The sequence below is a fragment of the Tachyglossus aculeatus genome, chromosome 2 (assembly GCF_015852505.1).
Source record: "Tachyglossus aculeatus isolate mTacAcu1 chromosome 2, mTacAcu1.pri, whole genome shotgun sequence".
Taxonomy (NCBI): domain Eukaryota; kingdom Metazoa; phylum Chordata; class Mammalia; order Monotremata; family Tachyglossidae; genus Tachyglossus; species Tachyglossus aculeatus.
Genome location: NC_052067.1, coordinates 59,411,891 through 59,905,719, shown reverse-complemented (window position 1 = coordinate 59,905,719; position 493,829 = coordinate 59,411,891). Strand labels below are relative to the sequence as shown.

The 493,829-nt window shown below is 43.2% G+C and overlaps 3 protein-coding genes, 1 long non-coding RNA gene and 1 other non-coding gene across 13 annotated transcripts; 3 read left to right on the top strand and 2 right to left on the bottom strand.

The window, feature by feature from the left end:
- Positions 1–107,454: 107,454 nt before the first annotated feature.
- On the top strand, positions 107,455–400,260 carry TIAM2 (TIAM Rac1 associated GEF 2). 8 transcript variants are annotated; one of them, XM_038740582.1, is made up of 30 exons: positions 107,455–107,510; positions 152,612–152,688; positions 242,457–242,549; positions 264,001–264,112; positions 264,289–264,426; positions 265,304–266,503; positions 274,751–275,186; positions 278,329–278,501; positions 279,865–280,089; positions 294,673–294,858; positions 296,973–297,119; positions 301,407–301,478; positions 314,471–314,632; positions 316,927–317,031; positions 317,284–317,362; positions 321,370–321,462; positions 322,725–322,970; positions 344,563–344,669; positions 376,244–376,423; positions 380,616–380,684; positions 380,998–381,123; positions 386,191–386,299; positions 388,157–388,336; positions 389,638–389,756; positions 391,354–391,462; positions 393,873–393,931; positions 395,269–395,374; positions 397,243–397,330; positions 398,129–398,283; positions 398,939–400,260. In XM_038740582.1, exons 6-30 carry the CDS (start codon positions 265,310–265,312, stop codon positions 399,565–399,567), a joined length of 5,154 nt encoding a protein of 1,717 aa, XP_038596510.1. In that variant the 5' UTR covers positions 107,455–107,510; positions 152,612–152,688; positions 242,457–242,549; positions 264,001–264,112; positions 264,289–264,426; positions 265,304–265,309; the 3' UTR covers positions 399,568–400,260. The 8 variants fall into 8 exon arrangements, with proteins under 8 accessions (XP_038596510.1, XP_038596518.1, XP_038596525.1 ...); XM_038740590.1 differs by having other exon boundaries at positions 152,612–152,693; XM_038740597.1 differs by lacking the exon at positions 264,289–264,426.
- Positions 358,659–358,796, bottom strand: LOC119924919. Its single transcript, XR_005449597.1, has one exon. It is a non-coding gene; the product is annotated as a small nucleolar RNA SNORA7 (small nucleolar RNA).
- Positions 400,166–432,253, bottom strand: TFB1M (transcription factor B1, mitochondrial). Its single transcript, XM_038740675.1, has 7 exons — positions 432,025–432,253; positions 426,523–426,674; positions 422,890–422,998; positions 420,819–420,970; positions 418,855–418,974; positions 401,826–401,953; positions 400,166–400,476 (listed from the first exon to the last, which is right to left on the bottom strand). Exons 1-7 carry the CDS (start codon positions 432,155–432,157, stop codon positions 400,254–400,256), a joined length of 1,017 nt encoding a protein of 338 aa, XP_038596603.1. The 5' UTR covers positions 432,158–432,253; the 3' UTR covers positions 400,166–400,253.
- On the top strand, positions 408,959–417,626 carry CLDN20 (claudin 20). 2 transcript variants are annotated; one of them, XM_038740686.1, is made up of 2 exons: positions 408,959–409,190; positions 415,596–417,626. In XM_038740686.1, exon 2 carries the CDS (start codon positions 415,689–415,691, stop codon positions 416,349–416,351), a length of 663 nt encoding a protein of 220 aa, XP_038596614.1. In that variant the 5' UTR covers positions 408,959–409,190; positions 415,596–415,688; the 3' UTR covers positions 416,352–417,626. The 2 variants fall into 2 exon arrangements, with proteins under 2 accessions (XP_038596614.1, XP_038596621.1); XM_038740693.1 differs by lacking the exon at positions 408,959–409,190 and adding an exon at positions 414,235–414,275.
- Positions 432,254–433,675: 1,422 nt separating the features above from the next.
- Positions 433,676–450,482, top strand: LOC119919904. Its single transcript, XR_005447741.1, has 3 exons — positions 433,676–433,711; positions 447,009–447,148; positions 448,883–450,482. It is a non-coding gene; the product is annotated as an uncharacterized LOC119919904 (long non-coding RNA).
- The last annotated feature ends 43,347 nt before the right edge of the window (positions 450,483–493,829 follow it).

Genomic DNA, 493,829 nt, shown 5'->3' with positions numbered 1-493,829 from the left:
TAAGAACTGTAAGTAGTGGGAGATAGCAAAAAACAATGCGCAGTGACTGGCAGTTGTTCAGGGCTGGGTGATTCCAGCTTCTCTACAGTAATAATAAAAATAATAATAATTATGGTATTTGTTAAGTGCCTAATATGTGCCAAGCACTGTTCTAAGCACTGAGGTAGATACAAGGTAATCGGGTTAGACATAGTCCCTTGTCCCATGTGAGGCTCACATTCTTAATCCCCGTTTTACAGATGAGGTAACTGAGGCACAGAGAAGTTAAGTGACTTGCCACAGAGCAGACAAGTGGCAGAGCTGGGATTAGAACCCACATCCTCTGGCTCCCAAGCCCGTGCTCTTGCCACTAGGCCTTACTGCTTCCTGTACTATAATGGTTGGATCACAAAGCAGAGGATTTAAAATGTACAGTGAAGGTAGAAGGAGGAATGAAGATGTGGGTCAGTCCGTTCAGTCGTATTTATTGAGCTCTTACTATGTACAGAGCACTGTACTAGGCGCTCGGGAGAGTACAAAATAAGATGTATCCCCTGCCCACAGTGAGCTTACAGTTTAGAGAGGGAGACTGACATTAATATAAATAAATACAATTACAGGTATGTACATAAATGCTGTGGGGCTGGGAGGAGGGGTGAATAAAGGGAGCAAGTCAGTGTGGTGCAGAAGGGATTGGGTTTATCTAGTTTAGCAAAGGAATCTGAAAATAACTGTGATATAGCTAGAAAGATAATGAATAGAGGTGGAGGGTATTGGTTAGCAGTATAGTCTTCCTTTCCCAGTGATAGCACATAGGCAACATGTTCCCTCTGTGGGACCATTAGATCAAACAAACTGATTGGGATGGAATTCTTGACAACCCTTCCAAGACTTAACAGTTGGAGTCGGTATGCCCAGTGGTCAACACAGAATATGGTCCCTCTCCCCCACTTCAAAACCTTATTGAAGGCACATCTCCTCCAAGATGCCTTCCCTGACTAAGCCCTAGTTTCCTCCCACTCCCTTCTACATCACCCTGACTTGCTCCCTTCATTAATCCTCTCTCCCAGCCCCACAGCACACATACATGCACACACATATATTTTATATGTATATGTAAATCTGTAATTAATTTATTTATATTAGTGTCTTTCTCCACCTCTAGACTGTGAGCTCATTCTGTTCAGGGAATATGTATTTATATTGTTCTCTCTCAAGCAGTTAGTACAATGCTTGGCACACAGTAAGTGCTCAATAAATACAATTGAAAGAATGATTGGAATTAAGCTGATGCAAGAAAGAGCCCTTTCCATTCATTCAATTTCATTCCTACAATTATGTTTTGATCCTTCTATCTCTTTTCTCCCCCCATTTGTTTTTCTTTCTTTCCAGGGAATTGTGAATACCCTTTTTGACAGAGAGTTCTGTTGCCAAATTGTACTTTCCAATTGCTTAGTACAGTGCTCTGCTCACAGTAAGCACTCAGTAATATGATTGAATGAGTAAGTCTTTCTACCATGATTTCCATAAAACAGTGATACTCAGACATCACTGTGAGGATAGCTTTGGTGTGGGTAGGGACAGGGTGAAGGAGTTGCACCCTGTGTTGTGGATTGGCCCCAATATTATCTGTTCCCTTGAGCTGGGGCTCCAACTTTAATTTTTTGAGTGAGGATTATTATTATTATTATTATTATTATTATTATCAAGAAGATAATAATAATAATAGTATTTGTTAAACACTTGCTATGTGCCAGGCATTTTACTAAGCCCTGGAGTGGATACAAGCAAATCAGGCTGGACATAGTCCCTGGCCCACATGGGGCTCACAGTCTCAATCCCCATTTTCCAGATGAGGTAACGGAGGCACAGAGAAGTGAAGTGACTTTCCCAAGGTCACACAGCAGACAAGTGGCAGAGCTGGGATTAGAGCCAACGACCTTCTGACTCCAGGCCCATGCTCTATCCAACTACACCTTGCACTGGACTACGCACTGAGACCTTCTCTGTCACAGATGGGGCTCCCAGCCTGGGTGTATTAGATAGATCCCTTCCATTGTTATACAAAGCACCGTCATTTCCTTCCTGGGCTCTTTGTCCCCTGCAATTCCAGTAGACAGCCCTTTGTGGTCTTGTGGTGTTGATGCCCAAACTTCCCCAGAAAGGAGGCCAATGGGTGTCAGGGTGAAGCTCTGGAGCCCACCTACGGGCTCCAGGGAGCCATGGAGAAAAGAAAGAAAGAAGAAGGGGGAAATGAAGGAGAAGGAAGAGGAAGGAGAAGGTATCTGTGGTGCTTCATTGCCATTTTGAGGCTCCATCAGGTGGGACAACTCCCTCCACCCTGAAGGGAGTCCTGGGGGGGATCCATTGGGGACAGGACAGGAACCACTTCTTGGGCTAGAGCCCATGACCAGCTGTGCAGGGCCAGGCTGTTTCTATGACAACTGTTGGTGAAGACCCCACACTGCAGTGCTTGGCCTGCTACTTTGCAGTCCGGCCCTCTGGCTGGAGCCCCACTTCCTAGCCCAGTGACCTGGGTGCATCTGCTATCCCTTGTTCACCTACCAATCAATCGGTCATATTTATTGAGCACTCACTGTGTGCAGAGCACTGTACTGAGCACTTGGGAGAGTACAACACAACAATATAACAGGCACATTCCCTGACCACACCAAGCTCACATTCTAAAGGGGGAGACAGACATTAATATAAATAAATAAATTGCAGGTACGTACATAAGTGCTGCAGGGCTGGGGTTGGGGGCAGTGAATAAAGGGAGCAAGTCAGGGCAAAACAGAAGAGTGGGAAAAGAGGAAAGGGGGGGTTAATCAGGAAAGGCCTCTTGGAGGAGATGTGCTCAGTAAGGTTTGGAAGGTGGGGAGAGTAGTTGTCAGATATGAGGAGAGAGGGCATTCCAGGCCAGCGGCAAGATGTGGGCGAGAGGCCATCGGCAAGATAGACGAGACAAGTGCAGTGAGCATCTGTTTATTCATTGTCCTACTTAGTGAGCTCTTACTGTGTGCGGAGCACTATAATAAGCGCTTGGGAGATTACAATGCAACAGTTAACAGACTCATTCATTGCCTATGCCATGGAGGCTTCAGTGCACATGTCCCCACCCAATCACCCTGTCTTCAGTGGTTTTGGGGGCCTGCCTAAGGTGGGCCAGGCATGTGTCAAAGGTAACACCCAGTGGTTACTTCCAGCTGGCAGGGGGCAAAATGTGGTGGTGTTATCTAGGCCCCACCTTTGAACCCTTTCCCACTCCAATGAGTTGTGCAGACTATAGTTTACCCTTCTCTCCAGCCAAAAAGCTAATGGGGCCGTTAGCTTTAAGCCCATCCATGCCCACCCCATAGGGCAGCTGCTGGTCCATGGAACAGACACACATATCCCCAAGTCAGTTTTTAGAATGAGATTGTGAAACAGAATCCCTTTTCCAGAAGTGGCGTGCAAGTGCCTGGTGGTGCATTCACTCATATTTGGGATGGCATAATTAGAAATTAGGAATGATGGGTATCCGGGGACTGCACTTTGACATATACTTTCCTGAAAGATTAGGAAGGACCAACTTGGTGAGAACTGAGGGAGGAATCAAGCCTCAGGACTGTCACATTTATACCAGATCATAAGGATTCTAGTATCCTTCATAATGCTCTTTTTTGAAAAGAATTTATCAGTTCATTGAACTTTGAAGGTATAGTTTTCATTCTCCAGTGTGTTGTCAATCAGTCCATTCATACATTTAATTGTATTTACTGAGCACATACTGTGCAGAACACTGTAGTAAGCATTTGGGAAAATCCAGTATAATAATAGACATGTTCCCTGCCCACAGCGAGCTTACTGTCTAGAGGGGAAGACAGACATTAATATAAATAAATTACAGATCTGTACATACGTGCTGTGGGGCTGGGAGGGGGAGTGGATAAAGGGAGTAACTCAGGGTGATGCAGAAGGGAGTGGGAGAAGAGGAAAGGAGGGCTTAGTTAGGATGGCCTCTTGTTGGATATGTGCCTTCAGTAAGATGGGGTGGGAGGGAAGGGGGGGAGAGTAGTTGTCAGATTTGAGGCAGGAGAGTATTTCAATCAATCAATCTATCATATTTATTGAGCGCTTACTGTGTGCAGAGCACTGTACTAAGCGCTTGGGAAGTACAAGTTGGCAACATACAGAGACGGTCCCTACCCAACAGTGGGCTCACAGTCTAGAAGGGGGAGACAGAGAACAAAACCAAACATATTAACAAAATAAAATAAATAGAATAGGTATGTACAAGTAAAATTGAGTAATAAATATGTACAAACATATACATATATACAGGTGCTGTGGGGAAGGGAAGGAGGGAAGGCGGGGGGGATGGAGAGGGGGAGGAGGGGGAGGAGGGGGAGAAGAAGGAGGGGGCTCAGTCTGGGAAGGCCTCCTGGAGGAGGTGAGCTCTCAGTAGGGCCTTGAAGGGAGGAAGAGAGCTAGCTTGGCGGATGGGCAGAGGGAGGGCATTCCAGGCCAGGGGGATGATGTGGGCTGGGGGTCGACGACGGGACAGGTGAGAACGAGGCACTGTGAGGAGATTAGCGGCAGAGGAGCGGAGGGTGCAGGCTGGGCTGTAGAAGGAGAGAAGGGAGGTGAGGTAGGAGGGGGCGAGGTGATGGACAGCCTTGAAGCCCAGGGTGAGGAGTTTCTGCTTAATGCGTAAGTTGATTGGTAACCATTGGAGATTTTTGAGGAGGGGAGAATTCCAGGCTAGAGATGGGATGTGGGCAAGGGGTCGCCGGCAAAATAGAAGAGATTGAGTTACAGTGAGAAGGTTAGCATTAGAGAAGCAAAGAGGACAGGTTGTAGTAGGAGAGTGGTGAGGTAAGAAGGGGGCAAGGTGATCGAGTGATTTGAAGCCAGTGGTGAGGAGTTTTTGTTTGATGCGGAAGTGGAAGGGCAAGCACTAGAGTTTCTTCAGTGGGGAGACCTGTCCTGAACATTTTTGTAGAAAAATGATCCAGGCAGCAGAGTGAGGTATGGACTCTCGGAGTGGTGAGGGACAGGGTATATCAGTCGTATTAATATCAGTCAATCAATATGTCAATAAGTCGATCATATAATATTGATCACTTTCTAAGTGTAGAGCACTATATTAAGCACTTGTGAGAGTATAACCATTGGTAGACAAGTTCCCTTCCTACAAGGAGCTTACAGTAGAGGAGGAGGCAGATATAAAAATAAATTATGGCTATATTCATAAGTGATTTTGGTCTGAGTATGTTTCCAACTCTTCCTAAATCACTACTGCAGGGAGTACACAGCAGACTGAGGTTTTTTTTACCATAGTTAAAATCAAGTTAATGAAATTAAGCTCTTTTGTAAAGGCAGTGTAACCATTTTTTCTTCTAGAAAGTTGAAGAAATAATTAGAACTCATAAAGAAAGCTGACACAATCTCAAGGACTTTACTGCCTAATAGTATGAGTTTGGGAGATGGTTTTTCATTTTCTGTTTTAAAAGTTGATCGTGTAAATCAACTAAGAGTTTCTTATGTTGGTTCTGAATTAAGAAAATAGCTGTTTTTCTGAATTTTCACATTGTGTCAAATTATTTGGTCTTAGGTGTATTTGGAGTGGGAGGCATTGTTAATCTAATTTAAAGCCAGTATTCTCAACCACCTTCCAGTAATATGATTCAACATGACTTTGGGATTTGGGAAGCTAATCCTTCCTTTTCTATGTAGTTATATATTCATTTTACCTTCATTGTCGACTTAGGTTGTCAGATGTAGCTTTTTCTATGGTTTCTTTTCTATGTTTGGACCCTGCTTTTCAGCCTTTTCCATGTACACTAAAGGGAAAAGCCAAGGAAAGATATTCCTTGTCCATCTCTACAGTACTACAGGTTGTCAACTCTGGGGAAAAACATTTAATTGAAAGTTTTTGAGCAAAATTTGAGAATTCCTGTTTTAAACACATTCTGATTTAAAGGAAACTATTTGCCAAGTACAGCTTTCAAAATATTCTGTGTATCATTTTTATTTATCTATGGAAAAAATAAATCTTTGAAGGTAGTCTTTTTTAAGGCAAGTTGAGATTTCTTTCTGGGCAAATGGTAAAGATAATGATTTCAATTGATTTTGCTTATGAGGATAAGAATAAATTATGTGGGATAATTTATCTGTAAAAATGGGATAAATGCTGAGAATGGTATATTCAGCTTTGCTGAATTGCCCCAGTGCTCACACTTTCTGCCATCCTGTTGTATTAGGGAATCTGGGGGACTCGAAGAAAGTAATTGATTTTGATGAAGGCATTTTGTGTAAACCATGATGGACTGTCCAAATTTTCAAGAAATTTTCCTGAAGCAGAGAGAGATATGAAAAAGAGAGTTTAGTACTAGTAATCTAGAAGCAAATTGCACCTCACCATCATTATGATAGGACTTGAAAATTGACCTTCTAATAAGTCATACAGCGTTGTTCCTGGAAGCAAAGCAGGGCCCAAGAGATGAAGTTCATCCCAGGATGCGAATTTGAGGTTGAATAGTAGTAGGACATGTGTATGCATAATCTGTCTCTGGACAGCAGGAGAAGCCTGCTGTAGGTGGCAGGGCACAGAATGAAATACTTTGAGCAACACCAATGATTTATGTGAAAATGAAATAGAATAAAGGTGCGTGGCAACCAGGTATTTTTTGTTTTTGGTTTTTTTTTTAGAGAATTCAACACACGGTAGAAAGTCCCAGTCAGTCAATCAGTAGTATTTACTGAATGCCCGTTGTTTGCACAGCACTGTATTAAGCACTTGGGAGAGTACAACAGTGTTGGTAGGTACGTTCCCTGCCCACAGGGAGCCTAGAGTCTTGATGGGGGAGACAGACTTCAAAATAGAAGATGAAGCTTGAGCTTGAGTTGAAGAGCTTGAGTTGAAGGTGGGGTGAATATCAGGTACTTAAAGGGTACAGATCCAAGTGCATAGGTGATGCAGAAAGGGGGAAAGGGAGAGCCCTCTTTCTTTATGCTATTTATGACCTGCCAACTTCTTTTATGTAGTTACTTAAAGCTAATTACTGTGAATTACTGAAATCCTTGCCCATGAGCTTATAGTCCTATGGGGGAGACAGACATTAAATTGGATATGTACATAAGTGCTTTAGGACTGAGGTGAATATCAAGTTCTTAAAGGGATCTAAGTGCATAGGCAATACAGGAGGGAGAGGGATTAGGTGGAAAAGAAGGCTTGGTTGAGAATGACCTTGGAGGAGATAAGCTTTTTATAGAGCTTTAAAGGTGGGAAGAATGGTCTGTTGTATATGAAGGGGGAGGGAGATCCAGGCCAGAGGGAGGACATGGGCAAGGTGAGGTAGACAAGATTGAGGTACGGTGAGTAGGTGTGGTGTTCCGAGGTGGAAATTGTGCTAGGTGTACTGTAGTGGGAAATTTTTGAGGTAGAGTAGGAGGGAGCCAGTTGATAGAGTGCTTTAAAGCTGATGGTAAAGCAGTCTGTTTGATTTACTACTCTTCCCCCATCTGTCCCTCCCAAATTCATTCTATTGATAGACTGTAAAATAGAACAGTGCTCTGCACACAGTAAGCGCTCAATAAATGCGATTGAATTGAATTGAAGTTCTTGAGGCAGGATTTGTAAATTAATTGTTTCACATTGCTTTCTGTAAACCTGTCCACTGAACACACTCATCTTTGAAATTTCCCTCAGTTTAAGGAGCATAAGCTCACCTTGTATTATTTTTAAAATGTGCTGGATCACTTTTCCCATGTCACAGGCCATTCAAAGTTGGGGATATGTGCTTAAGCTGTCCAAGCAACTGCTAATTGCTTGGGTTCAAATCCCCGCTTCGCCACTTGTCATTTGTGTGACCTTGGGCGTCACTTAACTTCTCTGAGCCTCAGTTACCTCATCTGTAAAATAGGGATGAAGACTGTGAACCCCCCGTGGGACAACCTGATCACCTTGTATCCCCCCAGTGCTTAGAACAGTGCTTTGCACATAGTAAGCATTTAACAAATGCCATTATTTTTATTATTAATTGCCACATTTTCATGCCAGTAAAGTTATTTTGACCAATGGGAAGGAATACAGAGCCTTCCTTTGAAGTGTATGTTATCTACATTTATGACCTGTTAAAAGAAAACTAATTGTTTAGACTATAGAGGATCTCACATTATCATAAATTGGGTTAGCATTTTCCAAATAAATAAGTAAATGGGTGTATTGACTCTAAGGGCAAGGAGAGCTGAAGGCCCAGTAAACCCAGTGCATGTAATATCAGTAGTAATAGTATTAGTAATGGTATTAAGCCCTTACTGTGTTAGAGCCCTGTGCTAAGCACTGGAAAAGAATACAAAGGTGGGAATTAGACATGGTCCCTGTCCTGGAAGCATGCTATTAACATCCTTGGTGCCTAGTAACGCTATCTGTAGTGTATTCTCACTAAAAAAAAAAAAAAAAAAGCCCATTCCTGAAAATGTTTGACTACTCCCAAATGAACAATTCCAGGAGGCTATGAGAAATCACATTCAATACCGTGTAAATACCAGCAAGACAAGAAATAGTTTTGTGTGTGTGCTTCTTAATTTGTAAGCCTGCTTATATTGCCTCTCATGAGAAGCAGCATGGCCTAGTGGCAAGGGCAAGAGCACGAGCTTGGGAGTCAGAGGTTCTGGGTTCTAATCCTGGCTCTGCCACTTTCTGCTGTGTAACTTTGGGCAAGTCACTTAACTTCTCTGTGCCTCAGTTACCTCATCTGTAAAATGGGGGTTGAGACTGCGAGCCCCACTTGGGACAACCTGATTACCTTGTATCTACCCCAGCGCTTAGAACAGTGCTTGGCACATAGTAAGCGCTTAACAAATACCATCATCATCATCATCATCAGAACACAAAGCATATCATTCTTGGATCAACTCTGTGCTTCATTAAGTCCAGGGTTCTGCCTTCAGTGATGACAACAGGTGTTGGCACTAAATTTCATCTTAATGTTTAGGGATATACAAGGTTAGATTCACATAGTCTTTGATACTGGGACTCCCTTGCTGACCTACACTGAGTGAAGAGTAACACAAATAGCTCTTCTGCACCCAAAGCATTCGAAAAGAATGAGGTGGGTAAAAATGCCCAACTCAAGGTAGCCTGAATGATAGCCAGCAATTAATGTTTAATCGCATTACAATTGGAGGGAATGCAAGAAGGATAGTCAAGTTGAGACTCATCCATTGAGAGCTAAAGCTGTAAAAGCAAAGCCTAATTGATATCAGAGACTTCACCTTGTGCTCAGTCAAGTCAAGCCTCCAAAGCACACTCTTAAGGCTTTTGTTGTAATGTCCTCTGCCAAGAGTTTAGTACAGTGCTCTGCATGCAGTAAGTGCACAGTAAGCACTATTGATGATGGTGATGATGATAATGTTGCTGCCTGGGAAAGGGATGGAATCCTAAGTCCCCAGAGATTTTTTTTTTTTTTTACTATTCCTGGCCTTTTTTACTGGTTAAGAATAGAAAGGAAGCTCACCATACCTAGTCTTTGTCAGGTGGAGAGTATTTGTTTAGTTCCCTGTCTTGTAGGTTGAACAAAATGCAGGGTTGAGTCTTGTGGCAGAGTCCAGAGCAGGAAAGAACAGAATGGAGCACTATGGAATCTCAACACTCAGTAGCTTTCACTCTACCATTGGCAATTAAGGCAAACTCTTCCCAGAAATTCCTTGTGGCCTCTGGGAAATATAGGCACGTGTAATTCCTTCTCTTCTTGAGTAGGGTAGTTTTTTCCTTCCCTTGGCAGCTTTGCGGTAGCTTTCCTATACTGTAATCCATCTGTACAATGGTCACCCAACATCAATCAGTGATATTCATTAAGCTTTTACTGAGTGGAGAGCATTTTACTAAGCCCCAACTTCCCCCAGTACATCACTACTTCAGTAACCTGTTATGGACCTAGAAGTCACAAATTTATCCAATTCTCCCAGCCTGGAGCCCACTGGTTCCAACTTCCTGTGGAAGGCTGTTTCCCACCTGCTGTGCGAAAACTTTTTGTTTGGTGTTTCCTGCTTTCAAACTTGAATGGATGCCCCCTCATCATTCAGGTAATGGTATTTATTGAGTGCTTATCTGCTCAAAGCATGATACTAAGTTCTTAAGGACTTAAATGCCATAGAGATAAAAGATATGGTCCTTCCTCTTAGTACTTGTTCAACCTAAAGGCCAGTGATCTTGTGGAAAACACCTCAGTCTTCACTGTTGATTCCAGTGATAATGATCTTACTTCCCAAGCACTGTGCTTAACATTGGCTGGGACAGATACAAATTAATCAGATGAGGCACAGCCAGTGTCTCACTCAGGACTCACCAAGAGTCAAGAACAGGTGTTTTATCCCAATTTTACGGATGAGGGTGTGCAATTACTGTGTGCAGAGCCCTGTACTAAGCACTTGGGAGAGAAGCAGCATAGCTTAGTAGATAGCACACGGGCCCAGCAGTCAGAAGGTCATGGGTTCTAACACCGCTCCACCACTTATCTGCTGTGTGGCGTTGGGCAAGTCACTTCACTTTCCTGGGCCTCAGTTACATCATCTGTAAGATGGGATTGAGACTGTAAGCCCTTTGTGGGACATGGACTGTGTCCAACCCGATTTGCTTGTATCCACCCCAGTGTTTAGTACAGGGCCTGGCACATAGTAAGGACATAACAAATTCCATAGTTGTTACTATTATTATTATTATTATTACAATATTACAGAGTTGATACCCATGTACCCTGCCCACAGGGAGCTTACAGTCTAGAGCCCCACATCAGGCGCAGTCTTAATCCCCATTTTACAGATGAGGCGTGGAGAAGTTAAGTGACTTGCCCAAGGTCACACACAGATTAGAACCCGGGTCCTCTGACTCCCAGGCCCCTGCTCTTTCCGCTAGGCCATGCTGCTTCCAAATATGTCACTAAACAAAAAAGCCAGGCAGTCAAGCAGGAACTCTGCATGGCTGGCTGGCAGAGCAAAAGTGATCGTCAGCAGGACTTTCTAAGCATGTCAGTTAATTTTGCTCGTTCTAAATGTAGTTAAGCACAAGCTTTGAGGATCCTGTCAGTTTCTGTGCGGTTAGACAAACACAAATATCTTACCTTAGTCTTCTCCTATTCTAGCTTGTCTGTTCAGGCCAGTATATTTCCAAATTCTAAGCCTGTAACCCCCAAAGCAATCATGTCCTTTCCTTTGAGTATAAAGGCCATATTTTGGCCTTTATACAGTGCTCTGCACACAGTAAGCGCTCAATAAATACGATTGAATGAATGTGCATATGTTTAGTCAGTGCTAAATATATTTTCAGTGAAAAGCACTTAGCAGGATCCTACCCTTGTGAGTAGCGCCTTGTACCTATGAGATGCTTTGTGGTGATTTCTCCTTTTTTCCCACACAAATCACTCTCTACTTTTCCTGCCATTCCTTATTATCTTGTACATGTCAGTATTTTCTTACAAAAATTTGAAAACGAGATTTTCTTCCTACAAAATTTATAAAATGGTGCTGCAAGACCAACTCAGAGTTGGAAATATATATCTTTGGAAGTAAGAAATGCTTGAATGGATGTTTCTTATGGTATGGTTTGTGAGTAAAAGCAATTCAGGCTGGGTTCTTGATTGTTCAAAGGTATGGTCATGAATATACCCTGATTTCCCTGAAAATCAAATATTTAGCATAAATTGGAAAGATTTTAGGTGAAAATTCTGGGTGGAAAAAATTCAGGGTGGAAACTGCTGAAAGAGGTATTTAAGCTGTTTCTATTTTTCCTATAGAAAAATGTGCATTGTCCTGGAAATCAGATCCCTGTAACTCGTATTTTAGGTGAAGTATGCCAAGGTTAGATCTGTCCCTGAGGGTGATAAACTAATACTTTTTTTTATCAATAACATCAGCAATAATTGGTGGAACAGACCTGGATGAAACAAAAGGAATTAATCTCACAGCCCCCTAAGCATCTTGTTGCCACTGTCAAAGACACAATGGGTTTGGATCCTGGCTCCATCAGTTGTGCCGCTTACCTGCTGTGTGATCTTGGGCAAGTCACTTAACTTCTCTGTGCCTCAGTTCCCTTATCTGTAAAATGGGGATTAAATACCTGTTATACCTCATACTTAGGCTGTGACCCCCATGTGGGACAGGGGCTGTATCTGATCTGATTATCTCTTATCTACTCCAGAGCCTAGTACAGTAGGTGGCACATATGAAACACTTTGAAAATCATATTTAAGTGCTTACTATGTGCCAGGCGCTGTACTAAGTGCTGGAGTAGATACATGCTGACCATTTTGGACACAGTGTATGTCCCACATGGGCTCAAAGGCAATCACCATTTTACAGATGAGGAAACTGAAGTAATCAATCAGTCCATCGTAATTATTGAGCACTTACCATATGCAGAGTGCTGTATTAAGTTCTTGGGAGAGGGCAGTATAACAAAATTGATATATATGTTCCTTAACCACAACAAGCTTAAAGTATAGAGGCACAGAGAAGTTAAGTGACTCGCCCAAGGGCACACAGCAGACAATTGGCAGAGCTGGGATTAGAACCCAGGGCAGTCAGTCAGTTGTATTTATTAAGTGCTTACTGTGTGCAGAGAACTGTACTAAGCTCTTGGGAGAGTACAATACAATAGACATGTGCCCTGCATGCAACAAACAGACAGTCTAGAGGAGAAGATAGACATTAATATAAATAAATTGGTAGACACATTCCCTGCCCACAACAAGTTTACAATATAGAGGGGCAGAGTTCCATAACAAATATCACATAACAAATATGGTATTTATTTTATTAAAATTAGCTGCTTTTGTAGGACATTTGGCCCCCACTACAAATGATGAAAAAAGACAACTTTTCCAATATTTTCTATGGGCAATTAAGATTTTTCAGGAAGAGGAAAAATGAGATTGTATATTGACATGATTTTTTCTACAAGGAAGTGGAGATTTGGACCAAGTATATTATGGAGGATTATTCTTGGGCTTGGTGACTGTTTTGGGGGGCTTTTTTTTTTTTGGTGTGGTATTTAAGTGCCTATATGTGCCAAGCTCTGGGGTGGATACAAGATAGGTCCCACGTGGGGCTCACAGTCTAATTGATTGAATTCCCTTCTACTCTGTCCACCATCCTTACTAAATGGATTGGTTTCATTTTTTTCATTTTTCATCCCTGACTTCTGTTAGCCTCTGTATCACATGCTGTTTTTATTTTTCTTTCAGGAATAGAGAAAAAAATCTAGCAGTTTCAAGTGTTTGTTCTTATGCAAGAAGAGCTAGCGCTACCCTCACTAGTACACACTTTTGTCTTGGCTCATCTAGATGCAGAATCTGCTCCAAGATGTTCCCTGTAGCAGTCAGGTTCTAGGGAGAGGGTCCAATAAGCTTTCTTTTTTAGAGCTAAAGGAAGTTTTAAAAAGGTCAGTTCAGAAGTCTGTTCTCAAAGTATGCAAGTTGAATATGGTTCCCGGTAGAGGTATTCTTGAAGGCGATTATTTTTTTCATGGTATTTGTTAAGCACTTTGTGCCGGGGATTGTATTAAGAACTGAGATAGATACAAGATAATCAGGTTGGGCACAGTCCATGTCCAACATGGGGCTCACAGTTTTAATCCTCATTTTACAGATGAGGAAACTGAGGCACAGGGAAGTGAAGTGACTCTCCCAAGGTCACAAAGTAGACAAGTGTTACTGAAAGAGATCCAGGCATCTGTTTTACAAACCATTTGACAGCACCAAAACTACGGTTTATTCATATATGCAACAATCCCTTGAACTTCTGAAATCCTAAATTTTGCTATCCAAACTTCTGAGGTGTGAGTTTTCAGTTTGCATGCCAAAATTATTTCTTTGTATCCTTCATCAATAAGAATTTTAAAGGTAAGAAATCTGTGACACCTCTTATTAAAGGAAGAGGTCATTCTAGTAGATTATAATTAATACTAAGAGCATATTCATTTTGGGTAGATGGTTCATAAATGAAAACTTCTTTCCACTTTAAATTTTAATCAATCAATCAATCGTATTTATTGAGCGCTTACTGTGTGCAGAGCAGTGTACTAAGCGCTTCAGAAGTACAAGTTGGCAACATATAGAGACAGTCCCTACCCAGCAGTGGGCTCACAGTCTAGAAGGGGGAGACAGAGAACAAAACCAAACATATTAACAAAATAAAATAAATAGAATAGATATGTACAAGTAAAATAAATAGAGTAATAAATATGTACAAACATATATGCAGGTACTGTGGGGAAGGGAAGGAGGTAAGACGGGATGGAGAGGGGGATGAGGGGGGGAGGAAGGAGGGGGCTCAGTCTGGGAACCTTTTCCTCCTGTGTCAAAGTTTCAGGTGTGATTTTAAATAGAAACAACTATACTTGCCCTTAATGCTTCTCTCACAATTTTTGTATGAAGTACCCAAATGGGATAGTGAGTATAATTGTACCTGTGTTGCTTAAAAACTGTATGTACAGTTCAAGAAGTAACATGGCCTAGTAGAAAGAGTACAGGCCAGAGAGTCAGAGGCCCTGGGTTCTAATTCTGACTGTACCACTTGTCTGCTGTGTGACTTTGGGCAAATTACAATTATTATTATGGCACTTGTTTGGTGCTTACTCTGTGCCAAACACTGTTCTAAGCCCTGGGGTAGATACAAGTTAGGTTGGACACAGTCCCTGTCCCACACAGGGCTCAAATTTTTAATCCCCATTATACAGATGAGGTAACTGAGGCCCAGTGAAGTGGCATGCCTGAGGTCATACAGTAGACATATGGAGGAGCCGGGATTAGAACCCATGACCTTCTGACTCCCAGGCCAGTGCTCTATCCACTAAGCCGAGCACAACTTTAGTGCCTCAGTTTCCTCATCTGTAAAATGGGATTAAATTTTACTCCCTTCTACTTAGATTATGAGCCTCATGTAGGACAGGGACTGTGTCCAACCTGAGTATCTTGTACCTACCCCAACACTTAGTACAGTGTTTGGTAGATAGTAAGAGTTTAAAAAAATATTGTAACTGTAATTTGTATTAGGTTTTGTGTGTATATGTAAGGTTTATATATAAACGTATATGAATATATGGAGAGAGAGAAAGACGTTTAGCTTCTTGTGGGCAGGGAACATTCTACAACCCTGTTATGTTGTACTCTCCCAAGTGCTTAGTACACTGTTTCACCATGTTAAAATCTTTTTCACATTGTTACCATTCTCCTCTGAGTTTATTCCGTTTGGGTGGACACGTACAGATGCTATATCCCTGACATTTAGCATTAATGCAGTCCATACCTTATCCAGTGCTTAGAACAGTGCTTGGCACATAGTAAGCACTTAACAAATATGATCATTATTATTATTTGAATTTCTCAAACCCTCCCAGCTAGCTAGCAGAGTGAATTTGTTTACTACCATGCCTTTCCCCTGAAGCCGAAGTAGCATCATTTTGGGGGGGGGCATAGGATTTCTGGGCATTTTTACTGACAAATCCCAGGTTCAGTTCAATTAAATTATATTTATTAAGTGCTTACTGTATGCAAAGCACTGTACTAAGTGCTTGGGAGAGTACAGTATAACAAGCAGACACATTCCTGCCCACAATGAGCTCACAGTGTAGAGGGGGAGACAGACATTAATACAAGTAAATAAATAGATAAATAAAATAAATTACAGATATATATATACATATATATATATGCACACATACTCATACGTGTGCCCACTCTCCCTCATTTTGTCCCTTTTATCCCTATGTTTGGTACTTTGTCCTTTGGTGTGGTGTATCTCTTGTACACCCCACATTTAGCACAGTATCATGAGTTTAACATTTGCTCCAACCTTTGTGACCATAAACTCAACGCACATTTAACTCTACAACATTTCCACTTCCTATACTAAGGTTTAAATTATCCCTGTTTCTGCATACCACATCTCTCAATTACCCCTTTGAGTATTTTTTTTAAAGGTAAAATGGTATTTTAGAAGCAGCATGACCTAGTGGATAAAGCAGGATCTGGGTGCCAAAAGGACCTGGGTTTGAATCCTGGCTCCAGAACAGTGCCTGGCACATAGTAAGCGCTTAATAATAACAATAATAGTTATGGGGTTTTTAAGTGCTTAGTACTGTATTAAACACTGGCATGGATACAAGCATATCGGTTTGGGTACAGTCCCTGTCCCACATAGGGCTCCCAGTCTTAATCCCCATTTTACAAATGAGGTAACTGAGGCACAGAGAAATGAAGGACTTGCTCAAGGCCACACAGCAGACAAGTGATGGAGCCAGGGTTAGAGCTCGTGTCCTTCTGACCCCCAAGCCCATGCTCTATCCAATACGCCAGGCTGCTTAATAAATACCATTTTTAAAAAAGCTCTTCCTATGTGCAAGGCACTGTACTAAGTGCTGGGATAGATACAAGCTTATCCAGTTGGACACAGGCCCTGTTCCACATGGGGCTCAGAGTCTTAATCCCCATTTTACAGATGTGGTAATTGAGGCACAGAGACGTGAAGTGACTTGCCCAGGGTCACACAGCATACAAGTAGAAGAGCTGGGATTGGAAATACTTGATGAGTACTATAAATAGCAGATTAAAGTTATCAGTCAGTGTGGGGTTTCAGATGTCTGACCCACTCTGGCACAATCCTTCTCCCTTAGGAGGGGAGGTGTAAAGCATTCAGGTAACTCCAGATTCACCTATGCATCTTGATGGCCACATTGCACCATGTAAAAGCTGATCCATGCCATGTACAAAAATAAAGGATCACAACTAATTTTCCTGTTACAGCTGAAACTGCAAAAAAAGCCACGTATATCAAAATCTGATCTAATTTATGAATTTAGCAAATTAATCAATGGTATTGAGTGCTTACCGAGTGCTGAGCACTGTACTAAGCTCTTGGGAGAGTACAGTACAGCAGAACTGGCAGACATGTTCCCTGCCCATAGAAAGTTTACAGTCTAGAAGGATTTTAAATGTCCTCAAAAGTAGAAATTTCTGATGTTACCCATTCTCCTCCAAGCCATCTACTTAATATAACCCTCCTCCCAGCCATATTTTAATACTAAAAAGCATCTTCCTGAAGCAAGTAAACTGAAACCATACGTTTTTCAGGGGGATATATACTTATCAATAGACTGGAAATAAGAGACTGTCCAACCCGATTATCTTGTACTTAGCCCAGCTCTTAGCACAGTCCTTGGCACATAGTAAGTACACTTAAAAAATATCACAATTATTCTTATTTTGGCCAGTGATGGGCTGAGGGATGGGGAATGGGAAAAGGGTGTTGTTGGCTGGCCAGTGACAATAAGTAACCAAATATTGGCACTAAGAAAGTAAAACAGAAAAGGGCACAAGCACTATAGAAATGCAGCTGAGAGTCTGGGACGGCTGCTGGCAAAAGTCTAAACACCAAGCGAACCTTGTTTGCTTCAAGTTCATTCTTTTCTGCCTTAACTCTGCCCTTTCCTCTGCCAGGCAAAACTATTTCTCCTCCCTTATTGATGCCCATGCCCATTATCCCTGTCAGCTGTTCCATACATTTAACTCCCTTCTCAGGCCCCCTGTTCCTCCCCCTCCTCCATCCCTCACCTCCAACCATCTGGCCTACTACTTCATGAGTAAAATTAACTCCATCAGGTCTGAGCCCCCCGAAGTCACCCCTCCCCCTTCTCCATCCCCCCAGCTCTCAACCCTCTCTGCTACTCTCCCATCCTTCCCCGCAGTATCTGCATATGAGATCCCCTCTCTCCTCCCAAGTGCTACTCCATCCACCTGTGCTTCAGACCCCATTCCCTCTCATCTTATGAAATCTCTCGCCCCTTCCCTCCTCCCCTCCTTAACTTCCATCATCAACTGCTCACTCTCCACTGGTTCCTTCCCCTCTGCCTTCAAACATGCTCACGTCTCCCCCATCCTAAAAAAAAACCTCTCTTGACCCCACCTCCCCTTCTAGTTATCACCCTATCTTCCTCCTACCCTTCCTTTCCAAACTCCTAGAATGAGTCGTTTACACCTGCTGCCTTGAATTCCTCAATGCCAACACTCTCCTTGACCCCCTCCGATCTGGCTTCCATCTCCTACACTCCACCGAAACTACCCTCTCAAAGGTCACCAATGACCTCCTTCTTGCCAAATCCAATGGCTCCTACTCTATCGTAATCCTCCTCAACCTCTCAGCTGCCTTTGACACTGTGGACCACCCCCTTCTCCTCAACATGCTATCCAACCTTGGCTTCACAGACTCTGTCCTCTCCTGGTTCTCCTCTTAACTCTCCAGCCGTTCATTCTCAGGCTCCTTTGCGGGCTCCTCCTCCCCCTCCCATCCCCTTACTGTAGAGGTTCCTCAAGGGTCAGCTCTTGGTCCCTTTCTGTTCTGTATCTACACTCACTCCCTTGGTGAACTCATTCGCTCCCACGGCTTCAACACCCAAATCTACATCTCTGCCCCTGCTCTGTCTCCCTCCCTCCAGGCTCGTATCTCCTCCTGCCTTCAGGACATCTCCATCTAGTTGTCTGCCCACCATCTAAAACTCAGTATGTCCAAGACTCAACTCCTTATCTTCCCTCCCAAACCCTGCCCTCTCCCTGACTTTCCCCTCACTGTAGATGGCACTATCATCCTTCCCGTCTCACAAGCCCGCAACCTTGGTGTCATCCTCGACTCCGCTCTGTCATTCACCCCACACATCCAATCCGTCACCAAAGCCTGTCGGTCTCACCTCCGCAACATCGCCAAGATCCACCCTTTCCTCTCCATCCAAACCACTACCTTGCTGGTTCAATCTCTCATCCTATTCTGACTGGATTCTGCATCAGTCTCCTCTCTCATCTCCCACCCTCCTGTCCCTCCCCACTTCAGCCCATACTTCACTCTGCTTCCCGGATCATCTTTGTGCAGAAATGCTCTGGGCATGTTACGCCCCTCCTCAAAAATCTCCAGTGGCTGCCTGTCAACCTACGAATCAAGCAAAAACTCCTCAATCACGGCTTCAAGGCTCTCCATCACCTCACCCCCTCCCTTCTCTCCTTCTGCAGCCCAGCCCGCACCCTCTGCTCCTCTGCCGCTAACCTCCTAACTGTACCTTGTTCTCACCTGTCCCGCCGTCGACCCCCGGCCCACGTCCTTCCACTGGCCTGAAATGCCCTCCCTCCACACATCCGCCAAGCTAGCTCTCTTCCTCCCTTCAAAGCCCTATTGAGAGCTCACCTCCTCCAGGAGGCCTTCCCAGACTGAGCCCCATTTTTTCTCCCCTCCTCCCCATCCCCCCAACCCTACCTCCTTCCCCTCCCCACAGCACTTGTATATATATTTGTACAGATTTATTACTCTATTTTACTTGTACATATTTGTTATTCTATTTATTTTGTTAATGATGTGTATATAGCTTCAATTCTTTTTGTCTGACAATTTTGACACCTGTCTACATTTTTTTTGTTGTTGTCTGTCTCCCCCTTCTAGACTGTGAGCCCATTGTTGGGTAGGGACTGTCTCTATATGTTGCCGACTTGTACTTCCCAAGCGCTTAGTACAGTGCTCTGCACACAGGAAGCACTCAGTAAATACGATTGAATGAATGAGTGAATGAGAGAGACAGAAACCCGGTTGCTTGAGTTTAACATGTGCTGGGGCTTACCTACTTCTGGTATAACAAATATCTAGGTTTGTAGTAGAATCACTGTGGCCTAGTGGAAAGAGCACAGGCCTGGGAGTGAGGAAACCTGCCCTCTAATCATGGCTCTGCCACTCGTCTCATCTGCTTTTTGATCTTGGAGAAGTCACTTCTCTGTGTTTTTGTTTTGCCTTTGAAAAGGTATTACCTACTTGTTCTATCTACCTCTCCCTTTAGACTCTGAACCCTCTGTGGGGTAGGGACTGATTTCCTGGACCTAACCCAGTGCCGGGCACACTGTAAACACTTAACAAATATCATTGTCATTCTCAATCTTATTATTTTTCTTGTGTGTTAGAAAAGCATGCATGGAAAGGCATGCATGGACTTGGAGTTTAGGGGTCTGGCCTGAGCTCACTTACAGTAGGAAATTCAGCGACAGTCCTTCCCAAATTCCCAATATTTTTTTCCTAATTAACCAGAGGCAAATCTGAGGATTTTAAGGTGGGCACAGTCCCATAATTTCTCTGTGGTCAGGGGATGCCCAGAATATCATGGGTTGCATTAGGGATTTATGTCTCATAATGTTAAGTAGACTCACTCCTGACCAGGTTTGGATCACTTCTTTTAATGCAAGCAAGGTCACTTAAGTGGTGTGCTGTGATGCATTTTTGGGCACACTGTGCTATGTAATGAATTATTTGAATATCCCAGAGTGCTCCTCTTTTAATCTTCCCAAGAACAGCCTACCCATCTAACCCTAAGACAGCCTCCATTTTTTTGGTACACATCTGTCCCAACCTCTTCTCTCTTCAAATGCCTTCGAGTCGTTTCCGACCCATAGCGACTCCATGGACACACCGTCTTCAGAACGCCCCATCTTCTGTCATAAAGTCATTCTGGTATGTGTATCCATAGAGATTTCTTGGTAAAGGTATGGAAGCGGTTTACAGTTGCTTTCCACGCAGTAAAAACTTTAGTGTCTCCTCGTCTTTCTGATCACTTGATCTTCTGCCTTTGACTCTTTCCCATGCCACTGCTGCCCAGTTGAATCGACTTTGTCTGACACTTTAGCTTAGACCTTTCCATTATGGGTAACCCTGCATGGCATAAATAAATTTCATCAGCATATGCAAATGAGATGTTGATTCATAAGAGAGAATTATTTTCAGGGGGTCAGGTGGGGGGGAGGTGGACGAAAGAGAAAGAATTAACTCTCAGCCCCCCAAGAACTGCTCTTAGCCCCTGCAAAATCCCCTTTAGCTTCTGGCTTAGTGCTTTTTTTCATATGTATACTCGAACATAATTCTCATTTTCAGAATGTAATGTCAGTTCATTTTATTATTTAAATTCAATGCTGATTTCTTGTGAGTTCACATTTTTATATCTTTGTGTCTTTCTTTAAGTGACCATCTAACATCCTTATCTTTTTATCCTCTATGTCCCTAACTGCACATATTGGACCACTTATCCATGAGTAAATCCTGAAATGTGTACTTGACTCCAAGTGAAAATAGTATTTGTAATTGAACCTAAGTTGTGGAAGCTGGTAAGAAAGATAATTCAGTGTGCTCTGTGAACAGTCATTGTTATCTTTAATATGGTCTTGCACACCAACAATTTTTACAGACCAAGCTCTTGATTCAGTGCATGGTGTCTGTGGAGTCTTTTGGATTTTTTTTCCCTTGGAAGAAATACTAAACAGTTCATTTTATTTTCAGTTAAAGGAGTTTAAAAAACAAGATAAATGTAGGTGAACAGATGTAAGCACATTTTATAAGCACATTAGGCATTTTTTAAAGATTATTCACCAAAGGACCCAAAAATGCTTCTACAATTGTATCCTTGTAGGTTCAATAGCTTCTAGCAAATTTTGCCTTGAAGTGCTCACAGACCTAACAATCATTCACGCTTGGTATTTTTGCACTTGCATACCTCGTGTCTCAGTAGAGACATAGGTTCAGTTTTTAGCCAAGTGGCTGGGTTGCTGTTCACATGTTCTGAATCGTATTTCCTGGAGCAGCTCCATTCATCAATTTATTTTTCTAGAGATGTTCAATCATTCAATCAATGATATTTATTGAGTGCTTACTTTGTGCAGAGTACTGTACTAGGCACTTGGGAGAGTACAACAGAGGTGGTATTGAGTTAGCTGGGAATTGAAAGTGATCTCCCATAAAGCAGGTTAGAACTCTAAAAGGGGATCATATGCAAGCTGATTGGGAACATCAAAAACAGGCACACAACATGAAGCACCGTGGCCTAGTGGAAAAAGCTCAAGCTTGGGAGTCAGAAAAACCTGGGTTCTAATTCCGGCTCTGTCACTTATCTTCTGTGTGACCTTTGGGCAAGTCACTTAAATTTTCTGTGCCTCAGTTACCTGATCTGTAAAATGGGGATTGAGACTGCGGAGCATGATTAGCTTGTATCTACCCCAGTGCTTAGTACAGTGCCTTGCACATACTGAGCGCTTAGCAAGTACAATAAAAAAAAAAAACCAAGCAGAATCCCTACATGGCTGATTTTAGAATTAAATACACCACTGGAGGACAAAAAAAAATGTTTAAAAAATGGAAAGATTAGTGAAATGGAGATACTAAAGATCCCAAAGACTGCCAGGTCAGATGCAAACAGAAAATTAGGCACCCTTTATTAGAGCTTCCAGAGCTAATAAAGCATCTTCAAAGATAACAAAATTGGGAAGCTGGATAGGGAATCAGTCAGACCTTTTGCCTTCATGAGGTAAAAGTTTCACTTGGATGCAAAGAAATAACCCAAGAAACTGAGTGAATTATTGAGTTGGGGCATCTTTCCCATGAGGAAGATGTCAGAGATTCCCACACTCACGTTCTTTCAGGAGCAGATTGTATATAGGAACTGGATCAATTTAAGGTGATTATCTTAAATTATCTTAGACAAAATTGATATACCTGATGAAATGAAATTTCTGAAGGAACACGATGGAAAGTTGAAGAACTCCAGGTGAACGTTGTAATCCCTTATTTTAAATGTGCATTATTTGGGAAGGTTGGTTGCCAGTGTCTCTCCCACCTGTAGAAATGTCAGTCCTTGAATTACAAACCAGTAAGTCTTACCTCTACTGCTGTAGTAGTAAAATCTACAATTCTGGATCATTGAGCATTAATCAGAGGTATTTATTGAGCATCTACCATGTTCAGAGCACTGTACTAAGTGCTTGTAAAGTAAAATAGTTATTAGTCGATGCAGTCCTTCCCCTCAAGGAACTTGCAATCTAGCAGGAGAAACACAGTTTATTATAATAAAGGCAGTGTAACTTTTTTAAAAGGGAAAACTGGGCCTCATTGATCAGCATCAATTCTTTGAAGGAGTCAGAAAGGACTAACATAAATATATTTAGGTTTGCAAAAGGACCTTTGAGAGGCCTCCAGAACAAAGACTTAACAAAAACTAAGTAAACAAGTGTTTGGAAGAAATAGTTCTAGTGTTCTAAGTACTGGGGTAGATACATGGTAATCAGGGTGGACACAGTCACTGTCCCACATAGTCTAAATAGGAAGGAGTAATAGTAATAATCATAATAATAGCAATAATAATGGTTTTTGCTAAGCGCTTACTATGTGACAGGCACTGTTCTAAAGGCTTTGGTACATACAAGGTAATCAGGTTGTCCCATGTGAGGCTCACAGTCTCAATCCCCATTTTACAAATGAGGTAACCGAGGCATAGAGAAGTTAAGTGAATATCTCAAGGTCACACAGAAAACAAGTGGCAGAACTGGGATTAGAACCCAGGTCCTAGTGACTCCCAGGCCCATTCTCTTTTTGCTAGGCCACTCTGCTTTCCCGGAAAACTGATTAACAGATGGGGAAACAAAATAGTGATCCCTTTTCAGGATAAAATGAGAGAGGAGTTTCTCATGGATCTGTGATCTGATCAGCATTTTAGCATTTTCATATGTAATCAGAAAAGGGAGTATGCAGTAAAATTGCCAGTTTCAGTTGACATTAAGCTTATCTGAGTAACAAAATGCCATGAAGGTATGGGATAACTGCAAGAGAACTCCGTGAGTGAGCTGAAAAGTGTCAGGTGAGCATCACTGTGAGCAAATTTGGAAAATAGTCCAAATTTGAACAATATAATTAGATTGGAACTATTAGCCATGGCTCTGTAATAATAATAATGGTATCATGCTTATTATGTGCTAGGTTCTAGGGTAGATGCAAAATAATCAGTTCAGACACAAAGTCCCGGACCTAAAAAGGGCTCACAATATACGAGGGAAAGGGAGCAGATATTTAACCTCCTTTTTACAGATAAGGAAACTGTGGAGAAGTAAACCAGCCCAAGGTCCCACAGCAGATACTAGAAATTAGGTCTCATGACTCCATTTTGTGCTCTTTCTACTAGACAATACTGTCTCCGAAGTAAGAGAGTTTGTGGCAGCAGCCCAAAAGGTCATCCAAGAGTGGGGCAGGTAGTAAACAATACAAAAGACATAATTTTACTATACAAAATCATAGGCCCATAAAAAGTCAACTGTGATGATTAGGGGGCTGCAGCAATTTCCATTTGAGGAACAGGAAAAAATGAGACACTGTTCCGAAAAAGGGGAATACTGGAAAGGGGCATGATTGAAGTCTATAAAATCATGAAGCATGTTTTCAGACCAATTGTGGAATTGTTAATCACCCAAAAGCCAAAGAACCAAATCGGGGCTGAAAGTTAAAATTGGTAGGCTCACAGTGAAAGGAAATGCTTCTTCACACAGCTGGCAGTTTGCTTATAGAAATTGTTATTTCAGGAAGTTGTGCTGGTTGAAGGCTCAAGAGGGATTTGGTTAATTCCTGTAGGGAAAATTGGAAATGCTAGATGGTACAGCCCTAAATTTTTGGAAGGATGACAGCGAGGGTAGTCTCTGAATGGTTTCATTAAGAACTCCATTGACATTGTGAACAAAGAGCTCTCCCTTCACTATTTGTGCATTATTTCCATCACTTTTACTCTCTGAAATCATTCAGATTAAAATTGACGAAGGCTTTGGGGGTAAGAACAAGAGGGAGAACTCTATCAGAACTAAAAGCATTCCCCCTCCCACCCCATCTCTCTGAGTTGGAGCAGAATTGTTTTTATCTTCCCATTTCCCTTCTTTTTCCCTGGCTAATCCTCACTCTAGAGGCAGAGAAGAAGCATCAAATTGCTTGAGAGAAGACAGAAGTGTTCCATAGCTTCATACGTAGAAAAGAGAGCAATTAGTGTCTCAAGGTGTTTTTTTTATTTTGCAGTATTGCACCAAATTTACAGTGATTTAAATTTACAGTGATTTTTCAGAAATATGGATTTAAATTAGATATTTCTCTGAGCCACACAATTACATATAGACCCATCAAGTGCTGTGACAGTTGCCGGTTGAGTAGGAAAATATCAGTGGTCAAAACTCAGGTCTATTTAAGTAATTCCTGTGTGCTTCCTGTTGAGTAACGGATTTTACATTTAATGGGGGAAAAAAAAGGAATCCATTGATTGCATTGCCTAAACTGGAAGTTCCAGCTTGTCAATGGGAGCCTTCTAAGAACAGGGCTGCCTGCCAAATGGAAAAGCCATCTGTGTAGGACTTGTTCTAGTGCTCAGGGGCAGTAGTTGAGGGAATTGGGATAGAGTACTAGGATGTTTCTGGATATGTCCAATTTGGGCAGAATAGTAAAATTCCTTAAATATTATTGCTGCACCACTGAAAATGTGATCAATCCTGAATGTCTGTAATTGTGGAATTAAAATCTTCAGGAAGTCTCCTTTTCTTTTTCCAGGTTAGGTTCGGTTGGAGGTTTTTTTGTCCAAGAAATTACTCTGAAAATCAACATCCTCATGGCTAAGTTAAACTGAGTCATAGGCAGTGAAAACTGACACTTGGTCATCAGCACCAGCTCAGAACCACAGAAGTATGGGGAAATAATTCTTTAAACTTTTATTTTTTGGTAGCAAGCTCTTGTCTGATTCCTAATAAGGTGGTTTCATGCTTTCTTCGTAACCTCATCAAAGCCACATGTTTCCTTGCCCTATTTACCAGATCTGCCATTAGTGGGTGATCCTTGTCAAGCCATAATAATACTTAGTGTTATTTAAGTGCTTACAATGTGCCAAGCACTGTACTAAGTGCTGGGGTTGATACAAATTAATCAGGTTGTACACAGGTGTGCCACATGGGGCTCACAGCCTTAATCCCCATTTTACAGATGAGGTAATTGAAGTACTGAGAAATTAAGTGACTTGTTCAAATTCACGCAGCAGAAAAGCTGTGGGGCCAGGATTAGAACCCAGATTCTCCGTCTCCCAAGCCTGGGCTCTTTCTATTAAGCCACGGTGACTTCTCTTTGTTAAGCACGCCAAAAACTATACTTAACCCTGGGGGATTCAAGATAATCAAGTTGGACATACAGCCTTCCAAAGCTTGCTTGGGCTTGGCTCACCTTTTTGCACTTTGTAACAACAACACTGGCTCTGTAAACTCTCAGGACCTTTATTAGGCTCCTTTATTTTATGCACTGGCTCTAAATTCTGATTTAGTGGATGGATTTTTAAGTTTTACCAAATTTACCCGGATTTTTCATCTCTCCTACCCTCCCCATCCTATCCTGAGTTGTTTTTTTCTTTTAATTTGGATTAAAACAGCTAAAATCTGCATTGCTATATCACCAACAGATCTCCTGTTAACCCCGACACTCACTTCCTCCCTACACATGGTGTAGCTTTCCTTCTCTTCCTCTTTCTTCACCTCTTTCTCTTCCTCCTCCTTTACCCCTTCCACTTTCTTGAAGGCTGAGCCAATGAGTGCCAAAAATTTTCAGCCTTATGGCCCAGTCTTTTGCTCTCCCTAGCTCTCTCTCTAGTTGAAGATTCCAGTTGGAGAGAATTCCAGTTGCTAACTACAACTGCCACTCGCATTTTCTCCAAGATTTTGACTTTCTTCCCCACCTCAGATGTATTTCATTCGTGTTTTACCCTTCCTTGACTCCGATGACATGAATCTCCTGGAAACAGCTAGTTTTGGGGTTGGGGGAGTTAGCAATAACCCAAATTTTTCTAAGTTAAATTCTATTTAGCATGTGTATTCAATTTTTTTCCAAATTAGAATAAAAAATACCTTGAATTATGGGTTTTAATCATGAAAAAGCCACACCCACCCTCTGTTATAAATCACTAAGTATATTTTTTTTAATTTGCTATTTAAGGTCTCTTGCAAAGCGTGATTTGAACCTTATCAGTCCTACATAGAAATACCTTGATAGTGTCAGAATTTGCATCTTCTGTTATTAACCATTGCAAATGAAATAGCTGAGAGCTTGCCATCTTGCCAAACCTGACTGCAGGCATCTTAGGTGCAGCCAGAGGCAGATTTTTTTTGAGCAGAACTTATCCTGAAAGCATTGATAATCTTCTAAAATCTTAAAAATGCAACATTTTATCCAACATTTTACACATCTATAAATGTGAGCACCAGGATTATTGTTAAATATCACTATTTCTTATTTTTTGACCTTCATAAAAAATCTTGGATTGTTGTTTAAGTAAACAGATGTTCATATTTCATAATGTCTGTTTAGAATAATAACGCTGCTACTAATAATGTGATATTTAAGTGCTTACTATGTGTCAAGCATTAGGCTGAGAAAAGATAATCAAGTCCCACATAGGGGGGGCTCAATTAAGGGCCCCTGCTCTTTGCATTAGGCCACAGTATTTCTTTCTGAGTACTGAGCTCGTGAGAAGGCATGTAGTCACTAAGAAGGTAAAAATAATAATAGTATTTGTTAGCTCTTACCATATAATAATAACGATGGCATTTATTAAGCGCTTACTATGTGCAAAGCACTGTTCTAAGCGCTGGGGAGTTTACAAGGTGATCGGGTTGCCCCACTGGGGGCTCACAGCCTTAATCCCCGTTTTACAGATGAGGTAGCTGAGGCACAGAGAAGTTAAGTGACTTGCCCAAAGTCGCACAGCTGACAATTGGCGGAGCCGGGATTTGAACCCCTGACCTCTGACTCCAAAGCCCGTGGTCTTTCCACTGAGCCACGCTGCATATGACAAGCATGATCTAAGTGCTGGGGTTAATCAGGTTGGACGGCAGCCCCTGTCCCATATGGGGCTCAAAGAATTAATCTCCGTTCCGCAGATGAGGGAACTGAGGCCCATTCATTCAATAGTATTTATTGAGCACTTACTGGACTAAGTGCTTGGAAAGTACAATGCAGCAATAAAGAGAGACAATCCCTGCCCACAAAGAAGTGACTTGCCCAAGATCACACAGCAGACATGTGGCAGAGCCAGGATTAAAACCCATGACTTTCTGACTCTCAGGCTTGTTCTCTATCCACCAAGGCATGCTGCTTTTCTAGCTCTGAAGGCAAGGAGAGTGCCATTTCCAGAGCCCAGTTAAGTCAGTGGAAACCATGCAGCTGTCACGGCCTGCATGTCACGGTGGCAAAAAGTGAAGCCTATCTTGTAGTCCGTTTCTGGTTCCCAGGGTGGGCAGGCTAGAGGTAAGGACGTGCTTTACGCAGTTGGTGCCCATACTATCGAGGCGATGGCACCTCTGACCAAGTCCTCATGTGGGGCCAAATGTTGGTCTACTTTCCCTTCCTCACAAAAAGAAGGTTAGTGTAATGTGCAGGATTCAGACTTTTACACTGAAATCATGACACTTACTATTCAAAGCCATGGAATCCTTCCTCTCATTCATTCAGTCATATTTATTGAGTGATTACTGTGTGCAAAGCACTTTACTAAGTGCTTGGGAGAGTACAATGTAACAATAAACAGACACATTCCCTGCCCACAACATTAAAGTCCTTATCGAGGCATGATGGAGAAACTTAGGCTGTAGTGGTGGGGATAAGCGGTCAAAAGAACCAGCCTCTTTTCAAAAGAAATGGCTTATGAAAGTCCATTTTCTTTATAAAGTGGAGATTGTCGATGTACCTACTTAAGACATTGAGCATTATGTTAACCAGGACTTCCTTGGTTAGAAACTGTAATTACTCTAAAACTTTCTATTCTGGTAAAGCAGAGAATCAACAGGAAAAATCCTCAATCCATATTGCTTCATCTGTCTTTAGTGCCACCCTCATTTCTCTATGAAGCGCTGGTCAGGCTGTCCATGGAATGGTGCTGATGTTTGCTCTGAAGAGGTCAAACTCAAGTTCCATAGGTTTTTTTTCTTTAATCATGAGAAGTCTTTGGTTTGAGCAAATGGTCCCTGCAGTCCAAGTCAGTGGAAATGCTTCATTCTCAGATCAAAACTCCCCTCCCCCTCCCCACAATACCTTCAACCATTTCTAAATCTGTGGTGAGGCTGTTATATCCGGTAGGGTCACAAAAATGGTAATGTGATCATCAAAAGGTGGAAGAATCTTGCAGGGAAATAGTAATAATAACAACAATAATAATAATTGTGGTATTTGTAAAGAGCTTACTATGAGCCAGATGCTATATTAAGCACTGGGGTGGATAAAAGCAAATTGAACCCACATGGGGTTCACAAGTCTTAATCCCCATTTTACAGATGAGGTAACAGGCACAGAGAAGCTAAATGACTTGCTTAAGGTCACACAGCAGATATGGCAGAGCTGTTTAGAACCCAGGTCCTTCTGACTCCCAGTCCTGTGTTCTATCCACTAGGCCTTGCTGTAGTAGTAGTAGTATTAAACACCTTAACTGTCGCAAAGCACTGTATTGAGTGTTGGGAAAAAACACACATGTGAAGATTAGATGAATTTCTGGTCTTCCCATGTGGTGAAGGGAACCAATAAGAGCCTCGCAGTGCTGCCGCTTTGGTGTGTCAGAGTCCAGTTGTCACAACCAAAGTCTTCTATGCAACCATCTAAATCTGTGGAAGATTTGCTGCGGTAACTTGAACCCCTCATGGGACCGCAGGCCCAGGAGCGAACCTGGGGACGCGGCAGGGGTTACTGGTGGCATAGAAGGTGAATGTCACTTGTATTCACTTATGTACATTGTGAATATTTGTTTTTATTTCTGGCTACATCAAGTCCACAAAATCTTTGATGAGCCTGGCAGATAAATCCCTTAAATTACCTATCAACTTTTTTTTTTTAAAACCAGCCTGCTCCCTTCTGAAGACTCACAACAAAGAACATAAATGATATCAGCATGCTATATTCTACTTCTGGCATAAATTGTTGTTTGAGGGGGACAAGTGATAATCTTAAGGCTTTGTTTGACAGTGAATATTTTTTCTGAAAGTGGATGCTAACCTTAGAAGAATTGCAGTTTTGTATATATTCTTTCAATAGAAGATTTCAGAGACCTTTGAAATGATTACACTAGCCCTATTGTGGTCCGTTCCTTGCTATTAAAGTACTTGTTTGATTTGCAGAGATACAGAGCTAAATAACTTTTTCATGTTCAGATTTTATTGATGGGGTCAAAAATCAAATGCAGAATTTTAAATTCTGTGCCTGGACACAAAGCACTAGATTATGGAGCCTTTGAGGTTCCCAGGAAACTGACTTAAATACTGTTGTTTCTCATTTTGCATCCCCACTGACAATCATGCCTAAAATAGAACTACTTTTCTCTACTCCATGTGAACAAATGTGGTATCACAAGCAAGCAAATGAAATAAATATCCATGTTTGGTTGACCTTTAAAGTCTGAGAACTGCCACAGTGTGACATTATCTTTATGGTTGTCTAACAAGAGAAGGAATAATAATAATAATAATAATAATGGCATTTATTAAGCGCTTACTATGTGCAAAGCACTGTTCTAAGCGCTGATAATGGCATTTATTAAGCACTTACTATGTGCAAAGCACTATTCTAAGCGCTGGGAGGTTACAAGGTAATCAGGTTGACCCATGGGGGGCTCACAGTCTTCATCCCCATTTTCCAGATGAGGTCACTGAGGCCCAGAGAAGTGAAGTGACTTGCCCAAAGTCACACAGCTGACAAGTGGTGGAGCCGGGATTTGAACCCATGATTTCTGACTCCAAAGCCCGGGCTCTTTTCACTGAGCCACGCCTAAGACTAGCAACCTTTTGGCTGGACAGTCTTGATTTTGGATGCTGGCACTACATCTTTCCAAATACTATCAGTTCTATCATCAAGTTTCACTTGGCATCATCCCACGTAATCAGAAAAATGAGTTTTTGTAATGGTGTTTTGTAACTGTTCCTTTTGAAAAGCCTAACTAATTTGACCCCAAACTCTTAAGCAGGGTGGCTTGGTGGAAAGAGCACGGGCTTTGGAGCCAGCAGTCATGGGTTCAAATCCCACCTCCGCCAATTGTCAGGTGTGTGACTTTGGGCAAGTCACATAACTTCTGTATGCCTCAGTTACCTCATCTGTAAAATGGGAATTAAGACTGTGAGTGCCCCCGATGGGACAACCTGATCACCTTGTACCTCCCCCAGTGCTTAGAACAGTGCTTTGCACCTAGTAAGTGCTTAATAAATGCCATTAATAATACTACTAATAATAATAGACTTCTATTTTGATAGACACAGCATTCCTGGTATTCATCTTTGAGCAAGTTTTCATGTAAACGAGATACATATCAAACTGCCATCCATGAAGCAATGTGATGCTAGTTCAAACCGTGTCTGGGAATCAAGAAGCTTATTTTCTGAGGTTGAGAGGAGTTTTTCTGAAATTAGTGCTCATTTGCCAAAAATAAGATTCTGATAAATTGGCAAAGTCAGACCATGCCTGATCTGATGGTAACTACCCCGGTGCTTGGTATGGTGCTTGTCGCTTAATAAGCACTTAACAGATACCACAATTATTGTTATTGCTATGTCATAGTCAACAGAAAAATAAGTTCAGTAGCAAACAGGTCAACAGCATGAATAGCCAAAAGGAATTAGCCTTAAGTTATTGGCGGTAAAATGATCTCTGATCTTGATCTCTGATCAAGAATGTGTGTGTCTTTACTGAATTGTACTTGCTTCATTTTTCAACATAGAAGATGTTAGACTGACAGAATTGAGCACTGGAATGGATTTACTTCCATTTATATTTTACCCTAGTGCCTCAAGAGCCTATGGTCATTACAAAGAATTTTAAAATGTTATGGAAAAAATTGACTAATGTGCTTTTAGGAATTGCTTGGGTGTTATGGTGAAATGAAGGAAACTTTTAGGCATCTTTTGCAATTTCAATATGTTTTGTTGTTATTTCCTTTAGTTTACTTTCCTCCTCTGTTTAGCAGATCTTTTTTCTTTTCTTATCATTCTTTTCTTCATATCTTTTTTATGGAATTCCAGACAGCATAATTGTTAGGTGGCCTGGCTAGTACATTTTTTTTTCTTAATTTTTTTTGGGACAATCAATCCATCATTTGGGTCCTATAACAGATGACCAGCTGTGGCATATATGGCTTTAAGTGGCCATCAGTGTGAAAATTTCAACTTCGCTATGGAATATTGGGCTTTAACTATTTTTGAAGACTTTTCCAACAAGTCTCTATTTCTTTCAATGACAGGGCTGCTCCAAGAGGTAGAAATTTTAGGTAATTTTTCTCAGGGAAACTGTTGTCTGCTTTGTGACCCTGGGCAAGTCATTTATTTCACTCCTCTGTGCCTTAGTTCCCTCTTCTGTGAAATGGGGATTTAGATTGTGAGCTCCATGAGGGACAGGGACTGTGTCCAACCTGATTAGCTTTTATCTATAACAGTGGTTAATACAGTGCCTGACACATAGTAAGTGCTTAACAAATGCCATTAAAAAAAAAAGATAGACAAAGCCCCTCTGCCATTATGGTGCCTCTAAGGAGCAGACCCAAAACTCAGATCAGTCCCCAAGCAACAATTGAGTCAGTCAATCATATTTGTTGAGTGCTTACTGTGTGTGCAGAGCAATGTACTAAGCACTTAGGACAGTACAATAGAACAATAAACAGACACATTCCTTGCCCACAATGAGTTTACAGTCTGAGGGGCCCAATTAGGTCCTCATCAACACCTGCTTTAGGCCTTCCTGGGAGAAATCTCTAGAAAGCTAAGAAGTTCATCTCTAAACAGACCACTCGATTTGTGAATTGAGTTATCCTTGCATTACTAATGCAATTCAGACCTATATAAGTATGTATATTTATAGAAATATAAATGCGAGGCATCCATGTGATGAGTTGAAAGCGTTTTAATTAGGGACATGATTCTCTACTTGACAATACCATTTTTTTTTAACCTTAGGGTGTAATTTGATTTCAATCCCAGCCTGTGTAAGAAGGGCACTTAATTGAATGGAAAGATAACATTGTTCTTGTAAATCAATCAATCAATCGTATTTATTGAGCGCTTACTGTGTGCAGAGCACTGTACTAAGCGCTTGGGAAGTGCAAGTTGGCAACATATAGAGACAGTCCCTACCCAACAGTGGGCTCACAGTCTAGAAGGGGGAGACAGAGAACAAAACCAAACATATTAACAAAATAAAATAAATAGACTGCATATGTACAAGTAAAATAAATAAATAAATGGAGTAAGAAATATGTACAAGCGTATATACATATATACAGGTGCTGTGGGGAAGGGAAGGAGGTAAGGTGGGGGGATGGAGAGGGGGAGGAGGGGGCTCAGTCTGGGAAGGCCTCCTGGAGGAGGTGAGCTCTCAGTAGGGCCTTGAAGGGAGGAAGAGAGCTAGCTTGGCGGATGTGGGGGGGGAGGGCATTCCAGGCCGGGGGATGACGTGGGCCGGGGGTCGATGGCGGGACAGGGGAGAACGAGGCACGGGGAGGAGATTAGCGGCAGAGGAGCGGAGGGTGCGGGCTGGGCTGGAGAAGGAGAGAAGGGAGGTGAGGTAGGAGAGGGCGAGGTGATGGAGAGCCTTGAAGCCCAGGGTGAGGAGTTTCTGCTTGATGCGTAGATTGATTGGTAGCCACTGGAGATTTGTGAGGAGGGGAGTAACATGTCCAGAGCGTTTCTGGACAAAAATAATCCGGGCAGCGGCGTGAAGTATGGATTGAAGTGGGGAGAGACAAGAGGATGGGAGATCGGAGAGGAGGCTGATATAGTAGTCCAGACGGGATAGGATGAGAGCTTGAACGAGCAGGGTAGCGGTTTGGATGGAGAGGAAAGGGCGGATCCTGGCAATGTTGCGGAGCTGAGACCGGCAGGTTTTGGTGACGGCTTGGATGTGAGGGGTGAACGAGAGAGCGGAGTCAAGGATGACACCAAGGTTGCGGGCCTGTGAGATGGGAAGGATGGTAGTGCTGTCAACAGGGATGGGAAAGTCAGGGAGAGGGCAGGGTTTGGGAGGGAAGACAAGGAGTTCAGTCTTGTACATGTTGAGTTTTAGGTGGCGGGCAGACATCCAGATGGAGATGTCCTGAAGGCAGGAGGAGATGCGAGCCTGAAGGGAGAGGGAGAGAGCAGGGGCAGAGATGTAGATTTGGCTGTCATCAGCGTAGAGATGATAGTTGAAGCCGTGGGAGCGAATGAGGTCACAAGGGAGTGAGTGTAGATCGAGAACAGAAGGGGACCAAGAACTGAACCTTGAGGAACTCGCACAGTAAGGGGATGGGAGCGAGAGGAGGAGCTTGCAAAAGAGACTGAGAATGAAGGACCGGAGAGATAAGAGGAGAACCAGGAGAGGATACTTTATACTTTATATATAGTTATTTATATACATATATATATATATATATATATGCTTTATATATACTTTATTTGTACAAAAATACTTTCAGTGTTTTGGCTTGCAGTGTTTGTTTTGTATGTGATTACTAATGGTTGTAATATTGAAACAATAAATAAAAGCATAACAGTGTTATCTTGGCCCTGAAATGATGCATGCCAAAGGTAAATGATTCTTAAAAAAAAAAATTATTTGCCTTGTTGCTAGGTGAGTTTCTCCTCAAAAGTCATCTTTAGCAGTATGAAGTCCATCCAAAGCAAGAATTAATTTTAGATATGGCACCCACAATAATATATTTTGTGTGGTATTATCCAGAATATGCCCTAGCATTATAAAAGCAGCAAGAAAACATATGTGGTTTAGCTCTTGTAGTAAGTTGCTTTCAGCATGAAGTTTGGGTTCATAGGCCATTGGAAGGCAAGAAGCATATTCAGTGGATCTCACTGCAAATTCAGCAAATGACCAAACTCTGTGTGCTTCGATTTTCTTAAAATTTGTCCTTTTCTTGCCTTTTGGCATAGTGTGAGAATAGATTCTGTGGATAAAATCTCACTACAAGCTTTGTGGTAAAATAGAGGAATGGAAGGTGGAGGAATGTCAAAATTCTGATTAATTAGGAATCACTTGCATAGGTCATATGCTCTCCCCTATCTTGGGCCATCTTCCCACCCACCTCCTTTCCCCCTTCCTTGTGCCTGTGTGGAGAAGGATAATAATAATAATAATAATGATATTTGTTAAGCACTATGCGCCAGGCATTGTTCTAAGTACTGGGGTAGATACAGGATAGTCCGATTGGACACAGTCTCTGTCCCACATAGGGCTCACAGTTTTAATCCCTATTTTACAGCTAGGGTGACTGAGGCCTAGAGAAGTGAAGCGGCTTGCCCATGGTCACTCAGCAGACAAGTGGCAGAGTCAGAATTAGAACCCATGACCTCCTGACTCCCAGGCCTGTGCTCTACCCACTACATCATAGGGGGCGCTCCTGAGGAAACTGCCTCACTGGAGTGGACCACCCCACTGAACCCTGACCGCATTGTGTCACTGAGCCCTTGTTCTCCTCACTGTACCTCGTTCTTGCTTGTCCCGCCATCAACCCCCTACCACCCTACCACCTTCCCCTCCCCAAAGCACCTGTATATATGTTTCCACAGATTTATTACTCTGTTTATTTTACTTGTACATATTTACTATTCTATTTATTTTGTTAATGATGTGCATCTAGCTTTATTTCTATTTGTTCTGACGACTTGACACCTGTCCACATGTTTTGTTGTCTGTCTCCCCCTTCTAGACTGTAAGCCAGTTGTTGGGTAGGGACCGTCTCTTTATGTCACCAACTTGTAATAATAATGATGGCATTTATTAAGTGCTTACTGTTGTACTTCCCAAACACTTAGTACAGTGCTGTGCACACAGTAAGTGCTAAATAAATATGATTGAATGAATGAATGAAAGAAAGTGCCCTGCCCCAACTGACCTCTTTTCCAGGAGGCCTTCCTGATTAATGGGAAGCAGCATGGCTCAGTGGAAAGAGCATGGGCTTTGGAGTCAGAGGCCTTGGGTTCAAATCCCAGCTCCGCCACTTGTCAGCTGTGTGACTTTGGGCAAGTCACTTCACTTCTCTGGGCCTCAGTTCCCTCATCTGTAAAATGGGGATGAAGACTGTGAGCCCCTCATGGGACAACCTGATTACCTTGTATCTACCCCAGTGCTTAGAACAGTGATTTGCACATAGTAAGTGCTTAACAAATACCAACATTATTATTATTATTATTATTAATTTCTCATCTCCCCTTTTCTGGCCCCTTGCCACTGGGGGGAACATTGCTCAAACAGTGGTGTAGGGGATAGTGCAGGGGTAAAGATTTGTCCTACTAACTGCAGAACACATGCTTGGCTCTGCCACTTGTCTGCTGTGTGACTTTGGGCAAATCACTAAACTTCTCCATGCCTCAGTTACCTCATCTGTAAAATGGGGATTAAAACTGTGAGCCCCTTGTGGGACAACCTGATTACCTTGTATATACCCCAGAACTTAGAACAGTGCTCAGCACATAGTAAGCGCTTAACAATTACCGTAATTATTATTATTATTTTCCAATAGTTGTGAGGGTTTGTCTAGAATCATCCCCATTCTTTCACCCAGTCAGACTAAACTCTAGAAACTGTTTGTTAATCAGAATGTCAGAATACCTCTCTGCTTGTCCAGTCCATTCTAGGTGGACAGCCTTGCTAGGATTCAGAGCTTGGAGGAAGGTGCAGATGGCATGAAATAGTGGAAAGAGAAGTCAATCAATCATATTTATTGAGCACTTAATGTGTGCAGGGCACTGTTCTAAGCATTTGGGAGAGTACAATACAACAGTAAACAGACACATTCCTGCCCACAGTGAGCTTACAGTCCGGAAGACAGATCTGGAAGTCAGAGAATCTAGATTCTAATCCCAGTGCCACCACTTTTACCTGCTCTGTGACCTTGGGCAAGTCTCTTAACCCCCTTTTGTGCCTGAATTCCCTCATCTGTAAAAGGGGATTCCGTTCCTGTTTGGAAAAGGCCGGAGCTGTTCGATGCCACTTACATGGTGCAAATGATAGTGAAGTGGAGGAAGACATTAATGAGTCTAAACCAGTCTGCATTGCATACAGGTCTAAGAGTCCTATACAAAATATTACAATACACTAGGTGTGCATAGGATTTTCAGTGCATTATTGAAAAAAAATGTTTTGTGGATGTAACAGCTCTAAATGGATACTTTCGAAGTAGTATTAATATCACCTGGCAAAGTTTACAGTTAAGATCAACGTTCTGTTCTGGCATCCTGTTTCCTCATCAATGCTGGAATGGGGTGTGTTGTTTATGTCCATCAAAAATAATTGGCAGATATATTGACCAAGTGTCTTTTGTAAAGAAAACCTCTATTTCTTTCTTATACTGTCCAGAATTAGAGTGATGAAAAATTAGTGTTCTTGAGAAAATTGTTTATGGGATTTCCTTCCTTACACCATTAGAGGTCACTGTGTACTAAGGCAGTAAAGTGAATCTGAATGACAGCAGTGTGCTCTCTGAATCCTGCCTTTAATATTCAACACCGAAGTAAGATGTTAGCCATTTTTTGTCTAACAGTCTGCCCTCATAAAACTGTATTCATTGTTTATTATTTTATAAAACAGACATAATAAGCCCTAAACATATTGAACATGGATTATTAAATATTCTCGTAGGATTTTGACATCAAGTTGTCAGCACATTGGGAATAGCAATGTAACAGTGGCATGATGGCTCCTTCCTCTCTACCTTCAATCAGTGGAATTTATTGAGCACTATGCGCAGAACATTGTGCTAAGCATTCAAAACATATCCACATCTCCCTTATCAAGCTATCAGCACATCTCTCTTCCTACTCCTATCCAAACTCCTCTAACCAAAAATATCTACAGACTGCCTCCACCTCCCCACCTCCCCACCAAATCCCTTCTTGACCCTTTATATTCGAGTTTTCTCTCCCTGCATCCCACTCAGACTGCTCTCTCCAAATTCATGAACAAACTCCTCTCCAAATCTACCGGACTCTTTGTCCTAATCGTCCTCTGTTTCTCAGCCGACTTCAACACTGGTTCATTTGGAAATGCTTTCTTATCTTAATTTTTCTCAGTTCTCTCTGGGTTCTCTTTTTCCCTTTCTGACCCATCCTTCCCCGTCTTTTTAGCTGGCTCTTGCTCTGCCTCCCACTCGCTAACTATGGGTGACCCTCAAAGTTCTGTTTTGCATCTCCTTTTCTAAATTAACGTTTGCTCCCTTGGGGAAATAGTGTGCCCCACCATCTCTATGCTGAAGACTCTCATATCTACATCCTAATCCTGACCTCTCTCCTCTGAAAACTCATATTTCCTCTTACCTCCAGGTTGCTCTTGGTGGATTTCATGCCGACACCTCAAGGTTTGCAAAATGTAATAATAATAATATAAGTAAAGTGCTGACTATGTATCAGGCACTGTACTTTCATGATCAATAACATCCTGGTGGAATGCTAAAAAGAAATACAAATTTATGCTACACAAGTGGGTACAGTACCTGTTCCACCACAGGCAGATGTTTTACATCAAAATATCCTTGCTCTTTGTGCCCAAAGATGGTGATAAAGATGTCTTAATGTTCTCCTTGTTGAAGGTGATCTCCAGTTGCTATGGACCAGGTTAGGGCTAGCTGTTGTTTGTGTCAGTATATTCAGCTATGAGGTTTCAGCTGAAGTTGCTTTTCTTATGTCTGAAAGTGTTTCTGCAGCTCCTCTTGCTTGTGGTGGTTCCTACTTCAGATAGCCACTCAGAAGCTGCACGCATTTATTTCAGTCATACATCCCCTGGACATGGCCAGACTTGCAGGGGCCATGTTGCAGAAAGGAGTACTTTGATTATGTCAACGGGATCTTGTTGCTAATCTCTCTTGCTCATTGATGACATTTTCTCTATGCTCTAAACATTGGATTTAGTAATGCCTTTAAAAAAAAATAAAGAGTTGATATCTCCTAAGTTATGAATACAGCATGGCCTAGTGGAAAGAAGATGAACCTGGGAGTGAGAGGACCTGGGTGCTAATCCTGGCCCTGCCATTTGCCTGCTGTTTGACATTAGGCAAATCACTTAGTGTCTCTGTGCCTTGGTTTCCTCATCTATAAAATGGGGATTCAATATCTCTTCTCTCTCATACTTAGACTGTGATCCCTGATATCTACTCACTCATCTTCCTATCTGGGCTTGGATAGTGCTGGGGAGCCAGAGGATGTGAGTTCTAATCCCGGCTCCATCATTTTTCTGCTGTGTGACCTTGGACAAGTCACTTCACTTCTCTGGGCCTCAGTTACCTCATCTATAAAATGGGATGAAGACTGTGAGCCCCTATGTGGGACAGGGACCTGATTACCTTGTATGTACCCCAGCACTTAGAACAGTGTTTGGCACATAATAAGAGCTTAAAAAATACCATAATTATTATTATGATTATTGTTATCCAAACTGCTACCACATTAATCCAAGCACTAATCCTATCCTGCCTTGATTTTGTGCATCAGCCTCCTTGCTGACCTCCCTACCTCCTGTCTCTCTCCACTCCAGTCCATACTTCACTCTGCTGCCCAAATTATTTTTCTACAAAACTATTCAGTCCATGTTTTCCCACTCCTCAAGAGCCTCCAGTGGATCTGCTCCTCCCTGGAGTCCCAATGAGAAATGATCCCCACTGACCGACCACTGATGCTAGTAAATACGATTGATTTATTGATTGATTGAATGAATGAGTGATGTGAGCTGATGGGTGTAGGGGTATTGTGTTCAATTGAGTTCAGATCTATGTGTATGAGAAACAGCACGGCCTATTGGATAGAGTCCAGACCTTGGAGTCAGGAGGACACAGAAATACCATTTTAAAAAACTCCATAAATTAAAGGTCAGAGAGTTTTTAAAAGTTTGTCACAGGTATGTGAAAGGACATCTATTTGTATTAAGGGGGTATTGGGAGGGGACATGAAGACTGTTATTTGTTGTATGGAGGCTAAGTACTCTCCCCTCCTTCAAAGCTTTATTGAACAATAATCATAATTCTATTTAAATGCTTACTCTGTGCCAGGCACTGAACTAAGTGCTGGGGTAGATACAAGCAAACTAGGTTGGACACAGTCCCTGTCCCACATGGGGCTCACAGTCTCAATCCCAATTTTACAGATGAGGTAACTGAGGCACAGAGAAGTGAAATGACTTGCCCAAGGTCATTCAGCAGACAAGTGGCAGAGCTGGAATTAAAACCCATGATGGGTTCTAATTGAAGGCACATCTCCTTCAAGAGGCCTTCCCAGACTAATTTCCCCCCTTTCATCTTCTGTGCCTGGCAAGTGCTTAGTACAGTGCTCTGCACACAGTAAGCGCTCAATAAATACGATTGATGACTTCTCCCTTTGTACTTCCCTCCTACCAGCCCACAGCACTTATGTACATGTCTGTCATTTATTTATTTGTATTGATATTTGTCTCCCCCCCTTTAGACTGTAAGCTCGTTGTGGACAGGGATTGTGTCTATTCTTATATTGTACTCTCCCAAGTGCTTAATACAATGCTCTGCACACAGTAAGCGCTCAATAAATGCAATTGAATGAATGAATGAACTTAGCAACTGTTAAGTTGCAGAGTGAGTGAATTGGAGTTTGGTAGCAGGGAAGATGGTTAGCAGTTTTTCATTTGACAACAAAGAAGGTATGCATTAGTGTAGCTCTGGACATGAACCAGAGTCAAATATGTGTTAATTCCCCATCTCTTGTTGCATTTTCCACATAGGGAATGCATTTTCATTCTCTATGACTCAGAACAGTTTGCTTGAGATTTTAGCTTGAAGCTTTTTCCGCATCTAAAGAAAAGTGGATCACATTCTGTTAAACCAGTACACCAACATTTCTACTCCACAGTCTGGTTTCTTTATCAATAAACTACCTTTGACCAACATTTGCACTTTCAAAGTCTTTCAGAACCAAATGACTCTCTGTACATATAAAACTTAATTGTCTTTTTCCCTTTAAAAATATTTTGAATTTACAAAGCTATATTTAATTCCAAAGGCTTATTTTTGTTAAAATAATACAATGTAATATACAGAATTATGCATTTAGAAAAAAAATTCAGACATAAGGCTATTATCTTCTAGCACTTATCATTAAAGATCCTGTGCATCCACTTTTGCAAATAGTGCATAAGAGCAATCAGCTGGCGGAGAACCATTTTTAAAGGCGAATAAGGGAATCGGCAATCACACCAGCAGAATGATCGTAAGTGGTGACTCCAGCTATTTTTCAGTCATCCTTTGCCATATTTCATTTGGAAACTGTGCCACTCACTCGTTCTCCCACCCTCCTCCTCCCTCCCTCCCTCACCAGGGTCATAAACAGTCCATGCAGATCTGTCAGAATTGGGTGGGGCACATAGTCATTCTCCCAGTGTGCCTTGCCCCTTTTCCCAGGTTTCTTTGCCCCATCTCCCAAAGTGCCTCTTCCTTTCCTTTAGACACTTTTAATTAGGTAGAATTCCTATATGATAAATCTTTGGTCCAAAGGGGGCGAAAAAGACAATTGTCATTAGAAAAAAGAGGGGGAACACTATGTAAAGACTCTGCTTGGAAATTAGCGTTACTTCAGTATCTTTGTGGGAAACCATTCTGTAAAAATTTTTTGGTCAAGTTCCACACAGTTCTGGGCTAAGACTTCTTGTTCATGTTTAATTTAAATTCAGATGGAGAGGTTATATATCTTGTGTATAAGGCATGGCTGTTCTTTGATAGTCCAAAGAGGAAATGACCGTGGGCTGTGCTCTGAGTCGTTGCCAAAGAACACATAACTGTGATTAACTCAACTGGCCATTAGATACCATCATTGCTTTACTCAAATGCAGCTGAAGCAGCATTCCTTTAGTGGTAAAAGTATTTGGCAGCAATGTTCCAGAGAAGAAAGCAGTTTACAAATGGAATTTTTGAAGTTCCCCCAACATTAAACATTCCTAGATTTCTCTATGGAAATTCCATTTAAAGTTACCAATTCTCAATTCACAGAATATCCTCACAAATGCACAGTTGAAATGAACAGATTCTAATCTTAGACTTAGGAAATAACAAAATGATCCCTGAGTATCCTCTGCTGGAATTCATTCATTCAGTCATATTTATTGAGTGCTTTCTGTGTGCAAAGCACTGTACTGAGTGCTTGGGAGAGTACAGTATAAGAACAAACAGACACATTCCTGCCCACCACGAGCTCACAGTCTAGACGGGGAGACAGACATTAATATAAATACATAAATAGATAAATAAATTATAGATATATACAAATATATGCATATGTGCTGTGAATCTTGCTGTGTTGGAATCTTTCCTCTTACTTGGGTGGTCAGAGTTGGACCTACGAGTAAAGAAATGGTCCTCAGTGCTAGAAGCAGTGGGGGACTCCAAAAAGGCCTCGTACCATTTTCAATTCCCCCAAGGCCATTGGCATCAAAATCAGAATATAAGAATTCCTTTCTGACCCCGACTCCAGTGTGTCTGGGGGGAACACAGGTGTTAGAGTTTGACTGAGATGGCCAAGGTTCAACTAAGGGCCAGCTATAGCTGGAGTGAAAGGAAAGAATGTAAGGGGTGTGACACCCATTGGAAGTCAGAACAAAGGGATCAGAAGAGTCAAAGAGCACAGAGGGATTAGTCGGGAACAGATGGGGAAGAACAAATCTGGTGTGGCCTGAAATGGCTAGGTAAAGTTCAACTGCTAGGAGTAAGAACTTTCAGGATTCGGCAAGCCACACAGATTGTAGAGCAGCAACAAATTGACACAACTCTTTGCATTCAAATGGACTCATGCTCATCCCATATCTTGCCATGCTTAATTTTTCAGCAATCTGTCTTTGTTCCAAAGGAAGCGCTGTATTAGTTGAACAAATTCTAAGCCTTGTCCTAGCATCTTGGCATTCACTTCGTTGCTGTCTTCACTGAATGTAGATGGACCCTGGTTTCCCCCCAGTAGCATGAATAGTTATCCCTCTGCCGTGCATTCCCTGGAAGTCACAAGCAGGAGGGCACTTCAGCCCTATCAGGAGGCAGGGAGATCAGCAAGGAGTCTGATGCAGTAATCAAGGCGGGATAGGATAAGTGATTGGATTCAACATGGTAACAGTTTTGAAGGAGAGGAATGGGCAGATTTTAGTGATGTGAAGGTTGAAACAACAGGATTTGTGTTAAATTGCATATGTGGGTTGAATGAGAGAGGAGTCAAGGATAATGGCAAGGTTATGGGCTTGTGAGACAGAAAGGGTGGTGGTGCTGTCTACAGTGATGGGAAAGTCAGGGGGAGGACAGGGTTTGGGTGGGAGAATAAGTTCTGTTTTGGGCATGTTAAGTTGGAGGTGATGGCAGGATGTCCAAGGCAGGAGGAAATGGGAGACTGGAGAGAGAGAGAGAGAGAGAGAGAGAGAGAGAGAGATCAGGACTGGAGATGTAAATTTGGGAATCATCCTCACAGAGATGGTAGTTGAAACCTTGGGATCGAATGAGATCTCCAAGGGAGTGGGTGTAGATGGGCAATTGAAAGAGACCCAGAACTGAACCTCGAGGAACACCCACAGTTAGAAGGTGGGAGGCAGAGGAGGAGCCCACAGAAGAGACTGAGAATGAGTGGCCAGAGAGATGAGGAGAACCAGGAGAGGACAGTGGCAGTGAAGCCGAAGTTGGATAATGTTTCTGGGAGAATAAGGGAACACAGTACAATGAAGTAGGTAGAGATGATCCCAGCTTACAAGGAGCTTAAAGAATGGAAAGGGAGACAGACATTAAAATAAATTATAGATGGATATATACACACGTGCTGTGGGTCTTGGGTGCAAGTGCATAGGTAATGCAGAAGGGAGAGCAAATATGGGAAGTGAGGGCTTAGTCAGGGAAGACCTCTTGGAGGAGATACGATTTTATTAGAGCTTTCAAGATGGGGAGAGTAGTGGTGTGAATATTTCAATATTCAAGTATTTGTTAGAAACACAGAGATGTATATAAATAAGCATGTAGTGTGCATGTGTGTATATATATATATATATATACATATATGTATGGTTTATGTATGTGTGTGTATGTATATATAAAACATATTCCTCCCCAACAATATAAGTACACCTCTCCGTTGACTAATAGAAATATGTTTTAGTGCTAAGAGGTAACTCTCCTGATACTACAAATGAATGAAGTCTGCCGCCCGCCTTCTATCTCTCCTTGACGCTGCCAACCTCTTCCTCCACCCCACCTCACCCACTCACCAACTTGGTCATACCCTCGACCTCATCATCTCCTACCGCTGCACTGTGTCCACCCTCACCAACTCTGTGATCCCTCTCTCTGATCATAATCTTCTCACCTGCCTCCTCACTCACACTCCTTTCCCCTGTAACTCTGTATTACTCCCTCACAGAGATCTCCGCTCTCTGGACCCCACCCATCTTTCGGAACGCCTCACACCCCACCTCGCCGCCCTCTCCTCTCTACCCAGTCTTGATGATCAGATTACTGCTCTCAACTCTACCCTTTCTACTCAGCTAGACTCGCTCGCTCCCCTTTCCCTTCGCCGCTCTCGCACCACTAACCCACAGCCCTGGATCACTGCCACTGTCCGCCTCCTTCGCTCTTATGCTCGAGCTGCCGAACGCTGCTGGCGAAAGTCTAAACACCATGCCAACCTCGTTCACTTCAAGTTTATCCTTTCCTGCCTTAACTCAGCCCTCTCTTCTGCCAGACAAAACTATTTCTCCTCCCTTATTGACACCCATGCCCATCACCCCCGCCAGCTCTTCCGTACATTCAACTCCCTTCTCAGGCCCCCGGTTCCTCCCCCTCCTCCTTCCCTCACCCCCAACGATCTGGCCTCCTACTTCATTAACAAAATTAAATCCATCAGGTCCGACCTCCCCAAAGTCTCTTCCCCCCTTTCTCCAACCCCCCGGCTCTCAACATTCTCTGCTACTCTCCCATCCTTCCCAGTGGTATCCTCAGAGGAACTCTCCTCCCTCCTCTCAAGTGCTACTCCGGCCACCTGTGCTTCTGACCCCATTCCCTCTCATCTTATGAAATCTCTCGCTCCATCCCTTCTCCCCTCCTTAACTTCCATCTTCAACCGCTCACTCTCCACTGGTTCCTTCCCCTCTGCCTTCAAACATGCCCATGTCTCTCCCATCCTAAAAAAACCCTCTCTTGACCCCACCTCACCTTCTAGTTATCGTCCCATATCCCTCCTACCATTCCTTTCCAAACTCCTTGAACGAGTTGTCTACACGCGCTGCCTAGAATTCCTCAACAACAACTCTCTCCTCGACCCCCTCCAGTCTGGCTTCCGTCCCCTTCATTCCACGGAAACTGCGCTCTCAAAGGTCACCAATGACCTCCTGCTTGCCAAATCCAACGGCTCATACTCTGTCCTAATCCTCCTCGACCTCTCAGCTGCCTTTGACACTGTGGACCACCCCCTTCTCCTCAACACGTTATCTGACCTTGGCTTCACAGACTCCGTCCTCTCCTGGTTCTCCTCTTATCTCTCCGGTCGTTCTTTCTCAGTCTCTTTTGCAGGCTCCTCCTCCCCCTCCCATCCTCTTACTGTGGGAGTTCCCCAAGGTTCAGTGCTTGGTCCCCTTCTGTTCTCGATCTACACGCACTCCCTTGGTGACCTCATTCGCTCCCACGGCTTCAACTATCACCTCTACGCTGATGACACCCAGATCTACATCTCTGCCCCTGCTCTCTCCCCCTCCCTCCAGGCTCGCATCTCCTCCTGCCTTCAGGACATCTCCATCTGGATGTCCGCCCGCCACCTAAAGCTCAACATGTCGAAGACTGAGCTCCTTGTCTTCCCTCCCAAACCTTGTCCTCTCCCTGACTTTCCCATCTCTGTTGACGGCACTACCATCCTTCCCGTCTCACAAGCCCGCAACCTTGGTGTCATCCTCGACTCCGCTCTCTCATTCACGCCTCACATCCAAGCCGTCACCAAAACCTGCCGGTCTCAGCTCCGCAACATTGCCAAGATCCGCCCTTTCCTCTCCATCCAAACCGCTACCCTGCTAATTCAAGCTCTCATCCTATCCCGTCTGGACTACTGCACTAGCCTTCTCTCTGATCTCCCATCCTCGTGTCTCTCTCCACTTCAATCCATACTTCATGCTGCTGCCCGGATTATCTTTGTCCAGAAACGCTCTGGACATATCACTCCCCTCCTCAAAAACCTCCAATGGCTACCGATCAATCTGCGCATCAGGCAGAAACTCCTCACCCTGGGCTTCAAGGCTCTCCATCACCTCGCCCCCTCCTACCTCACCTCCCTTCTCTCCTTCTACTGCCCAGCCCGCACCCTCCGCTCCTCCACCACTAATCTCCTCACTGTACCTCGCTCTCGCCTGTCCCGCCATCGACCCCCGGCCCACGTCATCCCCCGGGCCTGGAATGCCCTCCCTCTGCCCATCCGCCAAGCTAGCTCTCTTCCTCCCTTCAAGGCCCTGCTGAGAGCTCACCTCCTCCAGGAGGCCTTCCCAGATTGAGCCCCTTCTTTCCTCTCCCCCTCGTCCCCCTCTCCATCCACCCGCCTTACCGCCTTCCCCTCCCCACAGCACCTGTATATATGTATATATGGTTGTACATATTTACTACTCTGTTTATTTATTTATTTATTTATTTTACTTGTACATTTCTATCCTACTTATTTTATTTTGTTGGTATGTTTGGTTCTGTTCTCTGTCTCCCCCTTTTAGACTGTGAGCCCACTATCGGGTAGGGACTGTCTCTATGTGATGCCAATTTGTACTTCCCAAGCGCTTAGTACAGTGCTCTGCACATAGTAAGTGCTCAATAAATACGATTGATTGATTGAAGTAGTTATCAGTCTCTAGGAGGTTAAAAAGGATGTTCCTTTTCAGTGGCATCATAGACAAGAATAGCATCATTCCCTCATCAAGAACTTAGTGCACACTCTAAGCATTCAATAAATACTATTGATTGATTGCAGATTAGGAAAGGGGATATGGATGATCATCATCCTTCGAATTCAGGGGCTGATGAACTATTTGTTCTTTTTGTACTATTGCCTAATGTAACTTTGGTTAGATAACAGTAATTCGGCACTTCTCCAATTTCTGTTAGCTGTTATGGTTACCAAGCATCCGACTTAGTTTATATGGAACAAAAGATGTCAGCACAATGCCATCCATTATTTTTTTCCCACACTTAAAACTGGAATGTCATCAGATGATCCCAGATCCAAAATATTTTTTGTAGGTGCAGGAAGAAAAGCCAAAAAAAATCTCCTCAGATGGCATCAACAGAAGGGTAGTACAGACCATGTTGATTTTCCTTCTCAACTCATTCCTTGAGGTTTTCACTGTTCCCTCAATAAACCAAACTTGGTAGTAAGGTTGTCTCTGAATAATGCTGTTTTGGAAAATGAATTTAAATAGGATTTCAGGAATACATAGCAAAACCTCCCATTATACTATTACTTTCTTCAAAGGCAGATAAATAAAGCTTTCATTGATTTATCTACCAAACAAGAAAGCTATGTTCTGTTAGAACTGAAGTGAATGAAAAAGAATAGAACAGCACACCTTTTCCTGTTTTCCCTAACATAGTTCAGGTTAGAAACATCCAACCTACCTAGATACAAGAACTCACGTAATTAAATTTCAGATCCTAGAACAAAAGGGTTAAACTTACTTATTCTCTTGGGTGCCAGTGACACATGTTTTCTTTTTCAATGTTTTTTGTCAGCTATATAATGATGTGCATGCTTTTAGCATTTCAATTCTCAAGCATGAAATTACATTAGTGGCACTTACCTTTCTTTGTCTTTCAAGTGAATAAAACAGGAAACAGGAAAAAAGGAAATAGTTATGCATTGATCTGTGTAGCTCCAGGTCTTTGTTTCAGTTAATCAACAAATAATCAATTACTCTATTAGCCTTAACAGAAAATATGTAGAAGATAAAGATATAAATAATGTATACATGTGTATGTACATATGTGTGTGCTTATAGATAGTTGTTCTTTGTTTTTAAAGATGCGGTGTACAGTGAAATCCTATCTATGTTTAAGAGTATAGCTGAAAACATCAATTTATTACTCTTAATCCTTTTCACATTGTGTGGGGCCTGTGATAGTTTTTGAGAGTGCTTCTTAGTATCCTGACTGTCGTAAAAGTTTTTGAGAGTGCTTCTTAGTATCCTGACTGTCGTAAAGCCTCCATCCACTCAAGGATAGTAATTTTAATTCCTGCCTATCAGACTGGCTCTCCACTGTATTTTAACTGGCTGACCGACCAATTGATTTCTTTCCTTCTTTTGTAGATACCTTCCAGTTCGCCCCATAGGTATTTGGGAATTTGACTATTTATTGTTCATTCTTTTTGTGTGTCTATCAGTGATATTTATTGAGTGCTGACTTTGTGCAGAGCTCTTTAATCAGTCAATCAATGGTATTAATTGAGAACTTAATGTGTGCAGAGCACTGTACTAAGTATTTGGGAAAGTACGATACAACAGTGTTGGTGGGCATGTTTCCTGCCCACAATGAGCTTACAGTCTAGAGGGATTGTACTTTATGCTTTGTACTTTATTATGTTGTACTTTGTACTGTATTGTACTCTATGCTTGGAAGAGTACAATACAGTGGAGTTGGTAGATGCATTCTCCACAGACAAGGAGCTTGCAATCTAGAGTGGAAGGCAGTTATTGAAATACATTACAGATAACTATGGCAAAATATAAGGATAAGTGATTTGGGGTTGAGGGCTGAAGTGTGAAATTGTGTTGCAGTGAGCAGTGCCTTAGGGATAATGAGCTTCATTGTTGTCGCTTATCCTGTCATTTGATATTGAGTATGACTCAATTATATTTATTGAGAGCTTACTGTGTTCAGAGAACTGTACTAAGCACTTAGAAGAGAACAATATAACATATTCCGTGCCCACAACGATCTTACAGTTTAGATACCTAGCTACCATGGGAAAAGCTGGTCAAGATGATGGATGTCTTTTGTGGTGGGTCCAAGTCTTACAGAGCAGGAAATATGTCTCTGTTCCCTGGAATACGACTCTGTTGTATTGTACTCTCCCAAGCAATTAGTAAAGTGCTTTGCCACAATAAGCACTCAATAAATACCATTGATTGATAGATCTATTGATTGATCATCATCAATCATCAATTGTATTTATTGAGCGCTTACTATGTGCAGAGCGCTGTACTAAGCGCTTGGGAAGTACAAATTGGCAACATATAGAGACAGTCCCTACCCAACAGTGGGCTCACAGTCTGATATAGGAGGTGATACTATATCACAACAGTTTTGTTTCCCTTCAATTTGGTACAAGCTCTGTCAACCTCCCCAAAAGTGCTAGCGTTCTTTGTTATGTTTGTTTTATTTTGTCTATCTGCATATCGTCAGACAGTGAACTGCTTTAGTAGAATACTTTGTACTTCCGAAGTGCTTAGTGCAGTGCTCTGCACACAGTAAGTGCTCAATAAATATGATTGAATGCATGAATGAATGAATGGTCAAACTTAAGTTCTCTGTCGTCAATGAAAATATTTGGATGTAAGCAGAGCATCTGGGTTGTAGCCTGGTACACAGCTTCATTTTTCATCCTAGTATTTGTCAGTGCACAAGACTGGAAGCAGCATAGCTTAGTGGAAAAAGTATGGGCCTGGGAGTGAGAGAACTTGGATTCTAATCCCAGCTTTGCCATTTGCCTTCTGTGTGACCTTCGGCAAATCACTTAACTTCTCTGTGCCTAAGTTTCCTCATCTGTGCAATAAGGATTAAATACCTGTCCTCCCTCCCCTTTAGACTGTAAGCCCCATATGAGACAGGAACTTTAATGGATCTAATTATCTTCTATCTACTGCAGCACTTGGTAGACTGCATGGTATATAATAAAGGCTTAACAAATATAACAGTAATTGATAATGATAATAATTCATACCATCCGTATGCCTTCTTACTTATGTTCCTGAGGGGTGTAGTCATCAGCAAAGAGCATTTCCTAGATGGTTAGACTATAGATTTTGGAATTGGTATAGCTCTAAAGATTTCCATTGAAAAAAGAAGACAAAACAGATTGACCTAACATAAAGGGATAAGTCCATATATGTATAATTCCTAAAGATGTACAAGATATCCCATCAGTATCTTAACTCCTGATAGTTTGCAGCAGGAAAAATAAAAATCACACGATTAATATAAAGTCAAGGGTTCCATGAGCTACCTTGCATATGAACTTGAGAAGATTGTTACACCAAGAGGGAGGCCCCATATGGGACAAATCTAATTATCCTCCCTCCCAGAATCTAGTCTTCAGGACAGGAAGTATGGCAGGGAATGTTGATCACACATTCTTTTTGGCCACACACACAAATGGGTAGGATCTTACCATCGTCAAGACTGTATGGCTAGTATGGTCGACATTCATTCATTCATTCATTCATCCAATCGTATTTATTGAGCACTTACTGTGTGCAGAGCACTGTACTAAGCACTTGGCAAGTACAAGTTGGCATTCTTTCAATCATTTATTGAGCACTTACTATGTGCAGAGCACTGTAGTAAGTGCTTGGGTGAGAGTATTTACTGTAGTAAGTGAGAGTACAATATAACAATTAGCAGACACAGTCCATTCCCACAACGGGTTTACAGTCTAGAGGACTGTATCCAAAGTTATCCAAAGGCTTGAATCAGAGTAAAATGGGTTTTAATTAAAGCAGACTGATTTTATGTGAGCATGAAGAAGAATGTTTTGATTATCATGGAGAGTATGGCTCAGTGAAAAGAGCAACAGGCTTTGGAGTCAGAGGTCATGGGTTCAAACTCCAGCTCCGCCAATTGTCAGTTGTGTGACTTTGGGCAAATCACTTAACTTCTCTGTGCCTCAGTTCCCTCATCTGTAAAATGGAGATTAAGACTGTGAGCCCCTCATGGGACAACCTGATCACCTTGTAACCTCCCCAGTGCTTAGAACAGTGCTCTTTGTACATAGTAAGCGCTTAATAAATGCCATTATTATTATTAAGGGAGATTGTGAAGACTATCTTTAGAGCTGTTTAGGGAAGGACAGACAACTGTCTGTCCTGGATGGCTTAGTCACTCACCACCTCTAGAACAGATGCTCTTTTAAGGTTCATTCGAGTCCTATGATTCTCTGACTCTCTGCAAGAAACCATGGCATCCTTCCATGAAGTATCATATTCTACCCCCTGAAAGGAGAATCACATTCACCATCATTTTCATGTCACCTAGATACAGCATCACATATTTATGATACTTGAGAAACATTAGAGGTGGTTCAGAAGAGAATGAGACTCTATTGGAAACTAACTAGAAAATAAAAAAAAAAATTATAAGCCCATCTGAGCAGTGTATTTAAATTGTAGATATGCAGAAAAAAATGCCATCCCAAAGCATCACATGGATCTAAATCAGAATAATTCCTATCCCAACATATAACCCAGAGCAAATAACCAAAGATATAGGATACTTATCACTGGATGGCAATCCTAGGGACAGACTCAAAACAAAAGGTAATTAAAAATAGTTTCTGATCAATGATGAAGAAGATCATTAAGAAATTAAGTAAAACTAATTTGATGACAAGCACAGAAATATTGGCAAAATAAATCAAACAGGAGATGAATCAAATTATTTTTGTTAAATAATCAGATCCAAATTGCACTGACTTTTCAAGCCAACTGTAACCATGTAAAACATCCATGTTCTGACTCCTTTTTGCATTTTTTGCATTGATTAGCCATCTGGGGGTTTCAGAGGTAAGACTGTAGCTCGTTATATAGACGACTGTACAGACGCCTCTAAACTGTAAGCTAGTTGTGGGCAGGGGATGTGTCTACCACTCTGTTGTATTGAAAAATAAAAATAAATAATGGCATTTGTTTAGTGCTTACTATATGCTCTGCACACAGTAAGTACTCAATAAATACGATTGAATGAATGTGCCAGAAGCTGTTCTAAGTGCTGGGGTAGATTCAAGATAATCAGGTTCGAAATAGTCCCTGTCCCACATAGGGCTCACGGTATTAATCCCCATTTTACAGATGAGGGAACTGAGGCACAGGGAAGTGAAGTGACTTGCCTAAGGTCACACAATGGACAAGTGGTAGAGCTGGGTTTAGAACCCAGGTCTTTCTGTCTCCGAGACCCTTGTTGTATCCACTAGACCACATTGCTTCTTCTCTCCCAAGTGCTTAGTTTGGTGCTCTGCACACAGTAAATGCTCAGTAAATACCAGTGATTGATGTTTGTGGGGGGATTGGCCCTAATGAAGGAAAGGAGATTTCCAGTATAGGCAACTATTTTGAGGAAATCTAAAAGCGTCAATCAAGGTCTTTGAGAAAGCAGTCAGAATGGTGGGTGAGTCCCAGCATGAAGGCAAGTAAAAATCAAGGCATAGGAGAGAATTAGAAGGGTAAGTGGCTCACAGAAGGAAACAATGGTGACTTTTACTTCTTCGCAAACACTTTTCAGGGCGATGCTCCATCCTCACTAATGTCTAGCCAGCATGTTTGTAACTAGTGCTTTTAGCAGGCAAACAATGAGTGTGCAGAGGAGCACGGAGAGTAGTATAGCAACCTTATGGCTCAGAGGAGACCATCATTAAAGGTGACGCAAAAGGTAAATGATTGAAGTTCCAGGGAGTAGTGGGGCCGATGTGAAGTCCAGAGTGCTTAAGCTTACTAGAGTCAAAGGTGGTCGTCTCTATTTTCAGTCCTGTCCATTTGTCAGAATAATCAAGCGTTCTCCTTATAGCACTTAGAAAAATCTGTAGAGTCTCAATTCAATTTCAAGTTTCCCGAAATGGGATTACTCTTCAGTCTTGCATTAGGATGTAGGCAGATTTCCCATAAGAATGATTATACGTGTTTCCAATGTAATAGTGCTTTTTTCCCCTTGCCACTGCAGAGGGTTCAATCTTCTGGGCCCTGTAATAATAGTAGTAATTTTAACAATAATAGTAATGGTACTTGTTAAGTACTTACTAATATGCCAAGCACTGAATTAAGTCCTGGGGTAATCACAAACTAATCAGATTGATTACCGACTATATTAAGTGCTTGGGAGAGTAGAATTCAGCAATATAACAGACACATTCTCTGCCCACTGTGAGCTTATAGTTCAGAGGGTCTACAGTCTATACACCTCTAGATCATCTTAGGACTAAACATGATCTGTGGCTACAGATTTAAACAGGTCCAGTGGTAATGAAAACACATTTAACTTTGAAAGGTGAATGTGGAGTGATTGAATAAGATAAGGTGGCAGGCATGGAAAAGCATTGTGAAACTATAGCTCATTGTGAGCAGGGAATGTGTCTCTTCATTGTTATACTGTAGTCTCCCAAACGCTTAGTATAGTGCTTTGCACACAGTAAGTGCTCAATAACTACGATTGAATGAATGAGTACTCCATCCCAAAGCTCCCTCCAAAGGTGGTGGTCTCATCCAGGCCCTTTTGCCTCCCCTGGCTTCTTGTTTTCCCATAGTGGTTTTGAAGTTCTTGTTGTTGGGAGCTAAAAGCCTAGCCCTTCAAAGGAATAGAGGGCCATTTAAACTGTAAAGACCCACTGAAAGGGCTGCCATCCACATTAGTGACATGAAAATTGAAAATGGACTGTGAAGTGTAGATGTTTTTGTGGAAATAACTGATCAAAAATTGACAAACTGTTACCTGCAGGCTGTATTCTCCACAGCTCCAACCATCTCTGGGATTAGGACCAACCTCTCCCACCTACTCCCTATTCCTTTCTTCTCATAAGACAGCCACTGTCAATGAGGCCTTATTTGCAGGCATCCAAGGGCTCAGGGTGACCTAGAGTAACCAATCTAGGGTTACTCTGACCTAGAGCAACCTAGAGTGACCAATCAATCTGTGCATCAGGCAGAAACTCCTCACCCTGGGCTTCAAGGCTGTCCATCACCTCGCCCCCTCCTACCTCACCTCCCTTCTCTCCTTCTACAAGCCCAGCCCGCACCCTCCGTTCCTCTGCCGCAAATCTCCTCACCGTGCCTCGTTCTCGCCTGTCCCGCCGTCGACCCCCGGCCCACGTCATCCCCCTGGCCTGGAGTGCCCTCCCTCCCAACATCCGCCAAGCTAGCTCTCTTCCTCCCTTCAAGGCCCTACTGAGAGCTCACCTCCTCCAGGAGGCCTTCCCAGACTGAGCCCCCTCCTTCCTCTCCCCCCACCTCCATCCCCCCGCCTTACCTCCTGCCCTTCCCCACAGCACCTGTATATATGCATATATGTTTGTACATATTTATTACTCTATTTTACTTGTACATATCTATTCTATTTATTTTATTTTGTTAATATGTTTGGTTTTGTTCTCTGTCTCCCCCTTCTAGACTGTGAGCCCACTGTTGGGTAGGGACTGTCTCTATATGTTGCCAACTTGTACTTCCCAAGCGCTTAGTACAGTGCTCTGCACACAGTAAGCACTCAATAAATACAATTGATTGATTGATTAGAGTAGCAGAGCTACCCAGTGGAAATAGACTGGGTCTAGAAGTCTGAGGATCTTGTCTAATCTATGCTCCACTAATTTTCTGCTCTTTGACCTTGGGCAAGTCATTTCATTGCTCTGGGCCACAGTTTCTTCATTTGTAAAATGGGGATTGGATATCCATTCGCCCTTCTACATAGACTGTGCACCCCATGTGGGACAGGAACTGTGCTTAACCTGATTATCTTGTATCTACCCCTGTGCTTAGTACGGTCTTTGGCACAACGTACTTAACAAATACCACAATTATGATTATCATCGTCATTATTAGTGTGTATAGACTGGCTTCTAGGGATGCCTGTGTGGGGCTTCGGCTAAGGAACTGCAGCAGTCTTCCAAAAACAGAGTACATTACTCTAGACTTCAGCTACAAAATATTTTGGAAAGTGAAGGAAGGAAAGCAGGAATTTGTTTATAGCACATGCACAAATTCTTTGGCGTCTCCAAGAACATTTCAGATAAAAATTAGGGTGGGGCGTCAGGTGAACTACCTTTCATCATCGCCTTTGCAGATGCTGTGCCTCAGGAAAGCAGCGGCCCAATGCTCTATCCTTTACACCTGAAGTAAAGATTTTTATTATGTCCTCGTGTAAAATGCAGTAGCACTTGGTAGCTAGACTCCAGTTCATGAGCATCAAGTAGTTAAGGAAAGGCCGTTGTCAATTATTTGGTTTATCATAAGGCCATTTCATAGAGGGGACCTTTCTAAGAAAGCATCTATCCCACCACAACAAAACAGTTAGACCTGGATGCGCTTGGGTTGCAAGGAGAGGAGAGAGTCCTAGGTCAGATGCTTGTATCGGGTCCCACAGTACTCTCGTTCTGGTTCTGATGAAGGATTAACACTCTGTGCAGGTTAAGACACTTACCCTCCCTTTTCTATGCTCCTTGGGTCTCTGGACTCGTCCCCTTCTCCAACCCCCAAATCTTGCCTCCTTCCCTTCCCCACAGCACCTCTATATATGTATATATGTTTGTACATATTTATTACTCTATTTATTTCTTTATTTATTTTACTTGTACATATCTATTCTCTTTATTTTATTTTGTTAGTATGTTTGGTTTTGTTCTCTGTCTCCCCCTTTTAGACTGTGAGCCCACTGTTGGGTAGGGACTGTCTCTATATGTTGCCAACTTGTACTTCCCAAGTGCTTAGTACAGTGCTCTGCACACAGTAAGCGCTCATTAAATACAATTGATTGATTAAGAAGAAACTGATGACCTTGTAGTGACTCCATGTCACCTTCACTGTGTCACCTCAATCAAGCACTTACTCTCCCTACCACTGTTGTAAGGGCTTGGAAGAGTATAATAGGGTTGGCAGGCCCTCAGGGAACTTACAGAAGCAGATGATTTTACAATCTTCCCCTCAAAATGGTTGCCCCTTGGGTTTCTGCTATCACACATTCATCAAGGAAGTTACTGTCTCCTTGCTCCTTACCCCAGGAACCCAACCCTCCCTGCCCTTGGCTTTTCTATCCTCAGTGCCACTTCTCTCCCCGGCACCCTCACCTCCTCTACTATATTCTCTCTATATTTCTCTACTATATTTACAAGATCACCAACAGTGATGTCCTAGAATGCAGTCAGTTTATCATTCATTCAATCACATTTATTGAGTGCTTACTGTGTGCAAAGCACTGTACTAAGTGCTTGGGAGAGTGCAATATAACAACAAAACAGAAATAATTCCTTTTCTACAACAAGCTGAGGCTTTTGAAGTTTCTGAAGCCTGATACTGTTGGAAACTAACTAGAAATTTTTTTAAAAAATTAGAAGCCCATTTCAGCAAAGAGTATTTTAACAACACACTCTTTTAAATTGTGCTAGAGCAAAACTAGCTGATTTTTCAAGCCAACTGTAAACATTTATGGTAAACATCCATGTTCAGACTCCTTTTTTGCAGTTTTTGCATTCACAACCATCTACGCATTTCAGAGGTAAAACGTTTTGTGGGTGGAGAGGCCATAATTTAGGAAAAGAGATTTCCAGTAGAGACAAGAATTTTGAGGACATCTGAGAGTGTTGGGAAGAGCCCAGAAAGCAAACAAATTGTAATCTAGGAGAAAGAGAGGGATTGAAGGATCAGTGGCCCTCCGTTGGAAACAACAGTGACTTTTACCTCATGGCAAACACAATGTCATAGTAGTAAACCACCTTTATCAAAATAATAATAATAATTCTTGTATTTAAGCACTTACTGTGGGCCTGGCACTGTACTAAGCACTAGAGTGGATACAAGCAAATCGGATTGGACACCGTCCCTTGTCCCATGTGGAGCTCACAGTCTCAATCCCCAGTTTACAGATGAGGTACCCGTGGCACAGAGAACGGAAGTGACTAGCCCACAGTCACACAGCAGACGTTGCAGAGCCGGAATTAGAACCCGTGGCAGAGCCGGGATTAGAACCCATGACCTCCTGACTCCCAGGCCTGTTCTCTATCCATTACACCACACTGCCCACATTCATTTAGCCACATGCTTGTAGCAAAGTATGAATGTGCACTGGAGCTAAGAGAGTATTATGCTCAGTACTCATAGCAGAGTTAGGTGCCAACCCAAGTATTTCTTTCAGGGGGCAAGATTGCAGAGCAGTAATGTTCAGTTGTACCAGTTTTCATTATTCATTTTAAATATAACAAGATGGCAGAGTCGGGCAATGTCCTTTTTGTCTATCTGAATACCACACGACCCAGTTTTGGAATAAATGGTATATATGCGTAATAACAATAATAGTATTGATTAAATCAATCAATCAATCAATCAATCGTATTTATTGAGCGCTTACTTTGTGCAGAGCCCTGTACTAAGCACTTGGGAAGTACAAGCTGGCAACATATAGAGACAGTCCCTGCCCAACAGCGGGCTCACAGTCTAAACACTTACTGTGTACTGTACTGATCTCTAGGGTAGTTACCAGATAATCAGGTCAAACTCAAGCCCTGTCTCTCAGTCTAAGGGGGAGGGAGAAACAGCTGTTTAATCCCTATTTGACTAATGAGGAAACTGAGGTACAGAGAAGTTAAATGATTTGGCCAAAGCCACACAAGTAGGCAAGTGGCAGAGCTGGAATTAGAACCCATGTGTCCTGACTCCTAGCCCTGTGTTCTCTCTGCTCTGTGGAAACAGGCAAATACTATAGCATGGATTTTCCTAAAGGCGGGGTTCTGCAAGAACACAAAACCTCTGTAGGAGAACTGGGCATTTCTACTTTCGTTACATAGGGGGGTTTTGTACCCAGACTTCTGAGGTGAAATCAAACCAGATTTAAGGAACCACCCTAGGCACACTAAGGTTCTAGGTAGGCCCAGAGCAAAAGAACCCAGGAGATATCCCAGGCCCAATTTTGCCTCTTCTCCATCCTCTTCAGAACTCACCCTTCCCCACCACCCCAGGCAGTGGCACAGTAAAGTGTCAAGGTTCAGGGTGACTTTCAATCAACTGTAGAGATCTCTTCTTCTGTCACCCAACAACAACAGTTTCCCAATATGCCCAGTGGTTAATAATAATAACAGTTGTGGTAGCACTGAGCCCTGGGGTAGATACGAACAAATTGGGTTGTACACAGTCCCTGTCCCATTTGGGGCTTACAGTCTTAATCCCAGTTTACAGATGAGGTAAGTGAGGCACAGAGAAGTGGAGCGACTTGCCCAAGGTTACACAGCAGATAAGTGGTAGAATGAGGATTAGAACCAATGACCTTCTGACTTTCAGGCCCATTCTCTATCCTCTAGACCATGCTGCTGGATAAGGAGAACCCTCCTAGAATGTGCGCCCCATGGGAGACAGGAATAGGGAAAGCGTGTGGCCTACTAGAGTCAGAGGACCTAGGTTCTAATCCCAGTTCCGCCACATATCTGCTGTTGTGACTTTGGGCAAGTCACTTCTCTCGGCCAGTTTTCTCATCAATCAATCAACTGTATTTATTGAGAACTTACTGTGAGCAAAGCACTGTCTTAAATTAGCTTGGGAGAGTACAGTATAACAATATAACATATCCCTTCCTTGCCCACAGTGAGCTTACAGTCTAGAGGGAGCACATGGGAATCAATACTACGAGCCCCATGTGTCTAACTTGATTTTTTCGTATCTACACCAGCACATAGTAGTGACTTGGACATAGTAATTGCTTAACAAATACCATTAAAACAAGAGAGACTTTGGATTCTTCCACTGTGGAGGAAGCCTTGAGTTAGCTACGGGGAATAGCTGGACTCTGCCAGTATTTGTGGTCCCTGAATAACTCTGAAAGCTGCTTTAATGACTTGGCATGGGTTCCTGAGGCCCCCTCAGATCCTGAGCCTTTGGAGTACCTTTGCTGGGTCATTTTGGAAACAACCATTCAAAGATGTGGAAGAAGCAGCATGGTTTAGTGACTAGAACATGGGCCTGGGATTCAGAAGGTCATGGGTTCTAATCCCGGCTCCTCCAAGTGCCTGCGGTGTGACCTTGGGCAAGTCACTTCACTTCTCTGGGTCTCAGTTACCTCATCTGTAAAATGGGGATTGAGACTGTGAACCCCACATGGGACAGGGACTCTGTCCAACCCGATTTGCTTGAATCCACCCCAGTATTTAATACCGTGCCTGGCACATAGTAAGCACTTCACAAAAATTACCATAATGTATTTCCAAGGAGTCAGGGGATTCTTACCCAGACTAGCCTGGAGAAACAGCCCACGCACCAGAATGTCTGGGAAAATCTCCAGCAGAGTGTTCTAGCACTTTTTTTTTTTTTTTGCAGTGGTCATAGGTGAACCTCAGAGAGCCACAGAAGATTATAAAATAAAATTTAGACCGCTCACTAAGGGTACATTATTAGTACTTAAATACTGCAATCAGTTTCACATTTACGTTTCTTTGTATTGTGGTTTTTAAAGTACTCAGTGGTCATTTTTTTAACTTGGTCAGATTTGATACAATTTTATTTCCTTGCATCCATTTCTGTTAAATCACACTAATTGCCAGGTATTTAATAGTAACTCTAAGCAGTCTCAGAATGCTAGAATCTTATGAATACCTGTCAGAGCAGAAGTGTTCAATTATCTCAATTCCCTTCTTAATTCCAATTACCATCATTATGCTCCAGTAGAACAACTATTTTAAAGCTCAAGCATCAAAGCAGAAGTTTTCATTTATCTTAGTTGGCAACTAGCACAAATTCAGATTTAATCTGACTGTGTACTTTAAGGCTGCATCTCTGCATCATTTCTTTTTGGGGTCACTTCTAAATAGCTAATAATCAAAGGGGAAGCACTGTGAGACCATTGCAGTTGATCTCCACTCATGTTTATGAGGATTTCTTGAGATGGATATACGATGAGGATGTAAATCCTCACAAATATACAATTAGAAGGTTGCCGTGGACTTTTTACTGGTGGATTTTGTCATTTTCTTATGAGTGGGATACAATGCCTGAGGTACCATGGTGAGGATGGGAAGACAGGCTGTCCCTTGTGATCTTTCTGTCACTTTTAGTGGGCAATCACATGCTACTCTGTCTCTGCTGGGTTGCAACCCCGCATCCATGCCCAATTCTGGCCTCTGAACCATCAAAGTGGGCAGGCCTAGTATCAAGGCCAAAGAGCCGTTGGTGTTTTCCAGGGTTTGAATGCTAAAATAGAGAATTGGGAACAAGGGTCTGTGATCCAGAGGAGCACAGTCAAGCTTAGCCCAGTATAACATTCAAAGATACATTTACTGGGATAAATTTGAATATATAGTTGGAGAAGTGACAAGGAGTAGTGGATAGAGCATGGGCTGGGAATCAGAGGATCCAAGTTCTAATCCCAGACCTGCCACTTGCCTGCTGTATGACCTTGGGAAAATCACTTAATCTCTCCAGGCATTAGTTTCGTCATCTGTAAAATGGAAATTACCTCTTCTCCCTGACCACCTGTTATTCATTCAGTCAACAAATATCACAGTTATTAACTAGTATCTTATATCTGAAGTGATGGATAACTGATCAGTTAAATCAGAAAGAATCCTGAGGTCCCTTTTTTCTTTTAAAGCTCTTTTAAATAATTATCTGAAAGTATTTCTCAACCCAGACCCATTATTGATCCTTCCGCAGGTTTACCTGCAGAAATCTTGTTGTTGCTTTCACTTCCTCTAGATAGTCAATTTAGCCGGATTGTAAACTCCTTGTGGGCAGGGATTATGTCTACCAACTCTACTGTATATTACTTTCCCAACCACTTTATACAGTGCTGTGCGTGCAGTAAGAGCTCAATAAATACCATGGATTGATTGGTTGACTGAAAGTACTTACAGTCTACCCTCTTCCCCTAGTCCTGTATTCATTCATTCAATCGTATTTATTGAGCACTTACTGTGTGCAGAACACTGTACTAAGCGCTTGGGAAGTACAAATTGACAACATATAGAGACGGTCCCTACCCGACAACGGGCTCTCCTGTACACTTCTAAAGCAGAGTTTAGAGAAAATGCACCCAGCCTGCTCTGATCCTACTACAGCTGAAGTAGTACATTGTATCTGTAGTATTTGTTAAAGGCTTACTATGTGCCCAACACTGTGCTAAACACTGAAGTAGATACAAGATCAACAAATTGGACAGAGTTCCTGCCCCACAGATTTAGAGGATGGGGTTGAGAAATGCCCATTTCACCTTTCAGTCTCTCTCCCCTCAGTCCTCTTGTCCCCCTTTCCTCTCTTCTTTAACCAAAGCTGCTGTCTGCTGTTTTTCAGCCCCATGGTTTCAGTTTCGGGTCAGAAAACATAGATTTGAACCAAAAGATTCTCAGTTGAATTCATTTTTATATTTTTGATGATCAAGAAAGCTAACACCATCTTTTCCCTATCTCTGGATTTCCTGACATACCATTTCCCCAAAATAAAATGGCAATTCTACTGGGCACTATTGTTTAATGGAGTTTGATGGGCTTTTTTTCTCCACTCCTGACATATTTTATTTTTATTTTTTGCTTTGGCTATTCAAAACTGAAAATGGATTTTGGGTGTTTCAGAGGCATACACACTCACTTTATCATCCATATGCACCTAGATACTTTGAAATGAAGTCATGAAAATTAATTATAAAATACAACTCAGCCATGCACCAAATTTGAATTTTTTATGTTACAAAATTTTTAAAGATCATGGAGAAAGATTCTTGGCATGGAAAACTTTTGGGTGGCATTTTAAATAGATTTGTCCTCAGTCCATCATGTTTGGTATATTCTATGCGATCATGCTGCAGGATACAACAAGGAATGTGGAAAGAATATACTTGAAATCCTCCATGAAACTTCTGTAACTCATTGGACTAACAGCTCATCAAAAGTCTTGAGGACAGTCATTCAAAAGTCATTATAAGCAACCTAAAGGATAGCACCAAGAAGGCACATAAATTGCACCCCATTTTTTTTACGGCATTTATTAAGCACATACTATGTGCTACGCACTGTATTAAGCATTGGGGTAGATACAAGCTAATCATTCATTCATTCAATCATATTTATGGAGTGCTTACTGTGTGCAGAGCACTGTACTAAGTGCTTGGGAAGTACAAGTTTGCAACATATAGACCCAACAGTGGGCTTACAGTCTAGAAGGGGGAGACAGACAACAAAACAAAACATATTAACAAGATAAAATAAATAGAATACAGTCCCTGTCCCACTTGGAGCTCAAAGTCTTAATCCCCATTTTACAGGTGAGGTAACTAAGGCACAGAGAAGTGAAGTGATTTGCCCAAGGAGACAAGTGGCACAGCTGAGATTAGAACCCGTCCTTCTGATTCCCATGTCTGTGCTCTATCCACTAGGCCACACTACTTCTCATTTTGCAGTCAGCCAGGCATTAAGGCCAAAGTAATGTAACATCGTACATGAAGTAACCCCTACCCACAACCAACAATTTACATTGCTAACATCGAGCTGGGATATGTCTACTAAGTCTTTTGTATCATGCTCTCCCAAGCATTTAGTACAGTGTTTTGCACATAGTAAGTGCTTGATAAATGCCATTGATTGATTGGAGCTGTGCTGTCATTGAATTCTGTTACTTAGGTACAGCACCATCCATCGATAGGATGCTCTTTGAACAGGTTGTATATGGTGACTGCCACCGCTTTGTCTCCTCCTATGCCCTTTTAAATCTGCTACAATCAGTAGTAGTAGTAATAGTAGAAGTATTTATTAAGCACTTACTGGACACACAGCACTATACTAAGCATCTGGAAAGGAGTCCACATTTGAGATCGAGACACAGTCCCTGGCTCCCTAAGGATGCACAATGTACAAATCAAGTTGGAGAGAAGGTTGGCGGCAGAAATAAAATGACACAAAACAAGAGGACACAACAATATTAAAGACAAGGGTGACAAATAGAAAAAGCGCAGCAGGATTTCAGGCTCCTCAAGGCTCAGACTAGCAGCTGCAGAAGTCACCGTTGAGGTTACCGCGGTGACTTTTCAATGTTTTATAATTGAGATGGCCTCATGCTGCCGCTGTTTGAGTCTTTCCAGACCTGGAGTAAGGGTCGCTAGGTATCTCTGTGACATGGAGATGGGTTAGCCTCTCTCCTGTCCAATGGCCCCAGGCCCCACTCTTTGAATCCTTCCTGTGTTGGAGCAGGGGTCAATGGGATTCCCAATTCCTCCTCCTTATCCACTCTCTTCTCCCACTACACCCCGGCCTATGCTCTTCATTCCTATTAAGCTAACCTATCACTGAACCTCGTTTTCACCTCCCCTGAGACCAACATCTTGTTCACATCTACCTAGAACTCCCTCTCCTTCGCATTTGACAGTCCACAGCTTTCCCACCTTCAAAATCCTTCTGAAATCACATCTCCTTGAGAAGGTCTTCCCGATTAATTTCTAATTTCCCCCATTTATATCCCTCTCACTGCCATTTCACCACTTCCACATCATCATAATAATAATAATTGTGGTATTTGTACTCTCAGTGTTCCATAGCATTTATGTGCATACCTTTGATACCAGTTATTTAGGGGTTAATACAAGTAAATATTCCAATTTCCCCTTTTTCTTTTTCCTTGTATCTGTAATTTATTTTAGTATCCGTTTCCCTTGCTAGATTGCAAATTCTTAGCAAGCAGGGATCTTGTCTACTAATCCTTCTGTACTCTCCAAATTCCTTAACATGGTGCTCTGCACATGACAGGCAGTCAGTTTTTGTGTTTGTTTTCTGCGGTATTTGTTAATCACTAACTATGTGCCAGGCACTGCACTAAGCACAAGCTAATCAGGTTGGACACAGTCCATGTCCCACACGGGGCTTGCATAATAATAATAACGATGGTATTTGTTAAGTGCTTACTATGTGCCAAGCACTGTTCTAAGCACTGGGGTAGATATAAGGTAATCAGGTTGTCCCACGTGGGGCTCACACTCTTAATCCCCATTTTATAGATGAGGTAACTGAGGCACAGATAAATTAAGTGGCTTGCCCAAGGTCACACAGCTGACAAGTGACAAAGCCGGGGTTAGAACACACGTCCTCTGTTTCCCAAGCCCGTGCTTTGTCCTCTAAGCCACACTGCTTCTCATTCAGTCCCCATTTTACCGATGAGGGAACTGAGGCACAGAGAAGTGAAGTGACTTGCTCAAATACCCACTAGGCCATGCTGTTTCTCAGTAAATACTATTGATTGATTGATCAATCAGTGCCAGGATAGATAAGGAAGTAGAAAATCCAATCAAAAAAGCCAGCACATTCTTTGGGAGACTGTCTGACAGAGTACTGTGGCTCCTTGTCAGGTTTCAGAGCAGACTGAAGGGCCACAGTGTTGTCCAGGCTTCTGGGAGGTTAGGGAACAAACCCCCAACCACCATGCCACATCTGACTCTTGTTGAGTTCTATCAAGGTCACTTACAAAAGAGCCACAAACAATGAAGTCCAGAACAAAGTCATTCTAAGTAGCTTTGCTGGATGGAGCATGTATAAAGAGAGAATGATTAGTAATATGAGCAAACAACTCCTGCATGGTGAGATGAAATTATGCTAACAAAGGATGAGGCCAGAGAGAACGATTTCAGGCTCCCGTTAAAGCAAAGCCATAGGCAACAGGGAATCACAGCATCAACTGGGAGGCAGCTGCAGAAGTCAGGCTAGATCGCACTGCAGTTGAGGAAGGCATAGCTCTTTTTGAGCAGAAACAGAGTATCAGAAGGAAGAGAGGCAAAAGGTAAAACACCAGCCTCTGCAGAAACAAAAAATACAGTAAAGGGCAGTAGTTGGGTGTGCATGGTAAAGCACTGTTGTTGTTGTCTTATGCTGTCGAGTCGTGTCTGACCCATTGCGATGCCATGGACACATCTCTCCCGGAACGCCCCACCTCCACCTGCAATTGTTCTGATAGTGTATCTGTAGACTTTTCTTTGTAAAAATGTGGACGTGGTTTACCATTGCCTCCTTCCGCGCAGTAAACGTGAGTCTCCCCCCTCAACTCTCTCCCATGCCACTGCTGCCTAGCACCGGGGAGTTTTAACTTGCAGCAGATTGTCTTCCACTTGCTAGCCACTTCCCCAAGCTAGGAATGGAATGGATTTGCCTCTGCTTGACTCTCCCTTCCGTAGTCGAGACTGGTGGAGTACTGGAAATTCTCCAGGTGTAAAGCAATACTAGCTCCCATATTGCCTTTTCAGCCAGTCATAAAGCCATAGGTGAGCTTCTTAATTGATGGCATCATCTTTGCGTATGATCAACTGTACTTTTTCTATGGATATTGGAAGTAGTGCGGCCTAGTAGAGAGACCATGGGCCTGGAGTCTGAGTCCCTAGGTTGTGATCCCGAGTCCACCATTTACCTGTATTCTGCCTCAGTTCCCTCAGCTGCAAAATGGGGAGTCAATACCAGTGCTCCCTTCTGCTTAGACTGTGGGTCCTGGTTAGCCGTTACCTACCTTAGTGCCTAGTACAATGGTGGCACACAGTTAGCACTTAGCAGATACCACAGTTATTATTATTAGTTTTTGTGCCACTGTTTGTGTGGGTGGGTATACAAATAAGCCCTTAGTCCTAGGCCATTGTGCAATTATAAAACACCTGATTCGTATCAAATGTGTTTATGACCAGTTTGCAGACTGTATTAATTATATTACTCTTTTTTGCGAATTTTATTCTTTTTATTTTTAGTGCATAGCTATAGACTGTGAGCCCACTGTTGGGTAGGGACTTTCTCTATATGTTGCCAATTTGTACTTCCCAAGCGCTTAGTACAGTGCTCTGCACACAGTAAGCGCTCAATAAATACGATTGATGATGATATAATGTTTACTTAATTGAAAGAAAACGTTTGTCACAAAATTTGAATGCTTTTCAAGCCATATATTATAGAAACGATGGTGAATCCTGTCATAGGAGGAACTAGATAATGAGATAGCAGTCAGAGGGACTAAAAAGGGGAGAACTGAATTTGGGTTTTCATATATTTATCCTAAATATTGGTTAAAATTTATAATTACCATTTCATTCCTGAAGAAATTTATAATTACCCCAAGGAACATTAAAAAGCGTGAATTTTTGAAATTTCTCATTGACTCAAACACAGTGACTAAATTAGAACAAAATACACACGCACACGCACGCACACACACGCGCGTGCTTTGGTTAATAGAAGCAAGAGGACCCAAATTAAAATGGGTGGGAAAAGAGAAATTCCCATTAATTCCTATAGATGGCGCTTAAGACATTGCTGAAATTCAGCTTTCAAAGGCAGTTCCGTCCCTTAAAGAATAGCTGAAAGAAGATTTGGTGTCAGGCAAGGCCATACTTATAACAGATCAGGTAAGGAAAAGATATTAAATTAAAACCAGTGCAAACAAAATGATAGTGTGGCCTAGAGGAAAGAGTATGGGCCTAGCTCGTTGTGGACAGGGAATGTGTTTGTTCATTCATTCAATCGTATTTATTGAGTGCTTACTGTGTGCAGAGCACTGTACTAAGCGCTTGGGAAGTACATATCGGCAACATCAAGAGACAGTCCCTACCCAACAACGGACTCACACTCTAGAAGGGCTCACAGACAAAAAAACTAAAACAAGTAGATAATAATAATAATGGCATTTATTAAGCGCTTACTATGTGCAAAGCACTGTTCTAAGCGCTGGGGAGTTTACCGGGTGATGAGGTTGTCCCACTGGGGACTCACAGTCTTAATCCCCATTTTACAGATGAGGTAACTGGGGCCCAGAGAAGTTAAGTGACTTGCCCAAAGTCACACAGCTGACAATTGGTAGAGCTGGGATTTGAACTCATGACCTCTGACTCCAAAGCCCGGGCTCTTTCCACTGAACCACTCTGCTTCTGATAGGTGTCAATACCATCAGAATGAATAGAATTATAGCTATATGCACATCATTAATAAAATAAATATAGTGAATATGTACAAATAAAATAGAGTAATAAATATGTACAAATATATTCAAGCTCTGTGCGGAGGGGAAGGGGTAGGACAAAGGGAGGGTGTGATGAGGAGGGGAGGAGAAGGTGGAGAGGAAAAAAGGGGGGGGCTCAGTCAGGGAATGCCTCCTGGAGGAGGTGAGCTCTCAGTAGGGCTTTGAAGAGAGCTAGTTTGGCAGATGTGTGGAGGGAGGGTATTCCCGTTGTATTGTACTCTCCCAAGTGCTTAGTGGAGTGTTTTCTACACAGTAAGCGCTCAGTAAATACGATCAAATGAATGACTGAATGAATGAAGGTCCCGGGTCCCGGCTCCACTACCTGTCTGCTGTGTGACCTTGGGCAAGTCACTTAACTTCTCTATGCCTCAGTTACCGCATCTGTAAGAGAGGCAGCGTGGCTCAGTGGAAAGCACAGGCTTGGGAGTCCGAGATCATGGGTTCTAATCCCGCTCCGCCACTTGTCAGCTATGTGACTTTGGGTAAGTCACTTAACTTCTCTGTGCCTCAGTTACCTCATCTGTAAAATGGGGATTACGACTGTGAGCCTCACGTGGGGCAATCTACCCCAGCGCTTAGAACAGTGTTGGTATTAACAAATACCAAAAAAAATCTGTAAATTGGGGATTAAACCCTACTCCCTCTTACACAGACTGTGAGCCTCATGGAGGACAGGGATTGTTTCCAACTCTATTAACTTGCATTTACCTCAGTGCTTAGAACAGTGCTTAGCATATAGCAGTTAAGAAGTACCATTATTAGTATTATGATGATGTCTATTTTGCCGTATATAGCATATCTTAATTCTTCCTGACATATTGGAGAGATACTAAAGGGCAAATGGCATCTTAAATTGTAGAAGTTCAGCATTGAAATATTTGCTTTATGTTGACATCTCTTATTAAGACACTATCGGGAAAAAATGGGAAAAGGTGTTCCACGACTAATGCTGACCAGGGATGAGTAGTTCTTGTTCCTTTTGTCAACTGGAAAAATGATGAATGAAGCTGTGGCAGCTTTCTGTGTCCCAGGCTTTGTAGAATTAAGTGAGATGGGCTCCAAAGTTGTGTAGGGACCGTCTCTATATGTTGCCAATTTATACTTCCCAAGCACTCATTACAGTGCTCTGCACACAGTAAGTGCTCAATAAATACGATTGAATGAATGAATAGTATGTAGCAGATGGGTCTTGTTTAATGAAGTGTTAAAGAAACCAAGCACTCCATGTAGAGTGGGCTTTTTGCTTTTATGAATGTTAACGACGAATCCCTAGATTGCAAGCGTGTTTCCATATATTACCTATATTGTCTGGAACAGGTTTAATTTTATAAGTTTTAACCACAAAGTCTTCAAGTTTCTAGGTCTTTCATATATACACTCAGGGGAATGGTGTCTTTTGGTAAGAGTTATGCTCTTCCTTGGGGCCGGAATATGGTACCAGATTGGGCATTGCAACCAATTTCTATTGTGTTGTACCCATAACTGGAAGACAGGGAATAACCTACATTTTATATTTTGTTTTGAACATATGAAACAGAGCAATGGTTTTCGAATACAGAATTCTTTCATTAAACAGAACACAGTCTTTTTGCCATTCTTGATTAATGCCTATGGTCCACTAACATTAGTCTTCTTATCAAACTTTCCCTAATCTTAAATTTCCATATAAGCTACAGTCAGTATATGTAATTTTGGATTCAATGTAGCCTTTCTGATATTTAACACTGACATCTCAACAGGGTTCAGGTGAGGGATATTCAGGTAAGAAGAGAGATGAAATCAAAGCCATCAGTGATAATGAATGGATATCACACATTCTGCAGGACACGCACTTCATACATGCATTTGTTAATAATTCTCACATTTTGGGTAGATATTAGACAGTTTGTTCCAAGGGTCCAGGCCAAGGTTTTGTATCCAAGAGATTATAATTTTGTTTTTATAGAGTGCTTGTTTGATACCTGTAGAAAAACCGCTGCTCCCTTTACACTTAGTGGAACTTTTTTTCCTCCTTGTTTTGACTTTGTCAAAAATGAAAGTGTCATACCTGGATGTGGTTGTCTGTGGTCTCGTGAAATCTAATCAGTGAGAACCCAAACATTCACAGTATACTGCCTTTTTGGACCTTTTTAATAATATCTGACATTCAAATTTTGGTTGTCGGTCATTCATTTAGGACTAAAGTTTCCCCATAAAAGCATCCTAATAGATCCTTTTTGTCTCACCTTAAATACAACAGAGTGCATTGTCGTCAAACATCTTATAATGGCTAAATAAGCTAAGGAACTTGTACCCAAGAATAGAAACTCAAATGGGAAAAATTTATCTTTTTATAAATTCAGTTGAAGAACTGTATATTCTCCACTGAATAACTGGGCACTCTATTGCACTATGTATATGTGCAAGTGGTTTAATTGTTTTCCTTAAGAGACCAAGACAGCTCCTTGACAAGATAATGTTGAATATAATCTTCTGGGACCTAAGTTAATGATTACTGGGCTTTTCAGAAGATTTGATTGCAAATACTGGTATGGAAAAAAGGAACCAGCATTTCCACATTTTAAATATGAGACTTGAATTCCTCACGAGAGTCTGGAATATCATACATGAAGGATTTTTCTGTTTAGTAAAAATAGTTCATGGAAATGCCTATAGAAAAAGTATGTTTGAAAAGTCATGTTTGCTTCTTTTTCACTTGCAAGTTTACTGTTGAATTTTCTGGACAGTGTATTATAATGAGAAGCAGCATGGCTCAATGGAAAGAGCACGGGCTTGGGAGTCTGAGGTCATGGGTTCAAATCCCAGCTCTGCCAATTGTCAGCTGTGTGCCCTTGGGCAAGTCACTTAACTTCTCTGGGCCTCAGTTACCTCTTCTGTAAAATGGGTATTAAGATTGTGAGCCCCGCATGGGACAACCTGATCATCTTGTATCCTCCCCAGTGCTTAGAACAGTGCTTTGCACATAGTAAGCGCTTAACAAATGCCATCATCATCATCACCATAATGGAATAGCACACATTCAGCATCATGGTGGGAAGAAACAAAAAGAAAAATAATAGTTATGGATGTGGGTCCATCCAGAAAACCTAATGTAGCCCTCATCCTAAGTTTAGTGAGGGAGCAAGAAAAAGAATCTAGCTAAACTAGTAACTGTAACTGGCAGGAATAGTATTGGAAGATTATTCCAAAGAAAATGCAAGAATTCTGTTGCAAAACTCAGAAAACGAGGTTGAACTTGACTGAGAGAACTTGAATAATAAATAGCTCAGAAATAGGAGCTGCTCAGGGTTGTTTTTCTGGTGGAAAAAGGGAATTCACTTTTTTCTCATTGCTGCAGAACTTGGGCGCTTGCAAAATCGTATTCTATTGGCTCTACTTTTCAGAAGATAAGATGTACAACTGGGGTCCCATCTGTTAGAAGAATGATCTTAAAAGGTCCCGTGGCACTTTAATAAGGGCAGAGGTGGGAGCTTTTGTTCTGGGATGAATCCTCCTTTCAAAAGCTTTCACTTCCCTCTGCTTCAGCATCTGGACAAGACACTCTCTGTGAATGAGCATGAATATTTAAAAGTCCATACTCTATCTCTGTCTTCAATCTGTTTGAAAAGAGAGCTTTCAGAAGTCATTGTTCTCTGGGGACCTTAAACATTTTGATGCATGGTAGAATTGGCTTGAAAAAACGGTATTATTTGACTTTGACAAACTGAATCAATTCAGTATTTACCCAATTAGAAAGGAGAGTTGATGTGGTGGCTGGTTTGGTTTTGTAAGCAGAACACTGGCTCCCCATTCAAATTCTTATAGGAAGTTTGCATTCAAATGAGATGGGTGGTTTGGGGCGATTTTTTGTGGTTAACAAATTCATCTTCAGAAAGAAAAACATCTGTTTCAGCACAGTCTTAGTCCAGGGGTGGAATAGCTGATCGATGATTAGTTTTATCGGAGGCAATTTGACTTTTAAGCCATTTGTAACCATTTGAAAGGGCAAGGTCAAGACTGCATTTGAGTTTCAATGATAAAAAGTAGAGCTATTTTCCTCTGCCATTGGTAATTCTACAATACCTTACTTCTGGATGGTGTTCCATTTCTGCTTCCACTCATTAAACCTCTGGGAGCCCCAAACACTCTGCATTGTATATCTTCTCTGGCATAAAATCAACTCACTATTAGAAGTGCTGTTGGAGTACTGCTGGTGGTTACAGTTGAAGAGGAAATTCTTGCTATTTAGCATTTGGCATGATTGCTGAATGACTGCTTTCATTCTGTCCATGATTGTTGTAAAGTGAATAAATCCACATAGCGGTGAATAGTTGGGCACTGCTAGGTTTCTCCAGTTGTCTTCGGAAGCATTGATAGTTTATTAATCTATGAGGTCCAGGTTATTTTTAAAGGATCACAAAGAGTTCCTGTGTTCAGTCTATAAGCTTAATATGAAAGTGCACACCACTGTCACCTGCTCTCAGATTTCACTTGCCGAAAGAAATGAAGGAAATAGCAATGCAGCATGGCCTAGTGGATAGAGCACGAGCCGGGTAATCAGAAGGACCTGGCTTCTAATCCCAGCTCTACCATTTGTCTGCTTTGTAACCTTGAACAAGTCACTTAACATCTCTGTGCCTCAGTTCCCCCATCTGTAAAATGGGGGTTATGACTGTGAGCCCCATAAATACGATTGAATGAATGTGGGACATGGACTGTGTCCAACCTGATTAACTTATATCTATCCCAGCGGCTTAGTACAGTGCCTGGCACATCATGAGCACTTAGCAAATACCATTAAAAAAAAAAGAACTCGTCCTCATGTAAATAATAAAAATAACTGTTCTGGTGTCAGATAGAGCAGCTGTGGGAAAAGCCAGGATGGGTTTGTCTTTTGTAGTTCTTTTTCTCCAATCCTGGAACTGAATTTTTCTCTCTCCCTCTGACTTATCTTTGAATTTCCCTTCTGATCTGTGCTTCGCCTTAATCATCCTATGCATTTCAGCATGCAATTTATTGTTTCTCTTTAATGTTCCTTATTCTGGATTTCTTAATCCATGCCTGCACACTTCAAAGCATGAAATATAGAAGTTTATTGGAAAAATAATCCAATGAGATAAAGGAGAATGGGGAACTGTGCAATGAAGAAATGATTCTTTTCCATAGACAAGGATAAGTCATAGTTGTGTTAGTATTTTTGCAGTTAGAAAGCAGTGTGGGAAGCAGCAGGGTCCAGTGGAAAAAACACAGGCCTGGAAGCCAGAGGACCTGAGTTCTAATTCCAGCTCCACCACTTACCTGTGGTGAGACCTTGGGCAAAGCACATAATTTCCTGTGCCTTAATTCCTCAACTACAAAATGGGGACTCAGTATCTGTTCTCCCTCCTACTTAGAGTGTGAGCCCCATGTGGGACAAGGACAGTATCTGGCCTGATTAACTTGAATCTAACCCAGTGCTTAGAACAATGCTGGACACACGGTTAGCTGTAGTGTACTTTCCCAAGCACTTAATACAGTGCTCTGCACACAGTAAGCACTCAATAAATATAATTGAATAAATTAATCCTCAACAAATTTCATGGAAAAGAAGGGTAAAACTCTCCTGTTTGGAAATGGGGTGCTCTGTTTGTTGAGTGAGATGAAAGTGCCATGTACTTAGTGAATGTGATTAGGTTGGCCGATAAGTCAAGTGGATGTTTGGAGAGGCCTCTGCCTTGAGTCTGGTTTCCTGCTTTCCCACACAGACCATGGGTTCCCTGTGGGCACACATGGCCTGGTACTGTCTTATTAACTACTTATTTAAATACTGGACTGAGCAAAAAATTATAGAGCAGCTTTTCACTGAGGCGCCTACAGAATTTTTTTCCCAGCTATCCTTCTCTCGTGGCCCTATCAACAAATAAAATTAACTCTTCATCTTAATTGATATTTTCCTTGGCTAAAAATCCAGCATAATCCCAATGTGTCTTTTCTCGTCCTTGTGAAATCTGCATCAGAAGCAGAATCAGCAAAAGCAAACATCTCTGTAGAAATCTTTCAGAGGGTTTTCTGCTTGTACTTCCCAAGCGCTTAGTACAGTGCTCTACACACAGTAAGCACTCAATAAATATGATTGATTGATTGATTCTGCTAGGTTACTCTACTTGGATTTGGAAATCAAGGGAGACTGTGTTTGCTCCCTGGTAAAACTCTGGTTTTAGGAAACAGTTGACACAGCTCTCCTAGAGAACAGAACTGTGCTCCTGAAAGAAAAAAAAATCAGAATATACTACTTGGGCCTTGACTGGTACTGTGAGCTCATCCACAACTGTTTCATATCTGGAATCATATCAGTTTCTACCCAGATAGATATGCATGGTTGGAAGAATGTTCCCTAAACCCCTAATGGCATTCTATCCAAAATAAGTAGTAAAAGCATTTGTTATGGAAAAACTGAGTGCATTATGGCAAATGAGGCAGACACAGTGCTGGATCTTCAGAGAAATGGGTTAAGAAGGAGTAGTATTTAAATTGACCAAACCCCATCTTGACAAAAAAGAACCTAATGCAGCATTTCAGGCCTCCGTTCGGGAAGCAAATAATTTCTTGCTTTAAGACTTTACATTTTTGATTCCCTTACAAACCCGCAATATCTGTGGGTTTTGGAGGTTTCCCAATAAAATGGTCCATGTATGAAATTCAGCTGTTCATCTGCCATTAGAATTTCCTGTCTATACCATGTGATAATAACACTTTCATTGCTAACTCCTTTCTGGACTTTAAAAATGAACCAAAAAAGTCTATATTCTGCTATGAATATGGACATTGGATAAGCATTTTTAGTTGCTTCTTAATGCATTTATCCAGTATAAAAAGTGTCACATGCCATGTCCAAAGGAAATCAGAGAATCAGGTAGTGATCTTAATGAAATTTAATACGTTTAACCTTTCTTCTATAACCTCTTTTAGACTGAGTCCTGTGTGGGTTGGGGACTGTGTCTGATCTGGTTATCATTATAATCATCATCATTGGGATTTATTGAGTGCTTACTGTGTTATCTTGCATCTAACTGGGTTATTTAGCACAATTCTTGGGCACATAGCAAATGCATTATAAATTCCGTCATTATGATTCATTTGTTTTCCCAAGAATGTGTTTGTGTAGAAGCTGAGTGCAAATGGCTAGAAACATAGGGAATAGTAGAACAGAGAAGAAAACACAGATAGGAGGTGGTATTGGTAAGCGTGTCAGGAACCAATGCAAATTTCTGAGCCCAGTTGATTTTCTGTGACCTACTTGGAATTCCAAATCATCAACATCATCATCATCATCATCAATCGTATTTATTGAGCACTTACTGTGTGCAGAGCACTGTACTAAGCGCTTGGGAAGTACAAATTGGCAACATATAGAGACAGTCCCTACCCAACAGTGGGCTCACAGTCCAAATCCTTAACACATGCATGAGTTCACCATGAGTACGGCTCTTGCATCTGAAAAGAAACCACAGAACAATGGAAAAAAACGTTCACTGGCAAATCTTTGCCCCTTTTACCAGACCATCGCAGGGTAAATGGATCTTTGAGTGGATTTTCCCAGAGATTTCTTTTCTGACTCGAATTTTTGAGGGGTAAAACAGAACTACTGGGCCAAACACCCCTCCCCTCCCCCCCGCCCCCCACGATTAAAATTCTTCCAAGTAAGCAAAAGTGATGTTTTGGGGTCATTTCTAGGCAACCTCTCTTCCTCGCCACTCCCTCCTCACTAAGGCAGCCTCCTGCTGGTGCCTCCTCCTGGTTTGGAGAGCAAACGGTTTTACCTTATCTTCGCTGTGCTCAGTATAGTATAGTGGGAAGCAGCGTGGTGTAGTGGATAGAGGATAGACCAGGGAGACAGAATGACATGGGTTCTAATCCTGCTCCACCACTTCTCTGCTATCTGACATAGTGCAAATCACGGCACTTCTCCAGGCCTCATTAACCTCCTCTGTAAAATGGGGATTGAGACACTTGGAACAGGGACTGTGCCCAACCTGATTTGCTTGTATCTACCCCAGTGTTTAGTACAGTGCCTGGAGCATAGTAAGTGCTTAACAAATACCATAATTATTATTATTGTCTTTGACTTTCTCTCTTTGCCTTTGTTCTCTTCGTGCGGAGAAGAAACCAAGTGGGTTAAGAGAAATAATGGGGGAGGAATGAAATAGCAAGTATTTAGCAGGGAAGTGAAAAACATCACAAGGAATAGATGTTCTTTACAATTTGGATTAGAAATCAGCCCTCTTTTCTAAGGCAAATAGGCCTGGCCAAATAGCCTTCAAGATCAATCGATCAATCAGTGGCATTTATTGAGAACTTACTGTGTGCAGAGCACATCCAAGAGTCCTGGGTCGAGTCCCTGCTCTGCCACTTGTCTGCTTTGTGGCCTTAAGCAAATCACTTAACTTCTCTGTGCTTCAGTTACTGCACCTGTAGAATGGGGATTCAATATCTGCCCTGCATCCTACTTAGACTGTGAGCCCAACATGAGATAGGGACTGTGCCTGACCTGATTAACTTGTATCTACCCCAGTATTTAGAACAGTGCTTGACATATAGTAAGTGCTTAACAGACACCATAAAAAAAAACCCCAAGGTCACTATACAGTGTAATAGTCTTGTGTTACTTAATAAAATTGGTTCTATCTGCTGGGTGAGACTCCTGACACTGTTTAAAGTTGATATTTCTCTTCTCATATACTTCTTTAAAATTATTATTAATAATAGCAATAATAATTTACAATAATAGTATTCATAAGCATCCATTATGTATCAAGCACTGGAATAGGTACAGGATCATCAGATTGGGGCCCAAGAAAAATCCTACATCTCAAACACAGTTTCATGATAGAAGGGATACATCACCACTAATAGGTACTGGAAGCACTTCCTTAACTATTGAATCAGACATACACTATGAAACATAAGGTCAAATTGTGTGTTTCCTCTGGCTTATAGGGGACAAGCCTTCCAGCTGCAAGGAAGAGACTAGTATTTTGTATTAGCTTCACCACTAAACTTGATCAAATGATAAGGCTTGTCTAGCTTACAAAAATTCCATTTGCCAAAGACTGTGCTAGGCTTTCTCATTACTTATGCAGACACAACATTTTGAGAATAGGGGAGATGGGGTTGGCATAGGTAATTGAAATCCTTAAATAAAGAAAAACTGTATTTAGTCAACATTTTCAATAACTCCCCAAACCTTTTTTCCAAAGTTTTTGATGTGATGAGAAACTGTCTGGGCTAGTTCTCTCTCTCTCTCTCTCTCTCTCTCTCTCTCTCTCTCTCTCTCTCTCTCTCTCTCTCTCTCTCTCTCTCTCTCTCTCTCTCTCTCTCCCTCTCTCTCCCTCCCTTTTCTTATTCCCACTCTCTCTCTTCTCTTCTACATCTTCCCATTCTCTTTGTCCTGCCACCTTGTGCTGACATCTAATGAGCAGGGAAGTAGTCAAAAGGCAGGCAACAGGAGAAAGAAAGGAGGCAAGAGAAGGAATCCTAATACTCAGCTTCTGAATAATTAGCTCTAAAAGCTCTTGCCCATCTGTTTCCCCTTCTCAGACACTTATGTGGGCTTGGCAGATGACATGAGATTTCAAAAAATACTGCCAAATCTTTTTTTTTTCTCTCTTGACATTAGGCCATGTTAAATGGGATATCTTATCTTTGGAGATTTCAGTCTGGGGCAAGTGGAATTTTTGAAAGGCAGCCCGAGATAGGCAGATTGAATTTCCCATCAATCAGCATGAAACACAGAACAGGGTTACATGGGTCATCTGTTTGCATCTGATTATTGTTTTTATGGAATGAAACTGCTCAAGGGATTACCAGGAATCTAAATCTGGATCTTGGTCCAGATATGGACTCTTAAAACTCCACAGCCTCAATTGCATAATATCCAAACCATCAGCAGTTTTTCCCCCATAATTCAATGTTTTGTTCTTATTTCCCGTGCATGACCATGTCAGTCCAACTTGGTGCTTGGTGTTCTCTGTACCTCAGGTTTGTTTGTTTTCATTTCTTTACAAATAGAAGGCCTCTTAAACAAGCAATGTGACCAGGGATTTTGTCAGAGAACCACAGAAATCTGGGAATCAACACACCAAGGTTCTCATGTGGCTTAGTGGATAGAGCACAGGCCTCAGAGACAGGAATACCTGGTTTCTAATCCTGGCTTAGCCAGTGTCTGCTGTGTAACCTTGACAAAGTCTCTTCACTTCTCTGTGCCTCAGTTCCCTCATCTGTAAAATGGGATTAAGACCGTGAGCCCCATATGGGACATGGATTGTGTCCAACCTCAGAAGCTTGTATCTACCCCAGCACTTAGAACAGTAGCTGGCACATAGTAAGTGCTTAACCAGTTAAACACACACACAAAAAAATAATAATCCCAACTGGCTCAATACTCAACATCATTCTCTGATCTCCCACATGACCTCCATTTTAAAAGGTTTAAATTGGAAGTTGCCTCGGACTGTGCTCAAATGGCAACCTGACCTGAAGAAGAACCTAAATGTCAGACATGTTATCACCTCGACTACTAATACTGGTCATTTCTGATTCTGGTTTTCTTATCAAAAAAAAGGAGGATAATTACATTTAGTTATCTCACAGACATGTGAAATGTAATTACTGAAACCCACTTTAAAAAAAAAAAGCTTGAGATCCCTCTAGGTGCTATATTAATGCAAACTAGCCATCTTTATCATCTTCCATCTCCTCCTACTCCTCTTCCTTCTTCTCTTTCTCCTCCTCCTTAATAATAATAATTGTGGTATTTTTGCCAAGCACTGTAGCATGCAATGGGGAAGATAAAAGATAATAAGGTCAGACATGGTCTCTGTTTCACATGGGGCTCATAGTTAAAGGGAAGGGAAAACATGTATTTATCCCACATTTTACACATTAGAAAACTGAGGCCCAGAGAAGTTAAGTGATTTGCCTGAGGTGACCCAGCAGGCAAGTGGCAGAGCTGTGATTAGAACCCAGGTCCTCTGACTCCTTGGCCCATGCTCTTTCCACTAGGGCATGTTGTTTCTGTCCTCCCTTTCCTTCCTAGTAGCAGAAACCACAGTTTTCCACTGTTCCACACCGGTGCCAACAACGAAAACTGCAAAGGCGATGGCAGACGTACAGCTCGTTTTGGTTCATTTATGAATTTTTCATGTAATGATATTACCTGGCTACTGTGTCCTGAAGAAACAACCCTTAAAGCAGAGCCAAAACTCCATGGTGCCACTTAATGGTGTGGGTTCCGTGTTTGGGTGGGTTAGAATTCTCAAGGCCCACAGAGAGGATGAGAAAAAGGCACAGAAAATAATGCTTAGATGAAGGTTTCAGGGCAGACTTTTTCCAAAGGATAATTTCTACCTTTGTTACCAGTGTGATGGGACCCTGTAATGAGGTTTGACATATTAACTGGTAAGGTGATGCTTAATAATAATAATAATTGTGGTACTTGCTAAGTGCTTACATGTGCCAGGCGTTAGGGTAGATACAAGTTATCAGGTTGGATACAGTCCCTGTCCCACATGGGGCTCAGAGTCTCAATCCCTATTTTTCAGACGGAGAAACTTGAGGCCCAGTGAAGTGAAGTGACTTGTGCAAGGTCACATAGCAGCCAAGTGATGGAGCAGGATTAGAACCCATGACCTTCTTTTTTTTTTTTTTTTAATCGTATTTATTGAGCGCTTACTATGTGCAGAGCACTGTACTAAGCGCTTGGGAAGTACAAATTGGCATCACCTTCTGACTCCCAGACCCGCACTCTATCCACCGTGTCATGTTGTGCCTTCGCTTACCTGGGCTTTGGAAGGACCGACTGAGCATGGATCGGGGGGTTCCCCCCATTTCTCATCTGAGTTCTTTTCAGCCCAGCGGTGACTGCAGCCTCCAGTAACCCCAGAGCCATGATGCTCCAATACGTGCATGAGAAACAGGAGGCCCTAGTGGAACAAGCACAGGCCTGGGACTCAGAGTACCTGAGTTCTAGTATCCCATCTGCCACTTGCCCACTGTGACTGTGGGCAAGTCACTTACCTTCTCTGTGCTTCAGTTTCCTCATCTTTAAAACTGGGGATTCAGCCCCGGTTGTCCCTCCCCCTTAGATGGTGAATGTCATGAGGGACAGGGACTGTGTCCAATCTGATTGGACACACTTGCCCACTGTGACCTTGGGCAAGTCACTTGACTTCTCTGTGCCTCAGTTGGCTCATCTTTAAAAATAGGGATTCAGTGCCTTTTCCCCCTCACCTTTAGATGGTGAATGCCTTGTGGGACAGGCACTGTGTCCAATCTGACTCTTTTATATCTACTCCAGCACTTACTACAGTGCTTGCCGTATAGTAAATGCTTAACAAATACCATAGGAATAATTATAGTCTAGGTCTCAGCAGACCACCAGACCAACCAGTTATAATAATAATAATGGCATTTATTAAGTGCTTACTATGTGCAAAGCACTGTTCTAAGCACTGGGGAGGTTACAAGGTGATCAGGTTGTCCCACCGGGGGCTCAAAGTCTTTAATCCCCATTTTACAGATGAGGTAACTGAGGCACAGAGAAGTGAAGTAACTTGCCCAAAGTCACACAGCTGACAATTGGCAGAGCCAGGATTTGAACCCATGATCTCTGACTCCAAAGCCCACACTCTTTCCACTGAGCCATGCTGCTTCTCAATGTGAATGTGAATTCTGCTTGAACAGTCAATCAATCATATTTATTGAGCACTTTGTGCAGAGCACTGCTCCTGTGAGGCTCGTCCCCGAGGTCAGGGAAGGCCAGGGGTTGGGCACAGTAATAGACCCATGTAGCCAACAACGATTCAGATTTTGTGCACATCCTTTGCCATGTAAAATACCAGAATCCCCAAATGTTGGCCAAGGGAGCCACACACTCTCTGTCCACTAGATTGTAGATGCTTTGAGGGCAGGGTTGCATCTACCAACTCTATTGTATTAAATGCCTCCAAGTCCCCAGTACACTGCTGTCAGTCAGTCAATCAATCATATTTATTGAGTGCTTACTGTGTGCAGAGCACTGTACTAAATGCTTGGGAGAGGCAATATATTTACAATATAACAGACACATTACCTGCCCACGACAAGCTTACAGTCTAAAGGGGGAGATTGCTCCACTTCTCGGCACACAGTAAGTGCTCAATAAACACTGCCAGTTGATTTTAAAAGACAAGAGACTACAATAAGGGATTTACTCTTCTAAATAAGTTCAGCATGGAAACTTCCTTGTAGCCCAGAGCAAGAAAAGCCTAACCCCTGCGCCAGTTGCTACAAGAAAGCAGAACTTCTACTTATCCTGTGCCAGCTTTGCAATTGGAGAACTATAATCTCCAGTGCTTTCAGCACTAGACAGGAAATAAAAGTTCTTCCATTTTCCACTGACACCCGAAGAACAGCACTAGTTTTCACAAAGTGGCATGATTTTAAATAGCTACCTAGCAGACTGAACAGAAAACAGCTCTTCTTCTAGAAGAGCAAAGCCATTTTTTTCTTCCTAATAATTCTGAGGCTTTTTCAGAAGGTCATCCTCAGTATAGCTTTATCATATTTCTAGCCTTTATTAGAAAGTGCAGAATACCTGAGATTTAGTTTGTCATCCTCCGTGTTTTTAAAAAATATACACAATTTCATTCTTTCAAACGTCACATGAGAGAATTATATATGAATACCAAATCAAGTTGCTTTGTGATGGCAGAATCATAATAATACTGTGGAATTTGTTAAGCACTGTGTCTTGACTCTACTAAGTGCTGGGGTAGATACAGGATAACCAGATTCCACTTGGTGCTCACACTCTGAGAGAACAGGTATTGAATTCCCATTTTGCAGAAGAGGGAACTGAGGCACAGAGAAGTGAAGTGACTTGCCCAAGGCCACACAGCAGACATGTGGTGGAACTGGGATTAGAATCGAGGTCATCTGACACCCAGGCCTGGGCTCTTTCCACTAGGCCCTGCTGCTTCTATTTCCTCAAATCTAGACTGTAAGCTCGTTGTCGGCGGGGAATAGGTCTTCTAATGCTAACTTTGTTTTATTATACTCTTCCAAGTGTTTAGTATAGTGTTCTGCATATAGAAATGCTCAATAAATACCACTGAGTGATTGACTGATGTAGGAATGGGCATCAAACACCCTTGTGTCTCACAAGCCTGTAAATTTGGCATTGTCCTTGACTCAACTCTCTCATTCAACCCATATATTCAATCAATCACTAAACCCCTTTGGTTCAACCCTCACAACAGCAATGAAACCCACCCTTTCTGCTCCATCCAAACTCCTACCACATTAATCCAAGCACTTATCTTATCCCCCCTGGTTTACTGCATTGGTCTCCTTGCTGGCCTCCCTGCCTTCTGTCTTTCCCTACTCCAATCCATAGTTCACTCTGCTGTCTGGATCATTTTTCTACAAAACATTCAGTCCATTTTTCTCCATTCCTCAAGAACTTCCAGTGGTTGTCTATCCACCTCCACAAACAGAAACTCCCTATCATCAGCTTTAAAGCATTCAGTCACCTTGCCCCTTCCTACCTCACCTCGCTATTCTCCTACTACAACCCAGCCTGCACACTTCACTCACATAATACTAACCTACCTACAATATACAATACCTCAATCTCATCTATGTCACCTTTGACTTCCTCACCCCCATCCCGCGGCTGGCCTGGAATGCCCTCCCTCTTCAAATGTGACAGGATTTACTCTCCCCACCTTTAAAACCTTACTGAAGACACATCACCTCCAAGAGGACTTCCCTGACTAAGCCCTCATTTCCTGTTCTCCCACTTCCTTCTGTGTCATCCTGACTTGCTCCTTTAATTTCCCCTCCCTCAACCCCACAGCACTTACATGCATGCCCATAATTTATTTATTTATATTAATGTCTCTCTCCCTCTCAATTAATCATATCTATTGAGTGCTTACTATGTGCAGAGCACTGTGTTAAGCTCTTGGGAGAGTGCAATACAACAGAATAGACTGTAAACTCATTGTAGGCAGGAAATGTGTTTCCCAACTCTGTTGTACTGTCCCAAGTGCTTAGTACAGTGCTCTGCATACAGTAAGCACTCAATAAATACAATTGATTAATTGATTGGAGGACCAGATACTCATCTTAGTGGTGGAAGGATAAATTCACAGATGCTCAATGAACACCTTAACTAGGAAGAGATAAGTGAAGGGAGGAAGTTGTTTAGAGTGCTACCAACCTCTGCCAGCTTCCAAAAGCTGTTCAGGATCTGCTAGCTCCCTGCTCTGGGACCAATTATTGAGGAGCCTCCTTCCATATCCTCCCAACAATCTCATAACCAGGAGAAGGCCCTGTATGGGTGTCTCCATCATCACAGGGTGGGGGAAGGTAGGAAGTTGCATCTTATCAACATCCAAAGAAAGGGATTCTCACAAGGGACCATGTTTGGGAAATGAAAAAATGATTTTTAAAAATCAGGAATCTCTTGGAAAAAACACCATTGCTCTCCAGTATAGTCACCAGTATGAACCAGTCTGAAAAGCTTAGGTGGTAAGAGTTAAGAATAAAGGAAAATATCTATAATAATAATAATAATAACAATAATAATTGTGGTATTTCTTAAGCACTTACTATGTGCCAGCCACTGTTCTAAGCGCTGGAGTGGGTACAAGCAAATTGGGTTGGACAGAGTCCCTGTCCCAGATAGGTTCACAGTCTTAACCCCCATTTTACAGATGAGGTAACTGAGAGACAGAGAAGTTAAATGACTTGCCCAAGGTCACACAGAGGACAAATTAGAGAGACTAATCCTTGGGAAAATATATATCTTCCTGTAGTCTCTGGGAGGGTTTTGTTATTTTTTGAGTAATTGTGTTTTCTTCTAAAAATGGTTCTGTATCTTCTCAAAGTTTTACATCCGCAAGTCATCTGTAGGTCAGTTTCATCAGTCACCCATCCATCTTCTGAATTTATTTTATTTTGCTACTCTGGAAGTTAAGCTCCTCCATATAATCATTATCCAAACCAAAAAACATTTTCTGTACCTTCATCATAGCTCCCTGTAGAGGGAGCTCCATGCAAATTATAAGCCTGTTTAATTCCTCCCCCCAAATGTGTGCTTTTATATAAGAAGTTTTATAGTATAAAACCCTTCCAGGTGCAAATATTCAGGTCATGAAAGAAACTCTGTATTTCCCATAGTGTATCAGGCTAATGAGAACATGCGTATTTAAGGCTGGGAAGGAAAAGGAACTGGGAGAGATTAGGTCTTGAGCAAGAAAAATCCTTCATTTTACCATACACATGCAATTGCTCCCAGAACTCAGTGAATACACAGTTGTTGGTTATTGGGTGAGCTTATTTTTGAACATGAAAATCAGATTGAACAATAGTCAATCGAGACTAAAAGAGAAAAAAGAGAAAGGAGAAAGCAGGAGAGAAAGCAAGAACAGAAGAGCAACGTTGCCTAGTGGATGGAGCACAAGCCTGGGAGTTGGAAGGACCTGGGTTCTAATTCCGCTCTCCCACTTGTCTGCTGTGTGACCCTGGGCAGGTCACTTCACTTCTCTGTGTCACAGTTACCTCAGCTGTAAAAGAGGGATTAAGACTTGGAGCCCCGTGTGGGACAGGGACTGTGTTCAACCTGTATTTTCCCCAGCTACTGGTACAGCACCTGGCACATTAGTAAGAGCTTTTCAAGTACCATTAAAAATGTTAGAGTGTGATCAAGGTTAAAGACTAAGAGTGAAGTCAGACTATTTTCAATTAAATCCTTTACCCCATCCCTCTTGGCTCCAGTCTCGATCCTCCTGTTACAGATTTAGGTAACTGAGGCACAGGAAAGTGAAGTGACTGTCTGAAGGTTACACAACAGACGTATGGCAGAGCCGGGTTTAGAACCCATGACCTTCTGAGTCACAGGCCCATGCTATATCCACTATATCATGCTGATGGATCCAAAACAACAGGGTCTGACATTGTGTTCTTGCATAACTCATGCAGGGTGAGTCGGATAACTAAAGAACCGCAGCTCTCTGATGGACCTTACCCCCCACCTCACCCCCTCCCTCTCTAATCTCATCTCTAAATGGCGAATGAATGTGAGGAAAATGATGAAATCAGTAGAAACGTCTGGTGAATTGATCCAAAATTGGATCCTTCTCTCACAGTGGCTTTCATTGGGATATCAAAATTGAAAGCCCTCATTTATCTGTCAGGCAATGTAAGAATCTTAGATCACCTCCCAGGCACAATAGTATTTTTAGAGTATTTTTCTACTGCCTTCTCCTTCTTGGGTTTACAAGTCTTGAGGGATGCGCTATTCGTTTTCATCCCCTTCCATGGCCTGGTTGCCCTCAATTTCAGGAAGTCATTCCCCTAGTTATCACAAATTTTCCTTTTCCTGATTTTAGCCTATTATATATTCACTAGTTCTAAACTCTAGCACCCTTACCTTAACTCCTCCCTCTGCCTGCTATTTGCAGACTCAGTTCGTGCACTTATTATTCTATTTCGACTCATCAGGTCTGTGGATTGAACTCGGACTTCATTAATCAGTCTCTATAGCCTCTAGACACACTCTTTGTTACTGTGTGTATTTGGTGGGTGGTGGGAAGGGGGAGAGGAGAGAGAGAGAGAGAGAGAGAGAGAGAGAGAGAGAGATAGTTGCCATCTTCAGAAAGACAACCTTGAATAATTCACCCCCACCCAACTTTCCCCTTTTATTGCTATCTTCAGTATTTATATGCTTTTATTTTTTGATTTGGATTTTATTTTCATATTCAATTACTTATTCTGCTATTTCACCCTGTTATAATTGAACTACCTTTGATTATCTCCTCCTAATCCCACCATTCACATATCGTCCCCAATTAGATTTTGGGATTCTGGATTGCACCTACTCAATCAATCAATCAATCAATCAATGATATTTACTGAGCACTTACTGTAGGTGGAGCACTGAACTGAGCATTTGGGAAAGTACAATACAAGAATTCTACCAAATGTAGTTTGTAAGCTACAAACTGTAGACCACATTTGGTATTGTACCATTTAAATAGTAGTCTAGCAGCTGAATTGTGCTCTCCCAGTTAGTACAGTACTCTGCACACAGGAAGTGCTCAATAAATACCAATAATAGTAGTAGTAATTGTGTTTATTTGTGAAGTGTTTCCTCTGTGCCAAACCCTAGCCTTGCCCCAGATGGAGCTCACATTCTAAGTAGGAAGGAGAACAAGTATTGAATCCCCATTTTACAAATGAGGGAATTGATGCATAGAGATTGATAGATTAGGGGCCCAGGGAATATGGGTCTTGCTTCCGCTGTACTCTCCCACATGCTTAATGAAGTCAGTCAGTCAGTCAGTCAATCAATCAATCATATTTATTCAGTCAGTCATATTTATTGAACAAGTATTGTGTGCAGTGCACTGTACTAAGGGCTTGGGAGAATACAATAGAACAGAATTGGTATACGCAGTCCCTGCCCTACAACGAGTTCCTTCTCACTCAGTAGGTGCTCAGTACATACCACTGATCCAGTCAAGAAAATGACACAGAGAGCTAGACCTTCTGGCTATGGAAGGGGTACCTGCCCAGTGCCCTACCCCAAGAGAGGTTCCTTGCTGCAAGTTCTGCATTCCTTATTCCTCCTTTTCAATCAATGATATTTATTGAGCACTTATTGTGTGCAAAGCATTGTACTAACCACTTAGGAGAGTATGATTCAACAGAGTTGGTGGACATGTCCCCTGCCCTCAAGGAGCTTGCAGTCTAGAGCAGGAGAGAGACATTAAAATAAATTATAAATATGTACATAAGTGCTGTCACTCTATCACTGGAGAAGCAGCATGGCAAAGTGGATAGACCACGGGCCTGGGAGTCAAGTTCATGGGTTCTAACCTCAGAGCTGCCACTTGTCCGCTGTGTGACCTTGGGCAAGTCACTTTGCTTCTCTGGGCCTCAGTTACCTCATCTGTGAAATGGGGATTGAGACTGTGAGCTCCAAGTGGGACAGGGACTGTGTCCAACCTGATTTGCTTGTATCCAACCCAGTGCTTAGTAGAGTGCCTGGCACATAGTAAACGCTTAATGCTTATGTTACCAACTTGTACTTCCCAAGAACTTAGTACAGTGTTCTGCACACAGTAAGTGCTCAATAAATACGATTGAATTAATTAATTAATTAATTAACAAATACCATAATTAATATTGTTATTATCTAGACTGTGAAAACCCCTGGACAGTGACTGTGTCTGCCAACTCTGTTGTAATAACTATGATACTAGTTAACGATGGTACATGTTAAGCACTTAGTAAGTACTGTTCTAAGTGCTGTAGTTGATACAAGTTAATCAGATTGGACACAGTCCTTGTCCCATATTAAGACTCACAGTCTAGGGAAGAGGGAGTAGGATTTAATCTCCATTTTCCAGATGAGGTAACAGAGGCACAGAGAAGTTAAGTGACTTGCCCAAGGTCACACAGCAGATATGTGGCAGAGCCAAGTTTAGAATCCATGCCCTCTGATTCCCAGACCTATGCTTTTTCCACTGGGCCACACTGCTTCTCTCCCAACCACTTTGTACAGTGCTCTGCACAGAGTAAGTGCTCAATATATACCACTGATTGATTGACTGATTGCTGTGAGGCTGAAATGCTCAAGGTTGAAAGCTTAGCCCTCCGTTCCCCATCTTCAGTGAGATCCCTCCTGCCCTTCTCTTGGGCAAAATCAGAACTTCTACCTTTTCAAAGCTTCACTTTTCATCCAGGCTGACAATCTCTCCTTGCAGTCATCAACAGTTAGTGAACTAACTGGAAACTGGATTGAAAGCAAACTGGATTGAAGTATTACAAAGTCAAATTTGAACCCTCTGATAACAGTTAGTTATGTGGTTGCAAAGTGGAGGAATTTCTTGGGGCCACCTATAAACCAGTTACTTGTGCCTTGGTTCTGGTCTCGGCGGCCTGTTTTTTCTTGGGAGGATATGTTTGATTGATGTCATTCTGAAACAATTTACAATCCACAAATTATAAACATGTGTTCCTCCATACTGGGCCTATAAAAGTTTAATGTTATTAATTTAGCCCGATGCAGGGAGAAACTTCAACTCATTTTGCAGCCAGGATCATATGGCCTAACGGCCCCCTACATCAGCAATGTCTAGATTATAAAGGTTGGGTGGGTGCATGCATGAGAAAAGATTCAGTTAAGCTCCTTTGACTTGAACATTTTAGAGGTTCTTTCTTTCAAGTTTTCAAAGTTTAAATCCTTGAGATGGCTTTACTCCTGGATTTTGCCAGACATCTCCGCTGAGTTGCAAGGGGTTTCCTGTCAAGCAGTAGGTAAGGAGTTAATGGTGTGTCATAGACATTGGTAGTTTAGAGCAAACGGCAAAATGCTCCAAAACAAAAATGCATGCACGAAAATAGGCCAGACCTTCCTTTTCTTAATAGAATCCCTGTCAGCATGCCCAACTCTACAGCTATTAAATTGTATACATGTGGTACGACTTTTCATACCATTCAACATTTGCTGCAATACGATTTTAATTATGTACAGAGCGGAAAGCTGGGAAAGCAAACTGGATTGAAATATTACAAAGTCAAATTTGAACCCTCTGATAAGTGGTACTGCTCTTGGTTACAGTTCATGAAAATGGCTGCAAATCACTGTTGGCAAAATCGCTTCTGGAACATGTTCATTTGGGAATTCAGCTGGAGTCGTGACATGACTCATCTTCATCCTGAAAGCCAAAGTGTTTATTGGGAAAGTGCTGTCTGACAGCAATGGGAATTATTTTCCTTTTGAAGTTGGAATGTAGCGCCGACACTCACACCTTGTTTTTCTACAGGGTAGCTCTTGCCTCCCAGTAAAGATTGTCTTGACGAAACTCAAAAATCATACAAATTCCACTCAGTTTGAAAGATGAAGTTTTGAGTATGAAGACGGGAGTTTGGAACCATTGGAGGCCAATAGTACTTTTTACTTGGCTTTAAGTTTTCTAGTCTGTTCTGTGGCAATGCTCACACTCACCTAATTGTCTCAGATAAATTCAGAAATTGTAATGGTTTCATTAGAAGTGTGTGTGTGTGTATGTGTGTGTGGCATATGAGGTGAGGTGTTTGGTGGAAATACTTCTTCAGTAAGGAATAGAATTTATCTCCTGCATCTGCTGCAACACAGATGACCCTCAGCCTTAAATGCCAGTTCTCCCTTCCTCTAAAACTGTGAGCCCCATATGAGACAGAAACTGTGTCCGACCTGATTATCTTGTATCTCCCCACCTCCTTAGTACAGTGATTGGCACATAGTAAGTGAGTAACTAATGCCTTAATATTATTATTAATATTGTTATTGATAATAATAATAACTATAAGTAAGACTGTCACAGTGGTGGAATAGGGGGACCCATTTGTACCAGGTGGGTGCTTGGAAAAAAGTAGTGTCTCCCTTCTCCCTTTGCCTGTCACTGGCCTCCAGTGGGGGGGCGGGGGGGGGGGGGTTGCAGGCTTATTCCCTTAGGGAAGAATGAACTTAATTATATTTTAGTCTCTTCTCTGTTTTTTTTTTCCCTTCAAAAAAATGTCCACACTTCCAAAATGAGAGGAATGGTAGGGATCATTCAATTAATCAATTGCATTTATTGAGCACTTACTGTGTGCAGAGCACTGTATGTACTGAGCACTTTTCATTCATTGAATCGGATTTATTGAGCACTTACTGTATGCAAAGCACTGTACTAAGAGAGTACAATATAATAATAAATAGGCACATTCCCTGCCCACAACAATCTTACAGTCCAGAGTGGGAGACAGTAATATAAATAAATAAATTACAGATGTGTACATAAGTGCTGTGGGGTTGGGGGGCAATAAAGGGTGCAATCCAAATGCAAGTGTGACATAGAAGGCAATGGGAGAAGAGGAAATGAGGATATCATCGGGGAAGGCCTCTTGGAAGAGATGCACTTTTAATCATCACCATCCATCACCTCGCCCCCTCCTACCTCACCTCCCTTTTCTCCTTCTACAGCCCACCCCGCACCCTCCGCTCCTCTGCTGCTCATCTCCTCACCATACCTCGTTCTCGCCTGTCCCGCCATCGACCCCCGGCCCACGTCATCCCCCGGGCCTGGAATGCCCTCCCTCTGCCCATCCGCCAAGCTAGCTCTCTTCCTCCCTTCAAGGCCCTATTGAGAGCTCACCTGCTCCAGGAGGCCTTCCCAGACTGAGCCCCTTCCTTCCTCTCCCCCTCGCCCCCCTCCATCCCCCCTTCTTACCTCCTTCCCTTCCCCACAGCACCTGTATATATGTATATATGTTTGTACATATTTATTACTCTATTTATTTATTTATTTATTTTACTTGTACATATCTATTCTATTTATTTTATTTTGTTAGTGTGTTTGGTTTTGTTCTCTGTCTTCCCCTTTTAGACTGTGAGCCCACTGTTGGGTAGGGACTGTCTCTATATGTTGCCAATTTGTACTTCCCAAGCGCTTAGTACAGTGCTCTGCACATAGTAAGCGCTCAATAAATACGATTGATGATGATGATGATGAATAAGGCTTTAGAGGTGGATCCTCAAAGCTCTGTTGGGTAGAGTGAGTGAAAACATGGATGTTATTGTCTGGTCCAGGACTGGAACTCTCTCTCTTCCCACAAGGCCAAGAAGTCTCACTGGGGCTGCCCCTTCTGCTCTGATTCCCTCTGGTCCATAGCTCTTTCCCAGAAGTTCCTCAGAGAGGAATCTGAGGGGCAGGAGGAGCAAAATCAGGAAGGAGGACGAGTAGCATGAAGGCAGTTAAATGGCTGGGCTGGAAAGGCATCAAATTTAGAAATTTCAGAATGGCTTTCTTTCATCTATCATAAATGGCAAACCAAAGCACAGTCTGGTGCATAATGAAAGCACCACTGGGAAAAGGGCTATGAAAATGATCCTCTAGTAATGCTATCAGTGTTCCTAAAGTCAAAACTAAATTTCTTCCACTGATCAAGGTAATCTCTTGAGACACATCCATCATAGCTACAGATAGTGACCTCCCCCTGCCCCCACCCTCCTACAAGCTGCAGTCCTGTACTGTTTTGCCCTCTGCTTAATAGCCAAGAGAATTTGCAATCAGACAAATCGCAAAAACAATTAGGGGCCTGATTGGAGGAAATAGGCAGGATACATAGTTTAATGTTCTAAGAAAAATTTTAACTTGGTTCCCTGGTATTAACCCATAGAATGCATTTGGCCATTGAACCAAATAAATAAACAAGCTGCCCACTGTGATGTGTGACCCATGTTGTTTAGTATTGATGGAGCAAGAAATACTAGCCTCATATACATGAAATAATAAAGAAAAACTGGGGGCGGGGTGGGGAAAGTGGAGAAACATGAGGGAGGGTCCAGAGATTGTGAGAGGTGAGCATGTATGGGGGTGAGGGGAGCAAGGAACTTCTGGGTGGGTCCAGAGATTTTGAGGTGTAAAATGGAGCCGAGTTCTTAGTACAGTGCTAAGTGTTTAGTACAGTGCTCTACGCACAGTAAGCGCTCAATAAATATGATTGAATGACTGTGGGGGTGCAGGAAGGAGAGAACATGAGGGTGAGACCAGAGATTGTGAGGGGTGAACTGGAGTGTGGGGGTTGGGAGGCTGGAGCAAGGGGAAATCGGGGCCAGGAGATCGGGGAATTTGAAATTCCTATCAAATCCACAAGTAAGGAAAAGTTGAGGGATAATTTCCTCTGGGCTGCCCTGGAACTACTGATTGGAGTTTTCCCCATCTGCTACCAGGCAGTGGCAATAATAAGGGTGGTATTTATTAAGTGCTTACTATGTGCCAGGCATTGTTCTAAGTGCTGGGAGCGATGCAAGCAAATCAGGTTGGACAGAGTCCCGTCTCAATCTCCATTTGACAGATGAGGGGACTGAGGCCCAGAGAAGTGAAGTGACTTGCCCAAGGTCACACAGCAGACAGGTGGTGGAGCTGGGATTAGAACCCAGGTCTTTCTGATTCCCAGGCCCATGCTCTATCCACTAGGCTATGAGCAGACTCCAAAGCCCCACATCATGGGATATAGCAGGGGCGGGACAAGGGACAGGGAATGACGAGTTGGAGTCAGGATGGCAGGTAGCCTGCCCGGAGCGGGAAGCCCACCGACTCTCTGAGGCACAGGGGAGGCACATGAATCTGAAACCATGTCCAGTGGCCATCTACCCGGGGAAAGGTGAGAGGAGGCAGGGCCCTGGAAGGTATGAGGTCTAGTTGTGAGGGGAAAGTCTAGAACCTGAGGTAACCCACAGAGAGGTGGGAGACGGGGTAGGACCCCAGGCTCATAGCCAGGGGTACACCTAGGGAAAGAGGCCCGGAGTTGAATGAAAACTAGTGGCCTCATTCCTGCCACCTGCTTGAGAATCAATGTGAGCTTAGTGGATAAAGCACATGATTGGGAGTCAGGAGATCTACTCCTTCACTTGCCTGCTGTTTGACCTGGACCAAGTCATTAACCTCTCTTGGGCCTCAGTTTCCATATCTGTAAAATGGTGACTATCTGTTCTCCATATTTATGTATATACACGTGTGTGTTTGTGTGTATATATATATATGTGTGTGTGTGTGTGTATATATATATGCATATGTATATACATATGCTATACCCCATATAGCAAAGCGACCGTATCCTGATTATCTTGTATCTACTACAGCATTTAGCATGGTGCTTGGCACACCTAAGCGCTTTACTAGCACCACAATTATTATTATCATTAATAAGTCAGGATCCAAAGTTGTATGATTTGTGCTCTGCCACTTAATAATCATAATAATGGCATTTATTAAGCGCTTACTATGTGCAAAGCACTGTTCTAAGCGCTGGGGAGGTTGCAAGGTGATCAGGTTGTCCCACGGGGGGGCTCACAGTCTTAATCCCCATTTTACAGATGAGGTAACTGAGGCACAGATAAGTTAAGTGACTTGCCCAAAGTCACACAGCTGACAATTGGAGGAGTTGGAGTTCGAACCCACGACCTCTGACTCCAAAGCCCGTGCTCTTTCCACTGAGCCACGCTGCTTCTCACTTGTCTGCTGTGTGACCTTGGGCAAATCACTTTACTTCTCTGTGCCTCAGTTACCTCATCTGTAAAATGGGGATTAAGATTGTGAGCCCTAGGTGGGACAGGGATTGTGTCCAAGATGATTAGCTCTGACTCCCCCGCTTCTAGACTGTGAGCCCGCTGTTGAGTAGGGATTGTCTCTGTTGCTGAATTGTACTTTCCAAGCGCTTAGTAGAGTGCTCTGCACACAATAAGTGCTCAATAAATATGATTAAATGAATGAATGAGCTTGTACCTACCCCAGCGCTTAGAATAGTGGCTAGCAGCAAGTAAGCATTTAACAAATACCATTAAAAAAAATGAAAACCAGGAAGTATAAATCAGAGGAACCCTAGATCTTAGCAGAAACTGTAAAAACTAGTTTAACCAACTCTACCGTCCAGAAAGGTCTGAAAACCGGTATTTCTGTAATCCCACAAAACACTTGAAATCTTGGCCAATGGATGTTTTGTGCGAAAGCTCGGACCAGCCAGTGAAGGAGTGTTAGATGTAACCAAATGTTGAAGTTTTCTCAGATAGCTGAGGAAACTCAGCAGTGTGTGCAGACTGCTTGCAAAACTTGCATTTTTTGACATCATCTGCTGGTGATCTTGGGCTGTTGCAAATTTTTTGTGGATTTTGTTCACATATTTTAGGGCCTATGCCCAGAATCCCCTCGACAAGAATTTAGGTTTGGTCTCACATCAGTGAGGTTTTGCTTCCCCCGATCTCCTGTGGTCTAGGGCTTCTAAACCAGCCCTGCCATTTCAAGCTGCCGTAAACCGATGAACACATTCAACCGGAGCTGAGTGGAAACTGAAGCAGGAGGCACCGGAAGTATAGGCAGACTCTGCTGGGAAGAAGTACCTTCTCTGGTTGTCAAATAGCTGATGCTAATTGAAAGGAAAGAAATATTGATTCAGAAGTCATAAAGGCAGCCTGACACGAGAGAGAATCTCCAGGAGTTCTGGGCCCTTTGGGATCCAACTGCAGAGCTGTGGTCTGGAACTGGCCCTGGACAGACTGCAGATCTTGTCTGTGAGGCTGTTTCCTCCACACTTTTCATGGAGTGGAAACATGTCTGTGAGGCTCGTCTGAGCTCCGCATTTGTTTTAAGGAACGTTAGAAAGAAAATATATCACTTACCATATTCTCCCCTCTTTGGCGATCTTTATTTCCATTGGAAACCTTTCTAACCCACGTGGTTAGCCTTCCTTTCCTGATGCCTGCCTGTTACAAGTCTCTTAGCAAATCAACAAAAATTTGTGAAAGTTTTTATTCCGGGGGCAGTAAAGGGAATAATGCTAGACCCTGGGGAAGTGGAATCTCTCTAACGTGGTGTTTATGCTTTGCTACTCTCGTTGCTGTTTCTCCAGGGATTCTGTTCTGTAGGTACAATAGAGCTGATTGCAAATCCTGGCCCAGAGCTCTGACAGAGGTACACCCATCTGTGGCAGATGGTATTGAGTTTTTGCTTTGGTCTGTTGTTTCGCCGAATCTGCTTTTCGTATTTGACTAGGGCATCCATGTTGGGAGAGAAAGTTTCAAGCTGCTCTGCACTTGATTAAAGCATTAAAAACAGACAATATGAGCAAAAAAACACTTGCGCATTTCAGAATTTGTGTTTAAAGTTTTGTTCCACAGTTCATAAAACTCTCCCATCTGTCTGCTCAGTCAATATGACTTGCTGACCATCATTTCTCTATCCACTATGCCATGCTGCTCCTCTAATCCCAGCTCTGCCCCTTGTCCACTGTATGACTTTGGGCAAGCCACTGAAGTTCTCTGTGCCTCAGTTTCCTCATCTGTAAAATGGGAATTCTGTACCCATTCTCCCTCATACTTACACTGTGAGCCCCATGTGAGACAGCGACTGTGTTCAACCTGATTAGCTTTAATCTACCCCAGTGCTTAGTACAGTGCTTGGCCCAGAGTGAGCACTTAACAAATACCATTAACAAAGCAAAACAAAACAAAAGAACAACCCTCCCACCGTAGCCTTGCCCTACATGTGCGTTGGCTGTTTGGACTGAATAGTGGAGGCCTCTGATCTTTGGCAGGAAACGTCTGTTATATTGTAGAGAAGCAGTGTGGCTTAGTGGAAAGAGTACTGGCTTGGGAGTCAGAGGTTGTGGGTTCTAATGTGGGCTCCACCATTTATCCGCTCTGTGATTTTGGGCAAGTCACTTAACTTCTCTGTGCCTCAGTTACCTCATCTGTAAAATGGGGATTAAGATTGAAAACCCCTCGTGGCACAACCTTATTACCAGCACTTAGAACAGTGCTTGGCACATAGTAAGTGCTTAACAAATATTGTTATTATTATTATTATTATTATTATTACAGTCCTCTGCACACAGCACTCAATAATACCATTGATTGATTGATTGATTTGGGAAATGTCTTTTAGAAAACAGCTTCTAGCATCCATATTTTCCCAGACTTATAAGTGGTTGATTGGTGATGCTGTACCTACCTCTAGAACAACAGCTGTATACCAGTATCATCCACACCCCTCAGTGACAAAAAACTATTGAGCAGAAAGAAAAGCTCCAGAGCCTGTCTACTTTTGTTTTGTTGTCTGTCTTCCCACTTCTAGACTGTGAGCCCATTGTTGGGTAGGGATTGTCTCTATCTGTTGCCGAATTGTGCTTTCTAAGTATTTAGTACAGTGCTCTGCACACAGTAAATGCTCAATAAATATGATTGAATGAATGAATGAATGAATGAATGAATGAACTAGACAGTCCCACTGCATCATCAGACAAGCTCATTGCCCTGGAGGATTTCAGTGGATGTGTTCATGGTGATGCCAGCCCATGGGAGAAAGTAAATAAAATACTAAACTGTAAACTCACCCAGGGCAGAGAGCGCTGCCTGAGGGTTGTCTCCCAAGTGCTTAGTACAGTGTTCTGCACATGGTGACTGCTCAATAAATACCATTGATTGATTGATTGGAGTAAGAAACCAAGCAGCAGCGGTCTAGTCCAGCCATGTGAATGTGTCAAGGATCCTTTTAGTTTGTCATTCAGCCAGTCAATCATATTTATTGAGCAACTTCTGTGTGCTAAGCACTGTACTAAGTGCTTGGGAGAGTACAATATAACAATAAAACAAACACATCTGTGGCTCACAATGAGCTTACAGTCTAGAGGGAGAGACAGACATTAATATAAATAAATTCCAGATATGTACATAAGTGCTGTGGGGCTGGGATGGAGGATGAGTAAAGGGAGCAAGTCAGGGTGACGCAGAAGGGAGTGGAAGAAAAGGAAAATAGGGCTTAATCAGAGAAGGCCTCTTGCAGGAGACTTGCTTTCAGTAAGGCTTTGAATAAGGGGGAGAGTGATGGTCTGTTGAATATGAAGAGGGAGGGCATTTCAGGCCAGAGGCAGGAAGTGGGCAAGGGGTCAGCAGTGAGATAGATGAAATCAAGGTACAGTGAGAAGATTAGCATTAGAGGAGTGAAGTGTGTGGGCTGGTTATAGTAGGAGAATAGTGTGGTGAGGTAGGAGGCTGCAAAGTAGTTGAGTCACCAGCCCCATCATTTCCTGCCAAAGATACGAACTGTGTTTATATGGTAGCATTTATTACCTCATATTCAATAGCAAGGCTTGAATGTTCATGTTCTGATTGCTGGAGTCCTAGACTGTAAGCTCGCTGTACTCTCCCAAGGGCTTAGTACAGTGCTCTACATACAGTAAGCACTCACTAAATACAATTGACTGACTGACTGACTGGAGCTTTGTGAGATGCCAAGTGCTGGGCAGAGTGTCTACTGATGTGCCCCAGACTCTCATTAGCAACGTCTTTGTGGAAAAGTTGCTTCTACACTGCTTGCAGCAAGGAACCATCTGAGAGTAGCAATGTAAACTATGTCTGAGCCAGTTTCTGAGAAACTGCTTGCCAGGTAGCCATTATGATTGGATGCTTTCCCTCTTGTCTTCTGTGAGACCTTGGGCAAGTCACTTACTTTCTTTGGGTCTCAGTTACCTCATCTGTAAAAAAAGAGGGTTAAAGACTGTGAGCCCATATAGGACAGGGACTGTGTCCAACCTGATTTGCTTGTATCCACCCCAACACTTAATGTAGTGCTTGGCACATAGTAAGTGCTTAGCAAATGCCATTCTTCTTATTATTATTATTATCATTATTATTATTATTTTGTTCAAGTTAACACACACCACTGGTGATATGTTGGAAGGGCAGAAAATGTGATCTAGTCCTACATTATTCAGTTGGTTTCACACACCAAATTCAGATGAGGCTTGTTGTAGGCCAGGAACATTTCTACCAACTCTGTCACATTGTTCTCTCCCAAGTGCTTAGTAGAGTGCTCTGCACACAGTAAGCACTCAATAAACATGATTGATTGGTTGATTAAATTAATTATTTATTTTATTTTGTTAGTATGTTTGGTTTTGTTCTCTGTCCCCCTTTTAGACTGTGAGCCCACTGTTGGGTAGGGACTGTCTCTATATGTTGCCAATTTGTACTTCCCAAGCGCTTAGTACAGTGCTCTGCACATAGTAAGCACTCAATAAATACGATTGATGATGATGATGATGATATGATTGATAGGGTAGTCCCAAAGATTTAAGGTTTCTGTTGGGTCCCATTCAAAGACTTACAGGCTACCCAATCAATGAATCAATCAATGGTATTTATAGAGCACTTACTCTGTGCAGAGCATTGTACTAAATACTTGGGTGAGTACAGCACAAAAGAATAAGCAGACATGTTCCCTGCCCATAACGAACAAACTTACAGTCTAGAGGACACTAAGCGTGAACACTAAACACAAAAGGAGCCAAAGGGTCCTGCTGGCCCAGAGAGGCTTAAACACCGAGTGGCTTAGAGGGGCTCAAGTCATTTCTCATAGGTGACCAGCTTTGGTCCTCAGTGTTTCTGGGAAATGAACTCCAAAAATGCAAGGCAGCTGCATTCGAGAATAATAATTATGGTATTTGCTAAGCGCTTACTATGTGCCAAGCACCGTTCTAAGCACTGAGCACTGTTCTAAGTGCTGATGTGGGCCGATTGCAAAGCCACAGCAAGATGGAGGGAGGCCTCGATGACATCATGAGAAACCTCCTTATGACCCGGCATTCTGGGATCATGAGTTATAGTTTACTTATGTTTCTTTATGAGCACCCTAATTGCACTATTATCAATGGGGCTTTACCCCAAAGGCTTTTGGATCCTACCAGGGTTCAGCTGCTCATTAGACAATTTGACTTACCTGAGGTGTTTTCCAAGACCTTGAAATTTGTTCCACTCTTATCAATCAACCAATAGAGCCTGGGCCTGGGAGTCAGAAGGACCTGGGTTCTAATCCCCGCTCCACCACTTGTCTGCTGTGTGACTTTGGGCAAGTCACTTCACTTTTCTGTGCCTTTTCTGTAAAATGGGAATTAAGATGGTGAGCTCCATATGGGGCATGGGCTGTGTCCAACCCAGTTTGCTTATATACACCCCAGTGCTTATTACAGTGCCAGACACAGAATAATCGCTTCACAATTACAATTAGTAGTATAATGTCTTATGTTATAATATATCTTAATATAATTTATGATATCTTGAATTATTAATATCATTAAAAAAAGAACTTACTCTGTGCAGAGCACTGTACTAAGCACTTGGGAGAGCACAATACCAAAGAGAAGGTATAGATGATCTCTACCCACAAGGAGTTTGTTGATATGGCTTGCTTGGGCAGAACTGAAGGAGATTTCATTGATTTCACTCCATAAACAATGTAGTAAAGCAAATTTCTGTATCCTATTCATGGTCGAGAACAGACATGGAAGCTAACATTTGAAACAATCCTAAGCCTTTGAGAACCTACTCAGTGGGTTATGAGCATCATTGAAAGTCCTTGAAACATCCATAAAGGAGTTGCTTTAGGCCATCCTCCAAAAGCATGCACACAAGAAAATGTACACCTGATAAGACACTACTTTGCAGAATCAGCAAAGTTGTTCTGGCCTCAGATTAAGCTTGGAGGCACCTGAGGTTAGGTGCCATTCTGCACCAGTTAAACCCTGCAAAGAAGCCCAGGTTCAGAAGTCAGAGCTGTCTTCTTTTTCTGAGTTCTGTTACCTAAGGACATATAACTCTCCAGAGATGAACAAAACAACAAAGAAATGAAAAAAGCATCAAGGTGCCCAGTGTATCTTTTGGGTCTTGACAGTGGGTGATGTCTAAGAGACATCAAGCATCAGACCAGACTAAAAGTCTATACAGTAGATGAAACACACAACTTTATCCATGGCTATGATAACTCAACTGGCCTCAGATATCAATCAATCGTATTTATTGAGCGCTTACTGTGTGCAGAGCACTGTACTAAGCGCTTGGGAAGTACAAGTTGGCAACATATGATATCTGAATGATATCTCATTCAGTTTCTTTGAGCAGTTTCATCAGCATCACTTCTTGCCATTCTTAACATCAAAAGGCAAGGGAGGGGGACAATGAGATCCTGGAACACAGACAAACATAATAATAATAATGATGATGGCATTTATTAAGTGCTTACTGTGTGCAAAGCACTGTTCTAAGCACTGGGAAGGTTACAAGGTGATCAGGTTGTCCCACAGGGGGCTCACAGTCTTCATCCCCATTTTACAGATGAGGTAACTGAGGCCCAGAGAAGTGAAGTGACTTGCCCAAAGTCACACAGCTGACAATTGGTGGAGCCGGCATTTGAACCCCAAACCTCTGACCCCAAAGCCCGCGATCTTTCCACTGAGCCATGCTGCTTCTCTAAACATCAAAGCCAGGCTTATTCCAACCAACCCAACAGTGCTGGAGAGGATGTGTGAAAAGAGTGAATTATAGCACACCCAAGCAACTGCCATATCGTAAGCTGCTGCAAGCCAGGAAGGCAGAAAAAAAGATTTTAATGTTAGTCAAGTATAATCTCTAATAATACAGCAGAACAGTGGACTGCCAAGGCACAGCAGCAGCAACAGACAAACCAGCTCAGTGGCAGAGTCTTCAGATGGTGAAAGGAAAACCCTGAATGGAAAGTGCTCCCAAATGTTGCAAATAGTAAATGTAGATGTACCAGAGAAGCAGCGTGGCTCAGTGGAAAGAGCACGGGCTTTGGAGTCAGAGGTCATGGATTCGAATGCCGGTTCCATCACATGTCCGCTGTGTGACTTTGGGCAAGTCACTTAACTTTTCTGAGCCTCAGTTACCTCATCTGTAAAATGGGGATTAAGACTGTGAGCCCCACGTGGGACAACCTGATCACTTTGTATCCCCCCAGCGCTTAGAACAGTGCTTTGCACATAGTAAGTGCTTAACAAATACCAACATTATTATTATTATTACCAGTGGGCTGTCTTTATGTAAGCACATTGTAGAAGGCATTGCTGATTGCCTACCCAATCCTTATTTTAGCCTCACTTGCAACATATGGCATTCACCATCGTTGGTATCATTTGCAAGAAAGGAGGTGTTCTCTTGGAGCAAAAGCTCTGTATGGAACAAGAGATGAGGAGGGAAAGGGGAAAACTGCATCAGGCATTACAAATGTTAATGACAACAACACAACCAAATGTGCAAAATGTGGCCAGGACTTTGGGTCCTGAGGCGTATTCACACACACACTGTGTGTGTGTGTGTGTGTGTGTTTGTGAACTTACATATTATTATGCAGGGTTTCATGGCTGATAGTAGGTGGGGAGGTTTAATATTTCTGGATTTTACCAAAAGCTACACACGGCATACACTGAAAGCATGAAGCCTGCCCGTATGTGCACGTGTGTGAATAGCAATCTGTGTTAGCAAGCACCATGTGGCGTTTAAAGTGTTTTAAAAAAACAATTTTAGGGTTGCTTTTATTTAAAAAGAGCAACACACAAATATTATAGAAGAAAAGCCATGCTAACACTGTAGTACCTTTAATATGTCTAGGACAAAAGTTTTGTGAACAGTCTTAATCGTTTGGGTCTGAGAGACAAAGTAAAGAAAGTGTGTTCTGACAATGTTCAGAAATAAGAACCATGGACTTACAGGCACAGGATTGCTTCAGGAGACAGTCTGCTGCTGAATGCAGAATACCTTGGCTGTGGCTTGAGCAAAGAAATATTTCAAATTCCAATGGAATCATTCTGGTTATTTTTAAAGTGGTGCCCATTTTCTCATTTCTGTCAACAGGCTGAAGCCATTCCCTGGTCTTGAAGCTTCTCTAAGATCTAAGGAAGATTTTGTGGGATGCAGGGAATTGAAATCGTGACCGTTTGAATTGCAGCCCTCTCTAAAGACCCCTCTCCTCTTGTTAGACCCAATTTATAAGAAAATTTGGTGGAGGGTGCAAGAAGAGAGCAGGAAGGCACAGGTATTGGTGTTTTTAACCTGAATGGAGGCAGGTAGAAGCAGGTAGTGGGGTGCCTTTAATGGATTTAGTGGTTGATCTCATTGTAACTGTTAGTTCGTGGTGTTTGGGTTGCTGAAGAATATCAGGAATCTTGCCAGTGACTCCTGGGATGGGTCAGTGGAGACGCAGCAGGGGAAAGATGAGCAGAAGACCTAGGGAGATATTTGTCAGGCAGCACATTCAATGTGGGAACTTCACCTCAGTCAATCCCATTTATTGAGCGCTTACTGTGTGCAGAGCAAAAGGGAGTTTTTGAGAAATCTCTAAACATTTAAATAAATTTTAAGGGACTCAGAAGAGGGAACCAAAATGATTAAGGCACCATAAATTAAATCACCAATTAAAATCTCAAATAAAGACTAAGCTCTATTCTCCCCTTGGCAAGTAGGAAAATGCTAATATTCATTCATTCATTCATTCATTCAATCAAGGACATTTTTTTGAGTGCTTACTATGGCAGAATATTGTACCAAGCACCTGGGAGTGCAAGGAGCACTTGGGAGTAGAGGAGCAGCGTGGCTCAGTGGAAAGAGCCTGGGCTTGGGAGTCAGAGGTCATGGGTTCTAATCCCGGCTCCCCCACGTCTGCTGTGTGACCTTGGGCAAGTCACTTAACTTCTCTGAGCCTCACTTACGTCATCTGTAAAATGGGGGTGAAGACTGTGAGCCCCATGTGGGACAATGTGATCTCCTTGTATCCTCCCCGGCGCTTAGAACAGTGCTTTGCACATAGTAAGCGCTTAACAAATACCATTAATATTATTATTATTATTGTTACAATATAATAATAAACAGACACATTCCCTGATCACAATGAGCAGAGTCATCCTCTCAGAGTGGGAGTCAGCCATTTTATTCCCTCATCGTCATCAGTGGTATTTAATGAGAGCTTATTAAGTGCAGAGCTCAGAACTAGGTACTTTGGAAAGTACGTTCCAACAGAGTCCGGCACATAGTAAGTGCTTAACAAATACCATAATTATTATTATTATTTCTTAGGACCAAACTCCTTTCCCCTTCTTTAGTATTTGCAGAGAAGCAAAGATCAATAGAAAGAATTGCTCCCTCATGCTCCTTAATAAAGAATAATAAAAATGATGGTGAATGGTAAGTACTTACTATGTGCCAAGCACTGTGCTAAGCATTGGGGTATACATAATACAGTCAGACCACTCAAAGAAGTTGAAGAAGAATGGTAGGAAGCAGATGGGGCTTGAGGGGATTGAGGGGATGTAGTGGGATTAGAGAAGTTTTGGGGTTATAGTTGAGATTGTCCACAGCAGTAACTGCTTAATATGGTTTGAATTAAATTGCTGAATTTACCTATTGAGCACTTACTGTGTTGCAGAGCACTGTACTAAGTGCTTGGGAGAGTACCATACCCTCACCGTACCTCGTTCTCGCCTGTCCCGCCATTGACCCCCGGCCCACGTCATCCCCCGGGCCTGGAATGCCCTCCCTCTGCCCATCCGCCAAGCTAGCTCTCTTCCTCCCTTCAAGGCCCTGCTGAGAGCTCACCCCCTCCAGGAGGCCTTCCCAGACTGAGCCCCCTCCTTCCTCTCCCCCTCGTCCCCCTCTCCATCCCCCCATCTTACCTCCTTCCCTTCCCCACAGCACCTGTATATATGTATATATGTTTGTACATATTTATTACTCTATTTATTTATTTATTTATTTTACTTGTACATATCTATTCTATTTATTTTATTTTGTTAGTATGTTTGGTTTTGTTCTCTGTCTCCCCCTTTTAGACTGTGAGCCCAATGTTGGGTAGGGACTGTATATGTTGCCAATTTGTACTTCCCAAAGCGCTTAGTACAGTGCTCTGCACATAGTAAGCGTTCAATAAATACGATTGATGATGATACCATATGTATATCTCTAATATATACATATGAGCATGTGTACACACACTTATATACATAGATGTAATTTATTCATTAATATTACTATCTGTCTCTCCCTCTAGCCTGTAACCTTGTTGTGGGCAGGGAATATGTCTACCAACTCTGTTATTATATTGTACACTCCCAAGTGTTCAGTACAGTGCTCTTCACACACAGTAAGCCCTCAGTAAATATGCTGATTGACTGACAGATTGATTGATAGAAATGCCCAGAAGACAATCAATCAATCAATCGTATTTATTGAGCGCTTACTGTGTGCAGAGCACTGTACTAAGCGCTTGGGAAGTACAAGCTGGCAACATATAGAGACAGTCCCTACCCAACAGTGGGCTCACAGTCTAGAAGGGGGAGAAAGAGAACAAAACCAAACATACTAACAAAATAAAATAAATAGAATAGATAGGTACAAGTTAAATAAATAAATAGAGTAATAAATATGTTCATATGTATATACAGGTGCTGTGGGGAAGAGAAGGAGGTAAGATGCGGGGGATGGAGAGCGGGACGAGGGGGAGAGGAAGGAGGGGGCTCAGTCTGGGAAGGCCTCCTGGAGTCGGTGAGCTCTCAGTAGGGCCTTGAAGGGAGGAAGAGAGCTAGCTTGGCGGATGGGCAGAGGGAGGGCATTCCAGGCCCGGGGGATGACGTGGGCCGGGGGTCGATGGCGGGACAGGAAGGCTGAGTAGGTGCGAATGAGGTTGTCGTTAATGTAACTTGGTGATAACAAGGGCCTTTTTCCCGGGGTGAGGGGGGCGGGGGGGGAGGGAGTCAGTCAGGACCGGACCGGGAAGGGGGGTTGGGGGGGCACTAGAAGGAAGGTCGCTTAAGTGAGGGGGGGGGGGGGGGGGGGTGGCGGTGGAAGCAGGGGTCATCTATGGCGGCGCTCTGAGGAGAGGAGCCTTCCGGGAGCAGCGGGGGCCACGCGGTGTGATGGCGGGCGGGCCTCTCGGGAACGGAGTCCCGGGTGTCTATGGCGGCGCGCTCTGAGGTGAGGGTCCTTCCAGGAGCAGCAAGGCCGCGCGGTGTGATGGCGGGCAGGCGGGCCTCTCGAGAACCGAGTCCCGGGCATCTGTGGCGGCGCTCTGAGGAGAGGAGCCTTCCGGGAGCAGTGGGGGCCACGCGGTGTGATGGCGGGCGTGCAGGCCTCTCGGGAACGGAGTCCCGGGCATCTATGGCGACGCTCTGAGGAGAGGATCCCTCCGGCAGCAGCAAGGCCGCGCGGTGTGATGGCGAGCGGGCGGGCGGGCCTCTCGGGAACGGAGTCCCGGGCGTCTGTGGTGGCACTCTTGAGGAGAGTATCCTTCTGGGAGCAGCAAGGCTGCACGGTGTGATGGCGGGCCTCTCGGGAACGGAGTCCCGGGCGTCTATGGCAGCGCGCTCTGAGGAGAGGATCCTTCCGGGAGTAGCAAGGCCGCGCGGTGTGATGGCAGGCGGGCGGGTCGGCCTCTTGGGAACGGAGTCCCGGCTGTCTATGGCGGCGCGCTCTGAAGAGAGGATCCTTCCGGGAGCAGGGGGGCCGCGCGGTGTGATGGCGGGCGGGCGGGCCTCTCGGGAACGGAGTCCCGGGCGTCCATGGCAGCGCTCTGAGGAGAGGAGCCTTCCGGGAGCAGCGGGGGGCACGCGGTGTGATGGCAGGCGGGCCTCTCGGAAACGGAGTCCCGGGCGTCTATGGCGACGCTCTGAGGAGAGGATCCTTCCTGCAGCAGCAAGGCCGTGCGGTGTGATGGCAGGCGGGACAGAAGGAAATGCAATACTGCAGAGAAGCAGAGAGATCCATGCTGGAAATCACCTGCATAGAGATGGTAGTTGAAGCCATGGGAGCAAATGAGTCCTCCTAGGGAGTGGGTATAGATGGAGACTAGAAGGGGGCCTAGAACTAAGCCTTGAGGGACTCCCACAGTTAGTGGGGAGGAGGCAGGGGAAGAGCCCACAAAAGAGTCTGAGAATGAGTGTCCAGAGAGACACCAGGAGAGTACTCTCTCAGTGAATCCAAAGTTGGATAATATTTCCGGGAGAAGGGGGTGGCCCACAGTGTCGAAGGCAGCTGAGAGGTCAAGCAGGATTAGGATGAAATAGAGGCCATTGGATTTGGCAAGGAGAAATTTGACCTTTGAGAGCGCAGTTTCTGTGGAGTGAAAGGGGGAGAATTCCGGTTGGAAGGTTTCAAGGAGAGAATCAGAGGAGAGGAAGTGGAGACAGCGGGTTGAGACAACTCACTTAAGCACTCAAGGAAGTTGAAAAAGAATGGTAGGAAGGAGATGGGGCTTGAGGGGATTGAGGGGATGTAGTGGGATTAGAGAAGTTTTGGGGTTATAGTTGAGATTGTCCACAGCAGTAACTGCTTAATATGGTTTGAATTAAATTGCTGAATTAAATCTAGGTCTTTGGGTCCTCGAGAGTGAAGAGGTGATTGTTTAGAAATAAACAGAAGGCTGGGTCTTTGTCACCGGGGAATCAGACAGCCACACCTGTATTCAGACCAGGCTGCAGGGCAGATGAAGGACAGGCTGCTGCTCAGCTGCAGCAGTTCAGAAGCAAAATTTCTGCACCCTGGCAGCTGGGTGGTAGGCAATGGTTCCAGTGTTTGATGTCCTGGGCTGGCTGAGGCAGCTGGGTAGAGAGCTCGCTCAGTGTCTTTGGGCAGCTCTAGGATGTGTTTTCTAGCCTCCCTAACTTTTCCCCTCTAGTAGTCTATTTTGACCCTCTCCTCCAAGAATCTCTCCAAATAATTTTTGAACCAACTGACATTCTGAGCCTTGGGTTGAGTTAGGCCAACCACCAACTGTGTATGGTTCTTGCATTTCTTTCTCCTTCAGCCCAGGAGTTGCATTCCTGCAAACGCTGGTGTTATCCCCAAATCGTGTAGTCAACAATTGCTTTACTGGGAAATAGGAGTTTGGGGAAAGATGGTACCAAATTTGTTGAATCAGTTAATAAATCAATGGTATTTACTGTGTGCAGAGCACTGTACTAAGCATTTGGAAGAGTATAATACAACAATAATACAGAGTGGGTAGACACATCCCCTGCCCATGAGTTGAAACAGTGAACTGCTTGTTTCATGGCTAAAACTTGGATTGAATTCTCAATCAATTGTGTTTATTGAGTGCTTACTATGTGCAGAGCACTGTATTAAACACTTGGGAGAGTACAATATAACAATATAAAATAGTTGGTAGACACATTCCCTACCCACAGCAAGTTTACGGTCTAGTGGAGCTATTTTATTTCATTTGTTTCTCTGACATAGCGTGGCCTAGGTGAAAACACCCCAACTTGGGAGTCAGAGCATCCAATAATAACATTAACTGTGGTGTTTAAGCACTTACTATGTGCCAGGCACTGTACTAAGTACTGAGGTGAATACAAGCAAATTGGGTTGGATGCATTCCCTATCCCACATGGGGCTCACAGTCTCAATCCCCATTTTACAGAAGAGGTAACTGAGGCCCAGAAAAGTAAAGTGCCTTGCTCAAGGTCACCTAGCAGACAAGTGGCAGAGCCAGGATTAGAACCCTTGACCTTCGTACTCCCAAGCCTGAGCTCTATCTAGTGTGGCATGCTGCTTCCATCTGGGTTCTAATCCCATGTCTGTTACCTGCTTGCTTTAGAACCTTGGGGAACTCAATTAACTTCTCAGTGTTTCAGTTTCCTCATCTGTAAAATGGAGGTTCAATTCCTGTTCCCCTTCCTACTTAGACTGTGAGCCCCATGTGGGATGGGGACTGTGTCTGAACTGCTTATTTTGTATCTATCCCAGAGCTTAGTGCAATACAGTACAATAGAGAAGCAGCGTGGCTCAGTGGAAAGAACATGGGCTTTGGAGTCAGAGGTCATGGGTTCAAATCTCTGCCCCACCAATTGTCAGCTGTGTGACTTTGGGCAAGTCACTTAACTTCTCTGGGCCTCAGTACCTTATCTGTAAAATGGGGATTAAGACTGTGAGCCCCCCATGGGACAACCTGATCACCTTGTAACCTCCCCAGGGCTTAGAACAGTGCTTTGCACATAGTAAGCACTTAATAAATGCCATTATTATTATTATTATTATGATTACTTGGCACATAGTAAGTTCTTAGTAGAAAACACTATTATTATAAGATGCAGAGAAGTTGATGGTGAGTGTAGTACTCGCTCCTGTTACTGGGGTTAAAAAGATCTGTTTGCAGCAACGATAGTGTCAAAACGAAATGCAGAATCCGGTGACTATGTACTTCTGGGATTACTGATTAATCACCGTGGAGCCTATGTCCCTTCTCCATTTCCTTCTTCTCTCCCAAAGGGGAAGCTGGGTGCAATACAGAGATACTTTCAATTTTACACAGGTATTATTAAACTTGTTCGTATGGGGTTTGTGTTTCGTGGCAACTTTTCTAAATATTATAAAGTACGTTTAATCTATCAAGGGCTTTATTAGTGAGCAAGAGGTATTAAAAGTTCTCATTTTGTGTAATATCTTAAATCTATTTAACCCATTTTAAGTATATATAATCAACATAGTTGATATTCATTCTTTATTTCACTTTTTCTGCAACTGACAAGCTGTAATACAGATTCAATCTTCATAAAGTAGCAGTTTGCTGGAAAGCATAGCAAATGAATACAGTAGAGGGTCTGCAACCTGCGTTTTTAAAAATTGTATCTGTTAAGCGCTTATTATGTGACAGGCACTGTACTAAGAACTAGGGTGGATATAAGATAATCAGGTTAGATACAGTCCATGTCTCACATAGGGCTCACAATCTTAATCCCCATTTTATAGATGAGGTAATTGAGGCACAGAGAAGTGAAGTGACTTACCCAAGGTCACACAGCAGACAAGTGGCAGAGTAGGGATTGAAACCCTGGTCCTTCTCACTCCCAGTCCTGTGCTCTAACTGCGGCTTCTCATTCTCTAGACTGTGAGCTCGTTGTGGGCAGGGATTCTCTCTCATTGGTATATTGTATTTTCCCAAGCGCTTAGTACAGTCCTCTGCAAATAGTAAATGCTCAGTGAATACAATTGAATGAATGAGTGAATTGGCACTTCTTAATCAATTTTTCCACCCTAAGGGGGGATTGAAAAATGTAACTCTTGACTTGCATCTTCAGCTGAAATAAATAAAAGGTCATAAAATTATTTGGCTCATTTAGGCCTTATAATTCTAGTTTTGCCTAAATTATCTAGCTAGGTTAACCCGATCATTAATAAATACCACAATTGTTAAATACTATGATTAGTTAACTGTTCTTATTCCTAATTCATGGCACTGTATCTGGTTACTGGTACCTTATAACTGATAAGTTCTTTTCTATAAATTCATTCATCAGGAATGTGCCTTTTAATAAGCCTATTTTTTTCCTTTTAGGACTCTATGCCTTGGGAGATGGTGGAGCAGTCTAGAAGTACTCAGAAGTCTTCATCTGCAGCTCGTCAGGGTGAATACTGGAAGGTCAGTAGTGAATGTAAGCTGTCACAGTTTGGTAATCATGACACTGCCTGCACATTCAGTGCTGGAAAAAGTCCAGGGTGAATAGGTGCTAGTGTTCCTGGCTTCATGGGGGGAGGTGGGGTGGAGGAGGAATTGATTCAGGAATCAGTGATCGGGTATGGGTTTTATTAACGATTCCCACCATGAGTTTCTAAACCTCCTAGAGAGCTGGCTAAATGAAACACTCAGCAGCAGTCCCTGGGTCTTACCCTCGGTTAAGCAGCCCGGAAACCTTCATCAGTAGCTTCCACATGGGTGGGGGCACTTCCCTGCTCCCTCTTTCCTCTCCCCAGCAGACTTTCTGATGGACAGAAATTCTTATTATGGTATTTGTTAAGCGCTTACTATGTGATAAGCACTGTACTAAGCACTGGAGTGTATACAAACAAACTGGGTTGGACACAGTCCCTGTTCCACATGGGGCTCACAGTCTCAGTCCCCGTTTTACAGATGAGGTAATTGAGGCACAGAGAAGTGAAGTGCCCACGGTCACACAGCAGAAAAGTGGCAGAGCCAGGATTAGAACCCATGACCATTTGATTCCCAAGACCATGCTCTACCCACCACACCATGTGCTTCTCCCAAATAGAATTCAATCCTATGAGATTTCTTGGCCCCCAGATACTCGCAGATGGGGAGCATAGGAGGTAGAAAAGCTGCTGGAGAGAAGAAAGAATTCATAAGGAATCATTCCCTGCTCCTCCCTGGGCAGAAAGGAAAGGGAGAAAAAATTATCATTATCAATATGATGGCATTTGTTCAGCATTTACTATGTCAAGCACTTTGCATGTACCCCAGCTCATAATATAGTGCTTGGCACATAGTAAGCACTTAACAAATTCCATAAAAAATCTAAGTAAACAAGAAGCTTCTTGGTACCTCAGTTTGTAAAATGGGGATTTAATATCTGTTATTCCTCCTACTTGACTAGGAGCCCCATGTTGGACAGAAACTGTGTTTCACTTGACTAACTCCAGTGCTTTAAAACAATACTTGACACGGTTAGTGCTTAACAAATTCCTTTAAAAAAAAAGATATTTCTTTTCAGAACATCAATTTAACATTTGATAATTCAAGCAATGGTACTTATTGAGTGCTTACTGTGTGCAGTACTAAGCACTTGGGAGAATATAGTGCAACAGAGTTGATAAACAAATTCCCTGCCCTCCACGATCTTATGGACTAGAGGAACAGACAGACATTAAAATAAGTTCTGTGGGGCTGAGAGTGGGGTGAATATCAAGTTCTTAAAACATTCAACATTTATTCTATTTTCCCCAGCATGCATACTGAATTAATTTCTTCTCATACTTTTTCCTCTGAGTCAGTGGAAACTTGCTCTCTATGGGCATATTCTTTGTTTTTCCCCCTTCCCAGCCCCACAGCACCTATGTACATATCTGTGAGTTATTTATTTGTATTGCTATCTGCCTACCCTTTCTAGATTATAAGATCATTGTAGGCAGGGAATGTGCCTGTTTATTGTTGTATCATATAGTGCTCTGCACACAGTAAGCGCTCAATAAATACGATTGAATGAATGCATGTTTTTTAAAAATTTTTGTTTCATTTGTTTTAAGAAAATCTGAAAAAGGACTCATTTTCTTGTGTGGCAAATTCAGAACCATATAAGACCGATAGATGCTATTAATCAATGGTATTATTGAGCACTGACTGTGTACAGAGCACTGTACTAAGTGCTAGGGAAAGTACAGTAGAACAGAATGGGTAGACAGGTTCCCTGCCCACAAGAAGCTTACAGCCTACAGGTAGACAGGTTCCCTGCCCACAAGAAGCTTACAGCCTACAACTAACTGTAGGGGTTCCCTGGGATCAAGATTGCTCTCTGCCTACACAGTTTGATTAGCTAGAGCCAATCTACTGTATAATCTCACTATGGCTGTGTTCCAAAAAACTTTCTGGCACGCTACAATTATAGAAAACCACAAACTTAGCCCTGTGTCTACCAGGCTGCTTTATGCAGTTATTTTAGGACCAAATATTCTTTATACAAAACTGCATGGGAAATGAAACTGCCTTTTGCAAGAGGAAGGATTTTACGCTTTGCCATTGAAAACTCATTTAAAGAGTCAATCAAATTTTCTAGTATATTTTGTCTTATTCATCCATTCTGATAACTTATTCATCCATTGTGATAAGTCACTTGAACTCTGTTGTACTCTTCCAAGCACTTAGTACAGTGCTCTTCATAAAGTGTTCAATAAATACCACTGATCAGTTGATTTCTGCTCTTTAGGATAGCCCTAACAGTGAGCATTCAGCTGAATTATAGCAGGAGATTTAGGAGACAATGGGTGAGGGATGGATTGTATAGTGTATTTGTCTCATTTCTCAAATGCTTTAAAAAAGATGTGTGAGTGATTTGATTCACAGTCTGATTTGCACTTTTTCTATGAAGTGCAATTTCATATGAAATGAGGTTTCAGATATGTCCCAAGAGTGCTTTTTATATTCCCCCTTGGATATGAAAATACCAGCAATGCAGCTCATATAGGAGGTCCTCATCCCAAATGAATTCTGTTCCCATGGAACCCTCCCAGGTTCCCTGATTTGGTATCCATGTAGCCTTATGGCATTTCAGAAAGGACGACAAATTCCCTCTAGTCTTGGAACTTTTATCCTTCCCTGATATCTTGGCCATGTCATATTCTCAACACTCTGATGACTGCAAAGAATATTGAGATAGATTGTAAGCTCCTTAGTTCAGTGCTCTGAACTAAAGCATGTAATGGATACTTTAGATTGATTATCAATCAATCAGTCAGATTTATTGAGCTCTTACTGTTTGCAGAGCACTGTACTAAGCATTTGGAAGACTATAACAGACCTGGTAGAAACATTCCCTATCCAAGATTGGTTGGTTATAAGTATTTTTCCTTGCTTTATGTACGAAGGAGACCCACACATTTGACATTTTATAGCCTCTAAATTTGCAAACTGAGGATTTGATTCTTTTCACTCTGAAATTTTGTGAGATTTCATCAACTGGACATATAGTGGAAGAAAGGCTTATATTGCCGGGGGTGGGGTATGTGAATTTATTTACCATTTTATATTAATTGTACCATGATCAATCAATCAATCAATCAATCGTATTTATTGAGCACTTACTGTGTGCAGAGCACTATACTAAGCGCTTGGGAAGTACAAATTGGCAACATATAGAGAAGTCCCTACACAACAGTGGGCTCACAGTCTAGAAGGGGGAGACAGAGAACAAAACAAAACATATTAACAAAATAAAATAAATAGAATAGATATGTACAAGTAAAATAAATAGAGTAATGAATACGAACAAACGTATATACATATATACAGATGCTGTGGGGAAGGGAAGGAGGTAAGGCAGGAGGGATGGAGAGGGGGAGGAGGGGGAGAGGAAAGAGGGGGCTCAGTCTGGGAAGGCCTCCTGGAGGAGGTGAGCTCTCAGTAGGGCCTTGAAGGGAGGAAGAGAGCTAGCTTGTCACCAGACACCATCTGTAGACATCAAATGCCATGCTATTCTTGTGCTGCTCTCTGAGTCAATGGTTCCCAGTCCAAGTAGTTGATGCTCAGAGCCTGGACCCAATCCATCATTGAAGCTTCAGCCGCACCATCCCCCGCAATTTAAGGCTGTTGCAAATACAGTTCTGTGGGTCTGGATCAGGCCTGGCACCAGGGAAGCTGCTGTCAAAGCAGTCAGTTCATCAGTCGAGACTTACTATGTGCAGAGCACTGTACTATGAGCTTGGGAGAGTACAAAATAATAGAGTTGGTAGACCTGTCCTCTGCCCACAACAAACTTACCGTCTAGAGGGGGAGACAAATTAAATTACAGATATGGGGTTGAGGGAGGGGTGAATAAATCCTAGAGCAAGGGTGACACAGAAAGGAGCCAGACTTAAAACATGGATGCTTTGGCTGCTGGTTCTTCTGGAGTAACCCACAAGGCAAAATGTCTCAGGGCGTGTTTCCATGCTGTGCCTCTCCTCATCGCTACACTGCTGAGCCAGGTAGGGAAAAATGAATTGTGCCTAATCCTCTCCCTTCTGTGTTTCCTTCTCTTCCCCGCTCCACTGTAGTCCCACACCAACAGACAGAAAAGCTGAGAAAGGAAAGGGAAAGTCCAGAAACCCCATAAAAGAAACATGTGTATCATTTATTTTAGTGTCTGTCTCCCCAGCTAAAGTGCAAGCTCCTTGAGGTCAGGAATCAGGGCTATTAACAAACTATTGGTCAATTGTAATTATTGAGCGCTTACTGTGTGCAGGGCACTGTACTAAGTGCTTGGGAGAAGGCAATATAACGATATAACAGACACATTCCCTGCCCACAATGAATTTACAATCTGGAGGTACAGTGCTCTGCACACAGTAGGCACTCAGTGAATACCATTGATGGATTAAATGTGTTCACAGCTGCTGCCAATTCCACTGGCTCAAGGCTAGCAGCCCTAGCCTTTAACTCAGGGAGAGTGTGATGGAGGCCACTTAGCTCAGCAAGTGTAGAAATGCTTAGAGCATGGGCCAGGTCATATGGGTCCTATTTCTGGCTCTGCTACTTGTCTGCTGTGTGACCTTGAAGTCACTTCACTTCTCTGTGCCTCAGTTACCTTATCTGCAAAATGGGGATGAAGACTGTGAGTGGGCCAGGGACAACATCCAACCCAATTTGCTTATATCCACCCCAGCGTGGAGAAGCAGCATGGCTTAGTGGAAAGAGCCCGGGTTTGGAAGTCAGAGGTCATGGGTTCTAATCCCACTTCTGCCAGTTTTCAGCTGTGCGATTTTGGACAAGTCACTTAACTTCTCTGGGCCTCAGTTCCCTCATCTGTAAAATGGGGATGAAGCCTGTGAGCCCCACTTGGGACATCTTGATTACCTTGTATCTATCCCAGTGCTTAGAACAGTGCTTGCACATAGTTAAGTGCTTAATAAATGCCATCATTATTATTATAGTTAACTATATTATTGTAGTTAGCACATAACAAATACCATAATTATTATTATGTTTGGGATCTAGTTGTGATTCTGGTGGGGTGGGGTGAGGGTCTGGGCTGGAGGGAAGGGAAAAGACAAATGGATCTTGCAATGGCACCAATCTGAGAGCCTGTTCTGCCTTCCAATGGACTCAACTTTCACCTTCCCCCACTGCCCCCCACATACAGAAACCCTCTTCTCCCTCCCTACTCCTCACCCCATCTGGATTCACGCACATATTGCCATGCCTCAATCCTCCCATACACACTCATACAACCCCACACACATTCACCACTCATATACAAATCCCCACTTAGGTACCACCAAAATCCTCTCACACCAAACAAGCACCCAAGTAAATACCCACAACTCCCCCCACGCAAATTATGCAAACGTACACAAACATTCCCACGCCTACACTGTACAGCTCATATGCACGTACATTCAGTGACAGATGCACCTGAAAAACAAAACCTCACAAATACGGCACATAAACACCTCAAACTGGGATGTACGCAGAGGAGCTCTGGCTACTAAACAAACACAAACACCCACCTGCTCATGAGGACAAGAGATAGAGAGAATGGTTCTCTGATGGAGGAAGAGAGCAACAGAGAGTGGAGATTAGAAGAAAACCAGAGCTGGAGAGCTACTCTAGACTGTGCTTGTTATGGGCAGGGAATGTCATTGTTTATTGTTGTACTCTCCCAAATGCTTAGTACAGTAAGCGCTCAATCAATTTGATTGAATGAATGAATGAATTAAATAAGAGGGGTGAGAATGCGAAGCATTATATGATCTAGTCAACCGGAGCGAGAGTTAAGATTCTTCCAGCCCATAAACTAAATATTAAGCATTTCTAGAACCTGCATTTGGAGAATCTTCTTTTTCTCCTGTAAGAGTAAATGCTTGTTGCTAACCTGCTTATTTTGCTCTCAGGATGTAGTTTACATATGAGAAGAGTCAGGCCTATTATGTCTGGTTCCCTTCTGCAGATAATAATACTTTGTTCTTAAATAGCTCCTTTCATGTGTGGATCTCAAAGGATTTTACAAGCATTAATTAGTCCTCATATGTGACAGTAAATTTTTTCACACACTTTTGATATCAGGTGGTGAAGGATTTCACACTTTGCTGAAATCAAAGAGACTTAGTACTGAGAAGCAGCTGAATTGCAGTTCTTTCTAACTAACTCCTGGGCAACATTACTAGCTACGTGGAACCTCTTCCCCAGGAGAGCTACCTTGTGAGTTCAGAAATCCTCAGGAGCCCCTTTCCAGGTGTCAGGCCCTTCCAGAGAGCTGGGGCTGGGCTGGGCACTGGTCCCAGGTTAGTGACATCCACAGGGGCTTATGATTTTGACCTCTTTGGAAAGCCTCAAAAGGGTCTAGACTAAACCACGATTCCCAGGGCTCCCATCAGAATCTTTTGTGGGACAGTGGGGGCAGGAAAGAAAATCTGGTCCAGTCACACAGGAGATCCCATTCTCTTGACCTGGTCAGGGTCTTATTGGGTTCTCAGTCTTTGGCAGTCAAGCACTCCCTCAATTGCATTGATTAAGCACTTACTGTGTGCAGAGCACTGAATTAAGCACTTAGGAGAGTATAACAGAGTTGGTAGATATATTCCCTGCCCACAGTCCCAGAGTAACCGGGGCTATCACCATAAGGCTTTCACTAGACTCTCCTAAGTCTTTTCACCACCACCACCACCACCACCATGTTGGCTGGGCCTGGGGACTTGGAGCTTTAGAGAAGCAGCGTGGCCTAGCGGGTTGAGAATGGTCTTGGGTGTCAGAAGGACCTGAGTTTTAATCCCAGCTCTGCCACATGTCTGCTGTGTGACCTTGGGCAAATCACTTAACTTCTCTGTTTCCTCATCTGTAAAATGGGGATTAAGACTGTGAGCCCCATGTGGAACAGGGACTGATTAGCTTGTATCACACCCAAGAGCTTAGAACAGTGCTTGACACACAGTAAGCACTTAACAAATAGTATTATTATTATTACTATGTGTTTGCTGTGCAACTCACGGGAGCCAATGTCTGGCCATAGTTTGGACAATGGCTACTTTTGACAATGGCCCCCATGCTGGCCTCTGGTCACCCCAGGGGCCAGCTCCTCTTCCTTCCCCCCTCCTCCACAGGGGTGTCAGGATGGTAGCCAGAGCCTCCTGAGCTGCAAGCGTAGTGACTTGGATTAGCAAAAAGAGGCTCTGCTCCATGAAAGTAACGATTTCCAATGGGAACCTGGCCCCGGGCCTGCCCACATTCATTCATTCATTCATTCAATTGTATTTATTGAGCGCTTACTGTGTGCAGAGCACTGTACTAAGCGCTTGGGAAGTACAAGTAGGCAACATATAGAGACAGTTCCTACCCAACAGCGGGCTCACAGTCTAGAAGAGCCTGCCTCCTTCCTGCCTCCTCTTGGATTGGGTCCGAGGCATGGAAATAATGCCAGCCCATTGTTACTGCGTTAAGAAGACAGCTACCCTGACCCAAGGCTGCTCCCCATGTTCATTCTTTACTAGGGAGATTGGAAAATGGAATGCTAGCTCTGTTGACATTCCACATTCTCTATCGGAGGAGAATGATCCTGTGCATCACCATCTGTATCGGTGATGGAGCTACAGCTTTATACAAAGCCTGAGCCTAATGAACCTAGCTGGACTAAGTAAAGAGAAGCTGAGAACAGCAGGGGAAAAAAAAGAACACATTCAGTCTTGGATCTTCTTGAGTGAGTCCCAAAGTCTTCAAAATAGCCTTGAACTCATGCAGACTGTAAATGAGGGCTGGTGTTATTAGCTAGAAAACTGGTCATCTTTTTGAACCTGGAACAGAAAGCCTAAAGGAGCTTGACCAGGCCAGGGTCTTCTTGGGTTTCCTCCAGCCCGGAGGAAGTCCCCAGTCTTTGTCAGTCAATCAATCAGTCAATCAATCAATTGCATTGATTGAGCACTTACTGTGTGCAGAGCATTGTACTAAGCACTTGGAAGAGTGAATATAAGTAGGTTGATAGACACGTTCCCTGCTCACAGTCCCAGCATAACCACAGGGTTTTCACTAGACCCCCTCCAAGTATTTTCACCATCATGCTTGCTGGGACTGGGGACTTCTAGCATTTGTTGCTGGGCACATGGTGCCAGCCAACATCTTTTAGGACATCCAGTCCTCTCATAGTGCCTTGTGGTCCTTGCTGTGTCTGATGCTACCCCTGTGAGCACAGTTTCTTCTGACACATGGCCCAGGGTATACAGCCCGGCTCACGTTGTCAGACGAATGATCCTGATTCCACTGACAGTGTTCTCCGCAGAGAGCAGAGTGACATGTGTTTGCGCAGGACTGAGGGTACTGTTTATGAAAATATATTTTGAGCCGATCTTTTTTCCCCATGCCCACAGAAGACCTAACAAAAAGGTATGGAATGTCATATGCTTCCTTGAAGGACTGTTTGCTGCCACTTTCATGGGGAGAATACTGGCTGCAGTCAGGCAATAGTATTTATTGAGCACTTAGTGAGTGTAGAGCACTGTAATGAGTGCTTGGGAGAGTACAATACAACACAGTTGGTAGACATTTCCCTGCCCACAAGGAATTTACAGTCTAGAGGAAAACAAGTGCGGCCTTTCTTATTTTCATACTGTAATAAGAAGCAGCAGCGTGGCTCAGTGGAAAGAGCACAGGCTTTGGAGTCAGAGGTCATGGGTTCAAATGCCGGCTCCAGCAATTGTCAGCTGTGTGACTTTGGGCAAGTCACTTAACTTCTCTGTGCATCAGCTACCTGATCTGTAAAATGTGGATTAAGACTGTGAGCCCCCCATGGGACAACCTTATCACCTTGTAACCTCCCCAGCACTTAGAACAGTGCTTTACATATAGTAAGCGCTTAATAAATGCCATTATTATTATTATTATTATTAATAAGAGGGAATTGTAGGCATAAGGGAGAATTTATCTGGCAGAATGGATACTATGAATACAATGGAAATATGCTACTGAACAAGGTTATGATGTCTATGCTCTATCCTTGGATCTTTACAAATAGGACCGGTAGCTTGATTCTTTGACTGTTATAAGACCTTACCCTGCCTCAAAGCAGAAATGTAGTGCAGATGAGCTTGGAAAATTCCTTCCGCCCCTCCAAGCCTATGATCCATTGCTTTCCGGTGTGGATACTCTAGTTTGTGAGTTCTTGTTTTAAGACCCCTGAAAGCAAGAGTTTTGGCTCCTCTCATTCAGATTCCACTCATGATTTGCAGGGAGCAATAGCAATGGTGAGGCCTAGAAAGTTTCATTCTAACAATAAGGCCCCAAGTCTGAGCCAGCATTCTCAGAGATTGAGGAAGGACAAATCAGCTACACCTTTGAGGTCAGTTATACACTAAAGTGGAACACAACCCCATTGCACATGAACACTAGCAACGCAGACTTTGGAACACCATAACGATACATTGCCAGTTAGAATCTCTGAAGTCCACAGCTGCTGAAAGAAACAATGGCTATGGCTGAAGCAATAAAGGAAGTGTGGGAATTTGTTCTTCCTGGCACTCCTCTTATAAGTGACATGCTGAAAATAGGAGTCAGCCGAACTTTGCTGAGTTTTGAATTTTCACAGATTTTGGAGCTAACACTGACGCACAGTGAGCAATCTGAAAAAAAAAAAATTTCCCCTCCAGTTAGCTCAGTTTATTTTTCAACTTTTGTTTATCAGTGATAATCCTCACCCATGAATCAATCAGTGGTATTTATCGGGCACTTATTGTGTGCAAAGCACTGCACTAAGAGAATGGGAGAGTATAATAGACCAATTGGTTGCATCTACACAGGATGAAATCAGTGTCTTCTGAGGGGGAAAAAAACTCATAAAATCAAGTGGAAATCCCCCATCTCTTAATAGCGCCAATGTTTGCAATCTGACTTTCAATCCAAAGACAAATGGATAACAAGTTGTTTATGGAAAACCACTTGGCACCACTCAGAAGGAATTACAGGGCTCATCGAGCTCCTTGTGGGTAGGCATCGTGTCAACCAATTCTATTGTACTCCCAAATTTTCATTACAGTGTTCTACATTTGAGTGCCCAATAAATGCCATTGACTGGTGGATCATTGCCTCTCGATTTCTGGGTTGGGGTAACTAGGCGGTAATTACAATCATTAGATTGTTTGCCCTCCACATGGTATGTGCTCAAGTACTTAGTACAGTGTTCAAGTGCTTAGTACAGTGCTTTGCCCACAGTAAGTACTCAATCAATATGACTGAATGAATGCTCAATAAATATTAATGAGGATCTTGGAATATCCAGAAAACTTACCTATCATCCACATTCTAGAGTAGGCTTTGGAGTGGGGCAAAGTTACTTGCCCCCACCACCTAATATTTATTTTGTCCTCTCAAAGAGTAGATTTGCCCTGTACAGTTTCACACCCCTAATGGATAGTTCCAGGAAAAAATAAAGCTATTTGAAAGACAGTGAACAGGAAAATTAGCAGGTACCCAAGTGCTTAAAACCTTAAAAAGGTAAGGGTAGGGCTAAAGAAAATATGGAAAGTGGCCCAAAGAAACAAAAATGCTAAGTTTAAAAACAAAACAAAATAACAAATGGTGTCCCTTTTTGTTAGAGTTTTGAGGAAATCTGGAAGGGATGGAGAATGCAGATAATATTTACTTAAAACAGATGTTTATACTTTTAGTATTGAAAGAATGGGTAGTTGTGTGACGTTGGGCAAGTCACTTAATGGCTCTGTTCCTCAGTTATGTCATCTGTAAAATGAGGATTTAATACCTCTTCTCCCTCCTCTTTAGACTCTGAGCCGCATGTGGGGCAGGGACTATATCCAATCTAATTATTTTGTATCTACCTCAGCACCTAGCACAGTGCTTGGCACCTGAGCCCATTGTTGGGTAGGGACCGTCTATATATGTTGCTGACTTGTACTTCCCAAGCACTTAGTACAGTGTTCTGCACACAGTAAGTGCTCAATAAATATGAATGAATGAAATAACACATTGATTATTATTATTTACTTTTTACAATGATGTAGAAGGGGATGAACATGTTATGGGATTCATAAATATGGGCGAGCCTAATGCTAATTCTGTAGCTGGTAAATTGGAGGGTTTGTATGTATTTTCAAGGCTAGTATTATATGAAAAAGACCAGTCATGTTGCTTCCATCTCAGAAGATTGTTTACTTGTCAGTGACCAGACAGCATTGTCAGAATCAGCCCAGGGCTATTCAATAAAGGGCAGTTATCAGCAACAAGTTACCAGATGAAAGGGTCAAGAGGAGCAAGTAGAGCTTGAGAACCCAGATATGTTGAAACAGGGAAAGTTGGGGATGCAGTAGGAGAAGAAGATAAAGAAATCCTGCTCCTGGGCACCAAGCCTTCAGAGAGGAACAGAGCCACAGGAAGTGATGCTTTCACACCTCTCTGCCAGATGTAGCAGACCAAGGCAGCAAAAGGAGGAAATAGCTTTTAAAGTTCCTGGAATTAATGCTTGCAATAATTTCATTTTACCCATTAAGTTTAAGCAAGGAAAATTAAAAGGATTTCCCCACTGATTTTGTCTTTTACCAGAGGGATAAATTGAGAATACTTTCTGTTACTGCTGGAGTATGGGGCAATATGATTGTTTTTGTTGAGCTTTCCCTTTCTTTGTTAAGTATTCACCATCTGAAAAAGACTCACTGGGAATACATAATATCATCCTGTTAAAAATTATGTTATAGCAGTGTTTATTTGGAATATGAAATCAGAAAAGCAAGCACATAATTTTCCCACTTTTTAAATTAAAGGATACCATATTTTACAAAATAAAATGTAACAGTAGTGATGGTGAAGTCATAATATGTGTATATTATGTGTTTATGTATGTATATGATATATGTAAATATTTACATAGACTTCTATTTTCCTTTCATTCAGAAAATATTCAATAACTTCAAGGATTATGATGTCTTGGTTTGAGAAAATATCTTAACATTATGGATAATGTTTTCCTTAAAATAGTCTCAATTATTGTGTGTGAGTAATAATAATAATAATTGTATTTATTAAGGGCTTTCTAGGAGCCAAAACTGCTGTAAGCATTGGAATAGATACAAGATAGTCAGATAAAACATTGTCTGTAGCCCATGCAGGACTCACAATCTAAGTAGGAGGGAAAGCTTGGAGAAGCAGCGTGGCTTAGTGGAAAGAGCATGGGTTTGGGAGTCAGAGGTTGTGGGTTCTAATCCCAGCTCCGCCACTTGTCAGCTATGTGACCTTGGGCAAGTCACTTAACTTCTCTGGGCCTCAGTTACCCCATCTGTCAAATGGGGATTAGACTGTGAGCCCCATGTCGGTCAACCTGATTACCTTGTATCTACCCCAGTGCTTAGCCCAGTGCTTGGCACATAGTAAGCACTTTACAAATACCAACATTATTATTAGGTATATTACCTCCATTTTACAAATGAAGAAATGGAGGCACAAATAAGTTAAGTGACTTTCAATAATTCATTCATTCAATGGTATTTATTGAGCGCTTACTGTGTGCAGAGCACTGTACTAAGCGCTTGGGAAGTACAAGTTGGCAACATATAGAGATGGTCCCTACCCAACAGCGGGCTTTTCAGATGAAATCTTAAAGGCAGGGCAGTGACCTGCAAGGTGTTGTGAAACCAGGGCATTGCTTTTCCCCCAAATATGTCTCATTGAGAAAATCGGTGACCTTCCTATGATTCAACTGAATTTTCACATTTGAGACACAAATGTGAGAAGCAGCCTGGCAAAATGGATAGAGAATGGGCCTGGGAGTCAGAAGGTCATGGGTTCTAATCCCGGCTGCACCACTTGTTTGATGTGTGACCCTGGGCTTGTCACTTCTCTTTTCTGTGCCTCAGTTACCTCTTGTGTAAAATGGGAATTGAGACTGTGAGCCCCATGTGGGACAGGGACTGTGTCCAATTCAGTTTGATGGCATCCACCCCAGTGCTTAGTACAGTGCCCGGCACACAGTGAGCACTTAACAAATACCACAATTATTAATATCACTATTATTACTAAATGTGTAGTCACCACTTGGGTCACTAGAATATAAGCTCCTTGAGAGCGGGGATCATGTCTCTCAACTTGGTTATACTGTGCTCTCCCAAGGGCTTAGTGTAGTGCTCTGTGCACAGTAAAAATCCTCAATAAATACCATGGGTTAGTTGGTTGATTTTTGATCCATGACTTCTAGGATTAGCCTTTCAGAGTGCAGACCTTTCTGGTCTCCAAATATCTTGTATCTGAAGTATCTCACCTGCAAACTTTGTGTAAATATTGGCCCTTAGTTCTTTGGTTTCCTAACTTGCCCTGCGTGTATACTCCCTTGAATTGTCTCATCCAGGAAATACCTTTCATTACTGCGTAACAGTCCTTGGTCTCTCAAAGAACTAACTAGCTCCTGTTGGATTTAAGTAAAATCCTCTTGAATTAGTGAAATTGTTAACATTTTTTACAAACGTTTAATCTTTTTGAATATTTAAATTTTTCTAATTTGTCTAGAAAATCCCAGAATCACAGTATAGACAGTCCTAATGAAAGCACAACAATATATAGTAAAAAGGTATATTATATTCTCCAAATAGTCTCTTACGTATGCTTGGCCTACAAACCAAAATCATATATCATCTCTTGAAGGTGTAAAATAGAATTTTCATTCATTCATTCAATCATATTTATTGAGCGCTTACTGTGTGCAGAGCACTGTTCTAAGCATTTGGGAAGTACAAGTTGGCAACATATAGAGACGGTCCCTACCCAACAGCAGGCTCACAGTCTAGAAGGGGGAGATAGACAACAAAACAGAACATATTAACAAAATAAAATAAATAGAATAAACATGTACAAATAAAATAGAGTAATAAATACGTACAAACATATATACATAGATACAGGTGCTGTGGGGAGGCGAAGGAGGTAAGGCGGGGGGGATGGGGAGGGGAAGAGGAAAGAGGGGGCTCAGTCTGGGGAGGCCTCCTGGAAGAGGTGAGCTCTCAGTAGGGCTTTGAAGGGAGGAAAAGAGCTAGCTTGGCGAATGTGCGGAGGGAGGGCATTCCAGGCCAGGGGGGAGGACGTGGGCCGGGGTTCGACAGCGGGACAGGTGAGAACGAGGCACGGTGAGGAGGTTAGCGGCAGAGGAGCGGAGGGTGCGGGCTGGGCTGTAAAAGGAGAGAAGGGAGGTGAGGTAGGAGGGGGCGAGGTGATGGAGAGCCTTGAAGTCGAGGGTGAGGAGTTTTTGCCTGATGCGTAGGTTGATTGGTAGCCACTGGAGATTTTTGAGGAGGGGAGTAATATGCCCAGAGCATTTCTGCACAAAGATGATCTGGGCAGCAGCGTGAAGTATAGACAGAGGGAGAGACAGGAGGATGGGAGATCAGAGAGGAGGCTGATGCAGTAATCCAGTCAGGATAGGATGAGAGATTGAACCAGCAGGGTAATGGTTTGGGTGGAGAGGAAAGGGCGGATCTTGGCGATATTGCGGAGGTAAGACCGGCAGGTTTTGCTGATGGATTGGATGTGAGGGGTGAACGAGAGAGCGGAGTCGAGAATGACACCAAGGTTGCAGGTGTTACTTGCCCAAAGTTGCACCACAGGACAGTGGCAGAGCTGGGATTAGATTCTGGGTCTCCCTTTTATTTTCCTTGCTGAAATTTAACAATAAATAATTCAATTGTAAGCACACTAAGCCACAGTAATTAAAAAAGGAAGAAACACAGTTCCAGTGAGCTTTCAGTTGGAATTCAATTTACTGGGTATTTGAAAGGAAAAATATAGTTTCTAAATATAAAACCATAAATCCTTCTGAATTTTTATAATTTAAATGTTTTGCCAAATTACCTGTAACATTCTGGAGAGGAAAGGACCTAAATGTGGGTTATTCTTTTCTGTCAAAATAATATGAAACTTTAGAGCCTTTAGTCTAGTAACAGGTGAAGGAAAACATCCTCTGTCCTGTCAGTTTGGCGGCCCACTGCATCTTTTATCTACTCTTCAAATATCGTAGAAAAGTCAAACTTTCAGAACTTTCTGCCTCTACTTTGATAATTTTGTAGCAGTGATATCTACCCACTAATTAGTTATCCAAACTTTGTAGAAATTGTCTCTAGCTCAAAAATAGTAGTGGAAGTATAAAATAAGAATTTTAAACCTTGTAATGGGGTCAGTTAAGTGCTAACATTTCCAAGAGAAAGGTCACAGGGAAACATTAGCCATGAATCCTGTCTGCTCAAACATCAAGCAATCAAAGGTATGGAGCACTTATTGTGTGCAGAGCACCTTATTAAGCACTTGGGAGAACCTACAGTTGGAAGACATGGTCCTTACCCTCTAGGAGCTTTACAGCAGCTCCTTCAGCATATCCCTGAACTTTGAGATCAAAGTACAGTGAGTAGATTGGCATTAAATGGCTCTCAATCACCTGGCCCCCTCCTACCTTACCTAGCTGCTTTCTTTCTACAACACAGGCCCGCAGACTATGCTCTTCAAACACTAATCTACTCACTGTACTTTGACCTCGTCTAGTCTATCCCACCACCAATCCCTTGCCTACCTACTCCCTCTTATCTGAAGCTCCCTTCCTTTTTATATATGAGACATGATCGCTCTCCTCACTTTCAAAGTCTTATTGAAATCACATCTCCTCCAAGAGGCCTTCCCTGACTAAGCCCTCATTTCCTCTACTCTCTCTCCCTTCTGCATCACCTGTGAATTTAGATCTGCATCCTTTAACTCAACCCCACAGCCCTTAGGTACGTAGCCATAATTTATTTTCAAGTCTGTCTCCCCCTCTAGACTGTAAACGCCATGTGGGCAGGGAATGTGTCTACCAACTCTGTTGTATTGAACCCTGCCAGGCATTTAGTATAGTATTCTGTACACAGTAAGCACTCAAAGAATACCATTGATTGATTATTTTCTGAAAGTATTTGTTAAGCGCTTACTCTTACTATCTTCCAGGCACTGTACCCAGGCACTGGGTAGATACAAACTAATCAAGCTGGACCCAGTCCATATCCCACATGGGGCTTACAGCCTTAATTCCCATTTTACAGATGAGAGAACTGAGGCATAGAGAAGTGAAGTGACTTACCCATGGTCACACAGCAGATAAGTGGCATAGCCAGAATTAGAATCCAGGTCCCTGTGACTCCTAGGCCTGTGCTCTATCCACTAGGCCATGCTATGTGTGCAATACTACTAAACTGCACTAAAACTCTTAGCGGTTTTTAGAAATCCTACCATTCATTCTTTCCTCTGTTGCATTTCCTTAAAGAGGTCTAAATCTACCTTTGATAACTTGCCAATGAAAGTAATGGTTGTAAACTCAGTACAGGAAGGGGAAAAGACAAACAGAAAAGTATTTAAGTTAGCGGACTTGGAGCTGCTGGATTCTGAAGCTGATAACAGAAAAAACAGAAGTTAGAAGCAAAAGAAGAAACAAAAATTTGCAAAAGATAATGGGCAACTCCATCTACAATTCAAAGAGGAGACAGCTTTCCGAACATAAGCAAAGTCCTTTAGTTGCCAGGAGCCCTGATGATCCAGTCTTGCATATAGATCACTAAAATCTTCAGGCCCACAAAATTTTCACCAGCCTCTTCTACAGCCTTCTTATTTCCTGACACATTTCTGATATAAGTAATAGTCAGTAAACTTAAGCAATAGACTGCTTTTCCATTTTTATTCTAATACTCATTTGCCTTGGCCAGACTAAGTGCATTCAGTTCCTATGACTTTTGGCACTCTAAAGACAGTCGTTTGTAGTCTTCTTTATTCATCTGCTTCTCCTTAGAGGGACAAGTCTTCTGAAATGCAACAAGGAAAGCAGTGGCAGTAGAATGAATGAGCATCACTGGCCAGCCTGGTGCTTCTCTAGATTTATAGAAGAAGCTAAGTCATCCTGGGTTATTTTTGTTTCCCCGGGACCTGAAGCAGCAAAGATGTATCCCAGTTCTGAAGTCTCTACTGAGAGCAGAAAAGGTGTCTTTTTGTTTCTCTCTTTCCTCCTACTAAGAAACATGTCACATGTATGCATTCGATTCAAGTCCTCAGTCACCACCATAAAAACCCAAAGGAAAATAACAGGGGGCAAAAAGGTTTTTTTCTTTGTTTCTATATTTGGGAATGGGTTTGTGTTTCTGTTCTAATTAAAAATGGAAATTCCTTTAAGGGGGAGAGGTTAATAATAATGGTATCTCTTGGGCACCTACTATGTACAGTTCAATCTCTCATTGCTGGTTCAATCTCTCATCCTATCCAGACTGGATTACCGCATCAGCCTCCTCTCTGTTCTCCCATCCTCCTTTTTTCCCCCACTTCAGTCTTTACTTCACTCTGCTGCCCGGATTATTTATATGCAGAAATGCTCTGGACATGTTACTCCCCTCCTCAAAAATCTCCAGTAGCTGCCTGTCAACCTACGCATCAAGCAAAAATTCTCGGCTTCAAGGCTCTCCATCACCTCGCCCCCTCCTACCTCACCTCCCTTTTCTCCTTCTACAGCCCAGCCCACACTCTCCACTCCTCTGCCACTAACCTCCTCACTGTACCTCCTTCTCACCTGTCCCACCGTCAACCCCCGGCCCACGTCCTTCCCCTGGCCTGGAATGCCCTCCCTCTGCACATCCACCAAGCTAGCCCTCTTCCTCCCTTCAAAGCCCTACTGAGAGCTCACCTCCTTCAGGAGGCCTTCCCATACTGAGCCCCTTTTTTTCCTCTCCTCCTCCCCATCCCCCTGCCCTACCTCCTTCCCCTCCCCACAGCACTTGTATATATTTATACAGATTTATTACCCTATTTATTTTACGTGTATATATTTACTATTCTATTTATTTTGTTAATGATGTGCATATAGCTTTAATTCTATTTGTTCTGACGATTTTGACACCTGTCTACATGTTTTGTTTTGTTCTCTGTCTCCCCCTTCTAGACTGTGAGCCCATTGTTGGGTAGGGACCGTCTCTATATGTTGTCGACTTGTACTTCCCAAGCGCTTAGTCAGTGCTCTGCACACAGTAAGCACTCAATAAATATGGATGAATGAATGAATGAATGAATGACTATTAAGAGCTGGGTAGATGCAAGATAAACAGATCAGACATAGCCCCACCTGGGGCTCACCGTCTAAGGGGGAGGGAGAAGGTATTTAATCCCCATTTTACAGATGAGAGAATGCAGGCATAGAGAAGATAAATAACTTGCCCAAGGTCACGCAGCAGGCCAGTGACAGAGTCAGAATTAGAACCCAGGTCCTCTGCCATCCAAGGTATTTTTTTAATGGTGTTTGTTAAGTGTATACTTTGTAGCAGGCACTATATTAAGCACTGGAGTAGATAAAGGCTAATCAGGTTGGACTCAGTCCATGCCCCATGTGGGCGGTCACAGTCTTAATCCACATTTCACATATGAGGTAACTGAGGCACAGAGAAGTTAAGCAACTTGCCCAGGCTCACATAGCAGACAAGTGGCAGTGCAGGGATTAGAACCCAAATCTTTCTGACTTCCAGACATGTGCTCTGTCCCTAGGCCATGTTGCTTCTTTTTCATTTTTCAAGGTATTGTTTGTTAATTGCTTACTATATGCCAGGCACTATACTAAACGCTGGGGTAGGCACAAGTTTATCAGGTTGGACACAGTCTGTGCCTTTTCCATTAAGTGTGGTTTCCTGCCCAGCCTAACAGCAAAGGGGAGCAAATAAGCAAAGCAATTATCTAGCTAATACTGGCCAAAATTCAGCAAACAAGAAGTCTTCTTCCTTTTTGGGACCCTAACTAAAGTTTATCAAATGACAAAAATAAAAATTGTGGCCACTGGCCACCAGTTGGACAGATGGGCTGGCTGAAAAAGTTTCACAGGATGGAGTGGTGTGTCTAGCAAAGAGAAAGCAATATGGGAGGAGAAAAAAGAGAAGGGTCAGATTGGGAGGAGACTGACCGAAAGGCCAAGGCCACAGCTTGGAGGCAGAGCGCACACACCTGCACACCTGCACAGTCCTGCCGTTGAGGGTTTGGGAGGGAGGGGCAGAGAGGCTGCTGAGTGATGAGCCTCACCTGTGCTGACTGCAGGCCGCCTTTGACCTGCATTTTGGGTAGGGACAAACAAGCTAACCTTCGTCCCTTTCCCCAGGAGTTGAGAACACAAGAAAGGGAATGGAGAGCCCCCAATCTGCCCTGTGATGATAATGACAACAAAGACAGTAATAATGGCAACCTGTCCTGTGATAATAGCTACAACAATAATTATTATAATAATATTTGCTGAGCAGGTATTATGTACCACGGGCTGTCCCTCTAGGCCATAAGCTCATTGTGGGCAAGGAATGTCACTGTTTATTACTGTAGGGACTCAGTAAATATGATTGAATGAATGAATGAATGAATGACTATCCTAACCACTGGGGTAGATACAAGGTTATTGAGTTTGAACACAGTCCCTGTCCCACACAGGGCTCACAATCTAGATAGGAGGGAGGAGGATTTAGTTCCCATTTTACAGATGAGGAAACTGAGGTACAGAGAAGCAATCATATTCATTTTGTGCTTTCTGTGTGCAGAGCACAGTACTAAGCCTTTGGGAGAGTACAATATAACAGAGTTGGTAGACACTTTTTAAAAAATGGTGCTTATTAAGTGCTTACTACATGCCAGACACTGTACTAAGCACTGGAGTAGATACAAGCCTATCAGGTTGGACACAGTCCCTGTACCACACGGGTCTCACAGTCTTAAACCCCATTTTCCAGATGAGGGAACTGAGGCACAGAGAAGTGACTTACATAAGGTCACACAGCAGATGAGTGATGGAGGCGGAATTAGAACCCAGTTCATCTGACTCCCAGGCCTGTGGTCTTTCCACTAGGTCATGCTGCAAAGCCTAGGATCCTCTCAGGAAGGTCAGGGGACTCTTCTGAATGAGGAGGGTCTGCCTAGCCGAGATAGGTAGATGACTTTTCTGGATTTCCCCACCTTGTGGGGACAGCACTATTTCTCCCTCCCTGTCCCCCTGAGCCCGGTGTTTGAGCTGGGGAAGGCTGGGGAAGTCCTGCCTCACTAACCACTCCATAAATACAATTTATCAATTGATTCCTACTCTCCCACTCACTGCGCCCTCGGGCTCTGGGTAATGGCGAATAATTCTGTTAGCTTCAGGAGGCACCCAGAGGCCCTGGCGGATTTGAGTGTCATTAGCAACTGTCGAGATCCTTTTCTATTAGCTGGCAGGTTGTGAGCCCCTTGAAGACAGGCGCTAAAGAGATTAGTTGTTTTCCTTCCCTTTGATGGCTGACCACTGACTGGGAGCAAGGGGCAGAGAGGAGGCATATCGGTCAATAGTATTTACTGGACAGTTACTTTCTGCTGAGCACTGTACTGTGTAGCTCTCTAAGGGCTGGGCTATGGTCTTCTAACTTCCAAGTGCCTAGTACAAGATTAATAATAACAATAATAATAATTTCTTCAGCACATACTTGCCAAGTGCTGTGCTAGATGCAGGGGTATGTACAACGTAAGGAGATCAGTCCCAGTCCCTGCCCAACAAGGGGCTCCCGCCCTAATCAGTCAATCAATCAATCAATCAATCAATCAATCATATTTATTGAGCGCTTACTGTGTGCACAGCACTGTACTAAGCGCTTGGGAAGTACAAGCTGGCAACATATAGAGACAGTCCCCACCCAACAGTGGGCTCACAGTCTAGAAGGGGGAGACAGAGAACAAAACCCAGCATACTAAAAAAATAAAATAAATAGAATAGATAGGTACAAGTAAAATAAATAAATAGAGTAATAAATATGTACAAACATATATACATATATACAGGTGCTGTGGAGAAGGGACGGAGGTAAGATGTGGGGGATGGAGAGAGGGACGAAGGGGAGAGGAAGGAAGGGGCCCAGTCTGGGAAGGCCTCCTAGAGGAGATGAGCTCTCAGTAGGGCCTTGAAGGGAGGAAGAGAGCTAGCTTGGCGGATGGGCAGAGGGAGGGCATTCCAGGCCCGGGGGGTCGACGTGGGCCGGGTCGATGGCGGGACAGGAAGGCTGAGTAGGTGCGAATGAGGTTGTCGTTAATGTAACTTGGTGATAACAAGGGCCTTTTTCCCCGGGGTCGGCGGGGGGAAGTCAGTCAGGACCGGACCGGGAAGGGGGGTTGGGGGGCACTAGAAGGAAGGTCGCTTAAGTGGGTGGGGGTGGAAGCAGGGGGCGTCTATGGCGGCGCTCGGAGGAGAGGAGCCTTCCGGGAGCAGCGGGGGCCACGCAGTGTGATGGCGGGCGTGCGGGCGGGCCTCTCGGGAACGGAGTCCCGGGGGTCTATGGCGACGCTCTGAGGAGAGGATCCTTCCTGGAGCAGCAAGGCCCCGCGGTGTGATGGCGGGCGGGCCTCTCGGGAACGGAGTCCCGGGCGTCTATGGCGGCGCTCTGAGGAGAGGATCCTTCCGGGAGCAGCGGGGGGCCACGCGGTGTGATGGCGGAAGGGCGGGCCTCTCGGGAACGGAGTCCCGGGCGTCTGTGGCGGCGCTCTGAGGAGAGGATCCTTCCGGGAGCAGCGGGGGGCCACGCGGTGTGATGGCGGAAGGGCGGGCCTCTCGGGAACGGAGTCCCGGGCGTCTGTGGCGGGCCTCTCTGGCGCTCTGAGGAGAGGATCCTTCCAGGAGCAGTGGGGGCCGCGCGGTGTGATGGTGGGTGGGCGGGCGGGCCTATCGGGAACGGAGTCCCGGGCATCTATGGCGGGCCTCTCTGGCGCTCTGAGGAGAGGCCCCTTCTGGGAGCAGCGGGGCCCGCGCGGTGTGATGGCGGGCGGGCGGGCGGGCCTCTCGAGAACGGAGTCCCAGGCGTCTATGGCGGCGCTCTGAGAGGATCCTTCCAGGAGCAGCGGGGGCCACGCGGTGTGATGGTGGGCGGACGGGCCTCTCGGGAACGGAGTCCCAGGTGTCTATGGCGGCGTGCTCTGAGAAGAGCCTTCCGGGAGCAGCGGGGGCCACGCGGTGTGATGGCGGACGGGCAGGCCTCTTGGGAACGGAGTCCCGGGCGTCTATGGGGGCACTCTGAGGAGAGGATCCTTCCAGGAGCAGCAAGGCCGCGCGGTGTCAATCAGTCATATTTATTATGTGCTTATTGTGTGCAGAACACTGTACTAAGTGCTTGGGAGAGTAAAATACAACAAAGTTGGTGGACATGCTCCCTGCTCACAGAGAGCTTTCAGGAAGTGCTGTAAAGCACTTTATCATCTTGCTTGCCCCGCCCACCTTACCTCGCTGCTTTTCTACTACAACCCACAGGCACACTTTGCTCCTCTAATAATAATAGTAATAATAATAATGCTATTTGTTAAGCACTTACTATGTGCCAAGCACTGTTCTAAACACTGGGGTAGATACAAGGTTCATCAGGTTGTCCCACATGGGGCTCACAGTCTTCATCCTCAATTGACAGATAAGGTAACTGAGGCACAGAGAAGTTAAGTGACTTGCCCAAGGTCACACAGCAGACAAGTGGCGGAGCCGGGATTAGAAACCACGACCTTTGACTCCCAAGCCTGTGCTCTTGCCACTAGGCTACCCTGCTTCTCTAATGCCAACCTATTCACTGTTCCTCCATCTCATCCATCTTGCTGCTGACCTCTTGCCCATGTCCTGCCTCTGGCCTGAAATGCCCTCTCTCTTCATAACCAAGAGACATCACTCTCCCCACCTTCAAATCTTTATTGAAGGCACATCTCCTCCAAGAGGTCTTCCCTGTCTAAGCCCTCATTCATTTCCTCTTCCGCATTCCCTTCTGTGTTTCTCTTGAGCTTGAATTTGCTTCTTTTATTCATCCCTACCTCAGCCCCACAGCACTTATGTACATATCCTCAATTTATTTATTCCTCCCCCTATAGACCGTAAACTCTTCGGGGGCAGGGAATGTGTCTATCAACTCTGTTATATGGTACTTTCCCAAGTGCTTAGTACAGTGGTCTGCACGCAGTAAGCTCTCAATAAATATGCATGACTGGGTAGGGAGAGAGCAGAGATCTTATTCCCATTTTTACAGAGCAGTTAATTGACTTGCCCAAGGTTACAAGGCAAGTGGTGGAGCTGGAATTAGAACTCAGATTCTCTGCCTTTCAGCCCTGTGCTCTTTTTACTCTGCCAAACTGCTTCTGCACACTGTAGGAGATCAATAAATTGATCATGCAATCGTGTTTATTGAGCACTTACTGTGTGCAGAACACTGTACAAAGCGCTTGGGAAGTACAAATCGGCAACATTTAGAGGCGGTCCCTACCCAACAACGGGCTCATTGACAGAGGGAGGATGTTGTTGACCAGAGAAAACTTCTGTTCTGGCCTTCCAGGATCTTAACCTGCCTTTCCTTGCAGGAGGAAAGAGTCCTGACAAATTTGGTCAATAAGTCTAAATCACATTAAAGTTGTAAACCAAAATGAGTCACATAAGGTTGGGGGCAGGATTACTTATGTCCAAAAGACCTGAGACTCTTCTGGCAGGGACAGGAGGGGGTGACACATGAAGAGGAGAAAAATGAAGAGGATGAGAAATCAAGTTGCGATCCATCCATCTACAGCATTTATTGAGCACTTACTGTGTACAAAGCACTGTACTAAATGCTTGGGAAAGTTCATTAATGTCTGTCTCCTCTATACTAGCTCATTATGGGCAGGGAACGTGTCTGCTAGTTGCCGGTGTGCTGTACTCTCCTAAGTGCTTAATGCAGTGCTGTGCACATAGTAGGTGCTCAATACGTATGATGGATTTATTACAATATAACAAAATTGGTAGAAACATTCCCTGCTCATAAAGAGCTCACAGTCTAAAGGGGGAGAACAGTTTAGATGTAAACCGTAGAGATCTTAAGAATGCGACATCAGGAAGGCGGGTGCATAGGCTCAGAAAAGTTTCTCTGCTCCCCTCAAGTCTGCTTTCCTTCCTCCCTATTCTGAGTTTACCACTGGTGGGTGTTGAGATGAGGGTGGCATAGGACGAGAGAATTTCCATTCTCCTCTGCATCGTGCTGCCCTGTCCAGATGTAAGTCAGGCCTGGCCGAATCTTTTGCCCCGGGAGACAGGACGTGTAGAGCTGTTGGGCTGGCAGAGCAGGCCCCGATTCGAGAAACTTTTCAATCAATGGTATTTACTGAACACTCCCTCTGCACAGACCACTATGTATTAAGTGCTGGGGAGAACAGAGTTGGTAGATTCGTTTCCTGCCCTCCAGCAGCTTACCCTCCAACTTTTTCCATTGAAGTAGACAAAGACCTTTATGAGTTATTAGAGAAGCAGCATGGCTTAACGGATAAATCACGGCCCTTGGAGTCAGAGGGACCTGGGTTCTAATCCCACCTCCGCCACCCGTCTGCTGCGTGACCTTGGGCAAGTCACTTCTCCCTGGGTCTCCGTTCCCTCACCCGTAAAATGAGGATTAAGCGTGTGAGCCCCATGTGGGACAGGGACCATGTCCAACCTCATTAACTTGTATCTACCCCAGCGCTTAGAACAGTCCTCAGTAAGCGCTTAACAAATACCCTCATTATTAGTAACACATACCATCATTATTATTAGTAGCTGTAGTATTAGAGAAGCAGCGTGGGTCAGTGGAAAAGAGCACGGACTTTGGAGTCAGAAGTCATGGGTTCAAATCCCGGCCCCGCCGATCGTCAGCCGTGTGACTTTGGGCAAGTCACTTCACTTCTCTGTGCCTCAGTTACCTCATCTGTAAAATGGGGATTAAGACTGTGAGCCCCCTGTGGGTCTCAACCTGATCACCTTGTAACCTCCCCAGCGCTTAGAACAGTGCTTTGCACATAGTAAGCGCTTAATAAATGCCATCATGATTATTATTAGTATTTGGAAGAATCGGTGTAAATCTCCTTGGGGTACAACAGCTTTTTGGAAAAAGCTCCCAAGCCGCCCACCGCCCCGGGGGTTCGTGTTTGTGCCTTTCGTGTCGGGCTATCTGGGTGAGTACGCGTTAGCTTACGCAAAGAGCGCTCAGCATATAGTAAGCCCTTCACAAATACCCTAATCATCATCATCAATCGTATTTATTGAGCGCTTACTGTGTGCAGAGCACTGTACTAAGCGCTTGGGAAGTACAAATTGGCAACATATAGAGACAGTCCCTACCCAACAGTGGGCTCACAGTCTAAAAGGGGGAGACAGAGAACAAAACCAAACATACTAACAAAATAAAATAAATAGAATAGATATGTACAAGTAAAATAGAGTAATAAATATGTACAAACATATATACATATATACAGGTGCTGTGGGGAAGGGAAGGAGGTAAGACGGAGGGGATGGAGAGGGGGACGAGGGGGAGAGGAAGGAAGGGGCTCAGTCTGGGAAGGCCTCCTGGAGGAGGTGAGCTCTCAGTAGGGCCTTGAAGGGAGGAAGAGGCAGAGGGAGGCCATTCCAGGCCCGGGGGATGACGTGGGCCGGGGGTCGATGGCGGGACAGGCGAGAACAAGGTACGGTGAGGAGATTAGCGGCGGAGGAGCGGAGGGTGCGGGCTGGGCTGGAGAAGGAGAGAAGGGAGGTGAGGTAGGAGGGGGCGAGGGGATGGAGCAGCGTGGCTCAGTGGAAAGAACCCGGGCTTTGGAGTCAGGAGTCATGAGTTCAAATCCCAGCTCCGCCAATTGTCAGCCATGTGACTTCGGGCACGTCACTTCACTGGGCCTCACTTTACCTCATCTGTAAAATGGTGATTGACTGTGAGCCCCCCGTGGGACAACCCGATCACCTTGTAGCCTCCCCAGCGCTTAGAACAGTGCTTTGCACGTAGTAAACGCTTAATAAATGCCATCATGATTATTATTGGTAGTATTTGGAAGAATCGGTGTAAATCTCCCTGGGGTACAACAGCTTTTTGGAAAAAGCTCCCAAGCCGCCCACCGCCCCGGGGGTTCGTGTTTGTGCCTTTCGTGTCGGGCTATCTGGGTGAGTACGAGTTAGCTTAAAGAGCGCTCGGCGTATAGTAAGCCCTTCACAAATACCCTAATCACTAGAAGCAGCGTGGCTCAGTGGAAAGAGCCCAAGGCGAGCCCACTGTTGGGTAGGGACTGTCTCTATATGTTGCCAATTTGTACTTCCCAAACGCTTAGTACAGTGCTCTGCACATAGTAAGCGCTCAATAAATACGATTGATGATGATGAGTCAGTGGTCATGGGTTCAAATCCCAGCTCCGCCAATTGTCAGCCGTGTGACTTCGGGCACGTCACTTCACTGGGCCTCAGTTTACCTCATCTGTAAAATGGGGATTGACTGTGAGCCCCCCCGTGGGACAACCCGACCACCTTGTAGCCTCCCCAGCGCTTAGAACAGTGCTTTGCACGTAGTAAACGCTTAATAAATGCCATCATGATTATTATTGGTAGTATTTGGAAGAATCGGTGTAAATCTCCCTGGGGTACAACAGCTTTTTGGAAAAAGCTCCCAAGCCGCCCACCGCCCCGGGGGTTCGTGTTTGTGCCTTTCGTGTGGGGCTACCTGGGTGAGTACGAGTCAGCTTAAAGAGCGCTCGGCGTATAGTAAGCCCTTCACAAATACCCTAATCACTAGAAGCAGCGTGGCTCAGTGGAAAGAGCCCGGGCTTTGGAGTCAGTTGTCATGGGTTCAAATCCCAGCTCCGCCAATTGTCAGCCGTGTGACTTTGGGCACTTCACTTCTCTGGGCCTCAGTTTACCTCATCTGTAAAATGGGGATTGACTGTGAGCCCCCCCCCCCCCCCGTGGGACAACCCTATCACCTTGTAGCCTCCCCAGCACTTAGAACAGTGCTTTGCACATAGTAAGAGCTTAATAAATGCCATCATTATTATTAGTAGTAGTATTTGGAAGAATCGGTGTAAATCTCCCTGGGGTACAACAGCTTTTTGGAAAAAGCTCCCAAGCCGCCCACCGCCCCGGGGGTTCGTGTTTGTGCCTTTCGTGTGGGGCTACCTGGGTGAGTACGAGTCAGTTTAAAGAGCGCTCGGCGTATAGTAAGCCCTTCACAAATACCCTAATCACTAGAAGCAGCGTGGCTCAGTGGAAAGAGCCCAAGGCGAGCCCACTGTTGGGTAGGGACTGTCTCTGTATGTTGCCAATTTGTACTTCCCAAACGCTTAGTACAGTGCTCTGCACATAGTAAGCGCTCAATAAATACGATTGATGATGATGAGTCAGTGGTCATGGGTTCAAATCCCAGCTCCGCCAATTGTCAGCCGTGTGACTTCGGGCACGTCACTTCACTGGGCCTCAGTTTACCTCATCTGTAAAATGGGGATTGACTGTGAGCCCCCCCGTGGGACAACCCGACCACCTTGTAGCCTCCCCAGCGCTTAGAACAGTGCTTTGCACGTAGTAAACGCTTAATAAATGCCATCATGATTATTATTGGTAGTATTTGGAAGAATCGGTGTAAATCTCCCTGGGGTACAACAGCTTTTTGGAAAAAGCTCCCAAGCCGCCCACCGCCCCGGGGGTTCGTGTTTGTGCCTTTCGTGTTGGGCTACCTGGGTGAGTACGAGTCAGCTTAAAGAGCGCTCGGCGTATAGTAAGCCCTTCACAAATACCCTAATCACTAGAAGCAGCGTGGCTCAGTGGAAAGAGCCCGGGCTTTGGAGTCAGTTGTCATGGGTTCAAATCCCAGCTCCGCCAATTGTCAGCCGTGTGACTTTGGGCACTTCACTTCTCTGGGCCTCAGTTTACCTCATCTGTAAAATGGGGATTGACTGTGAGCCCCCCCCCCCCCCCCGTGGGACAACCCTATCACCTTGTAGCCTCCCCAGCACTTAGAACAGTGCTTTGCACATAGTAAGAGCTTAATAAATGCCATCATTATTATTAGTAGTAGTATTTGGAAGAATCGGTGTAAATCTCCCTGGGGTACAACAGCTTTTTGGAAAAAGCTCCCAAGCCGCCCACCGCCCCGGGGGTTCGTGTTTGTGCCTTTCGTGTGGGGCTACCTGGGTGAGTACGAGTCAGTTTAAAGAGCGCTCGGCGTATAGTAAGCCCTTCACAAATACCCTAATCACTAGAAGCAGCGTGGCTCAGTGGAAAGAGCCCAAGGCGAGCCCACTGTTGGGTAGGGACTGTCTCTGTATGTTGCCAATTTGTACTTCCCAAACGCTTAGTACAGTGCTCTGCACATAGTAAGCGCTCAATAAATACGATTGATGATGATGAGTCAGTGGTCACGGGTTCAAATCCCAGCTCCGCCAATTGTCAGCCGTGTGACTTCGGGCACGTCACTTCACTGGGCCTCAGTTTACCTCATCTGTAAAATGGGGATTGACTGTGAGCCCCCCCCCGTGGGACAACCCGACCACCTTGTAGCCTCCCCAGCGCTTAGAACAGTGCTTTGCACGTAGTAAGCGCTTAACAGATGCCATCATTATTACTATTACCGTTAGAAAAGCTGAAGCTCGGAAAAGGGGGCGCGGCTGCCGGGCGCTCCGCCCGTTCCCTGCTGCGGGAGCGGAGACCGGGCGGGGCGGGGCGGGGGGCGCGGCGCAGCCGGGATTGGCCGGACCGGAGGGCGGGGCGCGGGGCCGGTGGGGTCGGGCGTCCGGGACGGTGGGCGTGGTCCGGGGCGGGGCGGGCCTTAAGGAGGGCGGGGGGGGGAACGGGGCGGGGCCGGGCCCGGGCAGGGCTAGAGCGGGGCGAGGCCGGCTCTTGTCGCCCGGGCGCTGCTCGCCGTTTGCCGCTTGTCCGGGCGCTGGCTCCCACCGAGCCCCGTTTTGGAGACCACGTGAAGAAAGTTCCTGCGGGGCCGCGCGAGGCGGCCGCTCCCAGGTAAGCGTCCCCGGCCGGCCGGCCGGCCGGCCAGCGGGGGCGGCGCGGGGGACCCCCCAGTTCCACCTGGGCGGGTCCCTTCCTTCTCCCGGACAACCGTGCGGCGACACCGTGACCTTCCATCTACCCCTGCGCGTACAACAGGGCTTGGCACCTAGTCAGCGATTAATAATAATAATAAGAAGAATAGTAGCAGTAGTAATGGTGGTGTTCGTTAAGCGTTTACTACGTGCCGAACGCTGGGGTGGATACAAAGTAATCAGGTTGTCCCACGTGGGGCTCACAGTCCCAACCCCCGCTTTACAGATGAGGGAACTGAGGCACAGAAGAAGTGAAGTGACTTGCCTGTGGTCACGCAGCAGACGTCCTCTGACTCCCAAAGCCGGGCTTTACCCACCAAGCCACGCTGCTTCTTCCTTCCTTCTTCTCCTCCCCCTCATTCTCCCTCTTTTCTTCTTCTTCTTTTTATTATTATTATTCTTACTACTACAGAAGAAGTGAAGTGACTTGCCTAAAGTCACGCAGCAGACGTCTTCTGACTCCCAAACCCGGGCTTTACCCACCAAGCCACGCTGCTTCTTCCTTCCTTCTTCTCCGCCTCATTCTCCCTCTTTTCTTCTTCTTTTTATTATTATTATTATTCGTACTATTATTGTACTCACGATAATGATAATAGTTATGGCATTTATTAGGCGCTTACTATGTACAAAGCATTGTTCTAAGCGCTGGGGAGGTTACAAAGTGATGAGGTTGTCCCACGGGGGGGCCCAGTCTTCATCCCCATTTTCCAGATGAGGGAACTGAGGCTCAGAGAAGTGAAGTGACTTGCCCAAGGTCACACAGCAGGCATGTGGCGGAGGCGGGATTCGAACCCACGACCTCTGACTCCAAAGCCCGGGCTCTTTCCACTGAGCCACGCGCATCTTCCCCCCGGCCTCTAGCCTCCCGTCCCGGCCTGGTCTCACCCTCTCCCCGAGCGTCCTCCGCAGCCAACCCGCCCACACACAACTTTTCGACGAAAACTCCCTTGAAACGGGATTTTATTTGGGTATCCTTCCTTCTTCTGTCCCGAAAACTTGTGAGGAAACGGCCCCGGGTGGATCTGACTCACAGGAACCGTCTGTACAAAGCAGCAGCGAGGTCTAGTGGATCGAGCCCGGGCGCCTGGGAGTCGGAGGACCTGGGTTCTAATCCCGTCTCCACCGTTTGCCTGCTGTGGGATCACTGGGAGCCCCAAGAGGGAATTATACACTCTTTAAGTTGTATAATAATGTAATATTGTATAATATTAATGTTCTATTATACTATAGTGTACAATTGATATAATAAATTATATACATTATAATATAATATTAATGTTGTATTATACTTATATAATATAATCTATAATAATGGCATTTGTTAAGCGCTTACTATGTGTTAAGCACTGTTCTAAGCGCTGGGGTAGATGCAAGGTAATCAGGTTGTCCCACGTGGGGCTCACAGTCTTAATCCCCATTTTACAGATGAGGCAACTGAGGGCCCAGAGAAGTGAAGTGACTTGCCCAAGGTCACCTAGCAGACAAGTGGCGGGGCAGGGATTAGAACCCATGTCTCCTGACTCCCAAACCCGTGCTCATTCCACTAAGCCATGGTTGTGTCCACCCCAGCGCTTTACGCAATAGTAAGCGCTGAACAAATACCCCAATTATTGGTGGTATTATGATCATTATTGTGCCCACCCCTGGGTAGATCCGATACCGGGGACCCGACGTTGCCCCCGATCCGGCGAGAGTGTTCTGCACACAGTAAGCGCTCAATAAATACGATTGATTGAATGAATGAATGAATGAGAAAGGAGGAGCAGAGACGGGCTTGTGAGAGACCTCGCTTGGCATTTCTCAGACTAGAAATAGTCGTAAGAGTCTTAGACGATCAACCACCCAACTCGGGGTCCGTGGCTGAGACCCTCTGGCCATGGAACTTGCTAACATTTTAATTACTCGAGACTCTTCGATTGTATGAAGTAGGTAGAAATCGTAAACTCCCCCCCCCCCCCCCCAATTTGGGAAACTTGTCCGTATAATAATAAAATAATAGTATTTGTTAGCGCTTACTCTATGCCAAGCACTGTTCTAAGCGCTGGAGTAGAGGCAAAGTCATCAGGTTGTCCCACGTGGGACCCACAGTCCTCATCCCCATTTTACCGATGAGGGAACTGAGGCAACAGAGAAGTGAAGTGACTTGCTCAAGGTCACACAGCAGACAAGTGGCGGAGCGGGATTAGAACCCATGACCTCCGACTCTCAAGCCTGGGCATTTTCTACTAAGCCTCGCTGCTTCTTTCGCCCGAAGAAAATTACCCTTGCCTATTTTGGAGACCGAGAAAGCGCATATTAAACCCGGCTCCATACGGATTTGGGCAAGGCACTTCATTTTCTGAGCCTCAGTTGCCTCGTCTGCAAAAGGGGAATGGAGACTGTGAATCCTACGTGGCGACAGGGACCGTGTCCAATCCGATTCGCTGGTATCCGCCACAGCGCCTAGCACGGTGCCTGGCACATAGTAAGCGCTTAACGAACACCACCGTCACCACCATATTGTGATAAACGATGCTTTAACAACAAAGCAGGGGCAGTCTGAAGTCTTAAATGGTTTTGACGGAAACACGGCTGTGTGAATGGAGAGAAAATGAATCTGTCTCGTGGATTTACTCCTACTCAGTGCCTTTTAAGATGAAGAGAATCCGTCCTACCAACAAAATCATTTTAACTGCTCCTATCCCCTTCCTAGAGTAAAAGTTTCAACTCCTTCAGGGCTTGGGTAGTCTTTCTGTAGGAAATAGTTTCCAACCTCACGGGGGTGGGGGTGGGGTGTGTGTGTGTGTTCGTGTTCTCAATTAAAGAAAGCTGTGGAGTCGTGCAGTAAACTTTCCGCAGCTGGGCAACAGCAGCCTGATGACACTTGTAATCATTAAGGCATCTGAATGTTGTGATAAAGGCTATTATTCACAATTAAAATGTGGCTACAGCCACTCTCTTGTTATTGTGGATAGTCATCCCTCTCCCACGACGGTGACCTACTTATTTAAAATGGGGGTGGGAGACTCTTGTCTGCTCTGAATTCATTTGCAAATAGATTTGAACACCGGTGTGTTTGTCTAGTTGAAAAATACACCTTCAGCGTTTTGGTTTTTTGTTGTTTTTTTTTTCTCCCAGGTGTTGACCATATGATACTGTTGGTACTCACATAACAAGGTTTTGAATAACAATGTGGAATTGAGGCTTGTTTATAGAATTGTTCTCATCATCTAGATTCCAGTTCCCTTTTGTAAACTGAAAAAAAGAATCCAGGCAAACAAATGGAGACATTTAGCATGTTCATATGTGTGAAAATGGACAGATTTTGGAAAGCATCATAATTCTTCAAATATGTTAGCTTTATGTTATCTTGAGTTCGGGTAGCACTTTTGTGTGACTCTCTGCTCGCTTGAAAATACATGGGGTTCCTTTTAATTGAAATGATGGACCTTTTTAGAATCACAGAATTCCAGATAATACTAATGGGGGGCGGGGGAGAGGAGAAAAAGACCTTTTTTGCAAAAAGCTTATTTATAAAGCTATGCTCCAAATACCTAGCCTTCAGGCAATAACAATGAATGTCAGTCTCAGGGAAACTTGAGCTGGTTAGTGTGCACTGCTACAGTATTCAGTGACCCACTGACTTTAATTCCCAGATTGAAATAGAAGTATTTAACTGCCCTACAGATGAGTTGAAGATTTGTGGCTGTGGGCTCCTTCACTTCATATATATTTTGGTTTTGCTCACTGAGGAGCTGACATGTTTGTATATTATCTGATGCTCTGGACCAGTTAATCTTGGAAATTGCTTGGGTGTTAGGAAAGAAGTAATCTTCCAGAGGAAGAACCTCAGTTGTTTGAGGAAAGGTGGGTTTTTTTGGGTTTTTTTAAAGTGCATTGAAAGATGGTGTCTTTGTATTAGGTGGTGACCTGCAGTCAAGTGCTTTTATACTGGATTATCCAGGAAGGCTTAGGTAATTCACATTCATATGAGATATGCCTACTCAGTCTGTCTAACGCTGCCTGTGTGGTAATACCAGCTGCTAATAAAGTAGAAGGGGGAAGTTATGGAAAGGAAGTAGGTAAACTGGTCTTAAGTACCATTTCTTAAATCAGAATGTTAACCCATTTTTAATGGGCATTCCAGTAACAGTGATGGCTTTAGTCTGTGAATTCTTTTTCCGTCTCTTGGCATTAATGACACTACCTGCAGTGAGATCTTCTATGCATATGTAGTGTTGCTGGAAAAAACACATGAGAAAAGATAACAATTCCCAATTCACTGGATATATGTAATGTAAGCACTGTCTTTTGTTCTACTGGTGGCATTTGCTATTTTCAGTTTAATGCATTTTTTTCTTCATGGTGAATTAATGGCGGCATTGGGTTACTGCAAAGTGTGACATCACATTCATCTGCTCTTCTCAAGAAACATAACCTGATACAGGGCTTTGTATCTAAGGGCACTAAATAAATACTAATTATTATTCTTCAAATGTTGTCGAATCTTTTCTGATCCATAGCGACGCAATGGACACACCCTCCCGAGAACGTTCCATCTTCTCTCATAAAGTCGTTCTGGTTGTGTATCCATAAAGTTTTCTTGGTGAAGATACAGAAGTGGTTTGCCATTGCCTTCTTCTGTGCAGTATACTTGAGTCTCTGCTGTTGTCTTTGATCAGTGTTTGCATCACTTGATCACCCGCCTTTGACACTTTCCCATGCTGCTTCTGCCCAACACAGGTGAATCGACTTTCTGATGCTTTGGCATAGACCTTTCCATTATGGGTAACTCTATATAGCATAGCTCTAAGCTTCGTCAGCACACGCAAACTCTGTTGTCTCTGAGGCGTTGATTCATAGGAGAGAAATAATAATTGTCTGAATTTAAAAGGTCAGGTGCTATATACCTAATATACCTATATACCTATACCTAATATACCTATATACACCCCTCACATCCAAGCCGTCACCAAAACCTGCCGGTCTCAGCTCCGCAACATTGCCAAGATCCGCCCTTTCCTCTCCATCCAAACTGCTACCCTGCTCATTCAAGCTCTCATCCTATCCCGTCTGGACTACTGCACTAGCCTTCTCTCTGATCTCCCATCCTCGTGTCTCTCTCCACTTCAATCCATACTTCATGCTGCTGCCCGGATTATCTTTGTCCAGAAACGCTCTGGACATATTACTCCCCTCCTCAAAAACCTCCAATGGCTACCGATCAATCTGCGCATCAGGCAGAAACTCCTCACCCTGGGCTTCAAGGCTGTCCATCACCTCGCCCCCTCCTACCTCACCTCCCTTCTCTCCTTCTACTGCCCAGCCCGCACCCTCCGCTCCTCCACCACTAATCTCCTCACTGTACCTCGCTCTCGCCTGTCCCGCCATCGACCCCCCGGCCCACGTCATCCCCCGGGCCTGGAATGCCCTCCCTCTGCCCATCCGCCAAGCTAGCTCTCTTCCTCCCTTCAAGGCCCTGCTGAGAGCTCACCTCCTCCAGGAGGCCTTCCCAGACTGAGCCCCTTCTTTCCTCTCCCCCCTCGTCCCCCTCTCCATCCCCCCGTCTTACCTCCTTCCCTTCCCCACAGCACCTGTATATATGTATATATGGTTGTACATATTTATTACTCTATTTATTTATTTATTTATTTATTTTACTTGTACATTTCTATCCTACTTATTTTATTTTGTTGGTATGTTTGGTTCTGTTCTCTGTCTCCCCCTTTTAGACTGTGAGCCCACTGTTGGGTAGGGACTGTCTCTATGTGATGCCAATTTGTACTTCCCAAGCGCTTAGTACAGTGCTCTGCACATAGTAAGCGCTCAATAAATACGATTGATTGATTGATTGATATATGTTGGAATAGCCATGTTGTTCATTCATGATAGAAGTCATTTGTGACCAGAACTGCAGAGGGTTATGCTACGGTGTTCCCAGCTCAAGGATTTTTAGCTCTTGCAAGGCACTTTGTTCTATAACAGTGCAAGCCAGAGATGAATAACCATGTCTGACCTTCAATTCAGTTAAACCATTTTTGCTCATTTGTGGAGAAAATTTGGTCTGTTTTCAAAAGGGTCCTGCAAATCATTAATTACTTCAGTCTCTTTAAATATGGAAAAATGTGAAGAAATTATGGGAGGAAATGTACAGAGTGTTGTGTATATTGTCCACTGATCATCATAAGCATGGATAGGTTACGTATTTGGTGTAGAACTCTGTACTACTTAAGTCGAAGCTCTTTTTGAGTCTGGACCTTTTTATGAGATTCCTCACAATATAATCAGGTAAATAATCTTTTTGGTCTCTTTTTTATCCTTTGGATGAAAGGATGGATTAGATCTGGGAAATATTATGGAGAGAAAACTGACAGGATTTTATGTCAAACTGCCTGTGGGAGTGGAAAGACATAAAAGAGTCAAGGTGATGAGGTTTTGGGCTTTGGCTACAGGGAAGGCAGTAAAGTGAAATGTGGTGGGAAAGTTAGGTGGAGGAGAGAATTTGAGAGGGACGATGGATGAACTGGAGGTGAACTGGACTGTGAGCCCACTGTTGGGTAGGGACTGTCTCTATGTGATGCCAATTTGTACTTCCCAAGCGCTTAGTACAGTGCTCTGCACATAGTAAGCGCTCAATAAATACGATTGATTGATTGATTGATTGGAGGTGCTGGTAGAACATCTACATGGAGCTGTCCTGTAGGCAAGAGGACATGTAGGATTGCAAAAGAAGTGAGCTGTGGTGGCAAATGCGATAAATTAGAGGTGGTAGCTGAAGCCAGAGCAGTGGATGAGCTCCCCAAGGGAGTGAGTGTGGAGTGAGAAAAGAAGAGGACCCAGAAAAGAGCTTAAGCTACAGCTAGGGAATGAAAGCTGAGGAGCAGCCAGAGAGGTGTTTCCATCCTCAAACTCTTTACCATCAGCTCAATCGGCCATATCCCTCCTGCCTTACCTCACTGATGTACTATGATCCAGCCCACACATTTGGCTCCTTTAATGCCAACCTACTCTACCTCAGTCTCATCCATCTCCCTGCTCATGTCCTCCCTCCCCTTTCATGTCCAACAGATACCACTCTCCCCACCTGCAAAACCCTCCTAAAATCACAGCTCCTTTGAGATGTCATCCCTAAGTCCTTGTTCTCTGTACCTGCCTTCCCTTCTGCATCATCTCTGCACCTGGCTTTGTGCCCCTTGAGCACTTTGATTCTCACTCCAGTACCACAGCACTTATGCACATATCCTTATATTCTATTCCCATTTATTTTAATATCCATTTCCCCCTGTTGACTGTAAATCCCTTGGGGGAGGCGGGGAGAATCATTCTACCAACTTCATTGTATTATACTACCCGAGTTTAGTACAGGGCTCTGCACACAGTAAGCTTGTTGTGGGCAGGGAACTTATTTACTAACCCTGTTGTATTGTAGTCTCCCAAGTGCTTAGTAAGGTACTCTGCACACAGTAAGCATTCAATAAAGAGGGTCCACTGAGTAATAAATGCCAATGATGAGGTAAGAGGAGAACCAGGAGTGAGCTGTGTCTGTAAAATCAGGATTAGTTACTGTTTCCTAGAAAATGGAGGTCCACAGTGTCAGAGGCAGGCAAGGAGGATTTGAATAAGGCAGGGTCCACTAGGTTTGACAAGGAAGAGGTCATTAGCATCTTGGATAGTGTGGTTTCATGTGAAGGGGCCCAAAACTGGAATATAGAGGATTGAGGGAGATGGAGAAGGGAAGGCAGTGTAAAACATTTTGAGAAGTCTGGACAAAGAGCAGGGAGATGGGACAATAGCTGGAAGGTGAGGGTAGGGTCCAGGGAGGGGTTTTTGAGAACAGGGGAGTAGTGAGCATGTTTAAATGCAGTGAGATTGAAGATGGCAGTTGGGGAGGAAAGAAGAATGGGCAAAAGTGTGGAAAGGGTTCAGGTATAGTGAGAGGTGAGGTTTTGAGGTGAAAAATCTCCTCTTGAGGGAAAGTTTTCCATTCTGTAGCCTTTGTTTCCTTTGGAAAGTTCAAAGTTCTAGTCTGAGCCTGGAGTGGTGAGAAATTAAATTCCATGCATATTGGAAAAATTAGGTAAGTTTATTTGTATTTTTTGGTTTTCTCTCCAGAGGTGACAGCAACGTCTCTGAGTGCCCTGGTGATTTACGAAGAGGGGAGGGAGGGATGAAAATCTGAAAACATTTTGGCATTATTTTTAGCAACTCTGAGTTGCTGTTGATGGTGTTGAGAAAAGTAGCAGAAGCACTAGTTACTTAGTCTTTCCCTTCTCCTGACAGGTCAGCTTCTCTGGGCAGTTCTTCATTAGGGATTTGTACTGTGTATGTTAACGTAGACCCAGTCTGGCCTGGTAAGGGGCCAACTTCTCCTCAGGCATCCTGTCCAACTTGAGTTTGGAATGCTTTGGTTCACTTTATGGAGTTTGGAGGTTGTCATGTAATCAGGATTTGCAGTTTTTATCATTTTTTTCGTGGTGTAGGGGTACAAGACTTTTTTTTCCTAATGTATCCCTCTGTCTTATTTATGCTCTTTATGAAAGTCCCTAGGTTTGTCTAGAATTTAACAATTTTCTCGAGTTCGAGAAAAGAACCTAATGGATTGTTTAAAGTGATCAATGCATTAAGAATTGCTAAAAGTTTGAAGTAGGTTTTGCCCAGTCCTTAAGCATTTTAATAGTTTCTAACTGGTTAAGTATTTTCAGCTTTTTTATTTCTCCTATGGAACTATGTTCCATCCCCATTAGCTGACCTGCTCAATGCAACTTTTGATGCAGTAAAGATTGATTTTTGGACTAATGTGGGATAACTGTTTAAGGATTTTGATGGTGATCCTAGCTGGTCATCTAATATGGCCTGTAAGTGGTGCCGATAAAACTTTTGAAGAAGCTGAAAGGTATATATGTGGAAGGTCTAAACTTTATTTAACTTTAGATGGATAACAGTCCCAAGGGGTTGTTTGATGGCGCTTGAAAGGTAAGATTCTATCCGTGTGTGCGAGAGCGGTTCAAAGATTGTGTGATTAGTGATCCTTTCACAATCTGTGCACAAAACAGTGCTCAGCTCTTTCACAACTCCTCTTCCGGTGCCTGACAGCATCATTTTCTTTTTCTCATTCATTTTTTTTATGGTATTTGTTAAGCGCTTACTATGTGCGAAGCACTGTTCTAAGCACTGGATGCAATTCATTCAATCGTATTGAGCGCTTACTGTGTGCAGAGCACTGTACAAAGCGCTTGGGAGGGTACAATACAACATTAAACAGATACATTCCCTGCCCACAATGAGCTTACAATCTAGTCTTCCTCTTGCTGTCACAGTCTTCATTGAAACCTTTCAACCAGGTGGCAGCAGGAAAACACCAGCAGGAGACTGGCCTGCCTGGCATGCAGCAATCACTAATCTGTTGAGGCTGTTAGTGGAGGCCTTGAGAAAATGTAAATTGATTATTAATGCATCATTGGAACCGATGCTCTACATGTCACAAAATTTGGTGAAAGCCTTAAATCGTCAATTTGCCCAAATGTGAATTCAGCCTGATGGTGGTGGTGGTGATGATGATGATAATGGTATTTCAATCAGTCAGTTGTATTAAGTGCTTTTTGTGTGCAGAACACTGTCCTAAGTGCTTGGGAGAGTGCAATATAACAATGAATAGACACATTTACTGCCTGCAATGAGTTTACAGTTGAGTGGGTATTTGTTAAGCACTTATGTGCCAAGCACTATACTAAGCACCACAGTAGATAAAAGAGAAACAGGTCAGACACAGTGTCTCACATGGGGCTAGTAGTCTGGGAGAGGGAGAACAGGTATTTAGTCCCCATTTTACAGAAGAGGAACCTGAGGCATAGAGAAGTTGTGACTTGCCCAAGGTCAGACAGCAGGCAAGTGATGGAACTGGAATTGTGTACTTTCCACTAGGCTACACTGTTCCTTGCCTCTGGCAAACCTAGGTTCTTTAAGTTTATTAGTCCACTTGTCTGAATTGAGAGCTACCACATTGCTGCTGCCAAAGAGAGCTGCCCCAGGAAGAGAGGAGTGGTGTGAGTTTCCTCTGCTCATACTTGCCTGGATTGACTTGCCCATCAGGGAAAATGGACAGGTCCCCCTTGCCTCCAAAATCAGTGGGCTGGAAGGATGCGGAAACAAAGTCACCACAGCCCAAAGCTGCCCTGACTCTCTCTTGGGAACACTCATGGTTTAGTTGGATTTAGCGTAATTTCCCCTCTTGCCTCTTTCAACTACCCCACCCCAAAGTCTGTGGGAAATGAGAGGGAGGAATGAACTAGACTCTTCCTACTCACCCTATGCCTCCTGGCACAAATTATTTGGGACTATTGATTATATCTTTGTGCTGCTGTGGTTTAACTGACCTTTACAAACTGGAAGCCCAAATGTAGTCTTAAGGTGTGATTTAGAGGTAAGGTATGAAGAAATGTTTCATCAGGATGTGCTCCTAACACACTGTGGATTCACTGACTGAAGAAACTAATATTGTGTATTGGGAACTGATCAATTCAATCAGTTGTATTTATTGAGCACCATGTTCAGAGCACTTTTCTAAGGACCTTGTGAGAGTACAATATAACTAATTTGGTAGACAAGTCCCTGCCCACATGGAGCTTACAGTTTAGAGAAAACCCTGAGTGTCTCCGTGTTAACAGCTTGGGGCTGTGGCGGCTTCTCTCCTCAACCCTCCCACCCACTGATCCCAGAGAGGAGAGGGAATAGTCAACGTTCCCTGATAGGCAAGCCATTCCAGGAAAGCAGAATTGGGGGCAGCTCATACATAGAAAATTTAAGCAACATAATGTTGTATTCACATCTGCGGACATGCCCATACATGAATATTCACATCAACTCGACTGGATTGTATTGTTATCCGTGACAATGTGAGGGCAGAAGGGCTAGGAGAGGGGAGAGGGGTGGAGAAGGGGAGCCTGCATACATAGTTACCTTATCACCTCTCTGAGGTTTGGAGTCTTGGTTTTGAGTTCCTCTAGCTGGGAGGTTTTAGTGACCTTTGGTTTTATGGTAGGGGAGTGGGGTGGGGGAGAATGTGGAGTAAAGAAGATGCTAAGGTAGGATCAGAACCTGAAAAGAAATGTAAGGACACAACATACCTGTAATCACAGTGATTTGGGATACAGATGTTCTCTTTTAATCTCTGCTAGATAGCACTAGCTCAATTAAGAGTCAAATCTTTAGTGGCTACCAGTACAATACATCTTTGGTATTTGGTAGGTTCCAAATATTTCCTGGTTTCGTTCTACCATCTAATACAAATTGGAGGAAAAATGCCCTAGTGGAAAGGGCATGGGCCTGGGTTCTAATTCTGGCTTTCCCACTTTCCTGCTGCATGATCTTAGACAAGTCACTTAACTTTTCTGTGCCTCTCAGTTTTCTTCAGCTGTAAAATGGATGTTCGGTACCTGTTATCTCTCCCACTTTGACTGTGAGCCCCATGTTGCGCAGGGAGCAGTGCTGTGCACAGGGCAAACCCTCAATAAATACCATTGATTGATTGACATTCTTGGGTGGTTCTATAGGAAGATGGGCATGTTTGGCATAATTGTATTTTGTATTTTCCCAGAGCTTAGTACTGTGCTTAACACATAGTAAGAACCTAAAGTACCACAGTTATTAATAGGCATAGAACTGGGAGTTAGAAGCTGGAGATTCTAGTCCTGGTTCTGTCACTTACCTGCTGTGACCCTGGGCAAGTCACTTAACATCTCTGTGCCTTAGTTTCTTCAGCTGTTCAATGGGGATAAAATACCTGAACCCATGAGGAACAGGGATTGAATCTGATCTGATTATTTTGTGTCAAACCTAGCACTTAATTTGCAGTATTTGGTACATAGTAAGTATTTAACAAATACCACCACTATCATCATAATCACCACATCTTATGGGCAGGGAATGTATGTTGTTGTATTGTCCTCTCCCAAGCGCTTAGTACAGTGCTTTGCATGTAGTAAGTGCTCAATAAATGCAATTGAATGAATGAATCTAGTGCAGATGACAATCTGAAGTCTGCAGCTGCTCAATGTTAGTGTTGTTTTCATTTTTATGCTCTAAGCAAGCAAGAATTTTAAATTAACTTTTTAGGTCTGTTCCAATTACTTTAAACTCCTAGCTTGGTGAATTTCCATGCCCCCACCTTTTTTTCCCCCTTGTCTGTGCTGTCAGCAGTACCTAAAGAACAATCAGAGATTGTAAACTTCTTGAGGGCAGGGATCATGTCTACTACTGACTCTGTCGTATCACATTCTCCCAAGTCCTTAATGCAGTGCTCTGCAAACAGTAAGCTCTCAGTAAATACCATTGATTGATTGTCATTCCTGGGTGGTTCTGTAGGAAGATGGGCATGCTTGACAGGTAGACAATTATGGGGTGCCAGGAGGAGACTCTCCTCGAATTGAATATCAATAGCTAAATGATGACTTACTGCACCCCATGAGACCTGTGTCCAAATTGACTTTTGCATTCAGCAGGCTAAAGAAATTGAATTACTCGAGCACACTGTATCTTCAAAATAGTAATGGACCAGCTTCAAATAATATAATAATAATAATTATGGTATTTATTTAATGCTTACTGTCTACCAGGCACTGTACTAAGTGCTAGGGTGTGCAAATTGGGTTGGACACAGTTCCTGTTCCCACATGGGGCTCGTAGTCTCAATCCCCATTTTATGTATGAGGTAACTGAGGCACAGAGAAGTGAAGTGACTTGCCCAAGGTCACACAGCAGACAAGTGGCAGAGCTGGGATTAGAACTCATGACCTTCTGACTCCCAGGCCCATGGTCTATCCACTACACCATGGTGATTCTCCACACCATACTGCTTCTCAAATCTATTAAGGCTGTGGTGAAACATGCAAAGAAGGTAATTTCCTTGCAGTTTTGCTTTATAAGGGCTTTGGGGAATTAGGACATTTCTGAAGAGCTTCAAAATTCAGATGTGCTTTTGTCTAAATTGGCCCTAATTGTAACCAATGGAATTTTGTCACCATTTAGCCTTTAAATCGGTGGTATTCATTGTTTGTGTGCAGAGGATTGTACTAAATGCTTGGGTGAGTACATTACAGTAGAGTTGGAAGACATGATCCATCCCTCCTACAAGGTGCTTACAGTTTAAAGGGGGGAAATTCATCCCTTGTTGGTTTGTCTGTTTTGTAGGATCCCCCTGGAAATTGACTGTGCTGTAAGGCCACAAGAATTGGTGATAACTTGCCCATAACTGTCAGGCAAATCAGCCCTACCTGATTCGCTTCATTCATTCATTCAATCCAATTCATTGAGCGCTTACTGTGTTCAGACCACTGTACTAAGCACTTAGGAGAGTACATTGCAACAATAATCAGACACATTCCCTGCCCACAACGAGCTTGTATCCATCTCATTAACAAAATTAAATCCATCAGGTCCGACCTCCCCAAAGTCTCTTCCCCCCTTTCTCCAACCCCCCGGCTCTCAACATTCTCTGCTACTCTCCCATCCTTCCCAGTGGTATCCTCAGAGGAACTCTCCTCCCTCCTCTCAAGTGCTACTCCGGCCACCTGTGCTTCTGACCCCATTCCCTCTCATCTTATGAAATCTCTCGCTCCATCCCTTCTCCCCTCCTTAACTTCCATCTTCAACCGCTCACTCTCCACTGGTTCCTTCCCCTCTGCCTTCAAACATGCCCATGTCTCTCCCATCCTAAAAAAACCCTCTCTTGACCCCACCTCACCTTCTAGTTATCGTCCCATATCCCTCCTACCATTCCTTTCCAAACTCCTTGAACGAGTTGTCTACACGCGCTGCCTAGAATTCCTCAACAACAACTCTCTCCTCGACCCCCTCCAGTCTGGCTTCCGTCCCCTTCATTCCACGGAAACTGCGCTCTCAAAGGTCACCAATGACCTCCTGCTTGCCAAATCCAACGGCTCATACTCTGTCCTAATCCTCCTCGACCTCTCAGCTGCCTTTGACACTGTGGACCACCCCCTTCTCCTCAACACGTTATCTGACCTTGGCTTCACAGACTCCGTCCTCTCCTGGTTCTCCTCTTATCTCTCCGGTCGTTCTTTCTCAGTCTCTTTTGCAGGCTCCTCCTCCCCCTCCCATCCTCTTACTGTGGGGGTTCCCCAAGGTTCAGTGCTTGGTCCCCTTCTGTTCTCAATCTACACTCACTCCCTTGGTGACCTCATTCGCTCCCACGGCTTCAACTATCACCTCTACGCTGATGACACCCAGATCTACATCTCTGCCCCTGCTCTCTCCCCCTCCCTCCAGGCTCGCATCTCCTCCTGCCTTCAGGACATCTCCATCTGGATGTCCGCCCACCACCTAAAGCTCAACATGTCGAAGACTGAGCTCCTTGTCTTCCCTCCCAAACCTTGTCCTCTCCCTGACTTTCCCATCTCTGTTGACGGCACTACCATCCTTCCCGTCTCACAAGCCCGCAACCTTGGTGTCATCCTCGACTCCGCTCTCTCATTCACCCCTCACATCCAAGCCGTCACCAAAACCTGCCGGTCTCAGCTCCGCAACATTGCCAAGATCCGCCCTTTCCTCTCCATCCAAACCGCGACCCTGCTAATTCAAGCTCTCATCCTATCCCGTCTGGACTACTGCACTAGCCTTCTCTCTGATTTCCCATCCTCGTGTCTCTCTCCACTTCAATCCATACTTCATGCTGCTGCCCGGATTATCTTTGTCCAGAAACGCTCTGGACATATCACTCCCCTCCTCAAAAACCTCCAATGGCTACCGATCAATCTGCGCATCAGGCAGAAACTCCTCACCCTGGGCTTCAAGGCTCTCCATCACCTCGCCCCCTCCTACCTCACCTCCCTTCTCTCCTTCTACTGCCCAGCCCGCACCCTCCGCTCCTCCACCACTAATCTCCTCACTGTACCTCGCTCTCGCCTGTCCCGCCATCGACCCCCGGCCCACGTCATCCCCCGGGCCTGGAATGCCCTCCCTCTGCCCATCCGCCAAGCTAGCTCTCTTCCTCCCTTCAAGGCCCTGCTGAGAGCTCACCTCCTCCAGGAGGCCTTCCCAGATTGAGCCCCTTCTTTCCTCTCCCCCTCGTCCCCCTCTCCATCCCCCCGCCTTACCGCCTTCCCCTCCCCACAGCACCTGTATATATGTATATATGGTTGTACATATTTATTACTCTGTTTATTTATTTATTTATTTATTTTACTTGTACATTTCTATCCTACTTATTTTATTTTGTTGGTATGTTTGGTTCTGTTCTCTGTCTCCCCCTTTTAGACTGTGAGCCCACTATCGGGTAGGGACTGTCTCTATGTGATGCCAATTTGTACTTCCCAAGCGCTTAGTACAGTGCTCTGCACATAGTAAGCGCTCAATAAATACGATTGATTGATTGATTGATTGATTGATTGATCTCAGCACTTCTTATAGTGCCTGGCACATACCAAGTGTTTAAATACCATAAAAATAATCAATGGTACTTGAGCACTTATTGATTGCGGCACTTAGCTTCGCTGGGCCTCAGTTTCCTCATCTATAAAATGGAGATTCAATGCCTGTTCTCCCCTTTCACTGAGTCCCATGTGGAACAGTGAATAGTTTCTATCCACCCCAGCCCTAAGTACTGTATTTTGCATATGGTAAGCGCTTAGCAAGTACCACAAACATCATCATGTACTACTAATTTTGGGAAAACCAGTTTCGGAAACTGTGAAGTCTGCAAGCTTGACAGAACATTTGGGGATTTTCAAGCCACCATTGCTTTGCTGTACCTCTTTCGCCTCACCTACTACCATCTGAGACTCCTCCTGGCTGTCCCTAAAGTCCTGGCAACCTCGTATTCCAGCAAGTGGAAGGGTGGGAGACCCCCACTTTGTCAGGCCTCTCAGTGGGTAGAGCAGTGAGATAGATCCTGGTGCTGTCAGGCAGAAGCAGGCAATTGAGCAGGCACATTGGAGAACACTTTCAATTGGCCAAGCAACTAGCTTTCTGCCCATTGGGAACTGTGACAACAGAATTTGCCATTGACCCATCCTTATTGGAGTGAAGAAGTAGGAAGTGTTTTTTTCTGTTAAATTTAAAAGTTTCTGCGTGTTTGTTTTTCAGAAAGGGAGTGCAAGTATAGATTCTTTTGCCTTCTGGGCTCATCCATCTCCCACTGGGAAGAAGTATTGAGGATGTGATTGCTTACTTTTTCTTCACTATTTACATCTATTTTGTTTTTGTTGTAGATTGGGGACATTACTGTGGCTGCCTTATCAACCATTTGTAACAGACTCCATTTGTAACAGCGAAAGAAGCTTGTCAAGTAAGGTATCATTCAAGGCAATCTAACAAATATGCACTATCTCATTGTTCCCTTCTTGTGGGCAAAGATTTTTTTTTCCTCTCCCTTTTTTCTACTTTAGGCTCTGTTAAGGGCTCTATTTTTACTCATTAAGGAATTTCACCTCAAGTTTAAGAATTTTATATTGTGAATGTCTGTCCTGTCCTGTCCTATTCTGTCCTGTTTCTCGAGCAATGAAGTTTTATTTTTAGGAGTTAGTATTGAAGGGGTGAAAAAAAATATGGTATTAATACAGAAAACGTAAAAGGGACTACAGGTAGCTGAGTGCTATTTTATTTTCATTCTAAACCAGTTTTTTTCCCCTCAGACCTGATGAGAGAGGGACTTCATTTTCTTGTTTTTTGAAGGAGTCTAGTTACTAAATGTTTTTTGTAGCAATAGCGATCTCCTTACAGACTATCTCACTAGGGAACTTTTTCTAGAGACCGTTGACTGATGTTAGAGAAAATTTACTGAAAATTTAACTTTTAATAAAAATATAAAATGCTGTACTTAATAGTTCTTGTGAAGATTCATGGTAGTATTTTGTATGATATCGTTAACTATTGAATTATACTGAACATATTACAATTAGATATGCTAATGTTGTTTACCAAATATTTAAAATAACTGCATATGAGGATTGGAAGACTAGGTAGTGCTTTAGATAATTCAATAAACATTAAAACTTCAACTCCCAAGTATGACAGGATAATTATATTGTAATTGAAGTGATATTGATATTGTAGACTGTAAGCTCATTGAGGGCAGGTGACATGTCTACCATCATCATCATCATCATCAATCGTATTGAGCGCTTACTGTGTTCAGAGCACTGTACTAAGCGCTTGGGAAGTACAAATTGGCAACATATACCAACTCTGTTGTACTCTCCCAAGCGCTTAGTATAGTGCTCAGTAAATACCATTGAATGATTATCATTATAATACAGTTTAATAAAGGAATTTCTTGTTCGGTCAACTCTATGGGAATGGAAGAATCAGCATTAGTATATTAAATCCACAGATATTCCAAAAACCACTTTTTAGCTAATAATTCCAAATCTTTGTCAGAGTTGTTAACAAGGAGCAAATGTCACAACTGTGGAATGTTAATTTGCAATGAATGGCCAAAAGGTAGGAAGGAGATAAAGGATTTGGGAAATACACAAATTAGATAACCACTTCTAGATGATTGAATTCCCTACTAGTCAACAGGAAACAACACTTCAGAACATTTTCTACCCAAAAGAGCTTTCAGTTGGGAAGACTTTTTTTTAAAATTCATTGTTCTTGAATGTCTGCTTGTTGAAGTAAATTCTTCCACTACATTACACTGTAGCTTGCAGTTTGCTCCCCTCAAGAGCAACCTACTTACTGTACCTTGTTCTCATCTCTCTCACCACCAAACTCCTGTTCATGCCTTTCCTCCTGTCTGCAAATCCCTCCCCTTCATATCCAGCAGCCACTGATTTCCCTACTTTCAAAGCTCTTCTGAAATCATGTATCCTCCAGGAGGCCTTCCTTGATTAATCTCTCATATCCCCACCCTCTTTCCTCCTCTACTTCCATTTCAGCATATGTGCTGTGTCATCTAAGCACTTGGATACTTGCTGCATTCACCTTCTCCCCCACCAACAGCACCTAAGTACATATCTGTAAACTCTTCTGCTTCCCCCTACCTGCAATATATTTTAGTGTCTTTCTCCCCTGCTAAACTATAAGCTCCTTGAGGGTAGGGATCATGCCTACTAACTCTATAGTATGCTCCCAAGCACTTTGTACAACACTCTGCACCAAGTAAGTCCTCAGTATTTACTATTGATTGATTACTGAAGTTTGATTTACAGATATCATGCACAGTTGTTTAGCAAATGGAATTTGTAAATCCTCTAGTAGCAGCATTTGAGTGCCCACTTAGTGAAGTGACACATTCCCTGCCCACAAGGAACTGATACTCTAGTGGTGAGACAAGCCTTCCAAGAATTGAATTGAGAAAGTAAAGCTTGTGTGGAATTTTGGATTATGATAAATTACATTGAAATCTTTAATGCTTGTGTACTCCAAGAAGATTGCATATCAACTTTTCTAAGACTTTAATCTTATTTCTTGAGTGCTTACTGTGTGCAAAGCACTGTACTAAGTGCTTATCAGGTATGATTTTATTTTTCTTTATAGAAAACAGTTCTTAATCCATTATACTGGTCATATCAGTTGTGGTCCAGCTCAGAATGTAGGTGTCCATTTAAATTTTGTAATCTGCAGGAAAAGCAATGGTTTGATTTTTTTTTTTTTTTAGTGTAAAGAATGTGCAGACATAAGGATTGTTTTCATTTGTGTGCATACTGAAACATAGTCTAAATTAGTTCATATTCACATGTGAGCCTTATGTGGTATATTCATTCATTCAATCGTATTTATTGAGCGCTTACTTTGTGCAGAGCACTGTACTAAGCGCTTGGGAAGTACAAGTTGGCAATATATAGAGATGGTCCCTACCCAATAGCGGGCTCACAGTCTAGAAGGGGGAGACAGACGACAAAACAAAACATATTAACAAGATCAAATAGAATAAATATGTACAAATAGAGTAATAAATACGTACAAACATATATGCATATATACAGGTGCTGTGGGGAAGGGAAGGAGGTAAGGTGGGGGGGATGGGGAGGGGGAGAGGAAAGAGGGGGCTCAGTCTGGGAAGGCCTCCTGGAGGAGGTGAGCTCTCAGTAGGGCTTTGAAGGGAACAACTGCAGTTTATTTATTTAGTCACATCGTCTGTCACCCCGTGTCCATATACTGTCCACTGCCCAAAGTACAGTGCTTTGCACACAATAAGCACTCGATGAACATGACTGAATTGAATTACATTATTCCCAGCTAGAAGGTAAACTCTTTGTCCATGGTACTTGCTAAGTGCTAATTATGTGTCAAGCACCATCCTGAGCACTGGGATCCAATCAAGATGGAGAACAGGAATTGAATCCCCTTTTACAGTTAGAAGAAACTGAAGCCCAGACAAGTGAAGTGAGTTGTCCAAGGTCACACATCAGCCAAGGGGGTAGAGCTGGGATTAGAACCCAGGTCCTCTGCTGGGCTTGTGCTCTTTTCACTAGACCCTGCTGCTTTTTGAGGCAGGCATCGTTGTCTAGCAACTGTACTTTCCCAGTCAGTCAGTGGTATATATTAAGCATTTATGTGCAGAGCACTGTTCGGAGCACCTGGGAGAGTACAATGGTTGGCTGACAATCCTCACTCTCAAAAAGTTTATAGTAAAGTTGGGGAGATAGACACTGAAATAAATTATGGCCAGATAAGGGAAACAGCAGAGTAAAAGGAGGTACTAATGATGGTATTTGTTAAGCCCTTACTATGTGCCAGGCATTGTACTAATGTATATAAGTGCTATAGGGCTGGGAGTGGGCTGTGTCAATCAATCAATTGTATTCATTGAGCGCTTACTGTGTGCAGAGCACTGTACTAAGCACTTGGGAAGTACAAGTTGGCAACATAAAGAGACGATCCCTACCCAACAGTGGGCTCACGGTCTAGAAGGGGGAGTGTCAAAGTGATGATAATAATTATAATGATGGCATTTATTAAGCGCTTACTATGTGCCAAGCACTGTTCTAAGCACTGGGGTAGATACATGGTAATCAGGTTGTCCCACATGGGGCTCACCGTCTTAATCCCCATTTTACAGATGAGGTAACAGACACAGGGAAGTTAAGCGACATGCCCAAAGTCACACAGCAGACAAGTGGCGGAGCTGGGATTAGAACCCATGACCTCTGACTCCCAAGCCCGTGCTCTTTCCTCTGAGCCATGAGTGCTCTGCACAAACAAGACACTCAGTAAATAAACACTGACTGATTGATCTAGCCTGAACACCTAACCCAGCCCAAGAACAGTTTCTTTGCCATTCTAAAAGATGTCCACGGAAAGAGGTTCCACTAGCACGCCCACCACCTCCAGCAATCAGTCCTCAGACCCGGGCGACCTGGCTGTGATTAGGGCACGTCCTGCTTTTGGTCTGACCCATTCGACGCCTGTCGAATTTCTACTTTATTCCAGCCACCCTCCCCTGCCTGACTCTGTCCTCTATTCCCTTTCTGATGTGATCCACCTGGAACCAGGCTTCCCCTGTCCTCCAATCCAGTCCCATTTCCCCTTGGGTCACAGTCCCTCCCCGGAGAGAGCCAAGGGGACCCAAATGGGTCTGTAAGCCCTAGCCCACCCTCCAGCCCCCACCCAATCCCACCACAGACCACAGAGAGATGAATGGAAGAAGGCGGGGGTGGGGGCTCCCTACCTGATGGTTCCCTGGAAGGAATTCTTGAGCGGCGTGGATCCCACACAGAATATGCACTCTGGCAAAGCGAGAGTTGATGCTGGAAACCTGGGAGAAAGAAAACCGGGGAAGGGAATATTTTGGCATTTTAAACTAAAGCAAACTGGGGCTCTCAGGAGGATCTCTCAGAGCTCTTCTGGAGAGTTTCCCGGGCTGTGGGGAATCAAGTGTAGAAGTCACCCAGTCCCCTGTTCCTCCCGCCAAGCTGTTTCAATACAAACGCTTCTTTGGTAGGGGGTTGACAGTTGGGACGATTGATAAACAGAGAAGATAGACGCTCCTGGACTTAGTTTTGTCCTGGCCTTTCTCTGATCAATAGAGAAACTGGTGGTAACCCAACCTGGGGCTGTTTGGGGGAAGTGGGAGGCAGACTAAAGGTCTTGGATGGGGAGAGTGCACTTCCCCGCTCAGGAGACGGCCAGGCGTTCAGAGACAGACCAGCTCGGTGGCTTAAAATACGTCTCCCCGGCATCCCTAGGCAAGATCTGTAGTTGGAAACCTTCCTTCCCCAGGTTCTCTCAAAGGTTGCAGGGGAAAATCAGCTTGGAGGGGCGGCAGCCCCAAAAGGCACACCTGGACACCGGGGGAAAAGGATGCTCACACAGCTCTTCTCCTCCGGATTTCTAAAACAATCCTTACCTCACACCTTGCAGAAGGTCTTGGCAGGGTGCATGCGTGTGTGTATAGTTTGACTATCCTACCTTACAGGTGACAATTGATCCCACATCCGGCAGCAGCTGAGAATCCACCTCTCTGACCACGGACACCACCGGCAGCGAGCCGTTGTGGTTGTTGGTACAGATACTCTAACTTAACTATCTTGTATTTACCCCAGCGCTTAGGACAGTGTTGACACACACCATTAAAAAAAGAATCTTTGCACCAACATGCTGTAATAAAATTGTAATTCCATAAACACTATATCAATTGCCGTAAGGCAGCATAATTACTTTAAATCTCAGTGCATTGATTCTCTGCTGTAATACAACTTCAAAGAACGGGGTAGAGAGAAAACCTCAAGAAGTTAGCAGTCACTTCTGATGGAGAACTACATTGTCTGGAAGGAGGAAAAGCAATAATCTTTTTGCATATGCTGTCTGCCCAAATGAAAGGCCTAGTTTCTCAACCTGACTGATAACCAAATCATGTTGTTTTAATAAAGTTGCCTTGTATCGTCAACCCTGAAAAGATACAACATTCTAAATAGAAATATCAATAAATGATTAGGGGTACATTAAAAAACCCTACTAAAATCATATCTGCCCTTGGAAATCTTCCCCTACTAATCTCCCACAACGCACATGCACGCACACACACACACACAGGCCAAGGGGAAAATGAAAATTTAATTGGGTTGAGCTCTTTGCCCCTGTCAAACCTTGTTAATGCTGAGTGAGTTGAACATGAGAGAAGAAAAATGGTTCTTCAAAGTGCAGAGTAATTACAGTGCTCCAGACGAAGCTCACCTTAGCGGGTGGTTTGAGGCTAAAGTGTGTACCTGATGAAAGCACTTTCTAGTAGGAACTTCTCTTACTACCTCTCCCAACCAAATGGAGAGCCCTTTTCCTGAGCAGGAAGGTGCCCCGAGCTTTTTGGGATACCCCGTATTCTTAGCGTGGCCCTTTTCAGAAGGCTGAGGAAACAAATTCTTTAGCTCTGCCTATGGGAGAGGATGGAATATATGAGGAAAATTAAGTAGCCCCGAAGACTGGAGATTTCCTGAGAAGAGTTACTCTGGAGAGTAAAAATGACTTCACTTGTTCTGTTATTTAGAATTGAAAATGTGAATAAAATTGTTTCTGGATTTCTGGATTGAGAAGCAGCATGACCTATCAAAAAGCCCAGGACCAGCAGTCAGGAGGCATGGTTCTAATCCTGGCTCTGCTGCTTACCTGTTGGGTGACCTTGGGCAAATCACTTTACTTATTGGTGCCTATTTCCTCATCTGTAAAATGGGGATTGAATACCTGTTCTCCATCCCCCTTAGACTGTTTGCTTCATATGAGATTGGGACTGATTATATTGTATCTGCCACAGTGTTTAGCATAGTGCTGGGGACATAGTAAATTCTTAAGAAATACTACTTTTATTATATTTATTGAGCATCTCTTGTCACAGCATTGCAAGTAGCTCCTTGGAAAATGCAAAAAAGAAATATCATGATCTTTGTCTCGGAGGAGTTTCCTGTATAATTAGGGAGAAAATTTGAAGAGTAAACCCTAATATGCATTTACACTCCCTCTATCTTCTTCCTTCCATCTTTCAAAAAAACACCCAACTGTCTGCAAAACTCCTTATGAAGATCTGAAACCAGAGTTCCTTCAGCTCAAAAATGCTTTTTCTCTTCCACCAGCCCCCTTCACTTAGCCTTCAAATCCAATATAACTGCCACTCCATCATAAGGCTGCTAAGACTGAAGTGATGTAATTAAATGATTACATGAGGTGGCTTTAAAAAAAAAAGACTTTGAGGCTAGGTTACTAAAGGCATTGCTGGGCCTTGCAATGCATAGAAACTGTGAAATGGCTTCTCTCCTCATGTGGAAGCAGTTTCAAAGAGGCGCCCTCCTCCTTCAGTCATATTGATGTTCCATTTTATTGAAAAACGTGCTCTGACAATGATTTACACCTTGATTGGTATGTAAATTAAACACAGGCTAGGCATAATTTCAGGTCCCTTAGGAACTTATTCATCTTTTATTTCTCATCTGGTTTTCAGAGGCCCACTTAATTGCTGGCTATTTTGATACACAGGCCAAGTCACTCAAAACAGTTAACTCTTCCTATGCAGACCAGCTTTTGATGGGTATAAAATGGAATTCTTACACAAAGCAGACCACATTTTGAATGTTATTCTTGAAACTGATGAATTTGGCAACATTTGAGGGACTTTGCCTTGGTGGTTACAATGGTGCATTGCTCGTTTGTGTTCAGAAAATGCTGGGGTAATTACAAGACAAATAGATTACGCATTCCTGCCCTATTCAGATTCATGATTGAATTGGGGGGTTTGATGGGGGACCATGACAGCTGGTTAAAACACTAATAGTGGAAAACCAAATAACAATAGACAGTAAGATCAGTGATCTAAGATAACATCCTGGCTCTGTCATTTGCCTACTGAGTGGCAATGGGCAAGTCACTTAACTTCTCTATGTCTCAGCTACCTCATCTGTAAAATGGGGATTGACAGAGCACTCCTGTGAGACATAGGCCCTGTCCAACCTGATTAGCTTGCATCAACCCTAGTGCTTAATAAGTGCTGAACAAGTACCATAAAAAAAGTAAAACGAAGTAGCTAAGCACAGTTCCTAGAGGGAGGTGGCTTCATGTTCTGAGACTGTGAGCCCCACAAGAGTCAGAGACAGGGACTGTGTCCAACTCTATTTGCTTGTATCCACCCCAGTGCTTAGTACAGGGTCTGGCACATAGTAAGTGCTTAACAAATGCCATAGTCATCATCGCATCCCTAAGCATAAAAGGCACACAGTCAAAGTTGAAGATAGTAGGTTGAAAAAAAGAAAAGTACAAAACCTTTGTGCCCTCACCAGAAAAGCTAAGTCCATTTGCCCGGATGCCTAATTCATCCCCCTGCTCAAAAGCCCCGGGGCACTGTTGGTGTCATTCATTCATTCATTCAATCATTTATTGAGCGTTTACTGTGTGCAGAGCACTGTACTGAGTGCTTGGGAAGTACAAGTTGGCAGCATATAGAAACGGCCTCTACCCAACAATGGGCTCACAGTCTAGAAGAGCGCGCCGCCATAGACGCCCGGGACTCTGTTACCGAGAGGCCCGCCCGCCATCACACCGCGTGGCCCCCGCTGCTCCCGGATGGATCCTCTCCTCAGAGCGCCGCCACAGATGCCCGGGACTCCGTTCCCGAGAGGCCTGACCGCCATCACACCGCACGGCCTTGCTGCTCCCGGAAGGATCCTTTCCTCAGAGAGCTGCCATATCATCATCAATCATATTTATTGAGCGCTTACTGTGTGCAGAGCACTGTACTAAGCGCTTGGGAAGTACAAGTTGGCAACATATAGAGACAGTCCCTACCCAACAGTGGGCTAACAGAATAAAATAGAATAAATATGTACAAGTAAAATAAATAAATAAATAAATAAATAGAGTAATAAATACAAACATAGGAGAGAACAGGTATTTACTCCCCATTTTACATCAGGGATAACTAAAGCACAGAGAGGTGAAGTGACTTGCCCAAAGTCACACAGCTGTCAAGTGGCGGAGCAAGGACTAGAACCCATGACCTCTGACTCCCAAGCCCGGGCTATTTCCACTGAGCCACGCTGCTTCTATTATTGTCCTCTCCCAAGCGCTCAGTACAGTGCTCTGCACACAGTAACGGCACCATAGACGCCCGGGACTCCGTTCCCGAGAGGCCCCCCCCCACCCGCCCGCCCTCACACCGCGTGGCCCCCGCTGCTCCAGGAAGGATCCTCTCCTCAGAGCGTCGCCATAGACCCCCGGGACTCCGTTCCCGAGAGGCCCGCCTGCCCGCCATCACACCGCGTGGACCCCGCTTCTCCCGGAAGGATCCTCTCCTCCGAGCGCCGCCATAGACGCCCCCTACTTCCCCCCCCCCCCCCCCACTTAAGCGACCTTCCTTCTAGTGCCCCCCCAACCCCCCTTCCCGGTCCGGTCCTGACTGACTCTCTCCCCCGCCCCCCACCTCGGGAAAAAGGCCCTTGTTATCACCAAGTTACATTAATGACAACCTCATTCGCACCTACTCAGGCCTCCTGTCCCGCCATCGACCCCCGGCCCACGTCCTCCCCCGGGCCTGGAATGCCCTCCCTCTGCCCATCCGCCAAGCTAGCTCTTTTCCTCCCTTCAAGCCCCTATTGAGAGCTCATCTCCTCCAGGAGGCCTTCCCAGACTGAGCCCCCTCCTTCCTCTCCCCCTCCTCACCCTCTCCATTCCTCCCTCCTTACCTCCTTCCCTTCCCCACAGCACCTGTATATATATGTATATATGTTTGTACATATTTATTACTCTATTTATTTTGCTTCTACCTATCTATTCTATTTATTTTATTTTGTTAGTATGTTTGGTTTTGTTCTCTGTCTCCCCCTTCTAGACTGTGAGCCCACTGTTGGGTAGGGACTGTCTCTAAATGTTGCCAGCTTGTACTTCCCAAGCACTTAGTACAGTGCTCTGCACACAGTAAGCGCTCAATAAATACGATTGATTGATTGATAGAAGGGGGAGAGAGACAACAAAACAAAATGTGGACAGGTGTCAAGTCACCAGAATAAATAAAAATAAAGCTAGATGCACATCATTAACAGAATAAATAGAATAGTAAATATGTACAAGTAAAATAAATAGAGTAATACATCTGTACAAACATATATACAGGTGCTGTGGGGAGGGGAAGGAGGTAGGGAGGGGGGATGGGGAGGAGAAGAGGAAAAAGGAGGCTCAGTCTGGGAAGTCCGCCTGGAGGAGGTGAGCTCTCAGTTGGATCTTGGTGGGGGTCTTTGATAAAGACACTCTATCATGGATTTGGGATGAAGATAAATATGTGTTAGGATGCTGAGTCACCTTCAAACAATACTCCAACACATAGTAGGAGTAGAGAAAGCCCCACATTTTTCACAAGGATTCTAAATAATCATTTTGAGGCATGTAAGTACAGAAGGTAAAATGCGTGGAAGAGCAGAAACTATCCTCTTCCCCTCTGTAGTCTGTGGAAGTAGCATGGCCTAGTGGAAAGATCTTGGTCCTTGGAATTGAGGGTTATGGCTACTAATCCCAGCTCTGCCCCTTGCTTGCTGTGTGTCCTTGGGCCAGTCACTTCTCTGGGCCTCGGTTTCTTCAACTGTAAAATCAATCAATCATTTATTGAGCACTTAGTATGTGCAGAACACTATAATAAGCATTTGGAAGAGTACAATACAACAGAATTGGTAGGTAGGTTACCAGAATTCATTCATTCATTCAGTCGTATTTATTGAGCGCTTACTGTGTGCAGAGCACTGTACTAAGCGCTTGGGAAGTACAAGTTGGCAACATATAGAGATGGTCCCTACCCAACAATGGGCTCACAGTCTAGAAGGGGGAGACAGACAACAAAACAAAGCAAACTAACAAAATAAAATAAATAGAATAGTAAATATGTACAAGTAAAATAGAGTAATAAATCTGTACAAACATATATACAGGTGCTTTGGGGAGGGGAAGGAGGTAGGGTGGGGGAGGGGGAGAGGAAAGAGGGGGCTCAGTCTGGGAAGGCTTCTTGGAGAAGGTGAGCTCTCAGTAGGGCTTTGAAGGGAGGAAGAGAGCTAGTTTGACAGGCTTGCGGAGGGGGGGCATTTCAGACCAGGGGGAGGACATGGGCTGGGGGTTGACGGCGGGACAGGCGAGAACGAGGCACGGTGAGGGGGTTAGAAGATGATCAGGTTGTCCCATGGGGGGCTCACAGTCTTAATCCCCATTTTACAGATGAGGTAACTGGGGCCCAGAGAAGTTAAGTGACTTGCCCAAAGTCACACAGCTGACAATTGGCAGAGCTGGGATTTGAACCCATGACCTCTGACTCTAAAGCCTGTGCTCTTTTCCACTGAGCCACGCTGCAGCCTCAGGGTTTCAATGTCTGTTCTCCCTCCAACTTAGACTGTGAGCACCCATGGGACGAAGGACTGTGTCCCACCTAATTAACTTGTATCTACCTCAGCACCTAAAACAGTGCTTGACATATAATCAACAAATTAACAAATACTTAACTGGTACCATTATTATCATCATTATTATTAATAATCCACCTCCCCTCTCAACTCTTCCACTAGATGACCAGATCCTCGGGCAGAATAGTGTCTCTTTACTTCCTCTGTATGTTTCTCCAATCAATTGTGTTTATTGAGCACTTACTGTATACAGGGTACTGTACTAATCCCTTGGGGGAGTACCATATAACAGAGTTGGTAGACACATTCCCTGCCCACAACAAGCTTATAGCCTAGAAGGGGAAGGTATGGACCCAGGACAGGGCTCTTCCTGCAGTAGGCCCTCTGATGCTGTTGATGGTGCTGTGCAGGAGCTTGTTTTTGCATGATTAATTCCCAAATGATGGAACCCACAAGGTCTCAAGGCAGACACGCACAGAGGCTCTGCTCTACTGCTTAGAAGATAAGTAGTAGAAGCCTGGGGAAGTACAGGGATAGAGAAGAAAAACCCAACTGCTCAACTGCAGATATGCCTACTGCTTACCATTTTGGATAAAGCTTGATTTATCCAAAGTTGTACATTATGTATCCCTCGTAAAGCAAATTCATGAATGATAGTGGCGTGGTTGGGGCCTTTTAAATCTTTCTGTCTTCATTTTTGCAGGTGAGTAAAACCAAAGGCTAGCACTGTTGAATGGCCTATCTGATATGTGAGGGATCTACTGCATTGCTAGGAACTATTCTTTTTCTGTCCCCTACATTCCTCCTTTCACCTATCTTTTTTTTTCTTTGATCATTTTTCAGATGTTTCAGAGTATTTGAGGTCAGTCAGTGGTGTATGCCATCCTTTAAAACACTAAATATAGAACAGTGAAATCTGGACATCTTTGATAATTCACCAATTTTCCAGAATGAGCTTCCAGTGGTTTTGTCTTTTCTAAAATTGTTTATATTGAGTAACAGACTTGCTAGGATGAATGATGGGGGATTTTTCTTTTCTTTCCCTTTTTGGATAAGCCCGTTGCTATGTAACCTCTGGCCTTCTGGGGCTGTTCTCTGCAGCAAAGGAGTCATTCATTCTGAACTTGCTTAACTGAATTCAGTTGGAGGTTAATTATACAATCTTTATCCAGCCACTTGGGTAATAGTCATTCCATTTACCTGTCTCATCATTTACTTAGGGCTGAGATTAGCATGTTTTCTCATGGTTACTTTACAATTGATCTTTGAAACTTCTTGACACCAATGCTAATTGAACAAGGAAGGTGTTTCAGATAGATCAGATTGGGAGGTTTTTAAGTAGTGATTCTAAGTATGGACATATAATTTGCCGCTATCACACATTTCATATGGTCATATGCATTTAGATTTTTGTTTATCATCAAGGAGAGAATGCAACTTGTTTATTCTAGAGGTTTTCTCCAGCTTATTTTCCTTTTTTAAGTACTTCCTATTAAAAAGTCATCTACATCAGTCCATCATTTATTTAGGGCTGAGATTCACATATTTTCTCATGGTTACTTCTTGACACTAATACTAACTGAACTAGGAAAGTGTTTCTGATCAGTTTGGGAGGTTTTTAAATAGCGATTCTAAGTATGGGTATACAATGTGGCGCTCTCACATATTTCGTTTAGTTATATACATTTGGACATTTTGTAAGTATCACCAGGTAGATAATTCCACTTGTTCGTTCTCTGGCTAATTTTCCTTTTTAAAATAATTCCTGTATAAAGCATTGGTTTTCCATCTGTCTCTACATCAGTTAATCATTGGTATTTATTTAGTGCCCATTGTATGTCCACTGTACTAAGCATTTGGAAGGACACCAGAAAAATATGGTCTCTCCCTTGAAGCCGGTGTGGCCTAATGGAAGGAGTGTAGGCCTGGAGTCAGAAACAAGGCCTTGGGTAAGCCACCTGCTCTGTGCCTCAGTTTCCTCATCTGTAAAATGAGGATTCACTACCTGTTCTTCTCCTTCCTTAGAATGTAGGTCTCATGTGGGCTGGAGACTCTGACATGATTATCTTGTATATACTACATTGCTGGACCCAGTAAATGCTTAAATAACCACAATTATTGTTATTAATAAGGGGCTTCCATTCTAATAGAAGATCATCAGACATAAGGTATTTAAATAGTGGGAACAGGAGAAAGAACAAAGATAAAACAGCTAGTAGTGTGACTATGTAAAAGTTGAATAACCTGGAAGCACAATTCATACAGTTGATTATATATAAGTGCTGAGGGCGGGAATCAATATATAAATATTAAATATTAAGGTTGGCTGTTGGGTTGGCATGACAGAGTGTTGGGAATAATTGGGAAATGTTGCTTATGGAGCTGGAAGTTTGAAGGGCTTTGAAGAGATGAAGAGTGGTTGCCTGGTGAATGTGAATCAGGAGGGAGTGGTAGGCAGGAGAAATGGTGTGAACCAGGGGTCTGAGGGGGAGAACAACCTGAAATAGACTTTTCTGTTTCAGATTCTGTATCTATAAAATTAAGGTAACTAATACCATCCCTTTGAGTAGGCCAAGAGGATAGATTAAATTCTGATTATAGGAACTCCTTTCTGAACTGAACATGAGTGTATTTTTGGTTCCTTATCCATCATGTGTTAAACTGCATCTTTATCAGTTAGGAAAACATGAATACAGGGCACATCCACCTGACCCAGAGGTTGTGTACTTGTTTCGGTGGTGGTGGTGGGAGGTGAGGGCAGTAAGGAAGTGCTGTGGACAACAGGCAAGTGGAGCAGGGAGGAGGTGTGTGGGATGTTGTACGTGACAAGCAGTGTGGCCTAGTGGATAGAGCACGGGTCTGGGAGTCAGAAGGTCCTGGGTGCCAGTTCCGGCTCTGCCACTTGTCTGCTGTGTGACCTTGGGCAAATCACTTCACTTTTCTGGGCCTCAGTTACCTTATCTGTAAAATGGAGATTGAGACTGTGAGACCCCACATGGGACAGGGACTGTGTCCAACTTGATTTGCTTGTATCCACCCCAGCGCTTAGTACAGTGCCTGGCACATAGTAAGCACTTAACAAATGCCACAATTATCATTATTATTAGTATTGTTCAACAGAGAGATAGAGTTGGTAGAAGGAACCAGGGGAATTTCTCTCTCCTTAAACCCCTCAAAGACGGTATTGGCCACCTAGCGTAGGGAAGAAGTGAGGGATAATAATGGCTGGAGTCTTGGAATTGTCATCGAAGACTACTTAATGCTCCAGCTGATGGCCAGCAGGATTCATCTCAGCAGGCTGCTGCGTGGGGAAATGAGCTAACAGGGAAGAAAGGAACCAGGGTAGTTCCTAGCAGAAGGGGAAGCACTTACTGTTGTCAGTGACCTTGTGCTCATAAATGCTGTCCCTGTGAGGGCAGTGGGGACAATTGCTTCCTCAGGTCATTCATTCATTCATTCAGTCGTATTTATTGAGTGCTTACTGTGTGCAAAGCACTGTACTAAGCGCTTGGGAAGTACAAGTTGGCAACATATAGAGACGGCCCCTACCCAACAGCGGGCTCACAGTCTAAGTCTAGAAGGGGGAGACAGACAACAAAACAAAATATAATAACAAAATAAAATAAATAGAATAGTAAATATGTACAAGTAAAATAAATAGAGTAATGAATCTGTACAAACTTATATACAGGTGCTGTGGGGAGGGGAAGGAGGTAAGGCAGGGGGGTTGGGGGGGAGATTCATTCAATCGTATTTATTGAGCGCTTACTGTGTGCAGAGCACTGTACTAAGCGCTTGGGAAGTACAAGTTGGCAACATATAGAGACAGTCCCTACCCAACAATGGGCTCACAGTCTAGAAGGGGGAGACAGAGAACAAAACCAAACATATTAACAAAATAAAATAAATAGAATAAACATGTACAAATAAAATAGAGTAATAAATACTTACAAACATATATACGTATATACAGGTGCTGTGGGGAGGGGAAGGAGGTAAGGCAGGGGGATGGGGAGGGGGAGGAGGGGGCTCAGTCTGGGAAGGCCTCCTGGAGGAGGTGAGCTCTCAGTAGGGCCTTGAAGGGAGGAAGAGAGCTAGCTTGGCGGATGGGCAGAGGGAGGGCATTCCAGGCCAGGGGGATGACGTGGGCTGGGGGTCGACGGTGGGACAGGCGAGAATGAGGCACGGTGAGGAGATTAGCCACAGAGGAGCAGAGGGTGCGGGCTGGGCTGTGGAAGGAGAGAAGGGAGGTGAGGTAGGAGGGGGCGAGGTGATGGAGAGCCTTGAAGCCGAGGATGAGGAGTTCTTGCCTGATGCGTAGGTTGATTGGTCATGGGCACAAGTGTACAATTTCACCCACCCAAGGAAGCAGTGCTTACCATGGACTGAGTATTCTGATCTGTGCTTTAGCTGTGCTCGAGAGACAGAGAGGAGCATACATGGGGTGGAGGGGTGAGAAGGAGGGAGTGTGAAAGAGAAAGCGGGAGAGAGACAGATGGACTGAGAGAGTAAGGCGGAGGGCACATTGGAAGAGGGAATGCAATCAGTCATATTTACTGAGCACTTACTGTATGCAGAGCACTGTACTAAGCCGTTGGGAGAGTACAATATAACAGATTGGCTGACAAGTTCTCTGCCCACAACTCTGACTCCTCTTCTCTGAGCATGCATGTCCTCAGGGGCTGCTGTGTGTTCATGTGTACACGGGTTGGGTTGAAGGGTAGGAAGTCAGGGAGAGCTTGTTTCTTCTCTGTAAGCTCCTTATGGGCAGGGAGTATGTCTGTTTACTGTTGTATTGCACTCTCCCAGGTGCTTAATACAGTGCTTTGCACACAATAAGCAGTCAATAAAAATGAATGAAATGAATGTCCCCAGGATGAAAATGCCAGGTTCTCTTACCTCCTGACAAGGTTTCCTCATTTATAGAAGCAAGTGGGCCAGGGTCCCACAAAAACTAAGCATTGGCTGTTGAACAGATATGTCTATTTCTCATATAAAAAAACCCAAACAAACCTAAACTCACTTGCAAGATTTTTTTTAATAAAGGAAGTATAATCTGTTCTCTTAACTAGTTGCTGTAGTTACTGTAGTCATGCGGTGGTGTGGATGAGTAATTCTATATTTATGTGTGTTTGTGCATATGGAAAAATTCTATAAACCAGGCTCAGTGCTGGAACAGTTGAATGGGTCACTGTGATAGCCTAGATAAATCTCACAGAAAGTAGAAGGGCCCTGCCGGGTAAACATTTACCTGAGTTCTCTCCCTCTTCTAGACTGTGAGCCCACTGTTGGGTAGGGACCGTCTCTATATGTTGCTAACTTGTACTTCCCAAGCGCTTAGTATAGTGCTGTGCACACAGTAAGTGCTCAATAAATATGATTGAATGAATGAATGAATGAGTTCCAGTTTTATCACTGGCTCTTGATAATTTTACCTTTGCACACTGCTTTGGTACTCCACAAAATAGAAACAACAGTCTGCTTAGATTTCAGTTCTGGTAAATGACCCAGAAAAATAGTGCAGGGAAAATGTTTGTGGCTGTTTTTATCCATCTGACAGAAATAAGTAACATCAGAAGCATGTGAAAAAGTATGAACTGAAGGAATAATAGAGATTAGGACAATTTTGTACAAGAAATATAACAAATAAGAAATGCGCTGAAGTTTTAGGAGGAACAAATGTTTCTTTTAAAGCGTGGTAGATGCCCTTCTGCATAAATCAACTCTGCAGGCTTGCAAATACTTTTGGTGCTTTTCGTGTCACTTAACAATGCTCATTATAATACACTAACACAGAACAGAGTTTCTATTTTCACTTTAATGTGTTCAGTGTTTTCACAGGCATTGAATTGGTTTACTGTTATTGAGACTGGTTATTGGTTTACTGTTATCATACCTGTATATATGTTTGTACATATTTATTACTCTACTTATTTTATTTGTACGTATTTATTCTATTTACTTTATTTTGTTAATATGTTTTGTTTTGTTGTCTATCTCCCCCTTCTAGACTGTGAGCCCGCTGTTGGGTAGGGACCGTCTCTATATATTGCCAACTTGTACTTCACAAGTGCTTAGTACAGTGCTCTGCACACAGTGCTCAATAAATTCCATTGAATGAATGAATGAGACAAAACTTACAGAAATCCTTTTATTTGGCTAAAACCTGCCCTGTGAACTAATTAACCCTTGGGTAACTAGATTTAAGAAAGGTCAGTAAAATGCAGTGCTCTGCTTGTCTTGTAGTGATGAGCGATCACCCTAATGACAGCGAACACAAAGAACTAATGATTGATAGTGGTTTTTACTGGGTTTACATTTAGCCACAATTGCTGTGCATTACAAGTCTAGAAGTCAGGTTAAGATTTCAAAAACCAATTATCTACTGGTAACGAAAAAGATATATGAGGCATTGGGAGTTATGGGAATAGTCAGTTTCTGATTCATTGACTGGGAACACTGCTGAAAATTAAGATCTTACAGTTCTTTTCCAGGAATTAAATATTTCCCTGCTTACAGGGACCGTCTTTTACAACATATGCTACGTAGTTTTTAGCTTCTTTGGTAGATATTTGGATGCTTCTTGAAATCTGATTGGCTTCCTATTTGGTAACACTAATGAAATAAAGACAGTGAGCCCCATGTGAGACAGGAACTGTGTCTGACCTGATTGTCTTATGTCTAACCCATCGCATAGTACAGTGCTTGGCAGAGAGTAAGTGCTTAACAAATACCACAGTTATTATCAGGAAACACTGCGTCATGATTTGTTACACATTTTTCATTCTACATGTAGAATTGCCTAACACTTCTCAGGCTGAAGAAATATTTGCTGTTAGTCCTATTCTTTAGGAACTAGGGTTTGTTTTTTTTTTTCATTCTGCCCAAGCAGTAAATTTCAGGAGGGTATTTGCCACTTAAATATAGGGTTTAAGTTGGTAATTGTTAGGATGAAAGATGGTTTTTCAGTAAAATATTGCCTACGGTAATTTCAGTGTCATGTTGCTATGTTCTTTGACTTGGTCAGGTGGCCATGGATGTGTTTAAAAGGACATTACTTTTTGTATCCATCTTAGCTTTCTTCTCTTTTGCCTACTTCATTTTGAAGACCATTTCCCAACTGTGGCAAATATAACTGAGCAGAGAGAATCAAGTACTTTTAAAAATAAAAACATCTTCTCTTTGACAGTAATATCCTGCAACTTTCTTTCCTTGTTGAAGATTTGGAATTTGACTTAGAATTCCTGAATCATAAGCTCATCTCTAGACTGTAAGCTTGTTGTGGGCAGGGAATGTGTCCATTTATTGTCATATTCATTCATTCATTAAATCGTATCACTTACTGTGTGCAGAGCACTGTACTTAGCTCCTGGGAAGTGCAAGTTGGCAACATATAGAGACGGTCCTTACCCAACAATGGGCTCACAGTTTAGAAGGGTCATACTTTCCCAAGCACTTAGTACAGTGTTTTGGACACTGTAAGGACTCAATAAATGCAATTGAATGAATGAAAGTAAGCTCTAGGTAAATACTGTTAAATGAATAAATCAGTTCAGCAAAACTTCTTTTGAAATCCTGCTCAGACATTCTTGTCTGAGTTTGAAATTGAGTAGGAGGAGGAAAGTAGAAGCCACGAGGGCATCTGAAACCCAGCTGCTAATAGATTTTGGCACAGGAACTTTGGCCAGGGCAGTTTCCTGCTTAATGTCCAAGTTGGCAAGGTCGAATTTCAGTAAGATCAGGTCCATGGTGCAATTGCCATGTTGGTCCTTTGTGGTTTGGGATCAGGAACAAGTCTCCTGATGGTGCAGAATCTAAATTAGGGAGGTCTCTCCACCCCCATCTTCAATGATCCCCGTCTGCCTTGTGCAGGTACTTCCTGTTGCTGACATGACTGCGTGGATGGAGACTGGATACAGCTCTTAGGAAGCTGCACTGAATATAATTGGAACCTGATGTCTTTACATCACCAATATCCATTTATTCATTTAATCGTATTTATTGAGCGCTTCCGTGGCTCAGTGGAAAGAGCACGGGCTTTGGAGTCAGAGGTCAAGAGTTCAAATCCCGGCTCTGCCAACTGTCAGCTGTGTGACTTTGGGCAAGTCACCTAACTTCTCCGTGCCTCAGTTACCTCATCTGTAAAATGGGGATTAAAACTGTGAGCCCTCCGTGGGACAATGAGCTCACAGTCTAGATATGTTGGGTGGCATTTTGTCACCAGCTAGTTTCCAATTCAGTTGTCGGAGAAGAGGTGGTAGTGTAGATGAGGAAGTTTTTCTAGTGACTAAAAATTCTTTCCTATAGTAAAAGAACTTTAATGAGAATCTGCTGTTCAAAGCAGAAAGCGGGGCATGAAAATTTGGATTTGTTCTTCTTACTATGCATTCCTAAATGGGAACATTCTTGTTGAAATTACTCTGCTTTGCCTCATCACTTTGCTGCTTCGGATTCAGGGCCTCATGTGCCCTTAAAAAAGATAGTTTGAGAAGAAAACACATAGTCTATCTTTCTAACAATAAGGTTAAAGTAATGGAAGGGTAGATATTTAAATGTTCATCCAGGAATTTGTGGGCAAGCAGTGTCTTGGAAGCAACTTTGTCTTCGGCTGCACAAAGAAGACACTTTTCCCCTTTTTCCTTTTGGCAGCTCATATGGTTCATATGAACAGATGATCACAACTCTAAGCTGCAGTTATTTTAGGTCTTTGGGGTTGGATCCTGTGGATTTGCTATTATGGTACACTGAATCCTATATATAGGAGCACCATGCAAATTAAATGGGTATAAATTCATGTCTTTAAAAAAGAAAGCAATTACTGTTTTGAAGGGCTAGCTATGAAAAGTACATGATATAAGAAAGTCAAGTCAGAAAGGATTTCATTTTAACTTGTTCCCAAGTCAGTGTCCTGCATTTTCTCTGTGTCTCTTTGACCCTACAGTTGAAAATGTTCTAGGTTGAGGTTCTTTTCTGTACCCTGACAATCAGCTGAAATAATAATTATAGTAACTATGGTACTTGTTAAGTGCTATGTGCCAAGCGCTGTTCTAAGCGCTGGAGTAGATACAAGTTAATCAAGTTGGACACATCCCCTGTCCCACATGAGGCTCAGTCTTAATCCCCATTTTACAGATTAGGTAATCGAGGCCCAGAGAAGTGAAGTGATTTACCCAAGGTCACACAGCAGACATGTGATGGAGTTAGGATTAGAACCCAGGTCTGTGCCCTATCCACTAAGCCAAGGTACTTCTCAGTCTAACTTTCTAGTGTGGGAACTTTCTAATGGTCAGAGTTTCTTACATGGGAATTCATTTATTTTAAATGTACATCTATCAGTGTAGGTGCACAAATGGTAAATGCTTTGAAGAAATCAATTCAAAGACTGCCGTGCTGTCTCACAAGTGAATATATCTGATGGCCAGACAACCATGTTTATTGTGGCTGGTCCTGGAATTAAAACTGAAACTGTTTTCTGGAAAAAATTAGCTCAGTCTAAAACATTTCTTTGTGGAAAGGACTCGTTCCTGAGAGTGGCCTGGAAGTTTTGCTAATGAATAGCCATATGGATCTGGACTTCTGGATATAAATTATATCCTGCAGTTCTGAAGACTGACTTCAAGCATCAGGGAATGGCTTTACATTCCTCAGTAATCCCTTTCCAGAATATAATAAGTTTCCTTCAGTTTTTTTTCTTTCCCCCCAAGTCCCTTTTGGAGTACTAATAATGATGATAAATTGAGATTCTAGATTAGGAAAGGCCCATTATGGCTATTGTACATAATTCTCAGAAGTGTTGGCATATTTTGTGATGTTATTCCAATCCAGAGAAATTGTGAGAATCACTTGCAAAGTTTCAAACCAATCTAGCATTTTTAAAGAAAAAAAGCCCCACAGATAGTGATCTTAGCAACACTCTGTTTTTCTCCTTTCTATTTTCCAAGATTGACATGAAAAACATAGTTTTTTACACTGGGAATGCCCACATCAGGGAAATAGTCTCAATCTCTAAATAGATCTTTTGCTTAAATTGGTTTGGAAAAACTCTGGACTAATAATGATTTTTGAAAAGAGAGATATTGATGCTTTGAGGACCATATGTTATTGAGCGGGAGTAGCCCAAACAGTAGTGCTCAGCTGTGTGATATGTGACTGTATGACTGTTTTCCTGAGGGCAAGAACCAAATTGTGAGAATCACTTGCAAAGTTTCAAACCAATCTAGCATTTTTAAAGAAAAAAAGCCCCACAGATAGTGATCTTAGCAACACTCTGTTTTTCTCCTTTCTATTTTCCAAGATTGACATGAAAAACATAGTTTTTTACACTGGGAATGTCCACATCAGGGAAATAGTCTCAATCTCTAAATAGATCTTTTGCTTAAATTGGTTTGGAAAAACTCTGGACTAATAATGATTTTTGAAAAGAGAGATATTGATGCTTTGAGGACCATATGTTATTGAGCGGGAGTAGCCCAAACAGTAGTGCTCAGCTGTGTGATATGTGCTTCAAGGCTGTCCATCACCTCGCCCCCTCCTACCTCACTTCCCTTCTCTCTTTCTGCTGCCCAGCCCGCACCCTCCGCTCCTCCACCACTAATCTCCTCACTGTACCTCACTCTCGCCTGTCCCGCCATCGACCCCCGGCCCACGTCATCCCCCGGGCCTGGAATGGCCTCCCTCTGCCCATCCGCCAAGCTAGCTCTCTTCCTCCCTTCAAGGCCCTGCTGAGAGCTCACCTCCTCCAGGAGGCCTTCCCAGACTGAGCCCCTTCTTTCCTCTCCCCCTCGTCCCCCTCTCCATCCCCCCGTCTTACCTCCTTCCCTTCCCCACAGCACCTGTATATATGTATATATGGTTGTACATATTTATTACTCTATTTATTTATTTATTTATTTTACTTGTACATTTCTATCCTACTTACTTTATTTTGTTGGTATGTTTGGTTCTGTTCTCTGTCTCCCCCTTTTAGACTGTGAGCCCACTGTTGGGTAGGGACTGTCTCTATGTGATGCCAATTTGTACTTCCCAAGCGCTTAGTACAGTGCTCTGCACATAGTAAGCGCTCAATAAATACGATTGATTGATTGATTGATTGAGTACAGTGTGTCACACCCAGTAGGAGCTCAAATGCTGTTGAAGGACCGACTGCTACTTTCCAGGGCTTGTAACTGGAAGCATAGTGGTAGAGTCCTGGAACTATGCCAGAACATGCAAGACCAGTCATTTCTAATTCCAGAGACACACTGGGCTCCTTTTGCTAGACTTCAGGGCTTTGCAGGATGGTAGGATAGAGCACCCATCCATCCCTGCACTGAAGTCCTGGCTTGTGGCACCGTGGACTTTACATATCACTGCCAGTTTTGGGAACCTTCTCTGAGCCTCAGTTAACTCATCTGTAAAATGGGGATTGAGACTGTGAGCCCCCCGTGGGACAGGGATTCTGTCCAGGTCGATTTGCTTGTATCTACACCAGTGGTTATTACAGTGCTTGATGCATAGTGATTGCATAATTATTATTAGATTCTTTCCTTATTCACAGTATGGTCTTGAGATTCATTCATTCATTCATTCAATTGTATTTATTGAGCGCTTACTGTGCGCAGAGCACTGTACTAAGCGCTTGGGAAGTACAAGTTGGCAACACATTGAGAACTTCATTTGAGCTTGAACAGTGTCATTAATGAGTCAGAACCATGGCCTTTTCAGTCCAGTAGAAGGAGTTCTCTCTTAACAGGGCAGGTTGTGATTTTGAAGAACCCTGTGTTTAGGGAAAACAGTGATAGTAACCTTTGATTCACTAGGAATTCGTGGGATAGGGGACTGATGGTTTGTAGATTCCACCATAAACTCACAATTTTTGATAGAAATTCCAGTGTTGCATCCACCAGTAGCAGAATGCTTTACAACCCCCTTGCCACTCAAGGTTACTGTATAATGCGACATGCTGCAGAGTAGCAATACAAAGAAGCTCAGTGTTTTGTGTGGTACATTGAGTTGGGCTGGGAAGCGTAAGGGCACATATCTCGACTGATACTAGGAGCTTGCACATGCTTGTTTCTTCCAGCACCAATCAGTCATTTTCTTTGAGCACTTACCATGTGCAGAGCACTGTACTAAGCCCTTGGGAGAGTAAAATATAAGACTATTGGTAGACCAACTTGTGGGTCCTGTTATACCAGAATGGATTTGGGCTGTGGGAAGAATATTCCCTAAGACATACAAGCTGTTCTGTCCAAAGTATGAAATAACAATTCCCACTAGATCAGAGCTGGTGTATCAGGCCTATAATGGTAGTGACAGGATGCTGGGAAGAAAACCTCAGGATGGTGACCATCAAAGGCATCCCTTCAAAGTGTATGGCATATACCATCTACATCCCTAACTTTTCCTCTAAGAACTTATCTGAACACCTTCTTTCTTTTTTTAAATGGTGTTTGCTATGCATTTACTATTTCATTCATTCAATTGTATTTATTGAGCACTTACTATTTGCAGACACTGTATTAAGCACTAGGGTAAATACAAAATAATCAGGTTGGATACAGTCCATGTCCCTCATGGGGCTCCCAGCTTTAATCTCCATTTTACAGATGAGGAAACTGAAGCACAGAGAGGTTTAGTGACTTCCCCAAGATCCCACAGCAGACAAATGGTATAGCTAGGATTAGAATCCAGATCCTCTGGCTCCCAGGCTCATGCCTTATCCACTAGGTCATGCTGCTTTTCTTGAGACTTCTGAGATCCTCTTTCTGCACAGCTTCCTGTGGGAACAAATTTCAGTCTCTCACCAGCTGCCTTTTATTTTTAAAGCTTCCACCTTCAAATCTGAATGTGTCCCCCTTCCTCCTGGAGTTGTGGAAATTGTGAATAACAATTTAGCTTCTGGCTCATCCAGACCATTTGGCATTTTTAAACCTCAGTGAAGTTGCCACTCAGCCTTTGTCTTTTCAAATTGAAGAGTCCTAACTCGTTGGGTCTATCTTCACTCAGAAATGTCTTAATTCCTGGATCCTCTGAGGAGAATAAGAGAACAATATATCCAATCACTTGTTTTTAACAATTTTGATCATTTATTTTAATATTTTACCATGGAATTCTTTTGTACTAAAAAAAATCAGGATTTTATCAATCAGTCGAGTAGCAGCTTGGCCTGGTGGATAAAACATGGACCTGGGAGCCAGAGGACCTGGATTCTAATCCTGGCTCTATGCCTGCTTTGTGACTTTGGGCAAGTCACAACATCTCTATGCCTCAGTTTCATCAACTGCAAAATGGGGATTCAATACTCATTCTGCCCCTTACTTAGACTGTGAGCCCCATGTGGGAAAGGGACTGTATTTGGCCTGATGAACTTGTATCTACCCCAGTGCTTGACATGTAGTAAGTACTTAAAAAAATACCTTAAAATCAACTATATTGTCTGCTTACTGTGTTCAAGGCCCTATACTAAATGGTTGGAAAAGTACAATACAACAGACTCGGTTGAAATGTTCCCTGACCACCAGAAGATGAAACTCTAGAGAGGGAGACGACATTAAAATAAATTATGGATAGGTTCATAAATGCTGTGAGACTGATGGTGAGGTGAATAATTAGTGCTTAAAGGGTATAGTTCCAACCGCGTAATGATTCATTCATTCAATCATATTTGAGTGCTTACTGTGTGCAGAGCACTGTACTAAGTGCTTGGGAAGTACAAATCAGCAGCATATAGAGACGGTCCCTACCCAACAATGGGCACACAGTCTAGAAGGGGGAGACAAATAACAAAACAAAACATGTAGACAGGTATCAAAGTCGTCAGAACAAATAGAATGATAGCTATATGCACATAATTAACAAAATAAATAGAATAGCAAATATGTACAAGTAAAATAAATAGGGTAATAAATCTGTACAAATATACACAAGTGCTGTGGGGAGGGGAAGGCGGTAGGGATGGGGGGATGGGAAGGAGGAGAGGAAAAAGGGGGCTCAGTCTGGGAAGGCCTCCTAGAGGAGGTGAGCTCTCAGTAGGGCTTTGAAGGGAGGAAGTGAGCTAGTTTGGTGGATGTGTGGAGGGAGGCATTCCAGGCCAGGGGTGCAGGCTGGGCTGTAGAAGGAGAGAAGGGAGGTGAGGTAGGAGGGGGCGAAGTGATGGAGAGCCTTGAAGCCGAGAGTGAGGAGTTTTTGCTTGATGCGTAGCTTGCAGGCAGCCACTGGAGATTTTTGAGGAGGTGAGTAACATGCCCAGAGCGTTTCTGTGCAAAGATGATCCGGGCAGAAGCGTGAAGCATAGACTGAAGTGGGGAGAGACAGGAGGATGGGAGATCAGAGAGGAGGCTGATGTAGTAATCCAGTCAGGATAAGATAAGAGATTGAACCAGCAAAGCAGCGGTTTGGATGGAGAGGAAAGGGCGGATCTTGGTGATGTTGTAGAGGTGAGACCGGCAGGTTTTGGTGACAGACTGGATGTGAGGGGTGAATGACAGCGCGGAGTTGAGGATTCATTCATTCAATTGTATTTATTGAGTGCTTACTGTGTGCAGAGCATTGTACTAAGCGCTTGGGAAATACAAGTTGGCAACATATAGAGATGGTCCCTACCCAACAGTGGGCTCACAGTCTAGAAACCAAGGTTGCGGGCTTGTGAGACGGGGAGGATGGTAGTGCCATCTACAGTGATGGGGAAGTCAGGGAGAGGGCAGGGTTTGGGAGGGAAGATAAGGAGTTCAGTCTTGGACATATTGAGTTTTAGATGGTGGGCAGACATCCAGATGGAGTTGTCCTGAAGGCAGGAGGGGACACAAGCCTGAAGGGAGGGAAAGAGAGCAGGGGCAGAGATATAGATTTGGGTGTCATCAGCGTAGAGATGATAATTGAAACCATGGGAGCGAATGAGTTCACCAAGGGAGTGAGAGTAGATAGAGAACAGAAGGGGACCAAGAACTGACCCTTGAGGAACCCCTACAGTATGGGGATGGGGGGCGGGGGGAAAGGAGCCCACAAAGTAAGACTGAGAATGAACGGCTGGAGAGATAAGAGGAGAACCAGGAGAGGACGGAGTCTGTGAAGCCGGGTTGGATAGCATGTGAGGAGAACCAGGAGAGGATGGAGTCTGTGAAGCCAAGATTGGATAGCATGTTGAGGAGAAGGGGGTGGTCCACAGTTTCGAAGGCAGCTGAGAGGTCAAGGAGGATTAGGATAGAGTAAGAACCATTGGATTCGGCAAGAAGGAGTTCATTGGTGACCTTTGAGAGGGCAGTTTCAGTGGAGTGTAGGGGATGGAAGCCAGATTGGAGGGGGTCAAGGAGAGAGTTGTTGTTGAGGAATTCGAGGCAGCGGGTGTAGATGACTCGTTCTAGGAGTTTGGAAAGGAATGGTAGGAGAGAGATAGGGTGATAACAAGAAGAGGTGGTGGGGTCGAGAGGGTTTTTTTAGGATGGGGGAGACATGGGCATGTTTGAAGGCAGAGGGGAAGGAACCAGTGGAGAGTGAGTGATTGAAGATGGAAGTTAAGGAGGAGCGGTGGGAAGGGAAGATGCATCATTCTGCATCTAATGATGCAGAAGGGAGAGAGAATAGGGCAAATGAGGGTTTAGTAGGTGAAGACATCTTGGAGGAGATGTGATTTTAATAAGGTTTTGAAGGTGGGGAGAGTGATGGACTGTCGTATACAAAGGGGTAGGGAGTTTCAGATTCATTCGTTCAATCGTATTTATTAAGCACTTGCTGTATGCAAAGCACTGTACTAAATGCTGGTGAGAGCACAGTGTAACAACAAAGACAATCCTGCTCACAACGAGCTCAGTCTGGGGAGACAGACATCACTATATATAAACTACAGATACAAATATATGTGTATATATATACATATATATACATACACACACACACACAGATCAGAAGGAGGACATGTGTGGGGTTGTGATGAGATTGAGGTACAGTAAATTTCTTGGCATTAAAGGAGAGAAGGGTGTGGGCTGGGTTGGAAATCAGGGAAGTAAGGTAAGAGGGAGCAAGGTGATTGAGCACTTTAAGGCTGATGGTAAGGAGTTTCTGTTTGATGCAGAGGGGATGGGCAACCACTGATAGTTTTTGGAGTGGGGAAACATGGACTGAACAGTTTAGAAAAATTAATCTGGGCTGTAGAGTGAAGTAAGGACTAGAGTGGGGAGAGACAGGAGGCTGGATGGTCAGTGAGGAGGCTGATGCAGTAATCAAGGTAGGATAGGATAATCAATCAATCAATGGTATTTAGTCATTCAGTCATATTTATTGAGCACTTACTGTGTACAGAGCAATGTACTAAGGGTTTGGGAGAGTACAATATAACAAACAGACACATCCCTTGCCTACAATGAGCTTTATATGCCCAGAGCACTGTTCTAAGCATTTGGGAGGGTACACAGGAGAATTAACAGACATGTTCTCTACTTGTAAGGATAAGTGCTTGAATCAGCATGGTAACAGTTCCAATATAGAGAAACAGGTGGAATTTAGAGATGTTGTGAAGGTAGAATAGGCAGAAATTGGTGACAGATTGAATTTGTAGGGTGATTGAGAGAGATGAGTGAGGACAGTGACAAGGTTCTGGGCTTTTGAGACAGGGAGGATAGAGTACTAAGTGTTTTCAAGCCTTTTATCAGAAGCCCCATGTGTGCTAGCTTGCATGTACTTGCATTAAATAACTCTCTTTTGATTAAGCTAGTTAAGTAAAGATGTTTTTATTTTCATAAAGAATGTGGGGTTTAAGTTTAAAAATGAATTCAGCAAAGATACAAGACAAATTAAGTCCTAAATTGGCTTTCTAGAAGGAATTAGGAAATATCCTCAATGGTAATCCTAATTTATCTTTAAATGTAATGTACTGCAAACTTCCACTCCACCTCTGGATTATAAAAGTGTTTTACTGGGAGGAGGGCATTCTGGGACTTAGGTGCAGGGGTTGGAGGCCTCCACTTTTTCTGGGTTCATAAATCTTAACCTGAATTCAGGCTATATGGGTTTTTCTGTAGTAGCTATAATCAACAAATCCAGTATTTTCCAACTCCTTTTTCTCTCCTCTGTCCCCCTTTCTTCCCATTCCTCCCTCCAAAACCTCAAAAAGCTTTATCAGTCTGTTTCCTGCAGAACTATGTTAAACTTAACTGGTTTTTAAAAGCTACTTCACTGACTCGTTGAACTGGTCAAACCCGTAAATTACAGAGCAGACTACAGAAGAGGGAAAGGAAGTGGATTAACAGGAAAACACAGTGGTATATTCTCCTTAGTGGCTTTAATTCTCATCAAGGCAACTTTAACTTCTCTTAGATTTTTTTTGTTCATAAAAAAGGATCAGATCTCTACCACCTCAAGCTGGTGTCATTAAAGAAGAGCTGTTGATGGAGCATAGAGGTACTGAAATTCATGATGATCATTAGCACTCATTTTCTAGGGGCTCATCTGTTCATCTGACTTGAACTACTTCTGTTAAGACTGAGCCCCATGTGAGACAGGACTGTGTCCTATGGTATTTGGCATAATGTAAGCACTTAAACAAATGCCATAGTTATTATCAGGTAAAGTATTAATTAGCTTGGAAAAACTTCAGAGTGTGATTAGGGAACTAGCACAAAATACAGAGCTAGGGCTGTCTTCATTTGTCCTTCTTGAGAGACAAGATGGTACCCTCCATTGGGTAGCAGCTGAGGTACCTCATCGCCAAAGCACTTATGTACCTATCCATAATTTATTTATATTAATGTCTGTCTCTCCTTCTAGACTGTAAGTTCATTGTGGGCAGGGAACGTATCGACGTACGAACCCTGTTGTACCGTACTCCCCCAAGAGCATAAGTGCTCAACTCTTTGAGGCAGGGATTGTGTCTACCAACTCTCTCAGCATGTTGCATAGTGCTCTGCATGCATAAGTGCTCAATAAATATGACTGATTGATGCCTTGTGGGTGGGAGATGCTGTCATAGGGAATGTTTTGTCAGATGCTCCTTCCTCTTTTCCCCCTCCTCCCCTGTCCTCCTTATTCTTTGTTAACTCCTTGTTCTGTAAAACTTAGAGAAGTACAACAGTAGTAGCAGCATTCCAAAATAGCATGACCTTCAAAGATACAAATCAATTTAAATCATTGAAGTGTTGGTGTTATAAAGTAATAATATTTACAATTGTGGTATTTGTTAAGCACTCTCTATGTGCCAGGCACTGTACTAAGCACTAGGATGGATACAAGCAAATCAGCACTGGTTCCTCTTCATTCAGTGGTGGTTATTGAGCACTTACTGTATGCAGAGCACTGTACTAAGGACTCGAGAGAGTACAGTACAAAAGAGTAGGTTGTCTACCATTTCACCAATTTTTTGTAATTGCATTAGTTATCATAATGGAATTGTTTGTGTGCCCCAGTTTCCCAAAGCAAATCAGTACTCAGTTAATGATCTGTTTTTATTAAGAAGGTTCCTAATGTTTTGATTCGTCTCTTTTTCCAGTGTGGTCATGATTTATTTAGCATTTTTGTAAACTTTTTCTGCAGTTCAATCTGCTAGCTTTGTAAACTCTTTGAGGCAGGGATCATGTCTAGCAACTCTCCCAGCATGGAGTATAGTGCTCTGCATACATAAGTGCTCAGTGTATACCATTGATTGGATGTCCTGATAATATTAATTACTATTTGCTTTTTAAAACAAAAATCCAAAGTTTACCTTTTCTGTGTCCAACTGATTAATTTGTATCTACCATAGTGCTTAGAATAGTGCTTGACGTACACCTTAATAATTATAATAACTGAGTGTCTAGTGCATAAGAACTTAAGCAGGCTATTATTGGGTCAGATCAGTGGTCCATCTTGATCAGCAGTCTGGTAGGATGTTGGCCAGGGGCTGATGGTGGGACAGGCGAGAACAAGGCACAGTGAGGAGGTTCGCGGCAGAGGAGTGGAGTGTGCGAGCTGGGCTGTAGAAGGAGAGAAGGGAGGTGAGGTAGGAGGGGACAAGGTGATGGAAAGCTTTGAAGCCAAGTGAAGAGTTTTTGCTTCATGCAAAAGTTGATAAGCAACCACTGGGGATTTTTGAGGAGGGGGTTGACATGCCCAGAGTGTTTCTGTAAAAAGATAATCTGGGCAACAGAGTGATGTATAGACTGAAATGGGGAGAGACAGGAGGTTGGGAGATCAGAAAGGATGCTGATGCAGTAATCCAGTCGGAATCTGCTGAGAGATTGTACCAACAAGGTAGCAATTTGGATGGAGAGGAAAGGGTGGATCTTGGTGATGTTGTGACGGATTGGATATTTGTGGTGAATGAGAGAGTGGAGTCAAGGATGGCACCAAGATTGCGGGCTTGTGAGACGGGAAGAATGGTAGTGCCATCCACAGTGACGGGAAAGTCAGGGAGAGGACAGGGTTTGGGAGGAAAGATAAGGAGCTCAGTCTTAGACATGTTGAGTTTTAGGTGGCGGGTGGACATCCAGGTGGAGATGTTCTGAAGACAGGAAGACATACGAGCCTCCAGGAAGATTGAAGGAGGGATTTCATGTTACATGGTGCGGTAGTTGACTAGTTTTTCTTTTAAAGACAAAAGCTCAAGAACTCTTATTGCATCTGCAATTTATTAAAAGTAAATCACCTCTTCCTATTGAAAATAGTAACAGATATAATTCCTCAATATGAAAATATTTTGTCCTCATTTGCTCTGGTTCTTAGACACAGTGAAGAGGCAATCACTGCCATCTCTCCTTTAAGCTCAGACTGTAAACTGATTGTGGGCAGAGAAAGTGTCTATCGAGCACTTAGTACAGGGCTCTGCTCAGTAAATCTGATTGATTGACTGACCGAGTTGGAAGTTTGGGGTTACCACAGCCATAGTTCCAGAGAAGACAATATTGTGCTGCCAGAAGGTGTCCAAAAATGGCTACAGGTATTTTCCTTGAGGGAGCAGATCTCTGTCTGGCTTTGCCAAGAAGTGGGAGATGGTTCATCCTTATTAGGGAATGGAAGGGCAGGCTGCAGAAAATCACCCAGACCCAATTTATAAATTTCAACTCGAGTCATCAAGTGGCCTAAATTATCACAGGAAGAAGAATTCTGTCATTCCCCACCTTTAGGGATGGAGAAGGGAACAACTTCCGTTCTTTCTCAGAGAGAAGGAAGACGGCTAGAATTCTGGAAGGGGATCTCCTGACCAGAGGGATTATTTCTAATTCAGGGCTTGGATTTTGAGGGAAAGCTGGCCACAAAAGAAACTTCTGTAAATTCCTCTCCTCTGTGAGCCTTCCAATAACCCACCTGTTGTGAGAGACATTCCAGCCCAGTCACCCTTTGACCCACCATCTGCCAAGAACCTCTTTGTTGAGAGGGTTTTTCCTCTTGTGTGCACTCACATTGTATGTCCTGTGGGCTAGAAACTGTGCTCTTTGTTCCTGACATCCTTTGCTTTGGATATTGATGGTTTAAATAGTAGCGGGAGAAGGGATGGAATTCCAGATTCCCCTCCGCTGTACCCCACTGCCCCCGCCAAAATGGCTGACGTCTCCCTGGAAATGATTTAGGTAGGAAAGTGAAGGCTGAAAAGGTGCCTGGCACATAGGAAGTGCTTAACAAATGCCATCGTTATTATTATTATTATTTGTTTGCCCCTCTGTCTATGCGACCATCCCTCTCCTGCACGTCTGGGGCCCCTGGCCACTGCTCCCTATGCCCATCCAAGAAAGGAAAGGAATCTGTGCAGAATCGGTGTGGAGGGAAGGGAAAAGGCTGGAGTTAAACCATGCTTTGTTCAGTACAAAACATGTTTACAGTGAGCTGTTTTATATTGACTCTGTTATATGAAGAGCTATGTATGTTTGCCTGTAAACTGCTACTCTTTCTCTTTCCGCTGAGGATCTGACAAAAGGGAATGTGTTTAGGCTAGATATTAAGAACTTTCTTCTTAACTGGAGTGTAGCAGGGGAGCTAGGGGATTGATAAGTTTGATTGATAAGATTGATAAGTACCAAGTACCAAGCGCTTAGTACAGTGCTCTGCACACAGTAAGCGCTCAATAAATACAATTGATGATGATTAGGAGGAGAGGGAGCAGGGAGTCTGGGTGAGTGAGGAGGTTCTTCTGCCTGGTGTCCAGCAAGCGTACCCTAGAACTGCTTTTAGGTTAGTATTGTTGGGCTTTTCTGTTCTGCTGGATTCTACTTAATTCTCTCTAAGTGTGGTTTAGTGGAGAGAGTACGGACCTTGGAGTCAGAGGCCCTGAGTTCTAATCCTGACTCTGCCACCCCACATGTCTGCTATGTGACCCTGGGCAAATCACTTCACTACTCTGTGTCTGTTACCTCATCTGTAAAATAGGGACTAAATCTTGCTTCTTCCTACTTAGATTGTAAGCCCCATGTGGGACACGGACTGTGTCCAACCTGATTAACTTGTTTCTACCCCAGTGCTTAGAACAGTGCTTGGCACATAAGTGCTTTAACTAGTACCATACTTTATGTATAGTGCCATTTTCACGGGGACATCGATAATGTGTGTTTGTGTGTGTGTGTGTGCATGCTGAGGTATTGATTAAACACTTAACTGTTTGCTAAGCACTGGAGTAAGTGCCAAGATATTCAGATTGGACACAGTTCCTGTCCCAAGTGGGGCTGTGGAAATCATAACTGGTCTCTGTTCCCGTAACTGCTACGATTCTGAACTATTCACTCCGAATAGAATCTCAAGTTTTGGGCTCTGGTCATTACAGATCTTCTCCCATTAAGATCCAGTGATAATAACAATAATAATAATTGTGGTATTTATTAAGCACTTACTACGTGCCAAGCACTGTTCTAAGCACTGGGATAGATACAAGGTAATCAGGTTGGGCATAGTCCCTGTCCCACATGGGGCTCACAGTCTTAATCCCCATTTTACAGATGAGGTACCTGTGGCACAGAGAACTGAAGTGACTTGCCTAAGGTCACACAGCAGACATGTGGCAGAGCTGGGAGTAGAACCCACATCCTTGTATTCCCAGGCCTGTGCTCTTTCCACTAGACCATGCTGCTTCCTTAGTCAGCCATGACTTATCTTTGTAGTCCTTATGCATTCTCTGTCCTTATTTCTCATTGGAAAGGGCTGATGATGCTCCTAGAGAGTTCAAGTAATTATTTTTGAAGAGTGACACATCCCTTCACTATCAAATTCCACTCTTTTAAAATGAAATGATGATCTTTACCTTAGAATCAACATATGGTAACAGCAGTTAATCGTGCTGTTGCCAGTGCCCAGCCTTATATGAAAAGAAAATGGATTCAGTGCAAAGATACTGAAATATAAGCACAAATTCCACATTTCAGTTTAATTTTTTGAGTTTATATAATTAAATTAAAAAAACCATTGAATTGTTTTTTCTTGAGTTTCAAGATCATTTAGCAACTTCTTCAAGTACCTGTAAGGTGTTTTAATAATATTTGCTTTCCCCCTTAGCACTTAGGGGAAGCAGCGTGGCTCAGTGGAAAGAGCCCGGGCTTTGGAGTCAGAGGTCATCGGTTCAAATCCCAGCTCCGCCACTTGTTAGCTGTGTGACTTTGGGCAAGTCACTTCACTTCTCTGGGCCTCAGTTCCCTCATCTGTAAAGTGGAGATTAAGACTGTGAGCCCCCCGTGGGACAACCTGATCACCTTGTAAACTCCCCAGCGCTTAGAGCAGTGCTTTTCACATAGTAAGCGCTTAATAAATGTCATTTTTATTATTATTATTATTATTATTACAAGAAGAGTCCAAATAAACTTTGCAACTTTTGATATAATATTTCTCTTAAGAGTGCCTGTGATAGTTTATGGCAAAATCTGGCAAACGTGATATAAAGATACATGACAAATAATGGTGAATCTTACACTTTTTTGATAAAGAAGTTAGCCCTGCCATTTGTGTGGCAGATGCTCTTAAACCCTAATAAATTGCATTTCATAAATGTGATGTACAATTCTTTATTCTGAGCTTCTCTCAGTTGACTTGTTTTTTTAAAAAGATGAGATCACCAGATAGTAGTAGTAGTTGTTAAGCATTTATGTGACAATCACTATGGTAAGTGCGAGAAGCCAGCATAGCCTGGTTGAAAGAGCATGTGCCTGGGAGTCAGAGGACCTAGGTTCTCAGTGCCTATTACCTCATTTCTAAAATAATAATGGTATTTGTTAAGCGCTTACTATAGGCCAGACACTGCTGTAAACTCTCGATTGGGGATTAAAACTGTGAGCTCCCTGTGGGACTTGGACTGTGTCCAACTTGATTATTATTATTATTGTTATTATTGTATTTGTTAAGGATTTACTATGTGCCAAGCACTGTTTTAAGCGCTGGGATAGATAAAAGGTAATCAGGTGGGGCTCACAGTCTTCATCCCATTTTACAGATGAGGTAACTGAGGCACAGAGAAGTGAAGTGACTTGCCCAAGGTCACACAACAGGCAGGTTGCAGAGCCTGAACTCATGTTCTCTGACTCCCAAGCCTGTGCTCTTTACACTAAGCCATGTTACCTCAGTGCTTAGTACAGTGCCTGGTAAATAGTATGTACTGAAATACCATTTAAAAAACAGGGTAGATTCAATATAAGCAGTTGAGACACAGTTCCTGTCCCACACAGGACTCAAAGTCTAGTGGGGAGGGAAAATAGGTATCATCTCCCATTTTACAGAAGAGAAAACTGAGGCCCAGAGAGGGTCAATGACTTGCCCATGATCACATTACAGGCAAAATGCAGAAGCAGGATTAGGATGCAGGTCCTCTGACTCCCTTTCCCGGGCCTTTTCCATTAGGTTCCACTGCTTCTCAAGAAGCACTTCAGTTGTCAAATGGAGTGTTGTGAAGTGAGTAACTCTAGTAATAAACAACCATTTTAGCCATTTTGAAGCATCTTGTAGCCATTATTTCGATTTTGACTGAAGCAAAGCCATATGTACAGGCACGTCTCCTCAAAATTTTTCTTGTTTGCTCGGCGGCCATAGCCAATGTTTAAGCAGCATGTACATTTTCCTTGCATGATCAAAACACTTTGCGTCTTGAACAAATTAAGTTTCCACCAACCCGGAAAGAGGAATTCCCTAAATTACTTCCAAACCTGGCTTGTTACATGCTCAGTTGTTAAGCAAGCTTGAAAAATAGGAGCGTAAAGTACAGTCAGGGCTCCTTTAACACTTGCCTGTATTATTTGTTTCAAAAAGGATGTTATCGGGGAATTAATGAGTGTTTTTTTGACATAGCATGTCGGAAGAAATAACTGCACAGTCAAGTCATGTGTACTATGACAAGTTTTCCTTAAAGTGGGGCTCTTCGAAAACATAAGCCCTGTGTTATTGGAAAACGTACTCTGTTAAATGAACACATAAGTCACATGTTCATTTGTAAAGTAGTAGTAAAAGTATTGAATATCCATTGGGTGTGGTAAACTGTACTAAGCGCTTGGGAAATTACAGAAGCATGAAGAATTTCCCTTAGGCGCTTACTCCCAACTGGGGGAGCCTGACAACAATGTACAAATATGATAATCAGAATAAATAAATTAACTGTTCATGAGTGCTGATTGAGGTTACAAACAGATCTAGGGACTAGAAGTGGTTAATCTGTAGTCTACAAATGAGGAACTGAGGCACAATGCAGTTAAGTGACCTGCTCAAGGTTACACAGCAAGCAAGTGGCAGCTGCAGGATTAGAACTCAGGACCTCTGATTCCCAGGCCTGTCCTCTTTTTACACCTGGTCAGGGGAGGTAGACACTATCCCTGTGGTTGGGGAAACAGCATGAGCAAGGAGACAGAGATGGTAGAGTTGAGGGTGAGATATAGCAAGACATTTAACTTGGGAAATGGGAAGAGTGGGAGCTGGAGAGTAGTGGGGCAAGAAGGAGTAGTCTGAGAATGAGAAGCAGTGTAGGCTAATGGATACAGCATGGCCCTGGGAGTCAGAAGGACCTGGGTTCTAATTCCAGCTCCTTCCTTGTCTGCTGTGTGACCTTGGGCAAGTCATTTCACTTTTTTGTCTCAGTTCCTTCATCTGTAAAATGGGGATTAAGACTGAGAGTCCTATGTAGGACAGGGACTGTGTTCAACCTTGTATCTACCCCAGTCCTTAGAACAGTGTCTGGCACATAATAAGTACTTAACAAATACTATTTTTTTTAAAAGGCAGGTGAGAGGTAAGGTGGGGAAAGTTGATGGAGGGCCTTGAAGCCGATCCTGGGGAGATTTGCTTCATTATGAGGGAAATTGCCAGCCACTGAAGAGCCATTTGAGGAGAGAGAGGTGTGAGATGAGCAGTGTTTCAAGGTGCAGCATATCATATGCATGTAGTATAAATTGGATGAGGAAGGGACCAGCAAGAAGGAGGCTGATACAAAGTATAAAGAGAAAACTAATAATAATGAAGTGGACTTGATCGTTTCTGGTGATCAGTACTAGTTTGATCACTTCTGCAAGTGGATCTTATTGCATTATTTGTACATTCCCTTTGCACACAGGTCTAATGCTGTTTTTCAAACTGAATATATGCTAGAGATAACCAGATTACTTGTATGGAAAATAAACTGGCAATAAAATACGCTTACGGAACTTGAGTCCTTAAGGCGGATCGATTATCTGTGATTTATATTCTTTACAGAACGTTTGAAATTTTTAGCCAAACTTTTAATTTGGCAGATGGCTGCATTATAATTTAGCAGTATGGAATGACCCGTGAGTTCAGCAAGTAGAAATTAAATTCTTCCCACTATATATATGACTGCCCTGAGAATTTGAAGATGATAAAACTGACAGTGAGATTTTTCCATATGTGCAAGTGAGACTGAAAACAATCCCTTCTACTGGGTGTGCATATGAAGCCCTTCCTTTATTATGCTGTTGAATTTGCTATTTTGCAGAGCTTTTTAGTATTTCAATCTTTTTTTTCAAGATTTGCTCTAAAAGAGCCTGCTCATTGCAGATTGCCATTTGTTTGGCTGGTCTGTTTCCTCCTGATTTTCCTCAGCAGGGGACAGCCAAGGCTAAAGACCTCGGTTCAGACCAAAAGAGGGTGAACCCCCAGTCCCAGCTGCAGGATTTGGGGGTGAGCAGGTTTGAGGAGGAGGAGGGGATGGGTATTTAACCCAAGAGGTGGTGCCTAAAGTGGAGCAAGGACCAAAATGGCTGGAGAGGTGTCCAATCAATCAGTGACATTTGAATGCTTGTTGTGTGCAGAGCTGTGTACTAAGCACTTGTGAGAGTACAATGTAACTTGAGTTAGTAGACACCTTCCCTGTCCACAGTGAGTGGGAGGGGCCTGGGAGTCTTCCTCAGCTCCCCCTCCTTTCCACTTCACCTCGACTCACTCCCTTTGCTCTCCTCCCACCCCCGCCCAACCCCACAGCACTTTTGTATACATGTATATATCTATAATTCTATTTATTACACTGAAGCCCATTTACTTGTTTTGATGTCTGTCTCCTCTTCTCTAGACTGTAAGCCTGTTGTGGCAGGGATTTTCTCTCTTTATCGCTGTATTGTACTTTCCAAGTGCTTAGTACAGTGCTCTGCACACAGTAAGTGCTCCATAAATATGACTGAATGAATGAATGAGTCAGAGAACCTGGGTGCCAATCCTAGCTCTGCTACTTGTCTGCTGCGGGATCTTTGGCAAGTCACCTTGGTTCCCTCATCTGTAAAATGTGGATTAAGACTGTGAGCCCCATGTGGGGCATGGGCTGTGTCCAACCTGAATAGTGTTATCTGCCCCAGCACTTAGAACAGTGCCTGGCTGGCACATAGAACTTTTAACAAATCCCCACAACCAAAAAAACAACAACAAACCAACAACAGCAAAAAAATACATTTACAGAAGTTTGGCCAAACTGGCTGGGTCGTCTTTTCACCTGACTGATGGATTCCAGAGCAGTGGGTTGACTACAGCCCACTCATAATTCACCAGTACTGCACTGTTTGATATTGGCTTCGTGGTGTCTTTAAAAAACACCTGAAGCAATATGCAGAGGATAACTGATAGCTTTGACCTAATACTTAGTCTTCAGTCAGATAATGGCCCCTACTTTTATGCTTGGGCTTAGAGTTTGCGTGTTTGTGTGGTCCAATTATATATTTTCAATAGTTCACCTTCAGGGTTTACTATAAGTGGATAATAATGCTAATTATGGTATTTGTTAAGTGCTTACTATGTGCCAAGCACTGTTCTAAGTGCTGGGGTAGACACAAGCTAATTAGGTTGGGCGCAGTCCCTGTCCCACACGGGGCTCTCAGTCAATCTCCATTTCACAGATGAGGAATCTGAGGCACATAGATATTTAAGTGACTTGCCCAGGGTCCCACAGCGGACAAGTCACAGATCCGGGATTAGAACCCAGGTCCTCTGATGCCCAAGCCCATGCTCTTGCCATTAGGTCATGCGTGGCAGGGGGGTGAATGTCCTAAAGTGGATTAGGGGTGTTCCTGAGCCCCCCATCTGATCATTGTCCACCTGGTTGAAGGGACTGATTTATAACTTGCTAACGAACTGAAGATTGGTCCTGATTCACTTGAAACATTTGTCCATCATGTGATGCAATCCAATGCAGATGGTGGGTGTGTGTGGAGGGGATAGTGAGGAGGAGAGCTGGACAATTTCCATGATTAATATATGCATATCTTCTTGGAACCTTATAAGGCCCAAGAGTACAATAGATACTTCTTAGTCACTCTTCTGCTTTGTCTTGTGGCCATTTGAAGGACTGCTGTGTTCTAGGATCTCATTGTTAGTGAAATGACTGCACAGAGTTGCTTTTCTTGATTGCTAATAGGTGAAGGGTCAAGCACAGCACCTTGACTTAGACTTGACTATACCTGCCAGCTTTTAGTTGCCATGAAATTGTCAGGGCAGCTAAACTTTAATTACTGCCAAAATGCAGGTCAATTAATGATTGAAATTATAAAATTTGTTAAATACTTAAATGTGTTGAGCACTGGGGTAGATATTTCAGTAGTGTGATCACACATGGTGATTACAATCTATCTTATCCTCATTTTACTGATGAGGAAACTGAGGCCTGTTGACAGAGTTGGGATTAAAGTCTTTGTCTCCTGACTCCTACTCTCAGGTTCTTTTCACTTAATGACAATTCCTGTAGTAGGTTCTTCAGCAAAGTTTCTTGATAGTTTTTCTGTATAGAAGGTTTATGATATTCAGAAACTAGTCCAGAGAAGAACTACAAGATGCAAAAATGTCTTCCTCTGGCATGGAAATAAAGATATAAGCTTGTTATGGGCAGGGAATGGTTCTGGTAATTCTGTTGTATTGTACTCTCCCAAGCACTTAGTACAGTGCTCTACACTTAGTAAGCACTTAATAGATACCATTGATCGATGTGCCTGAAATCCTGTGGCATTTTTTTATGCTCCATTAGTACCCTGTACTAATGTCTGCACATTAAAGCCTTCCTGTCCTGTCGATACTGAAAGTATTTTTCCTGTTATTCAGCAGTTAGATTTAAAAGCTTTAGAAGTGAACAATTCTCTATTCTTGTTCCAAAAAGTCATGTTTTCTCTGACTCAGCCTTAATAATGTTTTAGTCTTTAGGTAAAAACAAAACTATATCAGATTAGAAAAATCGTCTTTCCTGTAGGAATTCTTCATGGGTAGTGATCACTTAAATGGAGCTGTTAGAGCATTTGTCATTGTAAGGAGCAATGTGTAGTGACCAGATGGCTCATTAAAAGCAATTTGGAAAGCATGGGAGAAGAAAAAAGTCAAAGGCAGAGCATTCATAGAACAAGAATGGAGGAATTCCATTCAAAAATTTTTCAGAATTCAATCATCTAAGAAGGTTTGTGATTTTTGTGAACAGAATTCATTTTCCATAATTACATGAAAAATGAGAAAAAAAACAGAAAGCATTTCCAGACCCCACTTGTAAAGAAATTTGCAACTATTAGAAATGGCAAGAAATACCTATGATGATGAATCAGATAGGGCGCAAAAGCCCCAAACTCCCAAATCCAGAATTTGAATTTACATCTACGGTGCTGAAACCGAAGCAGTACTATTAAAATTTCCCTCCTCTACCAAGTATTATTCAGTAGAAGAGAATGGAAATAGAGAAGCACTTAATCTTCTCTTAGTCATTTGAGAAACTGATTTTCTGAAATGTATATTTAATCATACATTAATTGATTTATTAATCAGTGGTATTTTTTGAGTGTGTATTGTGTGCAGAACACTGTACTTAGTGCTTGGGAGAGTACAACATTGTAGAGTTGGTAGACTAGATCCCTGCCTTCAAGGAGTTTATGCTGGGGAAACAGACATTAAGATAAACTATAGGTAAGGGAAGCAACCGAGTATCAAAATATATAATATTAAATGGGATGAATGAATCTGATTTATCCTTTGAAAAGATAAAATTAGGTGGGTGCTGCTGAGGACGTGCTTCTTGTACTGTAGTGACCATTTACAACTGAATCCACGTGGCTGAATTATGTTTAGCCAGGACTCCAGTCATTCCCAGGGAAAGAGGGGGGTGGTAGTCCCAGGGAGTTGGCAACTAACCTTTTCAGCTTGTCATCATTGAGAAGGGGAGAATGTTATAAAAATGATTGAAGTTAGATGACATAATTCTAAAACAAAATGAACTATAGAGGCTGAACTCTTGTTTCCAAATCTGCTATTAACAGTGAGAGCTTATTCATATGTACAGATATGGATTTACACATGAATAACACTCCATTTCTCACTCTACTTCTTGCAGGACCCATCCTCATTTTTAAATCAGTTGATCATATTTATTGACTACTTACTCTATGCAGAACACTGGGAGAGCATGATATAACTGATTAGCAGACACGTTCCCTACCCACGATACGTTTACAGTCTAGAGGATCTTACTGAAGCCTAGAAGTCCCTATTGAAGTTAAAGAATCCCCTTTCTCACATATTTTGTCTGACTGTTTCACATTGTTTAGAGACGGTGCTTCACTTTAAATTATTTGTTCCACTCAGTGTTCCTGCAGATATCACCTTTTGGTTCCATCCAGCAAATGCTTGAGAAATCCTCATACCATCCTTCCTCACATGAAAAGCAGCATGGCACAGTGGATAGACACAGGTATAGAGCACAGGCTCTGCCACTTGTTTGCTTTGTGACTTTGGGCAAGTCACTTCACTTGTCTGTGCCTCAGTTACCTCATCTGGAAAATGGGGTTTGAGATTGTGAATCCCATGTGGGACGGTGGACTGTGTCCAACCTGATCCATCCCATTGTTTAGTACAGTGCCTGGCACATAGTAAGTGTTCAACAAATACCACAAGTAATATTATTATTATTACATGCCCCACCCAGTGAAGCTGTCTGGCAAAGAGCACTGCCTCATTGAGAGTGAGCTGGTTGTGTTCTGGGATCTCACTGTGCCTTCTGTGATAATCAGCTCCCCTAAACAGTAAAACCTTTGTTTTCCAGCACTGTTCCAGCGGGAAAGTTCATCTAACTGGCAATTTGGAGAATCCCGCATATTTGGACAAACTTGGTAGGTTAATCCCATCTACATATCTATTCTATTTATACATATCTATTCTATTTATTACATATCTATTCTATTTATTTTATTTTGTTAGTATGTTTGGTTTTGTTCTCTGTCTCCCCCTTTTAGACTGTGAGCCCACTGTTGGGTAGGGACTGTCTCTATATGTTGCCAATTTGTACTTCCCAAGTGCTTAGTACAGTGCTCTGCACACAGTAAGCGCTCAATAAATACGATTGATTGATTGATTGATTGGAAATGGAGAGTATAGTCCTTGAAAACTCCCCAGCCTGTACAAAACTTGATTTATTTCCAGTATGCCACTCTCCCAGGGTGATTACACATGCTATCTGATAATCTGATTGGCAAACCTCTTCAATTTCCCATCAGTTAATGAGCTGGCCCATTCTTCAGCATTAATATATATATATACATATATGTGCATAAGTTTGCTGTCCTGCTAATCTGATTAGCAAACAGTGTCTTTCCTCTAATAGCTCCAGCAGCTAGGCTGTCTACTAACATGATCAGTAAACAGTTCTGCTCTAAATAGCAGTAAAAGTGGCCCTGGTTCACTGTGATGTTGGCTTCTTGCATACTTTTCTGGGCCTCTCAGTCATCTGTGTCCTGCACAGTCCCCTGAGCCCTACTAGGATTTGCTCTTGTGCTAATACGATTAGCAAACAGTCTTCCTCTGCCTGTACAGACTTCTTGGAGCTTCTGGAGGAACTTTTACCAAGCCATTTGTGTGATGATGCCAAGACCCTCTCTGGGCAGTCATCACTCATAGCTTTGTCAGGACCCCCTCATGACTAACCAGGACCTCCCCATTATCCAAGGTAGTGTAGTGGATAAGAGCATGGTCCTGGGAGTCAGAAGGACCTGGGTTCTAGTTCTGGCTCTGCCTCTTGTCCACTGTGCAACCTTGGGGAAGTCACTCCACTTCTTTGCACTTCAGTTACCTCATCTGAAAATGGGGATTTTAAGACTGTGAGACCCATATGGAAAAGAACTGTGTCCAAACTGATAACCTTGTATCTACATCAGTGCTTAGAACAGTATCTGGCACATAGTAAGCGCTTAACAAATAGCATAAAAAAAGGAAAGGATAAGGAAGCTGTACTGTCTACTGTAGAAGTTTGTGGAGAATCTCAGTCCGATAGACTGCCAACTCCTTGTGGGCAGGAATCCTGTCTACCAACTCTGTCCTATTGTACTCTCCCAAATGCCTACTATAGAGCTCTGCATGCAGTAAGCACTCAATAAATGCCATTGATTGATTGATTAATTTTATGAACCTTCACTTTGGTGTGAAATGTTGTGCCCTGTTGTTAGAATCTGTGTTTCCACCTCCCAAATCTTATACTAGACTTCTTGATTTGATTTTCCATTTCTTCATCATTTCATGTTTCTTTTGATAGCATTCTGCCTTAATAATGATGTAAATTGTGGTTAAGTATTGACTGTGTGCCTGACAGTACTATGTGCTGGAGTACATATAAGATAATTCAGCTTGGACACAGTCCCTGGCCTTGAGAAGCAGCAAGGTTTAGTGGATAGAGAACAGGCTTGGGAGTCAGGACCTGGGTTCTAATCCTGGATCTGCCACTTGTCTGCTGTGTGTCCTTGAACAAGTCACTTCACTTCTCTGCCTCAGTTACCTCATCTGTAAAATGGGGATTAAGACTCTGAGCCCAATGTGGGACAGGAAGAGTGTCCAACCTGATTAGACTGTATCTATCCTGTTGCTTAGAACAGTGTTTGACAGTCTAAGAAGGAGGGAGATTAGGCTTTGTAGATTCCTGGGAATAGAAGCAGTCAACCCTATCATTCTGCAGTCACAAATATGAATGGCTCTTTTTGAGCAACATACATCTAAGAAGCAGTGCAAATAGCCACAGCTACAAACCACTGCACAGTTTGTAAACCAACTTGATGTGGGAAGGGATATTGTTCATGTATTAGGCACACACTTCTGAAATAAGTCAGCAACCACATCTTCAAATATGAATGGCAGTGGTTCTGTGAAATATGAGTTCTTGACTATTTTTAGCTCTTCCCATTTTCAGTGGAATGTTTTAACTTGTTAAGATACAATCCTGGAGGCGTTCTTCAAAATTTTATGTTTTTCAGAGAAGTTTTAAAGGAATGGTTTTGGTTATTGTGACTTACATTCAAGTGGGACCATTCATTTGCTTTTAGAAGGTATTTTGTATAGTGTTCTCTCCCTCCCCCTTTCCAATGAAATTGACTGAGTCCAAATTTAATAGCATCATTTTGCATACAGCTTCTTGTCCATGGCATTTATTGGCTGAAAGTGAGTGAAACCTTTTGTACTTTTTTTTCTCCGTGGAGTTGCTCTGTGTTCCAGGCAGTTCCTGGCAGTTTGTGCTTGGCAGTGCCAGGGTGTGTGTAAACATTGCCAGACTGCCCCGAAGGCCTTCACCTGGCAAGACCACAGCTCCAGTCCTCTTTACTCACACTTCTGTCTCAAGGCTTTATCTTATGCCTAACCTTCATAAATACGAAGAGATTTAGTGACATGGGGTGTGTGTGTGCACGTGGGTGTGTGGTGGGAATGTGTGTGTGGGTGAGTGGAGGGGTATGTGTGTGGGCGTGTGGTGGTGGGGGTGTGTATGGGTGTGTGGTGGGTTGTGTGCATATGAGACTCTGTGGAGCGAGAGGCTATTGTCAGACCCAAGCCTGACTCTGTTTCACCTCTGGGTGGTGTTGGAAGACGGGGGAGAGAGTAGGACGAGTTGGTGTCTTGCTTATTATCAATCAATCAATCAATCAATCGTATTTATTGAGCACTTACTGTGTGCAGAGCACTGTACTAAGCGCTTGGGAAGTACAAGTTGGCAACATATAGAGACAGTCCCTACCCAACAGTGGGCTCACAGTTATTATCAATCAACTTAATCGTATTTATTGAGTGCTTACTTGATGCAGGGCACTACATTAAGTGCCTGGAAGAGTACAATGTAGTTGGTGGAAATGACCTTTACTTTCAAGAGCTAGTGTGGGAGAGAGAGACATTAAAATCAATTGCAGGTAAGGGAAGCCCCCACCCTTTGTGCCCTTGCTTTACTTGCTTACATGCTTATTTTTTGTTTTTTGCCTGGGAAGCAGCATGGCTCAGTGGAAAGAGCACGGGCTTTGGAGTCAGAGGTAATGGGTTCGAATTCCGGCTCTGCCAATTGTCAGCTGTGTGACTTTGGGCAAGTCACTTAACTTCTCTGTGCCTCAGTTACCTCATCTGTAAAATGGGGATTAAGACTGTGAGCCCCACGTGGGACAACCTGATCACCTTGTAACCTCCCCAGCACTTATAACAGTGCTTTGCACATAGTAAGCGCTTAATAAATGCCATTATTATTTATTATTATTATTATTATTATTATTATTATTATTATTATTATTATTATTATTAGGTAAGTATATCAAACCACAAAAATGTAGTGAAGCAGCATGGCCCAGTGGATAGAGCACAGGCCTGGGAGTCAGAAGGATCTGGCTTTTAATCCCCACTCCACCACTTGTCTGCTGTGTGACCTTGGGGAAGTCACTTACCCTCTCTATGGCTCAGTTCCTTCATCTGTAAAAAGGGGAGTAAGACTCTGAGCCCCATATGGGGCAGGGACTGTTTCCAACCTGATGAGCTTAGAACAGTGTTTGAGGTATTGTAAGCATTTAACAAATACCATCATCATCATCAGTGTATTTTTTTCTGGACGCCAGTGGATCCTAGTTATTTTATGAAATGCACACAAGACATGGCACCTTATTTATGCCTTTGTGTTTTTTAATGCCCCAACTACTTTACAAAACCTCATCATCCATACAGCAAACATTTTCAGAGTAGTTAATGTAATGACAGTCCTCTCTCTTGGCTTTTAGGAGGACTGTCTATTAGTAGAGGCCACTGGTAATAGAATTAATGAGTTTGTTCAAGAGTTACACTGTTCTGTTCCACATCATGTATCTGTTACCATATTTTGCCCCTGAAAAATGTGGAAGGAGCAAATTCAAATTTACAGGCTTACCTCAAAATCATAGGACCATTCTGCAGCTTTAACCAAGACAGTGGAAATGGGAAGTTTCAAAGTAGAAAGCTGGTGTATGCCTAGTTGAAAGAGCATGGATGTGGAAGTCTAAGAACCTTGGTTCTAATCCTGGCTCAGTCACTTTTTTTAATGGTATTTGTTAAGCACTTACTATGTGCCAGGCCCTATACTAAGCATTGGGAAAGATACAAGATAATTGGGTTGGACAGTCCATGTCCCATCTAGGGCTCACAGCGCTAATCCCCATTTTCCAGATGAGGTAATCAAGGCACAGAGCAGTGAAGTGACTTGCCCAAGGTCACTTGTCAGCAGACAAGTGGTGGAGTTTGGATTAGAACCCAGGTCTTCTGACTCCCAAGTCCGTGCTCTCTCCACTAGGCCATGCTTCTTCTCTCAGACCAATTTCTTTATGACCATATCCTTATAAATCTATTCCGAAAGTGCTTGCCAAAGTAGAAGTTTTAAGATGAATGACTATTTTGGATAGAACTGCATATTTATAGTAAACGATAAAATCATCGTGGACATATGACATCTGGTGACATGGACATCTGGTGAGCTAACAACTCTCCCTTCTTTCTTTGCTGTCCTGAATCTACATACCAGACTGTGGAAGGTGGACTTTTTTTCCCCCCAGCAGCATCTACCTCTTTGGAAAACTCAGCAAGATATATTGGCAACACTGTTGGTCCCTGTAGGCTAGTCATAAAGTTGTGTTATCTGAATTCCTTTTCAATGCCATCTTTCCTTTGGTTCTGGACTTAGAGAAATTATGAAGCATGTTTAGCATGGATTTGGTGTTGTAGATGTACTGTTTCCCTCAGGCTTAAAACTCAGTAATGAGCAGTGACTCAGTGACACAGTTTTTGTCATTACCTGATAATCCTTGTACAGGTGGTCATTTCTACAGCTAATCCAAGTACTCACCCTATTCCAACTTGATTACTATATCAGCCTCCTCGCTGACCTCCCTGCCTCTTGTCTCTTCCCACTCCAGTCCACACTTCAACCTGCCCCTGGATTATTTTTCTACAAAAGCATTCAGTCCATGTTTTCCCACTCCTCAAGTACCTCTAGTGTTTGCCCATCCCCCTCTGCATCAAACAGAAATTAATTAATTAATTAATTAATTCAATCGTATTTAGCGCTTATTGTGTGCAGAGCACTGTACTAAGCGCTTGGGAAGTACAAATCGGCAGCATATAGAGATGGTCCCTACCCAACAATGAGCTTACAGTCTAGAAGGGGAAGACAGACAACAAAACAAAACATGTAGACAGGTATCAAAATCGTCAGAATAGAATTATAGCTATATGCACATCATTAACAAAATAAATAGAACAGTAAATATGTACAAGTAAAATAAATAGAGTAATAAATCTGTACAAATATACACAAGTGCTGTGGGGAGGGGAAGGATGTAGGGCCGGGGGGATGGGGAGGAGGAGAGGAAAAAGGGGGCTCAGTCTGGGAAGGCCTTCTAGAGGAGGTGAGCTCTCAGTAGGGCTTTGAAGGGAGAAAGTGAGCTAGTTTGGTGGATGTGTGGAGGGAGGCAGAGGGGAGACTGATGCAGTAATCCAGTCGGGATAGGATGAGAGATTGAACAGCAAGGTAGAGGTTTGGATGGAGAGGAAAGGGCGGATCTTGATGTTGTGGAGATGAGACCGGCAGGTTTTGGTGATGGATTGGATGTGTGGGGTGAATGAGAGAGTGGAGTTGGGGATGACACCAAGGTTGCGGGCTTGTGAGATGGGAAGGATGGTAGTGCCGCCTACAGTGATGGGAAAATCAGGGAGAGGACAGGGTTTGGGAGGGAAGATAAGGAGTTCAATCTTGGGCATATTGAGTTTTAGATGGCGGGCAGACATCCAGATGGAGATGTCCTGAAGGCAGGAGGAGATACGAGCCTGGAGGGAGGGAGAGAGAGCAGGGGCAGAGATGTAGATTTGGGTGTTGAAGCCGTGGGAGTGAATGAGTTCACCAAGGGAGTGAGTGTAGATAGAGAACAGAAGGGGACCAAGAACTGACCCTTGAGGAACCCCTACAGTAAGGGGATGGGAGGGGGAGGAGGAGCCTGCAAAGGAGACTGATAATGAGTGGCCTGAGAGATAAGAGGAGAATCAGGAGAGGACAGTCTGTGAAGCCAAGGTTGGATAGCATTGAGGAGAAGGGGATGGTCCACAGTGTCGAAGGCAGCTGAGAGGTCGAGGAGGATTAGGATAGAGTAGGAGCCATTGGATTTGGCAAGCAGGAGGTCATTGGTGACCTTTGAGAGCGCAGTTTCGGTGGAGTCCTTTTAATTGATTGATTGGAATGTGTGGCACCTCTGTATTTGCTGAACACGTTGCTGGGTGGATTCCTGACCTCCTCTGTTGTGTTCATCTCCTGGATTTCTCAAACCCAGAGATTTGCTTCTGCCCTTCAGGATTTGGTGGCAAGACCAGAAGCAGAGGGAGGCTAGTCTCTGTAAATAAAAACATGCCTGACTACTGAGGAATCTGGGGCCATATTGGTTGGACAAGCGACTGACCAGCTGCAAACTATGGGCAGACGAAAGGACTACCTACCCTTGGGCAGATTAAGTGTTTAGTACAGTGTTCTGCACACTGTAAGCACTCAATAAAATACAATTGAATGAATTAAGGGATGTTTCTGCAGGATTTTTCCTCTCTCTTCTGGCCCTTCTGCAGAGCAGTGTTGGTCCACTGATCCAAGGACCTCCCAGGGGCTCATCAAGTTGAACTACCATTCTGCAGTGACAAGGTCTCATATATTTGAAACCCCCCTGCTCCTTTGCTGTACCCCACCGCAACTGGAGCTATAAAATGCTAGTCCTGGCTTGGTCACCTAGAGGTTTCAAAATGTTACCTCCTGGATCAAGAGGTAACAATGAGACTGCCTTCTGTTGAAGTTCCCCCTGGCTATTTTGCCTCCTCTATATGTCTTCAGTTTATGGTCCCTGCCCTTAAATAGGCCAATCTCTTTTGTACTTTTGTATATTTGTTGTACTTGTTTTTGTGATTTATGAACTCTTTTTTTTTTGAAGGGACGAGCTTAGAGCAGGAATACAGTTTTGCCACCTTTTCAGATGAAATCTTAAAGGCAGGGCAGTGACCTGCAAGGTGTTGTGAAACCAGGGCATTGCTTTTCCTCCAAATATGTCTCATTGAGAAAATCGGTGACCTTCCTATGATTCAACTGAGTTTTCACTTTTGAGACACTAATCTGAGAAGCAGCCTGGCAAAATGGATAGAGAATGGGACTGGGAGTCAGAAGGTCATGGGTTCTACTCCCGGCTGCACCACTTGTTTGATGTGTGACCTTGGGCTTGTCACTTCTCATTTCTGTGCCTCAGTTACCTCTTGTGTAAAATGGGAATTGAGACTGTGAGCCCCATGTGGGACAGGGACTGTGTCCAACTCAGTTTGATGGCATCCACCCCAGTGCTTAGTACAGTGCCCGGCACACAGTGAGCACTTAACAAATATCACAATTATTAATATCACTATTATTACTAAATGTGTAGCCACCACTTGGGTCACTAGAATATAAGCTCCTTGAGAGTGGGGATCATGTCTCTCAACTCGGTTATATTGTGCTCTCCCAAGGGCTTAGTGTAGTGCTCTGTGCACAGTAAAAAACCTCAATAAATACCATGGGTTAGTTGGTTGATTTTTGATCCATGACTTCTAGGATTAGCCTTTCAGAGTGCAGACCTTTCTGGTCTCCAAATATCTTGCATCTGAAGTATCTCACCTGCAAACGTTGTGTAAATATTGGCCCTTAGTTCTTTGGTTTCCTAACTTGCCCTGTGTGTATACTCCCTTGAATTGTCTCATCCAGGAAATACCTTTCATTACTAGGTAGCAGTCCTTGGTCTCTCAAAGAACTAACTAGCTCCTGTTGGATTTAAGTAAAATCCTCTTGAATTAGTGAAATTGCTAACATTTTTTACAAACGTTTAATCTTTTTGAATATTTAAATTTTTCTAATTTGTCTAGAAAATCCCAGAAGCACAGTATAGACAGTCGTAATGAAAGCACAACAATATAAAGATAGTAAAAATGTATATTATATTCTCCAAATAGTCTCTTATGTATGCTTGGCCTGCAAAACAAAATCATATATCATCTCTTGAAGGTGTAAAATAGCGATTAAGATAAATTTTCATTCATTCATTCAATCATATTTATTGAGTGCTTACTGTGTGCAGAACACTGTACTAAGCGCTTGGGAAGTACAAGTTGGCAACATATAGAGACGGTCCCTACCCAACAGCGGGCTCACAGTCTAGAAGGGGGAAATAGACAACAAAACAGAACATATTAAGAAAATAAAATAAATAGAATAAACATGTACAAATAAAATAGAGTAATAAATACATACAAACATATATACATAGATACAGGTGCTGTGGGGAGGGGAAGGAGGTAAAGCAGGGGGGATGGGGAGGGGGTGGAGGGGAAGAGGAAGGAGGGGGCTCAGTCTGAGAAGGCCTCCTGGAGGAGGTGAGCTCTCAGTAGGGCTTTGAAGGGAGAAAGAGAGCTAGCTTGGCGGATGTGCGGAGGGAGGGCATTCCAGGCCAGGGGAGGATGTGGGCCGGGGGTCGACGGCGGGACAGGTGAGAACAAGGCACAGTGAGGAGGTTAGCGGCAGAGGAGCGGAGGGTGCGGGCTGGACTGTAGAAGGAAAGAAGGGAGGTGATGTAGGAGGGGGAGAGGTGATGGAGAGCCTTGAAGCCGAGGGTGAGGAGTTTTTGCCTGAATTTATAATATCAAGAACAGAAAAATGATTTTTAATCTTAAAGGGGAAAGGAAACCATGAGCAATCCTGTTGACTCACTGTATTTGCTTTTAATATGGCTCTTTTAGAGGAAACTAGCTTCCTTTGTTGTGTTTTTTCTTACTTGGAAGCAGAGGGTGAAAAACGTGTTCTAACAGCCATCATTTGCAAGGAATAAAAATGTTTCCACATGAAGTGTCAAAGCTGCCTTTCCAGCTGGAAGAATCATCTTCACCGGGAATTTTAACAGTACACTGAACATAATACAAAGCCAATGCCCATAATGACTCATATAGCATGATTTGAGTACTGTTTTAATATACCAAATTGCCAAAGTATCAAAGAGTATATTACATGCTTTAGCAGTACACTGTACCTTCTGAATGTCATGTGATATATTTAAAAGCTGAACTATTGACCAAATGAAGATGTATCACATGCTTAATATCCTATTTTAGAGCAGAGATAAGAGCTTGGGAAACATACAATATGAGCTCATTATAGGCACTTTAAAAAAAAATTTCAATCTCTATAGCTAAATTTTTAAAGGAAATTTTCATTTTGCTTGCAAGGAACATTTAAAGCACAAGACCTAGATGAGTTCCAGTGGAGGGTTGATATTTTAATAGTATTTATTCTCCTGGCATTATCTTGTTTGTACTAGGATGGAAGCCTTCAATTTCTGTCCATCACTGTAAGCAACTGTAGTCTCTTGACTCAGTTACCACGGCAAACAAAAATAAGGACACTTCGGGTAATGTTAAGCCATAAAGTTACTAGAGTGAGAGCTGCTATTTTGAATTGATCAAATGTAGTAGTGTTGCATTGTCTACCCCTTTTATGAAGACCCACTCTCCCCCTACCACCAACTCAATGACTGTACAGCCACTAGAGCAACTACAAGTCTTTGGTGTTAGTCTGGGCTGTTTGAGAGGCATTTTCTCATTCCGAGAGAGAGGGGCCCTGTCTAATTCCCAGCCGTGTAATCTCTCCCTATGCTTAGTACTTTGTTCTGCTCACATTAAGCACTTAGTAAATACTACTGACTATAAACTTGTTGTGGGCAGCGAATGTGTTTGTTGTACTGTTGTGTTGTACTCTCCCAAGTGCTTAGTACAGAGCCCTGCACACGGTAAGCGCTCAATAAATATGATTGATCAATTGATTACTATGGCTGTTCCTACTAGTACTCTGTTCCTTTTACAATTGAATAGGTATTGAGTAGCTTCAGAGTTGGAAATGGCAGGTGAATAAGGAAGTGTAAGATGCAGAAAAGGGCACAGTGAAAGAGTAAGAAGTGACCGAGTAGGAAGGATGGGACTCAGGGCTATGGTGTATGTGTGTGATTGATGGTTGGATGAAGAGATTAAGTGAGATTCATGAAATAATTAGGCTTTTGGCTGGGAAAGTCAGAAAAGGGTGTGGGGATCCTTGTTTACTGAAGTAAATGCCTCGGAATATTCACTTTATGGCTTGAGCGTTAGCACCATAAATTACATTACTGATGAACTAGTTGGGGCAAGCTCTATCAAGGAGGGATATCAAAATTTTCAACAAGCCAGGAGCTTAACAAAGACCATGCCCAATCCTCACCTGCTTCCTGGCCAGAGGTGTTTTGTAGAGAGTTGATATGCAGATAGCATTTGTAAGTGTGAACTAGAAATTCATTCATTTGTTCATTCATTCGATCGTATTTATTGAGTGCTTACTGTGTGCAGAGCACTGTACTAAGCGCTTGGGAAGTACAAGTAGGCAACATCTAGAGACGGTCCCTACCCAGCAGCGGGCTCACAGTCTAGAAGGGGGAGACAGACAGCAAAACAAAGCATGTTAACAAAATAAAATAAATACAATAAATATGTACAAATAAAATAGAGTAATAAATATGTACAAACCTATATACATATGGATATCTATATATGGGCACCAATTCATCCTGTACGACTAACTCATTGCACAGCCCTGGGACTGAGGTCATCCCTTTTGATCTCCACTTTTTCACTTCAGAAACTGCCGGTTCTGCCGGAACATGTGCTTTCCACTGTGCTCTTTGACCAGGACGAGCCGGCTGAACTGGGGAAAATTCTTCCGACACTGCGATATTGGAAGAAGTGGTTGTGTGCTTGTGAATGTGTGTGGCGCCAGGTGGAATGAGTACTACTACATATGTTTTTCCTTAACAGGGGACCCACAAAAGGTATTTTTTTAAGTGCTATGTGCCAGATACTGTACTAAGTGCTGGAGTTAATACAAGCTCATCAGGTTGGGCACAGTCCCTGCCCCATATGGGGCTCACAATCTTAATCCCTATTTTGCAGATGAGGGAATTGGGTCACAGAGAAGTTGTGATTTGCCCAGTGTCAGTCATTGAATTGTATTTATTGAGTGCTTCCTGTGTGCAGAGCACTGTAATAAGCGCTTGGGAGAATGCAGTTCAACAGCATAACAAATACATTTCCTGCCCACAATGAGCTTACAGCCTAAAGAGATGTCTTAAAGCAGACAAATGGCAGAGCAGAACCCAGGACCTTTTGACTCCTAAGGCCCATGCTCTATCCACTAGTCCACATTGCTTCTCACAAGAACAAAACCCCACCTAAGAGGGCTCCAGTTTTTCTGTTGCATGATGGCAACTGTTGGTTCACGTTTAGTAGTGTTAATGCTACCTAGTGGTTAAGGTACTTTAACAAGATGTTGATTATGCAGGTAAAGAATACAGTCTCTGTTTGCAAACGTATTTTGCATTCAATGCTACAGTCTAGGTATTGGATTAGATTCTTTACTTTTGTGTACTTACTAATAAATACATCAAGTTTGTTCATTTTCCAGGAGGCAGTAGTGTTAATTACAAAGGTTTGTCTGTTGCTATAATGTTTACCTAATGTTACTTGCTCCAAGTCTTGGCGTATCTAACCTTTTGGTTGTCTTGAGAATCAGTCAATTTAATCATTTGTATTTATTGAGTGCTTATTATGTGCAGAGCACTGTACTCAGCACTTGTGAGAGCATAACAAAATTAGGAGACAAATTCCCTTGCCCACAAAGAGCTCACCATCTCTCAGGGGAGAGAGACAATATGAATAAATACATTACTGAGATATCTATTTGAATATAATGTTTTTCCCTAGCTCTAATTTGATACTTCACCCATGGAGTTTTTCTAAGTTGAAAATATTAGCCTTTAGATATAGGTACAGCTGTATGCAAAGTGTCCTTTGGTAGCGGGTATCTTTGGTTAAAAAGGAAAGAAATAGAATTCATTGAAGGAAAGAAAGGATCTTTTATCTTTAGTTTTAGTTTTTTCCATTGTAAATGTAAAGTGTTGTTTCCGATAAAGCTAGAATATTCACATGTACCATTAAGGAATGTAATTATGAGAAATTGTTAAGTATTGGCAGCATCTTATGTGAATACTTTTTTGAATGGGAGAAAAGTAGTTTTGATATTTAAGTAACACAGTTTTCTCAGTAGATACTGAACATTCTCTTATGCTGCTATCACAGACCATGTCTAAGTCAAATTACAATGCTTTAGAACTCAAGCCAAAGCCCTAAGGGCTGAAAGCCTAGTAAATTTTCTGGTTTTATCACTGCCAACAATGAAGCTTTAAGAGCCACCACTAAAACTGGGTAAAAACCTTTCTCTTTTGAAAACATCTTTGAGATGGGAAGAATTATCTTGGGCTTGGGAATTTAGATTCTATGTTAGTGGAGAATTAATTCACATTGGCTTTTTATTAGATAAAAGCAGCATGGCTTATTTTCAGAGTACTTTATTAAAATCAAGTAATTTCTGTATAGTAATTGTCCAGATGCTTTTTTTTTTAATAAGACATGCCTAATTGAAAATACATGTCTTTGTCACTTTTTACATTCTGTTACTTTACTGTCTTTCTGTTATCAGACTAAATGGGATGCCAGTGGTCAAGGTTAATTGAATTCAGTGGGTGCGTTTGTGGCCTGTCCTCCAAGATCTCTTCCCTGACTAAGCCCCTCCTTTCCACTTTTCCCACTCCCTTCTGTGTCACCCTGACTTGTTTCCCTTATTCAGTCCCCCATCACTTTTGTACAGATCCATAATTTATTTATATTAATATCTTTCTCCCCCTCTAGACTGTAAGCTGATTGTGGATAGGGAATGTGTCTGTTATATTGTACTCTATCAAGTGCTTAATATAGTGCTCTGCACAGAGTAAGTGCTCAATAAATATGACTGACTGGAAAACTGGAACCCCAAGCAGTTCACCAGACAGGAAACCTCTCAGTATTTCAAAGGATTCAAATTTCCCTAATAGAAAATAGCTCTAAGCCATTTTAGCTTTTAGTGTGTGTGGTGTTCTCAGAGAACTAGCAACAAAGGGTTATGTTTCTTTAAAAATTATATTTTTTTTTACAATTTCCCCTTCCACATATTTCTAGAGAAGCAACATTATACTCAGAATAAGGAGTTAGACCCCTCTCAGAGTCACACATGGAGAGTTTCCAGTTCTCTACCGATCTCGACTATGGGACGGAGAGTCAAGCAGAGGCATTTCCATTCCTCTCTTGGGCAGTGACTAGCGAGTGGGAGGCAATCTTTTGCAAGTCAAAACTCAACTGTGCTGGGCAGCCGTGGTATGGGAGAGAGTCGAGGGTGCAGACTCAAGATTATTGCATGGAAAGAGGCAATGGTAAACCACTTCTGTATTTTTATCAAGAAATCTCTATGGATACACTACCAGAACAATTGCACTTGGAGGTAGGTTGTTCTGGTAGAGGTGTCCATGGCATCACTGTGGGTCGGAGATGACTCTGTGGCTTAAGACAAGACGAGTTAGAGGTTTTTCAATCTTAAGTCAATTTTAACTCCCAGATATCTTTTTACTTTTTTCAAATTAGGGCCAAGCCCTCCCCTGCCACCAAAAATTAAAATCAAAAATTTAATCTAAAAAAGGTTGAAGTCCATTTTGGAAGTGAAAATGACAAGAAAATCTTAAATCTATTTAAAAACTCTACCTATTTCTACCTCAGATTACTTAATTATTTTCCTTTGTGTGAGAAATTGTCGACTTCTACTATCATCAGTATAATCAAGATGTACTTTGGAATGGCCTGTCTAGAAATTACTTGTATTTAAATATGCATCAAAGAGTGATGTTACTTGCTGCAGATGTTATTGTATATGAATCTGCTGTATGCTCGTTGTGGGCAGGAAATGTGTTTACTCTCTTAAGCTCATAGTATAGTCCTCTGCACACAGTAAGGACTCAATAAATGTGATTGATTGATAAACCTTAAACTTCTGAGATGCCATATTTCTAGCAGAATTAGTAAAAAACTTGCCTTTTAATGGCACTGTGTTTTCATATCACCACTCTTTTCCTAATGAACTATTCATACTTTGAGTCAGGTCCACATTTACTTAGTCAAGAATAGTTCTATACTATCCTGATGAAATTCCTCTGCATAAATCAGTCTTATTTATTGAATGCTTACTGTGGGCAGAGCATTGTACTAAGAGCTTGGGAGAGTACAATATAACAGACTTAGCAGACATTCCCTGCCCACAAAGCACTTACTGTTTGATCAGACTTCCAAACTCAGTATGTCAGGTCCAATTTTTTTTTTCAATGGTTTTCGTTAAGCCCTTATTATATGCCAGGCAGTATACTAATTGCTGGGATAGATACAGGCTAATCAGGTTGGGCACAGTCCCTGTCCCATATAGACCCACAGTTTTAATCACCATCTTACAGATGAGGTAACTGAGGTGCAGGGAAGTTATGACTTGCCCAAGGTCACGCAGCAGACATGAGGTGGAGCCGGGATTAAAACCCAGGTTCTTCTGACTCACAGGTCCCTGCTTTATCCACTAGGTCATGGTGCTTCTCAGCATTTTAGGAGAATCAGTCAGCAACGGGGGTTAACAAGACAATCTGTCCAGTTGCAGGATGGGCACTGTGTTATCATGGGAGCCTAGAACTGGAGTGAAATTCTCCAAAAACAGCATGATGTAGTGGATAGACCACAGGCCTGGAAGTCAGAAGGTCATTCATGGGTTCTGTTCCCAGCTGCACCACTTATCTAGTGTGCGGCCTTGGGCAAGTCACTTCACTTCTTTGTGCCTCAGGTACCTCATCTGTAAAAGGGGGATAAGAGTGTGAGCCCCATGAAGGACAGGGACTGTGTCCAACCTGATTAGCTTGTATCCATCCCAGCACTTAGTACAGTGCCTGGCATATAATAAGCACTTAACAAATACCACAATTATTATTGTTATTATTATTATTACTAAATAGATGAATAAATAAACCACTTAATGCAGATAGATGTTCATTTTTTCTAAGAATTTCAAGAAGGCTCCGTAACCTTCCTTAGTAGCCAATGCTATTGTCTGATAATTATGGAATCTCTGCTTTATCATAAGCCACTACACTCTGAGTTCTGCAGATTATTTTTTCTTAAAGGGAGTTTTGTGGATAATGAGTTTTTAAAATAAATATATAAAGGGAGGCATGATCCAGAAATTTTAACTGGACATGACATCCAAATAATTTTGATACCTGTGGACAATGGGAGGAATAAAAATATCAGCAGAGAGATAATGTTTTCCTTGTTCATAACAAGCTTTACAGTCTAGAAGAGGAGACAGACATTAATATTAAATATAAGTACTGAGGGGGTGGGGCAGGGATGGAGAATAAAGGAAGCAATTGAGGGCTATGCAGGAGGGATTGGGAAAAGAGGTAATGAGGGCTTAGTCAGGTAAGACCTCTTGGAGGAGATGAGCCTTCAGTAAGGCTTTGAATGTGGGAAGAATAATTGTCAGATATGAAAAGGGAGGGTGTTCCAGGCCAGAGGCAGGATGTGGGAGAGAGGTCGGTGGTGAGATAGATGAGATCAAATTAGAGTGAGTAGGTGGCATTTGAGGGATGAAGCATGCAGGCTGGGTTGTAGTAGTAAATTATATAAGTTATTTGTAAGTTATATATCTATTATTATTGAAGCTCAGCTAATCTATTGGGTCCAAAATGTAAGCCAGGCTAGAAAGTCCTATGTTGAAAACATCAAGTTGTTAGGTTTCTAGTAGTTTTACTAATAGGCATGACACCCCTTGAGATCATCACCCCATCAGCCTGTAACCACCCCTATGGAAGAAGTTACTTGATGATTTACTCCTCAAGATGTCCAAACTTGCCTTATAGTAATGGTGTTTGAGGCTTGCAGAGTTCTACATGAAATGGTCCCCTGTGGCCCCACATAGAGATAGAAATCACCATCTCCTGTTCTTAGCAGTCAAAGACCAAATCGCACCTTTTGTTGGTAATGTACTAATTTTCAAGAATTGTTTTGAGAATTCAAATATCTGCAAAGTACTTTCAGTTCCTCTGATGGAAGATGCCGCCTAAGAACACAGTATTACCGTTGTTAGGCTTAGAATTAAGTGATGTCAAAAATCTGATCTTTAGAGTGCTACTTAAAATTGCATCTGATTGTGTGTCAATCTGTTACCAGGTGGGCAGCCAAGAAAGCTTTTAGTTACATCAGTGGGACTTCAAAGGGCTGTTTAATGTCAGAATCATGTCGTGCTGTTTGGGGGATCATTTAAACCCTAGGCCTGTTCAGAAGTGAAGCAGCATGGCTTAGTGGATAGAGCACAGGCCTGGGAGTCAGAAGGACCTGGGTTCTAATCCCGACTCCACCACTTGCCTGCTTGTATGACCTTGGGCAAGTCACGTCACTTCTCTGTGCCAGGTATCTCATCTGTATAATGGGGATTGAGAGTATGAGTCCCATGTGAGGCAGGGACTGTGTCCAACCTGATTAACTTGTATCTACCCCAGAGCTTAGGACAGTGCTTGGCACAAAGTAAGTGCTTAAAAAGTACCACCTTAAGGGAGCTGGTGAGTTCAAGGGAGAGGAAGTCAAAAAGCCTCCTGAAGCCTCTGGTCACTGAAGGCAATTTATTTGAAAGTCTGTCTTTCTTTGGTAGATTGTAAATTCCTTGAAGGCAGGGATCTTCTCAGTTTTTTTTAATGGTACTTTTTAAGCACTTACTACATGTCAAACACTGTTCTAAGTGCTGGGATAAGTAAAGGTCAATTGGGTCGAACACAATCCTTGTACCACATGGGGCTCACAGTCTAAGTAGGAAAGAGAACCGGTATTGGATCCCCATTTTGAAATAGAGGGGAATGCCAGGCAGGAAGGAGCACTGTCATCATTGCCATGTATTAATGGTCTCTTCCAGGATGAGTGTTTCCAAGGCAACCAGAAATGCATTCATTCATTCAAACGTATTTATTGTGCTCTTACAGTATGCAGAACGCTGTACTAAGCGCTTGGAAAGTTGAAATAAGATGCAGCCCAAAGTCCCCTACATGGGGCTACATCAGAGTTATGTCCTCATTTGAGGGAATTCTTGTTTGGGAGTGTTTCATGTTGGAAAGGATTTATCTAGATAACTCACTACATAAAGCCATAATGGCCTGAAGTTTGACAAAGGGGTTAGAGGTTTTGTTTTGTTTTGTGGGTGTGTGTCCCTTAAAACTCATTCATTTGGGTTCAATCTTTTTTTGGTCAAATCTCTGCTGTGAAGAAACAGCCACATACTCCAGGTGCAGCAGATTAAAGATGTCTGGAGGTGTGCTCAGCATGTTGTCTTGTGGAACAGCAAAGGTCTGTCATTTACAAAGGTGGTTTTCAAAACAAATATAAGCTTCCCTTATGATAATCCCAGGGGTTGGCAAATCATGGTTGGTAAGATAGAGGCTTTTGGGACAAATGGGTTAGGGGATGCATGGCTCAGCCATATTGGATGGTTTGAGGTCCGGGATGGTCACAGGAAAGCATTCTAAACTGGTATTAAATTAGAAAAATGGAATAATGCAACACCTAATGTGTAAAGATGTTACTTTGCATACTTTTTTGATTCAAGTAGAAATTATTCTAGAAAAATGGCAAAGTTTTAGTGGTATTTAATATTGTTATTATTGGGTTGACCTCTGAAGCGATTGCTTGTTCTCTTTCATTCATTCATTCATTCAATCGTATTTATTGAGTGCTTACTGTGTGCAGAGCACTATACTAAGTGCTTGGGAAGTACAAATTGACAGCATATAGAGACGGTCCCTACCCAACAACAGGCTCACAGTCTAGAAGCGGGAGACAGACAACAAAACAAAACATTCTTTTCATTAAGAGGGTGTGATTTCAGGGCCAAAATGCAAAACTCACAGTGAAATTGGGAGGAAAACGTAGAGCTATGTAATTTATAATGGAGTGAAGTATGGGGTGAATGTATGAATCTTGCACATCTGCCTGATCCTCATAATGGGAGTTCCATGGGTGGTGTGGTAGGGCATGTAGTGTTGTCAAGATGGTTGGTTGGCGGGGTGGAGGGGAGCGAGATGGAGCTCCACATGTGGAAAATGAGACTGCAGACAATTTATGCAGCAGATTGGTGTGAGACCTCAGAAAATTGTGGTTATTCAAAGCCGTGTACTGGGCCAACCGAAACGTGAACAGAATATTAAGAAGAGATACTCAAAGCCGTTGTTGCAAAGGGAATGCTGTATTAAGGACATTGTTTCAATTTTCTTGGCCTGATAATCTACACTGTTTACTGGAAGATCATTTTGTATTATACTTGCCTTAGCAAGCCATACAATTTATGTTAAAATATATTTTAGTTGTAAGGAATGTATCTAGTTTAAATTAAGCATCGCTCTAATTATGTTGCATGTTGAAGTTACCATTAAATGGTGCAGTAGTACTTAGTATATGGATATAAAGTGCACCCATTCTTCAAGCACAGAGATTCTGGTAGCAACCCAACTTTCTTGAGCAGAGATTGGGTGAAAGATGAAAGATATTGTGTGATGTGCTTAAGTGGAGATATTACAATCACATTTATTGAGCTCTTACTGTGTGCAGAGCACTGTGCTAAGCACTAGAGAGAGTACAGTGCAGCAGTTGGTAGACACATTCCCCATGCACAGTGAGCAGTCTAGGGGGGGAATGCAGATAATATAATGAGTAAATTACAGATATGTATAGAAGTGCTGTGGGGCTGAGGGAAAGGTGAATAAAGGGTGCAAATCTAAATGCAAGGGTGATGCAGAAGGGAGTGGGAGAAGAGGAAATGAGGGCTGTCAGGGAAGGCCTCTTGGAGGAGATCCTCCATAAGCAGGGGAAGCGAAAGAGACACTGAAGTACAACCTAAAGCAATGCTAACAATGGAATGCTCAGAAATAAAGTCAGACTGGCTTGGTGTGCAAGTCGGAGACTCTTCTGAGTAGGAAAGTAGTATGTAACCCAAGAGATGATGATGATAGATTTATTAAGCACTTACTATGTGCAAAACACTGTTCTAAGCACTGGGGAGGTTACAAGGTAATCAGGTTGTCCCACGGGGGGACTCACAGTCTTAATCCCCATTTTACAGATGAGGTAACTGAGGCACAGAGAAGTTAAGTGAACGGCCCAAAGTCACACAGCTGACAATTGGCAGAGCCGGGATTTGAACCCATGACCTCTGACTCCAAAGCCCATGCTCTTTCCACTGAACCACGCTGCTTCTTTAGAGATACCACATGCAGACAGGCTTTATAGAAGCAGCTCTAATCATGTGCCAAAACTCAGTCTTCATGTGATACATCCGGAGAGTACTGCTGAAAACTTGCAGTGTTCAGCTACTCCCATATCTTTGACTGACACAACCATCAGCGTCAGCTTCAAAGAATGGAGGCCAAAATCTTTTCATATGACTTTGTATATAACAGATAATATGCCCTATCCTTTGGCATAGTTTTTGCATCCCTCAAACAGTGACGGGGGCTATTAAGTGGTGAATGAAATCTAGCAATAAGGACAGCAGAAGAAAAAGAGAGAAGAAAAAAGGAGGGAGAGGTAGAGTAGGTCTCTCCCAAGTGCTTCATAATATAGCAGCATGATGTAGTGGATTGAGCATGGGCCTTGAAGTCAGAAGGTCCTGGATTCCAATCCTACTCTGCCACTTGTCTGCTGTGTGTCCCTGAGCAAATCACTTCCCTTCTCTGGGCCTCCATTACCGCAACTGTAAAATGGGGATTGAGACTGAGAGCCCCACATGGGACAGGGACTGTGTCCAACTCAATTTGCCTGTATCCACCAGAGTGCTTAGTACAGTGCTTGGCACATAGTAAGTGCTGAAAAAATATCATCATTATTATTATTATAGGAACTCAGTGAATTATGGTACCTCACCACCATACTTTTCCTACCATGGCAGATATTTTTCAAAGGAAACTCCCACAGCAACAGAAGCTTTTATCAGTGGGGACCCCACCTCTCTTTCTATCTTGGTACCCTGTGATCATGGCTTACCAAAAATAATCTTTTATTTCTTCCTCAAAAATTGGGGGTGGGGTGAGCAGGGGGAAGAATCCTGCGAGTTAGTACAGTATATGCAAGTAAACATAGCCCAACATACATATGTTGGTGTGTTGTCAAGCTGAACCTTGGCTAAAACTTGGTGATGTTTAAATTCAGGAGGAACGTATGTTGGTCCTAGGGAATGAAGTCTGCATTGCCTCAGTTTGTTGCGATGGATGTGCAGAGGGGGAGCATAGAAAGAGCTGGAGAAGATGTGATGTGAATTTGGAGTGTGGAAGTCTGGTCTGGGGTTCCTTGGAGGAAGGAGGAATTCAGGGTTTTTTTTCCCTCATCCTCATCCTCTTCCTCTGATGCCACCAGTCTTCATCCTAGCTCGCCTTAACTCCCTAATTTAGCTGGCATGGTGGTAGGGCCAGCCATCAGTCAGACCTGGAGTAGTGACGCCTATAGCAGCATCAAGGAGGTCTTCGGCTGCAGAGCAGGATATATGCATTTGGAGCGAGCCTGGAAGAGGCTGAATTCAGGGTACAGAAAGGTGTGGGATGAGGCGGCAATCTACTGGTTTGTCAGGATGCGGGCAAAGTTAGCTTTACCTAGTTTGAATGGAACATGATAGAAGATGAAATTCCAGAGGTCTCTGAGACATCAAAAATGAATCGGCCGACTTGTATTCATTTCTCTACCAGGGGTCTTATGGTTGCTGCTCAACTCCAGGTTTTTGCATCAAGTCATCCTGTTAGTATGCTTGGAAATCATAGCCTGTATAAAATTTGTTCTTCTAAGACAGTTTTTATTCAGCTTTCTGATAAGCAGAGTTCTCCTGCTCACTGTGCCATATTCTCTTCTCACCCCTGGCTTCTTGCTCCTGCCGAGAACGCCCTCCCCGTCTGCTTCTAGCAGACTACTACTCTCCCCATCTTTAAGGCCCTTATGAAAACTAGTTCTTCTCCAGGAGGTCTTCCATGATTAACCTCTCATCTCCACACCCATTCAGTCCCCAACTCCCACTTCAACATCATATAAGCACCACTGCTCTTTATGTACGTGTCTTTAAACTGGGTTGCTTCACCCCTACCAGTGATATTTAAATGTCTGGCTCCCTCACTAGATTGTAGACTTCTTGAGGGCAGGGATCATGTCCATTAACTTTATTGAATTTTCCCAAGTTCTTAATATAGTGCTCTACACAGACTGAGCCTTTAAATCCTTTTGAGAGGCCTTTCTTTCAAAAGCGTCTTCACAACTCTACTACAAAGCACAGGGAAGCAGGTTCACTTCAAAATTGATGAAACAACTTATGTATATGGTCAGGCACAAATGGGTTTGAAAGATCATTCAGATCATTCCTACTAAGAGCTCACCTCCTCCAGGAGGCCTTCCCAGACTGAGCCCCCTCCTTCCTCTCCCCCTCCCCCTCCTCCCCGCCTTACCTCCTTCCCCTCCCCACAGCACCTGTATATATGTTTGTCCATATTTATTACTCTGTTTTACTTGTACATATTTACTATTCTATTTATTTTGTTAATATGTTTTCTTTTGTTATCTGTCTCCCCCTTCTAGACTTTGAGCCCGCTGTTGGGTAGGGACCGTCTCCATATGTTGCCAACTTGTATTTCCCAAGCACTTAGTACAGTGCTCTGCACACAGTAAGCGCTCAATAAATACGATTGAACGAATGAATGAATGCACTCCTTGGAAGAAAAATGTTTGTAAAGATAAAGTAGTTTAAATATGGTAGCAATGTGGCCTAGTAGAAAGAGCTTGGCCCTATAAATAATAATAATGGTGTTTAAGTGCTTGCTATGCACCAAGCACTGTTCTACAGGGCTGTAATGCCAGCTTCGCCACTTGACAGCTGTGTGGGGGAAGTCACTAAATTTCTCTTTCAGTTTCCCAATCTATAAACTATGGATTAAATACCTGTTCTCCCCTCAGTTTAGATTGTGAGCTTCATTGGGACAGGAGCTGTGTCTAACCTGCTTGCATTTTACCCCTGTGCTTAGAACAATGTTTGACACATATTCAGTGCTTAAGAAATACTACTGCTGTTATTATTTTTATTAGACTAATCCATACAATATCTTTGTTATACATGGATAAAACATTAATTAAACAAACATAGTAGCAAAGTGATTTTTTTTAATAAGGCTATGTAGAGAATGACTGAAGGGGCCACAACTTTAAACTTTGAGATCACTCTGTCCAGAAAGCTACACCACCTGCTGAGAATCAACAAGATCATTATAATTAAATCATGTCTTGTGGTTAGTGATCAGTAGAAAAGATGCTTAGGTAGGTGTCTGTAGAAATCAGGTGTGTTGTAAATTACTGGTATGACCACTGGAATCCACATAACCATTATTAGTCTAGTCAGAGGATCTCTTGTGCTACCACCCAATAATTTTGGTGTGGTGACCCACAAAATAACATGATCAAGACTGTAAGCTCCTTGTGGGCAGGGAACATGTCTACCAGTGCTTGTATTATACTCTCCCCAGTGCTTCATGCAGTGCTGTGCACACAGTAAGTGCTCATTAAATCCCATTAATTGATTGAAAATAATGAATATTCTCAGGGAAATGTATTTCTCTTGCATTTTATTTGCCAAAATCCCTTCTATTTAAAAAGCATGATTATTATGAGCTTGTTTTTTTAAAAAGATGCGGTGTCAAGAATTTGGGTTCCTGTCATGATAGATTGCTTCTATTTGTGTTACTAGGGTTTCCCTCCCCCCGGCCCAAAGCACACAAGTTTCATCCTGTATAAAACACATTCACTTTGGTCTAGATCAATACTATGTTATTTCGGATTACTTAATGCACAATGGATTTGGATTAGCCTCAGATTACTTTTATGGAATTCAATTTGGATGTTGGCTTCATTCTCCCTCTCAAAGCCTCTGTTCCTGTTTCCTCTAATAGAGTAGCGGCAGAAAGGTGGAAGAAGGTGCATGAGAACATAATGAAGCCTACCAATTTTGTTTTATAGTGGTGTAAGACCTTCAGAAACAAATATTTATGCACACACATATTTTCTTAAGAAATTCCTGGAAGTACTGCATGGAACGTGGCAGTATTTTAGAAGCAAATTAATCATCTTGAAGTTGGAATTCTAAAAGTTGTCCTGCTCAGACCTCTTGAGTTGACCCAGTGCTCGCTGCATGTGTAATAGCTGGCAGAATACTTTGGGGGGGAAGTATCCCACCTCTGGGTGGTTATAGATAAGCTTTGTTTTTTTTGTTTGAATCTTTGGGGAGGTTAAGTGTGAAGCAGCATGGCCTAGTTGAAGGAGTACAGGCCTTGGAGTCAAAGGACTGGGATCTAATCAGGTCTCCACCACTTGTCTGCCATGTGACCTCGGGCAAGTCACTTAAGTGCACTTAAATCACTTGAGAAGCAGCAAGGCTTAGTGGAAAGAGCCCGGGCTTGGGAGTCAGAGGTTATGAGTTCTAATCATGACTCCACCACTTTTCTGCTGTGTGACCTTGGGCAAATCACTTCACTTCTCTGTGCTCCAGTTCCCTCAACTGTAAAATGGGTATTAAGACTGTGAGCCCCATTTGGGACAACCTGATTACCTTGCATCTACCCTAGTGCTTAGAACAGTGCTTGGCACATAGTAAGCGCGTAACAAATACCATCATTATTAGTATTATTATTAAGTTCTCTGTGCCTCAGTTACCTCATCTGTAAAATGGGGATTAAGACTGTGAGGGATGTGGACTGTGTTCAATCTGATTATCTTGTGTCTACCCCAATGCTTAGTATAGTGTCTGGCATGTAGTAAGTGCTTAACAAATACTATTGTAAAAAAAAAAAGAACCAAAAACCTTTCTGAATCAAACCAGAGGGAAGGACTGAGAGGTGGGAGCAGGGGCACTATATCTAATCAATGTGCATTTTGCACATCTAATTTACCTTATTGTGAAAATAAAGCAAATTACCCTGGTGTTATAAGATCAATTTTTTTCTCTCCAAATTCAGGAAAGATCCTTTTTCTCCTTGATGTTGTAAGAGCTATTATGCAATTTGGGTTGTAAAAGTGGTAGTAAGCTTAGATGACTATTATTGCTAACGATGATTCAGGTAGAACCCCATGAGAATGGACAATATTTTAGCAAATACTTTACTTAAATGTTTTCACGTAAACCCATACTCCTTTCAGTACATACCTGATTCAAGCTGCTCAGCTCATCACAAGCATAACTTTGTATTCAGCACTTGGCAGTGCATATATCTGGTATTCCCCATATCCAACTTCACTTCTATATCAGCCACCCCACGAGTCTCCCTGCCTCCAGTTTCTCCCTTCTCAAGCTATAATTCACTTTGTCCTGGTAATTTCTCATGAGCATCATTGTGCACACATCTCTCTACTTCTTAAAAACCTCTAGCACCTATATTTTCCCCTCTGTATCAACTCTCTCATTCTCATTTCTCCAGAGTCTCCTCCCACTCCAACCCAGCTTGCACACTTCATTTCTGTTGAACTAACCAACGTGTTCTTCCTCAGTGTCTTTTCCTCTGCCTCCTTGCTCACACCCTTCTTCCCATTTGGAACTCTCTCCTCTTTTAAATCCACCAGACCACATAGGTCTCCCCACCCCTAAAGTCTTTTTGAAATCTTACTGCCTCAGGAAGGCTTCCTCGGTTTATAGTCTTCTCCCCGTTCATAATAATAATCATAATAATTCAGTAGTTAAGCGCTTACTATGTGCCCAACACAGTACTAACCTCTGGATGGATATAAGCAAATTGGGTTGGAAACAGCCCTTGACCCACATAGGGCTCACAATCTTAATCCTTATTTTGCAGATGAGGTAACAGACACAGAAAAGTGACTTGCCCAAGGTCACACAACAGAGAAGTGATGGAGCCAGGATTAGAACCCAGGTCCTCCTGACTCCCAGACCCATGCTCTATCCACTAGTCTATGTTCCTCACATCTTCCACATCAGCATTTTTTGGGGCCACCTCCACACTTAGACACTCACCATCATCTGTAATAGTAATAATGATGATGGTATTTGTTAAGAGCTTGCTATGTGTCAAACACTGTTCTAAGCACTGGGGTAGATAGAAGATAATCAGGTTGTCCCACTTGGAGCTCACTGTCTTAACCCCCATTTTACAGATGAGGTAACTGAGGCACAGAGAAATGAAGTGACTTGCCCAAGGTCACATAGCAGACAAGTGACAGAGCCGGGATTAGAACCCACATCCTCTGACTCCCAAGCCCGTGCTTTTTCCACTAAGCCATGCTGCTTCTCTGTAGCACTTGTTTGCATATTGACTTACTCTACTGTTGAAGCCCCCTCTCAGGTTGGCATCTGAAGGGTTTCCAGTAGTCTACCAGTCTTGGCTACATAGGGAGAGTCAAGCAGAGGCCCACTCATTCCACTCCTAGCTTGGGCAGTGGCTAGCAAGTGGAAGGCAGTCTGCTACAAGTCAAATCTCACCTGTGCTGGGCAGCAGCGGCATGGGAGAGAGTTGAGGGTGGAGACTCGAGTTTACTGCATGGAAGAAGGCAATGGTAAACCACTTGTGTATTTTTACCAAGAAAATTCTATGAATACGCTACAGGAACTATTGCAGATGGAGGTGGTGTGTTTTGGGAGAGATGTGTCCATGGAGTTGCTATGGGTCAGAGGTGGCTTGACAGCAGAAGATGAGATGGTTGAAATACTTCCTCATCTACATATCCATCTTGCTATTCTCTCATTTGTCCTATCAGCACTTTATTTTATTCTCTCTCCCACGCTATCGGTCAATCAGTCATATTGAGCACTTACTCATGCAGAGCACTGTACTAAACACTCGCAGAGTACAGTATAACAGAGTTTGTTGAAACTTTTCCTGTGTGAACTCCTTGAGAACTGGGATGATGTCTTCTAACTCTAGTGCACTTTCTGCACTTGCACTAAGTGCTTAGTAGGTGTTCAGCAAATTCTGCATTTCAGAAGTGTTCCAGACATCCTCAGCTTCACACACTGGCTTGAGTGGTTTCTTTGACAGTCCCACTTCCCATTCCACAAGAGTTCCTGAAGTAAGACAAATATAAAGTTGTTTTTTGTCTATAAGACAACACTCCCAGTGGTGAGAACTGTATCCGTTCTTGTGAGTGTCCCTGCAAGAGAATCGTTTGCAAGACTTTTCAAGGACTTGGAGGAGGAGAAACTTCAAGATCCAGATTTTGAAGTGCCTCCTCTTCAAAGTCCTTGAAACAGAGGAACAAGTCCTTATCAGATTCCCACCTCAGGGACACCTGAGTTCCCCCTAAACCTCGAGGTGGTAATAATAATAATGATGATGATGATGATGATGATAATTGGCATTTGTTAAGAGCTTACTATGTGCCAGGCACTGTACTATGCACTGGTGTTGATACAAGCAAATTGGATTGGACCCAGTCCCTGTCTCATACAGGGCTCACAGTCTCTACCCTATTTTACAGATGAGGTAACAGGCACAGAGAAGTGAAGCGACATGCCCAAGGTCACAGAACAGACAAGTGGAGGAGCCTGGATTAAAATCCAGTTCCTTCTGAGTCCCAGACCTGTGCTCTATCCACTAGGCCATGCTGACTGAAGGAGTATCCTGGGGTCCTGACTCTGTGGGCTCCTAGACTCAGTGTTGCTGTGACAGGGATGCTTCGATATAGAGAACAGCTTGCTGGTTTCTGGTGATTTAGTGTCTGAGGAAGCTCACTAAGGGCATGGAACAGGTCTACCAACTCTGTTATATTGTACTCTCCCAAGTGCTTAGAACAGTGCTTTTCTGCACAGAGTAAGCGCTCAATAAATACCATTGATTGAGGAAGGTGTGGGATGGCTGAGTTAGGTCCCCAAATCAGGAAAAGGATGCAGTGAATCTATTTTCCATCACATTCTCCAGTATAGCTGTGTTTCTTGGAGAGGATAGGGCTCATTGTCGGTCTAAGATAAGTGAGGGGACTTTTGGTTGTGTCTTCCTACTTATTTTACAGACTGTAGCTGATTGAGAGGCTTCAGAGGTGGGTTGGAGACACTGTGCAACATCTGTGTCACATTTCTGTCACATTTCTTATCTGTCCCCTTTTTCCTTGTTTGCCTTGGTTTTTTTGTCCACTTTGGGTTTGAATTTTAGCCTTGATTATTTCTAGAGTAGGAAATATTCCAAATTTGAACAGCAAAGTACTTTGTACTTGTAGTTGGAGATGTTAGACATGTATCTACCAAGTGTTTATTATTTCTATTGTAGAGTTGCATCTGACTTCTTCTGAGTTGCTGTTAATTTGTGAGACATTGAGCACATACTCTCTAATTGAGAAGGAAAAAAAACCCTTGAAGCCAATGATATCTTTAGACAAATATTTGTTTTTAAGCAGAAAACCTTAAGCTACTGCTAAAGGATAAGCAGAAATTTCCTGATCCTTCAAAGGTGGTGGCTGCCAGATCTGATTATGGGTGAGCTCACTCTGTATAGCTTCACTTGACTATTGTGAAAAGCGGGGAGCTGCCTCACACCCATTGCAATGGGTGGGGCACACAGAGGCCAATAGGGCATCATCTCTTTGGCTTTTACCTTTGCTGAACCTACTGCTGGACCGAAGTTCACTGTGCTGGAACTGGGGAGAGGAAGAATGCTTGGGAGTACTTAGGTATATTGTTTTTAATGGTAATCTGTTACACGCTTACTATGAGCCAGGCACTGTTCTAAGCTCTGGGATAGATACAAGGGATAATAATAATAATAATAATAATAATAATAATAATGGCATTTATTAAGTGCTTACTATGTGCAAAGCACTGTTCTAAGCGCTGGGGAGGTTACAAGGTGATCAGGTTGTCCCACGGGGGGCTCACAGTCTTAATCCCCATTTTACAGATGAGGTAACTGAAGTCCAGAGAAGTTAAGTGACTTGCCCAAAGTCACACAGCTGACAATTGGCAGAGCCAGGATTTGAACCCATGACCTCTGACTCCAAAGCCCATTCTCTTTCCACTGAGCCATGCTGGATCTACATGGGGCTCATAGTCCTAATCTCCATTTTACAGACGAGGTAACTGAGACATAGAGAAGTGAAGTGACTTGCCCAAGCAGACAAGTGGCAGACAAGTGGCAGAGCCGGAACTAGAATCCAGGTCCTGACTCCCAGGACTGTGCTCTATCCTTTAGGCCATGCTGCTTCTCATATCTCAAGGTCTGTCTCCCACTCTGGACTATAAGCTCCTTGTGGTCAGGGAACATGTCTACTAATTATGTTAAAAGGTACTCTTCCAAGCGCAGTGTTCGGCACAGTAAATGCTCAATAAATAGGATAGATTGGGTAGGAATTCACAAACACACTGTAGGGTAATGAAAGGATTTCTGGTGCCCCTGGCTGACAGAACTGTGTGGGTTTTTTTTAAATAACAACTGTGGTATTTGTTAAACTCTTACTATATACCAAAGCACTGTACTAAGCCCTGGGGGAGCTATAACGAAATCCCAACAGATAAGCAGGTGCCCTAGAACCATCAGGGATAGGTGACAGTGTTCGCCATACCCACAACTCTGACTTGCAGAGATGACCTGTTATTTCTGTGTGAGGAAAACCTACAAGCCAGGTGTCTACAGGTAGCTTTATTTGGGGGTGGGGATGAACCCAATGGGTTGGAAAGTGGAATGGCAATCGCCTTCCCAGCTTGGTATGTAGTAAGCGGTTAATAAATACCACCATCATCATCATCGCAATAATAACTGTGGTATTTGTTATGTGCCAGGCACTGAGCTAAGCACCGGGGTGGATACAAGCAAATCAGATTAAACATGATCCCTGTCCCATATGGGGCCCACAGTCTCAATCCCCATGTTACAGGTGAGGTAACTGTGGCTCAAAGAAGTAAATTGACTTGCCCAAGGTCACAGAGCAGACAAGTGGCAGAGCTGGAATTCGAACCCCTAATCTTCTGACTCCCAGGCCCATTCTCTACCTAGTCTGCCGTGCTGCTTCTCAATCATCATGATCACCATAATCATTTGAATCACCACTGTCCCTGTAGCCGTAACCTAAAAGTGGGGTTACTGTCCTTGAACAGAAGATTTGACTGTGGGATCAACCCCCCTTAAGGCAGCTTTTACACCCACTCACCACTGTAGTACCACAGTAATACAGGTGGCCATACAGTAAGCCCCTTGTGGGCAGGGATCATGTGTACTACTTTTAACTACAGTGCTCTGCACACAGTAAGCACTCAAAAATACTACTGATTCTTGCTTAATGGTATTTGTTAAGCACTTCCTATGTGCCAGGCACTTGTCTGCTCTGTGACCATGGGCAAATCACTTCACTTCTCTGTGCCTCAGTTCCCTCATCTGTAAAATGAGGATTGAGACTTTGAGCCCCATGTTACTACAATGCTCTGCACACAGTAAGCGCTCAATAAATACGATTAAATGAATGAATGAATGACAAGCAACCTGATTTGCTTGTTCCCACCCCAATGGCTAGTACAGAGCTTGGCACGTAGTAAGTGCTTAACAAATAACATAATTATTAAAAGTTATTGACATTCAACTGTGAGTTTATCAACTGATCAATGATATTTATTGAGTGCTTACTGTGTGCCAAGCACTGTACTAAGCATTGGGAGAGTGCAACACAACAGAGTTGGTAGATACGTTCCCTGCCCACAACATGGTTTGTGAGATTAAGGCTGGCCCAGAGTTTTAAGACCCACTAGGTCACCAACCTGTTTTGGTACTCAAGGAAAATGGAGGACACCTATTTAGAATTGCCTGTGGCTGTCTATCTCAATAACACTCTTAAACATGTTAGGGTGAAAGGAACTTAGCTAATAAGCAATTGGAAACACTCAGAGCTTCTGTTACTTGATTTTGATAATCTGATTCACATTGCTTGGTTCTGATGCCCTCACAGAGTGAGTGGAGCTACTGAAAAATTCACAGCATAAAAGGCAGTATTTTCAAGAACTCTTTGAAATAGCATTGCTAAATGATTCCTTTTGAAGTACATACATTTTACAGTGAAAGGATTAAAAGCACAACCCAGAAGAGAGAATTATTTGATCTAGGACATCAAAAAAGTGATGGAACAGGAACAAGAAGTTGTCTTAAAAAAAGCATAGATATCAATATTATTTTTTTCATTTATGGTATTTAAGTGCTTTCTATGTACCAAACACTGTTCTAAGCACTGGGGTAGATAATAATAATAATAATAATAATAATAATGGTATTTGTTAAGCGCTTACTATGTGCAAAGCACTGTTCTAAGTGCTGGGGAGGTTACAAGGTGATCAGGTTGTCCCATGGGGGGCTCACAGTTTTAATACCCATTTTACAGATGAGGTAACTGAGGCACAGAGAAGTTAAGTGACTTGCCCAAAGTCACACAGCTGACAGTTGGCGGAGCTGGGATTTGAACCCATTACCTTTGACTCCAAAGCCCATTCTCTTTCCATTGAGCCACTTAATTAGGTTGGAGACAGTTCCTGTCCTACCAATCCCTCACCCACATCCTGCCTCTGGCCTGGCACACCCTCCCTTTTCAAATCTGACAGATAATTATTCTCCCCCACCCTCCAAAGCCTTATTGAAGGCACATCTCCTCAAAGAGGCCTTCCCTGAATAACTACCCCCTTTCCTCTTCTTCCACTCCCTTCTGTGTCTCCCTGACTCACTCTCTTTGTTCTTCCCCCCTCCCAGTCCCACAGTACTTATGTACATATCTGTAATTTATATTTTTATATTAATGTCTGTTTCCCCCCTCTAGAATGTAAGCTCATTGTAGGCAGGGAATGTGTCTGTTTATTGTTGTAGTGTACTCTCCCAAAAGCGTAGTACAGTGTTCTGAACACAGTAAATGCAAAGGGACCGTCTCTGTTGCCAGCTTGTACTTCCCAAGCACTTAGTACAGTGCTCTGCACATAGTAAGCGCTCAATTAATACGATTGAATGAATGAATATGAGGCTCGCAGTCTAGGAGGGAGAACAGGTTTTGAATCCTCATTTCAAAGTTGAGAAAACTGAGACTAGATGATTAAAGTGACTTGCCCAAGGTCACATAGTATGCAACTACCATAGCCTGGAATAGAACCCATGTCCTCTGACTCCCAGGCCTGTGCTCTTTCCACTCTGCTCATTATTGATATTAATAAATTCAAGTGTATGTAATATACGAACAGATGTGTTTTCCTCTAACAGTCCGCTTTTTACTCTATAATATTGCCCCTCTAGTTGAATGTGTATTTTGTTGAAAGCTAAAAGGAATTGTTGGCTTGTTTTTATTTCTTGCGATTACCTCTAAATAAGAAAAACTTGCAAGCAAACTCATCTATGTGAAGTCAGTGTTCCTCTGGTTTGCTCCTGATAGATAACAGGGCCTTTTCCTGCCTATGAGGCTGCTTCTCAGGAATTCCACTATGATGAATGAAGCAGGGCAATAATGAATAACAAGGGGGTAAAGGACATTCTAAACATTGAGCTTAATTGAATGCATAAAACTTCTTTAAGATAATTCATGTTAGGATGAGTATTCCCTGGGGCATAGGTGGAATCTAAACTCCCAGAAGGATTTTAATAAAGCAGCATGTTTGCCTCCAATAAGCCAAAAAATGAAAAAGAAAAGCTTGCTTTGGGAAATAGATCTGTTAAAAAAATCTATACACACCCATGCAAACATTCCAGACTTTCTCAGACATTTTGCAATCAACCCTCACCACATCTAGGTAGAGTACGCTACATATAGTGGATTACATTAGCCTTCCATTTGTTGACATTTCATAAAGTGGTTCTCCATAGGCAAAGTGTTTGAAAAGTATCATTCTTTCATTTTTAATTTTTGATTTTGTGCATTGTATCTCAAAAACCTGGTGAGGGAGGGGTTTTGGGGAGGTCTGTCCCCATTTCACAGGTGAGGTGCAGGAAGGTGTAACATGTTGAAAGTGGCAGAGCAGTCCCCTAGATTGTAAGATTCTTGAGGGCAAGAATCTTATCTACTTACATTATTGCAGTCTCCCAGGCTCTAATTCAGTGCTCTGCCCACAGTAAACCCTCCACAAATATCGTTGGTAACAATGCCTGTAGAACTTGGCTTGATTTTTTTTTTCCACTTAGTTGTTTATCCACACATATTCCTCCATCACTAAGTCTGTCAGAATTGCACTCTTAAATATAGATTCTGATGTGTAGCATGAACCTCCAGATAGCATTGTGAGAATTCGTTGCTTTCTCATTGGTAAGGATTAATGTGCTTATCAACACTTTTCACCTATGAAGTTCAATCCTCTAAGAAGATCAAAGACTTTTCAAACACCATTAACCTTCCAAAATCCCGTTGAGGTAGGTAAGTGTAATAGGTAAAATGAGTGTCGACCAGATGGAGAAACAGCCACCCAAGGGTGCCTTTCTTAAGCACTCATGCTGGTTTCATGATCTGACCATGACTTATTATAGAGAGCCCTTCTGGGATCCTGTAGAACAATTAAATTGTTTACTTCCCTGGTGGAGCATAGGAAGCCTCGTTCTGATTCTACATTCTGGCTCTCTGTGTATTACAGCTTGGTGGAGTATTGTAAATCAGGAAGCCCCTTGGTAAAAGCAGTCAATCAGTCAGTGGTATTTTTAATAATAATAATAATAATAATGATAGCATTTATTAAGCACTTACTATGTGCAAAGCACTGTTCTAAGCACTGGGGAGGTTACAAGGTGATCAGGTTGTCCCGGGGTGGGAGGGCTCACAGTCTTCATCCCCATTTTACAGATGAGGGAACTGAGGCACAGAGAAGTTAAGTGACTTGCTCAGGGTCACACAGCTGACAAGTTGGGGGGCTGGGATTTGAACCCATGACCTCTGACTCCAAAGCCTGGGCTCTTTCCACTGAGCCACGCTGCTTCTTCCATTTTTGAATGCTTACTATATGCAGAGCACTGTACTAAGCCCTTGGGAGAATATAACACAGCAGAATTAGCAGACGCATTCCCTGTTCATAGCGAGCTTACAGTCTAGAGGAGTCCTCTCCTGGTTCTCCTCTTATCTCTCCGGTCATTCATTCTCAGTCTCTTTTGCAGGCTCCTCCTCCCCCTCCCATCCCCTTACTGTGGGGGGTCCCCAAGGTTCAGTGCTTGGTCCCCTTTTGTTCTCGATCTACACGCACTCCCTTGGTGACCTCATTCGCTCCCACGGCTTCAACTATCATCTCTACGCTGATGACACCCAGATCTACATCTCTGCCCCTGCTCTCTCCCCCTCTCTCCAGGCTCGCATCTCCTCCTGCCTTCAGGACATCTCCATCTGGATGTCTGCCCGCCACCTAAAACTCAACATGTCCAAGACTGAACTCCTTGTCTTCCCTCCCAAACCCTGCTGTCTCCCTGACTTTCCCATCTCTGTCGACGGCACTACCATCCTTCCCGTCTCACAAGCCCGCAACCTTGGTGTCATCCTCGACTCCGCTCTCTCATTCACCCCTCACATCCAAGCCGTCACCAAAACCTGCCGGTCTCAGCTCTGCAACATTGCCAAGCTCTGCCCTTTCCTCTCCATCCATACCGCTACCCTGCTCGTTCAAGCTCTCATCCTATCCTGTCTGGACTACTGCATCAGCCTTCTCTCTGATCTCCCATCTTCGTGTTTCTCCCCACTTCAATCCATACTTCATGCTGCTGCCCGAATTGTCTTTGTCCAGAAATGCTCTGGGCATGTTACTCCCCTCCTCAGAAATCTCCAGTGGCTACCAATCAATCTGCGCATCAGGCAGAAACTCCTCACCCTCGGCTTCAAGGCTGTCCATCACCTCGCCCCCTCCTACCTCACCTCCCTTCTCTCCTTCTACAGCCCACCCCGCACCCTCCGCTCCTCTGCCACTAATCTCCTCACCGTACCTCGTTCTCACCTGTCCCGCCATCGACCCCCGGCCCACGTCATCCCCCGGGCCTGGAATGCCCTCCCTCTGCCCATCCGCCAAGCTAGCTCTCTTCCTCCCTTCAAGGCCCTACTGAGAGCTCACCTCCTCCAGAAGGCCTTCCCAGACTGAGCCCCTTCCTTCCTCTCCCCCTCGTCCCCCTCTCCATCCCCCCCCATCTTACCTCCTTCCCTTCCCCACAGCACCTGTATATATGTATATATGTTTGTACATATTTATTTCTCTATTTATTTATTTTACTTGTACATATCTATTCGTTTTATTTTGTTAGTATGTTTGGTTTTGTTCTCTGTCTCCCCCTTCTAGACTGTGAGCCCACTGTTGGGTAGGGACTGTCTCTATATGTTGCCAACTTGTACTTCCCAAGTGCTTAGTACAGTGCTCTGCACACAGTAAGCACTCAATAAATACGATTGATTGATATAGAGACAGTCCCTACCCAACAGTGGGCTCACAGTCTAGAAGGGGGAGACAGAGAACAAAACCAAACATATTAACAAAATAAAATAAATAGAATAGATATGTACAAGTAAAATAAATAAATAAATAGAGTAATAAATATGTACAAACATATATACATATATGCAGGTGCTGTGGGGAAGGGAAGGAGGTAAGACTGGGGGATGGAGAGGGGGAGAAGAAGGAGGGGGCTCAGTCTGGGAAGGCCTCCTGGAGGAGATGAGCTCTCAGTAGGGCCTTGAAGGGAGGAAGAGAGCTAGCTTGGTGGATGGGCAGAGGGAGGGCATTCCAGGCCACGGGGATGACGTGGGCCGGGGGTTGATGGCGGGACAGGTGAGAACGAGGCACGGTGAGGAGATTAGCGGCAGAGGAGCAGAGGGTGCGGGCTGGGCTGGAGAAGGAGAGAAGGGAGGTGAGGTAGGAGGGGGCGAGGTGATGGACAGCCTTGAAGCCGAGGGTGAGGAGTTTCTCCGTAGTGCGCAGATTGATTGGTAGCCACTGGAGATTTTTGTTTATATATTTTGTTTTTATTTATATCAATGACTGTTTCTTTCCCCAGACTGTAAGCTCATTGTGGGCAGGGAATAAGTTTACCAACTCTGTTACCTTGTATTCTCCCCGAGGGTTTAGTTCAGTGTTCTGCACACATTAAGTGCACAAAAAATGTATCTGTTTTGAGTGAAGAGATTGCCACTGTGCTTTCACATTCAGTGAGGAGCAGAACATGATACTAAGGTATGGAGTTCAGTTATAGGGAGGATAATAATAACAATTATAATAATTGTGATATTTAAGTGCTTACTATCCTGTACTAAGCCCTGGGGTAGATACAAGCAAATCAGGGTGGACACAGTCTCTGTCCCACATGGGGCTCACAGTCTTAATCCCCATGTTACAGATGAGGTAATTGAGGCACAGAGCAGTGAAGTGACTTGCCCAAGGTCACACAGCAGACAAGTAGTGGAGGTGGAATTAGAACCCAGGTCTTTCTGACCCCCAGGCTGGGGCCCAAGCTCTCTTCCTGCCCACTCACTTTACCCCCGCCCCTTTATGTCTTCCCCATGCCACTTAATTACCCCTTCCCACCACCTCACTAGCTCTCCGCCCCAACCTGGCTTCCTAAATTTTAAAAAAAAGTAACAAAAAATAGAAGCCCAAGCCAACCTTGTGGTAGAGACATTTTTATTTCTTTGGAGAAAGTGAGGATCATGAAATAAATCTGGTTCCTGCATGTGTGCAGTGTCAGAGGGAGAGCAGCAGTAACTCTGCATATGCATGGTGAACTGAGGGGTGTGCCCCTGCCCCTATCATGTGCCCTCTGTGAGGTGACAGATTTCCTTTAGGGCAACCTGAAGCCAGGCCACTCCTTCCCTTCCCCACAGCACCTGTATATATGTATATATGTTTGTATATATTTATTACTCTATTTATTTATTTTATTTGTACATATCTATTCTATTTATTTTATTTTGTTAGTATGTTTGGTTTTGTTCTCTGTCTCCCCCTCTTAGACTGTGAGCCCACTGTTGGGTAGGGACTGTCTCTATATGTTGCCAATTTGTACTTCCCAAGCGCTTAGTACAGTGCTCTGCACACAGCGCTCAATAAATACGATTGATGATGATGATGATGCAGTGATGAAATGAAAGCTCCCTGGAGCTTGGTGTAAACGTGCAGGTGTGCCTTCAATGTGGAACCAGTTTAAGTCACCAGCTAGAGAAATAGAAGCAAATGCCACACAATTTTATTGGCTCATTACTCTTGCTTCCAAATCTTATCGTGGGTCGTCAAGTTTAAAAATCAATTTAAATTTTTCCCGTTTGTTTCTGGAACTTGTATTGTTTTCCCTTTCCAATTATATTCTTAAGCTATTTCTATGTAGTATATATCTAAGCTTAGAACACACTAACAAAGACCTGGTTACCTAGCAAAAAAGAAAAAAATGAAAGCCATTTTTAAATTTGGATCTTTATTCACTACCATGATTTAATCGACAAGAATAAACCTATGGGAAATATCCCGCCCAGTTCCATCCTGAAATAATTAAAATGAAAAGGGCTGAAATCCTTGCACTCTAATGAAACCCTGTGATTATGGCTCTTTAGGGATTTATAAGTAATTTAAATCCAGTAATTGTAACTTGATACTAATTAGTGTGGACTTCCTAATTTTGTTGAAAGTCTGTGGAGATAAGTTGATAAAGAAACATTGCCTTCTGAAATAATAAGGACCTGAAAATGCCCTATATGTTGAAGCAAAGTGGTTGGCTATGACTTTGGCACACCTGCACAATATCCTCTCTGTTAATTATTTAAATTTGCAGTGCTTAAGCCAGTACTCATTATTAAAATACATCTTACAAGATGGGAATCGAATAATGGAAGTAGACCATCATTTTTACCTGTTTCTGAAGTCTGGCAAAGCATCAGTAAGGACATTCATTCATTCATTCGGTCGTATTTATTGAGCGCTTACTGTGTGCAGAGCACTGTACTAAGCACTTGGGAAGTACAAGTTGGCAACGTATAGAGATGGTCCCTACCCAACAACGGGCTCACTGTCTAGAAGGGGGAGACAGACAACAAAACAAAACATATTAACAAAATAAAATAAATAGAATAGTAAACATGTACAAGTAAAATAGAGTAATAGATCTGTACAAACATATATACAGGTGCGGTGGGGAGGGGAAGGAGGTAGGGCGGGGGGTTGGGGAGGGGGAGAGGAAGGAGGGGACTCAGTCTGGGAAGGCCTCCTGGAGGAGGCGAGCTCTCAGTAGGGCTTTGAAGGGAGGAAGAGAGCTAGCTTGGCGGATGTGCGGAGGGAGGGCATTCCAGGCCAGGGAGAGGACATGGGCCAGGGGTCGACAGTGGGACAGATGAGAACGAGGCACAGTGAGGAGGTTAGCAGCAGAGGAGTGGAGGGTGTGGGCTGGGCTGTAGAAGGAAAGAAGGGAGGTGAGGTAGGAGGGGGCGAGGTGATGGACAGCCTTGAAGCCGAGAGTGAGGAGTTTTTGCCTGATGCATAGGTTCACTGGTAGCCACTGGAGATTTTTGAGGAGGGGAGTGACATGCCCAGAGCATTTCTGCACAAAGATGATCTGGGCAGCAGCGTGAAGTATAGATTGAAGTGGGGAGAGACAGGAGGATGGGAGATCAGAGAGGAGGCTGATGCAGTAATCCAGTCAGGATAGGATGAGAGATTGAACCAGCAGGGTAGCGGTTTGGATGGAGAGGAAAGGCCGGATCCTGGCTATGTTGCAGAGGTGATATGGGCAGTTTTTGGTGATGGATTGGATGTGAGGGGTGAACAAGAGAGCAGAGTTGAGGATGACACCAAGGTTGTGGGCTTGTGAGACGGGAAGGATGGTAGTGCCGTCAACAGTTATGTGAAAGTCAGGGAGAGGACAGGGTTTGGGAGGGAAGATAAAGGGTTCAGTCTTGGACATACTGAGTTTTAAATGGTGGGCAGACATCCAGATGGAGATGTCTTGAATGCAGGAGGAGACCCTAGCCTGAAGGGAGGGAGAGAGAGCAGGGACAGAGATGTAGATTTGGGTGTCATCAGCGTAGAGATGATGGTTGAAGACGTGGGAGCAAATGAGTTCACCAAGGGAGTGAGTGTAGATTGAGAACAGAAGGGGACCAAGAACTGACCTTTGAGGAACCCCTACAGTAGGGAGATGGGAGGGGGAGGAGGAGCCCAGAAAAGAGACTGAGAATGAATGGCTGGAGAGATAAGAGGAGAAGCAGGAGAGGACAGAGTCTGTGAAGCCAAGGTTGGATAGCGTGTTGAGGAGAAGGGGGTGGTCCACAGTGTCGAAGGCAGCTGAGAGGTCGAGGAGGATTAGGATAGTGTAGGAGCTGTTGGATTTGGCAAGCAGGAGGTCATTGGTGACCGTTGTGAGGGCAGTTTCAGTGGAATATAGGGGACGAAAGCCTGATTGGAGGGGGTCGAGGAGAGAGTTGGCATTGAGGAATTCGAGGCAGCGGGTGTAGACGACTCGTTCAAGGAGTTTGGAAAGGAATGGTAGGAAGGAGGTAGGGTGATAACTAGAAGGGGTGGTGGGGTCAAGAGAGGGTTTTTTTAGGATGAGGGAGATGTGGGCATGTTTGAAGGCAGAGGGGAAGGAGAGTGAGCGGTTGAAGATGGAAGTTAAGGAGAGGAGGAGGGACGTGGAGAGAGATTTCATAAAATGAGAGGGAATGGGGTCAGAAGCACAGGTGGCCAGAGTAGCACTTGAGAGGAGGGAGGAGGTCTCATCTGAGGATACTTCTGGGAAGGATGGGAGAGTAGCAGAGAGGGTTGAGAGCTGGGGGGGGACGTTGGAGAAGGGGGAGGAGTGACTTTGGGGAGCTCAGACCTGATGGAGTTAATTTTACTAATGAAGTAGGAGGCCAGATCATTGGGGGTACTGTGTGCAGAGCACTGTACTAAGAGCTTAAGTCACACAGCTGACAGGCGGGATCCGGGATTTGAACCCATGACCTCTGACTCCTAGGCCTGTGTTTTTTTCCACTGAGCCACATTGCTTCTTGTCTTAGCCATTTTCCCTTTAAGAGGAGGGCTCTTGGACTTCCAGGAGTTTAGGCCTGATTCCAGCTGTGCCTGTGCCAGCTGCACCCAATACTTCCGTACACACTTTTAAATTACAGGCTACAAATTATACTCTCCTGAACACTTAGTATAGTGTTCTCCACATAGTGAGCACTCAATATCTACCATGGATTTTGCTGGACAGAGCACGGGCCTGGGAGTCAGAAGGTCGTGGGTTCTAATCCCAGCTCTGCCATGTCTGCTGGGTTCATTCACTAATTCAATTGTATTTATTAAGCACTTACTATGGGCAGAGCACTGTACTAAGCACTTGGGAAAGCACAACAATGAACGTTGACATTCCCTGCACGCAACGAGCTCAGTCTGGGGGAGAGAGAGACCGACAACAATACAAATAAATAAAATTACAGATATGACTTTGGGCAAGTGTCACTTTGCTTTCCTGTGCCTCAGTAACTTCATCTGTAAAATGGGGATTAAGACTTTGAGCCATATATTTAGAAAATAGTGCTGTTAGTGCTTAATAGGAGTCAAGCACTGTTTTAAGCGCTGGAGGAGAAATTATATCAGACACAGGCCTCACATTCATTCAGTTATATTGATTGAGCACTTACTGTGTGCAGAGTACTGTACTAAGTGCTTGGAAAGCACAATTCAGCAACAAAGAGAGACAATCCCTGCCCACAACATGTTCACAGTCTAGAAGGGGAGAGAAAGACATCAAAATATGTGGCTCAGTGGAAAGAGCCATGGCTTTGGAGTCAGAGGTCATGGGTTCAAATCCCGGCTCCACCAATTGTCAGCTGTGTGACTTTGGGTAAGTCACTTCTCTGTGCCTCAGTTTCCTCATCTGTAAAATAGGGATTATTACTGTGAGCCCCACGTGGAACAACCTTGATTACCTTGCATCCCCTCCAGCACTTAGAACAGTGCTTGGCACTAAGTAAGCGCTTAACAAATACCAACATTATCATTATCATTATTATTATCATTCTCCAGTCCTCAGTTCCCTCATCTGTAAAATGAGGATGAAGCCTGTGAGGCCCCCATGGGACAACCTGATTACCTTGTACCAGATCAGGATGATGTTAATGATCAATTTTTCCCTTTGTCATAAACAATCCATCTTTGGGATGCCATAACTGAGAATGAGTTTATTCATTTTGTAAATCTAAAGGAAATCAACACATGTGGTCAGTCATTTCAACCTCAGCACGTATTTTTTTCCAAGAAAACCCTATGGATACACTACCAGAATGATTGCAGATGGAGGTGGGGCTTTTTGGGAGGGATGTGTCCTTGGGGTCACTATGGGTCGGAAATGACTTGACAGCATAAGACAAGAGAAGGCCTTCTGTTTGCAAAGCACTACACTTAACTCTTGGAAGAGTTTGAAGTCTAGTGGGAGTGTGATAACTTCTGTTGACTCTGTACTTTCTCATCCTCATCAATGGTACTTATTGAGTGTTTACTATGTGCAGAGCACTGTACTAAGCACTTGGGAGAGTACAATTCAACAGCATTGGGAATGTGAGTCTCCTGCTACAGGTGATGATTTGGGGGCTGCAGAGGAGGCTGATGGAGGGTGAATGATGGCCATCACTTCTCAGAATTTGGACTGGGGAAGGAAGAAGCCAGTCACTTAACTCCAACAGCTTTCAGGGAAGGGAGAGCAGCTAGGATGATCTGCCCCTCCCTTAATCCTTGAAAGGGTTGGCTGGAAGTAGTTGTTCAATAATACTACCAGTGAACCTTTTTTTTAATGATATTTAAGCACTTACTATGGGCCTGACACTCTGCCAAGAACTGGGGTCTTGTGTTATGCTTTACATAAGTGACTTCAGGGACACATCTCTCCCAGAAGGCCTCACTCTCCACCTGCAATTGTTCTGGTAGTGTATCCATAGAGTTTTCTTGGTAGAACTATGGGAGTGGTTTACCATTACCTTCTTCCATGCAGTAAATTTGAGTCTCCACCCTTGACTCTTTCCCATGTTGCTGCTGCCCAGCACAGGTGAGTTTTGACTTGTATCAGATTGCAGTAAGCAGAAGTGCTTACTATGTGCCAGTCACTGTACTTAGCACTGGGGTAGATATAGGCTAATCAGGTTGGACACAGTCCATGTCACTCATTCATGCATTCAATTGTATTTGAGTGCTTACTGTGTGGAGAGTACAATATGGCAATAAACAGACACATTCCCTGCCCACATTGAGCTTACAGTCTTGTAGCATATGGGGCTCACAATCTTAATCCCCATTTTACAGATGAAGTCACTGAGGCACAGAGAAGTTAAGAGGGTTGCCCAAGATCACACAGCAGACATAAGGCAGAGCTGTAATTACAACCCAGGTCCTGTTGACTCCCTGGCCTGTGCTTTATCCATTGGCCATGCTGCTTCTTTAACAAGACTGTTTATTCTTGTAGTTACTATTCTGAAGAATAATAATATAATAAGATGTGATATAATTTAAATTGCTTTGTGAGTAATGAATCTACACCCAAAATGGTGTCTTTAGAGGCGTTCTAGAGCCTGTTGTGGGTTTTTTTTGTTGTTGTTAGACCAGATATTTTAGTAATGCAGAGGAATGAACCATATGTGCCTTTAGACGACTCAAAAATTTAGCAATTTACTGAGGTCATTCACAATAATAAATATCAAAAGCACAATGCATGTTAAACAATAGGTCTTTATGTTATTTGATAGCTGGAATTTTGAGTAATGAAGTAACTGATTCCAGTTGATTGTCTAGCAGTTTTAGACTCAAGTCAATAGTAACTTGGCACTCTATAAATTTGCTTTTTTTTTTTTTCCTGCTGGAAGTTCATTGTGTCCCTTTATCTCATGAAGAACTTACAATTCCGCATGTATGTAGCAGTGATACGGCATAAGGACAAAAAGGAAAAGTTATGGATTGAGACAGTTCTCCACAATGTATTATCTTTCAACCTCAATTACGGATCATTTAAGGTTTTGTTATTGTTTCTAGCATGAGAGGACTTTGCAAATGAGGCATGCTTTTCCTAGGACTGAAAATGTATACTGTATTTTAATTGAGCAGAATCCTGCTCAGTTTTCCTTACAATTGGTCACCCTTTGTCATAGTGAAATGTTTCTTTAACTTTCTATCACTCTGATTTCTTGGACTTCTGTTCAGTCTTAGGATAGGTGACAAAAAGTCTTTGTCTATTGCCAATATGCCAGTGTGTGACTAGATTGTCTGTAATGGAAACCACGTTTAATGATGGTATATGATACATAAATACTGACTTTCACTAAAGAATTTCAGGGAACTTTATAATTTTAAAAAGCCCTTTCACTGTGACCACTCCTGTAAGGGAGATAAGAATGACAATAGTCCTTATTTGTAAACTTGGGTGAAGAGAAATGAGTGAAGTGATTAAGGTCATCCAAGTTGCTAGTGGTGGAGCCATGAATGGGATTTGTCTCTCAGCTCCCTTCTCTGGCCACTAGAAAATTTTCCCATCCACTTGTGGATTCATTTATTTTTAAAATTCTGAGTGGATGGAGGAAGCCTCCTATAAGGATGATGGATGAACCTTGGTCCAGAGGGTTCAGGACCAGGAATCTGTGCAGAGGAATTGATTATAGTGATAGTGTTCTTTTGCTCAATACCACTCTCTTACTCCTACCAGTTATATTCTCACTGGTGCTTGGAACAACAATATTGATGGCATTTGTTAAGCATTTGCTGGGTGCCAAACCTGGGTAGATACAAGATAAGCAGGTTGGACACAGTCCCTGTCCCACGTGGGACTGTCTAAGAGATGCAACACACTCTGGTCATTTGTGAAGTTGTACAGGAAAGTTGTCAAAATATTTTTATTCTTTTTAGAGTGGTGGCAACAAGAAAAATTCCACTTTTAAATAGGGAAGCATTTTCAAATAATAATAGTAGCAATAATAATAATATTATTGAGGTAATTATGAGAAGCAGCATGGCTTAGTTAAAAGAGCACGGGCTTGGGAGTCAGAGGACATGGGTTCTAATCCCGGCTCTGCCACTTGTCTGCTCTGTGACCTTGGGCAAGCTGCTTCACTTCTCTGGGCCTCAGTGACCTCATCTGTAAAATGGGAATTAAGACTATGAGCCCTATGTGGGGCAACCTGATTACCTTGTATCTACCCCAGCGCTTAGAACAGTGCTTGGCACATAGTAAGCATTTAATAAATACCATTATTATTATTAATAATAGTAATAAAAGGTTGAAGAGGTTGAAGAGATGGTAGCAGTTAGTACAAAGTGTTGGCTGATTATTTTTGGAGGGGTAAGGTGGATTAAACTGCATATGCTTAGTAGCTCTGTCCCTCTGAATCCCTCTCTTCTCTCATTCAACAATTCTTGGCTGAGCTGATGCTTGTACTAAAGGGGTCCAGACTCCCACACCATCTGCAGCAATGTAGTGAAAGTTTTATAAACACTGCACAGTCTGTGAACTTACCCCATTGCTTGACAATAGCTTTATGAACTGATTAATGATCCTTGTTACTTAGGTGTGTTTTTTTCCTTTTTGGCTTCCCTTGGGGTGAAGCTGAGCACCCTAAGTCCAGCTTGCTTAGAAAACTGGGGGAGATCTAAAGGAAAGATCTTCCATTTGTAAAAAAGTAAGAACTCATATTGCAAAGCAGAAAAATATGTTCTGAGCCTGTAGTTTAGACCTAGTGTAGTTCTTGCTAACTCATGCTGATATAATTTTTGTTTTAAATTCTGAGTATGATTGGTTTATGTTTGGACAGCAGACTGAAAACCTTCTAAATTTACTGTTTGATGTAGGGAAGAAACAAATTAATCTTCCTCCTCCATACAAGTAAGCACTTGTGTAACATCGAAGAGAAACTGGGTTATTTAACTGTGTTTTTCTTTGGTCAGTCTCTTTGTAGACTTGTTTATGAGTAAATTGTGAATTTAACTGAGACTGTGAGCCCCTTGTGGAAAGTCTGACTTGATTATCTTGTATTTACCCAGCACAGTGCTTGGCACATAGTAAACATTTCACAAGTACAATAATAATGATAATAATAATGTTGACAGTGCTTGCCTGAAAGCCCAATAGCAGTGAGTTCTATCCTTATTTGCACTACATGTTTGTGGACAGATGAGGTAGCGATAAAGGGAACAAAGAGGACAAAACTGGGATGGTGGTTAGAAGCCCTGGTGGAGACAACACTGCCAAAGGTCTATAAGGTTAGAACTAACCCAAGATAGGAGGAGGGAAGAACACAGGAATATGGAGACAGGGGAAGCTAGGGGAGAGAAACAGAGTTAGGTAACAGGGAGGTAAAAAAGTAAGTGCACACCCAAAACAAATCATACTTATTTCATAGAGCTCTACAAAAATTATTATTTTTCAATAGTATTTATTAAGTGCTTACCATATTCCAGGCACTATACTAAGTGCTGGGGTAAATACAAGATAATCATGTCCCACAGTCTTAGTCCCCATTTTAAAGATGAGGTAATGGAGGCAGAGAGAAGTGAAGGTCCCGCAGCAGATGAGTGGTGGAGCTGGGATTAGAACCCAGATCCTTCTGACTTCCAGGCCCATGCTCTATCCATTAGGCCATGGTGCTTAATAATAATAATAATAATGGCATTTATTAAGCACTTACTATGTGCAAAGCACTGTTCTAAGCGCTGGGGAGGCTACAAGGTTGATCAGGTTGTCCCATGTGGGGCTCACAGTCTTAATCCCCATTTTACAGATGAGGCAACTGAGGCACAGAGAAGTGAAGTGACTTGCCCAAAGTCACACAGCTGACAAGTGGTGGAGTCGGAATTCGAACCCATGACCTCTGACTCCAAAGCCCGTGCTCTTTCCACTGAGCCACGCTGCTTCTCATAAGTGAGTGCACATGAGTGAGGTGCTTCTCAACTCTTATTGGGTTCTTCCCCCGAGCTTGGGTATGGCTGAGAAACAACCCTATTCAGGGGCATTTCTTGGCAAACACACTCTTTCTGAACATTTACATAGATGCAATTATTTACAAAAGGAGAGGGCCTTGTGGCTAGAGAATTTTAGAATGTATTTGACTTGGTGGGGATAAGAAACTTGCTGTTAGATTTGAGCTGCTGTGAGATGGGAACTGTGTCCAACTTGATTATTTTGTCCCTACCCCAGTTCTTGACCCCAAGCAAGTATTTAGTAAATGCTATGATTATTAATATTATTATTTTCACTGGAAAGGTCCAATAAATTACCAGTATCTTTAACTGGTTTTACAGTAGTTTTCTGGTTGAGATGAATAATAATAACAATAACAATTATGGTATTTGTTAGGCAATTACACTGTGCCTAACACTACTAAGCAGTGATGTAGATATGCTGCAATCAGATTGGACCCAGTCCCTGATGTTAGAGAGAGGAGCTGTGGGGTGACAGAGAGGGGACAGTGTAATTGGTCCAGTGAAGATGGGGAAAGATTCACAAGATGAAGAGGAGGAAGGAATGAATTTAAACTCATCATTTGCATCCTCTAGACAATGAGCTCTTGGTGGGAAGGGAATGTGTCTGTTGTTGTATTGTACTTTCCCAAGCACTTAGTACAGTGCTTTGCACACAGTAAGAGCTCAATAAATATGATTGAATTAATTGAATGAATGAACATGTCTCCCCCTACCCCCCAACACACATAAACAATCCCCCTCCCCCAACAGTTGCTTCTCCAGGTCACCCAGTTCTAATCAAGGGCATGCTGGGATGTATGTTTTCAGCCTTAGCTACATTACCACATTTCCCCATCACATTTAGCCTTCACTAGACTAAGACCTCTTCTCCTCTTCTCCCATTCCATTCTGTGTCGCCCTGACTTGTTCCCTTCATTCATCCTCCATCCCATCCCACAACACATATGTATATAAATGTAATTTATTTATTTATGTATATCAATGTCTGCCTCCCCCTCTAGACTGTGAGTCATTATGTGGAGGGAATGTGTCTGTTGCATTGTACTCTCCCAAATGCATTATACAGTGCTGTGCACACAGTAGCTTGTTGTGGTTAGGGAATGTATCTATTTGTTGTTGGATTGTACTCTCCAAGTGCTTAGTACAGTGCTTTGCACATGGTAAGCGCTCCATAAATATGATTGAATAAACAAATGAATCTTGACACAAACAAATCAGAGCAAACAAAAGATTCTCCTTGGTTGCCATCCGGCAGAATGACGGCCATCGTCTTGGGTGGCCAAATACATTTTGACCATATTAGCTTGGGGAATTGAGGAAGGGAGAGACAAGGGTTTCTTCCCTCAGGTCCAAAAGAATTTACTGGTAGCCCATCTTGGGCTAGGGGTGATTTAGGCATGCTATTTTTATTTAAGGTCAAGTTCTATTTCTCTCGTTAGTTCAGAGGTGGGAGAAGAAAAAAATCTTGGTGAGTACCTAATGGCCTTAAACAGAGCTCTGGTTTCTGGGAAGTAGTTATATTTGCCACTTTGCAGAAGTCAAAGAGTGAATCTGGCAGAGCTCACACAATAAATCATGGACAGACTCAACATGGAACTTTATTTCAATTGAACCACTCCCAATTTTATTTTTTAACAACATGGACACTTGCCTTTCTCTCTTTTTTCACAACTGTCAAAAGCAATGTTATCCTGTTTCAGATTGCACTTCAGTATTTCATTGAAGCAGCCTGTTCTCTGGCATGGAATAAATCAATGGTATTTATTGAGGGCTTACTGTGTGCGAAGCCGTTCAGCCCCAGTAGATGGACTTGAGGGCAGGGGTGTCCATAGAGAAGCAGCACGGCCAAGTGGATAGAGTATGGGCCTGGGAGTCAAAAGGACCTGGGTTCTAATCCCAGCTCGGCCACTTGTCTTCTTTATGACCTTGGGCAAGTCACTTCGCTTCTCTGTGCCTCAGTTACCTCATTTCTAAAATGGGGATTGACTGGGAGCCCTACGTGTGACAGGGACTGTGTTCATTTCCGTTTTCTTGTATTTACTCCGGCTTTTAGTACAGTGCCTGGTCCATAATAAGTGCTTAACAAATGCCATTATTATTGCTATTATTATTAACCTGTTGCCACAGGTATCCTTGGGCCAGTGCTTGCTCTCTCCTCCCCATTCCTAGCTACCTCTGATCTTTACCCAGCCTGATCCTGTAGTCTGGTGACTTGCCCAAGGTCACACAGTGGGCAAGTGGTAGAGCTGGGATTAGAAAACCAGGTCCTTTGACTCCCAGGCCTGGGCCCTTTCCATTAGACCACACGGCTTCCCATGATATAAAGAAAAAAGTGTCTCTGTGACTTGCACACTTTCTACCTATAGGTTTGGGACTTTGAGTCCCTTCTGCCTCTGGTTGCAACTGGAAGTTTCTTGAAGGCAGGGTCTAAGACTTGCTATTTCTCTCTAATCTTTAGCAGTACTTTATTAGTATCCTCCATATAGAGGAGATGTTTAAGAACCATTGAGGGAATGAACAAATATAACACAAACTCTCATATCTACAATACAGTAGTATTTTAAAAGAATACTTAATTATAATGCATAATGCAGAAAATATTAAAAGTAATGATTAATTAATAGACACTGGAGTGCCTTCTTCCCTCTCCACCACCACCAGGCATAAAGTGATTGGGACAGACAGAAAGAAGCAGTGTGGCCTACTGGAAAAAGCTCAGGCCCAGAGTCAGAAAGACCCTGGTTCTAATCCCAGCTCTGCCACTTTTCTGCTGTATGACCTTGGGCAAGTAGCTTTAACTTCTCTGTGCCTCAATTCCTTAATCTGTATAATGGGGATTAATAATAATAATAGTAATCATAATTATAATAGTGGTATTTGTTAAGTGCTTACTATGTGCCAAGCACTATTCTAAGTGCTGTGGTAGATATAAGCTTGTACACAGACTGTGAGCCCAATGTGGGACAGGGACTGTGTCCAACCTGACTAGCTTATATATACTCCAGTGTTTAGTACAGTGCCTAGCATATAGTAAGTGCTTAACAAATACCCGAAAAAGGTAATTTATTGTAGTTTTAAGAATCCTTGATAGTTATTTCTCCCCTCAACTTCTCTATTCTTTATGGTCTTTGGTGTCCCCAACAATATTCTGAAAAATGGAATGCTGCAGTTTAAATGCAAACTTCCTTAAAATGTGGCCCTCAATTTTTGTGTTTTCTCTTTTCTTAACAGGGCTGGGGAATTTAATCTTGAGACACCTTTTTGGAGGTCATATTTTGGGGGAGTGGATCGTCATGCTACTTATCAGTATCACTTACTCCAAAGGTAAGTTTGAGTCTTCGGTAATTCCAAGATGCTGGAAGAATGGGCATGTCTGGATTTCCCCCCTTAAATGGCTCCTACCCAGAGAAACTTTATTCAGGAATTAATTGCTCTTGGTAACCAAAAGATGCTTAGCAAACTCTGTGAGATGTCACGGAGGGTGACGGTTGGATTTCCTGCAGTTCTGTGCCTGTTACCTCATCTGTAAAACGGGGATTAGGAGTGTAAACCCCATGTGTGACATAGACTGTGACCAGCCTGAATAATTTATATCTATCCCAGAGCTTAGTACAGTGCCTGGCATGTAGTAGGCACTTAACAAATGCCATTAAAAAAGGTTTTGTTTAAATCTAGTTGACTACTTCCAAACCACCTGCCCCCATTGCTCTCATGGTATAGTGGATAGAGCATGGGCCTGGAAGTCAGAAGGTCATGTGTTCTAATCCCAGCTCCACCACTTGTCTCCTGTGTGACCTTGGGCAAGTCACTTCACTTCTCTGTTCCTCAGTCACCTCATCTGTAAAATGGAGATTAAGACTGTGAGCCAAATGCGGGACAGGGACTTTGTCCGACCCGATTTCTTTGTATCCACCCCAACATTTCATTCAGTGCCTGACACACGGTAAGCACTTAACAAATACCACAATTATTATTATTATTATTGTTATTATTATATATCTCTTGTAGGAATATGAGAGCCCCAGAATCACTGTTTTGCCTTCAACCTTTGCCCACGTTTAAGTACAAAAATTATTTTCTCCTGCCTGGTATTTTGATATAGTTCTACACTCTTGTTTTAGGTAACCCATAATGGGCAGGGAACAGGACTGTTTATTCTGCTGTTTTGTATGCTCCCAAGCTCTTCTTCTATGCAGTAAAATCTTGAGTGTTTGCTGTTGTTTTTAATCAACATTTTGATCACTCGATCATCCGCTTTTGACTCTTTTCGCTGCCGCTTCTGCCTACCTTAGATGAATTGACTTTGTCTGACAGTTAGGCATAGACATTTCCGTTATGGGTAACTCTATATGACATAGCTGTAAGCTTCATCAGTTTACAGAAATCCTTCTGCCATGATAAGGCATCAGTTCATTGGAGAGAAGCACTGGGGTAGATACAAGTTAATTAGTTTGGCTACAGTCCCTGTCCTGCATGAGGCTTACAGTCTAAGGAGAGAGAACAGGAGAACTGAGGCACAGAGAAGTTGTGACTTGTCCAAGGAAACCGAAGTTGTGACTTGTCCAAGGAAACCCAGTGAGTAATTGGACGAGCCAGAATTAGAGCCAAGATCCTCTGACCCCTAGGCCCATGATCTTTCCACTAGGCCATGCCACTGTCTTAGAAATATTCCCTAAGATGTGACAATGGCACAGTGAAGGATGACCATTTCAGGAGCATGATATAGAAGGGACCGTTGGTCATGCATTGACATGTCAGCCACTTCAGTGCACACATATGTCGTCAGGCTATATCTGAACCCAAAGGATAGAAGAATTTGTGTATGAGCTCAGCTGAAAATTTCTGTCCACTGCAAAAATCTGTGCAACAGCAAATTATTATTACAGTTATGTTAAACATTATTACTGTTAAACATTTACTATGTGTCAAGCACTGTTCTAGGTGCTGGGGTAGATACAAGTTAAATGGAAGCTCGCTATGGGCAGGGAATGTGTCAGTTATATTGTATTATTGTGCTCTCCCAAGTGCTTAGTACAGTACTCTGCACTCAGTAAGTGGTCAATAAATATGGTTGATTTGGTCAGATACAGTCTCTGTCCCACGTTGGAACATCCCCTCTGAGGAGGAGGGAGAATAAGAGTGTGTGTGTGAATGCGTGCGTGCGTGTGTGTGTTGGGGGAGATCAGAAGTGCCAGGTAATAGAGTGACGAGGAATTCACCTAAAGCTGAATTAAGAGCCCAGACAAACCTATGTAATCTGAATCTGAAATCCAAAGTGGACTCTATTTGGGTGAGGGTTTTTGGGCAAGCTCATCAATAATGAAACTGGTAGAAATGTGATTTACAGTTCCTCTTTAAAAATGCTATTGAAAATCCACACTTAGGGGAATCTTTTCAGAGTATTTGTTAAGCACTTACTGTCAATGACTATTTGAAGCGCTGGGGAAGCTACAAGCTAATTAGGTTGGACGCTGTCCCTGTCCCTCATGGTGTTCACAGTCTAATTAGGAAGGAGAACTGAGGCACAGAGAAGTTAACTGACTTTCCCAAGGTCATACAGAAGGAATTGGCAGAGCCGGGATTAGAACCCACGTCCTCTGATAGAGAAGCAGTGTGGCTCAGTGGAAAGAACACGGACGTGGGAGCCAGAGGTCATAAGGTTCTAATCCCGGCTCCACCACTTGCCAGCTGTGTGACTTTGGGCAAGTCATTTAACTTCTCTGGGCCTCAGTTACCTCATCTGTAAAATTGGGATTGACTGTGAGCCCCTCGTGGGACAACCTGATCACCTTGTATCCCACCCCAGCACTTAGAACAGTGTTTCGCACATAGTAAGCACTTAACAAATGCCATCATTATTATTCCCAGGCTCGTGCTCTTTCCAGTAGGCCATGCTGCATCTCTGAAGTCAGATCAGTGCAAGATGTATCACAAAGGCAGACTCTTTTAGACTGTGAGCCCACTGTTGGGTAGGGACTGTCTCTATGTGATGCCAATTTGTATTTCCCAAGCGCTTAGTACAGTGCTCTGCACATAGTAAGCGCTCAATAAATACGATTGATTGATTGATTGATTGATTCCAGAGGAGATCTGGAGACTAGATTTCTTGGAGCAGAGAAATCCCTCAGGGCTGTCTTGCTGCACAGCAGCCCCTCAGATGGTCCATTACCTCAGTAGAACTCTCATGAGCTCTTCTCCACTGCCCAGCTGCTACTGACATTTCTCTCTCAGTAGAGAGGAGTCCCATCCTCTTTAGGTTCTGAAAATGCCTTTTACTTGATCTATATTCAATTCTCTTCATATTCTAGACTGTAAAACTCTAGACACACAGTAAGCGCTCAATAAATACGATTGAATGAATGAATGGATTGAATGATTAAATGAATTCAATGATTGAATGAATGGAAGCCTCCAGGAGGCCTTCCCAGACTGAGCCCCCTCCTTCCTCTCCCCCTCCTCCCCCTCTCCATCCCCCCCCTTACCTCCTTCCCTTTCCCACAGCACCTGTATATATATATATATATATATATAAAATAAATAGAATGTGTACAAGTAAAATAGAGTAATAAATATGTAAAAACATGTATATATATAAAATAAATAGAATGTGTACAAGTAAAATAGAGTAATAAATACGTAAAAACATATATATGTATATATAACATATATATGTTTTTACGTATTTATTACTCTATTTTACTTGTACACATTCTATTTATTTTATTTTGTTAATATGTTTTGTTCTCTGTTCCCTTCTAGACTGTAAGCCCACTGTTGGGTAGGGACCGTCTCTATATGTTGCCAACTTGTACTTCCCAAGCACTTAGTACAGTGCTCTGCACACAGTAAGCGCTCAATAAATACAATTGAACGAACAATTGAACCTTAAGCTCGTTGTGGGCAGGGAACTTGTCTACCAATTTCTATTATATTGTACGCTCCCAAGTGCTTAGTACAGTGCTCTGCATCCATTAAGTGCTTCGTAAATGTGATTGATTCCTATTCAGTCCTGAAAACTTTTGTTTCTCCTCTAGGTTATAAGGACAGGGATCATGTCTAGCAACTCTTTTGTATGCTCCTAAATATTCTATGCCCAGTAAGCACTTAATCAATACCGTCAATTGATTGATTTCACATTGGCCCCAATTGCATCTTCAGAACTTTATTTTTGGTCACAGAGAACACTGCTTTGATGTTGTCTAGAAGGGGTTGCCATGTTGTTGGTTCTTTTTTTTTTTTTAAACAGGATGTGACTTGGCTTGAATGGTAATATTCAGTTTGTCCAGTGTGGGTGGTAGTTGGTAGGCTGCCATGTTCACATGTAAACTGTTTGGAAAAGACAGGCAGACATCCACAGCCTATGATTAGTGGATGATCTTATGGAACAGTTTTAACTAATAACACTTTATAATTAGCAAACAAGCACTGTAATACACACTAACCACACTTGGATTCATGCTTTGCCCTTAAATATGTATGCAGTTTACAGTGGTTGTCAGCAGAAACTGCAACTCTGCCACCCCAATCAACACTTAGCCCTCAAAATTTGGGGGTCCTGTCATATGGCTGAATTTAAAACTGAATTTAAAGAACTAAAAGAAAATTGAAATTCCCTCCTGAAAATGTCATTGCCTCCACTGAAATGAACAAGTCAAATTTTATGATGATTGATCATTCTAAAGGAAACCTACATGGGCACAGACCTGTTTGAGTCTGGCTTGTATGGTTGAATGTAGTCTTATTTGCAGTCCTTCACACTAGGCCACCATAGTAAGTATTTTCAGGAAGTAGATTTCTGAAGAGAGATGGTCGAAAGTGTTCCTTATAAAATACTGTTTAAAATATAGAGAAGCAGCATGGCCTGGTGGAAAGATCATAGGCCCAGGAATCAGACGACCTGTATTCTAATCCTGGCTCTGCAAATTGCCTGCTGTATGACCATTGACAAGTCACTTAAATTTCCCCTGTGCCTTAGTCCCCTCATCTGTAAAGTGGGGATTAAATATCTGTTTTCCCTCCTACTTAATCTGTAAGTCCCATGTGTCCAGCCTGATTAACTTAGAATGGTGCTTGGCACAACATTTAACAAATACCCTAAAAAAGGTCATAGATTTAAAAAAGAGTATGAAGTCACAAATATATTTGTAAGACTCTTGCTTCTTAACTTGAATTGCTAGTACATACTTTTTTTTACTAATGGCAGTTATCACACAGAAAAAGTCTTCTGGTATAGGGGATTACTGACATACTGAACTTCAAACTGAAATAACTTAAAATGAGTAGAGGGCTCGCTTGCCTACACATGATATCATTGTGCAAAAATCATATAAATTATTTTTAAGGGCTGCTCTTAAGAGAGGGTTTTCATGACTGTAACATTACAGCTGTGGCTTTGGAAGCCGTGTGTTTATAAAAGCACAAGGATATGGGGAAAGACGGGGAGGGGGCGGGGGGAAGGGTGTGTGTGTGTGTGTGTGTGTGTATTTAAGAAAGAAACGGAGGCAACCATCAAGTGAGTAAACCTTTTATTCAGCAAACTTTGGAGGAGCTTTCCTATAGAACTCGTGTGGTAATTCTGGAATGCAGGGTCAAACAAGAGACCAGTCATAGAGTATTCCCTGGTGGCTGTGAGACATTATGGCAGGCCATCCGGGTTAATCATTTCAAGCGGCCCATGGAAAACCACTTTCTGGTTAAGTCTGCATCATACTGTTCCACCAATGGAAAAAAATGGACTGTGATGAGGGTGTGTAGCTTGCAGACAAAAATACATCCAGTAGAGAACAGGATCTGTTTTTAGCTCATAACGGCTGAACATTTTGGAGCATTAAGCGGTTTCCTGGCTTGCCACGGGGAAAAAAGGGGGAAATCTATATGCATGTGAGCATTTGTCCACACGTGTGTATGCTCTGCTCTTTTGGGAAACGGCCTCAGTTACCAAGACCATGAAAGAAGCTGGCTATGACTGGAGTTTTGAAGAAGGTAAGGGTGATGTGGTAGCAAAAGCCCGTAAGGGGATAACTTCGTCATTATGGATTGTCTTCTTTATTAGTAAGGAGCGGATTTTGTTCAAAAGTACTTCTTTTAGCAATAAACTACTTGGCTCTTTTGTATATCACTCCTAGCTCTGCCTTTTCTCTTAATGCTATATGTGCTTTGCTTTTTCTTTTACAAATTAGTGTGCTAGTGTCACTCAACCATTGTAAACTTTTATCTAAGAAACTTAGTATGTTACTGGTCACAATTTTCAGATTAGGCTCTTGAGAGTTTGTAAACATGGTTCATGGTCGCTAGTATGGATTTGGGATTTCTTTGCTCATTTAGGAAATTAAACAAAATGTTTATAGTGCTTATCAATTGCATTTCCAGGATACTAAGTAAAATTAAAATGAAGGAATAGTTTTGGAGTTCATTAGGTGCAGTAATAACACAGTATCTTCTTTTTCTCGTAAAGATAAATTGCCCAGTGTAATGCTGTTGCCTTCAAACTTTACACTTCCAAAGTACAATATTTATCTCTTATTACAGTGTGTTGAAATTTAAATATTCTAGTAAGGAAAAAAAGACTCTAATCCAAGGGAGTGGTTTATTAAAACAGAATGATTCATTCTTCTTACAGTCTAGCAAAGATTGTTATTTCATTACTCTGCTTGGACAAGAAGCCCAAGTAATATATAGCGGTCTCATATAGTGATTGATCAGTGACTCTTCTGAAATTGGTGGATTTTTCTTGCCTTTACATTCAGTGAAGTTGTCAAGCTATGATACGTAGAAAATTACCGGGCAGAGTTAGGGAGAGAGGATACATTCTCAGTAATAGTCCCTTAACTGGAAAGGTTATTTATAGAAATCCTGGAGAGTAAGGGATGGTGTTATTGAACAGCTGTTGAAAGGATTTCTAAGGTTTCTAGGGCATAAAGATGAGAAGATTCAACAAAGGGCTCTGAGTCAACACTTCTCCCTAATGCTTTCAGTTTTGATGCACCCTGTTCCTCTCTGACTAAACAGAAGTTTTGCATCCAACACAAAAGTCTGGGGAATAGTGCTTTCATTCTAGTTTTGCTTGCCTATAAGCTTCTTGAGGGCAGGGAATATGTCTACCAACTCTGTTGTATTCTTCTCTCCCAAGTGCTTAATGCAGTGCTCTGCACACAGTAAGTGCTCAGTAAATACCAGTGATTGATTATAAGAGCTTTCCCTCTGTACACCCTTCCCCCATCTCCTTTATGTTTTAGCCTCGTGTGTTTTAAGGATGAGGAAACAAAGGTATCTGGGGCTTTTATGGGAAGGATGAATTAGCCGAGTAGACAAACATGCCATACGTATGTCAGGCGTTTTTTAAATCTCTTACTGATACAGCAACGTCGAGAGGCCCTATAACTTCAGAAGCTCCTCTTCTTTCCCTGGAGAGCAGATCATTGCTGCTTTGAAGCACTCCAGACCACCTCCCCATCCACCAAGAACACTGTGACCTTGGGCATGTCTCTTCGCTTCTCTGGGCCTCAGTTACCTCATCTGTAAAATGGGGATTAAGACTGTGATCCCCATGTGGGACATGGACTGTATACAACCTGATTAGCTTGTATATACTTCAGTGCTTAGAACAGTGCCTGGCCATTAACAAATACCATAAAATAAATAAAATAAAACACTGAAGGTAGAAGAGAGGGGCAGGAGGAGAAAAGGGAGGCCACATTTTTGAAAGCAGTTGATTAAATACCCTTCCATCTCCAGATGTCCATATTTATGAGAAGCAGCGTGGCTCAGTGGAAAGAGCACGGGCTTTGGAGTCAGAGTTCATGGATTCAAATCCATGACTTTGGGCAAGTCACTTAACTTCTCTGTGCCTCAGTTCCCTCATCTGTAAAATGGGGATTAAGACTGTGAGCCCCCTGTGGGACAACCTGATCACCTTGTAACCTCCCCAGCACTTAGAACAGTGCTTTGCACATAGTAAGTGCTTAATAAATGCCATTATTATTATTATTATTATTAGTATTTGGATTCTGTTTCTCAGACCGTAAGGCCCTTTAAGGAAAAGATGGAATCTGTATTTATTGTCATGTGAAATCCCAAGATCCCTATTGGATTTTAAACATTAAACATTTTTGTAGGAGTCATTGAGGGCATACACTTTCTGTAAGGCTCCATTGATTTTTAATACTTTATAATTTTTTCTAAGCATTCTGTCCTCTGGAATCTGTGTGTGAAATACACCTTGGTTAACTCCTACATAGTGTTAAATAAAAAAGATCAGTATTGAATTAGCAGCCAAGAGAGGAAAATTGTATATTCACCAATATATTTGCAAAGTGGAGTTGATGACAATTGATGGCAGGGGTTTTCTGTTAAATTGCTTTATTATACTCTTCCAAGCACTTAGTTCAGTTTCCTGCACACAGTAGGTGCTCAATAAATATGATTTGTCCTGACTTGCTCCCTTGGTTTTCCCCTGCTCCCAGCCACACAGCACTTATGTACATATCTCTTATTTATTTGTGTCAATGCCTGTCTCCCCTCCATTAAATTGTAACCTCATTGTGGGCAGGGAATGTGTCTGTTTATTGTTGTAGTCTACTCTTCCAAGTACTTAGTACAGTGCTCTGCACACAATAAGCACTCAATAAATAGGATTGAATGAATGAATGATTGACTGTACGCACATGTAAAATAGATTTGAAAATAGGGTTTGTATGTATCACTGACGATTTGAGTGCAATGATCATGAAATATGAAAGACAGTTGTAACTTTCTGAATCATTAATTCAACTGAATAACAGAAGGGATGTACAAGAAGCCCTAGTGTAGTGTATCCTTGATTTTCCAGGCTGAAAGTGCTCTCTAGGACCTGGGAGTCAGGAGGTTATGGGTTCTAGTCACTGCTCTGCCACTTGTCTGCTGTGAGACTTTGGGCAAATCACTTCAGTTCTCTATGCCTCATTTACCTCATCTGTAAAATGGAAATTGAGACTGTGAGCCCCACCTGGGACAGGGACTGTTTCCAACCTGATCTGCTTGTATACACCCCAGTGCTTAGTTCTGTGCCTGGAACATAGTAAGCACTTAACAAATACCACAATTATTATTATTATTATATGGGGAAACCAAGGCACAGAGAAGCTATGCGACTTGCCCAGGGTCACACAGCAGACAAGTGGCAGAGACAGTATTGAAGTTCTTGTCCTCTGTCTTCCAGGTTTGTGCTCTTCCAACTAGGCAACACTGTTTACCTGTTCTCTCTCCCCTTTAGACTGTGAGTCCCCTTTGGGTTGGTGACTGGTTTTGATCCGATGGTATTATATTTACCCCACTGCTTAATAGTGTTAGGCACACTGTAAGCATCTAACAAGTACTGTAATTGTTGTTATTGCTATTATTCACCTCTACCACAAAACCATTGCAAATTTATTGTAGTTCTCCAGTGAAAATAATAATAATGATGGTAGTACTTATTAAGTACTTGCTTGAGGTCAAGAACTGGGGTAGAGACAAAATAATCAGGCTGGACACAATGCCCATCTCACACCAGTTTATATCTAAGAGCAAGTTTCTTATCCCCACCAAGTCAGGTACATTCTAACACTGTCTAGCAACATGCCCTTCTCCTTTTGTAAATAATTTCATTTGTGCAAATGTTTGGAAATGGTTGTTTTTGCTAAGAAACGGCCCTGAGGAGGGTTGCTTCTCAGCTGTGCCTAGGCTCAGGGGCAGAATTCAGCAAGATTTGAGAAGCAGTGTGGCCTAGTGAATAGAGTATGGGTCTGAGAGTCAGGAGGACCTGGGTTCTAACCCCAGCTCCACCCCTGGACTGTGGCAAGTCACTTCTCTGGGCCTCAGTTACCCCATCTGTAAAATGGGGATTAAGACTATGAGCTGTATGTGGGACGTGATTAGCTTGTATCTACCCAAGCACTTAGTGCCTGGCACCTAGTAAGTGCTTATCAAATGCCATTAAAAAAAATTTACAGGCAGTTATATGTCCCAGGAATCATGATGTGCCAACACCAGATGGAGACTCACTTGAGTGGCATTTGATTACAACTCCTGGTTTGGCTGTTGAGTTTCTGCCTCAGCACCAATTAGAATGTGTGTTCTCAATGAAGAAAATAGTCTATGTGGCCAGGGCCGTCAGAGGGAGGGAATTTAGACTGCATGCCTCCCTCATTCAACAAACACCGTATCCATCCTGATTTTCTTTTATCAACCTCAGCGCTTTGTACATTTCTTGGTACATCGTAAATGCTTAACAAATACCACAATTATTATTATTATTATTGTTACTATTGTTATCATTCCTGATAAGTAGCTTGCCCTGCTGCAATGGGCCATGGATGTCAGCTTCATGAAGGAGATGTTTCCTGCTGAACTTCCCCAGGGGCAGAAGACAGTATTCTGTGGGGGAAGAGGACCAAATCCACACCATCACACTTGAATATCCTGGTAGCAGGATCTGCTCAAAGCCTTACCTTCAGCCCAAAGTCATCGGTGTTTTCTCAGTGTGCCTGGATCTCATCTGTCTCACTGCTGACCCCTTGCTCTCCCTTCATTTCATTCATTCAATCATACTTATAGAGCTCTTACTGTGTGCAGAGCATTGTACTAAGTGTTTGGGAAAGTACAACCCAACAATAAACAGTGACATTCCCTGCCCACAATGAGTTTATAATCTAGAGGGGACAATACAGACATCAATACAAATAAATAAAATTAAAGATATGTACATAAGTGACGTGGGGTTGGGAGGGGGGAAGAGCAAAGGGAGAAACTCAGGGTGATGCAGAAGAGAATAGGAGATGAGGAAAAGTGCCAGACCACCGCTTTCCCCACCTTCACAGCCTTATTAAAGACCCATCTCCTTCAAGAGGCCTTCCCTGATTAGCCCCTCTTTTCCTCGACTCCCTCTTCCTTCTTCCTCATCTATGCACTTGGATCCATATCCTTTGGGCATTTGGTATTTACCCCGCCCTCAGCCACACAGTACTCATATATGTACATCAGTATTAAAAATAATAACAATTGTGTAATTTGTGCAGTGCTTATTATGGGCCAAGTACTGTAGTGAGCCCTGGGTAGAGACAAGATAATTAGGTCCCACTTGGGGCTCACAGTCTGAGTAGGAGGGAGAACAGTCATTGAATCCCCATTTTGCAGATGTACGAGCTTAGGCGCGTTAAAATTAAGGGACTTACTCAAGATCACACAGTAACTGTTGCACAGCCAGGGTTAATTAATGTCTGTCTCCCCCTCTAGACTGTAAAATTGTTGCGGGCAAGGAACATGTCTACCAGCCCTGTTATATTGTACTCTGCTAAGTGCTTAATACAGTGCCTTACACACTGTGAACACTGTTACCACTGATTGATTGATTGATAATAGGCTGTTCACTAGTTTCTCACTGGAGAGGAGGAAGGAGATCTGGAGCTCCCTTAATTTATGAACAGTTGAGGAGACCCTGAGTCCAAGGGTTAGGGTGTGCTGGACACTTCCACCCTTTGCCCATAATAAACTGCTGTAGATAGGGGTTGCTACTGGCATCATTTCTTATCCGTCCCACACAAACTGGATAACTCCCAGTTAACCCAGCCTGGGTATACTGGTCATTTCGGTCTCCCCCAACTTTAGAATGCCAGGCACCAGAATGACTTCGTCCACTTCAAACTAAATCGTATTTGCTAAACCTCTGCCTGTCTCCAGCTCAGCAACATTGGTTTTCCTCCCCATCAACTCCCATGCCCATTGCCCTGACCAATTTTTGCAGACTTTTATTCCCTCTCTGAAGCCCCCAGTACCCCCACCTCCTCCTTGCCCTTATCCAATCCATCAGTCATTTTTATTGAGTGCTTACTGTGTGCAGAGCACTGGGAGAGTAAAGTATAACAGAGTTGGTAAACATGCTCCCTGCCCACAGTGACCATATACTCTAAAGCTGGGGGCAGACATTATTGTAAATAAATTCTGGATATGTACATAAGTTCTGTGGGGCTGAGGAAGGGGTGAATAAAGGGAGCAAATCCAAGTGCAAGGATAAGGCAGTTGGCCCCCAATGACCTTGTCAGCTACTGTGATGACAGAATCAAAATTACGATGTGCAAGCCCCCCATAATCTCCCCCTTGCCACCCAAACTCCCTCGAATCTTGGCATTTTCCCACATGCTTCTCAGCCACCTCTCAAGGTGAACTCTCCAACATGCTTTCAAGATTAACCCTGCTACCTGTACCTCTGATCTTATCCTTGCTCACCTTTAAAAACACCTGCTCCTACTTCTTCCTGCTTCTTCCCTCCCTTGATTCTATTTTCAGTTGTTCACTCACCTAAGTTTCCTATCTGTTTTCAATCATGTTCGTATCTCCCTTTTCCGAAAATATAACTACAACAAAAAACTCAAACTTTTCTGGCTCACACTGAATTCTACAGCTACTGCCCCATGTCCCTGCTTTCATTCCTGTCCTATCCTCTCAAGCCAGTCATATAAACCCATTGCCTCCATTTCCACTTAGTACATGCCTGGCTAGTAGCTGCTAAACAAATACCATAAAAAATAGATTTTCAGCATTGAGTTGTAGACTCTCAACATTTGGCTGGAAATAAATCAGTGGAAATATAGTAAATAGAGGAAAAATAGTTTTTTTATGAAGAATTGGGGTGTTTGTGCTAGAGAGGAGAAGGTTAAGGGTAACTTTACTACCTTCATATTGACCAGAAGCTTTTATGAGAAGAATGCCAATCAATTATTTGGTATTCCTCACAAGAGGATGTCAACTAAGTTGCAGCAAGAGGGCTGGGGAAATGAAAGAAGGTCTTTATTATTAGGTCTTTTAGACAGGAGAGTTGACCAAAAGCTAGATAAATATCTTTTAAGATTAGTTTCCTGTTTACAAACCTGATGGCATGGGACTGGAGAAGATACTTTGAGGTTCCTTCCAGCTATGATTCTGTAGTTTTAAATAATTATAATAATAGTAATAATAATAGTAGTGGTATTTAAGTCCTTACTGTGCCCCAGGTACTGTACTAAGCACTGGCGTAGATACAAGATAATTGGGTTGGACAGTCCATGTCCCACATAGGGCTCACAGTCTTAATCCCCATTTTACAGATGAGGGAACTGAGGCACAAAGAAGTTGTGACTTACCCAAGGTCACACAGCAGACAAGTGGCAGAGTCAGGATTAGAACCCATGGCCTTCTTACTCCCAGGCCCATGCTCTATCCACTGTGCCATGCTGCTTCATTTCCAGGTTGCACATGTTTGTTGCTTTGGGATGGTGAGGAGGCACTGTGGCCAATTGGAAAGCCAAGAAACATGTTTGCCAACTCTGTTGTACTCTCCCTAGTGCTTAGTACAGCACATAGGAAACACTCAATAAATGCCATTGAATGAATGAATGGAAAGAATATGGGACTGGGAGTTAGGAAACCTGGGTTCTAGTCCCAGCTCTGTCTTTGGCCTATTGATACATAGTACAATTCTGTTGCAAACAGCAAGTGTTCAGTAAATTCCATTGCTTGATTGGTTGGATTGCCGTGTGACCTTAATTAGAAAAGTCACTAAATTTCTCTGTATATCAGTTCTCTCTTCAGTAAATGAGGATAATAGCTGTTTTTCCCATCCTCAGAGGGATGTTTTTAGGATGAAATAAGATAACTGATGTGAAAACACTTTGGGGAATAAAGGTGTTATACAAAAGACAAGGTATTTTTCCTTTGCGAAATGTATCACTACTGTCTTAAAGCCAATAATAATAGAGCATGTCATTTGGAGGCGTCTTGAAATACTTGAATGGTAATTGCCCAAACTACGCATATTGTTCTTGCTCATCTTAATTCCCATATGAACATCAACAATAAAAAAAACACATTGCTCAAGGAAGATAAATTGAGAGATGAACTGTGCTTCAAGTAAAAACATATGTTCTGGGCAGGTTAGCACTATTTTCTCTGAGTAGAACTTGTAGGCTGTAACTTAGCTTTACCCATGCAAACACACATCCTCATCATTCCCTAAATACAAGGTATGTTCTCAGCTGCTACATTAAGGTCTTTTCTAAGGACAATTTAGGATTATGGGACCATTTCTGAAGTGGTGGGACAAATTCTGACTGTAATGCCCCAGGTCTGTAAAAGGAGGCCATCTGAGCACCAGAAGTCCCTGGGCTCAACTGTGCAAGCAGTATTAAAATATTTTTTTCTTTTAAATCTCCTCCAGATACTAAACTGAAGTGTGCATGACTCTGAAAGGCATTCTACCCGCCCCCTTTAAAAAAAAATTAGGCCTGACTTCCTTTCCTTGAATTGTACTTTGTCAGACTGAATCTGACTAGTCATTGAATTTAATAAGGTAACAAATGGAGCAATTTATACTTGCAGCTTTGAAAAAGAAATATGTCTTGAGAAAGTGACTTGGCCTCTCATGCAGCAGGATAAGTGCTCTCAACAGGGCTTATCTTAATAATAATGATGGCATTTATTAAGTGCTTACTATGCACAAAGCACTGTTCTAAGCACTGGGGAGGTTACAAGGAGATCAGGTTGTCCCATGGTGGGCTCACAGTCTTAATCCTCATTTTACAGATGAGGGAACTGAGGCACAGAGAAGTTGAGACTTGCCCAGAGTCACACAGCTGACAAGTGGCGGAGGTGGAATTAGAGCCCGTGACCTCTGACTCCCAAGCCCGGGCTCTTTCCATTGAGCCATGCTGCTTCTCTTGTCTTCTATGAGAATACTGTGAAAATATAAAATAAAATTAAATTTCGTTTCTGTTGATGTGAACAATGAATTTTTTCTTGAGTGTTTTTAATGATAGACATCCAAGAAATGGCTCATTTTATTTTGAAACAAACTATGCCTTAAAAAATGTATACCCAACATGTTTTTCCAAATCACCTGATTTTTTTTAAATAAATGCCTTTGAACTACATTATGGCAAACATATATTTCAGCAGTGGTTAATATGCAACAGGTTTTCAACGGTTTCAGGGGATTGATGGTAATTACTGAAAATCTTATCAGGTTTTTGCTGTGAAAAAATAATATTCTATTTGAGGAAAGCTCCTGACATATTTGATGACCCATTGATTAGCCTTGATTTTTCAACCTGTTGAGACAAAAGCTTCATATATATTGGTCCTGAACATCAAGGCAAAACTGTAGCCTCTGTAAAAATTGGTGTCCACTTGAAATGAGAAGATTCCTAGATTTATAAAGAGAAGTTTCTGTTGGTACAAGACTACATCTCTTAACTTTGAATATACTGAAAATAATACTGTCATGAATATCTAGATTCTTCTTCAGTAGCATAATCTTGTCAAAGGAATGTGCTTTGGATATGCTGGAAAGAGAAGTTGGCTGGTGACTTACTGAATAATAATGGTGGTATTTCTTAAGTGCTTACTATATGCCAAGCACTGTTCTAAGCCCTGGGGTAGATACAAGATTATCAGGTTGCTCCAAGTGGGACTCACAGTCTTAATCCCCACTTTACAGATGAGGAAACTAAGGCCCAGAGAAGTTAAGTGGTTTGCTGAAGGGCACACAGCAGACAAGTGGGGGAGCTGGGATTAGAACCCACTCCCTCTAACACCCAAGCCTGTGCTTTTTCCAAAGCTTGGGTCCAGATGTCTGATGTCAGAAATTTTAAGGGATCATGTCTACCATGGATTCTCTCAGTTGCTCTGCACATGAGAAATGCTCAATAAATACTATTGATTGGTTCATTGCAGTTGTTATCATCAATCAATCATTTATTGAGTGCTTCCTACGTGCAGAGCACTGTACTAAGTGCTTGGGAGAGTACAACACAACCATATAACAGACACATTCCCTGCCCACAACAAGCTCACAGTGTAGAGGGGGAGGCAGACATTAATATAAATAAATTATGAATAAGTACATAAGTGTTGTGAGGCTGGAGGCATGGTGGTCAAGGGGAATAAAGGAATCAAGTCAGGGCCTGCAGAAGGGAGTGGGAAAAGAGGAAATGAGGGTTTAGCCAGGAAAGGCCTCTTGGAGGAGATGTGATTTCAATAAGAATTTGAAAGTGGGGAGATTAATCATCTGTTGGATATGAAGAAGTAGGTTATTCCAGGCCAAAGGCAGGAGATGGGTTAGAAGTCAGTGGTAAATAGGTGAGATTGAGGTGCAGTGAGTAGTGTGTGGGCTGGGTTGTAGTAAGAAAATACCGAGGTGAGGTTTAGGGGGGCCAAGGTGATTGAGTGTTTTAAGCTAATAGTAAGGAGTTTCTGTTTGATGTGGAGGTGGATAGGTGACCACTGGAGGTTCTTGAAGAGTGGGGAATTGTGGACTAGTGACCACTTAGACCAGTGACTCTGCCCATGTCCGCACACAGGCAAGGGCTTAATAAATATTATTACTGTTACTACAGGAATGGATAGATTAAGAAATGTAACTCAAGAATCATAATACATAAAACATGTTTTATCTATCAGAGGAAAACGGAAAACTGAGACACACATTGCACTTGAAAAATCTAGCATCCGCAATGACCTTATCCCTAAAAGAGATGAAGTAATAGTAATTTTAACTGTGGCAATGTTAAGCACTTATTATACACCAGACACTATATTAAGTGCTGGGATACCATTCAAAATAATTAAAATAATAATGCAAAATAATCTGGTTGGACACAGTCTGTGTCCCACATGGGGCTCACAGTCTAAGAGGGAGTAGGATTTATTCTCCATTTTCAAATGATGAAATGGAGGCACAGAGAAGTTAAGTGATTTGTCCAAGGCCCACAGCAGGCAGGGATTAGAACCCAGGTCCTCTGACTCGTATGCCTTTGCTCTTTCCAGTGGGCCATACTGCTTTCCAGGTGTGTTAAAAACAATTCCTTGGTCTAGAAGAAGTCTTGATAAAATTATTTTTCCAGCATCATTTCACACCCCATCAACGCTGTAGTACTGTGAGCAAGTAACTGCACACAAATCCGTACTGTCTTCAGTTTTGCCTAGTGCCCCAGGTTGACTTACTACTTTGACTGTGTCTGTGCTTCTCCTTTCATGTGTCCAAGAACCTGCATATGGCCCTTGAGAGGATGTTGGACGGTAGACCATAAGCTCACTGTGGGCAGGGAATGTCTGTTTAATGTTATATTGTACTCTCCCAAACACTTAGTACAGTACTCTGCACACAGTAACTGCTCAATAAATATGATTGACTGACTGACTGGACAACCTCATCCCCGTTAAAACCCCTGACCAGATGTCTCGCCCAGTTCTGCCCTTCAGGGGAACAGCCTCTCCTTGCCCCACAGATTTTCTGTTCCATGAAAACTTTTGGATCATTCTTCCCATCTGATTTGAATCGGTCACTGTAAATGTCTTAGGCCCTCTCACAACTATTTCTGGAAGGTTAATACATGTATTTTGTCATCTGAATAAACTCTCCATCTCTTGCAGCTTGCTCATTGATAGATTTCAGAAGATTTTTTTTTAAGAGTATTTGTTCAGCGCTTACTATGTGCCAGGCACCATCCTAAGCATTCATTCATTCAGTCATATTTATTGAGTGCTTACTGTGTGCAGAGCACTGTACTAAGCACTTGGGAAGTACAAATCGGCAACATATAGAGACGGTCCCTACCCAACAGTGTGCTCACAGTCTAGAAGGGGGAGACAGACAACAAAACAAAACAAGTAGACAAGTGTCAATACCATCAGAATAAATAGAATTATAGCTATATACACATCATTAATAAAATAGAGTAATAAATATGTACAAATAAAATAAATAAAGTAATAAATATGTACAAATATATGAGTGCTGTAGGGAGGGGGAAGGGGTAGGACAGAGGGAGGGTGGGGGGCGATGGGGAGGGGAAGAGGAGGAGGAGATGAAAAAGGGGGGGCTCAATCTGGGAAGACCTTCTGGAGGAGGTGAGCTCTCAGTAGGGCTTTGAAGGGAGGAAGAGAGCTAGCTTGGCGGATGTGTGGAGGGAGGGCACTCCAGACCAGGGGAAGGACGTGGGCTGGGGGTCAGTGGCAGGACAGGCGAGAATGAGTCACAGTGAGGATGTTAGCGGCAGAGGAGTGGAGGATGCGGGCTGGGCTGTAGAAGGAGAGAATGGAAGTGAGGTAGGGGGGAGCGAGGTGATGGACAGCCTTGAAGCCGAGGGTGAGGAGTTTTTGCTTGATTTGAACGTTGATAGGCAACCACTGGAGATTTTTGAGGAGGGAAGTGACATGCCCTGAGTGTTGCTGTACAGAGCACTGGGGTAGATAAAAGGTAATCAGGTTCTCTACCCACAAAGAGCTCACAAGTCTTATCCCCATTTTACAGATGAGAGAATTTAGGTGCAGTTAAGTGAACTGACCTGCCCAAGGTCATACAGCAGACAAGTGGGGAAGCTGGGATTAGAACCCAGGTCCTTCTGACTCCCAGGCCCATGCTCCATCCACTAGGCCAGATTGCTTCTCTCGTTTCCTCCGGCCATTTTCCTATTGAACAGTTTGTTCTTGGATCAGGAATTTGACTTAAAGATTGTCTGTTTACATGTATTTTCACTAGACAATTCCTCCCCATCTAGACTATAAGCTTGCTGTAGGCCAGGATGTGTCTACCAACTCTACTATACTGTACTCTCCAAGGCCCTTAGTGCAGGGCTCTACACACATTAAGTGCTCCATAAATGTGATCAATTGAAAAGAATTGGCTTCTTCATAGCAGGTTTCTGAAGCTATCCTAGAAATTTTTAACTAGAGCTACACACAAAGCATTCATTGTCTGGTAGACATGGCACAAGACGGAAAGACTAATAAAGCTATACACAGTTTACTTTTGGAGTGTTTCAAGGTTATACATGTTCATTTAATTATATGTAATATTATAAGTATTTTTCCAAATAGGCTTAAATTAATGGACTCAAGCAGCTCCAGGTCCCATTACAATGTGTGTTTGTGCTTGGTTTGGCACCATGCTCTATTTTAGTCAGTTTGGCTACCCTGTGTAGCTTTTATAAAAAATGGTTTCCTCAAAAACGAATAAATTGACTGCAAATCTGACTTACTGTAGGAGATTCTTTAAGATGTCCTACAGATGTCATGATTTCTTCTTAGGCAGGTGCAGACAGTTTTGTTCTCTTTGTAATTTCCTCGTGGCATGCTGTGTAAACACAATCTCATACCTATTGCTGTGGAATTCATCTTTCTTTTATTTTGGAGGGTGAATGCCTGACTTTCTGTGCTTTCCATGCTGTAGAGGCCTTGCTCTACAGGCGATTTCTTTCCACCCATCAATCTATTCATTCTGATGTATATCTCATGTTCAGAATTCACTCAGTTGAAGTTGTGTTAGCGTCTCCAGTTCTTAACAATTGATGCCTTTCTTTTGAGATTAACAGTCACTTCCTCGTTCCTTACTCTGTTAGAAAGATTGCCTATCCATTGTACAGTCACTATGGAGACCAGATGTTCTTTTTTCTTCCTAGTTTAGACAAAATAGGTTCATGTTTCCTCATGAATAGAAATAAGCCCAGGTTTTACTGCTATCAAAATGGTTATTTTGAAAATGTACACTGTTGAATTTGGATATGTGACAACTTTGTTCTTTAAACTTGGCTCTTTAGTGATCTTTGGTTTGGTATTTTTAGAGTCACAGACAGTAAACACTTTAGGTAGGGAATATTTGGTAACCTGTTTTGAGAAAATATATTGTTGTGACGTTAGTTCTGTATCGCTGTTCTTCGTTGAAATTTATATCAACAAGCATGATACAGATCTGGACAACTTGAAAACTACAGGACTAATTGAGAAATTCAGATGAAACTCCCAAAAGGGTTAGAGTAGAAATGTGTTTTTTCCTTCTTAATTAATCAGTCAGTCAATGGTATCTCTTCAGCACTTACCGTGGGCAGAGCATTGTACTTAGCACTTGAGAGAGTACAGTATAACAGAGTTGGTAAAGAGATTCTCTGCCCACAAAGAGCTTCCAGTCTAGAAGACTGAACTCCTTGTCTTCCCTCCCAAACCCTCCTCTCTCCCTGACTTTTCCATCACTGTTGAAGGCACTACCATCCTTCCCGTCTCACAGGCCCGCAAGCTTGGTGTCATCCCCGACTCCGCTCTCTCGTTCACCCCTCACATCCAAGCCGTCACCAAAACCTGCCGGTCTCCGCTCTGCAACATTGCCAAGATCTGCCCTTTCCTCTCCATCCAAACCGCTACCCTGCTCGTTCAAGCTCTCATCCTATCCCATCTGGACTACTGTATCAGCCTCCTCTCTGATCTCCCATCCTCGTGTCTCTCCCCAATTCAATCCATACTTCATGCCGCTGCCCGGATTGTCTTTGTCCAGAAACGCTCTGGGCATGTTACTCCCCTCCTCAAAAATCTCCAGTGGCTACCAATCAATTTGCGCATCAGGCAGAAACTCCTCACCCTCGGCTTCAAGGCTCTCCATCATCTTGCCCCCTCCTACCTCACCTCCCTTCTCTCCTTCTACAGCCCACCCCGCACCCTCCGCTCCTCTGCTGCTAATCTCCTCACCGTGCCTCGTTCTCTCCTGTCCCGCTCCCCCTGGCCTGGAATGCCCTCCTCTGCCCATCCGCCAAGCTAGCTCTCTTCCTCCCTTTAAGGCCCTACTGAGAGATCACCTCCTCCAGGAGGCCTTCCCAGACTGAGCCCCCTCCTTCCTCTCCCCCTCATTCCCCTCTCCATCCCCTCCGTCTTACCTCCTTCCCTTCCCCACAGCACATGAATATATGTATATATGTTTGTACATATTTATTACTCTATTCATTTTACTTGTACATATCTCTTCTATTTATTTAATTTTGTTAATATGTTTGGTTTTGTTCTCTGTCTCCCCCTTCTAGACTGTGAGCCCACTGTTGGGTAGGGACTGTCTCTATATGTTGCCAACTTGTACTTCCCAAGCGCATAGTACAGTGCTCTGCACACAGTAAGCACTCAATAAATATGATTGATTGATTGATCATATTTATTGAGCTCTTACTGTGTGAAGAGCACTGTACTAAGCACTTGGCAGAGGACAATGTAACAGAGTTGGTGGATGTAGTCCCTGCCCTCAATGAGCTCACAGTCTAGAGCAGGGTAGTTTTCAGGGAACATTATCATGGTGGATACAGTCCCCTGTCCCTCATGGGGCTCACAATCTAGATAGGATGGAGTAGAACTTAATCCTCATTTTACAGATGAGAAAACTGAAGCACAGAAATGTTAAGTGACTTGTCCAAGATCACACAGCAGGCAGGGGGTAGCGCTTAGAACAGTGCTTGGCACATAGTAAGTGCTTAACATATGCCACAAAAAAAAGTGGCAGCACCGGAATTAGAACCCAAGTCCTTTGACCCTTAGGTCCAGGCTCTTTCCAGTAGGGCACACTGCTTCTCCGTGAACACATACCCACTCTTGTAAGCATTAGAAACTGGAAACGCTATACTATAGTTGGGTATATTTTATAATCTTATGACTTAGAGAATAATGTCAATAATTTTACTAAGATATTGATAGACTGTAAACTCTCTATGGACAGGGAACATGTCTACCAACTCTGTTTTTTGTGCTCTCCCAAGATTTCATTACAGTACTCTGCACATAGTAAGTGCTCAATAAATACCTTCGATCAATTGATACTTTTCTACATTCTTAGTCTCATTTTCTTTAGGCACTCTTAGAGTTCAAAGTAATGTAGAATGTCATTGTGACACAAGTTATTTCTTTTTTCAACAGATGCACTAAATCTCTGTTTTAAAATTCTTAACATTTACCACAGTTTTCTCATTTTGTTGTTTTCCAGAAAGATTTACTAGATTCCTTTGCTGCTGTTGTATGATATAATGGACAGTTCTCAAGGAAATGTAAAACACACCGACTATTAATTGCTGTCCCAGTAAACAGTGATTCTGCAGGTAATTTAGAACCTTACCTAAATCTGTGAATGGGATTAGAAGAAACATCATGTAAACATTGAAATCTTTATAATGTATATTTCAATGGGGTTATTATTGCAAGAAAATTAAAATGTTCTATTGAATGACATAATTTCTTCCACCACATCGTACCCCTCCCACTCTTGTTTTTTGAGGTGGAAATAGAAGATTATTTTCCAAGCAGCATAGTAGCCGGCACCAGGATAGAAAGAGGAGAAAGGTCATAAAACACTAATCCTGCAGACATGGCATTTCTTCATTGAGACGAGCAAACTCTGGAATAGAAAGAGAAGGGATGGTTACTATAGTTAATTGAATGCCTATTGTATAACATAATAATTAAGGCATTTGTTAACAGCCTGATATGTGCCAAGCACTGTACTAAGTGCTCTGGTAGATACCAAGCAATTGGACCTGGCATAATCTCTGTCCCAAATGGGGTTCACAGTCTTAGTAGGAGGCAAAGCAGGTATTTAATCCTTCTTTTACAGATGAGGAAACTGAAGCACAAAGAAGTTAAGCGACTTGCCCAAGATCACGTAGCTGGCAAGTGGCAGAGCCACTGATTCCTAGGCCTGTGCTCTTTCCATAAGGTCTGGGTACTTTCCTTTTCATTAGCCTTCCTACACAATCTTGCTTCTTACCTTGTCTGAGTCTTCACTACTAGGTCACATATGACAGAAGGCCAATGATTGACCCATTCCTGTGGCCACCTTGCCCAGCCTGGCCCATTGAATTCCACACAACCACTCCCAGTGATCTTTTTACATTTATCATCCCTGATGGTCAAAACACCATCACGTTGTCCTCTCCAGGCATGTAGATCTACATTCCCTAGCCTGAAGTGACCCTCATTCTTCTCCCCTCCCCGGACCAAATATGAATCTGAACTCACAGCTTTCGGGTTAATCTGGACATTAAGGGACGTTGACTGATGATGGGGCCAAACGTGTATCAGATGTTTTTATAGCTATCGATGATGCCTGAACCAGATGAGATCCCTCCCGACCGCATGAGCTAATAAGTAGTTTACATCCTTGATGTCCATGCCAGGCGAGGAACAGCCTGCTTAGTTCTTTTTCGAGTGTCTGTTGCTATTTTGAGCTCTCTGCACATACCGGAATGTGGCTTAGGTCATCAATCTTACTGATGCAACTGTTCTTAATTTAGGACAAAATGGGGAACTCCGAGAGTCAGTACAGTCCTCAAGGATCTAAAAATCACAGCAGCAGCACCACGGATACCAAGCAGAAGCCCTGTTCCCTGAAAATCCGCAGCATCCATGTGAAAGATGACAAATCCCTTCATGGGTGGGGCCATGGCAGCGGAGGCCCTAACTACAAGTCCAAATCCCTAGCCAGAAGCTGTCTCTCCCACTTTAAGAGTAACCAGCCTTATTCTTCCCGTCTCAGTGACTCCACGGGCAAAGTCGCCAAAGGCAGCACCCACCCCAAGCCCCGGATAAACACCTCAGGAAATTTCTGCCAGGGCAGTAATTCTGCCTTCTTGCCTGAGAACGGTTTCCACTACATTGGCCTTGAAGCGGCAGATGACCGAATCTCTTCCAGGGATTGCAACGGACACGCTCTGAACTGCTACGGAAAGAACAAGAGCCTTGCATCCACCCCGCCGGCTGAGGACCAAAAGAGCCCTAAGGTCCTGATCAAAACCCTGGGGAAGCTGGACGGGTGTTTACGGGTGGAGTTCCATAACAGCAGCAGCAGCAAAGTGCCTCCAGAAGAACCTGAGGGGCCAGTCCAGCTCTTACGGTATTCTCCCACTTCAGATTCAGAAGCCGCCAACCTGCTGGAAGTTAGGAGGAACTCCAGTGCCGATTATCCCGCAAACCACCACCGGCTCTCCCCCACTGACTCACGATTGCGGTCGAGTAAGGGAAGCTCACTGAGTTCGGAGTCCTCGTGGTACGACTCCCCTTGGGGAAATGCCGGCGATGCCAATGAGCTGGGTGGCTCTGACCTGACCAGAGCCGCTCCAGACACTAGCCCGCAGGCCAGTTTTCCACCTAATGATGGCCAGAAGGCCTTCAACCAAAGCTCATCCCTCTCTTCCCTCCGGGAGCTGTACAAAGATGCCAATTTAGAAAGTCTCCCTTCCACAGACTTCAGACTCTCTGATGAGTACTTCACCACCTCAGCCCGCTTTAGCAACCGCGTTTCGTTTGCCTCCTCCATGGATGTTCCCTCCACCCTAGACCAGCGAGGCCCCATACCCTACTGTTCTTACACCCTCCCATGCCGGAAATCCAAACCCTTAATGGAAGATGCTTCTAAGAAAGACACCTTAAAAACCAGGATGCGGCGTATCAGCGATTGGACAGGAAGTCTCTCAAGAAAGAAGAGGAAACTCCAGGTATGTGTATTTTTAGGGCAAAAAGAGAGTTTCACGGATGGGATGGTAGTGGAGGGGGTGGAAAAGGGGAGCCCTACTGAGAGCTCACCTCCTCCAGGAGGTCTTCCCAGATTGAGCCCCCCCTTCCTCTCCCCCTCGTCCCCCTCTCCATACCCCCCGTCTTACCTCCTTCCCTTCCCCACAGCACCTGTATATATGTATATATGTCTGTACATATTTATTACTCTATTTATTTATTTTACTTGTACATATCTATTCTATTTATTTTATTTTGTTAATATGTTTGGTTTTGTTCTCTGTCTCCCCCTTCTAGACTGTGAGCCCACTCTTGGATAGGGACTGTCTCTATATGTTGCCAACTTGTACTTCCCAAGCACTTAGTACAGTGCTCTGCACACAGTAAGCACTCAATAAATACGATTGATTGATTGATTGAGAGAGAGGCTCAGGCAATGGTGCAGACTTGTACGATTTTGAGACAACTGGAACTTTTTACACTTATTACAACATTGGAGTTTTCATTCCCTCTCCTCTCTGGGTGGTCTGTGCCCTTGGATCTGAATATATTGAGTACTTGGTATTCAGCCCCACAGCACTTATGTATGGTTCTTTATTGTTTTTATATTAATGCTTGTTTCCCTTTCTAGACTGTAAGCTTACTGGGGGCAGGGAACATGCCTACCAACTGTTGTATTGTACTCTCTCAAGTACAGTGCACTGCATACAGTAAGTGCTCAATGCCATTGATTGATTTATTGATTGATCATTCCACATCCAGCAGAGAACATCTGTAAATAATGCAGAAAAGTAGCACTAGCCCTACAATTAAGGCTGCAGTGGTTTTAAGTGGCACATTCTTGGGGGGCAATGAGGTTAAATTTTGGACTCAATTTCTCTATTACGTTCTCCTTTGACACTAAGTGACCCTCAGCCTCCCATAGTAGAAATTTTGAATTTTCTGGAGCTTGTTATCCTGGTTTTACTCCATGAAGCCTATGAGAAAGCAACAACAACAAAAAACACTTCGATATTAGTTCTTCCTAGACTCACCTTTTGGCTGTTCCTACAAAGGAAAATAAAAAAAGTCCCTTTGTTTTCTGCTATTTGGTTTTCCAGTTTGAAAGATTGTGAAATCCAAACAAATCTATTTTCTCCAATGCAGTAGCACCCATTCTTTCCCCATTGATGAATCTGTGTTTTAACTGGAAGGTAATACACTCAATTTTCCTATAATGCATGGTTGCCTTTCTGCAAAACTTTGTGTAATGGAAAACTTACATTGTAGAACTCAACAGGGTCTAATGTCAGTTTCATGCACAATTGTTCCTTCCAATACTGCTTCATACTGTATCCCTCTAGACTGTGAGCTCATTGTGGGCAGGGAATGTGTCTGTTTGTTGTATTATACTCTCCCAGATGCTTAGAACAGTACTTTGCACAGAGTAAGTGCTCAATAAATACAATCAAATGAATGAATGAATATCTAAAGCCTTGTAATAATAATCACTGTGGCATTTGTAACCCATAATATGTGCCAAGCACTGGGGTAGATACAGGATAATCTGGTTGTAAACAGTCCCCATCCCACGTGGGGCTCATGGTCCAAGTAGGAAAGCACTCTTCATTACAGAATTAAGGATGCCTTGGTTTTAGATTTGTATAGAGTTTGTGTTTAAGTGCTTTCACAACATTTCATCCTAATAATGTCTTCATGAGATCGGGGAGGCAAAGTAATAGCCTCTACTTTTTAATCTGAGGTCTGAGGCTTGGAGAGATAAATTGACAGGTCAAAAAAACTCAGTAGGATGGTAACAGAGTTGAAGCCAAAAACCATTCTATGGCTCGTATCTCCTAACTCTGTTCCATGCTGTGTCCACCTGACCACACTACCTTGCAAGCCATGTCGTACTGAGATTGGCACCCACAGTTGAATTTAGAGCCCAGAGTGCAAACCATTTCAACATTTTGTTTTTGAACCAATGGAACGATGAATGGGAAACCAGAACAAAAACAAATGACCAAAACCCACACAGGCAGTAAAATCTAGAATCAGGAAACATTTCAACAAAAGAAATAGTTTGGAAACCAGACCTGATATCCTGTGAACTCTCACCCTATTGATTCTTCAGCCAAATTGCAATCAACCAGTGGTACTTCAACATCTACCATGGACAAGATGTTGTACTAAGCACTTGAGAGAGTACAGCTTGGATGCTTTTTTGGCTAGTCATTCCAATTCAAATAAAGAACCAATTGCAGCTGTTTATTTTTGGTGATGACTATTTTATATTTTTCAACTCTGCACCTGGGGCAAAGCATCATGTTCCTTTACTTCTGTTATTGTCTTCAGTGTCCCCTTACTGCTCAGGTACAAGACCAAATCAATGGCCCAGAAAGATTTCATTCTTCCAGTTTCTTTTACAAGGCAAGGAGATAGAAGAGTAATTGGCCTGGGGAGATTTCCAAGGGTTTTAATTGCCTATTAGTATTCAGCCAAATACCATTCACCCCAGAATGAAGGTAGTGGGTTTTCACATTCACTTTGGAATATGTAATTCTTTTAAAAAAATATCAGTTCATTCATTCATTCAGTTGTATTTATTGAGCACCTACTATGGGCAGAACACTGTACTAAGTGCTTGGGAGAGTACGATACTGCATTAAACATACACATTCCCTGCCCATAACAAGCTTACAGTCTAGAGGGGAGACAGACAATTAATAAAAAAACCCAACTAAATTACAGATAGGTGCCTGAGTGCCATGAGGCTGAAAGGGGAGGATGTATAAAGGGAGCAATAATAATAATAATTATGGTATTATAAGAAGCAGCATGGCTTAGTGGAAAGAGCACGGGCTTGGGAGTCAGAGGGTGTGGGTTCTAAAGAAGCAGCATGGCTTAGTGGTAAGAGCATGGGCTTGGGAGTCAGAGGTTGTGTGTTCTAATCCTGGCTCTGCCACTTATCTGCTGTGTGACTTTGGGCAAATCACTTCTTTGTATTTCAGTTACCTCATCTGTAAAATGGGGATTAAGACTGTCAGCCCCACATGGGACAACCTGATTACCTTGTATTTACCCCAGCACTTAGAATGGTGCTTGGCACATAGCACATAACAAAATGCCATTAGTATTAATCCCAGCTCTGCCACTTGTCTGCCAACATAATTATTATTATTATTTGTTAAGTGCTTACTATGTAACAAGCACTGTTCTAAGCACTGGGGCAGATACAAGATCATCAGTTTGTCCCACCTGGGGCTCACAGTCTTAATCTCCATTTTCCAGTTGAGGTAACTGAAGCACAGCGAAGTTAAGCGGCTTGCCCAAGGTCACATAGCAGATAAGTGGTGGAGTCGGGATTAGAACCCACATCCCCTGACTCCCAAGTCTGTGCTCTTTCCACTAAGCCATACTGTGACACAGAAGGGAGTGGGAGAAGAGGAAAGGGGATCAAGCAATCAGTGGTATTTATTGAACACTTACTGGGCACAGAGCATCGTACTAAGTTCTTGGGAGTAGAACAGTAGGTACATTTTTCCTGCTGACAAGGAGCGTGTAGTATAGAGGAGGAGACAGGCATTAAAGTGAATTATGGATATGTACATAAGTGCCGTGGACCTGAGGGTGAGATAAATATCATGTGCCTAAAGGGTACAGATCTAAGTGCATGGGCAAAACAGAAGGGAGAAGGAATAGGGGAAATGAGGGAGGAGGCTGTATGCCTTTTTGACAAGAACTTTTTCCTGGGAAACCATAAACATTTAGTAGTGACTTTTGCCTGTACAGTAGCCAAGGAACTGTATATTATATTTTTTTGTGACTTGCCCAAGGTCACATAGCAGACAAGTGACCCAGTGGGATTAGAATCCAGGTCCTCTGACTTCCAGGCCGCTGCTCTTTCTCCAGTAGGCCACAGTGCTTCTCATTTAGTGGGAATTCAGATATAGGTTTCCTTCTCTGTAATCTAGAAGAGTAAAGTTGGCAAAATATTGAGATTAGGCCTTTTACTGTGTGCAGAGCACTGTATTAATCCCTGGGAAAGGATACACAGATGGAAGTTAGACATGTGTTTAAGTTTCATTAGGGAGGTACTTGTCTGAAACAATATCTTGATCAGACTTTAATCGAGTCTGGAACAAAAGTTGACTACTATTATTAATGTATTAAGTGTTTACTGTCTGTCAAAACACTTTTCTGGGATACATAGTCCTGGGATAGATAAAAATTAATCAGTTCCCATCCCGCTCGGGGTTTACAGTCTAGGAGGGAGAACAGACATTGAATGCCCATTTTATGGTTGAGGAAACTGAGGCACAGGGAAGTTAAGTGACTTGCCAAGGGCACACAGAAAACAATGGGCAAAGCTGGGGTTAGAAGCCAGGCCTTCTGACTCCCAGACCTGTGCTCTTTCCAGTAGGCCACATGGCTTCTCTACCTCAGACTTTATCACTCATGACAGTTTTTCTCCCCACCGGATTAAGAGTGACTGCGTCAACCTGCAAATCTCAATCTGGTCTTTACTAAGCTGCTTGCCATGTTAATATGCACGAACCCCTGGTAACTTGATCAAGGAAGTTCATCAAACGTTTTTTGTATACATATAGGGAGCTTACGGCATCAATCCCCTGATCTGCCAATTAGGAAGACCAAATGAGTCTCCAGGTGGCAAAGGCAGAGAACTGAAGAGGGTCTGATCTTATAATTAGCCCGAAGACTGGTGGTAATCGTTTTGAGTGCTGATGAGGACGTCACAGGGCCATTCTGTGAGCCCACTGTTGGGTAGGGACTGTCTCTATATGTTGCCAACTTGTACTTCCCAAGCACTTAGTACAGTGCTCTGCACACAGTAAGCGCTCAGTAAATACGATTGATTGATTGATTCCGTGCACAAGGCCATTCATGGGTAAACAGGCATGAACATGGAAAGTGCCACTTTGTGTGCAGTCAGAAAAGATCTACATTTTTCCCGTAACTGTAGGAGTCCCTCAGGGCTCAGTTCTGGTTCCCCTTCTATTCTCCATCAACATCCACTCCCTTGGAGAACTCACTCACTCCCACAGCCTCAACTCCTTCTATTTCTATACAGATGATTCTACCTTTCCGGCTCCAACCTCTTTCCTCCACTGTGGTTCCTTGTGGTTCCTCCTACCTTAAGTACTTCTCTTCTCAGGTGATATCTAATGATATCTCCAACTTTATATGTCCAAAACATAATTCTTCATCTTCTCACCCTAGCCCTGTGCTATCTTTTACTTTTCCATTACTCACATTCATTCATTTATTCATTCATTCAATCATATTTATTGAGAACTTACTGTGTGCAGAGCACTGTACAAAGTCCTTGGGAGAGTACAATACAGTGCTCTGCACACAGTAAGCTCTCAGTAAATACGCTTGAATGAATGAATGAATAAGCAACACATTCCCTGCCCACAATGAGCTTACAATCTTTTTTTTTGGCAGGGGTGGGGGGGAACAGACATTAATATAAATGAATTACAGATATGTAAATAAGTGCTATGGGGCTGGGAGGGGGGAAGAGTAAAGTGAGCAAGTCAGGGTGATGCAGAAGAGAGTGGGAAAATAGGAAAGGAGGTGCATAGTCCGGGAAGGCCTCCTGGAAGAGATGTGCCTTCAATAAGGCTTCTGTATAGACTGGTGGTAATTGTTTTGAGTGCTGATGAGGACGTCACAAGGCCATTCTGTGAGCCCACTGTTGGGTAGGGACTGTCTCTATATGTTGCCAACTTGTTATTGTTGTTGTTGATACTCTGCTGCACGGTTCATTTTTTGAAAAAAAGCTGTTCAGTACACATCTCCCCACCCCTCCAAAATCCTCCAATTGTACATCCGTCTCCACATCAAACAATATCCCCATCCATCCCTGTTTCACAGGCCAATAACCTTAGCATTATCCTTGGCTCGTTTCTCTCATTCAGCCCGCACATTTATTTTGTCACCAAATCCTGTTTGTTCCACCTTCACAACATCGCTAAAATCTGCCCATCATCATCAATGACATTTATAGAATGTTTACTGTGTGTACAGCACTGCACTAAGTGCTTGGGTGAGAGCAATATAACAGAGTTGGTAGACATGTTCCTCTCCTCTCAAACTGTTTCCATACTGATCCAAACACTTATACTCTGCCTTGACTACTGCATCAACCTCCTCACTGACTTCCTGCCTCCTGCCTCTCCCCTCTCCAGTCCTGACTTCATTCTGCTGCCTGGTTCATTTTTCTTAAAACCTGTTCAGTGCACATCTCCCCACTCTTCCAAAACCTCAAATGGTTGCATCAAACAAACCCCTTGCCATTAGTTTTAAAGCATTCAATCAGTTTACCCCCTCCTGCCTTACCTCGCTAATCTCTTACTATAATCCAGCCCGCACACTTCACTACTCTAATGCCAACCTACAGCTTGTAACCTGATCTCTGCTATCTCATCACCAACCTTGCCCATGTCATCATCATCATCAATCGTATTTATTGAGTGCTTACTATGTGCAGAATGTCACTCCTCTGGCCTGGGACTCTCTGCCCTGTCTTGCCCCTTTATATCTGTCTCTCTGTCTAAATTATAAGCTCCTTGAGGGCAGAGATTAGGTCTACCAACTCTACTGCACTGTACTGTCCCAAGCATTTAGTACAATACTCTGCATACAGCAGGTACTCAGTAATTACCATTGATGGAGTGACTAATTGCTTAAATAAGGGATTAAACCCCTTTTCAGTTGTATCTATTTCCAGACTTAAAGTGTAGTTTGAAAATACACTTCAATTTCTATCTGGTGATTCACCTCCCTCTGACACAGGCTGTCTTGTTTTGTAAAGCATTACCGAGTGCTTGTTTTGTGCAGAGCACTGCACTAAGTTCTTGGGAGAGTACCATGCGACAGAATTGTTGGACATGTTCTTTGCCCACAAGGAGCTTACAGTTTAGAGTCTGCTGCCAACTACTCTAGGTGTGTCCTGCATGTGTTGTTTTTAGCTACTAACCTAATGTCGATTCAAGCCCAGGAGAAATAGTATTTTTCCCCTGGATATTTTAAGAGGAGCCACAAGCTGTCAGGCTTTTAAAACTGAAAATATTTTCTCGGCTTCCGGTATTAAATAACTCTAGGAGTCAGTTTATTTGCTTTATTCCTGCCTCTCAGAGTGCAAATCAGTATCACTATGGGAGATAATATGTACAGAAAAGGAAAATAATATTTTCATTGGTAATGGCTCTTGCTCAGCTTTTTAAGTTTCTCTGGGTATTTTGAAGCAGTGTCTTGTCAGATGATCATTTTTCCTACAAAAGGCAGTAAGTAAACACTAGCTTGCTCAATTTCTGTTCTATATCTATAAAATAAACCTTCATGAAACTGAATCCCTCAAAATAAAACTCTTATATAAAGTGTCCTTGAGCCAAGTCTCCCAAAAATGTAATTTAATTTTAATTTTAATTTCATTTGGGAAATGTCAGATAATTAAATTCAGACCAGCTGTTCAGAAGGCTTTAGATATGCAGATTTGTGAAACTGTATACATACGTATGAGTGCCTATGTATTTTAAACTCAAGGCATTATATAAACTTTCTAGTGGGTGCAAATGACTGGACTAGGAGCTGAGCTTGGAATAAAATGGCTATACAGGCTCACAGTTTCATATCACTGTTCATCCTTCTGAATTCCAAAATATTTCCTGTGGTTGAGGAAGTAGGTGAGGAGTGGGTCGGAGAGTGAAAGTAGAAGGGCAATGTAAGGGACTGTCAGGGATGAGGAGGGTGTGAAGGGAGGTGAGAGACCCTTTAGCCTCTTTTATCCTTCAAGATTTCCCTATCAAGAGTTGAACTCTGTGTGTGTGAATGTGTGCGTACAGACCCTCTCAGTAGGCATCCAAATGGATCTTTCTTTCAGACAATTTAGGCCTCAGAAGGGGGTTGTTGATCTAACTGATCCCGCTGGCCTGATTTTATAGAGAATATCAATTGTTAAATGGTCGCATTGTGAGGTCCTGGTGAGCAAAGTCCATGAATCTTTCCATGTGCAATTTCCCCTGCAAGGACTCCATTTCTCTGCATCACATAGGCACTCAGAGAATATCTCTGAAATTCATGAGGGTCTTTGGTCAAGCTCAGCAACTTGCTTTGCAGAACCATTGATAACGGAAGCTGTGTGGTGTAGGATCTAATGAAGGAGAGAAATAGCCTCTTAATTAGATCTACATCCCAGGACCAATGATAATGTGCTTCCTCTCCAGGAGCCGAAATCCAAAGACAGGAATGACTTTGTGGATTGCAGAATCGAAGGCCTCAATGCCGAAAGCCTATTGCCTTCCCAGGTGTCTAATTCCTTGTGGTCAGCTGGCTCTGGACCTATCCTGACTCAAAGGAGCCAGTCCAACGGTGCCATCGGTGGCGATGCCCTGCGGCAAAACATCTATGAGAATTTCATGCGTGAGCTGGAGACAGGGCGGACGAATGGAGAGAACCCCGAAACCTCGACGGAGACCGCGGAGTCCAGCAGTTGTTCGCTCAGCTCCTTAGAACAGTTGGACCTGCTCTTTGAGAAAGAACAAGGGGTGATCCGTAAAGCTGGGTGGCTCTTCTTCAAACCTCTCGTCACTTTGCAGAAGGAGAAGAAGCTAGAGCTGGTAGCCCGCAGGAAGTGGAAGCAGTACTGGGTGACCCTTAAAGGTAAGCGCATGGCCTGCTCGTTTCATCATCAGTCGTCATCATCGGTGGTATTTATTGAGCGCTTATTGCAGAGCACTATACTGAACGCTTGGGAGGGTACAATCCAACAGAGTTGGTAGACACGATTCCTACCCTTGATGAGTTTACAGTTTAGAGGGAAAGATAGATGTTAATGTAAATAAATAATTTGTAATATGTATTTATAGGTACGTGCATATGCCATTTGGATAGGTAATTGTTGATTGGCCCCAATCCTCAGACAGGTGTTTTTTTTAAATAGTATTTGTTAAGTGGTTATTATGTGCCAGGTACAGTTCTAAGCACTGGAGTAGATAAACGGTAATCAGCTTGGACACAGTCCATGTCCCATGTGGGGCTCACACTCTTAGTAATACCCACTTTACAGATGAAGTAACTGAGGCCCAGATAAGTGAAGTGCCTTGCCCTAGGTCTCACAGCAGACAAGCAGACTAGAACCCAGGTCCTTCTGACTCCAGGCTTGGGCTTTAGCCACTAGGAAGTACTGCTCCTCAGGTTGAAACCATGTTAATTGAGATTTAATATGAAGAGTATTGAATATTTAAGGATAGAGGTGATATAGTGAGTTTTACAAAGAATTCATCCTCATCAAATCATCTTTACTTCGTGGTCACCTTCTCTTCAGCCTCTGAATTAATTTATTATGGACCATGGCCCTCTTCTTGAATCTAACAAGGCACACAACTGTTTAAATTCTTATCTCATATCTGGGTTATGGATTCCATATCTGACCCCCATATAACAATCCTCCTGGCTTTTGAGTGATTTGAGAATAGAATTTGGCCCAAATGAAATTAAGAATAGGTAGGATACTGTCATAATGAACTGAAACAGGAGAATTGTCCAACCTAGCCAATATATTGAGGAAATGGGAGTTGAGCCAACCAGTTTTTACCAGCATTTTGCATAAAGAGGAAAAAAGACTTTTCTCTTTTAAAGGCTGCTGCTTTTTCTCAGTTTCCTCTCTCATATCCATATATTGTTGAACAGTAAGTACTCAGTATGAGGTATAGATTGAGAATGCTAAATCAGTGCAGCGTCAATTTATGTAAAGGTGAAAAGGGGGAAAAAAAAGCAAAAATCCTTCGGTATTTTTGTACCCTGTAGTCAAAGACCAGACTAGGGTGTACTGAGTTAATAGATTAAATCACCTTTCCTGATTACTTAGCAGCAGTAAGTAAATTATTGACACCTGACAGCCCCTAAAACCTCCCCTTTCTAGCTCTTTTGGAAGTTCTTTTTTTTTAAAAAAAAGATGGTATTTGTTAAATGCTTACTATGTGTCAGGCACTGTACTAAGCACAGGGGTAGATACAAGGTAATCAGATTATACACAATTCATATCCCACATGGGGCTCACAGTCTCAATCCCCATTTATCAGGTGAGGTAACTGAGGCACAGAGAAGTCAAGTGACTTGCCCAAGGTCACACAGCAGACAACTGACAGAGCCGGGATTAGTACCCCAGGTCCTCTAACTCCCAAGCCCGTGCTCTTTCCACTAAGCCATGCTGCTTCTCAATTCCTTAATATAATGGCAGATATCTTCTTCCCACAGGTATATTTGACAGAACCTTTAATTGTGCTTTTGTGGTAAAATGAGGAGGCTAGAATTCATGGTGCATTTTTCACCCAGAGGTTGTAATAGTGCTGGGATTCTAGATTCTTTAACTATAAAAGAGGGTTCCTGGAGGTCCTGAAGGATGGAACAACTTGGGGTGTGTGTGTCTTACTCTGAGGTCTGACAGGAATTAGCTGAATAACTGTGGGTATCATGTCACTTTCCTGTGCCCCAATTCCCCTAAACCTGTGTGAATAGCACTTTGAGGTCCAGAAATGAAGGAGCTGCTTTGTGAGTGTAAAATATTACAAATGCACATTCCTTCATTTCCTTTTCAGTCCAGGAAAGGCATGTGATAGAGAGATTTTTGCCAACATAAACTTTTCCATGTGGCTTTCTACACCTATTTCCTCTGAGAGTGCAGCCAATTGAGTTCAGCACACTTGTTTTAGCATTTGAATTGCACTGTTTAGAGTAACTCTTGGGTTTATTTTTAGTTAAAATCTAAATATTCGGGCAGATCCGATTTTATATATGTCCTGTAAGTGCCTGAGCAAGTGAACTGAAGAGAGCTTGCTGGAGTCAGAGATATACATATGGCTTATAACCATCTGGTTATCTACCTAGGCTGATTTATAGGTGCTCTAAGGTCACTATTATGCTTCAGGGCCATGGTAAATCCCTTTCCCATCTATCTTCTCTTACCAGTGTATTTTACAAGATGAATGGCATTCAGTCCCATTGGTTTTTTCTGGACTTGGATAAAATAATATCACTGTGCTACTTCATTAGGTTTATAGCAAAGAGTTATCAGCTCAACTTTTTACAGTGGTTCTGTCTTAGGTTTTTCTATTGAAGTTGACCAGAGCTGGAAAGACAGAGGCTGGAAAGCTGTGTGGAAAGGACACAGGCCTGGGAGTCAGAGGACCTGGGTTCTAATCCTGGCTCTGCCACTGACCTGTTGTGTGGCCTAGGGCAAGTCACTTCACTTCTTGGTATCTCAGTTCCCTCATCTGCAAAATGGGACTTCAAAATCTCATCTCCTCCTTAGACTGTGAGCTCTACATGGGACCCGATTATCTTGTATCTACCCCAGTGCTTATACAGTGCTTGGCACACTGTAAGTGCCTCACAAATACCAGAATTATAATTACTATTGGAAGGGGCCAGGATTGTAGTTCATTGTCTCATGAAGGGTGTATTCGTGGCATTTGGAAACGCTTGGACCAATGTTAAGGTGGGAGATTCAGAACATAAAACTTTTCCACATTGGCATTGAGCAAATTGAATTTGTTACTGCAGGAAGCTGTGGAAGAAGAAACTAGCACTATGTTCAAGAAGAAATAGAACAACTCATGGGTTGCCTTGCTAGCCCTGGCTGTGTAGCCTAGTGGAAAGAGCACTGAACAGGGAGTCAGGAGGACCTAGGCTTGGACCCCAACTCTGCCATTGGCTTGCTGTGTCACCTTGGGCAAGTGGCTAAACTTCCCTCGGTCTTGGGACCCAGGGCACAGAACTCATTTATTCCATTTCTCTTTGTAAGGATGCACACTGCTGTTTTATGAAACCTACGGCCGGAATCCCACGGAGCAGAGTGGTTCTCCTAGGTGTGCCCTCTTTGCCGAAGACAGCATAGTGCAGTCTGTTCCCGAACATCCCAAGAAGGAAAACATATTTTGTCTCAGCAACTCATTTGGAGATGTCTATCTTTTCCAGGTTCTCCTTCTCCTTTATGTATACATGACTCTGTGTGTGTGTGTGTGTGTGTGTGTGTGTGCGTGCTTGTGTGTGTATGTGTCTGCGGTTGTGTATGGTGGGATTGGAGGGTGAAAATGGAATGGAAATTATCATGGTGAAGAAAAGAGCGAAGTGAAATGACCAAGAATGGTGAGAGAGCTAGAAACTTGAAATAGTAATGCCAGGACAAATAAGAGTGTAAGGGAGAAGGCACCTGAAATTGTGCTGTCTACCAATGTTCAACATGGGACCTAGATTAGCCATTGACTGAAGCCCACAGCATGCTCTCTCACTGATATATTTTACCTTCTTGCTTACCTCCCTTGTACTTCCCCAAGTGTTTATGCTCTGCTCACAGCAGACACTCAGTACTTTCAATTGACTAATGCAAAACCAACTGTATTGTACCTCCAATCCTGAGACTAGGGATGTTCAGTCAGTTGTATTTATTGAGTGCTTACTGTATGCAGAGCACTGTATTAAGCACTTGTGACAGTACAATATAACAATAAATGGACACATTCCCTTCCCCCAGTGAGCTTGCAGTCTAGAGGTTAGGAGACAGATATCAACAAATAAATTACAGATATGTATGTAAGGGCTGTGGAGCTGGGAGGTGGGAAAAACAAAAGGGAGCAAGTCAGGGTTATGCAGAAGGGAGTGGGAGACAAGGCGAGGGGGTGCTTAGTCTGGAAAGGCCTCTTGGAGAAGATATGCCTTCAATAAGCTTTTGAAGGTGGCGAGAGTATTTGTCAGATTTGAGGAGGGTGCAGGCCTGAGGGTGTTTTCCCCTTGCCCTTTTACTCTTATGGGAAGCAGTAGAGAGAGCACAGTCCTGGGAGTCAGAGACCTGGGCTCTAATCCTAGCTCTGCCTCTTACCCACCATGTTACCTTGGACAACTTATTTAGTTTCTCAGCACCTCATCTGCAAAATGGGGATTAAATATATATTTTGGTTTAAGAGTCTTGTGTGGCTCTAAATCAGTCGCAGGAGGTCCACCCAAACCATCCTGATAGTTGGAGGAGGTTCAAGTCCTTAAAGGTGTGGACCAAAGTAACCCTGGGGCTTGTAAAGGAGAACTGGCAACTAGAGAGCCATGGATATCTGCTAAACCCTTCACCGAGAGTTTCTGCTCCACCTTCCTGAACCTTTTGGTAGGTCTAAGCCAACGAAGATGTTGTCAGTATATGATTTGAGTGTTTATAGGAGGAAAAAATTAGAAGATTTTCCTTTGTGGCCAAATATTGTGTGGTGGTCTAGAACCAATGCCATAGCAGGCCTCGTCTGAGAATGAACCCCTTCACCATTACTGATATCTGTTGTTTGCTCCTGACTTTTAGGCTACCAGCCAGACAGACTTGGAAAACTGGGTGACTGCTATCCATTCTGCTTGTGCATCTCTCTTTGCAAAGAAACATGGGAAAGAGGACACTGTCCGGTTGCTGAGGAGTCAGACCAAGAATCTACTTCAAAAGATTGACATGGACAGCAAGATGAAAAAAATGGCAGAATTACAACTCTCTGTAGTTAGTGATCCAAAGAATAGGAAAGCCATAGAAAACCAGGTAAGACCATCTTAATAAAGTGGTATTTGCTTTCTCTTTTGCAGTCTGCTTCAAAGGGACACAGCATGGTGGACAGAGATTTTAGAACTTTCCATTGAAACAGAGAATGAGGAAAGCCTTCCTTCTTCTTTTCTTGTATTTTTCCTGGTTTATTTGACAGTATATACTAGAGACATAACTTGAAATTTGATATCTTTTCTTTGTTTTAATAATGGGGAAGTGCTTAGTAATGTGCTCTGCACATAATAAGAGCTCAGTAACTACCACCGATGGATTGATTAATCATCCACATAATCAGGTAGCGTATATATGACGTGGTATTCTGGAGTCTCTTAAAGATCCCGGGCTAATATTAGTTTCATTCCTTCTCCGACAATCCAGTTCTCACCCCTCAGGCAAAATTTGACAGTTGTTTTAGTGGTGCAGTGGCAACAAAAGTCAGCAGCATGAGCCCAGGAAGTGAAAGAAGGAAGTGAAGCCTGCCAGAGGATGGAGGTGGGCGGAAGGTGATTACCTGTTTTGGGATTTTGCCAAGGGACCATCACTGACACTGGTTGACAGTGTAATGTGGCTCAGATCCCAGCATTTGTTTTCCTTGGCTTTCCCCCATCTACTGAAGCAATAAGCACAAGCTAACCCCGTTTGGGCGATCTGGCAAGTACTCACAGCTAGAGGCGGTATGACCATAGACCATGGATTCAATTTTTTTTTAAAAGAATTAGTATCTCTACATTTATCTGCCTGGATAGTCTGAAGCTTGTGATGTGTGTGGTCAGAGTCTCTGGGAGTACAGATTAGATGCAGATAACAATAAAAGGAAGAGCAACAGCATAGTTGTACCATGACAAAACTCATGGGTTTGGAGATTCAGCTTAGGGTAGTGTGAATGACGGTTTTCATCTCTTCTTGACATTTGACAGCTTTTACTGAGAACTCCGCACAGAATTCCCACAGCACTTATGTACATATCTGGAATTTGTTTATATAAATGTCTGTCTTTCCTCCCCCCTTCCCCTCCCCCAGATTGTAAGATTATCATGGGAAGGGAATGTGTTTGTTATATGGTTATTTTTTACTCTCCCAAGTGCTTCATACAGTGCTCTGCTCCCAATAAGCACTCAATAAACTGGATTGATTGATTGGATTCCAGGGTTCCATCTACCATGGTAATGAATACCCACTGGGTCAAAGTTTTTTTCTGGGGTGACTATGGTGAGTTCCTTTGTTGGTTTTCTGGGGAAACTGTCCCTGGGTCCAATGACTAAAGCAGCTTTGTCCACTCAAAGGATGAGCACCATCTCAGTTGAGCACAATCACCTCAAATTCTTAATAACTGTGGAATTTAAGTGCTTATTATGTGCCAAACACTGTACTAGGTGCTGGGCTAGATATAGTATAATCAGGTTGGACACAAACCCTGTTACAGCTGGGCTTCAGAGACTAAGTGGACTCTTCTGAATTTTGCTCCCCCAAGCACTTATTACAGTTCTCTGCACACAATAGATCCTCAGCAATCCATCAATAGTATTTATTTGTTTTCCCTTGTGAGAGTGTCAGATCTTTGTTGTCAGGAAATGTACCACTTTGTTATTCTGAATTTCCTTGTGCTTAGTACAGGGCTATCACCGAGGTTCTCCGCATACAACAGAGCCTCAATAATCCATCAACAGTATTTGTTTTACCCTGTGAGGGTGTCAGCTCCTTGTTGTCAGCAATGTACCACTTTGTTATTCTGAATTTCCTTGTGTCTATTGCACTAGTGCAGGTGTTTCCAGTGACAATGTATGGATCCAAAAACTGGACAGTGAAAAAATAGGATAGAAAGCACACCGATTCTTTTGAAATGTGGTGTTGGAGAAGGCTTTTGTGAATACCATGGACAGCCAAAAAGACAAACAAATGGACTTTGCAGAAAATTAAGCCAAAGTGGTCTTTGGAAGGCCAAATGACTCGACTTAGATCATTCATTCATTCAATCACATTTATTGAGTGCTTAATATGTGCAGAGCACTGTACTAAGTGCTTGGAAAGTACAGTTAGGCAACAGATAGAGACAATTCCTAGGAGGATTAATTCTCTGGAGAAGACACGAATGCTAGGAAAAGTCCAGGGAAAATGTGGAAGAGGCAGATCAGCAGCTAGATAGATAGAGACCCCAACAGCAATAATGGAAGAACCATTAGAAAGGTTGCGGATTAGGGCAGAAGACAGGATGTTCTGGAGAAAGTATATCCATGGAGTCGCTATGAATCGGAAATGACTCAACGGCACTTAATAATAACAAAAGTGCAGGACTCCATAGCCCATGAGTACTCAGTAAATGTTACAAGTTGAGCATTGATACCAGCATGACATCCAGGTAGAGGTGTCTGGAGGCAAGATAAAATGTTCAGTTGTAGAAAAGGAGAGGAGTTGTGGCTAGGGAGGTAGATTTGTGTGTCATCGGCATAGAACTGGTAGCAAATGAGTTCCCTAAAGGGCTGAGTTTTAAGTGAAAAAAGGATGGCCAGAGAAAAGAGAGGAAAACCAGGGGAGAACTGTCACTGAATAAAGCTTAGTTTGGTAAATTTTGCCATGCTTGTTGAAGGCCAGAAACCAATCTTTTTCCTTTCCACTCCCTAGAGTACTTAGTGAAGGTCTTTGTATACAACATGGACTCACTCAATGCAATTTAATGATGAAATAAATTCTTAAAATGTTAAATGAGAAGAAATCAGTGAGCAGAAAGCTAGTGGGATTATTCTCAACCAACAGTGAAAGGCTTCTTACTAGGACTTTATTATGAACCCCCTGTTTAACTTATTTTGATTATCTCTTTCCAGAGGGCTAGTGGTTGTTGGCAATATGAGTATAAAGTAAGCATTTAGTTGTACTCATAATGTTCAGTAATGGCTGGAATTAGCTCAATATATTAAAAACCTGATTGATTCTATTTTAGTCATGTTTATTTTGTTAAGAACCACTAGGAGTGTTAACTCCAGAGGTGGGTGGAGAAATCACATTGCCGGCTGGTCTCCTTACTTACTTAGCTTGCGAGGGTAAAGAATGCTGCGTTTCTTTAATGGGGGCTAAACAATTATTTTTATACCCAGGAATGTGATTTCCACTGACCTGAATAAAAGCTTCTTTGATAATTGAGGGGATTACCATGTATAATCCTTTAGATTCTCTAGCTACTCCATCAACCCTACTCTTTCCCCAGTTCTGCCTCCCCTAACCCATGTGATCCCATGTGAATGTCTAGCATGAGCAATGACGATGAAGACTGATTGTGTGTTATGCCCACTGAAAATGTTCTGGGCATCATTTCTGCACTGTCTATGTAGTGGTTAAATGTTTTCCTAATGGGTTTTGTGTCATGGCTGACATGAATCACATTTGCTATGCCAGTTTTACTTAACTCATTCACCAGATGCTTGGAAGAAGAGGTATTTACTCCGTATGCGCTGACACTAAGAGTATGAAACATTAAGGGAAAAAGAAAGACACATGTTTAGAATTACTTTTATGGGAGATTTCCTTTGACCAAGAGAGTTTTATGGTATTTTCAAATCAAGATAAATAGGAAGGTCTTCCTTTTACCCTAAATATCCCTTAAAACTGCATTTCCTCTCTTTTTTAAATGTGAGTTACTGTAAAATATTATCTGTTTAATCACTTAAACTTGGTATCAAAGTGGAGATTTTGATTAATCTAATATCTTTCCCCCAGAGAGCTCACCACCCTGAGGCTAATAATGACAGAACATGTTATAAAGATTTCATCAGGCACAATAAAGATCTTATAACAACTTTACTTTGAAGACTTGGGTGGGGATGGCTTTGTTCAATGCCATACCAATGAAACAGCACATAGATCATTATTGTACTTGGTAGTGTGATCACATACCTTTTTCATACTAACTTCAGCTGTGCTTTCCAGGCCTTAGAAGTATTGCAAGATGAAGCAACTCTAATTTGAGCATATCCAATGAGGACCAGATCCTATAGTCCTTTCCTAAGGACAATGCTTTTTGAAATTCTGAGTGAGGAGCAGTTGTATTGTTAAGCCCTGTTATTATGTTCTCTTGCCATTCATTCGTATTTAATGAGCACTTACTGTGTGCAGAGCACTGTACTAAGTGCTTGGGAAGTACAAGTTGGTGACACATAGAGACAGTCCCTACCCAACAACGGGCTCACAGTCTAGAAGCCATTATTTCTTGAAGAAACAGAACTAATAAAAACAGCACCCTATCTTGTATTGGCAGCTCCCAAGGTGATGGTAATGAATCCTTGGATTATTTTATATAGAAGTTTGTTCCAGAGATTAGAGTGTTATTCTTTCCTCCTATGAACTTTCATTGAGGGAAATGCTTCCCTCATTAGTGTTGATGGAGAATTAAAACGTAATTGAAACCTGTCTCTACAACCATAATATTTTTACCTCAACAATATATATTTCTAGAGTTACATAGAACCCACTGTGATTGGTAAACTGGTATGGAATGAAGCAGGAAAATGTAGTGTGGACAATACTATCTGGATAGGATGGACCTCCATTTTATTTGGTCTTCTGATTGGCATGGGGAAAAAAAGAAGGGAAACCAAGATCTGCCGTATCCTCTCCATCCAAACTGCTACCTTGCTGGCTCAATCTCTCATCCTATCCCAACTGGATTACTTCATTAGCCTCTTCTCTGATCTTCCATCCTCCTGTCTCTCCCTACTTCAGGCCATACTTCACTCTGCTGCCCGGATTATCTTTGTACATAAGCACTCTGGGCATGTCACTCCCCTCCTCAAAAATCTCCAGTGGTTGTCTGTCAACCTACAGATCAAGCAAAAACTCCTTACTCTCAGCTTCAAGGCTCTCCATCACCTCGCCCCCTCCTACCTCACCTCCCTTCTCTCCTTCTATAGCCCAGCCCACACTCTCCGCTCCTCTGCCACTAGCGTCTTCACTGTATCTCGTTCTCGCCTGTCCCGCCGTCGACCCCCGGCCCACGTCCTTCCCCTGGCCTGGAATGCCCTCCCTCCACACATCTGCCAAGCTAGCTCTCTTCCTCGCTTCAAAGCCCTACTGAGAGCTCACCTTCTCCAGGAGGCCTTTCCAGACTGAGCCCCCTTTTTCCTCTCCTTCTACCCATCCCGCCCATCCTACCTCCTTCCCCTCCCCACAACACTTGTATATATTTGTACAGGTTTATTACTCTATTTTACTTGTACATATTTATTTTGTTAATGATGTGCATATAGCTATAATTATATTTGTTCTGACGATTTTGACACCTGTCTACATGTTTTGTTTTGTTGTCTGTCTCCCCCTTCTAGACTGTGAGCCCATTGTTGGGTATGGTCCGTCTCTGTATGTTGCCAACTTGTACTTCCCAAGTGCTTAGAACAGTGCTTTGCACACAGTAAGCACTCAGTAAATATGATTGAATGAATAATAATAATAATAATGATATTTGTTATGCTCTTACTATGTGCCAAGCACTGTTCTACACTATGGGGTAGATACAAGGTAATCAGGTTGTCCCATGATGCGGGTGGGGGTAGGGGTGGGGGCTCACAGTCTTAATCTCCATTTTACGGATGAGGTAATTGAGGCACAGAGAAATTAAGTGGATTGCCTAAGGCCACATAGCAGACAAGCGGTAGAGCTGGTATTAGAACCCACATCCTCTGACTCCCAAGCCCATGCTCTTTCCACTAAGCCAAAAACTTGGAGTTGAGGTAGATAGAATGGTGATTCAACCTGTTCTAAATTAACTCCTCCTAGAATAAAACTGCAAATAATTGTGGCATTTGTTAGGTGCTTTCAATGTGCCAAGCACTGTAAAGAAGCGCCATGGCACAGTGGATAGAGCACGAGCCTGGAAATCAGAAGGACCTGGGTTCTACCAGGTCTACCAGGACCTGTCTGCTGTGTGACCTTGGACAAATCACTTCACTTCTCTGTGCCTCAATTACCTCTTCTGTAAAATGGGGATTTAGATTATGAGTCCTATGTGGGACAGGGGCTGTGTCCAATCTGATTAATTTGTATCTACCCCAGTGCTTGTTAAGCACATAGTAAGTGCTTAACAAATAATACCACAATTATAATTATTATTATTACTAAACCCTGGGTATATACAAGATAAGCAGGTCAGACGCAGCCTCTGTCCCACCCAGGACTTACATAGTAAGTGCTTACCAAATACTACAATATTACTCTCCTGATCTGTCTCCTTTTCCTATTTCCCTTGCTGTAGAATCCATCTCCACAGTGTTCTTCCCCTAGACCTCCTCACTCTACAAAGGCAAGCTAAGATGCTGCCACTAAGATGGATTGACCAGTCTGGAAAGTGCACATTTCTTATTTATCAGGGTTTCAGCAGCAGTGGGAAGAGCGGGAGATTCAATCCAATCTGTAGTTTCTGGGAGCCGGAAGTTTTAACCTAAAGCAGGAGTCTGTCAAAGTCTAGTGCAGATAAGGAAGCATCCCTGTGCCAAGGATCTGGGTCAGAAGCAAAGCAGACCTTTGTGCAAACCAATGTTCAGGAAGCCTTTAGGTGCTGTTTTTATGAATATGATCTTTCCTCCACTTTTTATACTTCCAGGTTTCATTGTTCAGGGCTTAATTATCACAGTAATTAATTAGAGCCCACAATCTAAGTAGAAGTAGAGGCAGGTATATGGTCCCCATTTTACAGTATGGAAACTGAGGACTAGAGAGGGGTAAAGGATTTATCCAAGATCACTCAGCATCCTAATGGCAGAAACCTAGATGGCCTGGCTCTCAGTCCTCTCTGCCTTTTCCACCTGGCCATATACCAAGAGTTATAAAGATGGCTGATTCTTACTTACCTACTTCTGACCCCTTTCTCAAAAGTATCTTCCCACTTTATTTTAAATTTAATTTGCCATGAGTCCCACCATAGGGGGCTTCCCCTCTCAGTTTTGGTGTACTGAAATTGTCTTGGAAGGTGTGCGTGATGTTTCGTGGTATATGTGTGTCTAATTCGTTCAAAATCAATATATCATTTTTATTAGCAAAGTTCCAGAGTCTGCCATTCTTTTTTTACCTCATCTCACTCTCCCCTGCAAGGAAGTAGGTAGAAAGCTGGCTCCAGTTTGTGGAGTTGTTCTAAGTTTTGATAGGATAATACAGTTAGAGCCTCACTTGCATTTTACTCTTAGTTCCATGCTAACTCTAAGCCTTTTAGAGGGAATCTGCAGCTCTGTAATTTCTTGTTAAGTTAAGTGAGAGCAGAAAAGGAGAAAGTTTTAGTATTTGGAAACTTTTTCATTGAAAAATTTTCATTTTTGAATTTTCTGGCACTGGATGAATAACTCAAGTTTTGTGATTAGATGACCAGAAAAAGCCTACTCTTTTGTGACATTTGGGTGTGATAGAAAAGTATTTGTCATCCTTTTCATGTGCCATTTGTTCATTCACTATCTTTAACATCAGACAATTCATTTCTTTTTTCTTTTCAGTTTGAGGCCCCAGGCTGCTCAGAGTTTTTTGAAATATTCCAGTCACATTAACATTGTAAATACCTTGCAAGTGAATTTAGATCAACTGCTGTAGTTGGGATTTATTTATTTTTACCCTGGGTTTGCTTTCTTTGTTTCGTGCTGTGGAAGACATTCAAGGTTTCTTCTTTTAAGTTTTTCACTCACAGGCCATTTTTATATTGTGTGTATAGTTTTGCAGATGAATGGCTACTTTATCTGCTTAGAAGCTGGGGTTATATCTTTATGCCAAATTTCTTCAACCCATCTTTACACATGAAGTTGTGCCAGGAACTATTATCAGTGTTTAAACGATTGAGACAAAAGGCAGCTGGGATCGGTTCAGGGCAATTGGTTCCAGACCTTTCTGTTCCTGATAAAGCTATGGGACAATCCCCAGAAATTCCCTGCCACATCCATTGCCAGATAATGTTATTAAATTAAATGCTATGTTTATTGCTACATTGAGTTGATTTATCTAGCCTATGTGGTGGCTGATAAACCTGGGTACCTTCTTTTCCTCCAAATTTTCTGGACTAGTTTGTTTCTTTTACCTTTTCCTTGTCCCATTTGAAGTTAAAAAATAGAGTTGTTTTTTGTTGACATTACAGTTTGACATTGGAAGTATATTGATTGACAGAGAATTGAAACATAATTGAAGACTGGCTCTAAAACCATAATATTTTACCTCAGCAATTTGTATTTTTTAGAGCTATACAGTACCCTAAATATAACGTTTTGCACAACGGGTGTTACTGTGCTCACTCAAACACCACAAACCTCAAATTTATAGTAATTTCATTTCAGCTTGCTAATGGTTATTTGACTTGACTTTTAATGTAAGCTTTATTTTTTCAACTCATCCATAATGGAATGAAGATTTATCAAGGATTTCTCAAGGCCAGAGTGAAGAAAGTCATATAACTACCATCTTGCAGGAGAACAGTGTCCAAAACTACCGTGATCGAAGGGGATGGGGAGGAATGGTGGAGGGAAGGCTGTGCTACTGGCATTCAGTTTTGGGATTCAGTTAACAATCAGTTAACAATGAAGGGACTCTATTGAAAGTGTTTCCTGGTGGACAGGAAGCATAAATATCCCCAGTTTCCAAGTGCTTTATTTCATCCTCAAATGTTCCTATACAAACCAATGGCTCTCTGATTTGCTCAATGGGTGAGGGGGAGGGTTCATTTTGGGGACCTCATGTGCAATTTGTTTATATTAATGTCTGTCTCCCCCTCCAGACTGTAAGCTCATTATGGGTAGGGAATGTGTCTGTTTATTGCTATAGCATACTCTCCCAAGTGCTTAGTACAGTGCTGTGCACACAGTAAATGCTCAAGGAATACGACTGAATGAAAGAATGCCAAAGGTAGCCATATAATCGTGTTTGTCACTGGCTCATAGTAAACTTCCCCAAACAGTCAAACTTGCCTAGCAACTGCCACAGAACCAAGCCTACTGTTGGAACAAAATAGTTTTGTAAGGTTAATGATTATAGGGTATATTGTGTTCCCTGAACTTTCCAAATTTCCACTTCACTGCATTGTGGTTTCAAGATGGGATGCGATTCCAACAGTTATTGGAATTCTGATTTGTTCATTTCAATGAACCCTAACTGGGGTCTCGCAGATGATGGAGAGCAGTGAGATGTTAGAAGAGTTTTCTTTGTCAGTTTTCCTGCCTCATTAATGATGATGGAATCCTATTAATCAAGCAAAAACCCCTCACTCTTGGCTTCAAGGCTCTCCATCACCTCGCCCCCTCCTACCTCACCTCCCTTTTCTCCTTCTACCGCCCAGACCACACCCTCCGCTCCTCTGCTGCTAACCTCCTCACTGTACCTCGTTCTCACCTGTCCCGCCATCGACCCCGGCCCATGTCCTTCCCCTGGCCTGGAATGCCCTCGCTCCACACATCCGCCAAGCTAGCTCTCTTCCTCCCTTCATAGCTCTACTGAGAGCTCACCTCCTTCAAGAGGTCTTCCCAGACTGAGCCCCCTCCTTCCTCTCCCCCTCCCCATCCCCCCCCACCCTACCTCTTTTCCCTCCCCACAGCACTTGTGTGTGTACATATATATATATGTATATATCAATCAATCGTATTTATTGAGCGCTTACTGTGTGCAGAGCACTGTACTAAGCGCTTGGGAAGTAGAAGTTAGCAACACACAGAGACAGTCCCTACCCAACAGTGGGGTCACAGTCTAGAAGGGGGAGACAGAGAACAAAACCAAACATATTAACAAAAGAAATAGAATAGATATGTACAAGTAAAATAAACAAACAAATAGAGTAATAAATATGTACAAACATATATACATGTATACAGGTGCTGTGGGGAAGGGAAGGAGGTAAGACGGGGGGATGGAGAGGGGGATGAGAGGGAGAGGAAGGAGGGGGCTCAGTCTGGGAAGGCTTCCTGGAGGAGGTGAGCTCCCAGTAGGGCCTTGAAGGGAGGAAGAGAGCTAGCTTGGCGGATGGGCAGAGGGAGGGCATTCCAGGCCAGGGGGATGACGTGGGCCGGGGGTCGACAGCGGGACAGGCGAGAACGAGGCACGGTGAGGAGATTAGCAGCAGAGGAGCGGGGGGTGCTGGCTGGGCTGTAGGAGGAGAGAAGGGAGGTGAGGTAGGAGGGATTGAGGGGATGGAGAGCCTTGAAGCCAAGGGTGAGGAGTTTCTGCCTGGTATATATATTTGAACAGATTTATTACTCTATTTATTTTACTTGTATATATTTACTGTTCTATTTATTTTGTTAATGATGTGCATCTAGCTTTAATTCTATTTGTTCTGACAATTTTGACACCTGTTTACATGTTTTGTTTTGTTGTCTGTCTCCCCCTTCTAGACAGTGAGCCCATTATTGGGTAGGGACCGTCTCTATATGTTGCCAACTTGTACTTCCCAAGCACTTAGTACAGTTCTCTGCATACAGTAAGCGCTCAATAAATACGATTGAATGAATGAATGAATGAATGAATAAATCTTGTGGCATGTCCTCATTGCTCCTGGTGTTGATGAAAATAATCATTTAGATACTTCCACCATCCTGTCTCGTCTCATTAAAGCATTACAGCAGATGTCATTTGGTGGTACAATTTACCTCTCTATGGAGGTCTCAATGATGTTCTAATGCCTCCAAACTTTAAATCAAGTCCATCTTATCACATCTTAACAAGTTGTAGGACTTTTTCTATGGTGGTAGAGGGGGTACTGAGGCAAATGCTGAGGGTAATACCATTTGTTCATTAGATTCCATTTCTCATTCTTTTTAGAGTGCTTCTCTTCATGGAATAATTTTGTGTTTTTGTATTAAGAATCCCTGTTGTCAAAGAAAGAGCATAAGGTGTGTTCTGTTATCACTCTACGGTCACTTTCCCAGCGAATTCATTGGTTCACATAGATTCACCTATGTGATAGCTGATTCCCAAAACACCTGCTCTGCAGTCTCATATTTCCTCAAATATGTTAAGTCCTTATCAAATATATTAAGACTTTGAATATACTAAGTCCAAAACTGAACTCCTTGTTTTTTATCTTCTATGCTCTTTTCCTGACTTTCCCATCACAGTTGATAGCATCATTATTGTTCTTGTTTCACGAGCTAGCAATCTTAGTTTCATATTTGACCTCTTTCTCCCATTTCTGTCTCTCATTTCCCTTGACTGTAAGCTTGTTATAGGAAGGGAACATGCCTATTAATTCTCCTGTATTCTTTCCCTAGTGCTTAGTACAGTTTCTACAATCAATCAATCAATCAATCGTATTTATTGAGCGCTTACTATGTGCAGAGCACTGTACTAAGCGCTTGGGAAGTACAAATTGGCATCACAACAAGCCGCTCAACAAGCCGCTCAGCCTTAAGGGGTGTTCCCAACAAGCCGCTCAGCCTTAAGGGATGTTCCCTCCGAGCTCAACTCCCACTGGGGTGGGGCGGCCCTTTCTTCGGCCGTGTTCTACTCAGTCAGCGGACGCGTTCTGCGAGAAACGGTCGCACGGGGGGTGGGGGGCAAGCCGTACCATCGTCCCGTTTCGGTGCAGGTCCAGCGGGGGTCACTTCCTCCGCTTCCCTCCCTTCTTCTTCTTGCCCCCCGGGGGGGCCCCCCCGGCGCTTGCCGGGCCCGGGCCCGGTCCCGGGCCGCCCACCCTTGCGCTTGCCCCTCGGTCCCATCTTCCTCCTCTTGGCCGCCGCCTCCTCCCGGTCCTCCTCCCGCATCTGCTTGTTGGCGGCTCGGGCGACGTCCAGCCTGGGCTTCTTGCTGCCCAGGAGGCGGAGCACGTCCATCTGGGCCTTCCTCTCGGCCGCCAGGTCGCCGAGGAGCGGCCGGAAACGCCTCCTCCTCCCGGAAGCCCTCGGGGCTTTCTCCCTGGGCAGCCGCTCCTGGAAGCGTCCGACGGAGGCGGTGGATCGCTTGGCCACCCGCTCGGCCCGGCCCAGCTCGTCCCGGTCTACACATAGTGAGCCTGTTGTTGGGTAGGGACTGTCTCTGTATGTTGCCAATTTTTACTTCCCAAGAGCTTAGTACAGTGCCCTGCACACAGTAAGTGCTCAATAAATATGATTGAATGAATGAATGAATCAGTTTGTCTTTGAGTCCTACAAGGTCTTCCTCAGATATAATTCTCTGAACTACTTCCACTATACTCTGGTATAAGCCCTCAACATTTCCTGACTAGACCACCAAAATAAACCTTCTTTTTGGACTTCCTGTCCTCCCCCTTTTCTGTCTTCAGTCGTTTTCTTATCATTATTGTTATTAATTATTACTATATTTGTTAAGTGCTTATTATGTGCTAAGCACTATACTAAGCTCTGGGTTAGATACAAGCTAATCAGGTTGGATGTAGTACACATCCCACAAAGGACTCATAGTCTTAATCCCCATTTTACAGGTTACATTTAAATTTTACAGGTAACTAAAGCCCAGGGAAGTGAAATGGCTGCCCAAGGTCACACAGCAGACAAGTGGCAGAGCCAAGATTAGAACCCAGGTCCTTCCAACTCCCAGCTCATGCTCTATCCATTAGGCCATGCTGCTTACTAAGTAGTTGTGTGATTTAAAAAATAAAATCATTAATATTGTCCTCAAAAATTTCCAGTGATTCCCCATTGCTTACCAAATGCAGTGAAAAATCCCAGTCATCAGCTTTTTTTTTAAAGGCATTTGTTAATTGCTTACTAAGTGTTGGGCACTATACTAAATTCTGGGGTAGAGTCAAGGTAATCAGGTTGGACAAAGTCCATGTCCTACATGGGGTGACAGTCAACCTGATGAGATAACTGAGGAATGGAAAAGTGAGGTGACTTGCCCAAGATCACAGAGCAGACAAGATGCAGATCCAGGATTAGAACCCAGGTCCTTCTGACTCAGAGGCCCATGCTCTATCCACCAAGCCTTGCTCCTTCTCTTCTTAACTTATTTTCATCCTACTACTTGATTTCCTCTTATGTGCTGCTGTCTTCTCCCACTATCCTCTAGTTTGTGCCTTTGTTCCTTCAAACAAACCTTTTCATTTTCTCTCATTCTCAATTCTCTTTACTCCATCCATTGTTCACACTTTTCCTCCTGCCTAGATGGCTCCTCTTTCTCAGTCTCATCAAAACATAATCTTCCTGTCTTTCAAAGGCCTTCTGAAAGATTCCCCCCTCCATGACTCCTTCCCTGATAAATCTCCCTGCCTTCCCAGTCATTCCATTCTTCAATATTCCTAGGGATTTAACTCTGTTCTTACTTGTTATTCATTGATTTATCTGCCTGTGAATACGCCTTATTTCTACTCTCATACTTGTAGGGACTTAACTCTATTCTTACTTGCTACTTACTGATTTATCTACCTGTGAATATTATTTCTACTCTCATGCTCTTTGAAAATCAATTTTCAGCAATTTATGTTTTCTTGCCATCCCAATTAGCTTGTAAGATTCTTGATATTCGGGGAGCACTTCATATATTTCTGTACATCCCCAATATGTACTTTGCACATAATGATGCTCTAAGTATTGGTGGTGGTGATGTTTTTCCAACTTGACATTAAATATATATACATATATATATAAACTTTACATGGAAGAACACTAAATACATCATAACCTAGGCAGTTCTTTCAACAAAATGATTAAATCTGAAAGTTGGATGAATCTATTTAGCAACTATGCAGGATGTCACAGATTAGAGGAGATTAATGAGGTCAAGTGGTAGGGAAGGAGGCCAAGAGAGGGGCAGAGTGAGAAATAAGAGCAGAATGGTTTATAATGAAATGAAAGCTCTATTGCACAGAACACTTTTGGAAAAAAAACTTGTTCCACAGTCTTTTGGAATAAAGCTGACTTTGAGATCACCATTGCCACTAAATTGGTAGATACTAGTCTTGTCTGACTGATTATTTTATTAAATAGAATTAGGGCCTGTATCATAGAGCATATTGAGGTACTAGGAAGGAAGATTACACAGTATACAGTATGTGAATACACACTTTGTTTTACTATGGCCTTCCACAAATGATAGTGGGCTTCCAGAAAGACATAAGCTAGTTCCTTGAGTCCTGTAAGGAACTCATGTGTAATTAAATTCAAATGGTGGTGGTATACTAATATTGGAATAAAAAAAAATAGTTTCCTTGTCCAGAAATCCATTTGCTCTTCATTGATTTGAGTCACTTTGCTTTGATTTAAATCTGCACTTGTTTTTCTCAGGCCAAATATATATGGGATTAAAACAATGAAGAGAAAATAAAACTGTGAAGTGATCGACATCGAAGTCTGTGAACTTTAGGGAGATTTTTGAAGGATCAAAGAACTCTAGGTGTCAAAGTTCTCCATCCTCAAAGAGGAACATAAAAGTCACTGTGTTCAATGACACCAGTGTTGTTTTATTTTAAGTCATCGTTTGAGGAATTTCAGCCCACCATTACTAAATGCATCTGGGTTGTGGATGGGGAGGGATGGGAACAGAGAGTAAATTAACCAATGTGACTCCAGATGAAACTAATTTCTTTGAAGCGCTTTTGAAAGATCAGGTTTTTTTTCCCCCTCAATCTGACTGATTTAGTCTCCTTGGTGGTTGTTGTTTTAATTATCTCTGTATTTGTTTAACTAGATCCAGCAGTGGGAACAGAATCTGGAGAAGTTTCACATGGACCTATTCAGAATGCGCTGCTACCTAGCCAGTCTGCAGGGAGGGGAGTTACCGAATCCAAAGAGCCTCCTCGCAGCCACAAGTCGTCCCTCTAAACTGGCCCTGGGCAGGTTGGGCATCTTGTCAGTTTCTTCCTTCCATGCATTGGTGAGTACCAGCAGGACGGTGATATCACAGCACGGAAGCTGATGTCACTGGCTCCAACTCTGAAGGCGTGTTTAGGGCAACCTACAAAGGGAGGGAATTAGGAGAAGAATCACAGAAATTAGGCTGGATTCAAATGCCTCTGTTCTTTCCTCTCCTACTTCCTCCAGGACTGGTGGATATGTTGACCTGTTTGTATGTTTTGTTAGTCTTCTCCATCCCAGCCTTCCCGTCTTCTGAATCTCAATGGCTGGAAGCTGGAGTGGAAAGATGGAGGAAACTGGGTAAATCCAGGCTGTGTAGAGATGGCTTTGGTTGGAGAAGAGGCCTTGTTTGACAAAGGTTAGGTGGTGAGGAAAATGTCATGGGCCATAGACCGGCAGGGGTCCAGTATGTATCATCATCATCATCAATCGTATTTATTGAGCGCTTACTGTGTGCAGAGCACTGTACTAAGTGCTTGGGAAGTACAAGTTGGCAACACATAGAGACAGTCCCTACCCAACAGTGGGCTCACAGTATAAAAGGGGGAGACAGAGAACAAAATCAATGTATTTGTGTATGTATGTATCTATGTGTGTATTTATTTATTTATTTGTTTTATTAATTAGATTGATTCATTAATTAGAAGCAGCGTGGCTTAGTGGAAAGAGCACAGGCTTGGGAGTCAGAAGTTGTGGGTTCTAATTCCGGCTTCACCACATGTCAGCTATGTGACTTTGGGCAAGTCACTTAACTTCTCTGGGCCTCAGTTACCTCATCTGTAAAATGGAGATTAAGACTGTGAGTCCCACGTGGGACAACCTGATTACCTTGTTTCTACCCCAGTGCTTAGAAAAGTGCTTCACACATAGTAAGCACTTAATAAATACCATCATTTTTATTAATTCATTCTTCTCATTATTATTATTACTATATTTAAGCACTTACTATGTGTCAAGCACCATTCTAAGTGCTGGGGTGGATTTAAGTTAATCAGATCGGACACAAGTCCTTGTCTTACACAGGGCTCATAGTCTAAGAGGGAGAACAGCTATTGACTCCCCATTTAACAGATGAGGAAACTGAGGTGAAGATGCCATGAATAGCTCACCCAAAGTCACACAGCAGGCAATTGGCAGAGTTGGAATTAGCACCCAGTTCTTTGGATTCCCAGGCCCGTGGTCCTTCTACTAGGCCACACTACTTCCCCAACTTTACAACTGAAATTGAGGTGGAACAGGAGAGGTGAAAATTGGCCTAGAATATTTCCATTTTATTATTATTAATAATAATAGTAATGACATTTATTAAGCACTTACTATGTGCAAAGCACTGTTCTAAGTACTGGGGAGGTTATAAGGTGATTAGTAGGTTGTCCCACAGGGGGTTCACAGTCTTAATCCCTATTTTACAGATGAGGTGACTGAGGCACAGAGAAGTTAAGTGACTTGCCCAAAGTCACACAGCTGACAATTGGCAGACCTGGGATTTGCACCCATGACCTCTGACTCCAAAGCCCATGCTCTTTCCACTGAGCCATGCTGCTTCATATATTTTCATATATAACCTCTGGGGTTGAACATGCTGGTCCAATGGAATGCTTTCTTTTAGCTCAGTGCATCCAGTCTAGCCTGAAAGGGCTGTCCCAATACCCAGTTTTTCCTGCCCTGGCTGCCCTCCACCACCTGCCCCCACCATCCCCCAAAAGTCCCTAAAACCTATTGTCAGCCACAGTTTTCCTTAGTTGTTAAGATTTTGTAGGATTGAGCTTTGGCTTCGTCTGGTTTAGGGAATGAAAAATTGCTTTCTCTAAACTGAGCTCATTGTGAGCAGGGAATGTGCCTGTTTGTTGTTGTAGTGTACTCTCCCAAGTGCATAGTATGGTGCTTTGCACACAGTAAGCACTCAATAAATATGATTGAATGAATGAACATTGTCATATACTATGCTGGAGCCTTAATAGTTTTATTGAATCTTGTAAGTTCTAATAAAAGATCTGGGCACCAGCAGCAGAGTTTGGCACTCTCACAGATAAATATGTAAGAAAACAGAATTTGCTTCTGTTTGAGCACTTGCAATATATTTCTTGCCTATAAGAAGGAGGCTTAGTGATGGTATACATTTTATTCAAATAGATATGCTCCAGAGATGAGTCTGCTCTCCGGAAGCGAACGCTGTCCTTATCCCAGCGGGTCCGGAACAAGAAGGGTTTGTTTTCATCACTGAAAGGGCTGGACACATTGGCCAGAAAGGGAAAGGAGAAACGGCCTTCTATAACTCAGGTAAATACCCAGATGAAGAGTAATTGGGTCCTCACAAAACTAATTAACAATAGTCCAAAGTCATCTAGGGAAATCTTTGGAATTCAACAAATCATAAATTGTCCTTTACAATTAAGAATGAAGTGAAATGTAATGCAGAAGGGGCGGGCGGGCGGGGTGTGTGTGTGTGTGTGTGTGTGTGTGTGTGTGTGTGTGTGTGTGTGTGTGTATGTGTGTGTGTGTGGTGGGGAGAGAGAGAAGATTTTTAAAAGAAAAATTGCAAAAACGATCATTGGGCAACTTTTAGGTAAGGTGTCAAATTGTTAAACTCCTTTCCAATATCAGATAAACAAATGAATTGATACATACACACCATGACTAAATCAGAGAAACCCAGCTTTCACTGGCTTTGATGTTTTTCCCCTTGTGCTAGGTTTCTTTTTGTGCAATAATTTTTATGCATTTAACTGATTCAGTAGCCTTGCTCTCCGGACATGCATGATGGTGGTGTTTTGCTTTTGTTACTAAATGAAAATAATTTGATCATTTATCCCTGGAAAATTGGCCTCATGCAAATTGAATTGTGCAGCAACCATTTTAATTGAGCATGTGTCTATTTCTTAATGTCTTTGAAATTGTTGTGATTTGATAATGGACTTCACGGTGTTGATGGATGTCAGGGGATAATGATCTAACAAAAGGAAATAGATAATCCGAAGGACAAAACCATATTTTTTTGGATAATATTCTTATATGACAGCTGACGGGAAACACTTGAAAATGCTCAGCGAATACTTACTACTTATTGTTGCGAATAAGCTTCTAGAAACATTTTTTTGTTAGTTGTATTTTCAGATGGGAAGCCTTTTGTTAATGCTCACAACATTCATGTAAAACTGAGGTGATATATCAGTCCGTACCCAAGAAGCTGGACATAAAACCAAAAATCTATATTGAAAATTCAGAGCTAAATGCTGTCCCAGAATTTCACTGTCTAGGTAGCATATGGACCAACCATGTACTAATAGATAAGGAAGTGGGAAATCCAATCAAGATGGCTCCCACAACCTTTGGGAAATTGGCCACCAGATGGTCTATGGACTCTTAGGCAGTTCAACTGCAGCATGGCTTAGCGGAGAGAGCAAGGGTGTCAGAAGGACCTGGGTTCTAATCGTGGTTCTGCCTCTTGTGTGCTGTGTGACTTTGGGCAAGTCACTTCATTTCTCTGGGCCTCAGTTACCTCATCTGTAAAATGGGGATTAAGAGTGTAAGACCCTTGTGGGGCAGGGCCTGTGTCTAACCTGATCAACTTGTATCTACCCCAGCACTTACAACAGTGCTTGGCACATAGTAAGCACTTAACAAGTATCATTTATTTTCTGTGTGGACCTGGATTCTGCACAGATGCCACATCCAATTCCTTGAGTGGTTCCTTCACAGGTTATACTCAATATTGCATGCCAAGGCAGAATCCAAGATCTTTAAGTCCTGGAACAAAGTCAGTCTCACCTCCACACTGGATGTGACGTATACCAAGATTGGATGATAGGATACTCAGACATTGTAATGAAGCAGACAATTCAGGAAAATAATAATAATTGTGGTATTTGTTAAGCACTTATTATGTGCCAGGCAACTTACTAAATGCTGGGGTGCGTAGAAGCAAATTGGGTTGGATATAGTCCCTGTTCCACATGGAGTGCTCAGTCTTAATCCCCATTTGACAGGTGAGGTAACTGAGTCACAGAGAAGTGAAGTGACTTGCCCCAGGCCACACAGCAGACAAGTGACAGTGCTGGAATTAGAGCCCATGTTTCACTGACATGAGTACCGAGGAGCTCGTGGCCCGAAACAAGTCTTCTTGCTCCTTATCTGCCGTTCAACTTGAGAAACATCTTTAAATCCAGATGGCTTTAAGCACCACACACCAACCAATGGTAGCCCTCTAGACTGAAAGCTTGTTGTGGGCCAGGAATGTGTCTGTTATATTCTTCTACTGTACTCTCCCAAGCACTTAGTATGGTGCTCTGCCCTCAGTGAGTGCTCAATAAATATGATTGATTGACTGAATGACTTCTGGATCCCAGGCCTGTACTCTATCCCCTAGCCCATGCTACATAGCCGCTAACTGCCTCAAGAATTATAAAGAAAGCAAGGAAAGATGCTGTTAATAATCAAATGCATGAGACATGGAAAAAACACATATACAGCAGAATACAAATGGCAAAGCACCTAAGGGATTTAAATTAAAGTGGAAAGTTGCAGTGGAGACTAGATGAAGTGATTGGAATGAATTGTGACCCAGGTGAAATGAGTCAAATAAATAACTTTAACAAAATTAAAGTTTTTATTTAGGGAGGAGGAGAAACATTTCAACATTTTAGACTGTGAGCCCACTGTTGGGTAGGGATTGTCTCTATATGTTGCCACCTTGTACTTCCCAAGCACTTAGTACAGTGCTCTGCACACAGTAAGCGCTCAATAAATATGATTGATTGATTGATTGATTTTATTTTGGTTTGGGCAACAGGTTTCTGGGTGGTTAGATCAGGTAGACCAAATCGCATTTGGTGATTTTAGAAGTGGCAAAGAATAAATCATGTTTGCTTGATGAAAAATGGGTTTATGTGATATAAGCTGAATAGAGTCAGAAATGAGAAGCAGCGTGGCCCAATAGAACACGGGACTGGTAGTCAAAAGGACCCAGGTTCTAATCCTGTCTCCACCACTTGTCTGCTGTGTGACCTTGGGCAAGTCACTTCACTTCTGTGTGCCTCAGTGACCTCATCTGTAAAATGGGAATTAAGACTATGAGCCTCTTGCGGGACATAAACTGTGTCCGATGTGATTAGCTTGGACTCAGTATGTCCAAGACTGAACTCCTTATCTTCCCTCCCAAACCCTTTCCTCTCCCTGACTTTCCCGTCACTGTAGATGGCACTACCATCCTTCCCATCTCACAAGCCCGCAAACTTGGTGTCATCCTCGACTCCGCTCTTTCGTTCACCCCACACATCCGATCCGTCACCAAAACCTGCCGGTTCTCACCTCCGCAACATCGCCAAGATCCACCCTTTCCTCTCCATCCAAACTGCTACCTTGCTGGTTTAATCTCTCATCCTATCCCGACTGGATTACTGCTTCAGCTTCCTCTGATCTCCCATCCTTCTGTCTCTCCCCACTTCAGTCTATACTTCACTCTGCTGCCCTGATTATCTTTGTACAGAAATGCTCTGGGCATGTCACTCCCTGCCTCAAAAATCTCCAGTGGCTGCCAGTCAACCTACAAATCAAGCAAAGCTTCAAGGCTTTCCATCAGCTCGCCCCCTCCTACCTCACCTCCCTTCTCTCCTTCTACAGCCCAGCCTGCACCTCCGCTCCTCTGCTGCTAACCTCCTCATTGTACCTCATTTTCGCCTGTCCCCCAGCCCCAGCCCACGTCCTTCCCCTGGCCCTGGAATGCCCTCCTTCCACAAATCCGCCAAGCTAGCTCTCTTCCTTCCTTCAAAGCCCTACGGAAAGCTCACCTCCTCCAGGAGGCCTTCCCAGACTGAGCCCCCTTTTTCCTCTCCTCGTCCCCATCCCCCCTGCCCTATCTCCTTCCCCTCCCCACAGCACTTTTATACATTTTTACACATTTATTACTCTATTTATATTGCACATATTTGCTGTTCTATTTATTTTGTTAATGATGTGAATCTAGCTTTAATTCTATTTGTTCTGACGATTTTGACACCTGTCTACATGTCTTGTTTTGTTTTCTGTCTCCCCCTTCTAGACTGTGAGGCCGTTGTTGGGTAGGGACTGTCTCTATATGTTACCATCTTATACTTCCCAAGTGCTTAGTACAGTGATTTGTACATAGTAAGCACTCAATAAATATATGTACTTTATTTTAAAGTTGCGTATGTTTTAAAAACATTTCAATCTTATTTCAGTGGGTGTGGCACCTGGGAATCTTATCATTATTGCCTGTTGAAAAGCACCAACAACAAAGATGTTCAAAATACCTATTCCTACATAGGATTATGTGGTTTTTGAATTTATTCAATTGTATTAAGCACTTACTGTGTGCAGAGCTCTGTACTAAGCACTTAAAAGAAAGAAATATGTGAATTTGTGGAAAGGAGAAGGGAAGCATATTTAAGTCAATATTTCCACGTCAGTTGTGGTTATGTTTAAAATGTATTACTGCTAAGTGTATTTATAGATATTTTAGCCTTCAGCATTATTTATACTCACAATGTTTATGTAATTAATGTTGCATATCTCATTCACTCTCTTCCCACTGGTGTACTTTTTAATTAGATTTTTGATTCAAGTACTGGACAAGGATTTTCTGGATCCCAGCTTCATCCGAACTCCAATAACTCCAGTGAGGTAAAAAATCAATCATCCTTAATAGGCTCATTTTAAATTTCATTAATTCAATTGTATTTGTTGAGTGCTTACTGTGTATAGAGCACTGTACTAAGCGCTTGGGAAGTACAAATCGGCAACATAATTTCTAATTTCTGGTTCTAAAATCAGCTCTTCCACTTGTCTGCTGTGTGTCCCTGAGGAAGTCACACACCACAGTTACCTGATCTGTAAAATAAGGATTAAATCCTCTTTCCTCTGATTTAGACTGTGAGGCCTTTATGGAACAGGGATTGTGTCCTCTGTGTGCCTCTTACCTCATCTGTAAAATGAGGATTAAGACTGTGAGCCCAGTGGGGGACATGGACTGTGTCCAAACTAATTATGTTGTATCTATCACAGCACTTAGTACAGTACCTGGCACATTGTAAGCACTTAGCAAGTATCATTTAAAAAAAAGGAATATCTTATATCTACCCCAGCTTCTAAAACAGTGTTTGACACATAGTAAACTTCGAACATCAACAAAAAGTACAATCGAGGCAGCGAGTGTAGATGACTCATTCTAGGAGTTTGGAAAGAAAGGGTAGGAGGGAGATAGGGTTATAACTAGAAGGGGAGGTAGGGTCAAGAGAGAAACTTTTTTTAGGTTTGAGGAGAAGTGGGCATGTTTGAAGGCAAAGGGGAAGGAACCAGTGGAGAGTGAGCAGTTGAAGATGGAAGTTGAGGAGGGAAGGGGAGAGAGATTTCATAAGATTCATTCATTCATTCGTATTTATTGAGCGCTTACTGTGTGCAGAGCACTGTACTAAGTGCTTGGGAAGTACAAGTTGGCAACATATAAAGACGGTCCCTACCCAACAACGGGCCTAGAAGGGGGAGACAGACAACAAAACAAAACATGTGGACAGGTGTCAAGTCATCAGAATAAATAGAAGTAAAGCTAGATGCACATCATTAACAAAATAAATTGAATAGTAAATATGTACAAGTAAAATAAATAGAATAATAAATCTGTACAAACATATATACAGGTGCTGTGGGGAGGGGAAGGAGGTAGGGCGGGGGGATGGAGAGGGGGAGAGGAAAGAGGGGGCTCAGTCTGAGGAGGGAATGGGGTCTGAAGCACAGGTGGATGGAGTAGCACTTGAGAGGAGCGAGGATATATCATCTGAAGATACTGCTGGGAAGGATGGGAAAGTAGCGGAGAGGGTTGAGAGCGGGGAGGGTGGAGAATGGGGAGGGATGACTTTGGGTGTCTCAGTCCTGATGGAGTTAATTTTACTAATGAAGTAGGAGGCCAGATCATTGGGGGTGAAGGATGGAGGAGAGGGAGGAACGGGGGGTCTGAGAAGGGAGTTAAATATACTGAACAGCTGACGGGGACGATGGGCATGGGTGTCAATAAGGGAGGACCTGTATATATGTATATATGTTTGTACATATTTATTACTCCATTTATTTATTTATTTATTTATTTTACTTGTACATATCTATTCTATTTTATTTTGTTAGTATGTTTGGTTTTGCTCTCTGTCTCCCCCTTTTAGACTGTGAGCCCACTGTTGGGTAGGAACTGTCTCTATATGTTGCCAACTTGTACTTCCCAAGCGCTTAGTACAGTGCTTTGCACACAGTAAGTGCTCAATAAATACAATTGATTGATTGATTGATTGAGGAGAAATAGTTTTGCCTGGCAGAGGAGTGGGCAGAGTTAAGGCAGGAAAGGATAAACTTAAAGTGAACAAGTTTGGCTTGGTGTTTAGAGCATAAGAGCAGCTCGAGCATAAGAGTGAAGGAGGTGCACAGTGGCAGTGATCCACAGCTGTGGGTTAGTGGTACAAGAGTGGTACTGGCACATAGCACTTAACAAGTACCATAATTATTAATAATTATTACAGGTAGATTTATGGCTAGATTTCTGGGGTAACAGAGGCTCAGATAAGTTAAGTGACTTGCCCAGGGTCACCCAGCGGACATGTGGCAGTAGAGTACCATTCTTGGAAGCATGTGTAAAGAGATTCTGTTAGGTTGTAAATAAGGAGAATTCCGCCACTACTTTTCACATTGAGTCACCACTGAGCATCTTGCAGCAGTTTAGTTCTATAGTAGAGAGGCTTTTCTCTCCTAATCCTGATGTCCAACTTTGGCCCGTATTGTCTGTTCCTTTAGGGGCCTTGAAACAACGACATCCTGAATTAGATGTCTATGTTATTTAAGATGCTTAGAAGGGGAATATTTATCAATGTGATAACCTGTGTAGTACAATATGTTACCAGTCCTGGACCCCTCCTCTAAGATTCTCTGGAGAATGCTTACTAAAGTGTCTAATGATGCCTGGGATGGCCTGGCAGGTAGGAAGAAAACTTGGGAAAATTTGACCTCCAAATGGAACCCCCATTAACCAGAAATCAGCTGGCAGGAGATATGCATAGAGATCCCAGATGACAGGCAATATGGATGGAAAGGGATAAGGGTGAAGAGGCGGGAAGCTACCACTACAGCCCATGAGAAAATTAATATGTCCTTTTGAAATTCTTCACCACACCAGGGAAGAAGGAAGGGTGTGTAGATTGGAGAAGCAGCAACACATAGTGGAAAGAGCACAGGCCTGGGAATCATAAGGAGCTGGGTTTTAATCCCAGATCTTCCACTGGTCTGCTTTGTGACCTTGGGCAAGTCACTTCATTTCTCTTTGCCTCAGTTTCCTCATCTGTAAAATGGGTATTACGACTGTGAGTCCCATGTGGGACAGGGACTGTGCCCAACCTGATTAGCTTGTATCTACTCCAGCGCTTAGAAGAGTGCTTGACATACAGTAAGCACTTAACTAATACCATCATCATCATTATAATTCTCCCTTCGGCTTTCTGAAAATATGTATGAACCGAAGTCATTGTTTCCAGATCACCGAAAGGGTAGAAACCTGAGTTTCTCCATCCATGAATGGAAATTCCACTGCTTGGTCTAGAAAAATGTATTGTCAGTAGGCAGAGTCTTGGGAAAGCTGCAAGAGGCTGGACCCTCAATTCCACCCTGCTTCGAATCATGTCACCCCTTTTCTTCCTCTCCCCTATGAAGCTCCATCTTTAATTTGGGTCTCCTTAAAGGCTCCCTTTCCACACCTTGGCTGCTTGCTGTGTGGTGATTCTTTCAGAGTCAGGCCTCAGAATGGAAGAACCCAGAGGGAATCACACATTTGGCAGCCCACCCAGATTGGGCACCCCTAGTCTTTGGCACACACATGCTAGCCTCTCCCGTGAACCGAGATGGGTGGGCCTATTCAAATAACCTGAGCTGCTTGGACCTTCCACCGCATCTTTAAATAGAGAGAAGCAACTAGTGAGGAGTTGACTAGCTCCTCCATTATCATTATCATCAATATTTATAGAAAGCGTTTGTAAATCACAGCAAGTGGAAACTCGTATTCCCCTATGAGTAAGGAATCTGAAGTCTCTAAACTGAGGCTCATCCATCACTATTGATGAGAGACTCTATCATCAAAAAATAAGAACACTGGAAGGAAAGAGGAAGGGGCAGTTAAAGACTGAAACCCATTGAAATATAGACGCTGTCAGATTCATTTCTACTGGGGAGGAAGTGGTGGAGAATAAAGGCAGAGTTTTGAACATAATTCTGGGAACTCCCCACCCTAGAAGATTCCCAGAGCAAATAACTTACTACTGCCACTACTGCCTGTTGCCAGAGGATATATATTAGTCCACTGGGGATTGGATCCCCTAGTTATTCTAAAGAAATACCCCATATACAGTAGTTAAAACTTAACTACTTAGGATTGTAGCTTGCCTCATGGAACACATCTAGGTAGGAATGCTGCCTCTAAGAAAGTAAGGAAATTACTTCACCATTTGAACATTTCCTAGCACTAGGAATCTTCTGTATCTCGATATTAGTGAAGGAGTTTTTACAATGTAAGGAGACAAATTAATCTTAGAAAATGATTGATGAGAGGTAAAATGATGGACTGTTTCTTCTAATGTTAAAACTGCAGAGAAATGCTTTGGTTATATAATTTATTATATATATCTATATACACACATGTATATAGATATACATATATATCTATATGTACATATATATATATATATTCAAGTAAAAGATTTATCTGGAATATTAAGGAAATGGGAGGAATCTATTAGTCAAAAATTCCAGTTAACTATCAGGCACAAGTTGGCCTGCCCTGCAGGGGCTTTGCATTGGTCATATGAAAGTTTAACAAAAGCAACAAAATTGGGAGCTGAGTCCTCCATGAAGACTGTTATCCTGAGGAACAGTTGTCCTTGTAATAATAATAATAATAATAATGACATTTATTAAGCACTTACTATGTGCAAAGCCCTGTTCTAAGTACTGGGGAGGTTACAAGGTGATCAGGTTGTCCCTCAGGGGGCTCACAGTCTTCATCCCCATTTTGCAGATGAGGTAACTGAGGCACAGAGAAGTGAAGTGACTTGCCCAAAGTCACACAGCTAACAATTGGTGGAGCAGAGATTTGAACCCATGATCTCTGACTCCAAAGCTGGTTGGAGGAGCTGTTGGCACAAATCCTAATACATTGGCCAGACTGTTACTGCCTTGCCTGAACAGTAAATGGCTGCAATCTTGCTTGTGTTGCTGCTCCAAGGCAGGACTCCCATGAGGCTTGGAGGGAGGGCAGCACCAGTCCCTGGAGGCATGCCTTGGTGGATTGGATTGCCTTGGGACAGGGGGAGTATGGCCAATGGTGCAGGAGGGCCTAGGTCACCTACTACTCCTGATGCTTCACTCACTCCTCGTCCCAATCTAGCAAGGCAGATTCAGATCACTCTTCTCATCACAGAATGACACATGATGGTGGAGCCAGTGTAGGTATTTATTTTATTTATGATATTTGTTAAGCACTTGCTACATGCCAGACACTGTACCAAGTGCTGGGTTAGTTATAAGCTAGTCAGTTTGGACACGGACTATGTTCCACGTGGAGCACACAGTCTTAATCCCCATTTTACAGATGCGGGAACTGAGGCACAGAGAGTGACTTGCCCAAGGTCACACAGACAAGTGTCAGAGCTGGGATTAGATCCCATCTCCTTCTGGCTCCCAGGCCCGGCCTGTATCCACTAGGCCTCACTGCTGCAAATATTTTGGTGTCCAGTAATGACTCAGATGTGAATCATCCTAAACTTGAAATCTGTTAATGTTGGAATGAAGCTTGTCTTATTGGAGCAATTGACAAAAAATGAAGCCAAAAACCCCCAACAAAAACCCAATCAACCCCAAAAAAGAACAAGATGCTCCAAATGAAATATTTTTATGAGTTATTTCCTTTCAGTAACAAAAGGCCTCATGCTGCATTTGAAGGAAGGAGTTCCTTGGAGATGTAATAACCAATCAAGGCTCTGGCCAAAGAAAGTTTTTGTGGTAAGGGCCAGTGGAACTGGAACAGATCATGTGCCTTTGCTTAGGGGCAATGGTCCTCCACACTGGAAAATTATATGGCCAGCTTTAGCTTTCTGTGGCGACGAATGAAAGACTTATTGTCACATTACTCACTCGAATCTCAACTGGGTGGGACGTGGAGGGGAGAGAATCATAGTGTCAGTTTCTAAGATGGAAAATCTGTGTAAAACAATTGCCAACCGTGGTTGAGAATATTTTGACTACGGAATGAAAATACTTTGTTTTCCCCTTGTTGCACCTCAAGAAGTGCTGAAGTTTGGGCATTAACACATGTGGCTGATTGGGTTTATAATCTATAGCAGTGTATTGTGAGTAAGTGAACTTTAAACTATGTAGATTTCCCTGGAAATTGTTTTATCCTTCATCTTTCTTGTTAACATAGTTTCTTTTAGTGGTAACTGTACTGAAGGTAGCTTATTTGTACCCGTTATTCTACTGCTTACTTTCCTTCAGCGATTTGAGGAATTATGACGAGTTGTTCAATTCCACAGCATTGGCTCCTTTAGCTTAGAATTTTGCTCTTCGCTTCATGAAGTATAAATCAATCAATGTTATTCAATTATTTATATTGATGTTTGTCTCCCCCTCTAGACTGTAAGCTTGCTGTGGGCAGGAAATGTCTGTTTATTGTTATATTGTACTCTCCCAAGCTTTTAGTACTTTGCACACAGTAAGCGCTCAATAAATATGGTTGAATGAATGAATGAATTAAGCACTTAAAATAGGCAGAGCATTGTGCTAAGTGCTTGGGAGAACACAGTATGATTTGGGAGACATGATCCCTGACTGGCTTACAATCTAGAGGAGTTTATGAAGTGTTCAGCATGTGAAATATGTTTCTAGAAACGTTGCTATAACAACACTACTGAAAGTTATCTAGTAGCTGTACTATGAGGTTCTCAATCAGGTAATTGCATTGCATGCTTACTGTGTGCTGAGCTCTGTATTAAGCACTTGGGAGGGTACAGTAGGCATGCTCTCCGCCTTCAGGGAGCTTCTCATAAATGTTTGCAGCCCTAAGTAATTATTATAGTACTGTTGTTGTCACTTAGTACAATGTTTCTGTTTCATAGAGACTCTGAAGTCCAACACAGTCATCTCAACTCACACTGTTAAGTCTTCAGCCATGCATTGTATTGAGGTTTTTCACTGCTGCTTTGTTTCTTTGGAACTGTGTAACAAAACAAGTGATGTTACCTCATATCTTTCCATCTGTATACCTGGATTTCAGTTTTAGATCCAGTTACCTAGGTTCATGTTGAATGAAATCATAAAACTTGAATTTACTGTTCCCTTTGGAAGATGTCAGTGTTATTGTTGTACTCTCCCAAACACTTAATACAGTGTTGTGCACACAGGAACTGCTCAATAAATGTGATTGGCTGCTGGACAAAATCCGGGGGTCTGTGGGGGTTATTCTTCAGCTCTACAACTAGGCATTTAGCTGAGTTAGTAGTGACTGTATGCTGGATGATGAGAGGAAAAAAAATAAAATCACCCATTTCATTTTTCTTCCCTCCTGATGTAGGGACAAGCTGGCAAAGTGCTTTTCCGGATTGCTAAATTTCTAAAGCCTGACTTTAGTTTTAACTTTAGTCTATAGAAGGTCAGGATGAGGCTGAAAAATTGGATGAGGCTGAAAGAGTAATCTTGTTTTGTGGTTGTGGTGATCTTCTCCATGGGTAGTATCAGTGCAAATGAATCCAATTTTCCATCTGAACATGAAAAAGCCTCTAACATCCAAGGAGGTTCCATAGCCAGAAAGCATTTTTGGGTTTTTTTTTCCCCCTACAAACTCACATGTTTTGGGGAGTTTAAAATGTGAAACCCTGGAGTGACTTACGTTCTTGGCCCAAGAAGGAAGTTCCTTTTGGGGGTAGAGCATTACCCTTGTGATTTATTTGAAACGTCTGAGGTCAAGGTTAAAAGTCATTTTGAACCTTTCAAATTCATTTAATGTGGTGGCTGAATCATCCCAGTTTTATGAATAGGGCAAGGAGGATACATCTGGACTGGTGCTGGGTTTGAGAAGAGATGTGATTAGCAGACATATTACTCGAGATGGAGTTTGAGAGCCTAAATATTAAAAATGAATAAGGGCAAACAGCTTCTGGCCCGTAATAACTGATCGTGGGCAGGACCAGTAGGAGACAAAGCAGCATAGCATAACGGATAGACTACAGGTCTGGGAGCCAGAAGGTCATGAGTTCTAATCCCTACTCTGCCACCTGTCTATTGTGTGACCTTGGGCAACTTACTTCACTTCTCTGGGCCTAAGTTCCCTCATCTGTAAAATGGGGATTGAGACTGTGAGCGCCATGTGGGACATGGACTGTTTCCAACCCGATTTGCTTATATCCACACCAGCACTTAGAATAGTGCCTGGCACATGTAAGGATTTAACAAATGCTGTAATTATTATTATTATTATCATTATTATTATTATTATTATTATTAGTAGTAGTAGTAGTAGTAGTATTAACGTTAAAAAGTTTGCTCGTTTCCCATCTCACCATGGGGCAGCATTCTTATCTCCAAGCTCTCTGTGCTCCATTTCCTTCCCGACTAGCTTGTATTGTACTCTCCCAAGCACTTAGTACAGTGTTCTGCACACAATATGCACTCAATAAATGCCATCAATTGGCAATGTTTACCTGAATTGGTGATGCAGCAAAAATGAGAGGGGATTTTGTTGACTGAGCTTAATTGGGCTCCTCTAAAGCCAGGAGTAATAATAATAAAATAACAATGATAATGGAATTTGGTAAGCACTTACTATGTGCTAGGTATTATACTAAGTGCTGGGGTGGATACCCTACCCCTCATGGCTATGGGACTATTAATGGTAATAATAATGATAATAATTATAGTATTTGTGCATAGTCTATGCCAAGTACTGTGTTAAGTGTTGTGACATTGGGCCAATCACTTAACTTGTGTCTGTTTCTTCAACTGTAAAATAAGAACGCAGTACTTGTTCTATCTCCTACTTAAACTGTGAACAGCATGTGGCGCAGGGACTGTGCACAACCTGATTAACTTGTACCTACCCCAACACTTAGAACAGTGCTTGACACATGGTAAGTGCCACAGGTACCATAAAACAATCAGATCTGACAGTTCCTGTCCCACATGGGCTTAAAGTCTAAGTGGGAGGGAGAACTGTTATTTAATCCCAATTTTACAGATGAGGAAACTGAGGCACTGAGAAGTTAAGCGACTTGCCCAAAATCACACAGTAGGAAAATGGTGGACCCAGGATTAGAATCCAGGTCTCTGAACTCGCAGTCCAGTGTTCTATCCATGACCGGTTTCCCCGGAGAACAAAGAGGCCCTGATTTCAGTGATCAGAAGTGAAGGAGCTGTTAGCTGTCTCCACTGGGGAGTTGTTGGTTCCCTAGTCATGAAGAGTTGGTGGGTAAGAGGATGGGGTTGGGCAGGTGGGCAGAAATGGGAATGACTGCAAGACTGTTATGAAGAGTAGTAAAATGAGGCCACTGTTTTCATTATAGTTGAAATTGTTTTCATGGCCTTGCCATACTGTCTTTGTGGGGTTTCCTGCTTTGTAGTGACCTCTGCTGGGAGATATATTGAGAGCTGAATATAGCAGATCATTACTTTTGTCGAATTTTCAAAATGCCACCCTTCAGTTACTGGTATTTCTTGATTGCTTACTGTGTGCAGAGTATGGTACTTAAAGTGTGCTCTATCCACTACACCACGCTGCTTCTCACTATGCCATGCTGCTTCTCGATTGTTTGTTTGTTCATTCAGTCATATTTATTGAGCACTTACTATGTGCAGAGCACTGTACTAAGCACTTGGGAGAGTACAATATAACAGTTAACAGGCACATTCCCTTCCCACAGTGAGCTTATGGTCTAGAGGGAGCTTACAGTCCTTATGACTAGTAATCCAAACAAAACAACAGAATGCAGTAATTGATATTGACAATATCAACAGTCATTATGACTAGTGTATACAAGTTTACACTAATCCAAACAAAAAACAAAATGCAGTACTGATATTGACAAATATCAGCAGTCATGACTAGTGAACACAAGTTTACACTCACCCTAACAAAAACAACTTCACAAAAGCCTACAGAGTTTTCCCATCCCTGGATTTCAGATCTAGCCTAAAAGCTAAAGCCCAGAAGTGGTTAGGTTAATTTGAGTTATCTATCACAACACACTAGAGGTCACAGTGGAACTTGGGAAGCAAAACGACTTAGCTTATTAGTAGTAGATAATGGATTTCTTCATATTATATTTTATTAAAACCATAACATCATCCACAGGGCCTCATAATTTGATTCAAATGGTGCAAGATACAGCCTGCCCCTCAAAGGAAGTACAGTTTATTTCAGATAAGGGCATGTGTTAGGAAAATCAATTGGTTTCCAAGCATATTTCACCTCTAGTGTGAAAGCATTCTTGGGTCGTTATTACTGGTAATAATAATTATGGTACTTGTTGTTAGTTTATTATTCATTCAATCACATTTATTGAGTGCTTACTGTGTGCAGAGCACTATACTAAGCACTTGGAAAGTACAGTTCAGCAATTGAGAGACAATCCCTGCCCACAATGGGCTTTATTATTTACCAAGCACTTAGTGTATTAAGGGCTGGGGTAGATACAAAAAAATTGGGTTGCACAAAATCCCTGTCTCACCTGGGACTCACAGTCTTAATCCACATTTTACAGATGAGGTAACTGAGGCCTGGAGAAGTGACTTGCCAAAGATCATGCAGCAGACAAGTGGAGGAGTCGGAATTAGAACCCTTGATCTTCTGACTTTTAGGCCCATGCTATCTCCACTATGCCATTCTGTTTCTGTAAAAGTCCAGCATGCCATCTGTGAAAAGTCCATTTTGCAGATAAGGAAACTGAGGCCCAGAAGTTAAATGACTTGTTCAAGGTCCCACAGTAGACAAGTGGCAGAACTAGAATTAGGACCCACTCCTGTGACTTCTGTGTTCTTTCCACTAGAGCACGCTGCTTAAACAACTTAAGGAAATACACAATTTGAGAGTCAATTCCATACAAAGAGGACTCAACCTACATGGAACAAAAGCCGTCAGCTATTGCTCTAGTTACCTAGAGAATTTAACTGCAGAATTAACTTCTTTAGTTATCTGCCACATTTTAACATCTTTCGGCCACAATCCCCAGCAACCTCAATGTGCAAAGCAGCACACTCAGTACTCAAGAAAGTGCAGTACAAGAGATTTGGTATATGTGATTCCTGCTGTCAAGGAGTTTACCATCTGCAGCTCTAATAATTAGCAAATGTGAATTTGGGATTTTGCTAAGCTTTTCAAAGGCTTAATACATACATTAAAATAAAAACTTGTAATTTGGAAATATCCGTGCTTTTCTGAGTTCAAATCAATTTATCAAGAGTGATAATGCCCTTGCAAACCTCTTTTGGTCACACAACTGTGCAAACAGTAAGTGAACTCTGCATGGGCTAAACGAACAAAGTAGTACAGGGAATTTTATGAGGGATGAATAAATAGGGCAGTGTGGAATTTTCTTGAGAAAGATATTGAAGCACTAGTGAATTTCTAGAAGAAAAGGATTCCTGGTGGGGGGGCAGAGGAAGAAAGTCAGGATTATAGTTAGCTGTGAAGAAGGCAGATATTTTCCAAGTAAATTGCTCAAACTATCAATTGATTTTAGGAGAAGTCATTTACCCAGCTACTGATCATCCATCCACAGATTAGAAATAATAATGAAAATTGTGCACTTTATTTGCAACTCTGTAATATTTGGATAATGTCACCTACGCTTTCTTTTCTGCCTCTGTGAGAATGATTTTTACTGATTTATGTTGATCGTACTAGACAAAAACATCTACTTAGAAATAATGAAACTGTAAACAACTGGAGAAAAAATATGTTGACAAACATAAAAATTACATGGTAATTAGTTTTCCTGGGAGGTAGAGATGCATTTGATAGTAAATCCACAATAATTCAATTCAATTTCTCATTAATGAATTGATCTTACTCGACTGAGCAAAGGTATTTTTATCTTCCATACCTTCCTCAAAATACTGCTGAGATTTTTTTGGCATAAGCTTCTTTTCCACAAGTTGGAGAAAGCCATGCTCTCAAAGCCAGTCCCTCTTCTTCCACCCCTCTCCCCCACTCCCTCCTGCCCCACACCAAACATATTTTGTTTTCTTTATTAGCTCTTTCCTAATCTCTCTGCTAGTCATTGAGTACAGTAGAATTTTTATTTGTTGTATTTTGAAAATAATTTAAAATGTAAGGTAACAGTCAACCATTGGTAGTTTTTGAGGGCTTATTGTATGCTGAACACTGAACTAAGCACTCGGTAGAGCAAAATATGCTAGACAGCGTGGTCTAGTGGTGGAGAATGGGCCTGAGAGTCAGAAGGATCTGGGTTCTGATGCCTTCTCCACCACTTCTCTGTATGACTTTGGGCAATCACTTCACTTGTCTGTGCCTCCTTCCCCTCCCCACAGCACTTGTATATATTTGTACAGATTTATTACTCTATTTATTTTACTTGTATATGTTTCCTACTCTATTTAGTTAATGATGTGCATATAGCTATAATTCAATTTGTTCTGATGATTTTGACACCTGTCTACATGTTTTGTTTTGTTGTCTGTCTCCCCCTTCTAGACTGTGAGCCTGTTGTTGGGTAGGGACCCTGTCTATATGTTGCCAACTTGTACTTCCCAAGTGCTTAGTACAGTGCTCTGCACACAGTAAGTGCTCAATAAATGCGATTGAATGAATGAATGAATGTGCCTCAGTTACCTCATCTGTGAAATGGGTATTAAGACTATGAGTCCCACTTGGGACATGGACTGTATCCAACGTGCTTGCTTGCATCTAGCTTGCATCTACCCCAGCACTTAGAACAGTGCCTCGCATATAGTAAGTGCTTAACAAATAACAAGAATAAAAAAAGTTGGTACACATAATCCCTGCCCACAAGGAATTTACGGTCTAGTAGGTGAGACAGACAATAAAATAAATTAACTAGGGGAAGCAGTAGAGTGGCAATGCACCAGACCATGTGAGATAAGGAAAATTAAAGATTTTATTTCTAGGTTATAAAAGTGTAATTATTTTTCCCCTTTTCAGTCAATCAATCAATCAGTCGTATTTATTGAGCGCTTACTGTGTGCAGAGCACTGTACTAAGCACTTGGGAAGTACAAGTTGGCAACATATAGAGACAGTCCCTACCCAAAGAATGATGGTGATGGTCCCATGTCCACTGCCCAATTCATAAATAGCAGTACCAAAGAAGATAGAAGATACTTCAGAAATTCTCTGAACTTCAGAAATAACATATTAGGACAGTTTCATAGTCCAATCAGAAAACAGGGATGGATCTCTAAGACCCCCTGATTTCTAGAAGTGTATGTGAGGTAAATCAATGGGATTTATTGAGCTTTCAACACGTGCACGTGCAGAGCACTGTTCTAAACACTTAAGACTGTTTAAATGTCTGTCTGACTTTATCTTGCTACCAACTGATTGACTTTTCTCTTGGTTCTTACCAGGTGGATGAGTTTCTAAATGTTTACTCTTCAGGACCTGACTGTGGAACCAAAGAAAACATTTGGAAAATCCAGACTTGCATTCATTTTCAGGATAATCAAGTAGTTAATATAGCCATCAAACCAGAATACAGAGTAGAAGATGTTTTGTCTTTGGCATGCAAGGTATTCTGTTTCCCTAAAAGTTTTTTTAATAGCACCGGAGATTTAGCATCAAGTATATGTGCTAAAGTTTTATGAATTGCACTGATATTCAGAGCAGGGTTGCCAGGAGAAGCATTGTGGTCTAAGGGATAGAGTGCAGCCCTGGGAGTCTGAAGGATGTAGGTTCTAATCCTGGCTCTGACACGTCTGCCGGGTGACCTTGGGCAAGTCACTTAAAGTCTCTGTGACTCAGTTACCTCAGCTATAAAATGGGGATTAAGACTGTGAGCCCTATTTGGGACAGGGATTGTGCCCAAACTGATTATCTGTTATCTACCCCAGCACTCAGTACAGTGCCTGACACATAGTAAGCACTTAACAAATACCATAAAAACCCTCCTCCTCCCCCTGTCTATATCTCACTAACCTCAATCCATGTGTGCATGCGCATGCCTCCAATCACACACATGCACTCACATCCCAAAGGCTTTTCCAACAACAAAACAACCTTCTGTGGATACACAACTTCCACCTGCACCCTTAAGCCCTCTTGATATACACGCCTTTTGCCCCTTAGGGCCCCTGTTTACCTGGGGGTGGACAAGCCTTGGTCATAGAGGGCCAGCCACCCTAGAGAACCCAGCTCTGGTTCAGTGAAATTATTTTTCAAACTTCAATTTGCAAATTACTAACTAAAAAAGCACATATAAGGGAGTGGCAATCCACCATAAAAAAATGTTACGCAGTCACCAACATCATAATTATAATAACTGTAAAAAATATAATATTAATGTGGTATTTAAGTGCTTAGCATGTATCAAGCAGTGCAGATCAAATGTAATCAGGTCAAACCCAATGCCTGTCCCACACAGGGCTTACGGTATCTAGTCCCCATTTCACAGTTGAGTCTACTGAGGCTCAGAGAAGTTAACATCCTCAGGATCATTCAGCTATCAACGGCAGAGGTGGTATTAGAAACCAGAACCTCTAACTTCCAGGTTCACGCCCTTTCCCCCGAAGCTGTACTCTGTTTAGGGGAGACTCAGCTGATCCCCTAAGGGTAAAAGGTCTGTCAACAAGAAGAAGTATGGGGACTGAAGAAAAGGACTTGGGGCGGGAGGGAGGGGGAGAGAGAGAGAGAGAGAGAGAGAGAGAGAGAGAGAGAGAGAGAGAGAGAGAGAGAGAGAGAGAGAGAGAGAGAGAGAGAGAGAGAGAGCGAGAGCGCATTTGAGAGCAGGTGGGTGGAGAGAGACGGGGTCGCAAGGGACCATGAGGGATCTGGCTGCAAGAAGCCTGATTCCGCCGGTGTTTCCTAGACCTCTGCCAAGCTGAGGAAGGGATCTTCAAGCTTTGCCCCCCATCCCCCTGACCAAGTCTCTCCTCAGTCCCCCCTGGCCACATGGGAGAGGCAGCATCCAGAGAGGTAGTCATTGGTCATTCATTCCCTCAGTCATATTTGTTGAGCACGTAATATGTTCAGAGCACTGAACTAAGCACTTCGGAGAGTACAATACAGCAATAAACAGACACATTCTCTTTGTGCCCACAACGGGCTTACAGTATAGAGGGCCTTGAGTTTCGCATAACTCTAGCATCATCTTTTCTGCAACAACATAGTGAACTTTGGTCATTGTCCGAAAGCGTTCACATTTATGAGTTCAATTTAAATGCAGAGATTATCATTTTTAGAGAAACTGCTGAGGAAAGGTGGATAGGTTTGTAGTGAAAATCAAAAATGTTTAAACCACCAGGAGGCATGGTAGAGCTTTTGCATTTGAAAATGCAAATTTCCTTAGCTCCAGGGAAATAAATGCAAGCTTTATAGGTGGTGTGAACCCATATACATTCCTCATTACGGTCCCGTTATGTTTAATTTTAGTGAACGTTTCTTGCTTTGATCTTAGACAGAGAATTACCATATTTAGGTATATGCCTAGCTCTGTAGAGGAAATGAAACCTCTTCTGTTGCTTCTTCTCAACTAATTCCCCATGCAAACACTTGTCATGATTGCCGACATCCAAGGCCAGATATCCCCTTATTTTGCTCCAGATTCATCCATTGCACTGAACATTTCCACACATTTTGAATTTCCATAAAGCGTGTCTCTAGACTGAAGCTTATGTGGGCAGGGAATGTGTTTATTATATTGTTGTGGTGTACTCTCTCAAGAACTTAGTGCCCTGCTACAGTAAGTACTCAATAAATGTGATTGATTGACATTCAGAGACTTTTTGTAAAAGGTGTCTTGAAGATCAACTGTGTGGCACAATTCAAAATCTGAATCAGGGTTTTTTTTTTTTTTTTTTTTTTTTAGATGAAGCAACTGGAACCCAGTCACCATGGTTTGCAGCTAAAAAGACATATTGATGAAAATATTGAGTATAGTATTCCTGCATTATATGAATACATGCAAGAGCAGGTAGACATCACATTCATTTAAGGAAAGTGATTTGGTGCTATCCCTTGAACTTGTGAAATAGAAACAGAGGAAGAATGTAGTCAGTGGCAAGCATCACAAAATTACTTTAAGCTTGGAAATCTAATCATTCCATCACAAATTGTCTACCACAAGACCCAGCCATTTCTTCATTTTGTCTCTAATGTGGTTGCATAGTAAATATCAGGATGACATTGCTGTGAATTTCTAGGTTGATTTTATTTTTCCTTGCAGGTTTATGATGAAATAGAAATCTTCCCCTTAAGTGTGTATCACATACATCTTACCAAAACTGGAAGTGTCTCCGACTTTGGTAAGTATGATGGAATTCCTTTTTCTTCTCACTCTCTCCATCTCTTGCCCCCTTGGGGTTTCTGCTTCTTACCTTTCCCTTGAGGGGCAATCCCAGAGCAGTTGTCCTCCCTTTTTTAATTCTCACTGGCCACCTGAATTTTTTTGAAATAAGCCCAAATCCAGTTGATCAAGGAAAAACTACAAATCAAATATTTTATATGAAAATTTAACTTCAACTTTCCTCCTTTTCCTTTCCTTTTTGAGAAGCAGTGAGGCTCAGTGGAAAGAGCACGGGCTTGGGAGTCAGAGGTCATGGGTTCAAATCCCGGCTCCATCAGTTGTCAGCTGTATGACTTTGGGCAAGTCACTTAACTTCTCTGTGCCTCAGTTACCTCATCTGTAAAATGGTGAGCCCCCCGTGGGATAACCTGATCACCTTGTAACCTCCCCAGTGCTTAGAACAGTGCTTAATAAATGTCATTATTATTGTTATTATTATTATTATTATTATTATTATTATTATTATTGTTGGAATTTTTCTACTTTTCTAATTCCATTTAGCTAAATTAGTGTACTGTTCTATCTGTGAGCAAGGTCAAGTACTTTAGGGAATCACCTCTGGCAAGTGTGAAGATTTTGAGAATGACCATGCCAGATGTGTTTTATTTAAAAAAATGTGTTTCACAGTGTTTGGCTTAAACAGAACTAAGTGTTTGCAGTTTGAAAGCCCTTTGAATGGTAAGCATTTGAGTTTGATCTCTGAGGCAGATGGGACCTTCCATGATGTGTTAAGCATTTATTAGGTGCCAAGCACTGTAGTAAGTACTGGGGTAGAAACAAGGGTATCAGGTCAGACACATGGGGCTCCCAGTGTAAGGCTTTGGGAGAACAGGTATCTGATACCCATTTTGCAGATTAGGAAACTGAGCAGATAAGGTAAAGTGACTTGCCCAAGGTCCCAAGGGAGGCCCTTACTCTTGCAGAGGTGGATGGGCAACCCCTGGAGTTTTTTTGAGGAGTAGGGTGACATGTCCTGAATTTTTTGTAGAAAAATAATCCAGGCATCAGTGTGAAGTATGGACTGGAGTGGGGAGAGACAGAAGGCGCGGAGGTCAGCAAGGAGGCTGATGTGGTAGGATAGGATGAGTGATTGCATTAACATGGAAGCAGTTTGAATGGAGAGGAAAGGACAGATTTTAGGTTTGCTAAATCAATGTAAAGGTCTTGGTCCTGCTCCCTGTATTTTATCTTTATCTGTCATGTTGCAAAGATGGGGAAGCAGCATGGCACGATTGGAAGAGCAGCGGGTCTCAAAGCCAGAGATCCCCAGTTTGAGTCCCAGATCTTACATCCATTCCCTCTGTGGCCTTGGGCAAGTCACTTAGCCTCCCTATGTCTCAGTTTCCCTAGCTTCAAATTGGGTATAATAATACTTGAACCCTACCATTCAGGGGTGTTGTGAGGAGTAAACAACTAAATAATGTAAGGCGCTTTGGTAATAAAAGCACCACCTAGAAGCTGAGAAGCAGTGTGGTTTAGGGGAAAGAGCCTGGGTTTGGGAGTCAGATGTTGTGGGTTCTAATCCTCGTTCTGCCACTTATCAGATGTGTTGCTTTGGGCAAATCACTTAACTTCTCTGTGGATCAGTTACCTCATCTGTAAAATGGGGATTAAGTCTGTGAGCCCCATGTGGGACAACCTGATAACCTTGAATCTGACCCAGCAGGTAGAACAGTGCTTGGCACATAGTAAGCGCTTAACAAATACTATCATTATTGTTATTATCATTATTATTATTTCCACTAAACCACACTACTCTTTTGAATAGTTTTGGCTTTACCTTCTCTGTCTCCCCGAAATTGTCCAATTCCTTTCTCCAGTACCCATGTTCCAATCATTGATGAATGAATCATATTTATTGAGCGCTTACTGGGTGCAGAGCATTGTACTAAGTGCTTGGCAGAGTATGGTAGTTCCCCATGACCTCTAGACTGTAGGCTCCTTATGGGCAGGGAACATGTCTACCAACTCTTTTTGTATTGTACTCTCCCAAGTATGTCGTACAGTGCTCTGCACACAGTAAGTGCTTAATAAATGCCATTGATTGACTGGAAATCTGCTCTTCCTTTTCCATCATTCTGTAAACTCCTTGTGGGCAGGGAATGTATCTACCACCTATGTTGCATTGTAATCTCCCGAGTGCTTAGTACAGTGCTTTGCGCACAAGAAGCGCTCAATAAATACCTATGATTGATTGATCATCGCCCCAGAATGGATATTTTGGCCAAATATATATGACGGTGGAGATGAGTCTCGGGCTGGGAATGAAGACGAGGTTCAGGCCTGTAGAATCTGTGTAGAGGAATTCATTATAGCGGAACAGCGTGACCTCATGGAAGGAGCCCGGCCCTGGGTTCCACCTTGCCTGCTGTGTCGCTTTGGGCAAGTCACCTAATTTCTCTATGCCTCAGATATTTCATCTATAAAGTGGGTATTAAGACTGTGAGCCCCCCGTGGGACATGGACTGTGTCCAACCTAATTAGCTTGCACCTACCCCAGTGCTTAGAGCAGTGCCTGGAACGCAGTAGTGTTTAACAAATACCATTTTAAAAAATATAAAATGGAGATTAAATCCTCCTACTCCCTCCTACTTAAGGACAGGGATTGATTATCTGACATCTACCCCAGCACTTAATACAGTGCTTGGTACATAGTAAGCACTTAACAAATACCATCATTATGTTGAACATCAAAGAACATGTGTCTGAAGTCCAGAAACATCAACTCCTCTCCTACAGTACTATGCTAATTCCCATCTCTAAGTTTGAGAACATGTCTGCCAACTAATAATAATAATAATAATTGTGGTATTTATTAAGCGCTTATGTTCCAGGCACCAAACTAAGCCCTGGAATTAGATAAAAGCAAATCAAGCTGGACATAATCTCTGTCCCACATTGGGTTTACAGTCTTAATCCCCATTTTACAGATGAGGTAACTGAGGAACAGAGAAGTGAAGTGACTTGCCGAAGGTACACTGCAGACAATTAGCAGAGGCGGCATTAGAACCCAGGTCCTTCTGACTCCCAGGCCCATACTCTATCCACTAGGCCATCCTGCTTTTTTTTTTACTGTTCTCCCTCAAGTGCTTAATACAGTGCTCTGCACATAGTAAGCACTTAAAAATAATTAATAATGATTGTTATTTTTTAAGATCAGAGATAGTGTTGCAGTATGCACTCCTATACTATATAAAAAGTTCAATACATTAGAAAGTTCAGAAGAACCAGATTGTTGTGTTCATTATAATCTCTGTTGTATTTTAGTCTCCCAAGTGTTTAGTACAGTGCTCTGCACACAGCACTCAATAAATTCCATTGATTGATTGGTTGAGGTAGGAATCAGACTTCTGGTAAATTAATGGATTGTTGGATGGATTTGAAAAAAAAATCAATAAAGAAAACACAATAAAGGAAGTGAAATCTTCCCTGTTGAAGTTTCCACAACCTGTTATTGGAAACAGCACAGCACCATATGACTATCAGGGCTGGCTTTGGTATTCAGATACTCTGAACAAGGAAATGTTCATTTTAAGTGTGTGCTTGTTATAAAAATAGTAATATAAGTAATATCCCATTTTAAGTGGGAACTGTTTCTTGGAAAAAAAATACATATTTTCAATGTAAGATGTTGAGAATCTAACCCTAACTTACCATTGACTCCATGAGTTGTGTGATCTGGTATTTTCAAAGAGTAAATTATAGCATTATTTAGAGTTCTCTTGCAATGTATATGTAATTTAAATTTACTGACTACACCTCATGGGTAAAGTAGGAAGTTGGATTTATGTTCCTTAAGCAGCAATGCAGTTCTGAAGAAGCTTTTCCTTGCAACCTGTAGACTGTAAGCTCGTTGTGGGCAGGGAACATAGCTAACTATTGTACTCTTGCAAGCATTTAGTACAGTGCCCTGGGCAGAGTAGACGCTCAATAAATGCCATTGATTGATTGATCTTTTGATTTCAGGGTTTGCAGTTACAGCTCAGGTGGATGATCAGCAGCATCTCAGTCGAATATTCATAAGTGACGTTCTTCCTGATGGTCTGGCATATGGGGAAGGTTTGTATCACCTCAGAGTGCTATTCTTCTGGCTTCTAAGGGGCTTTTAGAGCATGCTTATTTGTGAATTTTCCTTCTATCTTGTCCCACACCTACCCCTGAGATTTTGGTGTAGACAAATTTTATGGCTGAGTAAGAGTTCCTGTGGGTTTCAATTTGAGCCCAAGGAGATCGTGAACCTTTTGGGACTGTAGCATAAATTGAGCTTGAGCAACAAATGTGAGTTATTCCTCAGTTGTCCTGTTTTTCCACAGAAGCTCAGTCTAACTCCAGTCAGAAGGGATCTGGAAGCAGTTATTTACTTTTTTAAAAAATGGTATTCAAGAGCTTACTGTGTGCCAGGCTGTACTAAGCGCTGTACTTGTTTTGTTTTGTTTTGTTGTCTGTCTCCCCCACCTCGTCTGTATATGTTGCTGATTTGTACTTTCCAAGCGCTTAGTACAGTGCTCTGCACACAGTAAGTGCTCAATAATTATGACTGAATGAATGAATACAAGCTAATCACGTTGGACAAAGTCCATGTCCCGTATAGGGTTTGCCATCTTAATCTCAGTTTTACAGATGAGATAACTGAGACCCAGAGAAGTTAAGTGACTTGCCTGATGTCAAACAGCAGACAAGTGATGGACCCAGGATTAGGACCCAGGCCCATGCTCTTTCCACTAAGCCACACTGCTTCAGTTGTGTAGTCAAGGGGTTTTGTCGAGTTTAGCCAAGTGCACAATAGCTGTAAGAAAGAAAGAAAACAATCCCTCTAAATATATGTGGCAGCCTCTTTGATCCATCTGATGATAATAGTAATAACGGGAGCATTTGTTAACTCCTTACTCTGTGCCAAGCACTGTACTAAGCACTGGGGTAGATACAAGATAATTCAGTCAGACACAATCCTTGTCCCACACAAGGTTCATAGTGTACGTGGGATCAAGAACAGGTATTGAATCTCCATTTTAGAGAAGAGGAAACTGAGGCATAGAGAAGTTAAGCAATATGCCAAGGTCACCCAGCAGTCAGGTGTCAGAATTGGGATTAGAACCCAGGCCCTCTGATTCCCAGGGCCGTGCTCTTTCCACAATGCTTTTTGAGAGTCTCTTCCTTTAACATTCACCACCCCTCCCTCTAGACCGTAAGCTCTTTATAGACAGGGAACATGTGTGTTAATTCTGTTTTTATTGGATGCTGCGAAGTGCTTAGTATGGTGCTCTGCACATAGTAAGTGCTCAATAAATGTAATTGATTGGTTGATTACTTCATTTTCCCAGGGCTGAGAATGGGCAATGAGATCCTGGCTATCAACGGGGAGGCTGTAGCTGACCTGGATGTCAGACAGATGGAGTCCTTGTTTTCGGAAAGGAGTGTAAAGCTTACTTTGGGTACAAAGGGCAACTTTTGCAACTCGTGGTCAGGTAGTGACCTTTCCAGAGACCCCAAAAGCCTGCTGCCCCCTCCCAACCAGTCTCAACTCCTGGAAGAATTCCTGGACAACCTCAAAAAGAATTCAGCAAGTGGTGAGGACTTTTCATTTCATTTTACTCCTAAATAACTAACAAGCACCTAACACCCTGAGCCTATAATTGTGGTTGGAAGCTTGGATTATTTAATCTCTACTAAAAAAAAAAGTCTCCTCAGAGAGCAGGAGAGAACACATGCCAGCTGAGTGAATTTCATTCATTCATTCATTCATTCATATTTATTAAGCACTTACTGTGTGCAGAGCACTGTACTAAGCGCTTGGGAAGTACAAGTTGGCAACATATAGAGATGGTCCCTACCCAACAGTGGGCTCACAGTCTAGAAGGGGGAGACAGAGATCAAAACAAAACATATTAACAAAATAAAATAAGTAGAATAAATATGTACAAGTAAAATAGATTAATAAATACGTACAAACATATATACACATATACAGGTGCTTTGGGGAAGGGAAGGAGGTAAGGCGGGGGGTGGGGGGAGAGGAAGGGGGGGCTCAGTCTGGGAAGGCCTCCTGGAGGAGGTGAGCTCTCAGTAGGGCTTTGAAGGGAGGAAGAGAGCTAGCTTGGTGGATGTGCGGGGGGAGGGCATTCCAGGCCAGGGGGAGGACATGGGCCGACGGTGGGACAGGCGAGAACGAGGCATGGTGAGGAGATTAGCGGCAGAGGAGCGGAGGGTGCGGGCTGGGCTGTAGAAGGAGAGAAGGGAGGTGAGGTAGGAGGGGGCGAGGTGATGGAGAGCCTTGAAGCCGAGGGTGAGGAGTTTCTGCCTGATGCATAGGTTGATTGGTAGCCACTGGAGATTTTTGAGGAGGGGAGTAACATGCCCAGAGTGTTTCTGGACAAAAACAATCCGGGCAGCGTGTGAAGTATGGATTGAAGTGGGGAGAGACAGGAGGATGGGAGATTGGAGAGGAGGCTGATACAGCAATCCAGATGGGATAGGATGGGAGCTTGAATGAGCAGGGCAGTGGTCTGGATGGAGAGGAAAAGGCGGATCTTGGCAATATTGCAGAGGTGAGACCGGCAGGTTGTGGTGGATTCTGGTTGTTCTCCATTTTTAATCAAAGGCATATAGTAGGTGCTGAGCCCATTATAGGCCCTTGGGAGAGTATCTTAGAAATAAAGGAGACAATCCCTGTTCTCAAAGGACAGGAGACACGGTGGACCACCTCCTTCTCCTTCTAGCTTTGACTTCACTGACTCTGTCCTCATCCGGTTCTCCTCCCATGGCTCTGGCTGCTCATTCTAAGTCTCTTTCATGGGCTTCTCTTCTGCCTCCCATCCATTAACTGTGGGAGTCCCTCAAGACTCAGTACTGGGTCCACTTCTATTCTCCATCTACACCCACTCCTTTGGAGAACTCACTCGCTCCCATGGCTTCTACCACCTCCTCTATGAGTATGATTCCCAAATCTCCCTCTCCTTCCCTGACCTTGTTCCTTCTCTGCAGTCTCACATTTCTTCCTGTCTTCAGCACATTGATCTCTACTTGGTGTCCCACTGACACCTCAAAATTATCATGTCCAAAATAGAACTCTATCTTCCCACCTAAACTCTGTCCTTTCCCTACCTTTCCCATCAATGTAGAAAACACCCTATCCTCCCTATCTTGACTCATCTCTTTCATTCACATATTCATTCTGTCCCCAATCATGTCAGTTTTATCTTCACAACATGGCTAAAATCCACCCTTTCTTCTTTCATTCATATTGCTATTACACTGATACAAGCACATATATGTCAGCTTTAACTACTGTAACAACTTCCTCGCCAACCTTCCTTCTTCCTGTCTCTCTCCAGTCCTGTCCTGTCTTGACTCTACTGCATGATCTCAATCACCTCATCCCCTCCTAAGTCATCTCACCATTCTCCTAGAAGCAGCATGGTGTAGTGGATAGAGCATGGGCCTAGGAGTCAGAAGATTATGGGTTCTAATCCCAGCTCCACCACTTGTCTGCTGTGTGACTTTGGGAAAATCACTCTGCTTCTCTGTGCCTCACTTACTACATCTGTAAAATGGGGATTGAGACTGTGAGTCACACGTGGGACAGGGACTGTGTCCAACCCAATTTGCTTGTTTCCACCCTAGTGCTTAATACAGTGCTTGGCACATAGTAAGCACTTAACAAATACCATCATTATTATTATCATTATTAATTATTATTATTACAACCCAGCCTGTACACTTTGCTGTTCTAATGCCAACCTTCTCACTATACCTAGATCTCATCTATCTTGCTGCCAACCTCTCATCTGCATCCTGCCTCTGGCCTGGAGTGCCCTCCCTCCTCGTGTTAAACAATTACTCTCCCTTCCTTCAAAGCGTTACTGCAGACACATCTCCTCCAAGAGGCCTTCTCTATGTCCTCCTTTCCTCTTCTCCCACTCCCTGCTGCATTGCCTTGACTTGCTCCCTTTATTCATCGTGCCCCCCCAGCCCCACAGCACTTATGTTCATATCTGTGATTTGAATTATTCATATTAATGTCTGTCTCCCTCTCTAGACTGTAGGCTCATTGTGGGGTGGAAATGTGTCTTTTATATAGTACTGTCCCAAGCACTTAGTACAGTGATCTGCACACAATAAGTGCTCAATAAATATGATTGATTGTACTCTCCCAAGCACTTGAAACAGTGCTCTGCACACAGTATGTGCTCACTAAATATCATTGATTGATCAGGTTGGGAGAAGGGAGAGAGAGTTTGAAGGATAGGTATTTTCTGTCATTTCCCCCCCATTTAGTAGGAGGAGGCATTTATACCAGCGATAGAAGCTTGTCCAAGCAGTAGGATCATGTTAATGCATCCATGGGTTCAGAGTTAATGGCAACTGGCCAGAGTTGCAGGGAGGAGGGAGAGTTCAGCTGTGGGAGGGAGAGGGTTCTCAGTCTGAGGGCAGCTCTTAATAATTATGGTATTTGGTAAGCGCTTAGGATTTGATTTCAGATTTTTGTTTGCTGTGGTTCTGTGATGGGTAACGCAAACTGAGTGAAAATGTCCGCAAGAGACATAAATTTTCCATTACACATTAGCCAACTTTAGCTTTACGAACTTTATTAATGCCCATCCTCAACACTCTCTTATAGCTGTCTAATTGCACATTCAATTATTTATTAGACTACTCCTGCCAATATTTTATGTTCATTTCTTCCATTAGAATGTAAACTTGTTGTGAGCAGGGAATGCATCACTTCTTGGTAACACACTTCATTCAGTTGTATTTATTGAGCACTTACTGTGTGCAGAGCACTGTACAAAGCGCTCAAGCAGTTAGAACACTGCATCACCCCAAGTGGACTGACATGAGATACTATTACTGAAATGATTCCTGAAAGAAAGTTTATACAATGGAAGTTTACCATCTATATTCCAAAAGATGAAAATGTAATTAGAAGAAGTACAATTTCAAAGATCGCTCAAGGCAGAATTATCTAGACTGGCCAGCCCTGAGCTTCTGTTAACACTGTTTAATGACATAACGTACGTGAGCCCGCTGTTGGGTAGGGATCGTCTCTATATATTTCCAACTTGTACTTCCCAAGCGCTTAGTACAGTGCTCTGCACACAGTAAGCGCTCAATAAATATGACTGACAATGAATGAAAATCTTTTTCTTGAAAGTCAAATGTTAAGTTTTGGAAAAATAATTTGGTCGCAAAACAGGAGTAAAATCTCTGTTCAAACACTGACTGGATGTAGAGTTAAAGTATTCTCCAGTCATAAAAGGCATTACAATTATACTATTTTTTAAACGCCGAGCACTATACTGAGCACTGGGGTGGATACCAGATAATCAGAATGAACACAGTCCATGACCCACATGGGGATCCCAGTATAAATAAGAGGGAGTAGTAAAATTCCCATTTTACAGAGGAAACTAAGGCACAGCACTCTTCAGCACTCTACTCCGTAGAAATAATGGCAATAAACTTGTCAGCAAAACATCATGGGAAAAGTGGTGTAAAATATTCACAAAACCACTTAGACAATTCAATTCGAGGGAAAAAGGTTAAATAAGAAGGTTATTAAGAGTCATATGAATGCCCCCAGACTCCTTAACCCCTTCTCTTTTCTTACAGTAATCTAGCTTTCTGATTTTGTGTGAAAGAAACTTAATTTGTCCAGGCACCAAGGTCCACTTGGTGCAATTGATTTTTGAAATGATTTACATTTGAGTATGTGTTGCTTGATTTTTCACTAGAAGGAAAGAACTCTATGCTGTGCTCATTTATTTCCTGTTTGTGACAGCAAGGCCATTTCGGCATGAAAACGTTGGTTTAAGATGACTAATAGCACTTAGCAAGAAAAATGCACTGTTTGTTTACAAAGTTATGACTGGAGTTTGTTCGGCAGATGCCCGGATTTTCTTCCCAAAATGCATAAGACAAATTGGGAAAAATACTAACAGAAAACTAAGTGGGAAATAAGATATCTCTGAGAACAAGAGGTTTTTAACTATATTAATCGTTTATTCATTAAAAGCACATCTTCTCCAAGAATCCTTCCCTGACTAACTGCTCATTTCTTCCTCTCCCACTTGAATCTGCACCCTTTAATTCACCCCCATCCTCAGCCCCAAAGCACTTATGTACATAGCTATAATATTTTTATTTATATTCATGTCTTTCTATCGCTCTAGACTGTAAACTTATTGTAGGCAGGGAATGTGTCCACCAACCCTGTTGTATTGTATTCTCCCTAGTGCTTAGTGCTGTGCCACAGTAAGCGCTCAAAAAATGTGGTTGATTGATTCCTTGTAATTGCCCTCAGATAGCACTAGCAATAGGGAGTTTCAAGCCATCCTTCCAAGAGAGAGTGTGTGGCTTAAGGTTGGAGGTGGGAATATGGAGAAAAGAAGTGCTGATATAAAGAAAGTGGAGTTTCCTTGGCCAATCTGCTCTTTCCCTTTTCTTATTAATTGCCCATGTGGAGATTTCTGACATACTTTGTGGGTGTTTACAAAAACTGTTGATTTTGCGCTTTATGCTCTGCTCTGTGCAAATTGAACAGACTGTAAAATGTACTTCCAAGGAAGACATTGGGTCAGTTAGTCATATTTATTAAGTGCTTACTGTGTGCAGAGTACTGTACTAAGTGCTTTGGGAGGTTAACATCTAATTATAAAACTAGCACGTTCCCTGCCGAGCCCGCAATGACGAGCTTGACCATGCCTTATATAGTAGGATCTGATGCTCCGTTCTCAAGTATGCCTCTTGATGCCATTTCTAAAAAATCAAACTGAATCAATCAATCAATCATATTTATTGAGCGCTTACTGTGTTCAGAGCACTGGACTAAGCGCTTGGGAAGTACAAGTTGGCAACATATAGAGATAGTCCCTACCCAACAGTGGGCTCACAGTCTAGAGGGGGAGACAGAGAACAAAACAAAACATATTAACAAAATAAAATAAATAGAATAGATATGTACAAGTAAAATAAATAAATAAATGAATAGAGTAATAAATATGTACAAACATATATACATATATACAGGTGCTGTGGGGAAGGGAAGGAGGTAAGACGGGGGGAATGGAGATGGGGTGGAGAGGGAGAGGAAGGAGGGGGCTCAGTCTGGGAAGGCCTCCTGGAGGAGGTGAGCTCTCAATAGGGCCTTGAAGGGAGGAAGAGAGCTAGGTTGGCGCATGTGGGGAGGGAGGGCATTCCAGGCCAGGGGGATGACGTGGGCCAGGGGTCGACGGCGGGACAGGCGAGAATGAGGCACGGTGAGGAGATTAGCGGCAGAGGAGCAGAGGGTGCGGGCTGGGCTGTAGAAGGACAGAAGGGAGGTGAGGTAGGAGGGGACGAGGTGATGGAGAGCCTTGAAGCCGAGGGTGAGGAGTTTCTGCCTGATGAGCAGATTGATTGGTAGCCACTGGAGATTATTGAGGAGGGGAGTAACATGCCCACAGTGTTTCTGGACAAAGACAATCTGGGCAGCAGCGTGAAGTATGGATTGAAGTGGGGAGAGACACGAGGATGGGAGATCGGAGAGGAGGCTGATGCAGTAGTCCAGACGGGATAAGATGAGAGCTTGAATGAGCAGGGTAGTGGTTTGGATAGAGGGGAAAGGGTGGATCTTGGCAACGTTGCGAAGCTGAGACCAGCAGGTTTTGGTGATGGCTTGGATGTGAGGGGTGAATGAGAGAGCGGAGTCGAGGATGACACCAAGGTTGCGGGCTTGTGATACGGAAAGGATGGTAGTGCCGTCAACAGAGATGGGAAAGTCAGGGAGAGGGCAGGGTTTGGGAGGGAAGACAAGGAGTTCAGTCTTGGACATGTTGAGTTTAAAGTCGCGGGCAGACATCCAGATGGAGATGTCCTGAAGGCAGGAGGAGATGCGAGCAGGGTCACCGTGAGGGCTTCCAAGTAGGGCATTCATTCATTCATTTAATCATATTTATTGAGCAATTGCTGTGTGCAAGACACTGTACTAAGCGCTTGGGAGATTACATTACAACAACAGATGACTTCCTTGCCCACAATGAGCTCACAGTCTGGAGGGGATGTTTACCTTGAACAACCTCACCCCTGGACAGCCCCAGAGTATTCATTCAATCATATGTACTAAGAGCTTACTGTATGCAAAGCACTGTACAAAGTGGTTAGAGTTCCAAACTCAGTTCCCAAGGTTGCTACTGGAGACTGGATCCTAAAAGTCCATCCAGGGTGAGGATGGGGAGATAAAGGGGTGGAAAGCTTGTGGTGCCCAACTGTTTCCTTTTCTGCCATATTACTGCCCCCCTTATTTTAAGCCAGGCCCTTTTTGAAAGGATACATTTTGTTTTCATAAAGAAAAAAAAAAGTAGCTTACTGAAGATGGATTTGATGGGGTACAATGCAACAATAAACAGGAATATTCCCTGCTCACAGAGAGTTTACAGTCTACATGGGGACACAGACATTAATATGAAGAAATAAATTACAGATCTGTACATTAGTGCTGTGGAATTGGGTTGGGGGATGAATAAAGCTCCCTTTATGCTTAGTACAGTGCCTGGCACATACTAAGTGCTTAACAAATACCATTCTTAGCAAATACCGTTTTATCAGAGGAGTGGACCAAATTGCAAATGCAGGCACAGGTAATTTGGAAACAAATCTATGAATGTTTCCATATTGTATGTGTGAGCACTAACAATTTTGTTCAACCTGCCCCATTGCTGATTTACAGTAGTCCTCTTATATCTTCACAAATACCTCTCTCCCCTCCCAAAAGAAAGCAAAACCCCCCAAAAAAACAAAAAAACACCCATCAGAATTCTTCACCCTTCTGGCTGGGCACTGGTCCATTGGGATTTTTCTGGTGGCAAGGATGGAATTGATGACTATGTTGCAGAAGACGACTCTGAGTGCTCCCATCGTAGCTGGAACATTGCAGGAACTCGTGACAGCACTTTCATTCATTCATTCATTCAATCGTATTTATTGAGTGCTTATTGTGTGCAGAGCACTGTACTAAGCGCTTGGAAAGTACAAGTTGGCAACATATAGAGATGGTCCCTACCCAACAGCGGGCTCACAGTCTAGAAAGGGAAGACAGACAACAAAACAAAATATATTAACAAAATAAAATAAATAGAATAAATATGTACAAATAAAATAAATAAATAGAGTAATAAATACATACAAACATACGTGTTGTGGGCAGGGAACATATCTATCAACTCTGTTATACGTAACTCTCCCAAGTGCTTAGGACAGTGCTCCATACATGGGCACTCAGTAAATGGGATTGACTGGAGGAGGAGGGAAGAACAGGACAGGGAATTCCTGAGTTCCCTCAGGAAACAAATCTTAGTTCTGACTGTTGACCCTTACATGGAGTGAAATTAGTTCTTCAGGAACCTAAGTGAAAAATTTGAAGGAAGTCCTATTTCTATGCAAAGGAGCTGACAGTGACTTTCTCCTGCGACTGTGCCCATAGCTTCTGCAGCTATCTAAGCCTGTCGGGAAGATGAGAGATTGGGTACATCTAATTTTGCTTCACCATCTGTTGTGTGTGGTTCTTTTCTTCCCCTTGATTGTTGTGGAAAAGAGTGGTGGGCTGAACAACATGCTCTTCCCTTTTTACTTGGGAATAGGCAGGCACAGCCCACCTCTAGCATCCTTGATAGTTTATGCTGCTTGACAGGCTCATGGTGAATATTAGGCATTCCTCAAATTGCAGAAGACTTTTGAAACAGTAAAGTGGTTTGAGTTAAAATGATTCCCCGTGAATATTTAGGAACAAATTTCCCAGTTACTGTTTCTCATTGTAATTTTCCCTTCATCTGCTAAGAACAGTGATGGTAGGATGATAATTGTTGTTTCATTAACTGAAATGGATTTACGTTTGGTGAAATTTACATTTTTCTGACTCCTTTTAGTAAAGATGGACCATGCCTGGTGCATGGTACTGATGTAGTAAAAGGATTGCCTTTGATATTCTGACTGGGATATTTATCAAACTTGATTCCCAAATAGCTGTAAAAATATATGGAAAAATAACCTGAAAATCTACCAACTTTAAATTTGCCATCCTACATTACAGCCTGAAACTGGAGCCTACCGAAGCATAATTTCATGTATTAGAAAAATTCCTGGCCTGTTGGGATGCATTTGCTTTTCTTATTGAACCCATCTGTTCATTGTCTGCTAAAATGTATTTTTTAAAATCTGTTTTAGGAAAACATATTTTCTTTGGAATTTAAGAGGTGATAGCATTCTCATCTATTGAAAGATAGTGAGCCATACTGGCCAGTATGGCACATCATATCATAAGTAATTAATCATTTGGCATAGCAAAACATGTTGTCATAAAAGCGTGATTGGAATATGGGAGAAAAATTAAATAGACCTCTGCAATGTTTCCAAATTGAAATGCATGAAAATTTGGAAAAGTGAGATTTAAGATTATCATTATAAACAAACATCTGTTTTTGATTCATTCATTCATTCAATTGTATTTATTGAGCACTTACTGTGTGCAGAGCACTGTACTAACTGCTTGGGAAGTACAAGTTGGCAACATATAGAGACGGTCCCTACCCACCAACGGGCTCACAGACTAGAGGGGGGAGACAACAACAAAACAAAACAATTAACAAAATAAATAGAATAGTAAATATGCACAAATAAAATAGAATAATAAATCTGTACAAACATATATACAGGTGCTGTGGGGAGGGGAAGGAGGTAGGGCGGGGGGGATGGGGAAGGAGAGAGGAAAGAGGGGGCTCAGTCTGGGAAGGCCTCCTGGAGGAGGTGAGCTCTCAGTAGGGCTTTGAAGGGAGGAAGAGAGCTAGCTTGGCGGATGTGTGGAGGGAGGGCATTCCAGGCCAGGGGGAGGACGTGGGTCAGGCGTCGATGGTGGGACAGGCGAAAACGATGCACAGTGAGGAGGTTAGCGGCAGAGGAGCGGAGGGTGTGGGCTGGGCTGTAGAAGGAAAGAAGGGAGGTGAGGTAGGAGGGGGCGAGGTGATGGACAGCCTTGAAGCCGAGAGTGAGGAGTTTTTGCCTGATGCGTAGGTTGACTGGTAGCCACTGGAGATTTTTGAGGAGGGGAGTACAAATTACCTGCTTCTGTTTTAAGTGGGAGCAAATATTTGTGTAGCGTTGAGAAGTTTTTTTATGCTGGTAATCCCTTCTTGAGCCCCTTCTGTGAGCAGAGCACTGTACTAAGCGCTTGGGGAGTACAACACAAAAATATAACATACACACTCCCTGCCCACAATGGGCTTGCAGTCTAGATGTGGGGAAGCACTTACTGTTTGTCAGGCACTGTAGTAAGTTCTAGGGCAGACACAAGCTAGTTAGTTTGGACATAGTCCATTCTCATGTCACAGTCTTAATCTACATTTTAATATTTTGTTTCTGGAATTTCATATTTAACTGGACAATTTAATATAGCGTTAAGATAGATGTCTTGAATAGGCTAAGAACACAACCCTAGCAAACTATACTACTATTTGGTAGGCTACATAAAATATTGGTAAGAACCAAATGCTAATACCATCAGAATTATATAGCAGTTAGTGTATTATTTCTTTCTAATGTGTTGATATTAATAGCCTTCTATTGAGAGTAATTTGCCAGGATTTGAAAAATATAAGTAAGTACAAGCTTGGGGTGGGGGAGCATCTTTAAAGAATTTAGGTTCCTTAAAGTGAAAGTTAAAAACATTGATTATCCAGCTGTATTTTCATTCACTCATTTTTATTGAGCACTTAACTGTGTGCAGAGCACTGTACGAAGCACGTGGAAAGTACAATTCAGCAACAGAGACAATCCCTGCCCACAACAGGCTCACAGTCTAGAAGGGAGGAAACAGACATCAAAACAAATAAAAAGGCATCAATGGCATCAATATAAATAAATAAAATATCACATTAAAGTTAAGTTTAATTGCTACTAGTCTTTGAAGCCTAAAATATTATTCTAAGAGGTGACTTAGCCATTCCTTCTCCTTCTTTTCCTCCTTTTCCCCAGTCCTTCCCCTAAAATGAGAATCATCAGATTTGGCTTATGAGTTAATATGACTGACTGTCTGATAGATAATCAAGCAAAAACTCCTCACTCTTGGCTTCAAGGCTCTCCATCACCTCGCCCTCTCCTACCTCACCTCCCTTCTCTCATTCTACAGCCCAGCCTGCACACTCTGCTCCTCTGCCACTAACCTCCTCACTGTGCCTTGTTCTTGCCTGTCCCGCCATCAACTCCTGGCCCATACCCTTCCTCTGGCCTGGAATGCCCTCCCTCCACAAATCCGCCAAGCTTGCTCTCTTCCTCCCTTCAAAGCCCTACTGATAGCTCACCTCCTTCAGGAGGCCTTCCCCGACTGAGCCTCCCTTTTTCCTCCCTTCCTCCTTCTCCCTTCCCCATTGCCCCCCCACCCTACCCCCTTTCCCTCCCCACAGCACTTGTATATATTTCTACATATTTATTATTCTATTTAATTTGTACATATTTACTATATTTTATTAATGATGTGTATATAGCTATAATTCTATTTATTCTGATACTATTGACACCTGTCTACTTCTTTTGTTTTGTTGTCTGTCTCCCCCTTCTAGACTGTGACCCCATTGTTGGGTAGGGACCGTCTCTATAGGTTGCCATTTTGTACTTCCCAAGCTCTTAGTACAGGGTAATGCACACAGTAAGTGCTCAATAAATACGATTGAATGAATGAACTCTAGAGAGGTAGGAAATTCTCCAGTTTCTGAGTCACTGATTTTTTTTATGATAGTTGTTGAGTGCTTACTGTGTGCCAGGCACTGATCTAAGCACTGAGATAGATTCAGAGTAATCAGGTTGGACACAATCCATGCCCCACTTGGAGCTCACAGTCTTAATCCCCATTTTACATATGAGCTAAATGAGATACAGAGAAGTTAAGTGATTTGGCCAAGGTCCCACAGCAGACAAGTGCTTAGAACAGTGCTTTGCACATAGTAAGCGCTTAATAAATGCCATTCTTCTTCTTCTTCTTCTTCTTATTATTATTAAGTGGCAGAGCCACTGTTAGAACCCAGGTCCTTCTGACTCCCAGACGAATGCTCTATCCACAAGGCCATGCTGCCAGGATAGTTCTGGCTTGTCCCAAAAAATTGGATGAAATTTTTCTTGTTGTCCTTCATATTCTGGAGTCAGCCAACCTAACATTCATGTTGTTCCAGCTTCCAACTCTGCAACCCTGACCTGGAAAACAAAATCTTCAGATTGCCAGTGTTCATATCTTTGTATCTTTATTTTGTAGCTGTGTCTCGCGCAACAAACAGTATGTATCTTTTATCTATCACGGTGCCTAGTATAGTGCTTGACACATAGTAACTGCTTAACAAGTGCTTTTATTTTTATTATCATCAATGTTATTTACTAAATGTCTCAAAATCCTTGAAGAACTTTTATATATTCTGCTGAACACATGCGTTCTCCACTTCCCTTTTTTTAGTGGAGGGAAGTATTTGCCCCCCCTCCCCCCCCACCAAAAAAAAAAGAAATAGAAAATCAATCAATCTTGTGGCCTGTACTAAGCGTTTTGGAGAGTACAGTATTACAGAGTTGGTAGACACGTTCCCTGTCCCACAATAAGCTTACAGTTCAGAGGGAAATGAATATTTAAATACATTACAACTTTATCTGAAGCACCTAACTACCACAGCATGGGTTCTCTGTGGGCCCATGCTGAGGAAGAGGAGGAACTGTAGAACTCACTTAAAATCTATACTTGGTGTGCATTAACTGTAGTAATGAATATCACAAAGGTTCTGGCTCAGCTTATGCCTTATGTCTTTCTGGGTGCTTTGAGGACAATATGTGCCTTTTCTTTTGCCTTTCTGGAGCTTGACCCATGAGAAGTGAATGACCTCCCACACAGTTGGCTCACATTTTGGAGCAGGAACTAGTTGAGAATACCTCTATTGATCTTATTCACCAAAATTGGGCATCCATGTTCATTGGCTAGTCATCTGAGAGCCTCTAGACTACAAGCTCTGCCAACTTTGTTATATACTAGTCATGGTATTTGTTAAGTGCTTACTATGTGCCAGGCACTGTTCTAAGCACTGGGGGAGATACAAGAGAGTCGGGGTGGACACAGTCCCTGTCCCATGTGGGGCTCACAGTCTCAATACTCATTTTACAAATGAGGGAACTGAGGCACAGAGAAGTGAAGTGGCTTGCCCAAGGTCACACAGCAGACAAGTGGCGGAGCTGGAATTAGAACCCATGACCTTCTGCCTCCCAGGTCCATGCACTAGGCACTAGGCCATGCTGATTCTCTGATGGTAATGGTTGAGTGCTTACTATTTGCCAGGCACTGTACTAAGCACTGGGGTGAATACATGAAAATTGGGGTGGACACAGTCCCTGTCCCACAGTGGGCTCACAGTCTCAATTCCCATTTTACAGATGAGGTAACTGAGGCCCAGAGAAGTGAAGTGACTTGCCCAAAGTCACACAGCTGACAAATTACGGAACTGGGATTAGAACCCATGACCTTGTACTCTCTCAAGTGCTTAGTACAGTGCTCTGTACACATTGATTGATTGAGCCTGTCTCTATTCTCTCCTTACCTGGCTGAGCAGGGAGCAAAACTCCTAGTGGATAGAGCACAGGTCTGGGAGTCAGAAGGTCATGGGTTCTAATGCCGGCTTCATCATTTGTCTGATGTGTGGCCTTGGGCAAGTCATTTTACTTCTCTGTGCCTCAGTTACCTCATCTGTAAAATGGGAATTGAGACTGTGAGCCAATTGTGGGACAGGGACTGTGTCCACCTCGATTTCCATGTATTCACCCCAGTGCTTAGAACAGTGCCTGGCACATAATAATAATAATAATAATAACAATAACAACAACAATAATAATAATAATGGCATTTATTAAGTACTTATTATGTGCAAAGCACTGTTCTAAGCACTGGGGAGGTTACAAAGTGATCAGGTTGTCCCACAGGGGGCTCACAGTCCTAAACCCCATTTTACAGATGAGGGAACTGAGGCACAGAGAAGTTAAGTGACTTGCCCAAAGTCACACAGCTGACAATTGGCAGAGGCAGGATTTGAACCCATGACCTCCGACTTCAAAGCCCAGGCTCTTTCCACTGAGCCATGCTGCTTCAAGCACTTAACCAATACCAACCTTCTTCTTCTTCTTCCTTCTTCCTTCCTCCCTTCCTCCCTCTTCCTCCCTCTTTCTCCCTGTTTCTCCCTCTTTCTCCCCCTTTCTCCCTTTCTTCCTTTCTTCCTTCTTTCTTCTTTCTTCTTCTTCCCCCATGTGGGACAGAAATGGTGTCCAACTTGATTTGCTTGTATCCACCCCACTTTCTCCCTCTTTCTCCCCCTTTCTCCCTTTCTTCCTTTCTTCCTTCTTTCTTCTTTCTTCTTCTTCCCCCACGTGGGACAGAAATGGTGTCCAACTTGATTTGCTTGTATCCACCCCCGACTTAGTACAGTGCCTGGGACATAGTAAGCACTTCACAAATATAATAATAATAATAGCCCAGAACAGAAGATAGTTTGGTGGGGAAGAGCAGGTGGTGGAGAGGAGGGGCAAAAGGGAGACCCCCACAGGGGCTGCCCCAAGACATCGGACCATTCGCTATCCTCTCATGGGTGACTCATTCTCTGAAAGAGACTGGCAATGAAGACCGAGAATGCCTTAGGGCTCCTAGTAGCAGCTCAGCCAATCAGAAATGGATCTCTCCAAGCGCTTAGTACAGTGCTCTTCACACAGTAAGCGCTCAATAAATACGATTGAATGAATGAATGAATGAATCTCTCATATCTTCAGTCTCCCCTTGACAAATCAGACTTTAGCAATTCCTCTATGGGGGCGTATGGCAAACAATGGTATTGATTGAGTGCTTGCTATGTGCAGAGCACTGTACTATGCACTTAGGAGAATACAATTTAATAGGACTGATAAACACATTCCCTTGCCCACAGTGAGCTTGCTGTCTAGAGGGGGAGCAGAGCTGAAGTCCTGAAGTCTTTGGCCCATACTTCTGGAAGATGATTTCAGTTATATGTGGTATAATGGGTGTGGGGGTCAACTTGATGGATTTCTAGGATTGGTCAAAGGGAGCATACTGATTTTTTTTTTTTTGCATGGGTGATAATTCCTCAGCTGATAATGCACTTGTTGAGATATGCTGACCTAGAGATTAGAATAGAGCCACGAAAGTGTCATGAGGTAGCCTAGACCAAGCAGGCAGCTCTAGTTTGTATTCCTCAGGGAAATAAATGTCAGAGCCCTCATCCCTGCACATCAACAGGAAGCAGCAGGGCCTGCTGGATAGAGTACAGGCCAGAGAGTCAGAAGGACCTGGGTTCTTATCCTGGCTCAGCCCCTTGTCTTCTGTGTGACCTTGGGCGAGTCACTTCATTTCTCTGTGCCTCAGTAAAGTCATCCATTAAATGGGGATTAAGACCGTGAGCCCCATGTGGGACATGGACTGTGTCCAACCTGATTAACTTATATCTTCCTCAGCGTTTAGAACAGTGCTTGAAACGTAGTAAGCCCTTAACAAATACCACCATTATTACAAAACAGATACCTTTAATTTAGAGCGCAAACACTGTGGGTGAATTAGGGTTAAGAGAACCTTCACTTGAGGTTTCTGTTTTTTATTTAATATTCTTGATGTTGCTTTATCACCAGTTTCTGCCTTCAATTGTATAGGATTGGGGGTTGCCAACTCTTTGGTTGACAATGGTGTTTCAATGGGGTGTGTACCGACATTTAAACTTGCTGGAAAGGAACAGGATTGCCAGTATTCTTGTACATTTCTGCTACCTAAATTCAAGAGAATGCTACTATTATTAGCCCTGTTACTTTCTGCTCTGTCTGAAGTGCCTTGACACTAATTGTAGAGGCGGGCAGCACTGAGTAATAGGAGAAAGCTGTCTTGCCCCCTGCTCCTTCAAACTTCCAAAGAGTTTCTCATATGGGAGTCTGTAGATTCTTGGGCTTCCAATGCCGCCAGCGACTTGGGCCCTTTCTGTCGGGGTCCAGCTCTGTTTTTGAATATGTATATCCCAGCTCTTTCCCCAGGCACAAGTGCCTCCTCTAGGAGTGCTGTGCAGCAATTTTTAGACTGAAATTGTCATAGCCCACTCTGGTTCTAAAAGATGGCACTCTGAGGTTTAGTAAGAATGGTATTTGTTAAGCACTAACTAGGCATTTACCAGGCACTGTACTAAGCACTGGGGTGGATATAAGCAAATTGGTTTAGACACAGTCCTTGATCCACATGGGGCTCACAGTCTCAATCCCCGTTTTACAGATGAGGTCACTGAGGCACAGAGAAGTGAAGTGAGTTGCCTAAGGTCACACAGAAGACAAGTGGCAGACTGGGATTAGAACCCAGTTCCATCTGACTCCCAGACCCGTGCTCTATCCACTAGGCCATGCTGCTAATCTGATTGACAGTAAGACAAATGTCTTGATAAAATTTGTTTCCCCATCCTAACTGCTGTCAATGTGTACAATTCCAGGGTCATGAATGGGGGCCAGTTAAAGGCCTGTCCTGACCCTTCCCTCCCCTCTCCCATTGATTCCTTATATGCTTTCTCCTCTTTATGAGATCACTGTCAGTTTTGAATCCTTACCATCAACTTTTAAACACTCAATCATCTTTTTCCCTGATTTCCTACTACAACCTCTAGATTATAAACTCATTATGGGCAGGGCAGAGCCTGCTAATTCTGTTGTATTGTGCTCTCCCAAGCACATGGTACAGTGCTAAGCACATAGTAAGCACTCAAAGCACCACTGATTGATTGCTTGATTACAACTCAGCCCTCACACTTCGCTGCTCTAACACCAACCTGCTCACTGTACCTCCATCTCATCTATCTTGTCGCCGACTTCGTGTTCACGTCCTGCCTCTGGTCTGGAGGTCCCTCCTTTTTCGTATCTGACAGATGTTCACTCTCCCCAGCTTCAAAGCCATATTAAAAGCACACCTCCAAGAGGCCTTTCCTGACTAAACCCTCATCTCCTCTTCTCCCATTCCCTTCTGCATCATGCTTGCACTATTTGCACCCTTTATTCACCCCTCCCCCAGCCCCACAGCACTTATGTACATATTCATCATTTAGTTATATCAATGTTTGTATCCTCCTTTAGACTCTAAGATCACTGTAGACAGGGAATGGGTTTACCAACTTTGTTATATTGTAATCTCCCAAATGCTTAATACAGTGCTCTGTACACAGTCAGTACAGTTCTGATGACTTTGACACCTGTCAAAGTTTTGTTTTGTTGTATGTCTACCCCTGCTAGACTGTGAGCCTATTGTTGGGTAGGGGCTGTCTCTATATGTTGCCAACTTGTACTCCCCAAGCGCTTAGTACAGTGCTCTGCACACAGTAAGTGCTCAATAAATACGATTGAATGAATGAATAAATATATATGATTGATTAGTTGATTTTCAAGACCAATCCATGTGTTTCATTCTAGTAGGAAGTTGTAACTGGGGTCACCCTAGATGTTCCCCTGACCTTGATCTAAACAAGAGCAACTCCTGGAACTGACCTGGCCTCAGGGGGCCATTCAGGGCATTACTAATGACCATTGAACTGGAGAGATCCTGGGGTCAGCTTCTCCTGCCCTGTTTCCCACAGATAAGCTGTGGACTTCTGGCTCCTTGGGGCTTGTTCAGAAAGTAACCCACCTCCATTCACTAGGACACCAGCATTCTTCTCCCCATCCCTTGTCCCTTTCTTTTTCACTTTATACACAGTCTCTTCCTTCCTTCAACTTCCTTTTCTCCCTGTCCTTCCCTTCCCATTCCTCTATTTTACCTTAAACATGCTTTTGCCTTTCTTTGACCTTCTATTCACAGACCTTTTTTAAAAAAGTGGTCCTTGATAAGCACTTACTGTGTGCCTAGGACTGTACTAAGTGCTGGGGTAGATACAAGATAATCAGATTGGACGCAGTCCCTGCCTCACATGGAGCTCACAGTCTAAGGAGGGAGTAGAACTGAATCTTCATTTTGCAGATGAGATAACTGAGGCACAGAGAATTTAAGTGGTATCACAAGGCAGACAAGTGGCAGAGCCTGGGATTAGAACCCAGGTCCTTCTGACTCCCAGGTCCATGCTCCTTCCATTAGGCCATGCTGCTTCCATATTCCTTGCAAAATAAGGAAAAAGGAACATGGAGGAAAAAAACCCAAGAAAATGTACTGAAAACTTCTATTTGGAAAAGCATTTTGCCTTTATTTTCAGACTGTTGAGCTCAGGAAGCACTTTATGTTTCGTTACAGTTCTAGCCCTTAATAAATGATGCCTGTCCAGTAGATATTTGGAAGTTTGCTAGAATGCTTGTGTATATAAGAAAGAAGAAAGACATAATAATAATAATGATGGTATTTGTTAAGCACTCTCTATGTGCCTGGTACTGTACTAAGTTCTGGGGTGGATAAAAGCAAATCGGGTTTAACAAAGTCTCTGTCCCACATGGGGCTCACAGTCTCAGTCCCCATTTTACAGATGAGGAAACTGAAGCCCAGAGAAGTGAAGTGACTTGCTCAAGGTCACACAGCAGACAAGTGTCAGAGTCAGGATTAGAACGCATGACCTTCTGACTCCCAAGCCTGTGCTCTATCCATTGCGCCGTGCTGCTTCCCCATGGCATTAGTGAGTCATTTGTGCTTTGTGCTCCCCGCCCCCCACCCCCACATCGTGAATGACTCTGAACTTCCATTTTATACTTCCTGCATTTGGTAGTCTGGGTCATCTGGATTCCTCGGGAATTGTATCCCTTTGGTTGCAAGAAAAGGTCCGACTCGTTGCCAGGGACTCCAGTTTTGTTCCCCTAGTTAGACAGTTTGCTTTAGTGTTGACTTTGGAGGCCTTGCTAGTCAGTTCAGTAAACAAGTGTCGGATGTCTACGGGGGCACAAAGTGCTGTAGCCGCAGCCCCCATAGGAGATGAGGGTGATTTTCTGTGTGGCCCACTTAAGCCCTGGTCTCTTTTCCAAGGCAAATAGCGGAGGCAGTAAGCCTGCTGAGTGCTTGTGGAGCCGGGATAACCAGGTGCAGACCCACAGTGCAATCACATAGGTCTCTGATCTCTTACTTCTGGTCAGAGCCAGTGCCGAGCTGTCATTATGGATTACCCGTGCATTTAAAGGGCCAGTATACTTATAGGGCCAATCTGAGATGTGTGGGAGAAGTCTGGAAGTTAACATAGGTTAGTGCTCCAAAAATAGAATCAGTAAGCCAGCACACAAGCACCACCAGCTTGCAAACACCATGGCAAGCACGGCAAGCACTAGCGAGTGATCTTTCTAATTTGTCATTCATTCATTCAATTTTATGTATTAACCACTTACTGTGTGCAGAGCACTGTACTAAGTGCTTGGGTGAGTATAATATAAAAATAAACAGACACATTCCCTGCCCACAACAAGCTTACAGTCTAGAAAGGAGTCGGCTGATGTGCTAGTTGGTGGGGGTGGGAGCAGGGTTTTATGAGTATTTGAACCTGGAAAGGTTAAAAGTCCATTCTTTCTGAATATTAGTCTTTTAGTTAAAGTCTAAATTGTGTGTTTTTGCATATGTATATATACCCAGTAATGATTGTGGTATTGGCTAAGTGCTTACTATGTGCCAATCACTGTTCCAAGCACTGGGATAGATACAAGCTAATCAGAAACACTGTGGCTTGTAGATGGAGCTTGCTCTGCACACAGTAAACGCTCAATAAATACAATTGAATGAATGAATGGGCCTCTGAGTCGGAAGTACATGGGTTCTAGTCCTGGCTCTGCCACTTGTCTGCTGTGTGACCTAGGGCAAGTGAATTCACTTCTGTGTGCCTCAGTTACCTCATCTGTAAAATGGGGAGTAAGACTGTGAGCCCCATGTGGGACAGAGACGGTGTCCAATCTGATTAATTTGTATCTAACCCAGCTCTCTCCAATGGTTAACAAATACCATTAACAGCAACAGGTCAGACGTAATCCCTGTCCCACAGGAGGCTCACAGTCTAGGGAGTAGGAAGGATGGATTTTTCATCGCCATTTTATAGATGAGGAAACTGAGGCCCAGAGAAGTGTAATAACTTGCCCAAGGTCACACGGCAGGCAAATGCCAGAGCCAGAATTAGAACCCAGGCCCTCTGACTCCCCAGCATGGGCTCTTTCCACTAGTTCTTGCTGCTACATCCAATTATGATGATGATGATGATGGCATTTATTAAGCGCTTACTATGTGCAAAGCACGGTTCTAAGCACTGGGGAGGTTACAGGGTGATCCGGTTGTCCCACTGGGGCTCACAGTCTCAATCCCCATTTTCCAGATGAGGTAACTGAGGCACAGAGAAGTTAAGTGACTTGCCCAAAGTCACACAGCTGACAATTGGCAGAGCTAGGATTTGAACCCATGTCCTCTGACTCCAAAACCTGTGCTCTTTTCACTGAGTCACTCTACTTCTCATTGTCATCACCAGCAGCATTTATTGAGGGCTTATTGTGGGTAGAGCCCGTACTAAGTGCTTGGGAGAGTAAAGCACAACAGAGTTGGTAAACCCATTCCCTGCCCTCAGAGAGTTTGCAATCTAGAGGGGGGAGACAGACATGAATGAAATAATTCATAATAATCAATCAATCAATCAATCAATCAATCGTATTTATTGAGCGCTTACTATGTGCAGAGCACTGTACTAAGCGCTTGGGAAGTACAAATTGGCAACACATAGAGACAGTCCCTACCCAACAGTGGGCTCACAGTCTAAAAGTCTATATTTCATAATAATGAAATATATATATGAAATTATATAATAATATAATATATATAGGTTACATATAGATGTGGGCAAAAACTGAGAGGGCCATTTAAGTTGAATCAGACTACCAATTCAGGAAATATTAAAATCGTATCCTCAAATTAGCAGTCTGTTGTGATGAGAATGTACCATGTGATGCCATAGGTTTGCCTAGCAACCACTGGACATGTCACCTTCAAACGTATGTAGAGGAAAACAAAGGATTTAAAGGTTGAAGAGATAGTATGAGTTGATTACTTGTGGCCCACTGAAAGAGTAGAAAATCAGAAGCTGGAGGAAGACAGTCTGTTGCTGAAAGAGAGAACTGATTCTTAAACAAAATAATTTTTCATTGGACTCTTTAATCAGTGGCTAGAAGACAGGTGGGGAATCTATTACCTTTGGTTACCGTAAGTCAAGGTCTGATTTGAGAGCTCACTTCCTCCAGGCGGCCTTCCCAGACTGAGCCCTTTTCCTCTCCTCCCCATCCCCCCACCCTACCTCCTCCCCCTCCCCACATCACTTGTATATATTTGTACAGATTTATTACTCTATTTATTTTACTTGTACATATTTACTATTCTGTTTATTTTGTTAATGATGTGCATATAGCCTTAATTCTATTTGTTCTGATGATTTTAACACCTGTCTACATGCTTTGTTTTGTTGTCTGTCTCCCCTTCTAGATTGTGAGCCTGTTGTTGGGTAGGGACCATCTCTATATGTTGCCGACTTGTGCTTCCCAAGCACTTAGTACAGTGCTCTGCACACAGTAAGTGCTCAAAAACTATGATTGAATGAATGAATGAATTTTATAGGAGCAGCTATACAGCATGACATCTTAAAAGTCTTGCACTGACTCCACCTGAATTTCAAAATTGTCATTTTCTTTTTATCAATCAATCAAATTTATTGAGCGCTTACTGTGTGCAGAGCACTGTACTAAGAGCTTGGGAAGTACAAGTTGGCAACATATAGAGACAGTCCCTACCCAACAGTGGGCTCACAGTCTAGAAGGGGGAGACAGAGAACAAAACCAAACATACTAACAAAATAAAATAAATAGAATAGATATGTACAAGTAAAATAAATGAATAAATAAATAAATAGAGTAATAAATATGTACAAACATGTATACATATATACAGGTGCTGTGGGGAAGGGAAGGAGGTAGGATGGGGGCGATGGAGAGGGGGTGGAGAGGGAGAGGAAGGAGGGGGCTCAGTCTGGGAAGGCCCCCTGGAGGAGGTGAGCTCTCAGTAGGGCCTTTTTATCTGGTCCTCAGGCTTACTCAGATCTTTGTATGTGTCTTCCCAGTGTCAAAAATTGATAAACTTGAGTTTTCCCCTCCATTTCTCTTTTAATTCAGATTTCAGCAATGTGCCTGATGTTGCGGCTGGCCTGAAAAGGAGCCAGACAGACGGTCTTCTGGATGAAGAAGACACATCCAAAGGCAAAGGCGAACAAACTCTCAGGGTAGGAACCATTTCCAGTACTCAGTTGTTGATTTTAGGACAAGATGAAGGTTGGGATTTGGTTTAATTTTAACCTTCAGTCAGTCAATCATATTTATTAAACACCTACCGTGTGCATGGTCCTGGGGCCAATCATATTTATTGAGCGCTTACTGTGTGCAGAGTACTGTAGTAAGCTCTTGGAAAAGTACAGTATGACACATTCCCTGCCCACAGTGAGCTTACAGTTAAGAGGGGAAGACAGACATTAATATAAGTCAAGACAAGAACATATGTATATAAGTGTTGTGGAGCTGGAAGCGGGGATGAATAAAGGGAGCAAGCCAGGGTGATGCAGAAGGAAATGGAAGAAAAGGTAAAGGGGATTTAGTCAGGGAAGCCCTCTTGGAGGCGATGTGCCTTCAGTAAGGCTTCAGCTAAACAATATAGCACCTCCCCACCCACTTCTTTCACCAGAACCATATAGCACTGTACCTAGCATCTTTCTAATATCTGATTGGAGTACATCAGTCCCCTCCTCAAAGATTTTTTTTCTTACTGTATCAGCCTCCTTTCCGATCTCCCATCCTCGTGTCTCTCCCCACTTCAATCCATACTTCACGCCACTGCCCGGATTGTCTTTGTCCAGAAACGCTCTGGGCATGTTACTCCCCTCCTCAAAAATCTCCAGTGGCTACCAATCAATCTGCACATCAGGCAGAAACTCCTCACCCTGGGCTTCAAGGCTCTCCATCACCTCACCCCCTCCTACCTCACCTCCCTTCTCTCCTTCTGCAGCCCAGCCCGCACCCTCCGCTCCTCTGCCGCTAATCTCCTCACCGTACCTCGTTCTCGCCTGTCCCGCCATCTACCCCCGGCCCACATCATCCCCCGGGCCTGGAATGCCCTCCCTCTGCCAATCTGCCAAGCTAGCTCTCTTCCTCCCTTCAAGGCCCTACTGAGAGCTCACCTCCTCCAGAAGGCCTTCCCAGACTGAGCCCCCTCCTTCCTCTTCCCCTCGTCCCCCTCTCCATCCCCTCCGTTTTACCTCCTTCCCTTCCCCACAGCACCTGTATATATGTATATATGTTTGTATATATTTATTACTCTATTTTACTTTTACATATCTATTCTATTTATTTTATTTTGTTAATACGTTTGGTTTTGTTCTCTGTCTCCCCCTTCTAGACTGTGAGCCCACTGTTGGGTAGGGACTGTCTCTATATGTTGCCAACTTGTACTTCCCTAGCGCTTAGTACAGTGTTCTGTACACAGTAAGCGCTCAATAAATACAATTGATTGATTGATTGATTTACAATATTTGTTAAGCACTTACTATTTGCCAACAACTATGCATTACCAAAAATCTTAACTGATGACTTCAAGGATGTTTCCCCTCCTATCTACCCACTCCATTCTCCTGCTTCACTCCATGTTACATGCTTCTCTCTTGCCAAGCAAACCTTCTACTTGGGTCCGCCATGCCTCTCCCAACTCCCATCCACTGTTCTTTTTTATGGTACTTGTTATGAGCTTATTATGTGTCAGGCACTGTACTAAATACTGGGGCAGAAACAAGATAAACGGTTTGGACACAATCCATATCCCATATCAGACTTACAGTCTGAATCCCCATTTCACAGTTGAAGTAACAGAAGCACAAAGCAGTGAAGTGACTTGTCCAAGGTCACATAGCAGTCAAGTGGCAGAGCTGGGATGAGAACCAAGTCCTTTAACGCTCAGGCCCTTGCTCTTTCCACTGGATCATGCTGCATCTCATTCCTTTCCCCCTCCATGAATATGTACCTCTGTTACATAAAACCATGCCTGTTACCACACTTCAACCAACTTATAAAATGCCACCTCCTCTAAGAGGGGTTCCCTTCCTGACCATGTCACCCTATCTGCCAGCTTGGTACTCAGTGTTATATCTCTTTATTTGTCTTTTTCAACATTTAATTGTTTACTTGTGTTTTTTCACTTCACATGTATTCTTTTACTCTTGTCACTTTTGTATGTTTGGCAGTTCCCCTGCTTGCCTCCCCTGTTTGATTGAAAGCTCCTCCAAAGCATGTATTCATTCATTCAATCATATTTATTGAGCACTTACTGTGTGCAGAGCACTGCACTGTGTCTCTTAGGTCTTTTGAATGTTCCCTAAGCACCCTGTTCAGTGCTCTGCACACTGACACCTACCCAGTCCTGTGGGTGATCAATCAGTCAATCAGTCATATTTATTGAGTGCTTACTGTGTGCAGAGCACTGTACTAAGTGCTTGGGAAGTACAAGTTGATGATGATAATGACCAATTAACTAATCAGTGGTATTTATTGGAAGCTCACTGTGTGCAAAGCATTGTATTGGGTGCCTGGGAGAGTACAATGCAACAGAATTAGTAGACACATTTCCTGTCCATAGTAAAAGCAGTGCTGGGAATTATTATCATTCTTATTAATAATAATCATAATAAACATTAAGTGCTGTGTGCTAAGTTCTTGGATAGATACTAGAATCAGATATAGTCCCTGTTCCATTGAGAGCTCGTCATCTATCTTATCCCCATTTCACAGATGAGAAAATTGAGACCCAGAGAAGTTTATAATGATGGCATATACTAAGTGCTTCCTACCTGCTTGGGGTTTATTATGTGACTAGACTAAGTGCTTGCCGAAGTTGAAGCTAATATTTCATTAGTAAAGGTCATTTGCTTTGGCTAAACCTTCACATGTAATGCTTTCTTGCCTCTACGGTTCTGTTATCACCGCTACTAATGCAAAAAATGGGTAACTATGAACTTTCCAGTGGGTCATTAAACAAACCAAGTTGGATAAGTCCTCATTCTCTGAGAATGCTAACCCAAAGGGTCTTATGTGGCCATGAGAACCTACCCGAAGTGGTTTTGGATCAGGCCAGTGGTTCATCCTGCCCAGTTTTCCATCTCTGACTATGGCGATAAGGTGCTCAAAGGGAGAGTGTGATGGTTACTCACCTGAACTCTCATCCTAATGGGTATATTTGCATCAATCAATCAATATTATTAACTGAGCGCTCACTGTGTGCAGAGCACTGTATTAAGGCCTTAAGAGAGTACATTATAACAGATATGGTAGACATGTTCCTTGCCCACAACAGGGTTTCATTCTAGAGAAGCAGACATTAATATAAATTACGGACCTGTATATATGTGCTGTGGGGTGTATATAAGTGCTGTGGAACAGCATATATATATATATAAGTGCTGTGTACTGTGGAATCTACCACAATTTTCCAATCACTTTAGCTTTGTTGCTGATTGATATGTGGTCTGCATCTCTATTTTTCCCTCTCCAACCTCCTAGAATGCCCAACATCCATTAATAACCCACTGTACGCATTTCATCCATTAATTTATCTTAACTCCCTCCACTGCTTCTTGAACTTGGTGATATTGTCTGCCTGCAAAGCTTCCTGGGTGAAAGTGTTTCTTTTGTTAATAAGAATAAGAATACTAATAGTGATATTTGTTAAGTACTTACTGTATTCCAGGCACTGTACTAAACACTGGGGTGGATACAAGCAAATTGTATTGGACACAGGAAACTGACATCCTCACGATGCTTATCTTTAACTGGGTATTTGTGTTCATCGTGTACTTCCTGCTTTGACTGAAAATTTCGGGACAGTTGAGAGTGTGTTTGATATGTTCATCTGTAATTTTCTCTGCACACCATGAGCACTCAAATGCTGTTGACTACCTGACATTTCAATGATATGAGATGACATTTATACTGTAATCAGTCAATCCATGGTATTTATTGAGTGCTACTGTGTGCAGAGCACTGAATGAATGAACTAGGTGTTTGTGAGAACATGACCGAGTTGGTTGAAATAACCCCTGCCCACAGTGTTTACTGATCACCCATTAGGTGTAATACACTGTACTAAACACTTGGGAAGGACAAGAGTCAAGTACTGTGTTCCCTGTACCCAAGGAGCTACCCCTTGTGAGTAAACTCTGTAAGCTCCTTTTGGGCAGGGATTGTGTCTACATTCTCTATTGTATTATTCTGTCCCAAGTGCTTAGTACAGTGCCCCGCTCACAGTAAGTGCTCAATAAATACAACTGATTGACTGTGGAAGAGACATCAAAATATTTACAGGTAGAATAACTAAAGAAGTGAAGGTAGAATCAAATATATATAAAATAACTTTGGGTGGTTATAAATGAGGGCATAAATGCTGAAGATGGCTGGTGGGTTTGTAATGTCTCTATTGTTGTATTGTTTTCTCCCAAGCACTTAGTACAATGTTCTGCACACAGTAAACACTCAATAAATACATTGACTGGTGGACTGACTATAACCTGGGGTGTGGGAATTAATCAGGAGAGGCATATTGGAGGATGTGAGATTTTTAGGAGGTCATTGAATAGGGAGAGCTGTGGTCTGTTGGACTTGGGGGGTAAGGCGGGGGTGGTTCCAGATTGGGGTGCAGGGTGGGTGTGAGGATGAAGATGGGAGAGACAAAATCAAGGACAAGTTAGAAAGTGAACTTGAGAAAAGCGAAGAGTGTGAGTTAGGGAGTAGCAAATGAAGAAAGTGGATATGTAAAATAGGGAGAGTTGGCAAAGGGCGTTAGAACCACGAGGGAGGCGATTGTGTTTTGAGGGGAAGGGACATGGGAAGCCAGCAGAGGTTTTTAGGAGTGGAGAGATGGTGCAGAGGGCTGCTCCAAAAACATGATCAATGTCTGGACTTCTAAATGGAATGGGCTATCGAGAATTGCATGGTGGACCTGCCAACTTGGAATGGAAAAGACTTAGATTTTCTTCCCAGGCAGTCTTTGTCTGTATCCCTCCCCAGTGTGAAGAAGTTGTTCTCTGATTAGAATTTAGTGATCCTCAGATTTTGGGGCGATTTAGATAACAAATTGTTTTCAGAGATGGGGGAAAATTTCACTAAGTCAAATCACAGTCTGACTTGATGAAGCACAGTTGTAACTGAGGGTTTGACAGCCCCACAATTTCAACACATGGTTCGTAATTGATTGCCTTCTCTTTAAAAGTGCCTATTACTGTCAGAGCTCTTTGTGACCTTGTCAGCTTCTCCAATGCGGGGGAGATTTCCTCCCTACCCGCCCCCCCCGCCCCCACCCCAAACCTTAGTTTTCACTGTTAGCAAATAGGATCATCCTGGTTTGGAACCTGAGAAAGAATCAACTTTATTCTTTTGGGGGTCAGGGTTGGAGTGGATTTTAACCATTTGTTCTGGTTAGCATGAGGTGATCATCATACCCAGAAATCTTTCTTCCATTTCCATATCAACTAATTGATGTGAGCTGCCTCAGATGAAGCTGCTCTTGTTTTTTCCTTTCATGAATCAGTGTGCCAAAACCGGGTGCATTCTATAGAAGGGCATCTCGGCAGGAAGCACAGATACCGAAGATCAGGCACGTGCCTACCCGGGAACGCCTTGGAAAGAAAAGATTGGTGGCACAAGCAGGTTCTTTCTACAGTAGCTTGGAAGAGCAGGCAGTTTTGGATCATTCCATTATCTCGAGATGAGAGAGGGTTGCTCATTTTCCCACAGAACCCTGAAATATCTAGTCACTTTGCTCTGTGAGGGCCGATTCCCTTTGAACTTCTCCTTTTCGTAGAGCATGTAAGTAACCGTAACCTTTTGTTCTAACTCATGAGGGTTGTTGCAAATGTAAGCATGCTCGCATGACCTCCTAATTTCTTCTTTTCTTTTGAAAATGTCATTTAATTTTAAAAGCAGCTTTATCTCGTTAGGATTGCCATTAGCATCTAAGGGTGAGTGTTGCCTTTCTTGGAACACATGCTGATTACACCTAAATGTATTTTATTGATTTGCCTTAATTTGGGAAAACAGTTTTCTTGGCACGACTTTTAATAACTTTTCCTTTTCTTTCTGTGGTGGTGAGTGAACTTGTAATTACTGAGTCTGTTTTATCCATCTGAAAGGACATTTTAAAGATAGCAAGAAGGTCAGGTTATATCCAATGTCACATGAAGAAGCTTTTTAATCTCCACAGGCGATACTAAATTAAAAATACAGGAATATATTTCTCCTTAATCCTATAATTAAATTGCCCAAGTGTTGAAAGCAAAAAGCCTGCTTAAAATTTTAGAATAGAGAAAGCACAAAGCCTTTCTGTTTTGTACGATATTAACTAGATTTTTTATGTTACTCATAATTTAATTTGCCAAGAATGATGTCTAAGAACAACTAATGCAGCCTTGGCAATAGTTATTTCTGCAGTTTGTAGGCGTTCTGTTGATAGAATAAGAACACTGAATAGTCTGGGAATGCAGTCTGAAAACTGTGGGGTTCACTGCAGTTTAATCAGATCTATAGTGTGTGTGGTCCAGCTGTTTATTAGAGACCTATCATTTGGCATATCCAAAAGCTTGGATTTTCTTTATACAGCACAAATATTGTCTATATTCAATTGGGATGATCGACTACCCTCTGAGTTTTATTCATGTGGCTTTCTTCTAAGGCATTTTGCACCTAAAATGTTACAAAATCGGATTCCTGGAGTATATGGTTTATGTGGGTTTTTTTGTTTTGTGGGGGACATTTTCCAGTATATCCAAATTGCTTTTATTTTTAGTTAAAATTTTAATGAAAATACAATTTATCCAAAGTATCTGCAGAGCTGTTTTCCTGCCGACTTCTGGAATTTGATCATCAGATGAACCACTTTTTTTAATAAGTAATATTGAGTTAGTGCTTCTAGAAGCAAACTGTATTGACCTTAAACCACTATTTCATAACCCTCTTTTTAAAAAAATAACTCTTCTAATAAAGCATCCTCCAACGGTTGAATCTCAGCCGTAGTTCATATGAATTAAGCCTTAATTCAAAATAGCTTTTTTTTGGTGGTGGGAGGTTTGGATGAAAGTTTCAATGTGGACTTTAGCAGGGAAGTACAAACCACTAGGTTCATTTGGGTTTTTTTTTAAACCAGTGCCACACCCACAGAGAAAATTAGTATGGATGTTTCTGTTCTCCACAAGAGTGGTTAAAATGTACTCAATGTAATAAATTACTGTATTCAGGCAAAAACAATAGTATTACCTGCCCACCTATTCCCTTTAGCTTGAAAAGTCATGTACTTGAAATTGGACATCTATAAAATTTCATTTTAGCCATTTCAATTGAGATAAATTGTATGAAAAAAAACAGAATTTAAAGAATGAGATAAGGCAGTTAGTAGGAGAGTCCTTAAAATAGAGGTCTGTGCATATTATATTATTAGATGTTCAATAAATAAGTTTGAGAGAGTGGTGAATAATAGAATACTTAGGAAAACGGGCAGCAACTTCAAGAATTCAATACAATACCATCTTAAGTCTCAGAAAAGTTTTCCTGAGCAAAGACAAGCAATGAGAACGTGGAACAGATGAAAAGTTGTTCAGCTATCTATCAGATCCATCTAAACATCTTTCAGTGAGCCCTCTCCAGTGCTCTCCAGTGACTTTGACACCTGTCTACATGTTTTGTTTTGTTGTCTGTCTCCCCCTTCTAGACTGTGAGCCTGTTGTTGGGTAGGGACCGTCTCTATATGTTGCCAACTTGTACTTCCCAAGCGCTTAGTACAGTGCTCTGCACACAGTAAGTGCTCAATAAATATGATTGAATGAATGAATGAATGTCTGGTTTAAGACATTTGGGTGTGTGTGTGTGTGTGTGTGTGTGTGTGTATACGTACGTTCGTACCACGTGTGCACTTGTTCTTCAACTTGTGTTCCAGAGAAGCAGTGGCCTAGTGGAAAGAGCATGGGCCTGTGAGTCAGAGGACCTCGATTCTAATGCCACATCTGCCATTTGCCTATAGTGTGAGCTTGGGCAAGTTATTTAACTTCTTTGTGCCTCTGTTTCCTTATCTGCAAAATGGGGATTAAATTACTGTTCTCCCTCCGCCTTCAACTATAAATCCCATGAGAAGCAGGGACTGTCCAACATGATTACCTTGTATCTACCCTAGTGCTTAGTACAGTGCTTGGCACATAGCATTTAACAAACACCATAATAATAATAATAGTAGTAATGTTATGCACCTTGAATACAAAATGTTACCACATCAACTGTTTTACTGGGGTATGGAATGGAGACATAAGTCACCCACCTTGTCAGTAAATGGTTTTTTGTTTTGTTTTTTTGGCTGATAATGAGTTTTGTGGGCAGGGAATGTGTCTGTTTATTGTTATATGGTACTCTCCCAAGTGCTTAATACAGTGCTGTGCACACAGTAAGTGATCAATAAATATAACTGATGGAATGAATGAATGAATGAGTTTTGATTAAAGGGAAGTGCATTTCTCATCTCACTCTCTTGATATATTGTTTTTCTGCTGCTTTCTGTCTGCTCCCCATCCCTTTCTAATCTTCTTTCTTCCCACACGTTACCTTCTTTGCTGCCAGCCATTATTTCTCCTCCTCCTCCCACTGTCCTTTCTCACCCTCTTCTTGATCTCTTTTAAAAAAACATTCTTTAGTGGCTATGAACAGGCATCTCCAGAGGAACAAGAGTCAGAGAAAAGAAGGATGTAGTGAGGCAGCTGAGGTGTCCTCAGGTTCCCAGGTCTGTGCTCTTTCCACTGGGACATGCTGCTTTTCAGATAATACTGGTGCAAGGTTAAAACGAGCGAAAGCATGACTGGGTAGGTGGGGGTTGTCAGAGAATATGTCCTGTAGGAAAGGTTTTTTCAAGAGGGTTTGAAGGTGGTTTCTATTGTTCTATGAAGTTTTCTCCCTCTAGAGCCTCTCAACAGACACATTCTCTACCCACAAGGAGCTTACAGTCTAGAGGACACGTTCTCTGCCCATAACTAGTACGTTTCTGCCCTTATGCCTGGTGGTTGGGCTGGGCCCATCTTTTGGGGTGAGGTGTGAGCTCCTCAGGCCCTGTTGTGCATCTCCTGGTTAGTTTTTGTGGGGCTCATGGAAGAGGAAAGGAGGCTACCCTTGGAGCAGGTCAGCTCAGGCCGAACCAGGCAGAGCAAAGCAAACCAGAACTCAAGATGACAGTCTTGAGGCCAGAGAAATGCCACCTCTGTGGAAAAGATATCTCCAAAATTGTCTTTACTTGACCCAGAAGAATGACTAGCTCGCAAAATGAGAAATTGCTTTGGGGCACAATTATGAACTTAGAAATCAATTAGATCCCATTCTCTAATTACAGTGGTTGTTGCATTCCTGTAGAAACCGATGTGAAGGCAACTCACACTATAGAACTTAACCATCCAAATTCCAGGCACAGATTGTTTCTCTTGATGCTGTGGCCAGGTTCAAGTTATAGCTAACTGGCTTGTCATCAGGTGAATGCTACCTAACTCTTAAACTGTGTACTAGTCAAAACGCATAATGAAAACACGTTATGGCAGAATTGAGTGTAATCGTGTCTGCATGTATGTGCACCTCCTTTGAGTTTTTAAAATGCTTCCTTAGAAAGGAAATGAGAAAAGCTATCATTATCATTTATTGAGGAATTCCTGTGTGCAAAGCCATGTCCGCAACACTGACATGTATGAGAACAGTTTGATAGTGACCTAATAGCCAAAATATTACAATAGTGTGTGGCTATTTAGGTGGAGAAGGAGGAGTGGATTTTGGAAATGTTTTGGAGCAAGAACCAAAAGGATTTGGTGACCGACGAAATATGGGGAAGCAATCCTCTCTTGAATATTTAAAATAGGATGCCATTCAGTATCCAAAACTGTTGATTCTTCTATCTGTCATGTCCCTAGCTCGCTCTTCTGCTTTCTGCTTTGTTTTAGCTTGGAGGAAATAAGAATTCTGTTTGCAGAGGAAGTTTCAAAAGCTACCATTTTGATGCCGCCTGCTTTCAAATGAGAATGAATAAGTGCATCTCACACTATCAATTCACTCACATCCCCTGCAGAAAGGAGGTTTATTTAGGTGCATCTTGTGCCAGAAAAGATGGGAATTCTGAAGTTTACCAGGTTCAAAGCTGCTTTATAATAAGAAAAATGTGTTTCAAAATTACTTTCAGGTAAAGAATGAGGGTCTTCTGAAGCTGATGAAAATCAGCTAATTTGGAAAATATTTTCACATTTTATCACTGCCCTTTGTAGGTATTTTTCTCTTTTCTTTCCTAATGAATTTGTATTTTAAAGAATGGCAGAAGAGACCACGCTTCCATCTGTAAATCTGAAGCTGTTTTGCTAAAATTGGTTTTGCCTTATTTTGGGAGCTTGGCAAACAAACTCACTTTTGAACTGGTGAGGGTTGTTACTGTGCTGCTGAAAAGCCTCAAGAAACAAGAAAAGGAAACTGTCCAACTGGCCCCTGCATCTCCAATGCCAAAAGACCCCAGGCTCTGTGGGGGGAATGACAACCATAATCCAGCCCTTCCTATCACTATTCCTGTTGAGTGAGATGCAGCATGGCACTGTGGTTAGAGCATGGGCCTGGGAGTCAGAAGGTCATGGGTTCTAATCCCCATACCACCACTTGTCTTCTGTGTGACCTTGGGCAGGTCACTTCACTTATCTGGGCCTCAGTTATCTCATCTGTAAAATGGGGATTGACACTTTGAGCCAAGCTGTGTCCAGCCTGATTTTCTTGTATCCACTCCAGTGCTTAGTACACTGCTTGGCACATAAAAAGTGCTTAACAAATACCACAATTATTATTATTATTGTGGTTCTGGGCAAGCTACTTAAATTCTCTGTGCTTCAGTTTCCTCATCTGTAAGATGGGGTTTCAATATATGTTCTTTCTCTGGAGGAGAGAGAGGATGTACTGCTCAGCTCCCTTCATTTCTGTTCAGGCTGTTTGGGATTGCCATGGGCAGCCAGTATTCCTTGGAGAGGTTTTTTAATGTCTATGTTGCTTATTTGAAGTGTCACTCATTATTCTGATCATTTTAGTAATTTTTTGAGAGTTTAGCTTTTTATATGTGTGCCGCCTACACCATCTGTATTGCGAACTCTGCGAAGGCAGGGACATTCATTGTGTTTTCACCGGTGCCTCGTATGTATAGCTCTCAGTGAGTAACGGTGGATGGGGATAAGGGTGATGTGGGTGTTTATTAATATAGATTAATGCAAGAAATGGGTCCAAAGTGGTTTTGTAGTGCCCCCTGTAGTGTCAGAGACATGGTTAATATTCAGGTCAACTCTCTAGAGCAGAGGAGGAAATGGGCAAGAGTTCATTTCTCATGGTCTCAGCCTTCCAAGCCCCTTCCCTAGGATTCTAATTCAAAATCAATGATATTGTGGTAATATACCAACCTGAGCCAGAGAAATAACTGGTCTTAACAAGGAAACAACTTCTCACAATGGAAAAAATAAGCTATCTCTTTTCTCCTCTCTATGCCAGCAATCTCCCATGCTGTTCGTCCCCCATCTATCTATTGCTCCTAACCTTCATCTCCCTGTTAGTAATTTTCTCACCCCTTCTCCAAAATCTACTCTTCTGAGAATACAGTGGAGCTGTTTGAATAAAGCAAACTTTAACTATGCAGGATGATTCGGTCCCTGCTGGGAGATTTCTGAATTAGCCATTTGGAAATCCCAAAGTTTGCCTTACTTCAGTGCAGTCCTTGCAACACAAACCCAACTGTCTCTTTTCAGGGTTGTGGGGTTAGAGAAGCAGAGATGTACATGTGCTTCCAATCCCAAAGTGAAGCATGCAGAACAGAAGAGTATGGTGTTTGTTTCTTCTTCAGCAGCAGCTTGTAAATACCGGTGCTGGATTTCTGCAGCATCAGGAATCTTGCAGCAGCACAGTGTCATTTGCCTTTTCTAGCAGATGGTGATGATTGGTGTCGATCAGCTGCCAACTGGCCATTTTTCATTGCTGTAATCGGGAAGCAAGATTTTATATTGTGCTGCAAACACCCTTGTGTGATGTACAGTGGATAACTAGCAAACCGTTTTTTTCAGATTACAAGTCTTTGCAATTTATGGCCTTACAACTCATAGGCTAGTTAGCAAAATCTTTTTCTCTCCCGGCTCTGCTCCATCCAATTGCTCACACCCCAGTTGCTTCTAAATGAGACTGGGGAAAATGATGCTTACTTCATTCTGCTTCTTTCAATCCCTGTCTTGTGTTTAAGTGGAAATGCCAGTGTAGAGGAAAACACTTCAAAGAGTTCATTCTGGCACACAAAATGCAACGTTGATTGATGACTTTTAATTAGGCCAGCTTTCTTTGATAAGATTCACACTACTGGTAATTAGTATTTAGTATGTTAGAGTCCATCAAATGCCATAGCAAATTCCATTTTTAAATGTAGTTTGGCAAAAGGTTCAACAAAATCTTGTGAAAAATACAAAACTCTCCACCATCAATATGATTTACAAGAGGCAGCATGGCTTCTTTTTGTGGTATCTGTTCATGGCTTACTATGTGCCAGGTATTGTACTAAGCAATGGGATAGATGCAAGCTAATCAGATTGAACATAGTCCATGTCCCACATGGCACTCACAGTCTTAATCCTCATTTTTCAGTTGAAGTAACTGAGGCACAGAGAAGTGAAGTGACTTGCCCATTGCCAAACAGCACACAAGTGGTTTAGAACCCAGGTCTTTCTGACTCCCATGTCTGCACTTTTTCCAATATAGCTGTGCTTCTTCTCTGCTTGGAAAAGAGCAGATCATCAACAGTCAGGAGATCCAGGTTCTCTACTGAGTGGCCTTGGTTATGTCACTTACCTGCTCTGTACTCAGTTTCCTCATCCTCTTTGATTGTGAGCCACTTATCTTGACTTACATTGTACGTTTCCAAACCAGTCACCTACCCCAGAATTTAGCACATCATCATCATCATCAATCGTATTTATTGAGCGCTTACTATGTGCAGAGCACTGTACTAAGCGCTTGGGAAATACAAATTGGCAACACATAGAGACAGTCCCTACCCAACAATGGGCTCACAGTATAAAAGGGATATGTACAAGTAAAATAAATAAATAAATAAATAATTAGAGTAACAAATATGTACAAACATATATACATATATACAGGTATACATATATACAGGTAGACATGGATGTGGGGAGGGAGGGCATTCCAGGCCAGGGGGAGGATGTTGGCCGGGGGTCGATGGCTGGACAGGCAAGAATGAGGCACAGTGAGGAGGTTAGCGGCAGAGTAGCGGAGGGTGCAGGCTGGGCTGTAGAAGGAAAGAAGGGAGGTGAGGTAGGAGGGGGCGAGGTGATGGAGAGCCTTGAAGCCGAGAGTGAGGGGTTTTTGCCTGATTAGTAAAATCTCACATATATTCTGGTCCTCTTCAGTGTTTCACATCTAAACAAGAATTTAATTTAGAACAACAATAGAATAATACTTGGTACAAGTGATCATGAAAAATATAGATTAAGAATTAGGAAGATCAAGGAATTAAGAAAAGCATAGGTAAATTCAAAAAAAGGAGACTTAAAGCATTGGGGTAGATACAAGATCATTGATGGACACACTATCCCATGTAGAGTATTCAGAGTTGAAAGACACGTTCCCTACACACAGCGAGTGTAGTCTATTGGGGGGAGACAGACATTTAATATAAATAAATTATAAATATGTACAGAAGTGCTAAATTGGAGGAGAAACAGGTGTTGAATGCACATTTTACAGATGGAGGAGTTGAGGCACAGAGAAGTTAAATCACTCCATTATCTCTTTCCTCCTTGTTATAAATAATTTTATGGTCTGTTACCTTTGGTAGAGTATAAACTCTTTGAGAGCAGGAATTGTCTTTTAGCCCTATTGTATTCTTCCAGATAGTTCTGCACATAGTAGGTGCTTAGTAAATACTTGCCTTATGTTGTTGAGTCGTCCCTGACCCATAGGGACTCCATGAGATACAGCTTTCCCAGAACACCCCACCCCCATCTGCAATCATTTACTGGTAGTGTATTCACAGAGTTTTCTTGATAAAAATATGGAAGTGGTTTACCATTGCCCTCTTCACTGCAATAAACTCGAGTCTCTGATCTCGATTCTCTCATGCTGCTGCTGCGCAGCATAGGTGAGTTTTGACTTGTAGCAGATTGCCTTCCACTCGCTAACCACTGCCCAAGCTAGGAATGGAATCGATATGCCTCTGCTTGACTCTCCTTCCCATAGCCAAGACTGGTAGAGTACTGAAAACTCTCCAGGTGTGATTCTAAGCAGGGTCAACAAATACTACTGATAAGCAAAAACGATTCCTCTTGTCTCTAGGGTAGCTTTTCAAGAGTTTTCCCCCAAAATATGCTTCCTAAGTAACTTGATTAGACTGTATTTTTGCCCGTGTAGATTTTTTCATAGCTTTAGGGATGTCACTGTGAATGTTTCAGGGGCACTTAGGAGTCACCCTAAAATGAGATTATGGGGAAGAAACTGGGGATTCTATGAATACCAGTCTGTGCTGTCAACATTTTTTATTCCTACCATACTATCCATTAGAAGCTTCCATGATATTCTATGATAAGACTACTACTGGCTCTCATTAAATGGCAGATAATAGACAATTTCCAGGCTGACAGCCAGTAAATTATCTAGGAGAGGGCGCATAACTATTATACATGCTTTGTAATCATTATAAAAGGTTGATAATGATGTTTTTCCTCAGTGAAGAGTTGTTTCTTAGAATGAGTGCTTCATAGTTGCATCTTGCCTGGAATAGACTAAAAATAATAGTGATTATAATAGTGATTTTTGCTAAGTTCTTACTATGTGACAAACACTATACTGAACACTTGGGAAGTTATAGGGTGATCATGTCGAACACAAATCTTTATTTTTTTTAATGGTATTTGTTAATTACTTCATATATGTCAGGCACTGTACTAAGTGCTGGTGTAGTTTCAGCTGTTCAGGTTGGACACAGTCCACATTCCCACATGGGGCTCACAGTCTTGATCCCCATTTTACAGATGAGGTAGCTGAAGGACAGCGAAGTTAAGGGACTTGTGCAGAGGTGACAGAGTCGGGATTAAAACCCAGGTCCTACTGGCTCCTAGGTCTGTGCTCAGTCCACTAGGCCAGGCTCGGAGCCTAAGTAGGAGAGAGAACAGGTGTTGAAGCCCCCAGCGCTTAGTACATTGCTCTGCACACAGTAAGTGCTCAATAAATACGATTGATGATGATGATGATGATTTTACAGATGAGGGAACTGAGATGCAGTTCCAGTGACTTGCCCAAAGTTACACAGCAGGCAAGTGGCAAAGCTAAGATTAGAACCCAGCTCCTGTGCTCTTTCTACTAGGTCACACTGCTTCCCCAGCAAAATGGGCTTGCTTAATGTTGAGGGTTCAGTGACTACAGGAAATATTGGCAGGACCCTGGACCCTAGCCCAGCCTTGTGCTGCTTCCAGCCTTGGTCCCTCCCTACTCTTGTGCTCCCTGAATGATGAATTCTCGAGTTGGGAGGGATATGTAGCATAACCAGGTTTCATGTGAGAAGCAGCAAGGCATGGTGGATAGAGCATGGACCTGAAAGTCAGAAGTCATGGGTTCTAATCGCTGCTCTGCCACATCATAATAATAATAATGGTATTTGTTAAGTGCTTACTATGTGCTGAGCATTGTTTCTGTTGTGTAGTGGTTATCACATTCACCTCACATGCGAAAGGTCCCCGGTTCATAACTCGGTGGAAACATTGATCCTTTCCCCTTCACAGCCCTACTGAAAACTCACATCCTCCAGGAGACCTTCCCAGACTGAGGCCCCCTTTTCCTCTGCTCCTCCTTCCCTCCCCATCACCCCGACTCCCTCCCTCTGCTCTACCCCCCCTCGCACTTGTGTATATATGTACATTTTCATGTTCTATTTATTTTATTAATGGCATGTATATATCTATAATTATATTTACAGTGATGCAATTGATACCTGTCCACTAGCTTTGTTTCGTTTTGTTGTCTGTCTCCCCCCTCCTAGAGTGTAAGCCCATTGGGTAGGGATTGTCTCTACTGCTGAATTGTATGTTCCAAGCACTTAGTACAGTGCTCTGCACAAAGTAAACTCTCGATAAATACAATTGAATGAATGAATGAATGAATGAATGAGCACTGTTCTAAGTTCTGAGTTAAATACAAGGTAATCAGGTTGTCACACAGGGGGCTCACAGTTTTAGTCCCCATTTTACAGATGAGGTAACTGAGGCACAGAGAAGTTAAGCAGCTTGCCCAAGGTCACACAGCAGACAGGTGGCAGAGCCAGGATTAGAACCCACATCCTCTGACTCCCAAGTCTGTGCTCTTTCCACTAAGCCATGCTGCTTCCCCATGTCTGCTGTGTGACCTTGGGCAAGCCACTTAACTTCTCGGTGCCTCAGATACCTCATCTATAAAATGGAGATTGAGATTATGAGGTCCACATGTGACAGGGACTGTGTCCAACTCAACTTGCTTGTATCCATTCCAGCGCTTAGTACAGTGCTTGACACATAGTACACGCTTAACAAATACCAAAATAATTGTTATTATTAGAGATAGGTGCCAACCTGATGGAACATATCTCATTACTTGGCCCCAACCTGTTCCCTGTATGGCATAATGTATTTTAATACCGTTAAAACATTATCTGCCCAAACTATAGCATCCTTCACTAATTCAAGGTTCCAATTTTTTTATGATATTTATTAAGAACTTTCTATGTGCCAGGCACTGTTCTAAGCACTGGGGTACATACAAGCTAATCAGATAGGACACAGTTTATGTCCCACGTGGGGCTCACAGCCTTCATCCCCATTTTACAGATGAGGAGACTGAGGCCCAGAGAAGTGGAGTGATTTGCCCAAGGTCATAGAGCAGAAAAGAGGTGGAGCTGGAATTAGAAACCGTGTCCATCTGACTCAGAATCCTGTGCCCTATCCACTAGACCATTCTGCTTCTCACATTCCCAAACTGGGGAGAATGATGCCTTTTAAAAGAAAAAGAAGTCTTCCCTCATGGAGGGAGAGAAAAAGTTGCTAGCATCCCCATTCTCTCCCCAACCTAATATGTTGTTCCTATCTGCATGAGCTTCACCTCTGACCAAGCCCTTACAATCTGTGGCTCCTGTGACACAAGGGAGAGAGTTTGACAGCCTCTGTCACATGAGGCAAGCTAAAAGCAACTAGACAGAACAGTCACCATTTTCTCCTCTCTCTTTAACCCTAGTCACACGCAGAAAGTAGGGAAGTATAAGTGTGGCAAAAGAGAGGTTGAATGGCCATTTCTGAAGGAAGGCAGAGTGGTTTAGCAGTGGAAAGTGAAACAGGCCTGGGAGTCAGGAGACCTGGGGTTTAGCTCTAGTTCTGTCTGTATTCTTTTGGGAGACCTATTCCATTCTATTCTATTTGTTTTATTTTGTTAGTATGTTTGGTTTTATTCTCTGTCTCCCCCTTTTAGACTGTGAGCCCACTGTTGGGTAGGGACTGTCTCTATATGTTGCCAATTTGTACTTCCCAAGCGCTTAGTATAGTGCTCTGCACATAGTAAGCGCTCAATAAATACGATTGATGATGATGGTGATGATCAGGTCTCTTCCTTGGCCTCAGTTTCCTCACCTGTAAAATGGGTATAATACTAATTGCCCCTCCAATCAGTCAGTAAACCAATTGTATTTATTGAATGCTTATTGTATGTGGAGCACTGTACTAAGCGCTTGGGAAAGTACAATATAGCAGAGTTGGTAGCCATGTTCCTTGCCTACAAGGAGCTTAAGTCTTGTTTCCCTAGTTTACAGAGATGTCGTTGAAGATGTAATGAGATGATTAATTTGGAAAAAAACATATAATGGGAACTATACAATTCCAGGGGATAGTAAGGCAGTCCTGGCAGAACTGAGGGGAAGGAAAGGCAGACTTGCTGGAAGAAACTTAAAAGGAAATGGGACAATCTGAGTCCTACTAACCAGGAGCAGTGTCTCCAACCAGGACTAAAGCAATGGTACTTGTGCTGAATACAAGCAGAGGGATAATAATAATAATAGCATTTTTTAAGCGCTTGCTATGTGCAAAACACTGTTCCAAGCACTGGGGAGGTTACAAGGTGATCAAGTTGTCCCATGAGGGGCTCACAGTCTTAATCCCAATTTTACAGATGAGGGAACTGAGGCCCAGAGAAGTAAAGTGACTTGCCCAAAGTCACACAGCTGACAATTGGCAGAGCCAGGATTTGAATCCATGACCTCTGACTCCAAAGCCCAGACTCTTTCCACTGATTAGCCACTGCAAGAAACATGTGGTGAAGGGCTACCACTGACTAATTCCCTGGCTGGGATTCAGTATTTGGGTATACCTGTATATTCATTTGAACTTTCATTTGTATTTATTCTGATTCACCTCTCCCATTGAGTGTAAGCTCTTTATGGGCAGGAAACCTCTTCTGTGTCTATTTTTCTTCCCGAGAGCTTGGCAGATACATTGAAGTCAGTAGGTCTTATCATTATGATCGCTGAAGTTATCAATCAGTCAATGGTATTTGAGTGCTTACTGCATGCAGAACACTGTACTAAGCATTTGGGAGAGTATCAATCAATCAGTGGTATTTATTGAGTGCTTATTATGTGCAGAACACTCTACTAAGTGTAAGGGAGAGTACAGTATAACAGAGTTGATAGACACGTTCCCTGCTCACAACGAGCTTACCATCTAGAAGCCTCCCTACTCATTCGTGCACCCCCTGCCCCACTAGAAGACACTTTGCAGGAAAAAGAGAGTGTGAATGGCACTGTGAAAGCCACAAGCACTAAAATCAACTCCTTTGGGCAGGTTTTGGACAGAGGTTCATTTCATTCATTCATTCAATAGTATTTATTGAGTGCTTACTGTGTGCACAGCACTGTACTAAGTACTTGGGAGAGTACAGTATAACATTATTCATTCTCAATGGGATACTTCATCAGAAAAAGGAAAGAAGTCACAGTATGCAGCTCCACTTTCCTGAATTTCTGGAAGGTTTCCGTAATATTTTTTTAATGGTATTTGGGGTTCTAATCCCAACTCTGCCACTTGTCTGCTGTGTGACCTTGGGCAAGTCACTTAAATTCTCTGTGTCTCAGTTACCTCATCTGTAAAATGGGGATTAAGACTGTGAGCCCCACGTGGGACAACTTGATTACCTTCTATCTACCCCAGCACTTAGAATAGTGCTTGGCACATAGTAAATGCTTAATAAATACCATAATTATTATTATTAAGCATTTACTATGTACCAAGCATGATACTAAGCACTGGGGTAGATACAAGCTATTCAGGTTGGCCACAGTGTCCTACATGGGGTTCACATTCTTAATTCACATTTTAGAGATGAGGTAACTGAGGTGTGAAGAAGTGAAGTGACTTGCCCAAGGTCACACAGCAGATAAGTGGCAGAGCTGGGGTTAGAACCCAGGTCATTCTCACTCCCAGGCCCATACTCTGCCCACTAGGTTGTGCTTCTTCCCTGCTTGGAAAAGAGCAGATCATCAAGAGTTAAGAGATCCAGGTTCTCTGCTGAGTGGTCTATCTATTAGGCTATGCTGCTTCTCTACTTCAAGTCAATTTCGTTGACTTAAACTATTAAGTTAAAAACTATTTAAAGTAAAAAAATGAAGCAATCAGTCATATTTTAGTGCTCACTGTGTGCAGAGATATGTGCTACGTGCTTGGAGAAGTACAATGCAGTTGAGTTGGTAGATATTAGAGAAGCAGCTTGGCTTAGTGGAATAAGCACAGGCTTGGGAGTCTAATCATGAGTTCTAATCCTGCCTCTGCTACTTGTCAGCTGTGTGACTTTGGGCAACTCACTTCTCTTAGAACAATGCTCAGGGCTTAGAACAGTGCTCAGTGCTTAGAACAGTGCTTGGCAAATAGTAAGCGCTTAATACTATTATTATTATCATTATTATTATTATTGTATGATCCCTGTCCAGTCTCCAGGGGAAGAGCACAGACAGGGAAAATAATAGAGTATAAGGCTATGTAATTATGTGCTGTGGGGCTGGGTTAAGTATCAAAGCTCCTTATGGGCAAGGAACATGTCTACCAACTCTACCTCACTCTCGGCTTCAAGGCTGTCCATCACCTCTCCCCCTCCTACCTCACCTCTCTTCTCTCCTTCTGCAGCCCAGCCCGCACCCTCTGCTCCTCTGCCGCTAACCTCCTCCCTTTCAGCCACATCCTTGGAGAATTCATTTGCTCCCACAGCTTCAGTTACCATCTCTAAGCAGATGATTCCCAAATCTATATCTCCATCCCTAAGCTCTCTCCTTCTCTGCAGCCTTGCATTTTCTCCTTCCTTCAAGACATAGCTACTTGGTTATCCCACTAATACCTCAAATTAAACATGTCCAAAACAGAAATCCTTATCTTCCCACCCAAACCTTATCCTCCCCCATCTTTCCCATCACTGTAGACACCACTGTCTTCCCTATCTCACAAGCTCATAACTTTGGTGATATCCTCAACTCATCTCTCTCATTCCACCCACATATTCAGTTTGTTACTGAATCCTGGCAATTCTACTTTCACAACATTGGTAAAATCTGCTTTGTCCACTCCATCCAAACAGTTACGATGCTGATCCAAACATTTATCCTATCCCCCTTGACTACTGCATCTCCCTCCTAGCTGACCGCACAGCCTCCTGTCTTTCCCTACTCCAATCCATACTTCACTCTGCTGCATTGATCATTTATCAACAAAAATGTTCAGTCCTTGTCTCACCAATCCTCAAGAGCCTCTAATGATTGCCCATCCACCTCTGCATCAAACTGAAACTCCTTACTATTGACTTTAAAGCCCTCAATTATCTCACCTCATCCTACCTTACTTCACTAATCTCCTACTACAGCCCAGCCTGCATACTACTCTCCTCTAGCGCCAGCTCACTCACCGTGTCCTGATCTCATTTATCTCACCACTGACTCCTTTCCCAAGTTCATTCATTCATTCATTCATTCATTCATTCAGTCAATCATATTTATTGAGCGCTTACTGTGTGCAGAGCTCTACACTGTACTAAGCGCTTGGGAAGTACAAGTTGGCAACATATAGAGACGGTCCCTACCCAACACTGGGCTCACAGTCTAGAAGGGGGAGACAGAGAACAAAACAAAACATATTAACAAAATAAAATAAATAGAATAAATATGTGCAAGTAAAATAAATAAATAGAATAATAAATACGTACGAACATATACATATATACAGGTGCTGTGGGGAAGGGAAGGAGGTAAGGTGGGGGGGATGGAGAGGGCAAGGGGGGGAGACAAAGGAGGGGGCTCACTCTGGGAAGGCCTTCTGGAGGAGCTGAGCTCTCAGTAGGGCCTTGAAGGGAGGAAGAGAGCTAGCTTGGCAGATGTGGGGAGGGAGGGCATTCCAGGCCAGGGGGATGATGTGGGCCGGGGGTCGATGGTGGGGCAGGCGAGAACGAGGGACGGTGAGGAGGTTAGCGGCGGAGGAGCGGAGGGTGCGGGCTGGGCTGTAGAAAGAGAGAAGGGAGGTGAGGTAGGAGCGGGTGAGGTGATGGACAGCCTTGAAGCCGAGGGTGAGGAGTTTCAGCCTGATGCATAGGTTGATTGGTAGCCACTGGAGATGTTTGAGGAGGGGAGTAACGTGCTCAGAGCGTTTCATGACAAAGACAATCCGGGCAGCGGCGTGAAGTATGGATTGAAGTGGGGAGAGACAGGAGGATGGGAGATTAGAGAGGGGGCTGATACAGTAATCCAGACGGGATAGGATGAGAGCTTGAACGAGCAGGGTAGCAGTTTGGAAGGAGAGGAAAGGGCAGATCTTGGCAATGTTGCAGGGGTGAGACCGGCAGGTTTTGGTGACGGCTTGGATGTGAGGGGTGAACGAGAGAGCAAAGTCGAGGATGACACCAAGGTTGCGGGCTTGTGAGACGGGAAGGATGGTAGTGCTGTCAACAGTGATGGGAAAGTCAGGGAGAGGGCAGGGTTTGGGAGGGAAGACAAGGAGTTCAGTCTTGGACCTGTTGCGTTTTAGGTGGTGGGCAGACATCCAGATGGAGATGTCCTGAAGGTAGTAGGAGATGCGAGCCTGGAGGGAGGGAGATAGAGCAGGGGCAGAGATGTAGATTTGGGTGTCATCAGCTTAGAGATGATAGTTGAAACCGTGAGAGCGAATGAGGTCACGAAGGGAGTGAGTGTAAATCGAGAACAGAAGGGAACCAAGAACTGAACCTTGAGGAACCCCTACAGTAAGGGGATGGGAGAGGGAGGAGGAGCCTGCAAAAGAGACTGAGAATGAACGACCCGGAGAGATCAGAGGAGAACCAGGAGAGGACGGAGTCTGTGAAGCCAAGGTTGTATAGTGTGTTGAGGAGAAGGGGGTGGTCCACGGTGTCGAGGGCAGCTGAGAGGTAGAGGAGGATTAGGATAGAGTATGTTCTCCCCCTAGCTTGGAATTCCCTCTCTTCCATATATTCCAGACCACCACTCTCTCCACCTTCAAAACGTTATTAAGGTCACATCTTCTCCAAGAGAATTTCCCTGATTAAGCCCCCTTTCCCCTGGCCTGCTCTCCTTTCTGCATTGTATATGCACTTTGATCTGTGACCTTTGGACATTTGATATCTACCTCACCCCCAGTCCCACAGAACTTATGTACATATCTTTAAATTATATAATATAAATTACTTGTTTATTCATATTAATGCCTGTCTCCCCCTCAAGACTGTAAGTTCCTTATGGGCAGGGAACATGAATGCTAATTTTGTTGTATTGTACTCTCCCAAGGACTTAGTACAGTATGCCATACATAGTAAACACTCAATAAATGTGGAAAAGACGAGCCCAGCCCACACCCTTCACTCCTGTGCCACTAATCTCCTCACTGTGCCTTGTTCTTGCCTGTCCCACTGTCGACCCCCGGCCCACGTCATCCCCCTGGCCTGGAATGCCCTCCCTCCGCACATCCGCCAAGCTAGCTCTCTTCCTCCCTTCAAAGCCCTACTGAGAGCTCACCTCCTCCAGGAGGCCTTCCCAGACTGAGCCCCCTCCTTCCTCTCTCCCTCCTCCCCCTCCTCATCCCCCCGCCTTACCTCCTTCCCCTCCCCACAGCACCTGTATATATGTATATATGTTTCTACATATTTATTACTCTATTTCATTTGTACATATTTATTCTATTTATTTTATTTTGTTAATATGTTTTGTTTTGTTGTCTGTCTCCCCCTTCTAGACTGCGAGCCCGCTGTTGGGTAGGGACCATCTCTATATGTTGACAACTTGTACTTCCCAAGCGCTTAGTACAGTGCTCTGCACAAAGTAAGCGCTCAATAAATATGATTGAATGAATGAATGAAGTGCTTAGTACAATGCTGTGCACACAGTAAGTATGCTTGGAACTGTGTGGTAACAATTTAGATGAAGAGGAAAGAGTGGATTGTAGACATGTTGTGAAGGTCAAACCGTTAGGTTTTGGTGAGATGGACTGTGCGGGTTGAATGAGAGAGTTGAGTCAAAATTGTGGGGAACGAAATACCTGGTAGAATTTTATGTTGGTCCTCTCTTTGAGGGACAGATAGGAAAAATGTATTTTGTGTAACACTTATTTTTAAAAAGGATTTTTCAGAATCCTTTTTACTGAGTCAGTTGCAGTGTTTCCTAAATAGTGGTGTTTAAGTTCACTGTAGGCAGTGAGAAAAATCAGTTCCTGGTAGAATTCGCCCTTATGCCCCAGAAAAAAAAATCTGGTATTTTAAACATTTTAACAATAGTCAGCAACCTGGATATTTTCTTTCCCCTTTAATTAGTGTGCTTCACTTCCCAGCAAGTGATTCAGATGGAAAGACACCGCTTGCAGGTGCATTCATCATAGGCTATTTTGGGACTCCTCCGGTACCAAGTTTGTTATTTTGTTGCTTATTTAACCTTCTCAACTAAGGTTTCTTGGGCAAGAAATGTTTTCTGGAGTGGTAGAAATGTTATTCTAGCAACGAGATTGTCCCCTGCCAGATGTCTGAGGTGCTAAACTGAGAGCAAAGTTGTAAATAAACTACCACAGGCAGAGGCAGTAACATGGTTTAACATCCACCAGGGGGTAAAGACTCTTATTAAGCCATAATGTGTCAAACACGGGCCAAGAAATCGTCGTGATTGCCTTTAAACTGCTCTGAGGTGTGTACTTTTATGTGGGTTTTAAACAGTCCAGGGAATTTGAAAAAACCTCAAAAGTACTAAAGTTATTATTTTCAAGGGAAGGGGTTCGTTGGTTCAATATAAAAAGATTCTGTCTCCATATTTTCAAAAAGCTGTCACATGGATTCTAGAATACAAAGGGGCACACCAGACTCAGAGTGCTGTTAGAAAAAGAAAACAATCCTATTTGAGTCTTAGAAGAGGGTGAGGAGAAGAATTTGATACCACTTAGTGTAATGTATGTTCCCTCAGACTATTCATTCTGGCACCACAAACATTGAATGACTTTGCGAGCTTCCTGCAAATGGAGGAATTCAAAACCTCCAAAATAAGAAAATTGGATCAATCTTCACCAGTGTGTTTGAAGAAGGAAAAAGCAAAACATGTCTGGAATTTCTAGAACTGCCTTTTAGAGAAGTTGGCATATTGATGGATCCCAGAAGCAGGGACTGTGTCTTTAGTCATGGTGGAGTGGATAGAGCATGGGCCTGGGAGTTAGAAGGACCTGAGTTCTAATTCTGGTTCCATCACTTGTCTGCTGTGTGACCTTGGGCAAGTCACTTCACTTTTCTGTGCTTCAGTTATGTCATCTGTAAAATGGAGATTGAGACCGTGAGCCCCATGTGGAACAGGTACTGTGTCCATCCCGATTCGCTTGTATCCACCCCAATTCTTAATACAGTGCCTGGCGCATAGTAAGGGCTTAACAAGTACCATCATTATTATTATTACACCTCTGTTCTGTAGTGCCATTCTGCCTGTGTGTGTGTATGTGTGAATGAGTGAAATCACTTTATAAATTCTAAATGCTAAGTGAATTAGTCCTTCATTAAAACCCTGCAGAATTTGGGGGAAATATACTACCTTGTATTAATAGCAGCCATGGTTAAGTGTGTGTAGCCAGCCCTTAGTGACCTACTGAATAGCCTGAAATGCCTTTTTAGTTGGATTGTGTGTTGCTGCTGTGGTTGAAAAGAATTGTGCCATGGAGTGGGAGGTTGCCTGATTGCACATTTCTGAGGTCCTCCCGGGGCATATGATGAGCCCATGAAATAGCTCCATTTATGGGAATCCAAAAAACCTAAGAAAGGGTTTCTAGCATGTTACATGTAAAGTTGGACACTGATTGTGCATACTCCAGTTAGTCCTTCTTGGATGAGACCACATTATCCCCTGAAGGGAGTTTGTTTTTGACGAACAGTGAAAGCAATTTTATTTCTGTTGAACTAGAATGAGCGGTTTCAGTTTTTATTAAACATTTACATGTGAGATACTAGTTTCAGACAGTAGAGAAATCCAAGATCCTTTGTTATTTTGGCAAACCTAAAAGCCTGAAACGTTATCATTTTAACATTTCCTCTGTCTTTACTGTGCACTCCCAGGCCTTAGTGTGTTTGTAACTGTGCTCATGTAGGTCTGGTTCTACCACTGAACATCTGTTTTTCACTTGTAAGTGGAAAATTTTTTTTTAAATGGTTTAAGGAAAAGGAAAGGACTGTATTTTCAGATCAGGAAACCAGTCCTGTCTCCTCCAGACCAGCCCTGAGCCTGGCCACGTCACCTCAGTGAGTGAAGAGTGAACCCAGGAATCCCCAGCTGGAGAGGGAAGAACCAATTTTCACTGCCACAGCTTCTAGGGGGCAGTTCCCCAGCCAGGCCTCAGCCTTAGCTCTCTGATGAGAGTGGGCAGTTTCTGAACAGGGCTGAAAAGAGTTTAGAGTTTCCAAGTCAAGTCTTTCTGACTTAGGGGTCTTAGCTCTTGGAAGCCCATAGACTATTCCAAAGTCCCACCTCCTTTGGCCCCTGCTCTCCAGATGAAAAGCTGGCAGCCAGGTTTGAGCAGAAACCTAAACCCAAAGGGAAGAGACTGCAGGAAATGGCTTCTCATTCCCCAATCCGAGTTTCCACCCCAATGCCATATGACTTTCCCAATCAATTAATCATATTTGTTGAGAACTTACTGTATGCAGAACATGGCCTAGTGGATAGAGCACAGGCCTAGAAGTCAGAAGGACCTGGGTTTTAAACCCAGCTTCATCACTTGTCTGCTGTGTGACCTTGGGCAAATCACTTCACTTCTCTGGGCCTCAGTTGCCTCATCTGTAAAATGGGGATTGAGACTGTGAGCCCCACATGGGACTCAGACTATGTCCAATCCGATTTGCTTGTATCTACCCCAGCGCTTAGTACAGTGCCTGGCACATAGTAAGCACTTAAGAAATGCCATCATTATTTTATTATTATTATTACTAAGTGCTTGGGAGAGTACAATTTAAAAGAGTTGGTCGGTGTGTTCCCTAGTTGAGAAGCAGTTTGGCCTAGTGGATAGAGCACAAGCCTGGGAGTCCAAAGGACCTGAGTTCTAATTCCTGCTCCACCACTTGTCTGCTGTGTGACCTTAGGCAAGTCATTTGACTTCTCTGTGCCTTAGTTTCCTCATCTGTAAAATGGGAATTATGGCTGTGAACCCCCTGTGGGGCAACCTGATCACATTGTAACCTCCCCAGCACTTAGAACAGTGCTTTGCACATAGTAAGTGCCTAACAAATACCATTATAATTATTATTATTATGTGGAACATGGACCTGTGTCCAACCTAATTAGCTGTATCTCCCCCAGCACTTAATACAGGGCCTGACAGGGTGGAAGCAGCGTGGCTCAGTGGAAAGAGCCCGGGTTTTGGAGTCAGAGGTCATGGGTTCAATTCCCGGCTCCACCACTTGTCAGCTGTGTGACTTTGGGCAAGTCACTTCACTTCTCTGCACCTCAGTTCCCTCATCTTTAAAATGGGGATTAAGACTGTGAGTCCCCCGTGGGACAACCTGATCACCTTGTAACCTCCCCAGCGCTTAGAACAGTGCTTTGCATATAGTAAGCGCCTAACAAATACCATCATTATTATTATTATTATGTGGAACATGGATTGTGTCCAACCTAATTAGCTGTATCTCCCCCAGCACTTAATACAGTGCCTGACACACAGTAATTGCTTAACAAATACCATTATAAAAGAAGTGTCCAGTACAGTGCACTGCACAAAGTGCCCAATAAATACCACTGATTGTTTAATAAATTGAAATGAGACTTCAGGACTCATGTAGGTTCTCCAGCTCCCCTTCACTGGTGGGAATTTCCAGTCCTTTAATGCCCTCCCTCTTACCTCAGACTGATGGGAAACACCTGCTGCTTCTTACCACCCTCTTGGGGGACCTTCAGGGTGGAAGCTAAGGGTCCTACCATGACCCCGTTTGGGGCTACAGATGTAGCACTGGGAATTCTCACAGCTTCTCCTAAATTGGAGGTGTCAGTGTTGGGGGTGGGGTGGGGGTGGGGGTGCTAGGCTCTCCTGAGGGCTTCTGCCTTCTGTGGGGTGGAGGATGGTCTGGACTGTGTGGAACAGTTTCCCAGGATTCCCTGTGACTGCCCTAGGCAGGGACCTGAATTTTATCTAAATGGACTTTTGTGGCTTTTCCCAAGAAGCAGCAATTTAGACACTTTTGGAATAATTTAGCTTTGATTCAGTATGCTTTGTCAGGTAAATGTTTTGCAGTTACATTTTTTATGGTATTTGTTAAGTGCTTCCTATATGCCAGGCACTGTACTAAGCACTGGGTAGATACAAGATGATCAGGTTGGACATAGTCCCTGTCCCACATGGGTCTTAAGAGTCTTAATCCCCATTTTTACAGAGGAGGTAACTGAGGCACAGGGGAAGTGAAGTGACTTGCCCAGAGTCATGCAGCAAATTAGTGGCAGAACCAGGATTTGAACCCAGGTCCTTCTGACTCCCAGGCCTGTGTTCTACCCAGTAGGCCACACTTCTTTCTCTGCCCTTGATAACTTCTTCTGCCACCAATTGCAACTTTCCAAGTGGGTCCTGAAGACAGCATAGGATACAGTGATGGCTGAATCATCAGCCCCTAAAAGAGCCTGTTTGCTGGGAATTTCTCAGTTAACAGCAACTCTGTCAACTAATCTAAACCTAAAAGGGTCTTAAAATGCAAGTCTATAATGACATGATACCTTAGTTTAAAACCACTATTTTAGCACTGTAATACGTGCAATTTTTGACATGGCTCAGAAAGATAAAGCTGTAAGCTCACCAGATGCCACTTTGCATTTTGTCAAATCCCACTTTATAGTGTGTATGTGAGGCTTAATTTAGATTCTGCAGTGCTAGGATCTGTCTTTGGGAAGGTCTATGAGAACAATTTGCTTTAAAGAGCATATGATATAAAATCCTTTCCTCATCTGAGAATTAGAAAAACATTTTGAGGGTGAGATTGAAAGTATATCAACTATCCAATGCATAGATAAGTCAGATGCTTAATTTTATTCACTGTTGTCTAATGGTTACTAATGGAATCACATTTTTGTGTGGTGAATATGTATTTAATTTTTGTATTTTAAGAATGCTGCAGTCCATCTCTTAAATTCCAGAATGGAAGGACTAGCTAAAGAGATCTGGGAAAAAACAATGCTTCAGCTTTGAAAGGTGATAAAATCATATGAGGGCATCCTATAAAGAAAGGCACATAGTACTTGGCAGTTACATACTGTGTTATAGTTTATTTTGTTTGATGTTTTCTAAGGAGCAATTTACTATTAAAGTCATTGATAATCTTATGTTTATTTTAGAATTGCTTTAGACATTTTAATATTCCAGGCTAGTACCTATGGCCTATTTTCCTATTTATGCCTATCTCTGACCTGCTGCATAGTCATTCTTGGGTTGGGTTCAGGGAGGGTGAAATGCAAGTATGGTCTGTGAAATATATAAGGGAAGGAGAGAGGATGGAAGGGAGAAAGAAAACACCATAGCCACCTACCACCCAAACTGGGAACATGCTTATTTGCTATTGATTGAATCCTTCATGTTTATTTTATCCAGTCTATACCATGCCCATGTGTGCCTAAATTGTTTCCTCTCTATACTGTAAGATCCTTGAGGGCAGCTCCTAGTTTTCATCTAAATTGCTTGAAGAGAGATCCTTTTTTAATGTATATTCTGCAAATTGCCCATAGTCTGAAGGGCACAAAGTGATTACTGGGGTTTCTGGTATTTGCCTTGCATTAGTAAATTTTAAAAGTTGAGATTCCATTTCATTTTAGAGTCATAGATCCCTGAATTGCATACTTCAAATGAGAGGATTCGAATTATCTAAGCATTAGTGGTGTACCGCAGCAGTTAGCATACGGTGTACACAAGTAAAGGTTATTTGTTGCTGAGTTGCTGGCATTGGCTCTCTGCAGTGCCTGGAACTGCATTTCATTGTTCCTCTCAGCTTTGCTCATCTCTCCTGATTCTCAATTCTTAGGATTCTTTGCCTGCTGTCAGTGACTCTGCCAGCATTCATTCATTCATTCATTCAGTCGTATTTATTGAGTGCTTACTGTGTGCAGAGCACTGTACTGAGCGCATGGAAAGTACAAGTCGGCACATATAGAGACGGTCCCTACCCAACAGATGGGGCATCTTTTGATGTTGGCCTCTATTGTATCCTTAAAATGCTTGATCGGCATTCGTTTGGCTTGTGAAAGATCTTGGCTAATTTTCTCCTCTGATGAGTCATTCAGGATGGTGATTTTTCTGACAGGCATCACCAAGGCAATTTGATTTAAAAAAAATGCTTTTGTTTCCACTTAAAACCGTAAAACAATCGGTCCTTTCCACAAGGCAAGAGAACACAGAGACTTACTTAATTTCAGCCCTATCCAATTCTGCTATAAGGTTTGGAACAAAGTAATAATTGAACAAGCTCTGAGGAGTTTATAAAGTACTTTTTGTTCTGTTTGTAGTGTTGGCATTCAGGTAGCTTTTACTTGGCAAGTGTTCTGATTTCTGCACAAAACTGATTTCCTAGCACCAAGGGAAGTCTTTTTTAGAGAATGAGCAACAGAAGAAATAATCTCTCAATATGTCCCTGTCAAGTTCCTTTACATAATTATTTCTCATTTTAGACAATGGATTGGTCAACTAACAAGGCCATCCTAATACTCAACTCTCGCCATTTTTATCATGTAAAGAGATTGGAGACAAAAGAGATGGTATAACTTTTTTTATGGAGTGAAATTCATTCATTCAATCATCTTTTTTGAGTGCTTACTCTGTGCAGAGCACTGTACTGAGCTCTTGGAATGTACAATTCAGCAATAAACAGCAACTGTCCCTGCCAACACCAGGCTTGCAGTCTAGAATGGGGGAGACAGACATCAAAACAAGTAAACAGGCTTCAATATAAAAACATGAGTTATAGATATATATATACGTCAAAACAAGTAAACAGGCATTGATATAAATAAATAGGATTATAGATATGCTACATATATACACAAGTCAAATTTATGAGGTGACGAGTTTGTGGAACAAATATTTAGGAGGTGCTGAGGTTGTGGCATAATCCTCACCCGTTTCTTCCACCCCATAAATGAGCCAAGAGTACTGTGTGGTACCACGATGTCTTCACCAGAGGCTGTTTCACCCAAGTGTCTGCCCAAGGAAGGGAAAAAGTTCCTCCTTCCTTCCTCTTAGTATGACATCACCAAGCTAGGCTGTGTGCCCGTGTAGTTTAATGGAGAAGCAGTGTGGCCTAGTGAAAAGAGCATAAGCCTGGGAGTCAGAGGACGTGGCTTTTAATGCTGACTCAGTCGATTGCTTGCTGTGCGACCTTGGGCAAGTCACTAAACTTCTCTGTGCCTCCATTTCCTCAATTGTAAAATGGGGATTCAATACTCGTTCTCCCTCCTACTTGGTCTATGATCCTCATGTGGTCCAGGGATTGTCCTGCTTGATTAAATTCTACATACCCCAGTGCTTAGAACAGTGCTTGACACATAGTAAGCCCTCAACAAATATCATAAGAATGCTAATTATTATGATGATTAAAATAAGACATATCAAGATATGAGGGTGCTTTGACAGGAAGCGTGATCCACACCTCCAATTGGCCCTTCCTTCTCCAGCCTGAAAAAATGGCTGCATGCAGTCTCAGCTGTCACAAGGGTAGGAAAGCTTTGGCTGCCTCTGTGACTGTTGGACTCCGATTGCAAGAGACACAAAACCCTGCTCCTCTAGCCACAGTGTGCCATCCCTATGGTTGTATAAATCATCATCCCTGACTTTTGTATCATTTGTGTTTTTATCATTTCATCTTGTATGTACCTGTTGCCCTCTTCTTCCCCTTTACCTCCACTCCTTTTGTCTTAAATCATGAACCCAGGACTATGTTTAATTTCAACTTGAATATGTCCCAGCACCTACTATAGTGCTCGCTACGCAGTAAGCTTTTAGTAAATGCCAATACTGCTACTTTAAATGCATACAAAGAGAAGAATGTTTTTATTATTTGTAACAGGTCCAAGTGACATCAGTCACTTTAGATGAATTTGTGCCATGCTCCGTCTTCAGAGGGTGATTCAAAAAATGCTACATGCACTTCTTTTGGCCTATGATGGAAAATGAGGATACAGTCAGAGAGAACGATCCTTCACAATGCCTTTTATCCCCCCCAGAGTGGTGACCAGATCACTTCACTTTGTAGAAGTTTTATTGAGGCCCAATCAAGCAGCATGGAAAGACAAAAGGCCACTCAGGGGCCAACACCAAGACCGCTGGCCCGCCATTTGTCAGACGCAGATCGTCTGAGGAAGGTGATCCAAGAGCTCATGGACACGGAGAAGTCGTATGTCAAGGTAGTAGAAAACAGCCCTCCCCCCCTGCCACCTTTGTATAACGATTGCTTTCCTCACCTCTCTGCTGTTTGCTTATATTTCTGCACTCCCCCCCCCCCGCCCCCTCCTACTCTTGCATCACGCTCCTAGACAGCAGGGAAAGATTTGCTACTTGAGACAGCAGGGATTAAGAGAGTAGGGGGTGATGAGGGAGTGCTGGAAAAAAAATAGATTTGTGGCTCTCATGGTTTCCAAGGCAGCTTTCACCATGGAAACAGATGTACTGGTTTTCCCCTCTTGAAACTACAGCCTGAAGAAAGATGCCAAATGTTAGCTGAAGATCATTTTAGTGGATGGAGCTTTAGAGAACCTTGTTGAATGCAAAGATTTACTGATGTTCGCTGGCCAGATTTGAGATGGTCACCATGTCAACCAACTGGTGGTATCTATTGAGTGCCTACTATTCATTCATTCATTCAGTCGTATTTATTGAGTGCTTACTGTGTGCAGAGCACTGTACTAAGCACTTGGGAAGTACAAGTCGGCAACATATAGAGACGGTCCCTATCCAACAACGGGCTCACAGTCGAGAAGAAGGAGACAGACAACAAAACAAAACATGTGGATAGGTGTCAAGTCATCAAAATAAATGATAATAATAATAATAATAATAATAATAATGGCATTTATTAAGCGCTTACTATGTGCAAAGCACCGTTCTAAGCGCTGGTGAGGTTACAAGGTGATCAGGTTGTCCCCCGTGGGGCTCACAGTCAATCCCCATTTTACAGATGAGGTAACTGAGGTGCAGAGAAGTTAAGTGACTTGCCCAAGGACACACAGCTGACTATTAGTGGAGCCGGGATTCAAACCCAGGACCTCTGACTCCAAAGCCCGGGCTCATTCCACTGAGCCATGCTGCTTCTCTAGAAAGAAAGCTAGATGCACATCATTAACAAAATAAATAGAATAGTAAATATGTACAAGTAAAATAAATAGGGTAATAAATCTGTACAAACATATATACAGGTGCTGTGGGGAGGGTAAGGCGGTAGGGTCGGGGGGATGGGGAGGAGAGGAAAAGGGAGCTCAGTTTGGGAAGACCACTTGGAGGAGGCAAGCTCTCAGTAGGGCTTTGAAGGGAGGAAGAGAGCAAGTTTGGCGGATGTGTGGAGGGAGGGCATTCCAGGCCAGGGGAAGGACGTGGGCCGGGGGTCAATGGCGGGACAGGCAAGAACGAAGTACAGTAAGGAGGTTAGCGGCAGAGGAGTGGAGGGTGCAGGCTGGGCTGTAGAAGGAGAGAAGAGAGGTTAGGTAGGAGGTGGTGAGGGGGCACTACTAGGTGCAGAACACTGTACTGGCGGCTTGGGAGAGTTCAAGAGCAGCACAAGTCATACCAAACCTCATTCTGGGATCTGTTGATCTCATGAAAAATAACTGGACCTGTAGGTTGATAATACAGCATCTCAAGTCTCAAGTTGATGGCTTGAGGTGTGTGTGTGAAATCTTACTAAGGCCAGTAATTACCTGGGTGTGGGGGGACACACACATAAAAAAATCAGCCAACAGTTGTTGGATTATTGGGTCCCTTCCATCTTCAGCCTGCTGAGCAATCAGCCTTCATAGCACCTTGGCCATTACTGTTGTCTCAATCCATTGGCAAGGACACTGAAGCCACACCATCTTGCTGACTCCAAGAAATGCACCTCCTCAGGAAGATGTCCTGCCATCTCACAGTAAGACTGTGAGCCCCATTGTATCTACCCCAGCTCTTAGAACAGTGTCTGGCACATAATAAGCACTTAACAAATACCATTAACAACAACAGCTTAGTCTGGGAGCTGCTCTCAGTCTCAACACTGGGAATAGCAACAGCTGTTGCTGTCTTGCGAAAGTCATGGAAACTGCCGCGGTGACCCTTGTGGCACCAGTCAATCGATCAATCAATGGTATCTATTGAGGGCTTACTTTGTGCAGAGCCCTGTACTAAGCACTTAATGATAATAATAATAATAATAATTCCAATATTTGTTGACTATGTGTCAGATGCCGTACTAAGCTCTGGAGTGGATTCAAGTAAATCAGGTTGAACACAGTCACTGTCCCACATGGGGCTAACAGTCTTAATCCTCCTTTCACAGCTGCGGTAGCTGAGGCACAAAGACGTGAAGTGACTTGCCCAAGGTCACACAGCAGACAAGCGGTAGAGCCAGGATTAGAATCCAGCAGGGAATATGTCTGTTTATTGTTTTATCATAATCTCCCAAGCACTTAGTAACCACTCTGCACACAGTAACCACTCAGTAAATATGACTGAATGAATAAATGAATAAACCCATGGCCATCTGACTCCCAGGCCCATGCTCTATCCACTAGGCCATGCTGCTTCTCTGCTTGGGAGAGTATATTGGTTGGTCTCTTTGGGGTTGCCATGGTACCCTGTCCTTCAGCATTGGGAATAGAACTTGTAAGAAAGCCAATCTTGGGGGAATAATTTTGTCATTTGGACCATTCAAGTTTATTCAGTCATTCGATCATATTGATTAAGCGCTTACTGTGTGCAGAGTACTGTACTGAGTGCTTGGGAAAGTACAGTACAACAATAAAAAGTAAAGATACCTGCCCACAATGAGCTCATAGTCTAGAAAGGGGCAGACAGACATCAATACAAGTAAACAGACATCAATACAATAAATAAAATTACAGATATATACTCAAGAGCTATGGGGCTGGGAGGAGGGGAAGAGCAAAGGGAGCAGGTCAGGGCAATGCAGAAGGGAATGAGAAATGGTTCTTAAGATAATATGCTACTATTGCCTTGCTCTTAGCTGTTTTCTAATCACCCCAAACTACTTTCAGATGTTAAAGAGGGGTCAGGAAAGTGAAGGATTATTAAGAGCAAGAAATTTTCTTACAATCTATCAATCATTCTGTCAAGAGTATTGAGCACCTAAGGTTTGCAGAGCATTGCACAAAGCGCTTAGGAGAGGACAGTAGCGCTAGTGGACCCAGACCCTACCCTACGGGAATTTACAGCCTAGCCTGAGTCAGGAATAGAACCTAAGCTTCTGATTGATTGGCTAAAACGCTTGGCTGGCTTCCTAGAGCTTGGAGCACTGCAGTACTTATCATCAGCGGTATTTATTGAGGGCATACTATGTGTAGAGTACTGTGCTAAGCACTCTGGAAAGTACAGCACAACAGAGTTGGCAGGCATGCTCCTCAGGAAGGCTGCAAAGAGGAATATTGTGTACCTGTGATGGACCGTGAGGTTGCAGCCCAGGACTGATCAGGCGAGCAGTTAGAAAGAGCGTTGTTCCCCCTGCTCTGCAAGAAATTCTGCCATTTCTTTTCTCAGGGTCCCAAAGAGTTGCAGCACTTTGCCACAGTTCAGCCATCAAGCTCCCACATGGCTTAGAGTAAGTCTCCATGAGCAGCATCGACTTGTCCAAGAATGACTGAAGAAGTCCTGGCTCGTTTTTCCCTTACCAAATAACAAACCACCTAATTCTTAATGCAGTTTGTGCCCCTCATGCTAGACCCCATGGAAGTTTTGTTTTTAACAGGAGGTTTTTGTGGTTGTGCTGTTTACGCTAACCTGGGTCTTTGCATGCTTCTTGTGATACTGAGCCTTGGTTCTGCTTCTCCAAATCATGGTTCAGTAACTTGCCCCACCTGCAACCACCCCATCCAAGTACATACGATTCAGAGGGAGGGCTGGTGAGATGACAACATCCATCTTTTCCCTAGTTTGCCTTCCCTGTAGATTAAAAGGACATATTTTCTCAATCTGGGGTGTTTGAGGCACTCCTTTCCCCCTACTCTGCATCTCCCGTGACAGTCACTAAGATGTGTCACTTGGACCCTGGACTGGGGATTGAATGAAAAAATGGCCTGCCCTGACAGGTTATCCTTCCACTGGATGTTTTCCTTTCTTCTTTGAAATGGAAAAGAAAAAAAAAATCCTTCTCCAATACGACATGGTGTTGTCAGTGTCTCTGGGCAGTAGGTGAATATGATGATCTTCGCACTTTGATGACCATAGGTAGCAGAGCAGGACAGCACCAGAATAGGTCATTTGCAGCCCCTAAGAGTGAAAGGCGTGGGCCTAGGCAGAGCTGGGAGGCAATTCTTCAGCCTCCCAGCTTGCCCTCCCCTTGGACCATTCTAGGTTCATACTAAGAAGCTGTTATGTTTTGGTTTTTATTTTTAGGATCTCAGTTGCCTGTTTGAATTATACTTGGAGCCGCTTCAAAGTGAGACATTCCTAACCCAAGATGAGGTAAGAAATGATCTCTTCTTTCTGAGTGACTCTGTCAGCCAAACTTGAACTGGCCTTAAAGGCGAGATCTATCCTAAAGGTTACAAGGTTTACCAACCATGAAAGGCCACGGGTAAGCCTATATTGATGCTCTGCGGGTTGCCTAAACTTACACTATAAAGGATGCAGAGACTTGCGAAGCCCAAGAGAAGTCTTGCATTTTTGGGGGAGACTTTTGACAAGTGTTATAAAAGATGAAAAACACTTTGACTAGACAGCAGTAAGAAATCTGGTCGTGTTTAGGAATTCATTTGTGGTGTGTTTTTTCCTTTAGATGGAATCCCTTTTTGGAAGCCTTCCAGAGATGTTGGAGTTTCAGAAGGTGTTTCTGGAGACCCTGGAGGATGGCATCTCATCATCTTCTGATTTCAGCCTACTTGAAACCCCCTCCCAGTTCAGAGTAGGTATTCTGAACTAATAAAAAAGAGTTGGGGGGGTGGCGAGCAGCAGAATGCTGGTGCTTAAATGTATTCTGACTCTAGATCCTTTTTTTAAGTGCTTAAGCTCATTGTGTATAGAAGAGAGAGATTCTGCAACTTCGTTGAATTTTTGTTCTATGGTGGATGGTGAAAAAGGATGCAAGGCTTTCCAGAATTCAACTGGCTTTTTGGTGGTCGCCTTGTTGGGAGGTCTGGAAAAACCAGGGTGGTGCAGCCTTGAAAGAAAAGCTGTTTGGAATAAGCACCAAGTAATAATAATAATAATGATAACAATGGTATTTCTTAAGTGCTTACTATGTGCCAGGCATTGTACTAAGCACTGGGGTGGATTCAAGCGTACTGAGTTGGACAAAGTCCCTGTCCCACGTGGGGCTCACAGTCTCAATCCCAATTTTACAGATGAGGGAACTAAGGCCCAGAGAAGGCAAGTGACTTGCCCAAGGTCATCCAGCAGACAAGCTGTTGAGCTGGGATTAGAACCCACAAATTTCTGACTCCCAGACCCGTGCTCTGTCCACTAGGCCAAAACAGAGGGACTCCCTCACCTTGCTGCCCTCCCTCTGTGAACCCTTGAGTACAAAGCTACTTTGTATTTTTCCCCAACCTTCTTACTGTTCCTTCTCTTTACTTTTTATTTGTGAGAAAAAAAAAGAACTGTACAGAAAGGCACTGGGTTAGACCCTGGGGGCTAAAAAGATTAGAGACAAACTGCCATGAGGCAGCTGGTAATCTAATAAATTAATGGAAAAACATTCTCCAACATATGATACAGTTGATTTCGGAGACTGGCTCCTGTGTTCCCGTGCAGCCCATTATCTATGACTTAGTACTTAGGGAAACAGCATGGTGTAGTGGATAGAGCACGAGCCTGAGAGTCAGAAGGTCATGGGTTCTAATCCCCACTCTGCCACTTGTGTGCTGTGTGGCATTGGCAAGTCATTTCACTTCTCTGTGCCTCAGTTCCCTCATCTGTAAAATGAGGATTAAGACTGTGAGCCCTATGCAGGACAGGGACTGTGTCCAACCTGATTTCCTTGTAACCCACCCCAGCACTTAGTACAGTGCCTGGCACATAGTAAGCGCTTAATAAATACCACAATTATTACTATTAGTAGTACCCTTAAACCCCAAAAGAGACTTGATATGGCTTGGAACTCTTCTTGGAGGTTGTCTTTGTCAGAATGGGCTTTTAGACTAACCTAGTAAGGCATTTTCTATGTTCGCAGACACTTAATGGGTCAAAAGGTACCTTCTCTAGTTGTGCCTGATCATATTTGAGGCTATTCACATTAATATTGCTTCATGTTTGCATCTTCCTCCTTGATCTAAGTGGTCTCCCCCTTTTAATCTGATGGTTAGCAAGTGAGAACCAAACATGATCCATTCAAAATGCAAATTGACTAAAACAGTGTGTTGGACATCCTGAACCCATTAGATTCTTTCTTAAGCAAGCTATACTGTGGTGTAACACTTGCCTAGGTGAAGAGAATCAGGTTTGTTGGAGATGCCCGGGCACTTAAGCCAGGAAAAGATTTGAGTATAGAAGGCCATTTCAGGGATTGCCACCCTCTTTATCTACTGAAAATCAGCCAACTTGTTCACAGCCCACCCTGCAATAGCTCTCTAGTGTGGGCTTACCCAGGAAAGGAGGGAGAAGCATGAAGGATAATGGAGCAGCTGGTGGAAGGTGCTCAATCTGATCTGGGATTTGGGGAAATTGGAACATTTCTTATAAGAACTGCTTCTATGTTCAGTATCTGTGCAATTAAAGTCTCTTGCTAAACTGTAAATTCATTCAATCATATTTCTTAAGCGCTTACTGTGTGGAGAGCACTCACTGTACTAAGCACTTGGCAGAGTACAGTACAACATTAACCACATTCCCTGCCCACAAGGAGCTTACAGTCTCCTTGAGGGCAGGGAACATACCTAGTAACTCTGTTTCCTTGTCCTCTCCCAAGTGCTTAGTGAAATGCTCTGCACACAGTAGGTATTCAATGAATACAGTTGAATGAATTAACTTACAGTCTAGCAAGAGATTGCCAGTGTTTGATCCTAGAAGTGGCCAAGATTTTCCTCTGTTCAGATAACCAGCCAGAGTTCTATTCTGTGAGGGGAGATTAGTCAGCCTGATCAGTCTGGGTTATAAGGAAGTTTCGCTTTTCAATCAAAGCACTGTACAGCAGAAGCAAATCCCATGTTTTGTCCTTAAAATGTTTTGGCCATCTTATAGGGGATGTTGATAGACAAAACGTATTTACCAACAGTGGAAGAATGAAGTACACATGAAGCAGCATGAATATGTTGGATGAAATGCCCGAATGATTGAAAACATTTTAAAATACATCAGCTATTATTATTAATAATAATAATAATAATTATTATTATTATTATGGTATTTGTTAAGTGCTTACTATGTGCCAAGCACAGTTCTTACTCTACTTATACGTATTTACTATTCTATTTATTTTGTTAATGATATGCGATTAGCTTTATTTCTATTTGTTCTGATGACTTGACACCTGTCCACATGTTTTGCTTTGTTGTCTATCTCCCCCTTCTAGACTATAAGCCCTTTGTTGGGTAGGGGCCATCTCTATATATTGCCAACTTGTACTTCCCAAGAGCTTAGTATAGTACTCTGCACACAGTAAGCGCTCAATAAATACGATTGAATGAATGAAAGAATGAATACAGGGTAATCAGGCTGCCCCACATGAGGCTCACACTTTTAATCCCCATTTTACAGTTGAGGTAACAGGCACAGAGACATTAAGCGACTTGCCCAAAGTCACACAGCAGACAAGTGGCGGAACTGATGTTAGAACCCATGTATTCTGACTCCAAAGCCCGTGCTCTTTCCACTAATATGCTGACTAAGTATATGTGAGTAGTCACATATATTTTGAATAGTATGAGTGTTGAGGGTGGCTGTTGGATTGAGACTTTGAATTAATCCGAGTTCCAGGAGAAAGAGAGATTTTAGCATGTGTCCGTGGCGAAATGCCTGTAGAGGCTCCTTCAGTGCAGGACCAATTCTGACCCAAGTGACCACCGGCATAATGCTGATGCTGAGCTGTAGCACTGTAAATCCAGCAGGCAGCTGCCTCTGTAGTCTTCACTCCCCATGTTAACCAGCTCATTTTGGATTTCTTTTGGGTCTCTCCTTCTCTAGACTGTAAGCTCATTATAGGTAGGGAACCTGACTGCTAATTCTGTTATATTGTTCTCTCCCGAGTGTTTAGTACAGTGCTCTGCACATAGTAAATGCTCAGTAAATGTGATGGATTGACTGCTCTCATGTAACTCCCTAAGTGGTTGGTTGAGGAGAAACCTTTACCACTAATGGCAAAGCACTGTACAAGCACTTGGGAGAATTCAATATAACAATGTTAACAGAAATATTTCCTGCCCACAATGAGTTTATTAAAAACCAGGACCCTTGATTTCCAGAACAACACTCTTCTCACAGGACCAAAAGAAAAGCCATGCTCGAAAAACAGGATAGTTATCTGATGTTTGATAGTCACTTAAACTTGTTGTGTTTGCTGTATCGAGAGATATTTGTTGTGGGCAGGGAATGTGTCTGTTGCTGTATTGTACTCTCCCAAGTGCTTAGCAGAGTGCTTTGCACACAATAAGCACTCAATAAATATGACAATGAATGAATGAATGAGAGAGCTGGACAGCGGTTTGCTTGCTGGAAGCACAGAAGTCTTAATTCATTCATTAATTCATTCAATCATATTTATTTAGTACTTACTATGTGCAGAGCACTGTACTAAGCGCTTGGGAAGAACAAGATGGCACCATATAGAGACAGTCCCTACCCAACAACGGGCTCACAATCTAGAAGGGGGAGACAGACAACAAAACAAAACATGTGGACAGGTGTCAAGTCGTCAGAACAAATAGAATTAAAGCTAGATGCACATCATTAACAAAATAAACAGAATAGTAAATATGTACAAGTAAAATAGAGTAATAAATCTGTGCAAACATATATACAGGTGCTGTGGGGAGGGGAAGGAGGAAGGGTGGGGGGGGATGGGGAGGAGGAGAGGGAAAAGGGGGCTCAGTCTGGGAAGGCCTCTTCGAGGAGGTGAGCTCTGAGTAGGGCTTTGAAGGGAGGAAGAGAGCTAGCTTGGCGGATGTGTGGAGGGAGGGCATTCCAGGTCAGGGGAAGGATGTGGGCAGGGGGTCGACGGTGGGACAGGTGAGAACGAGGTACAGTGAGGAGGTTAGCGGCAGAGGAGCGGAGGATGTGGGCTAGGTTATAGAAGGAGAGAAGGGAGGTGAGGTAGGAGGGGGCGAGGTGATGGAGAGCCTTGAAGCCAAGAGTGAGTTTTTGCTTGATGCTTAGGTTGACTGGCAGCCACTGGAGATTTTTGAGGAGGGGAGTAACATGCCCAGAGTGTTTCTGCACAAAGATGATCCGGGCAGCAGCATGAAGTATAGCCAGAAGTGGGGAAAGACAGGATGATGGGAGATCAGAGAGGAGGCTGCTGCAGTAATCCAGTCGGGATAGGATGAGAGGTTGAACCAGCAAGGTAGCGGTTTGGATGTAGAGGAAAGGGCAGATCTGGGCGATGTTATGGAGGTGAGACTGGTAGGTTTTGGTGAAGGATTGGACATGAGGGGTGAACGAGAGAGCCAAGTCGAGGACGACACCAAGGGTTGCGGGCTTGTGAGACGGGAAGGATTGTAGTGCCATCTACAGTGATGGAAAAGTCAGGGAGAGGGCAGGGTTTGGGAGGGAAGATAGTTCAGTCTTGGACATATTGAGTTTTAGATGGTGGGCAGATATCCAGATGAAGATGTCCTGAAGGCAGGAGGAGACACGAGCCTGAAGGGAGGGAGAGAGAGCAGGGTAAGAGATGTAGATTTGGTTGTCCTCAGCGTAGAGATGATAGTTGAAGCCGTGGGAGTGAATGAGTTCACCAAGGGAGTGAGTGCAGATCGAGTACAATGTATTAATGTATTAATAGTATTAATATTGGTATTAATGTATAAATTTCTATTTTCAGAAATTACTGTTTTCCCTGGGCGGTTCGTTCCTTTACTATGCAGACCACTTTAAGCTGTACAGTGGGTTCTGTGCAAACCACATAAAAGTGCAGAAAGTCCTTGAGAGAGGTAAGGGGCTTATTTCTTTGCAAAACTACTGCTAATAATAATAATAATAACAGTTGTGATATTTAAGTGCTTACTATGTGCCAAGTACTGTTCTAAGCTTTGGGGGAGATTCAAGATATGCCAGACACAGTCCCTATCCCACATGGGGCTCACAGTCTAAGGAAGAGGGAGAATGGCTATTGAATCCCCATTTTGCAGATGATGAACTGAGGCACAGCGAAGTTAAGTGACTTGTCCAAAGTCACACAGCAAGAAAGTGTCCCAGTTGGGATTAGATCCCAGGTCCTGACTCCCAGGCCTGTAGTCTTTCCAGAAGACCACACTACTTCCCCCATATCCTGCTAAAACAGTTCTGTACCCATCAAGAGACAAGAGGGACAATTCTTTTAATGTGGTATGGGTCTGGGGCTTGGATGGGAAAATAGCAACAAGACAATTAGACAGTTTCCCTTTCTTCATCCATTCAAGGGAAGAAAAGGATGTTGTTTAAAAGCAGAAAAGATCACTTGGCCAGGTAGTTTAGGACCAGAAGCCATTGGTGGTGCTTTGGCAAAGATCGGGTTAGGCCAAACCTTGGATCCAGTATTGTCTATGTTATGCCAGCTATTTCCAAAGGAGACCTAGCCTTTTCGAGGGCATTTTCCACACTTTCCTTTTTAATTATTTAAGGAGAAAAGATAGAGTTATTTAAAATAGCCCCTTGCCCAGGACAAAAATTTATGCCAAGTAAATAGGAAAAAAATATATTCTACTTAATTTTTATTTACTGAGTAGGTTCTTTCAAGTACAAAAAGATTGGTCAAATACCTGAGGACTGATATTTTTTTTTTGTACTTGCAAGGCTACTATAGCAAAGGTTTCTCATTTCTGTTGATTCAAAAAGCAGAAGGAACAACCTTCTGTTTTGATAGATTTTAGCATTATCACAGGGTAGGTAATAGATTTTGCCACCTGGATGTCATGATATTTAATGAACACCAAGTACAAACTATCTGAATGTAAACAGCAAGAAGATTTTGAAAACAGAAAGAAGTGTGTATGGATATAAACCAGCTGGGCTCTACTCCATTGGTAGGGTTGTCTTTGAATGCTAAGGATAAATACAAGCTAGATATATAGATGTAGCCATCCTTTGTGTTCAAAGACAATCTTACTGATAGAGTAATAATAATTATAGTATTTGTTCAGCACTATGTGCCAAGCACTGTTCTAGGCACTGGGGTAGGTACAAGGTAATCAGGTTGTCCACGTGGGGCACATAGTCTTAATCCCTATTTTACAGATGACATAACTGAGGCCCAGAGAAGTTAAGTGACCTGCCCAAGGTCACACAGCAAACAAGCAGCAGAGCCCAGGATTAGAACCCCGGTCCTCTGACTCCCAGGTCCCTGCTGTAGCCACTAGGCCATGCTGCTTCTCACCCTGCCATGCCACACAGGAAAGGCTGATAAACAAACATGTGGAAAGATTGTCTTTTGCTCATTTCAATACAGATTAGCTGAGCTGGTGAGACTTTATCTCCAAGCAGCTACCGTATGATGAACCAGAATGAGGCAAAATCCACACAGAACAAAAGCTGATATGACATATTGAGGTTCAGTCTCCAATAGTGTGGTTTAACAGCGAGCCATCCCAATGACATCAGTGGCACTGGCAACAGATCAGTCAGTGTTTGGCAAACTGAAGCATTTGCTTTTTTGAAAAGGGTGTCTGGGAACACAGGGCAAGCGGGAAGCAGACTTAAAAGCAGTGACCCAAGCCACACTGATTTAGGCTGCTCGTGTCCAGGGGTTTACAGATGACTGAGATCTGACAAAGGGATGCATTCCTGAAAGTATCTGACTTATTTCCATGTAGCTAAAACTGATAAAGCCTTTAAGGCATTCCTAGATGCCCGGAACCCTACGAAGCAACATTCCTCCACGCTGGAGTCGTACCTCATTAAGCCCGTCCAGAGAGTGCTTAAGTATCCCCTGCTGCTCAGAGAGCTGGTATCCCTGACAGACAACGAAAGCGAGGAACATTACCACCTCACAGGTAAGTCGATTTCTATGTGGGTAGGGATTTACAAAGGCACAGTGTGGCAGTGATATTGACCTCTTCCAATAATAATAATAATAATGATGGTATTTGTTAAGCGTTTACTATGTGCAATGCACTTTTCTAAGCCCCACACCCCCAACGTACATAACACTCTTTCTCCACCTTCAGGCTGTCTTGTTTTTCAGTTTGTATTCTTCACTTATTTTAAAAAGAGCCTGATAATGAGTTGATCCCCAGACTCTGCAAGCCAGGACATGTGTAAGTGCAGAGGGAAACAGGTGGCTTTAACCAGTGAGTTTTTCCAAGAGCTGGTGGTGTGAGTGAATGTGTTTGGGTATCCAAAATCAGCCAGTCAGGAAAGCTGAATTAGGTGCCATCTTGTGGTAGCCCAGGAGCAAAGTCAATAACTCACTTGCTGATTTTGCTCTACAAAACGACTGGGGCTTACGTTTTTATCCTCCCACATCTCCTTTTCCAAACACCCAGTGAGAAGTAACAAAGCAACCGATTCTCTTTCTAAAGAGGAGGAATAGAGCATTGCCCTTATAATGATGGATGGAAGAGAAGTGGGGCATGCTCTTTTAAGAGCTTCAGATGAGCAGTATGAGTTAAAATCACTGCAGCAGCATCTCCTTATTCCTGAGTGTCATCACTGCAAATAAATGAGCAAGATGGTAAACCCAGGCTGAAGAGGTTATTTTTCAAAAGTTAGACACACTCAGTGCCAAGAGCAAGAGACTGAGTAATCAAGATTCATGGAGTATAGGTTCCTTTTTACTAAATCTCAAATCTCATCTTTAGACTAACTGATATTAGTCAGGACTCAATGCATTCCATCCCAGCAACTGAATGGAAGAAAGGACGATTTTTGAACCTTTTCCTCAGGTTGAAATTTTTAAATGACTGCAAAGAGTAATGGAAGAGGCCAGGATTTTAATTCTGACTTTACCCCTGACTTGATGTGGAGTCCCTTTGGACTGTGTGTTGGGAAAAGGATCCCTTCCCTACCTTTCAGGAAACTCAGAACCAATTGTACTGAAAGGTGTTTTACTTCCGAAGAAAGTAGTATCGTTGCTGCCAGCAGGTTCTCTGTGAAGAAAAGACGTTGTAGTAGATTTTGTTTGGTAATTTGTGTCCCTTTCTCTTTTCATCATAAAGATTTAATAACTCTCTCAAATACTATGCTTTTGGAATAGTCTTGGTCTCTGTCCCTATGTCGTTCAAAGCTGTGGCATTGGGGAAGATAGGTTTTTTTAAAACAGAAACTGAGGCAAGGCACACTGTTTACTTTTCAGAGGCATTAAAGGCAATGGAAAAAGTGGCAAGTCACATCAATGAGATGCAGAAGATATATGAGGATTATGGTACTGTGTTTGACCAATTGGTTGCAGAACAGAGTGGCACCAAGAAGGAGGTAAAGTTGCTTAAGCCTAGCTCACATCCACTTAGAGACATGAAGGGTGCCTGTGGTTTCTGTCCTCAGGTAGTCTCTGCAATAATTGTCAGAACAAACTGGATCATTGTGGAGCAAGTTGCCTTTTCTCTGGAGTAACACACTAAAGCTCCCTTTTTCCTGAAGCAACTAATTATTCCGTTAATTTCCTGTAAATCTCTTTTCCAGAGGTGCTGATAATCACTTCTGACACAGTTCATCTTGGAAAAGATGAACTGAATGGTACTTTTTCCACTGAATAAAAAGCCAAGATTTCTCAATGTCTTGGCTAGGGAGGCTAGAGTGGCACAGAAGGCCTTGAGGGCTGGGCATTCTTCTGTATTTAATCCATTGAAATGCTGCTGAATACTGTTCTAAGAATCTGGGAAAATAAAAATAGTCTCCCCGACCTCAAAGAGTTTTGTTTTGCTTTTAAGTAGTATTTGTGAAGCACTTACTGTGTGCCAGGCACTGTACTAAGCACTGGGGTAGATACAAGCTAATCAGCTCAAACACTGTTCATGTTCCACATGGGGTTCACAGACTTAATCTATAGACTGTGAGTTTATTGTGGGCAGGGATTATGTCTGTTTATTGTTGTATTATACTCTCCCAAGTGCTTAGTACAGTGCTCTGCAGACATTTAGCACTCTGTAAATGCGATTGAATGAATTTTACAGATGAAGTAGCTGAGGCAAAGAGAAATTAAGTGATTTGCCCAAGTTCACACAGCAGAAAAATGGCAGAGCTGGGATTGAAACCCAGGTCTTTTTGCCTCCCATGCCCGGACTCTATCCATTACGCCTCACTGTTTCTTTCAAGCAGTTTACAAGCAATGGCAGGTTCTGTTATTCTTCACCCTTATTTCCTTTTTTATAAAACCAATACTTCTCTAGTTTTTACATAAAGGGAATAAGGGTGTAGGAGACCAAGTCCCCACTGAATCAGAGATTAAAAGCTACAATTTTTCAGTCTGCCTCATTATTTTTGCTGCCTGGCCTAATTGTTGTGACTGAAACAATTAATTAGAGCTCTCAGAATGTCACTTTCAGTTTATTTTTAGGTAACTTCTAAAACCCACTTATTGTCATGAGCCTGAATTGTGCGTTTCTCAGTTCTTACTAAACCCAGTTATTTTTTTTTTCACTTGAAAGAACATTCTGGACAGGATGCCTATCTGCATTTGAGACCAGAACTGGGCCATTTCCTATACAGTGCTACCACCAAGCTAAAAAAAAAGGCAAAGCTCACTTGCCTTCCATTTGGTTCAAATGAAAATGTGGTGTGTGACTTTCTAAGGGCAAGGCAAGGGCAAGGCAATCAGCATGTTCTACCCCAAAGGAAATAGGGTCTGGTAGAATATAAGCAGAATCTCAGAATGCCCTTGTTTTGTCAGGCACAGATCCTCTGCCTCTATCATCCTGTAGAGATATAGTCCTGTTGGTAACACATAGGCAAACTGGAGGTGGACAATCCTTGTCCTCTACTTTATGACCTAAATTCTGTCATTGCTTGTATATTGGTTTATGTCTTTTTTTTTCTGGACTGAATTAATTGTAGTTTTGCTTTTATAACACAGGTCACTGAACTTTCAATGGGAGAACTACTGATGCACTCAACAGTGTCCTGGTTGAATCCTTTCTTATCCCTGGGAAAGGCAAGAAAGGACCTTGAACTTACAGTATTTGGTTAGTATTCTTTTCAAGGGAAGAAATTTCTCATTTGACGGTCAACGGACGATACATAAGTAAGCGATGGTAGCCATTCATGTGAGTTGGGAGAGTGTCCTGGAAGAAAGGACTGAATGAGTATGGTGTTAACTGTGGTATTTGCTAAGTGCTTTCTATGTGCCAAGCACTGGGGTAGATATGAGCTAATCAGGTCCAAAAGCAAGGCTTACATTTTAAGTGGGAGGGAGCACAGGTATGAGGGAGCACAGGTATTGAATCCCCATTTTACAGGTGAGGAAGCTAAGATGCAAAGAAGTAAAGTGACTTGTCCAGGGTGTCACAGCAGATGGAACTGGGCTTAGAACCCAGATCCTCTGACTCCATGTTTTGTCTTTTTGCCTGTATGTGGTTAATAATTATGGTATTTGATTAGTGCTTATTATGTGCCAAGCACTGCTCTAAGCACTGGGATATATACAGGTTAATTAGGTTGGGCACATTCCCTGTCCCACATGCGGCTCACACTGTTATCCCCATTTTACAGATAAGGTAACTGAAGCACAGAGAAATTAAGTGACTTGCCCAGGTCACAGAGCAGACATGTGGCGGAGCCGGGATTAGAACCCAGGTCCTTCTGACTCCCAGGTCCATGCTTTATCCACTAAGCCATGATGCTTCTCAGAGGGCATGCACAATGTGGGGGTGAGGTGTGTACACCTTGGTGGTTCTGCCACATCTCAGCGTGGCTCAGTGGAAGGAGCATGGGCTTTGGAGTCAGAGGTCATGGGTTCCAATTCCGGCTCCACCACTTGTCAGCTGCATGACTTTGGGCAAATCACTAAACTTCCTTGTGCCTCAATTACCTCATCTGTAAAATGGGGATTAAGACTGTGAGTCCCACATGGGACAACCTGATCACCTTGTAACCTCCCCAGCGCTTAGAACAGTGTTTTGCACATAGTGCTTAATAAATGCCATCATTATTATTATTATCATTATCTTGCTTGTGGCATCAGTCATAATGACCACTGAGTATTGGGGTGAGGGACCTGGGCCCTGCTCTCCTCAGGACACGACTCCACAAATGCCAGTCCGTACATGTCCTTAGGCTTCTATTTGGGCTCCAGTTTAGACACTTGATTTAGTAGCCACAAAGGCAGTGGCTGAATGGATGTTGGCAAGCTTAACAATACATTTACACATCATATTTTTCAGTCATTAACTATTAAAGATTGTGGCTGTCTTGAGATGGGGGCGCCAGAAGAAAGTGAAATAGCTAATCTTCATTTAGGTGTCCACTTTGGAGACCCATAATGATGTCTTAGTCTCAACCATCAGAGAATAGCCATGAGGAGAGTCAGGAGATATGCTCCTCTTTGGTGCACAGCCTGGGGATTACTAATTTAGGTCCTCAACTCATTCTACTTTGATGAACAGAGTGGAAGATTAAAAAGTCCCAAGTCACTGAGATCAGCATGAATGCGGGACTCCCCTGCAAATATAGATTTTAAGAAAGAAGGCCTTTTAGTCATGTCCCTGCTATGTGATCTTGGGCAAGTAACTTAACTTCTCTCTGCCTTAATTACCTCATCTATAGAATGGGGATTCAATACCAGTTCTCCCTCCTACAGACTGTGGGGGACAGGGACTGTGTCCAACCTGATTATCTTGTATCTTCCCTTGTGCTTACAACAGTGCTTGACACAGAGTAAGCACTTAACAAATGCCACAATTATTACTATAAGCCTGACCTAAATAGGCTTAACTTAATGGAGTCCAATTATCTGAAGTAGTACGTCTTCCCATGGTGCATGTTTTGGGATAGTATGAGATGTTGGAAGAAAGCGTTGTTGGCATGGCCTCACAGAAGGGGCCTATGGGGGTTTTCCTTAAAAGGCCCAGGGTACATCAATCAATAGTATTTATTGAGCGCTTACTATGTGCAGAGCACTGTACTAAGCACTAGGGAGAGTACACTACAACATTGATAATTTACCAATAATAATAACGTTGGTATTTGTTAAATGCTTACTATGTGCTGAGCGCTGTTCTAAGCACTGGGGTAGATACAGGGTAATCAGGTTGTCCTAAGTGGGGCTCACGGTCTCAATCCCCATTTTACAGATGAGGTAACTGAGGCACCAAGAAGTTAAGTAACTTGCCCAAAGTCACACAGCTGACAAGTAGCGGAGCTGGGATTAGAACCCATGACCTCTGACTCCTAAGCCTATTCTCTTTCCACTAAGCCACGCTGCTTCTCTGATGATGGTAGCGGCACTGGGCATCCAATTAGGTGCTGAGGAGTGGGCTGGATACAAGATAATCAGAGCTGACATAGTCCCAGTCCTATGATGAGTTCCCAATCCGTCTCCTGGGGTACCTTGAAAGGGGTCAGACAGACTAATTGATGTTTTTTTTTCCTCTTCAGTTTTTAAGAGAGCTGTCATCCTGGTATACAAAGAAAACAGCAAACTGAAAAAGAAACAGGTAGGGTTTGAAGAAATTATAGTTAACAGTGAAGCCTTCATTCACTGTGTCACATTCTCTTAGCTTGGGGCAGGATAAAATGTTTTAATTTCATTACTACCTGGCATAGCTAAACAAATCCCATTTCTTTCAAGACAATACTTTGAGAATATATGACTTAGAATGTAGAGGCAAGAGACAGTGGTGTAATGAGTGCAGCCTCAATCAACAGTGGTATTTATTGAGTACTTACTATGTGTAGAGGATTGTATTAAGCACTTCGGAGAATATGACACAAGAGGTGGCAGACAATCTCTGTCCACGATGAGCTTACAAGAGATTACTTTTCCTTTTTTCAAAACATCCCATGAAGTTAATAGCTGTGGGAAACTGAATGGGAATTTCGGTAACACGTTCAGTAATAGAAAGTTAAATAGGCTGTGCATACTCTCCAACCCACTGAATTATGCACAGTTCAAAATAGAGATGAGTTATTTTCAGGACTTTTTTGCTGCACTTACACCACCACTTTGTAGTCAAAGCCATGGAGGTTGCGGTGGGAAGGGGAGAGAAGAGGCAAGTTGCTTGAAGTCGATGGCATTTCTGCAGAAGCCTACAAGCGGGAGTAAAAGTGGAGAGAAAGGGAGGTGTCTTACTGCATGTACCTCCCTGGGCATTTCCTCGACATATGGTACATTGAGGGACTGCTTTGAAATTTCAAACACCACCTTGAAAAAGAAAGTGAGAGAGTAAACTGGGGAAAGTATGGTTTGACTTAAACACAGCATCTCCTGCCAGTAAGATCCTAGTGCAAGTCCTTTCAGAAGAGTTACTGAAAAATATATTTCACTAGGCACTTACCAAATCACAAGAGCCTAGACATAACCTTTGCCTCATGCCTGCTACCAGGGCTGAGATCAACACTAGCATCTCTGCTCTCTCTAAAGGCCTTGATCCCTTTGGCAAACATTGTGAGCAGTAATAAATATGAAAATGTTTCACTCCTAATAGTGTTATCTTGGAACCTGTGGAACAGCCTAGAAGTGAAATGAAAGAACATGCGCATGCAACGGGCTAAAAAAAAAAATTATTTCTTTATTGACCAGAAAGCTTGTATGCTTTGTTTATAAAAAGTTGGGGATACCGTAAACTTTTTTTTCTCATAATACATGTAACAGTTACCGTGAAAGTATACCTTGTGTAATCATGTGTTCTTGGACATGGGTTATTATTATTTATAGAGACCCTTGCTTGGTGCCAAGCAGGGGAACCAAAATTACACTTCAGAAAACTTGGGAAAGTGTTTGTGCTTCATACAGTGTTTTCTACATTAACTTTGACACTTTTTGACCTTACAGCCCTCTAATTCCCGATCAGCACATATCTATGGTGACTTGGATCCATTCAAGTTCCGCTGGCTGATTCCTTTATCTGCTCTTCAAGTCAGACTGGGTAATTCAGCAGGTAACTCACCCTTCTACTTTGTTGGCACAGATGTCACACAGGTTGATTTTTCAGTTTCTTAAATCCACTAACTAAATTAGACTCTGGTTTTAGTTTTCCACGTAACTTTTTCTCTATGGACATCTCGTTCCTCCCTATTTTCCATTATCAATGATGGAAGTGAGAAAACTGAAGCCCACTGCTTGCCACCAGAAATTAGAGGCAACTGAGCTTCCTTCCAAGACTGTAAGCTCTTTGTGGGCAGATAACTTTTTTTTTTTGGTGTTTAAGTGCTTACTGTGTGCCAGGGACTGTATTAAGTGCTGGGGTAGATACAAGATAATCAGGGTGGACACAGTCCATGTCCTTATGGGTTTTGCAGTTTTAATTCTCATGTTACAGATGAGGTAACAGAAGCACAGAAAAGTGAAGTGACATGCCCAGCATCACACAAGTGGCAGAGCTGGGATTAGAATCCAGGTCCTATTGACTCCCAGGCCGGTGCTCTATCCACTCGGCCATGCTGCTTCTCAAGCACTTAGTACAGTACTGTGCAAGCAGTATGCACCAGTGCTGTGCACACAGTAAGCGCTCAATAAATAAATACGATTGAATGACTCTGGGTGATCTCAGCAGGCAAGAGGAAGGCTAACCTATTCCTAAAAAGAAAGATTTGATTTCTAGGACCAATTTGGCAATGCATTTGTCAAGGCTTTTGCATCAAACACAGATGGCTCCCCCCACACCTGCTGAAGAGCTGGTGGTCCAGGGAGGCCATTGCCAGGCTACATTTCTGCCAGGAAATATGCCAGAGTTTTTGCCTTGGGGACCTGACAGGTGGAAGAGCAGCTGAATGGCACTAGTGGATTCTGTCTAAAGTCACAGGTGCCCTTCCAGTGGTCTTGAGTCCACTCTCCTATTGCAAAAGCACATAGCTCTAATATTAATAATGATTGTGGTATTCATTAAGCACTTACTTTGTGTCAGGCACTCTGCTAAGCGTTGGGTTGGACACAGTCCCTGTCCCACATGGGGCTCACAGTCTTAATCCCTATTTTATAGATGAGGTAGCTGAGGCCCAAAGAAGTGACTTGCCCAAGGTCACACAGAAGACAAGTGAGGGAGCCAGGTTTCTGATTCCCAGGTCTGTGCTCTAGCCACTAGGCCATGTTGGAGAATGCATTCACCCTAAGAACACTGTGGAAGATGTACCAGAAATTGTAGAAGATAACTGGGTCAGGAAAAGGCAGCCTTTGTAAACAGTGAAGGTGTTCGGTACAAGTTAGTTTCCAAGAACCCACTCCCTAGTTGGGCACAAGAAGAGATGCCACGCTTTGGTTTGTGGACCATGTGAATAGTGAAAGAAGTTTAGAAGGTAAACAAGTTTTACAGTGATCAACCAATCAATCAATGGTATTTACTGTGTGCAGAACACAATACAACAGAGTAGGTGACACGTTTCCCTCCCTCAACAAGTTTACAGTATAGAGGAGCTTACATCCTTAATGGTGAAATTGCCTCTTGTGATCCTAGAAACTGGAAATCAGAAAGATTCATGTTTACTTTTGGGCTGGCTATATGCTGGTTATATATTGGGTGTGTGAATTACACAAATTAATTGTGGAGAAGACTCCTGGGTTAGGTTTATGGCCTAGATCCATCTAAAATGGTACAACTAATCTCAACTCTGTTGTAGTAAAATCCTATCTCTGGGATTTCTTAACCTAACCCGTGTTCTTTCTTCTGGGAGGAGCCGGCAGCTGGGACCCAGCAGAAACCATGACACAGACATACAGAGGGGAAGAGGCAAAATGCATTTTTAGATGGGGTAAATTGTTGAAACAAATAGAGGTCTGTGATTATGGCAGCCGCTTTTTGTTTCTACACAGGGACAGAAAATAATGCCATTTGGGAGCTGATCCACACTAAGTCAGAAATAGAAGGTCGGCCGGAAACCATATTTCAGCTATGTTGCAGGTAATGTAATTGTTTTCTGGAAATAAATTGAGGAAATTTACTGTCTTAATCTTACTGAACACTTAATGTGTGCAGGGCACTGTACTGAGTGCTTGGAAGAATACAACACAACAGTATAACAGACACATTCCCTGCCTACCACAAGCTTACAAATGACTCTCTCCTAGATTAAAGGGGCATTTGATTAAAATTAATTTAAAAAGAGAACCTGTTCACATGTTTTGTTGCCTGTCTCCCCCTTCTAGACTGTGAGCCCGTTGTTGTGTAGGGACCGTCCCTATATGTTGCCAACTTGTACTTCCTAAGCACTTAGTACAGTGCTCTGCACACAGTAAGTGCTCAATAAATACAATTGAATGAATGAATGAATGAACCAAATCCTTGGTCATTCTGCCAGAGAAGAATGAAATTGGTCCCTTCTCATAAGAATAATCCAACTCTGTGACAGGCCAATATGACGGGATGGGAGTTTATATTTCATATATTATATATATATATATATAAAATAATGATGGCATTTGTTAAGCACTTACTATGTGCAAAGCACTGTTCTAAGTGCTGGGGAAGATACAAGGTGATCAGATTGTCCCACATGGTGCTCACAGTCTTCATTCCCATTTTACGGATGAGGTAACTAAGGCATAGAAAAGTTGTGTCTCCAAGGCCACACAGCAGACAAGTGGTGGAGCCGGAATCAGAACCCATGACCTTTTGACTCTCAAGCCTGTGCTCTATCCACTCTGCCATGCTGCTTCCTAATGAGTTGGCATTATCTTTGCTTTTTTCCTTCAAAACCAGTGACTGTGAAAGCAAAACCAACATGGTGAAGGTGATACGTTCAATTCTGAGGGAAAATTTCCGGCGCCATATAAAATGCGAATTACCTCTGGAGAAGCCATGTAAGGATCGTCTGGTTCCACTCAAAAATTGGGTTCCTGTCTCAGCCAAATTAGGTAGGTGAGAATCAGTGGGGCTGGCCCACAGTCCAGATGACCTGGGTTTCAGGACTAAACTTAACTGAGTTGGGCTCACCGACAGCTGTGACAGACTAAGTGGCATACCTTGGACATTTCTTTTCAACAATAATCAGTCTAATTTTTCTTAAAAATGACACACATTTATTCTGCCAGCTCCTGCTTTCTCAACCTACTACCCTGATCCTAGACCCTCTTCACATAAACCATGACATAGAGAATGGGAGAAAAATGCCAACCCTATTTCCACCATTGACCAGCTTATATGCCCAGTCCCAACATATACGAAAAACTCCTTAGTACAATAAATACGATTGAATGAATGAATGAATATGTATATATGTTTGTACATATTTATTACTCTTTATTTTACTTGTACATATTTATTCTATTTATTTTATTTGGTTTATATGGGTTTTTTTGTTGTCTGTCTCCCCCCTCTAGACTGTGAGCCCGCTGTTGGGTAGGGACCGTCTCTATATGTTGCTAACTTGGACTTCCCAAGCGCTTAGTACAGTGCTCTGCACACAGTAAGCGCTCAATAAATACGATTGAATGAATGAATGAATGAATGACCCTAAGTCACTTTTACTTCTTCTCAAATACGTCAATTGGTATATTTTTCTAATTGCAGCATCTTCTAGGTCATTAAAAGTACTAAGGAATTCCCCCAGTAACGAGTGGAACAATGACACAGGGAAAAGCAACCCACTGGATTCCGACGAATGCAGTCTCAGCAGCAGCACCCAAAGCAGCGGCTGCCACACTACCGAGAGCAGACAGGAATCTAAAAACTCGTCTCCGGCCAAACACCCGCAAACGTGCTCGTTGGACTTTTCCGACAGCCTTATTAAGGAATCAGATATCCTCAGCGATGAAGACGATGACTACCGTCAGCCCCCGAAGAAGGACAGCCCGACCAAAGACATCGAGATCCAGTTCCAGAGGCTGAAGATTTCCGAGGATCCAGATGCGGAGCGGCGGCCATTCCCAGAAGCTGGTAACAGTTCCCAGAGCAGAGAGCAGCCCAAACTGGTGCGGGGGCACTTCTGCCCAATTAAACGCAAAGCCAACAGCACAAAAAGGGAGAGGGGAGGGACTTTGCTGTCAATGCAAGATCGCCATCAGTCCCTTGACAGTCAGGTAGAAAGTGTGAATATTGACTTAAATGCCATCCTGGCCCGAGAGTTCAGTGTCCAGAGTCTAACATCCGTGGTAAATGAGGACTGCTTTTTTGAAACAGAGAGCCATTCAAAATCCTAGTGCTGAGGGACACGTCTGAGTTCAAGTCCACCCATGCACTAGATGGCTTTGCTTTTAAACTAGAGGCTGCATGGGAATTACCAGAAAACTACTATTTGGTTTTGTGCACTAATACATTTTTCCACAAAAATAGTGGTAAAGGATTAACTTATTTTAATTTATTGTGGAACGGAAAAAACAGAGATTAAGCTGGTCAGAATCTGTAAATTAGTTTTAACCCTTTTGAGCAGGTATCAAAATTATCTAGAGTTGGGAAAAGTTGCATTTTAATTTATATGAAGGGGTGGGGGTTGTGATTAAAGCTTTTTTTAAGGTTTTTTTAAGATTTTTTTCAATACTTTGGGCATTTTCTTTCAGCTGTTAATTTTTGCTTTATTTAAAGCAGAATTAAGTTATTTAGTGTGGCTAAGGGGCACAATGGTGCAAGAATTTCATTTTTACAAGGTTGTAAGAGATGCTGTTTATACTAAACCTGTATATATATACATATATATATATATTATATATACCATATATATGAAAAGAAAGCTTGTACTGTAATCTTAAATTGATTGTACTTTTATTTTCTCTACCCCCTGTACAGTAAAAGAAAATGTTATACCTGGAAATGGATGTTTATTTTTGATGAGCAGAACTTGCCATCAAGGAACTCGTGTGTTTTTTACCTTACATTATACCCAAATTGTTTAATCATCCAGATTGGTGGGCATTTTTTTCTTCTGCCTTAATTCGTCCCTGAAGTTGTACGAGAAGAGGGTGGGGTCATCATCACACATTTTTCGGTAGGCATCGCACAGGCTCTTGAATTGTAAAACTGACAGCTGCCCAGGCCGTAGAGTGGGATCAACATCTGCAACCATTAGCATCTCTTTCGTTCGTTCCAACCGCTGTGTGTCTGGAAATAGGTTTCTAGGGGAGTGGAGGAAAGGAAGACGTGTCATTTATTACAGCAACAGACCCAACAGTGACTTACTATGTGGCAAGCACTATTCTAAGCACTGGGGTTGATACAAGTTAATCAAGTTGGACACAGACGCTGTCCCACAAGGGGCTCACAGTCTTAATCCCCATTTTACAGATGAGGTAACTGAGTGAAGTGACTTACCCAAGGCCCCACAGCAGACAAGTGGCAGAGCCGGGACTAGAACCCAGGCCCTTCTGACTCTCAGAGCCATGCTCGATCCACTAGGCCATGCTGCTTCTCCAGCTGCTTCTTTATATATAAAGTCATAAAAATACATTTACCTAGGGCCCACTTTTCTCACTGTGGGCAGAGAATGTGTCTGTCTGTTGTGAGACTCTCCCAAGCACTTAGTACAGTGCTCTGCACAAAGTAAGCGCTCGATAAATACAGTTCAATGAAATGAATGAATGGAGCATAGGTACATTTCTCTGTTAGGCCAAACCCTAAACTGTCTTTCTTTGGATCTGAAACAAGTTGATGCCTTGCCCCTCCAAGCATTTGCATTTATTCAAAAAAGATGAAATTACAACAGATGTTTAGTGATGAATTACAGCCATATTAATTTTAGTACCCCAGACTTCCTCTTTCCAAAGGTTACCCACTACATTGCATGATCCTCTCTCAGCATCACACCTGGAACGTTTCCAGTACTCTACCAGTTTTGACTACAGGAAGGAGAGTGAAGCAGAGGCATACACATTCCATTCCTAGCATGGACAGTGGCTAGCAAGTGGAAGGCAATCTGGTACAAGTTAAAACTCACCTGTGCTGGGCAGCAGAAGCATGGGAGAGAGTCAAGGGCGGAGACTCAAGTTGACTGCACGGAAGAAGGTAATGGTAAACCGCTTCCATATTTTTACCAAGAAAATTCTATGGATACACTACTGGAATGATTGCAGATGGAGATAGGGCGTTTTGGTAGAGATGCGTCCATGGCGTCACTGTGGGTCGGAGACGACTCAACAGCATAAGACAAGACATTGTGACAATGAACGTGGTGTCCAGAGAGCAAGATTAAAGATATGCCTAGGACTAGGCTTTGACATAGCTCTATAGAAGCAGGCAATAAGCACGCCTGACTTTGGTAGTCTGATAAAGAATGCACCCAAATGCAGTAGGATTAATCAAAACAGACTTAAAAATGAATTGAGGTTTTTGTCACCAGCACTGTGGAAAAACTCCAGGGCTTTACTGGAGAGGAAAAAAAAAATCCTGCCTCTAATTATACATCCTTCATTTCTGGTTAGCTTGCTGAAAACTGATTCATGGTTCAAAAAGAAGAAAGATTCCTTACCCAACTCCCTTGTAGCAGTACTTCCTTCTAAATTGAAAAACATTCTGAACCACCTTTTCCACCAGCTTAAACGGTTGACTGATCTGTGGCTCCACCAGTGGGGTGAAGTGAATCACTCCCACGTCCACCTAAAATACACAAGAATGATTCCGGCTAAATGCCTGAGCAGTCAGGGAAGTACAGCATTAAAACAAAATTCCTGTCCATCTTTAACATACAGCACTTTAACACAGAGCAAGTATGATGGCCTCTAGGAACTTAGGTACATGTTACCTAGGTGATTTGCTATAAAATCTGAGCTTCCAGTTGTTCTACTAAAAACCAAGTAGGAGTTCTAGTCCCAATCTGTATTTTGGATGGGGCGCTTCTGGTGGCATCTGGAAACCAAGGAAGGGAGAGGAGATACCACTCCTCTGGACTTCCTGCACTCAACTTTGGGAGGGGAGGAAGGATGGATTCTGCCCCCGCCCCCCACAAATGGTCCCTCTGTGGTTTGGGAGACTTATCTGCGAGCCAAGGGGGAGAGGGTAGGGATTCCCTTGGCAGAGGTCCCCAATATTGCCTGTTCCTGAAAAGGAAAAGATTGGCAGGTGTTTGGAGAAATGAGAATGAATCCTCCCCCTGTGAGTTGGGGAGTTAGTTGGGCTGAAGGGAACCCAGGCCCTCACAATGTTTAGATAGGTCTATTTTTTACCCAAACCATTTTGCAAACATTATTACCTCAATTCTGTTCTAATAAAGTGGATAAATACTGTTACCCATTTTAGAGGAAGAAAAATGAAGCGATAATCAATCAGTGGCATTCACTAAGCACTATGTGCAGAGTTCTGTACTCTCTCCGCAACATCGCCAAGACCCACCCTTTCCTCTCCAACCAAACTGCCACCTTGCTGGTTCAGTCTCTCATCCTATCCCGACTGGATTACTGCATCAGCCTCCTCTCTGATCTCCCATCCTCCTGTCTCTCCCCACTTCAGTCTATACTTCTCGCAGCTGCCCGGATCATCTTTGTACTGAAACACTCTGGGCATGTTACTCCCCTCCTCAAAAATCTCCAATGGCTATCAGTCAACCTACGCATCAGGCAAAAACTCCTCACTCTCGGCTTCAAGGCTCTCCATCACCTCGCCCCCCTCCTACCTCACCTCCCTTCTTTCCTTAAACAGCCCAGCCCGCACCCTCCGCTCCTCTGCCACTAACTTCCTCACTGTGCCTCATTCTCGCCAATCCCACCGTCGGCCCATGTCCTCCCCCTGGCCTGGAATGCCCTCCCCCTGCACATCCACGAAGCTAGCTCTCTTCCTCCCTTCAAAGCCCTATTGGGAGCTCACCTCCTCCAGTACACCTTCCCAAACTGAGCCCCCTCCTTCCTCTCCACCCCCCTCCTCGCCTTACTTCCTTCCCCTCCCCACAGCACCTGTATATATGTTTGTACATATTTATTACTCTATTTTACATGTACATATTTACTATGCTGTTTATTTTATTTTGTTAATATGTTTTGTTCTGTTGTCTGTCTCCCCCTTCTATACTGTGAGCCTGCTGTTGGGTAGGGACCATCTCTATATGTTGCCAACTTGTACTTCCCAAGCGCTTAGTACAGTGCTCTGCACACAGTAAGCGCTCAATAAATACGATTGAATGAATGAATGAAAGTGCTTGGGAGAGTAAGACAAGAGTTGGTAGACACATTCCATGCCCATAAGGAACTTACAGTCTAGCGTATTTAGCTTGCCTAGATCAGACTTAACCAACCTGAAACAAACACAGGATCTAGTCTGGCTTCCAATTACAAAGAAAGCAAAATTGTGTCATGTATATAAGCAATATAAATCACTTTTGCTTGAAGAATTCTAAACCTCATATCACAAGAACCCATATAGAAAATTCTACCTTTAAGATTAAGAAAAAGCTTCCCTCTAGCCTGGGCAGGGAATGTGTCTTTTTATTGTTATATTGTCCTCTCCCAAGTGCTTAGTACAGTGCTCTGCACACAGTAAATGCTTATTAAATATGACTACCATAACTATAACTTTACTTCACAAATACAGACAACCAACCTCTTTGCACAGGGAAACCTGGGCCAGACCTTTAAAGTTTTACAGCAAAATGCATTTTCCATTAAAATTATTACTACTTAGTCAATTAGACTTGCTTTAGAATACATTGGTCTTAAGCTTACAAAAATGCTCCTAGAAATACTTTCAGTATCATTCTGAGATATATGGACCAATTTGTTTCCTAGAGTCATATGAAGGCTGCCTGGTAACTATAGCAACAGATATGAAAATGCTTTCTTGTAACTGGACACTTCTATGAAATGACACATCATTTATTCTGTGTAGTTTACAATGATTAAAAAGGGCTGATAACCAAAACCCTAACATAAGAGAAATTGAGCACATTTAAAAATAGTTAAGGTCATTATTGCACACATTCCCCATTCCTCAGTAGGCTCCACAGGGCCTGCAAACAATAGGGTTAAAATGAGTATTTAAAATCTGGTATTTGCCACAAAGATAATTACCCATCAATTCAATTCCATAACACTCCCCGCCCCCATGCATCTAAGCCCATTTTTCAACACTGATACTTCAGTGCAGCCCCAGTCATGAACAGAGCAGAACTTCACTGCAGAGCACTGTACTAAGCACTTGGGAGAGAACAACAGAACAGAGTGCGTAGACAAGTCCCCTCCCCACAACAAGCTTACATCCTAGAGGGGAATGGATGGATACTCCCATCTTGCAAAATGCTGCATTAATTATTGTAAATTCCGCAGGGGCAGGGAAAGTGTTTACCAACTCTGTTCTTTTGTACACTCCCAAGCACTTAGTACTGTAAAAACACTCAATGAATACCAATGATTATGGAAAACTCATACCCAAGTGTGAGAAGTGGCCTGACACAATAGAAAGAACACAGGCCTGGGAGTCAAATAATCCTGACTCTGCCACTTGTTTCCTCTGCTACCTTGGGCAAATCCCTTAACTTCTCTGTGCCTCAGCTACTCCATCTGTAAAATGGAGATTAAGACTGAGAGCCCAATGTGGGACAAGGACTGCATCCAACCTGCTTAGCTTGAATCTACCCCAGTGCTTAATACAATGCCTGGAACATGGTAAGCACTTAACAAATACCACATTCATTATTATCATCCTTCTCCCTCCTACTTCAACTGTGAGCCCCATGTGGTAGAGAGACTGTGTCCAACCTAATTTAACTTTTATCCATAGTAAGTGCTGAACAAGTACAATTATAGCACCTCAACCATATTTGCATGAATCCTTCCTTCTCTCTGACAATGGTGCGATCCAGGCTCGCGATCTCTAGTGGCTTCACAACACTCTAGCCAAAATGCATAGTGAAAACATGATGATGAACAAAAGAATACTATCAAGGTATGTGCCAGAAACTGAAAGATCTAATGTGTCAATCACCTGTAAAAATGAACATTGCGACTGTATTCTATAGACCACATGATGCAATGATGTAAGGAAGAAAACATTCACATCAAGAAGGCACTGTGTGTCTTGTTGTGGGCAGGGAATGTGTCTATTGTTATACTGTACTCTCCCAAGTGCTTAGTACAGTGCTTTGCACACAGTAAGCTCTCAATAAATACGATTGATGAAGTGTCCTTTAGGGAACTGAGGGTCAGCATGTGGCATCAACATGGCATCAGAATTCAGACTAAATTGATGGAACAAAAGGAAGCTGTAGTTCTTAGTCTTCATTAAGGCTGTAAGATCTGGGCCAACCTCTAGTAGCATATTTAGATTTCTGGACCATTTCTACCAATTCAATCAATCATACAGATTCTGAGGTAGAATCAAACTGATCTGCACCAATTCCACAATTCTAATGCTGAAGGCATCAAAAAAGTCTGCTTTAAAAATACTACAAAAATCAATTTAAGCCCAAGAGAAGGAAACAAAACAGAGCAAAAAACTTACTGGACCCTATTCAATCCATCACCAAATACTGTCTGTCCCACCTTCACAACATCCCTTTCCCTTTCCTCTCCATCCAAGCTGCCACCACGTTAATACAATCACTCATCCTATCCCACCTACAATCCTGCATCAGGAGCTCCCAACCCCCTGTCTCTCCCAACTCCAGTCCATACTTCACTCCACTTCCTGGATTATCTTTTTTATAAAAACGTTCAGGACACATCACTCCACTCCTCAAAAATCTCCAGTAGTTGCTTATACACCTCCATATCAAACAAAATCTCCTTACGATTAGCTTTAAAGCAGTCCATCACCTTGCTTCTCTCCTATGACCCAGCCCTCAAACTTGGCTCCTCTGGTGCTAACCTTCTCATTGTACCTCAATCTCGCCTGTCTCGCCGCTGACCCCTAGCTCTCATCCTGCCTCTGGCCTGGAACGCCCTCCCTCCTCAAATCTGACAGAAAATTACCCTCCCCTCTTTAAAGACTTACTGAAGGCACATCTCCTCCAAGAGGCCTTCCCAGACTAAGTCCCACTTTTCTTCATCTCCCAGTCCCTTCTCTATCGCCCCAACTTGCTCCCTTTGCTCTTCCCCCGTCCCAGCCCTATAGCACTTATGTACATATCTGTAATTTTAATTATTTGTATTGATGTCTGTCTCCCCCCACTAGACTGTGAGCTCGTTGTGGGCAGGGAATGTCACTGTTTATTACTGTATTGTACTTTCCCAGGCGCCTTCAGCTTCAAAATGAAATGCTGTCCTCCCTGCACAGGAACCACCAAGAACATGCTCTGCAATTTAACACAATTTTGGCATTTTTTCACAAAACAGAATTTATGTTGCTTATGTTCTGCTTGGTATATTTAAAGACATGTATACTTAAATGCCCTCTTTCAAAGAAAAGATAATGTTCTTCAGAAGACTTAGGCATTCTACTGTATTCTCCCAAGCACTCAGCATTCAGTGCTCTGCTCACAGAACATGCTCAACCAATACTACTGACTGACTGTCTGACTGGGAGATCCAGTGCCAAACTGCAACCTGCAATCCTCCATTCTGCCAAGAGACAAATGGGTGACGAGAAAAGAACAGCTGACCCTCATTTCTTTCTACTGAGGATTAATGAGATGGCATCTACCTGCAAGTGCTTTGATTTTCACAGGAAAAAGACAGTAGGAATTAAAAGTTCTATTGTTAGCACATGATGGTTCTGGGGGGAATCTGGATTTTCTCTGGCCAGCCTGATTTTATCATTCCTGCTTGGAACACGGAGAGAGCACAAGAGGATAGCGATGTGTTCAGAATTTTCGGTACAGAATACCAGCCATAGACATTTCTGACCTGTTGTTATCTTCTCCAGGAAAGAACTGTGAAGCTCCTTTCCTTTCTTATCAACCAATGGTATTTATTAGGGTTAGGGTTAGAGCACTGTACTAAGCACCTGGGAGAATACAACAGAATTAGCAGAGGCATTCCCTGCCTATAATGAGTTTACAGTCTAGAAGAGGAGGCAGACACTGACATAATTTATAATATAAAATTTAAATATATGTATATAAGTGCTGTGGGATCGAGGGTGGAGCAAACAAACAATTCTTTCACAAAAAACAAACGTGTCCTTTCCTTCTCCAATTGTTTTCAATGCCTTCCAGGACCCAGAAATTTCAGTTTGCATTATGCCAAGTTATTCTACCTTCCACAAAATGTTGCTGTATATTTTAATTCCCATGGGCTGATTTTATATTGAGTAATACAATTGGAACGGTATGTGTTTTGACTGTCATGAGCAACCTGAAAAAGTTTCATGTCCTCTGAAAATCATGTCCTAGCCAGGTTAAAAGTATATCCAACTTCCCCTCTTAAGTAAACCTCAAACATACCATTCATTACAGTATGACTACTTTATGATGACCTTCCACAATGAAGTATTATCAATAGGAGACAGCCATTGCCATGACCACAAACAAGAAAAAGACAAGCATGGCTTAGTGGATGTAGCACAAGCCTGGGAGTCAGAAGGATCTGGGTTCTAATCCCACCTCCGCCACTTTTTTGCTGTCTAATCCCATCTCTGCCACTTAATAATAAAAATAATGACTATTATTATTATTGTATTTGTTAACCACTTACTATGTGCCAGGCACTGTACTAGGGGCTGGGGTGAATACAAGCAAACTGGGTTGGACACAGTCCTGTCCTGCATAGGGCTCAGAGTCTTAATCTCCATTTTACAGATGAGGTAACTGAGGCACTGTGATGTAGAGTGACTTGCCCAAAGGCCACACAGCAGATAAGTGGCAGATCCGGGATCAGAACCCATGACTTCTGATTCCCAGGCCCATGTTCTACCTACTACGCCATGCTGCTTATCTGATGTGTGGCTTTGGGCAGGTCACTTCACTGGGCCTCAGTTATTGCATCTTTAAAATGGGGATTAAGACTGTGAGCCCCACGTGGGACATGAACTATGCCCACCCTAATTAGCTTGTATCTATCCAGCACTTAGAACGGTGCCTGGCACATAGTAGCCATTTAAAAAAAATACAAGTACTGAGTTCTTATTTTGTTTGGCGCCATTACCAGCATTTAGGAAGCAATCAATCAATCTTATTTATTGGGAACTTACTGTGTCCAGAGCACTGTACTAAGAGCTTGGGAGCATACAATACAACAGAGTGGGTAGGCACCATCCCGGACCATGACAAGCTTACAGTCTAGAGGAGGTAAGAGTGGTTCGGATTAAAAACCCAAGGCATAAACAGGGCAGTTTTCTGCATGAGCCCCAAATCTGGGCACCTTGATTTTGCAGCCCTCAAAAGCCAAAAAGCCAACTAGAATCCCCTCAACAGAGCAAGCCAATTATTGCAATCTTGAGAAACCTATCTGCCTACCAACATTCTTCCTTGAATTAAACAGGAAACCTGGGACATTAAAAGAACCACTTCTCTTTGAAATATGGAGAATATTTATGAGGTGAACTGCCACAGCACAGTCCTAAAGTGAAATCAAATTTTGCCAACACTCCACGGGAGGAGCCTCGAAACACTCCAGCTTTAAATGGGACGGAGTGGAGGTGTTCTAGTCTCTTCAGGTCCCAACAAATCCTAAAGCACCACCAGCCTTCACGCCCCCACCCACCTCTTGCTCTTCCTCTCTCTAATTTCTCTTCAGAATATGATGTGGAGAACCTGGTATTTACCTTCCAGCACCATCAGCGATCTTGATCGCTCAACTCTGCGGGCGGTTCTTTATTTGCTATACGGCAGGCTACGCTGACGGAGCTCAATGACTGATTGACTGGACCTGCAAAATGAGCCTTGTTTAGCTCCATTCGTTCCTGATTCCTGAAACGGGGAACAACAGACCCACCGGGCCGACTGCAGTTACTGAAGGCTCCCGTTCAGAAGGTAGGGAAGGATGAATCTTGGCAAGCTAACCCACAGACTAATGAATGATGCTCAGAAGCCTTGTGGTCAGGGAACGTGTCTACCAGCACTGTTGGTATCAAACTCTTCCCAACGCTTGGTCCAGTAAGCGCCCAATACCATTGATTGACTGTTGAAACCTGCATGTTTTGAATTGGCGATCTGTGATTCACTATTAAAAGGTGCGTGAATATAGACTGCTTCAGAAAATAGGGACCAAAATCTATAGTAGACTATAATGTCATAGCTATAAATCAACAATATATGGGATTACTCTTGTGCCCACTACTATCATTTTGTCAGCAATTCGATGTAAGGCCTCGACGCTATGTGAATTCAGTATGATTTTACGTGTAATACTTCTCCTTTTGCATATCAGCACAGTGTTTCTCATCATGCCATTAAACCAAAGCAGCCCCTTATTCCTGGTGGATTCATTCATTTATTCATTCATTCAATCGTATTTATTGAGCACTTACTGTGTGCAGAGCACTGTACTAAGCGCTTGGGAAGTACAAGTTGGCAACATATAGAGACGGTCCCTACCCAATAGTGGGCTCACAGTCTAGAAGGGGGAGACAGAGAACAAAACAAATTAACAAAATAAAACAGAATAAATATGTACAAATAAAATAGAGTAATAAATACAGACAAACATATATACATATATACAGGTGCTGTGGGGAGGGGAAGGAGGTAAGGCAGGGGGATGGGGAGGGAGAGAGGAAGGAGGGTAGATGGTAGATGGAAAAGCAAGTGAAAGAGAAACAAACAGTACTGGACTCTGGGTGGAAGAGACAAAGAGAGACCAGATGAGTGGGAATGCTCATAAAAATCCAACTAAAATGGCAAAATAGTTTACCGTGAGAAACAGTGATGAACTTCAGAAAAAAGGAAATTCCTCTCTCTGTCCCTTCTCCCCTTTCCCCAGTCCCTCCTCTTGCTCTCACCCTCTTTCTCTTATCCACTATACCATTGCTGAGAAAAACACAGACCCAATATTCTCCAGTAAATGCTATACTGACAAAAATGTGGCCAGATAGAGGATTATTATAGTTGTAATGTTCACATTGTATATAATACTCTTCCCATGCCTGTAATTTAACATAATATGTACCTGTTAATTACGATGAGCAACTCGGGACTTCTGATTCACGGTTCCTGCAAGTCTGAATATGGTTCCTGCAAGTCTGAATATGTTGAAATTCATGAAATCAGTCACTGAGATAGGCTAATAGGAACCACAGAATTGCACTTTAAAAGTTGTGTGAAGGCCTGCTCATCAGATAAGGGTGCTGCACTACTAGTTAGTTCTGTAAATCAAAGCCAAAAACAGCTTTCTACATCAAAAGATAGTTCTTTTTAAAATCTAAGTGACTAAAACAGATGAGAGGGAGATGTGTAGAGAATTGGCTAGTTTGGAATGCTGAGGAAAAAAACACAAAAAATTCCAATACTGGAAGAGACAAAAACAGCCTTCATTTTAATCTTTTAAATCTTATTTTTAAAAGCATTCTTTGGGTTTTTTTTTTAAAAAAAAACAGTATCTACCCAAATCAATCAAGTGTTAGGATTATTATATGTTAGTCATGGTATTTATTACTTATGGTATTTGTTACAAGCTTACAATGTATCAAACCCTGCTCTAAGCTCTGGAATAGATATAAATTAATCAGAAATAGGGCTCAAGCTCAATACCTCTAATTTTGTAGCCTTTGAGACAGTACGTTCATGCCTTTTTTAAAACACTTATAGAAATAAGTGGCAAAAGGTCCTAAGCTCTATCATCGCCTGATCTATGGGACTTCCTGCAATATTATTCATGATGAATGAATCGGTAAGACTCCAGGAAAAGATCCCATTAAACATCCCAGTGAGGCTTAGTTTAAATTCTCACATTTGCTTTCACAACGCTACTTTCAATTGTTCCGTATCAGGGTCGGTTCCTACCTTTTGTACAAGAGGCGTTTACTGTACGCTGGCATCCAGCAATCACCTTTCCATAATATCAACTCTGAATTTCAGGGTAATGCTGGTCGATAAGATTTTAAGGAAGTCATAACCAGGGAACCAGGGAAGGACTGTGGCCTAATGGAAAGAGCACAGGCCTGGGAGTCAGAGGACTTGGGTTCCAATTGCTGCTACGCCACTTACTGCTGCATGACCTCGGGCAAGTCACTTAACTTCTTCAGGCCTTAGTTCTATCTGTAAAATGGGAATTAAGACCTACTCCCTCCTTCTTAGACAGTGAGTCTCATAAGAGTCAGGGACTATGTCCAATATGATTATCTCACATCTACTCCAATGCACAGAATAGTGCTTGGCACACAGAAAGTACTTAACAAATACCATAAAAAAGCCACTTAGACATCTGAATTCATTAGATATTATCAATAATCTCTCTGAATCACAATAGTTTCTTCTGTAGCTATTTACAAACATCTTCCTTCCAACCAAATTTGTTAAGAAAAAGAAAAAATGGGGAGCTGTGTCTTTTTCTAGTCCATGAATGGACAGCAAAAAAAACATGAAGACAGAGCTGGCTGCAAAAACTAATTTCTCATGCTGACCTGGGTTGAAACCATCTTTTAATAAATATCATAATGACTAATTATTAGCTTTTTTTTAAAAGAGAAAACTCATATTTCTAAATCAATTAAAAAACCTACCCATTTTGTGTGTCTGATTATATGCATCTACCATTGGAGAAAAATTCAAAATTCGAGCTTATTTCTGATGTAGCTGAAAAATGAATTTGAAACAAATCAAATTAAGCCACACCTTTAAAACCTATATCATAACCAATGCTAAAAGATAATAACAATAATAATGATATTTGTTAAGCACTTACTATGTGCAAAGCACTGTTCTAAGTGCTGGAGTACATAAAAAATGAAAGCAACATGTACTATCCTGGTAGAGAACAATGAATGTTTATATAAAGACTTTTCATAGTGGTTGAAGTTCTGCTTCTCTCATATCAACTGAGGGAACTAGGTTACCTCTCTCCTCACTCCCCTTCTCTAACTCATTTCCTCTAAATTCTCCTCTCCTTTCTTTGCTTTGCTTCACCCACAAATGAGGCAGCTGTTAGACCCTTCTCCCAATTATTTATTTATACAGAGTAGAAAAAAGAAACTAGGTAGGAAAGAGGGGAGAGAGAAAGAAATAAAATCAACCAAAGGAGAGATGAAAGGGAGCATGCTATTAATGCACACTAATTAGACACAGAGTTGAATTAATGTAATTGGTTTTTCTAAAACCTTTTCTTCAGAAATACAGTGTGCCAATTTCTAAATGCTACCCAACACTGCATTTGCCAAATGCAGGCATTAAAAAGAAGGTATGTACTGGATTTATACATACATATCACACACAACTATATGAATATATGCAAAGATGTCACTGAGTGGAACAAAGACAGGAAATTGGGCTATTTGCTTTCATTAAATTCAATGAGACTGGTGGAATTCTGGTCTAAAATTTTAAGTCTTGGGATACCTACTGGTACACAAATTGAGAATCAGCTTAGCCTGAGTTTGAGAGTCAATAGGACCTGGGGTCTAATTCCGGCTCCACCACTTATCTGTTGTGTGACCTAGGGAAGTCACTCCGCTTCTCTGTACCTCAGTTACCTCATCTGTAAAATGGGGATTAAGGCTGGGAGCCCCATGTGGGACATGGACTGTATGTCCAACCTGATTATCTTGTACCAACCCCAACACTTAGTACATAGTGAGTGCTTACCTTGTAACCTCCCCAGCACTTAGAACAGTGCTTTGCACACAGTAAGCGCTTAACAAATACCAACATTATTATTATTATTAACATATGCCTTTAAAATAAAAAAACTAGCACATTGGGGTGAAAACTTGTGGAGGACTAACCTATACCATAAAGTACTGCAGACTGCCTGCCTCAGGTTAATTTATTTACCAAAGTGATCCCACTTACCCTCTCTTTTTCATTGCCATTGCTACAGAGGATTGGGGTTAGATGGACCGTGGGTCTCACCCAGTAATAATAATAATAATTGCTTTAATTGCTGTATTTGTACTTTGTGCCAGGCACTATACTAAGTGCTGGAATGGATACAAGCAAGTCAGGTTGGACACAGTCCCTGTCCCACGTGGGGCTCACAGTCTCAATACCCAATTTACAGATGAGATAACAGAGGCCTAGAGAACCTAAGTGACTTGCCCAAGGTCACAAAGCAGACAAGTGGAGGAGCCGACATTAGAACCCATTACCTTCTGACTCCCAGGCCTGTGCTCTATCCACTGTGACATTAAGCTTCTAGGCATTCCATTCCTGCTTTCTCCCTGCGTTCACCCCGCCTTCCATCTTCCTGATTTTAGGGGATTAACAAAGGTGGAGAGTAATGTTGGCCTCACCAGGGGGCAAAACTGCAGAGACTCTCCTGGGCCTAGCCTTGATGCCTGTGGATTGAGGGAGAAACTTCTGAATATGAAAGGACCTCTCTAGGTGGCTTCAGGCTGGAGCAGGTTTCCCCCCACACTCCTCCAGTCAGTGCTGGTGTCTCCAAGAAGAGGCCTGGGGGTCCCTAAACTACCTGGTGGATTGGAGGCTTGGAACAAGTAAGTTTCCTCAGGATGTAATCACCAGCAACTAAGGTGAAGTGAGGCCAGCCTCCAGGAATGGACTATCACCAGAAATTTCCTACTGGAATGGCCATTTTTTTCCCCGAAAGTTAATTTTTTTTCAACATTCAACTGGAAATACTGATCCAAAACCAAGATGAGTTTTTCAGAGGTTGTTTTGATATACGTATATAAGCCTTTCTCCTCTCCATCTCTCTCTCTCTCTCCTTTGTCCTTCTGTTTCTCCATCAGTCTGTCTGTTTCTGTTTCCAGCTCTCTGATTCTGAGGGGCTCCCTGTTTTGCTGTTTCTGGGTGTGAACCTCACCTCCTGAAGACTTCTCAATCTGAACCTCCAACTTCCTTGTACCCTGAAGGCTGAAAGCCACTTTGTTTTTTGTTTTTTTGAAAATGGGGGAGGTGGAAAGAGAATGAAGGAAGTCACTTGAAGACTTGTGTGCCCAAAAGGTGATTTGCCAAGATAAGAGACAAGAAAGTCATGAGAAACAGTGGAGGCATGGAGAGACAGGTTTTAGGTGGTTGGCTTTGTTTTAAAGCAATTCAGTACATATAAAAAGAAGCTCTCTATAGGACAGGATTGTTTCATCACAGGATTCATGCACAAAAGAGCTTTCTAAAACATTTCTAGACTGTAAGCTCGTGGGCAGGGAACATGTCTACCAACTCTGTTGTATTATACTCTCCCAAGCACTTAGTACAGTGCTCTGCACACAGCAATCGCTCACTAAATACCATTGATGAAAAATATTAAACCTAGTATTATACTCTCCCAAGCACTTAGTACAATGCTCTGCACACAGCAATCGCTCAATACCATTGATGAAAAATATTAAACCTAGTATATTCCCATTTGTACATTTTGCCAATGTACTCAGTTTATCATTAACTCATAAAAAGAAACAGAGCTCGACACTTCCCAAACCAAACAAGTAGTTTCTACTTTAGATCAGTTTTTTAAGGAGATGCCTGATACTTTTCTGGTGATTTTCAAAAAGGGCAAATCCCAAATTCCAGGATTCCAGAAAAATGTGCTTGATTTTGTTTGGGACTGTAAAAAAAAAAATGACAACTAATTAGCCCTGCACAGCCTCAAATGTTAATGTGCAAATGATTAAACTCGAAATATCTTATTGACACAAGTGTTTCCAACCTCTAGGTGGTGTCAATAGGATGTTTGTGAGGTGAATAAGGAAATATTTTAGAAGAGATTTCCCAGGGTAGAGTTAAATTAGAAATGCTGATTAAATTATCCTGATTGTCAGAAAGATTTATCTGGGCTAAACAGGTGAATACTTTTTAATTGTAAATGCTTTTCTAATAAATCAGGTGGCAGAAACTTTTTTTTAAGGAGCACATGCCTTCTCAAATCAATTACTGTCCACTATGATCACTTCACTCCTGTCACCAAATGATTCAAACCACCTAACAAAGACTGCATACACAACCTTTTAAACCTGAGCCAGTCAAACCCTCTTACGTTTCTGCCTTGAACAAGGAGGGGGCTGAATTTCCGTGTTCTTAATACACCTTGACAACCAACCATTCCGGTTACTCACAAAAAAAAAAAGTGCACTTGAGGGCCCCTGATCATCCATCCCATCCTTTTATGCAGGCTGCCCGCCCATTCCTTTGCCACAGGGTCACATTTGGATGCGCTTTAAGATGGCTTCCATTGTAAAGAAAGTCTTTCTGTCAGCTCCGTTAGCTTTTATTCCCTTGGCCAGATCGCCTCTAATTTCCCCCATCCTTCCTCCCCTCTTTTCACAGAGACAGCCTCCTGGCTTGGCTCACGGGCTATCGCGGCTGACCGCATTCACCAGAGAGGAGCCCCAGGAGAGGAGGTGACAGGCGACTGACGGCATGGCCTCTACGGGCCTACAGCTCTTGGCTTTTGCCCTGGCCTTGCTAGGGTTTTTAGGGGTGATTGCGGCTACCCTGTCACCCAGCTGGAAGGTCAGCCTGGAAGTGGGCTCGAATATCATAACAGCCATCACGCAGCTGCAGGGGCTCTGGATGGACTGCACATGGTACAGCACGGGGATGTTCAGCTGCACGCTGAAATACTCAATCCTCGCCCTCCCCGCTCACATCCAGGCTGCGCGGACTGCCATGGTGCTGGCCTGCATCCTCGCGGCTTTCGGGATTTGCGTCTCAATGGTGGGGATGAAGTGTACACGGTTGGGGGGCAGGGGCGGGGTGACCAAAAGCTACACTGCTTTCGCTGGTGGAGCCTGCTTCATCCTCGCCAGCATCTTTGGCTTGATCCCAACCTCGTGGTACACAAAGGAGATTGTTTCCAATTTTCTAGACCCGAGGGTCCCTGGCAGCAGTAAGCACGAACCCGGGGGAGCCGTGTATGTTGGATTTGTTTCCGCGGGGCTTCTGTTTTCCGCGGGTGTGATTTTCTGCGCTTCTTGTTTTACAAAGCAGGAAGAGGAGTGGAACTGCCCACCCAAGAAGCAGCAGTTTCCCACTCTGCAGTCAGAGAACGGTGCAGGATATAACCTGAAGGACTATGTGTAAATGCAATTGTGTATTCTTCCTGTAGTATTTGGGGTACCAAGGGTGTTTTTATTTACTTTGAAAAAAACAAATCAAAAACCACCCTTGGGTCTACTGACCTAAGATTTTAAAATATCAGCAACCCTATTGTCTAGGATTAAGTCTGCCCTAAGATTTGTTCGTGTATGGCCAACTGTTTACACTCTATCTGTCTCAACCAAAAACCAAAATACAGCCAAACGCATCAAGTGTTACAAATTAATTGATGGATAACCTTCCTTTTTGCGCTGCCAGTTGAAGCATCAATATAATCTTGTTTATATGGATTTCTTTTCACCAGCAATGTATCAACTGCTGTTTAATACTCCTGTTTTTATTAGAGCATTCAACTAAACTTCCAACCATTTTGAAACCTCTTCTTCTGCTTTTAATCAAATATAACATCTGCTTTTCCTTTCTAGTCCTCAAATACCATAGTAACAAATTTATTTCTTTTTTTAAGGCACATTGTGCAAACTGCATATCAGGAGCTGAAGAACTGCCACTGCCATTGAGATATTGCCAAAAATGCCATCCCCCACTTCTTCTTCTACCCTCTAAACCCTCGACCTGCTGGGGTTATTTTTTATTTCAAAGAGATGTCTATATAACATTATCCACTGCTGCCAATTTTACCAAGAAACTCTGGACAGACCTAAGCAAATGGAGTTGGCAAATGTCATCATGACAAAGAAAATATTTAGAACCTTTAACTCACTGAATACAATCTATGGATAAAGAAAATATCCTCAGGTTTTTCAGTAATGTTCACTGCAGTTCCTTCAGTCTTTTAGGTGTCCTAACACTTTTATTTCACATCAAATTTACTGCTACAAACAAAAAACGTGAATGGCAGCAGCTTAATTTTTTTTAATTCTTTGCCAAATTTTTCCAACTTGACTCAATTTAACACAGTGACTATTGTTTTCATTTCTGCTGAGCTGTTTCCATAAAGAAATTATTTCAAATCCTATCCTAAGGGATAATAAAAAAAAACAAAAATTGGCTAAAACAAGTATATAAGGCAAAAGGGATTTTTGTTGAAAGCAGTGTTGGCTTCAAAGAAAGAAAGTCTTATATTCCCTGTTAAAGTCTAAGATATGTAATTGTTCTGTTCCTTATTGGTGTTATGTCTCACTACTATATGTGTTGTAGTTTTAATACCACATAAGAGAAAATTTCCATAAAGAAAGGAAATAAGGCATCAAGAGTGTGGAAAAGCAGACAAATCCTCAAAAATGGACTTTTGAGAAGGGGCTGGGGGGGCTTTTCATGTGGCAATAAAATTATATATTTAAAAATGCCCATCATAAAGTATATTTTATGTTTTAGTAAACCCAAATGACTGAAATGCTATTTGCATGATATAAAATTTTGATTTAAAAGAACACTCTTTGCCTTATAGAGTTGGACACCCTTTTTTTACATCATCTAAGGCATAAGCTGCTGGCCTTAAATGTGATTTTAAGTATTTGAAGTTACAATTCTAGCCCATGTATGAAAATTACACGTGCTTTCTGTGCCCCTCATCCCTGGCTGGGTTCGACTCAGCTACCCGTTCCTAACCCACTCTGCCTTCCTGGCCCACAGTACCACCTGTCTGCCCCTGCATATGGCCCTGGCCTCTTAGCCTCCGCCTCCTCGTCTCTGGGACACCCCACTGGCCCAGACCAACTTTCTGCTATGTGATAAGCTCCAAAAGACAATGATTCCCCACTAAGCTAGGCAAACCTTTGGCTACGCAATAGATTCCCCAAAACAACTGGGATTTTTCTTTATAAATGTCAATGAATGGTATTTATTAAGCATTTACCGTGTGCAGAGCACTGTACGATGCATAGGCATTTGGGAGAATACAACAAAGTAGAGAAAATCCCTGCTCTCAATAAGCTAATTAAAGAAAAAACCTCTCAACTTCTGAAGAGTTTCCACTAACTGAATTGCCTCAGATTTCGTAAGTTTTTACATCAAGCGGCATGACCTAGTGGAGCATGGGCCTGGGAGCCAGAAGGACTGAGGTTCTATTCCCAGCTCTGCCACTTGCCTGCTGTGTGATCTTGGGCAAGCCACTTCATCCCCATTTTACAAATGAGGTAACTGAAGCACAGAGAAGTGAAGACTGTAAGCCCCATGTGGGACAGGAACTGTGTCCAATCTACCCCAGCACTTAGAACAGTGCCTGACATATAGTAAGTGCTTAACCATAAAACAACAAGCAAAAAAAAAAAAAAAGTTGGAATCTCTCCTGAAATGAAGACAAAAAGAATGGAGATATGGGAAGAAAAGAAGAACTGAAAGCCACTGGCATACTGTGACAGTCCATTTCAGAGTCACAATTTTTAAACTTTTCATTTAAAGGAAAACAAACCAAAGCACTGGCTCACACAACAAGCAAAATCCATAGGACTTAACTGAACGATTAGGAATGAAATTCTGTAGATTTCATGCAACATTCTTGGCCCCGTGCCAAAATGTAAAAACACACCTCTGGTTTGGGAAGAAAGGCTCGTCCTGGAATCGTAAAACAATTCTGAACATTGCAGAGATACTGGGCCATGATGGAAAGTCTACTTCGCTGCCGACTTCCGGTACTTGCTGTCAGTCTCTACCAAAAGACAAGATGGTCACATTGGTAAACAGTCTAGTCTGAAAACATTTTTTTTAAATCTTAAACTCTACCAATTTCTTTCTTCTTATTTCTCATTTTAAGGGAAAAAGAACTCCCAAACCACTCCACAAAAAATAAAAATGAAGGCACATACTCTTTAATGAACATCAACATTTATTAGTCATATGACATGATTCCAAGCTCAATATAAATGGTCATCTGTCAAAAGTACAAGAGAATATATTAGGAAGCAAAGAAAAGACTAGATTTTCCCACTGGTTGCTTTAATTTACATAGTAATGAAGGAGAAGGGCAAGAAAAAGAGATATACAGAACCTCATATCTTTATAGGCTGAGCCCATTTTTAATTAAGTGCAAGAATAAATCCATAATAGCAACAACTGCTTTGCTTGATCAGATCCTCCAAATGTGTAAAGCAAGAATGCTTTATTCATTCATTCATTCCTATTTATTGAGTGCTTACTGTGTGCAGAGCACTGTACTAAGAGCTTGGGAAGTACAAGTTGGCAACATATAGAGATGGTCCCTACCCAACAACAGGCTCACAGTCTAGAAGGAGGAGACAGACAATAAAACAAAACATGTGGACAGGTGCCAAGTCATCAGAACAAATAGAAATAAAGCTAGATGCACCACACTAACAAAATAAATAGAATAGTAAATATGTATAAGTAAAATAGAGTAATAAATCTGTACAAACATATATACAGGTGCTGTGGGGAGGGGAAGGAGGTGGGGTGGGGGGGATGGGGAGGAGGAGAGGAAAAAGGGGGCTCAGTCTGGGAAAGCCTCCTGGAGGAGGTGAGCTCTCAGTAGGGCTTTGAAGGGAGGAAGAGAGCTAGCTTGGCAGATATGCAGAGAGAGGGCATTCCAGGCTAGGGAGAGGACGTGGGCCGGGGGTCGATGGCAGGACAGGCGAGAACGAGGTACAGTGAGGAGGTTAGCAGCAGAGGAGCGGCGGGTGCAGGCTGGGCTGTAGAAGGAGAGAAGGGAGGTGAGGTAGGAGGGGGCGAGGTGATAGAGAGCCTTGAAGCCAAGAGTGAGGAGTTTTTGCTTGATGCGTAGGTTGACTGGCAGCCACTGGAGATTTTTGAGGAAAATGATCTTTAAGGAAAACGTACAAGTGGCAAGCTTGCACAAGCTTTTAAAGTAGCAATCTTGGCTGTAAACGCAGTAGCTGAGTTTACAATATTAAGGGAGAAGGTTGAAGCTTTGATTTCTAGCTACGGAATTCTTCCTTGGAGAGTGAGAGCTAAGAGACAAAGATACAGTGAAAAGGATAACTTCATATGAACTACCTTGAGAACCTGATGCTTTAAATTCTGAAGTGTGCATGCACTTGCTTGTGTTTGATATTAATCATTTACAGTATGCAATTCCTTGGGATTCAGGCAGGGTGGGATAGCCAGTGGGAATGGGGCCTGAGCCAAGAACAACAGAGAAGCAGGAAGGATGCCAATAGCCCCGAGGAGGCAGGTCTAAACGGCAATGAGGAGCTGTTGAGTCGGTCCCGGCTCTTTCCCCTTAAGAGCTCCTGGCATGTGACTTGGATTTCTGGAGGAAAGGGTAGAAGATGGGGGTGGTCTTCCATCCAGAAAAATCCAACCTATATTCCTGCAGCTTACTAAGGAACCTCACTCTAGTTCCTCCTCCTGTGCTTAATATCGCTGCTGTTTTGCCACGTTCTAGACTTTTACAAAAAACCTGAGTAGGGAAATATGTTTCACTCCATAAAAATCAGTGTTTTAACTACCTCCAAATAGTGCTCTACTTATTTCCGCATTGCACTGTGCAATAACCAAAAACATACGGAAGCTTACCTCTGCCACTTCCTTTTGAAAAGTCAAAGTCATCTGTGTTCTGCCATAAATAAAAGGGCCATCTTTATGAGAAATATTCTCAAGCAACTTGATGATCAGTGGAGTTGACACGCTGAAAGGCAGATTGCCAATAATATGTATGTTTGGTGGATCTGTTAAAATATGGGGAAAAAAAAATCAACAAATTTTAAAATAGATTAACCAGAATGTTCTAAACAAATGTTAGAGCTAAAATCAAGCTGTGGATTATTGTCACCTCCAAAATACATGAAAATATGTGATTTTGAGTGTACTCCCCTTAAAAATAGCTTTTATCTACCATATTACAGTCCCACCACAAATATTCATTCATTCAATTCATTCAATCGTATTTATTGAGCACTTACAGTGTACAGAGCACTGTACTAAGCACTTGGGAAGTACAAATCAGCAACATATAGAGACAGTCCCTACCCAACAATGGGCTCACAGCCTTGAAGGTGGAGATAGACAACAAACAAAACAAGCAGACAGGCAGCAATACTATCAGAATAAATAAAATTATAGCTATATATACACCATTAATAAAATAGAATAATAAATATGTACAAATAAAATAGAGTAATAAATACATACAAATATATTCAAGTGCTGTGGGGAGGGGAAGAAGGTAGGGCAGAGGGAGGGATGGGGGCTATGGGGAGGGGAGGAGGAGGAGGACAGGAAAACTCTTGGAAGAGTTTTGTGCAGTGGCTTTGCATACAGTTAGTGCTCAATAAATATCATTGATCGATTAGGTCAGGTGCCAGAGCAAAGTATAGCAGAGTGGGGAAACAGTAAGAAGGTGGGGGTTCATCTGGCTAGAACGCTGAATTAAAAAACTGAGCTTTAAGTACCAAAAGATATAATCCCAAAATTTCTTTAAAAGTATGCTCTCTGAAGCTCCACTAAGGTGAATTGAACAAAGAAACACCACTCTGAGAATAATCAACCAAACAATGCTATTTATTGAGCACTTACTCTCTGCAGAGCCCTGTACTAAGCACTTGGGAAAGTACAATATAACGGAATTAGCAGACTCATTCTCTGCCCATAATGAGCTTACTGTTAACAAGGCCAGTCCCACCCCGACACTGCTTGAGAACGTATTGAGAAGCAGCATGGTGCACTGGATAAAGCATGGGGCTGGCAGTCAGAAGACCTGGGTTTGAATTTTGACTCTGCCACTTGTCTACTGTATGACCTTGGGCAAGTCACTTAACTTCTCTGTGCCTCAGTTCCCTCATCTGTAAAATGGGGACTGTGAGCCCCATGTGGAACCTGGACCATGTCAAACCTGGCTAGCTTGTATTTACACCAGTGCTTCGTACCATGCCTGGTATATAGTAAGCGCTTAACAAATATCATTTTTAAAAAAAAAGGCTTCCATGATAAAGTGCCAGCACATTTGAAATACTGTCCACAGCCAACAGAATTTGGCAACATGTCTCAGAAAGGATGCACAGACAATGAATTTGTTTTCTCAACTAAACTATAAAACAAAAGGGCTTGCTAGCTCTGACCTCTTCTGAAAAATCAACTCAACTCAATATGCTTACAGCCGTTCTGACAAGTGAAACTGTGTTCTAGCTCTGAAAGAGCTGTCCAATCTCTTTTTTTAATGGGATTCGTTAAGTGCTTGCTATGTGCCAGACACTGTACTAGGCACTGAGGCAGATACAAGCTAATCAGGTTGGACAGTCACTGTCCCACATGGGATTCACAGTCTTAATGTCTATTTTACAAAGTAACTCAAACTCATAGAAGTGAAGTGACTTGCTCAAGGTCACTCAGCAGACAAAGGGTGGAGCCGGGATTAGAACTCAGGTCCTTCTGACTTCCAGGCACATGCCCTTTCTATTTGGCTGTGCTGCTTCTACCAATAAACAATGGACATAACTCAGCCTGCTGAATAAGTTTCAGATAAAGACTTTGTGGAGGTGGGAAACTGGGAGAGATTGGGCCCTTCAGTTCTCTTTTTTTCCATTCAAACAAATCACTAACCCTAGTAAGCACTCAGAAAATCCCAGCCACATCTGGAGTGGACACTTACCAGCCTCCCATTCTCTCCGGAGAGATCTCGGAAATGCCTTTTCCACATTAAATGTCAATACGTCTCCATGAACAATTCTCAGTTTTCCAGGAGCCGCTTCAGACAGCATCTATTTTCAGAGAAATTAAACAGTCCATTTAGTCCCTCACTGCTTGAACTTTGCACTTGTGGCCCCCAACCGTGACAATCAATGAAAGAACCAAGAGAGCAACAGACTGATTTGCAGAGGCTCATATTTCTCTCTCCATGTCTTAAGATTTCTCATCTCTCAACTGGAACAAGTGATCCTGTTGGGGTCATATTCGACATGCTAAAGGAAGGAATCAGAGATTCCAGAAAGAAAAAAAGGAAAAAAGAAAACATTTTTTCAGCTACCAAGAGGCTCAAGTTGGTTCATCTTCCTCTCCCTCACCCAAGTCTATCCAATTACTACCTTGCCTTTGACTCAGGGGTTACATGCCTCCCTCTGATTAAGTCCGAAGGTGCTCTAGCCAAAGATTCTTCAGAAGAGAACTTTAATTCTGAGATAGAAACACATTATCCACAGGGCTGCCCAGGACCAGTATACAATACAAGAGAGACAAAACACATTCCCTGTCTGCAAGGAGTTACAACTATACGCTTGTTGTGGACAATGAAAGGGTATATGAACTCAGCTGTATTGTATTATCCTAAGCACTTAGTACAGTGCCCTGCACATGGAAAGTGCTCAATAAGTATGATTAATTGAGGGAGAGTCAGAAGTTACAACATTTATTTTTTTTACAAAGAATACAAGCAGGGAGGCAGTGGGGTCTAGTGGAAAGACCATGGGACTGCTGGTTAAAGCTATATGGGTTCTAGCCTCTGCTCTATCACTAGCCTGCTGTGTAACCTTCAGCAAGTCACTTAACCTTTCTGTGACTCAATTCCCCCATCTGTAAAATTGGGATAAGAATCTTGCTCTCCCTAGCTGATGGTCTCTGTCTCACCTCTGCTTCACAGTCTATGTCCATTGTGATTATCTCGCTTAGCTCAATGTTTTGGCATATAAGAACTTCAGAAATGCCACCATTACTGGAAGTACAAGGATCAGAGAGGTAATAGAGTGAATATGTCGGGATGAAATAACAGAAAAAGTGAATAAAAAAACTTGTACAATTGAATATTCTTATACAAATGATCAATCACTCAATCAATGGTATTTACTGAATCCTTACTGTGTGCAGAGCACTGAATTAAGTGCTTTGGGCAAGAACAATAATAGAACAGAGTCGGTAGATAAGTTCTCCGCCCAACACATAAATGTCAAGGATGGTTACAAGCACTTAAGGGCTGGGCTGGATGTTAGGATATTAGCATAAAACGACTTGTGGGGATGGCAAAGAGTTGGGGAAGGCTTCTGGAGAAGTGGTGTGGCCGAGTGGATAGCGCACAGGCCAGGGAGTGAGGCTATGGGGTTCTAATTCCACTCCAAACTTGTAAGTCACATGACTCCTCTAGGTCTCAGATACCTCATCTGTAAAATGGGGATTAATGTTGTGAGCCCCGTGTGGACTGTGTCCAACCTGATGAGCTTGTATCTAACTCGGCACTTAGAACAGTGTTTGACACATAGTAAGCACTTAAATACACAAAAAAATGGATAGGGTTTTAGTAAGATTCTGAAGATTAGGGGTGGGGGAATGTTGAGGTTCTGTGGACTTGTGGGGAGTTCCAGGAGTGACCGTGGTCAGACGGCAGGGAAATCAAGAGCAGTTGGAAGGCGACCTGGAATGTGACCTGGGGAGTAGTAGTTGGAAGAGAGTTAATATGTAGGGTGGAGAAAGCTGAGGAAGAGCCACAAAGCCATGAGAGAAGAGTTTTGTTTGACAAAGAGGGAAATGGGCAGCCACTGGAGGGTTCTGAGGAGTGCAGAGACTTGCACTGAGTCACATTTCAGGCACAGAGAGGTTAAGTGATTTGCCCAAAATCACACAGCAAGTATGCGGCAGAGCAGGATTAGAACCCAGGTCCTCTGACTCCCAGGCCTGTGCTCTTTCCACAGGCTTTGCTGACTGCCAATATAACTTCCAACTTCAAGAAATGCTTCAGAGGTGAGAACTACTGGGCACTTTTAGGCCACTGAGTCTCACTTCTATATTATGAAAATTAATACAATCAATACCTGAGATTTGGATTTGTGAGCACAAATTAAAAACACAAGTTGTTTTCTGTTAGAAAATATGGCTACTTTAGGAGGAAACCATGCTTCCATGGAGTTCTCTGAAATGATCACTATATCTGAAGATAAAGGGAATCCAGAGGACTTATTGTATTTAGGTTTCCAAAAAGCTTTGAAAAAAATACTGAGTGACCACAGAGAGAAAATAACAAAGGAGAGACGTATATGACCAAGTTCAGGATGGGAAAATGTAAATATGAACTTTTGGGAATCAGGGACAGACCTGGTTTTGCTTCACATTTTCATGAACCACCTGGAAGATGGAATGTGTGGCGAAATCTCCAGGTCTGCAAATAATATGTAGTTCATTGGGATGATGAATGCCATGCAGATTGGGAAAAACTGCAGAGAAACCTCTTTTGGCTGAAAGGACCTCTTTCAGCACAACATTAATGTGAATGGGATCGTACTTTGGTTGAGGGTGAGGCTAGAAGGGGTGAGTCTAAAATCCAACTGGACAATACAGGACTCTGAGCTGTCAAACGTGACTCGAGAAAGAAATCCCAGACAGAACTGACTGTTCTGCTCAAACACTGGAACAATATGCAGTAGCCAAATGCAGCCCAAATTGCTGGTTTTTGTCAGGAAAGGAATGAAAAACGAAACCAGACTAGTTTTGCCAATCTATGAAATGATGGCTCCACCCAACTGGGATACTCTGTGCGGCTCTGGGCTCTGCATTTTAGGAAGGAACGAAGAATGCACACACCCTCAGAGACAGTTCAGAGAAAAGTGACTGCAACAATAAATGGATCAAGCTGCTTCAGCATGAGGAAAAATTACCCAGACTGCAACTCCTTGTGGGCAGTGAACTGGGCCTTAACTCCATATCTGAGCAATTGTCAAATTCAAGGTAAAATATGAATGAATGATTTTAATTTTACTATTAAGTGGATTTTTTTTTGTTTTATTATCTTTCCCTCTAGAATGCAAGTTCCTGGTGGGAAAGGGAAAGTACCACTTCATTCTGCACTACCCAATCATTTAGAACAATGCTAGAAGCAGCATGGCCGACTAGCAACAGCAAGGGCCTGGGTTCTAATCCCAGCTCTGCCAGTTGCCTGCTGTGTGACCTTGGGCAAGTCACTTAACTTCTATGCACCTCAAGTTTCCTCTGCTGTAAAATGAGGATTCAATCCTACTCCCTCCTTCTTAGACTGTGAGTCCCATGTGGGACAGAATCGGTGCCCAACCTGATAAACTAGTACCTACCCCAGTGCTTAGAACAGCACTTGACACTTAGTAAGTGCTTAACAAAAACCATAAAAAAACCTCACAAAATACCATTAAAGAAAACATGCATTCCTTCAAGTGGGCTCTCATATAATTATATCACTACAATGTCACATAGTCAGCAACAGTATGTAAAGTAAAAAATGCAGTTTTGCATACTTCATATAACCAAACATTACAATGAACTTTTTATCTACCTGCAATCCAGGAATAAAGCGAGTGTCCTTTTCAACCACCAAGAGTTCAGCAACTTCAGAATTGAGAATGGACCTTGTAATTCCTCCCGGACCAGGTCCCACTTCATAAACATAGGCATTTTTCAGGTTACCAGCCTGCCGTACGATTTTATCTAGTGATTAGAAAGTACAGTGTGAATTGCTTGTTCCTGATGAAAACCTTAAGACTATCTTACTGCTTTCTCACAAGAGATTCTGTGAAACACCCATTAATTCTTCCCTGGGTCATTGAATTTTTGCATCAGCTATCCTTTCAACACTCTTCATATGAACCAAGTGTTCAAGTTTCCTTCGTATTACCAGTTTTAAAAAATATTAAGTGGGATTATAAATTATTAAAACATAATCACTGCTGCATTTCCTTCACCTACAAACACACACTGGACTAGCTGTGAAGAATTCTTCAAAAAGATGAGCCAAAGGACAATAATTTAGAAATTAGAAAATCAATTCCTGAATAGCGCTGACTGTACTTTCCCATGAGCTTAGTACAGTGCTTTGCTCACAGTAAGGGCTCAATAAATAGTAGACTATAAGCTTGTTGTGGGCAGGGAATGTGTCTGTTTATTGTTGTATTGTGCTCTCCCAAGTGCTTAATACTGTGCTCTAGACATAGTAAGCGCTCAATAGATAGGACTGAATGAATGAATGAATATCACAGCTCATTGTAGTCAGGGAACATCTACTAATTCTGTTGCATTGCACTATCCCAAGCTCTTAGTACATAGTAAGTGCTCAATAAATACCATTTATTGATGGAATGATTGATTGAGTGCATCGACCCTGCCACTAGATGCTCATCGGCAAGCTTGGGGCATCTGGAAACTCTGAATGGGTATTTCTCCTCTTTCTCTGCTTGAAATGTTCAAAGTTTCTGGGATTTAGTGAAAGAAAAGGGGGTTGGCAGCTTTGGCTTCCAATTCCTCCACCACCCAAAAGTTTCTCTGAAGCTGCTGCTACAAGCTGGATGGGGGAGGCTCACCCCCCAATTAGCTCTGAACTCAGTATGTGCTCAATAAAAAACACTGATTGATTATGAGGACAGCAGTTATAGGCCAGATAGACCCATTTACCCTGCGATCCTTAGGGCACCAGCCATTATTCCTTCTACAGTAGTATTCAGGTTTATTAAGATGTGTAGATGAGAAGCTGTGTAGCCTAGTGGAAAGAACACAGGGGTCAGGAGACCTGGGCTCTTGTCCTGGCTCCACTACTTGCCTGCTCTGTTACCTTGGGCAAGTCATTTAACTTCTCTATGCCTGTTTTCTCATCTTTAAAAATGGAGATAATACTAATAATAATGATGGTATTTGTTAAGAGCTTACTAGGTGCCAAGCACTGTTCTAAGCACAGGGGGAGATATAAGGTAATAAGGTTGTCCCATGTGGGGCTCACATTCTTAATCCCCATTTTACAGATGAGGTTAACTGAGGCACAGAGAAGTTAGGTGACTTGCCCAAAGTCACACAGCTAACAAGTGGCGGAGCCAGGATTAGAACCCACGACCTCTGACCCCCAAACCCGTGCTCGTTCCACTTATTCCATCTCCTTAGACTGTGAGTCCCATGAAGAACAGGAACTGTGTCTGATCTGATTATTCCTGTATCTACTCCAGCACCTAGTACAAATCCTTGCAGTGGTAAGTACTCCAATGCCATGGTGCTTACTACTGAATATAGAGTGCTGGGAAAGAGATGCATTGCCCTCCAGTTAAGCTAATAATATTAATTGTGGTGTTTGGGTGTTTAAGTGTTTAGTACATGCCAGGCACTGTACTAATCGCTGGCAATTGGTACTAATACCGATACTGGCACTTATACGAGGTAACTGGGTTAGACACAGTCCCTGTTTCATATGATGATGATGATGATGGCATTTATTAAGCGCTTACTACATGCAAAGCACTGTTCTAAGCACTGGGGAGGTTACATGGGGCTCACAGTCTCAAAACCCCAGTTTATGGGTGAGGGAACTGTGGGACTTGCCCAAGGTCATTCAATGGATAAATTGCAGAGATGGGATTAGAACCCACATCCTTCTGACTCCCAGGCCCGTGCTCTACCCGCTAGAAAACACTTCTTTTCACTTAGAAGCAGCGTGGCTCAGTGGAAAGAGCATGGGCTTTGGAGTCAGAGGTCATGGGTTCAAATCCCAGCTCCGCCTCTTGTCAGCTGTGTGACTATGGGCAAGTCACTTAATTTCTCTGTGCCTCAGTTACCTCATCTGTAAAACGGGGATTAAGACTGTGAGCCCCATGAGGGACAACCTGATCACCTTGTAACCTCCCCAGCGCTTAGAACAGTGCTTTGCACATAGTAAGCGCTTAATAAATGTCATTATTATTATTATTCTCTACCTGCTAGATACCCTAGGACAAATCATTTAGCTTCTCTATGTCTCAGTTTCCTAATCAATAAAATGAGCGTTAAATACCTGTTCTTCCTCCCACTAAACCATGAAGCCCCTGTAGGTCAGGGACTGTTTATAACCTGATTATCTTGTATCTACTCCAGTGATTTGTACAATGGTTGGTATACAATAATCACATCAACACCAACAACCTTTCAACAAATAGAGAGGCTAGCAGTTGAAATAGGTTACAAGTAAAGCAAAGATGAAAAATGAAAAGCAGATGACACAGAACTGGGAGTCAGGAAGTCTCATGTCCTCCCCCTGGCCTGGAATGCCCTCCCTCCGCACATCCGCCAAGCTAGCTCTCTTCCTCCCTTCAAAGCCCTATTGAGAGCTCACCTCCTCCCGGAGGCCTTCCCAGACTGAGCCCCCTCCTTCCTCTCCCCCCTCCCCATCCCCCCCTGCCTTACCTCCTTCCCCTCCCCACAGCACTTGTATATGTTTGTACATATTTATTACTCTATTTTACTTGTACATATTTACTATTCTATTTTATTTTGTTAACATGTTTTGTTTTGTTGTCTGTCTCCCCCTTCTAGACTGTGAGCCCACTGTTGGGTAGGGACGGTCTATATGTTGCCAACTTGTACTTCCCAAGCGCTTAGTACAGTGCTCTGCACACAGTAAGTGCTCAATAAATACGATTGAGTGAATAGCATGGCCTAGTGGAAAGACCATGGGCCGGGAGTCAGCGGACCTAGATTCTAATACCAGCCCCACCACTTGTCTATTGTGTGACTTCAGGCAAGTTAATTAACTTCTGTGCCTGTTATCTGAAAAATGGTGATTACGATTGTGAGCCCCATGCAGGACATAGATTACACATATTATCCAGTGCTATCAAGTCATTTCTGATTCACAGCGACTCTATGAATATTTTTTCTCCAGAACGTCCTGTCTTCTGCCATAATCCGTAACCTTGCTAATGGTTCTTCTGTTACCGTTGCTATGGTCTCTATCCATCTAGCTACTGGTCTGCTTCTTTCGCATTTACCCTGGATTTTCCCTAGCATTAGTGTCTTCTCCAGAATGCCCTCCTGAATATATCCTCCTGATTATGTCTCCAAAATATGCTACTCTAAGGCAAGTCACTTGTTATCGGGCAGCCCAAGTTATTCGCAAAAGCCTTCTCCAATACCACATTTCAAAAGAATAGATGCTCTTTCTACCCTGTTTTTTCACTGTCCAGCTTTCGGATCCATACATCTGTCCCTAGAAACGCCATAGAATTGACAATTTGTATTTTTGTGGCGATTGTTACACCAGCACATTTCATGACTTTTTCCAGGCTGCAGTTTTCACGAAGTGCTAATACCATAGAAAATTAACTTCTCTGTGCCTGTTTCCTCAACTGTAAATTATGTAAATTATTAAACTGAAAATTATGGAGCCGAACAGTGGTCTCCTGTTCTGGTGCAGGCAGGGGTCTATGAGAACCAGGGCAAAAGCAGCAGTATGGCGCAGTGGATTGAGCACGGGCCAAGGGTTCACAGGGTCATGGGTTCTAAACCCTGCTCCACTACTTGTCTGATGTGTGACCTTGGGCAAGTCACTTCACTGTGACTGCTACCTCATCTGTAAAATGGGGATTGAAACTGTGAGCCCCATGTTGGACAGTGACTGTGTCCAACCAGATTTGCTGGTACCCACCCCAGCGCTTAGTACAACATCTAGCATATAGTAAGCGCTTAATATATACCACACCAGACCCTGGCCCTGCCCCAAGACTGCTGCGGGCCCCCTCATGCTAGGGATCTAATCCCACCTCCACCACTTGTCTGCTGCATGACCTCGGGCAAGTCACTTGACTTCTCTGTGCTTCATCTGTGCCCAACCCGATTTGCCTGTACCCACCTCAACGCTTAGCACAGTGCCCATCATTCATTCAATTCACTCATTCAATCGTATTTACTGAGTGCTTACTGTGCGCAGGGCACTGTACTAAGGACTTGGAAAGTACAATTCGGCAACAGATACAGTCCCTACCCAACAACGGGCTCAGTCTAGACAGGGGAGATAGACAACAAAAGAAAACAAGTAGACAGGTGTCAATACCATCAGAATAAATAGAATTATAGCTATATATACATCATTAATAAAATAGAGTAAAAAATACGTACAAATATACACAGGTGCTGTGGAGAGGGGAAGGGGGTAGGGCAGAACGAGCAGAGGAAAAGGGGGGCGCTCAGTCTGGGAAGGCCTCCTGGAGGAAGTGAGCTCTTAGTAGGTCTTTGAAGGGAGGAAGAGAGCTAGTTTGGCGGATGCGAGGAGGGAGGGCCAGGGGTAGCATGAGGGCCAGGGGTCGACGGCGGGACAGGCGAGAACGCAGGCGCCTAACAAATACCATTCATTCATTCAATCGTATTTACTAAGTGCTTACTGTGTGCAAAGCTCCGTACTAAGTGCTTGGGAGAGGAGCAGCATGGCATAGTAGAGAAGCAGTACGGAGTGGTGGAGGGAGAACGAGTCAGGGGTTCTAATCCCGACTCCGCCACTTGTCCGCTGTGTGACCTTGGACAAGTCCCTTCACTCCTCTGAAAAATGGGGATTGAGAATGTGAGCCCCACGTGGGACAAAGGACTGTGTCCATCCCGATCTGCTTGCACCCCCCCAGCGTTTAGCATTCATTCATTCATTCAATCGTATTTATTGAGCGCTTACTGTGTGCACAGCACTGTACTAAGCGCTTGGGAAGTACAAGTTGGCAACATATAGAGACGGTCCCTACCCAACAGTGGGCTCACAGTCTAGAAGGGGGAGACAGAGAACAAAACAAAATATATTAACAAAATAAAATAAATAGAATAAATATGTACAAATAAACAGTAAGCGCTTAACGCATACTACTCATTCAATCCACCGTATTTCTCGAGCGCTTACTGTGTGCAAATAATACTGGCATTTATTAAGCGCTTACTATTTGCAAAGCACTGTTCTAAGCGCTTGGGAGAGTACAAAAGATCGACACACTGCTGTCCACAAGGAAAAGGATTATCATCATGGTTATTATTAGGGATCCGTCCCCTGCCCGGCCCCTCCTTCATCCACCTGTCAGTCTCAAGTCCAGCAGAAAGTTCTGCGACAGCTGCTTTCGGGCTCGAAGTCTGTAGAGTTTAATAATCTCCCCGAGCGTCGGCAAGGGAGGAAGGCGGTAGGTAGACAGCTTCCCGGAAGCAGCCATGCGTCGCAGGGTAAATTGACGGGGACAGGAGAAATAAAGAGACACGACTGAGAGGCCGCAGGGGGACCCGCTGCCACGGAACCGCTGACCTTCCCGGACGCCACCCCCACCACGGCCCGTCACTCACATGCAGCGGGGCAGGAGGGATGACGTCACCACGTCGACGCGCTTGCAGCGCCGGTGAGGCCCTCCCTTCGGAGATCGGGAGTGGGGGGGCGGGGAGATGAGATTGGGCATCCGCAGAACGGCCGACTGCTGTCGGGCCTAGGCCCGGGAATCGCCTCCACTGTGGGCTTCATCATCATCCTCAATCGTATTTATTGAGCGCTTACTATGTGCAGAGCACTGTACTAGGCGCTTGGGAAGTACAAATTGGCAACATATAGAGACAGTCCCTACTCAACCGTGGGCTCACAGTCTAAAAGGGGGAGACAGAGAACAAAACCAAACATACTAACAAAATAAAATAAATAGAATAGATAGGTACAAGTAAAATAAATAAATAAATAGAGTAATAAATATGTACAAACATATATACATATATACAGGTGCTGTGGGGAAGGGAAGGAGGTAAGATGGGGGGATGGAGTGGGGGACGAAGGGGAGAGGAAGGAAGTGGCTCAGTCTGGGAAGGCCTCCTGGAGGAGGTGAGCTCTCAGTAGGGCCTTGAAGGGAGGAAGAGAGCTAGCTTGGCAGATGGGCAGAGGGAGGGCATTCCAGGCCCGGGGGATGACGTGGGCCGGGGGTCGATGGCGGGACAGGCGAGAACGAGGTACGGTGAGGAGATTAGCGGCGGAGGAGCGGAGGGTGCGGGCTGGGCTGTAGAAGGAGAGAAGGGAGGTGAGGTAGGAGGGGGCGAGGGGATGGAGAGCCTTGAAGCCCAGGGTGAGGAGTGGGCTTGTTCCATTCACCGCCTGCCCGGTTTCCCAGCAGGAGGGAGGGATGTAGGGGTTTGGGGGCCGAGGGAGGGTCCCCCGAGCATGCCCCGGTGGGGAAGGGCCAAGGAGATATTGTTGGGAGAAGAACGGACTTCTGTTAGCCCCGAAATTTGCTCTAAAAATAAAATACCTTTGATGACAATAGTGCTTGTTAAGAGGCTCAGCCTGGAGGCCCTGTTTTTTGTTATGCTATTCTCTCAGTCGTACTTTTTGAGCAATTACTATGTGCAGAGTACGACTGTGAGCCCACTGTTGGGTAGGCACTGTCTCTATATGTTGCCAACTTGTACTTCCCAAGCGCTTAGTACAGTGCTCTGCACACAGTAAGCGCTCAATAAATACGATTGATTGATTGATTACTAAGCGCTTACTATGTGCCGAGGAGCTGCACTAAAGGAGGAGATAGACACAAGCTAATCAGGTTGGACAGAGACCATGTCCCACATGGGCTCACAATCTTAATCTCCGTTTTACAGGTGGGGGAACTGAAGCACAGAGAAGTGAGGTGACTCGCCCAAGGTCACACAGCAGACAAGTAAGCTCGTCGTGGGCAGGGGATATGTCTGTTTATTGTTATCACACTCTTCCAAGTGCTTCCTGCAGTGCTCTGCACACAGTAAGTACTAAATAAATGTGTTTGAATTAATGAATGAAATGGCAGAGACAGGTTTAGAATGCAAGTCCTTTTGACTCCCAGGCCCGTGCTCTATTCATTAGGCTGCAATGTTTCTCAAAAAGGCCCTCTGCAGCCCTTACTGTTTGTAGTTAACTACTCTGCCCCTCTAGCTGCTTTGGGTCTCCTCAGTCAGAAGGTGGTCCAGGAAAGAAGAGCTGAGAAGCAAGCATGTGAATCCCTTGGCTAACTCTTAGTTGCCTACAAGAAAAAACTTGGTGATGGAGGAAGTAGAAATTGGGTTATTTGGGGGTAGAGTCAGGATAATCAGATCAAGCACAGTCCCTGTCCCACTTGTAGGTTACAATCTGAGGGATAGAGAGAACTGGTAAGCACTTAGTACAGTGCCTTGCACCCAATAAGCGCTCAACAGATACAATTGAATGAAAGGTATTCATCCCAATTTTACAGATGAGGCTTCTGAGTAATAATGATAGCATTTAAGCGCTTACCATGTGCCAAGCCCTGGGGGAGATACAAGTTTATCAGGTCGTCCCAAGTACAGAGTTGTGATTTGCCCAAGGCCACAAAGCAAGCAAGTGGCAGAGGCAGGATTAGAACCCAGGCCTTCTGACTCCCAGTTCTGTTCTCTTTCCAATAGGTTCCTCCTTAGGAAGGCCTTGATTTTAAATAAGCTATGTGTGTTCTTTCCAGGTACAGAAACCATGAACAGTAAATATTGTATTATATGAATACCCATTAATGAATCTTTGATTGCAGTGGTGCTGTTATTAGGACTGACTAGGGTGTGCCAGTGCTGGGATACACTGGGGTCAGTATAACAGAAGAAGAGAATGGGGTGGTCCAGTGGATCGAGCAAGGGCCTGGGAGTCAGAGAGCCCGAGTTCTAATCCCAGCTTCACCACTTGTCTGCTGTGTGACCTTGTCAAGTCACTTAACTTCTCTGTTTCTCAGTTACCTCATCTGTAAAATGGGGATTAAGAATGTGAGCCCCCAGACTACAAGCTCATTTTGGTCAGGGAATGTGTCTGTTTACTGTTCTATTGTACTCTCCCAAGAGCTTAGTACAGTGCTCTGCACACAGTAAGCTCTCAATAAATATGATTGAATGGATGAATGAAAGAATGAATACCATGTGGGACATGGACTGTGTCCAACCTGATTAGCTTGTATCTATCCCAGCACTTAGCACTGTACCTGGCACACAGTAAGCCTTTAACAAATTCCATTAAAAAAAAGGAGAAAAGAGGAAGAAAAAATTGAAGTACTCACGGGTTATGGCAGAAGACAGGACGTTCTGGAGAAAATGTATCCATAGAGTCACTATGAATCAGAAATAACTCGATGGCACTTGATAATAATAATAATGGTACTGGAAGGAGGTTCCTAATCCATGTTCCAATAGAGTCCAGGAGCTGCTGGTTCTGGAAAACAAATTGGTCCAGTATCAATCAATATATGGTATCCAAGTAGGAAAGCACAACTGAAACAAGTCATATTCTCTGCTTCAGGGAGTTTACAATGTAATGGGGGATCAGACAAAAATGGCTTATAAATAACGTGCATATGATTTATCGTATAACTAGGATCATTAGAAGAAATAATTGAATAAACAAATGAGAAACCAGATGAAAATATGCATATAAAAGAGCTGAGGATACAAATAGAATAAAATTTGCAGGTGCAAAGGGTGTTGTGTGTGAATTATTTGGGGAAGAATTCCTGAAGTTTGGATTTTTAGGAGAGCTTTGAAGATGAAGAAAACTGGGATCTGGTGGATTTTGCAGGCAGGGAGTTGGAGGCTGGAAAACAGCTTTCGGGAGCAGGTGGGTGAGTCAAGGTACAGCTGGAAGGGCAGTTTGAGGGGAAAATGTGTTAGGGTGTAGCAAGTACAGACGGTGTGTAAAATAGGGAGAACTGGTAGATTACCTTGAAGCCAATTGTTTAGAGATTTTGCTAGATGCAGAGCAGGATGTGGGGGGACCCATTGGAAGTTTTTGAGGAGTGGAAAAAATGGGTGTCAAGAGACACATCAAGCAGATTATCCAAGCAGTAGAGACTCCAGTGTAGAATAGACTGAAAGGGGGAGAGGATGGAGGCAGGGAGACCTGTGAGGAGGCTGTTATGGTATTTACATTGGCTAATTCTCTCTTTTTAATGGCATTTGTTAAGTGCTTACTATGTGCCAAGCACTGAAAGATACAAGGTTGGACACAGTCCATGTCCTACATAGGGTTTACAGTCTTAATTTCCATTTTACAGATGAGGTGAGGTAACTGAGTCACAGAGAAGTGAAGTCATTTGCCCAATATCACACAGCAGACATGTAGCAGAGCTGGGATTAGAGCCTAATCCCTTCTGACTCCCAGGACTGTGCCCTTTCCACTAGACCACAGTGTTTGCTTGAATAGGGTTCCTGACACAGTTGCCATATTCTGCCTTAACTGAGAGATAACCCTGTTCAATGTCTGTTTTATCTATTTTAAAGCGTAAATTTACAGAAGGAAGAATCAGAAAGCTCCCTTCTAGGCCAACCTCCACTTTCTCTCCCTGTCTTGATCTTTTATGTTGACTGTGTTTCTATTATACCCATGTATTCTTTCCCAGCACTCAGTCCTGAGGTTTGCACACAATAACTGCTTAGTAAGAGGTATTATTATTAATAAATTAATCAATCATACTAAGCACTAACACAAAGTTGGCAGGCACATTCCCTGCCCACAAAGAGCTTACAGTCTACTACTACTTTAATTGTCTGTTCTGCTTCCTATTCCCTAACTTTGGATGTCCTTCCAGACTCATTTCTGGTTCCCCCTCCGACCGCCCCCCCTCAACTTTTTTATGGTATGTGTCAAGCTCTTTCATTCATTCATTCATTCAATCATATTTATTGAGCATTTACTGTGTGCAGAGCACTGTACTAAGCGCTTGGGAAGTACAAGTTGGCAACATATAGAGATGGTCCCTACCTTACTAGATATCCAAGATTGTACTGAGCCCTGGGGTAGTTACAAGCTAATAGGGTTGGACACAGTCCACGTCCTACATGGGGCTTAACAGTCTAAATCCCCATTATACAGATGAGATAATTGAGACACAGAGAAGTGAAGTGACTTGCCCAAGGTCACAGAAAAGACAAGTAGAGGAGGCAGATTAGAACACAGATCCTTCTGACTCCCAGACCCGGGCTCTATCCACGAGGCCACACTGCATCTTGTCTCTTCTCAATTCACAACACTCCATTGGAGAGTTCACATACCTTCAACTACCACCTCTATGTGAATGGCTCCCAAATCTACCCAACTAGCTCCAACCTCAGGAGCCCCTCCTTGAGTAACAGAGCTGGGTTTCTGAGGGGGCCCACTAACAATTGAAAGGGCAGAAAGTTGCTGTCAGCTTAGGTGGGGTGGTGACTGTTTTGGGGGCATAAGGGGGAAAACAGCAAATAAAAAGCCAGGTTGTCTGCAGTTGCCTACTCTTCCATCTCCAGCTCTGAGAACTGTTGCTCTTGTAGACTGTGTGCGGTAACAGATGAGGACCTCAGAGGGCAGGATGGGGGAACCCGGCCCCTCGGGCTCATTAATTCACTTGTCTCTTCCAGGGCCAGTTTCCTCAACCCCTAAATGGGTCTCAGCCAGGACCGGTGGAGAAGCCCATTAACAACTGACTTCCCCAGGAGTGAAGCTTTAGGCTCCTCTGCCAGACACCTGAAGGAGATTTTGGTAGCTCCCCCCATCAGCTCTTCCATACATTTAACTCGCTTCTCAGGCTGCCTGTTCCTCCCCCTCTTCCATCCCTCACCCTCAATGATCTGGCCTCCTACTTCATTAGTAAAATTGACTCCATCAGATCTGAGCTCCCCAAAGTCACTCCTCCCCGTTTTCCAACTCCCTTCTCTCAAGATGAGATCTCCCTCCTCACAAGTGCTACTCCATCCACCTGTGCTTCAGACCCCATTCCCTCTCATCTTATGAAATCTCTCGCCCCTTCCCTCCTCCCCTCCTTAACTTCCATCTTCAACCACTCACTCTCCACTGGTTCCTTCCCCTCTGCCTTCAAACATGTCCACATCTTCCCCATCCTAAAAAAACCTTCTCTTGACCCCATCTCCTCGTCTAGTTATCGCCCTATCTCCCTCCTACCATTCCTTTCCAAAATTCTAGAATGAGTCTTTTACACCCGCTGCCTTGAATTCCTCAACGCCAACTCTCTTCTTGAACCCCTCCAATCTAGCTTCCGTCCCCTACACTCCACCGAAATTGCCTTCTCAAAGGTCAACAGTGACCTCCTTCTTGCCAAATCCTATGGCTCCTATTCTATCCTAATCCGCCTCGACCTCTCAGCTGCCTTCGACACTGTGGACCACCCCCTTCTCCTCAACATGCTCTCCAACCGTGGCTTCACAGACTCCGTCCTCTCCTGGTTCTCCTCATCTCTCTGGCCATTCATTCTCAGTCTCCTCTGCGGGCTCCTCATCCCCTTCCCATCCCCTTACTGTAGGAGTTCCTCAAGGGTCAATTCTTGGTGCCCTTCTGTTCTCTATACTCACTCCCTTGGTGAACTCATTCGCTCCCACGGCTTCAACTATCATCTCTATGCTGATGACACCCAAATCTACATCTCTGCCCCTGTCTCTCTTTCCCTCCCTCCAGTCTTGTGTCTCCTCCTGCCTTCAGGGCTTCTCCATCTGGATGTCTTCCCACCATCTAAAACTCAGTATGTCCAAGACTGAACTCCTTATCTTCCCTCCCAAACCCTGCCCTCTCCCTGATTTTCCCGTCACTGTAGATGGCACTACCATCCTTCCCGTCTCACAAGCCCTCAACCTTGGTGTCATCCTCGACTCAGCTCTCTCGTTCACCCCACACATCCAATCCATCACCAAAACCTGCCGGTCTCACCTCCACAACATCGCCAAGATCCACCCTTTCCTCTCCATCCAAATCGCTCCCTTGCTGGTTCAATCTCTCATCCAATCCCGACTGGATTACTGCAGCAGCCTCCTCTCTGATCTCCCATCCTCCTGTCTCTCCTTACTTTAGTCTATACTTCACTCTGCTGCCCAGATCATCTTTATGCAGAAATGCTCTGGGCATGTTACTCCCCTCCTCAAAAATCTCCAGAGGCTGCCTGTCAACCTATGCATCAAGCAAAAACTCCTCACTCTTGGCTTCATGGCTCTCCATCCCCTCGCCCCCTCCTACCTCACCTCCCTTCTCTCCTACAGCCCAGCCTGCACCCTCCCCTCCTCTGCTGCTAACCTCCTCACTGTACCTCGTTCTTGCCTGTCCTGCCGTCGACCCCCAGCCCACGTTCTTCCACTGGCCTGGAATTTCCTCCCTCCACACATCCACCAAGCTAGCTCTCTTCCTCACTTCAAAGCCCTACTGAGAGCTCACTTCCTCCAAGAGGCCTTCCCAGACTGAGCCCCTTTTTTCCTCTCCTCCTCCCCATTCCCCCCACCCTACCTCCTTCCTGGCCCCACAGCACTTGTATATATCCTTGTACAGATTTATTACTCTATTTATTTTACTTGTACATATTTACTATTTTATTTATTTTGTTAATGATGTGCAAATGGCCTTAATTCTATTTGTTCTAATGATTTTGACACCAATCTACATGTTCTGTTTTGTTGTCTATCTCCCCCTTCTAGACTGTGAGCCCATTGTTGGGTAGGGACCATTTCTATATGTTGCCGACTTGTATTTCCCAAATGCTTAGTACAGTGCTGTGCACACAGTAAGCGCTCAATAAATATGATTGAATGAATGAATGAATGAATTCAGGACATGACACCTGTTCCTCAAAAAACTCCAGTGGTTGCCCATCCACCTCCGCATCAAACAAAAACTCGTCAACATTGGCTTTAAAGCACTCCACCACCTTGCCCCCTCCTACCTCACCTCACTTCTCTCCTTCTACAACCCAGCCTGCATGCTTTGCTGCTCTAGTGCTAACCTTCTCACTGTGCCACTATCTCACTTATCTCGCCACCAACCCCTAGCCCATGTCCTGCTTCTGGCCTTGAATGCCTTCCCTGATGAAATCTGACAATTACTTTCCCCCCTCTTCAAAGACTTATTGAAGGCACATCTCCAAGAGGCCTTCCCAGACTAAGCCCCACTATTCCTCATCTCCCACTCCCTTCTGGGTCACCCTGACTTGCTCCCTTTGCTCTTTGCCCTTTGCAGCCCCACAGCACTTTTGTAAATATGTCATTTTATGTATCTGTATTGATGCCTGTCTCCCCTACTCTAGACTGTAAGTCCATTGTGTCAGGGAATTTGGCTGTTTATTGCTGTACTGTACTCTCCCAAGCACTCAGTACAGTGTAAGTGCTCAATAAATACGACTGAGTGAATGGCCCACAGTGACTCTCCCCACCTTCAAAACCTTATTGAAGGCACATCTCTTCAAGAGGCCTTCCTCTTTTCCTGTTCTTCCACTCCTTTATGCATCATTCTGACTCGCTCTCCTTATTCACTGCCCAGCCCCTGTAACCAGCTCCACAGCACTTATTTACATATCTGTAATTTAATTAATTTATGTTAAAGCCTGCCTCCCCCTCTAGATTGCAAGCGCATTCTGGTTAGGGAATATGTCTTTTACATTTTATTTTCCCAACTGCTCAGTCCAGTGCTCTGCACACAGTAAGTGCCCAAACAATAGGCTGGGCTAACTGACTAGCTCCCATTGGTGGGGGTGAGGGTAGTGGGGCTTGTAGTTGCTCCTGGCTTTGGGGCATAATTTATGGCCCCTTTGGTTCAGTGCTTCTCCTGACTCAGGACTGGTTCAGTTTCATCTTTGGACCTGCAATGATGAGCAGCGTGGCCTAGTGGTAAGAGCTCAGGCCTGGGAGTCAGAGGAACTGGGTTCTAATCCCACCTTCACCACATGCCTGCTGTGTGACCTTGGGCAAGTCACTGAACTTCTCTGCCTCAGTTACCTCATCTGTAAAATGGGGATTCAACACATGTTCTCCTTCTTATGCACATTGTAGAGACAGAGATAGTGCCTGACCTGATTACCTTGTATTTTCCCAGTGCTTGTATTTTCCCCCAGTGCTTATTATTATTATTATTATTATTATTACATGTCTTGAGCTCTGTTGGGCATGGATATCAGCAGTATATGGCCCAGAAAGCTTCCCAGGCTCTTCTCAGTTTACCCATATCGTGGATTTGCAGTGGAACTGAAAGGCCAGCCGGTAACATCAGTCACATTTCCAGTTAGTATTAAAGCTTTTTTTCTGGTCAATGGGAGGGCCTTCAGGGCAGTGAGGGCATCTACTATTTGGGGGCTAGTGAGGGAGGGGAGAATAGGAAAAACAAAGATAAAGTAAACTGGGAGCTCCTCCCTCCTCCCTGCTGACTAAGCAGGATTCACCAAGGAACTCTTCCAGGTCCCTGTGTCCACTGGGCTGGGCCCTCTCAGTAGCTGTCCTGGGAGAAGATGAAGACAGGAGGACAAACCACCAGGCTCACAGGCCATGTCCCCTCCCTCTTTTCCCCATCTTCCAACCCAACATGTGTCCCTCTTTGGATTCGTATTCACCAGAAGCAGTGAGACCTCTCAGCTATCAGTTTCTTTCAAGCTCTGAGCCCGAGAGAGAGAGAGAGAGAGAGAGAGAGTGTGCGTGCGCACGTCTCTAGAATAACCCATCCTAAACAGATACCAAGCCCTCCCCTAAAAGAGTAATGTTACGTTTAACCAGTTCAAGGCCAACAAAGCCAACGGGTCCCATTTAGAGCTTATTGATGAAGGCAATCCTCTAAACTGGCCCACTCTAAATCCCACAAGCTTCACCTTCCTGCCCAGGGCAAAGTTGAAATGGAAAGGAGAAGAAGGAAAGACGGGAGGAATAAATGAAAGGAGGGGGGCTCAATCAGTGAATGCTAGCTGAAGGGGAGGGGAAATGGAGGCTATCAAAGGAGTGCGGGGAAAGGAAGGTGTTCAGAGGAGGGGGTTGGGGAATAACAGGATAATGGTCTTAAGCGCTGAACACTTTTTAAGCTCTAGGGTAGGGACAAGATAATCGACTTGGACACAATCCCTGTTCCACATTGGGTTCATAATCTTAATACCCATTTTATAGATGAGGGAACCAAGGCACACAGAAGTTAAATAACTTGCCCAAGGTCACACAGCAGACAAGTGGCAGAAGGGGCATGAGAACCCATGACCCGACTCTCAGGCCTGTGCGCCAACACCCAATCTACTCATGTGGCACTAAGAAAATCAGTTTTCACCTAGATAGCCCCTCTGAGAGGCTCTGGGCCCAATTCCATCTCCTCCCTGAGACTCAGTTTCCTTATCAAGGTAGGTTTCTTTCCCCTTCCCTCAGCACAGATGGGAGCCCTCAGTGGTTTAGTCAGTCAGTCATTTCCATTTTTTGAGTGCTTACTGTGTGCAGAGCACTGTACTAAGCTCTTGGGAGAGTCCAATACAACAATATAACGGACATTCCCTGTCCACAGTGAGCTTATGGTCCTTTTGACTGTGCCCACCTCTCAGAACAGAGAGCACCAGTGGCTACTGTACTAACACATCACCAAGCGCCAAAGCTGTCTAGCCTGGCAGTCCAGCAAATTCAAGACTGGGGAAAGGGAAGGGGGTCTGTGTGTCTCTCTTCCCACCCTACCCTTCAGTTGTTTCTAAATGTCAACCCAATTCTCAGGGATTCTTTCCCCCCTGAAGAACCAGTACCCCGTGGAGAATTCCTGACAAGAAGCAGATCTCACCAGGAAAATCCTAGGGAATTAGTTTCCAATCAATCAATAGAATTTATTAAGTGCCTTCTATGTGCTGAGCACTGGACTAAGCTCTTGTGAAAGTACACTCCAACAGAATTAGAAAAGCAGCGTGGCTTAGTGGAAAGAGCCCGGGTTCTGGGGTCAGAGGTCATGGATTCAAATCCCGGCTCCGCCAAGTGTCAGCTGTGTGACTTTGGGCAAGTCACTTAACTTCTCTGTGCCTCAGTGACCTCATCTGTAAAATGGAGATTAAGACCGTGAGCCCCCCATGGGAAAACCTGATCGCCTTGTAACCTCCCCAGTGCTTAGAACAGTGCTTTGCATGTAGTAAGCGCTTAACAAATGCCATCATTATTATTCTTATTAATTAGCACACACATTCCCTGCCCATAGTGAGTTTACAGTCTAGAGGGAGTGTCTATAGTAAAACGATCAATCAATTAGTGGTATTTATTGAGCACTTTCTATGTTCAGAGCACTAAGTGCTTGGTAATAATAATAATAATAATGGCATTTATTAAGCACTTACCATGTGCCAAGTATTGTTCTAAGTGCTGGAGAGGTTACAGGGTGATCAGGTTGTCCCACGGGGGCTCACATTAATCCCATTTTACAGATGAGGGAACTGAGGCCCAGAGAAGTGACATGCCCAAAATCACAGAGCTGACAGTTGGTGGAGCCGGGATTTGAACCCCTGACCTCTAACTCCAAAGCCCATGCTCTTTCCACTGAGCCATGCTGTACTCTACACTACAACTGAATTAACAGACACATTCCCTGCCCTGTACAGAGCACTTGGAACAGTACGCTACAAGTGAATCAGCAGTCACATTCCCTGCCCATAACAAGCTTACAGGCTAGAAAGACAGGCTATAGTCACTCAATCAATGGCATTGATTGAGTAGTTAAGTGTGTGCAGACCACTGTCCTAAGCGCTTGGGAGTAGGCCAATACAACAGTGTTGGCAGTCACGTTCCCTGCCTCTAAGGAGCTTCCAGTCTGGAAGCCCTGGCCACCACACACCCACTCTCAGGCTCCCCCTTACTGGCAAAGGCTCAGGGAGTTAGATGGGTGTTGAACTCACCTGTGTGATCCAGACAAGACATAATCCTCACTCTCAGCTTCAAGGCCCTCCATCACCTCGCCCCCTCCTACCTCACCTCCCTTCTCTCCTTCTACAGCCCAGCCCGCACCCTCCGCTCCTCTGCTGCTAATCTCCTCACCGTGCCGTGTTCTCGCCTGTCCCGCCGTCAACCCCCCGGCCCATGTCATCCCCTGGGCCTGGAATGCCCTCCCTCTGCCCATCCGCCAAGCTAGCTCTCTTCCTCCCTTCAAGGCCCTACTGAGAGCTCACCTCCTCCAGGAGGCCTTCCCAGACTGAGCCCCTTCCTTCCTCTCCCCCTCGTCCCCCTCTCCATCCCCTCCGTCTTACCTGCTTCCCTTCCCCACAGCACCTGTATATATATTTGTACATATTTATTACTCTATTTATTTATTTATTTATTTTACTTGTACATATCTATTCTATTTATTTTATTTTGTTAATATGTTTGGTTTTGTTCTCTGTCTCCCCCTTCTAGACTGGGAGCCCACTGTTGTGTAGGGACCGTCTCTATATGTTGCCCACTTGTACTTCCCAAGTGCTTAGTACAGTGCTCTGCACACAGTAAGCGCTCAATAAATACAATTGATTGATTGATTGATTGATATCTCCGGACCGAGATCATGAACTCCTGGATTTGCCCGGATTATTTCCTGTTGGATTTTGCACAGTCCATCACTCCTGCCACACTCTGGATAGAAACATTCTGTCTCAATGGAATAGTGGACAGTGATGGAGAATCTTGCCTTCTCGCAGTTCAATCAATCGATCATATTTATTGAGCACTTTATACAGAGCATTGTACTAAGCACTTGGAAGAGTCAATCAATCAATCATATTTATTGAGCGCTTACTGTGTGCAGAGCACTGTATTAAGCGCTTGGGAAGTACAAGTTGGCAACATATAGAGACGGTCCCTACCCAACGGTGGGCTCACAGTCTAGAAGGGGGAGACAGAGAACAAAACCAAACATATTAACAAAATAAAATGAATAGAATAGATATGTACTAGTAAAATGAATAGAGTACACTCACTCCTTTGGTGACCTCATTCGCTCCCACAGCTTCAACTATCATCTCTAGGCTGATGACACCCAAATCTACATCTCTGCCCCTGCTCTCTCTCCCTCCCTCCAGGCTCACATCTCCTCCTGCCTTCAGGACATCTCCATCTGGATGTCTGCCCGCCACCTAAAGCTCAACATGTCCAAGACTGAACTCCTTGTCTTCCCTCCCAAACCCTGCCCTCTCCCTGACTTTCCCATCACTGTTGACGGCACTACCATCCTTCCCGTCTCACAAGCCCATAACCTTGGTGTCATCCTCGACTCCGCTCTCTTGTTCACCCCTCACATCCAAGCTGTCACCAAAACCTGCCGGTCTCACCTCTGCAACATTGCCAATATCTGCCCATTCCTCTCCATCCAAAGTGCTACCCTGCTCGTTCAAGCTCTCATCCTGTCCTGTCTGGACTACTGTATCAGCCTCCTCTCCGATCTCCCATCCTCCTGTCTCTCCCCACTTCAATCCATACTTCTCGCCACTGCCTGGATTGTCTTTGTCCAGAAATGCTCTGGGCATGCTACTCCCCTCCTCAAAAATCTCCAGTGGCTACCAATCAACCTGCGCATCAGGCAGAAACTCCTCATTCTCGGCTTCAAGGCTCTCCATTACCTCACCCCCTCCTACCTCACCTCCCTTCTCTCCTTCTACAGCCCACCCCGCACCCTCCGCTCCTCTGCCACTAACCTCCTCACCGTGCCTCGTTCTCGCCTGTCCCGCCATCGACCCCCAGCCCACGTCATCCCCCTGGCCTGGAATTCCCTTCCTCCCCACATCTGCCAAGCTAGCTCTCTTCCTCCCTTCAAGGCCCTACTGAGAGCTCACCTCCTCCAGGAGGCCTTCTCAGACTGAACCCCCTCCTTCCTCTCCCCCTCCTCCCTCTCTCCATCCCCCCCGCCTTACCTCCTTCCCTTCCCCACAGCACCTGTATGTATGTATATATGTTTGTACGTATTTATTATTCTATTTATTTATTTATTTTACTTGTACATATTTGATTTATTTTATTTTGTTAATATGTTTTGTGTTTTGTTCTCTGTCTCCCCCTTCTAGACTGTGATCCCACTGTTGGGAAGGGACCGTCTCTATATGTTGCCAACCTGTACTTTCCAAGTGCTTAGTACAGTGCTCTGCACACAGTAAGTGCTCAATAAATACGATTGAATGAATGAATGAACAGTGCTTTGCACATAGTAAGCGCTTAACAAATACCATCATCATCATCATAGTAAACCCTTAACCAATACCATTTAAAAAAGAAAAAAAAGACTTACACTGGGAGTCACATGCGGAACAGAGACTGTGACCGATATGATTATCTCATATCTACCCTCATGTTTAGTACATTGCCTGGCTTGTAAGTGTTTAAACACCACTATCATTATTATACCATTTCAATCTTTACTTATTTGGCCACTGCCAATCTTGAGCACCCCCGCTATTCTTAGACTGCAAGCCCCTGAGGGTCCAGGAAATAGGTTTGAATTTTTTTAGGGTATTCGTTAAGCACTTACTATGTGTCAAACACTGTTCTACGTGTTGGGGTAGGTACAAGTTGATTAGATCAGACACAATCCTGTCCTGCATGGGGCTCACAGTCTAAGTAGGGGGAAGAACAGGTATTTAATCCCCATTTTACAGTTGGGAAACTGAGGCACAGAGAAGTGTAGTGACTTGCCCAAGGTCGCACAGCAATCAATTGGCAGACCTAGGATTAGAACCCAGGTCCTCTGACTCCCAGTCCCATGCTCTTTCATCTTGGCCATGCTGCTCCTTTTTTTTTTTTTTTGGTATTTGTTAAATGTCTCCTATGTGCCAGGCACTGTACAAAGCGCTGGGGTAAATACAAGCTAATCAGGTTGGACACAGTCAGTGCCCAAATGGGCTCACAGTTTTAATCCCCATTTTACACATGCAAGAACTGAGGCCCAGAGAAGTGAAGTGACTTATACAGTGTCACCCAGCAGACAAATGGCGGAGCCGGGATGAGAGCCCAGGTCCTTCTGACCCCCAGGCCCGGGCTCTAGCCACAAGCCTAAGCTGCCTCTCTTGTATGTAGGGTTCAGAGTTTGACCTCATCTGGACCCCGCATTGCACTGCATTTCCCCTTACCTGGGTCTTACAAAGGAGGAACACACATTAGCCTGGAACTCCATCTATCAGAGGACTGACTATTGGGATTGGGTTTATATTCCATATGAGGTTTCGCTTTAGTTTAAGAAGAGAGACAAGAAAATTCTTGCATATCCTTAAGCGGTGTGATTCTGAAGGAGATCTGGAAAAGAATTGCTGCTGCATCTTGTGAAAATGGTGGTATAGTCTGTGCTCATGGGCTCAAACCCAGGATGATATCTTTCAGAGACTTAACCTACCTACCTCTGGGAGCGCCCCATCCAGCAAGCATCCAGCCAGGCAGAGCTGCAGTCTCAGACATCAGCAGAAGCCTAGTCGATGGGAGGGTGAGGTGGGCTAGATGAAAAGATGCTGGCAGCAGCAAAGGTAGGAAACAAGGAGGGGGAAGGGTTTGGGGGCGGGCTAACAGAGGTCTAAAGCGATTTTGAGGCTTGCCAAAGGGAAGAGCAATCTCAGCAACTGTCTGAAGTGAGAAGGGGGATGCTCACACTCACATGGCGCCAGTTGGAATCCTTGCCTATGGAACAGTGTTTCATCTCTGAGCACGATAATCCAGAAAATGAAAGGCCAGAAAGTCATGCGTGCGACCAACCGTTCAGGGCAGTGAGAGATTCCTTGACTCGCCTTGGGGAATATTTGACAAATCAATCATATTTATTGAGCGCTTACTGTGTGCAGAGCACTGTACTAAGTGCTTGGGAAGTACAAGGTGGCAACATATCAAGACGGTTCCTACCCAACAGTGGGCTCACAGTCTAGAAGAGGGAGACAGAGAACAAAACAAAACATATTAACAAAATAAAATAAATAGAATAGATATGTACAAGTAAAATAAATAGAGTAATAAATACGTACAAACATGTATATACATATATATATATACAGGTACTGTGGGGAAGGGAAGGAGGTAAGGCGGGGAGGGTGGAGGGCGGAGGAGGGGGAGAGGAAGGAGGGGGCTCAGTCTGGGAAGGCCTCCTGGAGGAGGTGAGCTCTCAGTAGGGCCTTGAAAGGAGGAAGAGAGCTAGCTTGGCAGATGTGGGGAGGGAGGGCATTCCAGGCCAGGGGGATGATGTGGGCCGGGGGTCGACAGCAGGACAGGCGAGAACGAGGCATGGTGAGGAGATTAGCAGCAGAGGGTGTGGGGTGAGCTGTAGAAGGAGAGAAGGGAGGTGAGGTAAGAGGGGGTGAGGTGATGGACAGCCTTGAAGCCGAGGCTATCATCCTATCCCGTCTGGACTACTGCATCAGCCTTCTCTCTCATCTCCCATCCTCGTGTCTCTCTCCACTTCAATCCATACTTCATGCTGCTGCCCGGATTATCTTTGTCCAGAAACGCTCTGGGCATATCACTCCCCTCCTCAAAAATCTCCAGTGGCTACCAATCAATCTGTGCATCAGGCAGAAACTCCTCACCCTGGGCTTCAAGGCTGTCCATCACCTCGCCCCCTCCTACCTCACCTCCCTTCTCTCCTTCTACAGCCCAGTCCGCACCCTCCGCTCCTCCACCGCTGATCTCCTCACCGTACCTCGCTCTCGCCTGTCCTGCCATCGACCCCCGGCCCACGTCATCCCCCGGGCCTGGAATGCCCTCCCTCTGCCCATCCGCCAAGCTAGCTCTCTTCCTCCCTTCAAGGCCCTACTGAGAGCTCACCTCCTCCAGGAGGCCTTCCCAGACTGAGCCCCTTCCTTCCTCTCGCCCTCGTCCCCCTCTAAATCCCCCCCATCTTACCTCCTTTCCTTCCGCACTGCACCTGTATATATGTATATATGTTTGTACATATTTTTTACTCTATTTATTTATTTATTTTATTTGTACATATCTATTCTATTTATTTTATTTTGTTAGTATGTTTGGTTTTGTTCTCTGTTTCCCCCTTTTAGACTGTGAGCCCACTGTTGGGTAGGGACTGTCTCTATATGTTGCCAATTTGTACTTCCCAAGTGCTTAGTACAGTGCTCTGCACATAGTAAGTGCTCAATAAATACGATTGATGATGATGATGATGATGATGAGGGTGAGGACAAAGGATGCCAGGGTAATTGTGGATCGCTCTACCTCTACAGAGAACACTAATGGAGGGGTTTTCTTCTCCACCACAGGACTGCAGCCTGAATTTCAAACCTCCAATTGGCTCGGCTTCTCCCAGAATATCAGAGGAATGAAGATGGCAGTGAAAGAAGACCTTCGCTCCAGCTCATGCAGCAAAGAATGGATAAAGGCAAAACCCTTAGAGGCTCTGAACCAATTCCCAGCACTGTAAGCTAAGTCTTTGTGGCCAGGAAGATGGAGGTAAAATGCAAATAGTTTTCATTACGCAAACAATCTCCTGCTTGGATTTATCTTCCCAAGGTCTTCATGGCCTGAAAAGATACTATGGGGTTAAAAAAGGAGGATTTTGCTCTACACAAAACCTCTACTACTTATTTGCCTATGTAAGTATTCAAAGGCCTTCAAAGAAAATAGATGAGGAGGGAAAGGAGAGATTTTCTGGATGCCGAGACATCTCCTGTGCCTAAGCCCCCACCTCATGTCTCCGAGACCTCGTATTGCAGAACAGATAAGGAGTAGTTGAGGTGCCAGAGGAGAAATATGATCCATGCGAAAATTCTCCAGATTTCATTTCTCTACCAAAGGTGGTCTTTGAGATCTTCACAAAGATGTTTGAGGTAGAAAGGGAGAAATTGGCTTCATGCAAACAGCCTCCAGGTTTAATTTCTCTGTCAAAGGTCTTCTATGTCTTGAGAGAATATTAGCTGTGCCAAAGGAGAAACTTGCTTCAAGGAAATAATCTCCAGTTTTATTTCTCTATCTATGGGGTCTTCAAGGCCACCAAAGAGAATGTTGGAGGTGAAAAAGAGGAAATTTGCTTTAAACAAAAAAACTCCTGCTACATTTTCTCTTCCTAAAGTCTCGAAGCCTGAAAAGGCAATATATGGGTTGAAAATATGGAGAATTTTGCTTCATGCAAAACCTCTCCGAAGTATTAAAGGTCTGCAAGGCTTCAAAAGAGAACACTTGAGGGGCCTATAGGAGAAATTGGCTTCTTGCAGATACATCTCCTGTTCATAACTCCACCTCAGGCCCCCAAGGCCTTTGAACTGAGCCTGAATGAGGGAACGTTTGAGGTGTAAAAGGGGAAATTTGCTTCATGCAAACATCTCCAGCTTGGATTTCTCTACCTAAGGTCTTCAAGGCAAGAAAAGATAATATTTAAGGTCAAAAAGGAGAAAATTTCTTCCTGGAAACCATCTCCAGCTTTTCTTTACCTAAGGTCTTGGAGGCCTCGAAAGAGGGTTCTTGAGGTGAAAAAAGAGAAAGTTAGTTTAAGATGAAAAAGGAGAAATTTGCCTCATGCAAAATAATCTCCAGACTTTAAATACTCTTAGCTAAACTTTTCAAGACCTGCAGAGTCAGTGTATTCAGTGTAGGAGAGGGACAAGGAGTAATAATGGTTCATGCCAAAAAACAAAAAAAAAACCCAAAACCCCTCTCATTTGTTTCTCTAAGTATGGCCTTTAAGGCCAGCAAAGAGAACATTTGAGGAGTGAAAGGAAATATGACCCACATGCAGATTTCCTCTTTTATTTTTAACCACCTCAGCCTTACCATCCTTGTGTTTTATTCTAAGATTTTGAGCCCCTGAAGGGCCAGAGATCATGTCTAACACTCATTTGTGTATTTTTCCCCCAGTGCTTAGTACAGAGCTCTACACATAGTAGTTGTTTAATAAATACTATGCTATTACTACTACTGTTACTCTTCCTCCTACTACTGACTTGCTGACTTGTACTTTCCAAGCACTTAATACAGTGCTTTGCACACAGTATGTGCTCAGTAAATACGATTGAATGAATGAATGATAGATAAAACATAATATATTTGGCATGAAAAACTTCATACAAAAGTTTCCTCTGGATTTTGCCATTTCAAGCCTTCCATAGCCTTTTTATTTTGAGAGAAAAGAAAATATTTGGGATGAGAGAAAAAGGTAAAACTTGCGTGATGCAAGCAAATCTCCTGCTTATGATACCACCCCAGGCCTTCAAGACCATTGTGTTCAGGGAGACGGGAGAGGAGTTGTGATGAAAAAAGGAGATGTGTTTCATGCCAATAAATTTGCCATTTCTTTCTCCTCCTGAGGTCTTCAAGGCCTTTTTCATTTTGGTAGTGGAGATTGACTAACTGGGGTCTCAAAGAGAAAGGGAAAGTAACTTGATGCAAAAACCTCCTCTTGGTGCATCCATCTCCTATCCTTGCTCCCCTGGTCCTTGTGGTGGGTGGTAGGGAGGCAGGGGCAATGGGGAGATTCTGTCCATGCAGAATGTTCTGAAAAATATGGTCCAGATGTCCAAGAAATCAACAGTAGGTCTTTATGACTGCACTTCCGGACCAAGGGAGTATCCTCCTAGATACTCTGGAATAGTTCCCTTGAGAGCCATCTGGTTTTCAGAGTGATTTGAGCTGCTCCAATTTGACCACTTCGGCTCATTTTCCATCTTTTCCATCAGTTGTCCAGTTTCACAGGGAAATACCTTTCAAAATTCTTCAGTAGTGTTATATCAGGATTACCATTTCCAACCAGCAGGATTAAAGCACAGCAGTGATAACTTCTCGACCTTCTCTAAATCATGGTTGACCAACTCAATGTTCAATGCAGTGTTATTTTTCTCTCATTCAACTGACATAAAGCTCAGCTAAAAGATTGATGCACTCCATCATGCCAGCATTTCCAAAGTCTATTAAAATAGTTAAATTGAATAAAAATAAATGTAAAACAGTATCAGACAGCACAATAAAATACGAATAAATAGTTTAAAATAAAAATTAATACCAAAGTCCATAAAATAGTTCAATAAAAGTAAAGGTAAAACACAGCAACAGACAGCACAGTAAAATACAATAAAATAGTTGAAAATAAAAATTAATACTAAAATCACTAACATATAAAATCCTGGACATATAAATGCCTACAATACTCGCTCATTCCATTGACTGTAGATGTATGGTTTTTTTTTAAGGATCAAAAATGCCACAAATTGGCAGAATGAAAATGGCGAGGTTTATCTTTGGTTTCTCTACCGTGATTTGGTGAAAGGCTTTATGGAAGCAAGGCGACTATAACACTATAGACTGACGCTAAAACTTGGAGGGAAAATTCAAACCAAGTATAGAAGCAATTTTAGTTCTTCTCATTCTGTATTGAAGAATGTCTGTCATTTGGTTTTTGGTCCTCGAGGTTTAGAATGTTTAAAGATTTTGGGGGTGCTACTTTGGGCAGGATCTGGCATGTGTGCGGGTGGCATGCACCAAGTCCCATTTGGAGGACCGACAGATTGTTGCCCTGGGGACCCAGGTGAGCAGGCCCCTACCAGCACTGTAAGCAACAGAGGTAAGGTGGGGGGGGGGGTGCCCAGAGGGAGGAAATTACGAACTCCCAATAAGGGTGGGTTTCATGAGAAGTCCTCAGGGTGGCCCTGGGACCTGGATAGTGTTGCTTTGATGCATTTCCGTGCATTTCCACCTGCCTGAGCTTTTCCACTTCCAGAGCCGCTGGTAGGATTTTTGTTCCCCACATACAACACGGAGAGAATCCGGGGGAAAAAGTGAGGCGCAGGTGCAGTGGCCCAAGACGGTCTCTCACTAAAGGAGAATTCACGTGATTATATATGCCGTCGGAGGCATTGCCACTGTCCCTTCAGCCCCATATTTCAGGGGGAAGCAGGGACAACCCGGTGAGAGGGGACCCAGTGGGGGAGGAGTGAGGTGACGGAGCAGGTCCCAAGGAGGTGGGACGGAGGGTCCGAGCCCACTGCAGCACTGCCACTAGGTGCCCTCCTGATCCTTGGTGGGAGGCCTGCTGCAGGGGGGACAGTGGCAGAGCAGGGGAGGGAGTGGCAGGGAAGAGGGTTTTGCTGGGGACCCCTTCTCTATCTATCCTCCCCCCCCAACTCCCGCCTTTCACATTCCCACCTTTTTTCTCTCCAGCCACTTCCATTTCTCCTCCTTACCTTTCTTCCCTAAAAAAGTTTAAAATTTTGTTTCAACTGCTCCCCTACCCAGATTCCAGGACCACAGCTGTCCAGCCAAGTCAGCTCTAACTTCTTCCTGGATTCTCAACAGCCGGAGGGAGACCATCCTGAAGCACTCCTGACTCCACCCCAACCCTGCCACGACTCCAGGTCTGAGCCTCCGGGTGTCTTCTGTGGCCTGGGGTTGTCTCTGACCTCTCCTTTTCTTCCCCCAAACACTGTTAATTCATAAAAACTGTGAAATTGCAATTTTAAATCTGATGGTCTTCCTTTGTCCCCTTCCCTTACTGTATATTCCAAGAAAAGCTTTTCTTCCCCCAAACACTGTTAATTCATTAAAACTGTGGAATTCCAATCTCAAACCTGACGGTCTTCCTTTGTCCCCTCCCCTTTCTGTATATTCCAAGAAAACCTTTTCTTCCCCCAACAAACACTGTGAATTCATAAAACTTGTGAAATGCCACTCTCAAACCTGATGGTCTTCCTTTGTGGGCAGATTGGGTCTTTGGGTGGTTCAAAGAAAGAATGATAACAATAATATAATAGTAAAAATGACTGTGGTATTTGTTAAGTGCTTACTATGGTGCCAGGCACTGTGCTAAGCACTGGGGTGGAAACAAGTAAATCAGATTGGACACAGTCGCTGTCCCGCCTGGGGCTGACAGTCTCACTGCCCATTTTATAGATAAGGTAACTGAGGTCCAGAGAAGTGAAGTGACTTGCCCGAGGTCACACAGCAGACAAGTGGTAGAGCAGGGATTCAAACCCATGACCTCCTGACTTCCAGGCCCGTGCTCTATCCACTACTCATAGGCCACTGCTGCTTCTGGGCTGTCTGCTCAGGATAATCAAGACAAAGATCATTCAGGGCTAATGATGAAAGCTCCTTTCACTTGGAAAGTGAAGGTGGCAGCCCCACCTGAGGGCTTTACAGGTGAGCAGACAGGTGGAAACTCCTGAGCCAGCCAAAGATGTGACAGTTCCGTGGGGAAACAGGAAGGGTGATCAACGCTCTGCACACAGTCAGTGCTCAATGAAAATGACTGATGGATTTCTTCCGCAGACAGTCACTGGCTCACTAATGCTGAGAGCAGGTGCCAAGAAAGAACTCCCTGTTGCTGCCAACACCACCAGCTCACCAGGGTTTGTGCTTCTGTTGTCTCAGCAGAGATGTGGGCACTGGGTTTAGGTGGGGGAAATGGGAGGAGGAGGAGGAAGAGCAGCAGCCGCAGTTGTCTGGTGGTGCACATGCTGTCACATTGTTCCCCTGCCTCAGCATCCCCCCTCATCCTGGTGGTGTCCTGTCAGTTGGTCCCCTGCTCCACAAACTTAGGTTCTCAAATGCTCTGCCACAACTGAAAACCTGGTGTTTGCTAACAACCAGATCAAATGACTGAAACCTTTTTTCTTAAATTGTCCATTTCTTACGTGACCGGCGGTTTCGTCTGCCAGCTAGCTCCTTGTGGGCAGGGAACATGCCCATCATCTCAGGAGCTTACTCCCCCAGCATGTCCTACAGTGCTCTGCACGCAGTAAGTTCTCAATAAATACCATTATGTTTTCACCTCATTCTCTTTTCCCAAATACCCACTCCTTGCTCACACGCGTTTCTGAACACGAGATGTGCTTACATGCTGCAGGGCAAATACCGAATGTCCAAACATCACAAGTCCAAGGAAGGGTGTAGACGATGCAGAAGGGAGAAGAAGTGTGGGCGGGTGGGGGGGGGCGAGCAGAAAGGGGAGGAGGAGGGCTTAATTGGAGAAGGCCTCTTGGCAGAGTTAAGATCTTAAGAATGCACTGAAGAGGGGGAGAGTGGTGGTCTGGCATATGTGGAGGGGGAGGCAGTTCCAGGCCAGGGGGAGGCCGTGGGAAAGGAATCGGAGGCTAGACAAACGAGTTGGAGACGCAGAGAGGAAGCCGGCGCTGGAGGAGCAAAATGCCACCAGGTGGCGGTAGAGAGGCGCAGTCGCCCAGAATCACGATCTGGGAGAGCAGCAGCTCCGCCTAGTGGATAAAGCACGGACCTGCGGGACAGAAAGCCGGCGCTTCTAACCAAGTCTCGGCCACTTGTCTGCTGCGTGACCTTGGGCAAGTCATTTCACTTCTCTGAGCCTCAGTTATCCCACCTGTATATATGTTTGTACATATTTATTACTCTATTTATCTATTTATTTATTTATTTTACTTGTACATGTCTATTCTATTTTATTTTGTTAGTATGTTTGGTTTTGTTCTCTGTCTCCCCCTTTTAGACTGTGAGCCCACTGTTGGGTAGGGACTGTCTCTATATGTTGCCAATTTGTACTTCCCAAGCGCTTAGTACAGTGCTCTGCACATAGTAAGCGCTCAATAAATACGATTGATGATGATGATGATGATTCCTACTGTGAGCCCCATGCGGGACATGGACTGCGACCAACCTGATGAGCTTAGTACGGTGCCTGGCACATACTCTCCCCCCTTTTAGACTGTGAGCCCGTTGTTGGGTGGGTAGGACCGTCTCTATATGTTGTCGATTTCTACTTCCCAAGCTCTTAGTACAGTGCTCTGCGCACAGTAAGCGCTCAACAAATATGATCGAAAGAATGAATGAATGTTTCACAAACACCCTGAAAAAAATGATCAGTGCCAGCAGGGGGCGATAGAGAGGCGCAGCCTCAAGGAACCATGCCTGATACCACCACGGGGGCGTTAGGGAAAGACAGTTTCCCAGATCGATGCCTGCTGCCACCAGGGAGCGATAGAGAGGCACAGCTACCCAGACCGACCCCTAATCATCATCAGAATTGTGGTAGTAGTAATAATAATAGTAATTCTGGTATTTGTTAAGCACTCACTATTGCCAGGCACTGTAGTAAGTGCTGGGGTGGATACAAGGAAACCGGGTTGGACACAGTCCCTGTCCCCCGTGGGGCTCACAGTCTCATTCCCCATTGTACAGATGAGGTAATGATGATGATGATGATAATAATAATAATAGTATTTGTTAAGCAGTTACTATGTGCCAGGCACTGTTCTAAGTGCTGGGGCAGATCTTTTAGACTGTGAGCCCACTGTTAGGTAGGGACTGTCTCTATATGTTGCCAACTTGTACTTCCCAAGCGCTTAGTACAGTGCTCTGCACACAGTAAGCGCTCAATAAATACGATTGATGATGATGAAGATACACGATAACCGGGTTGGACACGGTCCCTGTCCCACGCAGGGCTCACAGTCTCAATCCCCATTTTCTAGATGAGGGAAGTGAAGTGACTTGCCCAAGCTCCTGGTTCTCCTATATTAAAGGCACGTCTCCTATAAGAGGCCTTCCCAGACTAAGCCCCAAATTTCCTCATCTCCCACTCAGGCATTGCCCTGACTTGCTCCCTTTAGTCTTCTCTCCTCCCAGCCCTACGCCACTTATGTACATAGCTGCGATTTTATTCATTTGTATTGATGTCTGTTCCCCCACTCTGGACTTTAAGCTCATTGTGGCCAGAGAATGTCACTGTTTATTTTTGTATTGTACTTTCCCAAGTGCTTAGTACAGTGTCTACACACAATAAGTGCTCAGTAAATACGATTGAATGAATGACAATTCGGTGACCTTTCCTACATCGCATCATAATAATTGATTATGCTTATTATGATTCAAGCACTGTCCTCAGCACTGGGGAAGAGATGAAATAATCATGTCAGCCACAGTCCCTGACTTGTCATATAACTTCTCTGTGCCTCTGTTACCTCATCTGTAAATTGGGGATGAAGACTGTCAGTCCCATGTAAGACATGGACTACGTCCAACTCGATTATCTTGCATATATCGCAGTGCTTACTACAGTCCCTGGCACATAATAAAGTGCTTAATAAATACCATAAAAAATAAAGGAGAACAGGTATTGAATTCCCATTTTACAGATGAAGAAACTGAGGCACAGCATGGCTAGGTCACTTAATCGAAGCTCACAAAGCAAGCAACAGAGGCAGGATTGGAACCCAGATCCTCTGACTCTCAGATCTGCACTCTTTCCACTAGGTTACATGGCTTTCGCTAGGAGTGACCTCCCTCAGAAAAATCTTCACCTTCCTGAGCCCCAGGGGGACAGAGCCAGGCCTCAGACTTCCTTTTCCCAGCAGGCTTCATTTCTGGAGAGGATCCTACTGGCCCCCCCCACGGATGGGGCCTGGTCTCCCATTCCCCCTCGTGTCCCTTCCCAGTCACCAATCCTCCCCTCATAGCTGAGGGAATTGGCCAAGGAAACCAGCCTGCAGGGAAAATGTGGGGAATCTCTCCAGCTCAGGGCTTCTGGCTAGAAGTTAGGCTGTAAGCTCATTGTGGGCAGGGAATGTGTCCATTTATTGTTATATTGTACTCTCCCAAGGGCTTAGTACAGTGCAGTACAGTACAGTACAAATAAATGAATGAATGAAAGTTGTGGGCAGGAAACCTGCCTACCAACTCTATTATATTGTACTCCCCCAACTACTTAGTACCATGTCTCAGTATACAGTAAGTGCTCAATAAATGCCACTCATTGAGAAAGACTTTCCAAGATAAACTCAAACCAAGAGTACTCAGGAGGGGGATTGAGGTATTAAACCCATGCCAGGTCCTCCAGGGCACATATGCAGTGTGCAGAGAAGCAGTGTGGCTCAGTGGAAAGAGCCCGGGCTTTGGAGTCCGAGGTCATGGGTTCAAATCCCGGCTCCGCCACATGTCAGCTGTGTGACTTTGGGCAAGTCACTTCACTTCTCTGGGTCTCAGTTCCCTCATCTGTAAAATGGGGATGAAGACTGTGAGCCCCCCGTGGGACAACCTCATCACCTTGTAACCTCCCCAGTGCTTAGAACAGTGCTTTGCACATAGTAAGTGCTTAATAAATGCTATTATTATATGCTGCTTCCAGGCAAGGGTTAAGTGGTGTCCTGTCCAACAGGTGCCCACCACTCTGATGCTCCACCCACTAGAAGACCTGCAGGGCTCTCAGCTGGGAGACTGAGTGCTCAGCAAGCGGTAGTCACTCAGGGGCATTGGGTCAAGGAAGCTCCGAGGGTGGGGGCAGCGGGGGCCGGGCCAGCGCCCTGTCTGTCTCCGGCCTTGTGGCCTGGCTCCTTCCTCTGAAAGGTGGGCCTCACGGGACCATCCAGAAGCAGCATGGCTTTGCAGAAAGAGCCTGGGCTTGGGAGTAGGAGGACGTGGGTTCTAATCCCGGCTCCTCAACTTGTTCGCTGCATGACTTTAGGGAAAGCCACATTGCTTCTCTGGGCCTCAGTGACCACATCTGTAAAATGGGGATGGAGACTGTGAGCCCCACGTGGGACAACCTGATTACCTTGTATCTACCCCAGTGCTTAGAACAGTGCTTGGCACATAGTAAATGCTTAAAAAATACAATCATCATCATCACCACTACTTTCTCTGAGGACCCCCAACCCTGCTGACAAGGTAAGCAGACACCTCTCCCTATCGTGCATCTCTCATTTGATTCTCTCCCCCCAATCAATCAATCAATCAATAGTATTGAGCACTTACTGTGTGCAGAGCACTGTACTAAGCGCTTGGGAAGTACAAGTTGGCCCCACCCCTGGCCACCACCACAAAGTGGGTTACCCCAGACAGATAGGGTCTTAGGAGCCGAAGACAGGGAGCTGAAAGTTTGACTTGTTTTTCTCAGGCCACCTTCCACACAATAGTCTCTTGCCTTAGAACGAAGGGGAGGATTGTTCTGTTTTGATTTAAGTCTACACACGTTTTTTCAAGTTGTGGAAAGATGGGTCCAGAGGCAACTCACCCAAGGTCACAAAATCCTGAAGAAAAAATAAATTGTTAGATGCTTTGGTAAACACTATGTTGTGTTTCTAAAGTTCCCTCTCTGCAGTGACACAACCATTGAAGAGTAGTTATAGAGGGAACCGTGAGGCCAGTGCAGTTGTATTGTAAGGTTGAAGGCACTCTTTCATGTATCCAAATGTGGTTAAAATGAAGAGATGGAGGAAATGAAGTGACTGTTACACTTTTGAAATGTTAAGCCCATTTATGTTTCCTCATGTGGTGGGCAGCCATGCCGGTGGTTGTGTACAGTCAGAATGGATTCCTTTGGGTGGAAACAAACTGGAAGTGATGTCAACTTTAAATTCCGGAAACCTCTGCCTCATTCCATGATGGGACTAGAGTAGCGTGGCCTAATGGATAGAGCATGAGCCTGAGAGTCAGAAAGACCTGAGTTCTCATCATGGCTCCACCGTTTCACTTCTCTGGGCCTCAGTTACATCATCTGTAGAACAGGGATTAAGACTGTGAATCCCCTGTGGAATAGGGACTGTGTCCAATCTGATTAACTTGTATATACTACAGTGCTTAGTACAGTTCCTGGTACTTAGTAAGCACTTAACAAATGCCATTAAAAAAAAAAAAAAAACAGGGAAAGTGAGTCAAAGTGCCTCTTCTCCATTACAGCCGGCTTAGGATCCTACCAACCTTCCTCCACAGAGGACTTCCCTGACTAAGCCCTCCTTTCCTCTTCTTTTCCTTTCTTCATTGCCCTGACTTGCTCCCTTCATTCATTCCTCCCATCCCAGCCCCACAGTACTTATGTCCATATCTGTAATTTATTTATTTATATTAATTCTGTTTCCCCTGTAGGCTGTCAGCTCCCTGTGGGCAGGGAATGTCTTTGTTTATTGTTATATTGTACTCTTTCAAGTGCTTAGTACAGTGCTCTGCACACAGTAAGCACTCAAGAAATATGATTGAATGAATGAATATCTCTATGAATCCTGGCCTATGCTCTCATCCAATTCATTCTCCCTGCTGACCACGAGCAAAGTCAGAGGGCTCTTCAGTTAGTCAATCGTATTTATTGAGCGCTTACTCTTTGTAGAGCACTTGTAGTAAGCACTTGGGAAAATACAATACAACAATAAACAGATACATTCTCCGCCCACAACGAGCTTACAGTCTAGAGGGGGAGGCAGACATTGCTAGAAATTAATAAAGTACAGACATGAAGGAAAGTGCTGTGGGGCTGGGAGGGGGAATGAATAAAGGGAGCAAGTCAGGAAGATGCAGAAGGGAGTGGGAGACGAGGAAAGAATCTGTCCCACATAGGGCTCACAGTCTGAGTAGAAGGGAGAACAGGGATTGAATCCCCACCCTACAGATGAGGAAACTGAGGCCCATAAGTGAAGTGACTTGCTCAAAGTTCTTAAAGCAGGCAAGTGGCTCAGTTGGGATTTTAATCCACATAGAGAAGCAGCGTGGCTCAGTGGAAAGAGCACAGTCTTTGGAGTCAGAGGTCATGGGTTCAAATCCCATCTGCACTAATTGTCATTCTCAGTCTCTTTTGCAGGCTCCTCCTCCCCCTCCTATCCCCTTACTGTGGGAGTTCCCCAAGGTTCAGTGCTTGGTCCCCTTCTGTTCTCAATCTACACGCACTCCCTTGGTGACCTCATTTGCTCCCAGGGCTTCAACTATCATCTCTAAGCTGATGACACCCAGATCTACATCTCTGCCCCTGCTCTCTCCCCGTCTCTCCAGGCTCGCATCTCCTCCTGCCTTCAGGACATCTCCATCTGGATGTCTGCCCGCCACCTAAAACTCAACATGTCCAAGACTGAACTCCTTGTCTTCCCTCCCAAACCCTGCCCTCTCCCTGACTTTCCCATCTCTGTTGATGGCACTACCATCCTTCCCATCTCACAAGCCCGCAACCTTGGTGTCATCCTCGACCCCGCTCTCTCATTCACCCCTCACATCCAAGCCATCACCAAAACCTGCCGGTCTCAGCTCCGCAACATTGCCAAGATCCACCCTTTCCTCTCCATCCATACCGCTACCCTGCTCGTTCAAGCTCTCATCCTATCCCGTCTGGACTACGGCATCAGCCTTCTCTCTGATCTCCCATCCTCATGTCTCTCCCCACTTCAAACCATACTTCATGCTGCTGCCCGGATTGTCTTTGTCCAGAAACGCTCTGGGCATGTTACTCCCCTCCTCAAAAGTCTCCAGTGGCTACCAATCAGTCTGTGCATCAGGCAGAAACTCCTCACCCTCGGCTTCAAGGCTGTCCATCACCTCGCCCCCTCCTACCTCACTTTCCTTCTCTCCTTTTACAGCCCACCCCACACCCTGTGCTCCTCTGCCGCTAATCTCCTCACCGTACATCGTTCTCGCCTGCCCCGCCATCGACCCTCGGCCCACGTCATCCCCCTGGCCTGGAATGCCCTCCCTCTGCCCATCTGCCAAGCTAGCTCTCTTCCTCCCTTCAAGGCCCTGCTGAGAGCTCACCTCCTCCAGGAGGCCTTCCCAGACTGAGCCCCTTCCTTCCTCTCCCCCTCGTCCCCCTCTCCATCCCCCCATCTTACCTCCTTCCCTTCCCCACAGCACCTGTATATATGTATATATGCTTGTACATATTTATTACTCTATTTATTTATTTATTTTACTTGTACATACCTATTCTATTTATTTTATTTTGTTAGTATGTTTGGTTTTGTTCTCTGTCTCCCCCTTTTAGACTGTGAGCCCACTGTTGGGTAGGGACTGTCTCTATATGTTTCCAACTTGTACTTCCCAAGCGCTTAGTACAGTGCTCTGCATACAGTAAGTGCTCAATAAATATGATTGATTGATTGATTGTCAGCTGTGTGACTTTGGGCAAGTCACTTAACTTCTCTGTGCCTCAGTTACCTCATCTGTAAAATGGGGATTAAAGATTGTGAGTCTCCCGTGGGACAACCTGATCACCTTGTAACCGCCCCAGTGCTTAGAACAGTGCTTTGCACATAGAAGCACTGAAAAATGCCATTATTATTATTATTATTATTGTTATTATTATTATTATTATTATTTCCCAACTTCGAGTTCCCATGATATTTCCACAAGGATATACTACCTCTGTTATGCACTTCACCTTTTCCTCCTCCTCTGTCTCTCAACAACTATATCTAGTTTGTCCCCACAGCCTGCCACTGTTTACTCCAAAACATTTCTCAGATCTGCTGTTTCCTCGCCACCTGCTCCACACCCTACAACAGCCACCAAGTTGGACCAGGAGGGCATCATTATTATGATCATTACGGGATTTGGTAAGCACTTACCACTTGCCAAGCACTGTTTAGTGTTGCTGGGGAAGATGAAAGTTAATCAGATCGGTCATAATCTGTGGTCCCACTGGGGCTAACAGTCTAAGTAGTAGAGAAAACTACTTAGGGAGGGAGAACTCTAGGCAAATGCCCATTGGGCACGGCCTAAGGGCCCCTGGCACACATGGAACAGCACTCTGTCAATCAGTAAAAGGAATTTATTCATCACTTACTATGTGCAGAGCAATGTACTAAGTGCTTGGGACAGTACAACAGAATTAGCAGACATGTTCCCTGCCTGTAGAGAGCTTACAGTCCAGAGGGGAACTTCTATTACTAGTGTTGGGAACTATGTCCCACCAGCAGTTTTGCCTTTCAGAGGTGGAGATCACAGTTGCTTATTTCATGGGAGTGAAGCCTATGTACCACTTTCTTTTTCTTTTTTTGGTATTTGTTAAGCTATTACTATGTTCATTCATTTATTCATTCAATCGTATTTATTGAGCGCTTACTGTGTGCAGATCACTGTACTAAGCACTTGAGAAGTACAAGTTGGCGACATATAGAGATGGTCCCTACGCAACAGTGGGCTCACAGTCTAGAAGGGGGAGACAGAGAACAAAACAAAGCATATTAACAAAATAAAATAAGTAGAATAAATATGTACAAGTAAAATGAATAAATAAATAGAGTAATAAATATGTACAAACATATATACATATATACAGGTGCTGTGGGGAAGGGAAGGAGGTAAGGCGGGGGAACGGAGAGGGGGTTGAGGGGGAGAGGAAGGAGGGGGCTCAGCCTGGGAAGGCCTCCTGGAGGAGGTGAGTTATCAGTAGGGCTTTGAATGGAGAAAGAGAGCTAGATTGGCAGATGTGCAGAGGGAGGGCATTCCAGGCCAGTGGGATGATGTGGGCTGGGGGTCGACGGCGGGATAGGCAAGAACGAGGCACAGTGAGGAGATTAGCGGCAGGGGAGTGGAGGGTGCGGGCTGGGCTGTAGAAGGAGAGAAGGCAGGTGACGTAGGAGGGGGCGAGGTGATGGAGAGCCTTCAAGCCGAGGGTGAGGAGTTTCTGCCTGATGCATAGGTTGATTGGTAATGCCAGGCAGTGTACTAAGTGCTGGGGTAGATACAAGCTAATTAAGTTGGACAAAGACCTTGTTTTACAAGGGGATCATAGTCATAATTCCCATTTTACAAATGAGGCAACAGAGGCACAGAGAGGTAAAGTGACTCACCCGAGGTCACGCAGCAGAGAATTGATGGAGTGGGGATTAGAACTCGGGTTCTTCCAACTCCCTGGTCCAGGCTCTGTCTGATAGGCCATGCTGCTTCCACTCCAAGCATAGAACTTGAGGGAACAAACTGGAGCTCTGCCTGCTCAGTAGGTGGGTCAGGATGGGGAGGCTCCCTGAGTAAACCTCATCACAGTTCTGCCTCTCTCTTTTGAACCTTCTGGAATGTGGAATTTACTGCAGGTGTCCCAGAACTGCTTCTTTGCTTAATTGTATTCATCAATGGTATTTACTGAGCAGTCACTGTGTGCAGTGGACTGTGCTATGTGTTTGGGAGAATGCAATGCAACAAAACTAGTAGACCCATTCCCTGCCCACTGCAAGCAAAAATTAGGTGCCGGTAATGGAAGAGATGGTTATGAGCCCTTGGTGGGTAGAGGGCTGTGGTTTTAGACGTCCAGGCTAGATTGGAGAGCGGTGGGAGTGAGAGAAGCAGAATGGCATAGTAGATAGAACATGGGTCTGGGAGTCAGAAGGACCTGAGTTCTAATCCCTGCTTTGCCACTTGTCTGCTGTGCAACCTTGGGCAAATCACTCTCATCTTATGAAACCTCTCACTCCTTCCCTTCTCCCCTCCTTAACTCCCATCTTCAACCGCTCACTCTCCACTGGTTCCTTCCCCTCTGCCTTCAAACATGCCCACATCTCTCCCTCTCTTGACCCCACCTCACCTTCTAGTTATCGCCCTATCTCTCTCCTACCATTCCTTTCCAAACTCCTTGAATGAGTCGTCTACACACGCTGCCTCGAATTCCTCAATGCCAACTCTCTCCTCGACCCCCTTCAATCTGACTTCCATCCTCTACATTCCACAGAAACAGCCCTCTCAAAGGTCACCAATGACCTCCTGCTTGCCAAATCAAACAGCTCATACTCTATCCTAATCTTCCTCGACCTCTCAGCTGCCTTCGACACCGTGGACCACCCCCTTCTTCTCAACACGCTATCCAACCTTGGCTTCACAGCCTCTGTCCTCTCCTGGTTCTCCTCTTATCTCTCCGGCCATTCATTCTCAGTCTCTTTTGCAGGTTCTTCCTCCACCTCCCATCCCCTTACTGTAGGGGTTCCTCAAGGTTCAGTTCTTGGTTCCCTTCTGTTCTCAATTTACACTCACTCCCTTCGTGACCTCATTCGCTCTCATGGCTTCAACTATCATCTCTAAGCTGATGACACCCAGATCTACATCTCTGCCCCTGATCTCTCCCCCTCCCTCCAGGCTCGCATCTCCTCCTGCCTTCAGGACATTTCCATCTGGATGTCTGCCCACCATCAAAAACTCAGCATGTCCAAGACTGAACTCCTTATCTTCCCTCCCAAACCCTGCCCTCTCCCTAACTTTCCCATCATTGTTGATGGCACTTCCATCCTTCCCATCTCACAAGCCCACAACCTTGGTGTCATCCTCAACTCCACCCTTCTTGTTTATCCCTCACATCCAATCTGTCACCAAAACCTGCCGGTCTCAGCTCCGCAACATTGCCAAGATCCACCCTTTCCTCTCCATCCAAACCTCTACCATGCTTGTTCAATCGCTCATCCTATCCCAACTGGATTACTGCATCAGCCTCCTCTCTGATCTCCCATCCCCCTGTCTCTCCCCACTTCAATCCACACTTCATGCCACTTACCAGATCATCTTTGTGCAGAAATGCTCTGGGCATGTTACTCCCCTCCTCAAAAATCTCCAGTGGCTACCAATCAACCTACGCATCAGGCAAAAACTCCTCACCCTTGGCTTCAAGGCTCTCCATCACCTCGCCCCCTCCTACCTCACCTCCCTTCTTTCTTTCTACAGCCCAGCCCGCACCACCCCCCCGGCTCCTCTGCCACTAATCTCCTCACTGTGCCTCATTCTCGCCTGTCCTGCCATCGACCCCTGGCCCACGTCCTCCCCCTGGCCTGGAATGCCCTCCCTCCACACATCTGCCAAGCTAGCTCTCTTCCTCCCTTCAAAGACCTACTGAGGGCTCACCTCCTCCAGGAGGCCTTCCCAGACTGAGCCCCCTCCTTCCTCTCCCCCTCCCAATCCTCCCTGCCTTACCTCCTTCCCTTCCCCCAGCATCTGTATATATGTATATATGTTTGTATGTATTTATTACTCTATTTTATTTGTACATATTTATTTTATTTATTTTATTTTGTTAATATGTTTTGTTTTGTTGTCTGTCTCCCCCTTCTAGACTGTGAGCCCGCTGTTGGGTAGGGACCGTCTCTATATCCTGCCAACTTGTACTTCCCAAGCACTTAGTACAGTGCTCTGCACACAGTAAGCGCTCAATAAATATGATTGAATGAATGAATGAACTTCTCTGTGCCTCAGTTCCCTCACTGTAAAATGGGATGAAGTCTGTGAACCCCATGTGTGACCAGGGATTGTGTCCAATCCAATTTGTTTGTATCAACCCCAGCACTTAGAACAATGCTTGTCATGTAGTAAGTGCTTAACAAATACCACAATTATTATTATTATATTTACTTAGCACTTACTATGGGCAGAGGACTGTGCCAAGTGCTTGGGAGAGTACGATCCAACAGAATTGGCAGATATGCTCCCTGCCCACCATGACCTTACCATCTAGAGGGGGAAGACAGACATTAATATAAATAAATAATGAATACCACTGATTGAGATGCTGCATGGATATTGCACAGTACCAGGTAATACAGACTAGAAAAAGCTGTCGGAGCTCCAGCCGGGCACTCAGGCAAAGGTGGGCCTCAGGCTCAAACCTATGATGCCAGAGATGGAGAGAAGGAACACTGAAGATGGTGGAAGCTCAGGCAGAGAGGATGGGCTACAACCCTTAGTTTGAGAGCTCTGAAGCAGAATCTGCCCCAGATAACTGATCAGTCAATCAATCAGTGGCATTTATTGAACACTTACTATGTGCAGAACAGTGGACTAAGCTCTTGGGAGAGTGCAGTATAGTAGAGTTGGTTGGCATGCTCCCTGCCCACAACGAGCTTTCAGTCTAGAGGACAAGCTAACAGTCTATCAATCCATCATTGGTATTTATTGAGCATCTACTATGTGCAGAGCACTGGACTGAGCGCTTGGGAAAGTACAATATAGCAGAATTAGCAGACATGTTCCTTTGCCGTAACAAGCTTACAGTCTAGAGGGAGAGACAAATGTTAATATGAATAATAATAATAATGATAATGATGGCATTTGCTGAGCACTTACTGTGTGCAAAGCACTTTTCTAAGCACTGGGGAGGATAATAATAGTAATTATAATTCTGGTATTCAAGTGCCTACTATGTGCCAGGCACTGTACTGTGTGCTAGGGTAGATGAAAGATAATCAGACTGGACACAGTCCTTGTCCCACATAGGGCTCACAGTCTTAATCACCATTTTATAGCAAGGGAACTGAGGCACAGAGAAGTGAAGTGACTTGTCCAAGATCACACAGCATACAAGTGGCAGAGCTGGGTTTACAACCCAGGTCCTCTGAGTCCCAAGCCTGTGTTCCTTCCACTAGGCCACACTGCTTCTGAATATTTTGAGTAATTGTACTCAATCTACTCCTGGGAACCATGGGGCGTGTTTTTGCAAAATCTCAGGACTGGCATATCCTCCGAGTTTCTTTCCTCCTTCTGAGCTTTGACCAAAAGGGATAGATTGAGTATCCCACCATGTTATCCTTTCAATGATCTGTCATTTTGTCCTCACCATGTCCTTGAGAGGGTGAGGCAGTGGCTGAGAGCAGCTGCCAAGCACTCAATGGACAGTTTGTGTGTGTGTGTGTGTGTGCGTGCACGCATGTGTGTGTACACACCCACGTTGAAGCCATCAATTTATGTGCTCTTTCTATTGAGAATTGCTTTTTAGATCCACATTTTGCTACCTTAAATTTTATAGCTGCAATTGGCAGATGGGATTGCAGAAGTGGGCTAAGCACAGAGGACTCCAAACTGTAAGCTCGCCACTAGACTGTAAGTTGGTTGTGGGCAGAGAACGTGTCAACCAGTGCCGTAGCATACCCTCCCAAGTGCTTAGTACTGTGCTGTGCACACAATAAGAGCGCAGTAAATATCATCAATCAAAGGCCATATTTGCTTGTCGCCGAGCTGAGCCTGGAGACCAAGGTATCTGCAGTCTTGTTTCTAACAAAAATAATAACTGCGGTATTTGTTCAGTGTTTACTATGTACTAAGTGCTGAGAAAGAAACCCGGTAATTGAGTTAGTCACAGTCCCTGTCCTACATAAGGTTCACATTCTTAATCCCCAGGTTATGGATGAGGTAACTGAGTCATAGAGAAGTTAAGTGAGTTGCCCAAGGTTACACAGCAGGCAAGTGGTAGAGCTGAGATTAGAACCCAGGTCGTTGTGATTCCCAGGCCCATGCTTTATCCACGAGGCCACGCTGCTTCTCCATTTCCTCTTCACCTGCAAATGGAGTGGTACCATCAACTCTGTCATCATCAATCGTATTTATTGAGCGCTTACTGTGTGCAGAGCACTGTACTAAGCGCTTGGGAAGTACAAGTTGGCAACATATAGAGACAGTCCCTACCCAACAGTGGGCTCACAGTCTAAAAGTCCACTGGTTCCAGAGAAGATGCTAGCACAAACAGCTGAAGTTCCAGTTAGGAAGTGCTGTTCAATGCCCTTGCCTCCCCTCTGAATCCCCTGACAGACCCTCAGCTCCTGGAGAGCAGATATTATGTCTTCTTACTCTTTTCTTCTCTCCTAGGTGATCAGTACTGTACTCTACACATAGTTGAGGTAAGGTTCTTGAGGCTTGGGATCATGTTCAGCAACTACTGTGCCTTCTCGAGTGTTTAGTTCAGTGCTCTGCACACATACTGTAAGCGTCTTGAGGGCAGGATTGCATCTACTTTATTGTATTCTCCCAAGTTCTCACTACAGTGTTTTGCACACAGTAGGCTCCTTCAGGGCATGGATTTGCTGTACCTGCTCTCTGGTGCTTAGTAGGTTCCTGGCACACAGTAAGCATTCAAATACCATTGCTGGATAGATCTAGTCAACACAATGACCCAATCTTCACTTTCAAAGTTGCCAAAAAAACCTTCGCAGTTTATTGGGTTTGACTTTGTAGTAATAATAACACTAATAATAACTGTGGTACTTGGCCTTTACTATGTGCTAAGCACAGTTCTAAGACCTGGGGTGGATACAAGCAAATCAGGTTTAGCACAATCCCTGTCCCACATGAGCCGCAGAATCTTAATCCCCATTTTACAAATGAAGCAACAGAGAAGTTAAGTGACTTGCCCAAGATCACACAGCAGACACATGGTGGAGCTGGGATTAGAACCCAGATCCCTCTGACTCCCAGTCTCATGCTCTATCTACTAGGCAACATTGCTTCTCTTTGTCTCATTAGTTGTGTTGTTGTCTGTTCCTTGAGGGCAGGGATCAGGTCTCTTAATTTTGTTGTATTTTCCCAAATATCTGTAATCGTCACCCAGGAGAAACACAACCCAGTACTCTATGGGCATATATCACTCAGTAAATACTAATGATTGGGAAATTGAGCATTAAAGAATTCCCTCTCAAGTAAGATATCTCCGTTTGTCCAGTGGAGATTTTCTAATCAACCACATTGTTCTTAATGAGGGAGCTTGGATTAAAAAAAAAAATAAAAGCAAAACCCAATGAAAGATTTTTCCCGGGAGCAAATAAGATGAATTTCCATAAGGAAATGTCAGCAGACTAATGCTGTAGTTTGCATTGGAGGATTCACTAAGGAAGACTTGTCTTTGTTTTTTCTTGAGGGAAATTCTGCTGATAGAAGATTAGCTCTAAAAATGCTCAATCCCATTTAGGAATTATAGGGAGAAATCTGCACAGCAAAAATGGTTTTTGTTAAGTGCTTACTACGTGCCAGGCTTTGTCTGCTTTTCTTTATTCTATTGTGGTATTGGTTATGTGCTTACTATGTGCCAAGCACTGTGCTGAGCACTAGGGTAGATACAAGCTACCTTGGGCACGTCATTTCACTTCAATTAAGAGCTAGACTACATGATGCTTTACAGTGGTCTTTATTTTTTTTTCCCTTAGGATTCTTCAAGGATGAAGAGTTAATAATAATAATAATGTTGGTATTTGTTAAGCATTTACTATTCATTCATGCAATCATATTACTATGTGCCAAGCACTGTTCTAAGCACTGGGGTAGATACAAGGTAATCAGGTTGCCCCACGTTGGGCTCACAATCTTCATCCCCATTTTGCAGATGAGGTAACTGAGGCACAGAGAAGTTAAGTGACTTGCCCAAAGTCACACAACTGACAAGTGGCAGAGCTGGGATTAGAACCCATGACCTCTGACTCCCAAGCCCGGTCTCTTTCCACTGAGCCACGCTGCTTCTTGCTACAGCAACCTCTCCTTCATGTTTCACAGGCTGTATTTTCTCATTTGGAATATAAAGCTTGGCCTATAACCAAATTACACTGGCCCACCTTGGTATAGCTTTTTAGGATCATTTTAGGATCATCCTACTCTATCCTAATCCTTCTCCACCTCTCAGCTGCCTTCGACACTGTGGACCACCCCTTTCTCCTCAACACGCTATCCAACCTTGGCTTCACAGACTCCGTCCTCTTCTTGTTCTCCTCTTATCTCTCCGGCCATTCATTCTCAGTCTCTTTTGCGGGCTCCTCCTCCCCCTCCCATCCCCTTACTGTAGGGGTTCCTCAAGGGTCAGTTCTTGGTCCCCTTCTGTTCTCTATCTACACCCACTCCCTTGGTGAACTCATTCGCTCCACATCTTCAACTATCATCTCTACGCTGATGACACCCAAATCTACATCTCTGCCCCTGCTCTCCCTCCCTCCCTTCAGGCTCGTGTCTCCTCCTGCCTTCGAGACATCTCCATCTGGATGTCTGCCCACCATCTAAAACTCAATATTTCCAAGACTGAACTCCTTATCTTCCCTCCCAAACCCTGCCCTCTCCCTGACTTTCCCATCACTGTTGATGGCACTACCATCCTTCCCGCCTCACAAGCCCACAACCTTGGTGTCATCCTCGACTCCGCTCTCTTGTTCACCCCTCACATCCAGTCCGTCACCAAGTCCTGCCGGTCTCACCTCCGCAAGATCGCCAAGATCTGCCCTTTCCTCTCCATCCAAACTGTTACCCTACTCGTTCAATTCCTCATCCCATCCCAACTGGATTACTGCATCAGTCTCCTCTCTGATCTCCCATCCTCCTGTCTCTCCCCACTTCAGTCTATACTTCACGCTGCTGCCTGGATCGTCTTTGTGCAGAAACACTCTGGGCATGTTACTCCCCTCCTCAAAAATCTCCAGTGGCTACCAATCAACCTACGCATGAGGCAAAAACTCCTCACTCTCGGCTTCAATGCTCTCCATCACCTCGCCCCCTCCTACCTCACCTCCCTTCTTTCCTTCTACAGCCCAGCCCGCACCCTCCGCTCCTCTGCCACTAACCTCATCATTGTGCCTTGTTCTCGCCTGTTTCGCCGTCGACCCCCGGCCCACGTCCTCCCCCTGGCCTGGAATGCCCTCCCTCTGTACATCTGCCAAGCTAGCTCTCTTCCTTTTCATTCTTTCATTCAGTTGTATTTACTGAGAGCTTCCTGTGTGCAGAGCACTGTACTAACCGCTTCGGAAGTACGAGTTGGCACATGTAGAGACAGTCCCTACACAATAGAGGGCTCACAGTGTAGAAGGGGGAGACAGACTACAAAACAAAACATATTAACAAAATAAAATAAATAGAATGAATATGTACAAGTAAAATAGAGTAATAAATATGTACAAACATATAAATATATACAGGTGCTGTGGGGAGGGGAAGGAGGTAAGGCTGGGGGGATGGGGATGGGGAGGAGGGGGAAAGGAAGGAGGGGGCTCAGTCTGGGAAGACCTCCTGGAGGAGGTGAGCTCTCAGTAGGGCTTTGAAGGGAGGAAGAGAGTACAAATATAAATAAATGACAGATATTCATTCATTCACTCATTCATTCAATCGTATTTATTGAGCGCTTACTGTGTGCAGAGCACTGTACTAAGCGCTTGGGAAGTACAATTTGGTAACATATAGAGACGATCCCTACCCAACAGCAGGCTCACAGTCTAGAAGGGGGAGATAGACAACAAAACAAAACATATTAACAAAATAAAATAAATAGAATAAATGTGTACAAGTAAAATAAATAGAGTAATAAATATGTACAAACATATATACATATATACAGGTGCTGTGGGGAGGGGAAGGAGGTAAGGCGAGGAGGATGGGGGGAGAAGAGGGGGAGATGAAGGTGGGGGCTCAGTCTGGGAAGGCCTCCTGGAAGAGGTGAGCTCTCAGTAGGGCTTTGAAGGGAGGAAGAGGGCTAGCTTGGCGGATGCGTGGAGGGAGGGCATTCCAGAGGCCAGGGGGAGGACATGGGCCGGGGGTCGACGGCGGGACAGGTGAGAACGAGGCCCAATAAGGAGGTTAGTGGCAGAGGAACGGAGGGTGCGGGCTGGGCTGTAGATGGAAAGAAGGGAGGTGAGGTAGGAGGGGGCGAGGTGATGGAGAGCCTTGAAGCCGAGAGTGAGGAATTTAGCGTATCCATAGAGCGTTCTTGGTAAAAATACGGAAGTGGCTTACCATTGCCTCCTTCCTCGCGGTCAGCTTGAGTCTCAGCCCTCGACTCTCTCCCATGCCACTGCTGCCCAGCATGAGATATGTACATGAGTGCTGTGGGGCAGGGATTGGGGGATGAATAAAGAGAGAAAATCAGGGCAATGCAGAATGGAGTGGGAGAAAACAGTGCTCTGCACCCAGGAAGCACTCAATAAATACCACTGATGAACTGACTGACTGAGAATCCCATTCAGTTATCAGCATGATCCCGGCTTTCAAGGAGCTGATAATCCAGCCGGGGAGAGACAGATACTAAACCAAATTACAGGTAGGAAAAAGGATGCATGCTACAGAGGGTGGGGGGAAGCTGGAAATGAGAGGTCAACCGGGGAAGGCTTCCTGGAGGAGGTGTGATTCCTCCCTTCAAAGCCCTACTGAGAGCTCACCTCCTCCAGGAGGCCTTCCCAGACTGAGCCCCCTCCTTCCTCCCCCCCCCCCAGCCCCGCTGCCCTACCTCCTTCCCCTCCCCACAGCACCTGTATATATGTTTGTACAGATTTATTACTCTATTTTACTTGTACATATTTACTATTCTATTTATTTTATTTGGTTTATATGTTTTGTTTTGTTGTCTGTCTCCCCCTTCTAGACTGTGAGACTGCTGTTGGGTAGGGACCATCTCTATATGTTGCCAACTTGAACTTCCCAAGCGCTTAGTACAGTGATCTGCACACAGTAAGTGCTCAATAAATATGATTGAATGAATGAATGAAAACATTGCTTGGATCTGGGAAGGGACGGAGGAAGTGAGAATTAAGGCACAAGGGAATTAAGGGTGGAGGGATGATTTCTGTGCCTTGCTTGAGTGAAGAAAATAGTAATTAAAGAAAATGTGATGTCTTTCCCTGGCGGATGTTTAATAAGGGGACACATTCAGATTTCCAGACGTTGGCCGTAACTGATTTCTGAAATTGCAAACCGTCTACCTTAGGGACCAGGATGTGACTTAGCATGTCAAAAAATGAAAGAAAATTAAACTGAAAGGATGACTGTATGGATTTTTGCCCTCTTCAAAAGATGAGACCATATGACTGTGATTTGGATTGGACTATAAAACCAGTAAGCCACTCACTGAGGCTTTCCACAGGCTTCATTTTATTAATGGTGTAGTATCAAATCACAGGCCTGGAAGAGAGCTCGATAAAATGTCTAAACCAAGGGTTTCCATCTCACGGGCTGTGATGTACCCATTTGACTTGGTGAGAAGTAGCATAGCCCAGTGGAACAAACGCCCAGGAGTGGGAAGCAGGAAACTAGGGTTCTAATCCCAGCTCTGCCACTTGCCTGCTTTGTGACTTTGGGAAAGTCATTTAACTTCTGTGTGCCTCCATTATTTCATCTGTCGATTGGGGATTTAATGCCTGTTCTATCTTCTTCTTAGACTGTGAGCCACATGTGGGACAGGGACTGTGTCCAAACTGACTACCTTGTATCCACCCCAGTGCTTGGCATATAGTAAGCACTTAATAAATATTATTATTATGATCATCATCCTCAATTTTATGTATTTATCTATTTTATAGAATTTAAGTGCTGGAGTAGAAACAGGTTCATTAGGTTGGACACAGTTCCTGTCCCGCATGGGGCTCACATTCTTCCTCGTCATTACTAATGTCCTAGGATTGCCAAGTAATCATGGTATTTGTTGAGTACTTACTATGGGCCAGGCCCAGTACTAACTGAAGACATCGATATAAATTAATCAGATCGGACATAGTTCATGTCCCACATGGGGCCAACAGTCTAATCCTCATTTTTTAGGTGAGATAACTGAGGCACAAAGAAATTAAGTGACTTGCCCAAGATCACTCAGCAGACAAGTGGCCAGCCTGGGATTAGAACTCAGGCTCTCTTTCAGGGTGGAGTGAGACAAAGGGCCACTGGATATTTTTCTGCTTCTGAGAGGGTTCAGAAACGATTTGAGAATCAGTAGACTAGTCCATGCCTGTATTTAAACAATTGTATTAGATGACTGTCTTTCCTGTTCTTCAAAATAGATCCCCAAACCTCTCTTGGCTCACAGTCTTAATCCCCATTTTACAGATGAGGTAACTGAGTCACAGAAAAGTGAAGTGACTTGCCCAGTGTCATATAGCAGACAAGAGGTAGAGCTGGAATTAGAACCCAGGTCCTTTTGACTCCCAGGTCCTTGTTCTACCCATTAGGCCATGCTGCTCTTCTTTTTTTATTTATTAAATAAATGAATTCATTAAATTTATATTTCCCTGTAGAAATAGAATGAAACTTTAAGTGGTCATGACCTGGGATATGGATGTCAAACTTGCAACCATTGTTTATCTACTAGTGCTAGCCCAAAAGCAAAGTATGTATACATACAGTGTTCCCTAGTGGATAGAGTACAGGCCTGGAAGTCAGAAGGGCCTGGGTTCTAATCCTCACTCTGCCAATTGCTTTTTGTGGGACCTTGGGCAAATCACTTCACTTTTCTGTGCCTCAGTTTCCTCAACTCGAAAATTGGGATTCAGTAACTATTCTCCTTCCTACATAATTCTTGAGCCCCCAGGTGGAAGAGGGACTGTGTCTAACCTAATTAAATTGTACCTACCCTAGCACTTACAACAGTGTTTGACTCATGGTGAGCACTTAACAAGTACCATAAAACAAACAAACAAGCCCCTTGTTCATTTCCTCCTTCTACCCAGAACTCCCTCCCACTTCATATCCAACAGACCACCACTCTCCCCATCTTCAAAGTCTTATTAAATTCACACCTCCTCCAAGAAGCTTTCCTGGATTAACATCTCATTTCCCCAGCTATCCACCCTCCCTTATCCATCACCTATTCACTTGAGTCTGAACCTCTTAAAGCACATTGATTGTCTCATAACCCCAGCCCTAAAGCACTTATGTACATATCCTTTATTTATTTTAATGTCCTACCCACTACTAGACCATATCTCCTGGAGGGCAGGAATTGTGTCTCCCAACTCGATTGTATTATGCTTTCCCAAGTTATTGGTGTGGTACTCTGCACACTGAAGCTGCTCAATTAATACCATTCATTCATTCATTCATTCATTCAATCAATCGTATTTATTGGGTGGTCACTGTGTGCAGAGAACTGTACTAAGCACTTGAAAAGTACAATACAGCAATAAAGAGAGGCAGTCCCTGCCTACAATGAGCCACATTGTACATTTTAGGGGGTGGGGAGACAGGCTTCAAAACAAGTTAAGCAGGCAGCAATATAAATGATATATTTATATATGTTCTGCGGAGCAGGGCGGGGGTAAGGGCAAAGGTAGTGAGTCAAGGTGACATGGAAGGGAGGGGAGCTGAGGAAAAGGGGGTTGAATTCTTGATTGCTTGATTGAGATAGCTCTGGAGATGTCAGTATATTGTGGATCTGTTTCATCAACTACCTTTCTAAATGGTTTTCAGTGAATGTAATTCCTGCTAAATGCTAAGTTCATGGATCAATTACAGGGTTTTCCCCCTTCTCAATTTATACTGGAGCTGCATAGCCTAGTGGAAAGAGCTGGGGCCTGGAAGTCAGGGGGCCTGGGTTCTACTTCTGGTTCCACCGATTGCCTCCTGTGTGACTTTGGGTAAGTCACTTAAATTATCTGTGCTTGAGTTTCCTCATCTGTAAAATGCCTATTCACTCAGTCAATCAGTCAGTTGTATTTATTGACCACTTATTGTGTGCAGCACACTGTACTAAGCTCTTGGCAGAGTACAATACAACAATATAACAGACAGATTCCCTGCCCATAGTGAGCTTATTCAGTGCCTATTCTCCCTTCTACCTAGACTGTGAGCCTCATGTGGAAGAGGGACTCTGTCTATTGTGTCTAGTGCTTAGAGCAGCGCTTGACAACACTTAACAAATAAAGTAAATAAAACAAAGTAAACACTTAAGAAATACCATAATTATTAAATAGTAGATTAAATTTATCCAAGTCACTTGGCTCTCAGTTTCTCATAAGTATATCAAGTTCTACCCATCATTCCCTAGTGCTATCCATTTTCAGTGCTGACATTTTAGCATATGGGGAAGCACATAAAGAACACGATAATGCTCTCAGACTCATATTCAGAGTCTTTTTTCAAATTTCAACCTGACATTGACCCGGGAAAACTGAATTAAATGCATCACATACATTGGCGGGAGGAGAGAGAAGTACATTTTCTCCCCTGGAGGCATGAAGTAAACTTCATATAAGGTTGTCATAAATTAAAGATGCTTCTATTTCCGAAGACTACCACTGTCAAGCTCTCTCTGGGCCTGCTACTTCTCTTGAAATATCAAGGCCTTCCCAGCTGTCAGGGCAACTCTTCAATCAATCAATCGTATTTATTGAGTGCTTACTGTGTGCAGAACACTGTACTAAGCGCTTGGGAAGTACAAGTTGGCAACATATAGAGACAGTCCCTACCCAACAGTGGGCTCACAGTCTAAAAGGGGGAGACGGAGAAAGGCTAACTTATTAAGGTACTAAATTTCAGTAAACTAACAGGAAAAGTCATGTGTTGAAAAGATTACAATAAAAGCACACAAAAGAGTGCTCCAGATTCCAAAGGTGCTAGCCTAGGCTCCTTTGAGAGAGGAGCCGCCCTGTGACAGAGCTGTCTAATGTCAGTGATAAATCAATCAATGGTTATTTATTGAGATCTTACTGTGTTCAGAGCACTGTACTAAGTGCTTGGGAGAGTACAATACAACGGAATTAGAAGAAACATTCCTGCTGATGATGAAGAATAATGTACTGAAACTGGAGCAAAGACCACTGCTCTTTTGTAGGTGTATAAATGAGCACAAGTCCCAAAGGCCTGGGAGGTTTGGAAAATCAGGCTCAGCTTGGAAGAGATCTTCATCTGGGAAAAGGGAAAAAAAATGGAAACAGTGACCCCGACCACTGTCATGAATAGCAGGTGGGCTAATGGAAAGAGTGTGGGCTTAGGAGTCAGAGAACCTGGGTTCTAATTCCAGTTCTGGCAATTTCCTGCTAAGTGACCTTGAGCAAATCACTTCCTGTGTCTTCTTTTTCTGGTTATATAATGGGGATTAAATGCCTGTTCTTTCTCCCCTTTAGACTGTGAGCCTTCTGTGGGACAGGGACTGTGTCCTACCTGATTATCTTGTAGTCAGTCAATCATATTTATTCAGCACTTCCTGTCCCTGTACTAAGTGCTTGGGAGAGTATACAATGTAGAAATTGAGACACATCCCCTGCCCAGTGATAGTAATAAATTTGCATGACAATCATGTTGCTGGCTTCAGGGGGCCTCTGGGATTCTTATCAATTCTATCAACCTCTAGACAAAGGGATGAAATTACTTTCCTTTATGATGTGCCCTCCCCCAGTCATATGATTCATTAATCCAATCAATCGTATTTATTGAGTGCTTACTTCATTCATTCAATCAATCGTGTTTACTGAATGCTTACTGTGTGCAAAGCACTATACTAAGCACTTGGGCGAGTACAATAAAACAATAAATACACACATTCCCTGCCCACAGTGAGCACAATCTGGAGCGGGGAGACAGACATCAATATAAATAAATAAATTACAGAGCTGTGCATAAGCGTTGTGGGGCTGACGGGGTGGGGGGGAAGCAAAGGGAACAAGTTAGCATTATGCAGGGGGGAGTGGGAGATGAGGAAAAATGTGCTCAAAGCACTACTAAGCACTTAGAAGAGTACAATATACGCAACCCCTAGTGCTGCCCCTTGGATAATTTAAAGTCTCCATCTCTCCAGTGGCAAGATGGATTAGTTAATCGTCAGTTTGTGCTAAAATGTTCGAAGATTGGGGAATGAATTCAGAGGATTTGTTTTTTAAGCGAACTTTGGCTTCTGCAAATAGAGTTCAACAAGTCCCCTAAAACAGTCCCCAGCCTCTGTACAGAATTGACACAGTGGACTGCTGTGTATAACACCACTGCCTCTTCCACCTTCTCAAGACTATTACTTGGAAGTTCCATTCACAGAATTTTCTTCCCTTCCTCACCATTTATCATTCAGTGGTATTTATTGAGCACATACCGTGTGTTGAGCACTGAACTAGATGCTGAGCTTCTTGTGGATAAAGACGTGTCTACCAACTCTGTATTGTAATCAATCGTATTTGTGTGCTTACTGTGTGCAGAACACTGTACTAAGTTCCCCAGAGTCCCTACATACATATCTGTAACATTTATCATTATTATTATTTATGGTAATGTTTGCCTCTCTGTCTAGACTGTAAGCTTGTTGTAGGCAGGGAATGCATCTGTTACATTGTTATAGTGTACTCTCTCAAGTGCGTAGTACAGGGCTCTGCACATAGTAAAAACTCAATAAATACAATTAAGTGCTTGGGAGATCATTCATTCATTCAATTGTATTTATTTGGGATCATCTCAAAGGATTAAGCTTCACTGCTCATTGAGAGCAGGGAATGTGTCTGTTACAATGTTATATTGTGCTCTCTAATGTGCTAACAGTGCTCAGCACTTAACACAGTGCTCAGGACTTAAAACAGTACTTGGCACATAGTAAGCGCTTAACAAATACCATTATTATTAATATTATTATAGTGCTCTGCACACAGTAAGCACTCAGTAAATAGCATTGAATGATTAACATTTTTTTGGCACATAGAAAGCGCTTAATCACTGTTATTTCATTATTATGATTATTATCATCATTGTCATCATTATTAGAGTTGTTAGCTATTTCTTTAGGCTACAGTTACTAGAGGCCTTATGGCATTTGTCCACCTCCTGGCATTTGTCCACCTCCCTGTGTGGGTGCCATTACACCCTACCCTACTTTTATTAAGCCACACAATAGCCTTTCCTTTAAATTCTGATGACTCACAATTCCTTATAACTTAGGTCATGATTCTGCTTTCTAACTGACACTGGACAATTTTTGAGTAACTTGTAGATGAGAGTATGTCAACACAGTATAGAATGGAAACTTTCATCAAATCAGCATATTGTCCAGCTCTTATGTGCACGATGAGGTAGAGATTGAGGCTTCCTCATTGGGCTTTCCAGCCACACATGAATTTATAGGTTAACTTTAACACTGTTTGCCTTCTTTGAATACAAAGGACAACTATGTATACCAATTTTTTTATGGTATTTGTAAAGCACTTACCCTGTGCCAGGTACTATTCTAAGCACTGGGGTACATACAAGATAATCAGCTGGGACACAGTCCATGTCCCATGTGAGGTTAACAGCCTTAATCTCCCTTTTACAGATGAGGTAACTGTGGCACAGAGAAGTGAAGTAACTTGCCCAAGGACACAGCAGACAAGTGGCAGAGTCGGGATTAGAACACAGGTCATTCTGACTTCCAGGCCCATGCTCTATCCATTAGGCCATGCTGCTTCTCAGTGGTCTCTCAATTAATGGTATTTATTGAGCCATTAATCTGGACACTGCAGTGAATGAGGTGCTGGGAGAGTACATTACAGCAGGGTTCATAGACACATGCCCTGCCCACAAAGAGCTTACAGTCTAGAGAATATTTTACCAATTCCATCCTTAATAAAAAAGAAGTAGGTAGGTCTGATAGTAAACATGGTTTTCTGAAAAATAAATAGTTTCTCAGGACCTGATTTATCAATCATTTTTTGCAATTCATTTGTGTATAGATGATTGCCTATCTATTTCTGTAGTCAATGAACCAATTAGCTGTCTCACTGCGCCCAAGATTTGCTTTGATCAAAATATCAATTAGGTTTTTAACTTTCCCAGATCCTTTCAGTAATTGTGACAAAGCCATTATCATTGTCTGGTTTCAAATACACATTAGTGACTCTTTATTAAAACTATTTTCTAATTATAGTAATAATTTGGTATTTGTTAAGCAAGCGCTTACTATTTTCCAAGCACTGGGGTAGACACAATACAATCAGATTAGATATAGTCCCTGTCCCACAAGGGGCTGACATTTTAAGAGGGAGAACAGTTATTTAATCCCCATTTTTTAGATAAGAAAACTGAGGCCCAAGAAATTAAGTGACTTGCCCAAGGTGCCACAGCAAACAAGTGCTAGACCCGGGATTAGCACATTGGTCCTCTCACTCCCAGACCCATGTTCTTTCCCCTGGGCCATGCTGCTTCAGATTGTTCTCTTTTTCTTATTTTTCCCCAACTCCAATTTATCTTTGTTGAACAAAACTATCTAAACTTCCATTCTAAAATTCCAGTGTAGTCATATTAACAATGATAGAAGCCTCAATAAACAATATCGATCAGTTTGCTACTGCCTGCAGTGTGCTGCACTACAGCACTGAACTTGGAGAACAATAAAAATAAGACATGATTCCTCTCCTTGAGGAATTCCATTAAATGGGGAAGACAAGCAGGCATGAATAAATGAATGTCAAATAGTTTAAAGAATGAAAGAATAGATATAAATAAAAAACCACACAATCAATGACACTAAAGACCCAAGAATACTAATCACCATCGAGGGTGAACACTAAACACTAATCACCATCGAGGATATGATGATTAATCAGGGAATGTCTCTTGAAAGAAGGGTTTGCAAAGGCTCGTGAATCCCTGACCGCATCTAATTCCCATCTGTGTATTCTTTCCCAGTGCCTAGTACAGTGCTCTGCACTCAGTAAATGCATAATAAAGACTATTTTCTACTCCTTGGAAGGATGTGAGGGGCTAGGTTTAGCAAATCTGAAGGCAGGGGAAATTTTAGATGGGGAGAAAGAAGTGGGGAGTGAGGGGCTCAGTTTAGCAAAGGTAAAGGCAGGGGAAATTCTACAAGGTGGGGAGAAAGAAGTGATAAATTGCGTTGGAGATGGGAGACTTATTGGAGAAGAACAGTTTGATTTCCTTGACATCCTTCCTTCCTTTAAATTTCCTTAAAATTAAGTCCATCAGGTCCGACCTCCCCAAAGTCACTCCCCCTCCTTCTCCAACCCCCCGGCTCTCAACACTCTCTGCTACTCTCCCATCCTTCCCAGCAGTATCCTCAGAGGAGCTCTCCTCCCTCCTCTCAAGTGCTACTCCGGCCACCTGTGCTTCTGACCCCATTCCCTCTCATCTCATGAAATCTCTTGCTCCATCCCTTCTCCCCTCCTTAACTTCCATCTTCAACCGCTCACTCTCCACTGTTTCCTTCCCCTCTGCCTTCAAACATGCCCATGTCTCTCCCATCCTAAAAAAACCCTCTTTTGACCCCACCTCACCTTCTAGTTATCGCCCCATATCCCTCCTACCATTCCTTTCCAAACTCCTTGAACGAGTTGTCTACACGCGCTGCCTCGAATTCCTCAACACCAACTCTCTCCTCGACCCCCTCCAGTCTGGCTTCCGTCCCCTACATTCCACAGAAACTGCCCTCTCAAAGGTCACCAATAACCTCCTGCTTGCCAAATCCAACGGCTCATACTCTGTACTAATCCTCCTCGACCTCTCAGCTGCCTTCGACACTGTGGACCACCCCCTTCTCCTCAACATGCTATCTGACCTTGCCTTCACAGACTCATGCCTCTCCTGGTTCTCCTCTTATCTCTCCGGTCATTCATTCTCAGTCTCTTTTGCAGGCTCCTCCTCCCCCTCCCATCCCCTTATTGTGGGGGTTCCCCAAGGTTTAGTTCTTGGTCCCCTTCTGTTCTCGATCTACACTCACTACCTTGGTGACCTCATTCGCTCCCACGGCTTCAACTATCATCTCTACACTGATGACACCCAGATCTACATCTCTGCCCCTGCTCTCTCCCCCTCCCACCAGGCTCGCATCTCCTCCTGCCTTCAGGACATCTCCATCTGGATGTCTGCCTGCCACCTAAAACTCTACATGCACAAGACTGAACTCCTTGTCTTCCCTCCCAAACCCTGCCCTCTCCCTGACTTTCCCATCTCTGTTGACGGCACTACCATCCTTCCCATCTCACAGGCCCGCAAACTTGGTGTCATCCTCGACTCCGCTCTCTCATTCACCCCTCACATCCAAGCCGTCATCAAAACCAGCCGGTCTCAGCTCCGCAACATTGCCAAGATCTGCCCTTTCCTCTCCATCCAAACCGCTACCCTGCTCGTTCAAGCTCTCATCCTATCCCGTCTGGACTACTGCATCAGCCTCCTCTCTGATCTCCCATCCTCATGTCTCTCCCCACTCCAATCCATACTTCATGCCGCTGCCCAGATTGTCTTTGTGCAGAAACACTCTGGGCATGTTACTCCCCTCCTCAAAAATCTCCAGTGGCTACCAATCAATCTGCGCATCAGGCAGAAACTCCTCACCCTGGGCTTCAAGGCTCTCCATCACCTCGCCCCCTCCTACCTCACCTCCCTTCTCTCCTTCTACAGCCCACCCAGAACCCTCCACTCCTCTGCCGCTAATCTCGTCACCATGCCTCATTCTCGCCTGTCCCGCCATCGACCCTCAGCCCACGTCATCCCCCTGGCCTGGAATGCCCTCCCTCCCCACATCCGCCAAGCTAGCTCTCTTCCTCCCTTCAAGGCCCTACTGAGAGCTCACCTCCTCCAGGAGGCCTTCCCAGACTGAGCCCCCTCCTTCCTCTTCCCCTCGTCCTCCTCTCCATCCCCACTGTCTTACCTCCTTCCCTTCCTGACAGCACCTGTATATATGTATATATGTTTGTACATATTTATTACTCTATTTATTTATTTTACTTGTACATATCTATTCTATTTATTTTATTTTGTTAATATGTTTGGTTTTGTTCTCTGTCTCCCCCTTCTAGACTGTGAGCCCACTGTTGGGTAGGGACTGTCTCTATATGTTGCCAACTTGTACTTCCTAAGCACTTAGTACACTGCTCTGCACACATTAAGCACTCAATAAATACAACTGATTGATTGATTGATTGATGTTTAGCAGGAGGGGGGGCAGATAATAATATTATTAATAATATATAATATTAATAATATTATAATATTAATATTAATGATGATGGTATTTGTTAGGCGCTGACTATGTGGGAAGTACTGTTCTAAGCACTGGGGTAGATACAAGCTAATCAAGTTGGACAAATTTCCTGTCCCACAAGGGGCTCATGGTCTTAATCTCCATTTTCCAGATGAGGTAACGGAGGTACAGAGAGATTAACTGACTTGTTCAAGGTCACACAGCAGACAAAAGGTGCAGTGGAGATTAGTACCCAGGTCCTTCTGAATCCCAGACCCATGCTTTATCCACTAGGCCATGCCACTTCATGGCCTATCCTCATGCAGAAGATAGGTGAAAGGGAACCACCTGATGGGAGAAAAGGGAGGATGATGGTGTTTCTATTCTACCTGTGATGGGAAAGTTAGGTGGAGGAGAGGATTTGGAAGGACAATGAATAGTTCAACTTTGGATACATTGAACTTAAGGTGGCAGCTAGATGCCCAGGTAAAGATGTCCTGGAGAAAAGAGTAGATAGGAGATTGCCAAGAAGGAGTCTGTCCTACTGGAAAAAACACAGGCCCGGGAGTCAGAGAACCTGGGTTCTCTGCTATGCAATCTTGGTCAAGTCACTTTTCTCCTCTGCTTCAGTTTCTCCCATGTGAAAAATGAGGATTTGCTACCCATTCACCCTCCCTCTTATTCTGTGAGCCTCACATGGGACAGGAACTGTGTCTGATCTGATTTTCTTGTATCTAATTATTTATTCATTCATTCAATCATATTTATTGAGCACTTACTGTGTGCAGAGCACTGTACTAAGCACGTGGATAATTCAGTAATATTGGATGGGTCTAATCGATAACGATAGGGAGGATTTTCCTCCTAGATTCTATCATTATCTAAAGCAACGTTTCCATAAGTGCAAGTTAAAGATTTACTGTCTCCAGTCATAAAACTGTATTTACCTATAGCTGAGATTTTTCTGTACCTGCATCTGTATGTATATCCAGATGACTTGTTACTGACCTTAATTAAGAATTTATAAACCTATCATTGGTGTTTTATGATGCAACAGACAGGATATCGGTCAGTCCTGTTTTAAGATCATCTTATACTGGGTTTTCCCTCAAAGATTTGAGTTCTCTTTCTGAAGATTTCTGCATCCCAGGCAATTTGGAGTTAAAAATCTTAAAGTGGCTCACCCCGAAGTTCTTTGGTATTAAAAGAATACAGAGTAATAAGAAACCACAACTTGTAAAACAAGTGGAATTTGGGAAGAGTTTAATTATTTGCGGGCCCATTGCTGACAGTTCTTTTTCCTCAAATTTGTTGAGCATTGCTAGATGAATATCTAAGTTTCTCCTCTTTACGCTTTCATAATGAGAGTCTCTGTCTGCCTGGTTATGTTTGCTGCATTGTGTAGGCTTACCCATTCACAGAATTCAGAAATCGACTCTTCCGAGGGAATTCCAAGCACTTATTACAATGCCCTCCACATGGCATGGTCTAGTGGTTAGAGCACGAGCCTGAGATTCAGAAGGAACTGGATTCTAATTCCAACTCTGGCATTTGTCTGCTGGGACCTTGGGTAATTCCCTTCACTTCTCTGGGCCTCAGTTACCTCATCTGTAAACTGGGGATTAAGACTGTGAGCCCCATGTGGAACATGGACTGTGTCCAACCTGATTAGTTTGTATCTACCACAGTACTTAGAACAATGCTTGACACATAGCAAGCACTTAACAAATATCATTATTATTATTATTATCCCAACAAATACGATGGGCTGAGCTTCTCAATAGCCAGCTCTTGAAAGTGTGTTTCTCCTCTCAGAAGATGAATGAGAATTCTGAACCAAGGTTTGAGGGTCAATAGTTAAATACATGATAGTGTTACAGTAATCACATTAGGCACCGATACAGCTTCACTTCTTCAAAAGAAGTTTCATTTTTCAAGTGTTCCTTGTAACAGAGAACATGTTTTGTAGTTCCTGAGCACTTACTACAATTCTTAGGGCTGAGGACACAGGTTTGGTTTAGGGAACATTATGATGCTGAGGATGATGATAATAATAATAATATTTGTTTAGTGCTTGCTATGTGCCACTGTACTAAGCACTGGGGCAGATAATCAATCAATGGTATTTACTGAGTGCTTATTGTGTGCAGAGCACTGTACTAAGTGCTTGGGAGAGTACAATAGAAATGGAGTTGGTAGGCATGTTCCCTGCTGGCAACAAACTTGCAGTGTAGGAACAAGATAATTAGGTCAGACACAGTCCCTAACCCACATTGAGCTCACAGTCCAAGTAGGAGGGAGTCCAAGATTTGAATCCCCATTTTAGGGATGAGGAAACTGAGGCACCAAGAAGTGAAATGATTTGACCAAAGTACATAGCAGGCGAGTGGTGGAGCCAGTATTGAAACTCAGGACTTCAGACTCCCACGCACATGTTCTTTCCATTAGGACACACTGCTTTTATTCAGCTGTGTTTTCTTTAAGGTACAAGAAAATGCAAACTACACTAAATGCTCAAAATACACATGCAGCTCCAAGACTGTGTGGGACTCTGTGGTATTTATCTACTGTTCTTTCTGCCAGAAGCCTCTGAGTCTAGGAAGACAGGTTCACAGATTGCCTATCCTGTACTGAACTGAGAGCTACTAATTATAGATACTCCTGAAAGAGAAGGAACAACTTAGTTCTGGGCCTGAATTAAAGGGGCATCTGAGCTTCTTGCTTTCTCGATGATTTGGGGAAAGAGCAAAAATGAACTTGTCCTTTCAAGAGACCAGATTGACTGTTCATTTCAATAGGTGGGAAAATTGCAGCTCTGGATTGGATTGAGAGAGTAGAGGCTAATCAATCTGTTACTAAATGGCAGAGCTTTCTAAAGGAGAACTTGGATGAATAAATTCCTTTCTCCTCAATTTGCAAAATACTAAATATACGGTAGACTGTTTTAATGGTTTACCCAGCAATTCTGTATTTCTATCAATCAGTGCCATATTTATTGAGCACTTGCTGAGTGCAGAGCATTGTACTAAGCACTTGAGAGAGTACAGTACAACAGATTTGGCAGACAGGTTCCCTGCCCACAAGATGCTTACAGTCTAAAGGGGGAGACATGCATTAAAATAAATGAACAGATATATACAGAAGTGCTATGGAGCTGAAGGTGGGGTGAATAAAGGGTACAAATCTCGAGAGATTTTCCACAAGAGAGTTTTTTAATGATGAGTTGTGAAAAGAAAAACTTATTTTTAAAATTCTACACATTTTCCAAGGATCTCAATTTTATGGACACCTCCTACTTGCTTTATGAGAATCTGTTTTGCAAATGGCACTGTACTGGGAGCCTAAGTGCCTGTTTATTGCTGTATTGTACTCTCCAAGCGCTTAATACAGTGCTCCGCACAAAATAAGAGCTCAATGAATATGAATGAATGAATGACAGCCTACTGCAATCAGAGTATTTCAATAATAGTAATGATAATAATAATAGTATTTGTTAAGTGCTTACTATTCTAAGTGCTGGGGTAGATACAAGCTAATCAACTTGGACAGAGTCCCTGTCCCACATGGGGCCCACAGTCTTAATCCCCATTTTACAACTGAGGAAACAGGCACAGAGAAGTGAAGTGACTTGCCCAAGGTCCCACAGCAGACAAGCGTCACAGTCGGAATTAGAACCCAGATTGTTTGGACTCCCAGGTCCGTGCTTTGACCACTAGGCCATGCAGTCACCATCGCTATACTAGATGGCAACTATGTGGAGAGAACACACACTAAAAGTAGACTACCTAGACTCTGTCCTCATGAATATTTAAATCCAATGCTTATTCATATACTGAATCCATGCAGTTTTTTGAAGGATGGGAAAACCAGTAATAATGAGGATCTCTGCAGGGTTTTAATTATAAAATAGGGAGGAGATATTCTCCAAGCTCATGGCTAAAGAGTCATATTTGCAAGCACAATTTCCAGCCCCTTTTTACTGTCATCTATAAAAAATTCCCTATATTTTAGAGTCAGAGAGATTCTCATGCATTTTAAGAGCTGCTTCCTCGTTAGGAACATTTCACAAAATCTTGAAAGTTTGACTTTGGACAAAAGTTGCAAGCTGAAGTTGCATTATGGGCAGGAATTTGTTGCTGAATTGTACTTTCCAAGCACTTACTACAGTGCTCTGCACACAGTAAGAGCTCAATAAATATGATTGAATGAATGAGTTTACTGAATCAGTGTCATTTACTGAGCTCTTATCAGTTGCAGAGCACTGTTCTAAGCACTTGGGAGAGTACTGTAAGGTAAATAGATATGATCCCTGCTCTCAAGGGACTTAATAACCTAATGGGGGAGACAGATATTAAAATAAATTACAGAAAAGGGAAGCAACTCAGGGAAGGACATGTTCATATGTGCTATGGGTGAGTGTCGAGTGAGTATCTAAGTACTTAGCAGGAATGGATTTAGGGAGAACAGAGGGGAGATGAGAGGTTAGTCCAGGAAGGCTTTCTGGAGTTGTGATTTTAGTAGGGCTTTGAAGATGGGGGAGTTAGATATGAAAGGGAAGGAAGTTTCAGGCAGGATGGAGGGCATGAGCAAGGGGTCGACAATGAGAGTGACAAGAGTGAGGCACAGATTGACATTAGAGGATTGAAGTCTGCAGTCCGGGTTGCCGTGGAAGAGGAACAAGGACAGGTAGAGGGGAAAGAGGTGTTTGAGTACTTTAAAACTGATGGCGATAAGTTTCTGCTTGAAGCAGTGATCACCATAAATGGTATTAATAAATAATATATATGAAACACATACTATGTGCATAGCACTGTGTTAGGCACTTTGGAAAGTACAATCCAATAGAATTGGAAGACTGTTCTCTGCCCATATAATCTAGAGGGGGAGACAGACATTAAAATAAATTACAGATATGTGTATAAGTGCTGTGGAGTGACTATCAAGTGCTTAAAGGTTATAGATTCATCTGCATAGGCAATGCAGAGTGGAGAAGTAGTTGGAAAAAGGAGAGCTTAGTCAGGGAAGGCCTCTTGGAGATGTGATTTTAATAAGACTTTGAAGGTGGGGTGAATGGTTATGTCATATATGGAGAGGGAGAGAATTCCAGGCTTGAGGGAGGACATGGGCAAGGGGTTATCAGAGAGATAGACAAGACTGAGGTCCAGTGAGTAAATTGATCTTAGAAGAATGAAGCAGACAGACTCGGTTGTAGTAGCAAGGTGAGGTAGGAGAGAGCGAACTAAATGACTGCTTTAAAGCCAATGGAAAGAAGTTTCCGTCTGATGCAGAGGGGGATGGACAGCCATTGAGAAGTGGAAAAATATGGTCTGAATGGATTTTCAGAAAAATTATCTGGGATTGAAGTAAGGACTGGAGTGGGGAGAGAAAGGGAACAGGAAATCAGCGAGGAGGCTGATTCAGCAATCCAAGCAGGAAATAAGTGCTTGGATAATTCATTCATTCATTCATATTTATTGAGTGCTTACTATGTACAGAACACTATTCTAAGCTTTTGGGAAAGTTCGATTCAACAATAAACAGATACATTTCCTGCCCACAGTGAGCTTGCGGTCTAGAGCAGGAAGACAGACATTAATACAAATAACATTACAGATACGTAATAAGTGCTGTGCATCTGGGAGTGGGGAAGAGCAAAGGGAGCAGCAAGTCAGGGTGATGCAGAAGGGAGTGGGAGATGAGGAGGGGTGGGGCTTAGTCTGGGAAGGTCTCTAGGAGGAGATGTGCCTTCAAAAAGGCTTTGAAGTTGGAGAGAGTAATTGTCTGGCAGCTTTGAGGAGGGAGGGCGTGGCCATTCCAGGCCAGAGGCAGGACATGGGCCAGGGGTCGGCAGCAAGACAGGCGAGATGGAGACACAGTGAGAAGGTTAGCAGGAGAGGAGCAAAGTGTGTGGACTGGGATGTAGAAGGAGAGAAATGAGGTGAGGTGGCTGTGGGGTGGGAGTGGGCAAGGTGATGGAGACCTCTGAAGACAATGGTGAGGAATTTTTTGTTACAGAGGTGGATGAACAACCATTGTAGATTTTTGAGGAGTGGGGTGACATGTCCTGAACGTTTTTGAAGAAAAATGATCTGGGCAACAGAGTGAAGTATGGACTGGAGTGGGAAGAAATAGGAGGCTGGGAGGTCAACAAGGAGGCTGATGCAGTTAATCCAGGTGAGATAGGATGAGTAGTGGCATTAACATGATAGCAGTTTGGATGGAGAGGAAAGGGCAGATTTTAGCTATGTTATGAAGGTGGGATCGACAGGATTTAGTGATGGTTTGAATCCACCTCCCTCCCCCCCTCCTTCCTCTCCCCCTCCTCCCCCTCCCCTTCTGCCTTACCTCCTTCCCCTCCCCACAGCACCTGTATGTATGTATATATGTTTGTACATATGTATTACTCTATTTATTTATTTAGTTATTTAGTTATTTTATTTGTACATATTTATTCTATTTATTTTATTTTGTTAATACGTTTTGTTTTGTTCTCTGTCTTCCCCTTCTAGACTGTGAGCCCACTGTTGGGTAGGGACTGTCTCTATATGTTCCCAGATTGTACTTTCCAAGCGCTTAGTACAGTGCTCTGCACACAGTAAGCACTCAATAAATGTGATTGAATGAATGAATGAATGAATGAAAAACAAAAAATTCCTCACCATTGGCTTTAAAGGTCTCTATCACCTTGCCCCCTCCTACCTCACCTCACTTCTCTCCTACTAACCCAGTCCTCACACTTTACTCCTCTGGTGCAAATCTTCTCACTGTGCCTCTATCTCACCTATCTCACTGCCGACCCCTGGCCCATGTCCTACCTCTGGTGTGGAACGTCCTCCCTCCTCATATCTGCCAAACAATTATTTTCCCTCCTTCAAAGCCCTACTGAAGACACATCTCCTGCAAGAGGTTTCCCCAGACTAAACCCTACTTTTCCTCATCTCCCACTCATATCCGCATCACACTGACTGGATCCATTTGCTCTTCCCCCCTCTTCCTGTCCTTCATCACTTACAGATATATATATGTATGTATATATATCTGTAATTTTATATATTTATATTGATGTCTGTTTACTTGTATTGTTGTTTATCTCCCCCCGACCCAGACTGTGAGCTCATTGTGGGCAGAGATTGACTATTTTTATTGCCATATTTTCCCAAGTCCTGCTGCCTGATTTTCCAGCTAGAATTCTTTCTCCAGGCCCATCTCACTGGGTTCAGCTAAGGAATCTCACACAGTGAGCTCTCAAGAAATATGATTGAATATGTGGGTTGAATGACAAAGAAGAGTCAAGGATAACACCAAGGTTATGGGCTTGTGAGACAGGAAGGATGATGGTGCCACCTGTAGTAATGGGAAAGTCTGGGACAGGACAGGGTTTGGGTGGGAAGATAAGGAGCTCTGTTTTTGACATGCTAAGCTTGACGTGATGGGTGGCTATCCTAGTAGAGATGTCCTGAAGGCAGGAGGAGATGCAAGACTGGAAAGAAGGAGAGAGATCAGGGCTTGAGCCGTATATTTAGGAATCATATGCTTAGAAGTGTAGCCATCTGGCTTCCGTCCCCTTCATTCCACGGAAACTGCGCTCTCAAAGGTCACCAATGACCTCCTGCTTGCCAAATCCAACGGCTCATACTCTGTCCTAATCCTCCTCGACCTCTCAGCTGCCTTTGACACTGTGGACCACCCCCTTCTCCTCAACACGTTATCTGACCTTGGCTTCACAGACTCCGTCCTCTCCTGGTTCTCCTCTTATCTCTCCGGTCGTTCTTTCTCAGTCTCTTTTACAGGCTCCTCCTCCCCCTCCCATCCTCTTACTGTGGGGGTTCCCCAAGGTTCAGTGCTTGGTCCCCTTCTGTTCTCAATATACACTCACTCCCTTGGTGACCTCGTTCACTCCCAAGGCTTCAACTATCATCTCTACGCTGATGACACCCAGATCTACATCTCTGCCCCTGCTCTCTCCCCCTCCCTCCAGGCTCGCATCTCCTCCTGCCTTCAGGACATCTCCATCTGGATGTCCGCCCGCCACCTAAAGCTCAACATGTCGAAGACTGAGCTCCTTGTCTTCCCTCCCAAACCTTGTCCTCTCCCTGACTTTCCCATCTCTGTTGACGGCACTACCATCCTTCCCGTCTCACAAGCCCGCAACCTTGGTGTCATCCTCGACTCCGCTCTCTCATTCACCCCTCACATCCAAGCCGTCACCAAAACCTGCCGGTCTCAGCTCCGCAACATTGCCAAGATCCGCCCTTTCCTCTCCATCCAAACCGCTACCCTGCTAATTCAAGCTCTCATCCTATCCCGTCTGGACTACTGCACTAGCCTTCTCTCTGATCTCCCATCCTCGTGTCTCTCTCCACTTCAATCCATACTTCATGCTGCTGCCCGGATTATCTTTGTCCAGAAACGCTCTGGACATATTACTCCCCTCCTCAAAAACCTCCAATGGCTACCGATCAATCTGCGCATCAAGCAGAAACTCTTCACCCTGGGCTTCAAGGCTGTCCATCACCTCGCCCCCTCCTACCTCACCTCCCTTCTCTCCTTCTACTGCCCAGCCCGCACCCTCCGCTCCTCCACCACTAATCTCCTCACTGTACCTCGCTCTCGCCTGTCCCGCCATCGACCCCCGGCCCACGTCATCCCCCGGGCCTGGAATGCCCTCCCTCTGCCCATCCGCCAAGCTAGCTCTCTTCCTCCCTTCAAGGCCCTGCTGAGAGCTCACCTCCTCCAGGAGGCCTTCCCAGACTGAGCCCCTTCTTTCCTCTCCCCCTCGTCCCCCTCTCCATCCTCCCGTCTTACCTCCTTCCCTTCCCCACAGCACCTGTATATATGTATATATGGTTGTACATATTTATTACTCTATTTATCTATTTATTTATTTATTTTACTTGTACATTTCTATCCTACTTATTTTATTTTGTTGGTATGTTTGGTTCTGTTCTCTGTCTCCCCCTTTTAGACTGTGAGCCCACTGTTGGGTAGGGACTGTCTCTATGTGATGCCAATTTGTACTTCCCAAGCGCTTAGTACAGTGCTCTGCACATAGTAAGCGCTCAATAAATACGATTGATTGATTGATTGATTGATTGATTCAAGGGGGTTGTAGATGGAGAACAGAAGGAGACCAAGAACTGAAGTTTGAGGGACTCCCACAGTTAGGGGATTGGAGGAGGAGGAGCCTGCAAAGGAGGCTGAGAAAGAACGTCCAGAGAGATAAGAGGAGAACCAGGAGAGGACAAAGTCAGTGAAGCCAAGGTTGGATAATGTATCCAGAAGGGGATGGTCAAATAGGATAAGGATGGAGTATGAGCCATTGGATTTGGCAAGAAGATCACTGGTGACCTTTGAGAGTGAGGTTTCAGTGGAGTGAAGGGGAGAGAAGCCAGATTGGAGGGGGTTCAGGAGAGAGTTAGAGAAGCAGAATTTGAGGCAGCAAGTGTAGACAACTAGCTCAAGGAGTTTGGAAAGGAAAGGTAGGAGGGAGGTGGGGTGATAGGAGGGGGCTGTGGGGTCAAGGGAGGGTTTTTTTTTTTTAGGATGGAGATATGTGGGCATGTTTGAAGATAGTGGGGAAGAAGCCATTGGAGAGTGAGTTGTTGAAGATGGTACTTAAGGAGGGAAGGAGGAAAGGGGCGAGAGTTTTTATAAGGTGCGAAGGAATGGGGTCCGATGCGCATGTGGAGGGTGTAGTATTTGAAAGGAGGCAGGAGGTAGGGAGGGTGGTGGTGTTGTCTATAGTGATTGAAAAGACAGGGAGAGGTCAGGGTTTGGGTGAGAAGATGAGTTCTGTTTAATTTGAGGTGTCAGCAGGACAACCCAGTAGATGTGTACTGAAGGCAGGAGGAAATGCGAGATTACAAGGAAGGAGAGAGGTTAGGGCTGGAGATGTAGATTTGGGAATCATCAATCAATCATATTTATTGAGTGCTTAGTGTGTGCAGAGCACTGTGTTAAGTGCTTGGGAGAGTACAATATAACAGAGATGGTAGACAGGTTCCCTGCAGACAAGGAATGTATAGTCTAGAGGGACAAGAAATTATTTACAAGAAATTAATCCAATTCACTAGGCAAAGAGCACCCTCTGAAGTTCTTGAAAGTAGACCAGTGGCTAATCTATGTTGATGCTTTTATTATACATTTACAACAAGCTGGAAGAGAATCATCCCCCAAGGGTCATCATTGGCTCACCAATGGCCCTGGAGAGGGGACCACCTGTATCTCTATGAGATTCCTTAGCTGAACCCAGTGAGATGGGCCTGAAGAAAGAATTCTAGCTGGAAAATCAGACAGCAGCACTGGGCCCAGGCACCTGTCTCCCGTACTCTGTTGGCCCCATAAAAACAGCAATAACAACTGTGGTATTTGTTAAGCGCTTACCAAGTGCCAGGCACTATATGAAGTGCTAGGATGGATACAAGCAAATTGGGTTGGACACAGTCCCTGTCCCACATGGGGTACACAGTCTTAATCCTCAATTTAAAGATGAGGTAACTGAGTCCCAGAGAAATGATGTGTCTTGCCTAGGGTCGCTCAGCAGGCCAATGGCAGAACCGGAATTAGAAGCCAGGTCCTTCCCTAGATTAATTGGTTCATCCCACAGTGGTACCAGTTGCTATGGGCTGCCTTTGTGTATGAAACAGATGAGGCGGGGGGGGGCAGGAAATGCTCTCCACAGTCACCTCTCCTGTTCTGGGAAAGCAGAGTAGCCTAGTGGTTAGAACACAGGCCTGGGAGTCAGAGGACCTGGGTTCTGATCTCAGCTCTGCCACTGCCTGCTGTGTGACCTTGAGCAAGTGACTTAGCTTCTCTGTGTCTCAGTTTCCTCATCTGCAAAATGGGGATTCAAACCTGTGCTCCCTCCTACTTAGAACGGAGCCTCATGTAGGACAGGGACTGTGTCCAACCCTATTATAGCATATATACCCCAGTGCTTAGTACAGTGCTTGGCACATTCTAAGTGCTGAACAAATAGGTGCTCTGCACCCAGTAGATTTTTTTTGGTATGGTATTTAAGTACTGCCTATGGGCCACGCATTGTACTAAGCACTGGGGTGGATACAAGCAAATCAGGTTGACTGCTCATAGATGTTATTTACTGATTAATTAGACATGAATAGAAAGTTCTGGTTAAATCTTCCCACACACAGGTCCAAGTACTT

Bases quoted from the DNA above. Each gene is read 5' to 3' on its own strand.
- TIAM2 (XM_038740604.1), top strand. From the start codon at position 265,310: ATGGGGAACTCCGAGAGTCAGTACAGTCCTCAAGGATCTAAAAATCAC. The intron at 317,032-317,283 runs GTAGACATCACA...TTTTCCTTGCAG, and splicing joins ATGAATACATGCAAGAGCAG to GTTTATGATGAAATAGAAAT. The intron at 391,463-393,872 runs GTTAGTATTCTT...TTTCCTCTTCAG, and splicing joins CCTTGAACTTACAGTATTTG to TTTTTAAGAGAGCTGTCATC.
- CLDN20 (XM_038740686.1), top strand. From the start codon at position 415,689: ATGGCCTCTACGGGCCTACAGCTCTTGGCTTTTGCCCTGGCCTTGCTA.
- TFB1M (XM_038740675.1), bottom strand. From the start codon at position 432,157: ATGGCTGCTTCCGGGAAGCTGTCTACCTACCGCCTTCCTCCCTTGCCG. The intron at 418,975-420,818 runs GTAAGCTTCCGT...GTCTTTTGGTAG, and splicing joins TTCAAAAGGAAGTGGCAGAG to AGACTGACAGCAAGTACCGG. The intron at 400,477-401,825 runs GTAAGGAATCTT...CCACTCCCCTAG, and splicing joins TACTGCTACAAGGGAGTTGG to AAACCTATTTCCAGACACAC.